The sequence below is a fragment of the Zootermopsis nevadensis genome, unplaced genomic scaffold (assembly GCF_977971745.1).
Source record: "Zootermopsis nevadensis isolate Lab colony 2312 unplaced genomic scaffold, Znev_1.0 Znev_ptg000020l, whole genome shotgun sequence".
Taxonomy (NCBI): domain Eukaryota; kingdom Metazoa; phylum Arthropoda; class Insecta; order Blattodea; family Termopsidae; genus Zootermopsis; species Zootermopsis nevadensis.
This window is the reverse complement of record NW_028259152.1, coordinates 7,775,639-8,256,693: the sequence shown is the minus strand read 5'-3', so window position 1 is coordinate 8,256,693 and position 481,055 is coordinate 7,775,639. Positions and strand designations below refer to the sequence as shown.

The 481,055-nt window shown below is 37.9% G+C and overlaps 17 protein-coding genes, 3 long non-coding RNA genes and 1 pseudogene across 53 annotated transcripts; 11 read left to right on the top strand and 10 right to left on the bottom strand.

Annotated features, from left to right (window-relative positions):
- The first annotated feature begins 2,973 nt into the window (after positions 1–2,973).
- On the top strand, positions 2,974–9,993 carry LOC110835396 (apolipoprotein D). Its single transcript, XM_022075550.2, has 6 exons — positions 2,974–3,088; positions 4,047–4,170; positions 6,503–6,630; positions 6,981–7,069; positions 7,529–7,627; positions 9,123–9,993. Exons 2-6 carry the CDS (start codon positions 4,048–4,050, stop codon positions 9,578–9,580), a joined length of 897 nt encoding a protein of 298 aa, XP_021931242.1. The 5' UTR covers positions 2,974–3,088; position 4,047; the 3' UTR covers positions 9,581–9,993.
- A 2,459-nt stretch (positions 9,994–12,452) lies between these two features.
- RpL39 (ribosomal protein L39) lies at positions 12,453–13,500 on the bottom strand. 2 transcript variants are annotated; one of them, XM_022075496.1, is made up of 3 exons: positions 13,351–13,500; positions 13,131–13,234; positions 12,453–12,598 (listed from the first exon to the last, which is right to left on the bottom strand). In XM_022075496.1, the coding sequence occupies exons 1-3, from the start codon at positions 13,483–13,485 to the stop codon at positions 12,550–12,552; spliced, it is 288 nt and encodes a 95-aa protein (XP_021931188.1). In that variant the 5' UTR covers positions 13,486–13,500; the 3' UTR covers positions 12,453–12,549. The 2 variants fall into 2 exon arrangements, with proteins under 2 accessions (XP_021931188.1, XP_087207795.1); XM_087351669.1 differs by lacking the exon at positions 13,351–13,500 and having other exon boundaries at positions 13,131–13,344.
- A 699-nt stretch (positions 13,501–14,199) lies between these two features.
- LOC110835361 (phosphoglycolate phosphatase) lies at positions 14,200–25,087 on the bottom strand. The gene is made up of 6 exons (XM_022075495.2): positions 24,854–25,087; positions 23,518–23,678; positions 20,853–20,993; positions 18,036–18,246; positions 17,148–17,289; positions 14,200–16,155 (listed from the first exon to the last, which is right to left on the bottom strand). The coding sequence occupies exons 1-6, from the start codon at positions 24,945–24,947 to the stop codon at positions 15,993–15,995; spliced, it is 912 nt and encodes a 303-aa protein (XP_021931187.1). The 5' UTR covers positions 24,948–25,087; the 3' UTR covers positions 14,200–15,992.
- LOC110835360 (mitochondrial ornithine transporter 1) lies at positions 21,815–34,201 on the top strand. Of its 7 annotated transcripts, none has more exons than XM_087351665.1 (7): positions 21,833–21,910; positions 27,074–27,160; positions 27,825–28,069; positions 28,891–29,052; positions 30,811–30,985; positions 31,676–31,825; positions 32,224–34,201. In XM_087351665.1, the coding sequence occupies exons 2-7, from the start codon at positions 27,094–27,096 to the stop codon at positions 32,340–32,342; spliced, it is 918 nt and encodes a 305-aa protein (XP_087207791.1). In that variant the 5' UTR covers positions 21,833–21,910; positions 27,074–27,093; the 3' UTR covers positions 32,343–34,201. The 7 variants fall into 7 exon arrangements, with proteins under 7 accessions (XP_087207792.1, XP_087207791.1, XP_021931181.1 ...); XM_022075489.2 differs by lacking the exon at positions 21,833–21,910 and adding an exon at positions 25,128–25,286; XM_022075492.2 differs by lacking the exon at positions 21,833–21,910 and adding an exon at positions 25,317–25,451.
- Positions 32,158–90,784, bottom strand: LOC110835359 (non-canonical pre-mRNAs endonuclease FASTKD5, mitochondrial). 4 transcript variants are annotated; one of them, XM_087351664.1, is made up of 7 exons: positions 90,430–90,784; positions 85,218–85,368; positions 84,976–85,110; positions 37,827–37,945; positions 36,612–36,771; positions 33,852–34,078; positions 32,158–33,742 (listed from the first exon to the last, which is right to left on the bottom strand). In XM_087351664.1, the coding sequence occupies exons 1-7, from the start codon at positions 90,445–90,447 to the stop codon at positions 33,635–33,637; spliced, it is 918 nt and encodes a 305-aa protein (XP_087207790.1). In that variant the 5' UTR covers positions 90,448–90,784; the 3' UTR covers positions 32,158–33,634. The 4 variants fall into 4 exon arrangements, with proteins under 4 accessions (XP_087207790.1, XP_021931179.1, XP_021931178.1 ...); XM_022075487.2 differs by lacking the exons at positions 84,976–85,110; positions 85,218–85,368; positions 90,430–90,784 and adding an exon at positions 39,241–40,820 and having other exon boundaries at positions 32,158–32,518; positions 33,601–33,742; XM_022075486.2 differs by lacking the exons at positions 84,976–85,110; positions 85,218–85,368; positions 90,430–90,784 and adding an exon at positions 39,241–40,820.
- On the top strand, positions 62,786–94,937 carry LOC110835394 (uncharacterized). Its single transcript, XM_022075548.2, has 5 exons — positions 62,786–62,884; positions 87,299–87,406; positions 92,694–92,786; positions 93,691–93,841; positions 94,529–94,937. Exons 2-5 carry the CDS (start codon positions 87,303–87,305, stop codon positions 94,610–94,612), a joined length of 432 nt encoding a protein of 143 aa, XP_021931240.1. The 5' UTR covers positions 62,786–62,884; positions 87,299–87,302; the 3' UTR covers positions 94,613–94,937.
- A 1,985-nt stretch (positions 94,938–96,922) lies between these two features.
- Positions 96,923–101,586, bottom strand: SkpA (S-phase kinase associated protein 1 SKP1-related A). Of its 3 annotated transcripts, none has more exons than XM_022075543.2 (5): positions 101,425–101,585; positions 100,066–100,205; positions 99,749–99,851; positions 98,148–98,356; positions 96,923–97,803 (listed from the first exon to the last, which is right to left on the bottom strand). In XM_022075543.2, exons 3-5 carry the CDS (start codon positions 99,849–99,851, stop codon positions 97,627–97,629), a joined length of 489 nt encoding a protein of 162 aa, XP_021931235.1. In that variant the 5' UTR covers positions 100,066–100,205; positions 101,425–101,585; the 3' UTR covers positions 96,923–97,626. The 3 variants fall into 3 exon arrangements, with proteins under 3 accessions (XP_021931235.1, XP_087207793.1, XP_021931236.1); XM_087351667.1 differs by lacking the exon at positions 101,425–101,585 and adding an exon at positions 100,566–100,584; XM_022075544.2 differs by lacking the exon at positions 100,066–100,205 and having other exon boundaries at positions 101,425–101,586.
- Positions 101,587–103,407: 1,821 nt separating this feature from the next.
- Positions 103,408–131,649, bottom strand: Hmt4-20 (Histone methyltransferase 4-20). Of its 4 annotated transcripts, XR_015535884.1 has the most exons (11): positions 131,502–131,649; positions 130,198–130,400; positions 129,043–129,225; positions 128,221–128,378; positions 123,925–124,090; positions 123,282–123,394; positions 122,519–122,705; positions 120,279–120,415; positions 115,876–117,598; positions 109,189–109,354; positions 103,408–107,163 (listed from the first exon to the last, which is right to left on the bottom strand). XR_015535884.1 is itself a non-coding variant. In XM_087351654.1 (10 exons), the coding sequence occupies exons 4-10, from the start codon at positions 128,370–128,372 to the stop codon at positions 109,250–109,252; spliced, it is 2,583 nt and encodes an 860-aa protein (XP_087207780.1). In that variant the 5' UTR covers positions 128,373–128,378; positions 129,043–129,225; positions 130,198–130,400; positions 131,502–131,649; the 3' UTR covers positions 103,408–109,249. The 4 variants fall into 4 exon arrangements, 3 of the variants coding, with proteins under 3 accessions (XP_087207780.1, XP_021931189.1, XP_021931190.1); XM_087351654.1 differs by having other exon boundaries at positions 103,408–109,354; XM_022075497.2 differs by lacking the exon at positions 131,502–131,649 and having other exon boundaries at positions 103,408–117,598; positions 130,198–130,218.
- A 781-nt stretch (positions 131,650–132,430) lies between these two features.
- LOC110835365 (uncharacterized) lies at positions 132,431–150,907 on the top strand. 2 transcript variants are annotated; one of them, XM_087351662.1, is made up of 6 exons: positions 132,431–132,692; positions 132,823–133,049; positions 133,712–133,904; positions 135,641–135,830; positions 136,952–137,163; positions 148,400–150,907. In XM_087351662.1, exons 1-4 carry the CDS (start codon positions 132,597–132,599, stop codon positions 135,776–135,778), a joined length of 654 nt encoding a protein of 217 aa, XP_087207788.1. In that variant the 5' UTR covers positions 132,431–132,596; the 3' UTR covers positions 135,779–135,830; positions 136,952–137,163; positions 148,400–150,907. The 2 variants fall into 2 exon arrangements, with proteins under 2 accessions (XP_087207788.1, XP_021931191.2); XM_022075499.2 differs by lacking the exon at positions 148,400–150,907 and having other exon boundaries at positions 136,952–138,313.
- LOC110832452 (uncharacterized) lies at positions 138,446–330,168 on the bottom strand. The gene is made up of 3 exons (XR_015535885.1): positions 329,583–330,168; positions 232,211–232,265; positions 138,446–139,005 (listed from the first exon to the last, which is right to left on the bottom strand). It is a non-coding gene; the product is annotated as an uncharacterized LOC110832452 (long non-coding RNA).
- On the bottom strand, positions 139,929–142,236 carry LOC110835627 (uncharacterized). The gene is made up of 3 exons (XR_015535886.1): positions 142,166–142,236; positions 141,363–141,488; positions 139,929–141,199 (listed from the first exon to the last, which is right to left on the bottom strand). It is a non-coding gene; the product is annotated as an uncharacterized LOC110835627 (long non-coding RNA).
- LOC110835626 (uncharacterized) lies at positions 142,656–148,105 on the top strand. Of its 7 annotated transcripts, none has more exons than XM_087351659.1 (5): positions 142,657–143,010; positions 143,280–143,473; positions 143,988–144,113; positions 144,263–144,421; positions 145,569–148,105. In XM_087351659.1, exons 2-5 carry the CDS (start codon positions 143,357–143,359, stop codon positions 146,949–146,951), a joined length of 1,785 nt encoding a protein of 594 aa, XP_087207785.1. In that variant the 5' UTR covers positions 142,657–143,010; positions 143,280–143,356; the 3' UTR covers positions 146,952–148,105. The 7 variants fall into 7 exon arrangements, with proteins under 7 accessions (XP_087207787.1, XP_087207785.1, XP_087207784.1 ...); XM_087351658.1 differs by having other exon boundaries at positions 142,657–143,085; XM_087351657.1 differs by having other exon boundaries at positions 142,657–143,100.
- Positions 148,613–152,451, bottom strand: LOC110840795 (putative methyltransferase-like protein 25; annotated as a pseudogene).
- On the top strand, positions 155,049–177,887 carry LOC110839581 (proton channel OtopLc-like). 3 transcript variants are annotated; one of them, XM_087351715.1, is made up of 13 exons: positions 155,049–155,306; positions 157,319–157,395; positions 158,843–158,948; positions 163,327–163,549; positions 164,251–164,362; positions 165,232–165,349; positions 166,733–166,900; positions 167,841–168,016; positions 169,583–169,799; positions 171,731–171,877; positions 173,806–174,025; positions 175,096–175,345; positions 175,785–177,887. In XM_087351715.1, exons 1-13 carry the CDS (start codon positions 155,243–155,245, stop codon positions 176,097–176,099), a joined length of 2,193 nt encoding a protein of 730 aa, XP_087207841.1. In that variant the 5' UTR covers positions 155,049–155,242; the 3' UTR covers positions 176,100–177,887. The 3 variants fall into 3 exon arrangements, with proteins under 3 accessions (XP_087207841.1, XP_087207842.1, XP_087207843.1); XM_087351716.1 differs by lacking the exon at positions 157,319–157,395; XM_087351717.1 differs by lacking the exons at positions 155,049–155,306; positions 157,319–157,395 and adding an exon at positions 158,360–158,583.
- Positions 260,260–278,066, top strand: LOC110832450 (proton channel OtopLc). Of its 2 annotated transcripts, none has more exons than XM_022069468.2 (11): positions 260,260–260,384; positions 264,982–265,140; positions 266,143–266,238; positions 267,483–267,597; positions 267,884–267,986; positions 269,153–269,245; positions 270,113–270,267; positions 271,461–271,593; positions 272,284–272,574; positions 273,017–273,259; positions 273,978–278,066. In XM_022069468.2, exons 2-11 carry the CDS (start codon positions 265,001–265,003, stop codon positions 274,445–274,447), a joined length of 1,839 nt encoding a protein of 612 aa, XP_021925160.1. In that variant the 5' UTR covers positions 260,260–260,384; positions 264,982–265,000; the 3' UTR covers positions 274,448–278,066. The 2 variants fall into 2 exon arrangements, with proteins under 2 accessions (XP_021925160.1, XP_021925159.1); XM_022069467.2 differs by having other exon boundaries at positions 272,275–272,574.
- On the top strand, positions 295,080–314,207 carry LOC110832451 (proton channel OtopLc). The gene is made up of 9 exons (XM_022069469.2): positions 295,080–295,224; positions 300,095–300,226; positions 300,844–300,958; positions 302,718–302,841; positions 303,489–303,563; positions 304,517–304,680; positions 305,941–306,091; positions 307,547–307,962; positions 310,382–314,207. Exons 1-9 carry the CDS (start codon positions 295,196–295,198, stop codon positions 310,946–310,948), a joined length of 1,773 nt encoding a protein of 590 aa, XP_021925161.1. The 5' UTR covers positions 295,080–295,195; the 3' UTR covers positions 310,949–314,207.
- Positions 330,169–331,765: 1,597 nt separating the features above from the next.
- Roc1a (Regulator of cullins 1a) lies at positions 331,766–338,028 on the bottom strand. 2 transcript variants are annotated; one of them, XM_022069472.2, is made up of 5 exons: positions 337,878–338,028; positions 336,917–337,152; positions 336,762–336,789; positions 336,141–336,262; positions 331,766–331,942 (listed from the first exon to the last, which is right to left on the bottom strand). In XM_022069472.2, exons 2-5 carry the CDS (start codon positions 337,007–337,009, stop codon positions 331,829–331,831), a joined length of 357 nt encoding a protein of 118 aa, XP_021925164.2. In that variant the 5' UTR covers positions 337,010–337,152; positions 337,878–338,028; the 3' UTR covers positions 331,766–331,828. The 2 variants fall into 2 exon arrangements, with proteins under 2 accessions (XP_021925164.2, XP_021925165.2); XM_022069473.2 differs by lacking the exon at positions 337,878–338,028 and adding an exon at positions 334,372–334,457.
- Positions 338,029–342,809: 4,781 nt separating this feature from the next.
- On the bottom strand, positions 342,810–393,926 carry LOC110832430 (uncharacterized). Of its 3 annotated transcripts, none has more exons than XM_087351649.1 (16): positions 393,905–393,926; positions 361,439–361,706; positions 359,870–359,978; positions 359,340–359,364; positions 357,832–357,990; positions 357,297–357,441; positions 356,486–356,679; positions 355,511–355,676; positions 354,824–355,048; positions 353,820–353,945; positions 353,144–353,233; positions 351,525–351,647; positions 348,112–348,291; positions 346,446–346,900; positions 344,520–344,772; positions 342,810–343,406 (listed from the first exon to the last, which is right to left on the bottom strand). In XM_087351649.1, the coding sequence occupies exons 2-16, from the start codon at positions 361,703–361,705 to the stop codon at positions 343,080–343,082; spliced, it is 2,844 nt and encodes a 947-aa protein (XP_087207775.1). In that variant the 5' UTR covers position 361,706; positions 393,905–393,926; the 3' UTR covers positions 342,810–343,079. The 3 variants fall into 3 exon arrangements, with proteins under 3 accessions (XP_087207775.1, XP_021925111.1, XP_021925110.1); XM_022069419.2 differs by lacking the exon at positions 393,905–393,926 and adding an exon at positions 386,636–386,761; XM_022069418.2 differs by lacking the exon at positions 393,905–393,926 and adding an exon at positions 369,092–370,668.
- Positions 388,175–405,140, top strand: Srr (Serine racemase). Of its 6 annotated transcripts, none has more exons than XM_022069430.2 (10): positions 388,175–388,331; positions 391,193–391,267; positions 393,386–393,508; positions 395,701–395,771; positions 396,909–397,196; positions 397,643–397,805; positions 398,496–398,651; positions 399,505–399,641; positions 401,251–401,476; positions 403,049–403,483. In XM_022069430.2, exons 1-10 carry the CDS (start codon positions 388,299–388,301, stop codon positions 403,193–403,195), a joined length of 1,419 nt encoding a protein of 472 aa, XP_021925122.1. In that variant the 5' UTR covers positions 388,175–388,298; the 3' UTR covers positions 403,196–403,483. The 6 variants fall into 6 exon arrangements, with proteins under 6 accessions (XP_021925122.1, XP_021925123.1, XP_021925125.1 ...); XM_022069431.2 differs by having other exon boundaries at positions 393,373–393,508; XM_022069429.2 differs by lacking the exon at positions 388,175–388,331 and adding an exon at positions 390,134–390,272.
- Positions 405,141–425,027: 19,887 nt separating this feature from the next.
- Positions 425,028–426,209, top strand: LOC110832434 (uncharacterized). Its single transcript, XR_002543916.1, has 2 exons — positions 425,028–425,267; positions 425,960–426,209. It is a non-coding gene; the product is annotated as an uncharacterized LOC110832434 (long non-coding RNA).
- A 42,604-nt stretch (positions 426,210–468,813) lies between these two features.
- Positions 468,814–475,631, top strand: LOC110832431 (uncharacterized). Its single transcript, XM_022069426.2, is given in 4 exon segments — positions 468,814–468,932; positions 469,025–469,079; positions 469,828–469,943; positions 470,907–475,631. Coding segments are annotated over 2 exon segments (3,990 nt in total). The 5' UTR covers positions 468,814–468,932; positions 469,025–469,079; positions 469,828–469,876; the 3' UTR covers positions 474,830–475,631.
- The last annotated feature ends 5,424 nt before the right edge of the window (positions 475,632–481,055 follow it).

Below are 481,055 nucleotides of genomic sequence, written 5' to 3'. Positions count from 1 at the left end.
AAGACCGATGAGTGGTGGTGCATGAAGGAGATGAGAAATATATGTACAGTTTTAGTCAGAAAACCTGAAGTGAAAGTTTGTAACACGACGTAGACAGGGTAATGGAGAAGTGGTTTGTAATGGAAGAGGATACAGACTGGATTAATATACCTGGGATTGGGTCCAGCAGGGGCTTTATACTTAAAAGATAGGGAATTTCTTATCTAAAAGTTCGTGACGATGGTGAGTTATTTAAATAAAAAAGTACTTTGGATAATTTCCATCGTCATAAAATAGAAACTACGTTTCTATTTTATTATTTTACTAGACGATGGAAAATATCAAAGAACTTTGTAATTAAGATAATTTATTTATTAACTGAGACGGACTCTGCTTCGTGGCTTTAAAATAATGATTTAGACGAGTTTTGTGCTTGAAAGGTTAAAAGATACGGCACACCTGGCCGCTGTTAGCAGTTGAGCGTCAGCTTACCTCATTCATATTTTCATCATGATTTTGCTTCTCTAGAAAAAGAAAAAAAACTTGAGGCATAAAACAAGGAAAGTGGTTGTTTGTCTGGACCACGATGTAAACTAAAACTGAAGAGATGAATGACTTGATAGCTTCCAGTCCATAGTAAACAACATAAACGGGGGGGGGGGGGGGGGGGGGGGGGGAGGAGAAATGCTGTCACAACGATTGAACGAGTATTTTTTCAAGTGATGAGAATTCCAAGGAATTTCTTGCCCTTCCGAAGAAGGCAATGCCCGAGAGTGACCTGGACGCTTCCACATAGCGGTTCTGTGTTTGTTTACTGGCTGTACCACGACTTGAATTAATTGATTTTTTTGACGTTACAAACGCAGAGCAGGAAGGAGATTAAAAAGTAGCTACGGAAAATATAATTAAATAACACTCCGTGGAGCAGAGTCCTGCTTGAGAAGCTAATAGTCGTTATTATGGAACCCAGTTGTTCAATATTGGTTCATAAGATTTCGGCCCTGGACCCCAACCGAGTCAGTTCAATCAAGACCACAACCCTACCTATTTTCTTAATATCAGTTTGAATATTATCTTCCTTTCTAAGCTTAGGACTCCCAAGAAAACTTCTCTGCTCACGTTATCCATCTAAAATTTTGTATTTCTCATGTTCCATGTGTGTTCTACAAACCCACTCATCACGCCCTTCTTGATCTGGTACCCGAATTATCGTAACGGATTCTTTCCACCCTATCACGTCCTCTCCCTTACATCCAAATATTCTACTCTGACACCCTCAATATGTTATTCGCTGTGAAATTAACCGTTGGCTTTCTGAATTATGGAATATGGAGTGATAATATCAGAACGAACAAATTAAGTTCTTCGCGTTATCCGGCGTTTAAATCTCCGAACTTCTACTGCAACTATCACTAGCATATGTTTTCAAGTTACCAAACGACAGAGTTTCCTTTACTTCGTTCAGCAGAAGTAAAGGCAGAGAATGTGAGAAACACTAGGACGCCACTGTAGGTCAGATCTCTTGTTAAACTGAAGGTTCGTTCTGCCAGCCACCACACTCATCTTCACTGGCATCCTTCCAGATACAAGTCCTAAACTGTAACTCCCACGGAGCAGAGTTCATCTTGAAAAGCTGACAGTTTCTCAGATAGTCAAGACATTCTCCACCTTTGCACTGTGAAGGTGCATTACTGTTTTCGTAACAACACGCCACTAGCCCATATCCTGAATTAGTTCTACCTACTCCACACCCATTTTAATAATATCCATCAACCTATGCCTCGGTCTCCGAAGCGGTTTCTTCCGATCAAATTTTCAAATTCAGATTTGTATGGCTTCTCATATCGTCTATGCACACTACACGTCCCGCCCACCTCACTCTTCTTCACTTGATCACACAAATAACAGGTCTATTTGATGAGGAGTTCAAATTATAAAGTTTATCTCAACCTTCCTGTTATTTCTTGCTTCTTAGGTCCAAATCTTCTTCTCAGCTTCTTGTTTCTCTTTCCGTTTAACAATGGCAGAAGAATTGTCATCAGAGTGGTAACATGGATTGCAATATGCAACAGCAGATTTGTATCAGCAATAAATGCACATCGATGTGAATGAAGTTAAAACAACAACAAAGAACTCGTTTTGGTTAATGTATGTGCGGTCCAGTCTTTATGGATCAGACTGTGATGTGGTCAGGGCCAGACAGACTACTTGTTGCAGTTCAGAATATAATCTTCCCAGCTTTGGTCGTCGTGTTCATTTCTTGCAGCAAAACTAACCAATACCACGGATATCACAGCGTATGGCTATGTTCTACGAATGAATAGCACTGACATTACATCTCATATAGACTAATTCTTTTCCCTTAATATTCATCACGGAGGAAACTATCAGCCCAATAACCAGGTATCCTAAGGACCACTTTTCATGTTTCAAGCCCCTCCTTACAAGTGGTGGGACAGTGATCATATACGTAGAGACGGTCACGAACGGCTCCTTACACATCCAAATTCATTATTTATAATCATTCCACACCAAGTTATATAGGCCTTGATTTTGAATGCGCAGTTAAGCAACTCATGAATCAATCAACAGGCCTACATCAAACTGAATAACAGACAGACAAGCGTGAAACAGTAGCTCCTACCAACAGATTCAGCGCCATCTTCTCTAATGAAAGATAATATGATTACAAGTTATGAATGTTTTGTTTTGAGGGATGAATCTAAAATTTATAAAAAAAAATCCTCATTCTGACAGACAAATTAACCAACGAGACGAAGGGAAACGCAGGTATGCTCCTCGTGTTGCCTCGATTTTACTTCAGATTTGAGTGCATCTTGAATATCCAACTAACGCTGCTGTTAAGAAACTCCGATGACGGTGATAATACTATTCTTCCTTTTTATCCCTTAATATTTTCTCTCTCTCTCTCTCGTAACTCTGGGTTGACCTTCTGGTGAGTTCATTGTCTGCTCGTCCCCCTCTTCACAGCTAATCGCCCCGAGCCAGAACTTGAAGCCCATATATAAGACAAGGGCAGTGCCATCTCCGGACATTACATTTAAAGTTCGTCAGTTCGGAACACGGAACAAAAACACCGAAAGGGCAGGTAAGTGACAAAAGAACTCCACTTTCAGAAGTGTAAAACGAGAGTGAAAAATTGTTCACATATTTTCATTCTTCATTGACATTCACTTACTGAAGATAAGGTTGTTTCTGATAGCACCAACTGCCATGCTAAGTGGGAGATGGAGGAAAAGCTCCACTCATTCTTAACTTTGGCATTACATGAAGGTGAGTTACCAGCTTCATGTTCAGACTGCTTTACTCCTCAGGAAAATCCCCCCCCCCCCCCCATATCTAACAGACGGAAGGTTGGGAGGACCACATTGGATGAGTCCCACAGACAAAAATTTGACCTTGCCAGGAATCAAACCCAGCCATCCATTCATAACATATCATGAAAATATCCTGACTCTTGATGTTCACTTAGTGCTTGAGATTCATTTGTTGCAGATAAAGATGTTATTTTAACAACAGTACATTCATAAATATTATTCTTCCCACATATTTTATTAAGTATACAGGAGCTTACAATATGGAAAAAAATTAAAATAAAATTTGTATTTTAATTATAGGGGCTTACAATATGGAAAAACATAAAAATAAAAGTTTTATATGTCAAATATAGTCATACTATAGACAGACAGCAAGATGCTGATGTGGAAACACAGGTTCAATTCTGGGTGACTTCAAGTGAGATTCATGGTGGATGAAGTGAAGTGGTGCAAATTTTTCTATGAGTTGCTTGGTTTTACCTGTCTAATCATCATTCCCCACTTCACACTCATCTATCACTGCAACACAAACCGTGTGGATAGCCTTGATCCTAAGTTAGGGCTTTAATCTATGACCCAGCAACTAGTTGGTCTCAAAATACCTTAATTAGGTCTGGATTTTATGTCATGTACCATATTTTGTAGCATGGACTTCTCTTTAGTAGAAATTTAATAAATACTTCATACAGCATTGATAATTAGGCTAAATGTGGTGGCATACAATTTCAGAATGGATTGGCTGCGGCTGTTAATTCTTCTGCTGGGATCTGCACTTACAGTTACTGCGCAGGTCCCAAGTTTTTGGGGTTGCCCAGAGAAGAACATTCCTATGCCAGACTTCGACTTGTCAAAAGTGAGTAAGTTTAATGATATAGAATTTGTACAGATCTACAGACAGAAAATTCATATAATTTTATGGTCTTCTGAAATAAGATAAGTAACTGACCCCATGTCTAAACATCATGTAGGAGGCACAGCTCCACGCCTTCATGCTGTAACCACTTTATCCCCGCGGAAAGGGTCGCAGGTATTGGATAGGCAAAGGAAAAAAGTCTTTACACCTGCCAGCAATTGAGCCCTGGCCATCCAGCCAATAAGTAATTGATTTACTGACTGATTTATCTCAGTAACAAACATGAGATAATCATACTAACTTGTAAAGTAACTTCACAATACAAGATTTTGCTTGAGAAACTGATAGTTACTCAACCGGTAAAGAAATTCCTTGTTAAAAACTTGACAGTTAACACTGTCACAATATAAACGTATCATTGTATATCTTAAGAAATCATACAACTATGTATAAAGCCAAGAATCCTGGTCTGTTTTAGTCTATTTATATTGTGAAGATAGATAAACTAAAAGTATTGTGATAAGTCCATCTTCTCTAATAACTTATAAGAAATGACAGATTTTCAAGAAATTTCATACATCATGCCAAAGAGCCACCCCACATTTATATATCTAAATTTGCTGCCATTTGTATGACCCACTGTTTAGGTCCCACCCTAAAACCCCAGAAGGAGCAATGAAATTGTAGTGCTGGTATCAGGATACCTTTGACAAAGAATAGGAAATGTGTATATACTGAAGACGTAAAGTTTGTCCCGCTACGTGCCATGTAGGCGCTTGGGGTGAGCGGAGGTATAGCTCCTCTCTTTCTTGACCTCGGCACTAGATGGGGGTTAGTGGTCGGCATCACGCCCTGGCCGGCTTTACCCCCGGGAAAGGACCCCGGTACCCATTGTAGAGGAGGCTGGGTGGGCCCCAGAGCCGGTCTGGACGCAGAGGAAAAATCCTCTGGCCCTGTCGGGGATTGAACCCCAGTCGTCCAGCCCGTAGCTAGTCACTATACTGACTAGGCTATCCCGGCTCATACTGAGTAGACGTACTGGCCAGTAAACTCACTTCTAAGTATGACAATCAATTTTGCTAAACTGAATTATTAGTATAAAATATGTTGAGGGTAGATAATAGTCATACACCTAGATAAGCAGTTTCCTGCAGACTGGCTATGTAGCTGGTTCAGTTATGCAAATGCTGCTTTTCCATTTGACCTCCTCTCTCTCCGTACGATATCCCACAGGGTTTCAGAGGCCAGACCACAACACTACATGGCATCTGTTTAAACTACCGAAGTGGGAACAATAGTAATGCCACTTAATGTAGGATCTACAAGTTTTGTGGGGTAGTAAAGTTTAACATATACGACACTTCTAGATAAGTCTTTTGTGGAATACCAAACAATATGGTAGCTATTGAGATCTATATTTAGCTTCTGGTTTGACAGACAGCTAAGACACCACTTCAGCTGCTAGCATCACTCATGACTATCTATAAAAAGAAACTAAACAAAAGAAGAACTAAACTTAATGAAACAAATTAAATACAATTATGTTTAAGGCATGTTCAGTTCCATTAGGTATTTTACCAACTGGCATTCTTGTTAAGAAACAAATGAACAACATATACTCAACAATGAGGAAATTCTCTATCTTGTGTTGGCCCAGAAAAACAAATTATGTTAGTATACAAAATGAACACTGGTGAATTAGTTTCAATCAATGTAGATCTTTTGCATGTTTAACTTCCCTGTGAAAATGTTAAATTGTTTCGTAAATTATAAGCTGACTGTGTAAGACTTGAGGTTCTCACAGCGGTGAATATGAAGATTTCTGTCTTCTGGGTTGTTGCGCTGTGTAGTCTGGTCGATGTTAACCAACGTTTCAGAGGTCATACTGCCTCCGTCATCAGGGCGATGACGGAGGCAGTATGACCTCTGAAACGTTGGTTAACATCGACCAGACTACACAGCGCAACAACCCAGAAGACAGAAATCATCTATAAGCTGACTCTTACCTTCTGAAATCTGGATAAACATGCTTTTGGATTTTTCTCTAGCACATATTAACAAAGGTTAATAGCCTAACTTATGACTGCAGATGAAAATGTAATAATACTGTATGGGACTTATGTGGTTGTAGAAGGATGGGGTGATGAAAGATGAGACGTTAATGGGAGATATACACCAAGGCAACTACTGTCAGTGCAATGGTTCTTCTAATTAAGCTCTAAAGAAATGTTGAGTGATGGCTCTATCACTACGATAGAAGTGTATTGGATCCATAGCACTCAGACTACAGATACACTGAAGTTCCATATAAAACATGTCATCATTGTTGCAGTTCTTGGGAGTGTGGTATGAGGTGCTGCGAGTGCCCACTCTGATGGAGGCTGGTGCTTCATGTGTCAAGAACAGCTACACTCAGACAAGTGATGGAAAGATACATGTTGAGAATGAGCTGAAGCCACTGTAAGTTACTAGAGTGCAATTGTAAATTTGGAGCACTTATAATTTTCTCTCAGCACTTAATTCTTTATCATACTAAAGAAATTCATTATTCTCTGATGAGAAGCTGTAGCCCATAACAATAAAAATATATTGAAGTTAAATTGTTAAATTAAAATGCAATAAAATACACATTTTAAATAATATATTAGTATTGAAAACTATTGAAAGAACATTCCAGTTCAAATGTGTATTTTAGTTTCCTATTTATATTATGAAATAACACAGGAAAAGGCCATATAAAAGAAAGTGAAATTATTTGGTTTTTACAATATTTGTACACAGTCCATCATTATAATCTGTTTCCATTGCAGAGGTCAACCTAAACGAGTGGTACCAGGAGAACTGAAAGTCAGTGGGAAAGCTGGCGAAGGAAAGATCACCATCAAATACAAAGTTCCAAGTAAATAACATTCACTTTGTTGGTACCATAATAAAATCAGTAGTGAACAACAAGTTGTACACCATGCACTTAGGGTATTTTCAAAATGGCCACCATTAAAACTTAAATATCTGAGAATTTGTAAATATATATGACACATGAACCCTAAGCATTCATTCCATAAGTTTGGTGCATTAAATTGTAACTATATTCTTTTAGTACATGAACAGTCCTTGGATGCTTCTTACAGACAGACATCATATGGCCCCCAAACAGAAAACATTTTTGGGTGCAAAATATGGTGACCTCAGAGGCCACTTAACCTTAACACCCAACACATTTTAAGAAGAGGGCAGTGAAAAAGGCAGTGATATAAAATTCAGCATTATGACGTGTGACTTATGTCCCTCGACATAACTCACAACATTATTGTTATAACAACCTGATACTCAGCAAAGTCCAAATATTTTCAATTTACAGTTCTACCTTCCTGGGAGACAACCTACCACATTCTGAACACAGACTATGAATCATATGCAGTTCTCTGGAATTGTGCAAGCTATGGAATAATGAATATTCGTGAGTATATATTCCTACATTTATCAGTGAAATTAAAACTATACAATCAACTCCACTGAGCAGTCCTTGTGAAACAAATACTCACTCAGCTACAAAAGAAATTTCTTAGTCTATGCAACCACAAGGTTAATTATCATGTCTGCAGCAACCCATCATTGGTTTCTATCCTGAAACACACGAATCCTGTCAAAATCCTCCTACTCTATATTGCTTACATTCCCATCTACACCTAGATCTCCCAAATGGTTTCTGACTGAAATTTTGTATGCACTTATCTTTCTCATGTACACTGCATGTCCCACCAATATCATCCTCCTTGATTTGATAAGCCTATTTGTAGAACAGCAAAAAATGTGAAGCTCATCAAGCAAATTTCTCCACCCTCCTGTTACTCAATCCCTCTTAGGTCCAAATATTCTTTTCAGCAGGCTGTTCCCAAACTATATTTGATGTAAAAGACAAAGTTTCACATCCATAAAAAACAAGCAAAATTGAAACAAGTTTTTAAACAATATTGTTTTTCTGGATTGTGTGAACTCACAGGTAGCTACCAGAGTTTCAGAGAAAAATAATGTTTCCATCTCTCAGCTGAGTTTTTATATAGCAGACAAAAGATTAGGATCTGCATTGTAGAAATCATTCCCTGAATTGAATGTTCTTAATTTCTTCATGAATGCAATTTTGATCTGTTACCATCATACCAGAATATTAATACTTTTTTCACATTACTAGCTGCAAACTGATGGTAAGACATGGGCATATACTTAGTTTCCCCTGCACTTACTTCTAAGCCAACCTCCTTCCAAGGATAAGTCAGCTTATGTATCATTCACTGTATGGTGTAGGATATTCTCTTTAAAGTCGAATATGTAGTATACCATAATTTCTGCGATTTATTCTGGCTTAAATTCCAAACTTCACTACCATAACCAAGTGTTGCTGTTGACGTGATAATCTGTAAATGGAATTTTATATAAAATATTTTTTTTCATATATTTTGTTGTATGTTTGTAACTACATATCAATATCTTTTTTCAGATGCAAAATCATGTTTCTTAAGTAAATAAAATCATACACTTCTATTAATTTTCAATTTATTTCTATTCTGAACACATTCCCATTACTTTAGTTTTCTGCATGGAAATTTACATTTACATGCACAAACAAATTTGCTTCTGCTAATGCAACTTTTGTAGGCACATTAAGTTAGATCAAAATAGATTAACAAAAGATGGTTGTCTTCTAGAATGTTGCACTGTGTAGTCTGGTACATATTGACTATTTACCAGACAAGGCACAACATACCAGAAACAGCTGTCTTCATACTTGTTGCTCCAAGAACCCCAGATCTCACCAATGACTAAAAACAAACATGATTTCTAGTAACTCGGTATTTGTTTATTGCCGATTCGTAATTATTTAACAAGGCTGTATCAATTACTGAATTACTTCCATTTCTAGTAGTAATTTACATTGATAAATAATTGCATTACAGAATCTGCGTGGTTGCTGGCTCGTGACAGAAAGCCCCCTGGCACAACTTTGCAGAGGGCATATGGGGTACTTGATGCTTATGGCCTCCCTCGGAACTACCTTGTGGAAACCAATCATGATGACTGTGATATAGTCTCAGAGGCTCCTGAAGTTGTCCCATCAAACCCAGTACCTGCTAACGCAACTAGACAATCCTCAGTCTTAGCTATCACAACTCCTGCCAAAGAAATACCCTCTGAGGTCAGTGATAATACATCTACAAAACCAACAAATGAGAAACTTGCAGAAGACAAAGCTCCACTGGAAAGTGCTGAGAGCCCATCAACAATGGAAGATGTGCCAAAGGCCCCATCTGAGACAAGTCAAGACAACAATGCGGCATCTGAAACGAATGTTACTCCTGAGAAAATTAAAATACCTTCTGATACAATGGCAGACATAAAGAATGGCAAAGTGTAGTGTTGTGTATGATGGTAAATACTATTACATTGTAGATTTTACTCCTACTTTGAACTTCATATGCACAATGTCAAGTTAATTATATTTAAATACATTTCACAGAACAGCTGAAATGCAAATTTTATTAAACATGACAGCAAAACAGCTTTTCATTTGTTACAAATCTAAACATGATGAAGTATTAATATAATTCAGAATCTACTGATAAAAGTATGCAATTGGAAAGTAAATGTTAATCATGTTTCTAATAATTGCCTGTATGTTAGCAATTAGAAGTGTTTTTAGTGTAAATGTTATGTTTCTGTTGCATCTGAATATGTATTTTGTTTCACCAGTGCATTCATATCTGTTTACAAGAATGTTTAATATTTTTCAGTATTTAGCACACAAAATACACAAGTTATATTTCTTAAGATATTAAATATATATCCCCCCTCAACTCCATTATACCAGAATGAAGACATAAAGAATTTTGTAACTCTGTATTCTAGTATTTGAAACTATGACTGACTGATGGTTCAAGCTTCCTCTATCTGATAAACTTATCAGTCCTTTAACCCCTAAAAGAGACAAATATTATGTGATACCACAAATGCTAAACATATGATCCAAGTATGCAAAACACTTTATGTACAAATTGCACTGACTCAGTTGTTGAGGTGCTTACATGAAGTGCATTTATATTTACTGCACAATTGTCTTAATGTCTTATCCATACTATGAGATACATTTTTAAACCATAAATTGTTTTAATATTATCAGGATACTTAGTACAAAGTTTTTCTTTAGCAGATCAAAAAGTTGCATGTTGCTGTGGGATATAAAAACTCACAAGTTATCACTAAAGTTCCCTAAGTAATCATATCCCGAGTTAGATCAATTTACTTCATGTTTTCACAAATTATTTTCTACAGTAACTTTTAATATTAACCACTCTTCAAACTATTTCTTTCTTACAGGCTTTTCTTTCTTTAATGATTAGTAATCAACACCCATTCTATAAAAATTATTCCTTGGTCTATAAACTGACAACAATGGCCTGGAACAAAAATTCACAAAAATCTGCATATTCCTGACAAAGTATATGCAAGTACATAAATTCCTACAGTAAATCTAACTCCATGGGACAGAATATCCCTCCAGCAATCAGTAGTCACTCATGGAATCCCTGTACTTATATAACTGAGCAGCGTCATCACACAAGCCTGCCAGTAGACCCTACCCATAAATCAATGCAGCAGAACATTTTCTAAAATTAGGGTATAAATATAAGTTCCTACAAATAACTGTAAAGTTTGTCCCACTATACGCCATGTAGGCGTTTGGGGTGAGTGGAGGTATAGCTCCTCTCTTTCTTGACCTCGGTACTAGAGGGGGGTGAGTGGTCAGCATCACGCCCCGGCCAGCTTTACCCCCGGGAAAGGACCCCGGTACCCATTGTAGAGGAGGCTGGGTGGGCCCCAGAGCCGGTCTGGACGCAGAGGCTAGAGGAAAAATCCTCTGCCCCCGTCGGGGATCAAACCCCGGTCGCCCAGCCCATAGCTAGTCATTATACTGAGCTATCACGGCTGTATCGAAAACAAAATATATGAAAGTTACAAGAGCAGCAAGAAATGTCACGAATAAATTGAGAATAGGGCATTATAATTTTGAACATGTGCAGAATTTTAATTACCTGGGTTCACAGATTAATACTATAAATTCAGTAACTAATGAAATTAAAGCACGTATTGTGATTGGTAATAGATGTTATTGTGCCTATCAGAATTTAATGAAGTCTAAAATACTGGGGAGGGAACTTAAACTGAGAATCTATAAAGTTCTGATAAGACCAGTAGTCACATATGGATGTGAAGCCTGGACATTAACTAGCTTTGATGAGCAACAACTTAGAATATTTGAACGCAAAATATTAAGAAAAATCTATGGTCCAATACAGAATAGTGATGGCTCCTGGAGAATTAGGATGAATCATGAACTAGATTGTATCATACAGGGAGCAGATATCGTGAGGCTAATCAAAAGCAAAAGGTTAGCCTGGCTTGGCCATGTTGCAAGAATGGAAGGAAACAGGGTAACTAGAAGAGTGATGGTATGGAGACCGATGGGAAGAAGGATGAGAGGGGGACCACGGAAACGATGGATAGACGACGTGGAGGAGGATGTGAGGACGATGGGAGTAAGGGGATGGAGAAGAATTGTGAATGATAGGACAGAATGGAAAAAATTCATCGAACAAGCTAAGACCCACACAGGGTTATAACGCTATAAGAAGAAGAACAACAAATAACTACCATATAACAGATTTATAGGCAGCTATAGTTAGGTTACTATAGCAAATCAAAAACTGGAACATGAACAGAATTATAAATGTGACAGTACAAATCACCCAAAAATTTATCGCACGCCACATATTCTAAATTTAAATGGCCAACTTAAGAGCAATGCACTCATATGAATTGGGAAGAACTATAAGAAATCAAAACCACTTCCCTGACAATATTTTTGCACATGACCAAATCGATGGGAATAGGTTCAAGATTTAACAAAGGATATATAAAATCCACCCTGCAGACACATCGGTACTGAACTCTTAACAGAAAAAATGAGCACAAATTACTTTTTGCAGACATTTAAAACAAGAGTATGCAGAAGGAAATGGATGAAGATGGCAAGAGGAAATATTGTGCACATACAATAAGTTGCAGTAATATTAACATACAAAAACAATGTGAGAACACAGAAAGTCAAATCTTATGTTTAGGGAAGACCAAACAAAGTGGGTGAAAGGATTTTGAAGGGCAAATACTGGAATGATCATACATGTACCAAGGAAATGGAAAACTCCAAAATTTTACGACAGCCAAACACATATATTTTAAGCACTTTTATTACATAATGTGGATATACACAGGCCACTGTTTCAATACATGAGTACAACCAAATTTCACCATCATTGTACTTGACTTTTACAACTTCAGCTTTGTTCTTCTCCAGTGTCGTCTCTTGGCATTATACCTGAAAGATCAAAGTGAACTTACACACACCGTATCAGAAACAAATCTACTGCCACATAATTAAACAAAAACTGTTGGAAGAAACCTGCCCCCTATTTTTCTTCAAACAGTTACATATATACAGGAAAGCTTGGAAGAATTATAAATTGCTAAACAATCTACCCATAACTTCTACCAGTATTAACAGAGTCCAAATATAAACAATGTGACTATTAAAAAATAGAGTAAACTCAGTTCAAGGGACTAGTTGGATACCAGAACTAGTGTGCCATACACCATTTCAAAAAACAGCATGTCCATGTTGGCGTGACAAAACTTCGATTTTTCCCCTCTTAATTTCATACATTTCTAAGAATAAAAGTCACTACGTGGAAGACATGTAACAGGTGCAAGTTTCTCTGTGAACATTTTTGCTACTTATAGGTTAAGGCCCTACGAAAACTATATCCGCGATCAACACAAGCCCACTCAGGGTAGCGAAGGAATACAAAAACTGTTTTAAAAATATCTGCAATAACGTTACTAAAACTTACCTAATCGTATTGCCCGTTCGCATTCTGACCCACTGGGGAATTGGCCTGTTTTGCTTCAATTTCTTAGCCAGTTTCCTCTTGATCCTAAACGTCTTGTGGGCAGACTGTAAAGTCATAACACGAATGAATAGATTCTTTACATTTAAAAACAACTTTATTTACAAAACACCGTAAGATTCCCTCTATACATCACGATCCCTACATAAACATATTCACTCACCATCGCTACTCTAGACACACGCTGCAGAGGACAATTTCTTAAACAGGATTGTATGCACAGATGATACCACAGACAATATTCTGTGTCTCTGTGACACACAGATAATTGTAAGAAATCTGTGATACGGTATACCATATAGAATCGATGTTATTAACCTTCGAATATCGAGATTTCGCACGGAAAATTGATTCGTCAAATCGACGAACGTAAAAACCAGTTGGTATTTTCCTTGTATGTAGCAGAAGATGGCAAGTAAATGATCAATTCGTAATCAGTTTTAAAGCAGAGGCACTTACGATAGTATAGATAGCACGGATCCCCAGTATAAAAACTGGAGAAAGGAAATTTGTCTTAAAAAGAAAAATGCTGGGTACAACGTGGTATGCAGTTCCTCTTGAAACAAAGGAACATGAATCTTTGATAAGAGGTTGTTGTCGTTTCTTAATGACAGTTGTACCTACACTATACTTTCGTGCTGGTCATCCCACAAGACTGGCAAACTGCCATCCTCAACAATGACATACAATTCTAAAAATGCTAATGTAAATAAACGAATAAACTGAATAAGATGCAATTTAAAACTAATAACTGAAACAACAATAAACAAAAGTATTTATAAGTGAAAAACATTACTGTGTGATATCCTCGATTTGACATTTGTGGGCATGTGAATATAGATGGTGATCTGGGTTGTTTTGCTGTTTGCCAATATTTCAGAGGAACATTCTGCCTTCATCTTTATCCAAAATACCATTTGGCACAAGAGCCCAGGAGTCTACCCTCTATATATTTATTTCATATTCTAGTTCATAATAACAATAAAACAATTTTAAAATAATATAATTAAAGTAAAAATACAGTATAAATTTTATTTCTTGAGGCCCCTAACAATACAAGACCCTAAGTTATAGTTTATTTAGACTGTATGTAAATTGAACAATGCAAATTAGCCTATTAAATGACAATGTCAACATTCTAAAATACACATAAAGTTTTACTTCCGATGGGTATTACAGAACTATTATCCTATAAAACCCTTGGTCCACTTTTAATACTGTTTAAATGATTGTGTTTTTTTAAATGCACTGAAGGAAATATGGTAGGTACACCAAGATTGAAAATAGATAGCTGGTAAATTCTGCACCTAAAATAATGCTTCCCAGAAAGACTAGAAGCAGTATTTAAAATCACAGCTCTCAACATTTAATTTTACTTCAAAACTGCTCATTTAATTAAAAACATTTTTATTACATGCACCTGATACTTGAAGCATGTAACTAAATATATATGAAATTAATACTGTTAAATTAACACATTCATTAACCAATAACAGCAGTCGCTCTTTGAGGTATGCACTCCCAGTATTAATGTTGGCTACAGTGTATTAACCAGTCATCAAAAAATTTAAACTTTTTCCCACATATGCCATAATATAATAAGTTTGGTGAGTAAAGTTTCTCCATGCCTAAGCACCACACCATGAAAGCAAAAGGAGGTCTAGACGAAAGCAAGTAGTCAGCTTCAGGTTTCAGCTGATTTAGTGATGGAGAAAGAGCCACTTGTACCCATTGGATAGTGGGTTGGGTAGAGTTAAGAACTGATGTGGATGTTGTGTAAGAGAGAAAAATACATCTGTCAAAAATTGTACCCTGGTTATAGGTACAGGAGCTATTTACTTTAGTAAGCTGTCAGGGCTCTTTGAGGAATCAAAATATGTACTGATTTTGTACAGACTTATACATTGATAGAAATATTCAATCTTCAAATAAGAAATACGTAATGACGATAATTTGGGTTTCGGCACCGTATGGACTGGCCGGTAGATGCTAACTTTTTGGAGAAGCATACTGTCCCCATCTTCAAGGTTGAAGTGATGATACTGGGAATGACAGAGATTATATAGGATGGCAGGAAGGGAATAATCCCTTCTATTCCCAGCATTACCACTTAAACCCTGAAGATGGAGACAGTACATTCCTCCAAAATGTTGGCATCTACCAACCAATCCACACAGTGTAAAAACTGAGATCATCATCATCATTGTCATCATTTCCACGAAAAACTAAAATCCTACAAGAAATACCTATGTTGTTTATGTTATTGGCTTATATAATAATGCTCTATCAGCTGCAAGGGTTTATATTTCTCATATTTTATTTGGTGGGTACATAAGGATTCGGAAAATAGTTACCCTCTGTTTCAAGGTTCAATCCAGATATTCAGTGGGAAAGACATATCAAAACCAGAAAAGCCTCAACCAGGGTGAAGGCAGTCATGATCGACTTGAAGGTATTATCCCAGAATATGATTTGACGAAATGAAGAAAACCATGACAAATACGACTGAGGACAGCCAGTAAACCACAAATATTCAAACTGGATACATTCCAAAATAATACAAGTAGGCTCATTATTATTGTAGAAACCTACACAGTAAAACATGATGTGTCAGTCTGTTTACCAATGGTTATTTGGCCCACAAGTTTAAAGTGGCATTTGCATGCAATGAACATGTTACAAATACTACCTGTACATAACTCTAAACACGAGAAAAGTATATTTGTCACCTCTTTCTGGTGGATTAGCTAAGTGAGAGTCGGCATGTCAGGATATGGTTGACTGAAAGGTGACAGTATCCCACTTTTATATAGATGGCAGGATAGGCAACAGGTCTCCTAGTGTTTTCAGATAATAATGTGGCAAGTTTGCGATGTTTTTCTTCGCATCTTCCAGTGTTGCTACTCCAGAAAACACTAGTAGTTTCTGGAATCCACAGTTTGTACCCAGTTGCATATCCATGGAGATCCTACAGAACAAAGAAAAGTAATGTAAAAAATAAAAATGGTAACATGGACTCCAAAATGAAACTTACAGTGGCTCATCAACACTAGAGATATTCACCGCACAAATCAGGGAAGGTAAACCTTTTCAGAGCCTGGTGTGAAGTTTATAAAAAAGATAACTGTCAATACAAATAGCTGCCAGTCATCCTTGTCACACTAGTACCACCTGGAGGGATTAAAGAGATATATAATTCTGCACATTTTTAGCCAGTTTTTCAATTTTTGGCCTGAAAATAAAATATGATTTTGTGTTTTCTTGTAGCTATCCTTCTTTGGGTAACAATACTTTCCATTATTACTGCAAAAACATAAAGTAACAATAAAAATATATCTTATACAAAAGAGTTTTGCCTTTGTAAACTATTGAATTATAAAGTTGCACCAGATACTAATTGACAAAACCTGTAACAACTGGATTTAGGCAAAGTATCTGTCAGTACCAGTTGTTTACCATCTCTGGCATATAGCCTATGTTCTACTACTGACAAAGCTAATTAGAAGTACAGATATTACACTGCATGCAGAAACAAATTATTCTTCCTTCTTCATCTTTCCTGCATTAGGCCCTTTGGCCTACTTCGAAACAATTCTGAACAATGAACTTTTCAGAAATTTGGTAGGATTCTTTGATTTGGGGTTCAATTCATTAAGCCTCTACTATGACCAAAATAACACAGAAACATATGGAAATACATCCATGCCCAAAGCATGATGCAAAATTGTGGTCCTGTGTTTCAGAAATCCAAGACTGTATGTCTCAGACCATGCAAATACTGTGTTCAGTGCTATTTTTCCTTCTACATTACAAAACATAAATAACATCAGAAAATATTTCACATGAAAGCTACAATATTCATAAGACTGACATTATATAATCATATGATTGAAGATGGTAAACTCCCATTAGACACAACATGTATGAAGAAACGTTTACGATTAGGCACTTTAAACTTACGTATCTCCTATCATAACTGTCCTTTCAGGATTAATAGGATATCTCTTTGAGATGAACTCTTTCATTAACAATCCAGGTTTGCCTGCTACCACAGCTTTACGGCCAGACAGTGCTTCAACAGTCTGGATAAAACAACCAGGACCTGTCAACAAAAAGCACAAATTAATTGTTTCTATAACTTTAACACTGGCTACTTCTACTTCCCTGGTTCTTAACCTGGAAGAGGCAAGCAATCAAAATTTTGGACCAGTAACACTCTTGCAATGAAAACTTATTGCCAACTGCCCAGAAAATGCCACTGACATAAGAGCTTTCAGGTATGTGTCAGAACCTAAATGAAACAGATCAGAATTCAATGAGTAAATGTACATGGTTCAGTTCAGTAAATACACTTAGGTAAGTGCAGACAGAGTAAAACATGTAAGAAACTAGTTACTATGTCTGAATCAGTCCAGCATTAATAGTTAATATCAGATTAAAGGTTAAAAATAATACAGTAGACTATTGATTATCTGAAGGCAGATTATCATTGGATTAAGCACGGAGCTTCTGGATCACATTAAAATTCCAAAGGTGTTCTTCATGTCATGCACTGCTTAATGTTATCTCCTTAAAACTACAAATGAAACAGCAATTGGTAACAGGAAAAAGCTTTCATTTGCTGTCATTATTCTTCATACACTCACATATTTATCATCCTAATTTTCTGAAGTGATATACTTACAGACTAATGTATTCCAGAGGCAAAGATCAACAAACAATTCTGATGTATTTGGTCTTACCTTTTATACTAATATCTTGAACAGGTCTGTACCTCCAACTAAAATGAGAAAATGTGGATTCCTGATACACAGAACCTAACTATAATACAAGTACCTTAATAGTTACCTATAATATTTAAATTATCCTTAACAGGTATTTGCACATCTAAGCCTCCAACAATAAAGAAGCAATCTGGATCCCTAAGGTGTAACACTGCCTTCATCAGCTTGATATAGTTGATGTTCATGTCAAAATCTATGACTACAGCTCCCACATCTTCATCCAAATCATGAATCTCCTTCCTGAAGTCTGGAATGGTTTGCACTGCATGGTCAGGCTGTACAAACACAGATTTTTCCAGTGTCATCCAACATCCTAATCGCAGAATCAATGCATAAACACAAATTTACTAAATACTACCGGCCACAACCAATGACATTTAATTTACATTAAGACCATGCCAAAATAGAGTGGCAATAACCTCAGCTCAAGCTTGTCTTGACAGCATTCCTTTATGCAAATAATAAAGTGATTATGACTGCATCAGATTCTCTCCAAAAGTTACTGCACCATTTATAAGCCCCTTATAAGGGCTGCATCCTTCAATTTCTCTTTCTTGCACATCCTTTCCTCTCCTTCTGGCCAGGATGACATGCCCCACTCTCCTATTAGCTCCCTTGCCCATCCTCACCTTATTCCCCACTGGTCTCATCAAGGTTCTGCCTTGACTGAATGGTTCCTATATCTCAAACCAATTCCTTGTGCACAGCTTACTCATCACCCTGATAATGGAGGCAGCAAGGACCTCTGAAATGCTGATGAACTTCTACCAGACTACACAGTGCTACAACCCAGAAGACAGCTCTGGACTGCACCATTTATCTAAAACTGTCTCAACATATAATCTGACCATCTCTACAGCTAGAACAAAAATATTGGCCCTAAAAGGGAGAGAACTAATAAAGGATAAAATAATAATGAAGAACAATATAACAAAGAATTTATAGACTTTAATTACTTTCGCTGTCAATTGGGTGGTAAAAGAAAATATGATTCACAAAATAAATTACACAGGTTCAATTACGTATACAGAACAATTAAATGCAGTGATTAATAAATCTCAGCAAGAGACAATTTTAAAATTCTTCAAAGTTGTGGCAGTACCAGCTCTCTTATACGACAAGGAATGCTGGAATGTGAATGTTTTGCTGAATAATGGCACAAAAAAACTGAATCTCCTGAACAGTTTCCTGAGATCAGTGACTCATTGTAGAAAAATGAATAAAAAGAGAAAAATAGATACTAGACATGAATTAAACACACTTAATCTAGGAAAGAAAGTAAAATAATACCAATGAAACTATTTGTAACATATTTAAAAACTAACTTATCTTCCTCAGAGGCTGTTTGACTACTAACCTAAAGGAAGGAGGGAGACTTTTCAACTAAAGAAAAGATGGAAGTCAAATCTAAAAGTTCTTGACGATGGTGATGAGTCATTTGAAAAATTTTCTTGGATATTATCCATCGTCTAGTAAAATATAAAATGTAAAACGACGTTTCGGAGATGGGGCTCTATCTTCGTCTTCAGGTCCTACTCAGTTGGGCCCACTAGATAGAGCTAATCCCTATCTCCGAACAAAGTAAAAAAGTGAAAGTCTCGGAATATAACAACATCACCACACCATCCATCCGTGGGATGTAAAAGAATAAAATAGAAATAGTAGAAATAAAATTCGTTAAACACGAAAAAGCCAAATAAAAAATAAAAACAAAGACTCACAAAATGTGGGAATAAATACATATGACAATTAATTTGAAACTCAATGCACAACTTGGACTTCTTCAGAGATGACCGGAATCCAAATACGAGATAAATCCAAACTAGGCTGGCTGATAGGATTAGCAAGTAATGCCATGTGTGCCGCCTCCTTGTATTTCCTGTAGACTGTATTAGGTTCTGTAAGTAATATAATAAGTATAATATCAGGACGATTTTTAAAACCAGTCACACTCTCCGTGGTTTAATGATGTCCATGAGACCCAGAACAGTCGGGAGACAGACTAGGCAGTGTGTGTACGGGATCCCTTGTCATTGCGGTAGATGGTATATCGGCGAAACTAGCAGACCTCTGGAGGTACGCATAAAGAAACATAAATATAACTTCAGACAGAGCCTGCTGGAGAAATCCAGATTGACCCAACATGCATATGAAGATCATCATGTCTGTTGGGATGGAGCCAGGGTGTTACTTACAGAATTAAAGATTAGCTCTATCTAGTGGGCCCAACTGAGTAGGACCTGAAGACGGAGATAGAGCCCCATCTCCGAAATGTCGTTTTACGTTTTATATTTTACTAGACAATGGATAATATCCAAGAAAATTTTTATTCAAAAAAATGGAAGGATCAATTCAACTAACCTGAAGATTGAAGTAGGCCACAGATTTTATGTTAACCATTTCACTGTTGTGGACAGAATTCTTCCTCAAAATACAATGTGTTAATGTGATTAAAACTACTTTCCTTACTTACTAGTATAGACCAACGCAAATCATAAAATATGTGATATATATATATATATATAGTAGTCTGAGATTTGAACCCTCTATCTTCTGAGTACAACTTTAAAGACTTACCTCTACAACATGATTAGTTTTATTGTTCACTAGACATGGATTAAACAATGTAGAACAACTTAGTTTATGTCAAAACAAAGTCATATACAGCAAATGCTGAAATATCAGGAAACAACAGAAAATGAAAAATCATTATAATATGAGAAAGAAGCTAAATATGTGAGAATAAGTTCATCAACATACTTACCAAAGAATGAGCTTAAGAATTTTCAGCATTTACATTTCAAATCAAAACCAGAGCATAATATATTTACAAAATTGACAAAAAAATTAATATAGAAAAGGGAAGAAACAGAATGCTTACTCCAACATCATTACTAAACATTATTTCATTAGATTTCAATATTTCTTTCATAGCTGAAGATGCAAGAACATACGCTTTCTTCTTAAAGTTTTGTTCTTTCAGATATGATGCTGCCACAAGTGTAGGAAAGATAATTTCATCCTGCAAGAAATAAATGGCATAATGAAATACAGCAGAACAAGAATAAATTTTGAATTCAAACAAAAAACCCATCATGATGACTTATGCAACACTAGGTTCTGGGAAGAACTTATGACATCGAACTCATCGCTGTGAAAACTTCAAATCCTACTTATGACATCCATTTCATACTACTGTAACTTTTATTTTTTTTAGTTTATGTAATACATTCTAAAATATGTAAGTTATATAGCACTGAATGATAGGATGACTATGAATTAAAAATTAAGAAGATGTAAACTATTTTATGGTACCATCCCAATAATGACCTGTAGAAACAGAAGAAAAAACTGTCAGAAAAACTGGAATTCGATGACACCAACAATTTAAAGAGTATTCAAGGGCATTCTCCAAACAACTTCCAGTGCCACCAGCACACTTATGACTGAAGCTCCACAATGAGCCAGATTACATTTTGTATTATAGTGACGACTGACTGAGGAGATGGATAAATGTCTGTCATCAGTCCCTATAGAGTTACATGAAATCCACAAGAATTTTTCATGACAGTAAAAGTGTGAAATATGGCTTTCTGGATTATAATTGCAAGTATCCCTGAAGCTGGAGGTTATACACTCCTCCAAACATTGGTAACCACTTAAAAGACTACAGTGTCACAACCCATAAGACCACAATCCATGAATTTATGTTTTTCACTGTGTTAAAGACAATATCTCAGTTTTCAAGGTAATATGATGCATGTTTCATTTATTAGCAGTTGTATTAATATGTACTAATGAGCTGGCCTAGTACACAAACAAGCACCTAACCCAACTGACAGTCTAACTCTGGAAACTAAGTGTAGCAGATACAGCCATCGGACTGTCTACAAATGCTGGCTGATCAAGCTCAGAAGCTTTGTATGTGTATGACGGAAGGTATGTGCTTTGACTCCACAATATGACTGAATAAATAAGTATTAAATAAGTAGGCAAGTAAGTATATTATATATTAATGGTTGGTATCAACACTCCAACAAATTATACTTATTTATAAAACCATTTCAGTATTTTACATCTATATATAGAAATCTGACTTGATGTAAACCAACATAATGATCTAATCTGTAACTCTCTGTATACCTACTAGATAAAACTTCCCAACTCTCTTATTGAAAATCTTTTTCCTCCATCCCTTCATACTCCCAAATATGCCACAGTTCTACTTTCCCAGGAATCTTACAAATTCCCATTTCTAATCTCCTTCCAATCCCACTCAGTCTCCATACACTGACCTTTCACCACATTTTCTCTCTCTTTCTACCCTTGTTTATATTTCTATATACTCCTCTCTCCCACCTTATTTTCAAATCATTGCCATTTCTATTTCATCACATCTTCTTGTTATCACTCTCCATACTTTTCTACCATTTATTTGTCTGAATATTCCTCATCCCCACAATTGCTTCAGTTCTTTCTCTATTCTCCTTAACCAATTATGCTTATATCTTAATTGCATCATGCTTGTGTTCCTCAATACAGTACTTTTATTTTCCGTCGTTACACAAGCTTATTGTTAAAATCATATAAAATTTCACATATTTCACAAATTTTATATGATTTTAACAATAAGCTTGTGTAACGACGGAAAATAAAAGTACTGCAATTATGCTTATTGCCTTATAGTTAATACCTCAATGCATTCCCAACTGGGTATGACTGATCTACCTCAAATAATGTCAACCAACATATAAATCTTTCCAATACCTTCTTCTTTCTGTTTGTTCCCCACAGTTCTCTCCATTTGCTACTGCCCCTGGGACCCTATTACTTTCTTACAAAATGACTCATTCTATGTAAACATGTATTAATATAACGTGAAATTAAGTTCTCATGACAGACACAATGCCCACATTAGTCATCTGGGAAGCAATGCCATGGCATTACTAACTATAAAACCAACATGAACATATTAATACTATTCAATTCTGCCTTACCCACAATACCACCTTTTTCTCTTCCTCCCACTTGGCTCTACTATTCAGATTAACTACTACATATATATTTTAATTTATTTCATTTTCCACTTCTTTATCCAAGTTACTATCTCACATTCTTACATACATACAGTCCCTTCAATCTTAAATGTAGTTCTTTTTTCTTAGCTGTATTTATCATCATTTCCCATTATAATAAGTTCCTTCACAGTTTAGAATACCAATACGGGATCAGCACCTACAGCTAAATCAGTCATAAAAAACAGCTTAGGAACCTGTCTCCTGGACTCATTCAATTCTGTTAGCACCTCATCAATGAATATATTACATAAAACTGATAATACACAACCTTGTCTCAAACCTATATTATAATCAAATTCTTTCACCATGTCCTTTTTCATTTATTTTCAACTCTATAAAGTGTATAATCATTAACCTACAGTTTCAGCTAGTCTCATATGGATTGAACTTTATGAAGAAAAGATCTATTCAGAGTTTCTTCTATTAACAGTATATATAACCAATGATGGTTTCAAATAATTATCCTACCTTTGTTACATTTATTCCAAATGTACTGGCTTTCTTAACAAAACCATCCAGTGTTAAAGTACAGTTGTTTGAAACAAGAAACACTTTCTTCCCCAGTTCCTTCAGTCTGTTAATAACATGTGCTGAACCTTCCAGTGGGGTATCAGTAAGCCAAAGTACACCTGAAATAATATATACATACACAATTTTCATCAACACCCTACAGACTATGAGAAATTCTCATTCATAGCATTGAAAGATCTGTTGAATGATTTACAGATTATTTAAGAACACTTTTGTCACTTGCAGATATTCCTTATTACTGAACAACATTACAGAATAATTATGTACAGAAAAATGGAAAAGACTGGACTGGAAGCCTATGTCCAAGTATTAACTTAGCATTTTCCTGGAAGAACACTTAGGAAAACCTTTGAAAACCTAGTCATGATAGCTAGTATCCCCAATGAAATTACGCTCATGTACCTTTTAAATACAAGTTAGCCTCCTAACCTTCTTATACCAAGGATCACTTGATTCCCATGCAACGAGCAACTCTGAAGTGTCAGGCTTTTTCCATGAGACTAAATGGCACATCATCTCAGATGACAGTCATCTTCAATGTATAAATTTTATTTTGTAATAACCAACTCTTTAATTCAATGTTATTAGCACACTGTGCCCTCTTCCAATTTTATATTCTTTCCCCTGTATATTTCAGGGATATATGGGGCACTTCCCATGGTCTCAACATAAATAATACACATTTTTAAAGCTCATACTTTGTTGTGATATTAATTTGAAGAATTGTAACTGTTGAAGAAACAACTTTTCAAAGATGTGAAAGTAAAGTAGACCCTGTGTGTCTGGATATACATGGGAAATGTAGAAGTGAAGTACCACATATTACAAATTCTGGATTTTCCTATAGCTGATTATTAATGCTTATAATGTGATTATAATCAATCAGTCCTAGACTTGTTTCTCAACACTTACCTTTTAACCTAGCAAACATGCGTATAGATGATGACAAGCCTGAATTCAAAAAGGGAGAAAGGTGGCTACAACTAGAAACCAAGCATTGTATTTAAAACAATGATTTCCTTTAAACTATATCTCAATAAAAAATATACATGAGAGGATTTTTCATTCATCGCACAGGTTATCGTTGTTCTTAATTAGATTGTATGTTTACACCTTAAGGCTGTGCAAGTAATTATTACAACATCCAATGGTATTTACATAGAATTTACATTTCTTATCTCATAACCTCATGAGACAGTTGAGTGAGACTTTAAAATGAAATAAAAATAAGGTTGTTACAGTATGATATGAAATTGATAAATAACAATCTTACCATCACAATCTGTTAAAACGGTATCGAAAGATGCGAGGAAAGCATCCATTTCTTCTTTGTGGAGAGTTGAAAGATCACGGAGATATTGTGTCATATTAATCTACAGAAAGAATTCGTTTCTCTAATACGTAACTTCTCTACCAACGTACTACGTTCCCAGCACGTATATGAATGGTTAAGATAAAGCTCATAGGAACTTTTGTTGACGTAGTCATGCTTAGTCAGTCTCAATTTTATTTTTATTCAAGGTTATGTGTCGAAACGTGCTTGCTATCTCCTCCACTTCACACCTCGGACTCTGACCACGTGTATGTTGTTGACACTTTGACCCACGTGTCTTTCACCAATCACATGTGGCCGATGACGAAATGATGCTAGTGTAAATGGCAAGAAGTATTACGATATGAAACGTTCTTACCACAAGCCAATTATTGTAAGTATTGAAATATTAATTTCGTTTGATAGGTCTTACTGCTTAGTCATATACGCTCAACACATATGAAAGAAATAGCAGGTGTTGATATTGACTTTGTTTTGTGCCTAACCTCTTCGAACCCTGCACGGGACTGGCAAAATAACCACACCGAATCAATACAATGTAATTATGACATTTACGTCGAAGTGGTTACGAAACATCGACAATCATGGACGAGTCTTTCTGAGTATAAAGATTAATAAGTACAACTAGAGCTCAAATTAGACCTTTCTGTTTATTATTGCAAGAGTTTGGTCATAGTTAATATATCATTATAATGGTATTTTATTAAGAACCCAGTCAAGTCGTCTTTCATTTATTCCCATTTTTCTGAAGCAATTTCACACGTTTTATTGAGTTTTCCACATACATTTTGAATAGTATATCTAGTTTTGGGATGCCAGACAACTATATTTATTCTATGAAATTTGTCAGAAACATGAATCAAATTATCATGAGTAGTACATTTTTAGTAAAACTAGAATTTAATTTCACAGTGAGGTACAGCAGCTGTTAATAAAAAACAAATATACTGATCAAGTATGGGTAGGTAGGACATAAAACATACATAAAATCCCACCCACATTTTGCCAACATCACTAATGTCAGAAACAAACATTTAACAATCAAGTCATGTAGGTATAATAAATATATCTTATGTTTGTTAGTCTTTTTTGGGCAATCATATGATTTATTCTCCCATTCTTGTTTTTTAATATATTTAACAAAGTTGTATAACCTTAATGAAACCCTGTGGTTAATATCAATTGGCCAGGTAAGTCTGAATGATGAATTTGGAAAAATATGAGAGGTAATTGCATGCTTTGTGTTACTTACTGAACTGACATTCTCTGGAGTGCTTTACAAAACCATGAAACATGTCAAGATAACTGTTGCCCTTGATAAGATTCACACTAGGTTGACTGATTATTACCACTGTGCTAAATTTTGACTATTAATATCAGTTGAAACTTACATAATGTTCCTAAAGAGACTTTGGTTGTTACATGCTGTTGTATCACTGTGAAAGAATAATCAAATGGGAAAGAGCAACCAACAGCACAATTCTAAAATATATTTATTCTAATCTTCCACTATATGTTTCAACTTGTTAGGTTATTCTTCATGTGGAGTATGTACATATACATGTTTAGTCATTACTACAATAATATAAAGAAGACTGTTAGACCTAATTGAATACAGTCAAATTAAGTAACAGCATACCAATTCAATAGTGATATATATATACACACACACACACAAACAAGGCTGTCTTTTGGGTTGTTGCGCCAAGTAGTCTAGTAGATTACCATTTCAGAGGTCCTTGCAGCCTCCATCATCAGGGTGATCACCCTAAATCCCAGAAGAGTCATCTTAAGACTCACCACCTTGAAAACCTCATATCCTATATGTATACAGCATACTACATCTGAAGAAGACCATAACAGGAAGAAACACGGTGGTAGCTTGGAAAAATACATATATTCTACAACTGCTGTTTTGAGGCCACTTCACTGTATTTTATTTTATTCTAAAAGACATTTTCAGTCAGGTGAACCTAAAATGTATTCTGCCATTAGCAACACAGCAGTATAAGCATACTTTTGGCAAGTGCATATGGTTTTATGCAAATAGCACAGAAGTGCGTTTACTTTTCCTTACTGAAGATTATTATTGTTTTTTGCTGATGTCTGTAGTTTCTATATCTTTGTCATTATTTTTCTTAAGGTTTGTGTCTGTTTCAGAATCTTAAGTAGCCTGAAATATGGGTTCTGAAAGGAGCTCTGGTAGCATAAAAGATGCAGCAATTGACTTTTCTGCAGGTTCATTAGGTTTGTTAGAAATATTAACACAGCACTTTAGTTATTTATAATAGAACCAACATATTGATCAGAGTAATTAAGCAGTGGCATTTTATGAAACATGGTTTATTAATATACTGGGCATTATTAAATCCATGATATAGGTTCTTCCATGAACATCAGCTCAAAAAATTTCTGCCTTTACAGAAACCACAGCAATTACTATTTACATATTTCCAGTAGCTTGTGAACATTTTTTCAATGTAATTTATCATGTTGCTAGAGCTGACACAATAACTATTTGGATATTCAGCATTTATCGTAGTGGAACAGACTGTGATGGTGTGAACTTGATTTAACTGCTTCAAGAGAAAGTGGAGATTTTGTGAACAGTGATGAAAATTCAGGTTCTATAAAAGCAGGGAATTTCTTAACCAGATGAGTAATTATCATGTTAACGGAACAACTTGTATATATGTATGTTTGTAACAATGGTAAAAATAATACAGAGAATAGTGTATAATGCAAATGAGCCTATTTATAGGTCTAATGGTTTCACAGTTTATCACAGTTGTTGGAGAAGATGAATGGTTCAGATTTGTCACATTACTGCTAATCAACAAGTAAAATTCAATCCTATAGTTTATAGGTATTTAAGATCCAAATAATACATTCATGTTACCTGTAATTTCAGGTGGTGTGGGACTGGTGTACGTTGGTCAGCCCCTAGACACCATTAAAGTGAAGATGCAAACATTTCCAAACTTGTACCAGGGTATGGCTGACTGCTTTCGACAAACGTTAATGAAAGAGGGAATCACCAAAGGATTATATGCTGGAACACTTCCAGCTGTTGTTGCTAATGTAGCTGAGAATTCTGTACTGTTTGCTGCATATGGAACATGTCAGAAAGCAATGATGATGCTGACAAAAAAGGAGGTCTGATACACAGAGATAATACATAGGTTTTAATTTAATTCACTTCATCTCCTATGAATTTCATTGGATACATGCACATTTATCCAAACACTCCACTGAAACAATTTTTTTGAAATCTCAATACAGAACAAGATTGGAAAGGTACATGCTTTGGAGTACACTAAAATTCCAAAGGTGTTCTTCATGACATCTTATGCTTTGACAGCAGTAGGGGGTTTCATTGATAATCACAGCTCAAAGGAACTGTGTACTTGTATCACTCTTACTTCAAAGGAATAACACAAACAACAATGATATCCAAGGCTATTGTTGTGATGTAATGAGGTCACTGTTGTGAGACAATAATGATCTCAGTTTATATTCTTGCAATAAAGCATTCCAACAATATCCTTGATTCCCATTGTTGAAATAAAATGTTCCAGCTATTACCTTGGATCATGCAGGTCATCTAGTTCCTAGGAAAAACATGAGAAAGATGGATGTGGATGGAACCCATAAAGTGTGAAGAACATCTACAAACAAGAGAAACCATTGAAATTAATGTACAAAGTTCAATAAATGCAAAACATGAAATTGATACATATTTTTGATTTCTCAAAGCATGTTCCATGACCTGCGAAGGTTTTCTGGTAATTAGACAATATCTCTTAGAGAAACAAATGTGAGTTGTCATTGATGATAGACCATGCTCACTTGATTGCTATCTTTGGCAGTGTGTATGCTGAAGAACATTACACTGGAACTGAATTCTTGAAAGAAATAAGGAGCCTACAATTTTCAGTACTTTTACATTCAAAGTTAAGATAATTGCTAATTTTCAGAAATCAGAAGACTTGAGCACCTTGGCCAATGCATCAGCAGGTTTCTTTGCTGCATTCTTTTCCTCCTTCACTCTGTGCCCCACAGAACTAATCAAGTGCCAGCTGCAAGCCATGAGAGAAGTGCAGATGCAGTCTATCACAAACGACAGCCATCGTCAGACGGTATGCATGGCATCTTCAGAAGCAGTGTTGTCCTTTTTCTTTAAAGTATATTTTATGCTGACCCAGTGTGCCTCATTATACTTGTACTAACAAACAGAACTAATGTTCATAATGAAATTATAATAAGAATAAGTCTGGGAAATGCTTACTACACTTCAGTTAAAAAATGTTTCATCCCAACTACTTTCCAAAGCAATAAAGTTATGAAGATTTCTGTCTTCTGGGTTGTTGCGCTGTGTAATCTGGTCGACCAGACTACACAGCGCAACAACCCAGAGGACAGAAATCTTCACACTCACTGCTGTGAAAACCTCAAATCTTACACAATAAAATTATGTGTGTGTGTGTGTGTGTGTATGTAAGAATATAACAATTTTATCAGTTTATTAGTTTGTATAGTTATGAAATGTGATCTCTTACTTCTTTGAGGGAAGAACATTTGGACCAGAGGCATAAAGTAAGTGCACTTAAATTAAGGATAAGGAACTTAGTGATTTGTACCAGGTACTTAGTATTGTGTCGATGATTAAATCTAGGTGGTGATAACAGATTGGGTATATAGCTGGGATGGGAGACAAATACATACAGAATTTTGATGGGGAAACCTCTTGAGAAATTGCAACTTGTAAGACTACAAGGTCTGCCACAAAAAAAAACGAGACTGTGCCTGTAACTCTTTTTATTTAACAAATTCAGAAAATCAACTATGATCGCCTTCAAAATAGTTCCCTTCTGAGTTGACACACTGCTGCATACGATGCTGCCAATGTTCAAAGCAATTCCACAGGTCATGTTCTGTAAGGCTGTTGAGGATCTCCGCTGTTTTTGATTTCACAACTTCTACCGACAAAAAATGGGTTCCTTTGAGCACCGACTTCATCTCTGGGAAGAGGTAGAAGTCGCAGGGAGCGAGGTCTGGCGAATAGGGTGGGTGGTCAAGCACAGTGATGTTTTTATTAGCTAAAAATTGCTTCACAGACAAGGCGTTGTGGGTTGGCGTATTGTCCTGGTGCAAAATCCACCCGTTTCTCCATAATTCCGGTCGTTTCTTTCTCGCACGTTCACGCAATTTTGTCAAGGTTTCAATGTAATACTGCTGATTTACCGTCTGGCCACTGGGTACCCACTCTGCCATCACAATACCCTTGATATCAAAGAAAACAATCAACATTGCCTTGAACAGCTGTGCGTGGATGTCCTGGGCAATCATCATCTTTCACACATTCTCTGCCTTCCAAAAATCGTTTGTGCCATTCAAAAACGCGTGCACGAGACATGCAATCTTCACCGTAAGCCTCAGTCAATAATTGAAAAGTTTCCGTCGCGGATTTCTTCAGTTTAACAAGAAACTTGATGTTAACTCCTTGTTCACTTTTGCAGTCAGACATTTTCCGGCTGAGGGTAAAAACACATCTGTACAAAAACACTCGTCCACTGCTACGGAGTGAAGCAAACAAGTTGAAACTTGCGTCACTGGTAGAGGACAGATCAGGGTCAAATATGGTCTGCTTATTTCGCCCTCACCATAATTGTTTGCCTACTTACAGCATCAGTCTCGTTATTTTTGTGGCAGATCTCGTAGATAACTTTAAGATGGATCTTCTGGAAACATGTTGTAAGGGATGTGACTCATGATCATTCCTCTTCCTGTACAGTTCTGTTTAGTGAAGAGCTTGAATAAATTCCACTGACTTTCATTTTTAATTTTCTTATCACTACACTATGTGAATGTTAGCCGACTCTTCACTTAATTTACAGATTGGCCCATGGAAACTTACACAGAAGATAATCCAACAGGAGGGAGTCCAAGGCCTGTTCCGAGGATTAGGAACGACAATAGCTCGTGAAATGCCAGGATACTTTTTGTTCTTTGGAGGTTATGAAGCCACTCGTGATCTACTTACACCAGTCGGGAAAACAAAGGATGAGATTGGTATGGAACTGTGTATTTAACAATGACCCCTAGGATTCAACATCACTATCAGTGGTACATTAATTTGCAGCTGAAAAGCATTGTTAAATAACCCAGAGTTAACACTGCTAATATCAAATCCCGAGCCAGTTTCATCTACCACCTATCCACACAATGCATTTCCCTAAAAACCATCTTAATATTATACCATCTCCTTCTCAGTCCTCCAAGTATAAGTTTTAAAGAGGTTTCCCCACCAAAGTTTTGATCCATTTGTCTTCCGTGCTCCTAGATTTCAATTTCCTAACAATATTAACAGAACGTTAGTCAAAGCATTAGCGTATCTGCTTCAAATATGCGAGGTCAGACTATCTTTACAGGTTCTCATCATTTTCCTCAGTGCCTCCAGTAAATGCTGGAACAGTACCTTAAAACATGCCATTACCAGTTTCTTTCATATAATGTCCAGTTACTCATCATTCATAGAAAGATCCTACAATTTGATGCTACATGAACCATTCAATTTAGAGGTGTGATTAAACAGCCCAGAAGCAGTTACTCAGTCATCCTAGGAACAGTGTATGAACCACAAAGATTCTCAGTATGCACTTTGTTTTCAAGGACTTGGAAATTATATTATTCTCCAAAAATAACAGACCATGTAATTAATCTTCTCTGAAAGGTTGTAACCGAAAATGGTGTTTCTTACAGGTCCACTGCGGACAATGATATCTGGTGCTGTTGGAGGAATTGTGTTCTGGATTGTAATCTTCCCTGCGGATGTTGTTAAGTCTCGGATACAGGTTTCGAGACTCACTGGTTCCCTGTTGTCCATTATGGTACAGATATTCAGACAGGAAGGTAAGAGTTTCATACAAATAATACAGAAACTGAAAGACAAACACATCATCAAATCTCTGATAACAGGAACCAAAACCCATCACCAGATCCTTCCTTCAGTCATTTGACACGCTTATAACCTATTTTTCTCCCTCTTAGATTAAAATAACTGTTATAAGAAATTTGTTTCTTAAGTGCTTACAAAGACTTAAAGTAAAATCTATGCCATGGAAACATACAGTGACAGAGTTGTGTGGCGAGGACAAGAATCCATAGCAATCCTTTCTGTAACCAGTCACTTTACTGACAGTTATCAGAGCTCATGTGGTATATATAAAATATTACAGAGAACATTTGTATGGTTAAAGTAAATCTGAGCTCTCCCAATTAGCTTTTATTTCAATATTCTATGCTTTCAGGCTATCAAGCCCTCTACAGTGGATTACAACCTACATTAGTGAGAACAATTCCAGCAACCGCAACACTATTTCTCCTATATGAAACAACAAAGAAGGTTCTGCACGAACTATGTGACTGAAAAATGTTGTTAACAGTGGGAATTGTCTGGATTACTGTACCAGAACCCAACTGCCATGTGGGAGTTTTCCCTGTCACATATCATATGACAAATTCATTTACCGCAAGTGTTCTGATATTATAACGTTCCATATTGACTTTCATAATTATCTTTATGCAATACATACGCCTTTGTTTCTGGAACAGAAAATTAAGAAAAATTAACACTTTTAATGTTATGAATGGAATATATCCACTGCGAGGAAAAGTACACCATGGATTTTACATGAAATCATGTAATATACAGAGTACTGTAACATCAGTAATTTGTTTAGTTTTATGTTCACACAAAGTTATGAAGTTTTCTTTTCTGCATTTGTAATTGACACTGATGTCCACTTATTGTAGCTACAAATACTACACTTCGACTAGATGAATTAATCATTTTTGCTGGATTTTATGCATTTATTATATTAGTAAGATCATGACGACAATGAAAGTTTGTCAAAATTGGACCAGCCATTTCAAAGTTATAAGTATACACCCATCGAAAACTATAGTATATTACTGGACATGTTTCCTTAGGTGTCCACATATTATATCTGAAACTACTAAATTCATTTTTAATAAATCTGGAACCTGGTGTGTGATATGCTTCAAATTAAATTGTCAGAAGTTTTAGTACCATTCATACTACTAGTAGATGTATTTGAAACACGAATCCATACAGATAAAAAAAACCCAATGATTCATCACTTAACAACAAGAGTAAAAACATTGCACAGCTGGTAAGTTCTTACTTACAATTTTTGTAATAATTTATCACCCCCAAAAACCACATAATTTTCTAAACCTATCACAATACCAAACTTCAAGATTGTATCCTGAATGACACTGACGACATTACCACCTCATATGTTTTCACTGCCATCATGCTGGTATGTTAATAACAAGAAGCTGAAAAGTACCAAGATGGTGTGGCCTTGAATGGCATGATATTTGTAGTTTTTTTAATCAGAAAACTGTTAGTAACTAATAATTTATGTTAATAAATCAGTGGATAGACCAAAAACACAAGTGGTTTACATGGTTCCAAAGAAGGAATTTTATTCCTTCAAAACCCTGAAACAAAATATGTTCTACTTTCAACCCTTATATAAATGCTCCAAGACAAGCACCATTATCAGAGGAATGTAACTTCCTCAGCTGATACAACATAATTCAGAATACAATCAATCTGTACTAAAAATCATACGTGTATATAATTAAAGCTCAATCACCTATCTAGCTTTGCTGCCAATGCCACAAAACAGATCACATAGCTGTACAGGACACTCTGTCTTGAAATTCCTCCCAAATCTTCTTTGCTAGGTACTTTTCTTGCTCCTCTGCAGGCAGCTGCTTCCAATCAAACCATGGAACCTAAAAATACAAAAATATGATATATATAAAACATATATTGAATGAATGAATATAATTTAATCTATATTGTAAAGAAACCATGAACTGAATTTCAAGAAATGTAACTTACAACTACAGGCTTGTAACCTAATAACTGTAGGTGTCGTAACTTGGAAGACATGGAACCAACAGGTTTGTTTAGTATTTTGATGTAAGAATTCCATCCACCAATGACAATGCAGTACCATTTTGTATCTTGAAAATCTGGAGGCCTTTTGCAGGTTCCAATTTCAAGTTTTCGGAAGGAAGGTGGAATATTAACGGCTGAACCATCAGCACGAATACCATACACAATATCTGTAAACAAATAGAAGATGAGAAACAATTGAAAATAAACTGATCTTAGATGGAAGATGGCTGTCTTCTGGGTTGTAGCATCTTGCAGTCTTGTAGAAAACTCAATACAGTAACTCACCACGGGCTGGATGACTTGGTTTTTATTCCCAGAAGGGGCAGGGATTTTTCTTTTTATTCCCATGTCAAGACTGACTCTGAGGAGTCACTGTACCGAGCTGTACTGGCTTTATGGCCTCATAAAGCATACCCAGCCTCTTATCCAGTGAATATTATTAACTCTTTCAGTGGATGGAAAGTGCTCAGAATGTGAACTTGACCACTCACTTCCATCTCATGCTGATGCTGTTGTGCTTCATTAAGCACAGGAATGACTATCATTATACCTTTACCTTGTCAATTACATAACAGATTCCATGGTTCCCAAGGTTCTTCACATGTTTATAGAAACCTGCCATTAGACCTGTCCTAAACCAGTTCACATTTTCCCCAACTTGCTAAAGAAACATTTTAATACTCTCCTCCAATCTCTGGTGATTGTTGCTATTTATTTATATCTAATTCCCTTTGTAGTCACTATTTATGAGAGTCAACACTATAAGTATTACAACAACAGACAGTCTGTTTTTAACAATGAATGAATGAATGCAAGAAAACATAGCTATTGGAAACTCTACAGACAATTCTGGTGGAAGAAGACAAAGCAGATAAGACACAGTACCATACTATTACTACTAGATGGAATGTACTTCATTCAATGACCTGGATCTTCCAAAGTATCAAATAGAACATGAGAAACAACACCTTCACAATCATGTAGCAAAACCCAACACACAGCTACACCAAGCAGTTTCTTCCTTTCACGTTTCCCAACCATACTTCTATACCGGTTACAAAAGAACAGCCTAACAATAATGTAAATTTAACATGTCTTAACAATCTTTGAGTGTAAGCAACAAAGATGTAATTTTAAACTGACCCAGTATTAATCATAAAACTCATATAAGGAAACAAAATTCTGGATTTAATGCACAACAGTGATTGCTGTGGGAGTATTGTAACCTGGAAATTAAACTTTAATTGCAATTCATAGCCATGAATCTACAAGGTCAACAACATCATTCACAGAAATACAACACGAGTCATCTTTGCTGGATATTGTCCACTGGAAGCCTCTTATCCACACACTCCGAGGACGAGCAAGAGTGCGCCGCCAGAACCAACCAGACCACTAACTCGGCCCCTTTCAGGGCCTTTATCCATACAACTAAACTCACCTTTCTCTCTCTACTTTCTCTCCCTCTCCCACTCTCGCCCACGTGCTACCATTGGTCCACTCCCATACCTGCTCCCATTGGCTCGGGGCAGGCTACACCTTTCACTTCCCTGCCTATAAAATCCAACTCCTCACACCCTATTGGCATATTCATCGCCCTGATGACGGAGGCAGTATGACCTCTGAAACGTTGGTTAACATCGACCAGACTACACAGCGCAATAACCCAGAAGACAGAAATCTTCATATCTGATATACATAGCATTTCAGGGGTTGGCTCTGCTCCCATCTTCACTAAAAAACCTGACAGATCTGGTTTGTTGTGTAAATGAAAAGCAACAGGCATCAATGCGAATCATAATAAATCAATTACAGTAAACTACAATGTTAATAATAATAGGCTACGCTTATCAATCTATCTGCATATTCTTACCTCAGAGTAAGAAATAAGAGATTCTCATCTATGACAAGTCATATATAAAATTAAAATTTTATGCATCTGAAGCGTCATGTTCTTTTAAGACACACAATAAGATGAGATACTCTGAAATGAATTGTAGGAAGCATTTCCCATTTCAATTTGTTCTGGTCTCCACATGTAAGCCTGTTTAAATCCTGTCCAATGACTCTTTTCTCTCAAGATTTTAATGATAATATTCATGGTACTGACAGGTTTGGCTTTGTATACATTTAATTTCTTAGATAATCATGCTCAGATTAATGAACCAAAACTCATAGACCTCCCACTGTCACTATTAACATTCATACATCTTGATTACAATCTTCCCTCTCAAATGATGCCTTTTATACTGTGTTCCAAAACACTGCCTGGTATCAAAACCTTTTCAGTAGTGAATCCTCCTTATTGAGTCTTAGCTATCTGCATTATGTCACTAGTTAAATCTTAGTTTTACACATGGACCATCCCTGGCAGTCACTAAACTGGAGTGGAGTTGACACATTATATATTTAAAGATCTGTACAGTGGGAATTTCTAAAAACTGGATCAACATTCCTCCTCCCCACACTAAAGCAGAGGTACATGTACAAAATATGGCTTTTCCCTTCCACGGTTCCAAGTTTACAAGATTAGCATTTAAGGTCTAGGAGCAATAAACAGCCTCAGCTGAGATTCAAACCACCATCTTCTCAAATGCAAGAAAGACACTCCTACAGTAGGCTAAGTCATCAGTGACTTGAATCTTCCTGTTATTTTACCTGAGGTTTACCATGTGCAAACATACATAAGCATGAACATACCTGCACGTTCTCTATGTGGAATGAGATGCCCTAAGTGCACCTTTTCATTACCACCAAGAACGGAAATAGCTGCAGAGATGACCTCAAACAGAATCTTGTCTGTTGCACTTAGTTTCCTTCCAACCAAATCTTTATACTCCCAGATACTATCAGTGTATATCTACAACAAATAATATAGTTAATATGTTCATTACACAACAAGAAAGAGGGATGCAAATATGCATACAATTCAAACAAGACCCTATATAGCTGATAGCTACATGGTACCAAGGACTGTCATGCAATTTATGTTAAACCAATCTGAGTCATCTGCTTTCATACCGTCATGAAAACAAAGTGTTCAAACTGGTTATTTAATTTCACTAATATTTTTCTGTATTTTTAAAAAATGGGATACCACAAACCCAAGGATCACATTTTGCAGACGCAAATTAGGGACTTGGCTTTTTAAAGTGTCCAGTTATTTCAAATGAAGTAGACAGTGCTGCCAAGTCACAGACACAATGCTGAAGTTTAGTCATACATGATAGTCAAGTTAAGCAAAAGATGATGCAACATCACTATGTCATAGCCCCAACTTTTTTTTCAGCTTAACAAAGTGACACTCGTGTACCATTTTGTCTGAATCGTAGTATAGGTTTACCAAAATCTGATCAAGTGTATATCTTGGGCTTTAGAATGGCACATAATATATTATACGAACATTTATTCACAGGTTATTAAACCCCAAAACAGGCAGTTGATGATTTATTTCCTGAAAGTGCAACTGTCATCACTTGAGTATTATGAATCACATTTTCAACTACAATAGTTAAAAAGCATTAACTGGTAGGACGATTATGAACAGGAAAGGATTTAGAAGGAAGCAGTTGTACCCTACTTACAGGCACTGTCATAACATTTGCCTGAAAGTGCAGAAGAAAAATATAAAACAGCGACTGGGTTGCTGACCACTTTAATTACAGGGTTAATGTTATGTCAGTATTCTAGTGAGACAAATGGCCAAATGAACTATGCACAAATTATGACTCAACAATAAAAGTCACACTTCAGTATACCTTTCTACTCTCTTTTTATCCTAAGAACCTCAGCCTCCTACAACCTATATGAGTATTCGTATATTTAATTAAAACAAAAGTACTGGTTATGGAAAAGTAAATTCCTTACTCTCAATTGCCCAGCCTTTCACATTTCTTGAATAATTAAATAATTTACCTTTGCTAGAATTTTTCTAAGTTTGGGGTCAAGTCGGGTTCCATTATATTCAGGGCATTCTAATTCCACACTCAAGTCCAAACTTAGGATCTCTCGACCAACTTTATGACTGTTTCTCCCTGAAAAAACAGTTTAAAATTACATAACATAAGAAAAAAATTTAATGTATTGTATCTAGCTGGGGGGAGGGGGTGAGACATTAACTAACTGGCTACAGACTAGACAACTAAGATTTAACTACTGGCAAGGGCAAGAATTCTCTTCACCACCACTGTATCTAGACCAGCTCTAGGCTCCACCCACTACAATCAGTACCACAGACTTTCTCTACAGACAATGACTGGAACATGACAGTAATTATTTACCTCTGTACAGTGCTGATGTTAAGACTGAGTGGAGATAAATGTCCACTTCCCTACACAACTTCAGGGCATGGTGTTTAAGCACATGGACAACATTTTCAGTACCTAGTTGACAGCCAACTACACCCAGACAAATGTGGTTATGAAAGGAAGATACAGTAATGAACAGACCAGTATTTGTATCAAATCCATGGTACATTCATGTATTTTAATGGAGCTTTGTTAATTGATTTTTCAAAACACAACACAGAATATAATCTCAATCCAATACTATCAGTACCCAATGCAAGCAGCAGGAATACCAACTTGCACTGACCTCCAATAGCAATGTTCCAACTCCAGCCTTAAATACTTTACTGAAATGTTCCAAGTATTATGGATCTGATTATTTTGTGTGTGTGAGAGAGAAAGAGATAGATAAAAAAGATGCTAACACAGCCAAGAACTGAAGAAGGGCAGTTGAAAAAAATTGTTCACAAATTATTTTTTTAAATTATATAAATTCCATTAACACAACCAACCCCAACCAAAATAACATTATGAGTAATAATATTGATGCTTTCTTATTTTAGTTGTACTACTATAATAAAATGTAAATAACTGGCACAGCTAAGCATTTATATTTGTATCAGAAACAAGTGTTGTTTCATGCTGACATGTTCTACATCCTTGGTTTAGGCCTATGAAGTACTTGTGGAAATTAAATAAAATCCTATTCTATTCTAATGTAAACTGAGTACAAGAATTTTGACAATACAGTTCACAAAAATAACATATCTTTATCTACGCAAGCGCACGTTGAACATGAAAACTTAAGCGTAAATAATTACTCACATGCTTTGTTATTAAACTTTCTCCAGACTTATAACAATCGATACATGGAAGGTAGGAAACTATAATGGGGTGGGAATGTAGAAGGTTTGGGATATAGGCTACAGATGTATGTGCAGTGGCCACCCTGTTTCTACAGATCAATATTAATAATTAAATAAAATAATATTAAATAATAATATTATGAAGAATAGTAGTAGCATTAATAATTGATGCCATACCATAAACATCACAGATGAAACTTTTATCCAGTACTCTGCTAATCTCCTCAGTGAGGAAAACTTTTTGCAGAGAGAGATAATGGAGGCAACATGGCAGACATTTGGGGTACTGCTGAATTTCTAGAGTCCTCTCACTTTTGCAAAGTTCTTCACCAATCAACTTATAGATAGAAGGCTCCATTTTATGTTCATAGTTATATAAGGACAAAGCAAATGCAAGTCTTTCAAGATCTTTCAACCTGGCCAATGTAATTTCATTAACAAATCGCTGCACAATCTTGTTCATTGTTCCCTCATGATAGGTATGTATGTTGGTGCCTACTAATGCAATGTGCGTGCAGCACATTTGGGAGACTCTGTCAATATGTGGCATGAGTTTGCCTATAAGAACAAACAACATGTCTGCATGTGTTGGCTGGAGAGAGTAACGTATTACTTTCATAAGAGCAGCCAGTGTAATTTCATGGATGGTATCAACTGAATTTATAATGCGTCTCAGAAGGTCAGAAAGAAGAGTCTGGCTCCTGATTGGTTTTTCACTTTTAAAGAAACCCATAGCAAGAATTCCCAGATCATCCAAAGTAAGCTGATCAAGACAGTTTTGAAGACTGTATTCAAAATCATAAACTGATATATGTGATGGAAATTTACGACGTATGTTTATGTAGAACATACACTGGACTAACTGAGAAGCAGTGAGTTTCTCTGGTCTGCGACTTAATCTCACAGTACAATGCCACATAAACTCTGATAGCCTTCCCAAATAAAGCAAGTACCAGTGATCAGCAACAAATAAGAGTTTATTACGATCCCACTTTTCCATTCTTAGTGAACACTGTTTGTCAACTGCTTTCCATAACTCAGTATAATTTCGAGAAGATGCTTTTTCAGCTGTACACCATTTTCTGAGACATGCTAATATTCCAATCAGTTCATCATCACTTAACTGTGAACATTTCTCCACCAATGTTTTAACAAGTCCATCAAATATTTCTCCAGTTATTGAATGTTGCTTCTTGGAAGCATACAGCGATATTTTCTTAAAATTAACAAAAGCACTTTCTGCAGATTCATTACTCCAGTCTTTTGCAATAATATTCTTAAAATCATCATCAGATATCATTTCCACTTCACCAAGATAGTCTTTAGACGCTAACGTGGCTGAATAAACAGGATTTGTTTCCAGTACTTTATGTGCATATTCATTTTCAGTTTCTCTAAACTCCTTAGCTGATGTTGATACATTAGTGATCACAGTCTTATACTGACCAGAAAATGTGTATGTTAACAAGTTTGCTACAGAGTTGTTCTCAAGATCACACTCAATACATTTAGAAGTGTGGAAGTCCAATAAATTTTTTTTCCATGGAATCATCACATGGTAAGATTTGTGCGTCTGCAAACCAAATTTCTGGCCTACACGATATAATGTATTTGACAATTGCGAGATAAAGTACTTTGACATGGTTAAATTCTATTATGAATAATTCAAAACATTGGTTCTTGTAAAGAGTATAAAATTCAATTATGGAATGAAAATTTCCTTCGCCATTCAAACCATTCGTACACCATACTTGTTTACGTACCAATCAGCAGGACTGCCAATCTTTAAAAGCAAATCTGAAAAAAACACCCAATGCTATTCCATGCGAAGTTTATCGTTTGTAAGATAATATACATTATTGATGAAAGACTCTCGGGCAACAAGCCGCGTCAGGTGGCTGAATGAACCATTTCCTCCGCCAACGTTTCGAGAGCCATCTCTGCTCTCATCCTCAGGGCAGACGAGTTTCGTTTTCGCAGCTTACATGACCCAGACCCGCAGAGCTTATCTATGTTCGCAGTTTTTGATTGCGTAGTGAGGTACCGTCCGCTGATTAATAAGTACCTCTTTGCTAAAGAGTCGCTCCAGATTTCTTGCTTTCCAATGCTATTAGTGGGCACTGTAACGTCTTGCGTATTGTGCTGCGCATAGTGAGCAACTTACAACATACAACTGCGACGTAACAGTAACCCAGTCGGTAAAGAAGGTTAACTACTCTTCGACCTTCAAAGTACCTCCTCCCCCGCCAAAAGAATTTTGAAATTCTGATATCGTAAGTAATTTTTGTCTCAGAGAAACTTCATACATCTTTTGGGTAAACATGAGTATATGCACAATAATTTTCACATAACTTTTATCCATCAGTTGAAGGTATCCCAGCAACATGGGAGTTCCTTAAAAATTACGTTATTATAATAAGTATTTAAAGTAGTATGATATTTATTAGGGCTGAAGTAATATTATATTACATACATGCATATACACACATACACTATGGAGATACGTATTTATTCTTATTTTATCACACACACGGACTGAATTGTTTTCTGTAAGATTATATTCGCTTGATGTTCAGATTAAAGTCTTTTCTCGGACACAGATTCCTGATACAAGACATCTAATTACGAAAATAAAATATATATCTTATGTAACAATTTTTAAACATAATTGAAATGTAAGACACATTTTCAGTGCATCGTGCATAAAACCGGATTGAAAAATAATTTTCTGTGTTCAGGAAATGAAATTTGACTGACTGTGCTGCTGAGTATCGTGTGGTGATGGAAATTTGTTTAGTAAATTAATTTCTGAGCCTCGCACGTACTGTGGTTAGTAAAGGGAGTGGAGATACAGCTCACTTGCAATTCTCTGTCAAAAATCCTTTTGTACTTAAAATCCCAAGAGAAATCAGAAAACTAACTAATCTGTCGTAGGCGGTCTTTAAACCCCACAATTTTAGTTACGTTCATACCGTAACTAATTCGAATTAAAATGTACTTTTTACCTCCACGAATTTTAATTTTTCTCACCATCCAACCAAACGTAGGACATTTTCCTACAGTATGGGAAATTTCAAAAAATTAAGAATGAGTGGAAGCGAGACATAAAGAAGACATGTAAATTCAAAAAGAAGGGAAAAAGAAAATGATAGAGGAAAGAAGAATAAAGATGTTTTTCAAATTGTTTAGCTTCAAAATGTAAGAATCCATTGGTAAGTTATTTAATGACTCTCCATCAGCTCTAGACATTATATAGCGTCAAATGTGCAATTATAAACACATGTTTGAGCGTGTTATCTCTTAATTAATTACTATAATTATCATCATATATACAGGGAACCTATAGGTTTGTTACAGGAATTGCTAGCGACTTCTGTAAATAATTAAATTATTTTCATTAGTATAAATTTCTGAAATCCGAAAATTGTATGGTATCAGTTATAATTTTCGCATCATCATATTTCTAATTTTTAATATTTCAAAAAATTACTTATAAAATTTACGAGATTATGCATGATTCATCCTTGATTCGAAAGTTATTAGGAGGGGGAAATAAACTATTGTTTATAAAATAAGGTAAATAATTTAATTGACATAAATGTAGATGAGCTTATTGTCTGACAGGAACTATGGTTTAAATACCAAAATCAAAAACTGTTTTGCACAAAGTTAGAAAACTTGACCGATGTAAATATTTATATTTAACGAATTTCTGAATGTACGATGTATTAGGCTGTGGGAGAGTATTTGTTTTGAGTAAATCACCCGAAACTTCGCTTCAAGGTTTCCTTATTCGGTTATTACAGTTTCAGGAAACGGGTGGAAGTATTAGTTCATGCCTGCTGTTGTATGTGAATGAGTCCTTCATAAGGACTCATTGTCTCTCTCACACACGCACGCACGCACGCGCACACACGCACACAAAGGCATACTTTCACTCTGTTGAGAGAAACGTTGCAAAACTTCTCAGCTACTTAACGATTAATTCAATAGTAATAGACTTCTTTTATCTTTGTGTTATATCTTTTTGTTAGCCATTTCCACTGTAATGCAATTTCGGGTTTTCTCTTCCTTTGAAAACCATCTCTCTGTACCGTATTTCTATTTCCCAGTGTCGAATTTGGACATAAAGTTATTACCTGTTGATTATTGTGTTTCAAGAAGTTATTATGTTTCAAGCACATCCGGACCGAAGCTGCAATGCAGGGGACAAAATGAACGATGGCTGTCTGCTGAGTTGTTGCATGTTGTAGTCTGGGCGAACTTCCTGATGATGGGGGCAGTAAGGACCTCTGAAACGTCGGTAAACTTCCAACAGACCACATGGCGCAACAACCCAACAAATAGCCATCTTCATACTCGCAGCGAGAACCTGATATCTCACAAACACTTATGAGAATTGAAAGATAAATCCGGTCTAATGGAATTAATTTGCAATATGTAAACTTCCAGAACACTTTTTTGTTGTTGCAATTTTGTATCATTATAGTTCTTATGTTTGATCTGTGGTCTGAAGTCCACACATACGTTTTCAAGGCGTGGTGCTTAAGAGACTGTTTAATGCGTCCTTCTATCTTCGTTGTTCTTTCAGCTATCCGTGCTCTCTTACTTCAGCCACCAATTTTCTTCGCCTGTCTATTTTATCTATGTTCCTTCCTGTCAAATATCAGTGACTGCCTGTCTTGATGGCTGCCCGTTCGCCCACAGCTCTATTGATCAAAAACCCGCCGAGCTGAAGTGTTTTACGTGGTCAGGTAAACTTGAGACCAACAGCAAATTTGGTAACATGACTTCATTCTCCGGCATCATGTGCAGTTGGAATCTCCAATTTATGTGTGACCTTTTGATGCTACTATATGGTGCGTACAGGTGTACATAAAATCATAAATCGTGTGCTGTGAGCGAAATTAGAGCCAGCTGATGTAAGGTTCTGAACTATTTCGTAAGAAATCTTCAATCTTTCTTCATTTCCTCTAATTTACATATAAAACAAACTGCAGGTATAACATTAACTCTTTAAAGCCTAATTATTGCATGAAATATGAACTTTTGCCATCGCTTGTTGCCGCGTAAAAGACCTTAGAGTGCACAGAATAAGAAGTAAAAATTCCAAGTATGGCGGTAAAACGCTCGAATTGATGCTGCAACATCTATAAGAGTATAAAGAAGTTAATTACGTAACAAGTTATGGTTTAATGAGTATTACAACTTTTTTGGGCCTGAACTTATGGCAGTAGTTAGAGATTACAACATAAAATAAACGAATTAAAAAATCCAGTTGCGCTGCAATTTAAAACGGATCAGCTTATTCATTAAGCGAAGCCAGATCTGTGACAAGCCGAAGGGGCTGATATTTACTTCGGGTCGAAGGGACAGCAAAGTCGTGAATCCCGCTTTACGACGTCTGCTGAGGCGTGGGAAGAATGAACGAAATTGGACTGGGCTCAGGACAACAACAAACTAACAGACATGCTCGGTATTTGACCTTGTGTGAATCTTTTCAGCACAAATCAAAAGTACACTCACGAAGATATCAAGAACGAGTTACATTCTTGCCCACTGCCACTCAGTCCAGGACCTTCACACATCGCCTGTTTAAAATATAAATATTACAATACGTAAAGAAACGCGTGTTTGTGAAAAACGTCGGAAAATGAAGAAACCCCTTGAAACCGAAGCTCCTATAAATAATAATTAAGAATCCAGTTACCATTTCAAACATAAATTTCTTAATGCTGTTTAAGAAAACAATCACTGTTTATAGTGAGAATCATTCAATAACCACAAATACAATGCAGCGTTATTCATTGTCAGAGCACGTGGTACATATACTTACCATTGGGCTTTAATGATTGAAAGAGGGTTATTAATTTAATATTTTTACCTGAGTTTAAAGGAGGCAATAAGGAGACTGACGAGCTTTATATGATCAAGATCTTTATCATTTGTAGCATACTTTTCACCGCATGTTAGTTACTAGGAGGCTGAGTTGTAGCTCGAATGGGAGTTAAGGATGACAATGATGATAATACATTCAGTCTCAGTTTGTTATGTTTCATTATCTTACCAATACTAAGTGATCCATATGCATCACCAGGCCTCTTTTATGTCATGGCCCAATCCTGAACAGTCCTCTACTGTAACTTTCTTAGTCGCAAACATTTTACTGATCATTTTGTTTTCAAACACAAGTAATTTATGTTCTTTCCTCTGAATAAAAGGCTACGTTTTGTACCCATATAAAGCAACTACTAATAGTAACAATCTGGAATGCAGACTGACACCGAATTTAGGACCGAAAAATAAATAAGATTTCCAGATTTAAGTCTTCTCTTAATTTAATGACGGACTAGATTTATATTAGTTGTTGTTCCCATAAGCTCAAATTTTGATTTTATTTTAAAATTCTTATATAATTACATCGTAATTATTTACTCGATTTTTTAAAGTATAACTCACACATTCTTTTCTCTAGACAACTTTACTTTCTAGCCATTTTTATTTTCCACATTGTACAAAGAGCTTAAAATACATTTTTACTTTTTAGGTTCCAATTTAAGATTATTAGGCCTTCGTATTTAAACAACAGATAGGTGATATGAAATTTTCTTATCACGTGGCGAAGATATTTTACAGAACCCTTGTGGTGAAACTATTTTTAGCTAGAAAGATCTGTTACCTTCTGCCACAAAGCAGCTTCAAGAACAAACGATGTGTGATATATTCGTCACGGAGAAAGAAATCTCCGAGTCAACGAAGCTAAGAAACCAAGCCACTTTATTCCGCCTTCGCAATATTGGGAACAGATTCATAAGCCGGAGGAAACAGAATGATCTCCACCATAACAAACCAAACATTTCCTGGGAATGTGAAGCGAAAATTGTCCATAATTTGGACAGGAAACCGCCTCGACTCACTGAATTACAAATGTACGCTTTCGTGTGTTTCCACACACGTGCCAGGGTAATAAAGAAATACCACACTGGCCGTCATACTGGAAGGTTTTGGCCATTTTACGAGCCTTTGGTTCGTAAATGTCGTGGGAAAAAGCTATTTAGGAGACCTACGATAATATATGTATATAATTAATTATTGTTCCCTCTCTTTACTCAGTTTTTCTTTAACTCTTCCTTTCTTTATTCTAAAAAGTATTTCATCATTTTGTTTATTTCTTCTGATCCTTGTATCTTTGTTTGTTGCTTCATGTTCTCTGTTTCTTTCATTCATTGTTTTTATTTTCGTCCATTACTTTCTACCTTTCCATTCTATCTTCTGTTCCTTCGCTTGTCTTTTCCTTCAATCGTTCCTTTCTCTTTTTTCATACTCACAGAACTAAATTAACACGGAAAATTACGTGGAAAATAAGTACGCGAACAATTTCGTTAGACGAAAGCGACTAAACTTGTATTTAAAACAGAAAGTGAACGAAGTTGTCTTTTCAAACTCTGCCACCTTCCTAGCAGAAATCAAATATATTTCCGTGTATTCCGTGATAAAGCATTTTCACCATACAGCAGTTAAAACGTGATCTTTACTCGAATGACACAGAGTAAAGACACAGTGACAAGGTCACTTCAACTCACATATTTTAATCTAAACAAATTTTAATTAATTTTAATACACATTTTGGTTACAATAAAAATTGACACAAATTTTATCTTCATCCATATCGAAGCACAAAACCCCCGTCTCCAATATTCAATTTTATTATGTCTAAAGCTTAGGCTTATAAGATTTTTGTCCAGTATTATCCGTTTATGATCTGGCGGCTAGGCGACCATAACACATTTTTATAATGCAAAATCAATCTATACCCACCGCTAATGTTTGTTTCGCGACTTTTAATGCATAAAGCGATAACTATGCAGCACCACGAAGACAAATAACACAAAACTAGACAACGAGAATTTATATTCACAATATTTTCTTAGCACATATGCCATTTTATTACTTAAATAGGATATAGTTTATTAGAGAAACCGAACGAAGGACGGACAATTTGTTCTCTGCAATCAACGAACATCGCTGAAATGAGGTATGAAAAATTGTAATGAACGTATTACTCCAATTGCAAGAGATCTTTTACAAGTGGGCACATAATTAGTTCTCAGTTACAGTGAAATACATGAATCTTACGTGTACAGAGACTCTAAAGCAAAGGCATGCAAGATACGGAGAGGCTGAACTGAACAGCCGGAGGGAGATTGGTAACTACAGACACAATACATCCAGTAATTATGTTGAAATATGAGAGTATTAAAACAGATTCTGTCTCCGATTTTCCTGAGGCAGTCTTGATATACTTACTGCCATTAGAGCCGTCAATAATACGGAAAATACTTCGTTGTTCTCTGTACTAAAATTCTTCAAAATATGCTCAGCGTCTCTCGCAAAGGTAACTGTGTGCGTTCGCTCGATTTTCAAACATGTAAGCCAAATATGTAAACGACGTCGGTTTAATTTCATCTTCACTTTCACTGACAGGCAGATGATTCATGATGATAAGTTCTGTACAGAATCCTGTAGAACAACGGGGGCATAAAAACAGCAAAAGTTTCCATGTTTGTATGATTTGAGGTTTTCACAGCGGTGAGTATGAAGATTTCTGTCTTCTGGGGTCTTGCGCTGTGCAGTCGGGTAGATGTTTACCAACGTTTCAGAGGTCATACTGCCTCCGTCATCAGGGCGATTCATCTACCAGACTACACAGCGCAACAACCCAGAAGACAGAAAACCAAGTTTCCATGTTTATTAGTAGGGTTTGTCTGTTTTTAAAAACCGTTTTTTTGGATAAATTTGTAAAATTCGAAAACCGGTTTTAGATACTAAAATTAATATATAAAAATTTCTGTTAAATGAACTAAAATATTTAAAGACTGAAATTAGTTCCAAATTATTAAATGCTTTAGAAGTACGAATTCAAGAAAGTAGACAAGTTGGATTGGTAACCCTTTTGCTATATTTGCAAAATCCACAAAACATTTCAACAAGGAAATCTAGTGTATTTCCACTAGCTTCGAAACTCGATATTATTAAGTTATCTGGAAAAATATTGTCTAGAATATATACAAATTCTTGTATGGAAACAGATTCCGATGATGAATATATCGGAAACAGAAAAACTATTAATCAGGTCAATGCTCTAAAAGAAGCCGTGGAAAAATCAATTCATAGGTTTCTTGAGAAACCTGAAGAAATGATATCAAATCCGAAGACACTGAAGGCGGAATTTCCAGTATTTGAGGCAACCAATAAAAGAACAAAGAATTTAGATTTATTATTTGATGCCCTGAAAACGATAAAATCAAGTTCAGTAGCCAGCGAGAAAGTATTTTCTATTTCAGGCAATTTTTGTATCTAGAATAAGAACAAGATTAAGTAATCGTACAGTGGACATTTTATGTTTTTTGAAGTCATATTTCCTGAAGAAAAATACTAAATAAAATAATAATTTGTAATTTATATTTTGTACGGATTTTAGTTATTTTAGTTTTTTATTCGGTTTTGTATGGAGTATATTTTATTAAATATAAATATTAAATAAACTGAAAATTGTTAAAATAAGTATAAATATTTTTTGCTGTTTTAATTTTTTTGTAAAAATTCGAAAACAGGTTTTTTGGAAAAACTGGAATTCGAAAACCGATTTTTTCAAAAGTCGGTTTTTGTATAAACCCTATTTGTTAGGAAGATGTATGTACTATAATATTGTATACGTTGAGTTTATAGAGAACAAATACCTTGTTTTTTCCATGATAAATGAAAACTGACACTCCTGAGAAAAACAATTGTTTTTTGCCCATATTAGTCTTCTGGGTAGTAACGCCGCGTAAACTACAGCTGAAGATGGAGGTAGTATGTTCCATCGAACCGCTGGTATCTACCTACCAGTCCATACGGTGTTTCACCACAGAAGACCAACATAGACACATCCATCGCCGTCAGAAAATCAATCTGTTACTGTATAATTTATCCAGATGATAGTACAGATTTATTTTCATTTACTGTTTTAAATAATAGCAGGGCGGTAAAGACTGATTTAAATAACAAATATATTAATATCAGGATAATTATGTGTATCCAACTAGCATATCTCATTCACTACATCGAAAAGGTCAATGCAGATTAACTGCAACATCATATTATGTGTAATCGTAGTAGATGTACATCTTTAAATTCTTATTCTTCGCGTGTATATACGTCTGAGAGTTCAATCGTCCATTTCAGTTACGAAGACTGTAAACCCATACAGTCATCAACCAGTCCGTTTAAGTTTCATAATTTTCTACAGCGCTGAAAGATAAGAATTTCAGGATTATTTTTGTTTCTGTGTAGACAGTTCGTTTCGATAAAGCAACGCAGTCAATTTCCGACCCAACTGCCCACACACTACCAAAGTTATGTAGTCTTCTAGTACAGGCTGACATTGGCTACTGGTGACAGTAAGACATTTCATGGATTTCTCGTAAGAAATTGTGACATCTATTTTCCTCTAAAGTCTTCTCTACCTACGCACAGGCTATAAGGAAATATAGATACATGCCTATAGAATTTTATAGCATATTTATACATATTTTGTCCCTTAGTATACGTTCAATATATTTAAAAGCCGTCAGGCGTGAATTCAAAATCTCATTCAGCAGGCTCATTATTAAATTTTAAAGTTAAAACTTTCACTACAAAATTTGTAGATAACTTTATAACCCCCATCAATACCAAATTTCACATTCTTTGCTTAAATGGTTCAATGCATATTTTCACATAACGTGAAACTAAACACAGACTTCGCTCAGCCGTCATATTATTATCTTACGGTCTTGTAAAATGTTACTTATTTTTTTAAGCATCTTAAGAAACGGAGGATCTTACATTGGTGGTTCTAATTTCGCACACAATCAAAATCAGCACGGTTATTATTATGGTAAGGATTTAAAGCTAGAATATAAAATGTAATTCAAATGCCTTGATGTCGATACAAAGTTTAATAAAAATAATTCAGGAAGTGGCTAGGTAGGACACACACGTATAAAATTATATTACACAGACTTCAGTTAATGAAAGAGGTTCTCTTTAACGTCGGGGTTAACTATTTGTATTATTTCTTGTGATGTTTAATTTTATAAGCAGAACACTCAGCTAAATATATTAATAATATAAAGTGTACAAAGCGGCACAATTCTAATCCAAAACCAGATTTGGGCCATAATTACCGACCTTCACGTCGCTGTATTCGAACACGTGTTTCGCAATGTGAGATCCTGCTTCTGGCATGAACAAGTACACAAACTGCACCACTGATTTAAAATTCTTATACAGACTTACTTCCGAGCGTTGTGATTCAGCGATTGGCATACAAGATAAACTTCTGATGTAAAACTATTACATTTTAAATTGAGAGCAATCCTTTATCGCACCTGATTTCGACAGGCCTAATTATGGTGTATATAATTTAATCTGGTGTGAAGGAAATATAAATTCATAACTTAAGAATATCTAATCATGATATAAACACTACAGGCGACGTGGCTTGGTGAAAATCCCTCCCTTGTCATGTTAGCTTAGTTTTAAGTTTTATTCTCACCTTTGTGATTCTAACTGGATCCTTTGACCAGCAGTTGGGCACTTATAAGTATAGCACTTAAGCTGTTTATAAACCCATATATTAGCCGGAGATGTAAAAAGAACACAATTTTATATATCTATGATTGCCATAACCGCGTAAATATATACAAATAAAAGTGTTGGAAGTACATTTGTTCATTTCACTGGAATGCAAAACAATTTGAGCGAAAACATTAATATTCAAGTGTTTGGAGCTGTAACATCCAAGAGCAGCAAAGCACATAACCAGTGAACTGTAAATATTTACTGTCGCTTATACGTGGGCTATAATCCGTTTATAGATGGCGGCAGTGCACGGTTCAAGCGGACATTTTACTGTCTCCTAAAACCACAATACACTTATATAACAATCTTTCTCGCTTCATAACAGGCGTGTTTTGTGTTGACATTGGATTATCTCAGTATTATAACCGAGACTGTCATTTGTTGAACCATACAGTGTTTCTGGCCGTATTTGTAAAAGTATAATGAATGCGAAATGATTATTTCTTTTCTCTGAAATGTTTCAGAACAGAATACATCTATCAATTTTGTACAGTTAACATAGTTATTAGGTAAATAATTTTTGCCCAGTATATTTAAATAAATGTTTAAGTTATTTGCATTGTTTACTGTTTCATAAGCAGTTTAATAAATGTACGCACAACATAATAATTCTGGTACTTTGGCCAGAATTTGACCATGACCTTTGCGAATAGCACTAGGGGTGTCAGTGTTAGTGCCCCAGCTTAGAATAAATGCGATGAGAGAGGAGAATCAGGAGGCAGGTGAAAGCTGAGTATGAGAAACTCGATAATTTGTAATGTTCAAGAAATATTATTTAGCACCACAAAGGAAAGCAGTTGAAATGGAAATATAGCAGGCATGGCAGACACGAGAGAAACGTACAAAAATTATAGTTTAAACATCTGAAGGAAAAAAACCCTCGATAAACTCAGGTACAGATGCGAATATAATATTAAAATGACCCTTAAATAAATAAGATGGAAGGGTGTTGATTGGATTCAACTAGATCGAGGTAAGGACAAATGGCGGGCTCTTATAAACACATTTATGATTTTTTGGTTGCATAAAAGGTGAGTAAATACTTGACTAGCTAAACGATTGTCAGGTTCTCAGTAAGTCCGCTCCACGGAGATAGAAATGTGATGCTTCATGAAGTTTACACGGTGTTGGTATTTTTAATGTTATAAAAGTATAAAAGTACAAAGATTGGCAGCCTCTTGTAGCAAAATAGTTATGCGTCATGCTTAGTAAAACCCATAGATTTTTAAAATATAATTAGGGGAAAAGGACATTTAAACATGATGGTACTTTAAGACGTTTCGTCATAACCAAAATCAAGAGGACGGTAGTGCCAACTCCCGAAACGTCGTGGTGTATGTTGTAGCACTGTTGCACGGAGCAGGCTCAGTGGTAGCTGTCCTGTAATTCAGTTATCTATACCCGTGGCGTCTATGCTCCTGGTGCCTCACTTCAATGTGTTGGAGGATTGTGTTCAACTGATATGTTTTGTGTTACGACAATGAGCGTTATGCATAATTACGAGCAGAATAGACAAAATTAGCTTCTTACACGACCAGCACAGTTCTCAAAACGTGACACGCAAACCCACTGCTCCTCTTGAAGAATGTAGTTTTGTAATTTCGAAAAACTTTTAGGCGTATTTACTGAATTAACTTCTTCGAAGACATACGTGCTAGAATAATAATAACTGTTTAACAGAACCCTACAGCTTGGAGACTTCATTCAAAAACACGAATTGAACGGTAAAAGTAAAGCTACCCTTGGTTCCAACCACCTGGTTATGAAAGAGGAGTATGTGACCGTGGAGGAAAGAATCCACGCATTCTACAAGTTGGCATTACCTCTTCGTTCTGGTTTATAAAATTATTCCTTATTATATAAACAGATTGTACTATGTTTAGTCGAATGGGTATAAGCCTGTGAACGATTAATTGGGAAGATTCAGGGGGCAATGGCTGTGGTCGTAAGGATAGCCGAATTTTGAAAAGGGAATTGAATCCGGGTTACAGAATAAATAATGGAACACAATATGTGCATAAAGTAAATACACAAAATATAAAAGAACAATAAGGTGAAAAGAAAACACCGGTAAAAGAAAAATACGAAACAAATAATCAATGGAAAAATTTACGGAATTAAGTACATAGATATAATACGAAAAAACAGCAAGACAGAATACGAAAATAAATAGATAGACATACATAAGATGATAAATGGATAGATTGATTGACTGATAGATAATGGAAAAAAATGAAATATATACAGATCATATGAAAACAGCAACAGAATGAGAATATAATAAATAAATAAATAAGAACGACCACGGAGGTGGGGGAATGCTTTGAAAAGTCTGCACTAGAAGACAAATTTACCGACGGGTGTGGCAAACAGTCAACTAACTCGCATGTATTTATTTAATTATTTTCATTATAATGGTTATGTCTCATGGAAAAGTGTGGGACGCTAATCTCTGCAAACATAAGATAGTGTCCTCACTGTGTTAAATCTGTGGGCGGAGGGGGAGGAGGGGTGACCCTGGAGCAGAGCGCACAGTGGTAACAGCCCTTCAAGTGACGTCTGCGGACTTCGAGTGTCCTGCGACAGAAACACACGTCCTAGAATTCAGCTCAAGAGGCGCTCTCTGACTTCTTCACGTGAAATCGATATTAGATTTTGTATATTTCGGTTCGAATCCTCTTTATGGCTTTACCATGCGTTCTGCATAAAACACCAAACATTACTTCATTCTTTCTGAAGAAGTGTATTTATTTAGATATAATAAGTGTCAAAATACAGTCCAAAATATACTTAAAACTGCATCGAGAAATTATATTAAATTAAAGGTATAAATATCAATGTATCGATTCGGCGCATATTAAATTTTTTTAATTGATTTCCGTTTAAATTCTCTCAGAGAAGTCCTCGACATCACAGAATTCTGATTTAAGTTATTTTTATGCATTATTATAAAAAGTAGTTGGGCTCCTTATGTGTAAAGTGTCTCCAGTATAAAATGTCGCCCCATAAAGCACATGATAAGTTTTTCAAATATTCTTGCAGCGAACGATATTCGAACCTATGTCTCGAGTGTTTATGTAACAACAGAATCAGCGGACCAGACACAAATAACAAACCCAACTAGGGTTACATACATACATGTTACTATCTTTCGCTTTTGAATGAATAATCATGCTTCCATGAATTAGTTCAGATAATATGCTAGGTAGAAATGAAGGAGAAAGGCGATGAATGATCTAATAGGATGTGGAAACTCAAATCTCTTTGTGGGATATTTTGCTGAAAGCAGCAACTTCCCACTATCTCCGATGGAGGCAATGTCAACCGAGTAGGACAATAATTTGCTATTAACATTTCCTAAAATCCAGAGATCGGAGTCGTAACGCTTTTGCTACGTGATGTCATTCATTCTCCTCGTGTCTGTCTCAGACGACGTTTCTCAGAATAGCCAAGAAGCATCTCATCAGCATGTTCTTCATCCTTTTGGTTTGCTTCATAATTTCCATTCTTATTATTCATCATATTGCCATAATATTCATACTATATCTATTCTTCATTATCATCATCAATGATTTCTATTTTCTTACTCTATAGCAGCATATTCTCCTCCCCCGTATTTCTTTGTTATTAACAATAAATTTAATTATAATTTTTGTTCTTTTATCTCTTAAATAACATACAGTCTTATCTTCAGCACAACATTTACGAGGTCTACCAATATTTCTTCTTCCTTGTTGACGGCAAATTTAAATTATTTTGGTGACCTTTCTACTTCTTCTTAGGACGTTTCTGTCCTCGTTCCAAGTCGGATGTCTAACAACCAAACCTTTCCGGCTGTGTCTATCTTCCCAAAGTTCCTCTTCCTAATTTTTTTCTCATGTTCTTCCTGCACTGTGTGAATGTTTTAACACGTTTCTCCCACCATAATGCCGGTCTCTCACTTGAGGGGATTTTATTTTAGTTTTATACTCAGAACCTTCTCTGGAATTAATTATTCAAAAGTGTCCATGCCATATTATTTTATTATATACTAATTTATTATAATTCTTATATTTAAATTATCTTAAAGTAGATGTTTTTCATATTTTCTTCTACAGCATTCAAATGTCTCATCTTTGCTAACGTTAATCTCTTCTACTAATTTGTTTAAATTATGTATTAAAATTTTCTATGTAAATTCACGCTCAGTTTATTCCAATGCAAGATTGATTTAAATATTTATTTTAATATTACTTATTTTTTCAGTAACAAAACTAATCCTTGCAACAGATCTAAGCGCTTTTAAATTCAGCAAACTGCAAACCTGCTCTTCTCTCTATGAAAATTTCCATCGTCTTCTACGGCATGCAAGGTTTCTCTCAGGTTGTCTAACGAAACTGTTTCGAGGTTAAAGTCGAATGAGATGGGCAAGATGACAAGGCAACGAAAATCTTGTCAGGATAACTGGCAACCTGGTTGAGATACCTACAGAAAACAAATGTAGGACGTCACCAGTACCGTAACATGCTTCAAAATCTCCATCTTAACCTATGAAATCATTTCAGGTCTCCTGTTATTACAGGATAATTTTTGGGTTTGAGGCTAATGAAGGGAATAAAGCAAATTTAAGAAAATAAGCTGGAACAATGGACAAAGTTCGAAAGAATAGTCACAAACAAAGTAGCTCTTGCTATTCTTCATAACTGTAAACTACACCAGACCAGCTGAAAGATCTTATTTAAGCGCCGTGCCATAGCGGCAACTTCTCCGGCAACTGTGTGACGCGTGTAGTCTATACAAGATTCTGCAGGCGATATTCTGCAAGTTACTGGTTGCAGACTGATCAAAATCATGAAGCAAAATTCATACGCTCAGCTATTCAAGATATTATTAGATTTTTATGGAACTAAAATGCATTACAGCAGTAACAGGAGTCCACCACTAAGAGTTAAATTCAATTTAGACTCAATTTATACTTGAAGTCCCACTTCAATATTATCATCTAATCTATCCCAAATTGCCGCAGAATTTTCGTCCAATATGTATAAATTTGTGATCAATATCGTGCGTATTACATGTCCAACTCATATCATTATCCTTCATTTCATTACTCTAATATACTTTGTGAAGAGAAGACGCTCCATCCGTTACTTCTTCGTCTCCTAAGTCAAAATATTCTCTTCGGCGCTTACTCTCATGTCTTTATTATATCTTAATTGTATATTCTACTTCGCCTATTATTTAAAATTACACCAATATCAGAATTTAAACAATTAAAATGACAATTATAAAATTTACGTTTCCGAGACTGGTTCTATCTTTGTCTTTAAGTAAAAAGTTGTCTACATGTGCGGCCCGTTAAACAATTTTCATTACTTTGGTCCGTAAATATTTTACCTTCTTACCTGAAGGTGGTTACAATCAGTTTTCGAAACCTCAAATTGTAGAATTTATATTTTAATTTTGTAATTCTTATTTGGCGTAATTTTAAATAAGAGACAATGAATAAAATTCAACCAGGATATCATCATAAAAATGCTAATACATCATTGTAAGACAACTTTACAATGATAATCTTATCTCACTTTAGGCGAGATACCATATAACTAATCTGTTTTTAAAACAAGAATAATCATATGGGTTTCATAAAAGCAATTCCTTGAAAAACTAAATCACTACAAAAATGTTTAAGCGAGACCTTACTCCATATGTATGTCGGCTATTCGGAAAATATTAGCAAAAAGTGATGCTTGATTGGCGATTTAATTGTTATGGTTGTCAAATCAAATGGAAACACCAGTTTCTGTCTCTGCTTTGTTTTGTCTGGAACTATAGTTGTGCAAAATCGGCTGGAATAGATGAAATTTCATTTTCGATGCTTATTGGGAGATCAAAGCTCACATTAACACAGCAAATAATCAACTGAACTGTATAGCTGATTTCTTTGTTATCGTCTGTTTGAGGATAGAGATACACAACAAATGTTATTTGCGCAGAGTACGGGACTAAAAAATTCTGGAAATGATCACTAAATTCTTGGAAGAACTTAGTCAAATGCTTTAATCTATATAGCTATAATATATGGTGATTTCTGTTGCGTAATTTCAACAAGTACGGAGTTCGACCATGTTATTGTTGTCAGCTTTAACGTCAAATATTCGTATCGACTTAATGGTCGTAATACTTAACATATAAGAAGTTTCATAAAGACTTTGTAGGTATGTTCAAGATCTGTCGCCTTACATTTCATACATTCAACTTCAGTGACTTATTAGTTGCCGTTATGAAATAAAACGTTAAAACAGATTTCGCGCGGCCACCATGTTACCTTTAGATTAAAATAGTTACCTTAAATGTAATGCGTATTCGTCGAAGATCTACTAACATAAAATGTCTGAGAGCGATACAATTATTGGCGATCCTGTCTTACGAGGTCGTACGCTGTGATTTTTGAATTTTTAAAGCGTACACAAGATAGAAATCAGTTTAGGAGCATATTGTGCATATGCATGAAATTAAAACGTGACACTCATCTCAAGAGTTATTAGTCGTGAGTCGTATTCGTGAGATTCCGGGTTTGAATCTCGGCCCAGACACTTGCTTCCCTGCATCGAAAGTTATCACTCACTAAATCGTTCCTTAGTCCATTATTTCACTTATGCTATGCCAGGTCATTGTTGCACCTTACGCCATTCTTGAATGAATATGATCCGAAACAATTGTTGTCCAACAATACGTTTCGTTAAAGCCCTGTTTTAGGACCGTTCACCGACATGTTGCAACAATTGGATTACGTTTAAAGAAATTTCTAGTGCATACCTACAAATGGTCTATGAACCACCATTTTGTTTATGCTAACAATTATAACCATGGTGACGGAAGAAAATTTGAGACTGTTACTGAAAAAAAATTGACGAAGAGGAAATTCTTACTAGCAGATATTACTGAAATAAAATTTTGCGTAGTTTATTATGTACACTGCCCTATTCTTCCAGAATCTCTTTTCACTATAAACAAAAACTGTTATAAAAATAGGTATCTTAAGTTCTTCCCAGAGATCTCGCTTTCCTTGTACTTGGTTAAATACACACCACACAGCAACAAATTAAATAAATATATTTATCAGTGAGATACTGGCGTGTATCTTTTTAGGTTCTGTTCCACAGTTATGTAATAAGGGTCGAAGTTTTTAGCGAACGTCAGCCAATTTTAATTTGAGAATAATAAGTTTATAGTTTAGATGCGTCATGTTTGTGTTCAAAATTCAAAAATATATTTATTATTCAAGTCTATGAACTGACATTCACCTGATCAGACGGGGACACACTGCACATCAAACTCTTGAATAATGAACAAATAACATAATACGCAACATAATATGCAAAATAATAATAAGATTAAAGGAACACCCACAACAGTAATCTACAATCTACAATCAATGAAAAGCGTGCATTAATAAATATAGAATAGTTTTAAAAATAAAAACCTGAAGATGATGCTATGACATTGAAACATGTTGTAATATTGTAACATCGAGATCACGATGAATGGCGCAGAATATTAATGGCGATTTTAGATTTTAAATTTTAACATCTACAATTTAAAAGTTTGTGTATAGACTTGAATAATAAATATATATTTGAGAATAATAATTTGAATTAGGGTACGTAATTTACAGATAACAAAAATAATTATCCTCAAATATCACTTTTAATCTAAAATTTGTAAGACTTGAGGTTCTCACAGCGGTGAGTATGAAGATTTCTGTCTTCTGAGTTGTTGCGCTGTGTAGTCTGGTCGATGTTTACCAACGTTTCAGAGGTCATACTGCCTCCGTCATCGGGGCGATGAGTATGAAGATTTCTGTCTTCTGGGTTGTTGCGCTGTGTAGTCTGGTCGATGTTTACCAACGTTTCTGAGGTCATACTGCCTCCATCATCAGGGCGATGACGGAGGCAGTATGCCCTCTGAAACGTTGGTTAACATCGACCAGACTACACAGCGCAACAACCCAGAAGACGGAAATCTTCAATCTAAAATTTATTTGATTTGGAAGCTGAAACATGTGAACCGACACAAAGACCCTATTATGGGTTAACATTTTGAACTTACCCACATTAAGGTATGAAATTATTAATACATCTGTACTCCTTAACAACTCTGTATTAATTATAAACAAATGTTATCTACAAACATTGACAATAGTATTGGATCATTAAGATAAGTTGTTGATGTAAAAGAACGACATTTAACAGGCGCTAACTCTAGTGGAAACAATGGGCAGATACTCGTCGTGAAATTGGAACTTACATCAGTAACTAACAATTAATGTAATGTTACAAAGTGATGAACTCTATTTGTGTCCAAAGTGATATAATGCTGTGTACAACGTTTCAGGAAAAGTGCGTTTCAACTTTGATAAACTGGAGACGAGAGCTGACGTATGTTTGCAACATTTAGTTCCCTAGTCACAAGGGAAGCTGCAATTGAGTGGAGTTTTTGTATTTTTAGCCTCTTTTCAAACGAAAAATACATACGGCAATAGTACTGTCAGTTCTCTGCATCGGTCCCCTATAGTAAATTTCCAATCAATTGCCGGATTTTTATGAAACTTGTAATGAGCTTTATGTCATTACAAAGTATTTCACCTTTAAAGTTTTTAACTTCATATGGGTTATCAATAAAACAAATTGGCAATCGTGTGGGAGCGACCACCATCGTACGGTTGTGGTGTTCTGAAATTTTGAGTGCCAACATAGCTTTAAAAAAATATAAAACTTTTGTTAGGTTAATCGTTTTGTAGAATGTAAAAAAACAGAGAAGCCGCTATGAACTTGTATTTAGTATTTTGTTAGATAACAAATGAGCTACTTGATCCAGCAGGTAATATTTTGTACTAAAATGGATCATATGTATAGGCATACCTGAATATTCTATCTTAAATTCATTCTTGTAAAGTAATTCACATTTTTAAAAACTTCATTAATTATTTTACAAAACTCTGAGAAAATTTTCGTAATTTGTATTTAGTTTTTACTATGAAATGCCATCAAAAGTAAAATTAAGCCATTAAACAAAATGCTGTCTTCGTAAGATCAGGTTTTATTTTAACGTTTTATAGCGTTCAACACATCTTTTCGATCCCAAACCAGACGTAACATTATCAAAATACGAAGAAAGAAATCTACTAGGCATGTTGAATTTATTTCACCGTACTGTACGCTTCACACATTTTTATTTGTCTCCTGAGACCGGCCAAAGACTGTGGTTTCTTGTTGATTTACTCAGTGCCCCAAAGTAAAATATCTCCACTTCCTAGCATTAACAATTCTAGCCCTGAAGATGGATGTAGTATGTTTTCCCGAAACTTTGACAACTACTGACGAGTATACATGACAAACAAATTTATCAGTGCTCAACTGTTTCATCAGAACATAGCAATAGTTAATAAAAAAACGAATGAAATTCTTGACTGGGATTAGATTGCCTAGAAATCATATGTTTAATTATGTCAGTTAATTTGTTATTGCAATATTGCAATACGACTTTGAATTATATTGAACGAGTTATCCTGTGCTGTATTCTCCATTAATGTGTGCAGTAACAGAGAGACAAATTGCTTCTTTATTTTTTCAGTACACATTTTTGAGTTCTCTCTGTAATTGTAACTTCATTGCAATTGAAGGGCATGCCATTTGTAATTTCATCTACCGGACGATCCTATTAAGTACACATTACATACAGCTTTAAAGGGTTCTAACAATGGTTCGTTACATTCTGTATTTATTTTTTGGATTTAAAACGAAACCACTACTCTTCGCAAGCTGGTTCTGATTACATCTTCAGGTAAAAATGCCTATTCTGCTGGGTCCGATAGAAAATGGCTAATCAAAATCCCTTGACTTGAACCAGGTCCCGAAATGGAGTAGTCTCGTTTTTAGTATAATAAAAGGTGGATCAAATCCAGAGAAACAGCAACACAGACTACACTACACATTTACAATTGTTAAATAGAGGTTATAATTTCATTGATGGATAAGAATTATAGGATTCACAAAGGTATGCTAAATTTTGTGTATCTGCTTCTATATATATTATATGCATCCACATTGCCCATGGAAAAGTCCGGTATTGATCGACTAAATTATTCACACAGTGCTAATTATGCTGGTTAGTTAAACACGAAAACGCTGTATAGATCTGTCACGCAATGGCTGAATCTAAACAAATGTATTCTTTACCTTCCTTCATAAGAATTTAATATGACAATTTTAAAGTTCTCTTTACTATGCGCGACATATCTTAGAAACTTTAACACGAGTTTACGTTGTGTTTGAAAATGGTGCAGAACAAAACGTGTCCAACGATCTCTTAAGAGGTACAGCTGACTATTCGTTACTTTTTAATAACATAAATTGCATGTTACCATGGAAAAACAGCCTGTGGCAAAAAGGAAGACACTAAACTTTGACCAACCCCCCTTCAACCCTCATTCGGGGGGGGGGGGGGTTGGTTTAGTTTCTTACTCAAGATTTTAAAACGCAACCAACCCGCCCGAAGGGGGGTTGGTTGCGTTTTAAAAACTTGACCAACCCCCCGAGGAGCTCAGAAAGGGGCGCTCTGCTCTAGTTTAAAAAAATATGTGACATATTTTAAAGAAATATTACAACAAGAACTGAAGACGCGTGATTCTAATTGGCCGAAATCTGAAGTAGAAATTAAAACACGTTTTAATTGAAAACTCTAACACATACAAAGTAAAATTTCACTGTTATTTGTTCAATTAAAGACTATATAATACGATTTAATGTAGTGACACACCTATTTCACTGCGTCGAAGTACATTTACATAGCAGGCCATGGATAAATGAACAGTCTATTTTTCCAATGTATTGTTGCCACAAAGTTGTATATACCAATTAAAATCATTTATTTTCTTTACGATTTATTGTAGCACAAATAGTGAAGTCTTCATGGCAACATCAGAAGACACATATTATAACTAATTATTGAACATCCACGAGTTACACTTTCAATTATAGATTTCACACAGCATCGAGGAAGTGAAGACAGCCATGAATGGATGTGGTCGTGGCCTATTTGATGGTACTGTCCTCGAATTCCCATGGTGGTTTGAGATTCGAAAAGGTCACCTCCGTAATACAATAACACAGAATTACATGTACATCAACCTAGAGGATTCGTGATTCTAAAACTTTGTGACAGTTGTTTAACACTTTAAGTTTAATATTTTCTTTGAGCATTGTCCACTGTCTGGTTACGTAGCTTCCAAAGTCTCGGAGGTTGACTCTGTCCCAGCCTTCAGGTAAAATTGTCCCTACTTCATGGGTCCATAAGGAAATATTCGTAGCAGAATAAAACAGAATGTTAAATTAAAGCATAGTCTACTTCTGAGTGTACAATTTACATTTCAACCAAACAGCGCGTACAACGCTAAGTGCGTGGTGCAGAATCATATTTAAAAACATGGTAGTTGCTGAGCTTATTAAGAAATGTTCTACATTTTACACATTATGTAGTGCTAATTACCGTGTTCACAACATCACTTTAATAATCACCTTCTCTGAAAGTAATAAAAAAAACTCCTCCCCTCAAGTAGTCCTGTTTCCCTAATATCCAAATTTGCCTAAACACGTGCTCCATTCGCGTCACGATTTCCAACAGAAATTTTCTCGTCACTTCTACACGTACTACATGCACAGCCTATCTCAACGTCGTTGACTTGGTAGTTTTTCTACACTAATATCTGCTGAAGAGTACGAATTATAAGCTCCTCATTACATAATTTTACATCCTCCTGTTGAGTTTTTATGTCCTTGCACTCTCTATGCACTTTGTTCTGAATAACGCCATTAACTGGTAAGGTATTATTAAGGCCTTGTAATCTAATTAAGTAACATTTTGTCAGAAGTATGCTACCCACGCTTTCGGTTGAATGAATATTTCTTGAATTGTTCGGAACGGGGCTCTGGTTGGTCCTTGCCATGACGTGTCTATGACATCACACGGTGCGCCGCTAGATAACACGTGGGTCGACTCTGCGCGCCGCGACGTCCTGTTTAAATAGACAGGAACCAGCGTCGTTCCCTCTACAGACGCACGGCAGTGATCGCCAGAGACAACTCCTGGTTCTCACGAAGACTTACAGATTCAGGTAAGTTGCAATACCAACCAGTCGGCAAAACTACTGGCAGAATTTAAACATGTCTGTTCGCTATGCTCAGAAAACTTTGTTTTCCATCAGTTTTCAAAATTTTTTGGGCCTTCACGCATTTCTTAATCTAAATTGTTCCCTCTTCTTGCCTGAAATATTTGTGTTCTCTGGTTAACTGTTAAGAAGATTTTTAACAACTCTATGATGGTAAGTGCAAATGAAACACGTGAAAAATGGTCACTATGAGAAATTAAGCAGCATAATATTTGGGGATTATTTACTTGAAGTTTGAAAGTTGCTTGCATTTAAACAAAACTATTATCTGTAGTGTAACTTGACATTATTTTAAAAGGGAAAGATACAGATGTACCATTTTGCTAAAGTCTTACGAGATGAATTAAATTACAACTATCGACTTTGTACGGTTAGTGATTAACTTTTCAGTGTATTTAATAATTACCATCGCAACTCCAGATCGACTGCAGTTTCGAACGAATGACAAAACGATCATGAGTATAGCCTACTGTGAGTGTGTGTAAAGACTTGGTTTAAGAATAAATACAAACTGGGAAGACTGCGATAATCTACTAAAGACCTCTGTAAGATATGCAGTAACTTAGCCAAGTTTCGAACCAGATACCACCCTAAGAGAGTTATCATAAATTTAAAGTTCTTTGTGGGAGTTATTTGAGAAAAACACCGATAAACCGCAACAACTTAGTTTCGTAATAATCGTTCCGTGCAGTGAATGGCCTTCTGCGAACATCTCTAAGGAAAGGAATTGCAAGAAAGTCTTCTAGGGCGATCAGCCGTGTGGATAAAAACGTGTCCATCATCATAAGTCCTGATGGTAGATGCACGTTCTCCGAGAAGTTTTATATCAATTTCATTCTCATTATGAAACCTGCGAAGAATTAATTGCACTTGTGAGGGTGCACGTTACAATTTCGCATTAAAAATCAAGTGATATTAAATCAACCCTCAGACCTGCACCACGTCGCAAAGGCATGGCACAAAAGGTTTCTAGACCAAGCCCCTAGTTGGAAATAAGTCAGTTTCAAGGCCGGGCTCTGTACCCACGGTAAAAGACCCCTGAAGATGCCGAATGTAAATATTTATTGCGAAAATCATACAAACCCATTAACTACAATTTGTAGACAAGAATGTGGAGTTTTTGCATGTTAAAGCAGGTGGAAAATGCAGTTACTTACAGAGTTTTAAATGGTTAACACTCAAACTTCACACTAGCTTCTATAATAAAAAATGTCTTAGACTTCTTCCCAATTGGAACATCATATGCTTTCATCACAATATTGTATCGTATTTTTTTTCAGTCCAAACCCCACTTAAAATCCTACTTAAAATATTCAAAATGAAGATGTCCCTACTTCTTAAAGGCACAGTACCACCTGAGTTTCATTCTCCTCTGCGGTCCAAGGCTTACTATGTCCTTATTAGGACCTACGGCAGGACTTTGAATGGGAGATTATACAATCATAGTTACAATGTCTGAGAGTGCTCAAATTGCCTAAGACCGTAAGATGTAGAAATTCGGAAACTACTTGCCAGTTTTCAAGATGTTTTATGTAATAATAAATATAACATTTAAGTGCAAAATATATTATACATTTTTTAGTCATTCAGTTATATTAATAATCTTTCGAAGGTACCAAAGCATTATAAAACTCTATCGGAAGAGCTGCCGTTCAGAATTAAAGTTGCGTCCATTGTCAAGTTATTGATGGTCTGCAATATGAGAGAGTACCTTCATTAAAGAAAGAGGTTGCAGTGCTTTGACAATAGCAGTCTATGTACGCGTCTCCTCTTTGCTGTAGTCTGATTCTGTGGCGCACAAATAAAGTATTTGAACAGAATTTTATACAAAATTTACTGAAAGTTTCATTGTTATAAAGACCGCTTAATAACAAGCAATAAATCCCCAGTCATGTACTCCCAGTTCTGTGTTTAACACAGAGTGATAGCACGTCACAGGGAACTAATTTCTGTCGGAATTTAACCGTTTAAAATAAAAAAATATCAGAATCTTTCATTTGATATTCTACAATACTAAGATAAACAATCTAAGATTACAAAACTACTATTATTATATATTATTTTATATGCGTATTAAACGTAGTCTTTTACTGTAAAGGAAGGTAAAAATTGAAGAGAACGGGGGAACAGGGCAATAAAGAGAATTTCTGGACTTGAAATAGAGGTGTAACAGGAGGGTGAATAAATCGACATAATGAGAAGCTTCGCATTGTTTTCTCTTCACAAAATAAATAAAAAATGGAACTAACGTGCATGAAAGGGGCAGATACGTAGCAAACTGCGGCATTCTGGGCGATAAATACTTTAAGTAAAAAATTTAACGAGAAAAGTGGAAAAGAAGAAGACACTTGGTTGACCTGGACCTAAATGGAAAGATATTATAACTGAACTGAGACTGAAGATGAACCAGAATAAGTTTCAATGTTTGGCTCTTGTGTAAACGGTGATGAACTTTCGGGTTCTGCGAGAGAGGAAAATATCTTGAATATTCAAACACGATCAAGCTCCATACGGTTAGTTTGTTCAGACAACATTAAGATGAGCTGGGCACGTAGCTCGAACGTTTCGAGAAGTTAATGCGGTGTGTCTTTCAATGGCGAATCCTGATTTAAAAGCCAGGTTGTTCGGAATTACAATATTATGAAACCCTGCCCCCTTCCCAACAAAAGCACCGCAATACCAAGGTATTTCAGTAAAAATAAAAACAACAAGACACCGCTGTTGTTTTAAACAGTAAACGAACTCGTTTATATTCGTCAAATTTTATTGGATTCCCGGTGCACTACTACCAGAGCATTCGCCACTATAAATATTTTATTTTATATTTAACACGATGAACCACTTTAAACAAACCTCGTGAAGTTCATTATACGACTTATAAGGATCAAAATCAAGTTTGACTTAACAATACTTATTGTAAGCCCACAGCATGAAATTTACATTCATGACAACATTCATAGCTGCAACATGCAGACGAATGGACAGACAAACGGAAGTATCCATAACTTGTGTTAATTTTATGCGCGAAAATAGAGCATAAACTGTAAATAAATTTACAGGTTTAGATATTTGTGATTTTACGCAAATAATTCTTTCGATGTTCATTGTTATTTTAGACAGGTCTACAGATACATTGTTGGAAATCTAAACAACTCAAAATTTTGTGATTAAGTAAATAATGGCATGAATCAAAGTCCATATTGGGAAGCTGATGGTCTCCCAGCAAGAAGACAAATAAATCCAAACGCTTTCCGAAATCAAATGTTCACTGCCACATTCACAATAGTCGAGCACTTGATCTTATCCTAGGCAGTTGAACCCACTGCAATCATATAAATTTTAAAATCTATTTTAATATTATACTTAATCCTAAGCCTTAATCTCCCATATAGTAACTTTGCTTCAGTTTTTCAGACTATTTTTTATTCCCATCCATTACTCCTGTTACTTCCCTTGTCAGAGGTCCAAATAGTTTGTTCTCAAACAAAATCGATTTACGATATTCCCTTAAAGCAACAGGCGTTCATATAAACCAGGGGCTAAAATTACACACCGTGAATTTTTAACAAATATGTTTAAAGGTGGGAGACGGATAGGCACGGGATTCTGAGATGAACAATAAGAAGCATTCCACGAATTTGGGTCTAACTTGTCTAATATTTATTTTGTGTAATATTTCGAAAAGCTTTCAAAAGCCGGAAATTAAAAAAATAATCGTGTGGTATTAACACTCAAGAGATGACCATTACTCAAATATTGACTCTGACTGCCTATTACTACGCTTTGTAGGTGTACTTACTGAAAACTGTTGTCAGAATTAAAATGTATGGGGCAAATATACCGGAAACAAATGTGTTACTTGTAAAAGTACAATTTAAGCAGATTTTGAAAGAAACCTTCCATTTTAACGAATGACATCCCAAAATGTATAATTTGTTTTGTTCGAATATTTAAACTTTCGGACCCTGTCTAAAACTGGCTTGGAATATAACGTGTCCGAGACACTTACGGCTAGAGAAAAAATGTGTATTCTGTACACCTAATTGGGCTTAATGGCTATCTGTGCTCATTTCAGAGACAAATTTATTACTGTAAAGATAATCTCACTAAAACCATGATACATATATAACTAATAAAGTCTATGGAGCAAAATCCTTATCGGGAAGCTAACAGTACGCTCAGCTAGCCAAGAAATGACCCGCCTTTTATGGAACCAGGAGTTCATTACAATGTTCACAAGAGTCCTTAACCGGTCCCTGTAGTGGATAAGATGAATCCACGCCGAAACCTCCAACCCTTTCCCACAATCCCTATTTTAGTATGGTTCTCCCATCTACGTCTAGATCTTCCGTGTGGTGTCTTCCCTACAGGCTTGCTTACTAAAATTTTGTGCATATTTATCATCTCCCAGATGAACGCTAAATGCCTAAGCATCACAAAATATATTTCCTTGTACTAATTTAAATATTCAATATATAGAATAATGTTTCAAATATAAGACGTAAATATTAATGAGTCCTATACGAGTCATGCACACATTATTTATTTATTTTTCGAAGACGAGGCATGTTGGAGAAACACTATGAAGTTTAATGTGGGCAGAAGTGGGATCTATAATTTACAGGTAAGCGAAGACGTTAAATTGGTCTGGCAAATATCAGCGGAGGACCACCCCCCAGTATTACATTTAACAGAAATCTGAAGAACACTTTTGAATCGGAAACGTGTGGACAGAGAGATGTGGCCACGAGCTCTCTATTAAGCGCATTCTGTGAATTTTGTGCAAATTAGTCGTAGGCGCTTGTGCCTGTCCCCGTTACAGCGCAAGCAGCGGAAGAAGCTACGCTGGCGGCGATAGTGACGGCAGAATTATCGTTCTTCTGCAATTCCAGTACTCTTATATCGATATCACGGTGTCACTGTCGATAAAACTAACTATATTCTCAGTTCCAATTTAGAAACAACATGAGCGAGACGTATGATTGTCCCCTCAACCACTCATTCAGTTGCAAATAACAATATTATAATTATAAAGTAATCGATTTTGGAACTTTACTCCATGTGACAAACAGCACAAAGTTAGGGCGTTCGACTTATCAGGTCTATTAGGACTATTAGGAATATTAGATCTATTAAATATACAGAGTGGGTGGGAAGTAGTAGGTATTAAATAATTATCTTTGCACCCACCCTGTAGTGTTCTGGCCTTTTATACGATATTTTTGTGTAATTATTATATTATGCATCTGGGAAATATTATATTAATTTAAATTTTAGTTGCAGTTATACAGAAGAGTGAAACTCTTCCAAAATATTAAAACTTTAATGCGATTTTCTACTGACTATATACGAAGTGCGATCGGAAAGTTTCAAGACTGCGCCTATAAAAACCCGTACACTTATCTCAGGTATTAAATTCATCCATCACCCTCTAAGTAGTTCCCCTGGTAGTGAACACAACGATCCCAGCGCCGCTGCCAAGCCTGTAAGCATCCCTGGAAATCTTTCTTTGTCAGCCTGTCAAGCACCATCTGCGATTCTGCCTGAATCTCTTCTATCGTCTCAAATATCCTTCCCTTTAGCTGAATTTTCATCTTTGGGAAGAGGAAGAAGTCACACGGAGCTAAATCCGGCGAATAAGGAGGGTGCGGGATGACGGCCATGGTGTTTGAGGCCAAAAACTGCCGAACTTTGAGGGCGGTGTGCGCTGGCGCGTTGTCATGATGCAGCAGCCAGTTGTGGTTGCGTCACTTTGACGGCCGCTTCCGTCCTTTAGAATCAGCTGACAGGTCCCATAGCCTATCCCAACAATGTCGCACAAGTCGTTGATGGTACGACGTCGATCTTCGTGAATGGCCTGCCGAATCTTCGTAACATTTTCGGGCGTTGTGCTCGAAGATGGTCGTCCAGAACGCTCGTCATCATCGACAGAGGTTCGGCCATTTTTAAAACGTGAATGCCACACAAAAGTTTGTGCACGACCCATTGCGGATTCCCCAAATGCTTGCTTTAGCATTTCATAGGTTTCCGTAGCCGTTTTGGCGAGTCTTTGGCAAGAGATTCAGGCAGAATCGCAGATGGTGCTTGACAGGCTGACAAAGAAAGATTTCCAGGGATGCTTCCAGGCTTGGCAGCGGCGCTGAGATCGTTGTGTTCACTCCCAGGGGAACTACTTCGAGGGTGATGGATGAATTTAATACCTGAGATAAGTGTACGGGTTTTTTTTATAATTTTTTTTTTTTATACGCGCAGTCTGGAAACTTTCCGATCGAACCTCGTACACTATAAAGGAAGCTTTGGAGTCGCACAATAACCGACGCATAATTTTATTTACTAGAGCAGAGCGCTCCTTTCGGAGCTCCTCGGGGGGTTGGTCAAGTTTTTAAAACGCACCCCTCCCCCGAGTAAGAAACTAAACTAACCCCCCGAATGGAGGGTTAAAACACTTGACCAACCCCCCCTTGGGTTGGTCAAGTGTTTAAAAAGCAACCAACCTTAAAATCTTGAGTAAGACACTAAACTAACCCCCCTTCGTCATTGTTGTGTTGGTACAACAGTGCCGAATACTTCTTTACGTCGCTGTTCAGAGGCCAACTGTTCTTCTTGTTGATCTCGTCGTTATGAAACGTCATTTGTTTACTCGGCATTGTTGTGTTGGTATACGCAACAATGTCGAGTAAACAAATATTTGTTTGATGACGTGTATTCTATTACAACCAACCAATTTGTAGCCAACCAATTTGATTGTTGTTTTCTATTATAACCAACCAATTTGATTGTTGTGTTCTATTATAATATATAATATTGTGTTGGTACAACAATGCCGAGTAAACAAATGTAACGTAACATTGTTTGATGACGTCATTTTTTGACTACAAATTGGTTGGCTACAAATAGGTTGGCGACGACGACAAATCACAAATTTTTATAATTGATGATGACCCCGTCGACTTCCCCGATAGAATTCCTTGAGAAACTATCAGCTTTTCAAGAACTATTATCTACTATTGAATTATCCATTAAATTACGTCCAGTAACCAATCGCTATTCAGTTCAACTAATGCAACAGGAACATAGAGTGTTACTGATCGCTTCTCACGCTGTCATCTGTTTGGAAACATTCTTGATTTGACGCGAAATCACATTTCACATTAGTGCTAATCGGCTTTTGACGCTGCAATTAGATTTGTACGTTTGGATATAAATTGGCACACCTTTACATAATGTATAGTCTCTGTTAATCGGTTCCTGTCCATTGTCTAGACTAGCGTTTCTCCACTGTCTTCTCAGGTTCTCACGGCTGTCTTATGGATTACTGTGCCGTGTAGTCTGGTAGATACTGACCTCTGAAATGTCGATCAATATCTACCAGTCTACACCGTGCGACATCCCAGAAGAAAGATATTTGCTGGATCAGTTTTGTCGATGACGGTTTATCATATCAAAAGTCGACAGAAGCTTCAAACGTGTGCTCACCATAATCCGCTATTTTACCCTATTATGAGTCAGATGAATTCGCTCTAATCTTCCCCTCACTTCTCTGAGATCTCTTACAATATTACCCTGCCATGTATGTTTATGCTTCCATATTATCCGAGCAAAATATCGAATGACTTTTTTATTTCCCTATAATGAAATCTACATTTCCCATCCTTCTCATTCACATTACAGTAATACTGCGTAACAATTACGTTATATGATTCTACATATTGTGTAATTATCTCCAAACTGACGTCACTTCCGCTTTATTAATTTATGTGAAATTTGTTCTCCCGAGAGACGAAGATAGACTCACGTACAAAAGAACGATTCCACATGTTTCGCAGTTCATCACTCACAGTTAATTTCTCACTCAACGTCACAAGACCTACGTAGTCTAGAAACGTCATTAAATAAATTAAAAAGAAAGGTGTCGATATCGGACGATTTAACATTAGACAGTTAGCACATATGAAGCAGTGGTTCGGGTTTCAGCTTTCGACAAACAAAAGGCAATTTAATTAAATTCAGTGGCGGAAATGATGGGTTGGAGGGGCAGGGGTGATCACACTTTCACTTCGAATCAACAGGTAGGCAAGCCGTTTGCTGGGTTTGGGAACCCAGGGGTGAGTAATCTGTTCAGTTAGCAAATAAATACATTGCCCCACATTCTCAAAAAAAGTTTTAAATTTTGATTTGTGTCCGTCACTGATTTAATATTTATGCAATTAATCTATCAATATCCCCATGGGCCGATAATTTTATTGATCGCAACACCGTGGACATGCGGAATCAACTTATAAAACTACTACGAGACCTGCTACAGAGACTCATATGCTCACAATAATAGTGGAGGACAGGTAACAGAAAACAGGGTGAATACATATCAGACACTAAAGTCACTTTTCACTGACACAGTGGATTTTAACATTCAGAAGCTTATGAATTTTACATTTTAATATTGTTCATGACTACTCGTAACTATGCAATAAATTTCCTTACTTTTTCCTTCTTTAGAATTTCTTATAAGTTCCCTAATGATAGCAGCACGTGTACATTGATATGTGGCGTCAAACTGAGAACTTGTTCAGTCATAGAGTCAGAAAAATATCCTATTGTATATATACGTAGATAGTATAGTATTCCAACATTTCGGCTCCTAACACTCATTTTATGATTTCAGTGTCATGATAATATGACCACGATACCCGACGTTAGACCATGTCTTATGTTAGTTGGATCTAATCTTAATTCTGACGATCTTTTTATCTAAAATCTATTCTAATAAAATTCTGCTATCTATGCTCAGGTGCAATAAATGACCTCTTCCCCTGAGACACGTAGACCACAAGGTTGTACTTACCACCGCTTTCATCCGTGCTACATGTCCTATCTACCTAGTCATTCTTGATTCAATCACTCTTAACATCATCATGAATCTCCTGATTAAGCCTATGTAACATTTTTTAACCTCCAGTTATTTTTTTATCTCGTGTCAAAATATTCACCACAGCAATTTCTTTTGAAAATCCTTAATCTGTAATATTTTCTCAGATTAAATCCAAGCTCAGCACTCACAATTTATCTTAATTAGTGCTGTAGATTGATCGTTAAGTCGGCACGAAATGTAATGAAGTACAAATGTTCCTAGCGTTTTGGTTTAGGAAATTCATCTGCTAGAGAACTTAAACTTTAAGCTCTGCTGTGAGAAGAATGATTGTACTAAAGGATTAATTCGAAGGGCCGGTAATTAAAAGAGGTTACATTAAAACTCATCCAGGTAACGAAATTTGTACAAACCAAGTGCATCGTCAAAGGTTCAGGAATAGATTAAATAATGTAGCTACAAGTATATTTTTGTATGATAATGGGTGTGTTCACGGACATATTTTACAGAATGGTCCTTATGCTACAGACCTCAGACTTTCAGCATTAAATTTAAGCTTCGATAGTTATGTTTAGGTGCATACATAAGTCATAGTGAAACAGCTTCTCATGTCACGCAAGGTTCTGGCGTCCATTCCAACGGTACGCAATGTTCCGGGTTATCTCAAAAGAACTCTGGCGGGGAAAGCCTATAGCTTTAACCCTGCCAGATTATTTCCTGTGAGAAATATTGAAGGGGAAGGTCTATATGAAGAGATCTCAGTATCGCCATGTTACAACTATTATTTGTCAATCTGGAACATTTTCACGGCCGTTAACACAAAATTTAATGCACTTCTAGAAACAAACAAAGAATTATTCTTACATTCAGACATAATTTTTACACGACTTAATTTTAAAGATCCAATCCACTAATTTGTAAATCTTTTTCTGAAAATGTGTACTTCATTACAAACATTTATTGTATCTACATAAGAGGAACACTATTCTATCACTCATATCACCAGGTAAATACAAGAAATGTAGAATTAAATTATCCCGAAAACGTTTAGCGCAGAACACTTCCAAAATCAAATTCCATTTACATCTGCTAGTCTCTGGAAATCGTTGACTACGTGAAGGGTTTGTGAGACGTGCGTTAACCTCGAGCAACCGACGCAAGTGTGAACTGATGGTCACTGTCCAAGTCCCAGGAAGACCGTTCTTCCAGCAGGTGCTCGACTAACTTCCGTTCCCAGACTCGTGTTGGGGATTGTCGTTGTAAGCGGATTACATTCTTTGTTAAAATTGATTTTAGAGTAATCCATATTAGTTATCTGAATAAACGGCGAGAATTATGCGTCTGAGAGAAGAGGGGAATGTTTAACCCCAAAACGAAATAATACTTTTTGTACAAAAGCCAATCTCTTATTAAATGAATCCAGTGTATCTCAGAATATTTCATGTGGCGCCTTATTCAAAAAGTAAAACGATGTATTTATAGAGAAATTTCCAACCAAATTGACAATGCACTGAATTACACACCGGTTTCATGAGACTAGGTCTACAACTGAGTGAAATAGCGCAAACAGAACCATGAAAATAGCGAGAAAGTGGTAAAACATGTGAGATTTGTGGTTTTCACTCCGGCAAACATGAAGATGACTGCCTTCTGGGATGTTGCGCTGTGTACGGCGATTGTGGCCTTGATAGCGGAGGCAGCAAGTACCTCTGAAACGTCGGGAAAGCTTTTGCCCGACTACATGGTGTAACAACCCAGAAGACAGCCACTATATTTTGTAGGACACATTTTAGCACTATCCATAAATCCTGCAGGCATTCGAAGAAACAGTAGACCCACCGAATATTCAGCACTATAGGCCTATTGAAAATAGGTTTGTTTTGTTTCCATCCGTTTTAAAATGTGAAAATTAGTCCTCTATAAAACAAAAACGTTCGTAATATTGCACGTGATGTTTGTGAGTTACTCCACGCAACAAAATAATCCAATGTGGATATGAAAAGAAATGTCTGATAATGAAGATGAGCTTCATACCTCAAAATGTTAGAAGTTTCTTCAGTAAACATAGACTCTGGCAACCATTACACAGGAAGTGTCTATAATATTTCCATACCCCAACACGTATGTATGTCTTTTGGCGTGCCATTAACTCCGCAATAACAATGGGCCAATTTAATTTCCATTATTCTGTTTGTAAAAACGGCGTTCATTTATGGACTGTGAATAGAATTTGTTTGGTTTTGACATTCCTGATTATATATTTTTAGTCTAGATGTTGTAATTAGTAGAAACGGGTATTATTTATGTGATTGTTACATATTAATGTGTGTGTTTTTCTCGTGTAAAATTACGGACTTCTGGCTTCGTCACTACAAATGAAACGACTGAATTCGATCTCATTGTGCGAGTCGGCATAACAGGTAACTGAAAAGCGAGCTTTTTACAAAACACAAGAAAATACGCATATTACTGTGTGTCGCTTAATGTTCAATAACCTGACAGTACAAATAAACAAATTAAAAAATTAATGATACATTCTCAAAATTTGTTCTTAATATTTGTTATTATAGACAAGACTTTCGATAATATGTGGTCAAGGGAACTCCAATTTAAAATACGTTTTGTTTGGAGTGGCATTTGGTTATGTCGTAATTTGAAAAATATCAACTTTGACATTTAGGTGACGTTGGTATGTCACAACCCACATGGTTGCAACACGTTATTTAAAATGAAAAATAGTTGCAGAGAGATTACATAAATTAATTCCACACTCCATTTATTTAATTTATTTATTTTTTTAATTTCTTTTCCACTGTCATCAACTTCGTTCTTTCTTAACCATGTGTGTTCTTAGAATTCAGCCCATAAAAAATTTCTCAATTACAAAAGGTAACTTGTTAATGCTGGTTAAGGAAGTAATCGCTGTTTACAGTGAGAATCATAAGAACCCCATACAGAAAAATTAAGCCTTATTGATTGTTTAAGCACGTAGGCCACACAGGTATCACTGGACTTTGATAAGTAATACATTATAATGCACACGTTCCTGAGATAAACAAACCCATAAATTCGCCATCAAGTTTGACTGTAGTGTTTTCATCACTCAGTCACTAACTTCCTTACTTCTGTAATTAGTATGGGTGTGGTAATTTAACGTGACTTCTGAGATAAGAAGGAAGGTTTCGGGCGTCTCAATTTGTGTAATTGTTTACAGATGTGTTAATTCTATCCCAGGTCACGTGAGAGTGTCTGATATATCTTGCAGCAATACGACATAACAAACTGGCAGTTTAAAAGAAATTAGATGGTTACAACATAATTTTATTAACTTCTCACATCAAGTATACGCGAGAAAGAAATTTAATAAACAATGGATTTGTAACAGTGATGTTCACAGTTTTTGTTACATATTTCATAAACTTGTGAACGTCTAGCGTGTTATATATTATTTCTGATAAATAGAGAGAAAAATACTGGAATTATAAACTTTGCCGTAACTGTCACTTTCGAACTTCTGAGATGGAGATTACAGCGTATTCACTGTAAAGTAATGAGTTTTTGTGTGGTTATAAATTTGTGAAACTCGTTACATTTTATTAAGATAATTTAGAGGAAAATGGGAGAATATGACTACCGAGAAAAATATCACGTTCTGATGTTAGTAACTGATAAACTCTTGCGATGTAACATACAGAATTTGTATGAAATATATCAACTGTAGAATCTTCTGGGTATACTAACATATACATGGTTAGAATTACTGACGTCTCGGAGGAACATGCCGCCTCCTTCTCCGGGGTAAAAATAACGGGAAAGCAGTGTCGAAGAATTTCTTTACAACAATATAACAGCCATTCACAAACACTGATTAGTCAGAACAATGTACACGTAGTTGTATATTGTAATTTCGAATGGTCACCCATCCAAGACAGAACACAACTAACGTTTGTACAATTGGAAAGTTTTGTTCTGACCAAGATCAATGTGTCTGATGAACAGACACGTTTCATATTTTATATTTTAGTGCATTTATCGGGGCCTACATAATATGATTACAGAGAAGCCTGGCATAAGGTCTACATTCCACATCCCCAAAAACAAATCGCCACGAGGGCCATTGCTTTTATTGAGCATTTTTTTACGTCTAGTGGAATTTTCTGCATTAAGCGGTGGTGGGTTTGATCCTATGAGGGTCGGTTGTTTTAGATTCGTTTAACTTTGATTTGAATAAGTTACATTGGATTAGGTTCCGTTTTGGGTTAGGTTAGGTTAGGTTAGGTTAGGTTAGGTAAGGGTAGGTTTCTCAGGTTAGGTTAGATAAGGTTGTTTTATTTTACGATGGGTTAGGTTGTGTCCTGGAGAATTTCTAGCGTGTTCGTCTGGTGGTCTTGGGGACGTCCTGGGGAAATTCTGAATAAGTCCTAGAGTAGTGCCGGAGAAGTCCTTGGAGAGGATATGCAGAAGTTCTTTAGTCATGGAGAAGTGCTTGATAAATCCTGGAGAAGTGCTGGAGAAGTCCTGCAAGATTATGTGGAAGTCCTTGAGCGGTGGTGGGTATGATCCTATGCGAGTCGGTTGCTTTGGATTCGTTTAAGTTTGATTGGGATAAGTTACATTGGAATAGGTTGGGTTAGGTTAGGTTAGGATTAGTTAGGTAAGGTATGGTTAGGTTGTTCAGGTTAGGTTAAATAAGCTTGTGTTATTTTACGATGGGTAGTTTGTGTCCTGGAGAATTTCTAGCGTGTTCGTCCGGTGGTCGTAGGGATGTCCTGGAGAATTCCTGGAAAGGTCCTGGTGATATCCTGTTAAGTCCTAGCTTAATGCCGGAGAAGTCCTGGAGAGGTTATGCAGAAGTGTTTTGTTCATAGAGAAGTGCTGGAGAAGTCCTGGAAGGATATGTAGAAGTCCTTAAAATCTTCAGCATAATCCATGTTCGTCTAGCGGTTTGAATGAAGCCAGTACGGATTTAGCCGTAAATGCCATTAGCTTTCTTGTGTTGTAGTCCAGTAAATTACCTGCACTACATCACTTTATTTGTAAAATTCCCTTTCTACAGACTGCATTCACGATAAATATTAATGCCCCTAGTAATTTATTCCCTGCCGCGACTACTCGAAATAGAGTTTCAGCCTTTATTCAGGTCTGTGTTCGTGTGAAATACCTCAAAGTTGTATGAATGGAACACGACACAAAAGAGAGTCCTCGGAAATACTGATCTTGTTGTCGTGTGAAAATATCAGGAGTTAAAAGAACTTATTTAACTCAGAGTTTCGGGAATGAGTTATGTAAACAAACAAGGTTACTTTCAGATTCACTTCAAGCGTTTGTAGGTGAAATTTAATATATGTCTAGAATATTTATCACATCTAAAATAAAACTAGAACAATTAACACAACCTGTTTATATCACTCATCATATTGTTCAGTGGCGGGCTCTTGTGGATATAGTAATGAATCTTCGGTTTAAATAAAAGCTGAGTGATCTTTCTCTTATCAAGAAGGACTTAGCTTTATGGAATTAACTATTCAGTGATTTTCGTATCTTTTCTGTCTGAACTGCACCTCCTTTTATTTCTAGTAGAACTTCCATAACGACATAGAAATTGAAATTTTATTTCGCAAGCTTCTTTTAGCCTGATTTACAGCATTCCATTTATTTAAAAAGTTTGTTGTAATTATAATGACGGCTATCTAAATACAGAAATATCCACATTGATGATCTTAATCCTTACTTAAACGCTTAGGATTCAAATCTTAATTAGTTTTCGTTCAGCCTATAGAAGTTGCTAATTCAGCATGACAGTATCTTATTACGCTCAATATAAACGTCGTATTTAATGAGCCCATTTTAATAAACAAAGTATCTCTGAATGCACCGTTTCCAATAAAAAGGAAACGGCCAAAAGAAATCACGCGTGCCAAGACGATGGACGGATAGAGGTCGTGGCTTATTTTCCGGCACTCGTCTGTTCCTTTTAGGGTCTTTAGTCTGTATGGTGAGGCCAGCAAGAAATATAAGTTAGTAATTGTAAAATATAATTATCAACTACTTAACACGATTGGTTTCGAATAAAATTTACGCATTGTATAAACACAGTCTCACAAAGCCTGCGCTGCTATGTTTGCAATTGTTTACATACGAAATGCTTTCATACAAAATTTAGGCATGTTTATGATCTATATATATGCAAAATACATATACCTAACTGTAAAAGTTCACTAACAGAAGCAAACGAAAAGGTAAATACAGAATTCGCGCAGCCACCATGTTGTTGCTTCACGCTAAACAACATAATTTCATCAGCAGAGTTTATCTTTTAATGACCTATTACCACATCAAATACCAAGATCTTGCATTAAGAAGTGTTTGATTAAATCCTACGCAAATATTCGCACGACTGTCATATATCTGGCGTCATGCAGTTTGTACCAAGTTTCGTAAAAATTAGTCAGTAGATTCGGAAATTAACAGGGGGAGGCAAACCCTCGAACGGGAACACTGTGAGAATGCAAGTCCTTTTTACCTTCCGTAGGGAAAGCAAGTTAAATGCGTCCCGTTGAGATGTAGTCGCACTAGACACATTTCGGAAGGGAAATGAATAGTACAAGAACTTGCAAAGGTTTGGGTGCGTGCTAATAGGGCAGTTACTGGTATCTTGAAGTAAATAAATGCATATTTCACTGCAAATTATAAACAATATTTCAGATGAGTTCTCCTTATTTTGATAAATAACTTGGCCTCTGTAATAAAACACGTAAACCACAATAAACAAACGATATTTAAACCAGGTTTATCTAGAATAAAAGCTAATTTCAGTTACTACAGGACTAAGCTAATTAGATATCGAATTTTTATGAAACATGTTTTACACACTTTGTTAAAAAATGTCGGGATCAGAACGAGATCTTTCAAATGAGAGTCGTTCGTTATAAGGTGATGTTTTTAGTTTGGATGATAGGACATTTTCAGATGTGGGATAAAATTTTTAAACAGAGTAAAACAAATGCAAAACATTGCCTTCTGTCCTCATTGCCGCAGTGTGTATTTAGTGAGAAAAAATTATTGGAGTAAACATTTGATCAGCAGAAGTGCAGATCGCTGTTTGTCGGCTGCTGGCTCCCCGGAAATGTAGCCACGCCAACATGTACTTCGACTTCTGCTGGGATGGCAGAAAAGCAGAGTGCCCACAAAATGACACAAATTACGCATTTCTCAATATTAAGTGGATGACTGAAGAACTGGCCGCCCGATTCATTGTCTTATTTGCTAGCTGCACAGATCCTAACTCCTAAACCAAATCATCTAATTGCTACTGACTAATTAACTCATCAATTCAGTTAGACCAGTAATTCTGCAAATGTTTGAGTCATTGGCTTACCGGCTGGCTGACTAATTCTTAACTTATAGAGCACCTGATTTACTAAATAACCAACTCATCAACTGACAGACTAAGGCATCAATTTGTGATTTGACACTGGAGATAATATTCTCCCAGCATCTAATTTGAAGAATTGAGGAAAATCACAAATAATCCTGTTAGTGGTCTCTGAACCGAGACTGGAACTCGAGACTTGCCGCATACAAATCAGAAGAAAAATCACTACGGCGTGACTTTCCTGACAAAAATGAAGCGAGATTTGAACCAGTTTCTTCAGTCGTTCATCTAACCTTCTGGATAGAGTAGCACCAAGATTGATTATTTTAGGCAGTTGAACCTGAAAACATACTGTAGCTACTCTTCAGCCTATATAAAGAACGCCTTATCTAGCAACTACATTGTTTAGAGCCTGTTCTGATTGGGCAACTTCTTTGGCAGGATAGCCTATATCTATACAAAAGTCCTGACATCTATTTTTCGTTCATTTTTCTTTCCTGAGAACACAATAAGAGCCTGTTCTTTTGAAACGTCTTTTGCCGCTTTGTTTCCGTTTTCATTTAGACCACCTGAGCCTTTTCAGATACACCGCCTTTGTGAACAGCCCGATTTCTCCTGATGAGTTTATAACGTCCTCAGTGGTTAGCTTTAAGTTTTGGGAAACGAATTATGGGATCCAGAGGTTTCTCGTACAGAACGTTTAAGAACACTAAAGTAACGAGCAATTTATTTCTGATACGTTTTAGTGCCACTACAGACTTTGTTGATTTGTTAGTTTATTGTCTTCAGTAAATAGTTTTATGCGTTCCTGGATACGAACTACGGAATTCGGTAGAATAACTTTCAGGTAAAGTGTGGAACACGGCAACCCTTGAAATATGCGTGGCATTAACCTTTTAAATCTGAAGTTCGTCTAAACAATATTTAAGAGTGTAATCCGTACCGCAAAGAAAACAACCCATAACCAATACAAAGATAAACCGGTTAATGATGTTTAAGGAAATGATCGCTGTTTACACAGAATCATACGAAAACTATAAATAAAAATAGAGCGTTACCGATTGTTAAAGCACATGGCATGTAGAGGATACTACTAGACTTTAACATTTTAATTTTGTGATTATATTGTTCCACTGCATCCCCCAGAAGTAGCACTTGCTTTTTTTACTTTGCTACAGGGATCTTATCTTCAAGGCTTACTGGTTTTAGGGTGTTAGAGCGAAGTAAATAAATCCCCTGAGAATAATTAACTGCTTTCTGTTGAAACCTCAGCACCAAAATGAAGGTCACACAAGTCATAACACTGTTTCTGTTTTACGTTGCAAAAAGCAAGCAATGCCTTTTCCACTCACTCACTAAAATGTTTCTTATAAAGTTCGTTCGTTCGGAAAACTAGATGATTACTTTCACAAAGATGTATTGTACAGCTCGGTTATATACCATATAACATTCTACAAACGACGCTTTAATAAGGTATGAAATACAATTTTGACTTAATCAGGAAATTAAAACACTTCACCCCTATTCAGAAAATTATGAAAGTATTAAAAATATTATTCATGGGCATAATTTTAATCAGAAACCTGGGAAAAATTACAATTAAACGAGTCTGAGAACAAAGTGCTGTATATTTGGACCTAAGAGAGATAATGTAACAGGAGTCTGGAGAAAATTACATAATAAGAAGCTTAATAAATGTAAAAGCAACTAAATCGGTAAGTATTGGACAGCCGAGGAATGTAGCACGTATGGGAAAATTGGGATGTTTATACAAAACTCGTAGCATACCGCATCCCTTGTGCTGCTAAATGGCAAAACAGTTGCCTTCTGACTGACGATACCTAGTGCACACTGAACCATGGGAAATATAACAATTTTGAATTCATCACTAACAAGCGATTCTGTTACATTCATCTGGCAAAGTTAGAAAACTGTGGTGTAACGCGGAAACATATTCAATCTATAAAACTTACACAGAAAAAAGAATGTGAAGACGTATTCAAGATTTATGGGTCGATTATTCGTTTACAAAATGGCGTTACTTCAGCCACAGAGGTTATAAGCCAATAGCGAAGAATGAGATGAATAAAATATGAATAGTTAGCGAGACGCAAGAAGTCAACCATAGGCTACTTCAAGGTAATGAATATTCTGGTATTCAAACTTAAGTACTAAGATAAATTATGAAAATCGTCGCTGAGATTTAAGGTTCTCACGGAGACAAGTATGAAGATGACTCGCTTCTGGGTTATTACGCCACTTAGTCTGATAGAAGTTTACAGACGTTTCAGTTTACTCATCGCCCTGATGATAAAGGCAGCAAGAACCTCTGAAATTTCGGTAAAATTCTACGAGACTACACGGTACGACAACCCAGTGGACAGTCATCTTCATGAAAACTGTCATCCACAGTAGCCGGAGTCTGGGCCGATACTCGCACATTTAACATCATGAACAAAATAGGATCGATAAGAGGTTTTATGATCGTCCGACGTTAAAGTACATATAAAGGAAAACAATTACAAATTTAATAATTACGTCCAGAGATTATGTCGCCCAACAAATTTAAACTAAATGATGAATCACACCAAAAAGTGCCAACCTATACATGCATTATATTAATGATTGGAACCAGGTACCTTCAGGGTAGTCAACTATTTACGTACGTGCTATTTGCTGTCCGTCTCAGAATATCTCGAAGTTCTGTGCTGAATGTCGAGATGAATTATGGATGTTAAAGGGGCGTGTCCAGTTGATGTGTGAAGTAACAGAAATTAATTACATTAAATGAAGAAACACTGTAAGTAACGAATGCAAAAATGTCAAGATCATATTGTGCAAGAAGTGAAAGACGAACAGACATCTGTATTATTATGTCCAACGAAGTTAAGCTATACAGTACTTAATGTTTTATCACCAGAAAGCAGAGCATGTTTATAATATTCGAAAATAAATCCTCCGAAACTGTAGAAAATGTTAAAACATGAGAGAACAAACACAACTAATCAAGAAACCACCACTCAAAGAGCCGATAAAATTTGGGTAATGCTTGCAAACGTTAAATTTAGGCCACGCGGTACAACAACCCAGAGGACAGCCATCTTCGTAATCACCGCAGTAAATTTGTATAATTCACACGTTCCTCGTTATTAGATGCCCTGAACTGCCCATTTACAATATTTTTCTTAGTCTAAGTATTTTCCTGAGAACAGCGTTTTAACACGAAGTTCCAGAACTATACAAAGCATTAAGTAAAATTACTGTTTCATACACACTGACAACGTTCGAGAAAGTAGACGCGATGATTCCCTTCTTAAAATAAAGGATCTCACTTCTTAATCTAAAGCTTTATAAAGAAAACATGTTACTAGTGCAATGTATTCTTAGACAATTTTATTCGTCTAGTGGTTAAAAGCACCAAGATGAATAAAAAGCGTTTATTCATTTTTTATTTCAAGATACTACTTAAAATCTGAAATGTTTTCAAGCAAACTGTTGCCAATGTATTGCAAATCTGAGTTCATGACATACTATATACTTAGGTTTATCAATATTTACTTCTATAAAACAGGATTTTGTACATTTCAAAATTATTTTTGCGCTATGCACAGTGTCTATATTCTCACCACACCAAACAGCCATCAACATAAAGAAGTATTCGATATTGAGAGTCAAGGCAGTTCTGAAATGTCCTTATTCCCCTTAACTCTCCTGATAACAATAAAAAGTAGTTATAAACCATACACAATGCTAAATTTTAATCGTTTCGTAATGTAACTTCGACACTTCATTTAACTAAAATTAAATTAAATTATTAAAACTTGTGCTATCGAGTAAATTCGCAAATTATAATATTTTGAATGAAGGCTTTTACAGAAATCTTCTGCTGGTGTATTAAATGTTAACGTTTTATTTATGTTGCTAAAAATCCACTAAAATTTAACTTTAAATGATGAGACGTGTCCTTCAATTGCTTTGTGAAACACCGAGTAAATCTTCGACGTAGCTTGAAAATGGTTAATACGAATTTGTGGAAGTGATTACGTCCCTGAAGCCTGGATCCAGCAAACAGCATTACAATCCGCATGACTGGTGTGTGGATCAATATTCTCGAATAGGGCTGTAGGCTAAACCGCGCGACTACAACGGACCCAAACCCCCAAGTAGACCGACCACCTGTTGATTACAGTTTCCGGAAGTCGCAGAGGAGCGTAGTGTAGTGTAGTAACATTTATCGACACCACTTATGATTGGTGTAACACATGTCAGTGTTCTGAAGGCTTAGAGTATTTACTCAACTACGCCTCTTCTTACATATAAAATCTTTCCACATGGCATTATCTGCTTCTCTATGAGTGCTATCATATCATAACGTAGTTGCTTGACAACCATTTTATTTCATTACGTTTCGCCACAGATGTAAATAACAGACAACTGATCAGTGGTAACAGACGAAAGAAGATTCTCATGATAAGTGTGCAATTTTGGGGGTGGGGTTTCACGGGGTCTTTCGTTAGTTTCTTGTATAGTGTAAAATTACAAATTTAATTATAATAAACATCAATTTAGAAAGTACCAAGATGGGCCGTAAGTTTAAAGTTTTAGAAAATATGGTAAATTACTGAAGAGTTTACATGAATTTAGTAATGACAATGGGGCGAGATTAGTAAACTTTACCACGTCCAAAAATCTGATCGTTAAAAGCACAACATTCCCACATCTTGATACCCATTAAGCACACTGGGACTTCTCTGATGACGCATGGGAGAAGCAAGGGGTGCATACAGAATTTTGGTAGGGAATCATCCTGGAAAACGACAACTGGGAAGACCAAGAAGGAGATGGGATGATAATATAAAGATGTATTTAGGGAGGTGGGCTATGAGGATGGTAAATGGATGGAGTTGGATCAGGATAGTGGCCGGTGGCGGGCTTTAGTGTTGTCGGTGTTGGACCTGCGGGTTCTGCTACTAGGGAGTTAGTTGTTTAGTTAGATAGTTAGTTAGTTATGGGAAATTACTGAGATTAATATCTATGCCCAAAATTAAGAAAAGGGAAGGGCAACCAACCACAGCTCGCTGATGGGATTCTGAATATTGTGAAGTAGCATCAAAGCCAATGAGTTATAAATTTGTGAAGAAAGTATTTAGCAACTAAACCTTTATGTTCTAAAAATTTACTTTGAGGCATTCTTTATAAATGTTCATTTTGCGTTTATAAACAAGGCGGCGTAAAAAGGGAGGTCAGAACAGGCCTGTCTCATAAATTGGAGTCAGATAGTGGAATTGTAAGCAAGTTCTATATCATAAAGTTAACTGTACAAATTTCACAACAAAGCTTTTGTTCTGATCTACTATCAACTTTTAGTAAGGAAAGTTTTGCCTGAGTTTCAGTTTAACCTGTAAGAGTTATGCATAAAGTTGGGTCTAATGAGAAAATTCCTTTTAAGGCTGTGGCAGGTAAGTAACTGACGTAAGAAAAGTGCGGGACACAATCTTTCAGGGGAAAAGTGCGACAAACTTGACAGCCTAGACGCTCACAGCTTGGAAAGTAAGGCCCTACGCTACTTTCGGATGACAGTTTAGCGAATGCTCCACTAGAGGAGGACTCTTGAAGCAGCAAGAGACGGAAACTACAGGGACAACTGTAACGATTAAACGAATCAGCTTTTGTATGATCCAAAGCAATTTGCTTTTCCATTGTTTAACTATTTCTTACAAAGTTTACAGCTTACATGGCATAGAATGGCAACATTATATGAGCGATAGATCGAAAAGTGAAATTTCATGTACTCACGGGGGCGAGTATTAAGATGGCCGACTTCTAGGTTGTTGCGCCGTGTAGTCTGGAAAGATTTTACCGATGTTTCAGAGGTGCCTGCTGCCTCCATCATCAGGGCGATCACCGAGAAGACAATGAAAATGTAAAGATCTAACAAAAAAGTAAAGTAATTAAAAGCGGTTGGTATATAATAAATATCTGTAATCTCGACACTAGATAAAATCAATAAATTAGCTTAAAAACTCCGGCAGTCTTACCGCCGGAGAGAGAGTCCTTTGTAGTCATTTCGCAGAAAATTGTGTGGGCCTGCAACACGGGCAGTGAAAATAAATATTTCCCTTTTCCGAGAACCAAAACCCGGTCATCAATCCCATAGCTAGCCACTTCATTGCCTGAAGAATCTCGGTTCTGGGAAAGACAAAAAGTCGTGGTGTAGTGTTTAACACACATCAGGAAGTCCTTTGTCTTATTTGAGGTTTCTGCTCATTTTATTAGTTTCTTAAGGCAAATCATAGGGCAGGAATGACACAGACCATGAATATTCTTCCACTCCCAAATTCGTCATTCATGATCGTTCTGTCGTTCTACGTCACATAATAATTGATTAACCCCCCCACCCCCAAACAATAAGCTCTCTTGAATGGTTTTTTCAGTGGAAATTCATGCAACTATTAAATTACTCAACTAAAATACATATCGACTGGCTAAACAACGTGGTTGGTTTATCACAGAGTTGAATATTGGAAGTAGTTTGCATTCAGAACGAAATAAAGGTACAGCCAATTTTTCCTGTTCACTTCCGCCGGCAAAACAGATGAATAATTTCAACGTTCAGTTCTGGTTCGCCAGATTATACACACGATTTCTTCCCTGTGCTAGAAAAAGCATAGTCCTGTATCAATACTTTAGAGAATTCATGTATTTGCACATCCAAGACGTTCATGTATGGACCCAATCAACTGCGTGCTCTATTCTTACACGGTCTGATGAACACTTGTTCCAAACCGTTTTAAATATAACTTAATTTAACTTCAAGAAATGTCGCACTAGGAATACTGCTTCGAATGCTCTTGGGTCAAGGAAGTTCTGTGTAGGTACAGGTGTGGCGAAGGGCCCTTCCCCCGTCAAACGAATCTCGTCAAATGTCCAAGTTCATGGAGGAAAGTATTTATTGAGAAGCTAATATTCGCTCAGCTGGTCAAGAAATTAGCAACCTAAAGGTTTAATATCGCGTCCACAAAATCCCTGGCTCTAAATCCAGTCCACATCGTCACATCCCGTTTCATTGACATCCATTTTAACAACGTACTGTTAAGAAAGCTAAGGGCTCACAAGAGGGTTTTGATATTGCGTTTTCCGAAAAAAATGTGATAAGCTTTTCTCCAACTCTCCTGTGTCCGCTGCATGTTCTGCCCATCTAATCTACCTTGATTATAATATTTTATTTAAAGCACAAATAACAACAAATTCTTTTTATGCGGTTTTCTCCCATCCTCCTGTTATATTCTCTCTTGGGTAAAAATTATCCATTTAGCAACTTTTTACTGAATTACCTGAAGGAGTAATTTCAGAATTATTCTGAAATGGATCGGGCCACAAAACTTGACCCATAACAGCTTTAGGAGGAAGAATGTTTTTTTCTTGTCCCATACAATGTAATCCCTTAAACGGATGCTCCTCACGGGATAAGAACTTAAGGTACATAGTATCAAAGCATGGTTGCGAGTTGATAGGGACAAGATATTGTTATTATTTAATCGGCAAAATATAGACAATCAGCTGTTACGGGAAATCTCTTGAGACGTCTTTTAACTAACACCACGGATCAGAGCCCTTCTTAAGTAAATAATAACTGAGACGTCATTTAGTGAAACAAATTAATATACTGGAAATTTCAATAGAATTAAAAGGAGACAAAGTTTAGGGAATAAGTAAACAACCTTCGGTATACATGTGCAGCAAGAATTAGTTCCCTTATTTGTATTTGGAATTACGTCCAGCTGCAAGGAGGGATTGGCTTTGTTTGCTTTTACGCTTTGAAGGAATTCTCTGGCGGTCCCGATTCTACGGAATGTTCGAAAACGTTCTCTCTCCATTCCACTATCCTTCGTGGACGATGTCTGGAGAATAAGTGGGCTATAAACACGGACAAAACATCGGATGTTAACAATGGAAAACCAGTTCGGAGTAAACCAACAATAGTAGCAAGGCAGTGTTTTAAGAAGTTAATAAATCCTAATGATACAAGTTACATTTTCCTGATATGTTTATTGAATGTTTTTCCAGATCTGTTAACTGATATAGCAACTTTAGATAACGTGGGCCCAATCTGTTACAGTGCCATGTCCAGAGGATGTGCCCGCCTTCTGCCGCTGCTGCTGTCAACCGGCATGCTGTTATACCTGATCGCGATGACAGAAGCTGTCCCTGGACCTCTCGATTGCAGGTCAGTTCCATTGTTTTTCTTGGTGTTACAGTCGGATTATAACTTCGTCTCCCCTGTTGTTGAGGATTTCTTAATTCTTAAGACAGGAGGTGAGACTTCGCGAAAGGAGAATCAGCCATCGAAAGGTCTGCACCATTAGTTAGACTGTAGAGGTTTATGCGTTAAGAAGTTTCATTATAGGATTCGGAAAAGTTGGACATTCGATCGCGTTCTGAGCCACTTTCATCCAATATATGCCTTCACGCCACGTTTTTTAGATATACATTTTATTGTTATTCCTTTGTCTCCGCTTAGGCCTCCAAAAGTGGCCTGTTCCCCCTGAGATCTGACCTTTAACAGATTTTTCCAATAAAAGTTCAGTTTCCACCAACAGGTGGTATGACTGTGCTTTAATCACACACCTCCTCTGCGACACCTACGGTGTGTGTGTGGGGGGGGGGGAGAGAAAACAAATGCCTACTGGTAAAACAAAAGACTACACGAAATCTGGTACCACTCACAAAGAGAACACTTGGGATTGCTGGTATTAGGATACATAATTAACAGTGTTGGAACTGAGCCTGCTGAGACATTCGTCAACATTCATTTAGAAACAAGAGTTCACTTCAATATCACCTGTACAAGCTTCCGAGTGCTATTTATACATTAAATATTTATAATCCAATGAATAACAGCCCAGCTTTAGAATCCTGAATAAAGTTGAAAACGTAAAACTAAATCCGTCTGAATCTGAGCAACACCATTTGAAGATTGCCAAGTACAGCTGTTCGTATTCCGAAACTCAGCCCTGGACGAATTTGAATGAAGGCTTCACGCTTCATCCTTTTTCACCCGGAGGAATGATCCCTCCGAATAAAATGGATAGGAAATTTAGTCCACCCCAGAGCCGGTGTGAAAACATGGTGGCGAAGAGAAAAACCATGCCCCGACCCCCGGGAATCAAACCTAGAACTTCTAACCCGCAGCTAATAACAGAATTTTAATAAGACTTTTCGTAGCATTTTAATTATAGATAACGTCATGCCAGGTAGTGCTGAAAGAGACGTAACTATTTTAAAACAGTCCCTTTACTTTATATACCTTCAAAATGCCTTCCATGCATAAATATAAATCATACCCACACCTTGTTTTATTGCTGTTCTCCTCGCGTTCCAAATTTGTATTAAGATAAGATCCAGGCTCGACTCTCGGTCAGTTATACCTATCGAGATTTTACTGAGAATTATCAAATGTTAAGGTAATACATTAAAAGAGATCATGTCACTTCTTTATAAACATCGTGCCATTTGGTCCAATAACTACTTCCATTTAAGCGGCGTCGTCAGATGATATCGACTAACAAGCAATTATTAAGTTATTTAATTATTTTATATGATTTATTTCTCTGTACTTTTCTTCATAATTTTGGCTTACATTTCTCTTTCGTTTCTGTTATAGTTCTGCCAATCCCACTTTATGAAAGCTTATACTTATGTGTTCATACTTAGCTCTTTTGCAGATATGTAGCCTCTTTCAGTCTTTTTGCGTTTCAATGTTTTTTGTGTTCTTTCAGTAAAACGCAATTAAAATTAACACATAACTGGGAGATATCGTCTCCTTAAATATGCAAGTTTAACCCCTTGAAGCCGAAGCACGTCCAAACAATATTTAAGAATTCAGTTCGTAACGTAAAGAAAACCTCACACTTCACCATTACAAAGATTAGCTTGTTAATGCTACTTAAAGAAATAATCCTTATTTACGGCAAGAATCATGCGAAACCCATGAATATAACATTTAGAATGAATTATTATTGAAGCAAGAGAAAGTGGTACACGAGTTACAATTGGGCTTTAAAGGGCTAATATCAGAAATTACTCATCGAATTTCAGTTCCATCTGGGGTAGGAAGTCTGACATACAAAATTATTTTGGCTTAAGACAGTAGAAGTAATGGGAGTATGGACAACATTACACAGTAAGAAAATTCATAATCTGTGTTCTTCGCTTAACATTATTAGCGCAGTGATATCAATGATGGGAAAATCGGAAGTAAATATAGACCACACGGGCGAGATCAGAAATGTACACGACATTATAAAGGGAAAATCCAAAGGGAAGAGACCACTTGGAAGAATCAGACATAGACAAGACCGTAACATTTAAACGGATCTTTAGGATGTGGACAGAATTCACTACTTCGGAACAGGGTCCATCAGCCATCCGATGTGTAAGCACTGTAGGTCTGATGACCCTTCAGGTTTCATGAAAGGCGGGCAATTTATTTACCAGTTGATCGACGTTCTGTTAATTTCTAAAGGACAATACTCCACGGAGTTAGTTACTTGGGGTATACACTTAAAATTTTAGTGTATATTTTAGCCCCAACTTCAAACAAAAATCGAATATAACTCCTATTTCTGAAACACGGAGCATTGTAAAATATATATCAACGTATGTTATATTTCAAACATTATTTAACGTTGTATATGTTTAATGGAGTGCTACCTTTAATGTGATAAACTATGTAGCAAGTGATATATTTGTGTCAGCAGCAAATAAACACGAAAATAAATTGGGCAAGAAAACTCGAACAGGATCCAAGCGTAATCACGTGCTATACAAATTTAAGGAAAGTTTAGTTTGTTTCTTCCGTTATCATCTGATGTCCACGGGCATTTCAAAATATCCGAATTCTGAAACTTGACATTTCTTCTACGAGTTTCCTAAATTATTTGCCTTTTAAAAACTTTTACCTTTGTTTTTGAACACTAAAGCTTAGCTTCCGAGTTTTAAAATAATAATATATATAACTGAGCGGTATAAGTCTCTACTTGGCACCTTAACGCATTGAATTCTACGAATGGAAGATTTAGAGCCCTCTGAACTTCGTCGCTTTTGATCTGAATTTATTTCACATCCCTAAATATCTCCGGCAAACAAATTGCGGGTTTTCAATCAACAGAACAGGTTACTAAATACAACAAGCATGGCCATTTTAAAATATACAATGTACAGACATTTTAAAACGGATATTTAACTCACCTGTTGAAAACCATGCATACGAAATCAATGTCCCTGTCCGTGTATGTATCACATTTAATGTAGAAACCACATAACCTCGGTAAACACTGACAAAGACCTAGGAATAATTCTTGCACGAATTTATCCCTAAAACGTTGTTCCAACATTGATAGGCTCTATACATACAGTGAACTGCAACAAGTTCCAATTTGTAACAAATACCTCTATAAATATAGGCTGGATAACGCAACTATTACGTACAGCGATATTTAACGCGGATTTTCGTAAAAACAACCAATTTTTTCGAGCACAAAATATGAAGCGCACAGTCCACTATTCCCACACGAGACCTCTTTCTAGTAAACACTCTATTGAACTACGCATAATCACAGTAACATTGCGATGCATTTAGTACACTGAGGTAGAAACAAAAGAAAAAGTAAACAGGTTTGGTGGAATTATTCACTGCCAATAAAAATTTCCCTGTCTTTCATTAAGGTATGAGTCATTCTGGTGCACACGCGGTAGATGTCAACAAAGTGGACTGATATTTAGTAAAATAGAATACGCAATCGCGGTGAAATTGTTCGTAACGATCAAACATTTAATATACAAATTCTAAGCAGTCTGAAAGCGTAGAGAAAGGAACTTTTTAAACTTTCCTTCCTTCAAACACAACACAGAGGAAGAGTCAACAGGATCCGCTTATTTCCTTTAAATTACAATGTCATAAAAGTTTCCAAACCGGTTCAACGTGCCCAAACACAGCCTGCAACATAAAACCTTCTATAATCAAATTCTGGAAATGTAGTCTAAATGTGTTTCGATTTGGCGGTTATTGAAACACGACGTTATAAACATAAAATGTACTTCTTTATTCTCAAAATCGTTACTGATAATAACGAACTTAATTTACTGTGTTCTTATAAAACGTTTTTCAAAATTAAGTTCTTATACATCTTTTAAGCTGAATTTGTGGGTATGCAGTAACATGTTGGTTACGTTTGTTCTTTTATAGCTCGAGATACCGATTTGCACCAGACTTGGCATGCTTATTTCTCGAGTCTATAAAGAGAACATAGGAGTGTCAAAACTCCGGAAAAACGTGTCCTGAGTTCGATTCCCGGTGAAGATGGTTTTTGTAGCTCGGAAACTAAGCACGTTACAAGGACGTCGCCAAGACCAAAGTTGTTTGTTTCCAAGAAAAGAATTATGAAAAAGAAAGTCACAGCCCCTAAAGCTACCCTGGATTCGATTTCCGGTGAAGAAGGTTTCTGTTGCTAAACAAATAAGTACGACAGGAGAACACTTGGCTGAAGAATCAGGCAATCGCAGAACAACTTGAACTCCCGGAATGGGATTCGAACCCGTTATTCCAGTGTTGCAGAAGCCTCACACCGAGCTACCATGGGGACCTGCAAGCATTTATATGAAACGATTTTATTGAAATTAAAATTTTAGGAAAAAGAGATTATTCTGAACTGCCTGAAACTGCTTTCAACTTGAAAGTTTCTGTTTTCGTTAAGCTGTAATTAATGTCACTTGTTTTCAAAGCAACGAGTCCTTGAACTGTTACTGAAAGTTCAATAATTTCTTGGAGTAAGTGTTCTTTGGACTACGTAAGATTTAATCAATTCTCAGGCATATAGTTCCTGAGATTTTAGATAATCCTTGACGACCTTCTACTACTCCTTTGACTTGCAGACCCCGTGGCTCCACATTAAGGAAACCTAAGTTGTTATAGCACACTCCGTAACAATATTTGAACTCTTCCAAAAAAACACATTGACAGTTCAACACTTTGTTTCAACAAGTATTTCGTATTCAACAATTTTTGAGCGATTTTCTTGATTTCGTAAATTTTTCGAGCATGTAGTCTGTTATGATGAAGGGAAGAGACAATTTGAGAGACCTATGGGTAGATGGGAGGATAATAATTGAAAGGATTTTAAAGAAATTCGGTTGAGAATGTGGATTGGATTTATCTGGCACGGGTTACAGTTCAGTGGTGTGCACTTGTGAACATTTGGGAAACACTGAGCAATTAGTAGCTTCTCAACAAACTCCATTCTACTGAATTAATTAAGAGCTAACAAAAATAAAATAAATTATTTATATTTACAGAATTGTAAATGTGTAGACTGCAGTCTTACAGGAGGGTCTCGTGTTTACATGAGAGAAACTCGGGAAACCTGACACATCGTGTTACGTCTCTGTACAGTTACTTTCATAATGATGCGTATTGTAAGATGAAAATTATGAAAATAGAACTTTCTTTTTTGCAGACGTTTTGTCTACGCGCCCAAGTGCAGAGGAGTGGCCGCAAAGAGGGGATTCCTGCAAGCAAATCGACCAGGCTACCTTCTTGACACAGACAGGTACTGAGACATTCAGTACCATTCACTGAAATTTATACTTTATACTCAGGGATGGATGCCATAATTAATAATGGCATGGGGTCATGTAACTTGTGAAATGTGGTGACAGCTGCGTTAATACAGACCTTGGAATTCAGCTTTCAAATGTTTTAATAAATATTTTACAGATAAACTGAAGGGCTTTTTATTTAACCATTAAGAGATTGGCAGTACTGAGTTATTACTGACAGTGAGAATATGTTATGAACTTCATACTGACATGGTTTCTTTCCTCTGTACTGATAAGAAAAACTTTTCAGAAATAAATTTAAAACATGCATTCAATCCAAACAACTACTTGTCATTTAGAAAAGCATGTGAGTAGTTAAACCCTCTTGTACCATTACAATCTCTGTTGTATTTTACCTCACATACATCAAAATCGTCAATTACTCTATACATTTAATCAGAAAATTGATTCTGATGATAACATGCAAATCACACTTTGCACAATCCTGATAAAAGGAAGATTAGATGCCATAAATTTTCACCCCCAAAATATTGCTTTTTCCTCTTTCATCCTTTACTGAAATATGGCCAATAACAGCCAACACCGAACAAGTTCACTGTTAATACTGTGACTGTTGTGCCAAATCTGAGAAGTATAAACCTTCATATATGAGTATATTAATCTAAGTTTTATTTGGTAAAAAATCTTAGAAATTATTTATTTCCCATTTCTTAATTCTGAGTACAGGTTTCTTTGTTTCTAAAATGCACATACTCACTGACTGAGTAGATAAAATGTTCTTCAGACCCTACTGTTTTATGGCAATATAGGTTATGTTTGTAAGATTTTGAGGTTATGTTTCTTGTTCTTACATTTGAAATTACAAAGCTCAATGTTTTTATGCTTTGTATGTAGGAAAGTGGATGGTTTGGAAGAAGTCTTGGGCCTGTATGCAACACCCCAACCTATTGCAGTACCACAGCAGAGTGATAGCAGAGGCCAAGTTCAAGGATTTGCTACAAGAGGGCATTCTGGTCAGGCATGGAGTGCTGCAGGTGACCAACAGGTGAGCATCACATTGTTAACCTCAAAATAAAAACATATTTTGTATGCACTTCACATTTCAGAATGTGCTATGTGCCTCATCCACCTCAGCATATTTCATTTAATCACCCTAACTACACAATAAGAAGAATACAAGTAGTGAAGGTCTTCTTTATGTAATATTCTCTATTCTCACTCTAACACCAAGTAACCTTATATAAAGATTAATGCTTTATACTTGTATTTCAAAGGCACCTAGTTTGAAACCTAGTTGACATCAGCTATTAACTCTCCTGAATGAGAAATTCAGTAATTTTCCTGCCCTTCCAGATGAATACCAGGTCATGACTGCCTCCAAAATTTCTTCTCATTCTCATTATTAATGATTCATGATCATCTTCCAGTCACATTCGACGCAATGCAACTTCAGCGGTTGACACAGAATCATTAAATAACTTTCTTCACCCCTCATGGGTCCAAATATTCTTCTCATAATTTTCTTTCAAATGCCCTAAATGTCTTTTTGCATATGAAGATATGTAGGATTAAATGGAAGAAATATTAAGGATTTTTTAAAACTGATAAAACCATGGCTTCATCAAAATGCTAAAGTTTAAATAAATTAGGAGAGTACTAAATAATATGAAAATCATTACTATCGATAACAGTGAAATAAATATTGAAATATGCTATTTTCCTCTGTCCACAGGGTTTGAAGACAGATACATTTTATGATTGGTACCTCAGCAACAGGAAACGATCCAGGGACACTGATGTCACATATGACTACTAGTGTATTTTCCTTTCCCACAAATCTACTATGTATGTTTAATCCTATCCATTCTGTTGAAATAAATAGAAAGAAGTGCTTTTGTTGGTTACTAATAGAGACATCTTTAATAACATCGAATATGCATTCTACTGTCACTGTGGCTAAATTGCCTGTATATGATATATATCCTTGCAGGCAATGCTCTATTGCTCATGCAGTTCTGTGTAATGTGAGTTACAGTATAACATAGCTATAGATAAGATATATTTTTTGTTATATTTCTTAGATTAGCTATCCCTGATGCCTGTACTTGTACTTCTCAAAATAAAAACTCTGTAAACTGTCAGCATCTTATTAGAGACCGATTATTATGGTGCATACAGGATTTTGAATAAGATCACTGTGCTTATGGTAACAACATTGAAGCATACAGCAAGACAATGCAGGCAATTATCTGTGACCTGGGTACTCACTGCAAGTTATGGGCCTTGCCAGTATACAAGTGTATGAAAGGGATACAAAAGGAAGGTGGAGAATGACAATGGGCCAAATAAATGAACACAGATATAATATATGAGGAAAATGGTTTGAATCTCAACCAGATAATGGTTACATCAACTCAAATATATTCTTTGTGGTTTCCCTCAACCTAATCTACACTGGCAAATGCTCTGGTCTGGTTTATAGCACACTTCCAGACCACTAAAAACGGAGGAATATAAAAGACATTTCACTTTTTAACAGAACACCTGCTTAATAAGAATGTAATAATACATAGCATTGTGGTACAGCTGTTGGGGAGATTTAACAACTCCATTTCTGTACAACCTGACTTTTAGACCCAGATTTTCCACAGACCTCATATATTGGATTCTAATACTCTGTACAGTATGGACATTAAAAAACTTACAGACTTCTGTTTGAAATGCTCCTAGCTCATAATGTAATATTATGGACACTCACTTTATCCATTGCTGATTCTTAATACATTTACCTCTTCATGTTTATTTCCTGGCTAGTGTAAAAATCCCGGTGAAATTCAACAGCAATTTTTTTTTCATACTTGTACCTTTCTCCCATATCCTTTCACTTGTCTGGTCTGTCATCTCTCTTTTCCTTTTTTTTTTTATCCCTTTCATACCTTTTCCTCCTTTCACCCTAAACATGCCATGCTGTTTTTTACATTACCTGTTATGTTTTCCATGATGCTTGTCTCCACTTAACTGTTATCATAATTTTAATACCTGTACTACAGGGCTGCAGGCCGGAATTAACTATGGGCTTAATAGTATTGTGATATGCTACTGCAACGAACAGCCAGTTAGACTCTGCATACACAACGCACACAAAGTTTAAACAAGGTGCAAACAAAAGTTTTGCTTCACAGATACTCTTAGAGCCAAATACTTGTATAAACATGGTTACATGAACATTACTATAATCCCATCACTTAACTAGTGAAGTACCTGTACGTAGGATCTGACGTTTTCATGGCGGTAAGTCTGAAGATGGCCATCTTCTGGGTTGCTGTGCCTCCATCATCGGGGTAATGACTCATCACCATGATAATGAAGGCAAGAAGGACCTCAGAAATGTTGTTAAACTTCTACTAGACTGTATGGCACAACAAACCAGAAGATGGCCATCTTCAAAGTATCTATATAATGAATTAAAATCCGTGGCGTAACAGCTCCAGAGAGCCAAAGCAGACTAGCTTGACTGCTGGCCTCACGTTCACATGCCTAAGCAGAGGTGAACGATCATCCAACCAGATATAGGTGATGTGTGGTCAGCATGACAAACCCCCAGCCATTGCTAGCTTTCCTGACCGGATTACGCTACTCATTGTAGCTCCCCCAATTTCCTCACGATGCTGGGTTGGCACCGGTCCCGCACACACGTCGAAAGCTCATGAGAAAATTTCTTCTCCCCACCCAGACTCGAACCAGCGCGCATTCTGTATCGCCGGTCCGAAGCATGATGCCTCAGACTGCGCGGCTACAGTGCGGGACGTCTATATAATGAAACTGTCTATAATTAAAATCTTATGAACATATATTTCTTTAAAAAAAATAATCTTCTGTAAGACCTCCACACTTACCTCTCAACTGAAACACTGCAAGAAACGAACACTGAATTATCCTTTGGTCATTAATCGCATGGGACAATCGTGTATGGTGAATAGGGAGGACCTGGGAGAAAGCAGTCACAACCGATCTCAAGACGTTACCTTGAATGACACCACTTCAGTATCAGGTTTCATGTAACTTGGTACAAGAGAAAATACTAATGAAGGTACAAGGAGCAGTTAAGTCAGTTTTAAATAAAACATTATTAACTGGTATTAAAATTTATTGAACACTGAAATTTTGTTAAAGTGTAGCAATTTATTCACAATTAAATAAGTTCCAAATTTTTTATCTTAACCAAACATATCACCCTTATATTGTCAGCAGTATCTATATCTACATGAATGAGGAATTGAGACTGGACATTATGTTTTAATATATACAAACACATCAATTTATCTTCCTAATTATAAAAAAAAAAGAATGTTGAAGATTTCTGTCTTCTAGGTTGTTGCGCTGCGTAGTCTGGTCAATGTTAACCAACGTTTCAGAGGTCACACTGCCTCCATCATCAGGGTGATGAACCTCTAAAATGTCGGTAAACATCAAACAGACTACACAGCACAACAACCCAGAAGACAGAAATCTTCATAATCACTGCTGCGAAAACCTCAAATCTTACAAAAAGAATGTTGCAGATATAATAAGTCACCATATAGATAGTGCAAAATATGTAATCTAACAGATGTATTTACATTTTAGTGCTTGTAATAATCTTAAAATCTAAATGTGGGTAAATAAGGGCAATGCTTTGCATTATTATCAGCAACTGTCTGGATTGAGCCAACACACAAGCTTTCATTAGGAAATAAAAAAATTCAAGAACTCTTTTCAAATACCCAAACTGGATTATAAATGGAATTTGAAACCATGAAGGTAGTAGTTTCCATTAAAAGGGGAAACAGTTCACTTCTCCTCACACCACTCATTCTCTTTGCGAACCTGCTCTTCTTCGCTAGCAGTGAAATCATTCTTGATGTTGAAAGTCTTTCGTATCTCCTCTGGAGTCTTTCCCTTGATCATGTTTGCTACAGTTTTGCATGTCACATCCAACAGACCCTTGATATCCAGATAATTGGCAGCCTGTGAACAGCCAATACATTTACAACAATGAAAAAATAACACTCGACACCTTTTTTTTAAGACAGAGGCTACTTAAATCTCAGCTGAGCTGCTAGCCACCCTGAGTAAGAATGTTTGTGGTTTTCCTCAGTCTCTCCAGGCAAATTTTTTGGTACTAGATTGTAACAGCCTATAATTCAATAAGGCAAAAAACTACAGAGTGACTTACAAGTCACACAACCCAAAGTACTGACCTGCATTTTGCACAAGATGTAAATATTTCTATAATGTAATCCAGATGGCACTACTAGTACATTCCATCTCCCCATCACAGGGTCAGAATCATGTTCATATAAAAAACATACCAATATGAGTTCAAACAGTGTTCCTTGGTCAACCTTCAGAAAATCTGCATCCCAGCTGCTGATATCATCTGTACGCTTCTCCTTGTTCTCATCATCGTCTGGTATAGGAGGATCATCCTTGTGGTACGTAGCCCATTGGATAACTTTCTTCAGAATAGCAGAGTTTACATTAGGCAACGGTACTACTTCCTCTTCATCTTCATCCATACCTACAATGTATGTCAATACAAAAATTAAAAATTGTGTACAATGGACTGGACAGTGCTCATGTTGTCACATGGGGGGGGGGGGGGGGGGGGGGTGTCAGTAAAATTATAATTACTAATCCCCACAACATGTTTCCTGCACAAATACGAACAAGCTAGAGACTTGTAGCAAGTAAAAAAATAGTTGTATAAAGCAAACACAGACTATGAACACGTGGGTTTTTGGAAGTGGGTGGCAGATTTAAATTATATTTCTGCAGCCCTGCCCTAGGGAATCCAACAGCACACAACTACATAAAGCTAACTGCAACTAATATAACCTTACACAAACAACAAATTTTTGAGGTAACTGCTGAATTTTATCCTGCTGTATTGTACAGTCCTTGCTCAAGAAATGTGAATGTGAAGAGGAAAACTGTCCAATAATATAAAAGGAAGTTTGGTCAGTCTGATATATCCCAGATCAAAAAATACTTTGTGCTAACCCATTCATTACATCATACTGAGACTGTGCAGCCAATGGCTCCACCTTCCACCACTAGTACAAGTCAGACTACAATCAGCAAGCCAAAGTTCAACTCCTTAGTAAGCATAAGTATGTTAGCTTCATTGAATAGAACTGTAATATGTGCATCTTGCCTCAGTACATGGCATTATGGGACAGCAGTGTTTCACACAGCTCAATAAAAAGCTCCACAGAAATATAAGAATGTCATGTGACCTTTAACGACCATGTGTTGCAGCTTGTACACAGACAAGCTTGCTGTATATCACAGCAAAATACCACTAAAATGTTAACCCAGAAGTTAAAACCAACCAGTAGCCTCATAGTATGTGGGACTCAATCCCCCCATTCCCATATGATAAAGGTCAAGGACATTTAATACATCACACCAAAGGAAGCTGGTTTATCTTTTTTATCATCATGATGTTAGTTTTAATTCCTCAGTATGCAAGATATAGACACCAGAACGATGCAACATGACAGGCCTGACATGGTCATGTATATATTAACTTAATGTTCCACACACACAACTTATTGCATTAATATCAGGGCTACTTTCAGATTTTTAGAAATGATTTTAGTATGAGCCTCACAATACCTACATTTGCAGGCAACAGTGCTGGTTGAGATACCTGAAGGACTATTGCAATACAAATGTTCTAAACTGTTTAAACTACTTTAAAATATAATGGAAACTAATTTCTACAAAAAAATAAAAACCAAGGGATGCAGCATAACCTTGCAGATATGGCACAAACAAGTGAAATTCATGAAATTATTGGGTTTTTTTTAATGAGTTGAGAATTTTACATTGCCTTCAAATACCAAACACGATTATTCAATTTTTTCCAAAATTCATGCAAAATGACAGTTAATGTTTAAACACTTACCGAGATCTTCCAGCATAGTTTTGATAGTCACAGAACATTTTGCAATTTCCACATCAACTTCAAAAACCTCTCCATCCGAGCTCTGTAACTTAATGTTAGGCATCTAGAACAAAGCAGATGTTTCAGTGGCATACCTTGTAGTTCATTCAAACATAAACTGAAGTTCGACAAAATTAACCACACAAGTTATTATAAATTAAGCTAATTTTGGAACGTTTTTCGCTTAGTAACATTCACCAATTCCATTGTTCCCGAAGCTTCGGAACTGGCATACTACACAACGCAATGTTAAAGCCCCTGTTCTTACCAAACCTTACCTTAAATCCGAACAACTATGCGTGCAGGATACTAATGAAGAATCAACCGCAACTGTTTATAGTTCCCTTTCCTTTTTGAAGTCTAGATATTAACTCTATGCCCTTGAGCAACTCCCAACAACCGCTATTGGTCAACCAGTCTAGAAACAAAATGACGTCTTTTTGCAGTGCAATACGTGCCTTTACCGCCAGTGGTAGTAGAAATCTAAGTATGTTGTTATCTTTGGTAGTATTCACAGATTTTCCAAAGATATCACCATGGTAATATTATTTAATCGAATTAGTAAACAATGTATCAACACAGGACAGTTAAAAATAACAAAAAAATTATATAAATAAATAAATAAATAAAAAGTTAACAGTGGAACCACGGTTCCAGAGAATCTGACGTAAATACGTCTCTGTAATGTAATATAATGTAATGCAATGTAATGTAATGAAATGAAATGTAATAATGCTTATATAAGATAAGTACTTGTGATATTCTAAAACGCTTTTACCAGCACAAAATTATCTAGTCTACGACGAATTTCTTCTACAACCGATTCACAGCTCAGCTCTTTCCACAATAACGAAAACGGATTATTGACGGCAGTAATGTAACACAACAATGCCGAGTAAACAGATGACGTTTCTTAAGTAACATAACAATGCACGCAAGCTGATCATTGTTGTCGGTCCATATTTACATTGTTGATATGGATCTTACACGTTTTCCTTTCACTTTTTTGCCGAATGACCCTTCCGTATAAACGTATTTACGTCAAAATAAATAAATAAAATTAAGCAGGACGATATTTAAAGAGTAAGACGGGACGGACCAACAAACTCGTTGATCAAAGATGAGGCGGGTACAACAAATTAGACATTGTTCTGCATTTCATTCGCCCTGATGACGGAGGCAGTATGCCCTCTGAAACGCTGGTTAACATCGACCAGACTACACAGCGCAACAACCCAGAAGACAGAAATCTTCATACTCACCGCTGTGAAAACCTCAAATCTTACAGGTAATACGTATTTCGTACACAATATGTCCAGATCCATCTCTTACGGTTTTCGATAGGCGGGTGCTTAACGCGCCAGATGCATTGAAAATTGTACACATTGGTTCATTAAAATTACAATAAATGTATAAACAATAATAGTTACAATAAAATACATTACAGATTCTTAAAGGTCCTTATTTACTGATCATTTTACATATAGGTTACATTACCCAACTAACGCTGTTTTTGCCGAATGACCCTTCCGTATAGATGTCAAAAGAAGACATGCCTAATTCTCTTACACGAGTTCACAAATGCAGATGAAAACATTAAATGTGATGAACAATAATAATAAATAGGAATTCCTTACCTCAAACCCTGTTCAATTGTAAAAGACCACGAGTGGATGGCAGTATCACAAATTTCTTAATAATTCTTATATAAGATAAGTAATTGTGATATTCTAAAACGTTTTTAACAGCACAATATTATCTACTCTACGACGCACTTTTTCTACAAGCGATTCACAGCTCAGCTCTGTCCGCAATAACGAAAGCGGATTGTTGACGGCAGTAATGAAACACAACAATGACGAAACAATTAGTTTCTTAGGTAACATAACAATGCACGGAGTTCATATAAAAGCTGATCATTGTTGTCGGTCCATATTTACACATTGTTGGCATGGATCTTACACATTTTCCTAACGCTGTTTTGCCGAATGACCCTTCCGTATAGACGTATTTACGTAAAAAAATAACAAAAAAAATGTATATACAGAAATAAAATTAAGCAGGACATTTAAGAAGTAAGACGGGACAGACCAACAAACTCGTTGATGAATGATGAGGCGGGTACAACAAATTAGACATTGTTCTGCATTTCCTCTTTTCTACCTTGCATAAAATGATGCAACTCCTTGTTTTTACTAAATTGATTGACCGTAACAAAAATATGAACATAAATGTTCACGTACATATAAGTACGTATCTAATCTAAATAATGATAATTCGCTTGGTATTGAAACACTTCCTTGGTACCAGATGATGGAAACTGCCAGTTTTAATAAAGTCGGATTTGAATAAAAATATCTACGTTGGACAATGTCTAAAAAATTGTAATTTTATGTAGGGTTGTTAGTAAACTAACTTTTATGCACACTATAGTTATTCAACTGATCAAAAATCCCCTGTTATTTCTTCCACAAGGAAAGTATAATCACTCAGCTAGCCAAGAAATGATGTGTGTTTAACATAACTTAAAGAATCATTCCTGTTTTCATGAGCCTGCCGCTGGTTCCTATTCTAAGCCAAGTGAATCCAGTACACACATCCATGTATCACAGTTTAAGCATAATCCAACTGGCCTTGAGCACTGTAATGAAACCTGAGTTAAAGTTCAGCTAGCAATCTGGTAGTACTAGGATTTGAAGTCCCAATTCCCAAAGGTTTAATTTTTAAATCCATTGTAATATCATCTGCTCATCTATGCATAAGTAGTCTCTTCTTATACATTTCTCATCTCTCCCATGTATGCTACATGTCCAGCCCATCTCAAATGACCTTGATTTGATCATCTCCATTCTTTCTATGCTACACACAATACATCTCCTTCAAAGGTACAGATCATCAGCAAATGAATGTTCCACTGCCTATGGGATAATCAGCCACTGGCTATTGAATACATATTTGCATTTCTCAAACTCTACTGAAAATCCTGTGGCAATAGATGACTTCTGTGGTCCCCAACCTTTTTGTGCCTACGGGCACATTTGAGAGTTTATGAGATCGTGGCAGGCACCAACCAATTAACAAAGCCAAATTTTCTTTTCTCTGGACAAATAAGATATGGACACCAAATAATACACAAAACAACACGACGTTTAATGATACAAGAAACCATGCAATAAAAAATACGTACTTTTATAAGTACAATTATTATTACTGAAGTGGGAAGTTAGTGTGATGTTTGGCTCTGCATTCCATAGGCCAGTTTTACAAATTTGGGAGTGTAGGATGATGTTGCTGCTCGCAATCGTCAAGATGGGCATCAGTAAGTCGAGATCTGTGCTTTGATCTTATAATGTTCGTGGTTGAATGGCCTTCATCATTCAGTATAACCTCTTTTCGTAACAACATGGGCACCCAAAAAAGCCTACGCGGGCGCCATGGTGCCCGCGGGCACCACGTTGGGGACCACTGATGTACAGAGCCATCGCTGACTCAGGGAGAACGCCTCACCTCGGCCCAGTGAGCACATAAACCTGTGTTTCGTTTAACATTTTTATAACTAATATATTTTAGGATATAACATAGGAATCACGGAGCAACACAGTGAAAGAACATATACAAAATAATAGTAAATATGTGTATTATATTCTGTATTAACAAAACTAGATCTTCATAATGCATTTCCAGGAATCAGGCTTTCCACACACATGCATGAAGCTTGATAATCATTGCCATTAACAATGCAATGAATAAAAATAACTAGTTGCCCAAAAATAAAATACAGTTCTTTATATATTATGTAAAAGGCCATATTTAGTATGCATCAAGAACTGTTATAAATTCAAGGTAAAAAAGTAAGAAGATTTCTGTCTTCTGGGTTGTTGCGCTGTGTAGTCTGGTCGATGTTTACCAACGTTTCAGAGGTCATACTGCCTCCGTCATCAGGGCGATTCATCGTCCCGATGACAGAGGCAGTACACAGCGCAACAACCCAGAAGACAGAAATCTTCATACTCACTGCTGCGAAAACCTCAAATCTTATGTAAAAAAGTAACATGACAGCCACAAATATAAAAACACATTCTGGAAAATCTTGAAACGACAACCTAAAACAGAAAAAAGTTAAACATAGAAATCTAGAGTTTAACTTATGACTGGTCAGCTTGTGGCATACTGAATCTATCAAATTTACCAGCGCTGCTTATTAGTAGTATTGAGGGCACAAACTCAAAGGAATCAACATATAATCCATTTCACCCTGATGGAGGTCCTTTAAAAAAGCACCATGTCACTACCCAGAAGATGGCATCTGAAATACATATACACTTCATTCAGATGACATAAATGCCTTCACAAAATAGAATTGTGGCAGGCCTGTAAAACATTCTGACGGCCAAAAGCCATTTTTAACATTCATATACAGCAGCAGCAGACAAGAAGTTTCAAAGCAATCTTGTACGTATTATTATAATAAATAAACAATTTCATTATTTTAGTAGTTTATTTTACAAAAAATTCAGGCAATAATGGGTGCTTTTACTAGTGTTATGTATCATAGAAGAAATATACAAGTTCTATACAATATACAGTCTCATTTTACTCAACAAAATGAATGAACATTCACAGAGTCCTTTAATAAAAATAAATGTCAAAATTTAATGAGAAACTTGACCCTACATCTCACCAGTCAGCAAAAACACACTTAGCGACAGTCATCCCCATCTTGTCATTTAAGTGCCTAACCATCAACACTGACCCACATTTGCTTTTAGTAGTTTCATAGCTGAGAAGCCAAACCAACAGAAATAAGTGAAACTGAAATGTGTTTACACTCTGATACAGGCATTCTGAGCGTAGGAACATTTTTTGATACAGTAAACCAGAAATTTTGCTCTTATGATAGTGATTTCAGCGATATATCTGACTGCAAATTAATAATTTATGTGTAACTACAGCAAATGGAGACTTCACATACTGAAATGAAATAAAGCTTGAGAAACTATTTTGTATTACACATTTGATAATTGTTCAGATGCCAACATCTGTGATTACCAGCCAAAATGTATAAATGTAAGCAAAGATTTGGACAACAGCCATAGAGGCCTCCAAAACACTGAAAAATGTCTAATTTATGATGAAAACAGAAGTACTACCTAATGTTCCAATCAAATGTTTTAATTCCTTTAAACTTACGGACAGAAAGTTTATGCCTTCTAAAAACCACAGTAATGAGTATAACTAACAAACATGTTTTACTTCACTAAGAATGAATTTAAAACATTGTTAACTTTGAGCACATAAAATATTCTCAGGAAAGAAATATTACAGGCATAAGGTATTATCCTTGCACATTGTGACGAATAATCATAAAGTAACTGTAAGGGTCCTACAAAATAATTTTTAACAAAGAGTTACTTTAAATATGTAGGAGAAAGTTAAACTTATTACCTAATATTTACACTATATGGAATAAAGTTAAGGTGGGGGGAAATCACAATTTAGTCCAAATGACAAAACAATTAACGGCAATGTCTTTCTATAAATTCACAGTCATTATCTTCTTAGTAATAAAAAGTTATGACAACTTATCACATCTAATTTCTGTCAAATGATTCAGTCTACATGATGAGGCTAGGAACTGTAAACAAATATATAATTATACATTTCTGTCCATAATTTCCACTAATATAAAATTCCAGTTGTGTTCAATTTGTGACAAACTCAAAATTTTCATACTTTCGACATTGTTTGTTCAAACTCCACTACGGCACCCCTCTCCATGTCACAACCCTTGCATTACACCCATGGGGTCGGCAATGTAAATGGTGACATTCAAGATCTAGGCATGGTAAATTAAACTGCTACCAGGAGGGGCACTGATTCAAAAATGAAAACTTATCCGAGGGGTTCTCAACCTTTTCTAGATCATAGGCCAAATTCACATTTGCTTATCGACTCATGAGCTGCTAGGTTATAAATTACAAAAATCTATTGTAACTTCATTGCAATTTATAAACAAATTCTAGTACTTTACATTGTAAAGATCAATTGATTAATGCTGTTTGAAGAAATAATCAGTGTTTTACATGAGAATCACATAAATACAAAATGCAGTGTTCCTAGTAATTTAAAGCAGCTGGTACATATAATTAATTTGACTTTAAAGGATTAATTCATGTTGCTGCAACATGCATGCTTCTCTCCAAGTGTTTGTCAATAAGTTTCTGATTTGACAGTCCTCATTAAGCTTAAAAGTTGCTCACAGTGATAGTTACTGCCAAACATCCTACTGACAACAACAAAAATGCATTTTCTGATACAAGGGAAATATTTTTGAATCATTTAGTGACATCTTAAATTTTCTGGTTGCACAGCATATGAAATGGTAAGAATGTGGAAGAAAATGGTCATGGTCTGTTTTAGGGTACACCTCACCTGCTGGTGGAAACTTAAGTCTGTCATACAGTTAAGGGCCTGCCTACTGGGAGCATAAGAAAAGGCTACCCACTGCCACATTTCTTCTGGAAACTTAAACCATCTAAGTAAAATATTAGTTTCACCTGATAGTAAAAATGTAAATGGAGATGAATATCCAGGCTCAGAATTCTAACTACAACAGATACGTGGGCCCACTATCCCAGATGAGAAATCCAAAACAAGAGCTTCACACTCTGATGACTGCTTGAGCAGCAGTGATCAACCATTACATCAGCGTCAGACATTTTGGCACTCAGTACTAGTCTTAGAGGTTCATTCAACTGGTGAGGCTTGTTATATAAACATGTGGTCATGGCCCAATTTCTGTGACAGCCACTTGTAATGCAACACTGCAGTATTACATGGTTTTTCAATCTTTTTTACTTTATTTTTGTACAAGGACCTGTAAAAAGGTTCTGACCTGTTTATTCAAGAACTGTAAAGACATGAATGGTATGGATAAGATATCAACACTGTTGTGTAGTGGCAATCTCATACATGCAGTCCTAATATAATACCTGCACTGTTATCTATTAAACACACAAGTACAAGGGCAGGTTTACATTCTATATCACAGAATGAAATGGCTAATGTTAAAGAATGTGTTGTGTCCAACAGAGAAATCAGCATTGTACACAGCAAATGTTGATGGAACACTAAGTCATATAGAATTTCAGTGGTTTACAAACAGCTACATTTAAGAATGATGTAAGTATCAGTAAACACAAGATTTGCTTCATGCCAATCCATTCTCAACAATTATTTATGTATGCATAAATTGTAGGCAACATTTGTTAACAAAGCAGCATCACATGATTGTATCTTGGTCTCCAATTATGTGCCACAGAAGGTGAAAATTTCCTTTCTAATACTGTAACTGGTGATGAATCTTGGATTTACACCTGTGATCCAGAAACAAAATACTTCATTAAATAAATAAATAAATAAAAAAACACAGATGTGATCAATGTCAAGGTCTTGGTGCTGCCAGTCTCTGATCATGAAGGCCTAAAGATTGATGTCTTCTGGGTTATTGCATCATGTAGTCTGGTAAGATTTCACCAATCTTCAGACTCACCACTGTGAAAACCTCAAATGCTACATGAAGGCTTAGTTCACCAAGAGTTCTTTCCTGAAGATTAATCTGCAATTCATTCTACTGAGGGCTTCTAGCATGTTCTGCATGATGGCAATTCTGAGAAACGTGGAGAAATGGAATCTGGTTCCATCATAGCAGTAGTTGCCATTCTGTACTGTTTGGTAGTTGAATAACTGGTGAAACACAACATTTTGTTGATACACCCTCCCTACTATGGTCCCTATGATTTCTTTCTCTTACCTAAAGCGAATGCTGAACATTAACTAAGGAAATGTGATAATGAGAACTTCACTGGAAAGAGACAAAAGTGAGAACTGAGTCATTCTGAAATAATAATAATAATGCTGGAATTACTATTCAGTGGCAAGGACTCTGCTCACAAGGGATAAATTCCACTTGAACTTGTGTTACATTTATCAGTCTCAGAACCTTCTGACAGGCCCTTATAATATTTCTTTCTGTAATGTCATAGTTCAGATTTTGGCTGCCTGAAATGGTATGCAACCAGGATTTGCACATTCCTTTAATCATGAGACAAGGGTAGAGATAGAAGTAGGGTATAGTCAGGTAGGAATAACACAAGGGAGCATAACTTAAGGGCGAATTACAAAGATAAATGCATGCATGTCAACTTTTGTAAGGAATGCATATTCTTATCTCAGAGTAGAGCAGAGCTGAACAACATTTATTTCCAAGCAACATATCAGCATATTATCATGAGACAAGAGGGAATTTGTAAGACCCTAGAGAGTTCAAACTAGTGGCCAACAGTAGAAAATCTGAACGTCTAAAGCGGCGAATAAAATGCTTGAGGTTATGAAGAATATTGGAATGCTGCATTCATTTGTGGCCTGGGTCTATGACAATTTTATGAAGGGATTAAGAACAAAGGAATGGAGATAAACTTTATTGCTTCCAAAGTAGTTTATAAACAGAACTGGAGTGAACTTGATGCATTCATGGACCTCTGAATTTCAGTGAGAATATAACCCTCATGCCATGTATTAATTTACAGTGTTATAGCATAAAATATAAATATTCCCTTAAAGCTAATACAGTCTAAAAAACAATGAAGTTACTTATCTTACCATAATATTATGACCTCAGATCATGTGGTATGTATGAGTTTTTATTCTGGATTGAGATGAAGCTTAATTTCTTTTTAAATAAAGACCAATGGCTTAGATCTCATTTTAACTGAAAACTTTACTGAATTATACAGCCATGTATTGGATAATTTGGCAATTTATTGAATGAACATGTAGAAACATCATGCAATGTTGTTGGAAATGGATGACAAGCTTGACTATACTCAGCTTTTATCATGCATTTACAAGCAAATGTACCAGTTAACAGAATTAATAATAACAAAACTTTACAAGAAAGAAATATACCAAATTATAGTGTAGGAACTTTACAGAAAATATATTTTACATTTACAATGCATGTAATTCTGTCACATCTTTAGAACAGATATTCATTTTATCATATTGTACAACTCAGAACATTGAGCCATATACTGGTTTATTTTTGTAACTGTTCAGAAGTAAATTAAATTTATAAACTCATAATTGATTAAAACAGTTCAAAATATTAAATTATCAGCTGTTTCATTAACCTTTATCATATGGGAATATGGTACTAGTGCTAGTGGCTGAATTGGGAGATTTAATTACTAACAGTATGCATTCACCTTTGGAATAATTTCTGCTAAAATATTCTAGTAAATCAAAAATACAATGGCAAATTATAGTTACTTTTATTAGTATAAAAGTGATGTCAGATATAAACCAAAATATGTATATAAACCCAAATGAAGGTAACTCACATTTCTGGAAATGTCATCCTTCACATGTTGTGACAAACCTCTGATTTAGAAGTTTACCTTTCTATGATAAATATGAAGACATGGGTCTACACACAGGCCAACTTTGCACTTTTGAGCACTGAGGTTTGGTAGATGTTTGTTTCTTCTTGGCTGAGCACACATGACACTGCAATCAGACAAAATTTTCAGTAGTGTATTCTTTTTATCACAGCATGCTATTATGATGTAGCTATTCAATAGTCAGATCCAACATATGAAAAAATAGTTTTTATCCACTTTCATGTTTTCCAACTGAATAGCTAGTAAGTCATTCTGCCACTGTCACTACCGTTAAAGCAATTCATAACTGTGGTCTCCAACAATGGCAGAGTTTTGGGCTTTCCCATGTTCATCACAGAGGCAGCTTTCTGCTGATAGTTTATTCATATTTCACCAACATGTAAACATCTTGCTTGTCTTTCTAAATCAGTAGTCAAGGTACCACTCCCCCTAACAAGTATACCATCCAATTTCAATTTCAGTATCTTACTTCTGAAGCCCTCTGGCATTCCTTTATGATTTAATCAGACAGCTACACAACAATCTAAAGTTCTTATATGCAGGTTACCAAATAAATATGCAGAGAAGAAACTGTCAAGTAAATTTGTGGTATATCCCTTCTCCTGTTGTAGTAAAACTGTTTACTATTTCATGTACAGCTGTAATTTGCCCACGCCTTCCATACATAGCTAAATGTTCAGATGGGTTATAAATTTAGGACAGTTATCATTCAGCTTATGTTATGGTTGTTTTGGCCTTGTATGGTTTGACATTGACACAAAAATGTAGGGATCTCACTCAGTATATGATGAAATTAGTTGTGTTTCATGATGCTACTCTTATAATGACCTCTGTTCAGTCATCATGAGGTTGTAAGCATTTCATCAGCTATCTTTATTGTAGAATTTATTAGTCTCTGCAATCACCATCACACAGTGGAGAAAAACTAACTGGAATAGAATCTTTGTTTACATGGGATGCCTTTTATATCCTTAATCCACTGACACCTCTCATGAAAGGATAAAGACCTAGAGAATTCCAAGGAAGTTGTGGTCTTGAAAAAAATTATTGACTTCCACCTGCATCTGCATAATCACCCACTCCTACAATGTTATCAAGTTTACTCCCACTACCAGATCAGATTGCTTCATAAGTCAGACTCCAAAATTAACTCCTGTTCCATAACACTTTTATTCTTCAAAATTTTAATACCATGACAAGGAAATTATTATATTTTGTTGGAAATGTACTGTAACTTATACCACTCTTGCCCATGTGAATAACATGACCATGCAGAGGTCTGCATTTGTTCCCCCAACCAACCTTTTTGGCTTACACAACTACAAACATATTTATTTATGATTTTACGTCAATAGACTACAATAACCAGTGTCTGTATTGAAGACTTCTGATGGTCTGATCCCATCCTCACTGCCCCCCTCTCCCAAGGACAAACACGTGAATGGAACTTTAATTTCTCTATTACTATTTCAACTCCAGTTTTCTTCTGGCTCTTTCCCACACTGACATGACCACTGCAAATTTGCTCCTTCCACAGTAACTATGAAGCTCCCACTAACGGCATTTATAAATAATTACAGCAGGAGAGAATAATGGAAGTCTATATATATCAGTCGATAAAGGTAAACAAATGACAAGTGTTGCTCAAATCTAAACAGTACATTAACAGTGGTCATAATCCTTTCAATGTCATGATCAGAAGAGCTGTCTACAAGCAACTTACAGATCAGACTTCAATGTAAACATTTTTTGTGTTTAATGGAAAATGACAGATGGTATATGAATAAAATATTCTTCCCAGAAGAGGCATACTCATGATGACACTGAAAGGGTTAAGACTGTTAATAAAACATGTTGAATATGGACGAAATATATAAACCCCCAAAAAACTTACAAATCACAGAAACATTTTAAATATACCACAACTCCATGAATGATCACATACTTTTTTTTTCTTGAACACAACTGGCAAATTGTTTCTTGGTACATCAAATATAAAAATCACAAACAAAAAGTCCTAAAGCTCGGATGTAGTAACACCAAGTTTTTAATTTTTATATTGTTTAAAGTCACAACGTAACAGGGTACTAAAGATTACAGCAATCATGTATTCACACAAACCAAATCTTGGGTACCCATTTAAAAGGCCACCAGGCACAAAAATCTGTATCACAGCATCATTAGTTAACTTAAATGATGACTGTACATTATGGACAAGAATCACCGGGTGAGACATAGCATTACAAATAGATTCTCAACAACTCAAATGTATATTCTTTGATACACATAATAATCCATACTGCACTTTACTCTTGAATTATCAAGGTAGAGAGTTACTCAACTTTTTCCAGACCTGGGGCCACATTCACTGTTTTTTGACTCACATGCTGCAAGATTATATATAAACAAGGACAATTATGGAAATGCCATGGTAGTTGGTTAGAAATGTTACTGAATTAGGTCTACTAATGCAAACATGTTCACAAATTACCCATTTTCTTTAACAAAGTCAGTAATTAGTGAGATATTTGCTTGAGTAAACTTTCAGCATCAGGTTTAATTTCTGTTGTTGTATGCTTCCCTTCACATGTACACCAGTAAGATACATACTAGTTCTTGATTTTAAGTTGAACAGTTACTCACAGCAACTGTTACTGCCAAATAATAAATTACTTCAGGAGATATGTTTCCTGATATCAGGCAGGTAATTTTCTACATACAGAATGACACATTATCACGAAACATGCAGTTCACACAAATAATACTGGCAGGTTGCATGAAGCCCATGGCTTGAGAATCTCTATACTTCCAATGACCTTTCTGTACATTTCTTTTACCAAATGCTACAAGATCACATTTTACAATGGTCCCATATTATGAAACCATTTTAGTGGCAACTAGACTTCTCATTTTAAAAAAGAATAATATCCTGTTAGCACTTAAGTTCTAAAGCAAATAGAAACAAAATTACTTCTGGCTGGATAAACAATGTTTTTCTGACACTTTCAAAAGAAAGAAAAAATGTTTGTTTCTTCAAATGTTTAGAATCCATTAGATTAGTCCTTTGGACATTATGATGCTGTATCAGCAACTGGACTTAAAGAGCATCAAAATAAATATATGAAGATGACTAAATGAAGAGTTGGGAAGGACATGGACACAAACGTGCAAGGGGTTTAAAAGATATGAAACCACGTAAATTCTGAAGGGATGACTGTCATACTGGAGTTTCCTGAAAAGAAGTCAATTGGTTCAACATTACTGCTAACACAATGAACTGTGACATCTAAGTCAGTTAAATGGATCAGTAAACTGGTAAACCATGATTCAATTCCTACTAGGTTCTTAGGATTCTTCTTTCATTACCTCATCCAAGACTTCTAGCACCAGACCAGAACTTAACCTGTGGGTCAAGCAACCAGAGCATAAAGCCGACCTCTCACTTCAACAGCCAGTTTACAATCAAAATTACAGAAACAAAGACAATCACAAAAAGAGAAAGCATAAGATCAAACAGTAATTCACTAAGAACTAAAATATGAAGGGTGCAAGTTGCTGATCCTACTGAGATGACATAAGATGTAAACAGACCACAATCTTAGTTCAACAACTTGAAAGAAAACAATAATGGTAGCCAATATGGAAACAGCTAATTCATGTCCATCAGCAACTAAAAGCACTGAAAGTTCTACAGTTGTAGGAGTGGAAAATGGGAAAAACAAATGACTAACACAAGCATGAATGAAAATGTAAATGAACTGGCTAACCCCATTTCTCAATGTAATGATATTCAAAAAGCCTTCCACTGTCTTACACATTTTTTGAGATTTGGCAGGGGAGAATGCTACTCAGCACCTGCAGCCATGAGAAAAGCATGTGGCACCGAGGCATTTCAGACCAGCTGCAGCTGTTGCATGCACTCACATCTCTAAAGGTATTAATGTTCAAATGAGGAAATCAGCACTGTCAAATGCAATTGGAACATATAAGTTTGAACAAGAATTTCTCTCTCAGTACTGGAGCCCCACATGCCAAACAAAAATGCAAATTTCTGTGTTATCAGGATAAATTTAACAGAGGGAGATAATGTAAGTACTTCAAACCACCTACTTAAATATGGAGCGAAGGCTACATTTTTCAATCCTGCCATTGTAGACACTGAATTCCCATCAGTGATGAGAAGTCATCATTCTGTATCACCAACCTAGGACAATTCAGGAAGTTGTATCATTCTCAAAGCAGCGTGAATCTTTCAACAGAAATGTATGAAAACAACTGCAGTTAGCTACCCATCTCAAGAAACAGAGATATGAGGGGAGGGGAAACTCTTGACCATGTGCTGTGAATTGGGGGAAGACAATCCTACCAAACCTCTTTCCATCACCACAATAATCCACCAAAACCCCAGAAAGAAGAGCAGGGGTGTAAATGACCAATCATTAGGGTTCCAGACCAACCCACAATCATGTCCCTATCAAACATATGAAAGGCCAATGAACAGTAACAACTGCGGCCAGCGAGGAAATCATTTAAGAAGTGATATTGTGACCGAAATATCATTTGCTGACCAAACAATTCTCATAACAGGCAAAAACCATTTTACCAATAACATCAATGTCAAAATTATCCATGGCCACAAAGACAGCTGAGCAGACCACAGACAGAAGGGAGCTCAGGATGAAATTTTGACAATGACAAAAAAAATTCTGTACATATAAGTGAGTCAATTTCAAGATGCAAATGTGAAAGTGGCTTATTATACTTTGGGGGGGGGGGAGTTTCTTTGCACACAAATAATTCCATCTTAAATCAAAAATGGCCTAGTTGTAACAACTCACTGATGTACTTCAAAAGTACTGTGATACAGCTCACTATGCCATCACATATGCTGCTGGACATCAGATAAGTTTAGCTTTGTCTTCAATTATGACCCTGTTATATTGACATGACTTTCCTGCACTTACAGCACAATTCATATGCACAGTTCTTATCCAGAACAGCATGCTTTCCACTCAAAGAAAATATTTAAAATACAACAGAGAACCATGTAACAAAAGATTAAACAACAACCAACATAAGATCCTGTGTAGATAGTTATTACATACTGTGTATACACTTTTAGAAACAAATTTTTAAACAAGTAACTGTACTACAAAGTTTTATTAGTAACAACTAAAATAGCAACAAAAAGAATTGTTTTCTATTTTTTGCGGGTATTTTAGTTCAGGAGACACTGCAAAAGGCACTTCTAATGGGATACAAACATTTCCTGGAAAATGGGGTGTCTCCCTAGATCTCTTTTCATATACAGCTATGTAAAAGATCATGTCTACATGCCACACCGAATGAGCTTGATGTTCTAAAAACATCAACTTTGTGAAGAATCTTACAAAAGACTGAAACAAATTCTTTTATTACTTGGATGTTGTCAAAATTAATGGAGCTCATGTGTAAATTTGAAAATATTTTTTACTATTCCAACTGATACAAATGTAACTTTTGTAGCATCCCAGGTTTGTTCAAAATTAATTTTTCAATAGTGCAAACTTCATTTGTAACACTATCCTGATAGTCTCCATGACGTAATGCTTCTGTGACATATAATTTTTTATGTGCAAAAAATGTCTGCATTAATGCTACGGGTTGAAATTATTTTACAGTACACAGAAAATTCCTCAAAATATTTTAAGACTTTTTAAGTATATGTTGTGCTTCTTGTATAGTGACATGAAGTGAAAATTAAAAACCATAGTGCTCAAACATCATAATGTCAAAACACAAATCTTACATCAAAGTCCTGAACACTCTCAAATAGTGTGATCCTTTAACTTCGGCATACCACAACCTGACTAATGACAAGATAAAATTTCTGACAATAAAGCATCATCATATATACAATACCATTTCACAGGAAAACAAAATGTACAAAACAAAGATTAAAACAAGTCCTTGTCGAATACCTTAACATTTACATATTATTTGCTATGCATCTCTCATGCACTTAACTGACTTATCAAATACCCCCAACCCCAAGAGTAATCCATTTTTCAAAATGAATACCAGATTTATAATCATAATTATTATTTAGAATATAATTTATAATTCATTTTCAAAAAGTAGGGTTTTAAATAAATATTTCAGAGCATAAAATAATTGATGAAAATAAAATTCACCTCCAACTGAACCCCCTTGGTTTACCACCAACTTGTAGGTACGCCTCATACCAGCAACCCATTTTCTATATAGCCTAGTGGAAAAACAAATTGGAACACTATGTGTAATACAATTTGCTGAGCAAATAAGCAATTTGGCAACAACCCATTCAGCTCTCTCAATTTTCTTTCTATTCCATTGTTGGGTGTTACACTCTGACCTGAGATCCATGATAACCAAAAATTAACCCAACAATTATATCACAACATACAACTTTAGTTAGGATTTTGGGTGCAGAGTAGGGGGGAGGGGAGATTTCCAACAGACTTTGTGGCTAAACAAATTTTCATTGCCTACTTATTCATTTGTTCACGCAGACTTAACCAATGTTTTGGAAGTGGCAGTGGATGGGATGTCAATTGTGTGAGTCTCATTCCCAAATATCAGTCTCAAACGCTTCATCGGCGGATGTACCATAGATGAATAGAAGCCTCCAGGTTCCTCCTGCAGAGTTTCTCTCCGGTGGCGCTTCTCCCTGTCCTTGGATTTGTGGCGCTTCTTGCGGTGTTTGTTTTGTAAATGGTTCTCGTTGCCTACGCCTTCCACCCGAAGAACTTCGTACTCTGGCTCATAGCTGTCCTCACTGAAACTATTCCCTGACTCAATAACTTCATCCAGGACAGGGCTGCGCTTCATACGGAGTGTCAGTTTTAACCGGCCTCCGCTCTCATTCCCCTTAGAGGGTGTGGTAGTTTGTGATGCATAGAAGATACTCCTGTCTCTTTCCCCAAAGCTATCTGTAGATTCAATACTGTCATTTTTGGGGATATTCTCTGCAGCATTCCAACTTCCATTTAGGCTAGTCTTAGTGGACGACGGAAATCCGATCCTTGAACGTCTAAGTAAGCGTGGCTCTTCCATGTCACAGTCATCTTTATCATCAAATTCATACACATCTTTGGTCCTTTCACCTATCACTGTGGGGGCAGTGTCCCCCACCTTCCCATCATCTAACCTAGACATCATCCCATTTACATTCCTACTCCCTACCCCCCGTGAATGCTTCAAGAATCCACTCACTGTCGAGGATGTACGTCTGGAAGTAGTCACACGTCTCAAGTGATGATCCCAACACTTTTCTAATTTCCCATTTACAATTTTTCTAACAAACTGTCCATTACTGTTCCTTTCTGGGAGTTGCTTATCCTGTTTTGCTGCCAGAAGCTCCAATTTAGAGTTTAAATTCTTACAACGATCCTTACATTGGTCATCAAGAATTTCAAATACCACAGCTGACTTTCCACTTTCTTTCACAGACATTTGTTCAACCTGGTCAATCTTCTCTTGAGACCTGCGAGAGATCTCATCATCTTTCAGTTCAAGCAGCTGTCCACTACAATTATTCCTGTTGGTGTTTAAGTTGTTAACTTTTTCTTTCATCATGGCCAGTGACTCAATAAGTGGCTCATTAAGTCGCTTATGATTGCGCAACATTATCCCTTCTGTAAGCACAGAACTAGCACTACTGTGATCACTCTCACTGCACAGGTCCTCCTTCTGCTCACTACCAACGCTGCTAGAATTGCTTCGTGTGTCATCCAGCAAAACAGTTGATCCACGATTCATCAAGCTTGATAAAGAAATATCATCATCATCTTCTTCCTCATTTAACTGTACTGGCTTTTCTCTCTTTCCTGGCAGCCTCCGTGGGAGTCTTCCAGACTTCGTACCGACGCCAGTTCGCCTGGGTTTGTTGTCTGTGCAATTGTTTCTAGACATTTCACTTCGTACACCACGACACAATCTTTCTCGTCCTGGCCTCTCCCCATTCTGAACACACATATTATCCTGACCACTGAATATCTTCTCTGCCGTAGCTTTTCTTGTCCCGTGATCATCGTCAATGTCTGAGAACTTACACCCTTGTGCAATAAGAAGTTCTGCATCATATTTTGTGAGTCCTTTCTGCCTCAGTTCTTTCATGCTGAGAGGAGCCATGATGCTCTTAATGTCACTACCTGCAGATGATGACCTGCTGCTGGGATTATTTTCTGACAGGGACTTGTAGTCAGACTTCAAACTTGATGGCTGTCTGTGTTTCGTGCGATTCAACCGGTTGTCTGTTTCTCTTAGTCTATAGCCACAATTCAGTTCATCATTCTTTGACTTTCCCTTGCCAAATGCACCAGTGCTCCTCCTGGAATGAATATAAATGCAAGTAAGAGAAAACATCGAACTGACAATTTCAGAGAACTTTATGCATCCAATGTATAAAATAAATACATAATGTGGCAATCATATCTGTTCATATGTTTCACCTTCTAGACAACTAACTGCTTTATGATTAAACCTGCTATCAGCTGTCCACATGAGAAGGTTTTAGGCAAATTTCATTTTGGTATGCAAACCCACACTTTACATGAGACTACAGAATCTTACTATAAAAATTTGTGATTCCTCGTTGTCTTCAAGAAATGACGTCATCAACAATGTCAACAGATATTTGTTTACTCGGCATTGTTGAACACAACAATGCAGAGTTAACAAATAACACTTCACAACAAAGAAATCAAAAACTATCAACCCAGTTGCATTATCACTGCTCCAGAAGCAGCACATCGCATTCTTGAATATTGACTGACATCTAGCCTAAAACATCAGAAAAGTGAAAGAAGAAGTTATCAAGTATTTGGAGTACCAACTCTTAACAACTCCTACAAGGTAAACTGATACTCATTCAAAATATTACGATTACGAAAGTATTATGAAAACTGACTTTTGATTGATTTTTAGACGAAGATTTGCAGGGGTGGGGCTGGACGTAAGAAGTTGACCGAACAAGAACTGTTGGTCTCTGAACAGCGACGTAAAGAACTACAACATCAGACCTATTTAAGAAATAAAGAAAAGCGAAAGAAGACTTACATTGATAAACGAGACCATATTAACGACACACGTAGAAAAACAGAGGAAGATTTGCAAGGGTGGGATTGGACGTAGAAATTTGACTGACCAAGAAGAGTTGGCCTCTGAATAGGGACGTAAAAACTTAAACATCAGACATATTTAACAAATAAAGAAAAACTTAGGAAGACTTACATTGATAAATGTAGAAAAACTTATTCAATAAGAACAGAAGGGAAAAAAAGCATACGAAGATTTGTAAGGGTGGGGTTGGACGTAGAAAGTTGACTGACCAAGAACAATTGGCCTCTGAATAGTGACATAAAAACTTAAACATCTGACCTATCTAACAAATAAAGAAAAGCGAAGGGAAATTTACATTGATAAACGTATTCAACAAGAACAGAAGAGCAGAAGAAAACAAACGAAGACTTGCAAGGATGGGGTTGTACGTAGATAGTTGACTAACCAAGAACAGTTGGCCTCTGAACAACGTAAAAAACTAAAACATCAGACCTAGAGAACAGAAGGGAAAAAAAGCATCCAAAGATTTGTAAGGGTGGGGTTGGACATAGAAAGTTGACTGATCAAAAATAATTGGCCTCTGAATAGCGACGTAAAAACTTAAACATCAGACCTACTTAACAAATAAAGAAAAGCGATGATGAACGTAGAAAAACTTATTCAACAAGAACAGAAGTGCAGAAGGAAACAAATGAAGACTTGCAAGGGTGGGGTTGGACGTAGATAGTTGACTGACCAAGAACAGTTGACCTCTGAACAACGATGTAAAGAACTAAAACATCAGAACTATTTAACAAATAAAGAAAAACTAAGGAAGACATACATTGATAAACGTAGAAAAACTTATTCACCAAGACTAGAAGAGAAAAAACGAAGATATGTATGCATTGGGTTAGACGTAGAAAGTTGGCTGACCAAGATCAGTTGGCCTCTGAACAGCGAGGTAAAGAACTAAAACATCAGAACTATTTAACAAATGAAGGAAAGCGAAGTAAGACTTACATTGATAAAAGTAGAAAAACGTATTCAACAAAAACAGAAGGGAAAAAAATCAGACGAAAATTTGCAAGGGTGGGGTTGGACGTAGAAAGCTGACTGACCAAGAACAGTTGGCCTCTGAACAGCGACATAAAGAAGTAAAAAATCAGATTAGAGAAAGTGCTCCGAAAGGAGCGCGTTGCTCTAGTTTATAAAATTTCTCAAAAAATGGCTCATGACAGCAATAATAAGAAAGAGATTGGTATGTCACTGAAAACTTAACAAACAACAACGAAAATTTATTTCTAACCTTGCAGTGTGATGCCTACAGTATGATTAGTGTCACAACAGTTCTGTAAGTGCACAAAGTAAATATCAAGGCCAACATGGTAAGCAAAATAGCTACTGCACTTCAAAAATATCCATGTTCTCAACATACAATTTTCCATTTACAATGAATATATTCAGTACAGAATACTCCGCATGCATAGGACTAGAGAAACTAGATATGAAATATTCATATAGTATAACGAATCAGGCTCATTTATTCATGTCATTACAATTTCAGTTTGTGAATGCTCTCATATATGCATCCTAAGTTGTTCAGATAGGCTGTTAGTACCACCAAAACAAAACGAAAAGATCTGACCAATGTGAATGATGTCAGAGTTTTTTAAGGTCAATGACCCTTGGGTGGGTGGAGTACCTGGTTGGGTGACATCATCACAGGATTCCCAAATGGTTTCAAGGCAGAAATGCTTGTCAAGTCTTTATATAAAGTACTCATTACTACTTACCAATTTTAGTAAAAATTCAAATATGTCAACAAATTTTTGTAGTATCAAGTGCTCTGAAAAGTCATTTGGTGACTCTCATAAGGACAGACAGGATGAAGTTAGTAAGTTCAACTTTTACTTGCAAATGCAACTAAAAAGATCACTGTAATATGAAGATAGTAAATATATGCTTACCTTTCACATGTTTCACATTCACAATAACCATTGCCATCACCAAAGAAATCCTCTCCATAGAAGCAGGTGATCTCTTCTCCCACCTCAATGTCTCTCAACACCTTCACGCACGCAGTGTCCCGCCCAGTTGCCACAAACTGAAACACAATGTTTCAACTATCCACAACTTCCTAATTAGACCTCACTACAAACAAAGGTCATGGTTCAATTCATGATGGACAGAGATTTTTCCTTTACCACAACACCCAGACTGACATCTGAAGCTAATTCAGTCTTATCCATTTAATACTATGCACTCTTTCTCTGGGGTTTGGCAGCTACAGCGTGAAGCTAAACACTCCTCTTCATCTATCTATCATCATCATATTCATCAAGTATTAAGCCAAGTGGCCTGTAAAGGTTTCATTCCATCTTTTTAACGGTCTTCCCAGACTTCTCTTGAGAATAAAAATGTGTGAAGCTCTATTTCCACATTCCACCACTGATCTTCATGAAGTGGTTCCTAATTAAGGACGAGGACAACTTTATAATGATACCAAAAATGGCTGCATCAACAGTGTGAGTAGCAATTACAGTGAAACCTCGATGCATCGTTTTCGGCGGGGGTGGGAAATAAAAACGATGAATGCGGGAAAACGATAGATGCGGGAAAGCATTAAAAATTTAAAAAAAAACAATGTTTCTCTTTCAAAGTTACTTCTTTTTACCAAAAAAGTCTTTAATGGACAACTGGTTTGTCGAAACTTTACGTTTTAGGCCAAACAGAGCCCTTTCCACGTTCAAAATGTTTTCTTCGTCACGTTCACTAATATTATGCACATAAAGAACGACTTCACTTTAGCCAATGCAGCGTGTGCTTCGGCAAAACTCGGCAAAGTTCGGGCTCGCATTTGTCGTTTCTCCCTCTTCCTCACCGCTCCCTCAACCTTCGCGGACTATAACAGGAAAAATGGAAGTACTATTACTGCCGAACTCAAAGAAACGTAGCTGTAGAAGACACGATATGAACCAGAAAAATGAAAAAGTTTCGCTCGCCTTTCCTTTGTACTTATAATAAAAGCATTTGTGAAGAAATTCAAACTGCACATGCCATCTGGCATCGCTGGAACGAAATATGAGAGCACCCAAATTAAAATCGTAAAATTTCTGACAATGGGCACCGCCATTTACTCCAACTATCACCCCTGCACCGCTGACCCCTCATTCCAAAAGAATCTGTGCTGGTTGGGCGACATAACAGGTTACCGCTACTGTTTATTCCAAAAACATTGTGCGTCTTTCGGTATTAATTTATCTCTAAACCCAGCATTTTAAATTCTCAGAAACGATCATTGCGGGAAAATTGTGGGCCGGGACTAAGATTTTTGAATGATCGATGCGATAAAACGATAGTTCGAGGAACGATAGAAGCGGGAAAATGTAACATTATTTTATATGGGATGTATCTGGGACCGGACAAAACGGACGATGCATCCGGGAAAACGATAGTTCCGGGAACGATGGATAGAGGTTTCACTGTACATACCCAAGGACCATACAAGAATTCTAAGAAATTAAAATATTGAATACTGATATCCAAAAGAACAGTCAGCAATGTACAATGCATTGTGGCAAAAGGAAAATCAATGTATTTTCCACAAAACTTTGACCTAAAATTGAGATGCACGGCTAACTTGTGATGAGGTTGGCAGCACTACTGATTTTTATCATAATGTTCTCTTTGTTCCATGTACCCATGTGCCAAAAGACCCACTGTATCAATATTTATAATACATCATCATTGCATGATGTATAAATTATTATACATGTAACTAAGTGTCCTGTTATTTCAACTATTATTTTGACTGCCATTCCTAAGTAATTACCAGGTTGTTAAATTGTAGCCTCTAGACATTACTTCATCTATCTCCAGCAATGAAGAAATATCTGGGAAACAAAAACGGATGTAAGAGAATGGTCAAAAACACAGGACACTGACTTCCGAGGGCAAAGAACAGAAAAACCCAACAAAGTATGATCAGTTACTCATTCTACAAGGGAACTGCATACACCATATAATGAAATTGTACTAATCAGATTAAAGACTGAGTAACTTCAAGATATATCTCTTGCAGACTTTATTTGTGACCACCCCATACTTGACGCTAATAGTGTAGAAAGTCATATGAATATGTACTTGAAGACAGAATAAAGGGATAGAGATCACAGATTTAAAAACTGTTTCATTAGAATAACACTACCTTGCAATTGGCCCTGCAGTCATGGTTGATGAAAGCAGCTGGACCTAGCCACAGCTGTGCACAGTTCTTGCGACAACTATACATCACAGAGAAGTCATTTTTCCCAGGATGCAACAGCATGGTCTCCTCCTCCTCACTAAGCTCTGCGATGCAACCCACCAGACATGATATTTTCTCGTTCTTATACCTATACATAAAAAAGATGCTGTAAAAACAATGTCATCAAGAAGCATGAGTGAGTACCTGCAGGCCCATGCCACATTTATAGGTCTACAAAAACCATCCAAACACCATTTATTCGCATACAGGCTGCATTTTCCATTTCAAATTTTCAATCTGAAAATACAGGTGCAACCAATACAAGAACATATAATTTTTCTTCAAAACACTTATTCACAGGTGGAAAAATAATACTGAAACAGATCTTTGAACACCTGGACTCTGAAACAGCAAGGAATTTGACTTGTTGAGAGACTATCAGCTTTTCATGGACTCTCTGCCATGCTGTTAATTTAGTCACAGATTTCGGTTTTCTTGTGTGGTCAACACTAAAAATGGAGGCACTTTGTTCCTCTGAGACAATGTACCTACCTACAGGTTCACACAGTGTTACAAACCAAAAGACCAACACCAACAATGCAGTGATAATCTTCTTCTCCACCTCCTCCAAGAGTCCCTTAGCCCTGCAATGTACATAACAGAGGTTCTAGCTGTAACAGGCAAGCAAGGATATTATGATAGGTCTACATGAAAATTTACTCACCATTTTCTGGTAGCAGAGATCTTTGCACCTTTCTGCCCCTCAAGGGAATATCGATAACAGGGTTCTATGATGAATCCTGAGTCTCGATCAAACACACGAAGATACCTGTAGATCTGCAATGTTAAAACAGTTTGCAGTCATTACGACAGGGTAAAAAAGTTACGCTTTCTTACATGATTTTGTGTACTATGCAGCAAACTGTACAAAACTGCTCAGAGTCCCAAACAGTTACAAGTATTTTTTAATTGCATCTGATATTTATGGAAAACTGATATGCTGACAATCAAGCTAATTTTAGAAATTACCTATATGATTACTGTTATGGCCCATGGTTAACCCACAGAGGACAAAGTACAGCATTACTATGCTATAATTTGCTTTAGCAATTATTAATATTTTTAGTTAATCATTATACTAGGCTTGATTTCAGACTTCATTTTCCCAACTATTGGTAATAACTTACTTGATATGCAATATCATGGTCCATGGTCATGATTATATAACTAGATCTGACCCAAGGCTAATAAAAATGTTACCCATGCAACATATCAAACACTTCTGTGATGAAGAAAGTTCAATATACTTTAATCAGTATTACTGGATTTTTGGGCTGTCAAAACCCTACAGAACTGACTCAACATACATGCTCTCCTAAACGTTGCTGTTGCTGTTTTGTTTTGGTATGCGGTCCCCGTGGTATCCATTCTCCACTTATCAGATGATTGTAAGCCTTGTCATAGTCTTGTGTTACTATAAACTCTTCTATTATAGATTTGAGCTCTTCCTTGTTTGCTTTCAGTGGTCGATACCTGCTCAAACAAAACAGTATTCAATGTACAAATAGTCACATCCTCAGGCTATTAAGTGGATTAAGCTTCTGCCTGCAATTCAAATTCTGAGGCTCAAGAAATGGGTGGTACAGGTTTAGCTGACAATACATTTTAATTAGTCTTCAATTAAATGTCAGGTTACATGACATAACTGGGGCGGTCAAGGCCTGTTAACAGGCTGTAGACCCCGTGATGATGATGACATAACTTTGATAGGGTTCAGAAATATTATATGAGAATAAAGATTTTAATTTCTAGGAGTAAATTCAACCATGATTGTGCAATCACAATATCATAACTCACTCCATCCAGACCAATGTCTGTATGTTGTGTGTTAATATTTTTGTTCTTTTAGTGTTCATGCTACACTACAACTTCCTTTCTGAAGTAATGAATTATCAAAGAATCACCTCAATTCCATTTATTTGATGACCACTACAGATCAAGTGAAGAAAGACATACATAGCAAAGTGTGGGAACATTGGACATTCAGATACAAGACTGCTCATAGGAAAACAGAGACAAATGGAGAAGGATTTGACAAATGATGCACACTAGAGGAAAATGGACTGCAAGCAGTTATATAACATTTATGAGAAAAGGCAAGATGACTGAATGAATTCCTAAGGAAGTGGATAAGGCCAAGGCCATGGCCATAATTTGAATGAAGGAACCGAGGAAAACAATGGAACCTCTCAAATAAGAAATAGGAGTGCTAACCTCTGCTCCAAGGTGTCTGATTCCTACAGCATAAATATGACAGTACTTATGAAGAAGAACTAGTCAAGAAAGTAAAATAATGAAAATAATTAACTCCATGGAGCAGAGTCTTTGAGAAAATGATAGCCAATCAAGTAAATTCCCCCATATTTCATGGATAACAAAGGTATATTATCATATATGACATCATTCCCTGATTATGGTGACAGTCTCTGAATGTTAAACCTCTGTTCCAAATTAACATGGCTGGTCACCCAGAGGATTTTATCATTGTTCATTATTATGTTTACAAGAGCCCACAATGTTTCTATCTTGAGGCAGATGAATTAAGGCCACACCCTCCACTCCATTTCACTAAAACAGATTTCAATATTGTCCTTCCAGCTACAGCCAGATATTCTCAGCGGTGTCAATGTTGCACGTATTTATAATTTCCTCCATGCATGCCACATGTCCTGTCCACCCTCCTCGATCTACACCTTTGGATTTCAACAAAAATTTTGCATGCATTTCTCATCTCATGCATGGTACATTCCTACCAATGTCATACTTCTTGATTTGATAATCCAGTACAAATAATGGTCCTACTTAGTTTCCTACATGTCTACTTCTAGATCATTTTCATTACTAGAATCTAATATAACTTCTGTGTTGTTCTTTTTGTAATATTTGTTTCTGCCCAAAGCAATTAAAATAACCATACAAAATAAGATCTTTAAATTCAGTGACCAAACATAGGCCTATCTAAACTTCTTTAAAAGATACTCAAATTATTTCCTCTCAGAACTTCACAGTCACAATTCATGCCTCATTTGTGTTTACTTAATTAAACACAAATTTATAATAGACTGGATTAAACCAATTACAATCAATTCAGATTTGTTGGAGAACTATATGCCTCCAAAAATATTATTTAAATCTGCCAGGCACTTAGAAATCCAGCTGCCTATTCCTTTACACTGAGGTTAAGAATGTACTTACTATATGTGTTCATTAACTCACCTGCAGGTCAAGTGAGTAGGTACATTTCTAGAGCCCTATGAAAATTAATTCCAAACCCAAGAAAACACATCCATTTCAATTTTGCTAGTGCATCTAAAGACATCTTTCAAAGTAGTGCAACTATGTCAATTACACAAGCAACTGGTAAAAATATACCTAGGCAGGGAACATTGCTCTTGTAGCATCACTTAGCAATGTTAGCAAAAACAGCATCATTCCATGAATGTGCAGGATTCACCACAAAATCTTATCAGACAGACATCCCCTACCCCCAAATGCTCACAGACAGGCCTGTTTGTATGCTGGCCTAGCTATGTTTAGCAGCACACAGTTTGCAGCATTACATGATTCAGAAGGGTTTCCTTTATCCTGTAACCCAGAATAACTGCAACTGTGTCACTTAGTTAATGTGGTCAGTATAGGACAGTAAGCAATTGTTGAGCATAATGAGGCATGTAAAAAGAGGAAGTTCATATTTGTTCTCATAAACTATATAGAATATCATCTTATAATTACACAGCTAAACTCAATTACATAAATACCCCATTTGATACTGCTGTCTACAAAGTTGGTATGTTATAACGTTTTTTCTTCTTGTATCAACTTATCCATTACATTTCTCTGATAGAAAATATTTATGTAGGGCAATCTTGACGCTTTCTTCAAGAAGGGTGACACTTCCTTGCACCATGCATCACAACCAGATCCATCTTAACATCTGTAACTCTTATCTGGTAAAGTAACAGCCCACAACAAAACAATTATTCATAATGCAAGATGCCCCATAGCGATACAATAAGACATATTACATAGTTAAACAAACCAGCTGTTTTCCGATCATACATGCAGCTTCTCAGTCCAGTACACATAATAACTTAAAAGCAATTGGAATTTAATAACATATAAAAACTTTTCACACAAATACTCCTCACCTTTCAAAACCCAAAATTTCAAATTACATAAGGATAACAACCACTCTTCTTTTTAACACAAAAATAACCCCCCAAAAAATTAAATTCTGTGAAGACTTACTATACATTTTCCAATTAGTTCCTCATATCTAAAGTACAAAATACAGTGTGGGCCCCTGACCATGTCATATTTGAAGGCAGTTTTAGATCTGACAGTGATCTTTCTTGTTAGGTTAGCTTAACTTTGAGGTTAAATATACAGGGCTGGTATCCCTTCACATATACAATACAGGATATTATTCCATAATTCACATATCTCATGACAAAAGCAGCAGTTCATTATTTTCATGGTAACAATTTCAATTATGCTGGAAAACTAGACTCACTGTAACCAATTAAAGTTGTGCAAACAAAAAGTTGTCAGTGGAACCATGGTTCCGGAGAATTTGACGTAAATACGTCTATACGGAAGTTTATATATTGGCTTTATTCTAAATATTTCCTTCATACATGCTTTATATTTGAGATACGTTTGATTAAGACATTGCTTATTTAACCTGAATTAGTTACGCTTAAGATGGGTCTGTGGAAGCTGAATGTAATGTAAGGTAAGGTAAGGTAATGTAATGTAAGGTAAGGTAAGGTAAGGTAATGTAAGGTAAGATAAGGTAACTATGTAGGTAACCATTATTGTTTATTTGTTGATAAACAGATGACATTTCCTAGGTAACATAACAATGAAGTTACACTTTTTCGTTACACATTTTTGCCGAATGACACTGACCCTAAAATATAGACGTATTTACGTCAAAAAATTCACCTTATGGCAATGATGAGTCACCAACATCAAAAAGCCATAAAACAGTAGCAAGTTCTTACACAGTGATTTTTCCACATATGTAATCAATGCTGTGATTTAGTAGGGCCACAGAGGGGAAATCATTTGCATATAATTACTATTCTGATTCAGTAGAGGCAAGATAAATTCCAATCCTACATTACCCTAGAGCAGGCATGTGAAACTCACACACCATCTTCAATGTTTTATGTATCCTGACTCATCTCTTTAATTACAAATGATGTGCAGTTCCAAGTATCCCAATTTTTTATAAATACCAAGTTTCAACTGCCCATCACACATCACTTGTGTATGACTATTTATATCTCAATTAAATACAGTGGGAATATGTTCCACTGAAATGCACATGTGTGTGCTTGTGAGAAGAAATAGAGGAATGAAAAATAAATCTTAACCTCAACCAAAGTAGGCAGTTATGATACTTTCCACTCACATGATGGCCTGCAGAAGTCACTTATTTTCAAGACCATGTAGTGTGGAACTTTATTCAGCCATCAGTCACTTACTTAAGAAACTTAGCCTAGGGAAAAAACCTTATACTGCAGATTTATCTGTCAAATCTCTTGCATCCACAGCAAATGGCTAGCTGGATGAACTTCTCATCAATGTATACCTACCTAACATTCATTTTATGAGTGACAAATCCTAAATGGGGATCTAGGACCAGTGACGTAGCCAAGTCATCATTTTCCGACAGTTCCTTAGGTGTCATCCCCGTCGGTTGCATCTTGTGAAATGAATGACGGGGCGCAGAATCCACCACCATCATGAATCACTGTATGGCGAAAAAAATTATACAACCTTGTCATCATAGTCAGATATTCAAATACCAAATACTATAAATGGCAGCTTTCAATATAATAATCAGTATCATCACTTCCTAACCTATATGAAATGATGGTGTCAAAACTAGATTTTTACGAGTAAAATCGAGGTGGCTGAACGGACCACGGTGGCCTGTCAATTTCTAACAAGGCTGATCGTTGTATACTACGTTTCGAACTTAGATTTCTTAAGTTACAAAAATGAACTTGTTAAATTTTTGCATGCTCCCTTTCCGTTCACAACTGTTTCTAAATACATCCTACATGTAACTTACCAGAAACTTTTATGCCAATTCAGTCAGAAACATATTTTCTTTCTCTTTTTTGCCTCCGTCGATTGTTCAGTTCCAACAATTTTACCTCGCCCCCCCTTTGGACACTCCCACACAACAAAAGAAACTTATGGACTGGATGATTCACACTACGATGATATGTTCCACTAAATGTAAATACAGAGTTTTAACTTCCTCTTAATTCGTGTTTCTTGCATCGAACAACGCAAAAATGTCAAATGAAGGGAAAAAAGTTCGCAGAGTTCAATGGCTACATGGTTCCAACTACAACTTCCCAACACGCCCCACACGAAATATCAACCGTCTGGGACATCTATCTTACCTAAAATGTAATGTAGATGGCTCTATGAAAATTACACTATAATCAGCTCTCCATATAATAGATGTAAAAGTTATATATCTCAAACATTATAAGAAAATCTTTACTGCAGCTCTCTTCCTCAAAGACGCTTGAAATCAATCATGGCAGCTGACCGCATCACACAATACTGGGATATCAGCTGATCTGAAAAATAGACATTATGAGCATTCACATACTGGAATGTATCCTCTTTCCTTAATTTGGAGGTTATAAAGTCACAATTTATAACATAAAGTATATGTGTTATTTATAATTTGGGACCACGACATTCATATTAGGACTACATGTTTCTTCGGCGGAGGAATTTGCTATAAACTGGCCCTTTAATAGGGATAAGTAAACGTATACGTGTTCACGGTCCCTGTCCAAAAATCGACAGAAGTTGTGGGCAGACCCCGCACATAAAAACATTTTAATGCTCCTATCAGCATGTAAAAGTCCCTTGATTTACCTGTAAGTTACAAGAGATGGGTTATAATTTGGGTGTTTTTTGTCTCCTGTGAGACGAAATGGCAATATCATATTCTTATAGGCTGGAGAAGTTCTTCAGGTCATAGACATATCCTTAGGCACTCTTATGACTGTTTCGTATACTCATCTTATACATGCCTATAATTACAATTCTTTTTAAAACCGAAGTCAAAATCGGATCGACTTGAAATATCTGTTACTGCCCACTGTATCTATAAATGGCAATAACAGTGCTGTTCATGCTACTTGCCCATCTCTACACCCTACATCATCCACAAAATTTTCAAACTTGCCACTTGGTGTCTTAATAGCCAATAAGTCTTTAATTTCTCCAAAGTTTCTCTATGAATGTGGTTTGTAATTAATAATACCTGATATGCCCCTTTGCAGCAACATGCTGAATCAAATTTGTTTTATATTTTAAACATTTGTCCATTATGGGTTGTTTTCAGTTCTCTTAATATGACATTCAAGTGTAGTCTGCTGTTATCATAAATTTAATATAAGCAACTGTAAATCTAGTTTGGTAAGATATTGTAAATTTTTATTATAGCATGTTTTTGGACTTTGGTGGTTTAAAAATTGTGGAGATAAGACCTTTAACTTTTAAAATGATAGACATTTTTACATTTGTTTATTTCTTACCTTAATATGACATGCAGCATGAAAGGTAATTGAAAGTACAAATGTATTATTTTACATTTTGTCACTGTTTTACTTTTTATGGGTTCTTGCACACACTATGTTTTTTGTTTAAATTGTCATTCTGTAATTGCATATTAATGTGTTCAGATTATGATCTGATTTATATAATTCATATCCTGGATTTTTTATTATTATGTGTTCATCTGCAAAGAGAAGTATGTTTAAACAATTGTTTCTCGACATTTATACTCCTCCATGTTCAATTTGAGTAGTATTTCATTCAAGTACATATTGAAGTTACTACTTCTAAAATTACTATTCACAAGTCTTGTAAGAAGGAGTAATTTAAGGTAGCATTAAAAAGATACTTAATTACACACTCCTTTTACTCTGTTAATGAATTTATGTTGTTTACAAATAAGTGATAAATTTTCCTGTGTGTAATGGGTAGATCTATTTGTAGATTATCATTTCTTTAGGTGAACCCTTTGTTTTGTATTATGTGAAATTTATATAATAGTATGAATTGTACTTTATAATATGTATTGTATTATTATTATGACTTTTTCCACATCCTATTGTCATCTGACTGTCTTATGGATCCATGGTATGTAATAAAATATGTATGTATGTATATGTACTACTCTGGATACGTAGCTACTCAGAAGGTCAAAGAGGTGGAAGGATTATAGCAAACTGGTTATAGATATGGATGACAGGCTACATAGAATGACAACTAAATGTTAGAAATATAAAGCAAACATAATTATATTCTTGTTCAGACATTACTAAACATGTAACTAGTTTTGCACATGTACTATTATTTAAAAATCATGAAAAAATTACAAAAAAGAGTGCACTGCAATGAAAACAGTATAAAGAGATACTAAAGTGGAAGTAAGGACCATTTTGTCAATTATGGTTTTTATACATACTAATTACCATTTTCTTTGTATAGACTAACTATTTAAAAATTTGTACTCCTCCCCCAGCATTGTCAGGGAGATTAAGTCGAGAAGAATGAGATAGGTGGAGCATGTGGTGCATATGGATGGAGCAAGAGGTGTGCACCAAGTATTGGTTGGGAAACCTGAGAGGAAGAGACCGCTGGTGAGACCTAGACGTAGATGGGAGGATAATGTAAGGCGGGATCTATGGGAGATGGGAGTTGAAGGAGACTGGATTTTGTTTGCCCAGGATAGGGTCCAGTGGAAGGCTTTGGTTAATTCAATGATGAAACTTCAAATTCCATAAGCCATCTAGTTAGTTATATATGCCAATTATGTAATACAAGTGTTACTTACATTTGAAGAATAAACTGTTTTATACAGTAGTAAATTTCTGCCACGTCACCTTTCTTTACTGGAATTAAGATATGCTTCTAAAATTTGAATTGCATTCTCTCCCACGCAACCTCAATTAATTCAAGTTCCTTGTGAAGGGTTGGGCAGTCTAGCCAGCGCTTCTGGGATATTAAGTAACAAAAAAAAAATTAATGGAAAAGTTACACGGTGAAAGCTGAGAAATTAACATAAAAACTTCAGTCTGAAAACCTGAAGTAAAGGGACTACTTGGGAGGCCTAGTCATAGGTAGGAGGAACATATTAAATTTGATCTGAAGCAAATAGGATGTGAAGATATGTACTCGATTCAGCTGACTCAGGACAGGATTTTAGCAAGTTCCAGTGACAATTTCATGAACTTTCAGGCCAGCTGAGTGACTACAAGCTTCTCAAGGACACTGCTTCTTCGAGTTGGTAAGGTAGCACAGATCAGTTTGTCTATGAGTCAGCATAATTGTGCACTCTAGCATCAACCAGGCGACCCGAGAAGAGTACTTTTGAATATCCTATGAGAGGTGATAACAAAAACAGCTGTGATAGCTCAGTAAATATAGTAGCTAGCTACGGGCTGGTTCCATCCCTGACGGGGCAGAGAATTTTTCCTCTAGCCTCAGCATCCAACCTGACTCTAAGGACCCACCCAGCCTCCTATCCAATGGGTACCTGGGTCCTTTCCCGTGGGTAAAGCGTGGCCGGGGCGAGGCAAGATGCTGACCACTCACCCACATCTAGTGCCGAGGTCAAGAATGAGTAGGAGCTATAATACACTACTTCTCTCCCCAAGCGACCTACTTGGCTGCTTTACTTTACGGTGATAACAAAATGATGGCTGTGGAAGTTCGTGAGGTAGACACTGAGATTGCGCATATTCCGGTACGGTACACACCTTCCGAGATCGTTCAACACAATCTCTCCATAGATGACAGCAGCGTACTGAACCGTACGAGTTTAGATAATCGATTTAAAAGTCGTTGCTACGCAGTGTTAGGTCACCATCATACCCAATCTGAACACGATTGTTTTGCGAGTAATAATTTTGCGAAACCCCAACACAACATGAATCATGGAAGACTGAAGAAAGTTACCACTGCCAAATATAACGACGGAGATCTCAAGCAAAGGTGGGGAGAAACATTAGAAAAATCCAGCAAGGTGAGAACAGGCTGAAATTGACATAAACACCCCCACTTATTATCCGCCAAACTCTTTTGGGAAATGTGCACATTTCTCTTCAGAGTCCAGTTGTATCTTTGGATTTCGATATCTGTTATGTCTTTGACAGGCCTCGGACATTCGCATTTCTTTTGCCCTCGCATCCCTCCCCTCGGACATGTGCGAGAGCGTCGCTCGCATCCTGAAGCTGGACAACCCGCCTTGCAACCGACCTCCAGATTTTGAGGACGGTGAAGAGTTTGTAGTAGGAGAGGAGAGCGAATCGGACATGCCGCTAGATGACCTGCAAAGTGTCACCCTGTCTTCAGACCTGTGTGTGAACTATCCGACAAGCAGGTAGGCATACATATTTCTGACATGTCCATTCGTCCTAGGCAACTAACTGTCCGTTTTGGATGTAAATAAATTATGGGAACTGAACTAAATTACAATGAATCGTCTTGATTCGTTACAGTTTATTTTAGTGACTGCTTACGAGCTGGATAAGAGCGGGCAGGGGGTGGCTTTTTTCCTTTGCCAATGCTGTGTCCAAATAGATTCTAGGGCCTTCCCAGCATCTTCTTCAACATGTACTAATTGTTTTCCCCGGGGAATAAAGCTCCTATATCATCATCTTGACTGCACACATCCATATAATGCTGAAGTTAGCAAAGCATAGAACTATAACTTCTCCGTTCTGTAAGTGTTCTCAGCATGAAACACAAGCACAGAAAAAAAACTCCAGATCACAAGGACTGTCATACCACAAAAATGCAAAACCTAATGAACGTGTTGGCCTACGTATATCTTTCTATTTTTATGACAGATTATGACGAAGCTTGATATACGGTATGAGATATCTAACAAAGTACTTAACTATGATAAAATGCGTTGAATAAATGTTAATCACCATAAAATATATATTAAGTTGTATACCTTGTTAAAGTGTAGTTTAATTATTCGAAAAACTTCCAAGAAATGCATTCGCTTATCCGATCTGGTAATTGATGATTTTTCAGACATACCGAGTCTCAAACTTTTGAAAGCAATCCATATCTCAAGTTCCTGAACAAACCCGAACACCTTGCTGCCACTTGGCGACCTAAAGATGAATTTATGATGCCACCTGGATCGTCCATTACCGCTGCTAATCCGCTTCTTACTGACCCGAAGAAAACCCTGAGCTACAAGGCGAAAGCAGTCACTAACGCTGTGAGTAGTGGTAATGAAAGCTTATGGTTTAGTTAGGAGGAAAGTAAGAAACAACATTTTCATTGAATTTAGTATTCCGATGTAAATACGACAGTAAGGCTAATATGTGCTTAAATGAAAACTATGTTAAAGTTAGGTTAGGTAAGCATTTGCCTGATGCATTTCCTATTCAGAATGGCCTGAAACAAAGGAGATGCTTTCAACACAATTGCTTTTCAATACTGCATTTTAGTACGCCATCAAGAGTTCTCAAGAAAACAAAGGGCTTGGGACTGAATGGGACCCATCAGCTTCTCGTATATGCTGATGAAAATTCATTGGACGAAAACATAAATATTGTAGAGAAAATAACATAAGGTCTAGATATAAAACGCTAATAAGGAAATTGGTTTGGACATAAACGCAGAAAAAAGTAGACCTATGACATAAGTCCATGTCTTGTCACCAGACCACGTGACAAATTTATTATATACGGTGGCTAATAAAACCTTTTTAGAATATGGCAAAGTTAAAATGTTTTGAAACAATGGTAACAAATCAAAATTTAATTCACGAGAATATTAAATGCAGATTGAATACAGGAAATGCTTGCTATCATGCTGAAGGCATAGGGCACCAAATTCCCTTATGCTGGCCCATGACTCGAAATATCACCCTCTGCGCAGAAAACGTCACTTACACGCCAACTTGTTGAAATACTGTATGGATTTATATTATACTAGAGCAGAGCGCTCCTTTCGGAGCTCCTACGGGGGTGGGGGGGGGGGGGGTCAAGTTTGTAAAACGCAACCAACCTTGTGTAAGAAACTAAACTAACCCCCCCCCCCAATTGAGGGTTAAAACAATTGACCAACCCCTCCTTCTGGTTGCGTTTTGAAATCTTAAGTAACACGCTAAACTAACTCCCTTTTGGGGGGGTTAGTTTTAACCCTTGAATGAGCAGTACGACTTGGATGAATATTATTAGTAGAATCAGATTACCTTTTTGGTGTTGGCAACGTCTTCTTTCACTTTTCTTCATTTCTTAAATAGTCTAATGCCGCTGTTCGGAGACGATATAGAACAGTGATAATGCGACTGGCTTGGTACTAAGCGTTATTTGTTTACTCGGCATTGTTGTTCCGCAACAATTCCGTGTATAAACAAATACAAGGTGATATTGTTGATAACGTCATTTTTAGACGACAACGACGACTAATCCTTTCGGAGCGCTTCCTGTAATCTGATGTTTTAGTTATTTACGTCGCTGTTCAGAGGTCAACAGTTCTGGTTCAGTCAACTTTTTACGTCCAGCCCCACCCCTGCAAATCTTCGTCTTAAAATCGATCATAATAGTTTTCGTAATCGTAATATATCGAATGAGGATCAGTTTACCTTGTTGAAGTTGTTGGAGTTGGTACTTCAAATACTTGATAACGTCTTCTTTCACTTTTCTGATGTTTTAAGCCAACTGTCAGTCATTATTCAAGAATGCGAACTGCTCCTTCTGGAGCAGTGATAATGCGACTGGCTTGATATTTTTTGATTTCTTTGTTGTGAAGCGTTATTTGTTTACTCGGCATTGTTGTGTTCCACAACAATGCCGAGTAAATAAATATTTGTTGACATTGTTGATGACGTCATTTCTTGAAGACAACGAGGAATCACAAATTTTTATAGTAGATAAGGGGAATTTGGCCAGACAGTAGTGTTTCTGTTCAGACGAAATGTGGTTAAAATTCCTTCTCGTGCTGCAGATCATAAAAAATTTCTGCCAATGGGTAGAAAATCTTGGTGGTGAGGAAAAGTCACGAATGACCGAGGATGCAGTGCAGCAAATGTTCGAGATCGGCTTTGACGCTCCCGCAGCCAGATCCCTCTGTATTGAGATTTGAAGAACTACCTGTGGTGCTTGATAACGCTGCTCAAGCATGCAACCTGCCGGAGGTAAGTACAACTATTAAGTAAGAGGGCCTTTAGGCAGGATCGCCCTGATGATGGAGGCAGCAAGGACCTCTGAAACGTTGACAAAGGTCCTCTGGAACATACGGCACTGCAGATTTCGGTATGCAATGGGAAAAAAGGCTGGGTCTGGGGGCAATGGCACCTGTCATACTGGGCGTCAATTCTCATCCATCCAATTTGTACGAGGTGCGATCGGAAAGTTTCAAGACTGTGTCAATAGAGGGCGAACCGGATGTAGTACGAGCTTCTGCCGCTAGGGGGTGCGGCCTACATTCATAGTGAATCAGCTTGCCAGCCGGCATCATCGAATTAGCATTTGTTTCTTAGTTACGGGCGTTTTGGTAGTGCATTACACCGACCCTCCTGCGATTTCGGAATGGCGTGTGCATCAAATTTTGCCAAAGACTCGCCAAAACGGCTACGGAAACCTATGAAATGCTAAAAGCAAGCATTTGGGGAGTCCGCAATGGATCGTGCACAAACTTTTGTGTGGCATTCACGTTTTAAAAATGGTCGAAACTCTGTCGATGATGACGAGCGTTCTGGACGACCATCTCCGAACACAACGCCCGAAAATGTTACGAAGATTCGGCAGGCCATTCACGAAGATCGACGTCGTACCATCAACGACTTGTGCGACATTGTTGGGATAGGCTATGGGACCTGTCAGCTGATTCTAAAGTAAGAACTCCACATGCGACGCATCGCAGCCAAGTTTGTGCCAAGGCTTCTGTCTGAGGACCAGAAGCAGAATCGACTTCTCATTTGTCAGGAGCTCAAAGATCTTGCCGGATCGCCGTATTTAGCTCCGTGTGACTTCTTCCTCTTCCCAAAGATTAAAATTCAGCTAAAGGGAAGGAGATTTGAGACGATAGAAGAGATTCAGGCAGAATCGCAGATGGTGCTTGACAGGCTGACAAAGAAAGATTTCCAGGGATGCTTCCAGGCTTGGCAGCGGCGCTGGGATCGTTGTGTTCACCCCCAGGGGAACTACTTCGAGGGTGATGGATGAATTTAATACCTGAGATAAGTGTACGGGTTTTTATAGGCGCAGTCTTGAAACTTTCCGATCGCACCTCGTAGCTGTATCTGTCTGTGCACAGAATGCGATAAGTGCTGGCCTTCGCCTCGAGATCCTGAGGGACGTGAGAAAGCCTGCGCGCCGAACAGGGTGTGGCACTGCTTTGCCCACCACGCCACCAGTCCGCCACCGACCACCCAGAAACCAGACCCATAAGCACTGGCTAGACTGCCCGACCCTTCACAAGGACCTTGAATCAACGGAGGTTACAAGGGAGAGCATCACGAAGCTCAGGTAATTTAGACGAGTGATATCTACGGATATGAGAAGCCAAGGCTACACTGAAAGGGCCGTAGTGCTAAAAAAGACAAAGATATTCGCAGTTACCCAGCAGAAGGACAGGAGGACTCAGGTGAACCACACCATCAGTTGGGTATAAACGCGGAGGCATGGGTTCAGTTCCAGAACCGTTTGTTTGAGTATACTGTTTGTACTGCAGTAGTCATCTTCAAACTCAATAAAAGAAACACTGTCCTATTAACAACAAAGTAAAAACCAGTGGCGGCTCGTGAGTCTGAGTAGTTGTAGTGCTGTACAAAGCGGAAAAATCAGAATAGTTTTTCAACACAAAACGACATAAATAAATGAAAAGTAAATTTACATCAGGAGAAAACCCATACGTGCTCGACGATGTTTTAACTATTTGTAAGTCCTGAAGATGGTGGCCATGATTTTTTACATCATTTTTTTCAGTCAAAGACAATTTAGAAAAAGTATTTTGCTGTAACTATGATGCACTTCCTTTGCTCATTATCATTATCAGAACAAAAAATAGTCAGCACACAGAATTATTGAACACTCATTAACAATAACCACAAAACGAGTCTAAAACACGTAGTACCAGACAAGCGTGTTTACTATAAGCTGGCTGCGGGGACCGCAGCTCTGATTCGCGCAGTAACAGTGAACTGCCCCTCACTCTACCTCACACTGCGCTCACAACTTTAGACCGGCCAGCCGCGCTGAAATACTTGCAGCCGGCAATATTAAAATAATGATATAGAGGAAATAAAGTGTTACAAATTATATAAACACAAAAAATAATATTTTTCAATTTTTGAAAAATTATAAGGGGTGCTGCAACTCTGCAGCTCTTACGGATGGGCCACCACTGTGAAAAACACATTCAAGTCATCACGTTCAGAGTATAGTAAAAGTTAACACCTTCATAATAACATCTGAAAGCATTGAATTCAGCATTGTCAAATAAACATATTGACTGACAACGTTAAATACTCTGTGCTATTAGCTATGTGTACCAAGTTCAAACACAAAACCTTGTACATCATTTAAACCAAAGTTGGCTGAGCAATTAATATTACTTATGTCTCAGTTCCACAGTCTTAATTGGAAATCCTTCTTAATAAATTTATCACAGATCTTAGGCTGTGAATGTTGATGAGTTTTACTAAAATTCTTAGATCTGTTCATTTCTACCACTTTTTCATAGTACATTTCTTCTTTTGCAACACGATACACCAATTCCAGAACATGTTCTTACACACATATCAGTTAAGAGTAAGATGACATTTGTTCAGAAACTCGAAGCAGAAATCATGTGATACGGATGCTGTGTATACAATTACGTCTCCACGGAGTACCCTGACAATGAAAAAACGTGTTACACACAGGATACGAAAAACAACAATTCATACATTAATGGTTCTTGAGATCACTCTATTTAGTGCACATACACACACAGAAACATGGACACTATCCAAGTTACATGCTCTAATGTGTCTTCAGATGACTCCACTGAATGAATGATCTGTCACACACATCACAGGATTTGATGTAAGAAAAGATGTTTCTTCAGACAACTCTTCCTATTGAATGATTTATTACACACATCACAGGAATATGGACGTTCACCACTATGTGCGCATTTATGTATCTTCAAATTATGATTCTGTCGGAACGATTTACTGCACACATCACAGGAATATGGACGTTCGCCACTATGTGTGCGTTCATATCTCTTTAGACCACTTGGCCAACAGAATATTTTACTGCATACATTACAGCAATTCGGATGCCCCCACCATGCTTAAGTTCAGGTTCATTCTGAGGAATCTGCTGAAGAAAAGAGAAAAGAATTATGATAAACTTAACATAATGAAGAAGAATGAGTTTGAAAGCAACATGATAGGTTTCTCTACCAAATCCCATTACCTGAGCCAAATTTAGTGGAAGGTGTGCAAGAATTTGAAGTCCACATGGAAGATTACAACAGTCAATTCACTGAGGTATGTGAAGTAATCTGGAGCACCTGACCTCAAACTTCAGCCTCCAATTTAACATCATACTCAAACAATAAATGCCAAGTCACTCAGTTGTCTTGGTTCTTACTCTGTACCAGGTTGGATCTGAATTAGATAGTAAAAACATTTTCTTACACAGTGGGATAGCTACATGTAAATTTGTTGGTTCAATCAGCTGATGGCTACTTATAGCAAGAAATTAAATATTTTGGAGCCCTTGAATTCAACCCATGGTCTTCAATCGCATGCTATAACTTTGAATGGTAGGTCACTGTATTAAAAGGTACGCACCCAAACTGGGCAAATATATTACTCTGGATGCAGTGGGATAGGAAGATGTCAATTTGCTAGTTCATTTAGTTCCTTGATACTTGTAAGAGAAAGTTGGGTTTGTTGTCAGGCCTAAACTTTGACACATATCAAATGGACTCCTGAATGACGGCATGGTACTTATGAGGTTCAAAATGTTTCTTTCTAATGCACAGAATAGAAGAAAAGTCACTTATGCCAACTGTCCCTAGATTCTCATCCTATATCATAACATACATACTCAAGTTCTTTGTATCCAGGCAGACTTGTTATTAGAAAACATATAGCAAAATGATTGGGCTTTCTGCAACAGGCAAGCAAAAGTTAACCAATCAGAGTCAAAGTATCAAGAAGTGGGGATATATGCAGTCATCATTTGCTAATGTGAATATAATTTCAAAAAATTAATCTAAATAAATAACCCAGATTTTTATAAATGTTTTGACTGACAACATGTATCTTTCCCTATTTGTCACTAAGAATTCCAGCTTATCTTCATGCCTTAATAAGTAACAGAAAACAAATAAAATTTACTGTTCAGACAAAGTGATGTACAGTCTACAGTAATAATGACTGTTCCAATGAACCACTTTCCAAACTTTATAGTTATAGTTATAGTTTTATAAAAACATATTTCTACCAATAGAATTATCCAGGTTTAGATTCCATATTTTGGAGAAATATAAATAGTACTTTCCAAATAGGTGTTAATATTATTTAACATTTCCACATTCAGTGAATTTTAACACACTGCAACTTTATCTTCCTAAGACAGTGCCACTCTGTAGATAAACATGTCTCTTTCTTCCACACCTCTCATCTGTTTTCCCACATTCTTCTTTCATTCTGTGTGACAACTCTTGTAACATGCTGCACCCATCTTTATTTCTCCTCTTTGGGTGCTTGTCCTTCAATTTCATGTTCAAGACATTTAGTAAAACTATCAAACAGTACACAATATTCCATGTAATTATTATCACCACTGTCAATGTCAGTAATTACAGTACCACAAATAAATCTAAAATCCCAGAAAGTATGTAAACTGTGAGTGAAGATTTTACTCCACTTCACTTTCGGGAAGTCTCTTCTTATACCACAGAGCCCCTCTCTCCTACTGACTGTCACACTGCAGTTACACAACTTTCAAACTGAAGGACAAGATGAATGACACAAAAACAACAAAGTTGTTCAGAGTGTGGATTTAAATTTTAATCTTTCAGTGATATCACTTATGATGAGAAGGCAAATGGGAATACATAATATATTCATCCTATATATGATCTACTCTAAGTGCAATCTGGTAATTCAGCATATCATATCCTTACTTCAGAAGGATGGGGTAGAGCCTGAGTGTACTGCGAAAACAAACACAGTGCTCTGATTGCATCTGTAGAATAATTAGCAGGATCTACAGATGTCAGAAGATTGGATGTGATACCATTCATAACCTAGATACAATTTCAAAATTTATTCGTCAAAAGGGACTTTTTTCATGTGGATGGACAGACACACACGAGGACAATTGACACTTTCATGGACTCACATCCTGTTCATCCTTTATATCTGGAAATGGTATTGGCACATGATGTTCCTCAATTTTTATATGAGACATCCTCAGCTTTTACACTGATGACCTCATTTCCATCCTGACAAGTCTCATTGTCTGAATGAGGTTCATCTTTCACCAAATCCATAGAGTTCTGTAAAACCACCATTTACATACATGATTATTATATTGCAGAAATGTTGTTTTTATAAAACAGTTACCCTAAAACAGGAGCACATGCATGCACATACGGATACATTTGTACATACACACAAACAGATAAAAACCATAAATAATTTGGTTAAAAGGAGGCTTACCTTCCATTCTTCCTTTATAATGGCAAAAGTTGATGGTGTGTAAACCTCATCATTTCTCAATCCAACGGAATCTTCTTCACTCAGAACATCCACATCATTTTCTACCTCAATTTTATCAATTTTCTGCTGTAAAATTATGAGTTAAACATAATTCCTTGAGATGATATGCATTAAGTGCAGGTATAAACTAAATGAGAATCTACAATAGCATATTCCGAATAGAATATGGGGTGCTCTCTAGCTAATACTGAATATTTTCAGGATAAAATTGTATCTCATAATTCTTTTTCACAAAAAAATTCCAGAAGATAAGAAACTCCTGTAATGTTATGTGCGGCAAAAAAATTCATTAACCTTGTGTTGATGAAACAAGAAATTTACTGGAGTCTTACTGTAGTAATGCCAAGGTACGTAGCCTCTTACTCAAGCATCTCACATTCAATCCCCATAGATACCTTCACACTTTCCTTCATTTATAAAGGCTACTTCCACACTGTTAACTGTGTAGAGGTCATCCTCATGGTAGCCACAACATATTGAACACAAGATGGGAATCTTTTTCAATCACATTATAACATAATGACTTCAGACCTTTTTATAACTATTAGTTATGTTTGTTTCTATACACACAAACACTCAGAGATGTAAATATCTCTCCAGCTCTGTGCAATATAATTTTTGGCACTCGTGTTGCAAGAGACTGCATAATTTCTTTAGGGTATGAAAATTGTTCATCACACATCATGATTGGTGTATTGTAGTGGAAAGTAGCTTGAAAGGATCCTACTGATATTGTTTCGTACTTCTGAATAAACGCAGACAATGATATGAGCCTCCGTTCCCAGTCAGCGATAATTTTTCTGCATAATAGTGCTTGACCGTGGGTTTTCGCGGCTGGAGATAAATGTTTCATGTTAACCAAAATTTCGACAAACAATTCAGTTGCCTTTTGGAGGTGGAACATGTGGTAAGTAGTTTACATGAGCAGTTTTCGTTTGGAACGTGGACACCATACAAAGCCACTCACGACGCTAAATGTCTGACCACATAATTTTGCGTTGTCCAGTTTTAAATGATAATTGGCTCAGTGTGACCAACCGCCAAAGTCCTTTATCAGGAGTCATGTTAGTCGCAGATAGCCGAGGTCCGGAATAGGGATTTATATCTCAGATCACTTTAGCGAATATTTGTGATCTTATGTCAACGTGAGCGGGAAGGGAGAAAAATATTAGTCGTCCCACGGTCAGCGAAGCTTGGTAATATATAGCGCGACATGTATGAACTGTGGTAACTCCATTGAGAATGAATCGTTAAAACACGCTTTCGTTTTTCTTTGTTCCTGTGGTAACCCGTTAAAGGAAGTGGGGGAAGCTGACAGTCATTTTTTGGTATAGCGTCGCGTAGCCAGGTAGCAATTGATCATTATCCGAAGTGTTCTTTATTGTGCGTAAACATTTAGTTGGTATTAAAATTGGAACAACTTTTTGTTTTGTTTTTAACGCTTTGACGTTAAACCCCACCTCGATTGTTATACAATGTATATTTGTATGAGAAATAGTATTGTGTTTTATAGTGTTATTTCATGTTAAACAAGTTCAGGCCTATGAAAGATCAATGGAGCTTAAATAAAGGCAGTTCTATTGTAAAAGTAAATGGCACAGAGAGTTATCATTATCATTATTAATAGAGATGATATGAAAATTCAATCATGAAACAATACAAGGTCTCGGTAACAAGAGTGAGGTTTTTGAAGTTTCTTGTGTTTATCTTAAGGCCTTTGAATGTATTAATTATAGCATACAAATTTCTGAATTAATCTGTTATATTCTTATAGTAACTTTCTTAATATGCATTCTTAACTTTGGTACCCCTTTCTGATACACTTAATACTACCTAAATTCAGCTGTTTCCTTCCAGGACAAGGACAGATATTCCAAGATACATATAGGTGTTATTTATGTGAAGCTGAATTCCTACCTAACCCACAAACCATTATGGGTGATGAACAAGTTTCATATCTTAAAAACATTCTGCAGTCTATTGCAACACGAGTGCCAAAAATTATATTGCACAGAGCTGAAGAAATATTTACATCTCTGAACGGGACCTTGGTGAGTGTTTGTGTGTATAGAAACAAACATAACTAATAGTTATAAAAAGGTCTGAAGTCATTATGTTATAATGTGATTGAAAAAGATTCCCATCTTGTGTTCATTATGTTGTGGCTACCATGAGGATGACCTCTACACAGTTAACAGTGTGGAAGTAGCCTTTATAAATGAAGGAAAGTGTGAAGGTATCTATGGGGATTGAATGTGAGATGCTTGAGTAAGAGGCTACGTACCTCGGCATTACTACAGTAAGACTCCAGTAAATTTCTTGTTTCATCAACACAAGGTTAATGAATTTTTTTGCCGCACATAACATTACAGGAGTTTCTTATCTTCTGGAATTTTTTTGTGAAAAAGAATTATGAGATACAATTTTATCCTGAAAATATTCAGTATTAGCTAGAGAGCACCCCATATTCTATTCGGAATATGCTATTGTAGATTCTCATTTAGTTTATACCTGCACTTAATGCATATCATCTCAAGGAATTATGTTTAACTCATAATTTTACAGCAGAAAATTGATAAAATCGAGGTAGAAAATGATGTGGATGTTCTGAGTGAAGAAGATTCCGTTGGATTGAGAAATGATGAGGTTTACACACCATCAACTTTTGCCATTATAAAGGAAGAATGGAAGGTAAGCCTCCTTTTAACCAAATTATTTATGGTTTTTATCTGTTTGTGTGTATGTACAAATGTATCCGTATGTGCATGCATGTGCTCCTGTTTTATGAAAACAACATTTCTGCAATATAATAATCATGTATGTAAATGGTGGTTTTACAGAACCCTATGGATTTGGTGGAAGATGAACCTCATTCAGACAGTGACACTTGTCAGGATGGAAATGAGGTCATCAGTGTAAAAGCTGAGGATATCTCAGATATAAAAATTGAGGAACATCATGTGCTAATACCATTTCCAGATATAAACGATGAACAGGGGGTGAGTCCATGAAAGTGTCAATTGTCCTCATGGGTGTCTGTCCATCCACTTGAAAAAAGTCACTTCTGATGAATAAATTTTGAAGAGTCCTGTCCAAAATGTCTGCTGTGGATTATATTCTCTTCATAGTTGAAGAGTGTCAGTTCCAGTCAGTATTAACACCCATGATATTAAATACTGAGAAATCTGGAAAATATTTCTATCAAATGATTTGTCTATCCCTTCAAGTATAAAATGTGAGTTGATGGTTGCCTGGAAAAGAGAAATTTTGATCCACATAGACTGGCAATGTTTTATGATGAAGACTGCAGTGTGCTCAGTATTACTTACTATTGTATCTGTTAAATGTGTGAAATGTTAAAAACAACATAGTATTCATACATAGAAAGTGACATTTACTTAAAATCTAAAAGATTGAAGAATGCAGTGCTAGTGAATTCCAAACCTAGCTGATTGTAATATTAATAGAAATATGTTATTTCAAAAAAATTAAATATGGAAGAGGTAGTCATCTGACAGTCTCTTAATACAGTAGTTGACTATACAGTCTGGAAGCAGAGGATATCAAATTGGAGATGCACATTTGACTTAAAGAGCTCCAGAATTTCTTCATTCATAATGCTGCCATATACTACTGTAGGGGCTATGATTCTTGCACTGTTTACAGTGCACCTTCCACTAATATAACCATATAATAGGATTAGGTAAATGAAATCTGAAAATATAATAGTGACTGACATAAATAATATCTTCAAACTCATTCAGTTCTAAAGGGTTTTGATGACTGTAGTTTACACTTAAAATTATTCATTGTCAGAACTTTTTCCATCGTCTGTTTTTAAAATTCACGACGTTTCAGAGGCTGGTTGTCTCCGTCTTCAGCTGAGAGGTACCTACTCTGGTGGGTCCCTTAGAAAGAGCTAGTCTCTGTCACTGGTCAATATAATTCATGCAGTTATTTCAACTTATCCACCAAAGTACGGGTTCTGTCAGTGGATTATAATACTTAAATGATAAAATAAAAATTATAAGACCGTCGTGAATTTTAAAAACAGACGATGGAAAATGCCATGACACCAGATAATTTTAACTTCAAACTCATTGTTCTTTTTCCTATTTTCTTATCCTAATACTTTTGTCTCAATAGATTCATGTGCGAGAACACCAACTTTCACATGGTGAGGGGCATCCATATTACTGTGATATGTGCAATAAATCATTCAATCGAAGATGCCAGCTGAAGATTCACCAATGCATACACAGTGGGGAGCGTCCATATGTTTGTGATGTGTGCAATAAATCATTCAATCAAAGAAGTGACCTGAAGAAACATCAACACATACACAGTGGGGAGCATCCATATGCATGTGATGTATGCAATAAATCATTCAATCAAAGCAGCACCCTGAAGATTCATCAGCGCATACACAGTGAGGAGCGTCCATATGCTTGTGATGTGTGCAATAAGTTATTCAATCAAAGAAGGGACCTGAAGATTCATAAATGCATACACAGTGAGGAGCGTCCATATGCTTGTGATGTGTGCAATAAATCATTCAATCAAAGAAGTGACCTGAAGAAACATCAACACATACACAGTGGGGAGCGTCCATATGCTTGTGATGTGTGCAATAAATCATTCAATCAAAGAAGTGATCTGAAGAAACATCAACGCATACACAGTGGGGAGCGTCCATATGCTTGTGATGTGTGCAATAAATCATTTAATCAAAGAAGTGACCTGAAGAAACATCAACGCATACACAGTGGGGAGCGTCCATATGCTTGTGATGTGTGCAATAAATTATTCAATCAAAGCAGCAACCTGAAGATTCATCAGTGCATTCACAGTGAGGAGCGTCCATATGCTTGTGATGTGTGCAATAAATCATTCAATCAAAGAAGGGGGCTGAAGATTCATCAACACATACACAGTGAGGAGCGTCCATATGCTTGTGATGTGTGCAATAAATCATTCAATCAAAGAAGTGACCTGAAGAAACATCAACGCATACACAGTGGGGAGCGTCCATATGCTTGTGATGTGTGCAATAAATCATTCAATCAAAGGAGCAACCTGAAGATTCATCAACGCATTCACAGTGAGGAGCGTCCATATGCTTGTGATGTGTGCAATAAATCATTCAATCAAAGCATCAACCTGAAGATTCATCAACACATACACAGTGGGGAGCGTCCATATGCTTGTGATGTGTGTAATAAATCATTCAATCGAAGAGGCAACCTGAAGAAACATCAACGCATACACAGTGGGGAGCGTCCATATGCTTGTGATGTGTGCAATAAATCATTCAATCGAAGAAGCAACTTGAATATTCATCAACGCATACACAGTGGGGAGCATCCATATGCTTGTGATGTGTGCAATAAATCATTCAATCAAAGCATCAACCTGAAGATTCATCAACACATACACAGTGGGGAGCGTCCATATGCTTGTGATGTGTGTAATAAATCATTCAATCGAAGAGGCAACCTGAATACTCATCAACGCATACACAGTGGGTAACATCCAAATGCATGTGATGTGTGCAATAAATCATTCCATCAAAGAAGCGTCCTGATTATTCATCAACACATACACAGTGTTGAGCATCCAAGTGCCTGTGATGTGTGCAATAAATTATTCAATCAAAGCAGCAACCTGAAGATTTATCAACGCATACACAGTGGGGAGCACCCATATGGCTGTGACGTGTGCAATAAATCATTCAAAGAGCCGACCTGAAGATTCATCAATGCATACACAGTGGGGAGTGTCCATATGCCTGTGATGTGTGCAATAAATCATTCAGTCGAAGAATCAACCTGAATAGTCATCAACGCATACACAGTGGATAGCATCCAAATGCCTGTGATGTGTGCAATAAATCATTCAATCAGAGAAGGGACCTGAAGATTCGTCAACGCATACATATTGGGGAGCGTCCATATAGCTGTGATATGTGCAATAAATCATTCAGTCTGAATAGCAGTGTAAAGAGACAAAGCTTATACACAGTGGGGAGCATCCAAATGTCTGTAATGTGTGCAATAAATCATTCAATCAAAGAAGCAACCTGAAGATTTATCAAAACATACACAATGGGTAGCATCCAAATGCCTGTTTTTTGTATAAAATGTCTCCTGAAGGTACATGAATATATAAAGAGTGGATCATTTGATATTAATGCGAGGTATGTAATTAATCATTCATGCAGAGGAGTTAATTGAAGAGACATCAAATCATTTTTGTGGATTGCATGTAGATTAAGACAAAGTTGTAAAAGCAAACATCTTTAAGGATGTGAATGCAGCATACTTTTGTGTTATGTGGAAAAATATTTGTGATCTTCAGTTATATAAATGGTTATTATGTATTATTCAGTCAAATTTTTTCTGAATCATTGCTGAATAATACTAGCATTCGCTTTGATTACAGCTCTAACCCATCTTTTCAATTGGTTGACAGCTGATCTTGTGAAACAAGAGGTCACACTTAAAGTTAGGTCTAGAAAAAGGAATTGAAAAATGTGTGGCATCACATATCAGAAAGTTAGTCAGTTAGCCATTGACCAGTCAAATAGACAGGTTTGAGCCTGAACCCAACACATTGTGTTCCTAATCACCATTATTTCTTATTAAATGTGGTCAAATGACAAAATAAATACTTTCAACATGCAATTCTGAATATAAAAGTTCTCTTCTATGCCATAATGCTGTTCATCTGGTCTCCTGATGCTGGTCAGTAACAGTGACTCCTGTTAGGTCTGCACACATGTGAATTCCTTGACCATCAACTTTAAACTCTCCACTGACTTCACAACTCCATGGTTACCATCTCACTCATTACTTCAACACTGTGCTGGGTGATTGTAGTAGGAGCTCATATTTATTGATCTAGTAATTGTTAGAGTGCCCCAACACTTCACAAGCTACCACTTGATTTTTTCCAAAATTTGTTCCATTCCACCTCAGCTGCTGCTTCATGACACTGATGGGGAAATGTGTTGACATGATTCAGACACTGCTAGAACGTTTCAGCACTACGGACGACATACAAGGCTGACTGCAATGCTGTAGCAGTGGAGAGGGACTTGCAACAATAATTGTGCTATAGGTGATTGATTAGGTTATGAACTGGTGATAAAACAATGATTTTTATTTAATATCTAGATTAAAAAACAACCTTCAATCCCTTCTCTTCCCACATGGATTCTTAAATGAAACAATACAGTAACACTGGGGAGAGATAACTGGATCAAACAATTTTACCAAATAGGGGTCTTGGATGCCCTGAAAAACATGTTAAATAAATTTGCTATAAAACTTATATTTTAAATGTTAGTAAGTAAAGTAAAGTTTGTCCTGCTATACGCCATGTAGGTGTTTGGGGTGAGTGGAGGTATAGCTCCTCTTTTTCTTGACCCCGGCACTAGATGGGGGTGAGTGGTCAGCATCACGCCCCGGCCGGCTTTACCCCAGGGAAAGGACCGCAGTACCCATTGTAGAGGAGGCTGGGTGGGCCCCAGAGCCGGTCTGGACGCAGAGGCTAGAGGAAAAATCCTCTGCCCCCGTCGGGGATCGAACCCCGGTCATCCAGACCGTAGATAGTCACTATACTGTGAGCTATCCCGGCTCATTTTTAAATGTTAGTGACATGTGTAAATAGATAAGATCTAATTCTTGTCCTTTGGTGTTTGTGATTGGAGTTCAGTGTAAAGCTGGCTTAGAGGGATAAGCGACATCAAATGTTATTCTATTCGGAAAACACTGTAGTTAACATCTTCAGGGTGGTATGTACTGGACAGGAATTTCTGGGAGATGTATATAAGTCGGCAAGTAAGCAGGCTGTTATCCCACAGTAGCCGCTCACTGTCCTGCTCAGCCAATCAGTCATTTTGAAACCTGTTGAAGATTGCTGTCTTCTGGGTTGTTGTGCCATGTAGTCTGGTAGCAGTTTACCGACGTTTCTGAGGTCCTTACTGCCTTCATCATCCATATAACTCTAGTGCTTTCCACTCGCATGGCTTATTCACCACCCTGATGATGGAGGCAGCAAGGAACTCTGAAATGTCAGTAAACGTCTACGAGACTACATGGTGCAACAAACCAGAGGACAGCAATCTTCAGATTCACTGCCATGAAAACCTCAAATCCTACTATTCCACATTGTTACGCAGCTTGAAACCTGCTGTTCTTAACACAGCCTTTTTTTCTCTTATCCATGTCAACACACACAGTGGCACACACATAAAGGATATGCAGATTTGTAACTTACCTGTTTATGCAAATAAAGAAGTCTATCTAACAGAATGACAGGTTTAATTACTGGAGCCAAGGCAACAGCTGTTGGTCAACAGAATGTTCCTTGTAAAGTGACTCGATCTCATCTGTACTCACCTGCAAACAGGCATAACAACTAACAGTGTGCAGTTAAATTTTGGCTAAAATAGTGCCAGCTCCTTTTTACTACAAGACATCTAGAGTGGTGTTCAAGCTTAACAAAAGCATGCATTGTGCATTTTAAATGTCATTTATGTCCTAAAATTTCTGTAAGTATAAGAATCTTTGATTCTCTAAAATAAATATTTGTAAGTACAGAGATCATTTACAATCATAACACTTCATATAAATCCATTAGACTCACTTCAATATTGAGGTGTAGTTTCTGCACAGCTTTTTGTACATAATCCACAAAGTTATGGTATTTAAGTCAACTGACTTGACCCCACGGAATATCATCACCAAATTTGTTAACACCAGAACCTGTAGGAAGGCTCGGAAGAAAAGTGATTCACTTGGCAGCTGTCAAAAAGAAAGGGTAAATATAAAAATACAATCACATCCACCACATGTCTCTGACTAAGAAAAAAACAAAGCAGCTAGCCATTTTCTCCATATCAACCTCTGGGTCTTAGCAATGTACAATATAGTCCATTGTGCATGCCACCAATGTTGCATACAACAAAGTCAACTAACTTTTAGCTCCAGAAATTGAACACAAATAAAATCTGTGGCGTAACAGCTCCAGAGAGCCAAAGCTGACTAACACATTGTAACATAATCAGTGGTTACACAGTGGGTTACTTGTTTAAAAACATAAGATGGATTTATTTCATACCGTTACAATTATTTACTGGATTAATATCTGTTGCTTCACAGATCATAAACCTTCCAGCTCCTGCTTATCCCCCATGCACCAATCCACAATCAACCAGAAGCTTCAATGTGTGTATTTACTATGTATCATAAAGAAAATTGTTGCATTTGCACGAACTGGCTCACTGGGAATCCATACAGCACTCCTCTGGGTAATGAGGATCCACATCAGTCCAAAATGGACTGCGAACATATTCTTCTTCCAGCAGATGATAACAGCAACAAACATTGCCCAAGCAGCTGAACTCCTCTTTACTGGAAAATATCCGACAGCAGTCAGGAGCAAGGTCTCCACATGTATGAAGTCCAGCAAGGGCCATCTGCTCGCACGTTTCTGGGTGAAAGTGTTCTTTAACTAAGCTGCAGAGGTTTGTCTGTTGTGTTACAAATTTTGTCACCTGTTTGTATAAAGTCTTGCTTTGTGACTGGGGCTTAGAAGTGGTACCACTTTCAACACTGTTACATCTACCGCCCTCCGAGATCTTCGTACTATTCTGAGACTTCCTGTGTTCCCCCTCCATGGTTGAGAATTACCTTGCAGATCTTATGACAAAGAGAGATATTTTATATTCAAGTATCTGCATCATCTGCAGCGTATTACGCTTGTGTCATGACTAGAACAAGCTACTGTCCAATACAAGAAGTCCATACACATAATTCATGTAACATAATCAATAAACCTTTTACATACCTCCAGCTTCATGGTCCTCTTGACTGCACCATGAGTGTTTACTTGTAAGGAGTCTACTCCAAGAATTCTGAACCCATAATGCAATGCCAGAATGGAAGTCGGATACCCCTTTCCGCCCCCGACATCAACCACGTGAGCAGCTTGAGACACACGAGCTAATGCAGCGACCAACTGACTCATAGCTTCAACTTCATGTATCTTCTTCAGAGTCATGAACTGTTCTATGTGCAGACTCTCCTGACATTCACAGCCCCATTCAACTAGTTTCTTCCGTAGATCTGACACTAAGGTAACTATTCCTTGCACTGAAATTCCATGAAGACCCATTTTTTCTTGCACGCTCAAGATAGTTTATGAAGTTTGGAATACTTTCTATTAATTCACTCTTTTGTTCACATACAGAAATCCCTTTGGCATGATGCATAAATACCTTGTTAAGGACTTCAAGTTCTACGGACAAAACTTCTTTTTTTATACCATCAGGTACGTAAATTTCCCACATCTCATTCATGATGAAATTCAACATGTGACAATTTGCAAGTGGTAACAATGGTTTTAGATACTTATTAATTTCTTCAAGCCTACTAATGATCTCTGCTTGCATTTTGTCAAAGATTGCTATTATCATCATTTAAAATGAAAATTTGCTTACTTCTGGAAATGTGCCATCTATTTTGAGTAAGGCACAAGCTTTCTTGAACCTAGCTCCCACATTGTCATGAGCAGCAATTATATCAACATCTTCCACATTAGAAGGGAAATGGTTTCTGACATCCGACACTTTCTGGAGGGCACTGACTACTTTATCTGGTATAACATGTTTCCTCTTCTTACTAATAATTAGCAATATGTCTATCACACCTTTATAATATCCTATTTCAGCACCTCGATGGTAAACCAAATGGAATCCTTCCACTTCTTCTTCAAAACATCCTTTCTGGAAACGATCCCTACAGAGATGTTCTTCACTCAGAGCACAGAGTTAAACACATCATTGATATCAGCAGTTTAATCGTTAATTTCCTTCATAGTATGATCAGGTGCCATTTCAAATTTTTGTCCATTTGACATTCGTCACTGTAGAGAAATTTCCCAAATTACTCCTCATGGTTACAAGTTAGAATTTGTTTCTTTCCAATAGTATGGTGAATCTACAATTCAGAACTGAAATGCAATAACACCCTTCAGTATATTCCAAATAAAGTATAATATACAAATTTTGAAGCAAGTTTCACCACCAAAACAGTAAAAAGGATATCTGACAATAACGAGTGGATTGCTAAGGCTGCAGCATGAGATGCTGGGATACGGCCACAGTCAATTTCGTTAGGTCACCACAAGTCGTGAAAAGTCAGGATCTACGTATTCACAACACAAGTCAGTTTTGTGTCAATATAAGCGTAATATCGGAGTTCATTAAAAGAAGATTGTTTAAAAGTTTGTGACAATGATTGACTCACTGCAGAAATACTGTGTTAGATTTTCCATTTTGTGAGTCGTACTTGATATATATGACGTTACACGGCATACAACGCGCTTTAAAGCAATTTTGCGTAAGGCATAAGTCAACACATTAATTCTTGAAACGCGTCTTTTTGAGACCCTTCATATTGTGAGGCCTGAGCTTTGGTTTAGTTAGTTTATTCGTAAGTCCGTTCCGGGCCACAGACAATGATTTAGGCTAAACTCTTCTTCAGCAGTTCAGCTGTCTGGGTACAACAGAAACGTACAACTCAACACCTTACTTGACTCTGGAGTATATGAAACCCTTGTAAAGAATAAGATTTAAACAATCGAAAGAAAAATACAAAAGCTTTCATCCAAGAAAAGATTCCATTGGGATAGCCTACACATATTTTCAAAACGAGACTTTTGCTAGTTTACGCAGCTCAGTGGTCCTGACGTTAATTTATTTCAGACGAAGCCCTATCATTTAAAATCAAATAAACAGCATAAAAGCAGGGTCCGGCAGAGAAGACTATTTACGTCTGTAAATAAATTCTCTTCAACTGAGTAAATAGTACAAAGCGGCATATTACCACTGCACAGAAAGTGTGGGGCCACGTCTCGAAGACGCAACTCATCACATAACCTCACAAGGGGCTGACAAATTAGGAGGTTAGACGATGTTGAAGTTGATCATAACGACGACCTTAGCTATTACTAATTGAAGAATAAGACTGAAGAAAATTCGTGTCTGGAGGTACCGATTCAGGAATGTACGAAGTGAATGGCTAAGATTTGAGGAAAAGGGACACAGAACTTGAACTCTTCAGATGCCAGTGTTCGACTCGAAGAGATGATTAATAACAATAAGAACAAATATGGGAGAAGAGATTTAGAAGGAGTGGGATCGGGCAGAGGCGGATTCTGCGTGAAGTCTGCACTGGGACTCAGCGCAGGTGGGTTATTGCCATAGGCAGGATTTTAGGGTCTGTAGCCGTAACCATGAGACCATAATGATACTTGTGGTGTGCCGATATTAACATCATCTACAATTCCACATCTCAGACAGAGACGCAGCGAAGGAGACGTGGGGCCTAGAAAATTCCTTCGTACTCTTTTCATACATTCCACTCTCGTATTTTCCATATTTTCCTCCGCTTCAACACCATCGTCCCTTCACCACTTTGCTGCAGAAGTTTTCTAATTCCCATTCAGGAAGACCATCACTTCGGTCACACCAGTTATGCTCACTTCTGGTTTTACTTTCACATTTTACACAAAGGATCCCGAACGAAGAGTCGGATATTTATTGCTGGTATTTTGATTTCATGCTGATAAGCTGATTAATGAGATACTCTTGCTATTTCATCCATTACGTCAGATTACGCACTGGCTTAACTAAACACTCGATGCTGTAACATATGCAGGGATATTGCAGTATGTACTTAGAGAGAGTGTCGCATACCGACACAGTTCTGCTTGTTCTGTACAGTGGCGACATCTTGAGGCAGTTGCGCCGCATAGGTGAACTCCAGTTTGGCGTTCATGTGTGTTATATGCGTTATTTACTAATTGTATTTCTCCACTGGCTATAGTATTAGAGACAGAACTGTGCTGTTCGAAAGTTAATCAGTATAGGTTATAAATAGGTACTACACTACATGAAGGCGTGAAATCCATCACTCAAAAGTTGATCAAGAACATGCATGCAAGGGAAATGGAGGATCGCTCCACGCATTCTTAATCTTCGCTCTGTGAGGTTAGCTTCATGTCCCGGTTATTTTACCCCAGAAGAATAGAACCTCGGCACCCATTGCATGCGAGGTTGGGTAGGCCCCATTAGCCGTCTGGACATTGTGACGAACAGAAAAATCCACCTGGGTTCAACCTATCCTGATAATACAACGCGTAACTTTTGTTCTTTGTGGATACAAAGCAGCAAGACTTTTAAATCAACAAGTTAGAAAATCTACGCACTCTGCAACAATTTTGGCGCGTTCGTCACAATTTAACTATTGCAAATAGTGTCAGTGATGTCGGAGTTACCTGGGGTCAAATGATCTTTGCGTGGGCGGATTGTCTGGTGCCTGTTCGAGTGGTCGAAGACGTCATAACGGGGTTTCCCGAAAGACGTTCTGCGTGATTTGGCATATGGGGATTCCCGCCCAATCACTTCCGAGTGCAAGAAGGCATGTAGATCTGCATAATTGTTATCTGATTTGAACCAAAATGTTAATCGGTTCTAAACTTGTTTCATGCAGCCAGACACACGGACACAAAAATATGTCGAAGCTAATAGACACATTTTTGCAACTTTCAGTTACCAACGCTCCTAAAGCGGGTGACCGTTTGGTGTTGCATCAAGTAAGGAGCAAAGACAAAGTAAAGTCACTGTCTTTACGCTTGGGGGAGTTTTGCATGCACCAGGAGGGTGAAAAGGAAAGCCAGGTAGGCAGCCACGCGTCGTAGAGAGTAGTTGCAGTAGTCAGCGTGGAGTTGTGGCGACTGGAACTCTGTTCGTAATGAACTGGGACCCTGTGTTTCAGCTGTCATCGTTGACGTCTGAGTCTTCAGTTAGGCTATCAGGTAAGATACAGTGGCGTTAAGTCTAAGGCTTTGCAAAATAAACTAGTTAGTATCCATTAAAATAACCTCTTAACCAACAAATCAATTACTCAACACACTAATATATTATATATCCGATCAATCAACTGATCAACAAACCTGTCTACTAACAAGTTAACTAGCTAACCTGTTTACCATGATACCAATAAATTAACAAACCATTAAACTAGACAAGTAACCAAGAAATTTACAGGCTACTTAATTCATATTCTTTCATGGAAAACTGTCCAAGACAAAAATGGCTTCCCAGTGTCACCATCTGTTTCGTTTTCGTCCGTTCTCCTCATCCATATACGCTCTAGCTCGGAAATGTATAAATGACAAAAGTGTCCCGTTAATATTTCAGTCGATTTTAAAGACTTTTTATTTTGCGAGTGATTTTCTTTTGCATAAGAGAAAATATTTCTATCAACATAACGAAGCCTGTCATATTTGATCACATCGGATGATTTAGTTAACCATTGGTCGTCGACTACAATTTCCCGGAGGAATGGTGATAGAAGTCACCAACATTTAAGAGTAATCGTAACCCGCCGAACACGCGCGGTGCAACATGGGAACCCAGTACACGCCTACACTTCCTGGCTCTCAAGAAACTGAATTCCAAGACGAGATTTCTCTAAATAGGAATGCGACAGTCGGGAGAGAGGGAAAGCTAATCTCCATAACCTTCAAGCGAAACGACAAACACGAGGATTGCCTACCTTACAGGTGCAGATACATTGCGGGCATTCCGGCTTCGGATTGCAGTAGAAACTATATTTACCATCTGTTTCCCTCTAAGTACGTCTGTATTTCACCCACACAGCATATTTAAATATCTCGTTTGGTTCTCACAATAAACAACAACTGTCAAATGAAAACTGAGAAACTGAGCTTTGAAAACAAGACGAGATATATTTTCTGGGAGACAGTCGTTAAGGTAAACCGGGGTAGGTCAGTTAGTAAAGTGGCTGGGCGAATAGAGTTTAATCTCCAACAGGGACAAGAATTATTTTTCTCCAGACCGGCTTCAAGTTCTACCCAGCCTCGTATCCAACGAGTACCAAGGGCTCGTTTCTAGGGTAAAGCAGCCGTAGCGCCAAGCTAATCACTCACAGCTATCTACTGCTAAGGTAATGGCGTACTATTTAAAGACAAGGAAACATTTACCTTTAATTTTCCGCCGATTATTTCAACGATCCTCTGTCAGTCATAATTTCATCAGAGCTCAATATTTGTCATGGCCAATACGATAAGTTGTGACTGGGATTTAATAATGCGAAGGTAAAAACACAAACTGTGAACAACTTCTTTACGTAATTAAAATAATGGAACTACGACAGACACCTATATTCTTCATTCTTTGCACTAAGTGTGTGCAGTGAATGCAAATAGGGAAACCAGAGTCTGTTTGTTTGTTTGATCTCCTTAACGACCGGATGGAATATGCTGTTCAGAGTGCCCACTATAACGCCAGATTGACATGAAGCGAAAATAAAATTTTACATATTAAAATAAGCAGTGTTTATCGTACAACATTGTGTTAAGATCCTACTAAGGTTTATAAATTTTATTTAAAACTTTTTTTTGAATCAGTGAATATTTAACGAAATAGGCTGTAAAGGAAAAATAATTTAAGCCTCTGTGTAATTTAGCAGCATTGTGATTAGTTCAATAACAACAGATTCGTATCTGCAATAATATATTCCAATTAAATACGAAATATAATAAAGAATATATTTCGAAACACATATTCCACAGTTATTTTATCAGTGATTGAGGTAACGGACTCAACTATTAACGGCGAAATTCTGAAATGTTAAACATTATGAAGGGGAAAAATGCAACTCACGACTCCTTCTTCTAATATGATTATGAAAGAAACGGAAATGTGTGGGAGATGGTAGTGAAGTCAGCTGTGAACTGTTGAGTGAACTTTGTTACGTAAGAGCTTGCTAATCATCAACCTGAGTGATCGCTTCACATTCCAGATTCTTGGTTCAAACAGCGAAGTCGCAAACTATTCCACGAATCAAGTACGAGTAGCGAAGGGAGTTCTGGAAACCAGGTAACAACAATGAGTTCTGGGAATAACTTATGACGCCTACATTTCTTCAAACGCTTCGAACTACATATAAACGTTAGCAGGAATTATGACCTATTAATTCCAGCCTACAAATAAGCAATTTGATGCTGAAGATGTTAATTTACTTGAAGAAAACAGCAACACAGAAACGCTACAACATGGCAGTAACGAGTCTGTTATACAAATAAACGTTTTGAGATAATTAACTATAAGTGTATCTTCATATCACCGAATACAGATATGAAGTTAATAGTAGATCTGATAAAGAAAATATATTTATGAACCTCGTATCTTCTCGTGTCTGATATAAAATCATAAATCTTAAAATATGTAAACCTGTAACTTTACCTGATATTTTGTTTGGGTGCGAAACTTGGTCTTTTGTTCTGAGCGAAGTAAGTATAATGCAAATAACTGAGAACAAAGTTCTGACGAAAATATTTTGATCTGAAAAAGATGAAAGAACAGAAATGACAAAATTACGTAGTAATTACCTTTCTTTTTGTACCCTTCACCAATGAAGAAATCAGTGAGAACAAAATGGGCAGATGGTGAAGATTATAAATGCATATAAAATTCAGATCGCAAAATTAAAAAGAAGCCATAATTTGTGAGCAGCAGGTGTGCACAGATAATAATGAGACTAAAATTGGATAAACTGAGTGTAATGGTGTATAATGTGTTAAGAGAGTTCAGCTGAATAATAAGTTCCTGTCGACAATATCCACTACGGATTCGCCCTACCGGATACAAAATCCTTACGAAATCGTGTATTCCAAACTTGAGCGCTGTTGTGACTCGCCTGTAACATGTCCTATGTATTGCAGAACCGACAAAGACAAAAAGTTAAAAGTTACTCATACAATGAACTACGAAGTCTATGTTGAAACCACAAATAATACTGCGCGCGCTCAGCTGTTCTCTAGTTACACAATATGGCAGCGGTACGCAACGGCTGAAAATACGGTTACGTAGAAAGTAATGAATCTGCCTACAAATCAATGCTACTGCAATATACCAGACCTACAGACGTCCTTGGGAAGACGTTCAACTCCACTGAGTTATAAGGAAGATTCTTCAGACCAGGAAGTGTTGCCAAGATGCAATGTTCTTGATTTATAACCTTCCACACAACCATTTTGCTGTGTTGTGGTTGGACTGGGAACAAAGGTAGGGAATATCATGAGGTTTGCTGGACTACATCAGGGTAGATGACCTCTTAATTTCATGGGCCGATCTTTTAGCTATTAGTTGACCGCGGAGACATAGGGGAAAAAGGGATTCTTGGTTAATTCTTTGCAACTTGCTTATTTCATTAGGGTTCTATCAGACCTCATTCTATGCTATCAGATATCATCAGATGATGAAGTGTTTTAAAACAACAGAATAAATGAAAAGTTTCACTGAGGTAAAAGTTTGATTTTTTCAGATGTCCAGTGATGGGCAAAAGATGGTGCTACAGCTTGTGCTGCCCCAAACGGGCGCTGAAAACATTAAACAAGAGCCACCCATAACACCGGACTATATTCGTTATGGTAAGTTGACTGTACTCCATTAATACTTTCACAACCAGCACTCAGATCACTTTTTCTGTGCGTACCTCACATTACGATGCAAATGGCTGTTGGTCACATTTAAACATTTCCCTTACGAAAAAATTATTACAGTTACTAGTTTGAAGATTTCGTCAAAAGACAGCTTTAACGCGGTTTACTTAGAATTGTTGACCGTTCACTTTATCTAATTACACTGCGTAGCAGAATTTAAAGACATATGAATTTCGACCAACAATTTATTTGATTTAACCGTTGACAAACACCAATTACGTAATGCATTGTTAATTATAATGCAATTTATCATAGATGTGGTATGAAAAAAATTTCTAAAATTAGTAAATCTAAAAATGGTTATTTGTTAAATGTGACAAATATTATATTTATGGTGATTAAATAAATATTATCTCAATGGTACATGCAGCAATCAGAGGGGAAACGAAAAATGATGACATAGTTTTGGTTGGATATGAGCCGGGATAGCTCAGTCAGTATAGTGACTAGCTACGGGCTGGACGACCGGGGTTCGATCCCCGACGGGGGCAGAGGATTCTTCCTCTAGCCTCTGCGTCCAGACCGTGTCTGGGGCCCACCCAGCCTCCTCTACAATGGGTACCGGGGTCCTTTCCCGGGGGTAAAGCCGGCCGGGGCGTGATGCTGACCACTCACCCCCATCTAGTGCCGAGGTCAAGGAAGAGAGGAGCTATACCTCCACTCACCCCAAACGCCTACATGGCGTAAAGTGGGATAAACTTTACTTACTTTTAGTTTTGGTTGGATATCCTCAATGGAGATGCGAATTGAATTGAAACGACTATTGTGAACACGGCTATGAACACTGAACACCGAGATTCTTTAAATAACAGGAATATTTTGACCAACTCAGTAACTATCGACTGGTCAAGAATACTGCAAAACCAGTGCGTTAGTTTAACAAATGCACTTACTGTCTGGCAATAAAATCGAAACATTTAACACGGCTAATACGAAAGCCACCATTAGATACTGTAAGACTACTGAGTCAATTCTATCCACCTCCCACCAGTATGAACTAATCGTATTTCTTCAATATTCTCCTTAATGTTGTCTTTCTATTTTATTATCGGTTTTTAATCGCTTCATTCAGAGAAGTTTACCCACCAAAACACTGTGTCAATGTCTTGTAATCTCCATTCCAGCTACATGTCCAATCCATCGCCATATTCTAGATTCATTATCCCAACACTCGTATAAATAACTGGCTCCTCGAAGCAGGATTTTAAATGAGAAATTGACAAAAGATTAGCGAGTCAAGAAATTATTCGTGATTTATGGAATACTAAGGGCATTGCCGTGTCCACAGAAGCCTGATACTTGACCCTATCCTGAGCTAGAAGAATCCAATCCTAAATTGTTTAAGATACATTTTAATATCATCCTCAGATAAATAGTAGTCATCTGATTTATCTAAATGTAAAGTATTCAGATAATCGTATTCCTGTAATATCGAACCCTGTTATTACGATTTTGCGTCGTTTGGCTGAACTAAAGCTCCTTTGTATTGGATAACAGTCATTAGTTCCGGTAGACACTCGACAGAAGTAAAAGCGCAGATGAACTACAGGAAAGTGAAGGGAGAAAGTTGTGACGACAAACGGTTTTTGCACTGTATGAGGACACTTCCACGCCTAGACGCTTTAAAACATTTGGCTTTCTGAAAAAAAAGGTATGACTAAAGCTAACCTACTTCAGGGCTGAGAATTGAACCAGTAACCTGGCGAGCATGAAGTACGAATGACGACCATTGCAAGTCATCGAGCATTACAAACCGTTAACTCTGTCTTCCAGCCTTGGTCTACTGTCCCGTTGCATTTTGCAAGGATCGCTGGTGCACGATTTTACAAAGGACCACAGCAGAAATAATTTTAACGTGAACATTGTGTACTGTTCAAAAACTTTATCAAAAAGAATATTATGATTGTGCTGAATATACTATCTCTACTATTTATCAGTCGTTAAAACCGGCATGTTAAGTCCAATGAATAGAAACTGAGACAAATGAGCTAAATAAAATTAATGGAAAAGTGACAAAACACTTAACGACAACTATACTAAACGGCTTCACGCTTGCCAGCTATTCTTCTTTCCTTCCGTGACTAGAGGCATTTTGCTTTCGTTTACACAAAAATGTTAATTGAAAAGTCTCCACGATATCGTAACAAGATACGTTATAATAAATGTCAAACACTTCAAGCAAAACGTAGGAACCAACTTAATTACTAACCTGGTTCGACAAAGCATATATTACTCTGAGAATCAAAGCCACAACTTTTAAAATTATTACCTATATCATATTATATTATTAGGTTACAATATTAGAAGCCTTGCAATAGGCTGATCCCTGATCTAAGGATTAATACGTTATGTTTAAAGGATGCTTTTCGTCAGAAACAACCCTGACTCCATACATGCCAAAACGACGTATCTATAAAAAGTAGAGGCGACTGAATTTTCTATAATAGTTATCACTACAGGCCGAGTCGTAACCCAAGAGCTTTAGTCACAGGCTAATCGCAGAAGCTCGGATTGAATACCAGGGCAGTTGATGTGGAGTTCTTGTTGGACATTTTGGCGCTATGACAGGAAAGAATTTTTCAGAGAAGGCCCACTTCGGGCTTCACCTTCCAGTCACAATTTTACCAATACTCCATACTCATCTGCTACTGCCTGTGATGTTCAGAAGTCCCCGTAAGACAGAACATTATCACAACCTTGATCTTCAGTTTCGGCTACACCTGTGACCTGGCACTTGATTTTACTCACAGTTGGCCTAAATATAATAAATAAACTTCTCTTAGAGTTTGAAAAAGTGATCAGTAAAATCTAAGAGAAACCTTAATAATCTTTCCAAGTTATGGTTTAAGGGCAGGTTCTTTTGATGATGTTGAATAATTATAGTATACGATAATAAGTTATCAAAGAATCTCTTTACCAGATGCTCACGAAATACCGCGTACCACGAAGTTAAGCTTGCACTATTTCTTGACATTAAAAGACAGATTCCCAGTCACTCCGATCAGAACAATATGGTCACTTACACGGTTTTAAAAAAATAGTTGATTTGGTCCGGAAGCAATTACTAAAACACACACGGACATGATATATACATCATTAACAACTCGTAGTCCGGGAAATTAACTCATTATTACCCAAGAGTATGGTCAAAAAATTAATCAGCTTTTACTCAGTATCTCTCGTAGTTACTGACGTAAGAACAGACTTGTCACCTAGATTGTGACGGATTTAATTTTCTAGTCACTGAACACAAAGATCAAACAGCTTAGTATTTGGTAGAAATTTATTTTCTTGTAGCAAAGAAATTTACAATCCCGTGACCGTTAGAGCATAACCACAAAACAACTGGCTTCTATGTTGCAATGCATAATAATACTCGATTTTCTGTCAAACTGTCATGACTTGTGAGAGTCTTAACTTTACAGTTACTTATTTGAAACAATTAGTATTAATGTAAGGTGGGGGTAAATACATCCTGTTTCCAAGCATCACGTCATAAAAATTAACAGGCAGGTGCAGAGTAAAAATTATAACCTTAATTTCAGATGTTAAGTAAAGTTTAGAACTTCAGTATCTCAGTCCACACATTCAATAAACAGGCTTTATGTGCCAAGTATAAGAATCCTCCAATGAAAGTTTTAAGTGTAAATTCAACATGGAATATTCATAAATAAACGGAAAGTAAAATCTTGCGTGTGATATAATTTAACGCAAAGTCAAATTACATATTTTATACCAATTTCAAGTTAAAACGTGAGTACCAACGCTAAGTTTAACCTTTCAATAACATGTTGATGTGCTGATGTGTGTTAAGTCAATATTTTGAATATGAATATTGAATTAATATTTTTAGTTTGATGATTACGCTAAGACACGAGTACAAATTTCGAGTTTAATGTTCCGAGTAAAAAGGAGTGTCTAAAAACAAGCATTAAGTAAAATTTGTCAAATACGAAATTAGAATTATTAATTACATATACACACATTAAACACAATTCTAAAATTATGTTTTTGAATGCAGATTCCAGTTAAAATATTCAATACATTACAGTTCCCAGTGCAAGCGATGAGTTAAAATGTTCAGTTCACAGTTCATCTATGTTAAGGATTCTGAACAGACGTGCTAATTTAATTTTTCGACAGACATGTTTAAAATAACCATTAAATCACACGCAGATAATCGACAAATATTGACAGAGGATTTATTTCACTCTGAGACATTTGAACAAACAAGGCCAAAGTTTCTGAACGGCTTATCTTCTTTGTAGCATAGGACATGTCAATATGTTGTTTTATCTTGCTGCAGATCTGTTCAAACCTCGGAAGGGTTACCAGAACACACATGCACATTTCTTTCCGAACGCCCAGCAGTCTGATTGCCTGGGTAGGGGCCTCAGACACTCCAGCTCTGACATGTGCATCCCAGATGCAAGCGAACTGACCGTGACGTCCCTGGAAGGTTCTGTCTGTAACCTGGACCGAGCAGACCCTCCGCCTACTCCTCCGGAGGAGAAGATCAAGATGTTTAGGTCAGTTTGGTGGCGAATTAGGGGAACGATCAAATACGCTACTGTCAATTTTATCGAAAACGTCCTATCAAGCGAACAAGAATGGAAAGTGTGATCATTCAAGTTTAAAGTTAACTTCTACAAAATTCTCACATTTTTTTTTTTTGAGTTTTTGTTCACTTATTACAAATAAACTTTCATATATATTCTGACCAACATAATATGTAGTAACTTAGAACTATAGTATGAGTAGGTGTTAAATTTGATTTATTATGCTAAGAGAAGCACACACATTGTGATAATTTCTAAACGAAGTACAATGGAGAATAAGTGACCATCTACTGATCACCAAGATACTATTAGGGCGATGAAATCAGACAAGGCGAGAGGGCTACTTGGGGGGGGGGGGGGGACAGGTAAACATACACAGGCCTGCAATATTTTAGTCGGGAAACCTGAAAGGAAGAAACCACACGGGAGAGATGTAAAGGATAACATTAAAACGAAGCTCAAAGTATGTATGTGTGAACTGGGTTAGACTAGCTTATTAAGTGTAAACGTACTGGTAATTAAAGATGGCTGTCTTCTGAGTTGTTGCGTCGTGTAGTCTGGAGAAAGTTTATCGACGTTTTAGAGGTCCTTGCTGCCAGTATCATTAAGTCGATGGGTTAAGACTTAAAAAAAAAACACCATGATCAAATAGTAATGTGTCATATTCACAGGGGCTACCTGACCGTGATTCTGAGCTGTGTGTATGCAGTGTTCATAGTGACCCTGGGGGTGGTTATCTATGTCAGCGATGTCGCCTTGCGGAACGGAACTCCTCTGGCTGAGGTAAGGTTGGCACACTTGACATCATGTAATTTTTTCATGGGGGGAGGAGGGGGGAGGGGGGAGGGGGGGAGGAAATCTACGCTCTGCGCTATTCTCTTGGCGGTCGTGTTAGGCTCCTTTGTGAGGATTAAAAGGATAGAATAGAATAGAATAGAATAGAATAATATGGATTACTTAGCTTATGATGTTAGAGATGGCAGGACACGTTGCTTTCACTGTTCTTCAAGGATAAAAAGGACTTTGCAGGGATGAAGTGACAGGAGGTTGGAGAGCAGTGTGTATGGAGAAGTTTCATAGTTTTCACTCTTCATTACATATTATTCGGATTATTAAATCAAGGAGGGCGAGAAATATGGGTCATATAGCATGCATGCAGATGACAAATGCTATGGGCAGCTAAAAGGGAATAAATCATCCGGAAGACCTAGGCGTACATAGAAGGATAATATTTGTGTGAATTGGATTCATGTGGCTAATTATATGGACCTTTAACGTGTTCTTGTGAACACGGCAATGAACTTATGGTTCTATAAAACGCGGGATATTTCTTGACCACCCGAACCTACTATCAGCTTGTCGAGTAAGATTCTTCTCAATGGACATAGTTCGTTATGTATTCAGACAACAAGGACGAGTATTCTAAGCTAGGATAATGCCTCAAAATTAACCATCCGGCGCTAAATAGGACCATAAATAACAAATACAATTTTTGTCTCTATTATTTTTCGGATTTTGGAGTCAGGCTTGTTGCATGGTATCAATTAATTATAATTTTTTCCAGTTTTACGCAGGTAATTACATATAACAATCGGACCAGGGTTATTTATTGTTGTTGATGTTGTTATTGTTGTGTTATGTTGTTGTTCCAGACCTTCAGCATCTACCTCGTTGTGTTTGGTCTTGCCTACTTTGCCTTTCTGTACGCGGATATCAGACGCTACTTGAGAAAGGTGAAAAGTAGAAACTCCATTCTACTTAACAAGGATGGTAAGAAATCACGTTTAACGAGAAAATAATAAGGAATCTATAGGGAGCCGACATTAAACGTAAGTCACAAGCGCATGTCGTCAGACAAGTAGACCTGACTGTCTAATTCAATTGATCAGAGTCCTTGTCGAGAAGCTGGCAGAACAGGATCCTAGCCAGTCAAAACATTCCCTGAATTTATGGGACTCGCACGTGGACCACCGTGTTAAAAACAGGCCACCTATTGCCTTATCCTGAGTCAGACAAATACACAACCTCACACCTATTTATTTAGAATCCACTTTAGTAATATCCTCCTATCTACGCTCAGGTATTCAAATTGGTTCTTAATTTCAAGTTTATACGTCGAAAACTTTTAATATTTTTTCTACCATGTAAGTATATTGAAAAATAAAAGTCTTTACCTTGTCAAATTTATTAGTAAAATGTAATTAAAGAAAGCCAAACTTTTAATGATTTCGAATCTTGGCTACCAAATTATTCTAAAATGTTTAATATTTATCTTCAGTCCGTTCGAGTACACTGAGGACAATACTGTAAGATAACCACAACTGCTTGTTTGAACATACTCGTTCTCAGTTTTAACCAACTCTTGATGGCAGAAACAAATTGCAACACGGGTAGCTCTAAGGTTCGCCATTGAGCACGATCCTGAGCCAGTTCTTTCCATCCCATTCTCCTAAAATTTACCTTAGTGCAATCTCCTATAAAATTATGGGCCTAGGAGCTGGAAAACCTGGGCAGAAACGACAACTTGGTAGACATACACGTATAACGAAGGAAAATATTTTAATGGGCGTTAAAGAAATATGAGCGTAGATTGGATTGAAATGTCTGTTAGGGTAAACGTGAACGTCGACATAATAATGAACTTTCTTCTTCCATAAATGAGAGGCATTCCTTGATCAGCTTTGTGACTGCCAGCTTATCAATAAGGGCAAGCTACATAATATTTAATGACATCTTCCCATCTCTTTTTGATTACAAACTGACCTCTTCCAAAGATGATTTCCCAACAAAATTCTATATTTCTGTATCAGTTCTTCTCTGGATGTTTTACCGATGGCGTTGTATTACCACTTTCTTTGTTTTGGACTTTATACATTATGTCTTCCTTTGCCATCAGGCACAGGGGAAGACACCTATTCTTTTGGATCCGGCGGACTGAGATATTCACAGAAAAAGACGGAGGAAGATCTATCTTTCGAAACGTCGTGATATTTAAGACTTAAACTGTTCAACAAACGACGGATAAAGTCCAAAACAAAAAGCAGTCGTACCAACACTGAGTCTACACTTTCACAGTTAACAATTCAAGACAATGCTATTTGAGAGCACATAAGCCTACGATTAACAAAATAATGTTCCTTGTATACACTGCAGATGGTTCGATCAAGGACAGTGGCGTCGCGTTCCAAAGCTTCTCCGGAGAGAACCCCCATCTCGTCATCCCTCTGCCTAGCAAACTGGCCGAGGGTCCACTGCCTCACCAATACTGCTTAAGCAAGGGGAGGCATTCCGGCAGCTTCTATCTCAAAGTGGGAGCCGCAGGTGGGCGGTAACTCCAGACTAAGTAAATACCATCTTCATCTAACGGTCCTGTATAATCTTCCTTTAATCAGAAACGACTTTTATATGGGTGTCAAACGTGATATTTCACTTTAAGGAGAGAACACAGATTGAGTGTGATTAAAAACAGGACGCTTTAGAAAATATTTGGAACCAAGACAAAAGAAGTGAAAGGAGACTGAAGGAAACAGCATAATGAAGAACCCAATAATCTCTGCTCTTCATCAGATATTATATTCTTATGATCAAACCGAGAATGATGAGGTGGGCGGGGCATGTAGCGTGCATGGGGATACGAGAAATGCGTGAACATTTGCCTGGGAAGCGTGGTTAGAGGAGACCACGATGAAGACGTAGATGGGAATACATTAAAATAAATATTAAGGAAATAGGAAGAAAGCTGACGATTGCATCCATCTCGCTCTGGATAGGGACCGACGGCAGGCTCTTGTGAACGTGGTAATGAACATATAAGTACCATAAAGAGCGGCGAATTTCTGTTCTGGTTGAGCGGACTATTAGATTCTCAAGGACTCTGTTCCACGGTTCTTTTAGTTATTTAGCTGGTGTTTAAGTAACTATACAAGGAGCCAGCTACAGCCAGCCCAACGACTAGTTGTGGATCTTGGTTTTCGTACCATAAAGGTCTACAACACCTCGTTCCGACCCCCTGAGACTGAGCCATAGAGTAGCGCACGACACGAGATGTTCAAAAATGGCTTATTATGGGTTTTTGCACCGTATAGTCTGATGCAAGTTCACCGGCGTTTCAGAGGCACTTGATACCTCCATCACCACGTCGATGATTCATCACTCTCCTAAACGTCAGTAAATTTCTACCAGACTAAACAGCACAAACCAGAAGACAGCCACAGTGATAACCTGAAATCACGAAATCTCACGAGATGTTTTAATGTTCCAGGTTTCTGCTTTGGCCATCTTATCCACAGTGGCCTCATGCTCGGTTACCAGATCGTGTATCTGCGAGCGGAAGGAGAAGAATTTTACAACTGCGCCAGCATCGCAACTCTCCTTCTAGACGTGCTTTATCCTGTGTATTCCTTCTTGCAATTGTTTTTCATATTTAAATATTCAAATGTAAGTGCCAACATTGACATTTCTTTTGTAGCTAAAGAGGCTACTCAAACATGAACACAAATATTTACGTAACTTTTTTCAATTTTATCTATTCAGTCGTGATAACATGTCTTTTGCAAAATACTGTTCGTATGTGCATAAAATATTCACTCTATTCTTAAGTTTTTATGTTTGAATATCCAACTACAAGTCGGATTCTGGATCTTAGGTAACGACGAAGTATTGGCCCAGATACTTAAACATAGCTATCAGCAAGTCGTATTTTATTTCTTTACAAAAACATATTTACTAAATTACAAAGCAGATAATTGTTGTTCAGATATCAAATTGTTGGAAACTTTTTAAAACTGAATATCATTTTCTGCTATTCAGGTATAAATATTAGTATTCAGAGTATAGAAAGACATAGGACTATCATTTGGAAGTGTGGAGAAGTTTGGGAACGATTATAGAAGTTAAGATTTATATTCTTGTTAACACGAAGAACAGAATAAATTTTAAACGCTATGCTTTATTCAGAACATTTAACTTCGTTTCAAAACTAATAATAAAATAAGCGGAGGAAGAAATTGGTAGGTTACACACGGTGATTTATACTGTTAGGTAAATAGCTTTTCAAATTTAGAAATAAACGGCAAATAAAATCAGTTTTTGTAATTGGAAGTCGAAGGATGAGAGAAGACGTTTACGATGACTTCAACGTATCATCGGTGAAGCACATCACCATATTATCATTGCGCTTTAAAACGTTTCATTCGGTATCATTACACAATTTTCAGATCCAAATGATCATGCATAAGTCAGGTTTTATGGAGTAATGGTTGCCTAAAATAAAAGTTTGTTTCCATGGTTTTTGTCTTTTTGGCTTCCTATTTATACTCTTTCTCATAATTCTCCTCTTTTTATATCTTTTCTGGTTTTGTTTCTCTCTTTACTGTTATTCTGAATTTTTCTTTAACATATCTTTTCCACTCCTCCATTACGTCCTACTTCTTCTTGCCTTCAATTTTGCATTTTCTTCAACTTTCCCTTATATTATTCTTCACCTCTTCAGCCTTCGTCATCTTCTTCCTATTCTTTCGTATTCATCTGCAATACCCATAAGAGCAATACAATTGTGGTTTCAGGGTCTGGAAGGAAGTTAAGACCTTTCCATCCCACATTGACCGTGAGGTATAGTTTACAACTTCTCCGAGTTTGCATAATGAGATACTTGTCAAGTCGCAAATATTACTAAGGTGGCCAGATAAAGAAGGAAGAGATGGAAATAGCACAAAAAGGGGTGGAGATAAATGCAAAATTTTAGTCGGAAAACGTGAAATGGAGTAGATCACTTGAGAAAACATGGAGTACACAATAGAATAATATTAAAATGGTTTTAAAATAAACAGGATGTTGGCTAGATTACTGTAGCTCAGGACAGAGTCTGTTGGCGGGCTATTTGAACACGACAAAAAAAATCTGAATCCCACAAAACTATTAACAACAAGACCTCTATTCCATAGAGTTACTTAGAAGAAGTTTGATTCGTAGCCTACAAATTTTATCATCACGCTGCATTTCCAGGTGATCATCAACCGCTGCAAGGAATTGGCAAGATTCGCCCTGATGCACTGCATTGCTTCCAGCCTGTGTTTCTGGATTTGGACAATACTGAGGGAGACGTTAGATTCTCTCAATTCCTATGCCAAATATGATGACAACGCGGACGATGATGACAGAAGTGAAGAAGGTGATCTATTCGAGAACCCCGTCGCTCTTCCGTTGACAATGAATCAGAAAAGTAAGATCAGATGTGTTGCTGTGTGTGCCAAATATATGCCTGAAGAGTAGGCTCGAATGACTCTTTGCTTGTCACATGTCAAACAAAGAGGGACCTCTCCCTTTCAGCGCAAGGTAATCAGGTGTGATTTGATGGTTAACGGCAAGCTTTACAGTTCGTATGTTAATATTGATGTTGGAATTAATCCTAATACAGGACCATGAACAACACGTGGGAGATGGAGTCGTAGGTGGAAGGATAATATACAGGGTGAGTCAGAAGTAAGTTTATAAACTTCGTGTGCGTGTTCCAGGATCAAAAATAAGAAAAAAATGTTCCTGTGAACATGGGGTCGCAAATGTTTCATTTTCGAAATAATAGCCAAAAATAAGTTTCAATGAATTGGCTTTATATCAAAGTGAATCCAGCTTCCATAAAAGATTTTCAATTAACGTTTGGGCAGGACATGCTTATTGGTCCACACATGCTTCCATCACGTCTAAGAGGACCTTCATATAGGCGATTCTTAAGAAGACGCTTGCCATGTCTCCTTGAAGATGTACCACTGAATACAAAAATACAAATGTGGTTTATGCACGACAGCACACTTCTCCCATCGCGTCAGAGATCATCTCAATGAACAGTACTCTCAGAGAAGGATTGGGCGTGGTGGCCCAGTAGCATGGCCACCGAGGTCACCGGACCTGACTCCATTGGACTTTTATCTGTGGGGGTTACTTGAAGTCCGTCGTTTATGCAACACCCATAAACAATGAAGTCGACTTATGAGAACGTGTGCAGAATGCATGCGAGATGATTCGAGGAAACCCTGGTGTGTACGAACGAATCCGCGAGTCTTGTGTACGTCGTGCTCGGGCATGTGTGGAAAATGGAGGACCGACCTTTATGTATCTGTTATAAAGAAACATCCCTGTCCTTATACTTGGCAATAAAGGCATAAATTGAAAATTATTTTTGGCTATTATTTTGAAAAACTAGCATTTGCGACCACAGGTTTATTGGAACATTTTTTCTTGTTTTTGATCCAGAAACACGTACACAAAGTTTGTAAACATACTTTTGACTCACTCTGTATACTAAAATGGATCTTGCAGACTAAAGAGTTATACAAATACACCAGAAATTAACTATCGTAAAACTCGATCCAGTGGTAGGATTTCACGATGTCGGTGATTAGCGTAACTAACTCTATGCAGCAGAGTCCTTGGTAAACTAACAGTCAACGCAGTTATTGAAAAAATATATCGGTCTCTTATGTAACTCGAAGATTCATTATCATGTTCAGAATAACAAACAACTGAAATCTATTCTGAGCCAAATGAGTCCACACACACTAACATGCCAATTTTTAGAATTATTTTAATACTATCTTCCAATCTATGACTGTCACATGTAAGCTTTCCCCATTCATTCTTCTGACTGAAATTTTTGTATTTGTCACCTATACCATTAGTGCTTATATGCCTTGACACACACACTCCTACCCTTCAACATCCTGATAATATATGAGAAGAGTAAAAATTATATATATATATATATATATAATCCGTGGCGTAACAGCCCTCTGAGAGCCAAAGCCGACTACCTGGCTGTTGGCCTCACGTTCACATGCCTAAGCAGAGGTGAACGATCATCCAACCAGATATAGGGTGACGTGTGGTCAGCACGACGAATCCCCAGCCATTGCTAGTTTTCATGACCGGATTATGCTACCCATTGTAGCTCCCCAATTTCCTCACGATGCTGGGTTGGCACCGGTCCCATACACTGGTCGAAAATCTCTTGAGAAATTTCTTTCCCCAAGACTCGAACCAGAGCGCATTCCGTAAAGAATTATAAAACTTGTACAAAATTTTTCCGTCCTAACAGCAGATAATATTTGGGTCAAATCGGTAAGATTATAACACCAAATGTATTCTTGTGTATTACAGCTGGTGCAAGAAACCTGATCCAATGCTTGAACCAGACTTCGTGGTGGGACAAAGGTCATTGCCGGCCGCCAGCTGTTCTTTCCATCATTGCCAGCCAATTCTCACCCTATCTGTACCCATTCACGATCGAATACAGCATTCTTGTGGGTGAGTCTCGAAATGTTGAAAGCAGTGTGCTTAGACGACTGACGTAAGTGAACAATTTTGGATATTACACAAAGAAAGACGGACACTCGAAGATGACGTTCGGTGTCAGAAACGCAAACTATTATATTGATATTCCATATTGCCTACAACAATCTTTCGATCACCGAAGAAACTGTTTCAAGCATATGATGCAAATAACAGCAAAATTTAAGGTTTAATGGACTCAGCCGAAAATTCGCAGTTGTCTGGTCTGAATTCGTCTAAGTAAATGTTGTATAATTTTTCTGTCACTTTATGAGGAAACCATGAAAACTTCAAATAAGTCAATTTCCTAGGCTTATATGCAAAACTGGGTATATATTGATGAAAACAAGACAACCTCAAACGGGAAGTGTCTCAATAATATCACGAAAATGTCAGAATGCCAGTACAGCGATCGAATTTAAAATAAGTTACTTCCAGAACACAGTCAGGGAAACTCCAACACAGTATAACCAGTTTCATAGCTGATACTCAAACAGTATACCGCTTGCATAGAATCACGATATTTCACTCAGAGTATACTGTTCAGCTCTTAAGGTTGAGACTGGGAATTTCCCATATAAACCAACAAAGAAATAATTTGAGTGTAGACGGTTTTAGTGTCGAAAATTTTACCGGATATATCCGGAACAGAATCACGTAAAACATCACTTCTCTAAACTGGTTTGAATATCAGCTTAAAACCGGCTGTCATGATTAGTATTCTTCATGGCCAGATGCCAGAACATCCAAGTGGTAAGCAAATAGCCAGCAACATAAACATTCTGTGTAATCGTTACTACAATCAAGCGATGTTCCTTGTGACGTAAAATAGGCTTATACAAATAAAGTTCTTCCTGTGTCTAAGGCTATGTCATGAGGACCAAAAGGGGAAATATAGGCAAAGTTCCACGCACCGTTTATCCATACGTACACTAAAAAGAAATTAGTCGCTAGTTTCACGCTCGTGACCAAATCTACTGGATACTTGAGAAAGAGACGCCAACAGAACAGAAAGCTGTATTGGTCCCTCGCCCAGTCTTGACACGGTGACGTAGATAAAAACTCTGCCCTTGTCTGAATTCAAACACATCTATTTCAGTCAATTACTTCACTGACGGAATAATATATCGGCTTAAAATATTTTCTGAAACACAACCAGCTCATTATCATTTACATTCCAAAATAAATTTTCATATCGTTTATTTTGAACCCTTAAGTCTCAGTAGTAACTATATAACCACCCACTTCAACAATCAATGATTTTGCATTTTGTATCCGTTTCGCATAATTCTCACTGTAAAGTGATTACTTTATTAAATAACATTAAATAATTGATCTTTGTAATGGGTACATGTATTTTACTTACATTACGGACTGAGATATCACATACCAATTACACGAGCATCGACCTCAAGGGGTTAAAATTAAGCTCTTATTTTATCTTGGGTGTGCTATACAGATGTATGGTAGCCAGAATGCACGAAATTATCAGACGGTGCTACAGTCCACAACTGTGATTCAACCTATGTGCTAGCAAGAAGAACAACGAATAACGTGTCAGGAATGAGTTTTGGAGGCGAGATTCAAATCTGACATCTCTGAAACTCACCTACGAATAACTGCGATCAGGCTTATCTGTGTCCGGCTGAGGTATGTAAAAGAGAACCACGAGAAACCTATCATGACTTAAGAGGAGTGATCTGTTAACCGTGTTGGTACGACTAGCTCGCGGGGATAATCAGCGTCGGGCATCTAGAATTCGTTTAGAATTTTTGGAGTCCCTTTATAAATTAAAGCTGCGTATTTCAAATAACAACTAGTTATTCGACACGCAATGCCGAAAGGGGTGTGTGTTACCATCGAAATGCACCGTTCTGATCCTCTGTTTTTGGTCGACATTCCAGTAGGCATCCTGTTCATCATTTGGCAGAATATTGGCAAGTGTGCGCAAGACCATAGCAGTACCTCGACCATGTGCCTGGCTACGGGAAGTAACGACTCCCACAGTAACCTGGTGATCCACGCCGACTGCCATTCTGCCAATAAGGGACTGTTTGCCGGCCTCATTGTCCTGGTCGGCTCTATCGTCAGCATCATCCTCTTCTGCATTGTCATGGCCGACAAGTACGTGATCGCCGTCTCTTAGTCACAGAAAGAAAAATTATTGAATGATTCTGAGAGATGAATTGAAAAGGCTGTGATCGGAAGCTGTCACGGTATATTTTGAAGCAATTTCTCATCATCTGCTTGGAGCAAATGAGTAAAACTAAGTCTGTCGGTCGAGATTCTAGCCCGGAAACATCCAAATTCAAAGCCACTCATCTGTAAATATTCACCGCCCAGTCTGTATTAAATATAGTCCCCTGTCTCCGCAACTTTTTCCTTTCTTTCTGTCTGATAGTTGCTGTAATTCCGTACAGCATACACTGCATAAAACTATGTACATGAATTACTGATGACTAACGCTTTAGTATTTAGCACTATGGCTCCGGAGTGATTGGTTGATGCAGTTGCCAGGCAACGGTTTTTAGCACCAGTTATATCAGTCACCTAGTAACATAACCAGACGGAGAAGAAAGAAGACAAATGGGCATAAGGTGTAGTTACGTAGCCTAAGAACAGTAAACTCCTACTAGTACTATAATTAACTTTCGGGTTACATAAAAGACGGAAATTTTCTTGTCCAGATGGGTGGCTATCATATTGTCAAGGACACTCAAAGGAATTCATTAAAAATGTACAATAGATGGCCACAAGTAAATAACTCCGTCTTGTCTGAGAAGGTGACCGTCTTTCAGCCTTTCAAGAAAATCTGTACTTTTATTAGATTCAGATGTCCATTACTGCATTCACAAGAGGTCGCCACTGGTCTCTACCCTGAGTCAGATTAAATCAGTCTATCTGCTCACACACAACTTATCTCAAATCCATTTTAATATTATTCCCCCACACACTGATGCAAAAGTCTTTTTCTCTCAGATTTGCCAACCAAAAGTTTTTACGTCTTTCTCAGTTCCCCATCGTATCATTCTTGATTTATCCACCCCCATCAATATTAAATGAAAAGTGTAAATTTTTAAACTACTTATTACGCAACCCATAATCATAATAAGTTCGTTCACGTCCCTTGTGTGAAATGTACCGTCTAACTTACACGTGAACCACCTCTTAAGAAAATGTTTCCGTTGCTGCAGCGAGTTCGTCAGCATGGGTCTGACAGTTAACGCCATCTCGGAGCTGATCCTGTTGCTACTGATGACAGTTGCTGTTATTCTTGCGTACCGGAAACTCACTCAGCTGGACATCAACAACCACCCCATCTCCTTGCTAGACGACTTGTTGCTCTTCATTTGCATACCTGCGTTCTTCCTTTACGGAATCTTCAGCATCATTCCTGCCATGATCAAGAACAACGGGCTCTCAATTGCTGTTACTCTGTTGCAGGTAATAGAACGCTTCAATAGGCTGCTGCTGCTTCTTATAGAACCATCAAATCTTTCATATCATTATCGAGGTATTGGTTCAGTTAACGACGTTTTCTTCAGTTGCGTACGTTATGCAGTGTGGAACTAGAAATGGTGTGCAAGGATGTGTTACTGTTTTATCCCACTATTTATCTGGCGGGACTGAAGAAAACCAAGATAAAACACAGTCAGGGGCCAAGGTTAGAATATTGGGCCTTCCGAATAAAAAATAAGAATGTTAACTAATCGACTATTACGTTACGGGACTAACATACTATACTATACTGCACTATACTAATACTATAATAGTACTGTGCTATACTAATAACACAAGCGACTTAACATACTGTGCAGAGTCTACTTGTAATCACTTATCTCTTGCATCAGCTTTCACTAACCAGTAAATCCCTCATCTTTAGGTGATTCAGGTCCTACTCCAGACACCCTTCATCATCGACGGTTTGCGGCGTTGCAGCAACACGCGACATCTGCGTCTTCAGAAGCCAGGAAGAGAGTTGGTGACGTTTCTAGTGGTCTGCAATGTAGCCATGTGGATCACAGAGACTTTCGAGATAAAATCTCACGACAGGAGAGACGATCGCTATGACGTGTATGGCAACGTGTTGTGGACAATGCTCAGCCACATGACGGTACCCCTGACCATGTTCTACAGGTTCCACTCATCTGTATGCCTAGTTGACATCTGGAAGTCGGCTTATGAACGTGGCGAGTAACGACTCAAAAAGCCCGTGTTGAAATTTTCGCGGAAAATTGAAACGTGTCTTCAAGATCTGAACAGGTTGTCTGATTCCGAAATATATTTCTGACTACGTTCTAATGCTTAAATTTCTTTCTAATTTTGAACAGTGACCTAAAGGAATACTAAGCCTGAACGACTTCAAATCGGACTAATTTAAGTGCAAGTAAGTAACTGAATATATCCTTAAATTTATCCACATGTCCAAAACGTTAGAATTATCGAATTAAAAAGGAAGAGATGAGTGTTGCGTGTAGCACGCATGAATGAGATAAGAAATGTTGATTTAGAAGCCCGAAGGGGAATAGGTCATTCGGAAGAACAAGACATGGATGGGAGGATAATAAAATTGATCTTATGAAAGTAAGATGTGGGCCAGATTCATTCGACTGAAGATAGGGACTGGTGGCTGGTTCTTGTAAACTCTGTAATGAACCTTCGAGTTCCATGTAAAGAGGGAGATTTCGTGAAGAGAAATTATCATCTTCTGAAGGTATTTTGCTCCTGGAGTAGATTAGTAAGTTGTGTGTAACGTAACTACTGTCTGCATTCAAGATCTGAATGTCTCTAGGTTTCATCATTTCTCGGAACTAGGACAATTGATATGATGAAATACTGACTATGTCTTGAATATAGATCTCTCAATGGACTTGATCAATTAATATTTTGTAAAAACATTAATAAAGATTTGGGTTCCACATACAAGGCAGGGAATTTCTTGTCTAACAGAACTACGTATTGTCATCTTCTGAATAACGTTTCCTCCATGGAGTTAGTGAAATAGCTGTTAAAATCAAACGTACGAGCACAATATATCAATATACGGTAACAATCACGAAGCCAGTGACGTGTAAAATATTTTGCTGCCATAATTGGTGGCTATTGAGAACTTCATGTTTTGATCTCACACTGTAACAGTCTTTTAGCTGTTCATTAAACTACAGCGTGAGATAAAAACACTTTTTGGGCCCGTCCACGTCCGTCTGCTGCGAATTTAGTAAGGCGTAAGCAACCCACACGACGAGCGTCATTGTTGGGCAAGATTAGGAACTTGGATCATTTACAGATTGTTGCAGTGACATCGAATCACAGTGCAACAATGACTTAAAAGATATTGAAAAACGCTGAGACAGAGGTCACTGCTGGTAGAAACTGTTGCGCAGAAGTGACATATGATCATATGAGTGCAACAATGATTTAAGGATATTGTTCTATCACAATGTTACTCAACAATTACCTCAATGTAGCCATCAATGACCTATTTGATGCAGCGTGAAGAATATTTTTGGAATGCCAGTGTATTCCAAAGAGTACATATTTATAATATTTTTTAATGTAAGCCTACGTAATGGCTACATAGCAAGAAAATCATCTTAAAGTGACAGCAAAAACGTGTGTTTACTTTCTTATGAAGATAATGTATAGTGTATATTAGATTTTGCAATTACTTTAGGCTATGTCCTTAAACGACAAATATGGCCACTGCTTTGATTATATAATACGTATTCTTGTAGATCTATTTATAGGTGCCGATATTTATATACATATATATTTACTTAAACAGAGAAGCATAAGATGTCTCTACTATGTGCGGTTAGTTGGTAAAACAGCTCTAAGGATGAAGATTTCCGTCTTCTGGGTTGTTGCGCTGTGTAGTCTGGTCGATGTTAACCAACGTTTCAGAGGTCATACTGCCTCCGTCATCAGGGCGATGAGTATGAAGATTTCTGTCTTCTGGGTTGCTGCGCTGTGTAGTCTGGTCGATGTTTACCAACTTTTCAGAGGTCATACTGCCTCCGTCATCAGGGCGATGATCGCCCTGATGACGGAGGCAGTATGACCTCTGAAACGTTGGTTAACATCGACCAGACTACACAGCGCAACAACCCTGAAGACGGAAATCTTCATACTCACCGCTGTGAGAACCTCAAGTCTTACAGCTCTAAGGATGCTATTTAATAACACTGACATCAGCAGATAGTGTAATACACAACACAACGTATCTGATACCTCACTATCATAATTTCTGCCTTCAAATTAATGAACTTTTAATGTAACGACTCGATTGTTTCATTATACTTATGCAAGCTTACATACTATCAATGCAGCAAGAGAAATGTCTAAAACTGGCAGTCAGAAAACACATATTTCCTTGCGAGTACAATGGATAATGCATGGGTCTATTTATTGGCATAATTTCTTCACTGTGCTTCTTTATTTAAACATTAAAGAAACAAAGATAATGCATCTATTGTGTGCGAATTATTAAAACAACAAATATTGGCACTTGCTAGATAATAGTATTTACATATGTGTATATGTTAATATTTACATAAATAGATACACATAACTGGTCTTGTTCTAAGTGAACTCGCTTCTCAATAACATCTCTGCTAATTAAATAGCTGTAAAAATCCTATTTAGGCCTAGGGACACAATGACATCAATATACGTACACTAACAAAAACATAAAACCAAATATGTCTAACATTTCATTATCACAATTTCTAACTAAAAGCTAATAATCATCTAAGTTACAATCTCAAATTTTAATACTGTTTATTTAAGCTCGCGTAATGGCAACGCAGCATGAGAAACGTCTAAAGTTAGCAGCCAGAAAACATATTTACTTTCTTACGAGTGTAATGAACGGTGTATATTTCAATGTGGTCTCATACCTCAACTATTATGAGACACGGATTCTGTATATGAGCTATGCAGGTCCTTAAAAAACAAACATTGTCACTTGTTCGATAACAGTATCTGCATGTGTATACATGCCAATTTTCTTATATATGTTTCAGGCAGTGTGAAGCAACTAAGGCATTTTATGCACTATCAGCCAATTTTTGGCAAAGTATGGATAAAGGAATTTTGCTTCTATTGTCTTTGGAGTGTAAACTGAATTTGTATAGCTGGCGTGCTCTTGTGAAAACGGTAATGGACATTTGGATTATATAAAACCTGGGGTATTTCTTGGCTAGCTGAGCGTGCTATTGGCGTTTGAAGAAGGAATCTGTTTAATGGAGTTGGTTGGTTAGTTAATTAATACGATGAACCTAACCTAACCTGACCTGAGCGGAGTATAGAATAAATAATGCGAGTAAGAGCAAGTTTGACTTCTTTGAATCTGTTAAGCCTGGGTTTAACACAATTTCGGCATAATAACTGGCACTGTATAGAACACCTAGGCAGACATCGGCGGTTTTTAATATTCTGTACGATATTCCATTATGATCTTGTAGTTTAATAATATTTATGTAAGCTTACGTAATGGTAAATTAGGAAAAAAAACGTCTGAAGTTAGCAGCCAGAAAACATATTTACATTTTTACGAGGTCAATGAATAACGTATACTGGCTTGACTGTTTTATTCTGATCTTCTATTTAAATATTTACGAAACACATATTAGATATCCCATCTAATTTGCCCAGACCTTAAAAGAGACAAATATTGACATTTGTCCAATAATGTATTCTCACATTTATAAATGTCGATATTTATGCAAATGTATACACATACAAGCAAGCTATATTGTTCTAAGTGGCCTAGAATTTATAATTTCCAGTAAGAAAAATATTCAAATATTTTAAAAAACAATTCAGGCTACTTTCACAGTTACGATTATTAAAAGTTTGCTGATTATTTTAGCATAATGTACAGGAAACAAAAATAATGAGCATTCAAATTTACTCTGCTGCTACTCTGAATATTTGTTTTAGAAAAAATAATTTCATGAAGTCCATTTTTAAAACACCGTTTCATTAATATGGATCATAGAAGAATAGTTTGTGAGGGTGTGAACTGAATATGGATCCCTTAGAATAGTATTAAATGCCTGATTTTGTGGATAATAATATTAGTTTTAGTTCAATGATACTTCAAAATTTGCTTTAATACAGCGAATTCTAGTATCAGTAATGTTGCAGATGAAATTGTCTTCCGAGGAAAAATTCACTGCGCCCATAACAATGCATCCAACTTCACGGGTAAAATTACATCTACGTACGTTGTAAAGCCTTTAACAGATATGCAGATATGTAACAAATTGTATTACAGCTTTGGGTAGTTTATTTAAGAACACCGACAGTAGCTGCCGTTCTACAATTTCGAATGTCAGAATGGTTAATGAATAATGAACTGGAAGTGATGTGGAAGAAAGCGGTCATGGCATAGTTCAATTTACCATGCCGGCATTTGCATGAAGGAACTGAAGAAAACTATAAAAACCACTGAAAACACAGTCGGTCTCGGGGCCGAAATTTTAATCCGGGACCTCCCGAATACGAAGCAGGAACGTGACTGAAAAATCTCCGTAATTTAAATGAATACCGAAAAAAACATTGAATTCACTGAATAGATAACGTCACTTCTATTATAAAAGTATGGTAATGAGGATCTTGTACACTCTCAATCTCCGAGGAAATAAGCTCCAAGATATGACAATGACACCGAAGGTAGGCAGTAAGATGCAAAGAAAAGTAATGAGATAAGAGACAGTGAGATGTATGACAAAGGGACGTGAGGGAACGAAAAGGAAGTATCCTAACTTGATCCACATGAATGTACCGAGGATGTTCTAGATATAGAATTCGGTTGGATGATGTAAAATCTACTAAAACGTGTCCTATGATACAGGCCTGAGGAAGTCAAAAGCTTAGATGGCTGGATGGAAACAAGAAAGAAATGGAAGAAGAAGGCACTGGACCGAAACATATGGTTCGGAGGCCAAGACTCAACCGGAAGTGGTGTGCCCGGAAGGGTCCAGGCGAGACCGCCTGTAGCCGCTGACAGTTCAGATCTAAAATTATGAAGGTGTAAGCAGATTTCTGTAATGTCGACAAAATATTACGTCCATCAAAAATATTTTCTAATATATCTCACGAGACGTCAGTATTTTACTGAAAATCTAGAGGCAATCGTAAATATTTTTACGAGATGAATTTTAGCACATTCATAGGCAATATTCACTAGATTACTGGGAAATCAATGTCATAAACCTTTACTTACGCGCTCAGCTAACAGCATAAACAACGACTAAATGGTTGGCTGATTAACTGATTACCTAAGCAACAAATTAGCCAACTGATTACGGCAAGTAAATTACGACGTTGGCTTACAGCCTAGAAACGTAACCGACCGACAGACACGTTACTGTACCCTACATCAGGTTCATTAAAGCTAAACAATTAGTGGTTTGATTGACTAATTAAATAACTGTGTAAGTAAATGGCTATTATCCCAAGGAATAGAAATCGTGTTACAATTTCGTAATAAGCAAGTCTTGCCATTTCACAAGATTTTGAAGCAAGACCATATTTATGAAATATACTATATTTCTTTAAATTCTTCATTTTATTTCACATACGGTTTCTTACTTCGTCTTCCTATTTATCCTATCCATTTATATCTTACCTTCCTTTCGCAAGGTCTGCGAAATCTAGGTACAAGTGTTAAGAACAGCATGTGAACATTAAGATCAAGATGTGAACAGGATTAACATGGCTTTGGGTGGAGTTAAACGGCGTCCTCTTGTGGACACGGTGAGTATATAAAACAAGAAATTTGTTGACCCGCTCGGAAACTTTAAACTACTCAAGGAAGAAACGGTATAAAGCCGTCAGTTATTAATAACTAACATCAAAAGCGACTCTCGTTATACGCGGGCTTACTTTGCAGCAAATCCCCGCATATGCAGAAAACGCATAAAACGGGAACGTATAATATTACAGCAGATTCTCTTATTCATACAGCGTGACACGCCTTAATTTGTATTACTTGGAGCTCGTAGTTCAGTGGGTCTACACGGCAGCTAATACCGCGACCGAGGATAGGATATTGATGCTCCTCATAATAAAATAAAACAGCGAATATGCGAAAATACGGATAACAAAAACGCGTATAACTAGAGCCACTTGTGTAAGAAGCAATCTAAAACTTCCGACCTCTGTAAATAATGTTCTTAAAATAAATCAGTAAAACACTGAAATTGCTTATTTGATATTGTCATGTTAATAAACATATCCACTGACAAAAATAGTAGCGAGATCGCGGAAGGCCTGTGATATATTTTTTATATTATGTGACACCATGGAGACTGCTACCAAATAATAAAACAGCAGTGTATATAAATAGCTTTATATACTATAAAATACCGGTCATGGTCGCCTAGCAACCAGACCATGGATGAAGAAAACGGAAAAGTCGAAAGGATTTTATGCAAGAGTCAATTTACGATTCCCTGATACCAGATTTCATTGCAGATTCTCATAATACGAATCGGATGAATTATGAAAAAATTCCTTGAGTTAGAAGCAGATAATAGGATGATTATGATAAATGTCTCAGCACCCTTCGGTATCCTGTTACAAGTCCAGGAGCGTTCGTCAGATCAACAGGCCTGAGCAGGAAGGTGCAGGAACAATTTTATATGCTTGCATTCGGATGGTACGCGATTCGTATCTGTCATGGCATTCTCAGTCCCTGTGAATCTCTGGACTACACACTGACAAAGGGCGTAACTGTATTCATCGATGTCCCTACATATCCACTCGTAATCAGCCTCGAATCTCACATAACGCCATGCAATCTTTGGAAAAGAAAACATCCGTTAGTAATTATATAACAGCCATGTTAAAATGTTCTTTCGGATTTTGTCCGTAGTCTGCATGTCTGACGTCTCGGAAAATTGATTCTACTTCCGACAACATGGAAGAAAGGGGAACAGCAAAATCTTTAGGGCGCCCTGGTTGAGCTAGGCTCAAATCTGGTCCAAGTTTGAGCATAGATCAACCAGAGGGCCAAACAGATAAATTTTTTACGTCATGACGGAAACATAATCCAATTTCTGAAACGTAATTTTATAAGATGTAGAAGATATACAGACCAAAAATTTAATACCTTGCACATCATCATCGTCAGAAACCTTCAAAGTTAGAATATAACAAATAATCAATGAATCGACTCACCATAACAGGTTAATATCTGCTACCCGACTGAAATCCCTCACTTAAAACACAATTTCTGGAAAACTATGCCACGAAACACATCGGTCTGGATTTTCCTGTTGTAAAGTTCAAAGTAATTTGTCATCAGCCTCAGGTGCGTGAGCTCCGGCACAATAATAATTAAATAACTTTACAGAAAATTAAAAAAGAAAATTAGAGTGGTTTCCAAAATGAAAAACGGTTTTGTAGGGTTATAAGCCTACCTGCTGGTTTTTAGTGTTTCCTCTTACGGCGGTCAGGCCACTCCATGACATTCTTCCCTTTATAATTACCATATCTAAAAGAGTAGTCCAACATGGCGGTCGAGCGAAATGTTTACACATGAGAAGAACCACAGTGCTATGTCAGAAAGGGGCGGAAAGGGGAAGCAAGAATGATGGAAGAGGACAGAATGCAATGGGAGGAATTGGAAAGAATTAAGTGAATGTCATACAGACAGAAAGACCAGAAAATAGAAGATAACGAAAGGAAACTGAAGGTAATAAAAGAGACAAAAAAACAAAAATGACGAAAGAAAAGAGAAACGAAGTCAAGGGTTTTTTTTTGGGGGGGGGGAATGAATAAATATAATTATCCTTATAGCTGATTTATCGAAGTAAATTAGATGTCAAGTTACTGCTAAATTTAATAATAAAGAGAATACTCACAGTAGAATTAAGAAAGTGAATAAATGTCCCCCCTCTGGGGGCCCGCTTGGATTTAGCTCCGTCTGCAGCGCAGGCAGACTACAGACCATCTCTTATCAGACACTGTAACTCAGTGAATTTCAGAGATCCTACAGTAACCAAAATACATCGCGATTAGTTCTGAAAAGTAGTCCACCAAACTGACAACCAACAAATCCTTTAGCGCGTCCTTCGGAAGAAATTCGTAATATTAACGCGTAACAAAAATTTCGTACCAGTTTTACCGTCAGTCCGCACATTCCATCGCTCAAAACTGCGCAACGATTTTCGATTAAATTTTATACTGCGTTTATAAAAACTGAAAGTTGTCGGAATAATTTATTTTGGTTCGCACTAGTGCGTACAGGAGCCGACATTGACGGTTCCTTTCTCTCTTTGCCAGTCTGTCAGTTGGCAAAACTTCCGTGAATTTAAAGCGACTGGCGTCCGAAGAGGAAAAGGCTGGACGGATCATCTCAGTGGCCATCATCAAAGAAAGGCTGAGACGTCATGAGCAACAGTACCGGCAATGGTACGATACACAGCAGGTGGGGTAATGTGACAGAAGCAAACTTCTCAACCATCACCGTGCACTCCAAGGGGTCTTTACAAATGCTTTTGATCTAACATGTAAGTATCAAGTTGCAATATCTATCATACGACGACGTAATAGGCTTGAATTAATCAGAACTGTGGCCAGCGAACCACGGGCAGTATAATGAATAAACAATTATAACTGAGCGTAGCTTTGTAACGCTGTTACTCAAGATTCCTTATCAGAAGACAACAGTTTCGAATCTTACAGAAAAAAATCTATGAACTTGTATGTAATTTAACATGATTATCGTTAGTCACTCAGTTAAAAGGCCACGTCAGCTGTTTCACATGAACTTAGCCCCCTTTCCAATGGGTATTTTCGGGCTTAAACCAGCAGGGGCTTCTTAACTGTAACATTTATGTGAAATACGATAATACCCACTAATTTATCCAGTATATCCCTGTCTCCTTGAAAATTAATGTGTGATGTAATCTGCTTCATAACAAAGTTATAGGAAACTCTGAATTAATGTTACTACAATTTGCATGAGCAGAAGAGCATTTGACCTATAAACTGACGTCGAGCATTCCACTGATGATAATGACGAAATTATAAGAACTTCATGACATAAGATATTTATCGACAAATTAAAGTTCATTCAGTTGATCAAGACATTTTTGGTCTGTAATGCAACCCGAGGGATTATTACCGTGTTCACAAGTATCAGCCAATGGACATTGCCTTGAGCCAATTTGCCATTACACACCTTCACACTCTGTATCTCTACAATGATTAGTAATGATTACTGTATATATTTTCACCTGAACCAAGCATTTAGCCAAAACTCTTTTGACCTCTTAATTTTACATCTATGGAGTTTAACGAGACCTTTTTTCAAAAAGTGCAGTGACTTAAAGGAACGTACCGTGTTAGATTTTGGAGATGTGCTGGATAAAAATGGAGTGACGGTGAAAGGTGAAAAGGGGGGTGGATGGTGAACTTAGTTTAATGGATGGGCTGAGGGGCCGCAAAATCTAGCAGGACGGTACTAGTAGTAGCAAATTAAGAGGCGGGACACTGGAACATTTATACTGCCGTTCAAAATCCGGAACTTATGTGATGCCAGTAGTGTTCGCTTTACCCGAAGGGTTTCAGAACACCGGAAGTTAATTTCATGAAAAAAATATATCAGTCCATTTTGATTCCATTTTCTGATATATTATGGTTCGGTCTTGAACTATAGATCCTTTTCAGCGGGAAATCCCCGTTACATTACACCGGAAATTTCGTTGACACAAAACCGGAAACAGACATCAGCCATGTTCTCATGCAACTGATTCTAGTAAAAGAATAGATTTCATTGGTTTCATAAGCGCTAGATGGAAGTTAGGTATTAAAAGAAACCATCAGAATGTGGTACAGTACAATTAATCCATTATCTCTGACGTCACCAATCTATGAATTATTATTATTATTATTATTATTAGGTCTATTGTTACTACTAATGCCTAAGGGAAAGTGGAAGAATAATATTAGTAATCAGTATATATTGTGTAATTCCTGCAGCCGATCACACTAGAACTGGCTTCTGATGGAAGTATGCGTTTTCCTTCTATGTCCGTTTCAGCGTTACGTAATCAATAACGTCTGATGTTGATAAAGTAACTTTAAATAACCAATAACGCTAAAAACTTATGTACTACTGTATTCAATATAGGACGCTTAGCTGTGAAGAGGGCATTATTTTATCTCAGCTGTGAAAAAAAAATACTGGCTGTATTCTGTTATTTGTTGAAGCATTTTCCATTGCAGACATTGTTTACCTGGGAATGAGGTCACGGGATATCGTGAGTGGTTTGTCAGATGGACTGTAGAAGAAGTAGCCGTGGTTTATTTTAAGAAACTCTCTCAGAGGTCAGGACGTGGCCGAGGCCTAATTAAAATAGGCGCACTATAGACGTGTATAGATTTGAACTAAGCACCTCTCAAATATAAAGCAGACATTATAGCCACTACATTGCAATATTCGACAAGCAAAGTACCACATTTCTACCCTCAGTTCCTTTCTTTGAAGCTCGAAGTTTGTTTAGATAATATTTCAAACAGCCAGTTCCTACAGCAAAGGAAACACAACGCATCTCCATTACAAACATTAATGCCGTGTAAGTAAATAACGGCTGTTTATTTTGAGAATCATATGAAACTCATGTAGATATTATATGTGATAAATGTAGAGTTAATGAATGTTAAAGCACTGGGTAGTCTAAACATAGTTAACACTGTTCTTCAAAGGGTTAGCAGTCCTCTCTGAACTTTATAGTCTGTAGGCCCATATAACGCAGTTTTAGGATTAATACGAATAACTGATTCTCAAATTACTTAACTGTGCTCTTACAAACGTCGATTTATATGTAAGCCTGAACCCGACACTGAACAAGACGAAAAACGACTATAAATAACAACAGGAAATAGAATTTTGAAATAGGCTTAAGCAATCGTGGTCAATTTGAAGGTAGGTCTGTTACCTCAGTATTTGCCTCAGGGGACTGAGAAAACTCACGAAAACCCCGGGTATAGTAGCTCGTAACCCGGTCAAAATTCGAACACAATATCTGCAAAAGAAATGTTTACAGCAAGTTTCTGAGGTCGTCCCTGGTACACATGTGAAATGCTGATCACACACAGCGGATATCCGACGCGCACTTCCTAAGCGCAAAAAGGAGACAAGTCAGAGCCACAGGGCGACATGGAACAACTCAGCCAAACTGTTTCTATACAACGGCAGAATCTGATGTAAATCACCAGTTACATGAACTAACAAACTGACACACCAACTCACCTCAATGTACAGGGTTTCTCTTACAACCACAGTCACACAACCATAAAATAAATTCTCTGCTTTATAAACCCAAACTTTCATCATTGTGTTTACAAGAACCAGCCAATCGATCTACTTAGTAAGCTCCAAAGCAGTTGTTCTCTTGTGGTATTCAGACCATAATTTGCGACATTTCTTGTTTCCCCAAGCGACAAATGTCTCAAATACCTCACCCTGCTCCATTTAATGACCCTAAAACTATTAGGTGAAGCGCATAATTTGATTTTTTTTTCATTTTTGTTGTTGTTATTTCTACTTATTTCTTTGGCCGAATATTTTCCTTGATATCCTGTTCTGAAATATCCTTAGTCTATTTAACTGATATACGTTTATAGACACTTCCCTTTGTTTTCTGTCGGTCAACTGGACATCTGGACTGCCGTTGACTGCGGAATCAGGGTGTCACCCAGATCGTGACAACGCCCTCGAACAATGAGATCTCAATTGGAATATCTAGTTTATAACAGACAAAAATGTAGTTAAATATGTACGTTTATTTTTTAAGGAAACATAAACGTAGAATATTCTGAATTGAGAAGTAAAACCACGTCCAGAAATTAGTTCGTAACTCTAGCAAATGATAGGATAGTAGGTCTATCTTGAATTAAGCAAAGGTAATTTATTCCTATAATCCTTCTGAGACGATATTAAACAAGGAAAGAAGATGACGTTCCAGGAATTAAAACGAGAAGCCGAGAATAGGGAAAACTGGAGAGCTCTTTTTGGGCAGAGCAATGGACCTGTCGTATGACAGAACACTAAATAATAATAATAATAATCCTTCTGACCCATTATTTAAAACTACTCCACCACTTCGAATATGATGCTACATAAATTTAATCTAATCCGTATTACGTTCAATATTGCTGTTGTTTTAACTTTACCCATCGTTTAATATTCTAAAACAAGACAGTGTATTTCGGGATTTGACTCTGCTTCCGTCTTCAGGTGAAGATCCTATTCTGATGAGTCCTGGACGGGTCCCTCTATCTGACCTACCAGAATAGGATTCTTAACTAAAGACGCCAGCAGAGCCAGATCACGAAAATTAATGGCTTCGTTTTTAGAACATTAAACGATAGATTAACTCCGTAACACTACAACATCGAAAAAAACTCACGAGTTAATACAGTAACCCAACCTAACTAACAGCTCGCATTCAAATGCAGGAGGTGTAGAACGGACACTTGGCGCACTCCTGCAAGTAGCACAGGAGAACAATGAACGTCCATCCAACCATTGCACCATGAAGGTCTCTTTATTGTGGGTAGCGGGGGCACGCCCCTTCCTGGTACCTGCGAGGTCGGGACCTACAGCAGCGCGGTTCTGGAACTTTTTGTTACAAAGTCTCTATTGTAAATTGCGCCCTCTACTCGATAAAAATCTGAAAACTGCAGTTCGAAACCGTAACACAGCCACGAATGTGCTAACGTTATTGTAGAGAAATACCAAATTTACGAAGTTGAGATAATGATTATGATGATTACGACGATTATAATAATAATACTAATAATAATAATAAACAGAGAATGTGGAAGGTTCAAGCAAAAATAATTCCAGTAGTTATAGGGGCAACAGGAACTGTCTCCAGGTCGCTCAGGAAATATTTGGCCAACATCCCGGGCGAACACGACGTCAGGGAACTTCAGAAAACTGCAATTTTGGGAACTTCATACATCATTCGAAAGACGCTGTCGTAAAATAAAATTATATAATACATGTAATACATATTAAAAACAAAATGTATCCCGGAAATAGCTGCTGCCCTATGTACCTTAGGGACAAGGTCTGTCTCGGGTACATAGAAGTACATACCCCATAAAGTGGTGAAGAGATGGGATAATAATAATAGGAATGTGGAAAGTGTAAGCAAAATTAATCCCAATAATTATAGGAGTAACTGGAACTGTCTCCAGGTCACTCAGAAAATATTTGGCCAACATTCCGGGCGAGCATGACATCAGGGAACTTCAGAAAACTGCCATTTTGGGATCTTCATACATCATTCGAAAGACGCTGTCGTAAAATATATAGCCATATCTAACAATAAAATTATATAATACATGTAGCACGTGTTAAAAACAATAGGTATTCCGGAAATAGCTGCTGCACTATGTACCTATACCTATGTCTTTCATGGAATCTGAAGATTCAACATTATGTTTACTAGACCCCGCCCTGAGCCAGCTAAATATAATATTAAACTGTTTCTGTAAGACCCACGTTAATATTATCCTCCCGTTCCCACGTAGGTTTGTGTGTGGTCTTTTAACTACAAGCTTTTTAACCACAATGTGGTACGAATTTTCCATCTGTTCCTTTGCGTTCTATGTGTCCCACCTATCTAATCTACCTTCACTTTGTTGCCCGAATAATACGCTATTTAGTGAACAATAAAATTAAGAAGCTCCCCAGAACAACACATTTTTGTTTTAACTGATTAAGTTTACCATCAGCGCCATGAAATAAGTAAGATTAGATCCAACTGACTGTTCCTAAACCCACTGGAAAAAGTTTCTCTCTCCATTTTTTCGGATGTTCACGACCCTTTCCACACAACGTTTTCTATTCCGGAATCGGCTATGGTACTATATGCATCAACCTACGCGTACAGACATTTTTTTTGTTAGTATTCTGTTTCACTGATAAAATTTGTAACATTTGTCATATTATTAACCCACTCAGGCTGAAGTCCGTCTAAATAATGTTTAAAGAACAGCCATCATTATGCTAAAGCGACTTACATGAAATATTACATGTATAGTCCTATATTTGTTGTGAATTGATTATGTAATGATCCAGTGTATTTACATACAAGCCCAATCTTAACTAATTCAAGTTAAACAAAAAAGTAATTAAAATTTTCGTGTCAGAGACTCTACCTTGGCTTACCGGTTGCTTTCCTATTAGGCCTACTGACGTACTAAAACATTACATACCCCGTTCACAATTTCTGCGAACTTACAGTTTCAATACACAAACTGCGTAAATGACTGAGTAACTGTTAACTAAATGCGTAATTAACTATTCACCCACCTGCTTCGCTACCCACCTACCTACGAAAGAACCCAAGTGCCCACTAGATAACCGGATTACATTAAAGCCAATTGACATATTCTTAAACAATTTCTGTGTGTTTTAACATCATCCTCCCATTTACTCTTGAGTCTCCCAATTTGTCCCTTGAGGTTCTTCGAATAAAATTTATGCGTGCTAGATGCCTAGACTATTGTATTCTTGAATTAATAGGCTACCATAACACATTCAGACGAAGACTTCACGTTAAAAAACATTTCCTTGTGTAATTATCTAAAGCCACCAGTCAATTGATCTCTCTCGAGTCCATCAGGCACAATGTTCTCAAACACCTTCCATCCTTGATCTTTCTTTGTTGTGACAGAACAAGAAACGCCAATAGAAAGTCATGTACAATTATAGTCTTAAACATGCACCACATTATTTTTCTTCATAATTATTCACGGCCTTTAGGTCTGTTTATAACCAGAATTATTTCTGAGACACTTACTATGACTCCTTCAAAGTAGAATCACCCATTCGCAAGCCCTTCGCCTGCACAGGACAACACAGACGTCCATTTTGTTTATCTAAAACTAGGCCATAGAGCTCAAAATTGTAGTCGCAGATAACAGACAGACGGTACTGAATGTTTGCGATTTAACAGAACGGCTTCCTGCTAAAATAAAAAGCTTCTGAATGAACTTGTGATTATTTCCGTTCCAAACCGGAAGTTCTCTTGAATCACGACCTGGTTGAATCAGTTGGTCCAGTGGGTATCTGGCTACACCCTCATACGGTCCTCAGTGACAGAGTTTGCTTGCGAGAGTTCTGTCTTGCTTCAATTTCGTGTGTGCCAGCGAAGCCAGTCATCACGTAGGAGTGGCGCCTGAGGTAAGTCACGAAAGAGAAGGAATATTTTTCTCCCCTCTCTCGTTACGCAGTTTAGGATTTTCAGTATCTTCCGAATAGGAACGAGTAAGTCAATTTATCAAGCGGAAGAATGATAGAACTGCTTGCATGGAAATCACATAATCGTTAACCGTATTCCATCGCAAGAAAAAAAAAAAGGAGCGTAAAACATCGGAGCCCCGCGAGCGACTCAAACCATCATTCTCTGTGTGCGGGAAATCTAGAGCCGTACTCCTCTTAAACTGTCCAACTACGGTAATCGGAACAAATAATACGTAAGATAGTAAAAATAACGCATTACGAATCAGTGCTCAACTTTCACGAGGAAACAGATCCGATATTAAAAAAATGGAAGTGAAAGCAATAATTTCTTCAGGGAAATGTTTCATATTAACAACTAGACTGTGTTAAATCCGCAGAGTTACTTTCGCAGGAAACATTACGGTGTGCATGTGCATTTATATTTAATTATTTAGAAAGTAGGCCTATATGAGGTGTTAAAAAGTATTATCTCCTTACGAGTGTCACAGAGATTCAAAATATGGGTTGAACACAAAATAGAAATACACTTTCAAAGTATGACGTTCTAAGTACGCCACATTTGTTTTTCGTTTCACTCCGAAAGTGCAAAATTATTTTGTACTCACTCTGTACATTTTTCGCATCCTTTCTACACGTCCAGCATTTCTTCCCATAATGTCACTATCCTGTGAACTGAATATTCAATTCAATTCATTACTAAATTTAAAGTAAGCGTTTTGTGTGGGCCTAATAAACTGCTTTGAAAGAAAAAGTAGTCATTAGTTTTCGTGCAACGATACTTTTAAAATCTAAAGTTAATGTAACGTCAATTGGTAAGGTTAATGATAAATTGGAAATTATATGGAAGGAAGCGGTCGCATACTTTTCAATGATAATACAAAATTGAAGAATGTCATAAAACCTCAAAGAGGATAATCTGTCTCCAGGTTCAGTTTTGGACCTCCCAAATATAGAGTTTCCATTTTTCCACGGAAATTTGTTTGTATCCTCAAATTCCTAGTTAAGCTACTGGTTCACTGTACCCCAAATTTGGAATTCTTCCAATGATGTTCGACCGCCGTCAGATCCTGTAGGCTGATCGGACGTTGAATTTATGGACGGCCTACGATTGCGTGCCACAGTGGCACATGGCACATAATTCTCTGCAGACACTCGCCCCCTCTGCTGTTACACTTTCAAACACGTTATAACACCTCAACAGTAGCTGCTAGTCTGAGCAGCAAATCACTGCGAAATAATTATTTTTATAGACCAAATATCCAGTCTATTTGCAACACTTTATATGGGCCATGGTGTGAGGTTTTACGGAATGGAATTCACAGCCACAATGGACGAAATTGGAACAAGAACTTTAGTGATAATTTTCTCATTTCAGTCGTCTTAAAAATGGATTTCAGTTGGACAGACGCCACATCCGGTCTGGATATAGTGAGAAAATTACAAGTCCCTACCGGGAATCAATCACCGGGCAAGCAAATCGTAGTTAGAAGATTTCTGTCTTCTGGGTTGTTGCGCTGTGTAGTCTGGTCGATGTTTACCAGCGTTTCAGAGGGCATACTGCCTCCGTCAATCATCGCCCTGATGACGGAGGCAGTATGACCTCTGAAACGTTGGTAAACATCGACCAGACTACACAGAGCAAAAACCCAGAAGACAGAAATCTTCATCGCCCTGATGACGGAGGCAGTATGACCTCCGAAACGTTTGTATACATCGACCATACTACACGGCGCAACAACCCAGAAGACAGAAATCTTCATACTCATCGCTGTGAAAACCTCAAATCATACAAATCGTAGTTAATCATTTTAATAATTCAGACTTTGAGGCATCATAAGCAGGCGTACATCATAGTTTGTTCATCGCTGGCAATTCCAAAAGAAATGCCTTGAGCTTATTTTGTCACCTCCAGCGTCCGATGCGAACTTCGTAAGCGAGAGACTTTTCTCTATTAACAAAATGGCTGGACTTGTTTTTCCTTCATTCTATCTTATTTTTACGTTCGATTTGCAATTGAATTTCCTACAGTCGAGTTAAAGTTAATAAATTGTATCTAAGAGATGTCATTATGGTTGCCTAGAAACACTTATATAGCTGAAAGAAGACAATTGCGAGACGCGTAGCGAATATGAGACTTCTCAAAGAGGAAAAGCGGAGTTATGTTGGTAACAGTGTTTTCTTGTTATTTTCTACTTATTTTTACTATAGGTGTGGCGCAACAACAGCAGTACTGAAAATTACAGCAAACAAAATAAGCAATATAAGAAACAAAACAAATGCAACAATATAACTAATAAAATTACATAGAAGTTATGTTCTTTCTGGGTAAAATATATTGTGAAAACGTCTGCTAGTAAACAGCAGAAGGAAGTTACTTTAAAATAAAAGCGTGAAATGAATTATTTACTAAATTTATCAATATATATTAATAGTAGTAATACTGATAATAATTATATAATTTCGACACAAATTTATATTACATATTGGGACTGAAAGGGACGATAATTAATCAAATTACAATATCAGCAGCAGGAATAACCCGACATACTTTGGCACAGTATCAGGAATTACAATCGGAAAAAAGAATAATATTTGCAGCATACATTCAAAATCCCAAAATGGTTTCATCGTGTGTTTATTTTAATAATAGTTTTATTGTATTCATTATAATATTCTATTGCATGCATGTACATGAAGAACCAGTGACAAAATGTAATTCAATCAAATTCAGTTCATTTATTAAAGTGTTTGCCAATAATTATATATATACTCACGCGAAACCTGTTTAATGCACGTAACACTTATTAAGAAAAACAAAATGTATTTCAGAAATACTTGCTGCACTATGTACCTCAGGGGCAAGGTTTGTCTTAGGTACATAGAAATAAATATCATGTATAATGGTGAATAGGGAAATAATAATAATATTGGTTCTAGGAAGTCATTAAAATACGGAATTGTTTTCGAAAGCCCTAAGCTGTCATTTTCCTCCAGAACGAGAGACCAACTATCAGGCGCTCGTTACTGAAGAGGTGTAGTATTTTGCGGGGCACCCGGTGGTGCAGGTAGGAAGGTAGTTCTCCCACTGCTCAGATGCAGTTCGGTTCAGCAGCCGAGCGGAAAATTGGAGTCTCATTGACTCACTGTTCTTACTAATTATCCCATTGCTGAACGACGCACTTGGGCGGCCTGCTCTGCTGTGTCGGGGATCAGAGTTCTTCTGGGGAAGCCTCATTCCAGGAGACAATTTGAGAGACCAAGAAGGAAATGGAAGTTGCACGTGAAATGTAGTTTCCCCCTTGTGTATGAACCTGCACTACTCCACCAAGGAATACAGTAAATGTGGATGCAAAGCTGCACTCTTCATTCTGAAGCTCGGCACTAAATTAAGGTTAATCCCTTTTATTTAGGAGAGACCTATACAAATTTTATAGGAGGCTGAATAGGCCCCAGAGATGGTATGGACACAGTGGCGAAAAAGTGCCTTATCAAAAATCGAACACCAGTCGGGCTCTCTTTGAAGTTAGCTCTCCGGGATGAGATGATAATATTAAAATTGTGTACAGGAAAACAGATTATGAGCATCGGAAATGGACGTAACTCGCTCTGAATTATTTTCAAAAAATGGCTTTGGTACTAGCAGTGTTGAAACTTCGTGTTCATATGAGAGAAGTTGCAGCTTAGTTAATTTCCTAGTTACTGTAGTTATTGTAACTTCCAGCAAATTTATATTAACGTTTAATTTCTCATTCGATTCTCTTATCTTTGACAGCGCAGAGGTTATGGACTTTTTCCGGTTTGCACTGTCTTTTTCTCAGTTTTGAACTATTTCCACATTTGTGCCACGCTGTAAGTCTTTTTCCTGTAATATATTCTTACTAAATCTTTCGTTTTTTATTCTATGTCTTTCTTTTCAGTACGTTTAGGTTAGCCTCTGTCCTTAATCTGGGTCTTATTTCCTGTTGTTTTGCAAAGCAAAATTTCTTAGGGTATCTTCAGTTTTCTTATTTACTTTGCTCCCAATATTTTTCTAAATACCATCCTCCGATGTTTATGTAAGTTTTCCTCTGTAGCAGGAGATTTTAGTCTCTTAAAATCTGTGACAATTTCCACAGATTCTTATCGTACAGCGGGCCACCGGCTTATAAACGACAATTTATTAAAATATCATAATTTTTTTAAACATTCTGCTTCCAAATTATTCTTGCAAGCATATACAACATTAGGATCTACTAATTAATTGTATATTAAAAATCGGTTGTTTTATATTGATTATTCACTTAAAATAAATAAATTAACTAGGCGATATTTACTGTTAAAATACTACAAATATCTGCAAAGAATTACCTGGTTTTTCAAATTTTGTGTTTGATGTCCTCTGTATTTATACTGTGTCTGTGATCTACAGACTTAGACATGAAACAGGGTCAGCGTGACTTAGGCCACTGATGAACCAAGTAAGGCGATATCCTCGCTACAACTTAAGATGGAAATTGGATTGGAACGTCGCGCAGACTGGCAGTTGCGCGTGCGCATCCGGTCATCCGGGTACAGATTTCTGGTCTCTTGCCCTCCTCTCGTCTAGGCCAGCGGATTCTGCTGAAAGGTTTTTTACGCTTTTTGCTAAAAAGTTGCTACTGATATAAAAATCGAGGCAGCTGGTGAATCGGGTGTAGAAGGAGATTATTCAGACGCAAGAAAGTGAAAGAAACAGGAGAACTGAGAAATGTACGTAATGAGGATCTTCATAATTTATTATGGTGATAAAATCAAGGGGAATAAAATGACAGAACATGCAACATTCTTCGTAGAGGTGAGAAATGCATTCATATTTATTCCGAAAACCGAAAAAGAAGCTACTTGGAAGACCAAGGAGTAAATGGGAGGAAGGGTAAAACTGATCTAAGAGAGATGCAGACTCCAATAGGCCCATGATAGGCTTTTATGATCTTGATAGTGAATTTTGGGGTGCAATGAAAGTAAGCAGTTTCTTTAACAGCATTTCCGGTATTAGAGTTTCAATAAACACAAAGGATTTGGTTAGTTCTTTAATATTTATGGCCTAATTTCTTTCTTTGCAGAAAGAAGAAAACAGGCTTTTGAGATTCGAAACCTGTCCTGTTCAGTTTATGCGTAATGACAATGAAAAGTTTAAACGGAAACTTTCCCTATTTTTGCTTCGTTCCATTGTCAGGACCTGTAAGCATGTCCAATTGCTATTAATATATCGTTGTGGAGAAGCATACTCTGTAGCTTGTCATAGTATTATTGAATCAGTGGTTTCAAACAGACATGTACAGTACCTCAGTAATCGGATTTCCTACTGGCATCGGTCTTCGCTCGTGATAGCTTCACAACCCAGTAAGGTCATTTGCGAGGTCTTACACAACACTGCCATATAAGATCGCTTCACACGGAAAAAAGCAATATCTAGGCCTGTCTCTAAAGGCCCATAAAATATTAAAAGAAGAGAAATCGTCTGTCGTATTCTACTCCTTACATACTAGTTAATTTCCGTCACACGTGACGGGATGAGTACGCGGTTAGTGTGACGCGGGAACATTCTATTAAAATTAAATTCTATCGGTGGCGACTCTGGTAGCAAGAAATATAAAAGAGGCTATGATGGAAATTACGATTGGTTCTGGCGTAGTCTCCGTTAGACAGGAGTTTGGCTTTGGTCGCCTTGAAAACGTTTTAACTTTTTATTTACTTTAAAAAAAGATTTTTCGTGCGATTTGCAAAGATAATGCTGAAATAAATTGTATTATAATTCAAAACGAAAATCTTTCGTTCTCGTCATTTTTGACGGGTAGCTAATATCTTACGCGATCAAAATTACTGTCTTCAGGATGCAGGCTCTTTATTAAAGAACTGATAGTCGTTACAGGTTTGAGACTGACTCAGAAAAGGGACCCAACTGATAATCTTTTGCCCTCCTTTCACCTGAAGACGGAAGAAGACCCGTCCTAAACATTATTTTACTAACACCTAGACGATGGGTAAAGATCAAGAAGACCAATTTACACACTGCATTGCGCCATATCTGTGAGTTGTGTACAAGTGTGCACAAAACTTTTAGACTTTTTCCATTGACTGGTGTACGTGTTAAGTTCTACGAACACCGCATTTTTTTCTGTATCATTTCAAAAGTATAAAGTTTTCTTGTGCTCATCTTGTACAGTGTATTCGATAGAGTACGTTACAGGAAAGTAACTAATTGGAAGACCAAAAAATATAGAGTAGAGTCCAGATTATCCGACCTTTAGTTAACCGACGTTCATTTCGTTTTATCCGAAGTGCCGCGTTGGAACGCTTCATTTTATCAAGAGTCAAATCAGCATGTAGTGGAATGAATCACATTCCCCCACCACGAACCACTTTTACTACTTTTATTTCTGAGATATTTCTATTTGATACCGCATTGCATTTCCTTCGCGATTTAATGATATCGTAAATTGAGGTTTTCACAGCGGTGAGTATGAAGATTTCCGTCTTCTGGGTTGTTGCGCTGTATAGTCTGGTCGATGTTTACCAACGTTTCAGAGGTCATACGGCCTCCGTCATCAGGGCGATGAGTATGAAGATTTCTGTCTTCTAGGTTGTTGCGCTGTGTAGTCTGGCCGATGTTTACCAACGTTTCAGAGGTCATACTGCCTCCATCATCAGGGCGATGAGTATGACATTTCCGTATTATCCGACCGCCTTTGGGTTCCGTTTAGGTCTGATAATCGGGACTCTACTTTTAACGTAAATAAGAAATAGTTGCGAGAATGTAAGGTAGACGGAACTGACACAGAATCGTATCCAATGGCGGACTTCATATTAACGGTGTTGGAAGCTGGATTTCTAATACCAGAGCTATTTTAGATGCTTTAATTTAAGGTGTAAAACATTTCGTAAAGCGTGTTTCTTGTTTAGTTATTTAATGCCTTAGAGAGCTAAATAAATTCCAAATGGTTGAAAACAAAATGGCGAGGAAAATGTATGGAGACAAAGTGACTACAGAATTCAGCCTACATAGTGGGGAACCTGTGATTTATACAGTTCACCTGGCATTAAGTAAGTCACTCAGTTTGTTACAGGCAAAGAATAGGTCAAGAGACTTACTTTATTTTACAAACAGTACTTGAATACGGCATTTGTTTCGAAATACAGTGGGTCCAATTTAAGCCCTGTGGTCGATATATCGTTCTGAAGAGGCACATTAAGTGTAACTTTATATAAGTCTGTAATGCCGACGGCATGTTACAACAGAGTCCTGCGCTTTGTAATCGTTACACACTACTTAGCCGTCACTGCAGCTCTCTTCTTTGCCGACCTGTTTCTGCTGCGTCACAAGGAGACGTAGATGCATTGTGGGTGGGAATCGTCATGTCCGTTTGATGGATTGTGATTTCCATAGGCAATTAGAGGGAGAGAGATTTGCTCCATCTTTCTTAATGTAACCTTATTACAGGGGTATAAAAAGTGGGCTTAAAATAAAGACACAAGAAGTAGCAGTGTTTTTGTGGAGGAAAGGATTATAAATACAGTTAGTCGTATGTGACGGTTATCAAGTAACATGACACTAACCAAACAAATAGCTAACTGACTGCATACCGCAGAATCCTATTTGAAAATGGCTGCAGAGGCGGTCGAGATATTTTCTGCTTTTATAATTTTCTGCGTTAATTCGACAAAAAATCACAAACTCTTTAACTAAAGCAAAAATGACTGTTTTTACTCACAACCGTGACAAATTAAAACCCTACTATTTCACTAACGCTTTCAAATAATAACTGAATCGCAAAATATTCACAAATTTCTCAGTTCAAAATAAATTATCTCACACTGTAATCATTCACCAACCAGAATAATTAAACTTGAAATTAGTTGCCAATTTATGCAATCACAAAGTCATAATTCATTCCTTTTTTTATGAAGCTTGACCTTCACTGGGGGCTTACAACAGCCAATCACAACAGAAGGGTAGAAACAGCCTTCAGTTGCAGCTTGCCAGCGGTACGAGATGGTTGTATTGTCAGCATTTCAGTTATGTCACGTTTTACAATTTGGCCATTGCAAGTCTGGTTTGAACCACCTCATTCGGCTGTAAGATATACTTGGCAATAACTGAGTGTTCAGTCCTGTACCACGTTACACAATCGAACCTGGCCGAGGATCACACGAATGCAGTCGGCCCACATCACACTCTCCACCCTGTGCACAGCGCTCTTCTGATTGGTCTTTTTAACTAAAGCTTCACGAGAAAAGAAATCTTCCATAGTCATATTCTAACTCACTAACTTATTAACTTGCCAAATAAATCACAAAATTTGTCACTACCTTGTTCGATTAGGCCATTAAATCAATTACCACGCCCTTCACACATCAAAATTCTACCCCACTCTACAATTCGTTACTTCTAGGTCTTGGCATAGAGGTCGCCATTGTGATGCACTTGGGACAGCCCTGGGCACAGAGCCGCGGGCGGTCCGTGTGTCATTAGTGGAGAGATGAACAGGATCCTGCCACCGTGCATTGATCACCAGTTTCACGGCGCACTACGGGCTGTATTTAGTGAGATTTTAGGATTCCGAACCATTTTAAGGAGCTACGTTTGTCTATTCTTCCTTCCGTCCGCTTATTGAATTACAGCCATAATTTATAACTAAGAATATAGTACCAGTTTTCATGAAACATGACCGAAGACCTTTCTACTGGAGACCAATCTCATTATTAACTCCCGGTCAACAACAATACCAACATGGCGACCGTGTCCGAAACTTGAACAACACTAGAAATCTGTATTGGGCTGCCAGAAATAGACTAATGGCTGAGAGGCTTAAGTCTGGCTTAGGATAAAAAAACATATATGGAAGTTGAGATCCATGTATTCCATATCTCGTAATTAAATATAGACAAGTGGTCAGCTTCATGCTCAGGCCCTCTTGCCCTCTGTACCTACTGGCTAGAAACCACAGTGGGCTCAGGCGGTCTGGACTGGGAGGTGCTACAAAACAATTCTGCCTCTGCTGGAAATTTAACTTCCCATAACCATTCACTGCTGTGATGTTTCCATTAGTAGGAACGCACTTCTTAGACCTAACAGTTGCGTGGTAATAGGTACTAAAAAAATATGAAACTTTTGTTGAGATAATTTTCTGCATCGTAGTACGTGAAAAGCAATATTACGGTCCCGCAAAATCTGTATTTAACAACGTGTTTCGCATAACATATATGGCGATGGTGAGAAACTGAAATATTTAACCAATTTGGAATCAATGCTAACGAAATCTATCCACAAGCAGATTACTAAATTGTATATAATTTAATCGTATGATTGAAAATAAGCGTCATATGTTCTCCAGAACTTCGAGCACGTAGGTACAGCTGAGCTGGTAACTGCTTCGGTATTATTTACTGTTCATATGCAGTCTCAGAACACACGTGGCTCGTCCAGTAGCGTACCGGTATTTTCTGGGTTAACGCTTCAGCGCATTGAGCATTCGCAGAACTTGTGGCGAGTACTGTACTCTGGATGCACTTAATCTTAGGCCGAACAAAATGTCACCCGGAATTACTGGCCCAAAAGGGAGATCTCGAAATATCTGGCTTCTGGATTTTCAACTTGTTGATTCATTTACGCGACTGTTCGACTGGCTTTCCGGAAAGGAAACGCGAACCAGCGACGTCCATTAGAAGGACGGGACACCGATTTTGATCAGGATATTGATATTAAACTTCAAAAAGACGTAGAGCGACAAATATGAACTTCACTTCGTAAATGACTCATCTCCCTTCTAACTTAATTTCACAGTAATTTTCGGCCCTTCACACCCTCAGGGCAGAAGATCGCATAGGCCTACGGCAATCCACAGCCCTGGAAATGATTTGTTCCTAGGCAGACACACCAAGAACTGTCAGATGCAGACAGTGTTGAATTCTTAATTTATTTAACGATGCTTGTTCAACTGTATTTAGTGAATGATGATAAAATGGAAAGACCGTGCAAGGAAGCACACATAGTATGATTTGAGGTTTTCACAGCGCTGAGTACGAAGATTTCTGTCTTCTGGGTTGTTGGGCTGTGTAGTCTGATCGATGGTTACCAACGTTTCAGAGGTCATACTGCCTCCGTCATCAGGGCGATTCATCGCCCTGATGACGGGAGAAGACTGTCCTTATTGAGATGTTTTCATGAATCTTTTCAAGCAAATTTTTGTTTCCTGTGCCACGAGCGCTTCGTCTTACGCAACCTCAAGATTCACCTCAGACACTACTCCACAAGACGACAGATCTAGACAGGATTTCTTCATACGAATTAAAAGGAGACACCGAAATAAATAACCTAGCTGGTTAACACAAAGGCAACATTTATGATAGGTATTTGTGAGGTACCCAGTTAAAATCCCAGAGGGGGACGGGCTATTTTTATTGAGGTATTCTTGAATTTCCCCAGTCTCTCCAGACATATTCCAGGAGGGTACTTTAAAATAGGTCATGGCTTCTTCTCACATGCCCCTCCATTCTACCATACATTATTGGACGCTATCAAACGACAATATCATAAAATAACAGACTAAACAAAGCACACAGCTGGAGCAACTGTATCAGTAGGACTACTAGATCCGCAGTTCACCGTTAAACAAAATCAATGAAGCGATCATCATTATCATCATTGCAGTGTTTCCTCCCCATCTCCGTCATCTGGCGCCGTCACTTCTGATTCACTCAGCAGCGCGCGAACGACGGTCGATCGATGGCCCTTGGGCCGGTCAGCCAGCACCGAAACACGGCGAAGTGGCTTCAGTGTGACAGGAGCGCCCGGTCCGCACGCAACCCGCAGCACACTGCTGCTCTTTGCCACCGAGGTGAGTACGTCTAATTGCACGATAACTCACTGGTAATCATATGTACCACCTGTTGTCATACTAAGCCATAAGCAGTTAAATGTTACGGACTACAGCGAAGTGATTAACATGTGTACCACTTGCTGTAGAAACACGGCATATCACTGCATGTAACAATTTATAGTACTCTGGCATCCATGTGTACCACCAGCATAACCAATACCGCATGTCGAATTATACGTTAATTATTTATATTGCAGTGGTAACTATTTATACATTTTTCTGGAGAAATACAACATGTATAATAATGGTGCATTGGTAGCCATATGTACCACCCACGTAATAATAAGGCATGTGCAATTTAGTGTTAATTTGCTATAATGAAATGGTATCCAAATGTACCACCTAAGACAGCGGGTGAATAAATTATGCATTTAAACATGAATGTTAAATATTTGTAACACAGTGGTAAGAAGCCTACATGTACCACGTGAGATTGCAAACTTATGAAATGAGGTATATTTAATTATGTTTTAATTCTTTATAATGTACTGATAAATACGAAGTGTGGGTTAATTAATATACGTTATTAGAATAATTAAATACTTCTATTATTTAAGGTACCAACACAATTTAAAATTTATTTTCATTCACTAAACCTGAATATGTCTTTCACACCATTAGAAGTATTCAGTCTGAGTTTGACATTAATTTCCGTAGTGGGAAAATGCAAGACGTTAAGCTTAATTGCCTATTGATTCCACAGCGCGAAGTTAATAAAATGTACCGCTAAATTATTCGGGTTTCCACCCCTCAAAAAAATCCGTTAGGAAGTTATTCGTTTAATGTTTAATTGCAGACTCACTGATTATTACGCAAAAATGAGCATATAAATACACTCTGTGGGCGAAATGTCATGTCACCTAACATTAAAGTACGTCGTACACATAGTTACAACTGCATTAAAAAGTTACATTATTAAAATATACACATCTGATGTCTTTATATTGTTAATTATATTCACAATTAAAATAGCTGTTTGTTTTGAGCCTCAAACCATGATGAATTATTAAATGTTGAAGTAAGTGGTATAAATAGTTACCATTGCATTATAGAGATTTATCACAGTAAAATTACTAGTAACTGATATGCTTTTAGGGTATACAAACTGAAAATTAAGATAATAACACAACAAGACAGTGAAAAACCTGCCAATAAGTGTGTTTGTGTTTTGAGAGTGTATAGGCCAAGCTATGATGCTTAGTGCCACTAGAATGCCGAGCGGAAATCAAGACACTACAAGTACTTTATAAGTACGGGTGTAAAAGAGACTTTTTTAAAAACCAATGGCGAATTAAAAAAAGAATTTTTATATAAAGAACCAATCTAAATGAATTCATCTTTATGTAAACAAACTCATTTACATTCTACAAAACATAAAACTTTTATTCAAATCTGTCTAGCCGTTCATTTTGCCATTGGTTTAAAATCATTGTTATCCTACCCGTGATATGAATAATACTGTTAGCTTAACTTTTTAAAACTAAATATAATCTAAATATTATTTAAGAATTCAATCAGTACCTCAAAGAAAATTAAATTAGTCACCATTACAAGATCAGCTTAATGCTGTGTAATGTAACAAATCCTGTTTACCGTAAAAATCACGTGACGTCCATCTTACAGATGGTGGTAAATATAGTTACCACTGAGCTTTGAAGGATTACAACGCTGTTTATTGTGCTGAGCGAATTATCAATTAAAATTCAATTTCCTGCCTGCATGAAAGCGAACAAATTAAACACTGTGAAAGGAGAGAAAACAATAAAATATATAACTGAAAAGCAAATGTAACACACCAGAATATTTCTATTTAAAATTTTATCTGTGATGTAGAAATCAGCATGCTAATCTATTATTTAAAAGGCACCATTGCCACTAATGCTAAAAATAAGAAAAAGCAATAACTAAGTTCTCGGCATAATGACTAAAAATTGCTATAATTGCCCTGATGATGGAGACAACGAGGGCCTCTGGAACGTCGGTAAACTTCTACCAGACTACACGGAGAAACAACCCAGAAGACAGTCATTTTCAGACTCCCATTATGTCAGACGTATCAAATACAACATAAACATTTTGCAGCATTGTCATGTTTGGTGTGTTCACCATAGTAAACAAATTTAATCAAAGTATTCGTAGATATGGTTTCAATGTATCTTCATACACATTTTCACGTACTCAGCTGTAATGTTTTATTAGCTATCGCCATTAAAAGGAAAACTAAATACAGATTACGAGTGGCTGACATGTTACATAAAATCATTACAAAATTACCAAAATAAAAGTTGATTATTTTCCGAATATCAATTATCACATAATATTTTAGGATCCTACGTAATGCGTCGCGAGTGACGTGATTGCGGAAGTTCGCGCGGCGGTCATATTGGTATTATTAACAACCGGAAATTAGAAATTGCAATGCTTGCGTTATCATACTGAATTTTATTAAAATAAGTCAATTGGTTCAAACACTGTTAGGGGTCACACGCGCGGACGAATAAACCTGCACCCTGTTTTCTTACAGAATGAAGTTGTTACATCTTACCGATTCTAAACAAAATTACCCAGTGATATGAAAATTATACCGCCAAATTATAGTATAGACTTTTTGATATTAAATTTAATAAAAATATGTTAGATAGTATCAGACGTAAAATATGCATACAGACAGACACTATGTCCCCATTAAGTATTCTGCGCAAGGAACACATAAAATGGATGGAACAAGAGCTTGCTTATTGAAGCCAAAATAATGCGTACATTAATTAACCCAAGTTGGTTAGTTGGTTTCTTTGTACCTAGTGGCTTATTTGGTTTACAATTTATGTTGTTAGATGATAATCCACTGAATGGTTGAAAGTATGGCTGGTTACTTGTGGTTATTCAAATATTGCTGGTTTACTTATCGACTGGTTGATTAATTAGATTATTCTGTTGCTTCATTGGTTTTGTGGTTGTTTAATTGAACGGCGCGCACACTGATTTGCTGGTCTTCTTGAATGGATGTGTGGCTCACTAGTTTGCTGGTTGACATGAAATGGTGGACGCAGACTGCTTGTTTTATTGTTCTTATATCAGATTGTTGTGCGGGAAAATGATTCTCATGAACAAATTTGTTTCCAACAGTGAGATCTAGCTGGAAACTCGTTCTTAGATTGAAATGCGACAAAGATAATTTTGAAGATGAAGACGTTGCGCTATGTAGTCTGGCAGAAGTTTACTGACGTTTCAGAGGTGCTTACTGCCTCCATCATCATTATCATCATAGCCCTGATTATAAAGGCGGTTAGGTTTGGCGAATAAGGCTACTAAAATCTATGACAGAATAAGTTATTAATAAAAACATGTAAAACTTTCATCAAAATACGTAAACTATAAATTATTTGTAATAATTTCTTATAAACATAACAAACATTTACATTACATCAACGTGTGAGCGATGAATGTAAAATGTCACTTGATATTGGTAACGATATTATAAGTGCCAGCCTATGAGAAACATTGTGTATTCTTCACAGTGGGTTCACCGTTAGAACATTAATAAATTGTGGACATTATTTTCGTCATAAGGAGGAAACATTATTATTGTGTTAAAAATGTTATTTTGTCTTCCCAATTCTCGAACACTAAATATCAAGCCACACTAGGCGGACATTTCATGAGTTAACGGCCTCTCAGTGACAGCTCGGCTTGGCTGGCTCCACAGCTCTCAGACCATAGACAAATGTGTGGGCGGCGGGTGCATTTAGCTGTTCCTTTTTGTGGATGCGAAACATGGACTCCATCTGAGAGAAAAGCTTAAACTTCCAGTATATAAAAATAAACTGCCAGGAAAAACGCGTGGAAGTTTGAGGGCTGACGGCGAAGAAGAATGGAGGACATTAAACGTCACGATTTGTGGTCGTCACCTAATGTAATTAAATCAGGAAGGTGTTTAGAGAATATTGAAATTTATTTTAGAAACAATGTGTAACAAATGGATTGAACTGGCAGTGCGAAAAACTTAAGAGTTATAACTCAAGTTAGTAGGACCATTCTGCTGGTTGGTAGGCCTCTGTAGGCTGTGTAAATATCACAGGCCATTTGATGTTATGTAACGGTTAACACCCACACATCACACCCGGAGGTCACAGGATCAAAGAATGGCCCCTGAGGCCGTCTGTCCTGACTGAACCACAGCAGTTTTTGATCAATTTTCCACACGATTTCACGTTAAAGGTTATAACCTTCCTACTACTCGACATAAAATCGACTAATTTTAAAAAAGCGTAAAATAAGCCAAGAATCAATTAAATACTCCGTTATGTACTTTCATGTTCCGCTGCTTACGAGCTGGTTGGCTGTGCGTTCAAAATGGTGTCACTAGGAACCCATCGCTTATAGCCTCAATGAATTCTATATTTTGAGCACGAAATGTGCGTCGCGATTGTGTGCTGTGTGGCGATGCAGTGTAATGCGTATATCCGGCACACCGGTGCGTTCAGCCAAGTTAACTACGACTTGAAGACTTTATCTGAACTTACATTTTCAAACTTCATAGTGTGCAGTCATCCTTATTATTGGAAGAAGTTTCCAGCAGGTAAAGATTTAGTTTATTTCGTTATGTCTTTACTTCCTCATTCTTTCCTTTTTATCAATTTCTGTCTATTTTAATAATTTTTGCCTTCTTTGTTTCACATATTCTTCTCTTCCCACTAATTTTCTTTCCATTCTGTGTCCGTTTTCTCCCTGTCCTTACTTCCCTCTACCTTTTCTTTCTTCCTTCTTTTAATTCTACTTTTCATTCCTCTTTCTTTTCTTTATGCTTTCATTGTACCTTCCATCATACTTGTACGTTTATTTAACTCTCTTACTACCTACTGCCATTCCTTCTCTTTTCCTTTATCACTTCTCTGTGTCTTCCCATACCACTCGGTAGAATCGACTTGGTTTTGCTCTGAAATCCATACGTCATTCGTCTCCAAGACCGATTTTAAAATTGCATTTGTACACACTGCACGGTCTTCCTCGCCTATGCAAAGCTGATAGGATAAAATATAGTCCTGAACTTGAATCAGGGTATAGAACATATATCACATTTTAACTGAAAAAAAATGTATAAATTCACATTTTAATTAAGCATTATAACGTGAATTATGTAAATGTGTGTTTGAAGTAATGTGTATCTAGCAGAGAATAAATATTTAAAATCCTAGATAACGGTTTTGACTCAAATTGATAGACCTACATACTTTACTACAATAACTCATTACCATCAACACTTATTCACTGATTTATTGTAAACATAAGAGTTTCGGTTTGCGAATTATCTTCTCCACTTTCCATACGTCACAGTGTTCTGCGTTCGAATATTAAAAGAACAACTAAAAGTTTCGTCATACAACGAGACGGAAGTTGAAGATGGTTGTCTTCTGGGTTGTTGCGTCTTCAGGGCTATCACCTATGTAACGTCGACAAACATCTACCAGACAACACTGCGCAACAACGCATAATATATCCATTTTTATACTTTCCGCCCTGAGAATCTGAAATCTTAAGAGACGAAAATTAATAAAATATTTAAAAATATATTTATGCCATTATCGAGGACACAATAAATCGACATTGACGTGTTATCAGACGAACAAATTTTAGTGTTGGATTTTCACGCGAAATTGCGCAGATATCCTTGTAATTGTTTGGATGAAATGCCCACTCACAGAGACAGACAGGTATTACCTCTCCATCAGGCACTCATAACATGGACTACGAAAAGAAACACAGTTTCACGCTAGAAGTTTCAATTGCGTTGGTAAAAGCAACAATTCTAATTACTGCACACCTTACTTGTTATATATTTTCCCTGTTTATAATGATCTGCTTCATTAGGGATACTCCAGTAGAAACAATTCCGTTTCGTTTCTTTGCGAACAATGTTGGGCTGAAACAAAAACCTGGACAGGTAACAAGACGCTTGTTTCAGAAACTTGGAGAACTTTCTGTTCTCCAGGGGTTAGGAAAAGTCACACAGCTTGGAAAGAAATTCTTCTCTGCAACGGCAGACAACAATTACTATGACAGAAATCATGAATCTGACTCGTATTTTGGAGGAACCTGGTTCGAATTCCGACCAGTTATCCCATAAAGTTATTAAGGAATTCTCTAGAGGCAGTAAGAAGTCGAAATAGGCCAAAAGGTACTTTCTCTCACGTTTATAAGTTTAACATTTATACATTCATCAAAGACACTAATATCTAAGTTCTGTGAAACTGGACATGAGTAAATTGCCACTGGAGATTACAATTTTCTAATATTTTGAAATAAAAATGCCAACATGCCCACTATTGTACGTTCAACGTTAATTAATACACACTCTTGTAACTTCGTCACAAGCGAAATAATAATGAATAGTGATAATTAACGAATATCCGTAATTTAAGCTGCTGAAATCGTAGGGCGACATGACGGAAATACATAAAAAATAGCGACTTACTAATGGTTTTGATACCCAGGTGATTCCATGGCGTCGGATCTTGTTAAAGAAGTTTGTAACTACCCAGTTTCTGGAGAAATGTGCTTTTATGAAACCTAAAGATTCACAGTCGTGTTCACAAGAGCTGGCCACCAGTCCTAGTTCGGAGGCAGTTTAAACTATTCCAGTTCATACCACCATATTTATTTGAAATTCTACTTTTACGAGCCTCTCGATGCCTTATTCTTCAAAACTGCTTCATCTGTTTAGAATTTCCAACTGTAATATTTATATTTATATTTACATTTATTTCTACATGCGTTTCCCACCCTCTTACATCCCTTAATTTGGTCACTTTAATATATTTTATGAATGTAACATATTACGAAGCTGCTAATAATGTTCCATTTCCATTCTCCTATCACGACCTAGTTCATAATTAGTTAACTGGACAAATAACTCCGAGTCTTTCGTGGAACCCAAAGTTTCTTACTGTGTTCACAAGAGTCCGCCACCAGTTCCTATCCTGATCCAGGGGTTTTGCCACCCACGGGGCTGGGTCACTTCCGTGAACTACACCCCTAGGTACACACATAACAAATGCCCCCACTTATAGTTCCAACCGGGATATTTTATTTAAACACTGGGGCTATATCACCCAGGAACTTCCCAGAATACTTATTTCGTTGGGGACTAGCTCTCAGCAACTGTTTCTGCAGGGGCTCTGCCCCACGGGCCACATCTGCCCTTCCTTAGCAACCAGGCATGGACACCCATGTGTTTTCACTATCACGGTTGCAAAAAAGGTCATTGGTGGAAAACACTTCCGCAACAATGGCCTTGGATCACTTTAGTGACCTACGTGATGTGGTGTGAAGAACACAACTTGGTTGTCAGTGTAGGATTACCTCCCTCGCACAGGTGTTTCGAGTGGCCTCTTCCCTTCAGGCTTTCCAATCAAAAATTTGTATGCATTTCTCATCCGTCGCTCTCGGGTCTTCTTCTAAATAAATCTACATGTTATATAAACTGTCAAACCCCCCAAAATTCTTCACTGTATCGGCAAGTAGTTCTGCTTTGTTAGTATTTTGTTCGGCGTGTCCCGACGTTAAACGGCTTTCGTGCAACTTGTTATGTACTTCCGGGTGCCCGGCGTCTGATTTATCACCAGATTCAGAGCAATCCGACAGCACCACTCCGACACTTGGCAGTTAGACCTACGTTCGTGAAGACCTCACTTGGTCGCGTAATTTGAATGAGACAAGTGGCGGGTGAGGGGAAAATTTGTAACCATAGGCCAGACAGTCTCGCCAGAAATATGTGCTTGAAAACTATTAAGTAAATGTCATTTATTCACACTAGTTCAACATAATTTATAGGCGCATCAAAAATATAGAAGTGACTTTAAAAATGCATGATCATAATTCATTTTAAGCAGATAAATAAGCTAATTAGGTCTATTGATTTTTGTGCTCATATGTTTAATTTATTTATATTTCGATGAAATACTTATTTCTCGAATACGAGTATTTCAGTGTAAAAATAATATACATTTAAAGAATTGTAATAAAATTATCAAAGAAATTAACAAAACCTGAAAACGTGTTGATTCCACAAGTGAATAGTTATGAATAGTTATGACTAGTTGTAGATTAAATTAAAACAGTGAACACATATATTAGGGACTCTAAAATAATAATTTACGCCATCACTCAATTTATTTCATCCTAAAATATTTTGTCATTAAAATAATTCCTTAAATCTTCGCACGAGAAAGCGAAACAATGGAAAGGTTTAATATTAATAATGTACGAATTTAAGGGCATATTTTGCCTACAAGCAGCGTCAGCTCTGTTCCTCCGGGCGGTAGATCCCAATTTGAGCCTCGACTATCCCTAATGCAGTTAGAATATTTCTGACGATGCTGAGACGAGATAATACGTGAAACTGATCTTCCGGACCTTGTCCATCGTTTAAAGCTACTTGTGGCTAATTTAGTTATTATGAGTACATTAAAGTTCATAGAAAGGGAAGGGGGGGGGGGTATTTTGGCTGCGGTTGGAACTTCGTCGAAGAGTTTCAGTACAAAAGTACGAATAATCTGCACGTCTCAGGTTACCAGGGAGCGCATGAAGGATTAATGGTTATACCTTCCCGACTGATGAGTGAAGTGGGTCAGTCTACACATCCTTTGTAGCTGTAGGCATACCCCATCTTGAAGCCATTCAATTCGAGAGGTCTATGTATCGATCCTTCCTCCTGGAGCTGTTGGTTCAAGTATTGTACATGGGTGAATACATTTGTTTGCTGTTTACCGTATTCTCGTTACTAAATACAGGGCTGTATAGTAGCATCCTGGTGCGTTCACTTTAAGAGCTCTGTTCGGTCACACAGCCATGTCAGTCGAATCACACTTCTTACACTTACTATGTTTGCGGAAATTGATCACTGTCATTATTCACTCTTTCGATTAGAATATAATCTTCATAAGGCTCGTTATAGTTTCATGTAGTACATGTCATTGCAAAACCATGCAAAGTTTTGTAATTAATGTTTATATTCTATCAGTGTCGGTTAGCGTCTTATTTTTGTGGAAGGGAGCTTTTAATACGACATGTAAAATAACATTTTCAAATTATAATACTTTTTAATATAATCAAACGTAAGTATGAAGAATTTCAGCATCAGTGTAACTGACGATACTATTAAAAATTTCAAATTCGTTTATAGGATACATTAATATACGTCATAATGAATTATGAAGTGTATCAAAACACTTCCTTTTGATTGACTGAAATATGTTAAATGCCTGTTTACCTTACCGGCTGAATGTTAGTCTCTTCCCGTTGTTTAAACACCATCCACTTAAAACAAGAAGGGTCTTCATAATTAAGACTGCCCCGTCTGGCAAGCTTTCTTTCCAGAGCCCCTTTCCACGCCTCACCACTCCCCGCGACAACAACCTAACCCCTCGACCAGGGCACTTCTTTATTAACGACGCATTATAACGACAAGGCTGAAACTGGAAGCTCCTCCTATTTTGCATTCTGGGAAATTAGAAATTTTGAATTAGAAAAATATTCCGTGAAAGACTTATCATGTCATCTATTTATTATATTAGCGTGGAGGCACCGTCAACATATCCAAAACATGATAATATTTAAGTTAGTATTTTAAAAGGTCTAACTGGCGAGCCGCTTCTGCATTTAATAAAATAAGGTAAGATAAGACAACATGCCTGATATTTTTAAAATATTTAATACAATCGTGGTCAAAGTCCTTGTGGTGCTTTATGTACAATCTATTGTGGTATATATAAGCCTATCTGTATTTTGTCGTGTTGTCTACCGGCTGGACTTTGACTATATGAGCAACTGTCAGTTTTACAGAGTATGTAGTCCATAGAAGGAGTTTCTATCATACCACCTTTGCTATTTTTATAATAATAAATCACTCAAAAAATATTTGGCGAACATCCCGCGGGAACACGACATCAGGGAACTATAGAAAAGCGCCATTCTAGGAACATCATTAGAAAGACGCTGATTATATACAATGCCTCACGCGGAATGTGTTTAATGCATGTAACACGTGTTAGAAAACAAAATGTATTTCGGAAATAACTGCTGCATTATGTACCTGAGGGGAAAGGTTTGTATTAGGTACATAGAAGTAAGTACCCTGTAAAATGGTGAATAGATACAACAATAATAAGCAAAAGTAATCCCAATAGTTATATGAGCGACAGGAACTGTCTCCAGGTCGCTCAGGAAATATTTGGCCAACATCCCGGGCAAACACGACGTCAGGGAACTGCAGAAGACCGCCATTTGGGGAATTTCATACATCATCCGAAAGACGCTTTCATAAAATAAAATTATATAATACATGTGGCACTTGCTAAAAATAATATGTATCCCGGAAATAGCTGCTGCCCTATGTACCTCAGGGGCAAGGTTTGTCTCGGGTACATAGAAGTAAATACCCTATAAAATGGTGAATAGATGGAATAATAATAATAATAATAATTTCGGATAGTAACACAACGCATATGGTACGCGAAGTACCAAGTCCCGAAATTTTCTGTTAGGGCGTCAGGAGCAATATAACGAAACGAGTAATCGAAAAAGCGTGGATTGGTTACCGCCACGACACCCCCACAGCCACATGAGAGGAGACTGAGCACAGATTGACACTAGAGTAGAAAAGTGCTTGAACGAATTCACCGAGTGCGCAGTAATTCAGACGAACAAGGGGTGGCAATCGGCATGCAGACGCTGCATTTTTCTGTGAAAAACTGAATGATAATCATTACTCTGGTGCGGCCTTTCCGTATTACTCTAACTGAAATTAAAGAGGGTAATAAATTTTACTGTAAAAATCATTGGGGAATATCACTCAGGCCAGCTTCATACAAAAATATTATCCAACATTCCTCTCCCGCTGTTAATTCTGTATGTAGTATTAGTTACTGGATATTATAAGCATGGATTATTATGTAACAGATCAAATATTCTGCAGCCGAAAGGTACCGGAAAATAAAATTTAAGTAAAGTGAAGCGATGCGTCAATTTTAGAAAGATCATACTTCAGTGAGAAAAGAAGTATTTTATAACATTCATGTTGAATTTGTACAACCATGAAACTAGTTAGGCGAATTAAAATATATTAAAATGAATTATAGATAAAGTCCTAAATCAAAGAGACGATTTATCACCATTGTTGCTGAGCTTCGCTTTAAAATACGCCATAAAGAAAGACCAGGGAAATTACGAGTCGCAATTTATCGGCTGATCAGTCCGTTAGCCTGTAAATCATCCGACCAGCTTGTTATCCTGTCCGTTGCTTGAACTGTTTGTTAGTCCGTAAGTCAGGCGATCGATATGTTCGTTTGTTAGCCAGCCGACCGGTCTATTTGCTTCTGAGTTATTCAGCCTTCTGCAGACACAAAAGCAGTGCGAGCAGATGGAGATGTTTCCGATAGCCGCCTCTCCCCGCCTCCTCTCGCTCGGCGCTCATGTTTTTGTGTTCTACTTGCCGTCGAAAAACATGGCGCTCGGAAAACAATTGCCGCCTAGACGTTTCATTTGAGGCCTCTGAAACTTCCAACTTGCAATGAGAATGATATGTAGCGTTCGCACCATTGAAATGAGCTATGTGGTAGATGGAATACAAGATTAATGTACACCACATTGTAAAATACTCCTGTATTTCTGTATTTCTATACGTAGTTAATGTGTTTGCTGAATCAACAATGCTGCTGATTTAAACTCTAAAAGACCCTGGTTCGAGTCTTGGTCTAGACATCTATTATACTCGTTCAAGCTTTTCGTGGATGTTATCTCAACTAAATATCTTGTAATAGTTCTATAATTCATGATGTTAAAGAATATTGTAGAGAAATCATACCTATCTCCGGATTATATAAAAGAAAAGTAATTTTATTACATAAGTTGTACTGCAAAAATGATGATACTGCAAACGATAGTTGAATTGTAGATTCAAATGGGTTCTGGAAGCATTATTGTGGCTGAGCAGAATTTAAGAGATTAAAATAGAGTAACTTAATTTACTGTTAAATGTTTTGCCTTCCTGTAATATGTAGTCCTGTCGTTGAGTAGTGTGAATCTGGCCTCTATTGGCTACATAAAAACATCGACGGTTTATATATAAAGGTACAAAGCGACAAATAAAACCTATTCAGAATTACTGATAGAGATCAGTTATTCATAGAAGTTGCAACGGAACAGCTGGTAAGGAAAGCAACAAAGCTTTATCAACAGCACTACAAAAGTTACCATTAAATTAATTTCAAAACTATAAATAAATGTTTGTTTTATTTTTTCCTTCGTCTCTCATGATTATTTATCAAAAGTGTATACATTTGATAAATCATAATTGCTATAAATCTTGATAATCTTGCCCATCTTCATTTAATTACCCTGCCCATTATATAATTAACGAAATTTCTGTGTTACATCACACATTAACATTTGAAATATTTAATTGGTAATGGTGATTTTATGTGCCAGCTTCTTAACAGTCAGTAACACTGCTGAGTTTCGTACGGTTCTCACTGTAAACAGGGATTATTTTCTTAAATAACTTTAACCAGCTGATCTTTGAAATGATAAGGTATTTTCTTTGCTTACGGATTAAATTTTTAAATATTATTTAGACGAGCCTTGACTCAAAGGGTTTTAGACGCTTTTTAAATTGTTGAGTGGTAGACTGATCTGCATGATTCATTAATTGAAAATGATGTGGAAGGACGCGATATTAGCGTATTTTAATTTACAATCACCATGTTTGCGTTCACAGATTGAAAAATACCACATAAAATCTCAGCCGTTGAAGCTGTTCTTCGAGAATCTTACCTTAGACTTTATTAATACGCTGGTTTTTGTTTAAAGGCATCCTTTCCTTTAGTATATTCCTTCGGTAAAATTTGATACGAATTATTCAAAATTCATAGATAGTTTGCTTTACTCTTGAGGGATGTCGTAACACGTTTTATTCAACGATTTTACCAAACACTATACAAATACAGAAAAGAAGAATCAATACATCTAAACGACATAGCTGGTACATAACACAGAATTTCGCCATAAGAATCAGCGTAAAAGCTTAAAATATTCGGTAATCTCTTTATGCTGTGACAGTGGAAATCCTTGGTGCTGCATTACCACATATGTACCTACTTAGGCGTCCAGTATTTAAGCACGCGTTGTGAAGCGCAAAGAGGAGCCTACCATCACGACCGCTCAAGACAAACACCAAAGGACTGCGGTCGGTTGAAATTCAAGTGATCTCGAAAATGCTTCCGATGGCAGTGACAGAGAGGCCCGGAACTAAACGTGAAGTTGATCCTGCGTGCACCACGACGTGAAGATTTAACGGTATCGTTGAGATAAATCTATAGCCTTCGTATTTTCTGGTATTAGGTGGAGAATTGTAAGCTAAGCTACTAGAAGTTTGTAATACATGCTAACCAAAGAAAATGACTGAATCCGACGAGCTCTTGTGAAAACGGTAATGAACATTCGGGTTGCATAAACAGCGGGAAATTCTTTGACTTGCTGAGCGACTATCAGCTAACATTAAACCAGCAATCCGACCGAGGAGGACTGATGATCAGGAGGCCACCTAGGCGACTACAAGATGTCATAACCCACAATATGACAATCCAAACACCTAAATAACAGTAACTGACAGGGAAAACAACAGACTACCTACAAATCTATACGAGGGAAGCATTGAGAATGGCTTTATAAAGTCGAAACGCATGTCAATTCTGAAAAGTCCATAGTAAAACTGTTGATGATTCATTTATCAAGTAAAAGAAATGTACAGCAAATGTCATTGTTAAAAACTTAATCAACAGCAGAGATGTTACACTGCACAGTCATAAAATTCTATGTTAGTAAACGTAATGATCAGAACAGATATTGAACTGCGTTATAAATTCATATGCTGGAAGCAACAGGTATTCTATACTGTACGAAGGCGTATACTGTTAGCAAGTATGTCCAAGACTGGAGAATCACACTGCACTGTCGTAAAATCTACTTTCGAAGAAGCTGGCAAACTGTAAAAATGCATCGACATAAATTATTTCTTTCCCTTTTTCTTTCCACAAAGCATCTCCTACATCGAATAAGGCTTTAAGTGAAACTTCTGATCTGTAATGAAAGTCATGTTTTCGTGCCCTTTGGATTTGAAACCTGACGTTTCTTCATTCATTTAACAACATTTTCTTAACTGCATACTTTATAGCTCGTTGAATGATTAATGGTGAATCGGGGTAACACGCCAAAGAACGAATTTGTAGTCTGTTTAAAGGCACTGGAGAGATGAAGAGGAAATTTAAATTTCATCTTCAAGTAATGTAGATGACAGAGTTGACATATGTGACATGTAATTATCCCCTTGAAAACTTTCGTGCAGATTATCAATACGAATTTAAATTTAAATCCGTTAAGTATTTTGGTTCAGACACCTATAATATGACTATTCCATTACGAATTCAGTCTATAAACTTCGCATATAAAACAAAACGTAGGACGACAAAAGGGTGTTGTTCTATATTGTGTCTCAGGAAGAGGGTAAATTTAACAAGAGAAACTCAACACGGCGTGAGGGAAATTTCTTCACGTTACGTTTAGTCTCTCGCGCGATCACAGAAGAGGAACTAATCTGCATATCTGTCCCAGAGCAGTCGGATACGCCAGAGTTTCTCACCCTTTCCCATGTGGCGGTTCAGTAAAATTCAATTCGAAATCCAGCGGTACCGGCAATGAAAACTTGAGTGTGTACAACTTATTATGTATTATGCTAACACAAGCTAATTAAGAACTGTCGATCTCAGCCCGAAATTCGTAAAAAAGAATTTCCAGTCCAATGTTGAACAGGTTTCAACAATTTCGACTTCTTAAAACTTAAAAGAGTTACTACAAATGGTTGTCGGCAGTATTCGGGTGCAGTGACGCAAGACCGCTTTTATCATACATTAGGGAAAAAAGGCATTAGAGTGAAATATAGGACTGAGTGAAGTTTAAATTCAAACACTCTTAGAAATTCATTATGTGTCACAAGTCAAAACATACGGAGCTCGAAGGTTAAGTAACGTGTGCGTACCAAATGACACAGATCCTCACGAAGTTAATTTTACGTGTCCTTTGTGTGATTACTTCGTCTTTCGTCATAATCTCCCTATTCTCGTAACTGGACTGAAACTGGACATTTTGTGGCAATTCCCTTTTGGGTGATGTGATGCTTTGGCCAGTCTCCTTGATGACATATAGGAAGTCTCAGCCGTCTCCACCTTCAAGACGAAGATCTTACCCACCGAATGTCAGATTCATTGGGAGATAACCCTGTGTTTGGGCGGATTGTTTGTTTTAACGTTTCGATCTCTGCTATCTTGCAAGTAACATCTTTCTGAATAGCTTCATTGAAATTTTTAAAACACGAAACACTTAAAAATTTCTGCTTCTTATTCCTCATCGCTAAGGTAAGCTGTTCAGTTCACAGTTTGCTGGCCTGCCACCAGCGAACAAAACAGCGCACTGTAGTGCCTATGTTTCAGAACAGTATAGATTCAATTACTTAATTACCTATACAAAACTGGGCTAAATAGGGTAATTTCATAACAAAATTTCCCTTTGAAGTAGCAACCTGCGTCACATCCGGTGGAAGGCACAGAATGGAACACAGAATGGTCCAAAAGTAATGATTCATAACCTTATAGTGCCGATTTGTAACCTCTCAATGTCAGATATTCTTATTTCAAGGCTTATTCACTAACGCCTGTTCCGGCCTCAAACATCCCTTCGCCACCTTTTCTCGGTTCTTCGAACTTCTCTGTCAAATAGTTGATATTTTCATGCAGTTTCAGTATATTATCGGCAATCACTTGTTGTAGGCTACGTACTGAAAGCATTTCAGCTACAGCATTATTCTTGAATCCTATTATTCACTGATAACAGCAACTCGGTATAATCATTTTTCATCACACTGGATCTCGCACTGGCCTCTCTTATTAAATAGTGAACTGTTGAATCATTGCAAGAGGATCAGGAACTACGTAAACCATTATATTGAAAAACCAACCTGAAGATGATCTCTTATGCTGAAATACGTTGGAACTGCAAATAGTAACATCACACATTTCATTGTCGTAACAATCCTAGATAACATCTGTATTTTTCGAAATATGACGTTGTGCAATATCGTGAGTATCCACGTTACTTTATTGTTGTTACATGCAAATATTTTACTGGGCCTTTTGTTAGCAAACTTATGAATGACAGTTACACAACGATACTGTAACCAAACAGAATGTATGAAATTGATCCTGGAATAACGGTATACAGCAAAACATGAAAAACATTATTTGGAAAGATGTTTCGCCAAAAACGTTATTTGCCCTCAGTGTAGGCGTTTGACATTATGGTTTAACAAATCATTGCAGATTTGAAATTTGCTTGCAGACATCTTACTTGAAATATAATGACCACACCGCAGTGACTGCATCTTCTTAAATTTAGTAGTATCATTTCCTGTACACAAGACGTAGAAGTTATGTTTTCTGCCATGACTCTGTAGTCTGCACTAGGCTGTGGCATTTTGCTGACAAGAGACGAAATGGTTTGTCGACATAGACAACAATCCAAAGCCTAGTCCATTTTCACAGGACACAAGATTTGAAGGTCAGGCCATAATAATTAAAGCGGGAAGAACGAATACTGAAAATCCAACCAACAAACCGAAAACCGGCCTTCAGTGGGTCAAATGTGTTTTCCTCTCTCTCGCTCTAGCTGAAACATTACGGCACGGTGTAATGGAACAAACTTCCGTATTCAGTGTGATCTGCAACGGGCATTGTTTCCTAGATGCATAACAACGATGACAAAGTGGGGTATAAGGAGGTGACGCTAGCAAACTGCCAAGACGGGGGCAAACTCATTAGCAACACGAATTTTAAATTTTTAACACACAGATGCGCATGCGCATTTAGACGTCCTGTGATATTTCTGCAATAATCCTGCCATTTCGAAACTGTGCCGGGAGTGATACAGTTGTCGAGAGTCGCCATTCATACAACTTCCGCTCTTATCTCGCGGCGCAAAACAATGACATCGCGCTGACGTCAGCGCCGGAAGCAACGTCATATACAAGTTGGGTGTGACAGTTGAACAATCGAGAGGAGATAAGAGATGATCTGCAGACGAGGAGCGTTTCCTATTAGCTATGCTGTGTCTGCTAGTGGGAGACTCGAGGATCGTGCCCAGGTCGTACCTAAAAACGGCACCCAGCAAAAGGGACCGGGTTCGAATATCGGCCGAGTTCCAGCTTTCCTAATTGGGCCTTTGTCTGTTTCCCTAGTCTCTATCTGAGAATATAGGAAGAACAGTCCTACTTCGTATTCTGGGGGGTGGGGGTGGGGGTCCCTGGATTCAAATCCTGGCACAGGTATCGGTTATCCTGAAATGTACTGTGGTTTCCTCAGTTCTTCGATGCAAGTACCGGAGTAGTATTTCACGTTAGGCGATGACTGCGTCTTCCACATGCTTTACAACTTATAATTCCTCAATAAAGCTCCCATTCATCGTTGTATGGCCCGACGTTTCGACACAGTAATCCAATAAACCACAGAAACAAAACATCGAACAGACCACAATAACCTTTCTCAAAATCTTTAACTGATCATCATAAATGAGTATACGTACATACCATTTGTCTCTACAGAGCAATCCAGGGATAGTGCCTTCAGCCTGGTTCTTAGGGCAACGAGGTTGAAGATGGCCGTCTTCTTGAATGTTTCACAAAGCAGTCAAGCATATACTGGTTTCAAAGGTGCTTGCTGCTTCCACTATTAAGGTGATGATCATGGAGACCCCAAGATCCTTAAAAGCATTCGGTCAATATCTACTAGACTACATGATACAACATTCCAGAAGACAGACATACTCATATATAAATGGGCAAAGTATTTGATTAAGTCTGATACTGGACGGGGCTTCCTTCATAGAAAGTTCTAGAACGATTAAAATTAAAAATATGAAGACAGTGGTTCCTAGAATTATTTTATTTATTTTTCTGTTAACTGTTTAATATGTATTAATATAAGTTTTAAAGCCAATTGCACAGGGCGAGACTACTGAATTATTAAGTACTGTAATAAGGTACAGATTTCGGCATGATCGCTGGCTGCTCCACGATAACTACTGTGGGCATGAACCCAATAAAACTTCCGAAATTCCCATTAACTAGTCGGTACCTTTACTGAGACTAAAACTTGATACTGCTTATTCTAACTTGTTCACCACGATAAAATACCTTAGTTCCCATAAGAATATGATAATTGATTTTAAACTTTTGAACATTCTCTCTTGGTGAAGACTTTTTCCATTTATACTTTGTAGCCCCGAGAGATGAAGTTTTTACATTGTATTACACGTTACTATGACAACCGAACTATCAAGAGGTTAATGAAAGGCTAGTGAAAAAACAGGAACAGGTATGCAGGTTTGGGCCAACTTTACAACACAACGCTCACGACTACATGCCGTCAACATGGGATTGTCCGGCAATGTTCCCTTGACGCCAGCACATCAAATTTCTTTACAGGAACCAAAGTATCACAGCGTGTAACTTTCCTGCTGGATGATGAATAATTTATAGAAAGTATCACAGACTGATTGGTTGAATAACTGGAAGAATTAATAAAAGGCTTAATGAATGGAAGGGCGAATTACTTTCTGAATGACCAAGAGACTGGATGAAGGATGAATGATGATCCACGTCTTGTCTTCACAACACATGCAATCTTCCTAAAATTAATATTACCCTAATGTCGCCACACTGAATATAAAAATATTTCAATTTGTCAGTTTTCCACATCCGATATACATATTATGCTTAGGATGCCGTTCGTAATTTGACCACTATGTGTCGTTTGTGTAGCCAAGGTTTTAACATTTAAATAATTTGAACTGTTTACGTTAGGGATTATCTTTTAGTAAGTAATGTTTTGAGAAGTAAATTAACTATAATGCTACACTGGATTTACGACGGTAAGCGCCTTTTCCGAATCAAAAAATACAGGCATTTAAGTAACACTGAAGATTGTCCTGAGAGGACATTAAAGCTTTCGGTTTTTAATCACATACACCGTTTGTAAAGGTGGTTGGTTTATGTAACATTGAATTAAAGCTGTTGCTGAGAAAACAGGGCTACTTAAATCAAGTTTATCGAGTCATGACGGTGTAGCAGTTATAAGTAGAAACAATGGTTTCTTGTATTAGATTTTGAATTGTTCAATGTGCTTACATTTCTTGCAGCCAATGTTGCTGGGGTAACAACCCACCAAACACGAACATGTTTGCAGTTCGTATGCTGCGTGTTTAAATACACCAAGAATAAAACAGAACAAAGTGGTTCATAACTTTCTGCGCAGACAGTACTGAACGTTACTTGGTGTTTGGACTGTCCCTCATTCCCCAGCGCCGTGCAGTTCAGTAATAGCTCCCTAGAGGGCTCGAGGCTCTCAAATCTAGTTACAGCCCTCCCACCCCCGAAACTGATGTGCTGGGATGGAACTCTACAGGGGCAATTAGAAGTCATCACACGAAAGTACGGGAACAAGCACACAGATTTGTGACACCAGAAATCTCAATAAAAGTGCTGCTTCTTCAACATCACAGATTTCGCCGTCTGGCATTTTCCGATTCGGAATTTATTCCGGATCACTGAACCATTTCGGTGTTTGACATTAGTCCTCACATTATTTGTTCTGCTTGTCTATCTCCATGCTTCGCGCGAGATTATCTTGCCGAGAAGCAATGACATTTCTGACCTGAATTTATTTCCCTTTTGAGATAATTAGTGGAAAAAAAAGGTTTTCCACCATCTCTCTATAATTTCAACTGAATTCATCATTTTCATCAACAGAAATTTTTATTCGCGTTAGTTATCATAGAATCATACTGACATAAGAAGACACCTTGATATAAGAAGAGGCATTAAAAGGGTTAGCCGATGCCGTGATAAATCATCTATCGAAGCCATTTTGACAGAAGCACGGTTAACATACGAACGTTGTGAACAACTCCATTTTAACTGCACAGCCGACTAATTTATACGAGAACACTGAAGGGCTCTAAAGATAGTGCGTCACGTTTACCACGCACAGGATTAAGAAACACTATCAACGTTCTATTGAAGCATTTACTAGCAACAACAAAGGGAAAGGTATCCGTCAGGCACTTCAACTGAGAATCGAACTCGGTATCTGCAAGAAACTTGTTATTTATTATTCCTGGATATATTTACATCAAATGAAGTCTGCTCGCGACGAGCTATATATAGTTTTTTCATTGCAAAGCTGTTCTTATTCTTAGATATGTAGACAGTGGAAATGAATTTCGATTCTTATCGACTAAGACAATCGAGACAGTGGCAGCTGCTTCCTTCTCTTCTCTTATTTTCGTTACTACAGAATGTTCTCATGTAACAGTTTCACCTTTCGATTCTTTCTTAATTAACGCGTTATCTTCTCTGCTTTATACCTTTTTGTCGTTCACGGAATAGTCAGTTCAAAACTGCTTTTTTAGATTCAAACATAAGCGTATAGACAGTTTGCTAAATCTAAAAATTGTCTTGCAAATTTTGATGCAAGACCGAATTATCACATCTCATTTTAATCTTTAAGGTTCTCATAGGTTAAATACGGAAAGTAATAGGTTAAAATATATGCTGTCCCTACAGTGCACACATTTTACACACATAGCGTGGAAAAATTTACCTCAGCGTTTAATATTTCCGCTTTGTACACGATGTTTGTAGGCCTAACACAGAACTAAATCCTATGTGACACGTCACCCAACCACGTTCAGAGCTCTACTCTTATTCTGCCTAAACATGTGCAAACATAAAGGCTAGTAAGGTCACAGATTTTGTTAACTGTGACACGAAATGCACTTCACCGATGACTGAGTTTCTTCCAGTTGCATTTCGTGGTTCAGTGCTTCATAACCAATCGCATGGGGCCGTGGTTATGCAGGATCGATATTTCACCACTAGGAAGTTTAGCAGTGTCACCAACTGTGACGACGAAATCCTGATAGGTACTATCCACTTACAAGCCAAGTGAAGTACAGTGGCTAATGGTTATCTGGTTTCTAGTCGAATCAACTGTACAAGTTATTTAAGGCTGTCAACAAAGGCAAACTAACAGAATCTAAAATACTGACAAAGACATTTTCTCCATACTAAACTCAATGAATCAGAATCCAGAATCTCTTTTATGAAACTGAGTCTGGCGTTAAACAGGAGATGCTTTAACCCATTGAAATGCTTATAAAACAAATTATAATATGTTCCCTTCCTACGACATATAAAGACTGAATTTGGTTTTTTTTTTTTTTTTCAGATTTGAGTGGCAAAGCCGCTGGGATTTCGCAGTCACGAGAACTAAGTCGTGGTAAGTAAATTAAGATTAGTGTATTAAATTAGTCGTTTTAGTGGAAGATTTTCCAGATACTTTATTTATGATGCTGTATATAAGAACTGTATGTTGACGTAAGCATACGAGGTGCGATCGGAAAGTTTCAAAACTGTGTCAATAGCGGGCGAACCGAATGTAGTACGAGCTTCTGCCGCTAGGGGGTGCGGCCTACATTCATAGTGAATCAGTGTGCCAGCCGGCATCATCGAATTAGCATTTGTTTATTAGTTACGGGCGTTTTGGTAGTGCATTACACCGACCCTCCTGCGATTTCGGAATGGCGGATTTTCATGAACAAATCAAATTTTGCCAAAGACTCGCCAAAACGGCTACGGAAATCTATGAAATGCTAAAGCAAACATTTGGGGAGTCCGCAATGGGTCGTGCACAAACTTTTGTGTCGCATTCACGTTTTAAAAATGGCCGAACCTCTGTCGATGATGACGAGCGTTCTGGACGACCATCTTCGAGCACAACGCCCGAAAATGTTACGAAGATTCGGCAGGCCATTCACGAAGATCGACGTAGTACCATCAACGACTTGTGCGACATTGTTGGGATAGGCTATGGGACCTGTCAGCTGATTCTAAAGGAAGAACTCCACATGCGACGCATCATGACAACGCGCCAGCGCACACCGCCCTCAAAGTTCGCTAGTTTTTGGCCTCAAACACCATGGCCGTCATCCCGCACCCTCCTTATTCGCCGGATTTAGCTCCGTGTGACTTCTTCCCAAAGATGAAAATTCAGCTAAAGGAAAGGAGATTTGAGACGATAGAAGAGATTCAGGCAGAATCGCAGATGGTGCTTGACAGGCTGACAAAGAAAGATTTCCAGGGATGCTTCCAGGCTTGGCAACGGCGCTGGGATCGTTGTGTTCACTCCCAGGGGAACTACTTGGAGGGTGATGGATGAATTTAATACCTGAGATAAGTGTACGGGTTTTTATACGCGCAGTCTGGAAACCTTTCGATCGCACCTCGTATCTAGAGCATTCGTGTATTTAAAGAAGAGTTTCAGCTGTGCGTCACCGCCATGATATAAAAGTGTATGAAAGGCGTGTGTGTTACTGTCCACGTATTTCAGGCCCTGGAATTTTAGACACTGTATGGTCAGTTTCGTGCTGTGCGGTCGTTGACTATGGTGCGCACTGGATAGGGCGCTGGTGGGCTCCAGACACGGTCAGTATGTGATGAAGAATATAAGCTTTTTTTGCAGAGAATCAAATACAGGGCGTGAAGCCCTTTGCCATTAATTTTACCGACCGAGTTATGAATAAAACATCTGGCGTGTTTTTATTTGCCGGGCTGTTCTAAGTATGAAGTTATAACATCGCTGGAACATGGGATGACATCGCACTGAACAGTTCGTCGTTAATTTTAAAGAGTAAACAACAAAGTGTTTATATTAACGTGTAGAATGTAATACTTTAGAAACTTAAAAATGTGTCACACGACAACTGTTAAAGACTATTTTAATGGCAGACTAGTTAAAATAACATTACGCTACAATACAGCACGGCAGGGGTATGTACGACATAGCTCTCTACCGTGTTCGGATCGAATTACTCTTGTACTCATGTCATTTAGGCCTATGCGTTGTTATGCGGGAGGTCTGATTAACATAACACATCATGGTGAGCATTTAACAGCAGGTGGTGCGACCTCTTGTGGAGCAACGAATGGTAATGTTACATGCAGTGACACATACATTTGAGCTAGAGTAAACTGAAACTTAAAATGAAAATTATATGTCAGAACGGATGTTAAATTTCTTATTTTCGCAATGGTATCCTTCGTCTGCTTAATCCATTGAAAACCTAACAATTTTAACGAAATATTTTAATTTTCACTGGCTCAAATTATGACTGTAATTCTGACAACCACCATACAGATCATATCTGGGCAGTGACTAAAATTAGCCAGAATCAACCACAACAAACATTTTTCTAACAAATATCTGTCGACTAGATAACGAGTCTGTCGTATTCCGGAGTCCAGCTTTCGATCCTCGGCCCGAAAACTATCTTTCCCAACTAACGTTAATCGTGGTTTTCCTCAGTCCATTCAAAAATGCCTTAAGAAAGACAACGGCCGAATCTTTCCGCGTTCTTTCCATTTCATCCTTTACAACTTTTCTACTATTCGACGCTATATAAACGTTGTTGAAAGAGCGTAGTTAAACAAATCACTACTCAATTGACAATCAAAAATGCTTGTATAAGTTTCTTTAAGTGAGCAGAGACAGACACGTTCGGTTTAAGCTATCGCTCAGTGACAGTGAAAACCTCCAGGCTTTAGTCAGGAACATAAAATGCAACGTCAGAAATCTTTTATTTCCTCCCACTCCCCCATTACCCTGTCTCTGTCTGTCCTTTGATCTACCCTTTCAGGATTCTGAATCGCAATCTTACGGTCTCTCCGAACAGATATTCATTTGAGGTCGGAGGATTAAACATAAAATTTCCGTACGACGAAAAGCTGGAAGCCAGCTGACAAGCTGTAACAGGTGGAATACGCGTCGGAGATTATTCTACTTATCATCTAATAAGTTTACAGGATGCACAAATGGCCGATTCTCACCTCATTAATACATTATAACAGGAAAATAACAGGCTTGAGAAAGCATGTTCAAAATTGGAGTACACATATTTTATAAATGCGTTATTTTGATTTGAAAGCTCAATACGTGTGGGTATAGATCTTGGTCATGTACTTTAAGTTAAGAATATTACGTGTTTAAAACAAATAATTGAAAACATTTATACTCAGCAAGAGTGAGTGCAATTTTACAATTACATATGAAGGGACTTCGTGACTGGCAGAGGTAATCTAATATACTAGGGCTAAGAGGTGCATAAAGTTTAGAATAAGGGATATAAGGGTCTCGTGTTAAGATAAAGGTTAATACAGAATGTATGATTTGAGGTTTTCACAGCGGTGAGTATGAAGATTTCTGTCTTCTGGGTTGTTGTGCCGCGTACTATGGTAGATGTTTACCAACGTTTCAGAGGTCATACTGCGTCCGTCATCAGGGCGATTCATGTTGGTAAACATCTACCATAGTACAGGGCGCAACAACCCATAAGACAGAAATCTTCGTACAGAATGTTGGTGAGGAAACCTAGTCGTTAACCACTTGAAAAATCCAGAATAAAATGGGAGGTGGAACTAGCTGTAAGTTGTATGTAATAGGAGGCTTTCATTTCAGCGGTGTTAAACCTTCAAATTCTACTCTATTGTTAGTTAATCCCAGACGACGTCCGATGTCGTTAAAGCAAGGAAAATGTAGACATTTCAGTTCTTTCTCTAAATCCAGCAAAACGCAAGGCATTACATTCAGTAAACTCTCGCTGTTTCATCTGAAGAGCCTCTATGTGGATAGAACTGAGTAGCTCCATCTTGCAGTCAGGTTAGAAATAAAAGACAAGCGAGCCTGGCCACACAAGATGGCTGCTGCAATGTTGACAAAAGGATCAAGGGCTTCCCGACCGTAGCTCCTGTATGAATTATGGAAATGTGAAGTAATCCAAACTGCAGACGTGCCGAGAAAAGACGGTCGTCCACTGTCTTGCCAGAGTGGCACGCAAAAATCACGTGACTGTCAAGAGGTCCTCAACTTCGCCAAAAGAATCTTACAATTCGATCATCAAGACATTGGCTTTGTTTCTGCATGACACTTTGTGTGATAAGAGAAGATTATTTAAAATTTAAGACTGACTTGTTCTTTTGTACTTAAGATTACCAGCAATGCTTTATTTGCCTTTGTAATTAGTATATACTCTGTTCTTCGTCTCTCATACTGTGGTCCATTCCTACGAGTATTGTCGTCGTGGTTTCTCTGTGTCAGGAGCAAACAGAAAATTATGGGGGAGAGGCGAGAGACACTTTATTTCTGGGAGGATCCATGCTTTAACCGCTTCTTGAGATAAGAAAACATTAGAGTGATGATAAACAGGTTTCGAAGTCTCGGTGCCTGGACTTGAACGATCTGAGTGCCGCGGGTGAGACTGAGCTAATTAAAGAAGACGGGAGATGTTAATGAGCAAGCAGGAGTTAATTAACAAGGGGGAAGGGGTGGTTTACCTTTAAGAGATACTTTCAAGAGAAAGAGAGCAGAGATATCTCCTTCAAGTTTATTAAAATATTTGTACTACTACCAGCACTTACAGAAGTCTTTCGTGGCGGTTGTCATCATTCAGAATTCGGTGACAATTGTAAACTGTAAATAAGAGTTGGGGCGAATCTAAGTTCTGGGAATCAAAATTTTTCAAAAGGATAGTTCAAGATGTTGCTACTTGCGCAGTTGAGTTAACCATTTGAAGCCGAATGAATGAGAAAGAGGAGTTTAGTAGTAAGAGACACTACATCTAACCTGGAAAAAGAGAGAAATTTACGGTAATGAAGGTTCCCAGACATTTCCATACTCGTAATAAATCAGTCCGTACCTCAACTCAAATTAAACTTCAAATTCAACACAACGCTTTGCCATTTCAAAGGACAATGTAATGCTATTTACGGAAATAATCCTTGTTTACAGGAAGAATCATACGAAACCCATAAATACGTACAAAATGAAGAGTTGCTGTTTGTTGAAGCAGGTGGTACATACCGTATAGGCACCACAGGCTTTAAATGGCTGAAAGGTATTTATTCAGATATAAACGATTCTTGACAGAACCAATACTGGGTTAAAATAAATATAAATTGTCGCCGTGCCTAAGCACAACATAATGGCGTACATGGGAAATGGAGTTGAACTCCACACATTCTTAACCTCGGCACACGATGGGGCGATCGGCTGTCTTCTCATTTTTGTCGAAATCTGGCTGCACAACCCATAATCAGTTACTTTACTATCTCAGTTGTCTGGGCTCAAAATCGAAAGTAGATGTACTACAGCGAATAATTTTATTGTCGAAAGCTAGACGAAAACATACAGAATGATTTAAGAGGGCACTGCCATGCTTCATGGGTTCAGTGATTTTAAGTAAAAGTGTCCCCTTAATATGGGCCCATGTTTTATTATTAAGTAACGTTTCATTTTAGTTTCGAATCGAGGTTACTGTGAAATTCTTTTATTACGACTACTTATTGTTATTTTTAAATTACCTCTACTCCGTAAATTTTATGAAACGAACCCATGTTACCGAGACAGTCTTTACTCGAAATAACTGATTAATGCAGCAACGAAATTTGGCTGAATTCTCCTAGATCACGTGCATACGTAACATAGCACAAACACATTAATTACCTTACGTTATACTCCCAGATTTTTATTAAATATGCACCATACAGACCAAATATTCACATAAAAATTGTAGATCTTACTGAAATGCACACCTATGTCGAGCCGTTGTTAATATATTTGATAACTCTGGAATTAAGTTTCATGTAAAATAGGTGTTTGTAAGATTTTAGGATCTCAAAGCGGCGAGTGCAAAGGTAACTGTTGTTTGGGTTGTTACGCCGTGCAGTCTGTTAGACGACAGATCGCCCTGATGATGAAGGCAGCAAAAACCTCTATACTGCGTGTAAACTAATGGACCACACTGCTCAATAACTCAGAGATAGTCATATTCTTAGGTGTCTACAGTCGGCCGACGCGCGCCAAAATGAAATTACCCTGGCATCTTTTAGAGAAAGTCTGTAATACCACAGACTCATGAGTGGTCTAGAAAGGCAAAATGAACTAACAGAAATTAACTCGGAAAATTAATACTAATCAGCAAATAAAACAAAAGAAGATGAAGATTAAAGAAGTTTGTATGAGACTGAGTCAGGTAAGTGTCTCATTATTTTGGACGGTAACGTTGGCAGCACCGAGCCCTCACATGTTCCGGGTTTCGCGACGACTGAACCGTATGAACCATAAGACGGGTTCGTTGTCGACGAAACCTGCATGATGTGGGGGTAAAACAACAGTCATCATGCAGAGGGACATCAGGGCCGTAGGCAGCCGTAAGGACTTGGACATTGGACAGGCTTCGAGTAACGTACTTCTTGTTGGCATCGTCTCAGCAATGTTGTTCAAAGCTCTTGCAAAAAATGGTCTCTAACTCGAAGATTCATTATCGTGTTGACAATAGGCCGTCACTTGAGTCTAATTCCGAGTCAGATGGCTCAGATTCACTACCTCGCTCCTTATTATTGAATATAAATCTTAATACTTCCCTCCATCTATGTCTTTGTCTTAAAATATAGACCTATTTCTGTCTTTCACATTTTTAAACTAGAGTGTATTGACGTTTTACTGATTTCCCCATACTGGTTATATGTTTCGCCCATCACATCATCCTTTAATTTAATTTAACAAATTATATATTAAATTTTGTCCGTCTAATCACAATAATTCTTATTAAATATTAAAAATTACAATAATTAACATTTAAAATATTTAAAATATTAAATGATGTTCTTTATCGAAATATTCGATTTACATTAGACCATCATTTTTCTAATGTAAATCGAATATTTCGATAAAGAACATCATTTAATATTTTAAATATTTTAAATGTTAATTATTGTAATATTTTAATATTTAATAAGAATTATTGTGATTAGACGGACAAAATTTAATATATACTTATTATATCACAATATGACGCAACTTTACCATCTTATTAACAAATTATATTTGGTGAAAATAACAAATTATTAAGATTATCATGTAATACTCTTCCACTTAATATTACTTTGTCTCTCTTAGCTCCAAACTTTCGCTTCAACACCTTGTACCGAGATATGATCAACCCGATATCACACGTGTATAAAACAACAGATAAAGTTATAGATTTTTATGCTTTATATACGCTTGTGGGATTTTATAGGCGACAGGAAGATGTATTACTGAAGACAAAGAGAAGACACTTTGTTCATTTTCCAGCACTATCTTCCTCACAGACTGAAGCAAAATCTTGGAGGCCAAACTGACATCGATGTGGAAACAGCAGAGAAAGCGCTGCTGACAGAGTACATTGAACGTCTGTAGACTTTGTAGTAAGAAACCCCGTTCCACAGTACAAGTGTATCACAGCCTCCACGGGAGCAACGTACGAAAATAACTTACGAATCATACACAGATAGTTTTCGTAACGAAAATTTCGCAATTCACAGAAAAATATAAGCTTTGTAGACTTACTTTCTAACCTTCCACCTCTCCGTAATTTTCTTCGAGAGGGGATGTTGTCTCAGTTTAAACCCAAACTTGCCGGCTTTCAACAACGTATTCGCAGATAACATCCATATCTGGAGGTCGTCTCCCAGCCTCAACTTAAGGACGCGCGATGATATGGTGACAAGGGATAAACTTTACTTGCAAATTACTGTATTAACTGCGGACATGGAGTCCATTAACAGAGACTCAAGCACACAGAAACACATAAATGGCGTATCCATGAGAAGTAGACATTACGTAGACACGTAAACATAAAATAAAATTGCCTAAGTAATGTAGCCTCAGACGCTTGTATGTGAATCAGCCAGTCCTGATGGATAATTCAGACCGTTTGAGCTCCGCGGTCACGTGTTCGAATTCCATTTCGGGTAAGGATATTTGTTAATTTTTCTTAAGCTGCTCCAGGCGTTTCAAGTGACAGAATCCTCATGGATGGATAAATTATATAAAAGAACAGCACGACTTATCTCAGGATTAATTGAGTAGGAAGAAGCCAAGTGACAATCCGCAAATAGAAGAGAAAAACGGGAGGAAGACACCGTGAACAAAGAGACTGCAAGGAAGAGGGTAGAGGATGAGTAAAACAAGGACGAAAAAAGAATACCAGAACAAAAAAGAAAATAAGAAGAAGGAAATTAAAATAACAAGGAAGAGACAAATAAGCAAAAGTAGAACAAGAACAATGCAAAAGAAACTAACAAGAATAAGAACAACAAGAACGGCGCGTAGGAGGGGGAAGGAAGAGAAATTGTTCTACTGGTGATGACGAAGTTTAAGTGATACAGGAAGACGGTAAATCACACCTGAACGCCTCAGTGACACGTTGAACATTAAAGTATCCAGTCTCAGCAAGTGAGGGAGAACAGAGCATGTCGGGCGGGTGACCTAGCGCACAGGGGTTTCGTACATCACGGCTTACGTTTCTGACATGGACCCCTTGTTCACAGGGCCGGTCTTAACCCAACTAAACACTACAACCGCGGGTTTAAATACTACGAGGGGCATGAATGTGTGTGTTCGCAAATTTCGTTACCCTAAATTAAATGAAAAGTCAGCGTCAAGCCGCCATAGCTAAACCATGGCATCACTGGCAAAACACAGTCAAAGACTGCAAGGGCAAGTGTTAAATACACTTATCACTGTGCTTTCAAGCGTTAAATTAATGTCTCTCGGATTTTCCGTTGAATTTCAACGGCCATTTTACTAGTCTTGCGGGTAAACGTTGAACCTTCAGCGAGTTTAATGGAGACTGAAGCATTTTCTCACTATGTTTCTGACTGAATCTCAGCACTAACTGCTCTGTGCCACACTGCAGTCCCATATTCCCCAATTGATAAGGCAGAGACCCATAATCCTCTGCGTCCGTTACCTTCATCCTATTCCTAACGGACGAGTAGCGTAATTGCAAGGATGAAGGGTCACTTAGTTACATCGACAAAAATGAAGCAAAACAACAGACAAAGAACGGCAATGCATGCGTGTTTTTAAGACTTACCTATCGGCTGTCTGCGGACTGCCTATTTCGATATGATGACATCCATCCCAGAAACCTAGAATTATAAACAAATATTACTGAACAGCAGACACAAAACAAACTGGCACTTAAAGTGTTCTTTCTCTACAGCGTAAAAACAAAATACACATACTGTAACAACATAAATTACAACCGTTCAAAAACTACGTGAAAATATTTTGGAAAGCGGCCATTTGGGAGGTGGGAAATATTATAATGTTATGATGGGTCATTAGGAAATTGGTTTAAGGGAGGAAGGTGGCTAGAACTGACTCAATGTCTTGTCTAGTGGCGGGCCTTGGAACTAGCGGTGTTGAACCTTACATGTCTACACAAAATAAACTTATGTGCACTCGCGTATGTATAACATGTACACTTATAGAGCCCGAATGTTGGACACATTCAATACCGAAACCTGCCACAGAGATCTCCCTCCTGCAAACAGTTGAAAATCTGCACCACAACAAAGCAAAATATCTTTATGAATTACTGTGAGGAAGAATTCATACCGAAGCAACGAGCATCAAACAATAGGCAACAAAAGACAGTCGATATGTGTTATGATATCGCCCGTACGTTAACACCTAAACAAAACAAAACAAAAAATTGCTGAGTGAGATTTCTGGGTTTCACGGCGGCAATAGTAAAGATGGCTGGCTTCTTGGTTATTGTTCCGTGTAGTTTGGTAGAAGTTTACCGACGTTTCAGATGTATTTGGTGCCTCCATCATCGTATAAATTTCTAGTTTATGAAAATGTCGGCAAATGAAATGATCATTGCATACCGCACATTCTATAATTTGCAAGAACTTCACATTTCGTTGCTCTTCAATAGTCTTATTGCTATCTGCTGTGACGTGTTTTAAACAATATGACTCGCGGGATGACGCAATAAATAAGCCACTACAAATAACCCTCTCCGCAGCGATAGAATGTATCGCTCGGCGATATCGCACAAAAGTTGCTTTTGACACGAATCGTCTGTCACCGAGCGATAATTTAAAAAGCGATTTCGCTATCATTCCAATGTGAAAGCTTCACATTGTAATGCATGCTATTTCTATAAGGAACATGTGACGCCTGTCTGCTGTTGCTTGTCAGTAGTTGCTTCGGTGTAAGCGCCGCGTAACTTGACAAGTTAACGCGTATGCTGAGAACAGTAGAAGACTACACGGTTTACGAATTTCTACTTCCAGCGGTACCACCCTTACGAATTCAGAATTTATGTTGTTTCAGACTGGAATGTAGTGTAGTCAAGTTTCTTCAAAAATATTGCAGTTAAATTAATCGTGGTTGACTCGTTTGGATGGAAGTATTAAATTTTGCTCCAGAAATAATATCTTCCTTTCTTTTCAGTTATCATTACTTTGGTCACTAAATGCAATAGTGCCCCTTTACTGTGATATTTTCTCAAAAAATCGTCTAATAATATTCTACAAATTATCTTTAACAATTTTTTTTTTTTTTTTACAACTGGGGTGATTTGAAGTGCGCGTTGATAAAGGACGACTAATAACAGTTTTATAAGACATTGAAGTCGGTAGATGCTTATAAACGAGAATGACAAATTGTTTGAATTATTAAAAACAAAAGTCACGAGAGAAATAAGCTGGAATGCAAATATGACTTCTGAAACATTTAGAGAACTTTAGTAACACAGAAGGGATTACGCTTCTGCGATAAATTTTACATAAAAATTATGTATTTCCAATTCTTCACTTAAACTCTAATCTCTAAGTCAGGTTAAAGATATGCTTTAACGGGCCTGTGGAAAAACACCGCTACATATTAAACACGAGCTTAACTTGTGACCTGTATTGTAAAAGGGCGGTTTGTTTTATCGCTGTATACGTCACAACACTGTTGTCACATAAACAAAAATATGATCTAAATATCGGGAAAATAATAGTAGTGTTAACTGTATACAGCATAAAAATTATAATCCTTCGGAACTCTAAAATTAGCTACACCAAGCCAGAAGTGAGTGCTTTTAATACATGTCATTTCAGACATAGGCAGGCGGAACTTCAGAGAGATGAATTTATTTCAGGAAGTAGGTTTCAATCCTGTAATTACAGAAGGGAAGATCACTAGTTCTACCCTCCAGAAAGGGTAACGTAAGCATGACGACCCCTTTAGAATATAGCAAGATTGGGGGCGGATGTAGTGTGTAGCGAGGCGCACGGTTTGGAAGTGTTAGGTTATAAGACTCTGGAGCCAGCATCAGGTCAGGTCACATCCGTCTGTGTTCTTTAGCATTACACTTTCTTATTATTAACTTATTTTTTTACTTATTATTTATTTACTCCTAAGCTATTAGACGTTCCTTATATGAAGTCCAACATATCCACAGATTGTTTGATCTCCAATACTTGTTTCTGTCTCTATGAATCGGAATACAATTTCGGGAAGTCTATAATTTTTTACTTGTATATGTTAGAACTAGTTTCCTCTAGTCTTGAAAGCTTTTCAGTTCTCTCACAATTTCATTATTTACTCGTATGTGTTAGAAAGCACAGGACCGACGCCGCTCATACCGAAACCTGACATTGGACACGATCTTCAGCCACTTCATTCCACCTCTGATCTTCACGACCTGTTCCTCTAAGATCCATCTCAATGTTATTTTCCATCGCATTAACGATCTTTCAAATGGCTGGTTAAATTTGTCTTCCTCACTCTATCTACATGCCCAGCCCACAGTAAACTCCTGAATCCATTGGTATAACAATACTATGTGTACACATCATGAAGTTTCTCGTTAAGGCAAGTTCACAGTTAAGCCCAGTTGGTATAATTCTTATCGACTTAAAATTTGTTGTTAATGAGTCGTCCGATTATCTGAGTCACCTTAACTGAGCAAATAATGTCCTAAATTGCTTACTTCGTCTTTCTTGGGTTAAATTAATTTTCTGACCACTTGCCTATAATCAGGATGGTGGTAGTTAACTCCTCTGTAACGTCGACAAATATCTGCCAGACTACAAGGTGGAACATTCCAGAAGACAACCATCTTCATATTCAACGCCGTGAGAGTCTCAAACCTGACCATGAAATTTGTATAACTCTGGATAGTCAAATTTGATATTTCTCTTAAGCAAGCATTTCCGCATCTTTAATCTGAATAATTTTTCTGTTCACCAAAATCCAAATTTTCACCATGGAATTTCTTTCCAGATCGGAAAATCCTTTTCTTACTTTTGCAATCCATGTAACAAATTTTCTCTTGCATCGCTGAATTCCTTTCTGTACCCAGACTATACAAGATCCCGCCGTGAAATTCCTTTTCTTGTTCTATAACAGCAAGCCAAATTATCCAGTTCTACATCGGATAATAACTAATTTAATTCAGTAATAACAATTTCCAGGTTTCGACTAACTGACCTCCGAAACAGTTGCCGGAGTTTTGAAGGCGAAGCTGCTCAGTTAATTTCAGCCACAAGTCAATTGCATAGTCGCAATTCGATTCAGGAAATTGCTAACGCGTCGTCCGCCACGTCATTAGCCGGGCAAATTGCTCTTCGTCCCGAGTTATTGTGTTACAGTATAGAGTGACCCGTGAGTTCTGTTCTAGCACTGAATCCCGAGTTACACAGATTAGCCCAAAGGCCGTGTTATAACTCTTCACCCCGAGTTATACAGACTGGACATTGGGTTGTGTTTTAACTTTGCACAAATTTGTTGCATACATTTATGACCTGTGATTTGGTTCACAGATCCTTGAGTGTACGAAAGGTGCACTATTTGTGTTTAAATATTCGTATGTAATGATAAAATATGCCTGAAATGGAATTATCTGAGGATTTTTCCGTTGATGACAAATTCTACTAGAAATTTACCTATTTTCATGTTCGTTTGCTCAAAATCTTTGTACTCATTCGCCTACATCTATCCCGTTATAATCACGGCATTAGAAAGAGTGTGTTATGCATTCAAGTTACTCAGGAAACATAATCCTTACATTTAAATCACCATTGACAGTAAGAATTGAAACGGAAATTTTTAAGCTCCTGACCAATGGCATAGTTTTGTTTGGAACCGGACACTTTGAAGACCTGGAAACGTCGCGATGACGACAGCAGACTAACTGCAATGAGGCGCGCAGTGCAGCCACCCGCTGGAAACTCTAATCTTCTTCCCTTTGGCTTTCAACTTCATTAAGCGGCGATAATAAGCGTTTGATGTGTTGGTTCACCTGCTGCACTCAAAGAGTCGGGTAATCGGGCGAGAGACCATACCTGAGAGCCGTGGCACACTTCGCAGAAAGCGGGCTCACATCGACGGATAGGTGGCGCGGATAAAGACACGAAGGCAGATAAGGAGAAAGAAAGTAAGTATAGATATATAAAATAATTTTTACGAGGTCTGAGGTTTTCACGGCTGTGAAAAAGAGGATATTGGTCTTCTGGGTTATGACGCTGTAGTGTTGTAGGCGGTTCGGACGAATGTATAGCCGTCATTTTTATCCCAAAGACTGAGGCGACAGCTCCTCCGAAATGTCGGCAACTACCTACAAGGGTAAATCACCATAACCCCAAAGACTACAATTCACATAGCTATTTTATGCCAGTGTTTCTGAAGCTGCATAATGGGAGGTTACAAGCAAGGTATCAGAATTATTCTGTGTTAGAAATGACAAAAATGGTGAAGGAGAGAAAATGTCCGATTACATTAAACAATTCTATGGTTTAGCCCCAATTAAACATATTTTAGGAAAAACTGTCCAACTAAATAACAATTAATTTCTTCATGGAATATCATTCTTCTTAAGTAACTAAGAGTCATATTTGGAATTAATAATATTCAAAACTTACCAAATATATATGAATACAATTTAATATAGAGCAAATCATGGTAAAGAAACATGTAGTTTCTTCCCCAAGCTTTGCGCTGCATTAAACGACATATATGAACATTTGATAAATACTTTACTTATTTAATGTGACTTTAATCAGCAACAGTTTGCTTATGTTCAATAGGAAATTAAGAGTCGCTCAGATGATCAAGAAAATACTCGCCTTCCAAGAAAACCGACGGTTAATAACAGCGTTTGCGTTAACCAGCCAATGGACACTATTCTGAAACAGCTAAATTAAGAACACAATCTTATATTCAATTTATTTTATGAATAAACTTAATCTATCATTCCCTTTACTCCTAGTTCTCCTAAGTGATCTCTTCCTTTCAGGCTTTTAACTAAAACTTTGTATGTATTTTTATATATCTTGTTAGCTCCCCACTGCGCAGATTTCTCCAGCCGCATGCACTCCCTCTTAGGTACAAGCACGTTCTAAACTATTGTCGGAGACATCACACACAGCCATCGACTAGGCCTATACGCTAATACAGTTGGCAGCGAAAGGCTTATAAAGAAGAAAGACGCAGTAAATTATTTTCATAACTCGTAGTATGTTGATTCACTAGTTAAAGCTTCCAAATCTACTGTTCAAATCATGAAACACTGATTAGCGTACGCGAGGAAAACTCTGACTGGACATTTCGGATTGACGTGGTAGTAAGGGGTCGTGACCTACTTTAAAAAAGATTCCGATATTTTATGAGGTGACTGAGGAAAGGGATAGAATGTAAAGGCCAGGAAAATAAGTGAGATTTAAGGTTCTCACGGTGGCGACTATGAAGATAGCTGTCTGCAGGGTTATTGCTCCGTGTAGTCTGGTAGAAATCTATCACCTTTTCAGAGGTCAATACTGCCTCCAGTATCAGGGCGAATTGCCTTGATGGTGGAGGCAGCAAGGACATCTGAAAAGTCAGCAAACTTCTACCAGACTACACGGCGCAACAACCCTGCAGACAGCCATCTTCAGCCGTAATAATGACCAAAATAAGAACAGAAAGTCTTCTGAGTATCAGACATTCGTAATAACCGCTGCACTGTCTGAGTCAAAGAACCTGTTGTGATGGGCTTGGAAGAGTGTGAACGCTATGGAATTATATGCGACAGATTCCTAACAGATCTTTCCTTCATGAATATCAAAGCAACCGCACTGAGTCGAAGGAATTCGCAACTACAAGTGAACACACGGAAGTAGAAGCTGCTTTAATTAAATTAAATGCGTAGTTGCGAAGATAAATTTTAGGGTTACAAAGGATTAGACTTTATTAATTTCAATAATAACTAGTACTGTTACTACAAATATAACATTAAGAATCAGCTGCTTTACCTTATGTGTGCTTCTTCTTGTATTGCCACTTCTGATTTACAGTAGCTACTGGGAGGCAAATACGTTTCTATACGTTTCTTAGTAAAGAGAGAAAGTAAGTCATAATTTGTAAGATTTGAGGTTTTCACAGCGATGAGTATGAAGATTTCTGTCTTCTGGGTTGTTGCGCTGTGTAGTCTGGTCGATGTTTACCAACGTTTCAGAGGTCCTACTGCCTCCGTCATCAGGGCGATGAGTATGAAGATTTCTGTATTCTGGGTTGTTGCACTGTGTAGTCTGGTCGATGTTTACCAACGTTTCTGAGGTCATACTGCCTCCGTCATCAGGGCGATATGACCTCTGAAACGTTGGTAAACATCGACCAGACTACACAACGCAACAACCCAGAAGACAGAAATCTTCAAGTCATAATTTACTTGTACAGACAAATGTTAAAATCTGCTTTAATAATTACAGGACGTAATAATTTCATTCTTGGATTATGAATGACCTTCCCTCCGTATATTTAATTTTATCTAGTTTTCTCTTTTAATACCAGTATGACCTAGAATATTGCAAACAGTTTTAGTCTGTACTGTCTTGTTCGAGTGAATAATGTGTTTAAAGAGAATGGCTAACGCTGCTTTAGTAAAACATTCATGTGGACTGGTACTTAGAACCGTTATCCACTACACGTTGCAACAATGTTACTATTATATCAATAGCCTAGTCTTAAAGCAGAACAGACTGTAGTGTGTGTTTGTGAATTCGACACATGCAATTTCCACTTGTCACGTTACAGTGATTCAAAAGCTACCAATATTAAAACATCAAAATATTTCACATTATTATTATTATTCAGCTATCATGGGCTGAGTCCTATGGTTCGTTAAGAATTTATATTCGAAAACTGTAATTCTGTAAGCATCTATAGTAAGACTCCTCGGACAAAGAATCGATTCATAGCGAAGCCTTCACCAGCACACGGCAACACGACAGAAAATCATGGACATGCATCAAGTTCCTATAGGAGTTCCTATTTAGATAAAAAATTACATTAATAAAATAGTCCCAATACAAATTTTTGAAAAACGTATGACCATACACAATTTCAACACACGAATTGTTTTTTAAATCTCATATCTCTTTACCTACCCTAAATACAAATATAATATTTGTCACTTCTTTCTGCATTCTGTGATCAAACTCTGCATGTATTTTTTTGGTTCCCATATCACGCTATTAGCCTTAATAAAAATTAAAATTTGTAAATGTCACTTATTCCGAAGTTACATGCAGTGTCGCTTCATTCAGTACGTGTGATGTTTGTTTGATTGATGTATGAAAAGCGACGCTCACGTCAATTTGTGGTCGCTTTGATTTCGCTTGCAGTGTTGTCACTACATGTCTCATAATGCAAGACAGTCGTCCATTTGACACAATTTCCCTTCGTAGACCAAGTCCACGGAGCAGGGTCCAACCAGGAAATACGATAGTACGCTTAGCTATTCAAGAAATTCCCCAATCTTTACGGAACCCGAAGGTGTTTATAAGTACCAGGGTTTCTATCCTGATCAAGATTAATTCAAACCACACATTTCAAAAATATTTCCCAAAGATACATTTTAATATAATACCCCTTAGGTCTTCGTGTGATCACTTTCCTTCAGGCTTTCCAGCAAAAATTTTGTTGGCATTTCTCATCTCCCCATGCATCTCTCCTTGTAAAAAATACAATTTTGGAAATTGTCATTGCTCAGTTTTGTCCAGCCTCCTGTAACTTCATCCCTCTTATAGTCCAACTATTTTCCTCAGAATCCTATTCTCTGACACCCTCATTATGTGTTCTTCACTTGACGCATTGGATAAAGTTTCACACATATATAAAAACTAATAATTATAGATCCATATATTTTTATCTTCATTTTATTAGACAGCAGACGGGAACAACAATTTTTAACACCACAGTATTCCGTAAATTAATCTGCTCTTGATGTAGTTTACATAAAATTTTAATTTGTTACAGTCGTTCTCGCATACCTGACTTTACCATATTTTAGAAGAATTTATAAGCTATCATGTTATAATCTCGTCTATGGTCTGGTGATGAGACATGAAAGTGTTTAATGTTAGACAAAGCAGATATAATTTCTTCGCCTTCCTTTATGATATTTACATTTTCATGCAATAATTTCACGTAATAACAGACCATAAATTGATGTGTCCCTCTCAATTCTAATCCCTTCTTCTTTTCTTGGACCTTTATAATTATATATTCTAAAGCAAAGTCGAAAACGAGTGGTGAAACATCACGGTTCTTTTCAGTCCATTCAGAATACCCATTGTAGAATTATGAAATTCATTTTATCCAAAAAAAAAAAAGGCTGTCTTCTAGATATGAGCTGTCTCCATCATCAAGGACCTGACGATGGGGGCAGCAAGGGCACTTCAAAAATTGGTAAACTTCTACTAGAGTACACAGTGCAACAACCTAGAAGACAGCCATATTTGCACTCACTGCAGTGAGAACCTCAAATCGTACTTCACATCATTCAGATAACTGGATCTCGACAAACGAAATGTACTAATGGTAAGAGCAGTTCCCAATAATTTCTGGTTCTTGAAAGAGCACAACAGCTGTGGATTTTCCGAGCATCCGTAAGATACGACTCACATAACACAGTACAAATAAACATCTATAAATAAAGTTACGAACTTAATAATTTCATGATACAGTCCTTGGTCCTTGAAGAGTTTTTAGGTTTCCAGTTAATCAAGATTTCCATGCTTTACGGAAACTCGAAGGTTTATTACTGTATTCACAAAAGACCCGCCAGTGGACTGTATCATGAGTCAGTGGATTCTAGACCCCCTTCCCCAAATTCACATCATATTTATTAATATTAACGTCCCCTTTAAATCTCTTATCCCACGTGGCTTCTTTCTATGAGATTGGGCAAAAATTTTCTGTGAGATTCTCATCTCCCCAAACATGATGCTTATTCTGCTAGTACCATCCTCCATAATTTCATCACTGAAATAATAAGAGGTAACAGAAATTATAAGGCTTTAAAGTCTTGTGGGAACGTGGGTTGAATCGCACTCAAGGTATAGATGTTCAAATTTTAGTATTGTGTTGTCCTCCATAGGTAGTCTTTCCGATAGGCCATTTATCAAGGAGGCATACTAAAGTCTAGAAGGATTTATAGTTTCAGATATTAAACCTGTGTTTCAAAATATCAAAGGTCCTATCAGTAAAAGTTGAAAAAATAAAATTATAAAGCTCCTCATTATGTATTTTTCTCCATTATCCTTAAACAGCTCCCTTCTTACATCAAATATGCCTTAACACTCTGTCCACAAAAATCTCAAACTGTGTTCGTTCCTTACAATGACAGGACGAGCTTACCAACAACAGGTAAAATTACGTTAGCTTTTTCGTTTTAATTCAACCTCATTATTAATTTATTTCTGACACCAAACTATTTATATATAAAGTACCGCACATCTACTATACTCCACAGAATTATAATACTGTATTGTGTTTCTTTAAAAATACACCATATGAGGTGCGATCGGAAAGATTCAAAACTGTGTCAATAGAGGGCGAACCGGATGTAGTACGAGCTTCTGCCTTTAGGGGGTGCGGCCTACATTCATAGTGAATCAGTGTGCCAGCCGGCATCATCGAATTAGCATTTGTTTCTTAGTTACGGGCGTTTTGGTAGTGCATTACACCGACCCTCCTGCGATTTCGGAATGGCGTGTGCATCAAATTTTGCCAAAGACTCGCCAAAACGGCTACGGAAACCTATGAAATGCTAAAGCAAGCATTTGGGGAGTCCGCAATGGGTCGTGCACAAACTTTTGTGTGGCATTCACGTTTTAAAAATGGCCGAACCTCTGTCGATGATGACGAGCGTTCTGGACGACCATCTTCGAGCACAACACCCGAAAATGTTACGAAGATTCGGCAGGCCATTCACGAAGATCGACGTCGTACCATCAACGACTTGTGCGACATTGTTGGGACAGGCTATGGGACCTGTCAGCTGATTCTAAAGGAAGAACTCCACATGCGACGCATCATGACAACGCGCCAGCGCACACCGCCCTCAAAGTTCGGCAGTTTTTGGCCTCAAACACCATGGCCGTCATCCCGCATCCTCCTTATTCGCCGTGTGACTTCTTCCTCTTTCCAAAGATAAAAATTCAGCTAAAGGGAAGGATATTTGAGACGATAGAAGAGATTCAGGCAGAATCGCAGATGGTGCTTGACAGGCTGACAAAGAAAGATTTCCAGGGATGCTTCCAGGCTTGACAGCGGCGCTGGGATCGTTGTGTTCACTCCCAGGGGAACTACTTCGAAGGTGACGGATGAATTTAATACCTGAGATAAGTGTACGGTTTTTTTTATATATATAGGCGCAGTCTTGAAACTTTCCGATCGCACCTCGTACACTCCACAAAACGTTTTACCAAATCTGTACATATCAATGTGAAATATATTCTTTCGAGTACCATAAACGATTTCTCAGAAATTTGATAATATCTGGTCGGTAGATACCAAAAACAAAATTCGACCAATCATTTTCAGCGTAAATCCCACAGCACCAAATTCCATCGTAATCGATCTACAAGATGTGTAAGGCCGAACACAAATTCTCCATCACGCGTTTTTTATGCGCTTTATGCAAAGAACGCATAATAATCTCAGAGTATGCATATGTTAATACTACAATGAGGAGAATCTGTGTGATATGTTCGGGGTAAGAGAAATGTGTTTAGACATTGCTCGCGCGTGGTATTGTTACTACAGCGCATACCTCTCACCTGTGTTAAATGCCACGACTAAACTCACGTGACATCAGTCATCACACACCATCGCTGAATATCAGGCCTCGTTCACACCAATCAAGTCGTCTGGATGCAAATCGCTTTACGACAAAAACCTTACAAAACGTGACTTACTAATGTGAAATGTTTCTCAAGTAATTTTGAAGTCTAAGGGACTGTTTCAAGTTTCAATTAAGGCAGAAACCATTTAAACTTTTTAGTTGACTTGAATTTGCTTGAATAACAACTTTAAAAATGTGAACTACTTCTAGACTCCCCAGTTTACTGGATCGTATAAAAACAGCTGTTTTCTCGTGGTACTATTATGAGGCAGACTGAAAGGCTACAATCTGTTTTTGTTAACAAAATTTCTTGTTGTGAACGTTCACAAAATAAGTGATGAGTTGAGTAATGACGACATTTGAACATACTTTGAGCGTACAAGAAGTAAGAAATGTTAGGGAGACGGCAAATATTGATACAGAAATATAGAGATGAAGAAATAAAACATTACTTGAGGAAATCAATATTGAAGGTATAAATACAGATTGTGTTATAAGATAAATTAAGATGAAACAATCAGCGTACAGAGAGCAACCGAACAAAATCACGAAGTAGAAGAAAAGTGGCACTGTAATTAATGATGTGTACAAACCACAGTTAGTGTGGCTTAATATTCTCAGGTGATCTGTATAGAATTTATTAAATATATTATCGTACAGAAACTAATATATGACATAAAACAGAGAGATCATTACGGTCTGCAATTCTGATTTTGACGCGGCAAGATTAAAATTTGATAGCCTATACCCCGAATACCTGTGCCTGCAGAGAACTTTCGCTTCAACAATCGGGTCCATGTGCTGCTTACGGCTTGTTAATCTTGTTTTGAGCGTTTGAGAGAAATTACTGAGATAAGTTTGAGAAGTACCGAACGATCGTTTGCCTAATTAACAAAGTACCTTAACTAGAGAAGTTGCCGAGCCCTGGTAAAGCTGATGGAGGGGGGTGGGTGTGTAAAGTATTGGGGAAACACAGCATTTCCGGAAACTGTCGATTGTTTAAATGTTACGTAACTGATAATATGAGAGAATAACATGGTCATGACCTGTTTCAAGGTAGACTACAGTCCTTGAATCATTGAGAAACATCACGGAATACTTCATTCAGGACGGTCCGTGCTGCAGTCGATATTCGAACCGGGTACTTCCTTAATGGAACCAAACATTGCCACTTATTGTGCTAACCTGTTGATCCACCTCAGCGGCACACAATCAGTGGTATTTTAACTTCCATTAGTTCGATACTTGAATTCGGGAGATACCCGTTCGAATCTTGGGCTGGTTGACAATTCTTCTGACTGTGGAGTTTGTAAAAAGAACTTACATAACTGAGAAACCATAATAAAATAAAATGCGGAATACAGAAACAGATAAAATCGCCATAAAAGACAGGACAAACGAATTATAACGAGACAATCAAGAGTAAGCGAAGTTTAAATACCAATGACATAAAACTGACCTTCTTCTTCCCATCAACGTTTATGTCAGCGACTTGATCTAAGACCAAATCGCTTGGTTTCTCCATCTTTTCCTTCGGCAACCAAGGTATCTTTTCCTTCAGATTCATACAATAAATCTTCACATGGATGTTAAAGAGGTAGCATTCTGATTACACATATACAACTGCCAAATTAACAAATCTTTAGTAAGACGAGAGGTAGAATCCGTCATCCTTAAAACTTCATGGGACAGCGCACGGACACTCATACCTCAAGCGGGATTTAGACCTACAATTCAAGTGTGTAAAGGCGACTCAAAACTGTCAACCAAAATTAATAAAGTTGAACAGCTTCAGTATTGATCGCAAAAACTTCCAATCAGTCACGAACAACCAAGGCAACCAACCTCCTCAGTTCCTGCACGATAGAGCAACTACATCCGCCAGGTTGGCAGCACTGACTGCGATGTTTCTGCTACAAATTGAGTTTCCCGGCCGCAGCAGCCAAATTTAATTGCTATTTCGGTTTAGAGCCCCGCTCTCGTAATATTATTTGATATAACTTTATTTACTGCCTGTTGACATCTGAATATCGCTCGTCGCTTCTTATTTCAAGAGGCGCTGTGCGGGTTGCAGGCGTTCATTTCTTACGTAAGATTTCAGCTTATTTTATGAGTTTAGCATTCATGATTTAGGAATTTGTTTTTCTGCAACTGAAATTGTTTTTTAGTTTTTAACTAGAAACTTCTCTTTCAGGTAAATATGTAAATTTGTCCCTGTGCCTAAGCACCACGACACGAAGGCATACTAAGACCGTGTAGGTAAAACTCCACATATTTGTAACTTGGGCACCAGATAAAGGCAAGCTGTCAGAATAATACTCCCGTTGATTCATCCATGGGGAAAGATGCCACAGTTCCAAATTGGATAGGGAGGCTGTGTATCCTTCAGTCAGCATGTATATGGTGGCTACGAGAAAAAAATGTTACCATTCTGGATTCAAACCCCAGTCGTTCAGTCTCTAGCCCGCTGCTAACCAGCCACATGTATGTCTACGTCACTTACAGCTGTTCAGTCAAGGTGCAAACGGACAGGTCACGTAGCGCACTGGACGAAAATCTGAATGCATACGACAACAAACAAACGTTTGCGTCAATAATCTCATGAGAATAAACAACTAACAAAACCTAAGACTATCTACAGTGTTTGACAAGATAATATTACGGATTTAAGATACGTAGGTCGCGAAGATATAAACTCGCTTAAAGTGGTTATAACAAGATATGGTATTAGGACTTTATTATTAAGTCGGTTAATAAGCTAATCATTCTGTTCGGAAGTTAAGTAGTTAGCCAGTTTTACAATTTGTTAATTAATAAGTTAGCCAGATGCTTACTCACCTTGTTGTTTAGTTTGTAGGTTCGTTACTTGTTATGTTAGAAAATTAGCTGGTTAATTTGTCAGTCACTTTGTTAGTCGTTGAGTTAATTGTTTAAGTGGCTAAATAATAAGTCCGTCTGTTAATAGGTTAGACAGTATTTAGTAAGTTAACCAGATATAATCTAGTAAATCAGACAATTGGTTAGATACAAGATTAAATACTCAGTTGGTTAGATGGGTCAAACTGTCAGTTGCCCATTAGGTCAGTCAGCCAATCAGTGGTTCAAGAATGGCTCTTTTCAAAAATTATTCACGTCGAGTTCAGAGAATTATGACAGGTATTTTAATCCATAAACGTACATAAGCTGGCAGCAATGATTTGAAACTACAATACAACGGAATCGAAATAATATTCGTTCGCATTGTGTATTGTGCAGAAGTGCTTAGGTTTTCAATTCGCCTTTGTTTATGACACGAAATGCGCCAGAGTGTTAGCAGCAGATAGCGCTTCATTTACGAAACAGCGCCATTATTATTTTTACTCCGAACTCTGTGGTGCATAAAAATCAATTACGCGAACAATAAGTTCTGTATGAGGATTAGCGGACAACGGGTCGGCACGACAGACATCTATTTTACCCTCATTAGTACTTAATTAGAAACATTTATAAAATAGGAATTACAGTAGTGGTAGGTGGGAATTGGACTTGAAGTTCGCAGTTGATGAAATTAAGAGAAACGTATAAGAAAAATGGATTATTCTGATAGGAAGAGAAAGATAAATTCTCTACAATCACAGACTGGGTAGATACACGAGAGGGACATAAAAGTGATACCAAATCACGATTCATTAAAATTAATCTAAAATTGTAAATTATCAGTTTATTTCTAGGGCAGCGTATTTAGTGTGAAATTAATTATGTTAGTTTATTTATAAGAACTTTCCATGAAGTAAATAGAGCGATCACTCAATCGAGGGGCCAGATTTGTTTGTTCATCCGAATGTTTAATCTTTCTAACCATTTTGGTGAGTGTCCGTCCAGTATAACTCTCGACTACACACAAAACTGACAACAATTTTTTTAAGATTTTATATAAACGGCATAATACGTTTGAATGGATAATTTTAAAACGGCGAATATTTAAATAAATACGTTACAAGTAAAATTGTATCTGCTATACACAAAACGCATTTCGAAATTCTGTGTAATCTGAAATGAGGCACGCTAATCGATACTTGTCACGATTTTAGAGACCAATCACTGGAAATATTGGTTTCAGTGTATGTGATATAGCTAATCGCGCACAAATTACGTATTACACGCCACTACACCAGCATTCTGTTGACTAGTTAAACGTGACATCACGCAGGAGACAGAGCGAGAAACTGAGAAAAATAAGTGAACAGGCTAATTTAAATAGAACATTGTAATTACGTCACTTATCCTCTTTGTATTCATTCATTTATTCACATATTTCTCACTTGTTCTTTCTAGTGGTTCTTTATTTATTTATTATCCATGTTTTCCTCCTTGTTCCTTATTTTATTATTTCTCTTTTCCTGGCTTTCTTTCTCTTACTTCCGTTTCGTATTTTCTTACACTTTTATCAATTTATATTTGTTCTTCTTTTTTCTTTATTTTTCTTTGTCCTTATAATTAAATAAAATAAATATATTGCTCCCATTTTTAATATTTCTCCTTATCTTCAAATCTGCTTATTGCTTTGATACTTTATTTTAAAATATATTTTCCAAGCGACTCTTATGCCGATATCATGGCTGTATGTGAGTGTGTGTATATGTAAGAATGGATGATTGAATGAGCATACCGATGGATAAACAATTAACAATACATTGAGCGGAATATTCTTGTACGATTCTGGCCTTAGTTGTGCCTAATTGTGAGAGTTGCTTTAAACTTCAGAATCAAAGACTTGTTAGAATACGTATTCAGAGATCACCTTGGTTTCAACTAGTTCTGGCACGCCAACATACTGACACTTGTAACAATATTTCGAAGAGGAGTGTCGATTCATTATCTCGGAGATGGAGATGCGAAGTAATAAAAAGGGGGAGAAAATGAAACATAAAAATGTAAGTAAATAAGATTGAAGTTAGTAAATTACAAGAAAATGCTGGTTGAGGCGGATAGAGGGATGCCTCTCTGTAATGAGGTTTGCAACTTGCTAAGGGGAAAACAGCGAATTCAGTGTTGCCAATAAAACAAGCGCATGGATACTACTAGACGTGGTATACACACAAATTTGTCAGTTTCTTTCATGGATAGAATGAAATTCTGTTGTATAATCCGAGAATTTTCATATCCGAAATTCGCGACCAAGAAGATAGCACTCATAAGACAGAAGATATCTGAAATGTTGGCCAGTAGACGGGCTATACTAACTGAGGCTTTTCGTGGGTTTCTTCAGCACCTCCAGACTAACACCGGGATAATCCTTAAATTATTCCACGCCAAGTTCCTTCCATATTAATATTGCCAGTTCATTACTCACTAAACATCTTACCATTCGACATTTGAACGACTAACGTAATTATTAAATAAGCCATAACAAAAGAATAAAATATATTTGCATTATTATTTAATATAATGCTGAAATAACAGTCCCGGGTTTAGTCAGTTCCGTACAAATAGAATTTAAACGCCCGAAGTCCACGGCCCTGTCATTATGCTCATAACACCCCTAGCGGTGGGAAATATGAGCACCACTTATTATTTTTATTCTATAAACAATTTAAAGTAAGTACAGAAGAAGGATATTTTATTTACCCCAAAAATGAGATAAGTAAAAATATTTCACAATTTTTAGTTTTATTGTGGTTTTTGTGTTTCACAGTAATTCTACACTCCAAATATCCCCTTTAAATCACACACAATCTACTAAATATAATTAATCATAATTACAGTGACCCAAATTTTGTACGTATTACAATCTTCTGGAATAATACCCTTATGTAAAACAGGGCTCATATTACCCTCACACGTGGTGATCATTTTACCCGGAACGTCAGTTCATTTCAAAACGTGATGATACTGTCAAATTGATAGACTTAACTTGAATAAATCACGAATTTGTAGCGATAAGTATACATGCATATAGTGTATGACATTAAGTTTGGTATCCAGTATTAAACTTATATTACTAACAGCACAACTTCCTTGTTCTATAAGTTAAATACACAAGTGAAGCAAACAAAGTTCGCATTAATAAACACGTTTTAATATACTTATTTGTTTAAGAAAACACAGCAGACAAAACAACATCTCTCATTCCATCGCAGTTGTAACATACAATCAAAGCCGCCGAAAGCATGAAATTTGTTCCACAGAATTCTACTTGGTCACATATACAAGGAAAATAAAGGTTCTTTTATTATTTAAAGTGCTCATATTTTCCTGAATTCCCCTAACTAACAGAGAATCTGCAGCATTACTCTAGGAAAATTCGACAAATTATTACCGAACTTTGTTAACCGTAAGCTTGTCATAAGTCTGACCATGAGAAACATACCATCGACTATCACAGAAAAAATTATTACTCTTATCATTTAAGAACCGAACATCTTCACTGCGACTGCAAATCAGGACAGTTTTACGGTTTGTGACCATAGTTCCTGTAGTATTGAAGCCAAAATAAATAATTTCATTCTTTGCGTCGTTCCTATATCGTGGTTAGTTGTCGAGCTACAGAAAGTGTCTTCACCGGGAAACCGAACCGAGGACACCTGGTCATTGCTCGTTTGTTGGTTGTTGAAACGTCGAACAACAATCCAGCATCTATCCAAAAGCAGATTTAACATCAATAGATGTAATGAATCGCCATGGAGCTTAAAATCAATGTTTCTGCTGTTAATTAGCTCTGTCAACACCAAATTACATCAGCAATAAAGCGATATGAAGTATAATGAAAGAAACAACTTCTCACGGAAAGCTTGCCAGAACTTTTATATTCCTGTAGCAGGTGGTGAACGATGCATCAAGAACCGTGTTTTGACTCCTGTCTGCAGCTGATATATTGGCACCAGGAACTTGGGGAGGCGCTGCGGAGAACTTCAAAGTTTGTACCGCGTAAACTTCATTTGTTGCCGCTAATGCACTGCTGTTCACCGGAGGAGTACATATAGCCAGTGAAAATATGGGGCCTCCCGCTCCGGAAGCAATTTCTTCAGTAGAAGTCGACTTCTAATGTTGATTTTCTTGCTGAAGAATCACTAGGGATCTGATACAGTGACCAGCTCTTTGTGTTATAACGTCATATATAACTGTAAACAGCTTTTGACGCTTCGCAGCAACGTATTGCTTCCATCTTCATGAATGTTTCGCAATTTCAATGGGCAGAGGGTGAATTAAAAATGCTAGGTACTCACTCACACATGACAATTTCTTGTTCATAAATCGCATTCCCAGTTATTTTATTTCTAGATCGCAACAGAATATATTTGACATCTGCTTTTGGGTCATGCTCCTTTTTCGGAAAGCCTTCTAATCTCTTTTAGCGTAACAACTCCTGTTTTCATCGAAGTAATTTATATTTCTTATGAAGAGTTTGATATTATCTTCCTTACAACACTTCAGCTTCATCTGTTGGCAAGATACTAATGACATCTTTTCAGACATAGTCGAAAATACATTTTGCTTTTCGATATTATTACACATTTATCTAATGATTCTCCTTAGTCTGCTGGTATCCTATTCCTGCTGACTACGCTAAAAGTATGTAGGTCTATTACTGAAAGAAGTTTCCGTAGTTTCGAAGGTACCTACGGCATAATTCGTATAATTTAGGTATCTGGATTTAGCGAACAAAAAGTCGGTCATAATACCCGAGTTCAAAACCCACTCTCAGAACATATGTTGGTGTCAGGCACTGTGGACTTTATTAACCTCATTAGGATGTCATATATTTAAACGTCTTCGTCAGTTATGGTACTCAATTATTACTTCCGATTACACCACATGTGCAAGTGTTTTTATCCGTGTATGTGAGTGCCAAAACTTTATAAAGAAACATCAAGAAATTCATTTCAGAATTCTTAAACTTATGAACGCCAAAGCTTATAAATATCATCATCCTTATGATGGAGCAGCAAGCACCTCTGAAACGTCGCTAAAGATTTACTAGACTACACGGCGCAATATTCCATAAGACAGTAATCTTCATGCTCGCTGCCTTGAGAATCTTAAATCTCACCTATAAACAATCAGTTTATTTGATATTTTGTATTGGGTCTGTCACCATTCTAGATACTGAAGACGTTTCAAACTTTGTGTTGGTGAAAATATTCGATCTAAGAGTCAGGAGGTAATTGGAGACCGGAGAAAGGTAAATAATGAGAAGCTTCACAGTTTGTATTTATTATCTAGTGGGCTATTAGCGCGCGTCTGGAAAATGAGAAAGCCAAACAAAATTTTGATCAGAAAACCCCAGGAAAAGAGTGCAGTCATAAGACCCAGGCTTAAGTGGGCGTAAAACAGTGTTAAAATTGACATCAGAAAAGAAGAAAGAAGATAATAAATAGAGAAATATTTATTTCCTTTGTGTTAAAAATCCGAAATTGTAACTACAGCTGTAGTACAAAGAGGACGGGCCTGAAATATGGTACACTCTGTACAATCTCATCTCCGCGTTCATTCGATTTTATTACAAATTGTTGAAAACGGAAGCTCATATCCGCTCTGCGCCTTTCACAATATTTTCCCTGTCGTTACTCTTTTTCCCCCCTTCCTTATTCAGAAATAGGCCGAGGCGACAGCAAGCAAATTGAGTGGCACAGACAGCAGCAAATTCTGACGGCAATATTATTTACCAACTGCCCATCTATTCGTGAAGTACATAAAATAGAAACCTCAAACCCTGCTGCAGTAACTGGCAATTTCCCTGGTTTTTCAAAAGATTCTGTGGAAAAACCCTAAAACAAACTCACTCAAATATAAAACACATCATAGACAGAACAGGTTTGAACAGCGGTAACGCGACTGGGATATTAGGTAGGAATTCACGTCTATCATAAACATTACCGCCGCTAACGAAAAACAATAGAATAAATGGTCACAAATATCAAAGCCTTGGGCGGTATTCGAACTCGTGATACTTGTGTGACAGCAGCCTTGGTAAATATGTGACGAAACCCATGCTGTTAGTTAAAAATATTAAGCTAAAATATGCTATTTAAGCGCGAAGTTTATAAATAAATTTATAATATTTGACATGTATTTGTATACATTGCAAGCCTCTTTCCACCGAACGAATTTAATGTTGATTTTATATTTTACGAGGTCTGTTTCTAATTAAATGGGCTATTCATTATGATCCGTTGTTGTTAGTTGACATTGCATGGTTCGAACATGATTGTAATTTTCGTTGTAAATTATTAAAACAAGCTCCTTGTCGGAATAGGGTTCGAGTAAAGACGAAAGGAAGAAAAGTCCAAAGGACGTATGTTTCAAAATCATTTTTTGTTAATTTTACATACCTCTTTATCATTGAAGTTCATATATTGCTGATATGAACCTATTAGTTTAGACAAATCTATTTTAACACTCCGGCCATCAAAAGTCAATTAAATTAATTTGCGAATAACGTAAAATAAATAAATAAAACATGGACAGACTATCAGAGCAGTTATTTATGGCACTCATATCACGTATTACACGTACAATGCTTCAAAACAAATTCGCATTGCACGTAAAGTAATTCTGGTCACATTTTGTTATATAATTACCATATACAGTACAAATGTATTTAAAATCAAATTGGTTGAAACTTTTGATGATTTCATTCCAAAATGCTGTGAAGCTGGCTATCTTCTGTGTTGATTAGCCGCGTAGCCTGGTATAAATTTACCGACGTTTCAAATGTGCTTGCTTTTCCATACTCTCCGCCGTGAGAACCTCAAAACTCAGCTCAAGCTTTTTTTTAATTTTGAATACTTTTGTTAAGAAAATACATTTTCCTCTCATTCTTATACGTTTTTACTCCTTTTACGATAGCTTCATAATATGTAAGTTCTACATTTTGCGGGCCTGGAGGGTACACATAATACAAACGCGAAGGTGTTTCATCGATATACTTCTATGAAAGCCGGAGCCTTCCTCTCCCAAATTAAGACAACTGTGTGTCGAGTTTTGACAAATTCTCACTCTCTAAAATATACAACAATAAAAGGTAACGGTTTTTAACTAGTTTTGATTCTACTGGCCTACATACTATAAGGCCACAATTCTGTTTAACCCATCCCACGTTATGAACCACGTGTGTCGCTTAGAAATATTATGTATTTCTTATTAGAATTATCACTCCTATCATCTCTGAACTGATAATTCTATCTTCCAATTTTTGTCAATGTAAGTTATATGTTACAACGCAGTAACAGTGAAAATATAAGGTTTGCTTAAAGAAGAACTACTTTAGAAAATGCAGAAGTAGCAGCAGTGTCTATTAGACAACGTCTTTGTTTATCTGAGACATCGAATACAAAAACAAAAGGATTACCTATTGTGGTTCCTTCAGTTTGAAAAGGAACAAACGAAAACATCTCTTCTCAAGATTTCTGCAAAAATTCGAAAAGGAAAATAAAAAAAAACATCGTCACAGAAACGAGGCTGCGATAGTTGTGTTTCTCGCCACGAGAGGCAGCATTATAAGGCTCAGTTAGCCCGATCGCTCGGCTTATTTTACGCTCCACTCGCCTCTTTGAACGCACCTGAACGCCTTTATCATAAATCGCTTGTGTTCTTTGTGATCATCACGGCTCAGGGATGCATACTTTATAAAAGGAGAGAAGGGGAATTTTGAAGGGTTAATGTGTCAATCTGCGCCAGTCTTCCATACAGTGAATAGTGTGAGGAAATGCGTTATGCATAGGATTCATTACACTCGCTTCATTTCCAGATTCGTTTAATTAATCCGCAAGATGCTACGAAGGGACTCACAGGTATACACAGACAGATGTGAATGTATTAACATAACAGTTTCTACTATAAATGTATTCAGTCGGTTGGATTTTACTTATTTCTCGACGTTAGTGATTTTTTTTACTGATATTCGCGTGTTATAAGATGGTGTACCATTTTTATTTTAAAATAATTCTCGCAGTTTGATTTTTGAAATCTGAGTTACTCTTTCACAGCTTGTAGCAGAGGAATAAAATTGGTAGTAGAAGACCCAAAAAACACGCTTACAGTAATCTTAAAATATCAGATCGCTTGGCAGCCGCTGACCCCACCTTCAATGAAACGAATCCATTAACAACGGATCATAAAGTACCACGTTCATTTCCTGACGAATGAAGTGGTCGAGGGAAAAGAGCGGGAGTAGAGCAGACATTATGGCCGTTCCTAAAGTGCAGGGAGACAACAAACGAACACAACTTAATTGCTTCCATAATTCGTAAAATACAGGCCTATATTATATACAATGTTTCAAATAAAATTTGCAGGCCTATACGCTACTGAGATATATAGATTTTATGCACAACATTTTGTATAGGCCTACGTTGAATCGTTTCTAAAACACGTTATAAAATATTTTTTAAACTTCATGCAAAGTACGAATGCGGACAGAAATAAATTTGAGCCAACTTTTAATTTAGTATCTATTACATGTATCAACGAAGTCAATTAAGAATTTAGGAAAATTGAATTCGCTGCAAGAGACAGACAAAAATTTCTTAATTATGTACTAACTTAAGCATTTTATACAAAATACTAACTAGTTAATTAACTCTATCGAGTCGAATTCTTACTTAAAAGAAATCAGTTGCTCAACTTATCAGAAAATTCCGCGCCTTTTATATTAACCGACTTTCTGACTACGTTCTGCCACTGGAATCACATCTTGAGCCAGATAATCTGAGTAGCAATTCTTTATGTTCTGTTTTAATATTATTACCCTACACTCAGATACACGCTTCGGTCTTCGAAGTGTTCACTTCAATTTTGGCGTTCTAAGAAAATGTTCGCATGAAATTTCTTTTCTTCCTATCCGTGCTATATGCAACACCCATCTAATCCTCAATGAATTGAACACCTTGAAGCATTTCGTGAAATGAACAAGTGTGAAGCTCCTCAGTTTCTTGTTTTCTCCACACTCCTGTTACTTTATGTTTTCTTGGTCTGAATGTTCTTCTCAGCTCCCTGATCTCAAACACACTCAATATATTATGTCTTCCCTCAAGATGACAAACAAACTTTCAGATCCACATAAAAGAGCAGATAAAATAATGCATTCTTTATGATTTGATCTTTATGTTTTTGGAGAGGAGACGGGGCGACAAAACATTCTTAGTAGCGACTATTCTCCGGATTCAATACGCTCCTAATTTTATCATATTATAATAATTACAACAAGTTACTGTTTTTCCCAAATACTTTAAACTTTCGACATTTATCGGCTTTATGCAGATAAAAATCAGATTCATCGCCCCGATGACGGAGGCAGTATGACCTTTGAAACGTTAGGAAACATCGACCAGACTACACAGCGCAACAACCCAGAAGACAGAAAGCTTCATACTCACCGCTGTGAAAACCTCAAATCATACAACATTATATCTGGTCTCCATTTTATAACTTCACTACCTGCTCATTTCCTCTCGAATTCCTTCAAATTATTCTTTAAATTTACAATTTAAAGATAGCTTCTTTTCATCATATTCATTACGCGTTACAATCACATCTCGCTCTTCAATTTCTTCTTGTATCTACATATTTTACTTCCTTCGTATTCAACCTCACACTCTTCTTCTGACTCCCGCTTTTTGTCACACAATTTAATGCACATTAATAAAATTCGAGAAAACTTAAAACATTTTCTTATATGCTCAATGCAGACAGTGTACGCCCTGATGATGATGGGGGGGGGGGGGGGCTGCAAGGACCTCTGAAATACCAGTAAACTTCTACCACACTACACGGCGTAACAACCAAGAAGACAACCATTTCACTGGTACAGTATAACAACCACTTTGTATGATGTTTATCAGACATCTAAACATTCTAAAACAAAACACACTAAAGGACATACATTCAAATAGACTTTAGTTTGTAACATTCCTTACTCGCTGACACATAAGAAACCACAGAAAATTACTATAATTCACACTGAAGATTAGGCCAAACGTCGTGGTATAATGATTATCAACTCAAAGTCCTGTTCTGGAGATCCTGGTCCCAACTTCGAGATGGGAGCCCAATTATCCAGACATTAATATATCGTGTTCTTAAAATTTCCAATTATTTATTAACTGATCATTCGTAATTATAATATCAGTAAGGTGACAAATATATAGAGCAACTGAGCAAAATCCTTTTTTGGAACCTAACAAAAAATAGCTGATTATGAAATTCCGCGTCATTTATGGGGCCAAAATATTATTTACCGTTTCCAAGCCCACCTCTGGGCTATCCTAAATCAGTTTAAAACAGTCTACACCCCGATGCACCGTTTATTTAAGATCCCTCTGCGCACAAACACCCAGTTATAGCAAGAGGTCTCTTCCCTTCGGTCGAATAAGCGGCTTTAGATAACATAAGAATTAATCAGCAAAAGTGGGATTGACATTGATATCCGTACCTGCCAGTTCCTGAAAGAGACTTGAACTCAGAAAAAATTGTTTTGGATATCCCTCGGCATGGTTACCATCGTCGTCTCTCCGTCAACTTTTTACGTTCAATTTGGTTCTATTCAACGGGCTATAACTTCTCGTTATTGCTAGTGAACACCGTATTGCCCACGAAGTAAAATTAAAAACACTGTTACGCATGCAAATTATTACGCAATAATACGAGAGTCTGCGTTGCCCAAACGCTTCGAGGTGAAGGTAAAACCAAGGTACACTCAAAGTTATGATGACTATCTTCTAGAATATTGCGCCATCTAGTGTGGTAGAAGTTTACCGACGTTTCAGAAGCACTTACTGCCTCCATCATATGGGAAATGAATCTGCTTGGTTTGGACATAAAACGTTTCAAGGAAATTTGTCAGTTAGTATAAGTTGGTGTGTAAAATACCGATGTCCGTATATGAATAAAAAGCTGTGATTATTTTGAACGCCAAACATTTAGACGACAGAGGAAAACACAGGATTTCATCACAAAGAATTTTATACTCATATAAATAATAAATAAACAGCTACCCGAAAATTCTCAGTAGTTAATCATCAAAACATGGCAAGATTCAAAAGATAAGAAGGGTAAATGGCTGTTATTGAGGAGAGACAATACTCAATATTTTCAACTTGAACTTAACCTTCCCTTCTGACATCACACGTAACAGCAATTAGAACTTGGCAACATCGTGCATCATTCTTTCCCTCACTAGCTAACTGAATAACTCCATGGACCAAAGGCCTTGAGCAACTGATAATTAATGATCTCATCAACAAATCCCCCTCTTTTCGGCAACCCGAAGTTCCATTACCTTGTTCACAGGAATCCGCCGTCGACGTATATCCCGAGTCAGATAAATCCAGACAACATCCTAGCTCCGTATTCTCTAAAACCCAGTGTAAAACTGAATTTACCTCTATCTTTCCGAAATAATCCCCTATCTTCAAGTTTTCGACGAAAAATTACGTCCCGTGAAACGGTTTTTAAACATGTCGGAGTTTTTGTTTTACGTTGAGAAGTTGTTAGTCCATCCTCCAGCGCCCAAGATGGAGGACCACGTAAGACTTGAGGTTCTCACAGCGGTGAATATGAAGATTTCTGTCTTCTGGGTTATTGCGCTGTGTAGTCTGGTCGATGTTAACCAACGTTTCAGAGGTCATACTGCCTCCGTCATCAGGGCCTGATGACGGAGGCAGTATGACCTCTGAAACGTTGGTTAACATCGACCAGACTACACAGCGCAATAACCCAGAAGACAGAAATCTTCATGGAGGACCACCTTTCGTCGGCTGTCCGCGAATGTTAATCCCAATATAATCATAATTATCACAGCTGTCTGAAGCCCTCTCTTCAATCCGCAACCAGATGGCGATATGTCTTCAGTATTTCCTAGCAAAAACTGTCGAGTGAGTTCTTGGTCTTATACTTCTAGAAACAAATTAATTGGTCCCTAAAACACACCCTGTAGCGTTTCCTTTCGTACACACGATATTTGCTTTACACAAACCTGTGTCCAATGTGAAAGACGCAAGATGAAACTGATTTTATCCTGTTCGAGAGAAGTTTAGTAAATATCCTCCGAAAATATTTTACTACAAAACAATTTTTCCAAGATCCATTAACCTACAGATAGTCACTTCACAAAAAAAGTCATTAGTAAGCCTATTGGTCTAACCTAAACCGTTAAAACAGTGATATGAACCTAGTGATTGCCAACACAACAACCTTGATACCAATTAGGTACCTTATTAACAAAAGGCAAAAATATGAGATCAAATAAAATGTAAGTATAATTTTATTATATAATGACAATAACAGTTAACAATAACGTCAATTTAATTGTATAAACATCCCTAAATTTTCCTTATTCTTCAACCATTAACATCAGTGTAGTCAATCCTGAGCAACAACATTTGTGAATTTGGTGTCGTTAACTAGTGTGCCAGACAATTAATTTAGCGTCAGTCTATCTTTAGGCCAGCACATGATTAAACTTAGCGTAACGTGTAGTAACACGTAGTTTTACACTTGCACAACTCAGTATGATAGAGTGGCAGACGTTTCGCTGTGGCAGTGTACTGATGAACAGAAAAGCCTTATTAAATGGCAATACACTTCATGTACATTACACTAAACTTCAAATCGTTTGTTTCTAAGTTTCTTTTTAATTTTAGAGGATAGATAAAGGTAACAAGCAACTACAATTAATGCGTAATTTAGATAAAAATTAAACAGGATCAATAACGCTACTCCGCGTTTAAGACCCTACAATATGAACACAATTTCTTAATCCCAATTTCAAATTAAAAATTCTCACATAAAAATATTAATAATTAAGTGTGCCAACAGAGAAATCTCTTCAGAAATACAGAAAACAATGTTGGTACAATTTTATAATCAATGCATCTGGGAAATTAAAAAAATATATTGATATTATTAAACTGCTTGTGTGTGGAGATTCACGACAGAAAATATGGCGATTCGGCGCACCGATGATAAACCGAGAAAACTGTCTGCAACTCTAGTCGGTAATACGATGCAGTTATATTCAAATGGTTTCAAGTAGGTCGGCATAGTATAAGGAATTCTGAACGACAAAATGCATAACCGTGTCAAATATTTGAAATATCTGGACTGCAGGATATCCAGTGTAGAAACTATTAAACATTCCAATTAAAATTTCACAGCATACAATAAACACGTTCTCTACAAACGAATAAAATAATTAATTATGATTTCATACAGTTTCATCAAAACAAGGGGGAGACTGCTGGCTTCTTGCAGACAGTGAGATTTCTATGTCAAGTCCTTTAAACTTTAAAGTTTAAAGGACAGAGAAAAATCTAAATATAAAACATATTTCGAAAGTTAATGAAATGAGACTAGTTTATCAGAATTCGTTAGAAATTAAGAAATCACGTTCATGGGATATCATAAGACACACTGATAAATATAGACCGAAGAGAAGTACAGATGTGAGAAGACATAGAAGAAATGTGAAAAGTAATTTGTCTGCTTTCGTAACGGGTCAAAAGCGAGCATACCTTGCAAAGAATAATAAGGAGGTTTAAAATAAAAATGGATAATCTGCAACAGACTCCATACCGCAATAAAAATAAATTGAATTATGGCATTTGAATTGTGCTTTATATAATAAAAAAATAATAATGCATAGAAAATAATTATGCGGCATCAGAAAGGGCACAGTGTTGTAAAAAAAAAATTAAAAAATCATCGAATCGGTGTTCCCTGAGCGTGTTAGGCATATGTAATTATCATCGAAAATACATCTGTGCTATTATTTTTTGGAACTTTAACCATTTGCAGCATCCACAAATTGAAGATATTAAAGCAAAGACTGTCTTTTCGTTGAAAACCTCAAAACATGAACGATTTACAACGGACTTAAAGTTTCATACATATGTGTATCAAAGCTGATGGCCTCTATCCATCACTGGGCAATGGCAGTTTTTACATTGCTTTACGTTGAGTTGTTCCAGGTCGAATCAACTCTCCGTTTGCAGTTTCTGTTACCACAATTAGAAGGTGATGGTGACGACACAAGGTCGATGTGTTAAGGTCGTAACTTTGAATCTTCATGTGCAGTTTAGCTTCTGCAGGCGGCAAAGACACTGGTATTTGCAAGAACAGGGTAAGTCTTTGGAATTGTCGCGGAGTGGTGTGACGTCACAAGGGAGACGAGAACGGAAGTGGTCACTCCAATATATCTTCCAAATGCGTTTAATACGATTCTGAACTGCTTCTTTTATTTGGCACTGAACTTGATTAATTGCAGACACAAATATATTTTTTAAAAACTAATCACACTGAAAAACACATAACGTAGGGCAGTGGTTCATAACCCGCGGGGAATTACACCTCGAGGGGTAATTTGGTATACTTCAGTGGGTAATGACCAGGTCAAATACACATTCTGCTAAGTGTGATAAATTATTTGTCTGTTGTAGTGGTTTATAACATCCTTGGCATATAGGCTATTGTATAAAGTACAAGGGGTAATTTTGGTTTATTTATTAAACTGAAGAGGTACCAGCGTCAAAGAGTTGAAGTCACAAATTATTTATCCACACGCAAGGAACTCCTTAAATAATTATAATACCGAAAAATAATCTCAAAGAATAATATTATAAAAGTGTAATCTGCACCGGAAAAAGTAGTTCCCACACGCATTTTCCCACCTTGACATTCTGAATGCTCTGACTCTTCCGAAAAGGTTTGATAAACACGTCAACAATGTTAATCGCAATTTTAAATGCAACATTTACCCAACTCCCTTTAAAAAGTTCAGGATATTTAAATTTCAGTAAAAAAACTACGTTTTTAACATACGTATTTATTTCCTCGTCATTTCACTGCAGAATCTGTGAAGGCAACACGTTTCGTTGTTGACAACAAAAGGAAATATTAGATGCCCACATAAGCCAAAATATTCAGATACTATTTAAGCAAAGTGAACATTTTTTCTACGAAAAGTACTATAATTTTTCATTTTTAAACAAACTTTACAATAATGTGGCACTCATTTTAGAGCAATGAGCTGTTTTAAAGTCTTCTACGAATTCCAATTTACGCACTCACCACTAATACTGTCACTAAACAAAGAAACTTAAGTTTTGAATGTTGCTGAAGCCTCAACTTAATTGTATCAGCACACAGCATTTCAGAACTCTATACTAAGTGGCATTCCACCTGACAAGTTCGTGCTTCGGCCATGTTGTAATTATCGATTGCAAAAAATTGGAAAGTACGAGTAGCATTGGACGTCCTCAGAAGAAGATGGCTGTCTTCTGCGATGCAAATGTTCATTCATTAAAAACTGTTCAATGCACACAATTTGTACAATATTTGTCGATATTTCTCTTAACCTGTTTATTTCAGAGAAAAATTATTAATGAAACCAAACGTCTATTACCATATTTCAACAACTTTCAATTGTAACTTTTCGAGCTATGATTTCTTGAGGTATCCTTTGAGTAACGAAAATCTGTCATCCTTAGCAGTCGTGGCGTGCTGGATTTGTGCGCAGATGGTTATGCGATCGAATCTGATAGACTCCGGTTCTTTCATTGTCTCATACAGCCATTACGCTGTTGTTTTTCAATTTGCAAAGAATAATAGAAACAAAAATGTGTTAATTTTTAAGATTTTTTAAAACACACAACATAAAGTCCTAAAATTATGTGTGGTTTTATAACTAAATATACCATAAATAATTTCAGGATCCATGTTACGTGGCGCTAGTGTTGCTCCATCTAACCTTTTGTGGTGATTTTATAACATCCATTGTTGAAACATGAAGAGATGCACTTCATTTGCCAAGAAATGACATTGTTTTCACTTTTAAAATTCGAGACCACTTGCGCGTAGAAACTGAACGTGGTTGGTAACGAGATATATCGTTCCTAGCATTGAAAGAGGCACTGTACTGTGCAAAAGAATTTATTAATTGTTTTAATACTAATTCAATATGCTTTCAACAGAAGATCTGAAGACTAAACTACACAAATTACCTATGGTCTTTCTTGAAAGGCTGGTTAAGTAATTCTCCGCCTTTACGGAACCACTAGGTTCACTTTCGTACTTATATTAAAGATTAATTAATTGTTTATAAGATAAAAATGTGACAGTTGTACAGTGTTTCAAGGATTTGTGAGCCACAGTTTCACTATCACATTCTCACATACGTTAATGTAATCGCTAATAATTCCAATAATTCAAAAAAAAAATATGCCCTGTAAATATTAAAATATACACACCTAAAAATACATTTTCATTGTATGAAACCCGTTCTCTTTATTTTCTGACAACAAACGGGGTTCACTATTAATGTGTGATGAAAATTTGTAATCCAAATTCAAGAGTTCTTAACCCTCATTCGTTCCTCAGCTAATTATCTGAATAAAGACTTCGAATATCTGCAAAAATAAGAAGGCTAATGCAAAGATGGAATCAGCCAGTGCAGTCTAAAATAAATATAAGGAACATTCATGTTTTCAATATTCCTAAGAGGAGAGTGGACACAAATAACTTTGGCAGTTTAAGGGATTACTCATTCACTTCGTACTGTTATTTCAATAAACTGCAAATGTTGCAGTCATAAATATTTGCTTCTCTCACCACTTAAAAAACTGACTTCATTCTTATGAACACACAAAATCAAAGATGTTTACAAATAAAATTTAATTATTTTCACTAACGAACGTTAATCTTCACAGTGTTCAAGCATAATATTTGCTAACAAATTCAATTTACACTTACTTTATATCATCTCATCATAACGTACATTCAAAGAAAGATATATAACTTCTGATTCTTAACAGACAAGATGTAAGAAAAGAAAAGCCCAACTGAACGAGCAATAACAACATTTAGGCTTCCAAAAACAGTAGCCACTTACAAATTTCCGTTCGCCCAAAGACACGCAATAGGCTACGTACTAATAATGTATTATGTCAGTCCAAACGGTGTTACAACCTAGTACAGCATCCTTAAAGAAGATGATTGTCTTCTGGACCGTGGCGCCGCATAGCCTGGTACTGAAGTTTACCGACGTTTCAGAGGTGCTGGTGCTTCCATGATCAGGTCACCCTAAAGATGGAAGCAGCAGAGCCTCTGAAACGTCGGTAAACTTCTACAAGACTACGCTGCGCAAAGACCCAGAAGACAGTAATTTTTATTCATGCCGCCTTGAGAACCTGAAATCTTGCCAACATCTTAAAGTTAATGTCATTTATCACTTTTATTTGTTTATATTAAATACAATGAACAAACGTGATGCACTCTTTCATTTATTCTCTGCGCTTAACGAGTGATATTTAATTGGAAATTTGTTACTTTGTTCGGAGGACCAAACGAGCGTCGGACGAAGCTTACTACTTATCTTCATTAAGTGCTGAGGTTTAAAATACATGGAACCTTACATCAAAACCCCTTTACGTTTAGCAGCGTGGTTATTAACCACGGCGATAATACACGTTTAGATGGAAGTTAAAAATGCAGCCTGATAGTAAATACTGTGCGTTATAGATCGTCGACAGTGGACAAGCTTATCTACGTAGCTTTGACGAATTATTTACAAACATGGTGATTTACACTCAGGAAAATTAAACGTCAGTAAGTTTAATTTATGGTCTTCTGAAGGGACATACTGCCTCCATTTAAAGATACTGTATCTTGTACCCTCTACCTTGAAGATTGAGAAGTACGTTTGTACGAAACGTAAATAATGGCCAATAAGTCTTCAAAAACCAGAAGAAAAGAATATAAATTTTCACCACCGTAAAAACGTCAAATATCACATTCAAGAATAAAATTTGCTCAAGAATATGAAATTCAAAACATTCCTCTTTTGAATTCGAAGAGACAATATGTCTTTCAGTGCGTCCGTGTATCGAGTAATACAATTAAGCACATAAAAATATCGTAAATGTTCTTTTTAACCCGCTAGTAACAATCTTCCCCTCCCCCAACTCTTTTTAATATTATAGTATTGTAGAATGTAGTAATTATATTGAATTTAATAATTAAGACGTGTTAAACGTTTTCAGCAGAATTTAATCCGTCGGACAAAAATTCAACTTCTATTAGCAATTTACAGTCCACACTTAATTTAATAATAATTATTAATATATTACTAAATATTATATATTAAATATTATTAAATATTATTAATTATTAATAATATTTACTTTTCCACATTATATATTCATAGGTTTCGTGAGATTCTCAGAGTAAACAGCGATTATTCTTTAAAGAACATTAACTGACTGGTCTTTGTAATAGAAACGCGTTCTTTTTTTTTGCGGTGCGGACTGAATTATTAAATATTATTTAGACGAGCTTTGGTTTCAAACGGTTAAAATCAAAAATAAAATTCTTAAAATACGGGTAAAATAGCATAAATTTATAGCACTCTGTTGATATGAATCTTTTACTTCAACCATCTCTCAATATAACTTTTCAATATGATTATATATAACGAGATATAAGGACAAAACTTATATTTATACGCCTTGTGATATGTGTTAACGGCCATTACCTCCCTGAAAAAATAACTTCGTGCATGCATTAAGGCAATATCAACAATGAGGTACGCTATGTTAAAATCCAAAAGGACGCACTGGAAAAATATGCTATGTTCTTATCGGAGCCATGACCTTCCACAACTCTTAACTGAGACGGGGACATTCATCTATACGATATAGTGTGCCCAATATCCATGTCCGCAGTGACTTCTGGAGCCTCAACATGTCTGACCACGACGATAATCAAGTTGCAGTCCCTCTAATAGAACCCCATGACATGGCAGTTTTCCCGATTCAGACATCGGAAAGGAGACTGTCTTCTGCCGTCGTTTCGGTCAACAACCAACAGCTTCTCGTTGTGGGGTAAGTATCAAGATCAGAATACAAATTTCATTCTGAATATGCACTTAAATAATTTATCACATGAAATATTTCATTTAGACTGTTGTTTCTCTCGAACAAACTGAAATATTTCCCTGAACTGATAATTAATTAAGTTTGTGGGGCACAATCTCTCTTGAGAAGATAATAATATTCCTTGTCTGATACTTAAACTGAAGACAACGTTTTCACAGCAGCCCGCCGATGGACCATATTCCGGACTCTTTAAATGAGTTCTTTGCGAATGCGCGTATTTCTATTTCATGTTGACGTATTAGACACAATTACGTTTGCATGTTTATTTACTCTTATACTGAAGCTCAAATTCCCTGCAGTTGACAAAGGTAATTAGGAGTAGAGGATTGTATTATTTCGTTCAATAAACAAAGTAACAAAGATTAATCTAATAAACGTTGCGCATTTTAAAAGCAAATTTTAGTGTATGTAAAGTACATTAGTGCCGTGAGTCGCTTCTGAGATAATAGTTAAAGTCCGATTTGAGCTTCATGTAAAAGGAAGGGTTATCCTGAACTGATAAATCAAAATTAAATATTCCAGACAATTTTTTTCAGTTCCAAATTTTATCGAAATCTGTTGTGCAATTTCGAAGATGAAACATGGGGACAGACGCACGAACACGACCTCTCTACTTAACATTCTCTTTATGAACGTGAACCGAATTGATAATAATTCATGGTATTGAAGTCGGGGCTAATCTGTATGTCTAACGATCGTTAGAAATAAAAGGCATATATACAAGATGCAAATGCTCTCCATAAACACTGCTTCCCAGAAGAAGTAATTTGTAGCCAGCTGTCTTATTTCCTGTGTCAATTATGTCTTTGGTTTGCGTTTTCTTCTACCCATAAGCTAGTGACGTTGACAATGCGCACACTTTGGCCCTGGGTGTCGCAATGTAGATCCAGTCATTACGAGTTTACGTGAGACGGCGTCTAACACGAAAATCCCTGTGACTGTTCCCAGACTGGTTGAGCAGGCAACGAGCCGAATCGACGTCCCAGAGAGAGACGATGAAGAACGCTCACCGATCATCAAAAAGGGGAGGTTCAGGATGGCGGAGTGAGTAGATCCAGCGCCACGAGTCATACATAGCACGAGCACAGATATAATACTCCGTTCTCTCGAGCGGAGTCTAGCGGATGGACGAGTCCGCTTGGTCGAACGATACACAGAGAGGTTAAACAGGGCAGAACGCTGCCCGGCTTTGTGTAGAGCAAATCATCTGGTAACGGTTATACAGTAGCTGACAGGTACCCCCACTACATCAGTACTTCCCCTCGCCTTCCCCTCTCTCTAACGCAGGCACATAGCACATGGTGCTAGCTCCAACATCTGATGTCCACCAGGTACTTGTCGAAACCACGTATCTTGTTGTTGACAAGACTTTGTTCTGTAGGATTTATATGTTTTTAGAAAAGACAAAGAATACGGAAAACAGAATAGAATAAATTATAACAGAAGAGGCTAGAATAAAATATACCAGATTATAATGAACATAACTGAGTGGACAGAATAAAGTAAAATAGAATGGAATAGACTATATAACAGAACTGAAAAATATTTCAGTAAACAGAACAGAATAGTTAGTAACAAAGCAAACTACAGTAAAGTAAACACATAATAGAATAAAATAGAACATAATAAAAGAGACTAAAATCGAATAAAAGAGAAAAGATCACAAAATAATAAGAACATAGTACGATATAATAAAGTAAAGTGAAATGAAATAGAGATAATGAAAAGGCTGGAACGGAAGGCAGTGAATAGAAAGAACAGAACATGTACTAAGTTTATCAAATCTAAAAGTTAGTGACGATGGTGAGTTATTTAAATAAAAAGTTCTTTGGAAATTTTCCATCGTCTAGTAAAATAATAGAATAGAAACGACGTTTCGGAGATGGGGCTCTACCTGAAGACGGAGATAGATCCCCATCTCCGAAACGTCGTTTCTATTTCATTATTTTACTAGATGATAGAAAATTTCCAATAAACTTTTTATTTAAATATACGAAGTCAGCTTCAGAATTGTTCTACACGAGTGTTTTCCTTAGCTTATGCATTCTGCTGAAGCCATATTTATCAGCAGTCGTTCCACCACAGGATCAGTGGTCAAATAAATGTTCTATTTCGAATCATGTGTTCAAAACCCAGTCAAAACATGGATGTCTGTCGTTCTACTCTTTTTTGCAAAAGGAAGAATGTAAAAAATATTTGCGATAGACTATCCCTCATCCAAGGAGTCCAACAGTACGATGTCCGACACTAATTATCACCTCCATTTTAACTCCGTTTCCTGTTTTCAGGAACACACTCGTTTGCGCATTGTCCGCCCTCTACGCGAAGCTTCTGGTCGTCCTTGGGGTGGCGTTCCCGGTGACTGAAGGTCTTGCACCCCAAGTGCCACTTTCCTTCTACCAGGTACAGTACCGTTTTTGGCGGCAACACGTCAGGTCCTCGCCCTTCTGTCAGTAACAATAGCATCTAAGGTAATTGTAGCAACGAAGAAATTGTTGCAACAATCCAATCCAAAATCACAGTGACAACATGTTGCAGTGAGGTGGACGAACGCATAAGGTATTTTACGCTTTCGCTATAGTGCAGAGAACGCATAATAACGCAGTAACAAAGGTTGATGCCAACAGCATATTATAGATTTTCTTGAAAATTGACTTCAAATGCTAAGTAGATTCTTTGAATGTTTCAGGGTTTCTACTTGTACCTGTACCTAGGAAGCATAACCTTCATGTGTTTCTTATACGCCATGACACTTAAGGAAAGAGCAGTCAATAACATAATCAGCAGACACAGTAAGTAAAAGCCTTACGCCATTAAAATTGATTCAAGGTTAAAATTAGTAACTCATGTTTCACTGTAATTAGAGATTTACTCAGTTCATAAGGACACCTGTCGTAATGGAATCCAAAGACTCAAAATGGCTGTCTTCTGGCATATTGCGCAGTGTAGCATAATAGAAATTGACACACGTTTCGGAGGTGCTTACTGTCTTCACCATCAGGGCTTCCACCCTAATTACGGAGGCAGTAAGCAATTCTGATGCGTTGGTCAATCTCTACCACACTACATGTCGCAACAATCCATGCTCGTGGCCGTAAAAATCTGAAACCTTATTGGGTCTGAAGGGCGTTACCGGACTAACTCCGTGGTAATGAATTATTCTGATAATCGTTCAGCTTACGAAAAACTTTTTTTCCTTTTACTGAACTGCCATGCTTGTTACATCGTTCAGAACAACTAACTACTGGATCCAATCCTGATCCAGATGAATCCAGTCCACACCCTCACATTTTATTCCTTTAAGATGCATTATGTTTCCATTTAAGCCTAGGAAACCCAAATGCCCTTTTCCTTAAGTTTTACGGTAACATTCGTCGTTGATATCACATAATCTCAACAGCAGACAATTATGAATCAGTTAACCTCGGTGAACACCTTACATCATTTTAATATATAAGATGATGTAAAGCAACTTCAATTGCTACGGGCGTATATTTTCGTTTATCCTATACGCAACTCAGTACGTGAATATACGTTAAAGGCTTAAGTAATCTACTGAGCATGGTATTTGTATCCGATATGGACATATCCTAACAAACATCCTCTATATTTTACGCTTACATGCATATAATGTCAAGACCACAAGTAACCAGTTTCATACATTTAAATACACGTCAAGCAGATCAGTAAACTGGGGAATATGTTATTCTTTATAAACACATTTACGTACATCCTATACACAGCTCCCATTCATGCAAACGCGTTAAGTACATTAATGATTTTGATATTCTTTTTAGGCGTGTAACCTAGATAGAATTGTTTTAATTTATACATAAGTGCGTGTCAGATAGTTCAGTTAACCAATGATCATAGTTAAACAACCAGTGATTTTCATAGTTAAATAACCAGCGATCTTGACAGTTAAATTAACCGGTGATCTCCATGTTATTTTCCTCAGGAAGGACAGGCGTTGTGTGTCAGTGCCCGGATTCGTGTTATAAGAAAGACATCGTGCGATATGGAAGCTTCTACTTGCGACTTGGAGCGATGGGTGAGTAAATATTCCCTGCTATAAGCTATTTCCTGAGATGTATTATTATTATTAAACATTGTCTCCCTTGAGGGCACATTCTCAATAAGGGAAATGATCTAGATAGGTTGTCTTGATAGACGATTTAGCGTGGTTACCTGTTTTTCGTATTTCTTTAATGTTTTACGTTTATATTATTGTTCCCTAGGTGGATTATGAGCCGGGATAGCTCAGTCAGTATAGTGACTAGCTACGGGCTGGACGACCGGGGTTCGATCCCCGACGGGGGCAGAGGATTTTTCCTCTAGCCTCTGCGTCCAGACCGGCTCTGGGGCCCACCCAGCCTCCTCTACAATGGGTACCGGGGTCCTTTCCCGGGGGTAAAGCCGGCCGGGGCGTTATGCTGACCACTCACCCCCATCTAGTGCCGGGGTCAAGGAAGAGAGGAGCTATACCTCCACTCACCCCAAACGCCTACATGGCGTATAGTGGGACAAACTTTACTTTACTTTACTTTACGTTCCCTAGGTGGATTACTTTCTTTTATTTATATTTCTTCATTTACTTTTCTTTGTGTATAATATTGTTTCTATTTTGGGTTTCGCCACCGGACACGATTCTCTGCTAGTTACACCCGCCTTCCAGCATCTCAACCACTTTCCCCAAGAACGACATTACCGCGGTGGTTAATACTCACTCTTTGCGGGTTCGATATTTAGTACACCAATCAGCTGCGTGATTTTCCTCGTTATTTCCAGGCGACATCTAGATTAGTTTAGATTAAAATACGTTTAAAACACTTCTTTCCACATACTTCCAAATTCATTATTCAATACTGTCTCAACAGTTTATTTGTTTAACTATGTTACATGTAACACTTTGTTACAGGGTTCGGTATCGGAAGTATGGTGTACTCTGGGCTGGAGTTCGGGCAATACTTCGCAAGGGACTCCCATTGTGACGACACAGTTCTGGTCTTCAGGTCGGCAACCAGAATGTTGCTGACACTCATGCAAATACAATTCATGTTCCTCAACAACAAAGTGCGTAACAGAAACTGTCCAGTCTAACTGCAAATTCAAAGAGTGTACTGACTAATCAACTCTATGGTAAAGAGTCCTTCTTCTGGAGCTAATAGAATGCTCAGCCAATCAAAAAATGTCCGGAATATTACGGAACCAAAAAATTCATTACCGTGTCCACAAGTGTCCGCCACCAGTCCCTAACCTCACACCTTGTTTCTATACATAACATTTTAATGTTATTCCCCATCTACGCCCAGATCTTCTGGATGGTCTCTTCCATTCAGATTTCCAAACCAAAATTTGTATGCATTTTGATCTACGTAATGTGTGTTACATGACAAACAAATCTCACCGTCCTCGATGTCCTTGGTGAAGAGTATAAATTTATGATCTCCTAATTATTCAGTTCTCAGGAGTCCCTTAACGCTAAACCCTTCTTAACAACAAAATGTGTCCTCTCACATACCATCAATTTGTGTTCTTTCCTTAACGTGAAGGCCACGCAAAGTAAGAAGCCGAATTATAGTTTTGAATATTTTAATCTTTACATTTTTAGGCAGCAGGCGGAAAGACAAAGGATTCTGAACTGAAGGGTAGGAAGAATTCCCCGAACATATTTGTACTACCAACCCCATAAAATTTTCAATACCAAATGATACTACAACAGTTTACAATATAACAACCACCTAAATTATTAATAAATACTTCTTTCGACAATCTTCTAAGCATACGAAGAGTGCTGAGTCAACACTCAGAAGAAGTTCAGATTTGGCACAGGAATGTTCTCCTTAAAATCACTGTTGCTTCACCCGTCAAAATTGACGGGATTTGACCCTTCTTGTATTTAATAATATTAAAATTAATTGTACCATTATCCTTGCAAGTAGCATTAAAACTTACAACATGTACAACATTTCTTTTGTACGCAAATTGAATATGAAAACTCACGGCGACTGGAACGAGATTCCTGCCAAAACGCACCAACACAAAATCGACTGTCTTCCTCCTGACTCTCGCCAAACTCATATTCTGCCATACTCCACTACAGGCAACACCAGAGTGTCGTTTGCATTTCTTGTTACCAGTGTTGCGCCGTCAGAACTTAATTTGCATTTTATACACATCGCATTAATGGCGCACTCCTATGGTCAGGCGTCACGAGCATAGGAGCAGACACATTCCTACTACTGTGTTCGCTTACGTTGTTGCAGGATCTGAAGATGGGGCGCTACGTTCCGGTGGCGCGGTTCGGCCTGATGCACATGATCGCCACTAACCTGTGCGAATGGCTGTACGTGCTGGTAGAGGAAACCAAACACGAGATAGAACATCTGAGTCATTACGGTGAGTAGACTGAATCCACAAGCATCATTAAACATGCACTTGCCGAGTTACTTTTAAAAATTACTGTTTTTGTTATATGCAATGAACACTGACTAATAATGTCTGATAACCAAGAGCTCAGGAAAGAATGAACCCATGAAAGATAAAGAAACAAGAAATGGGAAAAAACTACACAAGGAGCCCTACGTTTTGTACTCATGTAAATTGTGATCAAATTCAGATATGTGAGATGGGAAGATCTTATAGTATGCATGTGGGAGATGGGAAGGAATATATACATATATGCAGGCATAAATGTTACGATAATATAGAAGCCAGTCTTTAAAAAATAGATGTAAGCGTGTGGTCACATCTGTCTGAGGACAGAATAGAGTGACAGGCAACGGTAATAAACCATCAAGATACATCTTGGACTTCTGAATAATTATCATCTCGAAGATGTTTGTCTTGCGGGTTGTTGCGCTGCGTATGGTGGTAAAAGTTCACCGACTTTTTAGAGGTACATGCTGTCTCCATCATCAGGGCAGTGGAAGCAGCAAGCACAGCAAAAACTTCTGAAACTTTGGTAAACGTCTACCAGACAACACGGCTCAACAACCCAGATCACGGCCATATTCATATTCGCCGCTGTGATAACTTGAAATGTCAACCATCGTCTTCTGCAATTCGTGTGCCGTTCAGATGTTTCAGATCACGCGAACGACGAGGAAGCTAACGAAACGGACGCCGCTTTCAACACAACCGAACTGCACAGACTGAGGCGTGGCGTACCTTCACATCTCTGTTCCCGAACCAACATCGTGGGAATGTTGGTGCAGAAGTCCAGTCCCTACCTGTTTCCCTGCACTGTAGAGTACAGCCTGATCTGTGCAGTGACCCTGTACGAGATGTGGAAACACATCCGGATTCCGCCCCCTATCAGGGTAACCCACCACGTGTGCAGCCAAAGCATTGGACGAGATTTTAGCAGCAATAGTCTGAGTAAGAACATAATAAGCCTAAGTCATAACACATCACTTAATTTCCGTGATAAGACCCATACTTAATCAGCCAGGAGGTAATAATACTCGTGGAAATATTTAATTTCTTTTTAATTTTGTTTAAGGTGCATTTACAAAGCTGTCAGCAGTTCACACTATGCACGTTCACTGATATTAATGAATATTGCGTAATAATTTGACAGGTATGTGGAAGAGAGAAGTCATATACTAATTTACGGCACTATCCCGGCTTCTTCTTCAAGGGACTTAGGAGAACAACGAAAAATCCGAGTCAGGAAATCTGTCCTCCGGGTCTAACACGGACCTGTGATCTCCGGAACATGAAACAGCAGAGTTTATAACGTTTGTTGCACGCCCCCATATGTCATCAGTGCATTTATTCCTATCAGTAGTTCAACACGCGGATGTCTGTCCTCTTGCAGACGGGCTGCGGTCTGCACACCACTTCACACTGGACTGCGACAGCTCCCAGAAGGGCCTATGTGCTGGTATCCTCGTGCTTGTCCTCACCATCATCAGCCTGGTTCTCTTCTTAGTTCTGCACAATGAAGAAAATTACGTACAACTCGCTGTGTACGAGGTCAGCATATGTGAGATGTGCATTTACATTCTCTGCACCCTCGCAGTGCTCGCGTGCATGGTCCGGATCAGAGTACTTCCTGCAGGTATGTCGGTGAAGTACGTAAACTTAGTAGTAGACACACGCGACCTTATGATATCGAGTAAAAAGGCTAAATGTTAAAAATATACGAAGCCTTCAAGGCCATAAAACGGCGTATCTCATTAACGGTACCTGAAAATATGTAGATAATGCGTCGTACAACCCAAACGGAAACAGAGCCCATTATCTAAGACTTCATAAGGATGATTCCGTGAGTCGTACACCTCAGTTTCGTCCAGTAATGATTGTGCTACACTTTTGGCGGTTGGTAGTTGGTTCGCACCGCGATGCCCGGATTAAATTTCAGGGTATTTAATGTCGGATTTCTTGTTGATGAAGTGGTCATGAGGCAAACATTTCTCCACTTTCTTGTGTTTTCTGCCGCCAATCAACATTCCACTAACGTCCGACTGTCCTTTATAACCACTCACACCATCTTTGTCAGGATCTTTGTCGGGTACAGTCCACCTATTTGTGGTCACAGTGCGAACGCATTTAATCACATTTTTTCTTATCAACACTTTACCACAATACTGAAGCCAATGAACTGTTAGAGGACGGCTGTTTTTTGGGCTGTTGCGCCGTATAGCCTGGTATAAGTTTACCGACGTTTCAGAAATGTTTGCTGCCTTCATTATCAAAGCGATTCTCCCATAAGACAGCTATCTTCATAATCGTCGCCGTGAGAACCTTAAATCTCACAATGTGCTGTTACTTTGCAGAGACAGGGCATGGTCTGGGTCTGGACAATTCTCTGTTGGTCATGGCTCAAGCTGGAATGTATGTGTACTGCATATTTTCCATCATCGGTTTCAACTATGCTGAGAAAACAGACGTGCCAGGTGGCGCTGCAATTGAGATACTTGCTCTTATGCAGACGACGGTGCAGACAATCCTAGTCCTAGACGCCTCCAGCAGGCGCTGTAGAACGAAGGCCGACAGGAGGCGAAAACCCGGCCGCGAACTCATCTCTTTCCTGCTGGTAGCTAACGCTGCCGTGTGGATGATCAATGTTATGCAGAAGGGACATGCTGAATATAGCCCTCAGCACCTCAAGTTCTTCGGCGTTTGGCCATGGACAGTCATCACCCACATCTCTATGCCGCTGGCCATTTTCTATAGGTTCCATTCAACTATCTGCCTCTTCGAGATATGGAAAGCAAGCTACAAACTGAAGCGAGAACATTGCTAGGACCGCTACACAAGGAAAGATTTTAGAATCAATTGTGACAACAGAGTAAAAGGTGCAGTCTGAAAGTTCAATGTTGCGAAGGGTGCTTTGTGTGCCAAAAGCATAAAAACTGTTCGACCGCATGCGCGCGCGTATGCCGTTCCTTTTAACAGAACTTTCAGTAACCAAAATCACGCGATATGTCTTAAATTACTAGTATTTCTCGGATACGTAACCTCAAATTCAAATGCATCTTTTTAAAAAGTTGATTATCCGTTTCTTCCAAGCAAACCGTAAAATATTAATTCATTTAAAAAAACAAAACTCCGTAGTTTAATGCTAATTTTGCGAATCAAACATCATAACCACACATATTCTGTAACAAATTTAGATCAACGTAAAAAGCTACAAATTCAAAATTATGCCGAAATATAAACATTCGGTAACTTGCATCTCCTAATCCAGATTACTTAGAGCACAAATGCATGTCTTCAAAAAAGCAACATAAATCGGTCAATGGCGGTTTAACAAATAAATCTTTATAAAATGGTTACAAAAACATCACTCGTCTCTTAAAACCAACCAACCAATCTAATTCGGTAAGAGTTCAAAATACAGTTATGGATTGCAGAATACTAAGTGAGAGCTAACACTGAATAATTCTTCGCGAAGGTTTCTCATATTTGCGCAGAGATCGATAAATTAACTTTATTTAAGCTTAATTTAAGGGATTGTCAGTAGTTCAGACTATAAAACGTCGAATGACAGGATGGGCAATAAATACTGAATTGGTAATGATAAGGTGGAACATGATCGTTTGCTTTGCGGTATTAGCCCAGCATTTGCATGGGGCGTTCGGCGAACTCGATAAGAAAATAAAATAAGTACAAAATGCCATACACACAAAAAGCCAGAGTATAACTCCATAACGAATAATATACGTGCTTTATCCCATGTTGTCAAGAGTAAAAATACATAAAATTGCGTAAGACTTGAGGTTCTCACAGCGGTGAGTATGAAGATATCCGTCTTCAGGGTTATTGCGCTGTGTAGTCTGGTCGATGTTAACCAACGTTTCAGAGGTCATACTGCCTACCTGCTCCCATTGGCTCGGGGCAGGCTACACCTTTCACTTCCCGGCCTATAAATCCAGCTCATCACACCCTATTGGCATATTCATCGCCCTGATGACGGAGGCAGTATGACCTATGAAACGTTGGTTAACATCGACCAGACTACACAGCGCAATAACCCAGAAGACGGATATCTTCACATAAAATTGCCTTCAGATTGTTTTATCACCGGTAAAATAACTATTTTTTTAGGATTAGAAGTCAATAAAATGTTCGATGATGAATTCATCGGGCACATTTGATTGACTGGCGTTACTTCAGTTTCCATAAAAAATGTTCGTTTCCTCGTTGGTACATTTACTGACTGTCAACAGCGTAATTAAAAGAACAGAAATAAATAAAAAGATTAATTTGGAAGGGCTAGATCATGATCAGTATCGAAGTAATGATCAACATTTATTCGGGGAACTAAGAACACGAAATACATCAGTCACTACCTGATTTATAATGCACGAAACACGTAGCAGGAAAGACAACAAACGGCGATCGGTGATACTTAGAAACCCACCTGAGAAAGCACATTTTTGCACACAGTCAAAGTTTGATTATGTTGTTTGTTTGGGTTTTGGTTCCGTGTAGTCTCGTCGGTAGACGCCGGTGTTTTGGAGTAACTTATTGTCTCGAACTTCATCATCATCCTCACTGCCCAAAAAACCTTAAAATCATAAACGAAGTTCGTTTTTAAAAAAGGGCGCCGCGGTCAGAAATATGTAACATGAGGGATGAAACAAAGAAAAATGAAGATTTCTGTCTTCTGGGTTGTTGCGCTGTGTAGTCTGGTCGATGTTTACCAACGTTTCTGAGGTCATACCGCCTCCGTCATCAGGGCGACGTTGATAAACATCTACCAGACTACACAGCCCAACAACCCAGAAGACAGAAATCTTCATACTCACCGCTATGAAAGCATCAAATCTTACAAAGAAAAATGAGCTGGTAGAAAACGAGATTTGAAAGGAGTATTTCAATACAGTATACAAGTTTAAGTTTTCTTCTTGTTACTTCATTTCTGATACAAATCAATGTCTATGCTTCTTTCGCCTGAGAGCTTTTGTGAAGTGGGTAACAAATATTGTAATGTTCTAACGCGTCTTTTAGGATTTTCTCCTCTTATTCCCTGTGCGTTGCGATCTTGTGCCAGGAAGGAGAGAGAAAATTTTATTACACAGAGAAACACTATTAGTGACAAATTTAATTATGAGCAGAGAAATGCATTTTCTCACGTGATTTTTAAATGATCGCCTTATCGTAAACGTATCAAATTTTACACTAGGTACCAATTTTTTCTTTGAATAAAGATTTATACAGTTTGATTTCACCTACAATCAAAACAGAGTTATATTGGAATTATACGGGTCAGTGAATTTAGTAGTTTATTTATTTCAAAGCTAGTCTCCGACTGTCAGACAACTGTAGGTAAAACAAAGTCAAAAGAACAATTCAATATTTATTGAGATTAATTCCAATTTGTTCAATTTATATTGCAATACTCTATTATTTCTCGGACCTCAAATATGATTGCAAATGACTCTTTCCTTATGAAAGATTCGGTTTAATGGAAATTCCTTTGCAACTATCAGTCAGAAAATAACCAGCAAACTGTATACTTTAAGGTCACATAAAAATCGTACAACGTCGCAACACGTATAGCAGAGACAGGCGATTAAAGACAGGTCTTGAATAAAAGTGGAAAGCTGACAAAGCCCTACTGATGAGTTAGAGCTTTGCGTAAGGGGGGCGGGGAAGTTCTTCCGTGACCTTGAAGTATGCGATTCGGTGACGGCTACCATAGCATCGATGCCTACGACTTTGGATACCAGAAGGGTTAACCTGGAAACTACATATAGTGTCTATGAAAAACCTAATGTAGGTTAAACTTATAAACGTTATCCCACCGACATCAACAGAATCATAATGACTCTAACTTATAATGATTAATGTTATATGACTGTATGAATCTGAAGTAAAGTAATGTTGAAATACAACATCAGACATGTAAGGAGATAACTATTTTCTGAGAAGTTGCATTGTACAATCTGGTAGATATTTACAGACGTTTTAGATGAACTTATAACTTCCAAAATTATTATCGCCCTCATGACGGCAACAATAAGCTCATCTGAAACGTCAGTCAGTGTGTGACAGACTATACGGTGCAGAATTCCAGAAGACAACTATCTTCATAACTGTCATCGTGAGAACCTGAAATCTCACGAGGGGAAAGTAAACTGTGTTCATGGCGTATGAGAATTCATGAATATTCCAAATACAAGTGACAAATGTGTGTCATTGCGTCACGTAGTATTTATAATTATTTACACAATACAACGAATGCTATCTTTAAAAATATTATTAGTATTATTATTATTATTAACATTAATGTACTATAATAAGTAACATAAAACACGCCTAAGGAAGAAATCCATTGTCTCACGTATACAGAAAATGCATGGAATAATGTATTCAGTATAGAGTAATAATAATAATAATTTATTTCGTTATTTAAAGGTTTTGTATTTCATTTGTACTCTCTACTAATGAATTATATTTTATATTGTTCCATTTTCCATGTACACCCCCTGTTTATAGACTGTAACCCATTTATACCCGAGCATACGCTGTACGCGATACTAAATACCCCATATTTTGGAATCGTTTGTACTGAAATTATTCTCTGGTAGTAGAACCCAAAGACTCCACATTTCAATCACGAAAGCCAGCCAATGGCAAAATCCTGAGCCAATTCTACGTACTCCCCATTTCCGCATAAAAATTCGGCATACATGTTTTGTCTCAAAATTGTAGTCTCTTATATTTTACCATTCTAAGAGCTCGAGGTGAACGTATGAAGCACTACGTTCAAAATTGTTTAATATCTACTGTACTTACTTCATTCTTCTTATACATTCAAACGTTTCCCTAAACATTCTGTTTCTAAATGCAATTTCTTGCCACAAAATAAGAGTCCACATAAATAGTAATTACCGTAAAGATGTCTGTCCTCTGGGTTGTAGCACCTAGTAGTATGGTAAATTTTACGGACGTTTCAGAAGTGAATGCTCGCAATCAGAGTTTACTCGTCGCCCTAATGATGGACGCAGCAGGTACTTCTGAAACGTCAATAAACTGCTAAAAGATCACACGGCCCTACAAACGTAGAAGACAGCTGTCTTCACATTCGTCGCCTGAAATCCTTCATAATATTTACCATTTCTTTAACTGCAGAAAGGAAAGCTTTATACAAATTTGTTGGAACAAAAAATTAACCTATAAATAACAGCAGGATCAGTGCAAATTGGTGCTAAAACTACTTCTATTACCAGGCACAATTATCATTCTTTTAGCAGAACATTCCCAGTCAAGTGATAAATCAAGCCATAACAAACGCCATGGAGTATAACCATTCTGGAGTAGCAGAAAGGAGCTTAATTTGTCCAAATATTCCCTGCATTACAAAACACGGAAATTTATGTACGTTATTCTCAAGAGGTTGGGTCTGAAGGAGATGTAATATGATCTTGGTAAAAAAATACACTCTCTTATTTTTGGCTAATTTTGGTAGTAATAGTCTATTTTATAACATTACGGATCCATGCTCATGTAAACGCACGCACGAAAGCAGTTAAATATAATTTAAATGTTATGTTGAAGTTGATGACTAGCCGAATTTTATTTATATTTTCCTGGCCAAGAAATCTATACATTTTATAATTTTAGGTCTTTAAAGGATTGTTTCTCCTCCAGATGGAAAATTTATTCCCTCCTATCCTTTAGACTGGCGTCTTAACTTTATTTGTTCTTCTTTTTTACTGTGTTTAGCACAGAGGTAAGTACACGTGTTTACAGAAGCAAAAATAATAATCAGTACGTCCCGGCAGAGAAGAGAAATAACGTAAATAACATTGTAAGTAGGCCTAATAATAATTTTGATGGTGAAGTTTCAAGTTAGACGGAGTAAGATGAATCAAGAAGAAACTTGTTCTTACAGAAGTGTTTCTAGAAGTAACTGTTTTCCAGAGGAAAAATTAGCAAGTTGGAATCGTATAATACATTTACGCCCATATTCAAGTGCATGAAAACGGTCCTGCAAAGTGTAAATTCTGTAATGCAGATAAAAGTACACAGCGCTCCGAAAACTCCATAGAAAGAGGTGGTTTAATAGTACGTTGTTTTAAGTAAGAATGATTATTAAAGTAATATAAGGGTTGAGAAACAGATAAAACATTGTTTACTGTAAAGAACTTAGCGAATCTGCCTCCCATATTTAAAGCATTCAATAATATTTCAACAAAAAATTCAATTACTTAGGAATGAAGATGCATTTCATATCGTAGCAACACAGGAAGATGTTTTGAAAAAAATAGCGAAAATACCTTAACAACATCAGATGTAACGGAGGTTAAAATTATTAATATTTAACCAGAAGTCCTGAAAGTATTGTATAGAATTATAGTTACAAGAAAGACGTTTTGTGTGTGTAACAAGCAACCCACGAATTTAATCTTCTGTGATCTGTTTATTTATCAATTTCTACTGGTAGAGAGTCCAACATTGTTAAATTTTCCCTATATAACCTCAACGTAGCCACTTTAATACCTGTTAGAGTATAAAATGAAACTATGGAATCTATAGGTATATTTAAGATCTGGCCCTGCACAAACGTTCACATAACCATCGCCAATGGTACATCATTTATCACCAGCAAACCGAGAACTAAATACAGAACTCACACAGATGTTAGACTGTTCATTAATATTCTTTAAAATACGACCTAAAAATGTTGCATATTAACTTTTTATATATAATACTAAACACATTTCAGGACACTGCTTGAAGTGGCGTTACCAATCCCGTCGTTCAAAGGATCACCATGTTGGTAATATTGATAGTGTGGAATTAAAAGTGCATATACGAGCTGACCTCTAATTACATGATGGTTATACAAAATTCCATGAAGATCGGTTAGCTGATTCAAAAGTTAGTAAGAGGCAGACGCATAGACGTACACTCGGGTATAATGTTAGATAACAATCAAGACGGTAAGTAGGCTAATTATATTATAGCAACGTTAAAATAAACAGGTTAGATAGATTTGGAAAAGTATTACAGTGTTATATTTTAAAATGTGTATGGTTTTACTCTTCAGTTATGATGGTGCAAATCAATAATATGAAATAATAATATTACAACGGGTTTGTTTAAAATTAACACTGTTAATAAATGTAGTTGCATTTCTATAACACACACATAATTACATCTGATACATCGATAGCTCTCTCTCTTTTTTATTAGTGTTCTCTCTGACGAAAGCCCCCCGGAGGAAAACTCCGTGATGCCTAGTCCACGGCCTTGCCCAACACAAGTTATAAATCTGAGCACCACCGGGAATTGAACCAGGGACCCCAGGATTAGAAGGCTAGTGTTCTGACCGCTAGACCACCGTGGAAACACGTAGGTACAAGGCGATATAAAGACGTAAAATCAGAATATTCTGTCTTAGACACTTTGAAGCAAATCAGTTGATCAAGGAATTTTATGATGTTAGGAAGATTCAGCATTTCTAGCACAAGAAACAGTCACTCTTTGTTATCTGTATTCTTGTTCTGTGTTCAGAATTTAAAATATATATATATATATATATACAGAGGGTCACTTAAATCCAGACACACATTTACAACCCACCATACCTGCAGCAGAAATACGTACGCCTAAGTAATATGTGGCCTGATTTCACCATGCACCAACGAAAGCGACTCTGTCCTCTCCAGACTTTCTTCTTACTAAAATAATTAAATGGCTTAATTATTTTCACAGCTACGCGTTCCGGTTTATCCTTTCTCTATCATTAACTGCCTTCACATGTGGATCGACTCAGCGGCTGCCAGAAAACAAAATGGTTGTGGATATATATTGCCTTTGCCCTATTATACCGGTTATGGTCGCTTAGCAATTTCAGGCACTACGGTACGACTCCTTACAAAATTCCTATTCTGTAAACGTTTCCATACCTGACTAGCCTTTTTATTATACTTCTTAACATCTAGTCTGCTATTTCTAAAACGCCATGTTATTGAACACACAGACTTCTGAAGATGTCTGTCTTCTGGGTTGTTGCGCTGTGTAGTCTGGTAGATATTTACCAGACAACACAGCGCAACAACCCAGAAGACAGAAATATTCATACTCATCGCTGTGAAAACCTCAAATCATTCATACAGACTTCTGTTATCACGACTTCGATCTAAACGTTTGAGTGGAATGGAAAATATTTCACAAAGATTATTTAGATAATATTTGAACGTTGAGGTTTGACTACATTCAATTCCCTTACATTGCTGTGTTATTGTCATACAGTATTAATAATCTAGATTGAAGCAGACCAAGACATTGTTTAATGGCGGACATTTACAAATACGGAGACAACATTTTAAATTCCATAAAACAAAGAGTTTCTTTACAACTCCTACTGAAAACTTTCGCACTCACAGTGATCTGATTACGTGTAACATAAATAATTCATTACATCGGTATAAATTATCTACCATTAATATACCAATTCGAATCTTCAATCGTTATCAGAAAGTTATGTAAAGTGCGTTTGACTCAATTAGCATTCTAAATTTGTGCAGAAAGTGCGAATACCTGAACTCGCAATTAGCTTAAAGAATGTTCATAATTGATCCTAAATCACTTAGGAATTATGTAGACTGCCAGACTGTCACATTTGTATACCCCCGTTAATTATTGAGTCGGCAAACTGCCGTAATAAAATTCAATTGTATGCAAATCGCCACATCCTTATCATAAGTTCAGTTCAGGAACTACAACAAAGAGTCGAATTTTTGTAAGTACAGGCCTGTGTTAGCGAATGAGTCCGCTTTCCGTCAGAGTTCTTTTTAAAATACCACCAGTCATACGAATGTAAATATACCCATTGTCCAAGGTTTTATTATTTTCAGCTCTGGCGCCGCATATGACTGATCACTTAGGCAACAGCCGGTCACCAAGCAATGATCATAGGTCACTTTTGAAGTAAATAGACCCATTATAATTGTCTAGCAGCCACATTGAAGAAAAAAGTAAAAACGCCTCTTCTTATTTCGTTGCCTTAGTGGATAAACTAACGAATTCCATAGAACAAACACCAGAATGAAAATTGCAAACGTCCTCGGTTGGTCAAGAAATTAGCCTCCTTGTACGATGTGACGTGCAAGTCGATTACCGCGTTTACAAGAGCCCGCCTCTGAATTATGTTCAATGTCAGTTGGATCCAATCCGTACCGTCTTACCCCGTTCCAGCGAGATCCATTTTAATACTGTTTATATTGAACTTCTGGGTTGTAACGCCATGTGGACTTGTAGAGAGATACAAACGTTTCAGAGGAACATATCGTCTCCACCTTCACGGTTACTATGTGTTACTCAGGGTGAAAGATTTAACCTTGGTGGTGTTGATAAAAACTGTGGAGGGAACAAATGGACCTTGTCCAAAACACGAGACGAACTTTAAAAAAATCAACAATTACGTTTCAACTGATAAATTTCTAACCATATATTTAGTACCATCGAAATTCCGCGTGGGTCCGTACTGCCAAGATCTAAGCTTTCCTCTTGAGTAACAAACTCTGATAGTTACAAACATGCGACTACATTCTTCAGCGTTTGGAGTATACGAGGTGCGATCGGAAAGTTTCAAGACTGTGTCAATAGCGGGCGAACCGGATGTAGTACGAGCTTCTGCCGCTAGGGGGTGCGGCCTACATTCATAGTGAATCAGTGTGCCAGCCGGCATCATCGAATTAGCATTTGTTTCTTAGTTACGGGCGTTTTGGTAGTGCATTACACCGACTCTCCTGCGATTTCGGAATGGCGTGTGCATTAAATTTTGCCAAAGACTCGCCAAAACGGCTACGGAAACCTATGAAATGCTAAAGCAAGCATTTGGGTAGTCCGCAATGGGTCGTGCACAAACTTTTGTGTGACATTCACGTTTTAAAAATGGCCGAACCTCTGTCGATGATGACGAGCGTTCTGGACGACCATCTTCGAGCACAACGCCCGAAAATGTTACGAAGATTCGGCAGGCCATTCACGAAGATCGACGTCGTACCATCAACGACTTGTGCGACATTGTTGGGATAGGCTATGGGACCTGTCAGCTGATTCTAAAGGAAGAACTCCACATGCGACGCATCATGACAACGCGCCAGCGCACACCGCCCTCAAAGTTCGCTAGTTTTTGGCCTCAAACACCATGGCCGTCATCCCGCACCCTCCTTATTCGCCGTGTGACTTCTTCCTCTTCCCAAAGATGAAAATTCAGCTAAAGGGAAGGATATTTGAGACGATAGAAGAGATTCAGGCAGAATCGCAGATGGTGCTTGACAGGCTGACAAAGAAAGATTTCCAGGGATGCTTCCAGGCTTGGCAGCGGCGCTGGGATCGTTGTGTTCACTCCCAGGGGAACTACTTCGAGGGTGATGGATGAATTTAATACCTGAGATAAGTGTACGGGTTTTTATAGGCGCAGTCTTGAAACTTTCCGATCGCACCTCGTAAATGAAACGCTTACAATAGTTCCGTATTCTTAGGCCCGACTTCGTCGCCCTAGATGACAACATTTTTCAGAGGGCAGTAGGGCAAACTGAGTTGGAAATAAAAAGTTAATATATCGATACAAGTAGCTGGTTAGCAATATTATTACTGCATGTTACTACACGGAATGAAAGGTCTCAAGGCAGTTGATGTGCCATCTTTCAACTGGGCTCTTTTGTCTCCAAACACCTTATCAAGTTATGGCGCAAGAGACAGGATTTCCAGTCCATACTTTTCCACGTGCTCAGACATTTGTTTAGTTAATTATCGTTATGAGGACTAACACAGCGCCACGTACTGTAATAAACCTGAAATTTTCATGGTGTGCCAAACTTGAATCTTGCAATAAAGGAGTTACTGTTATTTAACTCATATAACGGCGAGTTAACGTGTTTCGCATGATTTGGCAATGCAGACTTATTTGAGCACATAATTATTTATATGACTAAGAAACTTGTTGTTCGGATGAAACATAAATGTTAATAACAGTGTTCACAACAGTTTTCATTTAACCCAGTATTGAGTCACTTCACTGCTGTTTACAGAACCATGTCCACATACATCTTTAATATTCATTTTATCATTGAACTACATTTTACACCTAGCTTTCCTAATTGGCCATCTTACGTGAAGTTTTACAAGTAAAATTTTGGAAAACATTTCGTGTTTCCGTTATCTTACGCAGCCATTTTACCCTACATTAAGAACAGTCGATGAGATATATAAATTACCACATACACATATTGTTAAGTAAGGTCTCGCACAGTCCACTTTATCGTTCTTAGATCCAACTACTACCTTAAGCGTTTTGTTTCCGTACCCCAGAATAGGGTAATTAGGAGAATATTTGGACCTAACAGAGATCAAGGAGGATTAAATGAGCGGGCATGTAGTACTCATGGGGGTAGATACGAAATATGTACAACATTTTGGTTGTGAAGCCTGAATGGAAGACACCAGTGTGATCGACCTGATGATGGAGGCAGCAAGCACCTTTAAAATGCACCGTAACAACCCAAACGACAGTCATCTTTGTACTCGCCGTCGTGGAAACCTTATTGTTTTTCATGTTTTAAGGACATGACATATTCTGTCAAGGTTATAGGAAGATTTAATTAACTTTTACAATATTGATTTCAATTATCCTGTCATTTATAATTTATTTCTATTTTCCTACAGTCAACATGGTTTATATTATTCCGCAATGCATGCTTGTTTACAAACCAAACTGAATTATCTCACATATTCTGTCTGTGACAGTGAAACTGAACAGCGCAGATATGACACTGCATGTACGGTTCTGTCAAACATCCATTATCCTGGAATAAATCCGATTTATTTTTACGCTTCGTAGACTATGCAACATCAAACGGTAGGAAGATTTGTTAATTGCTGTATTTTAAGGCATTAACTCAATGAGGTAAGGCGTCCGGAGCTTGAACGTGACCACTCTCTTCCATCTAGTGTCCATAATAATGCGCGGAGGGTAAATTCCATTTCACCACACGCTTTTATGGCGTGTTATTTGAAGTATAGGGGATCGCTACCTTTACTTCGGGCTATTACTAATAATACTTCGTAACTGAAAATATAACATTTAAACCTGGTCAACATATGGAGGATAATATTAATATGGATCTTAAAGATATATATGAAGCTGTGAATAAGGTTTATCTGCCTGAAGACGTGTTTCATACGCGGGCTCTTTTAAACACGGTAATCAACTTTTTGGTTTCATAAAAGTGTAGGTACTTCTTGATCAGCTGAACAACTTTCAGCTTCTCAAGAATAACTCTGCTCCGTAAAATTATTTTTTGGCTTGAATGGCCGAGCAAGAGGTTTGAGCTTCTTAAATCGGCTCTCGTTGAATCAAATCACTTCGTAAAACTTGCATTAAACCAATGACCTACACAAAATTGTAAAGAATTCAACACGTCGTGTGTGTACACTCATTACTCACTGCCCTGATCTTTCATCAACTTTTCGGCAGAGGTGGAGCAGTCTCACTGGAACACGGCCACGGTACCTCTGGCCTTCGGATGCTAAGTGTGCTAATGCGATACATGACGCAGCTGCGGACCGTTTGTTAGCATGTCTACTGGTTCAGCCCGACTTGCGAACATTCCTCAACAACATTTTATTACCTTCCTCGCGTTTCACCCCATCTTGTACTAGACTTCTAATCTAGTGTTGCTGCCAACAATTTACTAGGTCCACCAAACATCGCAGTCAAAGTGACAGACAGCTCTCGTGCTTTGCCTTGGACAGTCCTCGGATTCGAATCTAGGGCCGCAGGCCAGCCCTCTCAGTTGTTCGTATTTTCCATGAGCCCTCAAATCCATATAACGGAAAACAACATTAAACTTGTATGATTTGAGGTTTCCACAGCGGTGAGTATGAAGATTTCTGTCTTCTGGGTTGTTGCGATGAATCGCCCTGATGACGTAGGCAGTATGAGCTCTGAAACGTTGGTAAACATCGACCAGACTACACAGCGCAACAACCCAGAAGACAGAAATCTTCAACATTAAACTTGATTACGATTGCTTCCTTCTTAATCCTTTCAAATTAATTATTATCAGTAATGCCATAATTTGACTTTATAAGCTACCCATTGTAAGAAAATCACACAACACACCTAGAACCAGTTTTTTATCCCGTGGCGAGAGACGGAACTTTTGACGCTAACCATGACAAGAAAACTCCGCCTCTCTTGGTACCATTACTTTCAAATGTAAAGTGTCGCAAAAAGATGTATATACAACCATACAATGATTTTGTCGTGCAGTGTGGTGACGAGATATAAACATTTACCAAGTTTTGATTTATTTATTTATTTTTATTTTCGTTTTTGCATTTGCTTCTATACCAACTTCTTACATGCGTCTAGTGGACCTTCTTTGTTTTCATTGACGCTGTTCGTTTACACTTCCTCCCAGTCGTCTTTCTTCTTACCTGTCCAATACATTTCTACTTAACTCATTCGGAAACTTACAAATTTTGCAAGATCAGGCTTAATACCCTGCTCCTGAACTCTCTACGTGCAGTTGGCATCTTAATTTTTTTCAAGCGCCAAGGACAATAATTCTCCATCACAGGCTTTCTCCTAATCGACTGTCTGCTTTGGCATTTTATTTATATTCATTCTGTAGCCTATGCGATGCAGGCAATTAATTTGTTAGTCGTTAATTACACAGAAATATTTTAAATGTTTAATTATTTTTATGTAACTGTATTTCGTTCGTGATCTAGCCTCTGTCATACATGGTACATCTCTTTTTCTGCTTCGTCTTTTCTTAAATATTCAGTCTTCAATAATCTAATATTTTAATTTTGATTTTTATGTGATTTTATGACTGCTTATTTTTCTCGTAACACTTGTTTGCCAAACAGGCTTTTAATCACATAACTTAATTACGTTATTATTGTTCATTTTCTTTACATATATCTTTTCGAGTATAAGCATACATCTAAAATGTATATATTCAGTTTGTTAGTATCTACTTGTGTGTTAATGTAAAGTTATCGGTGTAAATTTCTGCGAGAACGGAACTACGTAGTGCGTGGTACAGAACCTCCCACTCGTACGATGTCCCATTACTTTGCTTTTTGAAAAACCTTCGTGCATTAAAATATTGTTACGTGTTGTTTTGTGCCGATGTAGGTAATTTTCTGTCACTATGACGGAAGAAAATAAATTGAACACTTTCCAGAGAAAGTGCCAAAATAACGAACGTAAGAGCAAATAATGGGAGAACGGAAAAAAATAATGATATTTCATATTTCTTACTCTTCACTAATATTGTTAGAACACGTGAATGTACAGATATGTGAGATAAACATGTAGTACAAAAGGAAAATTAAAAAGCGTAAGAATTACGGTAAGAATGTTTCAAGAAAACAGACCACTCCGAAGAAGTGGACGTGCATGAGTAGATCCTATTAAATAATTATCTTAAATAAACACGGTATGACTGTATGGACCGCATTCATCTGACTCAGGATACCACGTTTTATACGATGTATGTGGTCCATTGTTAGGATCTTGTGAACATGGTAACGAAACTCGGGTTTTGTAAAAGTTTGTAATATATATCTTGACTAGCTAAACAACTAACTTCTGTATGCATTTCCTGTCTCATCATCCTCATTAGGGGAGACTGGCCTACAATAATATGCTATAAATATAAGTAAGATCATATTAGCATTGATATCTGAATGATTTTTGTAACGCTTAGATTATGAAGAAATGTTTGTTACACATGCTACTAATATTAATAAGGGCATTGTTAAAAAATACTAATAAAATGTGAAGAGTTTATAACATTTAAGATGGATGTCTTCTTGGATTCAGCGCCATATAGTCTGGTGGAAGTATACCAACGTTTCAGAGGTGATACATCTTCAGAGCCCTGAAGATGGAAGCAGTACAGACCTCTGAAACGTTGGTGTACTTCTTCCAGACTATAGGCCGCTACAACCCAACAGACAGCCATCTTTGTTATCATTGCAGTGAGAATCTCAAATCCTATTTAGTTTAACGTTTTAGTCCAGTTCCCTGGTAAAATGACCCTTTCTCTACATAGACTACGAACGTTAACAGAGAATACAGAACATGTTTTTTGTCATGTTGAACGTCGTAACATATAAGGCACGGAGTAGCTAAACACAGACGCACAATAACATAAGACAGTAGAAGCAGCAATTTCCTATTAATAACAAAATAAAGACGCATTCGAATAATCGAGTTAAAATGGCAGTAAACGTTACCTTCTTCATAGTAACATTTTGAAAGCACCAAATCGAGCGTTAGCAATAGATATATTGCACTACAAAGGAAAATACTCTGTGCTATCAGGTTTGTGTACAGAGTTCGCACACAAACCTGGAACGTCACACATTTAATTTCTTTTCATTGTCATTATGCCATTTTAGGTCAGTCCCCCCTGTCCATATTCTACCTCAGCCTCCTTAATTTCAATGTCCTAACGATATAAGTACGTATGGAGAGTTTCGAAATGTGGTGTTGGAGAAGAATAGAGAAGATCAGGTGGACGGATCGAGTGACCAACGAAGAAGTATTGAGGAGAGTCAACGAGCAAAGAAGCATTCTGCAGGCGATTACACGAAGGAAAGCTAACTGGCTGGGACATATTATGAGAAGGAATGGATTAATGAGTGATATCATCGAAGGCCAGGTTGAAGGAAAGAGAGGACTAGGAAGAAGACTGATACAGCTAACCGACGACCTTAAACAAGGAAAGAAGATGACGTTCCAGGAATTAAAGCGAGAAGCCGAGAATAGGGACAACTGGAGAGCTCTTTTTGGGCAGAGCAATGGACCTGTCGTAAGACAGAACACTTAATAATAATAATAATAAACGATATAAGGTGACCCCTGTAAATAACGAAGTTTCTAGTCACGTAATACCATAATTTTCCACGTAGGTCTACTTCATTCTTTATTGATCCAAATATTTATCTGAGCATATTTTTAAAAAGCACTCGTAATTAGCATTCTTCCTTTGAAAAAAAGAACCAATACGTTTCATGTAACTAGTACCAACATTATATGTGTATACATCTTTAACTTTGATGTTTTTAAAATAAGACGGGATGATTTAACAGTTACTGAAGTGAACAGTAAGTAACATTTTTTCAGATTTATTCTTGTTACAATATCCTTATAAACTTCGGTTTTCTTGTTATTGTTCCAAGATGTTTTTTCTTACTTTTAATGTGTTCAAGTTATTTGTTAGGCTTTGTAAACATTGTATTACGTTTCTGTTAAAGATTTCGGTTCTCTGACTTCGCTATCACACTATGTGTAGTAAACCTAATTGCAATCATCACGTGTCATATTGCAGTAGTATCTGTTATCTTGTGAATGCAGACTATACAGACAATTTACTAATGCACATGCATGAAGCCAGGTTCTCCCTACAAAGACCTCTGAATCTGCAAAGCCGATTTCCTTCACGTATAAACTTGTTTGAGTCGAGAGGAGCATTATGAAGCAATTTTGATATTGCTACCTGAGGGTTCCAAGAAACAACCAAAATTCTTGCAGAGACTGCAGTCATGTTTCTAAGCAGATTAACACTCTGCATAACACTGTTCCTTGCAGGCAATCAGATTCATGAAGGAAGATGCTTAGATTATTTACTGATGCTCTTATACGTGATGTAAAATCAAGGACAAATTATTTCGGGATATAATTGCTACAATTTGTACCTTAATATTCTTTTCCCAGCCAGCCCTCAAAACATGTAATGAGTAAAATATGCCAGATAATAAAACAACATTTACTTTTAAGCAGGTGGGAAACATAACCTTTTATTATCAGAAAAGAACAAAGGTTACGTAAAAGTGAGAGAAAATCTTTGAGGAAAAAACTTTAACTTTAGAAGAACCCGACAAAATTATATAATAACGCGCTTAGTAATTTGTGATCTTCTTATCTCAAAGCTGATTAAATCAAGAATGACCAGAAAGGTGGAATACGTGGCACGTTTTAAAAACGATTCACAGAAGAAACAGGAAGTTATGGATAGAACTTGTTATAGTTTCTTTCCCTTAATTACTTCAGTATAGGATTACATCCTTCAGTGAGTCATTTCTGAGCACAGCGTTTGCCATAAGAAAATATGTATCTAAATTTATGGTCCATATGCATTTAAACAATTAAATAGTTACAACAATTAAATTTTAAATGTAAAGAAATATTCATGATACTTCACTTTACACTTAAACGTTACCTCAATAAAAAATGTACATTTTCCGAAGACCTATTACCCCACAGAACTTCATAGCCTCACGTTCACATGACTGACATGTTTTTATCATCAGTAGCAAATATTACAGTGCAAATGTTAGAGTCGTGTTGTGGTCAGATAATCGTAATGAGCTTCACAAAATCTGCCAATGTTTTCAGAAGTTATTACTTGAAAAAGGCATACTGACATGATAGTATCACAAGCCGAACCTAACCAGTCCTCTGGCAGAAGAACCCCATTAATAAGGTAGAATTTTGAGCCTGTTTTATCTATCTATCTTTTTAAGCCTACGCTCCTAAGATCCGTCTTAATCTTATCCTCCCACCTGCTTCCTATTAATTCAAGTGTACCAGGAGTGAGGTGATTGGAGTAAAGTGAAATGAGGTTTCTCCATCAAAATTCTATATGTATTTCTTACTTCCACCATTCTAGTCTGGTGTCTAGCTAATCGTTGTCTCTTTATGTAATATAAAAAATTGTTCGTTTTCCTCGTTCTTCTCAGACGTAAATATTTTCATGAGTACTTTTTACTTGTCTTACAAAATAAAGAAAGTAGACATGTAATGTAAATTAACAAGGTGAAAAAGATTGAAAATCACACACCTAGAAAATGAACGGCAGAAACTGAAGTACGCACTTTTAGATTTCTTCCTTCCTTCAGCTGATGTAAGTATCGGTAGCCTTACGAAATGTAGGTAAAAGCATACACTTTGACAGCGCTAAGCAGTTTGGCAATGTTATTTAATTGGCACGTTTATCAGTTTATAAAATACACAAACGACTCCTGGTACGTGTCTTCTCTTTGTTTTTCTGGATCTTTAACACAGATGGTCAAATCGATTGATTCATTCGACGACGACTTGACGACGTCGAAAGGAAAGTTCAAGAACACAGTGATTATAGTTGCTTCATAAACTGACAGAAGGAAGGAATATAAATTCTTGTATTAATAGTTCACGAGAACTTGTGAGCAGATTGCGACAGAGGCACTATTGGTTATAGGACCTTTCAGTTTTAAATGGTGATGAATTCTTAAAACTATAAATAAAACTACATTTCACTTTAACACAAAATTTGCTTTTGTCTCAAATAAATAAAATTCTGCTTTGTATTTTCTCATTCAGTCTTCTGTGAAAAAATTATGTCACTGGACTAAAATGTTCTGGCAATGCACTGTTGTATCCTCTAGAATAGCTCACATGCTTACATCCTCAATGATATAATAATAATTAAAAAAGAGAAACTTTTTTTGTATTCTGCAGTTAAATTTCCGCTTCGACACAGCTACCCAAACTACCAAACGATAAAAATAAAAATTATTATCGCAAAAATTCACATTTCTCTATCACAGGAGGAGGTAATATAAACGAGTCAGTGCATATGAAGAAATATTTTAGCCCTTTAAAGTACAATGGTGCCTGTATGTAAGTAATACGAGGTGCGATCGGAAAGTTTCTAGACTGCGCCTATAAAAACCCGTACACTTATCTCAGGTATTAAATTCATCCATCACCCTCGAAGTAGTTCCCTGGGAGTGAACACAACGATCCCAGCGCCGCTGCCAAGCCTGGAAGCATCCCTGGAAATCTTTCTTTGTCAGCCTGTCAAGCACCATCTGCGATTCTGCCTGAATCTCTTCTATCGTCTCAAATCTCCTTCCCTTTAGCTAAATTTTCATCTTTGGGAAGAGGAAGAAGTCACACGGAGCTAAATCCGGCGATCCGGCAAGATCTTTGAGCTCCTGACAAACGAGAAGTCGATTCTGCTTCTGGTCCTCAGACAGGAGCCTTGGCACAAACTTGGCTGCGATGCGTCGCATGTGGAGTTCTTCCTTTAGAATCAGCTGACAGGTCCCATAGCCTATCCCAACAATGTCGCACAAGTCGTTGATGGTTCGACGTCGATCTTCGTGAATGGCCTGCCGAACCTTCGTAACATTTTCGGGCGTTGTGCTCGAAGATGGTCGTTCAGAACGCTCGTCATCATCGACAGAGGTTCGGCCATTTTTAAAACGTGAATGCGACACAAAAGTTTGTGCACGACCCATTGCGGACTCCCCAAATGCTTGCTTTAGCATTTCATAGGTTTCCGTAGCCGTTTTGGCGAGTCTTTGGCAAAATTTGATTTGTTCATGAAAATCCGCCATTCCGAAATCGCAGGAGGGTCGGTGTAATGCACTACCAAAACGCCCGTAACTAAGAAACAAATGATAATTCGATGACGCCGGCTGGCACACTGATTCACTATGAATGTAGGCCGCACCCCCTAGCGGCAGAAGCTCGTACTACATCCGGTTCGCCCTCTATTGACACAGTCTTGAAACTTTCCGATCGCACCTCGTACATGCTTTTACATCAAGGAATTCAGCATTTGTCAACACAGAAAATTTATGAGTTACCTTTTATTCTCAGAATAAACATCGATTATTTCCAAAACAAACATAAACTAATTGAGCATTATAATGGAGATTTGTTCCTTTCCATTTGTCGTAAGACCTGAATTTTTAATATTGTTATTTGCAATTCGCATGATGTGCAGGAAATGAACGTAAAAAGTGCTGACTATGGCTGTCTGTCCTTCCGTCTGCCCGCATAATTTAGCTCCAAAACCGCTGAATGGATTTCGGTTAAATTTTTGTTGTCTTCACACCATTAGGGTCCACTACAAAATATTTTTGTAATTCCCTGCAGTCAGTGAAAACAGCATGGCAGACAAACGATGGAATCGAGTTTACCACAACTTACAACAGGGTCGTGTAAGGCAATAGATTTTCGCAACTTTGGTATATTAATTCTTTGCATAATGTTAAACAATAACATTGAAAACGCACGAAACAAAAACTAATTGATTTCATCAGGATTCGATCCAACAAACACATAAACACGAGTCCAGTGCGTGAGCACTAAGCTGACAGGTAATAAGATTTACATAAAACGATATAACACATACTTTTTATTGTTCGAAATTAAAGTTGTCAAAGTCAGATAAATAAAGCTATTTTTCATTAATCATCATTATTTAAAAAACGAACAGGTTAAGAGATATTTAAACATATGTCATTTCGTATTAAAAAGTCAGAGCCGTCTGAATCTACGCTGTCCTTTCAACAATCAGTTTCCGATAAACAATTTGATTATCAGACAAGAATGAAAACAATACTTGAAACGTATGTTCGTGTATTTAGGTAAAAGCTATGGAAAGTATAGGCCTACATCAAATAGAAATTCGCTGAGTTCTTCTGTTAGTAAGATAAACAGGCAATGACTAAATCTTACGTTGAAGGGACATTCTTAAGCTTTTACTTCGCCTGCAGTCTGAAGTTAAGCAAATGTGAACGACACCGAAGGTATTATTTGCGTAGGCTGTGTGTATAACACGGTTATTTTACTTTAGCTAGGATCATTCAGAATTCAGAACTCTGTATTTCTTTCCAGTCTTGTTTAGATGAACTTGGTGTTGGAGAGGGTTAAAGAATTGATTGAGCGGAATCAGGTGCTGCATGTCCAATTTTCTGGCACTGTTGTGTGTCAACCTGTAAGATGGTGCAAGAATTCGAAGTGTGTGCAGTCAGAGAAAGAGATTTTGGTGTAAATATGATATAAGTCTCACTTTAAATTCATGTTGGTTTTATGTATTTACTAGAGATTGTTCAAAAAGTCACACAACTCATATTAAAATATTTATGGATTGTTGCAATTCAACACAATTCGATTTTATTAATAAACACGCAATACTGCTGTAACTATACAAGAGCCCTCCCCGCACCATTTCGTCATTTGTCTTTTTGCAGTAGACGTGCATTGACGATCCCCGGATCTAACGCCAATGGATTTATATTTTGGGGGGTTTTGACGAAGAACACGTGTAAAAACAACCCGCCCACATTAGGTGAATTGAAACAAAATAACGAGCTGTGCATTACACTCTTCACCCGGTTGTATCATACAAGAGGATATGAGTGCTAAACGCGGTGGATATTTCCATCATCTAACATAACATTGCTTCTTGTTTACTGATATCAGTGTATTATATTTAAGAAAACAGAATATTTGTCAGCAATGGCTTGCGTGACCTTCCGATCATCTTGTTCTGCAAGATTTTCGCGAGTAACTTATGTATTGTGGTACTTGGTTTACATATAGTCCGCGCACTACTTTACATGTGCGCAAAAGACGTTCTGCACAGCCGATAATGAGGCGCTAAACAAATTAATGTGCGCTTCAACACAGTCCTAAGACCTGCAACAGTTTGTCAAGACAAGTAGTATGGAGCTGGTACCACACGATTCACTCAGGTACGTCAACTTTACTTATTTCGAGAGAACTAACTCCACAAAACAAAGTTATTCTTGAGAAGTTGTTAATTTAACAGGTGCTCAAGGAATCGCCTTAGACAAATCCTGTGTTCCAATACTGTGTTCATTACAGCTCTCCACGCTACCCTCTTCTGAACCAGATGAATTCAACCCAAATATTTACGATATTTTCTGATATCTATATTAATATTGCTCCCCGATATGATCCTAGGCGTTTCACGTGGTATTTTCCATTAACTTTGTCCGACTAAAGTTGTGTTTTCTATTTATTTATTTCGTATCAGCTACATTAATTAAAATACGGAATATGATAAACCTGGTATACAGAATGTGAGAAATGCTTACATTTTAATCAGAAAATCTCAAGAAAAGAGACAACAGAGAAGAAAAGTGTAGTCTGCAAAACTTTATTAAAGTTGATCTTATATCAGTAAGGTGTGAATGTGTGTGCTAGATTTAACCGGTTCACGATGGGGTTTAAGTGGCAGGTTAGCACCGTCAAATATTTCTTAAGAGTAAGAACGAAATCAAATGCGCGGTAGTTACTACTACACGCAGTAGCTTATTTTGACTATTTCTTTACATTTTAATATATTAAAATGAACTGTGCAATATTTTCTACTGGAAATTAAATATGAATATATTTCTTCTGAAAATTTTCCTCCATCGAAGAGTATAACGGATTGAACAGAACATGCCTTTGAGTTTCTATCAGTATGCTATTTTGTTTCATACGTGTAAGATACATAAATTATGACTTTTCAAATACCGAACACAGTAGATCTGGTAGAAGTGGGAACGTTACAATATTAGACACAACGGGAAATTTCGTGATTCATACAAGTCGTACAGAATTCGTAGGAGAAGGAAACTGAATCGATCAAAATGGGCGGCAAATGAAGTTCGGATAGGGGAGACGTGCAAAATTTTGAAGAGGCTGCCTTTTGGAAAGTGGCAATTTCAGTTCAATTCTTTATTATTAGTGTGCTGTATCAACAGTCAGAAGGCCAATTACGGATACAGCATAGAGATGACCACACGAACACAATAAGAACATAAAAGGTAGAACAAGCAGAATATAAAATACATTAGTACGGGGGACGTTAATACACAAGAAAATTGTAACTTATTACATAACATATTAGCATATTTGTAAAAATAATTTAAATCAATTAAGTAAATTATACTATTATAGAATGTGAAGAAGTGTGACAGTTTTCGTCTCGAATATGTCCAAGTTCCTGCAGACGATATTAGCAGCTGATGCGCATCTAGCAGAAGGACTGTTTTTGATCAAAGGGCTAAAACTGAATATAGAAAAATCTCTCACATTCCGAGCGGGGATCCGGAGACCGACAGCTACCAGAAACGAAGTATAACATTTCCACAGATCTGAAAAGAATAAATTCCAAGGCCTCATTAACAATATGAGACAACAATTAGCGCAGTTAGAAATTGCGTATTCTGAGTCGGAGTACACAGATTTAAATTTGGTTCATGATCGAATCACACTTTCCTGTCTCTATCTCAGTGTTATTCCTTCTCCTCCATATTGTTTGCTGTATTTGTATATTTGAATTTATTAGATTGCTTCTTCGTGTTTGTCTTCAATTAGATCTTAGCAAATTTGCATGTGTCAACAGAACTTTCAGTTACTTTCTCGCACTGAAAGTACTTTTGGGGACATTATGCACGCAGAATTACGTAGGACGTAGCATCGTAACTGGTGACAACAAGTATGGAGTTGGACTGTGGCGTGACATGCAAATATAACAAAGACAAACACATAAAACCTAGTAAATTTCACATAATGTGCAACACCATAAGAAGAACGCTCTTATGTACATTAAGACTGAAGAAAACACATACTTCAATAAGTACTAATATTACTAATGGTGATAAGACCATGTGTAAACGCGAGTATACTGGCGTCATTTTCTAAAATCGAAATCGATATCGAAAAGTATTTATGTATAAAGAAATTCGGCAAGTCTTTTCAGAATTCCAAGCAGAGTGTATGGGCCCATTTAAAACTTTCTTCTAACTGATGACTTCCAATCCCGGAAATGCCAAAATTTTATTTCTCCGCACATAAGGAAAATTACTTCAAGGAAGTTGAGGTGGGTGTGACATTTAGTACGCATCGGAAAAGTAAAAAAAAACGTAAGCATTTTTGGCCAAAAAATCCTAAGGGATTTGTCCACGAGGGAGGCAAAAGCGCGTGTGAAAGATTAATTCTATTTGTTAAAATAGATCTACAAAAGTGCTTGAATGTGGGGATTGGGTTTAACTGAGTGTATAGTCCAATGGACGGCTCTTTTGAACAAGTTTTGGTTTCCGTAAAAATAAATATCCTGCTTCGTAAAATTAGTCCATGTGTTTGTCGTAAAACAGTGATACTTAAACCACAAGAAAATAATTTATATTTTATTTAATGCAAGACATTGGTGCGAGTTCATTTCTTTTTGGACAAAATGTTCTTCTCAGCACTTCGTTCTCAAACGGCCTCAGACTGTAATAGAATGTAATCTACTGTAAATTGTATGATTCTAGTATAAACTCCACTAATAAGCCACCAAGTACCAAGCGTCGGAAAATGGCCTTGTGAAGTAATTATAAAGGTGTGAATAAACGACATTAGAGTCAGTATTATCAGAGTGGCAAAGTACAATCGGATCCAGACAGACAATATGCGAATACCTTACCAGGTTAAGGCCATGATATAAGAACAGAATACCACCTTACCAATCCCGATTCATAAAGATGGCTGTCTTTTGGGATGTTGTGCCGTGTAGTCTGGTAGATAGGTATACCGACCGACCGATGTTTCAAAGGAGTCTACTGCCTTCATCGTCATCATCGCCCTGATGACGTAGGAGGTAAGCTCCTCTGAAACAACGGTATGTCTTCGATACTGTTCGATACAACATCCCAGAAGACAACCTTATTCATATTCATCGCCGTGAGAAACTGGAATCTCAGCAATCCTGCTTCATATTTGGGATCGTTCAGGTCAGAATCTAGGGGCAGTGAATGATGATACTGACAAGATTTCTCGTAGACTTAAAATTCCCAAGCAAATAATGGAATAATATGACTACATCAGAATACACCACCATCGCGTATTTCAACAGACTTCAAATTCGTTTCCTACAACCATTCATTTGACACTATTTAAACAATCCAGTTGAAAATTAATCAAACATACGAACTTTGGAGATGCAGGGGTCGCTAACATAACTAATTTGTTATAAAAACCTGGAAGGGTGTGACAAGGACAGCGCACAGAGGTAATTTATGAACAGATGGAAAAATTAAAGTTGGGGTAATCGATATTTATGGGGAATAATGTGGATACTAAGGAAATGGGAGGGCCTTGGACTTTGACCGGGTCCTTTGGATTCATCTGGCGCAGGATAAGATTCAGTAGCGTGCTCTTGTAAACACGGCAATGAATTTTCGGGTTCCATAAAAGGTGGGGAATTACATGACTAGCTGACCGAGGTACTGTGTTCCTTGAAGTTAGTTATAACCCCATGAACACAAATAAAATGGTTATTGTGACAAAAATAGACTCGGACTCGGAATCAGGATTCCCTTTGGAGTTTCCCTCCGTGATTTTTGCTTTAAAAATTGTTTACCTCTAAAAATGAGGTTAACAAGCACAGAAAATAAATACTAAAATAATTATTTAACAAGGAGCTCGGATAGATCTCATAAATAATAATTTCCTATTGTACAAATCCCTAGCAATACAGGTTTTATGTTATTAATTTCATAATATCTGGAAAACGTAATGTAATGCAATTCATGTAACAGCGTTGTGGACCCTTGTGCAAATGGACGTACTCATGATTGAATAAATCTAGAGTAACATTTTAAATATTGTAAGAAGCTGTAAATGTAATATACAATGTTACTACTATTATTAGAATGAATTATAATTTATTCTTATACTTTCCGAAAGAAATTGTTATTTATATAGACTTACATATACATGAAAACCTTGTACCGTCGTTGTACTTCTAATTATTCAAATACAAGCAATATTCTTTGTTCATTTTGTAGATGTTGTTTTTAGTCTATCTCTGTGCCAAATGTAACATACCTAGGTCCAATTATTTATTAGCTGTCGTAGTAAATCCGAAAGTTAACGACGATTTTCGAAAGTAAACCATGTTCTTGGTTTACAGTCTACATAAAAAATTGCCTAGATAAAAGTTGCGTATTTTTCAATAACCTACTACGGAACAACATTTAAGAACTCTAGTGTTGGTCCTAACACACATCCACATACGTTCGCGTGTCGGCCATGTTGTTAATGCCGATTGTAGGAAACAAGAAAGTACAAGTCATGTTACCTCCAACGACATAACGTGGTCACCAAGTTTCGTGAAAATCGGTGAAATAGTTAAAAGTCGAAATTGGGGACTGCAGATACAGCGTATTGGCGTGATAAGCATACTTTCTTCCTTAAGAAAGAGCGTTTCACTCGACGTCCTGAAGATGGAGGTATTAAGTACCTCTGAAACGACAGTCAATTTCTTTCAGACTATACGGCGTAATATCCCAGAAGACAGTCATCCTTATGGTTAACATTCCTGCCCCGTATTCTAGATGTTCCAGGTTTTAATCTGTCTCAAGACCTGTTATTCCGAATAAGGCTTTGCGCGGTTCTCCTTAGTTCCTTGAAAATTCTAAAACACTACATTAAAATAGGACATGTCCGCCTCCTATCACACTTAGTTAAAACTCAGCCACAATCTCTCTACCGTTCGACCTTATAATGTCTGCAATTAAAAGATCTAAGAACTAATCCAGCATCCGTAATTAATGTGGGGATTCGCAGGCCGTACGTGTCTTCGAGGGAGACGCGTCTGGCGACCCTCCAGGAGGAGCCAGAGAAAAGCGGAAAGGACCAGCAGCAGCAGCCGCTACAGACAGAACACTGCAGGAAAAAAAGTTGGACCAACAGATCAGAGTACGTGCCTTACTGCATGGAGAAATTCTTTTTTATTCAGACTAACTCACAAACAAACCGACAAATTAATTAATTAACGTATTAAGCTCACTTCATACCTACACCTTCCATTTGTTTAACTTTCATTTTAACACTGACCTTCCATTTACGACTTTATAAAACAACCGCTCTCTTTGTAAATTAAACATTCCGCTACAGTCTCATTTCCGATTTTCCTTGTATAAAGTAAGGTGAAGTTGTCTTTGTCGTTAAGAAATAAGCCGTTAAAACCTGTATGAGCAACGGGACGGAGCTGCACTCGTTTCAGACCTCCAGGAATGTGATCAGATTCACGCTACGGCCGACATACCCTCGGGGAGAGTGCTCGCAGTACCCATTACATAGGAGGGTGAGTGAGCCCCACAGTCGATCTGCCCACAATTATGCAACCATAAAAGTCCTTAAGTGTAATTTCCTTTCGATGAAACATTTCATAATTTTGGCTAAGCATCGTGTCAAGGAAAATATTTCACACCACGAGACACGAGAGAATTTTGGTTTGCATGTACCAGTGAATGAAAGTCGTCTTAAAATCCGTGTGAACGCCACGCACCAATGCAACGTAATGCGTGTTGCAGCGACATCCTGACTGCGACTCTCTCAGCTTTCTACGGCAAACTTCTGGTGGTCCTGGGTTTGGCTCTGCCCGTCACCGCAGCTATTATCCCAGAAAGCACCGCGACAACATATGATGTGAGTAGAAACTTGCATGCTTGTCTCTACACAACTGTTTGTTCTTAAGTGGGAATGCCGTCATTTTTCACGATAATTACATCCATCGACATCCAGCTACGATCAAATATCACTGGGGCCTTGACTTATAAGTTCGACTTATCTCTCTTTCTCGAACTATGGGTTATTTAAGTCATCTAATATTACTGTGGCCATATTTTAACAAGACTCACCAATGTTTGTTCTTAATACTGATGTAAGGACCATTTAAGGAATCAGGAAGGTTATTAGGCTGCATATATATTTAATAATGTCAACATATGTTTCTCCTTATAGGATATGGTCCATAAATATATTAAAGTAATAGGTACTGTTATTGTGATCATATATTTTATAAAAGAAAATTTTGTTTCTTCTCATTCTTGTTCTGGAGCCGTGTTTAATTAACATATCTAAGAAACTTTCGTAATCATTTGTTATATGTCTAATGTCGACTTACACTTATAGTTCTGGTTCAAATCTATCTATACATAAATGAACCAAACTGCTCCAAATATGTACTTGGTGCGTACACCAGCATACGAGGTGCGATCGGAAAGTTTCCAAACTGTGTCAATAGAGGGCGAACCGGATGTAGTACGAGCTTCTGCCGCTAGGGGGTGCGGCCTACATTCATAGTGAATCAGTGTGCCAGCCGGCATCATCGAATTATCATTTCTTTCTTAGTTACGGGCGTTTTGGTAGTGCATTACACCGACCCTCCTGCGATTTCGGAATGGCGTGTGCATCAAATTTTGCCAAAGACTCGCCAAAACGGCTACGGAAACCTATGAAATGCTAAAGCAAGCATTTGGGGAGTCCGCAATGGGTCGTGCACAAACTTTTGTGTGACATTCACGTTTTAAAAATGGCCGAACCTCTGTCGATGATGACGAGCGTTCTGGACGACCATCTTCGAGCACAACGCCCGAAAATGTTACGAAGATTCGGCAGGCCATTCACGAAGATCGACGTCGTACCATAACGACTTGTGCGACATTGTTGGGATAGGCTATGGGACCTGCCAGCTGATTCTAAAGGAAGAACTCCACATGCGACGCATCCTGTTTGAGGACCAGAAGCAGAATCGACTTCTCGTTTGTCAGGAGCTCAAAGATCTTGCAAGAACCGAACCCAACTTCCTTTCTAAGCTCTGTGTGACTTCTTCCTCTTCCCAAAGATAAAAATTCAGCTAAAGGGAAGGAGATTTGAGACGATAGAAGAGATTCAGGCAGAATCGCAGATGGTGCTTGACAGGCTGACAAAGAAAGATTTCCAGGGATGCTTCCAGGCTTGGCAGCGGCGCTGGGATCGTTGTGTTCACTCCCAGGGGAACTACTTCGAGGGTGATGGATGAATTTAATACCTGAGATAAGTGTACGGGTTTTTATACGCGCAGTCTTGAAACCTTTCGATCGCACCTCGTACTTAAATCTCCGACACTACTAAACCGAGTTTGATTAAGAGTTATTCACCAACTTTAATTTTGCTTCGTATTGGTATAATGTTAAAAGTTTTTTTTTTTAAATTTCTGCCGAACATCCCTAGAAAATTTTACTTTTCATTTGCATTGATAAATTATTGATAAGTATATTTCACCCCCGCCCTTCCTCTCTTAAACAAATTAATATCTGGACCAACAGGGTATGCTTCCTCATAGCCTCAGTACAGACATATACCTTTAAATAAATGAGAGAATGAACTGGCCGCCTTTCAATTCTTCTTTGTCCACGGGTTTCAGGGTTTCTACCTATACCTGTACCTGGGCAGCCTCTTTTTCCTGTGCTACATGTACGCGGGTGTCATGAAGGAAGAGGTCGTTCTAAGTGTTAGCAGGAAGACGTCAGCCTTCGAGATGTCCAGCAGTGAGTCTTTTCAACCAGATTTTAGAAACTATTACATGATAAGATTAAACGCAAGGGAAATGACGACGCTTTCACTGTCCGATTGTTTCATCTCCAAAACATTTAATGAATTCTGACAACTATATTTACTTTCCCTAATCCCAGCCGAAGAAGTGACAACGTTATATTAAAACAGTGTTCTCCAACTTTTTCTCACAGAAACAAAACTGTCTTTATCATAAATCAAACTTCGGCTCTTGATCTCTCTGTTACATTACCGAGGGACAGTTCCGTTGTGACTTACAAGCAGGTCCATATTAACTACTCTCTACCCACCTGACAAAGTTGAACGTAGGAATACGTGGACTATTTTTAATATAATATGGGATTGAAACAACTGATACAAGTCTGCATCATGTTTTAAAATGTTTCGACGTTGTCAAATATGAGGGAATAGAAATATAACGGAAAACACTTGATCCGAAATCCCTAATTTTAGTCCACCGACGATCTATTAACAGTCATCTTCGAATTATGTACCCAACAGTGACATAAAGCCGATAAGGCACTGGAAATGTACGGGTGCACATTTTAAGGCCATAAAAAGTAAGTAGACCGTGTTTCAAGGTAAGAGCAATAATATTACATAAACTCCTTCTACATTACAGGACTGAAGGGAGCTGGATCAGGCCAAGAGCAACAAATCCGTTATGGCAGCTTCTATCTCAGGATGGGTGTCGCTGGTAAGGAGAAAACACTATTTCGCTCACGATATTTACGAAGAAGGCATAGACATAGAAATAATATCGAATTTAATTATGAAACCCGGTTGCCAATAGACCGATTGCTGTGACAAAGGACTTGAAATCTAAACGACTTATCTCATCTGACCATTAATTATTGTCCTGTGACATTAAGGCAATAACACTGAATCAGTACGTACAACTTTACTGAATAAAATATATAATAAAATTCAGGTCAATACACAAAACTTTATTTGGATGTTAAAATTTAAAATTTAAATGTTAAAATTTAAAATTTTAAATTGTATTGACCTGAATTTTATTATATATTTTAATCAAAAACACAAACATGACGCATGTAAACCTTAAACTTTACTGAAATAGTACTAAGTATCTTCGGGGAACCTTCCCGAATAGCGGCTAATTTGAGTACTGTACTGCTATCCAGTTAAGTGTACCTACAGACTAAATTTATTTTCACCCCCTTTACTATGTTGTGGAGGAGATTTAATTCAGTCTTCAAAAACTGAATTGTCTACTGTATTTAGTATTCAACGGTAATAGAATTTATTTTATAAGGTCACGCTGGAAATTTTAAAAAAAGAAACATCGAAATCAATCGCTGTCCACATGGCAATTTTTTAGAATTCCAAAGGATAAAAATGTACCGGTATTTAAAAGCCAAGTATAAATTTGACGTGTGAAAATTTTCACAAAATTACAACATTTCTAGACCTTAAAATATATTCTGTTAATATTTCTACTACCTAAAAGTTTGCACGTCTGTTGCTACAATTAATGGTAGGAAATTGAAAAACTTTAAGGGTGAGATGGCCTTCAGTGTCATGACAGTGGCACCAAAGTTCGTGATAACCCGTTGTTAAAATTTGTGTGATAGGGGAGGGGGGGGGGGCTTTCAAGTGCAGGGAAATATAGCACCGGTTCATCTGCAGGTTTCGGTGTGGGCGCCATGATCCACGCCGTGCTTCACTTCGGGATGTACTTCGAACTTCGCAGCACCTCCAAGTGCGACGACATTCTGGTGGCCATCACGCCACTAGCCCAGGCCGCCTTCATTATCATGCAGATGATCTTCATATTCTCCGACAACAACAAGGTACGAGTTCCGGCAACAAGGTGTTGGACACAGTTTGATGGGTGGCCATAACCGATGTTCAAAACTTGTAATTCACTTGCTGATTCGCTAGAAGCATGAGGATTGCTTCATTGAGACAGATGATGATTAGCAATCACTGTATTAATAAATTCACACATTTCCGCCTTAATATGTCAACTCGGATGGGGGCAGCAGGTTCCTCGAGAACGTCTGATAATTTATATTTTTCTACGTGTTGCTGCACCAGAAGACTACGCAATGGGCAATGGGCAAGGTAGAAATTTCTGTTACCTCCATAGCCCTTAAACAGAAATTATTTCAGTCTGTTTTAGGAGTGGCAGACAATAAAAGCCGTGCCCAGACGTTTTGTAATTCGCGGACCTATTAAACGACAATGGGCATTCCGATGTAAGATGATAGGAAGAGTTTATAAGAGGCCGCACGAACAAGTCCCATGGGTGGTGGGGATAACGGCGTAGTATTCCCCTCACACCGCTATGGGCGATTGCATTGGTTATCACTATCAGCAATCCTATTAATGGCCAGACGGCTGGGAAGAAAAAAGCAGAGAACACTAGAGTGGGAGGTGTAGGACCTCCAGGAAGACGTGGTAGGGTTCGGTCCAGGACATTTCTTTGCACAGCCTCAGCACAGAGCACCCAAGTGTGTTTAAATTACTACATAAAATGTAGGCCTTTATATCGTGTCAAAATAGAAGTGATGTCATATCACCGACAATGAGCAAGCAGAATTTATGCACGAGGGCATGTGAAAGATGTCACTCTTAACCGTCTACTAGGGATCTAGGGTTATGTAACGCGGAGGGGGACAGCGACTGGTCCCAGAGCACTCTTCCCCACCACTCGTCCGGTCTCAGAATTAAAATCTCAGACAGGAGACAGAAAAATTATTTAGTCACTGAAGTGACTCGAACATCTAAAATTCGTATACTATAAAATTATACATTTCACAGAAAATAACCTTAAAATATGTATTTTTCACACAATATTCTTAGGGCGATCAAAACGTAGGGTGGGCGTAACGGGGCATGTAACACACATCGGACGACAGAAAAATGTATGGTCTTGAGGGAGGAAGAATTCTACTTCGGAGGTTAAATTGCATCTTAGAGAACTAGATTCCAATTGACTCATTGCACGGCCTAGTAGCAGACTCCTTTAAAAATGGTGATGAAACTAGAGGAAACTTGTTGTCTTGCTAAGTGACTGCCAATTTGCGAAAGACGGCTCTATTTTGCAGCTGGTGGAGGAATACAGCTACAGAGTGGTGGCGCGGTTCGGCCTGATGCACATGATCGCCACTAACCTGTGTGAATGGCTGTACGTGGTGGTGGAGGAAACCAAGTACGACATCATGCAGGTGTTCAACACCACCAACAAGCACCGCCCTGGTGAGTATTCGCTGAATGCGTCTCTTCCTGGACTCGACTATCTGTCCCAAGTCTCCCTGTACAAATTCTGGGAAATCGTATACAAAAAAGACGCAACTGCTCCGAACCCCGCCCGCTACCTACCGACTTCACGGTTTAGCCAACTGGACTCGCAGTTCGTTCGGTTTTCCTCTTTGGCCTTCATATTCAAACTTCTATGCTGCATTCGGCACTCATTCCATCAACACAGTTTTCTTGAGTCTTCCTTTATCTAGCAAATCCTTCAAACAGACTTTTTAGCGTATCTTTTTCTGTCTAATCATGTGACGGCATTGACATTGACAGTTACAGTGGCAAGTCAATTAAATCAATGCGTTGTGCCTGACGACAATTGACAAACCCGGCTCTAACATAATTTATAAGAGACAACAATGAGAGTAAAACAAGGTCTACGGATGAAATAACACGTCACTGAGCAAATAAGCTTTTCGTTAAAAATGTCAATGTCTTTCCAAATGACATTAACAGCAGAAACAAATCTGAGAGACTGACCTTCAAGAGATCGTGTACAGCAAAATAAAAGCATTCTTTAATTATCGTAGTAGGTAAAAGTAGATTAACAGAATCCATAATGAAAGGGCAACTAAATTTGTTATTAAACCATTAATGAGGAATAGGGCAACGATATTCTGCCGTATGGAATAAACTGTGACAGAATACAAAGTTCTTTATACGTTCCTTCGTAAATTTTATTGTCACATAAACCATAATAATTGTTCTATAACATAAGGCTGGAGGCCATTCCTTTAGAAGAAGTAGAAGAAGCATATTGAAAAAGATGGCCTAGTGGTGAAATAGATATAAAACAATTTTACATAATCAGAGAAAAGTGAACGTTGCTATGATACAGAGAAGTAAAATGTGGAAACAATGTCAAAAATATTATTTAAATAAAAATATACAGAAAGAGTGTGTCCTTATGAACTCGCAGAAGGAACAACAGATTTAGTTACCAGACTGGTCGAGGTGGAGATGATCACGATGATAACAACAATAATAATTGTTTTACGAATCCGAAAATTTAATGCTTGCACCGGTCTCAAAAACCTCCCTCCATTGTCTCACTGATCTTGCCCTTCGCCTTTCAAATAATTTCTTGCTATATTCAGAAACACGTTATTACTCGTCGTCTTTCCATCTCCTCTGTTTTCTATTTACTTCCACTTTTGTTTCCTCTTTCTCTGTCGACTTTTATTGTTGTCCTATATTTCTTCCGTCAGCTTCTCAACCCTAGCAACCATCTCCTTCATCTCCTTCTACTACTTTTCTTTGTCTACGTATTATTTTCTCCTACTTTCCCTGGCTCTCCTTCTGTTACGTTTCATCATCCTGACCTTCATCTCACCATCCTCCGGATTGGATTTTTAGCAGACGCAGCAACTTGTGTGTTATGAAACTGTCTGATTCGATTTCCAGTATCGAACGTCTCGGATCACGGAATCTCCAGAACGTACATTCCAGACATCGAGCCAGAATGCTGGAAGTCGAACATCATGGCGCCTCTGGTGCGCAGTGCCAGCCGTTTCCTGTTCCCCTGCACGGTGGAGTACAGTCTACTCTGTGCAGTCATCCTGGGCGTCATGTGGATCAACGCTTGTTCTGAAAACAAGAATCAACACAGCGACCCTACGACGCCCGACAGCCCGACAGGGCGAGTGAGTGGCGTCAATATCATCTACACGCGGTCCGTCAGCCAGTTCTCTGTCGACTGTACCAGCGCGCATAAGGGTCTGTTCGCAGGCATCCTAATGCTGGTGCTATCCATCGTGAGTCTGATAATGTTCTACGAGCTGGTGCAGCGGCCACAGTATGTCGACGAAGCTGTCTTGCAGGTGAGTCCCCCAGACTCTCCACACACAACCTTAGAAGAGGTCATTACCATAACCACGTCTCTGTCAATTCATCACTGACAATCGACCAGCTACTCAGCACTACGTAATCTACGCAGACGACAAAAGATCGTCAAATCATCCACAGCTAAAATTTATTTTCGAGAAAAGACAAAAATTCTAGTGTCACCTCTAACACCAACGATGTTTCTTGGCCACAATTCTGTACAAATTCCTCGTTTTCCCACCCGAAGACGAGTTCTGCTCTCCGTGATTAAAATACTCAACCTGAGCTGTATGAGTCATCAAGTTTCAAGTACGGACTCGATGACAGGGGTTCGATTCTCAGCAGGGGCAGGGATTTTCCATTGTGAGTGCTGTGCCCAGGCTGGCTCTGAGGCCCACCTACACAACCTACCCAGAAGATATCAGGACTAGATAGTTCAGCCATTTATCTCCAATTAGTGATGGGGTTAAAATTGAGTGGAAATATATCTGCACGCATCCACGTCTTCGTGACGTTGTTCTCAAGACAGGACATCTCTATCTCTCTTAACCCTTACCATTATCCACTTGCATCGTTCAATCTGGTATAGGAAATTAACCAACTTCTCAGATGGAGACTGAATAATATATTATTTACAAATCAGCTTTTCAGAATCAATCAAACACGAAATAATTGTGCGTACAAGAGGGAAATAATGAAAGGAGTGGGAAAAGAATGGACAAAAACTTAGATCGTCACAAATTTGCCTCCTTCAGAGTACCAACATATAAAATTTCAAGAATCCGCGTTGAATACAACCACTACGTTTATCGCCTCACGGTCTCAAATGACAGCCATGCTGACATTATGTAACACGATGAGTTTAAATAAGTATCAAAATCATGATTTATGGGGAACTATGTGCATATGCTCCTACATCCAGACGGCTACAGACACAAGCAGTTTACTAATGTGTTTCCAAGGGAATTCTTCATTTTATTAATAAAATCAACGCCGAACCTCTCACATGTTTGCTCTTTTCCGTTTATGTCAGTGGCTGTCTCGATCTTTCGTGAAACGTTCATCTTCTTCCAATTAGGCATTACGGGATCGCGTATGTGCTAAAATCATTTGTATGCTGCTTGTTTGTTTTGCCGTTTTGTATCGCTTGCATACGCGTCCAAAAACCATACATACCAAATGACCATGGTTGACTTTGTTTATCCTTTTATTTATGCTTTTAAACCAAGAAGCCTGTTGTTTTAGAGGAGTGTGCTGGCTCTAAGCGAAGAATTACATAGATGTCTGAGATACATGTTTTGATGGTAATATTTACACTTAAGGTCGACTAGCGAAACTTGGTTTCTCACTTTGAGGGAGGAACATAGATTGAGGGTCATTGAGATCAGAGTGTTGAGGAATATGTTTGGACCAAAAAGGGAGAGAGACGGATCATGGAGAAAATTGCATGATGATGTGCTCCACGGCCTGTACTCCTCACCTGATACTGTTAGGGTGATTATATCGCGGAGGATGAGGTTGGCGGAACACGCGTTACACATGGGGGCGGGGAGGGGTGGGAGGGTAACGTTAAGATGGACCTTGGGGAGACAGGAATCGATGGAGCGAGCTGAATGCAGCTAGCTCAGGATAGAGCCTGGTGGCGGGCTTTTGTGAACACGGTGATGTACCGTCTGGTCCCATCAGGAAAGCGAGCTATTCTTTGACAAACCGAGTATACAATCGATTTTTGAAAGAATTTCCAGCGCCATAAAGTGAGTGACTACTTACAACTGAAACGAAGAAAATTAGGAGCTTCACATTTTGTGCCCTTAACCTAACATTGTAAGATTATTAGAAAATTGATATGGTTGGCATACAGCAGATATGGAGAAAAATTGCATACGGAATTTAGAATGGAAATTCTAATTTTAAAAAATCTGTGCACAATATAAATTTTTAACAATAAAAATTCATAGGAATAAGTTGTGATGACATGAAATGAAATGATCTGGTTCGAGACAAGGCGCAGCCTTAGAGATCTGGCTCCATAAGAAACCTCTTTTTCAACTGAATATGTACGTATGTTACACTAATACAGGGTGATTCAAAAAGGACTTTACAACTTTGAAAGTGTATAGAAATTTATTCAGAAGGCTTACAGAATCATCAAAGACAGTTTCGTATAGACAGCATTCGATGTCAAAATTAAATTGTCTTTCACAAACGATTTTATATCAAAATAAAACCCGTTATTCTTTAAAATAAATTACCATCAATCGATCTAATTTTACTGCGTCTTTCAGAATCGCTTCGCTTCTGTTGCTTGTTTATTCTGTTACTTTACAAAGCCGTATCAGTTCATGACGTCACGTAGCTTTAAATTAGCAATATCTCCACGAGCTGCTCAATGAGATCACATGCTTTCTTGTACAGGTGAATGTCTGGGAGACTGTGATGTATGCTACTGCTACCGTCGCCGTCATCCTGTACCTCTTTGCGATTCGAAACGTCGGGCGCATACCAGGACGCCGAAGCCTCGAGTTGGAACACATCCTGCTGTTCATGACGCAGGCCGGCCTCTTCCTGTACATCCTTTTCCAGATCATCGGGGCATATTTCTCTCTGGATGTGAAACCCCGCTGGGCAATCATGCGGATCATAACACCCGTGGCCGCCCTGGTGCAGAGCATGAGCCAAACGATCCTGGTGCTAGACGCGTGGAAGAGGCGGTGCAACACTAAAGAGCAGATAGACCAGAAACCAGGGAAACAGCTGATTACGTTTCTGCTGATCGCCAATCTCGCCATGTGGGTGGTCAACAGGCTGAAGAACAACCGGGCCGAGTTCCACCCTCTGCAGGCAGAGTTTTACGGCGTCTGGGCCTGGACCATAATCACTCACATATCAATGCCCCTAGTGGTGTGTTACCGCTTTCAGTCCACGGTTTGTCTATACGAGATATGGAAACATGTTTACAAGATGCGATCCCTAGATCCCTAGATATCTCAAAACACGTGCTAAAAGGTCAAGTACCAGCATGTACTATGACATGTTTCAACAGTACATTTCATGAACATATATTTATTAAATTGAGTCTGTGCAGGTTTATAAAAATGATACTACCATCATGATTTTCGGTTGTAACACCATCATTTGATGCCTGGGAGAAATCGGATTCAATTTGTTGGATTGTTTGCTCTAGTTTGGCTTATTATAAACAATTTTAGAATAATGTTGTAAAAGACCACAGTATACACTAGACATTCGTGTTTGGCATGAAAAATTACGAATAACATGCTAGTATTCATGATCTTTAAAGTCCTATAATGTTACAATTAGATAAATTAAAACTTCATACAGAATGAATAAACAAGTAATATTGATGGTTGACTGTCCAATATTATTGCACATATTAAGAGAAAATTAATTTTACATAAATTGTTGGTACATGTTTCAAAGTTTTATTTTAATACGCCGGTATATTAACACAGCAAAGCAAATCTGATTTCAACGCAGTCAAAATTCATCAAAAACTTACTTTGTGCTTCCCATTTTATTCAGACCTACTGCTAAAGCAAATAAGAATTTATTTTCATGCAGAATAGCCTATAAGATGTGATAAGACAGTTTATTTATGATCTTACGTAAAGCAAACATTAAATTTGTCCGATCTAAAGAACACTGAAATGGCTCGAAAAATTTTCCCAAAACTTCCCAGTTTTAAAATTAATGAAAATCCGCTCAGACATTCTCAGTTTTTTCATACGTACGGACAGACTAACGAACGGAGCGATTTTAAGAGGCTCTTTGTATGGTTGAAAACACATCTGAAAACGAAGACAAATTCATTATGGAGGCGTGTTTATCCAAGCCTGCAGCTGTTGTGGATCATTATTGGCATTACTATATAAAAACCAATTCAAATTCTTTATGAACGCGTGTTTATCCAAGCTTGCAGTTGTTTAAATTCATAATTGCCTTTACTGTAGAAAAATCAGTTACAATTCATTAGGGAAAAGTGTTATCGGAGGCGGTAGCGGTTGACTGAATGCCGTGAGTATAGTTACTATGGATTAATAAACGTAAAGTTTCATTCGCTACAAAAGTTTTCTGACATCGGTTCAGTGATAATTCATTGATATTATCACTATTACCTATCCGTAAAGATAAACATAAAAATAAGTAAGTTTAACTCTAAAACTCTCCGTAACGGGATGCTCCGGTTTCGAATTTCGTCGCTGAGACCGGCTATCCTAACTGAGGTTTTCCTCAGTATCCCCAAGAATATGCTGGAACGTTCAAGTTATTATCTCTTTCTTCACCATCCTTTTCGCGTTCAATAATCACAGCCATCATAGAATCCAATTATATATAACCTGTGCAGATAAACAAGTATTGTTAAATAACCTAACAGTCAATCATCATCTAACTAATGATTGCAAATACCAGATAATGGCGTTACGCCGAAACGTGTTATTATTTCTATAATATGGTGTAGGCTGGATATAATACATATGTTTATGCAATAAGTATGAACGTATGTGAATGTGTATTACTAGACATAGTATCTTCAAAGAAGATTTTTGTAAGAGCAAAATGATGGAACAATTAGCATAACTTGATTTCTGTTGAGTAAATAAGGTCTTTCTCATTCTGCAACCACGAGGTTTAAAAATACAGTCAAACTACCAGTAGAACTTTTGGAACAGTGAAACCTAAGTCTTGGCAATGTGTGATCAGATTCAAGAGGTCATCAATTTCATTCTATTTTCCGGAGGTACTGTCGGTCTCATACCTTGAACAAACTCATTATCAAACTTGTTTTTGAAATCCAGTCATTTGAGACACCATGGTTTCTAACATCCTAATCGAATTGTCTAAAATAAAATATGTTAAAATTAATTTTGTCTTCCTTCAGAACCTCTGCGTTCAAAAACATCTATTTTAAACCAACGACTTGGAGGAGATGCATCTTACAAGCCAAATGACAATGTTATTGACTTAGGTGAAGAATAATTTTACGTAATTTTAGAACTGATGGCCTAATCCTTTAAATAAAAGTGGTAACTATACATACCACCTGCTTTAACACTCAACAAAACTGAATCTTACTCAGAGTGTATTTATGGGTTTCGTTTGATTCTCAAAATAAACAGCGGTTATTTCCCTAAACAGAATTAACCTACTAAACTTTGTAGTGGGGATATGTTGTGTTTTATTTGAAGTAGAAAGTGGAATGTTAAATATCATTTAGACAAGTTTCGTGTTTCAAAGGGTTAATAAAAACCACACTGTTGACTGTCTCAACTATTAACGAAGCAATTGTAGAAAGTAAGTTACATTTCACAATTATCAGAAATCCTTTACGGGGTCACTTTTTAAATGATATTTAGTTTTTTATGTAGTTTCGCATGAAAACGATGTATTGTGAACGAAACTGAATTCCGTTTCTGTATCCGTTGATATTCCTATCTAAGACGCATTAGATGAAAATATCTAGGACTGCCTGAGACACACCGTTTTAATAAACATCAGATCCGATTCTAGTGCCTATGACACGCATTTCCAAATACCATCTCACAACAGCCGTTTATTTTTGTCACCTCTTCTCCTTCTTCGGCGGACCAAATAATTCTAGTTCTCAGGAGAAAGACTTTCTTTCCAACAAGAGCTGAGCGATAAATTCTCATATAGAGGCCTATGTCAATATATCCGCTTTTTTCACTTCGTGGAGTCGACTACATTTGTCTGTATCGGCTACACTGATAAATCAATCACATCTTTAGATGTTCCAGATATTTTCATGGACGAGGAGGGGTTTTATATGTTTCGAGATCGGGAACTACAAAACGTATTCTAAAAGGGGCTCTAGTGTGACCCTCCATGATGAAAGTTGTAATGATTATTGGTGATCTATTATTATAAAATTATGCAGCACATTTGCTTTGTAGAATACAACGGAAAGAAATGCTAATTTACTGGAAAATATAATTAAAACTGAATTGTAAAGTTACAATCAGTCCATTTTTCCTTCATTATCCATGTGATAGTATGTTTACAACACGTAAGTACATCAATTTTTTTCAACATAGAAAAATCGTGTGCATTTCTGAAATAATAAGCTTTATTAATCTTAACCTGCACACTTTCTTAATAATTTTTATTTTATAAAGCAGTTATAACTTCAACTGTACAACTGATTAGTTTGTTAATAACAAAACTGTATGGCCTTGGTAATATTAAAAATGGGTTCGTTTTACTACTCGAGCAAACTTTATGTGTACGTGTTGTACAGAGTGATCAGAATTTTAACGTTAATATTTGCTGGCACCTTACAAAGCGATACATTACAATAATAATCTATGAGCTAATTATCGAATGCGCTCATTTTTTCCGGGTTTTAAAAAATAAACTGTAATGAAATGTCTTAATAAAATAGCAATCTTATGAACAGCTCCACAAAAACCCGTTGAAAAAAACCAAGAGTACGAAATATGTGACATCACACTTATTTTATATTATTTCATTGGTCAATATATTAAGTATAATTACGGAACTGTATGGCAATTTAGCAAAAGTTCATCATTATGCATTATCTGAGCCACTTTGATCCAGTTTATATTTTCATAAACTGTTTATCTACTGGCACATTCAATATTATTCCTCACATACTCTTGGTTTCCCCCATGAACCGGCTCGAAAACTATTCATGCTTAATGTTAAAATTATAGCTTCATTCCCCGCCAACATGTTTATTTTTTTAATATCCCCAACAATATCATATTTTACAACACAACCTTCTAACAATGGCTATACTCACTTAATAGAAATCTCACTATTACATTAACCCATACATACGCACATGTTCTTAGAATAAACAGTGATTATTAAAAATGTTAACCGACTGATATTAGTGAAATAAAAGACGTAATGTCTTATCGTCCATATCCACCCCAAAAAATACGAAGGATTTTTTTAACTATTTGAAGCCGAAGTTCGTCTAAATAACATTTAAAAATTTTGTCCGTACTGCAAGGAAAACACAACAGTTCACTATTACAAATATCAACTCTCTAATGATGTTCAAGGAAATAATTGCTGTTTACACCAAGTATTTTACAAAACTCATAAATGCAAAACGCATCGTTACTGACTGTCAAAACAAGTGGCACATATATTTACCATTGGGATTTAAAGAGTTAAATTAACTACGCATGCTTCCAATTTATGAATGCCCTATCATGACTCATTCTACGCTAAAGGCTCTAACTTCGGAAAGCAAGCTTATTGCGTCGCAAAACAACTGAATAAACAATATATCTCCACATTTCGTTTCTGTTCACGGCCAGCTAAGCTAAGCCAAGCCTCTGCAACTGACAGAGCGACGTTACCTAACCTTCTGAGAACCAAAATAGGATGACCGACAGCTCTTATTGGGGTCTAGAGGTCTCCTGACGGACGTAAGATGCCAATTAGAGACTTTCAGCACCACTTGAGCCCCCGCTACTGACAGCTGTCAAGACCATTTTTATCGAGAAGCCAATGGTGACGGTTACACGTGGACCAGCAATTTAAACACCATTATGTTTCAACACATAGACAATTTGATCTTACATCATACGCGTAGTGCGGTAGAAATATATGTCAGTCACGCTGATAATATTTGATGTTAGTTTTTAAAGCTGCAAATAAAATATAAGACTATCATAAATGGTGAGTAGATAAGGAACAGGAAGGAAAAGGCATGTCTTAACTCTCATCGTTCGACTAGACAGATACGGAAAATATGATAAATCCGGAGAGACAGCGAGCACAGAAAGACCAGTCGACATAGAATTCTGTACGAAATATCCCCGAATAGGTTTTACGTCTTTTAACAGATTGAAACTCTCACTTTAAGAGAATAGAAAAATTGGTTAAAAATGATTAAGAACAAAGCTGAGCCTAAGGGACTGGAAGTAACAGGAGTTTGGAGGAAATATTTGTAACTTATACTCTTCGTCCAAAATTAATATGGCGAATAGATTATGTGTGGAGCATGGATCACGCACAGAAAGAATAAGAAATTCATGAGAAGGAAAATATAAACGTAATAGATCGCGTAGAAGAAGAAGGAGAAGAAGAAAAAGAGAGGGGGGGGAAGATAGTCAACATTACAATGGGCCATAGACAAAAAGGTTTGTGTATGTGCACTGTATCACACTGGCCCAGTATAAGATCAAATGGCGAGATTTTTGTAACCTTCAGGTTTCGAAAAGCACAGAATTTCCTGATTAGCTAAGCAACTTTTACGTTTTCAAGAGAAACCCAGTGCCGTGGAATTTGTTAGCCAGTGAGAGAGTCACTTTATAAGCTGGTCACTAAATCAGACAGTAAGTTGGTTTAACACGGAGGAGAGGAAACGTAAAGAGTTGTAAAACAAAATCACAAATTCTTGAAAAAAAAATATTTTACTCAAAATAAAACAAGAAGTTTCATATTTTAACTAAATTACTTGTGATGTAGCATTCCTTACGACGAGAAGATGAAGCACTCAAAATATGGAGATAGTGGGGTAGTAAACAGAAAAATTATACAAATAAGAACATTTCTTTCAAATTCTCTAAGAACAAATAGTTTCCAAACTTGTCTACAAGAAAATTACTGAAACTCATTCAGTGGAAAATAAATTCTGAATAAACCGCAAGGACACTCTACACAAAACTTACGACAAAGAAAGAGAACACATGTCCTTATAACTAACTAATTAACTTCGTGTTATAACAACTTCCAACCACGCATGGGGAGCATGCGCAGAACCGAAAACATATCCTCTGATGGAATCTGAGCGTTCATCTCTGTCAGCACAAAATCCGTCTTTGGGTTCATGCAGCTGGTTCACAATCCATTGTCAGTAAACTTACAAATTCCGCTAATAAACATATTTGGAACGTAAAACATTTCAACCTTCGTTGAAGGAGTTATACTTGATGTTTTAGAGCTGATTTGTGAACACTCTGTACTGAGAGTCGGACTAACGCGGAACACACGTCATTACACGAGAGTGCGTCGGCAAACAATCCAGTTAATAATGTCATGTAACTTGTTTATAATCTCATATCTGCCATTTCCTTCCCTCACCAGGCTCTCGAATCTGACGTCACAACCTTATTTCCGCATCCGCGCCGTACGAAACTTGAAAATCGATCACAGCTACAGAGACTGCTCGCAGGTGGGACACTTATCTAATGCCCTATGTTCGGGACTCCTCTTTATGGGTACCCAATAACACAAGATCCGTCCACACAACGCTGTGACTCCTTCGACTTACAAGACGTGACATCCTCTCAGAACTTCCTTCAATTTCGGAAAGAGACGGAAGTCAGATGGAACCAAATCTTGGCAGTATGGCAGGTGATTCAGACGATTAAACTAAGGCAGTAAACGTCTGTGGTTGTTCATCGATGCCTTGAGTTTTCGTTCTTGAGGAATGTCAGAACACATTCTTTCAATATCCTACACGTCCTCGACATTTTCAGCGTTCCAAAGTAGCTCAGAAGGCTCGGCTTTGAACTTATTTGGTGCCTGTGTTCTGTTGACTGTCTCTTGCTTTCAGGGTCTAAATACTGCATCCAGCTTCAGTTCCTGGTGACAATGTTGCAAAACAATTTGTCGCTGTAACTTCATATTGCAAAAATTGTCAGAAAACGTTCGTCCACTTCGTTTCAGTTCCTCAGTAAGCATCCGGAAAACCCAGCGCGGAGAACAAATTTCGATTTTCGGGATCAGCAATTATCGCTTGATTTCACACACAGGAATTCCAGGATCGTTTACTGTTTTTTGCTGAATAACCATTATTTTATCATTCCATCTCGTTCTGAGTTTTCCAACTGGAGGTTTTCCATCAAAATCATACATGCAAAACCTTCCTCTATCCTATCGCATTGACATGTCCGTAAATCCATTCGGATCTCTCAGATTTTACCCTTTTAAATACATTACGCAACCTGCATAAACCACGAATATCTTATTTCACACCTCGTACAAGTCGTTAAGAAAATGCGTTCAATTTCGACACCCTTCTAAAGGTTTCGTAACACAGAATATTTTACCGTAAAATTTAAGCCCTACGCCCAACTTTGAGGACCAAAGCTTTTCGGCTATAATGACTTCTTATTCAAAACGTATGCAGCCATCTTTCACAACTGTAGGACGTGCCCTTCGTCACTCATTCGAGGCACTAAGTAAAATCATATAAATGTGCCTTCTAAAGTGTTAAAACAAGCAATTAATAAAATATGAAGCATCACATATGAGAGGTATTATACAGCCGTAGAGGACTTCACTTTAAAACACGGAATCAGTATTAATTTTTTTTGGTTTGTTTTGACCAGCCAACGTCTGAGATTCAGACTTAATTCAATGAACACAACGTATGAGTTTCCATACGCAAACCCGACACTGTTTGTCTGTGCACTCAGATCTTGCGGCCAACTCTGGAGTTACCCACAACAAATCTAATTAAAAATTGTTGTTAAAAAACTCTTGCATAAAAGCTTTTAAAAACTCCTTTCATTTAACCTCTGAATACATACACAATTAGGTTAGTGTTCACAATAACATTAATTCTATCGGACAAAGGTTAACTGGGGAGAGGGATCAATTCCGTCCGCTTCCACTTGGAAGTCATCCATCCCCCGTACCCTCACGTGTTCCCAGTATTAGCGACATGGACTTCAAACAGGACGATCGCACTTCTGGTACATCAAGGCGAAACCGTACTTTGCTACAGCAATTAAAGAAACTAAAAATAAACTCAATCCCAGATCAGCCGAGTGCCTAGTCAGTGACAAATCGCCTTACGTAAGACCGAGAGAGTACAGTTCTGCTTGGTCAGGGCTACCGTACGCCTCATAGGGTAAGAAATTATTGTGGAGCTAATGGCGGAATGTTGTAAATCAGGAGAAACCGAAGAACTTGGTGATTACCCTGCTCCAGTGCCACTTCTTTCACCACGGATCTCACACGAACTCAGCTGTGAGAAGCGGCGTCTGGCCGACCGAGTTACCCGGTCTGTTTTAACATATTGCCCTTAACAGTGCGTTGGTTCTGTACAATAGAATCTTCCTTGGCAGCCAATCTTCTTGCATGCGTTGTGCTTATTCTAATGATTTTGTACTGTGTTCGTTTATTCCTTCTTCCTCAGTTTCACTTGAACTCCTCTTTGCAAGACGCTCTACTCTTTCTTCATTTGTTTTGCTGAGGTTTTCTCGGAACCAAAGTATGAATGAGATTAAGACAACACGGAATGGCAGACATTCCTATGTCACAAATATTGTGTTATTGACATATTTAGGATAAGTAGTGTAAATTTATAATACCTCAAATTCTGTCATGACCACTTCATTCTACATTCTTTCTAATTTATTATTCACCATCATTCTCCGCCCGACGCTACTTTAAGCGTCGTTATACAAATTATAAATAAAAGAACTTGCTTGCAACTGCAAACATATTCCAGCGGTAGCAACACTGATGTAGAAAGTTCAGGATTACGAGGTCTGGATGGTTCCCAATAGCGTCAAGTTCATATCAAATTTCGTGAAAATCAGTCAACTGATTAAGAAATCGAACGGGGGGAGGGAATATATACAAGAAACAGCACAGTGTTGTAAATCTGCTTTATTTTTCATTAAGAAATAGAACATAGGCTAAATCAAAATGAAGACGGTTACGAACCAAGCAATATATTATTAAGTTTCCTGTAGTTTCGTACAGAACTAAAGCCCTGCACCATACGCGGTTGTCGTGATGGAGGCTGCTGCCAATTCGACTCCCGTCACAGATTTCAGTCCTCGGGGGAATCTCAGCCAATACACTCGACATGTCACCAGTTCATCTCTTGATTGCTACGGACGCGAACTTCACAATCTCCTGAATCATATTCATACTTCGAGTACTCCTAGGCGTGCCAGAAGGAACAGGCCACATCCCATGATTCCTTGCAAGTGATCCATATTCATCACGAACAATAACGGAAAGACGTTCTTTAAAAAAATTCATTTACTGCAGACACAAATCTACTACACGACCTGAAGTTCTCATGGTGGCGAACATGAATATGGCTGTCCTCTGGGTTTTATAAATACTGAGTTTTGCCCTACATTGAATATTGTGCCAATATGCCACTAACTCCTTTAACTTCACACACTCGTACATTTAGTGTCGCTTTGCTGGATGAAATTCCAACTGAAATGTTTGAAACGAAATGCGAAAAAGCTATTTCTCAGTTAAAAGGTAGCATGGAAAGATGCGATAATGGATTTAAAATTCATGATTCTCAGAATGTCTGTGCCAATGGATAGTTTGGTTCACAACAGTCATGTTGGATTTTTCCCATTTTCGGAGCTATTTTTTAAATGAACGATATTTCGGTAATTAGGTATTATCTCAGCTCATGGAACTTGTCATTGTACCTATTGACAAAACTTATTATTTTAATTTTCGAGGTTAGCACACAAGCTCAGTATGCAAAGGAAATCAGGCTCAACTCTAACTCTTATCGCTAATGTCGAAAAACAAACAAAACAAGAATTTATGAGAAAAACTTAGAACGTCATCTTGCTTTATAGTGCTTCAGTCTGTAAATGTGACAAGCAATAATTATAATTTAATAATTACATTTATTTGTTATACATTTATACGCATAATTTCTGTTAATAATAATTCAGTCTACGTGAAATGTGCTACATTTGACCTCAAATTATTGCATCGTCACCATATTTGTAACTCTGAACATAACGAAATGTTCTATTCAAAATCGTTGCTATATGAATTATCCATTTCCATACACAATTCGACATATCCAGTATTTCGTTATTTATAATCGTCAAATCAAGAGACACCATGAAGACAAGCGTAATCTGCTTCGAAAATCTTAATCCATAGCATATTTCTTGTTGCTGCAGTTGCTAAAGTAAGTGGCACTTCCACATCAGAAGTTTGCACAACTGCCATGTTAGTACTGATATTAGGAAACTGACAAGCGTAAATGTAATATGACCTCTACTGGAACGATATCTACACCAAGCTCTTCAAAAATAAGTCGACTCATTCAAGACGTATGTTGAGGAAATACAAGGACATTTGATACAATAAGTCAACTTTTTATTACAGAACAAATAAGTAGCTTCCCTCAACTGGAACGAAATTTTTGAGCCAGTTGAATGCAGTCCACGCATTCTCGCCATGTTTACCTGTGATCCATTTTGCAATTATTCTCGCATCTGAACATATCTCGCAAGTAGCCTCTTCCCTTCATATATCACGATTAAAGCTGTGTGCATATCTTATCTCCCCCATGCGTCCTACTATCCTTGCCCATCCCGATCTCCCTGAGTTGATCGCCGTAATAATATTTGATAAATAGTGCAAGTTAAAAAGATTCTCAGAATTAAGTAACAAATCTACCAGAAAACGACAATCACGTCTAGGTAAAAGATTGAAATGAAAGCCTCGTGCGAGCGCATATTAAATACACCCTAGGCAGGCCTAATAGAGAAAGTCCAATATACATTTACATTACAAAAATTCATATCGACAACACAAATTAGTTTAACGAAACACATACTTATTGTTATTGACTTTAAAAACACTCGCCCACATGCGAAATAAAATCCTTGATGCGCTATCAGGCCCTAAGTGTTTCAGTACTGATATTTACGTGCAAGATAAATTAAACACGAGGCAGTTAAAAGCGACACGTCCACAGGTGACTCATAAAACAAAATAGTGCAATGTAAAACGTGCGGAGTCTCTTCGTCTTAACTCTGTTCCCCTGCCATATTTTAAACGTAACACAAAGCCCAGAGATTAAACTGCTGACGTACTACTTATTAATGTTACAATCTCTTCCGATTTCAACTAAATCATGCTTCAAGAACGGTCTTCACTAGGTGGTTTCCAGCGCTCCAATATGAAGCCTTCCGGCGAAACTAGACTTATAATTTAAAAAAATAAAACAAACATTGCAGCAGACATTTGGTACTAAATAACTAACTCCCTGTTAGCAAAACCCGCAGGTCCAACACCGACAAGAATAAAGCGCGGCAACGGCCACGATCCTGAGTAAACTCCATCCATTGTCCATCTTCTCAGCCCACCTCCTTCTTGGTCTGCCCAGTGGTCGTTTTCCAGAAGGATTCCCTACCAAAACACTGTATGCACCCCTTGTCTCCTCCTATGCTTGCTACGTGTCCAGCCCATTGGATCTTCCTAGATTTCACTATCCTCACTATACAAAGTTATTTTGTTATTGTTGTTTCCAGATACTTAAACTTTTATACATTTTCAAAAGATGTGTTACTTATAATTATGTTCCGCCGTTGATGCTGGTGTTTATCACGTATTATGAACGTGATCAATTTAATTATGGGCCATCTCATCAGGGAAAGTCCAAGCGTGCATATGGATATTAAGATGTGGGAATGTTGTGTTGATGCTATGCAGGATATTCAGTTGAAATGACGTATTTAAATAATCAAAGAATAAATCCATCAATCAGTTCGTAACTCCAAATATGTTTCTCACCACCACTCTGCTCTCTCAAACAACCACATCCCAATCCCACGTTCTTCGTTCAGCGCGAGAGACCAAGTTCTGCATGTATATGAAGCAACAAACAAATTACTCTTTCATACGTATTTAATCTTTAAGAGTTTAGTCAAAGGATTATGAACTTAATAACAGCAAGAATTCCCCGGATTCACCAGCAGAATGCACGAAACCATGTAAGGTACGTCGAGTGTTGTTACGAACCCAAAGATCACCACAGTTCTATTTCCCACCAGACACGGAGTCTAATTAGTATATTGTAATTCGAAAGGCTATAGCAGGCTAATACCTCATTCAGCCTGCAACATTGGGGCTTAGCATTTAAATGCACATCTTGGTGCTAACCCAGCATCGTACTCCATTTCCCTTACGTCTCTTCTTAAATCGAGATTACGTCTGTCTATAGCTCACGAGAGTTTGAAATGTCAGTTAAACATTATCCCTGTGCCTATGTACCACATATTGATTATGTTGATAATGTTAATTACTTAGTAAAAACATCCACACACACACACAAACACACACAAGACTAGTGTTTGTCTAATAGGCTGATAGGCTAGTTTCTTAAAAAAACAAAATTTTCTTCCTGAGACAACGCCGAGAAATTGCTGAATTTACTACGTCGAAAATTAAGCATAGGAATATCCAAAACATTTTATTCTTCGTAGAAAAAGTAGCAGGGCTACATATAGTTTCACACGTTATGAAGATCTTAATTTCAAACAGCTGAACACTACTTAATAGCATTACATTATAACATTATAAGTCAATCTCGGACCGCCCGTCCTTAAGCCCCAAACTCACAAAAGACGTGCCACAGAACATAAGATTGAAAATATTTAGTCTGGAGAGCATACAAAACATCCAAAGATGTTTTAAGCCCGGAATGAAGCTATAGGAGGCTGAAGAAAGTTGTTTAATAAAGAGCTTCATAATTCGTAATCATCACCAGATATATTTATTTGACCTATTAGAATGATTATATGGAGGGTGAGATGAGTGGGTTATGTGGCATGCACAGAAGAGATGAGATATGCTTACAAAATTTTAGTCAGAAAATCTTAAGGAACAGACCATTAGATAGAACTAAGTATCATTTGAGGATAATATTAACACTAATATTAGAAAAATAAGGTACGACATGACTGAAGTGATTGAGGTGAGGTTTCAATGCGTGCATCCGTGAGCACAGTGATGAAATCTCGGGTTTCATAAAACCAGAGAATGTATTGCATACCTTAATGACTACTAAATGCTCTAGAAGGGCATTTCACCATCGAGGAAGTAGAAATTTTATTGTAGCAGGGCCAGTAATGTACGAGACATTCATGGGCCATGACAGACCTGGCCGAGGAAACAGGACTGAACACTGAAATAAGGAACAATTTCGTCGCATTTAGGGCTAACCTAGTGATTAATTATGTTTTCCAGTCTGTTATGCCCCGTAGTGTAGTCCAGTGTACGCACAGTCTGAGTGGCGTTGCGCCGGCCCCGTAATCCCGGCGTCTACTTAATTTAGCTTCGCTTTTATGTACTGTAATGCCAAAATTGAATTACGTCACAAAACTAGAGCTGCCCCGTGAACTAATTATCGAGCCGGCAGTGGCAGGCGAGAATCGAAAAAGATCGATATACAGCACTCGTTCTTCTCTGCGTTTCCTTTCTCACTGCAACAATTTTACGCTAGTACTTTCAAACACAACCTTACACTGGAGACACAATAAATTATATGATAAATAATAACCTTCTTCAACAAACAGACAGTTCTGACATGTATTTAAATATAATATTTCCTGTTCTCGTACAAGTGTAAATTTTTTCATAGTAAGGGAAGAACGTATACTGAAGGTGTCTGAGACGGATACTAAAGAGATTATTTGAACCTAAACTGATCGATTAAAAGCATCATACACTTTACTCTCTCCAAATATTATCATAATGAACAAATGAAGAACGATGAGGTGGCAAGGCTTACAGCAAGCATGGCACCTGAGAAACGCCTAGCAATTTTGGCCAGAAGACCTAATGGGAAGACAACACTTGCAGCATCTGGGCATACGAGGTGAGAGGACAGTGTTACAATTGTGTCTGGATGCATCTATCTGAGAATACAGCTCAATTGCAGGCTCTTGTGAACACTCCCGTTCCATGAGAGACTGCTCTCCTGCAAAACAGGTCGCTTAGCTCTGCTCAACAGTAAACTTCTTCCTGTATCGAAGTACCACGTCATGAAGAAATACTCGTCACGCTGGACTTCGACTGTAGACACACGTAAGTGGTCAGCTATAAGTTCCGGCAACTTTATCCCTGTCACTAAATGGACAGCAAACTGGAAGAATTCCAGAGCCATTGTAGAAGAGGGGGAAAAGACAAACGCCCGTGTTATGGCCTGGAACTAAACCCCGGTCATCCATATCTTCGGCAGTTACTATATTCTTTCTTCTATTCCTGCTTAAGCATGACTCTTCTGATTAAAATGTATTGCCTCTGTCAGCGATAGAATGCACGAATATCTGTACCATTATTTCTCTATACCAACAACACGGAACAAATTAACATATCGATAATTCTCTGTACTTTAATTATTATAAGGTACAGATTCGAAACTCTATAGAGTCACTGTCGCTTCGGACTTAGCTTATTCGTGGTTTTCCAAACAAACGCCACAATGATACCTTGAAATATGTTACGATCGCCTCCTTTTTGATATTTGCTCTTCACAGTTAACGATGATTTTATGTCGTTTGACGCTATATAATTTATGAAATTCAAAAGCCGTCATTAAACAGTCTGATGATCGATCGCTCGCCAACGGGTTAGTGTAGGAAGTAAACAAACAAGTCCAATGAGGGATAAAAATCTCAAAGAAATTCTGTTCTCCGTACTTTCATCTTTACGTCATATCAATAGTGGTTGCCTACTGTTTTTTCTCAGTACTCTCCACACACATGAATTTCAGTTCTGTCTGCTGGATCTGTAGAGTATATTTTGAAATAATGTTTCCAGGAAGGTTTGACTATGTATTTCCTGTAAATCGTCTGAAACAAGAACCTGTACCACTGTTGCACAAACGAGTGTCTCGCCCATTTCGTCACTCTATGTTTTCGAAATCAGCTGCCTCCCAACACTGTCTCTGGTTCGAGGTCTATCATTAACCGTTATCTCAAACCCCAGAGAAATCACGACCAAAACTAGGAAGCAAACATAAAATGGTGATTATACAACACATGTGCTCATGGGAAATTGTCAAAAAATCTACAGAAAGTATTGCTATTTTTCATAACTCACTGACCTGTGTGTTCATTTATTGCAGATACAAAGTTACTGTTGCATTAGTAACCGCGCTACAGATACGCAACTGAACACAGAAAAAAATTAGCCTACTTTCCCTTGAATTAAGTTAAATAACCACCGTACCGAAAAATGTTTCAAAACGATAATAGGGTTTATAAAGCCGTAAGTACGTTGAACGATGAGCCGTGTTAGACGCGTCTCTAACTCTGTGAAGCGCCTAATACAACATCTCTCCGTCTGCCCGTTCTTACGCATGAAATAATTCGATAACAGATCAGTGATTTTGATTACATTTTATCCTGGATAATTTTACGAAGAAATGTCGACCCATTTTAATTTTCATTTGTTTGGACAATTCTACGGGCTAATTTACTCAAGAGTATAAAAGCCATTCTATATGTAAATAGAATCTTCATTTGCTTCTGCAAAACAATGCAATAAAAAACAAAAGAAAGTTTTAATTCATTTAGTCTACCTTCAAATAAGATTTATTTTATTCCGTTAAATTAATGCTCTAATATATGATACGACTTCGAAGCATATATTAAAAGTTATGTATATTTAATTTTATTATATTTTGTGCAATAACACTCAACGCCGAAGCGTTAGTAGGTCTATTCATTACTTATTCCTCATTGTTTATTCATGCACAATACAGCTTTGACTTCTTGCTGCAACTGCAGTTCTGTTGTAATCTTAAAAGCGTTGATGTCACCGTGTCATTTACAATTCCCTCTTCCAAATGCGCCTGTAAAATGTGCACTGTGCAGCCTGCTTTTAAAACTTTGAGCCTAATGTAAAATTGTGGTTGTAATTGAACCGTATGAATCACAATTAAAAGTCGGGAAACATTACAGCACCAAATTTCGTCGAAATAAAATTAGTTTTGGAGATTAATCATGCAGACAGACAATATATTCTCACTGCGCGTGTATTTTATGTACATTTCATGGACTTCATATAAATTCCACTATTTACTTCACGGTACAAGCGCTTCCTTGATCATTTTGTAGCCAAAAATTTCTTTGCAGCTGGCCAATGACCCTGTTCCATTTTATAAATGTACACCTGCCTGAAAACTGGCCTTGCGTTTATAGCTACATGTCAAATGCCCTTTCCACGCGACTTTTCAAGTAAAATACAAAATCTCCTCCCCCCCTTCCATGCCTTCTACGTGTTCTGCCAGTCTCAATTTCACTTTGTTTATGAGTAAACTTCATACATCGTGACGTTTTCTTCTTTCCAGTAACTTCGTATCTTTAGATCCAAATTTTAGCCTATCCTCCGTACTTTGCTGTGAAACATGCCTATTTTCTTCGCTCAGAGCGATAGACCATGTTTCGCAACCACAGCCTTCGTCTTGCACTTCTCATTTATTTTAGTGGCTGCTCGTCCCGATTTCAGGTCATTTTGATAGAAACTATTACAGAGCGCTTTTGCTACCATGACATGAAATGCTGAGAATATGTGGGCCTAATAAAGAGGATGTAGAATGATGCATGAGAAATTTCATAATTTGTATCTTTCACTATTTTACCGACGTTAAATCAATAACGATGAGATGGGTGGGACATTTAGCACGCACACACAAAATATAAGAAATGCATACATTTTCGTAGAAGAATCTAATGGTAAGAGACTTCGGTATAGATGACACGATGTTACTAAACCCTTTGAAGCCGACGTTCGTCTAAATAACAATTAAGAATTCAGACCATACCTCAAAGAAAACACCGCACTTCCCATCTTAAAGATCAATTGTTAATTCTGTCGGAGAAAATAATTCCTGTTTACAATGAGAATCAAACGAAACCCTATACACAAAATGAAATGTTGTCAACAGTTGAAGCAGGTGAGACATGTTGGTACCACTGGTTACAGGACTGAGCGGGTGTGGACTGGATTTATCCGGCTCAAGACTGGGATGCAATGGCGGGCTTTTGTGAACATGATACTGAACATCCGGGCTCTATAAAAGCTGGGAATTTCTTGACGAGATGAGTAACTATCAACTTTCAAGAAAGACTCTGCACCATGGAGTTATACGCCTGTAATACCGTCTGGAAACATGACCTACGTGTGAACGCTTGCAGCCAACATGTCAGCTTTAAGCCCACCTGCTGATCGGATTATCGTGAGTTTTTATATATAAAAAAAGGTCTTCTACCTGAACACAATGGCGGATGGATTCCAATTTTCATCATCCCACTATACAAGCCAGAAAATTACACTTCTTACCTTGCCCCGATCCTCCCCTGGTTTTTCCCATCTCAACCCCATCCCTCCCTCTCCCAAACCCCATTTCTTCAGTATCGCAGGTTCAAAGTCATCTAGCCCAGTTTATCTTGGCTCGAGCTTGTTCAAAAGTTATTCGGATTCGGAGACTGGCTACGGGCTGGACCACCAGGATAGGATTTCCGGTGTGGACGAGATCTCTTCTCTATTCACCAGCATTGTGTCCAGTCAGACCAGTTTTGTGGCTCCACTCATTCTCCTAGCAGATGGTTACAATAGGCTTATTCCCGGAGTAACAGAGCATACAAATGAAATCACCAACTTGTAGTGTTAACGTAAATGTGAGCAGTTTAACCATCATACTTAATGGAGTGGAACTTGGGCACAGAGGAAAATTTTAAGTTTACCGACATCCAATTTCACCGAAATCTTCGTGTTTAACAATTGTATTATTGTGAATTGTATATCTTAAGAAAATATATAGAAATTACTACGGGTTAAAATGACTTTTACTTTATTTATTCTGTTATATTTACGTATAGAGCTCGACTTGTATCCTTATGGTGGTCAAATAATCGAGGTTAAGATGGGCTGCTTATCTAGTTCTGATAGGGAAAACGAGATCTGTATTCCGAGTTCTGATGAGGAAACCTCTTTAAAAACAACCACATCGGTTCAGTGACTAATTGACTGATAGCCTGATGTCGGTATACTGGGGTGCCACGAGGTCATATGACTGTTCATCAACGTTTCAGAGGAGCACTGCTCTATCTTTTGCACCTGACCCAGCTTTACTACCTGCTGACTCGGAAAATAATGTTTTCCACTTGGTTCATACACAGTTCTATCTATCCTCCTCACCCCACGGTCCTGATTGGCCAATACCCCTGCTATTATCGTTTCCTAGCTCCACTTTTCTGAACCCTCTTCACTTCAGTCGTGAAGATGGATGCAAAATGTTTCTCCGAAACGATGGTATATAACCAAGAGACCGTACGGGAAAACAACCCCTAAGACCACCATCAACCACTTTCTTTTTATTTCTCTAATTTTAATTTTTACACATATGATAAACCACAGCAGTACATTTTAAACAAAATCCTTTAAAATTCCCATTCAGAAAGTTTCCGATTGGAGACCTAGAAGAAATTACCACTGATGTTCTATACACGACAGTACACACAAAGATTTTTAAAAGTATAATTCATGAAACCCAAATTTAAATACAAATATTACACACGTATAAGTTGGGAGGATAATGTCAGGCGGGATCTATGGGAGATAGGAGTCGAAGGAGACTGGATTTTGTTTTTTGTTGGGCTTTAGTTAATTCGGTGATGAACCTTCAGGTTCGGTAAGCCATCTAGTTAGTTACATTCTAATATAACTCTTTATGACATGGTACGTAAATTTATCACACTGTAATGAGGCATGGCACTTTGGAATATGATACATTTTTATAACTAAAATTATATATACAGGTATTGGCATGTGTAAGTTTTCTAGTACTTACCAAACAGAAGCAGTAATGCAGCATACAGGCATGACACAGCACATTTCTTCATAGTTCCACGAGACATCACTGAAAGTCTTTATCACTATTGCCACCCAAGTCTTCACCAGTATCACGTTCTGCTGTCACCAAAAGTAATAAACTAGGATACCAGTTTTACGATCTTACGTGCGTCTTTCAACGAGCAGGCTGCCAGTGTACTAACGCGTCAGACTTGCATCGAAATGTACCAGGTTCGAACCAAATTCAGTTCTAACACTCGGACATTATTCTGACCTATTCACATCCTCTCATATCGTCTCCTGTTCATCATTCAACGCTACCTAACCTCAGAAGTTTATAGTCTGCAACGAACTACAAGCACGTATTCTTCCATGTCAGTTTGCCCACCTTTCACATTTTCTTCTTTGGTCTATTGTGATTTATCACTCGTACTGACGTTGTCGAACCCAAAAATGACGAAATCGATGCAATTTATTTGTCACTTTTGAAAATAAACGAACCGAGCAGCACAAAATTAATATTATTCTTTCTGGTAGCATTACGGATTTTTCAGTACCAACGTTCACTGGCTCCAAGAGTGCGTTTTAACGTCCACAGGTAGGAACATGTCGATAATCTCTGGAAGTTTCGATAATTCTTAGGAATATTAACAGCAAATTCATTCCGTTCCTCACCTAATCCCTTATGATGTATCCTAATAATAGGACTCAATGTACCTGCACCAGAAGTCCAGAATCAAACCACTTTCCAAGATTCTGTTATATTAGTCCTTTAATCAGATTTTGAGAACCACTACACATTGTAAATGTCAACGTGTTAAACCATAATTTTCTTGAATCCAGTAAGGCCATTTGATATTCCACCCTCAATTAGAGACTATATACCTTGATGGGAAACAACAAACTTCTATAGTAGTGGGCACAACAATCAGATATAAAGAATGACTCCTACAAAATAAGTTGCTGCAAGACAGAACTTTAAAGCATATCATACATAAAGTTGCCACTGTGCTTTTAAGGGATTCAAATTCTGAATATGGTAAAGTGGAACAAGCAGTATCAATTAACTGCATATTTGCATAAACTCTGCGATGGGTATAAGAATGGAACCCACAATTTTGAATGGAGTGACAACAGAATGCTTGTTTTACTCTTAATTATCATATATAATTACTATTATAAAAAATTGGAGTCTGATCTAAAAAGAACATTTATCATTTTGCTGCAATTTCAAAAGTGATACAAAAATTTCTGTAGATGACCACAGATAATTATGATGAACTATCTACTTTACAGTTTAACACTAATACTTCCGAATCCAAAGACAAACATCCATGCCTCGACTGGGAATCAAACCCACGGTCCCAGCGGCCAGGCGCACAAGGTCCATGCCTCAGATCTCGTGGCCACTGCGGCCGGTTCTACAAAATGTTCCATTAATAAAATAACTTAAAGTCAGAATTCTTTGTAAAAACTCACCAGCCAGCCATCATTTAACAACAGTCCACAAGTACAACTACACGCTCCTGGCCTAAAGGGACTGCAGGAAACAATGTAAACTACTTCCACACAGTCTCATAAATTTAAAAACTGGAAGTACAAGACCAAAAGTGGTTTTACACTGAACCAAACCAACTGATTTATGTTCACATCTGTCAACTTCTTTAGTCTGAGACCGGCCAATGCTTTCCTGTTACCTTGCAAAAAGAAAATGCAGATGCTACTCCTGGAAAATAAAAATGCTATTACTGTATTTGTCATCACATCCTACTACAAGGAGTAGGTCTGGAACCTATCTCAGCTTGCAAATACTTTTCCCTTCTATGTTTAAAACAGTCTAGTAATAATTCTATAATTTCCCTTTCTTTGTCCATATTTCAATCACTCTTCCTCTGTGGTCAACATATTAATGCCACATCCTAGGAAATAAACATAATTGACTTTCTCCTACATTTGATGCCAAAGCTCATCTAAATATTTAAACATATAGTCTGTATCTGAAAGAAAACATAAAATTAAACCTGTAACAAAGAATCAGAAATTACAAAAAACAGAAATACGCACAATTTTTGTTCAGTTAACTTCACTTTTAATTAGTAACACAAGAATTCACACACAAAAAAAAATTAGCATAAAACATGTACATGACCTTGAGGCAGAGTTCATTTAAGTTCCTGTACATATGTTGATATATACCTTCATTCTTTATTTTAAACACGTATAAGACAATTGCAACAATACATTTTACACTGCATCACAATTCTTGCTACCCTTAACCAAACCAGGAGGGGTGAGCCAAGCTGGATTTGGGTCCCGATGAAGAGACGTACAAACAACTTTGTCATTCAGTGGCCATATCTGCAAAATAAGCAAATTACTATCAAATTCAACTTACAACAATGTCACTCTTTAATGTTTTAACTAATAAAAGTTAAGTAAAGTTGTACCTGGTACAAACTATGCAGGCACTTGGAGCAAAGGAGGTACTGGTACTTGAACATGACTTACACATCAGATGGGCGTGAGTGTTCAGTGTCGTGCCCCAAATGTGCTTTACCCCCAGAAAAAGACCCCAGTACCTATCAGAAAGGAAGCTTCATGGGCCCCCCAGAGCTAATGCAGATGCAGAGGCTAGAAGAAACATCCTTTTCCCCTGTCAGGGATCAAACCTGAAAACAGTCCTAAGCTACCCCAGCTCCATGTCTTAGTATAAGGTAAAGGTAAAGTTTCTTTGTTATTAATATATAGATGTCTGCAGGTAGACTTTAATTTCAGAACTGTGTGACAAATTCAAAAGCATCAAACTTTACCCCCAAAGGAAGAACCCTTGTACTCACTGAATGGTAGGTTTTGTAGTTCCCTTAACCATTCTGAACACAGTAGTGAACAGAACAAGTTCTGGAACCTTACAAAAACTTTTAATGCCTCTTTTCCTTCAAATAATAAGACCAGCAAGAACTACAATTAAAATCTATCCAGTTCAGAGATCTATTTCTGTGTGACAAGCATAAATTTTGTTAATTTTACCCAATATTATCTCACAGTTACAACATTAGCATCAATATAATTCTTAATATCTCAGAAAAGGCACCAAATAAGTTAGTTGTACATATGTTTCAGGTCTCCATGTAATTTTTGCATATACAGAAATCCAATATTTCATTTAGTTACCATCATCAAATAGAAAGTTACTCAATTTAAGATGGATGTTTGTCAAAGATCACACAACAGTTCAGGACCTTATATCAAGTGGTGCTAGCGTAGCTCCCAACTCGCACATTTGCATGGCTGCCATTGCGGTAATGCACTGACTCCAGCATTCATAAAAATCAGTTACTTCATTTAAAAATGATTAGATAATAAGTCAGGAAAAGGGTACTACACGCCATCTTCGTTATAAAATAAATACAGTACGAAAATACCAAAACTTTCCTACCAGCATATGAAACCTGGCTGTCTACGTGACGCCCATTCACTTTACTGAGCTCTCATCACTCACACCATCCACCATGTCCATTTACTGTATGTTCCCACTTTTCATTTCGGAGCACAAGGAGAATGTAAAAAACTAAATCTCAATCCTTCATCTCCATTATAATATCCATGTGCTTACTAAACAAAGTGCTTATATGTCAGAATCTTCAATTCCTGTGCATCAGACTCTTAAGCATGCTCTAGTTATATATAAAAGAAAGTTTCTTTATCAAGGTTTACCAGCTTTGCAACATAAATGGCTACACTTACAATTTGAGCAGATACTTCAAAAAGAGCGGCAAAATATGACACAGACACATGCAGAATTAAAAGTCTCACTAAGTGAGCGGAAGGCGTCGGCCATTACCTTCAGAATGACAATTTTTTCTACTCTCCAGATTTATTTGATGGCCGGGACACAAAACATAATCAACTACTGTGAAACAGCAACTAGAATCAAATAGGAATGCCATGGGACTCTGACAACAAGACACTAAAATTGAAGTAAAGTGACATACGTGCTAAGATGAGCGAGGTCTTTGAAAGCAAAGATTTGAAAAGACAACAAAATTCCAACATTTTGGACACCATCCATGCCTCCATCACCAGGGAAATATTAATGGAGGTAGAGATGGTTTCTTAAGCACTGGGATTTTGTCCACAAAGGCTTGTTGTTCATGAAGATTTTATTGATTATTCAAATGTAATTAAAAATATTGGACCCTGCTATTCTTGTTCTCTGTTACATGTGCCCTACACATATATCCAAACAGGCAACGTATGTTATGACAATGAAAAGGTTTGCACGAGTTGATATGTTGTTCTACTTTATTCATTTGTCAAGAATTGAGAAGCCAATTTTCTTCTTTATGGTGGAATAACACTGACAAAGGAGCAGGACAGAGTAGTCAGTTTAATCAACTATAAACTGGCACACCGCAAGCAAAATATACACCTCGTGGCACAGTGGATGCAAAATAGAAAGTTACTCAATTTAAGATGTCTGTCTGTTACAAATTCACACATGGGAAGCAGGGGAAAACTGCAAATAAAAAGCACATATGGAGATATAACCCAGTCCTTCCTTGTGCTACTGAATGTTAGTGTCTTATACATCCTTTGATTCATGAAATATGGTGTAGTGGAAGAATCATAAAATCAAAATTCCATGAAAAAAAATTTCCAGTTACATTATACATTCCCACACAGACTCTTTGCCATCTTCTCTTCCCTTCCCCTCTGTGATGTAGCTCATACTTGTAGTTATTTTGCATCCACTGCACGCAGCTTATAAAAGAAAAAAAGCAACTTACTTTTGGAATTCCCACTCCCTGTTATCCAGGGGGCACACTTGTCTTGTCTTGAGCCAGCGAGAGATACAATGGAAGTGGAATGCATGCTGAAACCAATGCAACCATGGAAATCAACACAAAAGACAAGACCTGTGTCAGAGCACATACCGCTTTTTGCAACATGAAGGATTTACATTTCAAGTGGCAAAACTTTGCAAGCAGAATCAATTACTAACTTGACAGAACACAGAAGTTAACAGCACCTCAGTGAGTCAATAAATTACATGCCCATTATGGAAATCAAAAGTACCTTACAATGTTCATAAAAGTTTGCCACTGGACCTTATTCTGAGCCAAATTAATCTAGTCCAAAACTTCACAGACCCTTTTAAGATTCAATTTCCCACATCCATGAACATGTATTCCAAATAGTCTCTTCATTTTAGGTTTTATAGTTAAAATTTTGTATGCATTTCTCATCTCTCTAATGCATGCTGCTGTCTCTACCCAACCAATTCCTTCTTGATGTGACCACCTTAATAATATTTGGAAAAGAGGTTATTCTCTTATCCAACCTAAAGACTGAATAATCACAAGCTACAACATGTTTATGACTGTTTATTTAATATGTCCACACCTACACAAACTATCTGGAATTCATCTCCTCTATCCGCAAACAGAGAGCATGCCATGGTAACTATCCCTGCTAGCCCCACTGAAAACCAATCACTGCATTGTTGTTCTGAAGTTCCTACATTTCTACTGACTGTTTTCCTTTATTTTGTAAATTCAGGTACAAGCACAACAACTGAAAGGTCCTATAATGTGAAAAGCTATCAAGATCTACCAAAGAATCTCATCCCATACTAACAGTTTACCCCCTTTCTGAAATACTTGGACTGCTTTAAATCAGCAACCCCTCACTGCACATTGGACAAGAATAAGTAATTTTTATATGTCTAGGTGAGATGAATTTTAATTTTTGTTAAGCTGTTCATAACAGCCTACAGTTTCCTTATATTTTGAAACAAACATAAAGTTCAATTGGTTAATGATCTTCACGGAAATAATGGGTTTATCCTAAGAATCACACAAAAAGCATTAATGCACTCCATCAGCAAAATGCAGAGTTACTGATTGTTAATGTAGGTCATATGTACAGATACCATTAGGTTTTAAAAGGTTAGTCTAAAAGGCAAAGACTTATGCATATGACATATTACAATGTGGTAACCATTTGCATTTTGACATGTTACAAATTCTTAGTCCAACAACAGTACACAAAACCTAAAATCAGAGACAGGCATGCGATCACAATACTGTAATATTCCATATTTGTTAGACTAAACTTATCCACAATCTGAAACCCACATACTGTCATCCTTAATGTATGCATACAGTTTGCCATATTTATAGTTAAATTCTTCTCAATATTATAAAATAAACTTCCAGATTATGCACATCTACATATGCTTCCAGTTACTATCCCAAATATGTATAAAATTACCATCACAAATATATTAGTGGTGTATTTAAACTTGTCAACAATCCCACTTACACACACATCCAAGCACACACATACACACACAATTGTGTTGATTTCACATGGAACCAGTTGATCTACAAAGCACTAATGTAACACACGAACAATTTAAAAAAAAAATTGGAAAAATATGTTACTACTGCACTATAAAATGAGGATACTTGCTCAAATAATATTCAAGTTGTGAACAATCACAATAAACATAAACCAAGAGGATTTTCAGCAACCAACTACTACTACTACTTACATTGCAGACCCCCCAGGCAACAGTACATTCCTCACTTGTGGCAGATGCTTGGTTTGCCTGGCACTCAATGCAAAGATCCATTATGTGATTACGGCAAATGGCACAATTGTCCACCACAATGTCTGTCAATACAATACACATATGCAATCATCCTCACAAGAAAGTATTACAAACTACAAAATGTGGTACATAAATCAGGAGGTAGCCATGGAAGAAATAGGATATTAGGCTATACAAGACAACACAAAATTTTAAACTGTGTAACTATCTACAGAATATGTTTTATTTTTATTTGATATTTATTTAGCAATGCTGCAAGTAGCTCTCACCATATATCATCGAATATACTGATAATTAATTAGAAAGGATGTGGAAACAACCTAATTCAAGCTAATATCCCAGTATTTGACGGAGGGACTGAGGAAAAATACGACAAACCTCGGTTAGGGATAACAGGTCTGACATTGATTTAAACAACAAAACCTTTCAGACACGAAGCCGGAGTGATAACCGCTCGGCCGTGACGTTCGGTAACAAACATCTAACCTGTACGCATTTATTTCTGTGAAAACCAAATTAAAAAATTACCACCTAATACGCACTGGTTTAGCAAAAACTTACCCCACGCCCACAAGGCAACAGCATTCCACTGTAAAGAAAGAAACAACCATGTGAATTTTCAAAATTAATCATAAATGTAAATACCTACTGTACAAGTGGCATCGGTAAAAAAAGAGCATTAAATACAAAAGTAACTGAAATAAATCAATAATTACCTTCTTCACTTCAAACCGTTTCTTTTCCCCCTTTCCACTACTTGATGTGGGTAATTCAATTTCTTCGTCATCTATATCCATTGCTGACGCCATTTTAATAATTGTACGCAGCGAACACAACCGACCAATGGGAAACACTGCTGATCCCCGTTGCCACAGGGAATACCAACAGCTGCTGAGTACGAGTACCAAAAATGTTGTCACAAGAGAAGTAACTTTCCTCCTCGCTGTTCAAACTGTAATTTTAAACCATCCTTAACAATCTTGAGCACTGGCAATAAACAATTTAATCAAAAATAAAATAAAATGGAGGTCTGTATCACAAATTTCTAATAGCACAAAAGTATCTCGTCCACCAAGCACTACTTTTACAAGCTATTCATAGCTGTTCTTTCCGATTGTTGACGTCAATATATATATTACTAATACAACAATACCGACGAAAACTATGTCGTTAACAATTATTGTTTACTCCATAAAGGAATTGTAACCGGGCATCCAACTTTAGTTTAGTTTTCTTAATTAATTTTGTTACAGAATGAAGTGCATTTCAGTTTATTCGGACAATTATACAGCACACAGCTTATTAATAAATATAAAACGAATTCTTTGCAGCTCGCTCAAAATCTCTAACAAAGTTCATGGATCAAGAAATCTAAAGTGATAGAATTATCTTTCGTAACAGAGGCCCCATTTATTAACCATTTGATGTCGAAGCTCGTCTAGATATCATTGGAAAAATTCAGTCCGTACCTCACAGAAAACACTACACTTCACCATTACAAAGAACAACCGGTTAATGCATTTAAAGGACATTATTACTCTTTACCCTGAGAATCAAACGAATCCGACAAATGCATAATGAAAAGCTACTGACTGTTAAAGCAGGCAAGTGGTATATATACTTGCCACCAGGCTTTCAAGGGTTTAGACAGTTTCATCGAGAATTTCGGCTACTAACCATGTCTTGTTGCTTTAGAAATTCGAATCCCACACTGTTTAACGGAATTCTTTTATTATAAATGATGCCGTAAACAAACAGAAGTCAATGGAATAAAAAATTGAATTTGTGTTAGAAAGAAGATGAGCCTAATTCTCTTCCAAGAGTTCACAAATGTAAATGAACCCTGTAAATGTTATAAGCAATAATAATAATAATAAATAGGATGCCCTTATCTCACTCTTTCTTCCACCGTCAAAATAAAATGGAGAGAGTAAAGGACAGTGTCAAGAATTTCTTAGTAATTCACAGAAGATAAGTACTTTGGTTATTGTGAAAGACTTTTAGAAGCACAAAAGTATCTCTTCTGCAACACACTTCTCCTACAAGCGATTCACAGCTCAGTTCTTTCAACACTGACGAAAGCGGATTGTTGACGCGACAATGCCGAAGGAAACTATGACGTAACAATTAGTAAAGGAATGGAGTGCAATACGGTTTATTCAGTCTATTATACGGCATGCTCGGTCAATATTGTTGCAGGTGTGGTTTAGAAATTCCAATACTTCTTATTACATTGTTGTACACGCAGGTCTTCATATAAAATGCAGGCACCTGACTGTCTGCCCCGCACTCAGCTCAGATCACCTGCCCGTCCTCGTCGACACCACGTGCCGATCGTCCTTTCAAAACATGCCTGATCGCCCGGACTTCGCGAGAATGGACTGGTCTGCATTCCAGGCTTGCCTCGAAAGCAGACTACCGGGGAACCCCGTGGTAAACGACGAGGAAGAAATTGACAAGTGCGTCGAGGAGCTGACCAGTGCTATCCTGGAAGCCACAGCAGCGTCCGCTCCCAAGCTTCGACCCCGCATTGACAGGCGACCGCTTCTACCCGCTAGTATTCGAGATGAAATACGCCTGAAGAACCGGCTGAGGAGGCGATGGCAGGTCACAAGAGACCCCGCTCTTAAGACCCAGGTCAATCGACTCCAGAGATCGGTGACCTATCGTCTCAACGAGTGGCGGAACGAACAGTGGAGCGACACGCTCGAATCCTTGGACTGCGAGGACCAGTCGCTTTGGAAAATGACCAAGCGTGTGATGCGAGTCCCCACTCCGTCGCCCCCCTTCTTAGTGATGGGAGGACTGGCTCTCTCGAACCTCGAGAAGGCAGAAGCCCTAGCCGACAGCCTTGAGGTCCAGTTCCAGCCGGTAGACTACCCGTCGGACCTGACTACAATTGACATGGTTAACGAGGTGATGCGAGCATACGAGTATGCCCCTGTAAATGAACCAAAATTAACCAGTCCATCTGAGGTCGCCCAGGCCATCAAGGGACTCAAGCTTGGCAAGGCTCCGGGCCCCAACGGTATACCGAACAGGGTCCTGAAACATCTTCCACGACGCGCGGTAACCTTTCTCACGAAAGTGTTCAACGCGGTCCTTCGCAGGCAACACTTCCCCTCGGCATGGAAACACGCTCGAGTGGTGTCCATACTGAAGCCGGGGAAGGACCCCACGCTACCTTCTTCCTATAGACCCATCAGTCTTCTCGACACGGTCGGCAAACTCTGCGAGAAAATCCTACTAACGAGGGTCCTACACGAGGTCAGTGAACGCGGGCTGCTGCGCGACGAGCAGTTTGGGTTTCGACCCAGACACAGCACATCGTTACAGCTGGCTCGCCTCGTCGAAAGGGTCAACAGAAACCTTGATGAGAAGCGGCTAACCGGCGCGGTTTTCCTGGACGTGGCCAAAGCCTTCGACACAGTCTGGGTCCAAGGCCTCCTATACAAACTGACCGTCCTCAACTTCCCGTCGTACTTGGTAAAAACCATCTCTTCCTACCTCGCTGACCGGACATTCCAGACATCCTTCCAGTCGGCCACGTCCACACGTCGTACCATGCGGGCTGGAGTTGTGCAGGGCGGAATTCTCTCCCCTGTGCTCTTCAGTCTGTATGTCAACGACATACCCACACCGTCCCGCCACGTCGAGTTAGCACAATACGCGGACGACACGGCTCTAGTAGTCACGTCCCGTAGCCCAACGCTTCTCGTCAGGTATCTGGAGACCTACCTCAGTAGACTTGAGCTCTGGCTCAGGGCCTGGAGGATTGCTATCAACGTCTCGAAGAGCACCGCGGTTCTCTTCATTTCCGCGAGAAGACACATCCAACAGCCCCGAGCAGTGCAGTTCCTCGGACAGCCGATCCAATGGGTCAAAACAGCGCAGTATCTGGGGGTCACCATTGACGCCGGGCTTACTTGGTCGGCGCACGTCAACCAAGTGGGAAAGAAGGCAGCGCAACGATTAGGTGTGCTAGGCCCGCTTATCAATAGGAGAAGTGGCCTGTCAATCAGGAACGGTGTACTACTCTATAAGCAGCTCATCCGTCCCATAATGGATTACGCATGCCCGATCTGGAGGTCAGCTGCCAACAGCCACGTCCAGAAGCTGCAAGTTCTGCAATCCAAGTGTCTTCGAATTGTTACTAACGCGCCCTGGTACGTTAGTAACAGGCAAATACATGAGGATCTGGGGGTCCCTTTCTTTGCCGACCACATCAGAGCACTAACTGAGAGGTTTGACTCGAGGTTAGCTGGTGTGGGGAACCCCTTAGTTCGGCAACTCGGAAGACACTCGTGCCGAATGAGGGCTGCCAGAGTTCACCCAAGGGCAACCGAGGGCGACTGATGTTCAGCAGGCCAGCCGAAGCCATCCCCAAAAGACGGCCAAGTCAGCACAACGAGTGGTTAGACTACTCGGCTACCCTGACTGAGGTTTTCCGTGCTTTCCTCAGTTGTAAGGCGAATGCCAGGGTATAACTTAATAGGGACACGGCCCGCCACCCTTCCCCCCGATCATGGAGGCCATCAGCTGAAGTGATCTTCCCCCCATGCCGCAGAGGCCTTCAGCCGAAACGGCCCCTCCCTCTCTGGGTTCATACCCCAGAGACCCAACCAACCAAATTCCTTCGACAACTTGCCTGACAGGATAACCTCCCATCAGCAGCAACAAATCCCAGTTTGAATGGTCGAGGCTCCCGCCACGACGAAACCCCGTTAGCGTTAGCAAAATTTCCGTTCTTATATTACGACCGTTTACCATTTCCAGCAATGCGTCTTGTGCGCAGGAATGGTTTCACCTAGGTAGGGACGATGCTTGCGCTTGCGCAGGCCTCTGCCCTCAGTTAGCTTCTTTGGTTGGTTGGGTTCTACATTTACACATTCTTTTTAGTTAAAAATAATACAAAGAAAATTACTCAAAGATATAATTTGGTTACATTCCATCCTAACTGTAAAAAGCATAAATTAATATTAAATATTTTCTCTATAAGAATGAAATAAATTTAAAAGTAATGGAAAGAGGCATGAAGAAAGTTTTACAATTCCATTTGCCCTTATTTAAAAATAACGTCCGGTTTTAATCTACTTGCCCGGGCGCTGTTGAGTCCATCCCTGGGTGAGAGAAAAATGTTTTTTGTTGTTCGGATAGTAAGCACTAGGGAAGAATGGGGCTAAGGCAAATTTCGTTTGTCCCTGGGAAAGGATCTGATTAACTAAGGTCACAAACCCGAAAACTGTCCTGAGTTCCAGAAGATGAATTTGTAAGAAACTGTCGTATTTCCTCTTAGTAAATACCGCAGAGTCTACTGGTCATATGTAAACTCGAAATTGAGGGTTCGCATGTTTCTTTACTCGTTCGCTTGTGACTCGTGAAGAAGAAACCTGGTGTAATTATTCCTTAATACAAATGAGAGAACACTGGAAGGTCAGAACTCTGGGAAGTGTCCTGAGTTCGATTTCCGGCAAGGGCGTTCCGTCAACTCCGAAACTAAACAAGATACAACAACGGCGCCAGGATCAGAGTTTTATTTTAGTTGGAAGAGGAGATTGCAGAAACAAATACCTCAACACTGATAAATTGTCCTGGATTCGAGTCTTGGCAAGTACGGTTTCTGTTGATAGGATCGTAACTTGCGATAAAAGAACGAAGCCAAAGCAAAATACGTTCGTTTCGGAGAGGAAATTACAGGGCCTAAGGTCAGAGACCCGAAAACTGTCCTTGGTTCGAGTCTTTCTTAAGATGTTGCTTATTGGGGTAAATTTTACTGGCATATTAAAGAATATACATTTAATGATTAGGCCTATAAGCTTTACTGAAATTAACATTGATAAGGAATGTAAGCAGTTGTCTGCCCTGATGATAAAGGCAGCAAACACCAAGGTACACCCTAGAAGACAGCCATCTTCATACTTGTTGCTATTAGAATCTGACAATGTGATGGATGCTTTTTGTATTAGGTGGTACATGATGCTTCCCATTACCCACAATCCTCTGCACATGTCCATAATACTCCTGATAATGCAATCTGCCATGGCGACATCACAATGCTATCTGTGTGCTTTGAGGAACTTGAGAATGGCTGAATAGGTTTTCATTAAATTTGGCATGGAGGTTATGCCATAGGAGACTACTCCAAACCCATACTACACTCAATAACACCAGCATAATGGATGCTGAAAGTTGTAAGATGGGAGGATGATCCTCGCCTACTTTTGATAATGTCATCTCCAGTGGTGCCATCTTTCAGTGATAATACACTGTTTTTACTGTAATGTGTCAGTTGCTTTCCACACAACATTTATAGGTAATGAATTATACTCCCAAAGCATTGCCAGGAAAAGTGCTGTGTGTCGAATAAAGTAAATTATTGAGCACCTTAAAGAATGAATTATCAAATCTCCATGGATACATATGCATTAGTCTCTTAATGTAACACTTATACAAATTAATATGATAAATATGTGAGTACACGAAGATTGGCGACAGCAAAGCAGAGATTGCTTCTTTAGAAATTACTATTTTTATGGCAGTTAGCATTAGTTTTGTATGTATAATATATGAAAATAAGAAGTAATAATGGAATTGAAATTAAAAGAACTCTTGGAGAATATGTTCTCACAAATTGGAGCACACTTTTACATTATTTTTTATTTTAAGTTTGAACACTTTTGTTAAAAATATATCACACCCAGTCACACATCTTGGTTTATATCACGTACACTGTTGACATGCTCTGTCAGTAGATTTGGAACTTGAACTGTCAAAGTACAGATAAATTTACATATAAACTCACTACCATCTCTTAGATAATATTCCAGGCTGACATCATTCAGAAACAAAGTCTGCAATACTTAACACTGTAAGAGATTCTTATTTACTTGACTGCGTGCCATTCGGCACTGTGATGGTCACCCTGTTGTTTGTTACCAGTGACTTTGCTTCCTTATCTGCGGCATTAATTGATGCCGGAATTTGAGTTTTATTATCTACTGACACAACTGAACTCTTACTCATAGATTTCGTATTATTTTCAATATGTATTTTGTTTGCACCATTTGTGACTTGGGGTCTGCTAGAGTAGCCATGTGATGGCCTGGAATTGGTTATATTCTTTCCAGAATGGTGGGAATTCACAGAAATTGTTATGGTTCCTTTTGCAGAGGCAGTTTCTGTAGAAATTCCATTTTGAAGAGAATCCTGTAAAAAAAATTAATTAACTCAGTAATTTCCATCAGTGGTTAACGTGCTCGCTGCTGGACCCAAGGTTAGTGGGTTGAAATCCAGCCGAGGTCGATTAATTTTTAAGGGTGATAAAAATCTGTAGCACAACATCCTTTGGAGGGGAAGTAAAGTCGGAGGTCCCATTTCGTAGATTTACAGCACGTAAAAAAACCTTACAAGCATAAAATGAGCTGTTTTGTAAGCAAAATTCAGCAGCCATTTCTCACCCAAGTCTCCTAATTCTCTGCTAGATGACTCTAGCAAAGAAAATCAGGATTGAGTAGAAATTGTGCAGAGGCAGTGGGCTGGTCACTCACTACTCACAAATGCACACTTGAAACACTAGGAAACCTCTGAAAAGGATGTGGCAAAGACCCACAACTGGATTGTAGAGCCAAGGAAGAATTAATTAGAATAATTAACTCAGTGGAGCAGAATCCTTCACACAGTCTCTCAACTGGTCAAGAAATTCTTCGTCTTTTATGGAACCTAAAGACTCATTGACGTGTTCACAAACACCCAGAAATATCTCCTATCTCAGTCAGACGAATCCAGTCCACATCTTCACGCACTATTTTCTTCAATATCTTAAGTCTCTGAAGCATCTACACTACATCTCCCAACTCATTCTTCTTGATATGACCACCCTTATATTTAATACATACAAATTACGAAGTTCCTCAATATGTGGCTTTATCTATCCTCACATTATTTCCTCTCTCTTAAGTCACATTCTCCACATAACTCTATTCTCAAGCACGCTGCTTAATTTTATTACATTTCATTAGGTTCTTTAGAAGAAACATTATTTGCCTCTGACGTGAATCAAACCGCAATCCATAGTAAGACTCTACACTGATGCAATTACCCTGGCTTGCTATTTTTATAGTGATCAATTAACTTATAAGGATAATTAATATCATATGAGATTCTGTGATTGAATTATGAATTGGGAGAAAGAAGAAATAAAAAAGTCACGGGCTATATCGAGGCACTCTTTTTTTGGCATCCACCTGAAAGGGTAGTGTCGACAGCCACGTACGATAATAAAGTAAAGACAGCGGGTGTTTATCTTAGGATAATAACTACCTGTGAATCAGTCCGCTTCTGTAGATTTGATCTTGACAATGTCTGAGCTAGCTCCGAATGCAGTTGGCTAGTGATACTGGAGCCATCAACTTGCGATGTTGATTTCCTAACTTCTGTGGCATACGTTGGAAGGAAGTCAAAACGTGTTGGAACCCTCCTTTCAACTCCTGATGGATATTCACTTATTGTTATGGAGACTGGCCTCTGCTTACCAGCCAGTCTGTCATCTTTCCATGTCGACTGGTTGGTATCACTGAACACATTAAAAGTCAGTCAATGAATAATTTACATTGTCAAAATTACATGGAAATCTACATCAAAGTATATGAGGATTATTTATTTATTTATATATATATATATATGAATGTAAACAAAAAAGTTTTCATCTTTTCTCCTATGTGGTTGCTGAAACTTCTTTCATTTCTTCTCCTTGTCATGTAAATCCTAAAACTTTTATCATTACGACTTTACAGTCGTGTGCTCACCGCTGACTGGATAGCACCCCCACTCATCTGCTTATATAATCACGTCCTTCTTACCATCTACTGTTTGATCTATATAAGAGCTTACAGAACCCCACAAACTTTATTCACCCTGAAAGTGACAATAATGGAAAATTTGCAAAAATTCAACATGGTTTATACCTGAAAGCCAAGGTTATATATATTAAAATTCCATATAACTAAATAAATATGCTTTATATGTATCATATTATGGACATTAAGAAAAGAACAAATAAGAAGAATGGTGATGGCCAAAAGCCCATACAGACATCTAAACAAAACACATCTTCATCAAAATACGTTGTAAAGCCACATAAAATCCTGACGAATCATCTGTACCATTCTTAAAAATTAATTTTATTACTGCATGATTATAGGCAGTGCCATAGATGAAATGGCTAGATGTCAGGTTCTCATGGAAAACCCAGGTTCAATCCCAGATGACCGAGTAAGATTCGTGATGGAAAAAAATGGCACTGGAGCAAGTTTCTCTCCGAGTTCTTTGGTTATCCTACTAACTGTTATTCCACTATTGCTCCACACTCATTTGTCACCACCCCACCAGCACAATATTACATATAACCATGGTATTCTATTAAGGGGCTTCATCTCGGGACTTGGTAGTGAGCTGGTCTTAGAGAGAATATATAGTACGCGACTGTAATCTTGAGACTTGCGAGGAATGTAGAAGTTCGAAGTGTTAAAGGCTGAAACTATCTTTCCTCTTTCCTCCTTCACCCCACTTCCTCACCCCGCAAGTCTCAAGATTACAGTCTTATACTGTAGATGGTGACACCATGAACATACACGACTGACAGAGCATTATACTAATGAAGTGATCAGTTATTATACTGACAGAACTACTATCTTTTCTTTTGTCATGGTGTTCTATTTAGCATTCATTTAGCCACAAAAATATACAATAAGTTGAAGAATAAAAACAGAAAGAAGATAAAGAAGACTAATTTTCTCATATAATCTCCATAGATTTCACTGAGTGAGGCAAACTCAACATATAATAGACATTAATGAACTGAATACCCCCACTTAATGGTACCTGCAACTTGTCATGGTGGTGGGGCTTCAGTACCTCAGTGACCCCAAGAGCTACTGGTAGGGCCTCCCTAGCCAGATTGGTCGAGGGGGAGAGGTCAGACTAAGACTGGTACCCTGGTCCTCCAGGTTGGGGGTTGGTCGCAAGGCTAACAACCTTGCACCGTAAAAAGGAAGATGTTTTGAAACCTCGATCAGAGCCTCGAACAGACGGACCTAACAAAGGACCGAATGGAAGAGGAGAATTGAGGAGGCCATGGACCAAATACGGACCGGAGAGCCATAGAAGAAGAAGAATAAGAATAATGAATTGAATACATGGGTCTGAAACAGTTAACAGATAATTATTTTGTTTAAATAAATTACTTACCTCGAATGTTGAGGCTTCTTCTTGTTCCTTACTGGAACAAAATATATTTCAGGTGGCTTTGGTTTTGGGGAATGAGGATTCGTAAGTGTGAAAGACTCTATGGACTGCATTTCCACAGTGTCGGCATTTTTTGAAGTGGTTTGACTAGCAGTAACAGTACTTTTAGTGGAATTTGTTATAGTGAGCCTGCTCTGGGGGTTAAGCATTGGTTTGTTATTAGTATTTACATATGTGAATGAAGGTGAGGGGAGTTTTGCTTGAGAAGCAGAGTTTTTGCTTGAAGTAATAAGTGACTCGGCAGAAGATATAGATAGAGATGAACTTGTGTCATAGTCGGGTGTAGGACAGGATGGTGGCCTCTCATTCAGCAATATCTTGCCTGATGATGCCAGGGATAAAGCTGGTGAAGATGGTTTCCACGAAGAACTCAGACTTTCCGATTCATGTGATGGCATCTGAAACAAAGTGAGAAAAACGTCATTTAGTGAAATACCCAGGATCAAAGTATTAGAAGGTAGAAGATTTCTGTCTTCTGGGTTATAGCGCTGTGTAGTCTGGCCGATGTTTACCAACGTTTCAGAGGTCATACTGCCTCCATCATCAGGGCCCTGTTGACGGAGGTAATATGACCTCTGAAACGTTGGTTAATATCGACCAGACTACACAGCGCAACAACCCAGAAGACAGAAATCTTCATACTCACCACTGTAAAAACCTCAAATCTTACATATTAGAAGGTAATTAATTACAGGTAACTGGTTCTGGTGGATGTGTTTTAAAGAGCACATGACATTATACTCAGTGAACACTGAGATACAGGCCCATATCCTGGGTTTCTAATCACCAACAATCACCTTACTCTTGCCCTTATTCCTTTGCCACTGGCTGGTTCCCTGTGCAGACGTAACAGTTTAAAATCTTGTGAAGCAAATGAACAAACCCAGGATTACTACTATGAACGAGAATGACAGAGAATGATTTCAAGTTACAAATATTAAGTAGAGGAGGATATTTGGACATATGAAACAGATTGTAACAAAGAGGATGGGTAAAATTACTTATTGATGAGGTCTTTAAGCTGTTACATTCACTTAATGTTGATAAGGACAAATAGTATGAGCAGGGCAATGCTAAAGTAATACACAATTTACATTAGAAAACCACAAGGGAGAGACAACTTGGGAGACCGAGGCACAGATGGGAGGATAATATTAACATTGATGCTTTAGATATGGTGTGAGGGTGTAGAGAGAATTCAATAGGATGAGAATAAGGTTCAGTGGTGGTTTCTTGTAATTAACAAGGTCACTGACTTCTGGGTCCATAAAAGTACAAAATTTCTAAAGACGACAAGAAACTATAAACTTCTGAAGTAAAATCCTGCAACATGGAGATGGTGATTTTGTATATTATTACACAATATGTTCTGCTTCCATTAATTTTGCATCAAGTCTTGGTTAAATAAAGTTATCTTTTTCAAACAGAACTCTATTATGTAGGGTGTAATTTACCACTCACTGAGGATTCAAAGGGGAGTTTCATAACTGCACTGTGAACCAAGTTGCAACAGATAAGAAGAACAAAGGATTCCTAGAAAGTGATGTCACATATCTGTACTTTAAAAACATGTACAGCCTTCAACAAGAGTTTGTGCCGATTAACTTACTGGAGGGGGAGGAGGTGGTACATCTCTACTATTTGAGATTATGGTCACTTCTCGCACATCACTTTTGCCCTGCTGGTCTTGTAAATTGTGGTCCTTTGTTGTTACTAACGTTCTTTGAAGAGACACCTTTTCTCCTTTGTCATCCTTCTGTGTTTGTTTTCTTTGGTGTAATTCACGCTCCTATAAAGAAACATTTTTTACAGTTATACACTTGGATTACATTTCATGTCCATACATAACATCTGGCAAGATTATTATCTCATATATCTTGATCTTTAGTATTTTGGATTGTAGATGTGAAGATGAACAGTTTGGAGCTGACTAACAATCATATTCCAAATTTATTCTTCCCTTAATTCCATCATGAACATCATTCACACAGGCTATCCAAGAAATCCATTTATTACAAGTCCTCTTCCTAGTGTCTCCTTGATCGTGGAAACTTGTCTTTATCCATTCTATCCATCTTTCAATCTAATTCTACATATATTCATTTCTTCAGCCATTTATCAACCTGAAGTTCCTTATGACAGCATTTATTTTATTGCCTAAACACACAAATAACTGAGGCCAGAACAGACACTAAATTGCCTACTGTCGTATATCACTACATAAAACTTATTCTAAGGATTTTTCTCTTTCCCACTGTGTCCATACCAACTGAAGTCTGCCCATCCTCCTTACACTGTGATTACTGGGAACATATTTTCCCAGGGAGTAAATAAGCCAGACCATGAAGCTGACATAATTTAAAGGTTAGGAATGTGCTTAGCCATATCTTCATGCACTTATATACCTTCATAAAGGCACAAGGGAAACTATACCTTTAATTTACCCAATTTAACACATTTTCTCAACTGCTGTCATTAGCCTTAAACCAAGGAACTGTATCTATAGGGACACTAAGAATAGGGAGAAGTGCGACACTGAGGTAAACAAGTTCAAGAGAAGAAACAAATAACAACTTACCTCGTAGCTTCGTATTATAACCTCAGGAGGTTTTATTCTCCTGGCAGTTGTGTTCATTGTGCCTGATTCTCTCACAAACCTCTACTCACTAGCTCAAGGGCACTGAAGTCTACTGTTTGCACTTCAAACAACTTGGGCACATAGATAACAATAAGTCATAACTTATGTTTATCACTAGAGTCACGCTAATGTGAACTTCATGCCAAGCAGACAGTCTGTAAACTGTTTCACTGCTACACACGTTCAAACAACTTGTGTCAACATACTGACTATGAAGTTTAAGTATCACTAGATAAGTATTCTTAATATTTCATATATGAGTGTACATGCTTCCGATTTAGTACAGTGGACATCACTCAAATGAAAAAATCTGTTTTCTGAGTGATTCTTCACAGTCAAGATAAAGACATTCTCTGAATATAGATAAGATTTAATCAGGAAAAAGACACTTATCTTGTAAGTTCAAGCTAAACAGACACGTGTAAAGTGTGTATGTACTTTGGAAAGTTGTCTGGTCAAGCACAGCACTGCAATGAACGTTAAAATGTCTACACACAACCAGGGACTGCAAGAAACAGTACCCAGAAATGCTTGTCGTGATGTAGCTAACAAACCACCTATCTAAGCAACCAACCAAGCTAATAGGCTAATTAGTTCACTGTATGTTTGCCTTTTATTTTTCAAACTTCTTCTTATCTAGGTTTAATTTTAAGAAACTCCATTGCAAACCCCAATTTGCAGTATACGTACAGATAAGCATTTCCTCCATCTGCCTACTATGATTGTGAGTTATAAATAAATTAAGATCTTTAGTGAATTATGAATGCTTGCCTCCAGGGTCCAGAATTAAATGAGGTATGTTAGAGATATTAGATTTATTTTGAAAGGTCTATTTGCTTAACAGAAAATATGTACTTGTACTTTGCACTGGGAGGTGTTAAAAGCACAGTAATTCTTAGTGACAATTAGCTAATGAAATTTAGCTGTTAATTTCTTTATCATGCTGCAAAACTATGCCACTTGCTATTTCTCACATGTTAGTTCACAGCAATGCAGATCTGCCATTCATATGATATCACCAGTATTGTCTTATCAGTGGATAAATATAGTGTGCCTAATTTTAATGAAATGGATTAAATATGACTGGATTCATATCAATGCCATAACTTTATAGTCTGTATGGATACTAATCTATTTACCATCAAGATCACAGAAAATCAAGTCTGGTTATCCCTACTTAAAAATTTATTTACTGCAAGTTAATGTTTTCACACTATGTATACATATCCAGTTCGGTACTTTTTATGTGTCTCTGCACAGTTTTCATGACGTGAATGCATTATGTGACAGGTTAAGTCTGTCCACATATTTTATCTCCAAAATTACTAAACGAGTTTAAGTAAAATTCGGTACTGGGCACCTATAATAAAAGTTATTAGGTGAATTGTTAACACAGCAAATATCAGGTTCTCAAGGAATCTAGTCAATGGAGTGGATGAGTTAGATCAGTCTAATATGACTCCCACATGAAGCTCATATCAAACTTTATTGCTGTTTGAAGAAAACAGCTCAGTATATAAAACTGGCATACAACATGAAATATAGGTCTTACTAAGTTCTACAACTTCTATTTGAAACACATTTTTTATACTGTGAATATTTAACAAAATATAATTTCCTTATTTGCAATAAATGAGCATCAAGGCCAGCAGAATACATTTGTAAATTATGTGTATTCAAATGGACTACAAATCACTTTCCACTATAATTTCTTCTACATATATTTTTCACATAAAGTATGCAAACAACTTTTAGTGATTTTACAGCATTTAACAACCTATGGAGGAGACAGTAAGAGGATAGATCAAGATGTTGAAAAGAAGACTCCGAGTGCTGGTACGAACAATAATTATCTAATCTCTGAAGGCAAGAAGTTATGTGGAGAAATTATGATGTTTCTAGCTCATGTAAAATATGTGCCAATTACGAACATACATTCCTATTTTAAATATATGATGTGCTCCTATTAATTTATTTCAGATGCTTCAGTCTACATGGTGAGAATTATTAATTAATGTTCATACAAATTAGAGCAACATTCCTGTATACAGATGCTACTACATTCAATTTGCCACATATAAGCTAAAATTGTTGCACCGTCACTATGCTTATAATTATTAATATGCAAAGAAATGTTTCACACAAAATTTTTGTGATTCATTTCCACTCTAAATTTCAGAAGGCCAGGTTGGAGTGTGTCACTACTAGCTCAGATGGTTATACAGTTGCCATGTCAGTATTTCAGCGGTAGGTAATCAAAAATTACAAAGTTACAGTGGCATGATATTTGCACAAATTTAATTAAATGATTCAACAGTTATTAGGAAAGACACACACACACACACATATATCTTTAGTTGTGAAACAAAGGAAGTGTGACTCACCTCCAAGGAATGAGATATCTTGAACTGTGTTGCTTCAGATTGACAGGAGGTGCTGCCCTGATTCTCTGCAGCAATGCTGTGAGCAAACATCTTCCGATGTACACGTCTGAACTCATCCATCAGCTAGAAATAAAGACAGATAAGAATCATAAAAAATCTTATCTGCTAAAATAGTCCATGTTTGTTTTCCTCCAATTATTCTCAGCGACTCAGATTAGGTCTCCGAAGCTCTCCAAACCCCAGACTTTTGCAACTGATCCATCCATCTCTTTAGAGACTACAAGTGTCTTTTATAAAATTTGAGGTTTTCACAGCGGTGAGTATGAAGATTTCTGTCTTCTGGGTTGCTGCGCTGTGTAGTCTGGTCGATGTTAACCAACGTTTCAGAACATCGCCCTGATGATGTAGGCAGTATGACCTCTGAAACGTTGGTTAACTAATCTATATATTGCAGCTGAATGATCCAAACACAAGAGAATGTAGAACTGTCTATGAAACTTGAAGTCCTGTTGACCTTAATATAATGAGCAGAGAGTCATCACCATAATTAAATATGTCTCTTCTTGATACCAAGGCAAACACATTTATCAAGAGATAGGTTTTGTTATTAGCTAAACCATTCTCACTGTTACTGTATTTGTATTTCCTCCACCACTTAATTACCCAATTCAATTTATCTTCTTCTTTTTCCAGTTTAACAATGTTTGTACATTTTCCGGTACCCTTTACGGGTCCCCAACTTTTTTTAGTTGGCATGATCTATGGACAGACGGTAGGACTCCTTGCACAAGGGATCAAACCGTCACAAGGCCTCTACTTATTTACAGGACAGTACAACACAGAAAAACATCCATGGCTTGAGTGGGATTCGAACCCAGGGTCCCTGCGACCAAGTAGCACAAGGCCCACGCCTCAGACCGCGCGGCCACTGCGGACCCCCCCTTTCAATTTATCGAGAGAAAATAAAGGATAAATTTTTGCTATGACACAATAATATCACTGTTGTTATGCGCTGTGTGGAATACATATGTAACAAATAATTTGTAGTAGATGACTGTGACATTAATATGGATAAATATTGTAATTATACAGCACATTTAAAACTAAATACTGTATCATAAAATATTATAAAACATCATTATTCCTAGACTTTACTCTTACATGACCACTTTCATGTTATAAGGTAGAAACTGTTGTGACTGACACTTGTTTTAATGTAAAAATTGTCCAAAAACTGGAAATATTACATAAATAAATACGTTATTGTTGTCACAATTAACTACAGATTCAATGCCAATAGACACTTTCATTCAAATCAGAATTCTACTGCCTGCAACTAATTAATCAACACAGCACATGTTACACTACTACTCTCTTATTAAAGCACAACTTGATTTTGGTTTAATTTTAATATCTCTGTTCTTTCATATCTAGATGGGAAATGTTGGAGTACCTCGAAACAAACTAAATAATGCGGGCAGTAATTTAAAAATTTATATAATCTTGATGCATAAGAATACATTACTGTTATGGCAGCAACTTTTATGAGATATATTAATGCGACAATAATCCTCAACACGTGAATTAATCAACAAAGTATAAAAATAAAAGCTAACAACCTGTTCATGCTGTTGTCGTTTCTCTCCATCAATTGCTTTGAGGAAATCTTTTTTTCTTTCTGTTTCCCTGTAGCCTTCATTCTCATGTCGCTAGAAAAACAAATGAACAGATATATACAATATAACCAAAATCAGGCACTTCACTTTTTTAATTTTAACATGTCTGGCTTGTGAATTAAAATTCCCTGAATTTAATGCCATAATTGAGATTTTTCTGCAAGGTTCTCCCAGATCCTCTAAGTAAATTCCCTGACAGCCATTTCATAAATGAAGCCATGACTTCAAGATTAAAAATCTCTCAATTTACCTCTCCATTTCACCATAGATGGCTGAAAGAAGATACCATGCTACTATTTTATGGCAGCCGTCAAATCTTGCCTGCCCTGGAAGGCTTAGTGGAGTTCACTTTCTTATATGCATGCAAGAGGTGTGTGGGAAAATGAGAAATATGTATGACAGTTTAGAGCAGTGAATGAGTATAAAAATGAGTACACTATGAAATGCTTTGCAAAAATAACGTATATTACAGAGCAGTGTCAGAAAAGACAAATGGAAAATCTGATTGTGTTTGTGACATCATTGGAAGTGAAAACCCACAACGTAACACATTCTATTATTATGATCAATGAGTTACATACTGAGAGGACTTTACAGAAAAGTTTGATTTTTTTTTCACCTTCGACCTCCTCTGCAGCTCCTGGCTGATGGCACTGGACAGACTACTGCTAGCAGTGCTGCTTCCGATGCTGATAAATGAGCTACTGGACGGACTCTTGGCCAGAGAGTTTTGATCCTTTGACCCCTGTACAAACAAAAATAAATAGAAAATCCTGTGATGTGATCACATTACTTAAGATTGCAATGTAATTAGGTTCCCTCTGAACTCTACATGTGTTTTTTTCATCTCTGATTCCACTATTTGCCCAATGGAGCAATTTGAAAGTGATAGTGGGTCAGAAAACCTTACAAGAATCATGCAGTCATAAAATGTTAAGAGCAATTAATTATTTAAAATTAATGAACATCCTTTTCATTTTATTTCTCTTCTTTTTCCGGTTTAACAATGTTTGTACATTTTCTGGTACCCTTTATGGGTCCCAAACTTTTCAGTTGGCTTGATCTATAGACATTCGGTAGGACTCCTTGGATGAGGGATCGGCCCGTCGCAAGGCCTCTACCAGTACACAGGACAACACAACACAGAAAAACATCTATGGCTTGAGTGGGATTCGAACCCACAGTCCCTGCGACCAAGCGGCACAAGGCCCACGCCTCAGACCGCGCGGAAACTGCATACCCCCCTTTTCATTTTATAAAGGATATAATAACAAGGACAAGGTAGAAATACCTAGTAAGAGTCATCATACAAAACAGAAAAGAGGAATAGTGGACGTAGACATTAAGAGGAGTACTTGTGGAAGGACAGAAAGAAGGGAGAAACCTTCATCATAGAATGACTCAGCCTGTAGGAAACGTCAATTTTGAGGATCTGTGTCTTGAGAGTCAAGAAATTGATATCCATGTTTATACTTCATTTTGCATACATATATACACAGTTCACATGCCACACCCATAATATCAATAACATCACTTCTTGACATTATCATACCCTAACAGATAAAGTAAACACTGAACTGTGATTACTGCCGCATGACAACCGTGATTTACTTTATCTCTCACCTCATCAGCTGTTAATCTTTCTGAGACAAGAGTGGTTTTAGGTATGGCCACAGAATCATCTACTTCCTGACTCCTGTGGACTTCCACCACGACTGTCTTTGTCTCTGATTGCTGTGACACCATGCGGATTTCAGCAAGTTTAGCTCCATCTGCAAACTTCTGTTCTGAATGTTGTCTATCCGCACCAGCAACACTATTGCGCCCACTGCTCACCAGACTTAGTTCCTGGAGAATGTAGAATATTCTTCATTGCCACAATTATATTAGTTTTGTTCATAGATTGTTACCATTCAGTTCAGAATTTTTGAACTTTAATGTCTCATACATAAAAGCCAGGAATGCTAAAACGTACAAAACTATAATTTTGCATGTAGATTTGGGTGTGAAATTCTGTCTCTTACTCTGAGGGAAACAGAACGAGCATGAATGTGAACAGAGAGCTGAAGATAATATTTGGTTCTAAGAAAAAGGAAGAAAGAAGAAGATGGTAGCATTTACATAGTGAAGAGCTTCACAAATATTTTATACCAGCCTACTATTTACAATTTTCATGATAGTACCAGACTATTTGACATCTACCGACTATTCATAGTTTCTGTGCTAGAATCTGGCTACAACATGAGCATTAAATCACAATTTAAACCCTGGTGATAAACTGAATATTTAAGGTACATTACAGCTACTCACACTCATATCTCTGTTAGTTTCATCAACGATGCGACTGTTTCCATTCTCCTCAAAGTGAACTCGCAGGACAGGTGAGTTTTTTTTCTGTTTTGGTTCGGTTTTCTCCCAGCCATACTCAATCTGGTCCCAATCTTTGATGTGATGATTACAATCTAACTGTCCCAGTCTGTAGAGATTTAACACCAGTACAAAATAAACTCAGAGATGACTATACACACGTCACGTAAACCAGTGGTATTTAACCTTTTTTGTTCGTGTACCCCTATATATAATTTCTTTTCAACTTTGTACCCCTAAAGTTGTTGGTGTATAATTCAAGTTGTACATAGTATATAATCTACATCTAAAATAAATTATATTACTGATTATTCAGTGTTTATCATAAAATATATATTTTTTTTAAATTTCACATACCCCCTAAGATGTCTTCACATACCCCAGGTTGAATACCACTGACGTAAACAATGAAAGGGTTACAGGAGTACCAACTACAGGTTGATCATATTGTCTCCTGTGAGTTTCTTGTATGATAAAAATTGTTTTCTCATCTCATTCATTGATACTGTTACACTTCCAATGCTACATATAAAAATTTCTCATAAATATTAACAATTCCTTCTCTTAACATAGTTCATGTTTCACAATATCAAAAAAAAAAAAAACTATGTTGTCTTGTCAGTAGAAGCTAACTATTACTGACTTTCCAACAATGGAAATTATACCATGGAACTATGCTAATAAAAGAAAGCATTTTTTTTTAAATTTACTTGGTACGATCTTACTTTGATCTAGATGAGGTTAGAAGATGAATCATGTAATGTCAGAACATTTCAAGACAATGTATTGGTTTCGCATGGAGGGACTGAGGAAAGCACAGAATACCTCAGTCAGGATACTCAATGCCCCGACAGGTTGGCCACCTTCCAAATAGCCACCAGATGAGTGAAACTGAGGCCTTCTCATACTATTTCTCACCTGTCTTCCAGTTCAACAGACTCCTCCTTGACAATGGACAGCCTCTTGGTATCACCCCAACTTGGACTCTGGTCTCCATTCACACTGCTAGATGAGCTGTTGTACCCAGAAGACTCCCCTGGAAATAAATCTGAACCAGATCCCTTCCTGATTATCAGGTCCAGTTGTCGTGATGTCTTCAGTACATTCACAGCCTGAAAAATGTACACAGAATAACATCAACTTGGATACTTTAAACAGAACTACAAAAGCGAAATGTTCTGTTTTCACTTTAATACATTATGTTGGTAAAATGTAATTCTGAAGGATGACATTGTTTAAACAGAATGCTAAAACAGAGATCGACAACATTACCATCTGTGATGATTACAGGTAATTATTTTTATTCCACAAATAAATGGGACCGGAGAATGTCACAAAAAATCTGTACTTTCAAAATGAATTAGCTACTGATTACCAGAATGAAAGAATATAATTTATAGATATATTAAAAGTTGCGAAAATAACACTGTTTACATTTAATTTGGGCAAAACATTGGTATTCTCAAGATTAATACCCATTAAATTTAATATGGAGGGAACCACTCAACTTTCTCATACCAAGTTGCTGATGAAGTGAATGAAAATATATATATTAACAAAAATGTACATTAGGGAAACCAAAGTTGCATTTTCATCAGAATAAATTTTATTTACTTATTTCAGTTTTTTATCCATAAATGATACTGAATTTCTGCTGACTTGTGCTCTACAAGAATGAACAGATGGTCACTTGCACCATATTGTTAAGATACAAGACTGTCTTACTCACTTCACTAAATGGAATGTCAATGAAAGGCACACCATTGCATTGCAAGATCTGGTCACCTGGTTGTAAACCTGCCTCTCGTGCAAGACCATTCTCTTTTGTGAACTGAACAAAGATTCCTGGTTTCCATTCTGGGCCTTTGCAGATCCTAAAATTGGACACAGAAACAAAATAAAACCATATTACCATTAGCTCCACGATTTGTACTATTCACCAAATATTACTAGGATGAGAAAATCAAGAATATGATACAGGAGGGGCATGAGAAATGCATGAAAGACTTCGGTTGGAAAGCCTAAAGGGAAGAGACCATTTGGAACATCTAGGCATAGATGGGAAGATAATATTAAAATGAATCTTAGGGTAACTGTGTTGGAGAGTATGGAATGGATTCATCTGGCTCAGAATAGGGACTGGTGACAGGCTCTTAGAAACATGGTAATAAACCTTCAGCTTTGATAACAGGCAAGGAATCCCAGATCTCATGTTTGTGTGAGGAATAATCTCATTCTCTCCTCCCCCAAGAGTATGTACTCACCCACACTCCAGTTTCATGCGAGGTGCCACATTCAAGAACAGTCTCACATCTCTAATGATGTCCTCACTGTTCCCATTATATATGGTTCTGGAGAGCTCTGGTGATGAGCGCACCCTGTCTTCTTCCACAACACGCCATGTCAGTGGGTCCGTGCGCTTACTGGAACAAAGCAGTGAGATATGACGTTTCCACAGCAGTGAGGATGATAATGGTGTCCTTCTGGGATTTTGCATCATGTAGACTTATTGGTTGATGCCAACATGATGATGCTACATCAGTCCTGAAGATGGATATAGTATGTTTATCAGAAATGATGGCATCTAATGACAAGTCTACATGACACAAAATCCCAGAAGGATCTTTTTGATAAGTTATTAGTTACTCGGCCAGTCCACAAATTCCTTGCTTTTTTTGAAACCAAAAGGTTCACAACAGCCTGCCATTTGACACACTATCCTCAGTCACATAAATGCAGTCCATACCCTTCCCAGAAGATCCATTTAAATATCACTCTGCTGTCTATGTCTTTCAAGTGGTCTTTTCCTTCCAGATTGTTTGGCCAAAATTTACTGTTCATTTCCCTGATAATGAAGGCAGCAAGCACCTCTGAAATATCAGTAAACTTCTACCATAGTACACTGCCCAACAACCAAGAAGACAGCCAACTTCATACTTGCTGCTATGAGAACCTGAAAACTCACACTTTAACTTTTCTGCCATGCATGCTAACATGCCTTGATCATCTCAGATTCCTTGATTTGATAATTCTAATAATAGTTCAAGAGTACAAATATGAATTCAAGGTTAATACCATTTACCCTCTACACAATATTATATGAAAATCTATCTTATAAGTACATGTTCCAACAAATTCAGGGGTCCGCAGTGGCCACGCAGTCTGAGGCGTGGGCCTTGTTCAGCATGGTCGCTGGGACCGTGGGTTCGAATCCCACTCAAGCCATGGATGTTTGTCCGCGTTTTTCTGTGTCGTGCTCTCCTGTGTACAGGTAGAGGCCTTGCAATGGGCCAACCCCTTGTCCAAGGAGTCCTACCGAATGTCTATAGATTGAGCCAACAAAAAGTTGGGACCCGCAGTGCTCTGGCACTTGAAGAACGGGTCGTTCCCAGTATCCCAGTATTCTGTATAATTATCAGGTCATAATATTTGTATTCTGGAGTTGCTAAGTGCATTAGCTTTCATGGTCATGTTCATTACAGATATTGTTTCATAATAAAATTTTGCTCCAATATAAGACAAGTTCTAAATCTTTTCATTACAAAACTTTCTGAATCTTCATTTTACTCTCTCTTAAGTACAAATATTCTCATCAGTCACCGGTTTCAAACACCCTCAGTGTAACATTCTTCCTTAGGAAGAAAGAAATGTCAACATCATACCTCCTTCTATAGCTGAACACTCTTTCTTTCCTAACGAAAACAAAACTTATGAAATACACAATGACATCTGAACTTCTCATATTTAGAACGAACTGTTTGTTCATACTTACTCTTTGACAGGAATCATGCCAACAGCTGGAAAACAGAAGAGAAAACAAATTATAGTGTATGTGGATATAAAGTATGAAGATTTCCGTCTTCTGGGTTGTTGCGCTGTGTAGTCTGGTCGATATTAACCAACGTTTAAGAGGTCATATTGCCTCCATCATCAGGGCCCTGATGACGGAGGCAGTACGCCCTCTGAAACGTTGGTTAACATCGACCAGACTACACAGCGCAACAACCCAGAAGACAGAAATCTTCATATTCACCGCTGTGAAAACCTCATATCTTACGATATGACAGACAGCTGGAAATATCAAGGAATTATAAACCACAACTTATCTAATATGTGAAGTAAATAACTTCACGTGCGTGCACAATTCATGTTATAAATTTGCTTGATATAGAGATACATTTATCTTCACCATTAATTCCAGTAATGAATATAATGTATGTTACAAAAACAGACTGTGATACCATGCCTGTCCTTTTCAGTTCAGACACCAGTTCACATCCTTCTTTAACAGTGAGTACTCACTTCTGACTCTGAGTTCCAGATGATTCTGACTCTTTATGTATAGTAATACTTCTCGGTGGACAGCATCCACTACTGAGTATCCATTTATCTTTACGATCTGATCACCTATCTGTAGACATAAGAATCTTAGTTACAGTACATCAGTGGTCCCCAACCTTTTTGTGCCTACGGGCACATTTGAGAGTTTATGAGATTGTGGCGGGCACCAACCAACTAACAAAGCCAAATTTTTTTTTCTCTGTACAAATAAGATAATGGACACCAAATAATACACAAAACAACACGACGTTTAATGATACAAGCAACCATGCAATAAAAAATACATACTTTTATAAGTACAATTATTATTACTCAAGTGGGAAGTTAGTGTGATGTTTGGCACTGCATTTCATCGGCCAGTTTTTCAAATTTGGGAGTGTAGGATGACGTTGCTGCTCGCAAACAATCGTCAAGATGGGCTTCAATAAGTCGAGATCTGTGCTTTGATCTTATAATGTTCATGGTTGAATGGCCTTCATTATTCAGCATAACCTCTTTCCATAACAATGCGGGCACCCAAAAACGCCTTGGCGTTGGGGACCACTACTGTAGAATACTGAAGTTCTGTACACAGTACACTGACGTTTAGTATACAGCACACCAATATTGACAGTTATACACTGGTGTCCGATGCAAAACAGTGACTGTCAATGTACCTCGCACAGAACTTCACTGTGTAACAATAACATTTAGTTCACATTACAATTAAATCAACTGTGTGATAATGTACGCATACTTAACAGTTATGGGAAGCTAAAAGATTGTACTACTATGTTGTAATTTGATGGTTTTATTTTGTAGTGTAAGATCTTACTATAGTAAGCTAACCAATACAATAATATGCACCTTTTAGCTTTACCACATACGTCTGTCCACATGCAACAATTCTGGAACTACTGAACAGATATTTATGTAAATATATGCTGGGGAGGTTTACTAAAATTTGTCAACACTTTCCAGGTTTGGTTAAATTTGGACAATAAATGGAACTTTACATGAAACTTACGTGTAACTACAAAGAAGTGGCCCTGAAACAATGTGGGAGGAATCCTCAAGAAACATGCCCATGCAATGGTAATTGACTCCAGAAAACTCTTAAGTCATCACTAGCATTTGCAAATGCAAATGTTTTGATGGAATAAGCAGCCTTCATTACTGCATACATTTCCCAACTTATTTTTTTTGTTTCCTACAAATTTAAAAATTGGTAACAAATTTTCTGCAAGAGCCCCTTAAATTCTGTACCCTGTTAAGACAAATACTTTTACAATTGTGCTCTAATTACTCTTAAAGGCATCTAGATCAACTAAATGAAGATAAATATATTGTATAAGTGTCAACAACGATTAGGTTAATCCTACATATCAGAAATATGAATCATTTTGTAAGTCCATTACTATATGCAGTTACCCCTGGTAGGAAAGGAATCAACCTACATCAGCAGTCATAAAGGTTTCATTCCTGAACACTACAAACCCAAAGAATTCAAATAAAAACTCAAAGTCTGTGGCAGTTTCTAATGCAACTAACCTTCAGGCCCTGACAGTGCGCCTCTGATCCCTGTTCCACTGCAGACACAAAGAATCCAGTGCCATGCTCTCGACCACCACGAACTGAGAAACCAAAGTTTGGAGGACCAGGATGATTCCCCGTAAGTCTTCGATGCAAGCGTATTGTTCGCATTCTTCCATGTCCACTGCCTCCTCCACCGCTGTCAGATGTGCAGACAGACGACGGAGCTGAATAGTTTGGGATCGAGGAGCTGTACTCCATTTGCTGATGAGGAGGAACCACCATTCTGTGGAGTAAAGTAAATCAGCAATGTTACCATGCACAGAATGACTTGGGGGCCCTCCAAGTCTCCTATCCAATAGGCACTGAAGGTCTATCTGTGGGGGCAAAGCACGGAACATACCGTCACCTCCTCTGTATGAGAGTGGAGTTTTACCTCCACTTCCCCTACACATCTTAATGCCAAGGTGTTTTAATTTATTTTAAATGCATTTGTGGCATGTTTCCTTTTGTAATCTTTGGATACACTGAAAGTTAAACCATCATTAAGAAATTATACAGTAATGTATGCATCACAACAGATAATGATGTGCTTTTAAGGGAATCAAAGGCTAGTTACCATGATCACAAGTCTTCAATGATATCCTATTCTAAGCCAATTAAATCCACCTCCCACTTTAGCACCATTTCTCTAAAATTCCTTTTAATATTACTTTTCCATTTATGCCTTGATCTCCAAAATGGTCTACTTTCTTTGGAGTTCCAAGCAACATTTCGTGTAAATATCTCAGTTCCTCATGCATGCTACATGCCTCACTCATATCATCCTATTTATTTGTTTACGCTAGTAATATTATGTGAAGAGTACACACATTATGACGCTGTAAATGTGTAATATTATCCATCTTCTTGTTGCTTCGTTTCTCTTACGCTCAGATATTATTCTCAGCATCCTATTTTCAATGACCTTCAATCTATCATCTTCCATCAGTACGAGAACCAAGTTTCATATTCACATGAATCAATGGGTAAAACTGTAATTTTGTACATTTGGAACTTTTAGTTATTATATACAGAAAGTACTGGAGAAAAGATTTTGAACTGGGTAGTAGCAAGTATTTCCCAAATTAGTCATGGTCTTACCATCATACAGAGTTCAGGCAACTCGGTAAAATTACATTACAACTTTAGTCTCTCAGAAACATGGCTACAGTGCGAAGTATTTTCACTGGATGTCGATAACTATGCTTCATTGTAATTTTATATGTGAAAGTTAATTGATGACATTTACACACACATTTCGTACGTAGTAAGGTTTTTGTGTGTGAGTTCGTTAGTCTTTTGTTGGTGGGAATTATGCAATCGTGGGAAAGTGTCTTGGGCCAGGGTTCGAATGCACCTTCACACTGCTTCAACGTAGAAACAGCTTGGCGCAGAAACTTTGGAAACTGGTCATTTCTTGAGAGTGAGGAAGAGATGGGTTCTAACGATTGTGCGTTACGTTCAAAATTGCTATTTATTCTGGACTTGATCAATCGTTCAATATTCTAAAAAATATCACTACGTTTCGGGAGCTAGCTATTCTCCCGTCTTTAAATGAAAATACCTATTTTGTTGAGTCCGACAGAAGGGGATAATCCAAATCTAAAAAAGTAGCAAAGCATTTGGATTAGCCCCTCATATTGGGTCCAACAACGAAGGTATTTTCACTTGAAGGCGGGAGCAGAGCTAACTCCCGAAATGTAGTGTCATGTTTTAGAATATTGAAGTCCAGAGAAATAACAACATTGAGATGCTAGGATGTGGCGACAGATTATGAAGATTGAAGGCAGATCAGAATCATGTGGTATTTGCAGAGATCTTCGGTCGTAAGTTACACAAATACCTGACACCGAAATGGTATGTCCCGTAATTGGATGCTGCAGTGCAGCATCTGAATCATGCAGTCCGCATGTGGTTCTCGAAACATTTTCATGCGGCCCGTCACATGATTTATGAAACAACCAATGCGAGACGTGCATAAATCAACCAACAAATGCAGCTGAGAAACACTTATACATAGCCTACATTATATAAACGTAAGGGCAAACAATAGAAAAAATATTTCAACAAAAACAAAATAATTGTACATGCAGGCCGATTTAAAATGGCACATTGTTTTGTTGTTTAAAAAATTTCAGACTAAACAAAACAATACGAAAATACCGTGGTATTGATAACTGGAGTTTTGTAAGAATAACACAACAGTTAGAAAGCTGACAAAAACGTCTGTACGATAAACTCGGCGATCAAAAAATACAAGTGTTCTTCATTTCAAAGTGAATATCGGGTTTTAAGTTAGAGAAATGCGGTTTCGTTCACTGTCCACGACATTATCTACAAAGACATGAACAGCCAATAAGACCAGCGGCAATGAAAAGGAGACCATCCCGTGGCCTACTGCTACGATCTTGGGTTTCCTCTTCTTACTTTCAGAACGTTTAACTTCCTGACTCTTAACACCTTCCATCGTAAGCTTTTCGTGAACAAACCTCCCGCAATTACTGTAGGCCTACTTCCAGGGCAGAAGTAATTTATTTTGGCTAGACTCTCAACGTAAAAATAAACTCAGACAAGAAAAGCCAACATTTCTAAACTGACATTCTTAGTGCGTAGTATGTAAAGGATTAATTCAAGTCCCTGTTTGTGCAATCCTAATTATGTTTACTAGCAGTCAGCTGTGTCAGGTGTGAACGCACAAAGAGAAATATTTCAAATAAGGAGCAATGAATAACCATTATATTATAACATCAAACATGAAGAAACAATATACGACAACGCAGGACCGTGTCGACAGAAAGCAATATTGTGACATTAGCATGCAACACGAATTAAAAAGTGAAAATGCTTTTAATATCTGAAGCATGGATACATGAACTCTTTTGTTCATCGCATGCTAACTTACATACTGAGTGCGTAAGCATCACGGAGACAAACGACTTTCGATAGCTGGTTCATGAACGACACCTGTAATTGATATAATTAGACGTATTTAAGAGGCCGGAACGGGCCAACAAGTGCGTAATTACTTGATAGCTAGATAACGATGTATTAATTTAACCTATTAAGCAGTGAAGATGTGATAAGAAACAAAGTTGTGCATTCTTTATTCATCTCCGAATATAGCTAGTCTAGCCAAGAGAAGTTTCTAGAAAAGAAAAGAAAAGAAAAAAAGAAGAAGAACATTTTCCCTCTTTAAATGAAACATAAAGAGTAATAAAATAAACCCTGTATCCAAGGTTTAATTCAATACGCATGTTTCAGTGTGACGTTCATCCAAGATCATTAACAATTATTTACAGCAGGGAAACGAAACTCCCATTAAATATTTAATGGCAATTTTATCAACATTTCATACCCGAATTTAGCAACACTACAGTACATAGGCACAAACACCCTATTAATAACACACGGAGGCAGTGTAAAACATTACCGACCTGAAAATACAGATTTTAAAACGCGATCACGACCTTTAAAGTCGATAAGTGAGTCGCCGTTCGAGCTGTGAGCGGCTGTCACCTGTCCAGAATACGTACGTGGAGGCGCGTCGTTCGGAACGTCATATGATGACCACACAACCTGTCTCTCATCTGTGTAATTCTTACACTTGTGGGCACAGTCGAATCGAGACGTGGCGTCCTCTTGTTTACAGGTTCCCCAAATATTCATGCAGACATGCGACAGGACACTTTGGATGGGAGGTCAGGTCAGCTTATGTCAAGGTTGTCACCACAAGGCAGTACAGAAAATTGTTAATATCCTTGTCCCCACCGGAATTTGAATCACTGCAACGTAATATCTGCATTCGAGAGACCCTTTAATAATTCACTAGTGTTATTTGCTCTCAGTTTAGTTCAGTTTAATTCAACTGACGTTAGGTTGAGTCAGGTTACGGTGCGTTTCGTTATGTTACGTTCAGTTGGCTATGGTTCGTTTGCTTTTTAAGTTATGTGTTACGTTACATTACTTTAAGTTGGGATGCATTAGATTCATTTGGACTGGTATAGGTTGTGTTAATTTGGTTTGGCTTGAATAACGTTACGCCAGATTTCGAAAGAGAATGTTGGCTATTTCGCGCTCCTCGGCGTCGTGATACCAGCTTCAATTAAGTTTTGTTGCAAAGTTAAAGAATCCACCTTCACGAAGACTAGAACCCAGGACACTTTCCCTTCCTGTAATGTCTTCGCGGAAACGAACAGCTTTGAATTTCTTCCTATTTTTTTCATTGTGCCTAGCGTCGCTGTTAAAAAACTCATATTCACCAGAACTCAAACTCAGGACTAATTTTTGGAGCTGTGGTCTTTTTTCCCTATTAACCGCCTAGCCGAGACAACTTTGGTCATGGCGCTGATCTACCACCACTCACAGTTTTCGATCTACAGAAACCACCTTAACCGATACTCGACGCCAGGACAGGTTTTCTGGCTTTTTTTTTTAGTCAACTCCCCGAAATAAAGAATTTTCGTCTTAAGATGGCTTCCTTCTGGGTTGTTGCGCCTTGTAGTCAGGTAGGAATTTACAGACATTTCAGAGGTCCTTGCTACCTCCTTCATCTTGGCTACGGTTTTCTGTTATGTTTAGTTTCGGAGATACACAAACCTTCTTCACAAGAACTCGAACACTGGACAGGTTTTCGGGGGTCTGGCCTTCGTTCCTATATTCTCCTCTTCGAAATAAAGAACTTTGTTCCTGGCGCCGTACTTGTATAACGCTTTCACGCTTAGTTTGCGAGGTACAGAAACTGCCCTCACCGGAACTCAGTCTCAGGACACCTTGTTCCGGCCTTCCTAGTTTCTCTTCCTGGTCTCAAGGAATAAGCATGCCAAATTTGGTGCAAATCGGTTTACCCGTTCTCGCGCTATAAGCAAACGTACACACACATATAACTTCAATTTTGTAAACAGGATAGGTAACAGACAACAATAAATTGTGTACGCAAGCCATGCGGCGGTGCAAAATGTTGATGTACAATATGCAGAAATGACCCACTAAAGTGGATAGTTATTAACTTAAGTAACTTTATCAAAGGGACTGAAATATTTGGACAAAACTAGGCGTTAAATTTTCCCTGGGCTTCTAAAACGCCCAAACAAATCCAAACAAACAGACCAGTGTTTCCAAGCGTCATATCTCAGATGTAACAATGTGACGAGCGGATAAAATCACTTCGCTAGTCACAACTTTAGGTCCAGAAATAAAGAGACGGATTTGTTAATATCCTCTACTTTCTCCCTATCGTGAAATTTGTGAAATATTTGCGTTTATATAATTCAAAGAAATGCAGAAAACTCTTCAGAGCGTAATTGCCTTTTGCGGTGGGGAAAGCAAATTGCGTTTCTCATTAGGCAATGCAAGTACCACGTAGAGGAAAACATTAGGTGGTCGGTTGCCTTGGGAACCACAAGGGACTAGTTCTCTCATTAAAGGAAAGCGACCCAGTTTTTATTGGCTCTTTTAACGTGGACATCGAAGTGACCACAATGGGAACACATCACATGTTAAAAACGACTCTGAGGTGTCTTCAGCAATACTGATTAATGTGAAAGTCACTGTCGGCTAAGAATTGTTATCCGTGAGCAGGTGATAATGAAAATACTGGAAAGGTCTACTAAAACTTGGAATAAAAAGTTTCGAAATGTGTTTTTTGTTATTTCTTCTTCCCCGTGTGTCTGTGTTACATATATACACAAACCACACACACACACACATATATCTATATATACACACTGTAATAGAATGTATGGTGTCATCACTGACTGAAACCTGTCCTACTATAGTCGCACGTCGTGAAGACGTATGGAGAAATGGAGGAAAATCTTTACTCATTCTTGACCTCGACAATAAAGAACGATAAATAAGGCGAATTAAAATATATGTAAACACAAAATGTCTTAATGCCTTCAATTACACGGTGTTTAAACCGAGTTTCATTAATATCAGTCAATTAATATTCATGTACCGATATATGCACGAGAATCAGGGGATTAAAGCTCGTTTATATGATTCCATGGAAAATCTCTTATCAACAAGTAATTGCAGTTGGACTACCGACAGAATTTTAAATGCAGAAAACTGTTTTATCAACATATTGAAGCCTTCTGTACACAAACCTGTTTGGCAGACGTGCTGAGGTTTTGAGCTATGTCAGGATACGTACCAAACACAGCCAAGTTTCCTGTTTCGTCATAATCACTGGTCATTATGTAGCATCCTCACCAAGCGGCGTTCTTATTGTACAACGACCCTGCTGACAGAATAACTTCCTCTAAATGAAGTTGCGTTACAGAGTCCCCAGCACAGACTGTTCAGTATTTCTTGATGGAACTTTAACTGCGGGCCCGAGTTGATGAAGGATCTAAGACGCCCACAATCTTGATTCAAAGGCTGGAATTCCACTTAGGGCATAATTCTAATCTGAATACATGCACAAATTTCACGAATTTAATCTACTCTTTAATTTCACTGTGAACGTAATTATAATATTACTGCGTTAAAAGCAGATTTTCCCTATACCGAAAAAATTATTACCTATGTTCAAAGTATGGTTTTGCCATTATTCTGGCGTTGAGGAATATATTTTGCTGACTGCTTTGTAATGCATACGTAAACGTTCATGTTTTCTTAGTACATATTGCTTTCGAAACTATGACCATAAAATACCCAAAGGATAAGTGTGACGTCAAGTGATGACTCATGAGCAAATGTGTGCAAAAATAACACACCTTAGCTAATTATGGCACGTATATTACGATAACACGATGCTAGCTTAAGGACTATCTATTGCAGTTGGGGGTAGAACATTCAGTAAGCCCCACGAGTTCCAATAATAAGAAACATGTTTGCAGCGTTATATCATATAAATATCGACCATGCAGATTAGTGTAGCGGTTACCTCTATTTATTTATGGTTTATTTAACAACGCTGTCAGTATCTCTGACAACATAACGTACAAAGATTGCTAATGAGCAGTGGTGGAAAAGATGTGGAAGCAAGCGGTAGTGACTTAATTTAAGGTATTGCCCAGAATTTTATTGGAGGGTCTGAAAAAAACCACATCAGTCAAGAGTTCCACTGCCTATTTGTCCCCACGTCTCAGTGGCATCCACCATACCTTTCTCTTGGACGGATCTCCTTCCACGACGCACTTTTGTTCCGTCTTCCTGTCATTATCTCCGCAATGCATTGTACATATTTCACTCTATATATACCTAACATGTGTATTTTACATTACGTAACTAACTCCACAGAAGAATATTCCTTGAAAACGTAACAGTTGCACAGAGCCGGGAGATTCTCTGCCTTTTTAAACATATAGATGCATCGCCATTTTCATAAACGTTCGACAAATGGCCCTATACTAGGCCAGCTTAATCCAGCCCCTTCTTCACTGCCTATTTTTCTAAAAAAATAATATTAACTTGCTATCTACGATAAGTTCTGCCTAATAGTCTCCCACCTCGATGTTCAGAAATATATTCGAGAAATGCAAAAACAAAAAAATCCGTTTCCCGCTTGTCTCAGAGACAACAATCACTGTACAGTTTTCCCCGTCTCCCTTTTAATTCTTCTTTATTATGCCCAAATATGAATTGCACTGTTGAATAATCTACGAAAATAAATTTTACACTTACTTGCTCAGAATCGCTTTTTCGTTGCGGGAGTTCACTTTACACATGAAAATGAAGCGGTGGATGCTGGCTGCATTGCAATGTCTAAAGTGCCACTACGGAGCCACGGTACATTCGTATCCAAGCTCCACAAGACACGCATGGCCGTCCATTTTTAATATACTAAGTAACTTTATTCCTTTGTCACTGGCTGTGTTGAACAAAACTTGATCCTTTTTCTTCGTACGAATTCGTACTGCGCTCTACTTAACACTTCAACATTTCAATTAAATTCCGTCCAATTTGAAACACTTTGAATGAAATATTGTTACCGTATAAAGATTTACAGACATGAATCTATATTTAATTTTGATATTTTAGAGCAGGATATTCCATTTTAGGACGTCTGCCGATACTACTCTATGAACGTTTCCACTGCAGCATGCATGCCTACCAGTAGGTCATCTTAAGCGGTTGGAATCAGCCTCAGGAAGTTAAAACGTCCTGACCACACGGTTTATCTCATAACGGTATTTACAATTGGCTGACGGATCGTTTCGAACACACGAACTCAGTTAAACAACAACTGATAACGTCTTTATTCGAGGCCCTGGAACAATCACTAAATGTGCAGGAAAGAAGATATACAGACACGTTTTCCATCTACAGTTGAAAGCGACACAGTCCGAATATTTGCTCATACAAGACTGAGATAACACAGCACATGTATTGTGAAATTACAGTTTGATAACAAAAAATACAACATATATCGTCACCGACGTTTGTCACCAAGCAATAACTTTCCATTGTACAAACATTTGAAGAACGCGATAATACATGAAATTTATAATCCTCTTTGTTGGTATACGAGAGATCGAGTTATGGACATATTTACAGGTACCAACTTCATTTAACAGCGTTTCTCGTTTTCTAGTGTCTAAACAAGAGTTAGTAAGTCACTATATTTTCATTGGCCTAATTTGTTTCAATGTAATAGTTCCAGGCTTTACCTTCACTCGGCCAATAAGTAAGTAAAACATTTAATCCACCAGCTGTCGTTTCTGTGGAGGAGAGTCCTACGAGGCATTTTTCTTTCGAACCACATAAAACACAAAGCCACAACAATATCTATACATGACCAACACGTTAGTCACTTATTTTATTGTCTATTGTCTCTTAACTCACTCAAGACACTCTGTTTCTTGAAAGCACACAAATATGGAGCCACCACGACGTATACAACCAACAATACCTTCCTTAGCAACGAATTTCATTCCCTAGCCGTCCATGTTTTCGGAAGTTTCATCGGTGTCTGTCTCTCCGCAGGTCACAGCAACGTCTACACAAGGCCAATACGTCGAAAACTTACAGCAGTTACGGGAGGTTTTAGTGTCAATCCGTTAGGACAATGTCTACACACGGCCAGTACGTTAGTTCCAAAGCCACACAGAGGGACACTGCACTTCCAGGGGTAACACGAACATCACGAATAAGCATCGCTTACTACGCGACCTACCTGCAGCACGTATCGAGCACTAACTGACAAGCTGTTTGCTGACCACCGTACATTTTGAACTGGAGTCACGCAGGAATGTTTCGGTACAGCGGCGGATGTAAGAGAGACAAGTCGGAGTTCTCTTTTTGTGCGTGTTGTTTCACTTCCCTCCTCCTGCATTCATGGTTGGATGACCACCTACCTCCATTACTATCACAAGCTACAGTGTCCGGGTAACGAGATTCCGTTAAAAAGTAGTGTGTATGAAAGTGGAAATACAGACGATATTTTCAGCGTTCATGGAAACGTGTAATATTATCAAGCTCAACACAAATCGGAAGCATTCTGTATCTTCCGGCAACTGCAAATAGATTGATTGTAATTTGTTTCTATTATTTAATTTTCGTCCTTTCTTTATCTCCCCAACAATTGTGATAATATTCACATTTCCTTCAACAACACAGTAATAAGCTCTAGAATTCAAAATGTATGCTATAAAACTGCAGAAGTTGATGCAACGTCATTAATCAGTATGTCAACAGTCGACTGGACAGCCGAAACAGGTAGTCACAACGTTTAACATTTATATTTTGGCATAAAAGATCCTACTATGTTCAATGTACCACATTTGCCCTAATTTAATGCGTAATTCAGATTGAAAGCCAAAACTGAATACTGTTTAAAGTCTACAGACAAGTTCTACAAAATGTGTTAAATAGTTTATAAATACAGTAAACGACAATTAACGTATTAACTCTTTGAAGACCATTGGCAACTATATGCAGGCCTACCACGTTATGTAACAATCTCTACCTCTGCATGTAGAAGAAAGCAGACAATATGGTATATTTCTACTGTTTTGTGTATGGTATTGGCAACAAAAATTCATCAAATTTTATGCATGCCATTTGAATTCATTACAAATAAACCACAAAATACAAATGCGGGCAGCAGTTGTGAAGTTTACTTGAGGAATGGTTATAGACCATCTGTGGCAGGTCTACACAGATATTCGACACTATTTAGGTGATAAAAGAGGAAAACTGGAAGAATAATTTAAACCGAACTATTTCGGAGACGGCGAATCAAATTTAACGTACGTGTGTTGTAATATCTACAGAATGAGACATAACACCGACATAACATATTATGTTATTAATAGAGTGAATTCAAATTACCGATTCAATGCGGTAAAATACTAACACATAAATCATAAAAGCTGAAAAATATAATCCTTCTAATTGATTAAATTCTCAACAAAATCACCGAAAAATATTTACACACCGTGCTAAAATACCGACGCAAGGCAGGCTTATTAAATAATTTACACAGTGGGTTCAAATATCAAAAAACGTGTTAAAATATCGATACAGAGCAATAAAAATATCAGTGACTAAGATGAAAGCATGGATATTCTGATGGACTGGAAGTGATATTATCGACGCTATGAGCTGTAACCGTCTTGCCCAGTGATGCCATCTTCCAAGGTTTCGCCATGAAATGCGATGTTCATCGTCAGGGCCATTTATCAGCAAGGCTGATTATCATATTTTGACAGACCTTGGACAGAGTAAACGGATGTGCTTAATTTAACGCCAAAATACGTTCACCTACCAGGATAACTAGGAAGACCGTATACGCTTCGGGTGCTACAAGTATATAGCTTAAAGATTAGGATTTGAGGTTCTGATGGCGGTGAATACGAATATGGCTGTCTTCTGAGTTGCCGCGTCGTGTAGTTTACCACTATTTCAGATGTTATTACTGCCTCCATCATCAGTATTCATTGCCCTCATAATGGAGGCAGCAAAGACCTTTAAACAGTGGGTATACTCATTCTATTGCCATTCACATTACGTCATATTTAATTTAAATATTCAATGAATGCTACAAGCATGTACGGAATTTTCGATTCTTCTTTCCTTCGGCTTTTATAGATTTGTTTTAAAGCGAGTTTCAGTACAAAAATACTTATGAAATTATGAATTCGTTTGGATATTTAGTAGGATTCGTTACACATCACAACGCAGAGAAACGCTGATGTGTTGTTGTTCCAGTTACCGGGAAACTGCCACATGACACGCGTCCTCGTATTTGGTGTAGGGAATCTGAGATTTTCACCACAACCCCGCCATAGTTCATAGGGTTTCTTTCCTTATTCCGTTTACTTGTTCCTCTTTTTCGCCCTTCTTCGTTGCTTCTTCCTTGCTTTCTCCCGCATTCTTTTCCTTTTTCGTCTTCACTTCCGCATATTATTTCCTTGTGCTTTTACCTTGGATCGCAACGCCGCACCAAGCATTGATTAACCCTTCGAAGCAAGAAATTCCCCCAAACATTCAACAATTCAGTTACCACCTCAACGAAAACACACCTCCATCACAAATATCAAAATGTTAATCTTGTTTATGTAAATAATCAGTTTTTTTTCAGAATCCTATTAAACCTATCAATATACTCTGTGGGCGAAATGCACAGATACTGAATATTAAAGCAAAGTGGTCCAGAACATACAAGTACCATTACGCTTAAAAGGGTTAACCTGAGCGGTATTTGACTCCACGAAGTACACAGCTTAGCATTTTTATTTGGCGTTCATACCCATTACCAGAAGACAGCAGACATCTTCATGCTCACGATTTGAAGATACCAGTTTAATGTTCATATAGCATTCAGCGACACTACACAACATACAGACATAAATTCTACTGTAGACATCGTAACCTCGAACTGACAGACAAAGAGTTGTCTGCATTTCATTAATTTGGCGCAAATAACACACAGAATATGTAATTGTATCGGGCAATGTTTTCCTTCAGGCAAACCAACTTCATACTAGCATCAAACTAGAGATAAAACGAGGCCACAGAGCAGCCCGTTGAAGCATAACGAGCCATATCTTCACTATTTGTAGCTGGTCTCTCGAACTTTCGATGGCCCCTATACCTGGATTATTCGTCCATATCCGATTTCGTGAGAAGAAAGTTGAATAATCGAAAATGGATTGACCTAGTAGCAATTCCATGCCGACTTTAGAAAAACATTTCATGGCGAAGAGCGCTTAAATAAGGCAAGGTTTCCTGTGTTAAGGAACAAAGATTATAGAAGGAAAGAGGACAAAAGGAAACAAGTAAGAAATAAAGTAATATAAGAAATACGGAAAAAGGAAGGAAAGGATAAGCAAAGGAAGAATGATATAGAGCAAAAAATAAAACAAAAACGAAAGACGAAAAGAAGAAAACATGAAAAAAGGAAGTTATGAAACATAACCAACTACCTAGATGGCTTACCGAACCCAAAGGTTCATCACCGAATTAACCAAAGCCCTCCATCGGTCCCTGTCCTGGGCCAATAAAATCCAGTCTCCTTCAACTCCTATCTCCCGTAGATCCCGCCTGAGATTATCTCCCATCTACGTCTAGGTCTCCCCAGCGGTCTCTTCCCTTCAGTCTTCCTCACCAATATCCGGTGCACACCTCTTGTAACATCCATGCGCGCTACATGCCCAGCCCATCTCATTCTTCTCGGCTTAATCACCCTGACAATACTGGGGGAGCAGTACAGATTTTTAAGCTCATCATTATGCAGATTTCTCCATACCTCATCCTCTTCTCTCCTAGGCCCAAATATCCTCCTCAACACCCTGTTCCCAAACACCTGCAATCTGTGTTCCTCCCTCTGAGTGAGAGACCATGTTTCGCACCCATACAAAACAACGGGCAAAATTATTGTTTTGTATATTTTAATATGTAGGTTCTTATAAATCAGACGGGAAGACAAAATATTTTGAACTGGAAAATACCAAGCATTTCCAGAATTTAGTCTCCTAATTTCCTCGTGAATGGAAAGTAATAAAACCAAAAAAGAAAGAAATTACAAGAGAAGGAAAAGGCAAACAACTGCCAATGAAAAAAGAAAACCAGAGAGAAAAATAAAGGCAGAAAGATCGATGACTTTAAATAAATATGGAAGAAAGTGGTCGAGGTCTATTTTAAAATATCACGGCATTTGTCTGGAGGAACTGGGGTAAAAATAAATGTCCCAAGCCAGGTTTCTAATGTGTGATCTCTAAACTACGAAGCAGGAGTGCCAATCACTATTTCTTCTGAATCCAGTGGATGGTCAACGAACTTTGTTGATTCACGTCCTCCATGAGTGCAACAATTCCATTATTCCACGCGGATTTCAAAGTCTCTTACAGGACACTCCTTGAGCTCATCTCCATATACGGTAAATCAGACACCGAGCGTTTCACCATGCTACAGGAATGGTCTCGCGGGATTTGTAGATTATGCGCGCTAAATGTAATTGGCATCGCTGTGCTAAGCGTTGAATGTGTGTGAAAGTGAGGAAATTACTAGTCTGTATCGCCAAGAAAAAGTGATTTGTTAATGCGACAATGGTAGCTGCAAGTACCATGTGGTTTGCAATAAATAGCGATTCTTTCCCTCGGCTGATAGATGGAAGTAAAGTTTGCTTGACAGCCGGGCATTGATCTTCGTCACAAATCAGGACCAGCTATGGGGCCTCACACCTTTGCCTGCTCTTTTGTTAGCGTATCCTTAATTTTTGTTTTCTTTATGTTCTTTACTTGTTTATTTAAGTATTCCGGAGGTATGTAGAGCGGATTGCTTCTTGAGAAACTAATAGCCGCTTATCAAAAAATTCTTCGCATTTCAGTCTCCCTGAACTACCCTGGCTACTGTGGTTATCACGGGTACTTCCTTCTGTGGCATCCTAGTCACGCAATTATGTGGGGAATCCTCCAATTATGTCATAATCCATACTGAGAGACACCAGACATCGGGCGAATGCACCAGAATTGCCGATCTTTCGTATATTTTCTAATTTGCTATAGTAAACATTTCACGCAATGCTAAATCAAATAATCCTCAAAGTGGTTTCAGAGATAATAAATTCGAACTGAGATGGACAACGTCCCAATTATGCACTGCCAAGGCTACCAACGCGCAGTGCTTATGCACAGCGATTTCTCTGCATTCTTTCACAAGGTATTCTGAACAGTCTGCAAGCTTATTCCATTACAGAGACGAATAGAACTTACTAAATCAGCTGTGAAACAAAGATTTATCCTATGGCTATTCTTCTCATCAAGTTATGTAGTCCTGACGACGGCTGCAGCGAGAGTCTGCCTGTCCGTCCATCGTCTCGGTTCAAGGAATGGGAACCAACGTAATGCAACCTGCAAACAAAGCATTCCACCTTCTTCAGCGATGCCCAACCGATCCACTTCCGGACCGACACTAGTTTCTGTTTGCTCTGCTGTCTGACCAGAAACAGAACGACCAGACAGGGACGGGTACGATTGGCTGTTCTAAAATAGACTCACTATTCTATAGCAGAAGCCCACGGACCAACACCATTAATACCAAAGCCAGTCCACCACTCGACACGATCCTAAGCCAGTGTCAGCCACCTCCCGTTCTTACAACTCAACATTCATCTTAATGTTATCCTCACATGTTCTAAGTCTTCTAAATAGCCGTTTTTTCGAGACGTTTCCATACGACAATTATGTATACATATGTTTTCCTCTCATCTGTCTAGCCCATGGTAAACAATATTTCACCTTCCTTGCAATATATGTGACCCGCATAAACAATTTTCTCGGTATGTTTTATATTATGCATATGCAAAAGTAATTCTGTAAGCTTATTGAAACTGTGAGCGAACGGAAACACACAAGAGGGTGTACGAGTACTCATTATTAAGTTTTGCGATCAGACGTTTCACAGCCATACAGAAATGCCAAAATCGAACAGACCAATGAATTTCTTCTTGCTGTACGTTCATGAGCGTCGTCAATAAACCCTCCACTGGAACCCTATCCTGAAACAGTCAGATCCAATACACGCCCCATCACAGCGTCCATTTTAATATCAGGTTAACTGGTTTGCCGTAGAATGTAAGGCTACACCGCAAGGTACTGTGCGTCGCGAGGAATAGGCCGAGAAGCACTTGTCTAATTCACAATTACGATGTTTATTTACTTGCAGTGGAAAGAAACACGGGTTAAATGCGAACAGCTGCATTTATTTGTGCTTAAGTACAGAACATCGTTCGTGACCACCCGGTAGGACCGGTTACGGTTTGCTAACAACAATAATGAGCCGTGAAATGGCAGGATTGTTCGCTCCGTTGCGAGGTATGCGTTTTCTTGTATCCTGACTTATTTAACGACGATTATCCAACTAGCGTTGAACAGCAGGATGCTCGCGAAATGCAAATTAATGGACTGAAAAGGGTAATCTTTGAGGACTATGAGTAAAAAAGATGACAATATTAAAATGGATCTTAGGGAAATTGCTTGTGAGGATGTAGATTTGATTCTTTCGGTCCACGGTATTGTCCAGTGACGGGCTTCTGTGATGATGAACCTTTGGGTTCCATAAATGCTGGAGAATTTCTTCACCACCTGAGGGACCATTAGTTTTTTCAAGGATTCTGTCCCATACAGTGAACGAGTGAACGAAAAAGAGACTGTGTCGGCCTTTGCCTGGATTTATTTTTTTGTTTATTTAACGACATTTCTTCGCCCCTACTGATTTTTATCGTAATTACATAACGGAGAGACAATATGAATCAGCAGTCCTTCCCTTATCTTAAGAGACAAAGTTTCACACGTGCACGTAACAATAACAACACAGACGTTCTATACACGTACGTTGTATAGAAGTTTCGATACCGATCGCCGGCCTATTGGAACTGAAAGTAGCTCAAGGATGCGGAGAACATCACTTGAGCGCAGTAGTAGGTCACACGACCTTTGCATGTCTTTTAGAATTAACTTCGTGTGCTTCGAAACTGGTTTGAGATTCCTAGTATATTTCGGAATGTAGAAACAAGTCTGATCTTGTCTTTTTTGGCTACCTGTGTGAAGAATGTTGCATGCCCTGCCCTGGTTTAAACCGGCGTGCATTTATTGGACGCGGAAATGACATTCATAATCCACACGACTATACTGTGAGCTGGGATAGCTCAGTCAGTAGGTAAAGGGCTGCGAAATTGGTCGCCGGAATTGATTCCAGATACGAGTTAGGGTCATTCTCTTCGCCTTCGACAAGTCCAGATAGGCTGAGGAGTCAGTTTCTCCTAGAAAAAGGGCAGTAGATGCAGAAGAAAACCTGAAGGGGCTAAATAACTTGGGAGATCAAAATTTATATGCCAGGATAATATTAAAATGAATCTAAATAACGAGAGCAGAGACTTGATTTAACCTCTTAAAATCGAAGTTCTTCTAAATAATATTTAAAAACCTCGTTCTTACTTTAAAGTAAACATACTGTATCCATTACAAAGCTCACTTTGTTAATGTTGTTTACGAAAATAATCATTGAGAATCATACGAAAGCCATAAATACACCCTGTGGGCAAAATGCATATGTACCTGTTGTTAAAGCAGGAGTTTCATTAAGTTATCACTGGATTTTAAAGGGTTAAATGACGCAGAACAGAGTCCAGTGGCAGGCTCTTAAGAAAAATGTTGAAGTACGTAAAAATCACGTGATTTCTTGACCAGCTTATTTACTATCAGCTTCTCAACTCTGCTGTATGACTTTGTTCTTCCTAGTGCAATGTAACAGAAACATATATCTGCTGTGTTGCAGCAATCCACGACCGGCGGACAGCTTCTTATAAATACAACTCACGTTAATTCTGGCATTAGTAGGTCATGAACAAATGTAGCAACTAAGGATTCTTCAGATTCTGATCTTAGTGGAGTAATTGTCTCCAGTCAATAAGTATCAGGAAAACTACACGGATATTAATTTCTTGTGTATAACAGTTTGGAAACTGCTTTGGATTACCTTCACTGGTACTTAGAAGCTAACAGTAGACCCACCTTTCAAATAATTCCTTACAATTTTAACTTGTTTTTACATAAATTGCATATTTGAGCGCATAATAGGGAAGTCGTGTCTGTCGGAATATTTCAGCCCCGAAACTACCTATTTATTTCAGTGAAGTGTAGAACTGCATGCATTACAGAATTTGTACGTAAAATCTAAGTTTAGCCCGTATCGGCACAAGCTTACCCCGATTTTACTTCAATCTCAGATCAACAAATATCCGTTTTCTAAAGAACGGCTCATCATTTAATGCGCAAAACTACAAGTTTCATTAAGAACTACACGTACGTACATTTACATAAAATTTTCGCTAAAAATAATTCAGTGATATTTCAGGTTCATATGGAGGCGAGTATGGGTTGTTGCACCGTGTAATCTTGCAGAAGTTTACAGACGTTTCATGCCTCAATCACCAGAGTGATCACCAGACTGCATAGCGAAACAAACGAGAAGACAGTCAGACATTTATCTTCAAAAATAATATGTCTAAACACAGTGTCAGGTCCTTAGGCCTAATACAATTCAACGGTAAACTGAGTACACATTAACACTGTGTCAAATGAAGTACGCAAAACGTCAAACAAGTCTGCAACATAATACTCCATGGAAGTAAAACTTTCTGCTCTTGTGCTTTATATGGATTGACAGGCTCCATTTGAGAATCCAGATGTCACTTTTATCACCAACTCCGTGTGTGCTGTTTTATTATTTCACACATCTGAATCGTGTACGAGTTCAGTCGTCAGAAAGTTCAATGTTTGTGACAGTCAATCATTAAACCAGTATGACGTCACAAATATTCACTCATTTGTTCCGTACAGGGGCACAATCTCATTATTATCGTGCATTAAGAAGGTTGCCTGACCAAGTACAGACCGTGTTATTACTTCATAAGTAATTCTAATTACCCCTAAATAATTTATGTTGAATATTTTTACCATATATGATGTGAAGCTTTCACGGTGGCTTTCATTAATAAAGTCTTCTCGGGCTATCAGCCGTGTTAGATGTTGATTAATCGCCGACGTTTCGAGGACCATCTCTGTCCTCATTTTCAAGGCTGTTGACTGTGTGGCCTTGGGTTCGAATTTGGCCCTAAAAGTTATTACGTATCTGAGGTCTCTTTGTGGCTTTTTTCAGTCCCTATAAGCAAGCATTGAGATAAATTATACCATGACGGCTTCTTTATAGAGACTTTTAGTTCATCATTGACAGCCAAATTATCACATGACGCTAGATAACTCATCCAGCAATGAAAGGCCATGTACTAAAATAAAGTAAAATGTATTGGCAGACGTATTTATAACACATTAACCACGTAGATTTTAAGTGTCGTCAAGTCAAAGTGAGTTTGTATCGGAAATTAATGTTAGTAAGGTGCATTAAGTCATATACGTATAAGAATTTTGAAACCATTTGGAACAACCATAGTATTCGATGCATTGCAAAGGCTAATGGATGAGTTGAGTATAATTATTTTATTTTATTGTTATATGAGTTCAAATCAAACTACTGATTTTCTCAACGAAAACAATAAAAACATAACAAGAAAAATATCACCAAGGAAATACAGTTGATTGGCGAGTCAGAAATATGTGTTAAATGGATTTGGACCGTATGTGGCTTACTCTTCGCCCTGACGACAGACACAGCAAATACTTCTGGAAAGTTACTAGACTTCTACCAGACTGCAAGGTGCAAATCCCAGAAGTTGGCCATATTCATACCGGCCGCTGTGAGAACTTGAAATCTCAAATTCTTCAACTAAATAATGCCCGGGGGGAAATAACACGGCACAACATGAATATATCTTATACACCAGACGATCAGAAGATAAACATGTTTAGTGCAATGTACAAAAAGTTGTTTCTTGTGGCAGAAGCTTTCTCCGATCAAGCGAGAAGAATCACACATTTACGCCTATAAGTTCTTCCTGTTAAATTAATGGTCAGTGAGCTGTAAAATTGCATGTCTGTGTGTGTGTAGGCCCAACATTACAAGTGTGTATGAGTATCTAAGGTTCCTTCAACGTTTTCTTGAGGATCCACACAGATATTTCATTTCCGGTAATTATTACGTGACGAAGCAAGCGACTGGTCATGCATAGAACCGTTTGTTACTCTTGATTTGGCAACAAAACATGTCATGTAACAGCAACAGTGGGCTATGTCCAGCAGACCCGTCAGTGGCTTGTATACAAACACACAAACAAATTATGCATGGCTTGAATGTGTCCTTTCAAATGTTTCATCTGTTATAATAATATGATGGTGGTTATTGTTCTAGTAGTTAACATACCGACCCAGTATTGAAGATTTCATGTGTTCGATCACAACCGTTGTTACTATCAAAAATAAAGAAGTGATGAAATATCTGTCAGTAATAATGACAACCAAATACACGAAGGCGGGAGTAAAGCCAACTCCCGAAACGTCGCGTATATTGGACTTCAATGGATAATGTTCAGAAAAATATTCATATAACGAATCATTTATTGCTACAAACAATTACAGAATGATAATCACGAAGGCAACAAATCAAAATTGCGTTCACGAACAGATTAAGAACGGATTAAATTTGATATTACGCAATGCAGATTATTTTATCTGCACGGTCGATTTTCTATCTCAAATTTAAATCGCCGTTGGTGCTGGCACTTCTGCCTTTATTAGTAGTGCATTCGGAACTCTAAAAATTATCCTGGCTCAGGTTTATCGTGGTTATACCCAGTCCTTCTAGGCAAAAGCTGAAAGTAATATCTTAAATTGCCTTTCCCTCAATGTCCTTCACATGATTCACAACATCCAAACATTGTAACCTATGCAGTTAAGGAAGCGTCATTACATAATCCAAGAATCAATGACATTCTCTCAACAGATGAACATGGAGATTAACGAAAAATGGTGCCAAATGATGATCACGAAGTGCGAATGAGTACGGATTTGGAAGGAAACGTTCTTTGTTTAAGAAACTGATGCCAAAGCTAGTTTATATAATGATTTAAGAATTTAGTGCGTACGGCACAGAAAAAAATTCACAATGACAAAAATCAACTGGTTAATGTTGTAATCGCTGTTCAGAGTGAGAATCATACTAAACCCACGAGTACAAAATTCACCATTACTGATTCTTAAAGCAGGTAGTACGTATACTTCTTATTGGGTTAATTCAAGGTAGGCTTATTGTTCCGACATCCAGTTTCGAAAGACATGAAACCTACGAAAAACTCAGAGCACTCGAAAACATGACCGAGCTTTAAGCCGGGTACCTCCTTTCTGCAAGTCCGTAGTGTTACCGCGACAAGTACTTTATTTACTCAATAACATCGCCTTTTCGTAGTTTCTAGCCTTTAGCTTGAGAGATATGTTACATTTAATGGCAAAGATTTCGAAACTGACAGACAGAATAATGGCGTTGCAGAAATGAGGCCGATGTGATAATCGTGAGCGACAGCAGCATGGAACATCAGACAATGACCGGAAAAACGTGCGCTGAAATCAAGGCATGCCTTAATATACAAATTAATCAGCTGTGAAAAAGACAAATGCGGGAAAAAAGTGAAACCGATGAATAAGGAGAAAATTCTCAATACCAGATGTCATCGACGGATAAGCAAGTGACAAGGAAGACGAAAGAGAAAATTGAAGCCAGAACAGTAAGAAATTAAGTATTCATGTGCCGGCTTCATGGAGCGGGAACTATACAGGATGAGTCAGAAGTATGTTTACAAAACTTTGTGTGCGTGTTCCAGGATCAAAAATAAGGGAAAAATGTTCCCATGAACACGGGGTCGCAAATGTTTCATTTTCGAAATAATAGCCAAAAATAAGTTTCAATGAATTGGCTTTATATCAAAGTGAATCCAGCTTCCATAAAAGATTTCCAATTAACGTTTGGGCAGGAATTGTTGGCGACATGCTTATTGGTCCACACATGCTTCCATCACGTCTAAGAGGATCTTCATATAGGCGATTCTTAAGAAGACACTTGCCATGTCTCCTTGAAGATGTACCACTGAATACAAAAATACAAATGTGGTTTATGCACGACAGCACACTTCTCCCATCGCGTCAGAGATCATCTCAATGAACAGTACTCTCAGAGAGGGATTGGACGCGGTGGCCCAGTAGCATGGCCACCGAGGTCACCGGACCTGACTCCATTAGACTTTTATCTGTGGGGGTTACTTGAAATCCGTCGTTTATGCAACACCCATAAACAATGAAGTCGACCTATGAGAACGTGTGCAGAATGCATGCGAGATGATTCGAGGAAACCCTGGTGTGTACGAACGAATCCGCCAGTCTTGTGTACGTCGTGCTCGGGCATGTGTGGAAAATGGAGGACCGACCTTTATGTATCTGTTATAAAGAAACATCCCTGTCCTTATACTTGGCAATAAAGGCATAAATTGAAAATTATTTTTGGCTATTATTTTGAAAAACTAGCATTTGCGACCACAGGTTTATAGGAACATTTTTTCTTGTTTTTGATCCAGGAACACGTACACAAAGTTTGTAAACATACTTTTGACTCACTCTGTATACATAGAGTCCAAGTGAATTCAAACGAACATAATTACTTTGTTAATATCCCTGATTTGACTAATGTCACAAGCTTTCGGAACTCTTCAGCTGATTCTTCAACAACATCAGCTGTTAGATTAGGATGGGCTAGATTAGGTTAGGTTAGGTTGAGATAGGTTAGGTTACATTCTGTAACTCTTTGTCACGTCACCCCTCTGCACCGCGTTACAGTAGGTGACACCTGGGAACGCTTTTGACTTGATTGATATCTATTAAGTGAGTAGATCTGCAACAACATATTTGCATCTTTCTTGAATTAACATCAAGTTTCATAACATAAACATGCAGAACAGAAATAACTCCTCATTGACACCGACATAATCGTCAGGTCGCCATCTCGTTACTTCACATCTTCTTCCGGTACTTTACTTAAAGTTACACACTCGTCAAAAACCGATCGCAATACAAAAACACGAGGAAGAGAAATTAATGACGCCAACGCTGCTCTCACCCCACACGCGTACATGTACTCGATCGATCTGCTCATCATTCAACCGATGACTAACACCTGTGCCATGTGGTGCTCCCCGCGGTACAGGGCGACTCGAAAAAACGTAACCATCGTCATTTTCGTCCACAGTATGTGCATACCAATGCACGTATTATCTATTTTTGTAGGATGCATCCTGTTGTGTGCTGATCGTCAGGTTGACAGTTCGTCTACACATCAATTTTTCATTACAGTCCCAAAGTTTATTAAGATATTAGATGCATTTTCATTCTGTGAAATTGCGAGGGAGCGGAAACACCTACAAGGATGTTTGACCACGCATTTGAAAGAAAACGTCTCCCCGATGCCTGTAAAACAAATTTGTTGCGATAGTCTCATGAAATATAATTTTAGGTGTTTTACCAAAAAATAACACGTTATACATACTATTTAAAATTCGAATGGATTGTTTTAATTCTTTAAATTATGTAAAGTGTGTGCTTTCAGCGGGTCTGAGAAAGAACCGACAGCGAAGACAGATTTTTGAAAACTTCTTCACTTATGCATTCAGCATAATTATTTATTTGGCATAAAATCGCTTCATCGACGTAATGTGCAGAAAGAATTACAATCAGGTTCTCTCATGGTTTTTGTTTTCTTTGCGAGGCAGAGCTTATATGAAATTCTGGGATAGAAATCTTTCTCACTTCAGTTGTTTCACACCCAGTCGGGCCTGTTCCAGGGTTCTCAAAACTTCCTCGAATCCTTGTGTCGCACCCCAGTTTATGGCTTGTGAGAATCCATTTACAAACATTAGTATCACTTTACAATGTGTAACAGGAAATACCCAGGATTAAACACTGCTCTTGCTACACTGGCCGTGTAGTAGGCACAAGCAACGCGGTACAGTGCGTATCAGCTTGATGACTGAGCTCTGTTATTTAATGAGCGTCCAATTTTTCGTATCATTAAATATATTTTCAGTATTAACACACTTGTACGAGAAATAACCCGGTCTGAATTTGTGATTGAGCGAAAACTATCCTGAATGTTTAAATTCCCTCTATCCTTAAAGGGAATGCTGAGAGAGTACTTAAAAGTAGATAACAATTTATTTTCCAGTCATTTCTCTTTTCTAATACATAATAATCCTTTAAACTAGTCAAGCATTTCTTTGGCCACTCACCGCGAGGGAAAAACACAAATTTCTGACCTTAGAAACAGCAACAAACAGGAGACTGAATAAAATTATATTCTCGGGAGTTTCACTGTTGGTGCTTTCATGAAACATTTTTGGGCGACTGAATCAACCAAGTTATGGTGAGATAGAATCGATATGTTGCACCACCGTTTTATCGAAAAATCGAAGGGGGCCACTCGGGATACTTATCTGCAGAAGAGAGGATAATATTAAAATGAATCTTAAAGAGATGGGCAGTCTCATGTGAACACGGTATTGAGCCTTCGAGTTGCAGCAAGAGTTCTTACCAACCGAGGTACTATCGCTTCCACAAGAAGGAACATTCAGCACGGAGTAGTTAATTTACGATACAAATGACCTTTTGGCAATCAGCCTACAGGGACAGGACACGTAATGTCACAACGTGATACGAAGGAACATGTGCACTTCGTGAAGTTGTTTTGTTGATAAGCTTTCCTTACCACTTAGCTTAGTCACGGGCTAAGAAAGGAACTTGTTTCTTCCATCTTTGTTTATTGTTTCAGGTTTCTATGCAGGCAAATAGGACTGTCCCCCTGAAAAGATGACACACGGGGCACATGCATATATTTTAAGCCTTATGATGGCTTTGGTCCGGTCCGACAATCCGGATTTGCCATCCTGCTGGTATGTTCTGGCAGTGACCGCAAGTTGTAAAACGAAATTGTCAGAACACTTCCCTTCCTGAACATCTGCAGTTCAGATTATTGCACCGAATGGATCGTGAGGCAACAAACATGAACAATGATTAAAAACACTTTCAACATTAACTAATTAATTAATACAGAAGCAACTAGTTAATTGATCAACTAGCTACTAAGCAAACAACCAGCTACTTCAATGAACCTATTTACAAACGCGATGAGTCTTCTTTTGGCACTTAACCTATACAGTAAACCTTTGATTTAACGTATAAAGATTTTACGTATTTCGGATTTAAGGAGTTTCCAGTTTTTTTTATGGACGCGAGACAAAGTTCGTGAAAACCAAAAATGTCCGCTAAAGACTTTTTACGCTTAATTATCTCATTACATAGTAATGCTTTAATGAACCTTGTGTCATTATAGGTGTCCAGTTGTGAAATTTAATGGACAATCGGCATTACCAGACACCCCTCCCCATTAGTCCGTCAAATCGACGGTTTGCTATAGTTATCTACAGCCAAGAAATGATTTGCCAGTAACGCTCTGGAAATGTTAGCAAAAGTTTTACTTAAAAGGTGACAAATTTCTAAGCCGTTACTATTTTGAGAATTGTTAACATTTACATTCTGGACAGCTGGACGTTACGAACATTTTTCTCAACATATCGAATAGCATAACACAAATCCGGGGTTATACCAGAAATTGCAGGACGTCTGTCAATGTGTGCCTAAGCTCCAAGCCATGAACACGTACTGAGGACGAGCGCTTAATCTCCACATCAGCAATAAATAAAAGCGAGTAATAGACAATTTTATGCTCCATCCGAAATATTTAACTACTCTTTAGAATCTACAAAGATTGTATGGCCTCAAACGAATGGATAACTACAATTTGATTTAAAAAGATGTTAAGAAAGTGGCCGTGATCTTCAAGGCACCACATTAAACTTGTTTCTGCAGGGACTAAGGGATATTAAGAAAAAAAAACTCCATCGTCGGGTCGAAATTCGAATTAGAGCCGGCTTTACCCCTAGGAAAATAAAATAGGTTGTGGTTTCCTCCGAAAACGAAAGCTGCGTGGGACCACAGAGCGTTACGGTAAAAATAAGTGACTATTCTCTTATCGGAAACAGAAATCCGGAAACACAAATCCAGGCAAGGATGTTTACTGACTGGGCCATATCAATACTTGAAAAAGTTAATTATTCACTCCAATTTTACAACATGAAAATTCAAAACAAACAGCTAATACGGTTTTTTTTAATGTTTCGGTACCACCGATCATTTAATTCTGCCAGCTTTTACGTCACAATGTGACACAACATACCTTTGTACGGATAATGCGTATTGTATTTCCATCCACTACATTCACCATTACAAAACAGTGTTTTCCACCTCCCACTATGACACTAACACGCACTGTGAACAATACATTCACGTTCACGAATCCCGATAACATGGCGAGACTGCTGCTCCATCTAGCGGCGTAAACGGTTACTTCCAACAGAAGTTGTACCGACTGCGTTTACAGAGGCACTGCTAACTCGCTCTCTGCCATCATCATCAAGACTGCACCACCTGTTCAATAACACCTTATTCTACGTCATAGACTCAGAAAGTGTGTTACGTTTGGTTTAGAGAACGAATACCTATTGTTTCCATAAACAATAACCGTTCGACCCTTGCAACGGAAATAAGTATGTTTTCGGCTAGATAGGGAGCGTATTTTTAAATACTGTTTAAAAGCCACTGCCCCATTAACAAACGTGCCTCTTCACACCCCCTGAATTTTATATTCTCCTCCTATCTCTTCAGATTCGAGTCCAACATTGTCGTCTTTTAACTTCTGCTCTTCCGACTGCTGAAATACATTTCTTCAGGGCATAAGGGCTTGGTCCAGTTATTAAAACTAGTTCCTCATCGAAACAGAACAAAGAGCAACACGTATACCAGACGTTTTCTGTGCCAGTGTTTAGTGGGACGGCTGTATGATAACCACGAAAACTTGTGTCGAGACAGCTGGTCGGGGGACCTTGCAGATGCACACTGACTACCAGCCAGCAGTCCGGCAAACAAAATACAGGTAGGACTCGGTTTACGCGGCTTCAATTTACGTCCGCTTCACATTTGTGCCTCTCATAGATCACGATTGGAGGGGGTGATGAGTCATGACTCTGCCCAACTTCCTAGACACAGATGGCCCCGACGTTGTAATAAAACTATAATACTAAATTATAAACTACGGCCCAAAATTTAAATAATTAAACAAAAAAGGGAATATAAAATGCGACGAGAAAAAGCAAATTACATTAATTGAGGAATTGATACAGTTCTACAGCCATACTATAACTTATTATCAGAAAAGAAGAAAACCAAACAGACATCCAATCTATCGTTTTTAAAGCAGCAAATTTTATTTCTTTTTCTTAAACATTGTTATCTTAAACATTATACAATTTTCAATACGTAAATTTCACAAAATAAAACATTCTTCAAGTATTTTGTGTTGATTACTGAAAATCTTGGAACGGAACCTAATGTATTTACATATGTTCCCATTATATTTTTGCTTCATTTTATGCCGGAAATCTCAGGAACCCAACACCGGCGTAAAATGAGTCCTACCCCTAAGGTTTCCCTGACATGACCGTGGTAGGATAAGAGACAAATTGAAAGATTAATGCGTACAAAGAATGACAATAAAAATGGATCTCAAAGGAACAAGGTGTGAAAATGTGGACTAGATTCAACTGGCTCAAGATATCCGAAAGTGCGGGTTTGTCAAACTTCAGCTTGGAATGGAAAAAAAAAATTGTTATGATTTTCCTCGCCCATGTGATGGAAGACACTTCTTGTTAAGCGTTCCTAAACAGACGAGTTTGACATGCCTGCCACAGACTGCCGTCTTCAGCGAGGGTATGCTGCACGTTTGAACTGTGTCCTGCGGCCAATATAAGATTATTATAGTCAGTGCATTCGCGGAAGTGATCATGAGCGGACAGGACAACCAAGAGCTGCTACACGTAAGTGATATATTATTCTGCATCACTTATCTTACATGTAAATACTCGTACACTTACACGGTACGCTACATCGTTTACTGTACTTATGTAAAGTTTTATTTTTCACGATGTTTATTAACTGAATGCATAAAGGAGAAGTCATATTTACTTTATCTTACAAATTCAACAACATTCGGTAGTTTTTTTAATGGAAAGCTACACTAACAGTTGTAGATCATATTTAATTTCGGCTCATGTCGGTCAACTATAGCCATTATTTTATAATGTTTCTAAAAATACCTCATGGTACAAAACATTCGTACATGATACATAAAGTGCCTCAATAAGATCTGTAACTTTTTATTTTTAACTTGTGAAATATGGTATATAACTTACTTAACGAAATATAAAGAGAATATAATTTTGTACATTTTTGGTACATTTATGCACGTCTCCCATACTAAGTGAATCACTTATCACCATTGAATTGCGTGTGTTCAGGCTGCTAATGGAGGAAACGTCCTCCAGATATGGGGGATAGCTACAGCAGTAGTTAAGCAGGACCGGACAGATGACAAGGGGTGGTAGCCCAGTTTGGGAGTAATAACGCGTTACCGCAGAAATAGGACGCTACGAAATGTTAGAAAGGGTCTCGGGCTTAGAATCTTTGGTACGACCAAGTGCAACTTAATATAATAGCAGACTCTTCCTCGGGGCCATCACATGGATGGGAAAAATCATATAATCGCTATTTTTACTAATTCCTAACTTGCTCGTTTCTCTCTACCTTCTCACAAGTACGAACATATGTGAATTTCACTGAAACACATTTCCAATTATCTCAACTTGAATATACACAAAACAGCGATACAATGGTAGCCATGACATATATTTGAATCTTAGTAGTTATTAAATGACTTTAAATGCATTGAAAATATGTTGATGAACGCTTTTGAAGACTGCGGTTAAATTATCAAATTTAAATATATAAGTGGCATGGTACATTTCTGCGCGATCGTGGTGTACGATGCCTGACACCGCTTGTTAATATTTGCTATCTAATTTTGTACTGATCAAATTTTAAGTTCAGATAACGTGTCAATCACCTAACCTTACATTCGAGTCATAGACTGACATGACCGAGAAAAGTTAACAAACGTTTCAGCTACCAAACATGTGTGGGTTAGTTTGTATAAAATTCAGGAATTCCAAATTTACTGCACACTTTCTTTAACACAGCCTTATTGAAGTTCGGTGAGTTCCATTCGAAGATGAACAGCAGTTCTCTCTACATCAAAAGAGAACAGAGATGCAAATAAAGATGTCTTCTTCGCAGGATCTGAAGTCTTTGAACTTGTCCTCAAAGTTACGCCTCATTGACGATTTTCGAAGCGTGAGTCCAGTTCCCCATCTAAGTAATATTATTCCACACCGTGGTCTATAATTCTGTCACCATCATTCGTTATTAAATTCGTATCTGCATCGTCATCAGGACATTTTGAATATCCTGGGCCGTACACCGTGTCGGGCTGCATAAAACTCCACTGACGCGCTCTTGTGAACACGATAATGAACCTTCGAGTTCCATAAAATACAGGCGGAATTTTTGACTAGCTGAGCGACTATTAGTTTCTCAAGAAGTGCTCTGACCCATGGAGTTCTGTATCAACTGTCAATTAGCTCTGTTTCTGCTCAGAGTAACATATTTACTGTTCGTTTATCAGTGCATTTTACAAGCATAAATTACTCTGCCCATGACCTGTAAGGTCAAATAAAAACGCAGTTTATCGAAGAACGCATTGGAATTTCGGTACACTGCAAGACGCCATCCTACAGATACTAGAAGCTTTGACTTTCGTTCATAAAAACAGGTAGTTTCTTGCCTAGTTAAGCGACTACTAGCGTCCAGTTTTGAAGTAAAAGATTATGCAACTGCAGAAAAAACATAATACAAGCACACAGGTATGAGTAATCGGTCGCCTTATATCACAGACCTATCGACCATCCTGATTTGTACTCGTCTGGCTAGGGTGAAACAGAAATCCGTATTTTAAATGAAGCACCCTACAGTGGAACTTCTGTTTTTAACCAGTGAGAGCACAGTACGATAGTTACGACGAAGATGAATGAGGTACGTACGTTGGGGGCCTGGAATCGGGCACATTCACTTGTGAGGAAAAGAGAACCACATTCTGAACTCAGACCCCCACGTCCTTGTACTGAGTTCATGTGCTGGCGATAATATGTGATGTATTGGGAACTAGCGGACTAACTATCAGCTGTTTAAGAAGGACTTTACTATGGGTTTTTACACAGATAAGGACTCACGCTAGCACAGTACATATGGATAGCTATGTTTGCTTGTTTCGGTTTTGAATATGAACATCGTGCTGGTAAAACTTTCACCAGACTAATACAACACACTCAAGTTCTAAAGGGGTCTGGCTGTGTGCTAATAGAATTCTGTTCAGAATACTAGACGGTGGACAAAGTCCAGAAACCCGGTGATCGTAACTGTGTAATACAATTTCCACTGTCATAGTGGCCCCATCCGCAGAACGGGTAATTCGAGTTCGAACCTCTTCTGCGTCCCTTTCTGTAATTAAAATAACTTCAGTTATCGATATAAATTACTTTTTATGTTCATAAATAACTTATCACGTCATTATATTTTTCCTTCCATATCATAACTATGTATTATTATACACTAGCTCTTTTATAATAATCATTTTCTTCATGATTCCTAAATGAATGTATTATGAATTTTCAGCACAATTTAATTACTGAATACATAATTCTTACTAGTGAGAACGATGTGTTGTAGTTCCAGCAATGGGAGAGAAAAACAAACGAACGCCAATAAGCCCGTGTTTTGTTTCCAGAGCCCTCTGAATGGCAGCTGCTCCAATAAAATTGAGGGGGCGGAACGGATTGAAAATAGCGCCATTGTACAAAATGTGAGTATAAGACAGTCCCCACTCACTGTGTGTGTCCGTGTTCGCATCTCGGCACAAAGATGGGATTTCTTATGCTCTTTTCCTTCCTCAAGACAAAATTCTGGGATAGTAATAGTTCGCGACCGCTTCTTTTCACATTCTTCTGAGTCCTCAGATATATTTTTAAAAGGACCAATGAAACAAAAAACAGACCAAGTATTCTTCTAGATGTCATGGCCGATTTGGGTCTTGGCTTTTTCGCTGTTGATATTTCTCAAAACCGTGTTGAGACAGGGGTACCACTCCTTGGACGAAGAACAATACCCTCGCAAGGTCTGCACTCAACACTTTCTTATAGGTGATACAACTTTATTTAATCCTTGACTTCGTTTATCACAGTTTTTCCAAACTCCAATTAAGACAATTTGTAAAACTACATGGACGAAGGTTCAGTCCATTGAAAGTCTTGCACCACCAGTTCAACAGTTTTTTATTGGTGCTATAGACAAAATTGATCCTTCGACTCTTCTAGCAAGAGTTTTCTAAACAATAAATAAGACATGCTGCAAGACTGTGTGAGGCATGAGACCATCGCCAAGGCCTCTGATGTCACGGGGCAGATCAAGTCAGGATAACTTAACCCCAGCGAATTCCAAACTGTTATACCAGCCTTAAAAAATTTATTATTTTCCTTGTATGACTAAAAGAACTTTGTTTATAATTTCCACTGAACAAAACTAGTTTTGCTCACTCATAAGAAGTCCGCACGTTCGGACAGATATTCGTGAAGAACCTTAAGTTGATATAATCCTCACGTGTTGAGTTTTCACAAGTCTTTACTTGACAAAACAAAGAAACAAAAAATGTATTTTGGTATCGGAAAAATATTTAAATAATGATCAGCAGATCCATGCAAATTATGAGCAAAGTTAATAACATGTTTTTTTCCAAACTTGACAACAACTAAGAACATCACATGTTGCGGCTCCGACGTAATTTCTGGCACGAATTCGTGCACACTTTTTATCAAGTGAAAACAGGTCAACAAAATAATTAAGATGAAAGGGGGATGTGTGGTATAAAACGGACGACATTTGTGATTCGTGCAGGTTACATACAAAGTTACTGATAGGTTAATGCAGTTAATGATGCTACGTAGAGATGCGCATGCAATTTGAATGGGGAAACACGAAATTCGAAAACAATTTTGATTTTTGAAAATCTGGAAAACGGCCAGCACGAAGGTTTAGAATATGGAAAGATAACATTAAGAAAGCTCTGGTGACATGATAACAGCTCAATGAAGCTGAATCAGGATCATGTCCAAAGGTGGGCTGTGATACTTGTGGAGTCACAGCTTTGAATGTGTGTACAATACTTTTTCATCGCATTGTGAAATCGAACAATGTTTAAGCCTAAAATAAATATTTCTTTTATTCGGGGCTGGGCTGTTGGCACAGCCAATCCCAGAAAGCAAATCAGTTACTGCAGTCAATTAGCCAGTCAGTTACTGTGGTCAATTAGTCAGCCAGACTGTCAGCAAATTACATACTGCAGTCCAGTAGTCGGCTAGCTAGTTCCCTCCTGTTGTCAGTCAGCTACTCTGTCTGTCTGTCTGTCTGTCTGTCTGTCAGTCAGTCAGCCAGCCAACTAGTCAATTAGCTAGGGAACTGGAATGACAAGGCTCCACCTCATCTCTGTACAGTGGTAGAAACAACAGATCCACTGTGTTTCATCAGCCTGAATGATGCAATTCGCGATCACTGATCTGATACCTTTGACATTATACAAAGCGTGTGGCAAAGTAATTGGCCCTGTCTGTCTGGTTTTCTTGCGGAAGTTGATTGTAACCTCGCAGGTGAAATTTTTTGCTCAAGGCCAATTAACTGGTTGAATAACTTAGTACGTAAGATTGGCATTGGGTAATAATAAACAGGCATATAAGCAAATGTAGACAGCTCTGGGTTGGAAACTGGAGTCAGTTCTTGTCACATTAACATAAAATTTAACAGTTACAGATTTTGCCAGCTTGTGGGGAGGCATAGTCAGTTAAAATTTGCTTTAATTAATTTAATCATAAAACATAAATGTTTAAAATTGTGAATTGATCGTTTCCGAACTACAAGATCTGTGTTTCAGGGTACAGCAGATGATATCTCAGACCCAATGTGCTCATCTAGCTCCCCCTTGCAGCTGCATTTTGAGGATATCACATCTGCAGCATTCAAAGTTAAGTCTGCCATCCTAATCACACCATGCATGGTGAGTACCCAAAAAGTCCTATTTGATACATGACTGTATTGAGACCACAGAATGCAGGAAATGGACAATGGTCCCGTCTGATATCAATATTCATATAGTTTGTTGGTCTGTACAGACGGATCTGAAATTTTTCTGATTCATGAAGCAGTAAAATGGCAGTGGGCTGTCTGAAAACCAGTATCCTATGCATCTCACATTGAGCAGTACCAACAATAGCCTAGAAATTTAATTATTATTAATGCACCTAAACATGTTAATTTATTAAATAATAATTAATACTTTAAAACGTACCAGAAAATCAAAGGGACATAAAAATTGCCCATTGCACCCTCATAGTACCCCTATTCTTGTATTATATGAAAAAAGTATATACATGAGCATAAACGAAGTTCTTACTTGTCAGATGTATCCACTTCCAAGGATATGAGACTCGTAACACATTTCCGCCTCCATATTCTTTAGGGATGCAGCAACTGATTCCAAAACTTTGTCCTCTTCATCATCACCTGTGGAGTAAAACATAATATAGATTTGTTTATGTTAATGTTTAGTTTTGTGGATAGGAGGAAGACAAAATATTCCAAACTTAATGGTAGGAAGAACTTCTTGAATTTAATCTCTTCTTAATTTCCTTGTTAATACATGTAATATTGTTTTCCTACACTCTTTCCTAAATATTTTAAATATGTCTCATTATCAAAGGGTCAAGTGCTATTTATAAATTAGTACATCAATAAAATCGGATTTTCAATAATTCAGTAACATTAAAAAATGACATTTTATTTGAAAACTCTGAATGGATGAAATATGTTGTGCATAGGTTTGTGTGTGTGAGTGCGTGCATGTGGAAGAGAGAGAAACCACACATGATAGACAAAACATGTTATAATCCAATACAGTGGATTCTGGTTAATTGGGACACATCGGGACTTGAACACTTTGGCCCAATTAAGCGGCTGCCCCAATTACGCGAACTTCCACGTAAAGAGTTAAAAAGATTTAAAACTAAAAGACAAACTCCCATTTATTGAGATGATTTATTGAGCAACATACTGTAAATGAATTCTGTAAAAAATGGTACACATCAGAGACAAATATTTACACTAAAAACAATTTCAATTTAATGTATGTAGTTCTTAACAGTTAATGATGTTCGAGGAATTTATCAAGTGTCCCCTGCCGTGTTCTCTCGATTGACTGCAAATGAACAAAATCTGCGCAGGTATCTAGTGCAGATTCAGAACTGCCTTCATTGCCTTCCTGCATGAAGTTGCGTCGTAATCCAGCAACAAATTTCTTGGCATCCTGATTAGTCACTCGCTGAAGCTCAGGTGTGTCGTCCTCATCACTTCCCTGGTCTTCTGATGTCTTTTGGTGTTTGTTGCAATTTGTTTAACAATTGCGTCCTCATAATCTGCATTTTCATTGTAATATTGAAGACTATTTTCGATGCATGCACACTCTTCGTAGTTTCTAACGTGTTGCACTTCCAAAATGGCGTCATTTTCACTATCGGTCGTATCTGGCATCTCCAAGCCTGAATGCTTAAAACCACAGTGAACAAAGCAGTTCTGAATGGTCTAGCTGCTTATTGCTACACTGTCTGAATACGCACGTGTTCGTTACTGAGTGAATCAGCGATGACTCACTGACTCCTCCACGCCACACGCCACAACACGCCATCTAGCACTCAATGTCCCGATTAAACGGCATGGTGTCCCAAACAGGCGAAGCAAATTCCGGTTATTTTATCGCTTTGTTTTTGTTCTTAAATATTTGTCCCAAATAAACAGCTGCCCCGATTAACCGGAATCTACTGTATATGAAATTACTACTTAATTTAATTATATGTTTACATTAATGATCATTGACTGACAGAATGGTAAATTCAAGGTCACTACATAGGAGTCCAGTATATAAAGCTATTATGTGTCCTAAGATAACCTTTGCTATCCACTTAGCTGTGCCCAACTCTTATCAGCTCTCATCAGAGTTTAAAAGTCAAACTGTCCTACAAACATTTCTAAAAATATCGATATTTCTGAGTCATACTTTACTACTGTTTATCAGCCACTGAGGGGACAGAGTACGGTGTCATTATGAAGCATTCTCGTGGTTCTGTAGAAAGGAGAAGGCTAAATACGGAGCAGTATTGACACTAATTTGTTCATTAACCATTAATTTATTTTCAGAAATCCCATCTATCTGAACTGACAGGAATGGATGTTTTCCTCAAGAAGGATTTCCTTCAGTACACAGGCAGGTCTGTTATAAGTATCAGTAGTGTCAGTATCCCTCAATGATTAACAAATTAAGTATTAACTACTAAACTACCTACATACACTACCGAATGAACTGTCCGCCTAATTCACGGACATTCGAAGTAAACAATTATTTGCCTACAAATGCTTAACTGACTAACAAAATAAATAACTACTTAACTACCTACTTAATAACCGTTTAACAGAAAAAATAAGTAACTAAATACTTTACTGCCCAAATAATTAACTAACTGCCTCTGTGTATGTGACTCTGATTAACTCATAGCAAAAGTAAGGAACTACTTAACAGAGTAACTAATTAACAGAGTAATTGCCTGACAAAGTAAATAACTAAGTACCTATCCACATACTCATAATTATAACAGCCATTCTTTTACAGTCAAACATGACAAACACTGTGTAATGTTCACTTTGCTAGGCAATCGTAATGAGTTTTAAAGTTCAGAAAGCACAAATGTCTATTGCTCCTTCATGCTTCAAGTGATAATTACACAGTGTCATAACAGAACACTGGTACATGGGACTATATACTTGGATACTGGAAACGACCCGTTCTTCAAGTTCCTGAGCACTACGGGTCCCAACTTTTCGTTGGCTTGGTCTATAGACATTCGGTAGGACTCCTTGGACGAGGGATCGGCCCGTCGCAAGGCCTCTACCTGTGCACAGGACAGCACAACACAGAAAAAAGCGGACACACATCCATGGCTTGAGTGGGATTCGAACCCACGGTCCCAGCGACCAAGCGGCACAAGGCCCACGCCTCAGACCGCGCGGCCACTGCGGACCCCATGGACTATATATTCACAACAATGTCAAAAATAATCAGCAATTTTACTGTTTCAGTATAATTCATAAGCACTTTCAGTAACTGTCTATTTTATCAATGGAGATATAAATAATATTCTATAATAATTAAACACTTTAGTTATTTCAGTACAATATATTTTAATAGATTAATAGATAAAGAACAGGTGTTCTTCTGAAACGCTGGTGCCCACCTACACGTCTACACAGCATCCCAACCCAGACGACCACTGTGGATGTCTTCACCACCACGAGATATATCGTAGTCTTACAGATACAGCTAGAGTACAATGTATTTTGTCTGTTTTTAGCTTCAAGGAAAGAGGAGCATGCTACGCTCTCATCATGCTGTCAGATCAACAGAGGAGGAAAGGAGTGATCTCTGCATCCCTTGGGAATCATGCACTGGCACTGTCATACCATGGTCACAAACTTAACATTCCTGTGACAGTAGTAATGCCTGTAGTAGCTCCCATCATGAAGATCAGGGCATGTCGACAACATGGAGCCAGCGTGGTTGTGCAGGGGAAGGACATGGGAGAGGCAAAGAAAATTGCCATGCAACTCTCAAAAGAGCGAGATCTCATATATATCAATGGGTAAGTAGTACCGATTAGTTTACAAGAAACTCAGCCACACTGCAGCATATGAAAATACTTTAAGAACTCAAACTTTTGTCTAATCTAATTTCTTGGTGGTAGAATTTCTTCCGCACAAAACGTAATGGACATACTTCCATCACTCGGTGTTCAGAAACTAAGTAATACCATTTCATCCATTTGTTATGCCTCCATTGTAATTGGTAGTGGCATTTCCTGCACATCAGCCATAGTTTTGCGTTCTTAAAGTAGGTAGTAGCACTTCCTCTACTCCAGATTAAATTGCTACTGGGTCCTTCTCTTTAAAAACATCCGGAACGTGAAAGGTAATACCGATTAAGGTACTAGGTGCTTGAAGAAACTCATTCTCCTTATAGATTCAAGGCAGGATATGTTCTTCAGATGGCTGTCATGGAGTGCAGTGGAAATGTAATGTGATATTGCAGATACGATCATCCACATATCATGGCTGGTCAGGGTACACTTGGTCTGGAGATCGCTGATCAGGTCAACGATGTGGATGCAGTAATTGTGCCTGTTGGTGGTGGTGGTCTCATTGCAGGAGTGGCTCTCGCAATAAAGACGCTACATCCCAAAACGACTGTCATTGTGAGTAACATGATTTCTACTAACACTTTAACAAGATTTCATAACATTTGTAATTTAACATGTACTAATTTTAAAAGTAAAGACAAAGTTGTCTAGGTGCTTCATGAAGCACCATGACATTAAGATGTAGTGGAATTAGATATAAATGTACATGAATTCTTTATCTTGATACCAGATGAAAGTGACTGCAAACTTTAACATTCTGGTCCTGAGGAATTGGGTAGGAGGCTGGGTGGATACAAAGATGGTCTGGATGTGGTAGCAAACAGGATAATCCCTGCTCTGCTGCAAACTGAACCCCAACCATCCAGTCAATAGTCTGTCACTTTACTAACTTAGCTCATAGATAAGAGACTGATTTAATTCTCATTTGGGATAAATGTATCTTTTGTATGTTACTCTGACTGGAAGTTTAATGGAAAATACAAAGTACTTTCTGTATTGTGTAACTAGGACTGTTTGTTTCACTCTTCATAATCTTTATTATTTAATCAAAATAACTTTAGTAATTGGTACATAATCACTGAATAACATATTACAAACAATTACAGTGACTTTTGCCTCTGTCCCTTCAAGCAAAGTCTGGGATTTGTTTTAGAAAGGCCATGACCACTTCGTCTGACATTAATTCACATCTAATAGACAAGATTACGTAACAGCTTGGTGTTTCATGTTATGTCTCCTTTGTAGGGCGTAGAATCTGAACGATGTGCAAGCTTCTCAAGAGCACTAAAGGCCGGTAAACCAGTTTACACGCCTATCGAATCGACATTAGCGGATGGGCTGGCTGTGCCTATGGTCGGTTATAATGCATTTGCTACGGCTGCTCCACTCATTGACAAAATGGTGAGATATAAATTGTAGAATGATGAAGCATGGATTTGCTGAAACAGTCCTTATTACAATATAAAATAAGTAAACACACAACTATTAACACTATATAAAAGACACTATTGCCATACGCGTTTCAACTTCAAGAGGTCATCATCAGTGGCATCAGGGAAATTAATTTTTTAATCAAATGGTTTAAACTGGATTTAGAAAATAAATAATGAATAGGATATTTAACAAAAGTATTTCAAACGATACTGCACTAGATGTTGTTAAATACCCTATTCATTATTTATTTTCTAAATCCAGTTTAAACCATTTGATTAAAAAATTAATTTCCCTGATGCCACTGATGATGACCTCTTGAAGTTGAAACGCGTATGGCAATAGTGTCTTTTATATAGTGTTAATAGTTGTTTGTTTACTTATTTTATATTCTAATACACTACACGGTATGCAAAGTTTTAAGTCCTTATTACCTGCTACAGTGTTAACTGAGAAATCACATACCATTTCTAAACTTATTGTCTCTGGTTCAGCATTGATAACACCAAAAAAGCCTTCCACTGGGCATAATCCTGAGCCAGTGCCAATCGACTCCCATCCTCACTACCAATTTCCTTACAACCCATCTGAATATTATCCTTCCACCCCCTTGATATTCCAAGTGACCACCTTCCAAGAGCTTTCCTCGGGAAAATAGTTTATGCATTTCTTATCTCCCCATTTCAACACCATCTCTACCCCTCACTATACGACATCTTACGTTGTTGGTTCCACAAATAGCAGGGAAATTCTTGACTAGGTGACCAACTATCAGTTCCTCAAGTAGGAACGTATTCCATTAATAAGCTTTTATGTGCTACAGGTTGTGGTGGAAGAAAAGTGGATTGCGATTGCAATCCTGCGTTTGGTTGAACTGGAAAAATGTGTGGTAGAGGGGGCAGGAGCTGCTGGACTGGCTGCAATCCTTGCAGGACACCTTGACGAGCTTAAAGGAAAGAGGTCAGTGGTACTAAAACTTTAACAGACGCATCGTGTAATAATACACACACAGAGGATGATCCATGGTGAGGTTATGGGCTGTAGACTGAATATACAGGATTTGAGGTTCTCGTGGTGGAAAGTATGATGATGGAGGCAGCAAGTACGTTTGAAGCACTGGCAAATATCTACCAGACTACACAGAAAACAACCCAGAAAACAGCAATCTAAATACACCGAGTTCATTTTCTGGAAGCAAACTGATTTGGGGCCCAGTGGGTACTGTTCGGGGTTCTCAAAGAGCTGATAACACACCTCTGTTTAGAACTAAGCTTGAGAAGCCATGGAGCTCATGTCCACCCTGTTGATACAGAGCATCATGCATTTAACTTTAATATATTTCTCAGACAAAGCACATTTTACAAAAATTGGTACAAGAGCAAAGACGTAAATTTCATTTGTGTTATTTTTAATACAGCAATTAATAAAACACATGGAAGTGTAATGTATGGCTGTTGAGTGTTACATGTGCTGATGAGCTTCATAGCTACAGATTTGTATTTGCAATGAACGAACATCAAAGTCAAAGGGGCGTCAAAATCGAAATACTGTGTTTGTGAAACATGTACAGAGTGTCCGAAAAAGAGTGAACATTTTAAATATTTTTACTGAGAAAATAAACAGAGCTAGGAGAGTACAGTTTTCACCACATGAAACAGCAACTGAGAAAGTTTTTTCTTACCTTTCTCCATTTCACTGCACTTCGACCTGAGCGTTCTGTTGCTCACACAATGTCCATCCCGTATTCAAATGCCCGGAAAGCGCTGCACACATTTAAGACGTGATTCCATCCACAGAATGGACGATGCGGTTCTTGTATTAGTTGTTGCTTAATTCGGAGTTTGTACGCACAACATTTTAATCGTTTGTGAAACACATCATAAACCGTGGATCGTGGGATGCTGAGTTCTTGACTCGCTCTTCGCACAGATTTTCCCGGGTATGGTTTCAACATCACGTGGTGACGTGGGTGGCCGTCCGGGACTTGCCTTCAACTGCTCCACCCATCTCAGAAAGCTTTTACGAGAAGGAGGTGCCCCATACATCGTTCTGAATTTCCTTTGCACAGCGGTAACAGATTTTGATTCTGCCATCCACCACACTCAAGCAACCTTCTTCTGATCGAACGCCATTCTTGACAGCTGCCGAGTGGTTTCCGTAATGCAGCTGTCGCTCAACTGACGCATGCGCATAGTCATGCGCGCTCCATATAACAAATATCGTATGTAAAACATGGACAGATTCGCTGTGATGTGATGAAAACCGCACTCTTCTAGCTCTGTTTATTTTCTCAATAAAAATATTTTAAATGTGTGCACTCTTTCTCGAACATTCTGTATATTGCAAACTGGAGTTCTGTTTTTCAAGTTTTTAAGTACCTGCATGTTTAAACAATATCAGGCATGTGTCATGTTTAATTTATCTAGCATCACCTTTCTCATTTATAGGAGTATGTTGAGTAATTCTGACACCTAAGTTTGCTGTGGTCATATTAAGTATTCTTTTAAATGTGTAAGAAGGTATTTCATGCGCTTGAAAACTGCTGAAGTACTGTCTGCTGTGTTTTTAGGGTTGTTTTACCATTGTGTGGTGGTAACATTGACACAACAATCCTTGGCCGGTGTCTGGACAGAGGTCTAGCATGTGATGGACGTCTTCTGAAGTTCTCAGTTACTGTAAGTGATCGACCTGGTGGCATTGCAGAGCTATGCCGACTTATGGCTTCAATTGGAGTTTCTATCAAAGACATTATGCACGAAAGGGCGTGGATACAGTCGGACATTTTCAGTGTTGAGGTAAGTGTAATCTATGTATAAAGTTTATTCAATTGTAAACTACTGCTTCCCTGCTGCTTCTATTGCGGTTTTTAATTTTTTTACCTAAATATGCTATTCTGGACTATTAAAGCATTATTCAAAGACCAATATTAATTTACACTTACATACACTGATTAATGAAGAAAAGGAACAACTCTCACATTTACTCATGAAATCATACTATATTCAGAAATTATGGGGTTATAGTGGTCTAGCGGTTAGAACGCTGGCCTTGTAATCCTGGGGTCTCGGGTTCGATTCCCGGCGGTGCCCGAATTTATAACTTGTGTTGGGCAAGGCCGTGGTATAGGCAACACGGAGGTTTCCTCCGGGGGCTTCCCCGGTTTCTCCGTGGCATCCCAACAATTACTCCATTCACACACAGAAGAAGGCAATGGCAAACCACTTCTGGATCATCTGCCAAGAACGTATATGAACAGGTCTCAGTCCGAGAAAAGGATGGAAGGATCCTGTTCATATGGACCTGTCGTCAGACAGAACACTAAATAAAAATAGTGCAGTGCAGCCTGGTAGTTCACCCCTTCACATCCTCTTTCTTATAAAATACATTTTAATATTATACCCTCATTTATATTTAGATCTCCGAAGTGCCTGCATAAATTAATTCTTGTATAGTATATTTATCATTTCTTCTCTGTGTGCTACATGTCCTGCCCATAGTAATATTCTCAATTTAATCATCCAACAGTATTAGATGTAGCACGTGAATTATGAAGCTGTTCAATGTATCTCCATCCTCCCGTTATTTCCTCTTTCTGAGATTCAAATATTTTTTCTCAGGACTTCACCTGTAAATACAGTAGACTCCTGATTGTCTAGCACTGAATTAACTGGGTTCTATCTGGTTTAAACAAAAATTAAAAATTAATTTTAAAATTCTGTCGAAAAAATTAGAATGTTTAAAAAAAGAATAAGTTGCCATCTGTATGAAAGAAAATGTAAAAGTAATTTTGTATTTGTTAATGTTTAGGCTTTTAGATTTGACATGGGAACATAAAAAAAATTAATCTGAATTGTAGCAAACATTTCCCTAGAAGAATCTCCTTTTAACGTCATCATGGATAAAATTTGGTATGTTACAATATGTTATTTCATTCCCAAATGTTCGAACTTTGCCGCATTCTCAAATAATTTATTAAGTATCCTTACAATACAATATATTCTGTTTTCTGGCAAAGGACACAAACATGTAATTACTTGTAAGATTTGAGGTTTTAACAGCGGTGAGTATGAAGATTTCTGTCTTCTGGGTTGTTGCCTTCGTCATCACGGATGATGGAGGCAATATGAGCTCTGAAACGTTGGTTAACATCGACCAGACTACACAACGCGACAACCCAGAAGACAGAAATCTTCATGTAATTATTTATTTGTCAGTTTACTCTGCAGACCAATCTCCTTTAATAGCCTCTCACACAGTTGCTTGACTTATTTTGCTTCATAACTTTCCTTCTATACATTCCTAAGTAATGACTTGCTTAGCGTTTAACAATTTAGCGTGTTACATTGATTCATTTGTTTATTTCGTAGGTCAAAGTTGTGTGCGAGACTCAAGATATTGAACATGCCAGTATCCTCAAGAGGATATTGTGTGAAAATTATAAAACAGTTATTTTTGGGGAGATTCCTAGCCCAGTTCTATTGGGTGCTGAAGACGTGTCCACAAATCTTATCTGAGTAGAACATGATAATGTGTGTACAAGTAACAATTATTTCTGAATTTCTTCTAACCCTTTGAAGCAGAAGCTCATCTCAGTAACGTTTAACATTTTGTTTTGTTTCCTGTCCTTCAACTATCCCTCCATCTGTATGTCCTTACCTAAACCACTGTGTATTTACGGTCATTAGGAGATAGATAAATATTATAAGATGTCTCCTTTACAAAACAATTCATGTGGAAGCAAATATTATTAAGTATGTGTAAAAATGTAAAAATATTTCTATAAATAAAGTTGGTAGAAGGGAGATACAGCCTTAACATATGATTTGAAGGGAATACATTTAATCTTCAGTGAAATCCTAACTGTTTCCTTCTTCTTTATTACGCCGTCTCCTTTACAGGAGTTTGGCGACATTTTATGAACAGGATCCTTCCATCCTTTTCTCAGACTGGGACCTGTTCATATATGTTTTTAGGCAGGTGATACAGAAGTGGTTTGCCATTGCCTTCTTCTGTGTGTATGGAGTATGGAGTAATTGTTGGGATGCCAAGGAGAAACCGGGGAAACCCCGGAGGAAAACTTCGTGTTGTCTAGACCACGGCCTTGCCCAACACAAGTTATAAATTCGGGAACCGCCGGGAATCGAACCCGGGACCCTAGGATAACTGTTTCCTGGTGGGTCATATATCAGAACATTATACAGAATACTGTAATTGTAAATTATAAAAACCTGAACTGGAACACACTGGCACACTTATGCATCAACTTCAGGGTGTTTGTTGTGGTGGGCAAGGCCATGGTATGAGTTGTACGTCAATAATAAGTACCTCCACATGCTACATCCCCTGTTCATCTCTCCAAACCAGGCTAATCATCCTATTAAATGTTTTAAATATCTATGTGTTCACTCATCCAAATCACTTTGTTAAACTGTTTAAAGAAAATATGTCACTCTAAAATCAACATTAAACAAATATTCCTACCTAACAGAATAATAAAAGTAAGAGGAATGAATGTTGATAAGTAGGAGCAACCTTTATGGTAGGCTCATAGATGGTAGAACAGTAAAGTTTTGACCTGAACATCGATTGTGTAGATTTAGTTTCACATAACTGATACTAGATGGCACTTAATGTTCAGTTTGTTTCCCTTTTCAGCATTTTTCAAATATCACGTTGTGGATTACGGCCAGTGTAAGGCCTCGGATATAACCACACGGGAATACTTCCAGTCTTCTCAAGAACTGCTACTGTTTACCAATAAAGATTAGAGAATGTGCATTTTATCATGAACAACAGAAAAACAATGTAACACAGTAACAGCAGCACCATCCTATTAACAGCAAAGCAGAAACACATTCAAATAACAAAGTTCAAAAATGTAGTATACAAGTTAATTTCTTCGTAATAGTTTTAAAATACGAAAACGAAAATGAATCATATCGACTAACTCTGTGCTATTACGTCTGCGTAAGTTCACACACAAACCTGTTATGTCATTTAAACTACACTTGTTTTCCAAAGCACAAAAAATGTTTATAGAAGAAATTAGTGTTATTGACTTTCGTCCGATGTATTCACTGAATTTCTGTCTCAGTGAACTGATCTCAAATATTAGGATGCCAATGATGATAAACTGCGACTGTAAAACTGTATCAGCTACTTCTGAAAACATGTTTTAAGCACACAAGCCGCGCTGTTTCAACAAGTCATCTTACACCAAAATGACAAACGTCACGGCGCAAAATTTAGAATAACTCTAGAACTACAGGTTGTCCCAAAAATATGTATACTCAGCAGCAACTCTGATGGCTGCCTGTCAGTCAGTTGCTAATCGCGGTGATCATTTTGAATACCTACACTAGATTCCCTAATTCACTACGTGCAAATACTAACGTATTTAATGGTTTAGTTCATTAAAATGTCTTTATTTCATTAAAAGTGTATATACATTTTCCGGGACATTCTATATGATTTACCAATAACATAGGTGTATTATGTTACCCAGCTGTGTAATTTTAAGCTAGTCTCTCATGCGTAACAAAGCTGTCGAGCAAGTGTTTACTATTTTTTCCAGTCAGAAGACTTAAACCAAGACATCTGGATCTAAGTAAGGAAAAGAAAATCATAAGTTCATTCCTTCTCTCATTTTTCGTATTACGGTATGATTCCAGCTTGTGAAGTCAAGTGGCAAGACTCTTTCGATGGGAGATCAGACCATTACAAGGCCTCTACCATCAGTTCAGGAGATTCGTATTGATTCCACAGCGAGATTCAAGCCTTGATCTCTTCTACTGCAAGCAAATAGACTTTCTAAATCCTTATGAAGACAAGTAGTAGGACTTCTTGGCACTGGAGTTCGTATTAGGGAGGATCGAGGTTCGAATCTCGACCCGGAGACCATCTGTCATAATTAACATTTCCTGCACTTTTTATCAGTCGCTCCAAAAACAAGTGAAACGGTAACTTGAAACAGGCTACGGTCGTTTGTTTTCATATGTCTACCAAGAGTCATATTTCGAAAATGGGAAAGAATCGAATCCTTGGACCATAACAAAATGAATGCATGCACTAACATCCATGCTCTGAGCGGGAATCAAACTCATGACTCCAGACGGAAAAACTGTCTTGTATAATTGCAATATTATCGTCGACAGCTGTCCAACATTACAGAACATGGTTAAACACTAACTAGTCTGTGCTCATGATAGCTTGCATCAACGTGCAATAAGACAGGCACATGTAAAACTGCCTCTAATTAGGCTACATGGTTACACAATAACCTTCGCAGTGGTAAGAGACGTAGTGGTACAGTATGCCAAAGAAACACCAATCCCTTGCAATGCTCTAAGTTGTACTATGACCTATATACTGCGGTGATTACATGTTCTAGCAGTTCTAGATTAATTTTATTCTTCTTCTTCTTCTTCTTCTCAAGCTCTACAGTCCACTGTGAACTTTGGCTTCCTGCACAATTCCAGATTAATTTTATTACACAGGCATATAAATACGTTTATGTCACTTAATCTGAGTTCAACCTGAATTATGTGCGAGTATTATACTGTAGCAGATGAGTTGAAGAGACATAAAAATGACTGAAAACGGAAACAAAAGGTATCCCTATAACCCACAAATTTAATCAGAACACAAAATCTAAACTCATTATTTACGTATTCAAGTTAATAAATATCTTTGTTTCGCCATCATTGCCTGCAGGAGTTGGTTAATTAGGATATTCTAGATCAGTCGCAATATACGCTACCATACAAATTCAACAAAATGAAACAGACATCATTATCTAATATACACTGGCTTCGTAGTTAATAGACTATCGCTTTTGTTTTCGGGGTAACTGCACAGACTGTTCGTTCTACTACCATGTCAGAGCGTCAAATGCGGCTAGCGAGTGGCCTTTTTTTGGTTTCACCATACATTCCACAAATCTACAGACTCGAAAAATCGAGGATCATATTAATTCTGCCAATGGACTCTGTCCTGACCCAGTTGAAACTTTGTAATCTAATTCTCTAAGTATAATATCAGTATTATCTTCCCGCCTATACTCAGATCTCCTAAATGGCATTTTCTTGAGGCCTGTCGATATTATTTCAGCATCAAAAAATCAAAATTCTTCTGTCTCTGCTTTAATATTCTACTCCTTATCACAATAAAATCTTCACTTTCATTCTACCCTTATCATAAAAACAAGCGGGTATATCCTGGGCACATCCTAACAAAATTATATTCTTTTCCCCTCTTCTACTCGTACTATCCTTTCTAACTCCTTTTCCTCTCCTTCAGTCCCTGTGTTCAGTTTATGCTTGTTTTACCTGACGTCGGAATATTTCTGTTCGTATTCCAGTGAGCGATCTATTGTCACACGACAGCATTGTTTCTGGCAGAAGGCATGCGATCTGCGTGTTACGTTGTACGTCTATCCCCAGTGCACGATTGTGTGAAGTCTTGTTTCGGAGCTCCGAAGTTAAGTCCCTCAGATAGATATTCAGATGTTTTGTGTCCTTCCCAGTTTTCGCTGCGTGTCCACAGGAAATAAAAGGGTAGGCTACTTGTACTTAGGCGAAGTTGAATTAGCAACTTCTCGGCTGGAGCTAATGGCTGTAACTTGATAGTTAGGCGTCTATGAATTGTTTATGAGCGTCGACATATTGCAGTTGGCTTGACAAACAGTGAGCTCAAAGCTATGGAGTGCTCTGTGACATTTTAGAAGCCTGGCGCAACTAAAACAATGTTCCGAAACAGCACAAACCTAGACCCTGATCTCATGGTTAGCGCACTGAAAGTGTCTGAAACACGACAAAATATTTAATTCGTGTCACAATTATAACACTACCGTTTACACGGTTGTTTACATACAACCCACAGAGAATACAGTATTGAATACATTTATGGAGTATGAATCCATTAACTTCTCTGTCTATCAAAGTACTCTCCAGGTTCAAGCTTTGTAAAGCCACGCATTATTGGAAAAGGAGTCCGGAATCTTTGGGAAAACTACAGCCTCCATTTTCAAGGTAGGAGTGACAAGAACTATGAATTGAGATGCAGAAAAGTGAAGAACACGCCCGCGAACACCGTTCCGATATCAACCTATTCACTCTCATAAGAAAATTTGGCTAATGAATAAATGACGTCATATTCATGACACTTGCTGTTCCTTGGGCAATTGACTGCCACTGTACCCTAAAACGACCCAGTTTACTGCAGTCAAATCTACACAACGTATTTCTAACATCATCGAGTCTGCATCATAGCTTTCCCAGGTGATCTCTTCTCAAGGGTCTTCCCAGCCAAAATTTTGTATGCTGTTCCTGTGTCCTCATTTGTACTAATTGTGAAACACGTGAATAGTTTTCTTTATCGTATACGACAAACAAGGTTTTCGGGCTCTTATTTTGAAAGCCAGGTCACGTGACCCATGTCCTGGCTTCAGAGTGCAGCTGTCCGCTCCGTGTTACACGTTTCCCGCCCCTCTACACAGGTAGTCTAGCCACCGCGCGAACAAAAGTGACACAAGACTCATTCCACGTTCCGCACCTGGATGTCTTTCAGTTGCTCAAAGGATTAGCGTCGATTTGTGAAACGCAGGTTGTTTTAAGTGATTAATGTAAAATATAAAGAAGACAGTAAGTTCTACGGACAAAAATTCGTAAACTTTTTCACAATTTTGTATAAAATATTTAACAGTGTAACTCTGAATCCAACAGAATATCTAAACTACGCAGGCGAAAACTGTGAAATTAAACACAAAAAAACAAAATTTTATTAACTAAACTAATTAAACCTTTCCCTGACACGAGTTAACTATTTGCGCCTGGCATATGCACACTAAAAACCACGACCAAAATTACTTCAATGAGTTATATTTTTTTAAAAAACATTCCTCTTCCTCTATATTGTGACGTAGTATAATGCAAAAAAACATGGCCGTGTTTCCAAATATTGTGCGTTACAAGACGTTTAATTTTTCCCAGTAAACCAAAACAAAGTTCATAAAAGTTTGATGACACATTTAAACGCAATTTTACTATATGAAACAGGCTGTAGTTTTTCAACGACCATGTGTTTTTTAAAAATTATTTTTTTTATCTTTTCGCTGTTAAGACCTGGCTTAGGGAGACGAAGGCATCGATGAGATGGTTATAGTAGAATAGCTCTTAGAAAAATAATGTGGACTGAATTCAGCTGGCTCAGGACAATGTTTAATGACGAGTTTTTGTGAACACGGGAATAAAGGTTGGTATCTAATACACTGCGTAGATCTAACCCACTTTTCTTCTGAAATGCAATTAATCGAACTGTATCAGAACTCCATTACACAGAGCTCTGGCTGGCAGAAACAGAAACTTGTTTCAAAGAATTAGGCCGACAGTCGCATTACCGTGTTTCTAAAGTCCAGGGTTCTCTTGGTATGAACGCGTGACGGTGGTGGCTATTAATAAATTGATGGCGGTTAGGAAGGACAGAGACACGGCGTTCTTTACAGTTCTTTAAGTGCTATAAACAATCCAGATATAAGAGTGAAGCACTAGTCCTTACGAGTTTTTAGTTCATTTAACGACACTTTATCAGTTGCGCATTATATGTAGCTACACACCTTAGTCACCAATGTGACTTTATACGGCTGGATGCCCAAAGTTCGATTCTCGGTACGTTCAGTGATTTTCTCTTCCTCTTAGCGCCCAGACCAGCTAGCTATCCAGGCTCATAAGAATCAAATCGTCTCTACCTGGTACGGAGTTTAATAATTCATGTAGCTTTGCCTCCAATCCAATACTTCTTATCAGCAAGGTTCTTGAGTGCAGTCAACATTACACTCGGGCTATATAACGTATTAGTAAAACTTTCTCGATTGCAGAGGTTGCAGCCGAATCGGAGGCTTATTGCAAATTTATTTATGGCTTATTTAATGACGCTTTTGCAGCAGCTCAGATTATATAGCGTCGAATGATAGGATGGTAGTGAATAATGCATTGAAAGAAAGTGTAAGGACTTGCTGGCTTTCGTGTAGGGTATTGATGGTATTTAATGTGTGATACACCATCAGAACACTGTGGCAAAATATTAATTTATATAATATTGACCAAACTGCAATAAAACACAAGGTTTTACTTGAACACATAGTTATCCTGTGTGTAAAATATACAATATAAAGAGTAGTAGAGCTGTTCAGCTCACTTGTACAAAAATTTAAAAATTAAGTAAAATACATAAAAAGACATAGTGCAATTCTCCTGTGGGTGTGTCCTGGACTTGGCAGTGAGTATCGTTACGATATTAGTCGCTTTCTTCCGTCCCTAAAAGTAACTGCTGGCCAGTAGAAATTAACGCTTCATTCCCATTAATTCTAGCTCAGCGTTCGCAACCATTTATAAGCTCTGTACGTGACACAGCATTGTAAAATAATTATAAATTCTTAGGTTGTACAGTTACACTGTTTCAAGCTCTAAGGTCACATGATTTTGAATGAGATAGAATAATGGTTACGAATGGTGAATGCATAAGGAGTGACTGGGAAGAAAAATAATAGATTTCAGACAGGACAGTAGGTACCCGAGAAGAGATTCGAATCTGGTATCTTCCAGTTGGAAGGATAGATTTTTAAATGGGGGGCTTCTTACTAAGTACTCTTCAGTAAGTGGATGGAACACACAGCACGGACTGGGAAAAGAGAAATGCATAAAACTTAAGTCGAACGATATTAAATTGGTCCTTAAGAAATGTGTTCCGAATGTGTGGGCTGAGCATATGATGAACTTTCGGGTTGCAAAAAAACTGGAGATTCCTCAGATCACGTAAGCGACTATCAGCCTGTTTAGTGAACAAATATCCCAGTGATGTAAAGAGAGACAGCGCATGTTGGGAGTAACGTCAAGACGTATTCTTACGTCAACAGTGGAGCATCGCACTTGTCTCGATTTTGCAACCAAGATTCCAAATCGCCGCTTGCAGCGACACGAGATGGGAGAAGCAAAGGAACAGGTTTTTAAACTTTCTTTCTCGTCTTCTTTTTTGTGGAAGAGGAAAAAAGCGAAAATCCCTTCAGAGCCGAGAGTAAGTTAAAGTGAGGCTTAGCACCCTACATATCATCTTTATCAAGCACAACCACTCCGGGGGTGATAGAAGGGATAAACCTCCCCTCGCGCCGGTTGGCGTTTAGGCAACAAGGGGCTATGTGTCTGGAATAACAAATCGGACAGCGCGGTGTCGACTTCTTTTGTGACTTTGATTTAAGAGGCAACTCGAAACACTTTGAAGAACAAAGAATATCCAAACAGTTTTTAAAAATTCAATTCCTACACCTAAGAATACACGAATACACAATCTATTACAAAGATCATTAGGTTGTTTAAGGGAAACACGCGCTCTTTATTCGGAGAAAAAGACCTAAATACATTGTGTGTGTGGTTGTGTTAGGGCAGAGTTGCTGAATAGTAAAGGACTCAGTACAATTATCACTAAAGCTGAGAAGCTATCAGTGGCTTACAAGCTCATAAGATTCAAGCCCTTCTGGAAGAATAACAAATTTCCTCGTTATACGACATATTAAACTTTCTTTATTAGTACGTACTCTTAAGAACAAATATTTCCAAGGGGACCACGTTCTACAATGACAAAAAATGTCAAAATTACTGTGTTGGGTATTTTTTTTTAATTTTTACCTGTACTCTTTCAGTAATTAGCTTTTATCCTGTAAAAGTTAATTAAACAGTAATAAGAACCTTAAATTCGTTTTTCTTTTAATTCCATAACGATCCTTATTTCCGTGTGTTAAAATTGCTTCGGTTATACAAGCTTCTAAATATTTTTAAACAATCTCTAAATATCTACATGTGTCTAGCTGCGTTACTATCGATATTTTTTATCGTTATTTGTCGCAAAATGGTCCTTGCCATCAAGCAAATGCAATATCGGATTTCCTCTCCATGAATTGAAGAGGCAGACAAATGCCACCGACTATTAAAACAGCATTTGAGCGAAGACTCCATTATGATTCTTGTGCATGTAATTCCATACGAGAAGAAAACCGAAATACGTTGCTAGGATATGGAAGTCACTTACGCTCACAAATGACGACGGCTGAGTTAAGTTCTGAGAATTGATGGAGCCCAAACTGGAAGCTTTGGGCGTTGTTGTGGTGCCAGACCCTCAAACATGGCAATATTGTGGCCACGGGATTAAACCCCTCGACAGTCACTGATAATTTTGTGTGTATCCATTCTTACCAGACGACTCCAGTCAAGTTAATGGTCAGTGAAAAGTTTGGATAGTACTAGAAATGTAGCAATTTCTTCAGCGAAACAAATTAGCGTGAAATATAAGCATTATGTTGCAGGCAAACAGAATATTTACTTTCGTTATCTTCTAAAGCTATCTATTTCAATTCATTTACTTGTTATTAAATTTCTATAGCTTATCATCTTCCTTTGTTATATTGTTTTCCTTTATTTTTGTTTCATCTTTAACAAATTTTCAAGTTTCGTAACAACTGAAATTACATGAATAAACATAAGCATGCTTTAGGTAGATGCTGCATGATTCAGCTAGTTATATTTTCATTCTAACTAAGGTTTAATGTATGGATTATGAGTCCTTATGCAGAACGAGACGAACTGGAATTCGTTTTTCCTCGCTGAACAAACTCAGCGAGACTTTGACGAGCATAATTACTGTAAATGGAAGTGGACTGGGCGTTAACAAGAAGCATCTGTTGGGATACCTAACAAATAAAACCGAATTACGCTCAGCTCCATGAAAAAGGTATAAAATTAATCCGAAGTTTTCTGCTATATTTACAGGGAAGCAAACAATGTGTTTACCTAATGGAGAATATTACACAAAGATACAATTCATAAATTAAACTGCTCACCTGGTATTGTGAGGGATGTCAGAGTAAGTAGGTTCGGATTGCAGAATTAAGAAATGTGTACAAAACTTTGCTCCGTTACCATATGCTACACGGAGAAAAATAATTGGAAGTAAGATTTGAGGTTCTCACGGCGGTGAGTACGAAGATGGCTGTCTTCTATCAAAATCGGCGTTTCTGATAGGCTTGTGGAAAGTTATTTAATAGTTAGGCCTCTTACGAGACATTATATATCAGAGATTCATCAGATAAAGGTAAAAAATAAAAGTACAATGGAACAGAGTATAAGCCTCAAGAAAGTCTGTGAGTCCCACTATACTCACTGTATATGATATATCCGTAAGACCAAAGAGGCTGTGATTGGCTGAGAGGAGGGAAGGAATTCATTAGAGTTTTTATGAGGAAACCTCTTCTAAAACGTTCATTGGAAGATTGGGAATGAGAATAATATTAATAACATTCATTGTAAAATAATATTAAAAATATATCTTCGAAAACATGTTGGTAAAATGTGAGGTTCATGGAAATGGTGATATTACACCTTCAGAATCTAATGCCGCAGAAAAAGTATTTTAGTTACTCTGTTTAGTAGGGGCACCGTCGCTAAAAGCATATATTTTTGTACACCCAGTTCGGAACAGTGGGATGTCCCACCTCTGGTCTGACAGTTCGCAAAATGTATCACTATATGTCAGCATGAGTCCTTGTTGCATGTGCGTGGATGCAAGCCAAGGCGCCATTATGTCAGCTTGTGTCTAGGAGAATATGCGACATAAAGCCCGGGAGATATATAGAGGTGTATTTATTCTTTGCCGTGCTTCTTCTTATCTTGTCCGAGCAGGCTGGCGTCCAGGCGTCCGTAATTGTAGTTCCAAAATATTAATTGTTGCCATTGCCGCGGTCTTATGACTATTACTGCGCTCTGGTGACGAGCGTAATTAATGAGTTATTTAATAAGCTTATGATACTTGATACGACACTTTAAACAGTTAAATAACACAACTAAAAAGTTATGAAGAACTGAAATTATGATTCTGTTCCTCAACCCGCATATAAAAAACTGTTCGAAATTTTAATTTTAAAGAACAACACATCATCATAATTTATGGATTACTGACCTAGTTCAAACGACCTGAACTAAAAAAAATTACCTTAACTTTATGATGTCGGGTATTCCTTGAAAAGTTTAAACTTGCGCAGCTAGTAGAGAATTTCACTCATTTTATGAAACTTAAGTTCCATTATCTTACTCACAAATGTCGGAAACCCAACCCTGTGATTAGCTACTTTAATCTAGATCGCAAAAAATATAAAATTAATTCCGTATCATTTTAATAATATAATCCACTCAATGTCTATGTCTATCTATCTAAGGGACCCAACAGAGTAGATACCTCTCACCTGAAGACGGAGACAGAACCAGCCTCCGAAACATCGTGGTTTTAAAGAACAGACGATGGAGAAAGTCCTGACAATGAACAATTTTAAAATGTCAAAACCCTTTAGAATTCAAAAATCCTCGTCTATATTCCAACGAAATTTAATCGATGTTGAATAAAAATATCCCGCTATACATTCTCTAAGGAATAAATAATCACCCTCAACTTAAACCATTACAAGTCAAAGAACCTGCTTCAATCTAAGCTTTCAAAGATCAAATAATAATCTTTAAAGTTTGGTTTTAGAAATAGAATGTCATTCTCATGACTTTCTTTTAAATATAAAAGAATAACACACCATTTTCATTAAAAATCATAGAATGATCTCTATATGATGCATCAGAGATCAAAGGATCATGCAACTTTAGGTGGAGTAATTAAGACGGTATTAATTTCGAGATGAGAAATTTGTGAGGCCCATAGTGGCATCACCGTCACTCCAAATACTTTTTGTCTTCAGACTTTGATCAGTGGAGAGCAGTAAAGCTGAATGTGGATATTAAATCTATCGCCATGTTTGCACGGAAAGTTTATAGACATATAAACAATATTGCGCATTGGATCCACTCCACGTCTCGATATTATTATTTGTAAACATGGCAGAGCCTCTCTAAGCTTAGACTGATGGTCAGGTCGTTATGAAATGTGTGCCAATCATCAAGAGAGGGATAAATGTTCACAAATATGACTAGACCTGTTACTGTAGATAACATAAGCACGTATCATGACCTTGTTCGTTTATTTTATGAACCGATGCTGTTATTATTGTCGAATAAAATATTCTAGGTTTACTTATTGTGTATTTATGAAGAATTTAGTCTATCATATTGTGTTGAGGGTGTAGAAAAAAGAGTGCTTAGGAGAATATTTACACCTAAGAAAATACAATAAGGAGACGACGGACACAATTTATAACGAAGGGCTCCATAATTTGCACTTTTCAACAAATATTATTAGGACGATCAAATCAAAGAGAGTGAGATTGGCGGGCCATTTAGTGGGTATGGGGCTGATTATAAATGCGTACAAAATTTTGGTTTAAAAGTCTAAAGAGAAGACATATATGTGGATGCGAGCTTAAAGTACTCACGATCACTTTAAGTTTCTTGATTATGCAAAGCAACACTTAAACTTATAGTTTTGTAACTGTTCCAATTTTTGGGTGTTTAGACAGCAGACAGGAAGACAAAATATTTTGAACTTCGTCGTAGCAAGCATTAGCCACATTTAGGCTACTCTTAATTGTGAACGCAATATTAATTTCTTATTGTCATTCCAAATACTTTGGAACATATGTCTACCGTCTAACGCTCACTGATAAACAAGTATGCACACACACGTAGCTGTTTAGTTTCTAAATAACAACTACGACAACAATCGTAAATTTCGGTATCGTCCAGCTGTTAAGTGGAAATGTTTACCATGAATTCTTCCAGGTGCGTTCTTTCATGTCTTTCGTAACTAGTTGGCTATAATGTTAATTTATTTCAGATACAAATCTATAGCTACAAACCTAGTTACACTATAGACATCCAACTATGGTGCATATGTCCTTGAATTATTACTCCTTGTATTTTGTGAAGTATTTCATCATTTTGAACAATATTTAAAATACGTGGTACACATGTGAAGTACATTCTGTCGTGTGCTACTTTCTGTACATTGTGCCGCTTTTGACAGACATGATAAAATTCAATTTGATCCTCATATAAAATAGAGGGCTACAATTGATCGCTAGGCTAAGAATTAAAACGAAATTCGCCCAACAAATTTTAGTGCGACCATCCATTAGTAAATTTATTATAGGTGTTGTTAATTTTCGGCCGAACAAGTAACTTACTAACTGCATTTATCACCTTCTTATAAAATAAATGCATTTATATCAAAACCTAATGTGGAAAATAGAAAACGGAAATACAAATACCGAAGCTGTACAACATTAAAATCAACAGCCGAAAAAATATGAAGGTATATATAGAAAGTTTCACATTCTTTTGTGTCAAAAGACCACACAACGAAGGCGTATAGAAGCGTGGAGGAAAATGAGACATTCCCAGTCTCCACACCAGAAGTTAAGCTGTCATCTTGACGCTCTGGCTGCTTTATTAGCGTTAAATGGTACTAGTACCTCTCGGACAGGAGGATGGGTGGACCCCAGTGACAGTACAAACACAGTGGCGGCAAAGAGAAAGATTTATACCACAACAACCCCTTTAGTGAGCTCCCGGTCACCCCTGGCACTATATAACCTCCGTGGCACGCCGGTCATTAAATTCCTTTCAGCCGCAGCGTAACTTCCAGCCAGCCATTGCATTAGTAATTAGACCATTCCAAGATTATAATTGAAATTATAGGTGAGTGTGGTTATCAGCATCATTCGAGATATATTTGAGGTCGGGCGTTTACGGAGATGTTGTGACCGCACGTCGTGCCAAACAGATCCACCTCAGTTGATTGAAACTGTGGTAAGGAAGTCACAAGTAACGGTAAGCATACTGTGACATTATTACCTGGGCGAAGAATGAGAAACAACAAAAATAACCAATGCTACGATGTACTTTGGTGACGACGAACGACATATTTCGATTATCGGAAGCGGTACATGCTTCTTAGTCAATTTTGTGTCGAGACGGGCTCTGGGGCCAACATTGTCGCCAATCTGAATAACACCAATGACTTACCCGGGTATGGATACGTGAAGGTGAGCGCTGACCAACCAGTACCAATGTGTGCTTTACGGCGTTATGTACAGGCACAAGGACAATTTGATTATAACGACGCGGTCAGTAGCTCGGACTATACTGGATTGAATGGTTGGATGATCAACAAATATCAAGTTGAAAAGAATGTGTACGAAAGCATTTGCCTGGAGGGACCGTGGAAAACGACAAAAAACCTCGGACAGATCAGTCGGCCTCCTGGCTGAAATTTGACCCCGGCATCTCTCAAATACGAAACAGTGTGCTAAGCATTCGGCCGCGATGTTCCCTGAAAGATAAGTAGCAATTTTGCAGTTGCTTTGTAGTCTGTAAGAAATAAACATGACCTCTCAGAAAAACATAGTGCAAGAAAAATATTTGAACCTGAGGAGGATGAAGTATGTGGCCATGTTAGCACGCAATTTCAAGACGTACTCAGGTCATCTAGTATTGTATATTCGAAGACTTCAATTAACTGAACATGTAGCTTGAGGTGTCGGAAAACGTCGCAGACGGACTAGAAAGAGCTTTCCCCTCGCTAGAACCATGGCTCCTCGCCCAGTTTTATTCTTTTCCTGTTAGAATGCTCTGAATACACTCTCTCCATGTTCCGTTCTCACAGTTTACGTTCCTTACTACCAAACATTTTCGAAAAGTTCTTTGTCTTTACGCGAACAAGTCACATAGGAAAATAATCTATGTGCCACTGTTGCATGAAATAAGGCTGAGACCCCAGCAATGTTTGTACAAATTGGAAGCCTCCCCGTTAATTTGTTTTGAGTATTGGCCAGTACAGTCAAATTAAAGTGCAATTACCGGCCAAATAAAAATAATTCAGAACGCCCTGCGGGCTGTCATTCAATTACGAGCAGGAATTTCAAAGTTGCAGGTCCACGGCGCCCTCCACTGCCAAATCCACTTTCCTCTTCAGTTTCATCACTCTCTTTATTCCTTATCCCTCTCTTCCTGTATAATAATCTTTTTGTCCATTTGTTGTTTCTTGCTTGATTTCTTTTGTTGCTTCCTCTTCTTCCTTTGTCATTTTATTACTTCATCTTCTCCGTCTGCTTCTCCTGTTCATTCAATCCTCTTTCGTTCCTTCTTTCAGACACTCACATACGTGACACATTTATACGGCCAAAAGACCTACATTTGAAGAGATATTTACATGCGCAAAGGAAAGAGTGGTAGTTACGTGAAAACAGATAACTGAAAATAGCAAGCAAGGGAATACAAACGTACTGAACAATGAGTAACAGGAAGGCAGAAAAGACACTATAAAGAGAATTTTGAGGCCGGTGCATGCTGTAAGTTGCCTAACTCGTAAAAGAAGAAAAGGGACAAGAAACAGCTTAACCGTACAGCACATTATTCCCAAGTACAAAGAAAATCTGGTTACCTAGCTGGACCATTTGAGCCATACGTGCTTTCCGAACGGGCCAAGTGTTGGCACACAGACTCTTCGGGTACAGGAAACCTCAAAGACGACCGCCTGAAATCAATGGGCACTAATAAGTATCTGACATTTCTCTTACAATTTGTTAACAGGCCGGTACATTGCACCTCCTAAGACTACTTCTTGGAAAACTTATAACACTAACGTTTACTCGTTAAACAGTCTTATAAGCAAACTAACGGAATTATGACAGGAGGCGTTATTTGTTTATCGGTTTATTTAACGATGCCTTGCTACCTGGGGGGGGGGGGTATATTCTAAATCGTTGAATGATAGGTTAATTGTGTAAGATGTTTGGAACCTAAAGAAGGATATCGAAATAGGCTATTGCTGCCTATTTTAAGCTAGCATTCCGTTGTATAGGGGATTCACTGAAACCCTCTCTCTGTGATCATATTAAAATTTGGCTTCTCAAAAACAAAAAAGTAGTTCAAAATCTTTGATGTTCGGCTAATGAATTTATCAAGTCCAGGATAATAAAGAACCTCGACAGTTTTCATGATACGTTTTATGTAAAGAAGCTTCCACCTATATATTTTTAAAATTCAATTGCTGAAGACCCACTAATTACTGATTGTAATTGCTGAGGTCCGATTTTCACGGCAGTGAAGATGTTTGTTATAATATATAGGTTATGACGCCGTGTAGCCCTGCAAGTGGTCCCAACATTCCGGATTCTGAGTCGTCTTTAGCCACCTATGGCGCCAGAACGCGGAATACCACAGTAGACGTGATTATTGAGAAACATCTGGCGAAATTTATTTTACTGACATTATCAAAGACCATACGTACTCAAACAATATGGGGCAGTGATTTAAGCTATATATGTCGCACGTAGCATAAAAGGGATTAAGTGTCCATCTTGGTCGATGTTAAGTAGCCAACAGTGGCATATACCTCCTCCAGTTTTGAAAAGTTAAAATTCTTACCTCGGCATCGCAATTTTTTTCAATGACCCATTAGTTCCAATTTCAAACTGCCGTGTCTGTAGTAGTGTCAGTCTGTTTAAACACAAATACAGTTCTTTTCCTAAATTATCTGCTTAATCATGTTAAAATTTTGACAGTGAATTACACAGACTGGTGCATGTACTTAATCCCTTCAGTAACTACCTCGGTCTCCGCAAATGTGATTTTCAGCATCAGTTATGCCTTTATATTTGGGATGTTTCAATATACATTGTAAATTAACATTACAGATATATGTAATCTTTTAATTACATAAAATATCATCCGATGATTAAAAGTTTTGTTGATATAGCAATCTAATTCAATTATCAGTTATAATAGTATATACATCATTTGAAAATGTTTCAGAATTTAAATACCTGGTAACAACAAAGAGACATACCGGGTTCACAACGAAAGTGGGATAGCAATAATTTCACCATGAAATGCGTGTTATTGTACAATTCCAAAACTGTTATCATTCTTAAAATGTGCTTTCTTTTCCAAAGGCATAAAACACACAATATTTCAAGACCTCACATTACTTTATTCTAATGTAGCCTCCAAGGTATAAGTTCGTACGTCAGTCATTACGTCGTCAGGTCTACTAATTACAGGAAATGAAAATAGCACAACATCGATACCAAATTTCGTAGGAATAGGTCAACTTATTCTCATATTGAAAGGGGGACACACGAACATAGATAGCTTGGTGATCTCACACGCCTGCTTTTTGCCTATAAGAAATGAAAGCAGACTATAGAACATATGCATCTTGGAATAGTAGTAGTATAGCGTCCATACTGTTCCTATGAGAAATTTGGCGGTACACGTAAGAATGGCGTCCGGGACTTTAAATCCTTTGTAAATCGGTAGATCAAACCTTTTACCATTTGCCTGACTGAGAATGGCGCCTTCATTTAGATTTCGCCGTAAACTTATGTAGGCCTATACAGTTTTTGTCTCTCCCATCTGAGATACAGGCCCGTGTACAGCACAACTTGATCTCACAGAGATAACCATCACTAAGTGTATCGAACTTTGAAGAAGGGACACTCTTTTATCCGATCCGATTGTACGACGCGGAATTCTGTACGTGACGAGAGTGCTGAATTCGTCTCGCAGAAACTATTAACCATCCAGTGTGCGGAAATTGAACGCGCTCAGTTTTGTACTGAGATTTGTGATATGCGCACAGCGAGCACCTTTCACACGGAGACGGTTCTGTCGTCCAACCCATCGGCCCTAGCTACTGTCAGCGAGCGAGAAGAATACAATTGTGTCTCGAGTTCTCCCAGTGTTTCGATCCAGAAGACCAACATCGACGACTTCACCACCACAAAACACTCAAATCTCAAAATATTTTCTGTTTGGAATACTACTAGAATCTTTATGGAAGACAGCGAATGACTTTGAGATTCTACAGCACAATGACTAATCAAATTTACTGCTGACTGAGGGATGATGAGATACGCTTAGCTACAGCAGACGCCATCGCCCAAAACTACAGCCCATCTTATGCTAGATCTACACGTTATGTATCTGCGAAATACATAAAGAAAACTAAACGACTGGCTAATAGCCTGTAATCTGTTATATTGAAATTGTCTGTCATGACATGTGAAATGTTTGGTGTGTTTTATGGCTCTCCCGTTTCCCCTGCCAGGATATGAACCGTATCAGTTTCACCATTACTTAGATTTCGGCTGATGAAATTTGAATACGTGTAAACCAGGCTCCCCTTTTTACGACGATACGCTTTCCAAGTGCACTAAATCGACTTAAGATGTGTGAGCAAATTGACAACATGCACAATGCAAATGACTGCAGAACCAGGGCCTGTCCCCATTGCTAGCCGACGAAGTGGGAACCGAGTTCGAAAATGCAGAACTGAGGGACATTTATAGTCAGGGATTACAACATAATACAACATAAAGTTAGGCTAGGTTTCTGTAGATTAAGCAAGGTTTTCATTAATTAAATTAGAATTGATTCAAATTCCTTAAGTAATATCTGATATGATATTTAGTTGAATTGTGTTAATATAGGTTATGATATTATGTTTAGTTTAATATGGCAAGGCCTGGATTGCTTAGGTTATGTCCAACACATGTACTGACATTGCATCAGTATCAGCAGGTAATTATATCGCATATAGTATACAGCAAGCAGATTGGTTTTGTACTTGTAAAAGAACATCTACAGTTATTACACCACACTCTAATTTCACACAAATTAACGTGTCTTTATTAGCTAATGAATACCATACGTGAACATAACACCATAACAAAAACATCAACTTCACGTCAGAGGCAGAGACATTGGAGTGCCAGAGAGCAAACAAGCTCAATTACCACAAATACCACGTCACTATAAACTCCACCAACATCGGAAGCGGACTAGTTTAATCGGAATCCTATTCCAAAGCGCCGTTTGTCTGTCCATCTTTGTATCTTGATTCAATTATTAATACAAACATTGATGTCGATCATGATCTTCTAGGTTGTGAAGCCGAAAAGACTTATAGGTGTTTACCAGCGTTTCGGAGGAAAGTATCGTCTCCATCCATACGTTTGAATTGAGATGATACGTTTTTAAGGAATGTCATAAAACACCTACAAGACTACACGCTCTCTTAACCCAGAAGACAGCGATAAATTATTCAACGCAGTGAGAACCTCTGATCTTTGATATAAGATTTAATATTGTAATAAATTATTCACAGATTTTGGTAAAACTCTAATAACATCATTCTAATATAGACGTTACCGTCTTAGTGATTTTTTACCATGTACAGAAAAAAAATAACTTGACGGTCTTGCAAACTTGCAACATAGTAAAAAAGAAAACACCGCTAAGCAAAACGTGTTTTACAGATTTCATGGTTCTAGATGTTTGAAAAATACGAAACTGTTATAAAGACATAATAGTGAGAAAACTAAATACAGCAAACAGTTATTGCGCTTAATAATTCGGATCAGATGGCGACATCTGCTGAATCATTGTAAAAATGTGAACATATACGGTGGCATACGTATTATAAACACAGACTTATGGGTCTACCGCAGTAGGACATACGATTTAAAGTTGCAAACTTTCATGTTTCTGAACAATAGAAAGACTACGGAAATTATGGGATCTTTCAACAACTCACTAACTGCATTGTGAAGGAACTTCCTTAATAAGTTCTGTTCCTAGTCCGATAAAAAAATTGCCCCACTTTATTGAGTCAAAAGACTCAATACTGTGTTTTAAATCACTCATAATTGAACTCTATCATGAACCAGTCTATTCAAATTCGATTTTTATACCTTATTTCTCCAAGAAACATTTTAATATTATTCTCTCATCTACACTCTACGTCTTTCTTTCGTTGATGTTCGCCCAATTCATCATAATGATGGAAAATAATAACAGCTAGTATTTGTATAAACAAACACAATTGGTGTGTCAGTTAATTACGAACAATGGTTGAAATCCTTTTAAACAGCTAAGTTGTCGAGAGGTGTCAGTGTACTTGAGCTACTGATTGGCAGGCTACACGCCACTGACGCTAATCTGCTCACAGCGCGCTGAATAATTACTTGAGTGTTTGCTGGTGTAAACGTGCGTAATGCCACCCGCACGTCGCTTAATTATTCATTGATTTGACAACATGGTTATACACTACCTTGTAAGTACCTATTGTATGTCAGTGATCATTTGTTCATTTGTACAGAGTACAACTTCTATAAATCAGGCATTCAGTTGGTTAGTGACTTACTCCCTCAGTTGGTTGTTACTTAGTTACTTACTTACTTAGTCAAGCAGCTGGTTGGTTAGTTAACCAGTCACTTTATCTGGTAATTATTTACAGTCTCTCTACTTTGGTTTGTTAGTCATTTAACCACACAGTTAGTTATTTGCTCATTTATTTAACTGATTAAACACCTGATTGCTTAATTTATTCAGGTTTTTTGTTTACTGACGAAGTAAACTGTTTGGTCCAAGTTACTCAGGCGGTTCGTTAGATCTTTAGTAAATCAGTCAGTCAGTTTGTAAATTAGTTACTCAGAAAACTACTATTTGTTTTATCAGGCGCTCAGGAGTAACTTTATTAAGGTACTAAAGGTCATTTTCTGATGACTGTAAAGATGTCAATTTTGGTCGTCTGGGTCGTAACGGCGTGGACGTGTACGTTCGGAGGTACATTCTGCTTCCTTCTTCAGGGTTAAAGGTAATTTTTACATTACAACTCTGCTAAATTTTACCCCAGTGTTAAATTTATGATGCGACCTGTAATGATGTACACGCCTTAAGCTTTAGTTAATAATTTAGCTGGTTCTATAAATAATTTACATCTATTTAGTTACTCAGTATGGCGCTTATTTTTTTCTTGTTACAAGGTTTCTTAAGTCAGTTAATGTGGCACAAAAGTGGAACGCACTTAACAGAAGTAATGAATCTTATCCACATGATGAAGCTGACGACACAGCGCTTCGGGGAGGGGGGATGGAGGGGGGATGAAGGGGGTGAGAGTGGCTGAGCGTAAACCATCTTCAGACCCCGAGGCAGCTATAAAGACACTGTGTGAATAATAACACAAGCCGGGTTAAAAAGATCTCACTTAACTTCATCAAACACGCAGTCTCTTTTAATAATGACTTATCACAATTCTAATTTCTATCTTGAGTTTCACCTTAGAGCTGAAGTAATTTATATTAAAATTAGAAGCCACTAATCACTATATCACACCATTTACGTAAGTACTGATCCTTCAACAAATAATGAAACGTTCTCCGCAAAGTGTTTGAATCAAGATAGAAAATACCGCAGCTTACAATCCTTGAACGCAGGACATAAATTTGCAGGGTTAATTTACTTTTTTGGTCCGAGAAAGAGGAGGAATATATACAAATTTTCAGCCGGAAAACTTCATGGAAAAGATAAATTGGGATGTTATTAGAATAGATCTCAAAGGAATAATGTGCTAATTGTCAGACTGAAGTGCAGTGACTCAGGAAGGGAGCCTGTGGCTGTCTTTCGTAAATCACGATAAGGAACCTTCTGATTCTATACAAGGTGAGGAAAAATTTCTTGACCAGCTCAGCTACTATTATCGTGTCCGTAATGGCTCACTCCCATCAAAATTCCCACTCTATAGAAATATCGTGTCAAATTTTATATGTTCCAATAACTGTAGGACAGTATCTTGAAAGAGGCTAAGACGGCTTGCTTCTGTAGCTTTCTCAGCTGACCACCCACAAACTTCCTCCATTCTATACCATCTTTTATCTATCTTCCCCTCTTCCTGTCTCTTTCCTTTTGTCTGTCTTTGTTCCTTTCAGCATTTGACGCTATTTGACCTATGCAGACGGTAAAGCTCAATTAAAGACATAACAAATCAAGAGTAAGCACTAATGCTTATGGGGTATTTAACTTTTCGAATTTTAAAAAATAAAATCCATTGCGTTAGTTAATAAACAATCCCTTAATCTACAAGATAAAGAATCGCATTAATGTAAATATTATTGAACAATACATTTCATCTTGCACAATAATTTGTATTTGACAGAGTTAACGAATCTGTCTCTGTGTGAGATTTTGGATTTTCAAGGTGGCGAGTATAAAAATGATCTTTTGGACTATTGGGCCCTGCAGTCTCGCAGACTACACGCCATCTTTATCGCCGGTAGACCTTGTCACTGAATACGAGGTTGACAGACCACAGAACCAACCAGAACAGATTACGCTGGTGACGAAAAGCACTACACCCCTGCTTTTTCATAGGCCTAAGCGAAGTTTCCTCCAGATCTGTCTGGACTAGCGTTATCAGTACTGACATAATTTATAAATGTCCTCTTGTTGTGTGTGCACTTGTTTATCCGTTGCTCGGAAACGGATTGCTTCATCTAAAACCGTTTACACACTATACCAGTGGCGGACTGGTTGGGAACTACAACAATTTTATAAATCATAAAAGTTACAACAAAAATTTGAATTTTTAACTAAACCAGAACTCTATTTCAAGAAAACCCGACACAGATCAGTCAGTAACGTGATTAATCTATGAGTTATGTGGAAAAACTATGGAAATACACAAAACATCTGAATGAAAATCAGCGAAATCAAACCGAGATTCGAACCACAACCTCCTCAACAGAAGTCAAATGCTGTACCTCAGGTAAAGACTTCTCGATAATTCCGTTTTCAATGATTTCTTTTCCTCATTTACCCAAGAGCAGCTGTGTCGGTTTCTACGCGAAGAAATGCTTAAGGAATATGTTGGGACTACTTCCAAGAAAGCCTCTACAAAGACAGAAACGAATACGAAATGATAAAGATTACGTTTGGATTGAGCTGGCTGAAAACACTAAAAATCACTCTATATCAGAAGTATTTTCTCTGTGCTACAGTCAGATTCGAGCCTCTTCTGCAGAGGTTTTTAATTTCTTACCTAGACAAGCGCCGGGATTCCTTGAAAAGCAATAAGACAATAACAACATTTTTTCTTTTTGTTACATCAAAATTCGAGTCTTAGCCTTCAGTTATGTAGAGATTTTCTAAATTATTATTAAGACAAGAGTTAGGACTCCTTGGGTGGGGGATCAGCCGAACCTAAACCACAGTCTTTATAAGACTACAAGGAAAGAGACGAAGAAAAATCACTCTCTTGTGTGTGACGGTTGTTACTAACGGTATTAGTACGATTCGTATTAGTGGTGATATATAGACCTGATCTCTGCAGCTGATACAAAGTCTTTTAACTAACTACAAATTACCGAGAGTTCTGGTTGTGTAATCGAGTGGTACCGGTTTGAATTTTGGCTTGAATATCGGCTATACTGGTTAGCATTCTTCGTTTTTTTTCCCCAGGATCTGCAGGGAAATTCCTCAAGGATATTCCACAATATACTCCTTCCAAGCCCTCACTTTCCTATCTAACTCGAGGCTATGTTAAGTTCTTTATTTTAACAACGGCTTCGAATAACCTCATCAGTCAACTTAAAATAGCCATACACTAACTTGGTAGACGTATGGGGGCAAGCTGTATGACAGGACAGACGGTCGAGGACCTTGCAGCGAGTACAGCGCGTCATTGAACAATGAGCAGACATGTTGTGAATTCAAACCGTGGGGCGTTTTTATGCCGAAGACACGCACTGAGGTATAAGTCGGCAGGGAATTCAATTGATCCGCAGGGCGGATGGGACCTGCTCAGCCTACAGAACCATGGACCAATTACATCTGACGGTGAAGTACAATACAGCGAGTAGTCAGGAGATGAAGAGCTTCGGTTCGACTCTTGTAACCCCAACTAGTATGGGTCCATTTCGATCGTATAAAACACTGGGAAAAAAAGTTGAAAAGAATATTCCAGTTTGCATTTCACATTCCTTATTGACTTTAATGTTCATTTATTTCAACTTGAACATTTTAATTGTCAACATATAAAGCAATTCACCCAAAATTAGTATGTTTGCTCTTAGTCTATCTCCGTCTACTTCTATTAATTAATTACTGCAGCTTTTGTAGAATTTACGCGGCCGACCTTTTTTAATTCTACACAATCTTTCCAAAACAAAATATTACACCCTTTTAAAAGATGCATTATCACATTTTGAGTATTCTACATTAATTTGAGCTAGTGTTGCTGCAACCTGAGAATTTATCGCGGCCTCCATGTTCGTATTATTTATGGTAGTAAATTAAAGCAGGTAGGGTGATGTCTAGTACCGTGACTTCTATGCCAAGTTTGATCAGAATCCACAAAATCCGACTAAAAAGTCAGTCACACAGATACGGACTTGATTGTGCAATAAGCCTATCTGTCAACATAAAACAAGGAATCTGAGACAATAGTTTGGTCGAAAATTTAAATGGCTCTAATGTCGCTTTTACGCCGAAAACTCGCAATGCCACTAAATTATTACTATCGGCGGTAAAGATTTAAAAATAACCAAGAACTGTCCTCTTATCCGTACTGTGGAACGAGCGACGATTGTCAAGTTATGACACAGGAAGTTCGCTGGATAAACTAATGTTCTCTGATGTAATCGTATGGTCGGCTGAACATCTGAAACAGTGGGCAGACAGTACTGCCATCTGGCAGGATGACACACATCGAGATATCCAGCGCAAAATCTACATGTACCGACGGTTAGAATTCTGTAGTCTGTTGGTTTCTGTTACTTAAACATAAATTCTTCTGTCAAAAGGCATATCCTTCCTTGGTAAAGCACAATTCTATTGTTGAAAAGCCACTTATAGTTACCGTTAAGTACTGTTTGATGACGGGACACGTTTCTTTAGCTGATCCTCTCAAACATCAAATAAAACCAGAACAGACTTTTCTAAGCCAGACACCTTGTGGGTAGCTTGAAGAGTGTTGAAAACCTAAGAACTAAAGTAAAAGGGATTTATTTCGAGAGGCCGTGAAAATTCTACTTGCGTTCTTGAACCATTAATACGTCTGTACTGTAAGCGAATGCTGGGATAAAACTCTAATAAATGTAGCTTACACTTTTCCTACGCAGAACCAAGTTGTTCAGAATGCACGTATGTATTATCTCCATATAGCAGGCAGCAAACGTTTTAAAAATAAATATTATGGAAAGGGATTTGGACAGACAAAAGAACAAGTATGGAATGTGGGATATTAAAAGCTGATTACTGATCACACGAAAAGGAAGTTACACAGAAAAGGCTAAACGCAAAGTTAAAAGAAAAGGGACAAAAATGAGTAAGTGAAAGTAGGAAGGTTTAGAAAAATTTACTGTAAAGGAAACTAGATAAAGCGAAAGACACAACAGTTTCGCTGTTGATTAATATATGCTGCTTTATGGTGTTTTAGCTGCACAAGTAATCTATGCGACGTGTTAGACATATGCGTAATACATTATGACAGATTTTGTGACATAGGAAATTTAAGTGCAAATAGACAGACCTCGCCTTTCATGCTCAACCCAGGGTTTGAATACCGAGATGTATAGACAGAGTGTTGTCTCCAAACATTAGGTGTTAGATTTAAATGTAATTTCGTGTGTTCTACAGGGTCAAAGTGCATAAACGTAACTAGTAATGGGGAGGTCACGACTATTTGTTCACATATTTGATGTCATAAACCAACGGGTTTTGATAAAAAATTAGTACTTGGAATTAACATTAAATAGTTTCTAGCGAATTAAACAAGGATAAACCACAAATATAATTATGTTTGTTTTCTCATATACAGCAGGCTACATTATATAAAATGTACAGAATAGCATAAAATTATAAAAACAGCATTAAAATTAATGACTCCGAAATTTCATTTAAAACATTCTGACATGGGGAATACTTAATTAAATATAAATTCCGATTCTATACCTGAGTGTGATTGGTTTTGCATCTGTATCTGGAATAAACAAACATGAAGGCAATGATGTAATGTAAGACTTCAATGAACACGCTTGGTAATAAAAATATTCCACTGAAATACGACTTTTCAATTTTGTAAAATTTATAATTTAAATTTTTGTTTATCGTGTTAACAATCACGAATGATGACTTTAACTGAATCAACTGCAATACTCTAACAAACCAGGAACGGTAGATTTGCTACGCTTAACCACAAACCACGAACCGTGAAGATGCACCCATATGGGACACGAAGATAAAAAGAACCATTCATTCTCGAACTGCTCTACTTGCAAGTTAACACCTTCCGTATTACGCACGAGATATCACGCTGAGATATGAATTCTTCACTTTAGGTATATTTTGCCTGTGACAAGTTGAGTAAAACCAATCTTAGATGCAATTTTTCGGTAGTTATTGCCAACTACTTGTGTCTTTCCAGTGATATAAAATATGCATTAGCATGAAATAACAGAAGGGTTTATGTTTGCCACAAATGAAAAACAGAAATTGTTAAATGGCCAACTTACATCTTCAGCATCCTTTTATCAACCCGTCGAATAAAATGTAGTACAGACATTCTGGGACAATTTCCTTGCTGTTCACGCCTCAGATAGCGATTAGAGCGACTCAGCAATGTGGAATCTTGGCACTTAGAGAATTTATCTGTTTTCGTACTGGTAAGCGCTTCCCTTGGTGTCTTTATCACCAGCAGTGTTATGTCCGAACTTTCATCACCGGCTGCATAAATATTTCAGAACGCTGCGCAGGATGGCAAAGGCTTCGGGGAAAATGGGGGAGGGGGTGTTCCCGCCGGCATGACGGAAGTGACGTCATCTTCCTTAACATTATAGGTCCTCAGGGAAAGCGCAGTGAAGCAAACAAATTAGGGTGCTCGCACACTGCACGTCTGCAGGTTTCCAACATCACTCTGTACATTTGAGAGATTATTTAGAGGTTGCTTATTTTAGTCGCTTTTGGGGAGTTAAAATCGCTACGATTTGTATAGTTAGAGACTAATGAAACTGGCATATTTTAATTAAAAATTGTTATTTGAGAAGTACGTCAGCTGGATACCTTCAGAATTTACAAAGGACACGTGTGTATTCCGGCATGGATTACATCGATCCAGACTGGTTAAATAATAAATGAGCTGGTAAACGTAAACACCACTTGTCTGCAAAACTAAAGTACTGAAGGAGGAGGAAACTTGATTTTGTGTTGTTTCTGACTTGTGCGTCGTTTTGAAATTTCTCCGCACGTCTCACCTATCGATTGCATCTTCACAACTGGCCTTATATTCCTATTTTGCTCTTCACTTCCACACAGTCCCCTCATTCCGCACTATTCTAACTTCGTCACTGCATTATACATTTATCAACCGAGTTCCTTGTCGGTCTGTGAATCGAATCCCGGACTTACTTTCGCAGTCGCTCGTCACGCGTCTTCACGTGACTTAGAGAACACCAAAGTTAGCGATACTTCGTTTACTATGTCGATGGAGTAAACTTAAATATATCCCGTGCACGTAACGATAAAATACTGGTTTCCTATTGGCTTCCAGCTGGGGGAGATTTCACAGACGAGGTCCACGGGATATATTTCCTGCAGTCAAACGACAGGCATCAAACGTCGCGGACGTCCAAGACTTAATTACTGCTCCGGAATTGCCTACACAGACAGAGGTTTTTCGCAGATTTAGTGGCTTCAAGGAAATTTAGGGATGTATGTTTTGAGGTTTTCACAGCGGTGAGAATGAAGATTTCTGTCTTCTGGGTTGTTGTGCCGTGTACTATGGTAGATGTTTACCAACGTTTCAGAGGTCATACTGCCTCCGTCATCAGGGCGATGAGTATGAAGATTTCTGTCTTCTGGGTTCTGGATTCATCGCCCTGATGACGGAGGCAGTATGACCTCTGAAACGTTTGTAAACATCGACCATACTACACAGCGCAACAACCCAGAAGACAGAAATCTTCAAATTTAGGGATGACAGAATGAAAAAGGCTGTGAACGCTTCCTTTAACATCATCCAGAATTCATTAAGTTTTTAATTCGACACTGTATAGCGTGGCATATGAAGCTGATAAAGTCGAAAACAAAGGGCGGTTTAAATAACTTTAAATACGACACAAGCGTTGATCTGTGTACAGCACAGGTTATAAAACTGTGATTCGCGAATCCCTTGGGAATATGTACAATGTTACCAGAGGTCTCTTAGTGAAATAGCTGCTGTTCAATAAGTCAGTCTTATCATCACCATCTCTTACTCTTACAACATGTTCCAATTCAGGATTACTTTTGAAATCATGAATCCGTTTAGACATTTGATAGGCCTCCCTGGACTGGTGATCAACCAGTCGCAAGGCCTGTACCTACAAAGGGCAGCGCAACACATAAAGAGGACAAACATCCATGCATAAAGCGGGATTCAAACCCATGATCCCAGAATCCAAGTGAACAAGCCAATATTATCTTCACGCAAATCGACATACAACCAGCAACATGTCTAGTCCTCCTCCCTTCGTTTTTGTTTTCGAGCGTAGTTGTTTGAACCCTTTAGCTGTCGTTTCTTTACTTCGTATAAAAGGTAAATGGGTGTAAAGTTTCGGATGCACGGGGATTGCAGGGTAAAGTGCGTAGATGTAATAAGATACAACTAATAATTTCTCAGAATAAAATATAATTACAAATTGCAGTTGCGCATTCTGGCGTTTCGATTGCAGACTTCTGCTAGGGGCGTGACTATCTCAGGCTGATCGTCGCATCACTAATGCATAAGGGCGCACGGAGGCAATGCTTAAACAACGCTTCGACAGCTGAAAAAGCTGGTACCCGTCGGAGAGAGGACTGGATGGTCCTAACACAGTTGTGGCGAAGAGAAACATTCCTGCCTCTACCAAGAATCAAACCTTGGCCGTCGTGTCACTTAACTGACAGCCGCCGTGGAATCTCTCCCCTGATCTCTGACAAAGTAAACATCGACACCACTGACATTTGTGCCTGTTTTGCGCTCATAAGGCGGAGGGGGGCGACACTTTGCTGAGCTAGTTAAGATAATGGAAGGGACACTAGGAATTATCCGTGTCGGGTAGACAAACTTAGTAGCAGCGCGAGGTTTGATAGAACCGCGGGGTTAGGAGCGCCACTGCTGCCTTTGCTTTCTGACTGCAGGAAACGAGCGTCTGTTCTCACCGCTTTCCGACTGCTCACCCTGCAGAACAAGTCAGAACGTCTTCACCTTTATTTCATTCTGTATTTTTTTGTTTCCCAATCTTATGCTTTCGTAATTTCCCTCTGTGTGTTCCCTCTCTTTTCTTCCCATCTTGCTTTTATTCATTCCTTCTTAGACCAGTTATTTCTTCCTTGTCCGTGTTTTCTTCTTCCTTCTCCTTATTTACCTCCATTTTTCGTTTTCCTTCCATTTGTCTTTCCCCTCTTTCTCTGCCTCGCGCTGCTGTACTTGGGATATTTGTCCCAGTTCCCTACGATTGGACAACCTGAGGCCGCCTTTCTAATTACAAGTACGGTTATCTCTTCCATCATGAAGCAGCACTGTGTCTGTGGCCGATCGCAGCTGCTGCAGCGGGGATAATGTCTTGTTTGTTTCTGGCCTAATGGTGGCACCTGACAAGTCTCATGGTTCCTTGTAAATTTCTAATTTTTAAACCTGGCATTTCCATAATTACGTTGCGAAAACATTTACGATGGCAGCGAGTTAAATCGATAAATACTGTTTGAAAATAACGCACTGAAGGAAAGATCTGGGCCACCTAAAAGTGGGGAAGACGGAGGAAATTGCGTATATTCGCCTAATGTTGTAGAATGAGTCACATAAAATAAAATGGAGAAAAAATAAATTTATATAAAATCTCATTCAAAAACCAGGAAATGAGACCACCCTGGAAACATTCATTAATTAGCAAAATTATTAAGCTCAACATTGGAAATTATTTTTGTAGATCCCAATTAAAATTTATATAAAACAATGTGTAGGAGCAACAATTCAACCTAAGATCAAAGATCAGATTTGTATAATGAGTCCTGTCACTATGTACGTGGGCCTGTCTTTGGTGTTATGCTTATGAAGAATTAAAGAATTTCCATTGTATTTATGTCGATCTGATGGACCACTAGATTACGAATTCATAAACCGACGGACAGAGAATATGTCCGGATTTATTATCATTGTACACACTTTTTAATGTTAATACCAGTCGGTTTCCACTTACAACGTAAACAATGAACATATGTGCAGATTAAAATATTTAACATCAGAGCATACAGAAAACTTACACCATTGGAAAAGCTTCAAAAACTTTCTAGCACGAAGGATAAGTGAAGTAATTTCAACGATGGCTACTAGAAGCGCATCTATCAACATGGTAGTAAAATGGCGACTAAACCTGAGAAAACGTTGTGGGTGTTCGATTTCCACAAAAATCTTATTCAGGAGTCCCATTAAATACTTGTCCAAAGATTCTTTAATCCTTTCGTGTAACTGTTTACATCGGCGATGTAGCACTCAGAAATTATCCATCAGCGTCTATGAAAATACTTTGCAGAACAATGTCGCAGAGAACACTTGCAAATTATAGCTAAAACTTTTTATATATTAAGTTGCATGTGTCACTCAGAATAGACCGTTAAATGGATTCTAACCTGATTTTCCCATGAATATGAGACAAACATTAACGCTATATCGTGACTTGGTGTTCTGACTGTACCGAATCTCTCAACTTTGGTTATTTGTGTGCCATTTAAGAAGATTTATTTTACGTGGCTGTATCAGTTGATGAGATTTTAGACGTGACTGTACTGGTTGGTTCTTTTTCTCGCCGCTCCTTACATCCATAACGGCGCTGCCTTCACTTAGCTTGAAGCAGCCATTACAGAAACTTAATTAAATATTTTCCGCACGGTGATATCTCCAACTGTCACCCAAGTATGCACCTTACACTGCGATCGTCTCAAGGCGTTCTTTGCGTGCAGCCTCCGTTACACGAGGCGCTCGTTTCGCTGCACTCTGCTTTGTCGTATTGTCAAATTCCATTCGGACGCACACGTTTCGCATAATCTAAAAGTAATGAGTGTTGGTTTCAGTCTAAAAATGCGTTGTAAATTTTTTCCACTGATTCACTAATCAAACAACTAACCAATCAAATAATTAACCAACCTGCTAAAAATAACCAGTCAACTAACTGACCAACGTACTAAGTAACTAAACAATGAGTTTTGGATAAAAGTAAAAAATCCAAACTTCCCATTATATAACTCCTGTGTTGTTAATGCATTTAGGCTCAGGTAATTTTAATCATTTTTTATTTGTAGTGTTCTGTCTGACGACAGGTCCATATGAACAGGATCCTTCCATCCTTTTCTCGGACTGGGACCTGTTCATATACGTTCTTGGCAGATGATCCAGAAGTGGTTTGCCATTGCCTTCTTCTGTATGTGAATGGAGTAATTGTTGGGATGCCACGGAGAAACCGGGGAAGCCCCCGGAGGAAAACTCCGTGTTGCCTAGACCACGGCCTTGCCCAACACAAGTTATAAATTCGGGCACCGCCGGGAATCGAACCCGAGACCCCAGGATTACAAGGCCAGCGTTCTAACCGCTAGACCACCGTGGCAGATAATTTTAATTAACAACCAAAAAAGATTGTAATTAGGTCTCTGGATAACGTGCTGGACATCTGCGCAGGTGATAAAAAATAATAGTGCAAATCAGATGCAATGTTTATTATTATTGCTTGTATATTTCAAATGTCACAAAATGCTATTGCTATCATCGTGACCTACTACAGCTGTTATTGTTATTTACACTGCTCGGAAAAGTATTACATAGGCTTGCAGATGCGACGTTAAATTTGTCGGATATAATCTTAAAGTTTCGCCTCATTGCCATGTTTGTAATTGTTGGCCCATCACTTTTAGATATGTTTATGGGCCATGTTAGCCATAAGCCAATTCAGTCAGCCTGAAGTACAAGCAGCCGAACCAAAAACAAATATCATACTACTAAATAATAAAACTTTTTCTTACAGCTTACAATAAACTATTGCAGAACGACATACAGATTGAAATAAACAAACAAACATGTTACGAAATCATAACCACAAGGAAGTAATATCCCTGATGATTAATTAATCACCACGCCATATTACAATTAGAATAAATTATGTTAAAACATGTTTCAAACCGTACTTATACGTATATCAGAGACAAATAAAAATAAATAAATTTGGGTTCATGGAGTTATGAGCTCAATAATTTGTAGAAATAACATATAATTCTCCAAGATCAGTTTTACTCCAGTTCTACGCCTTCGCCTGTCACATTGTTTAGCAACCAAAACATTGCGTGAGCTTGTTCCCCTTCTAATCATGGTAAGGTACCAGTCCATCTCATCCACTTCTCTGGCGGTAAACGTTGCAACTGTGATCGCATTACAGTAATCTGTCCGACTGACCGTTACCTAAAACTCACGACATCGTTTAACGTGTTCTTTCTCTGCACTTCTCGCAAGATATACATGAAGTGCCTAATACAATGTGTGAAGTGAGAGACAGAGACAGCCGGACGGACATGTAAATGTAATCGCTATTTAGGCAAGGTGAAGGCAGGTGCCGTCGGTTTTCTTCTGCTCCACTGTCTGACCATCTTCACTGCTGCAATGCAACAGTGGCCTAACAGCGACAGCATCAAAGATGATCAATCACAGTTACCATTTATTAAAACTAGAGCTAATTCTGAATTCTTCTAACAGTGCTAGAGGCTGTAGGTCTTGACTTATGCATGTGAAAGAAATAAGGAGAAGAAGGAAGAGATCAAGACGAAGTTGAGAGTGAATAGATGAGAGAAGGAAGGAAGACAAGAAATAATAAACGAAAAGTCTAAAATTTTTACGTCTTCGTAAATAAAACAGCGACAAATGCTAATGTGAGCGATGAATTGTCTGAACGGTACTATGTGACCAGGTAACTAACCAAGACGTAGGATTAAACTAATAAACCGACTAAGTAAATATCTGACTGACAACTAACGAACATTGTTCCTAGAATGTGTCAAAAAGCAAACCGGTATCCCACATTTCCCCACACCTTTCTCCTCTACAGATCACGCTGATACCTCCATGAGTTTACCGGTAAGACACGTCGTACTTAATTTAGAGTTCTCCATTAAGCAGAAAGTTGCTCACGGCGGTAAACACTGCCAAATACTGACGAAATTAGCAACGCCGGTGTTCTCATAGCAAGTAAATATTTTTAATTATACAAAATGTTACAAAAATCGATGTACGCAAACAAAACACATGTGTAGGTCCGGGATAAAAGACCTTGGATCTAACTGAATACGTGATTAATTACCAAAATCAGTAAAATTAACTGGTTACATGATCAAGTTGATGACTGATTAACAAAGTAATTCAAATAATTTTACTGTGCGAGTTATTTATCTGAACAACAAATTCTTTTTTCGTGATAAAAAGTTCATTAATAGCTCTTATCCTCAAACAGTGCTTTTGGTCAGTTTACAGATAACGGTTACTGTGGAAGACATGTTTCTGCAGTATTTATGTTAGTTCTGTTATAGGTTTAGTATTTTAAGCCCTTTTTCCCAGTCCACGTTTTATGAGCAGGTATTCGCAGTTAAGTAAGCTTCAAATCACTCAATGAAAGTGATTATTCGAGATTTTATTTCTTCAAATTTTCACACGATATCAGTGTACCTACAAACATCAAAAGGAGCTAAGAATGAGAATTGTCTGTCCCCTGTGCTGTGCAGTGCTGCAGCACTTGAGGGACCCTCCACCCCACTCCCCTCCCCCCGCTACGTGTTCGATATTGCTCCTCACGACTGCAGCAATTCTTAGAACAAATCGACGTTATAAACTTCGCTATAGGAAACACGTCCATAAGAATCGTTGGGCCACTTCATAAAATCTGATGTGGTACGGTTTATTTCTTTTCTGCTGCATATAAGATTTATTTCATAAGCAGTCAACCTTTACATATAGCCTCCACATGGGACACTTGCTTTCATCCCAACAGAATTTTGCTGATTTTGTATTTTCTGTTTCTCTCTACAATTCCTCCGTCTTATTCTGAACTAGTCAGATAGTAATTTAATATACAAAAAGCGACAGATGTCTACAAGAAAGCTACTGATTTCAGCGTTCTCTGTACACAAATATGATGGACTACGGTAACACTTTTATTAACGAACTTCTTCAACTTTCACTTTACGACCGAGGTCCTGTAATCCTTTGAAATTCAGAATTAATTAAAAAAACAATGAAAACTCTTAGATACTGCGATAAGGCAAGACCTCTACTTACAGAGAACAGCACAACACATTCAAAGTCTAACATGTGGTACATTTATTCACATCATGCACGTGCTTTATTTAACGACGCTGTCACTAGGTCAGACTTTAGCATCGATGGATAAGGAATAGAAAAAGTTGTCATAGTGGTCGTGGCCTAACTTAAGGTACTCCCGGCATTGTCTGAGGAACTGAGAAGTTACGACTAAACCTCAGTCATTACAGCCCGTATCTGGTCCCAAATTTGAGGCCGGGACCTTCCGAATGCGAAGTAGGAGTGCGTTAGGCACAGAGAAACAAATGTTGTCCAGGAACCAAATAACTTCTTTTGGTGTTTTTGAAAACATCGTCTCTGAGATTAAAGAATAAAGATAATGTGGTGAGAAGGTGGAACTCAAACAATGGGAGAACAAAAAAAGGAGCAGGCAGGTTGGTGGAGCCATCTGGCGCGCCGTCACAGAACTGCATGATTTACTGTCTCCTGATTGCAATTTGATGGTTCGCCCCGTCTGCTGCAGCAGAAGTAGAGAACTTACTCAAACATTTCTAATGGTTTACTACGGAATTCTCACATTACTAATGGACCGTATTGCCTTCCATACTTCCATCGTAATCACTTAACGTAAAAACGGAGCTACGTGAGTTTCTTCAGGTGTAAATTGCAGTTTATCTTCACTGTTTGACTCTCATGTCTAGAAGTCATGAAGCTCATTTAAACAATAATTAAAAACTCGTGTAAATGACTGCTGAAATTCAATTGGGAATGATTTAATTCTTTCAGCACCTTTAATATCTATATTTTTCCTTCTTACCCCCATGTTTCTTGCCTCTTCCTTTTACATCTCATTCTCATCTGCCCTGCTCACTCTTTCTTGCTACCACACCTCTCTTTCCAGTTCACACATCACGTAACATTACTGAATCCAAGTATCTTAAAATGTCGTATTTTTTCTTAAGTAACTCCACAAACTTATATTAAACAGGATTAAATCCGCACTTCGGAACATAATAATATTCATCATACATCACACAGAACGACGTTGTAGAAGTTCTAAAACGAAACTGCAAATTTGCGTTAACTATTTAATCAGTTATATACAAGTTTATATTTCGCTTAACAACAGACCATAAAATAATTACAAGTAATGTCTGGAAATAAAACTCCATCAAATAATTCCACATAACAGTTTCCTTGGAAGTTTGAAAGTTATTTCTTTGATGAAATAAGTTATCGTAAAATGATGTTGATGTTGATTATCGTTTTTACAGGATCTCGCCACTGAACCTTGAGAATCATCAACCTAGTCCACAGTCTCACACCCCTACTGCTCTAACAGCCATTAAAATCATTAAAAGAATCGTATGATTGTATTAACACTTAACAAGTGGTGACACGCATATTAAAAGCAAAACAGATTATAACCAACAGCAAAAGAACAGGATTGGTAGTTCCCGGATTTTCCTGTTGCACCGTAATGTGCTGTTGATTTCTTGTAAAAATGAGGATAATGTTTGTGATATTAAATTACAAAGAGAGGCCGTAACACTTGAAGCACAGTCCATACATACACGGACGGACATACATACATGCATAATGCCCGTCAGCGCTGCTATGAACGCAAAAGTGTTCTACGTAACTACACATACGACATATACGACAGAAATATTTATATTTCTATAGTCACATCAAAAGATCAGTCAATATTTTGTTGCTTTAAAAGAAAACGTACTTTGATACATCACCTATACAATTTACTGCAGGAATATGACGAAGTTTCTTTGAAGCCTGTCAATTGATTTCTACTTAAATATTCTCTTTGAACGAAAGGATTTTTTAATCTTGTTTACCCAGAGGGCTTAGACGATTCTTTAGACGAGACCCCGTGCTTATTGTGTTACAGTACATCCAGCGTCTAATATCGATATTTTACTTAACGACGGACTCTGAATCAAATGGCAAGCGACAGGAAACTCAGAACATGTGTACAACATTTCAAACGTTCACTTCCCCTCCTAGAAAGACAAAAATTCAAGCACTTTCAAGTTATTCACTATGAGACGCCGGATCATTACGATTGTCATCAAAGTCCACCTTTGGACATTACAGGGAGCAAGTTCAAATGAGGTCACATCCCCACGACCTAACTACCCAACTTCATGGTACAAAATTTTCCATGAGCAATCGATAGTTCCTAAGCTGGTCAACAAATTACTTGTCGTTACAGCACCCTATAGTTCATCTCTATCAACATAAAATCTGTCAGCCCCGTTCACATATCCACAACCAAACTCTTTCTACAAATTCTCATAGTCGCTTAGCTGACCAAGAAGCTTTTAGTACTGTGGAGCTCTAAGATTTATTTCCGTGTTCTCACTGGACCTGAGCTTGAGCCAGTTAAATCCATTCCACACCTTCAGTCGCTATTTCTGTAAGAGTCACTTTAATGTTACTCTTTATTCTAAAACTCCTCACTGTCCCAAGTGTTGCTGACAACTCATTTAAGTTTTACGGATAATATCAACACAATTATATAATTGTTTATTTAAATTACAGTGGAAAGATATTTGCAATGAGGAAATTCGCAATCGTTTGGTTTTCAGATAAATTAAAAGTTTGAAATATACTTAAACATATAATTTACACGAAGTTTAATGGATCTGTGCACCTGAAGATGGCGAATTGTCTAAACCTGTAGTGCAAACATCTTGCTACTATAACTGAAAGAAATAATCATATAGTTTTGCTGACGGTATATATAAAATTTAATGAGTAATGTACACAACAGTGTGCTTCCAACCTTTTAAGATTAATGTTACTAACAAAACTATGATCTATACTTCCGGGTATTTTCAGGTGATGTATCATCTGGCAAAGTCAAGTAGAGTGTTGGATGTGAACGATGGAAGTGCTGTGGTGTGCGGAGTCACATAGAATCTACGATCCAGTTTCCGATCTGCAATACCGCGTCGTATTTTCTCTCTCGCATAAATGGCCTAAGTTCTTTGAATAAAAAAAGTCTAAGCACTCTACAGTCGAATTCGTTGAGGGAACGAGGGAGAGCGGTCGGTCGATATTACATATCAAGGTACGCAACTGTCCGGTACTAGCTTAAGGCTCGGAGTTAAGAATTACATATACTCTGCGTCTCTTATTGGCGGATTAAGCAGTGTAATGCCTAGCACTGAACACAAATGCTCCAATGCCAATGAAGACCGCGACATATGGAATTTTGTCTAACCCCATTACGCGGTTGCCAATTCTAATCTGCTGACGGACAGATATACAACACGAACTCCTATTTTATAAACTCACATTGTAAGGATATTCATGATGGCATGTTTAAGTGAGTTTCCATCCCTGACTGAGTAACAGCCGCCCGATCGCTAAGTCTAAAAGTCCCCACGTGTTGCCGCTCCCCGACATAGTAGAAGTACGTGATGCGGTAGGCGAAACCAGGAGCTAGGCGCAATATGTCCTACTTCCAATTGAGTGGAAACCGGGCACGTACACGTCAGGGATATTATTTGCCGTTTCTAAATTCTTAATGCATCGCTTACAAGAAGTGCATGAAAAAAGCTAAGACGTGTGTGCGTATTCTCCCCAAGTTACTAATTGGTTAAGGGCACACGTAAACGTGTTCCTGTGTCTAAACATGTGGGTAACGAAAAGCAAAGCCCCGTGGAAAGTAAACTTATGCACTAGATAGAGATGAGGTTTCAAATGGTCGCTTTGTCTGTTTAATGCACAGTGGTAACTTATACACAGACCTCCCACTTACTCCAAAATTCAATAACTGCATTTTGCCACAAGTACATCATATTTATGAGTTTCGCATGTATCTCAGAATAAAGAGATACTATTTTCCTGAACGGTATTTACCATGTGATATTTGAAATAGAAATGCAGTGTGTTTTCTGTAAGAATTTAATTTCTAAATATTACTTAGGTGAACTTCATGCTTCAAAGAGTTAACTGTTGAGGCGACCAAGTGGGGCTCAAAGCCGGTTCTGACACGGTTGTAAAGATAAAAATCACTGTCTCTGATGAGAATCGAACCCGAATCATTAATCCAGCAAACCAGTCACATTACCGACTGAGATATTGAATTTATATGAAATAACAGAGATATGAACTAAAGGCGCATTCAAAAGTTTGACTTTAAATTGTGAAGAGAAAAGAACTCTGGGAAGATTTAAGTGTAGACAGATGGACTGTAGTATTGAAACAGATCATGGGGCTGAAATGTGTGGATTGGATTTATCTGGCACAGGATAGCGACCGGTGAGGAGCCACATAAACACGGTTCAATAAAAGGCGGATAATGTTTTGACTAGCTAGCTGAATTTAGCTTCTCAACAAGGTCTGTAATAAATGAAGTTAATTAGTCAGTTAAACATATACGATAGAATATGTAATTATTCATAGTTTTAATCTAATCACACTCAAAGTTCCATCTTGAAGATAATTCATTTTCCAAAATTATCCGAGACTGCATAAAATGAATGACACTGATATAACAGATTAAAGGTTTAGCAAAATCCTAAGACCAACAAAGGAATATTACTTTCCGCTCATAATAGTTGGAACATCCTGTTGTCACGGACCAAACCCCATTACAAGTAAATCAAGAGCCGTGTCATTTCTTCAGCCCAATCTTAATTAGTAGCCGCAGGAGCATAAGAAAATCCTTGTAATATAGAACCAATCGTTATTCCAAGACGCCGGAAATTGCAAAACGCGGCCCTGCAGCCAGCCACGGAGCCATTATTAGTGACATGACCCCAACACACGTCGTCCACGCTCTGAGACAGATCCACAATCTATGATTAACCCTTTACAGAGCCTGCCTTAATTCTTAATCCTAATATCGAAATGTCTCCTCCCCTCGGCGCTACACCCTGACTCGGAACTTGATTTCATCTGATACAGACATGACACAAATTCTTATCAATCATTTAAATAATATATGCGAGACATCTCGATTAAAAACACTGAACCATTTGAACTGGATTCATTTTGTGTTTGATGAGATCAGTGAAAGAAGAGCTTCATGCTACGTCTCAACAGTTAGAGCGTTTAGCGGTCCTACGACAACATCAATATTTGAAAATGTATTTATTGTTTTACTTGTTTATATTTTATTTAACGACGATTAATCAGTAGCTCAGACTACAAAGCGTAGAATTAGAGAATGATAGTGAATACTGAATTGGAAATGATGTGGAAGAAGCGGTCGTCGCCTTATTTATATTTCCTTTTTTCTATCTCCTTATCTTCTGATTAATTCTGTCTGTGAAAAAGCACTCGCTTACCAGAATCCTTTCCGTTCGAGTCATCTTCTTTCTGGTCTCCCAACATTTCTCCTTCTACGGGTTTCATACGGATTAGCTTTCTTTGTAAATTTGTCATAATCACTATCACATTTATTGCTGCACAAATCGATGGACAGTCAGATCCCGAGCACGAAGAATCGTGTATACCCTCTCTGTTTAACATTAATAACTCAGTGCCAATGTTTGCTGACGATCTGGGACACAGCTGTCAGTTTAATTAGCTTATGCCACAGCCCGTTCAAATAAAAGACAATATCTGCACAGGTGACGTGTGCTATTGATTTCTGAGCGCACTCTTTCACACAATGGTGACAGGAACATTATGTTCTGCTGTAGTGTATGGTTAATAGAATAATTAATTTTATAGTTTACCCTTCAACATGATTGTGGGGTTAATAATTGTGGTACGCGGACCACTTATGGCTTCTGACCAGTGGACAGGGGTCACCTTCACGTCGTGCTGAAAATAGACGCCTTTCAGCAGGTCTGATCTCCTCTGATGGCATCAGGTAATACCTGTAGAACTAGTCTGTGCTTCGAGGCTAAATTCCTTGCTTTATGAAAAGTAAAGTAAGTTTGTTTCCATGTTGACTAAATACCAGAACCAGACTCTAACTTAAGACAACAGAATCCAATCCACACCACCAGACGCTGTACACTTACGATACGCATTTGTGAGTACAGCAGAGATCCACAAGCGCTTCTTCCCTATTGCCCCTTCCACATCCTCCTTGATTTGACTACAACGTTACTTCATCTCTGTTAGGTACAGATGTTCTCAACACTCTGTTCTGAATCCTGCTCTGTGTTTACCACCAAACTACTGTAGCAGAACTGAAGTGGAAAATATTTTTAATTTGATGCCCTTATTATTGCATCGGCAGTTTACCAATTGGAAAACCAAAGACTTTAACACAACATTCGTATGCGCCATTTTAGTCTTAACATGTTAATATTAAAAGACTAAAGGTTTCTGTAACATTCTATATCGTGAATTTTAATTTTTAGAAATGCCACGATATTGCGTGTTACTGCAGTATAGTTAAGATTCAAGGCATTCACCCTAAAATGACCGGATAAGGTTCAAACATGTCGTATTTCTTTTTGTAGCTTAAGTGCGTCATGTTTGTGTTGAAATCGAATATATATTTATTATCTCAGTCTATACACAAACGTATTTAAAATGTTGTTGTTAAAATTTTTATATAACACTATAACATCTGTAGTATAAAATATTACAATAAGTTATATTATGTTATATTATGGCGCTTTTATCGTAGTATGATGTTACATTTATTATGGCGCTTATTATTAATTGCACGACATGTTTCGATGTTTTATGATATCATCTTCAGGTTTATATCGTCGTTCTTATCATTTTAAAACTATTATATATTTCGATGCAATGCATTTATTGATTTATAGGTATATTTGTAGATTTCTCTGTCTTCATAATGCTCTTCATGTCTGTAGTTAGACGTTCATTTTCTGTGTTATAGTGTTATATAAAAATTTTAAATACGTTTGTGTATAGACTGAGATAATAAATATATATGTCGTATTTCGTTATGAAATCTATAATATGAGCACTGTATTATTAAATGATTAAAGCAGTAAGCAGTGCTAAAATATGATTTTTGAGCTGCGCGTTTACTGATGAAAAATACACCATAGTTGGTATAGGATGTCACATTAAGAAAGCGTGTTTGATAGGAAAACTGCAATCTGAATTTGAGGAGGTTGTGCAAATCAAGTGGGCTATATGCCTTCTAGTAACGAGGAGAAAGTTTAAAGAACACAGACCCAATCAATATAGAAGACCATACCTGAAGGTGCGTAATCAAAAAGATTTTCCTCTATTCAGTGTTGAAGACAGGCCAAGCAAGGTGGCGGGGTTCATTTTCAGGCATTATGAATAAAATAAAAGTAAGAATTAGCATATCGGTATTGGAAGAGGGAGACGCCTAAATGAAGGCACACATATTCATGTCCCGCTCATGTATAAACATGAGGAATTAAAAGGACGCGACGCGATGCGATGCGGCCATGCTAAGTGAAACCTCACTTGTTGCAGACGTTAAGTTTCCTCATCCCATTCTCTTTCATGTTCAGTTTTGTTAATAGGAACGCCGTCTTTTGTTTTTACATTACCATGATAAGTGTGACAACACCACACTGATGAAATGCAACAAGTAGTCCCACTATGATCTATAAGAACAAGAGTTGAAAGTTAGGAGTGCCAGGACTCTAGGATCGAATCTACTTTCGGTTCAAAATATTTTAAACCATTCTGTTACAAATCAGATATGCAGTTCAGAAACGAAGGTCCTTCGCGTTTTAATGTATTTGGTTTTCAGAAGCCGAGGTAAATGAACATCTCCCACCATCTATCAGAAGCTAATTATTTGTGTATGATTTGAGGTTTTCACAGCGGTGAGTATGAAGATTTCTGTCTTCTGGGTTGTTGCGCTGTGTAGTCTGGTCGATGTTAACCAACGTTTCAGAGCTCATACTGCCTCCGTCGATTCATCGCCCTGATGACGGAGGCAGTATGACCTCTGAAACGTTGGTAAACATCTACCATACTACACAGCGCAACAACCCAGAAGACAGAAATCTAATTATTTGTGGCTTTTTAACAATAAAATTTAAACGATACGGAAGGAACACACAAACAGAACAGTCTCCCTTAAATAACAGCCAGCAGGCGAAGGGGTTAATGAAAACTGACAGCGTGTTTTCAAGGCGTGATCCTGTCTGCTGTTTGTCCCGTCACTGTGTCGTCCGTCCGGCACGCTCTGCGCGCGAATTAATCGGCTTGCGGCGAAACAATCCGCTGTTCCGAAACCATTGCCAGGTGCCTCATTACACGGACTCGGGAGAGCTTTAGGAGGATTTGCTTGCCTCATTCATTCCCATTTATATTTCCTGTGAGTTTCACTTGTCCACACTGTTAAATATTTATGCGTTTATGTACCTACTTGTCTGCAGAATACTGCAACTGATTTGCCAGCAGTCATTCAAACACAGCAGGTTGCAGTTTATATAGAATTTATACGGTGAGATAAGGAAGCCAGATGTTTTCATGGTTTTTCTCAGTTCCTCCAGAAAAATTCCTATGAAGTGTTATGCCCACTACCGCATTCTTTCTAGTTCCTCATTCGTAATAATCGATACGAAATACGTAGTTAAAAAAGTCGTTCTATAATCACACATTCATGAGGCAGAAAATTATTATGCACCAATCGTATATAAAATCTCAAAGTTTCTTTTCAAATCCTCGCTGTAAATTACCTTCTTGTCCGTCAGGGCCACACACGTTTTTAAAATGGCTTCTCCACAAGAAAAGGCATTTTGTGGTATCCAGCCTGTGAAGACAAATTCAGTGGCAAATGTGAAATGTGAGTTTCCTAAACGTTACAGGACCGATCACAACATAAGTCAATTTACACCTGGTGTATGCAGTTTGAAAACAAAGGCTGCACTTACAAGGTGAAGAGAGTCCATATCGCCCATTGATAGAACAGCGCAAGATCAACGGGAAGTCTTGCAGCGCATCTCACGATAGACAAGTTGTCACATACGTAAGCGTGAATCGAATTTGTCTCAAATAACAGTCTGGCGTGTTCTCGGGAAGCATTTGCATGTGTAAGCTTATATGATGCAGTTACGGCCGGCATTAAAACAGAACAACAAACGCTTTACAACTTTTCCTGTGACTTTTAGGATCAATATATACCGAAGACACGCGACAAGCAATACGATAAGACTCTTCTGATAAACCGGGTTTTTAAATCTGACAGTCTAAACCGAAAAGACGCAACAGCCAACACCGGAAGATATGGTTTTCAAATGAGTGTTTCAATGTTGACACTGCAAATATAAAAATGTAAACTACAGGAAGGAGAAGAGAAAAATTAAAGAATGAATAAATTTAAATAACGTCCCTTTTGTAAGATCTGAGTTTTTCACAGCGGTGAGTATGAAGATTTTTGTTTTCTGGGTTGTTGCGCTGTGTAGTCTGGTCGATGTTTACCAACGTTTCAGAGGTCATACTGCCTCCATCATCAGGACGATGAGTATGAAGATTTCTGTCTTCTGGGTTGTTGCGCTGTGTAGTCTGGTCGATGTTAACCAACGTTTCAGAGGTCATACTGGCTCCATCATCAGGACGATGAGTATGAAGATTTCTGTCTTCTGGGTTGTTGCGCTGTGTAGTCTGGTCGATGTTTACCAACGTTTCAGAGATCATACAGCCTCCATCATCAGGACGATGAGTATGAAGATTTCTGTCTTCTGGGTTGTTGCGCTGTGTAGTCTGGTCGATGTTAACCGACGTTTCAGAGGTCATACTGGCTCCATCATCAGGACGATGAGTATGAAGATTTCTGTCTTCTGGGTTGTTGCGCTGTGTAGTCTGATCGATGTTTACCAACGTTTCAGAGGTCATACTTCCTCCGTCATCAGGGCGATTCTTAGTATGAAGATTTCTGTCTTCTGGGTTGTTGCGCTGTGTAGTCTGGTCGATGTTAACCAACGTTTCAGAGGTCATACTGCCTCCGTCATCAGGGCGATGAGTATGAATATTTCTGTCTTCTGGGTTGTTGCGCTGTGTAGTCTGGTCGATGTTTACCAACGTTTCAGAGGTCATACTGCCTCCGTCGATTCATCGCCCTGATAACGGAGGCAGTAGGACCTCTGAAACGTTGGCTGACATCAACCAGACTACACAGCGCAACAACCCAGAAGACAGAAATCTTCAATGCCCCTTTTATTGGCAGCGTGTTTTGTGCTAGTCTTATGATTCAGTTTCAAATTTGTGAACGTTTCAGAACTTAATTTTGTTAATTCGAAACTCAAAAACAGCTGTATATAAGTCACGCTAGCCAATCGTATTGTTAGAATGGGCAACAGACAAACGGGATGCAGCCAGATGGTATGAGACTGAGACAGGAACTAGCTAAACTGTAGGAAGCAAGAAACGGGATGGAAGTAGAGGAGGCAGAAAAATAAAAGAGTAGAAGAGTAAACAGAGGCGAAAGAACACGAATCAAAGTATTATATAATGACAAGTGCACAATGCTGATCCGAAACAAACGCGAAGGGCCGCATGGTCACCTGCCATTAAGCGCACGTGAGTCGCGCTCGACGCTGGCGGCATCTGTTGGGCGCTGCCTCTACACTTCCTGGACAACAAAACCGTCACTTGTGTCCTGAGGAACTTCTTCAACTCCACACAGCAGGATCCTTCTAGAGAAGCTCATAGTTGCTCAGCTAGTCAAGAAATTCGAACATTTTATGACCGTCTGTCACAAGTCCTAACAGCACTAAGATGAATCCATAATTCACCCATTTGTCGTATATCCTCAAGCTCCATTTTAATTTTATCTATCCTTCTATTCCTAGGTCGTCCTTATAGTATCTTAACCGCAGGTTTTCAAACGAGGATTTTGTACGCAACGCGTTTATCATCTTCCCCTGCTTGTTACACTGATTGAACTAGTGACAGAGTGACGGACTACAATGAAAGAATCACAAAAGGCTAAAAGACAATCGTGAATGATGAATGGGTGAGGATGTGGATGGCGACAACCGTAGCCCATTTCTTATTCTGGAGTACGTGGAATGAAACACTATAACCTCGGATAAGATGGTTCATAAGTAACCCGATTACAAGTCCTTAGATTTGCTGCTACACCAATATGTTCGGTAAGTTTTTCGTGACTTTACTCAGTACAGCCTAGAAATTTTCGGGATAGTAGGCCTATAATAATATTTCAGGTTTCTGACGTCTGCGAGTATGAAGATAACTGTCTTCATGGACGTCGCTCCGCGTAGTCTTGTAGAGACTCACCGACGTTTCAGAGATGCTTACTGCCTCCATCGTCAGTGAGGTCATCGACCTGATAAGTTTCTGACTAACTTTAACTTTACGGCAAGCAAAGTGTAAATAAACGTTCCAGTCAACAGAATGAATGGAAGGAGGCCATGTAACAATTCTCACACAGGCGTTCTTTCGAAATCTCTGTCACCTTTTATTGGTACCACACGACTTAAGACACCTGATGGCATCTTATTTACACAACCAAATCAGTTATTCTGTTTTTATATGAGAAATAAAAGATATTTGTGAATTTCTTAGATGAAACATTTCTGTGACAATATTTCAGAGACCAAGGAACTTAAAAACTCCATGGTACAGTGCCCTGATAACCAATTGGTCAAGACATTCCTTGTCTTTATGAAACCCAGATTTACATTTCTGTGTTTACAAAAGCAGATCCTGTTCAGAGGCACTTAAATCTAGCCCACATCCTAAAACTCCAAGATCAGCCCATTAATCTAAGCATTTGTTTCCGCTGAGGTTTTCAAAATGCGAAGTGTCCATGCTCCCCCTTGTGTATTTTATATAGGTCTTCCTCCATACCATCGCACTAACAATATTCGGTAAAATGTACAAATGATGAAACTCCTCACATTCGCCTTCGCCATTCTCTTGATACTTTCTCTCTCTCTCTCGTTCAACTATTTTTCTCGGCGCTTAAACATTAAACACCCTCAATCCCTTACAGTAATACAGCCCACCAACCTGTACACTCATACAAAAAAGCAAACTTACAGCTTAGGCACATATAAAATCAGGGTGACGACAGTTAATTAAATTTTATGACGTTAGAATTGGTAATGAGTCTTCCAAACTATGGCAAAGGAACAGGTATTTGGAAATGACAGTAACGAATCGAAATTATATCCATGATAAAACTGAGAGGAGATTAAATTCCAGAAATTCTTGTTACAATTCGGCTCAGTACAATCCTCCTTGAACCAAGAGATTAAAAATGTAAGCAACAATATAAAGTTGTCATTCGGCTAGTGCTTTAGTAATATCTGCCGCGATTAATAAATGTTTAACCAATAAACGTATTTGATATTAAACTTGGTATAAATATTGTTTTACAAGATGTCGCTCTACGTTTTTACTTTCTAACTTCTGACCAACAAAGGTGCATGCGATCCTCTGAGGTGGGAGTTAAACTAGTGCCACATGATATACAGCACCGACACTTGTTGTCACGTAAAATTTTCAAAATACAAATTTTTGTCAAGGAAATCATTCTGATTACAAAGCCAACATGGTGGCAACACACAAATTGCATATACGTAGATTTCGATCAAATGTCGATAAGTAATGAATAATTGGAGCTAGACCTGTGGAATTTTGTCTGGAAACGAATCATTAACACGCATAAATATTTTGCATAAAAGTTTTTAAAACTTAATTAAAACATGAAGACTGTGCCATCCTTTCAGGTTTTGTAAGATCTTGGGTTTTCACAATGGCGAAAATTCCGATGTTGTTCTTCTGGGTTTTAACGCAATTTGGCCTTGCTGGTAGATACAAGAGTCTATGTTGATCTTCAGGTTTGTAACTGCATGTGAACTTGTTGAACACTAGCATCGACACTTAGATTTTGACACCTTAACGCAGAATAAACACGTATGCATAATTAGATTATTAATTTATAGTTATTTCTAGCGTTACTATATGGATTGGAGCATATGAAGGATAGTGATCATCTAAGTTCTTACATACTTCTGACAGTCTTAGAATTAGTAGTCCTAGCAATTGGTGATTTGTTTCTTAATCTGTCCTGAGACAATCTGCACCCGTAACAGACAACTGGAGGCACTCGCAGCAAGGCTCAGACTAGGTTTCCAGGAAGCATAGAACTGAACGGATAAGGTACAATGCAAAGATGAAAAATGCATGAACTTCCTCTCCTCCTCTTTCTCTATATTTCGTCCGATATAACACACCCCTTCCCCACTACCAATCATGATTTTTCAATTTTTCCAACTGTATTCTTCTCCCACGTGTTTCCTCTGCTGCTCAAATATAATTGTATATCTCCGACTCAAATATTTCGTATCTTGGCCTACATATGTCTTCCATGTACTATGAGATCCTTGGTTTAAACATTTACATGCTAGAAATCAGATAATCTGAAAATCAAACCGAAGACATCTCACCAAGAAGACACTCGGATCTTGAGTGTCTCGTTTTATTATAATATGGCGTTTGAATACAATGGAAAAAATAACTGGCTTTAGTGGGTACGTAAGCCGTAGTATTGCTTTGATGTCTACGTAAACATTCGCTCCTCAATAAACTCAGTCTACAGCCCTTCTGAATAATGAGAAACTAATTTTCACGATGAAATATGGCCTTTTACAGCAGGTATTAGCTCTTAAAAGATCTCTGCTGAATTAACTTCCTTGTTTCTTAAACCATATATTGGAACAAACTGCATTTTAAATCAAACATCTGCCTGCACTTTAGATGAACTTCACAAACAATATAAAGAATAACAGGACACTTTAATCATTTAACTGACGTTTAACTTAGAACCATGTCACAGAGCTGAAGAATTAAATTTACATGCTGTGGTACTGAGCATGTAGGTGTAGAAGGAAAACTCCGGACTTGTGTTTATCAAGTACTAAGATCAATTCTAGATCTGATTTCCGTCTGTTCTAGCTGAACGCAAGAATAGTACTTTGGAATTGGTCATGACGGCCCCTTCAAAATTCTTAAATACTCATAAAACACAATGAGCCGGGATAGCTCAGTCAGTATAGTGACTAGCTACGGGCTGGACGGCCGGGGTTCGATCCCCGACGGGGGGCAGAGGATTTTTCCTCTAGCCTCTGCGTCCAGACCGGCTCTGGGGCACACCCAGCCTCCTCTACAATGGGTACCGGGGTCCTTTCCCGGGGGTAGAGCCGGCCGGGGCGTGATGCTGACCACTCACCCCCATCTAGTGCCGGGGTCAAGGAAGAGAGGAGCTATACCTCCACTCACCCCAAACGCCTACATGGCGTATAGTGGGACAAACTTTACTTTACTTTTACTCATAAAACACAATTTTCTAAGCCCCATTCGACGTTATGAAACCTCTGAAGCTGAAATAGCGTCTTTATAAATCCTAAAAATTGATCACAGAAACACATGAGATCATATGATTTGAGGTTTTCACAGCGGTGAGTATGAAGATTTTTGTCGTCTGCGCTGTGTAGTCTGGTCGATGTTTACCAACGTTTCAGAGGTCATCAGATCAGGTCATCAGGGCGATGACGCCCAGATGACGGAGGCAGTATGACTGTGGCTGCGATATCAATTAGAAATTTCAGACAACAGTATCATTATTTTGTTTTCAACCTGGGTAGACACAGCAGAGAACCAGAAAGCAAAGTTTCTTTCAGCAATGATTGTTTTTAACTTTTCCGATATTTTCTCTTTTCGTTGGGTATCAAGGGGCGTTCCCGGCGCAGGTCATGAATTTTACAAACTCAATTAGCAGGATCCATAGATGATTAACGCACGCGTTGTTTGTGCTGCTGATTGTGTTTGTTTTTCTTTCCAGGAAACCAATAACGAATACAGCTCAAGAAAACGCGGAGAGCCGAGTGATAAAAGCTGAGTAATTCGAAATTGAAAGAAAACATCTTTCGGACGGACTTCACTGGCGGTTTGTTGCTACTGCTTTTGTAAGTTGCTACAATGCCGTTAATCTGAACAAGCGGCAGGACGGCGAACATAACGTCGCCTTGGGTGCCGGCGTTCTCAAAACAAAAAATATGAAAAATAAATTGACGGAAGAACTTGCTATGGGTTCATTCAATATTAAATTATGTTAAGGTATAAATGCTCCACGAAACGCAAATAAATTCAATGAAAATGCCACACATTTCGGTGATGAGGTCATTTACACATACACGACTAAGACCTCTTATGGCTGGAATGAGCCTGTGATATCAGACCGTGCGGCCATCAGGAGACGATGAACGCGGGACCTTCAAACCAATGTGAGATTTTTGGTTCTCGAGGTGACGAGTCCGGCTAGTTCACTGTCGCGAGCAAGCTCATTCAAGCTCTTTCAGAATAAAACAGTCGTTCGAACGATTTATATCGTAAGTATCATTACTCAGCAGAGCGGAAATCGGTTGTCTCGATTCTCGTTTGGGTCAATTCGACTGTTTTTCCGTGGACAAGGCCGCTAAATCGTTCAAGAGGCGAACTTTTCATTCGTTCTTCGCAGTTCTCATGAGTGAGGCAGTCACTTTGAACGACTCGTCTTTAAGTAAACAGTTGTCTTCTGAGATGTCGAAACGTGTAGTCAGATACTGACCAACGATTCAGATAATCTTGCTGCCACAATCATCAGAAATATGATTTACTAACGATAGAGGCAGTAAGTTCCACCGAAACGTCGTTCACTATCTAACAGACAACACAAGACCACCATCTTCATACACACCAGAAACTTAAACTGATCTGACCGTGCCATGCTCAGCACCTGGCTAGATGACCCGCACAGTTGATGACGAATGGAAGAATTGTTTACAGAGAGAAAAAAATAGCGCTTCATTCCGATATCTCTACCACCCGGGGCGTCCTCATCTTCCCGACAGGTACTAATATCACAGCGCTACGCTGCCTGTGAGCAAGAGTGGCACAATTTACTCAGAGACGTTTGTTTCTCATCTACTTCAACGAAACTTTCGCGTGGGGTCTTCTGAATTTGAATGGAGAAATTCAAAACTAAATTCGTCTTACAACCTACAATGCGGACTCTCTAACAAAATGTCGTATAAATTCTTCTAGTAGTTTCGGAGATAAAATTTACTGACGAAGAGAGACAATTTTCCAAGTATCCCAAACCTAAAATGTGCTCTTCTCGTTTAGTTAGGCACCAGGTTTTATACCCATATACAACAACATGTAAAATTATATAATAAAATATTATGTAGGTATTCAGATAAGAGACACGAATATTAAAGTTTAAAACGTAAGGAATAGCGTAAATTCCTTTAATTTAATATTCTCTTAACATCTTTGTGAAAGCACTTCCGATTATTTTTTACGCCCGTCTTTCCTAAATATTTTAAATCCACTATATTTTAAAAGGTTTTAAATAATTTATTTATCCTTGCGTTATCAATCTATCCCGCACTCTGCAATGAGGCATGAGCATCTAGTTCCTGGTTTTCACTTAATTAATTTCAATAAATTAACATCAATGGTCCATAAATAACATGTGTAAATAAAATGTCGTTAAAGATAAACTATCATTTTATGGACATACCAAAACTTACCAACGGCACAAATAAGGGGACAAACAGCCCTATTCGTGTTACGCTACCGGTTACAGGTATGAAATACGTAGCAAACAAGCAACAAGAATAAACAGATTTGCCACACCGATGAACGCAACTCTTCCAACCAGAAGTAGGCTGAATGTCGCGTGTGTGGACCACAGATGTTACTCCATTAAATTACATGGCGATTTAAGTGGAAACAAATCAGGTGGATAAACGTCAGTACCAGTGTATGGGATGAATTAGTATACTGTCCCACAAGACCATGCTGACAAACACTATTCGGCGTTGTATACGCTCAAGTAAACAGTAAGTTTCTCCAAACGAATAGACAGTGTATATACGAGTAATTCAACATACATCAATTTAATTAATTTAATTTGCTCATTCATGCACCAAATAATCAATACATAAATTAAGTATTCAGAAATTAATTTATTCAACATTCATTCGTCCACAGATTACCATTTTTTGTCACTTAGTAGTATTTATTAACAATCTCAACAATTGAAATTCTTTGCTCTGTAACACACATTTTATTAATATTTTAATAGTTTTCCATCCACGAATTTATATAGTGATCCAAAAATTCAATAAATGACGAATTACGTACTAAGCAGTATACAGCTATTTAAGAAATACCATCCACTTCTGCTGTAACGTAGTCCTAAATCTCGCAATATAAGCCTAAATAGAAACAAATTCTTCCGACTTCTCTTCATAATTCAGGTATTTATATGTTACCATGGATACAAAAATAAAGAACGATATTTCTGACGACGGTAGATATCTTGGTTCGTTGCGCCGTATAGTCTAGTAGAAGGTTGCCGACGTTTCAGAGGTACTTGCCGCATCTATCATTAGAGCTAGGAGTCATCACCATGATGATCGAGGCAGCAAGCACATCTGAAACTTTGATAACTTCTGCTAGACTACATGGCGAAAAAATCCAAAAATAGCCTTCTTCACACTCCCCGCCGTGATAACTTCAAATCTCAATGTCCTCGTTTTCAACTTTAACGATTTCCCCCGAAAATAGGCAAGTATTGCTTCTGAGCGAGAATCCAACATTCTTTCGTTCCAATACTACGAGGGTCGCTCATTAAGTAATGCCCCACATTTTTTTCCTCAGAACATATTTATTCAAGATGGCTCAAATTTAGTGACAATATAAATCAATGTTTCCTTTACACATACTATTTTTCCACATAGTCCCCATCAACTTGTACGGTTTTACGCCAGCGTGGAACAAGTGCATGCATGCCTTGCCGGTACCAGCTCTTGTCCTGTGCACGTAGCCATGTCCTCACTGCTTGAATCACGCTCTCGTCATCTTCAAATCTTGTTCCGCGGATAGCATCTTTAAGTGGCCCAAAGAGAAGGAAGTCGGAGGGTGCCAGATCTGGACTGTAGGGTGGATGGGGTAGCACCGTCCAACCCAATTTGGTGATTTCTTCCCGGGTTCTCAGACTTGTGTGAGGGCGTGCATTGTCGTGCAGGAGCAAAATTTCTGCTGGATGCTTGTGAGGCCGAACTCGTCGAAAACGCTTCTTGAGGGTTTTCAGGGTCCTGATGTACGCGTCTGAATTGATGGTCGCACCTCTTGGCATCACATCCACAAGAATGACTCCATCACTGTCCCAAAAGACAGTCATCATGACTTTTCCGGCGGAGGGAGTTGTCTTGAATTTCTTCTTTCTCGGTGATTGAGGATGATGCCACTCCATTGACTGCCTTTTTGTCTCTGGCTCAAAGTGGTGTATCCAGGCTTCGTCACCTGTAATGATCCGGGACAGAAAGACCTCTCCCTCAGCATCAAAACGCTCCAACAATTCAGAAGAAATCGTTTTCCTTTGAATCCTGTGGTCTGCTGTGAGACTTCGTGGAACCCATCTTGCGCACACCTTCGAATATGCGAGAGCCCGGATAATTGCAATCACACTTCCATTGCTGACTGAAAGCTGTTGGACCAATTGTCGAGTTGTGATGCGCCGATCCTCACGAATAATGGCATCCGCGCGGTTCAACATGTCTGGAGTGGTGGCTGTGGCAGGACGTCCAGAGCGCCGCAGATGACGGAGCTCGGTTTCTTCACTTCCTGAAGCTTTAACTCTCTTAGCCCAGCGACCAACGGTGCTCCTATCGACTGCACAGCTTCCATACACAGCACACAAACGTTTATGAATGTTCACCACCGTTTCTTTTTCAGCAACAAGGAATTCAATTACAGCTCGTTGCTTGTAACGAGAGTCGTTCACAGACGCCATTTTAACAGTTCACTACAGCTCCGCTATCGGTTGGAATCATTTGAAACTCCGTACACGAACGCGGGAAACATCAAATCTCAAGCATGTAAAAGTACACTTTTCTATCTTCATTATTGGCTGAGAAAAAAAATGTGGGGCATTACTTAATGAGCGACCCTCGTACATAGCAGATAAAATAGTTACCTCCCATTCATGAATTTATTCATCCCTTAATCCGCTAATGTTCTCGAATTATAATTATTTCTTTCAGGTATTCAACTCATCAGTTTATATCGTGCTTATCGCTAGCTGATAATCACAGGTATAACAAAGGTAAGTGATTTATATTCTTGTTTAATTTGCATTGTAATATCTGTGTAAAACTATACATTTTTGGCACTGGTAACAGCTACAGCTTAGTCTATATTTTGGTGCGCTTAAGCCACTGTTGCACTCCAGTACCGTGTAGTACTAATAACTCATGTTGTGTAGTGCCACTGCACGGCGTCCATATTTCAATTGCTGTCTGAACAAAAGAAACGAACATCCTGGCTTTATCGCATCTAATCTGATAACATAACTGCGATTAGCAAGCTACTATCCATCCTGAATTCACTGGCCAGAAAAGACATCGTATTAGAGCGATTCGATGCAATGCGGGAAATGGTATGAATAAATAAGCAGATCTACTAACAAACGGAAAGATGCATACGTTATAAATCTTCGTAGTGTGGTATCAGAAACACGATTAGGTTTACAGCATAAGAAGCTGCATATGCATGCGCAATCAACTAAAATTACTTAAGATTCGAGGTTTTCACAGCGGTGAGTATGAAGATTTCTGTCTTCTGGGTTGTTGCGCTGTGTAGTCTGGTCGATGTTAACCAACGTTTCGGAGGTCATACTGCCTCCGTCATCAGGGCGATTCTTAGTATGAAGATTTCTGTCTTCTGGGTTGTTGCGCTGTGTAGTCTGGTCGATATTAACCAACGTTTCAGAGGTCATACTGCCTCCGTCATCAGGGCGATTCTTAGTATGAAGATTTCTGTCTTCTGGGTTGTTGCGCTGTGTAGTCTGGTCGATGTTTACCAACGTTTCAGAGGTCATACTGCCTCCGTCATCAGGGCGATTCTTAGTATGAAGATTTCTGTCTTCTAGGTTGTTGCGCTGTGTAGTCTGGTCGATGTTAACCAACGTTTCAGAGGTCATACTTGCCCTGAAGACGGAGGCAGTATGACCTCAGAAACGTTGGTAAACATCTACCGGACTACACAGCGTAACAACCCAGAAGACAGAAATCTTCAACTAAAATTACGATGAATAACATGCGATGTCTGGAATGTTGATCGGATGATTGAGTGATACATTGCGTTCAGGAGGCGACGGACCCATCCTATCCAAAACGTTTACGAAAAAGTGTAAACCCGGTTCAAAAGTCGTTTACTTATGGTGTCGGTAAAATACTGCCTTTTAAGCACTTAAGTCGTCAATTAACCTCTATCTAATTATACCCATTTTAGTAACGTAAAAAGTGCTTGAACTTTACGTCTTCTTGAAGGATCTTGTATATATACACTTGGACGGATTCCTGTCTTGTAACCAAAGATAACTAAACGAGTTGCTAAAAAGAGAATTATATGATGATTATGTGCAGTTAACTGGAATGGATCTGGTAGGAAGCGGGCATAGGATATATACCAAGTTCTCTGTCCACTTAAATTATAATTACAAACGAAAATACGAAAACAGTAAAATATTCTGTGTGAGAATATGAGGTTATCGCGATGGTGAAGATGTCAACGTTGATATTCTTGGTTCTACTGCCGTGTCCATCTTCAGGGTTGAAATTGCCTGCAATACATTTCTCACAAACGATGGTTCTGCCACATGGTGCTACGTCTCGGTAGACCAACATCGACAAAGAACTTCTGCCTTTTATTCAGTTTACGATGTTATGAATGCACTAAGTTATACATCCACGCCCCATATACGCCTTTATGATATCGTGTTACTCGCGGACGTCTTAGTTTTTGTGTCAGAAAATTTTACAGAACTTTTTTTTTGTTGGTCGATCTATTTATCAACGATTTGGCAACTGCCTATATTACTATTCTATAGAAAGGGGTCAGGTAGCAGGATGATTCTGATTAATAAGTGGTTAATAAATGATTAATTATTTAGAATGAATGTAGCCTACTACTGACAATCACAATTCCGACGTTCATTTAGATTAACTGACGTCAGAAAGAGGCATATTCCAAAAGAGAAACAGAGAAGCGCCGACCACTACAACGACGGTAACGATGGTACTACTGTCAAACATTAGTCTACATCACGCAAATTACATTGTTACTTACGCCTGTAACAAACCAAATAATTAATTAATTCCATGGTCTAGCCTCCTTGTTGAAAATACGATACTTATTCATCTGGTCAAAATATTACCGAGTCTACGAAAGCTGTCCGCTGGGTTGTTTCTCTGTATCCTGAAGCACACGATTCCTGTCCACCACTCACACTCCATTTTTTACAGCAGGTCTTACTATTATCCTCATACCTACATCAAGATACCGAATGTAAGAACAATTCGTATTCGGGACGCCCGGTTTCAAATCTCGGCTCGGAGATATGATATTCCGACTGGGGTCTTCCGTGGTTTTCCTCAATCACGCACATGCCGGGATAGAGCCTTAAATTAGGCCACTAGCGCTTCCTTCCACAGCCTTTCAAATTCATCATTCGTTAATCGTCACTGTACAGTCTGTAATACTGACAGCGTCATTAGATAAACTGCAGACAAATAAAATAGGGCAAGGCCTTTCAAGGTCTTCCGTTGAGGTTCCTGAGCAAACGTTCTGCACGCATTTCCCACTCCTACATTTGTGCTATATGTCTCGTCAATCTCGCTTTTGTTCACATGATCACTACAAAATAGTTTACTTGGTTATTATTATTATTATTATTATTATTATTTAGTGTTCTGTCTGACGACAGGTCCATATGAACAGGATCCTTCCATCTTTATCTCTCGGACTGGGACCTGTTCATATACGTTCTTGGCAGATGATCCAGAAGTGGTTTGCCATTGCCTTCTTCTGTGTGAGAGTGGAGTAAATGTTGGGATGCCACGGAGAAACCGGGGAAGCCCCCGGAGGAAAACTCCGTGTTTCCTAGACCACGGCCTTGCCCAACACAAGTTATAAATTCGGGCACCGCCGGGAATCTAACCCGAGACCCCAGGATTACATGGCCAGCGTTCTAACCGCTAGACCACCGTGGCTAGTTTTACTTGGTTAAATGTATAAAATTATTCAACGTTTTATAATTTTGTTGGTACTATGTAAGAAAGGCCTAATATGATGCTTTCAAGCTGATTAATACAAGCAACGCGAGGAAATATTTTCAGCTCCCGCAGTACAAATACCAGTGCTCTTTTCAATGAAGCAAGTCTGAGCTATATTCAACATCAGCAAGTTAATCCTTTTCATGCCTCGCGGTCTGATATGATGGTATCACGAGGCAGCACGCTAAGACATTAGTCTGTTCTGCAAGGACCCCGGCTATTATGCACACAGAGCGTGATATATGGTCATACGGCTGTACACTCACGCATACTCGATTATTGTGCAGTGATTGTACGGAGTTCACAACCCGTGGTCCGTAGTCGACACCAAGCCGTGGTTAGGGCCCGAAGGTTCAGTACCGCTGACACAAAAGCCCGCAACTGGACATAAACCTCAGCCAGTTCCACCCACCACTCATTTTCACACAGGTTAATATTTCACGAAGTTTCACCTTCATATTAATAGTTATGTTTCTTCCCCACATATTTCTGGACATTTTGTTTCGAAATACCTGTAATTTAGGTTAATTTCTCAAATTAAGATACCACATCGCACACCCACGTCATATGTCAGATCTATCCGATAACGAATGAATGTTCCATTTGAAAGCGTTATTTGTAATAATGTCATAAAATTAATGCACAACGGAGGATATTTTATATCTCCGTCATTCCATATTCCTTTCTGAAATTATTATTTCGATTGAATTCGGTGCTGAGAAGGTTTGTTCTAACAGTTGGCAAATTTTATTTTTGATTTATATCGGCACAGTAGCCTATGGTTCAAAACACAAAAAATTGATAAATAACATAACATGTAGATCTAAATAGGATTTAATAGCATTTGAGGTTCTCAGGATGCTGAGAATGAATATGGCTGTCTTACTGTCTTATTGATTATAGAGTCGTGTAGTCTGGTAGAAATTCTGCCAGAACCTAGAAGACAACCATCTTCAACACACATCTTATTAAGGGCTAAAACTATCAATACGTTTAAAAAAAATTCAAGTTTAAAATATTTAAATTAATACAACAAAAGCGATACCTGACTCTCTGACATCTGTATTTAGGCTTGCAACAGTAAATTTTTATGTGCAATAAACAAGAGATATGGAATGAGGTATAAAACCAGCAAAATTAGGCATCTGGAAAAGCGTGTATTCTATTGGTTTACAGACAACACTCTGTAATATCCTTTTCGACTTAAATGCTGTTTGTTATGAAATTATAACCGTTAATGAATGAAACTTTTAAAGCCCAGTGGTAACTAAATGTACCACCTGATTTAATGATGCGTAACTCTGTATTTTGCCCGCGTAGTGTATTTATGGATTTCGTATGACACAGAAAACAGCGGTCACTTCCTTAAACAGCGTTAATAAACTAATCTGAGTAATGGAGACGTGTTGGGTTCTCTTTGCGGCACGGACTGAATTATTTATACGAGCTTCGCCTTCACAGAATTAAGAGAATTATGCAGGATTTTATTGGTTAACTTGTATATATAATTCACAGTTATCTTCAAAATTTATCATTTTCTAGAAAGTCTGAGAGTTCATATATAAGTCGGCGCTACATCATAACTAGAGCTTAGAACTTCATTTTACAACTTTGTACGAACACAAGGACGTTCAATTGTTTGAAACTCATCCCCCTAGTAAATGCATGTAATTCTATACCGGAGTATTTATTTCTCAGTTAAAAATTAATTACAGACACTGAACACGTAGAATGGTCACCAATCGAAAATTGTTTCTGGTTACGTGGCATAATCAAATTCACTTACCGAGCAGAGCATGGGTCAGTCCAGTGACATTATGAAACAAACCATAGGATCGCGTGGGGCGGCCGCTGGTGCATGAGCTTGTTGTGTTCAGTGGTTTGCGAATGAAGTGTTTTCATGGTGATTCGCCTGCATCAAAATTCACAACAGAAACTCTGACGATACCGCTGTGTCAAGTGTGACGTATGCAGCCTTATGTCTTTTGTTGTCTGTTTCCTGAATGACTCTGTATAAACGATAAGAGTTTTAAAACGTCGATCAGAAATTACATTAAGACTGTGAATAAGGAATAGATTAACCACAAGAGAAATAAAAGGGAAGGATAAAGAGTTCGAACTAATGATGACGAATTCCTAACGCGTAACAAGTGGTGATCGTGGCTTATTTTAAGCAATTATCCCGACAAAACGTGTATAATATAAGGAAAGCTATATAGTGGGTACCAGCAATTAGTGGACGCGACTGTACAGCAATCAAGTTCTGTCGATCACATTACCAGCAGCGGCTTATTGCAAGGTAGAGCTTAAGAGTTTCCTGTAATTTTCATTTCTCCGGAGTCCTTAATGCAAAGGCGCTGCCGCCAGTACTGACTGACACTCTGATACAGATTTACACTTTCATACGCTCCATGTCTTGCGTTTTAAATGCTCTTGACTCGACACCCGAACGAGTGAACGATAAAACTTACGTTTCCTTTACACACATTTGTATGACTCGCTACGGTTGAAATTAATTATCAGATTTTGAATTCCGGTGGGGGTAAGGACACTTCTCTTCGACAGTACTGTATCCAGGCCGAATTAGAATCCACCAGCCTCCTATCCTATCCGGATACTCTTCTTTTGGGTAGCCTAGTGTCCGAAGCACGAAGCTGACTAATACTGTTCTTCCTGGTTTTGACGCTGTGTAGACTCTTAGGTGAGAAATACACAGTCTCCATCTTCACGCCTCGCCATGGTCATGGAGGCAGTGCTTCTGAAACGTCTGTAAACTTCTACGAGACTACACAATAAATTCTTTGATGATGGAGACATTAAGAACCTCTGAAATGTCGGCGCAATATCCCCAGAAGGCCGTCATCTTCAAGGAACTTTATCCACACTCCTTTGTTTTCTTCGTCTCGTGCTGTTTAAACACAAGGACACCTTTCATGCTTTCTAGACGTCGTTAATATACGGCGATGAACGGCGGCCAGTTTACATGTGTTGCTGACCTGACGTACGCACTGAACGACACTCGATAGGTGCCACAGAAGGTTTAGGGACAATAGAAATAACTCTACCCCTGCCTAGAATCGAATTCCTCTCATTCAGCTGTAACTAAGCTGTCATGACCTGTAAACCCTTGAATCAGTTCCAAGGATCTTGGCTCACGTACGGAGCCATGTGGCGTCCTTACGGAAGACACAATTGTAAGTGCAACAATGGCATACATAACATTCTACCGGAAGCAGAAATCAGTTTCTGAGCTTTGCTTGACGCCCCACTGTGAAATTCATGTCTGTCATGATGGATGATGCAATTATTATGAATTATTAATCTTCCTAAGCCAGTTTAAATTATCAGCTCTACAGTAGCAGCTGGACTTTTCCGCGCCAACATTTATCTATTTGTAATTCCCCACCAATTGCATGTTGTTGAGTTAATACTGAGAAGATAACATTGTTCAGCTGGTCACGAAATTCCCTGTTATTTTTGGAAAGTTTGTCGCTGCGTTTATAAGGCCTGTTACTAACTCCTGTACTGGGCCAGTTCATCCAATCGACACCTTTGTACGCTATATAAGAGAAGTTCGAGGTTCTCAAGGCGTTGAAGATGTCAACGATGGTCTTCTTAGTTTCAACGCCGAGTATACTCGCAGGTAGAAGGCGGCGGTATGTTTCTCCGAAAATTAGTATCTGCTTTTAAGTCCACACTTCATTGCAACCTAGAAGACCCAACATCGGCAAATACGAACCTAAGATATACCTCCATACTTCAATGTCATCCAACTACCTACTCTCAGGTGGTAAGTTACTACCGGGTTTCCTAACAAAAAACGTGTGCATTCACAGTTCTGTGTTTGTAAGTATAGAATGTTAGCAAATCTCGTGCGCAGACGCCTTAAAGAAACAGCGTGTCTCTGCTGAGAAACATTCGCTGCTTCAAAGTTGGGAAGATGTGGATTGCTGTTATTCCGAAATGGCGTGCGCACGTCCATTATTGGGTATCGTGATACGCTTAAACACATTTTGAAAGTCGAAATTAATGCTTTCTGATAAATTTCTTCCCCTTAAGAGAAAAAGAACTTTTTGTAAGAAATATAGGACGGGCATTTTTCAATGTAGGCTATCTGAAACAGGGTGAAATATAAATTGTAACTCAGTCATGCTCGTAAGAAAATAATGAATAAAGTACTTTATATGTCGTTATATACGTACATATCAAGGGTTGATGACAAATTGCAGAAATAATCATTAACCCTTTCAGAGAAAAGCCGGAATTATTTCGGTCTCTGCACAGCGTTTCTTACATGATTAGCAGGATAAGTGGAAATTACAATTTCACGCTTCTATGAAGAAAAATAACTTTTTGAAACACAAACTGTAAACGCACATGACAATGTTTCATTCGTAAATACGGGCGTCTAATTTCACAACCTCGAGTGGGTAGTTTAAAACGTAAATAAATAAATATAATACATTTATACACACCGAGATTTCCGGTGTTCCGGCTGAGCTGCAGAAAAAGAGAGACGAGAGAAACCTGTCATGACCACACGCGGTGCATTCATGTTAACCGCGTAAACCCGGCCCACTCACGGCGAAAGTAAGCCTCAACCAAATAGCTTACAACACCAGGTTCGCTGGCTGCCTGCAGCTGACTAATATCGCACTTTATCTGATCGGTTCTGCTGTGTTCCAGTGTACGAACCATCGCTGAGCCACGAATTTAATAGGTCAGAAGTTTTTCTCTAAGTGTCAGCTGGATTATCATGGCTAACACGGTTAACATAAACGCTCAGTCCCTCGTAGCTACACAAATGTCTCTGAAGTGGCCACTTCCTTTCCGGCTTCCCGACTAAAATTCTGAGCGTTGCAACAATGACAGTGATTTCAAAGTGTTGAATTACGCATGACAGGATAAAGGAAGCGGCCGTCGTATGTGGTATGTAAAGTTCCCGCCCCGATGTCTACACAGAGGAAGTTAAAACAGCAACGAAGAAGCTGTTACAATAATAATAATGTTTGTTGGGACAGTAAGTGATTTAGAGCGCTTTATGCCGCTGAAGCACGCAGTATTTGCAGGATGCTTTTGCTGATGAGACTTCGGCATGCGAGACGTGAATTAGTCAGCATCTGCTTCTGTTCGCTGTTTGGCTTGTCCCTCCCTGAGTCGGCAGCTCTCTGTACCCTGAATATTATCATATCTATAATTAAGAGCAGAATTAAGTTAAAATATGGCAGCTGCTATACAACAGACCGACTGATTCCCTCATGACGGTTCAACGCCACTGGTACTTTAGACCACCGTCGTATAGGGTCTGAATTAGTTACCCATCCATTCTTTGGTCTTCCAAGAGACCATTTTCCAAAAAAAAAAATACCCTCCAAGTCCAAAATATATTTCTTTTATCACGCATCCGATCTGCTAAATGCCCAGCAAATCGTAGTCTCCTAGATTTCGCTACATAAGAATGCCTCCCACGTAACTGAACAACCATCTGACAAATAAAGTAACTAACTTAGCGTTTTTAAATCTTTTTTAAAACACTAGCACACTGCAGTTTAATAGCTAGTGGCGGGGATGGAAGTAGCATAGGTGTAGGAGACCTATGTAGACAAAATCATGTATGAACGTGCATATAATTCGTCATCTTTATAAAGTGCTAATTTCTTCTGCAGTCCCGACTGAATAATTATATATTATTAAGGCTGTGAAGGTTGATAACCAAGTATCAACGTTTTAACTATGAACCCTCTTCAAAGAATCACCGCTCGGTGGATTGGTTATTAACAAAGCACAAAATCTTGTACTGCTGGTAATACCGTACTCAAATTTTAAGCGTTCAAATATTTGATCACGACTGAAATATTAGTTTTTAACAGTTCTTATGACGAATAATTGACGGAAAGTTCAGTTTTCAGAAGAAGAGCATTAAAATACCGTCCGTATGAATTTAATAAGGACTCATAAGCAGTAGCTGAAAACTTTTAAGGGTAGTGTTTAAAGTTTCAAACGTCCAGAAATGAAACAAAGTTTAGTTTGCGAATTTCGGAAAAACTTATGGCCTAGCTGTCATTTAAGTGTCGATTATTTTACAGTTCAGCCGTCGATAAGAACTTTTTCGAAAAATATTAATAACTGCAGTTCATTGTCTCTTAGCCGGCACCAGAAGGCAGATATCGAGTGATGAGCAACCTAAGTGTGTTGAAGATGGACGGATGGCTAATGTGGTAGCTTGCATTGCCATGCAGTCCCTCCTCCCCTGAAGCCTAAACTATGATCTCTCTTCTAATTTCGCCAGAGATCACAAACGGTCAGCGTTAAACCTGAGCGCGCTAACAACGCCTATGATGACCTGGCTAATCAAACGTATCTGATCGGTTTTCCGTGTTCTAGTGCATGGAGTAGGTTATCACTGAACCACAAATGTATGATTTTGTTTTCAGATTGTAAGCCGGACTAACACGTTTTAACACAAAAGCTCCACAAATTCGTATGTTGCATTATATGTGACGTCATGCCGCTAGGAATGCCATTTGAGTCTGAAGTTTGGATGGAGAAAAGTTTACTATAATGGGATTCCATGTCATCATTGATCCTTCTTCTATTTCCTACTTTCCTGACTTCTGTCGCCAACCCTTTATTGACTTCCATGCTTCCCACGTGTTTGTTTAGATTCAAGTTTCCACGAGTAAAGTTATAATAGAAAACGTGAAAGAGGCCAGTGATTCAGAAAAGATACAATGAGTTATACCACAGAATTTCCACATTGTTATACGGACCATGTGCTTTATTACAGTTCTTGTCAAACTGTGTTTTATTATGACTGTACAGTCCCTATCAGACGCGTATTTAATTTGGCAATGTAATATAAATACAATTACGCACACGGACTTAGAATTTATCCATTCGAGCGTGTAAGAACTAAGTCACCACAGTTAATAATTTTTCTAAATACTTTTCGTTGAGCCCGACAGCTCCTTACTCCTCCGCCTAAATGAATTAACGCCTTAAAACTTTTCAGAATCAACCATATGTAGAAACCAAATTTAATTAATTAGAGCAGAATTCGAGGTTCTCAAGACGGGCAGTATGAAGATGGCGATCGCCCTGACGATGGAGGCAGTACGGACCTCTGAAACGCTGGTAAACTTCTACCAGACTACACGGCGCTACAACCCAGAAGACAGCCATCTTCTTTCTCAATAATTTAGTCTTGAAAGAACGGAGAGATTCAGCAATACAAAACTGTGCAACCAATGCAAACTTATAAAAATAATTGCGTAAGTTGGTCTCAGCGCCCGCGGGGTCTTTGGACGTTCGGAAACTGGGATCTCGTTCAATGCATGGACGTGTGCTGTCCTTTGTGGGCAGAGGCCATGCGATTAGTTGATCACCAGTCCTACGATTCTGCCAAATTTCTGAAGGGATTCATGATTTCAGAGGTAATTCTAACTGGAACAAGCCACGAGGCCTTGTCCCAAAGAGATGATGATGAAGATGAATTCTGTATCTTGCTCAGGACCTACCCCTGCGACCTAAGTATTATCATTTCACCTCTTGACTTCTCTCTACTCGTAAGTGTTATGCTTGTTGTTTATGGACATTTCGGGGAACATAAACAGCATTTACCATCTCTTGAACGTGCTGCATGTTATGCCCATCATAACCTTTTTAATTTGGTCACCCCAATATCATTTGTTTAAAAATACAAATTATGACGTGGTCGCTATGCGAAGAGTATCTTAAGCATTCAGATTGTGGGGTACATGGATTGTAGGATCATTTATGATCACTATATTATTTTCTTATAAGCCAGTTACTGGGAATTGAATATCAGTGGCGTGCTACCAGTAACGAGCTGTTTAAATGCCATAGGCATATTTAATACGGATAATGCACAATGCATTTAATTAATTGCGCGGAGTAACATTATATGACTATAAGCTTTCGAGTATTGGGTGAAAGCTTTGTAATAGGCTTTTTGTTTGATTAACGAGAAACGTAATGTGAAAAGAGATGTAAATGTTTTGAATCCATAAAAGCAAAGGTAGTGTTTAAACTCGGAAAAAATCGTTTGTTATTTGCGTGATATTTTGTAAATATGGATTTTACGGGAAATTGGATGAGTAAGCACAGGTGACGCAAAATAAATACCATAATTAGCCGATGTACGGACTGAAGAGATGCTGCCATATTCGCGTTATTTTATGGCGGATTGCAGTGATACATAATTGAAAATGCATGTTTGTCTTTTACAGTCATTATTATCGGGCCAAACAGTGGGAAAAATTGAGGACTCATTAATAACCACAATAATAATAGTAATAGTAATAATAATAATAATAATCGTCCTGTGACAGACTTTTAAAATCTATTTTAAATCACTTCCCACTAGAAAGAAGAGATATCTGACGATGAACTAAAGCTGCAACAGACTTGTAGTAAGTCAATCTTTGGAGGGCATGATGAAGATAATAAGAGATATATAGCACAGCACAGCTACAGCATCACATTAAGAAAAAAGTCCACTAAACGGAACAACATTTGTGAATAAATTCCGCTAAATAAATTAAAGACATTTGGATATGAAATGCACAGCCATCTGTAAACATTAGAACAGGCTGAGATTCGAGGAAGGTAAATGCTTCAAGAAACGATTTTGGAGACTCGCGAAAGGAAGGATATTTCTGAAAGTGCAGGGGATCGATCACATTATGAGCACGGCATCGGACACAACACCCTACGATACAATAAATGGTTTTGCGTTCGCCTGCAGTTTCGTTCCCAAAATTCACGTCGAAAGATTTTGATTTCATACAGAGTGTAAGTGAGCGAGAGGGTTAAAGCGTGCGAGTGTGTCATTGTTTCTCAACCGGAACCTCGCGGTCCGCTGTCGGGTGTCGCTTACTTTCTTCGGGTCCCTAAACGTCAGTTCGAATTATCTTACGCTTATAATAAATATTTTATGACAAGTGACAAACGCACTGTTTTGGGCGACTTATGTGTTCTTCATTTCCTTCTAGCGACTAAACAATTTGTTTCAAAAAATTGCAGGCATATACGTTTTACATTCTCCCTTTTGCGACGTTTTATGGTGTGATATGTTGAGAAGTGAGGAACAGAGTACCGAGCTTTGGGGGTCGGTCGCTGCACGCCTCAGAAATCTGAGGCTAAGCCATTCACAAAACCAGAGATCCTTCGAAGATGAATTTGTATCCCTCTTTAAATTATTTCATATGTCCTTGCGTAAAATTACGATTGTGAATGTGGGGTGAAGGTGATATTGCGTCTCATCTATTTTAACACCACATAAAAGTGTCAATTTTTAGGTACATTTGTCCCTGCTGAGCGCCTATTAATACCTGTCTGTCCGACTGTACGCCTGTGACAACTCGAGAACGGTTCAGCAGATATTTCACTTTGGGAAGTTTTATTAAATATATTTCTGTTCTGGTAAAGAATGTCCTATATATCGAAACTTTGTAAGTTTTTCACAGTGCAAGTCCTTGGGTGAAGAATACCCATCCAAAGAAATGTCCAATTTAGAAATTTCCTTGTCATTCACACAGGTTAAAGGTAAAATATTTGTGAATGAGCCAGAATTATTACGCTTTGCGTACATTTCTTAGGAAGCTCGAGGCCTTTGCTTGTTTACCGATTCTTGAATCGGAATGTTTAGAACCACTTATGTGTTTTGGGACGCGATATTGTTCTCCCAGCAACCTCTGCGTTGATGGCATGCCGTGGCAATACACACGTCAGAACGTCTCACGTCATTGATGCCCATATTCGATCACAAGGCTGTCTTGATTTTACAGTCGTGCACAAAGTTACACAGGAAAGGAAGGAAAATGTAACTGATAAGATTACAACAGGCGTCAACTTGTGATAGCCACGCTCAAGTAATGATTCAGTCAGTCGCTCTGAGATGTTCGCGGTGTGCGGAAAGTATCGCGAGTTGTGTAATATAAAACACTGTAATACGGACCGTCGCTTGATAGTTTGATACGTACGCAACGGGAAAGCTAGCAATTGAGTTAATGAAATGGTCAGTTATTTGGTTAGTTACCAAGATGTTCATACAGAGTATCACGGGGACTACCAGCCGATTAATGTAAATAATGTTCGTGTCTTTTGCAGAATGGAGGATAAACACACACACTTTCCTAACACACTTTCGAAGCAGCATTGAAAAGTAAGGTCATATGAAAACACCGGACAAGTTCATCACCTTACCGGTTGTCAACATAATTTTGGCGCCATAGTTAATTTCGTCAGCAATACAGCACTCAGAGCGCAAATAAAACAAAGACACTGAATTTTAGCGCAGGCCTGTATACACTGGTTTGCTGTGTGAACCAATCGCTCTAATCTCGTAAGATCAGTACAGTTATCAAGACTTTAAGACTCTGTATAGGTAATACACAATTGGTCGGTGGTACTTTTTAAAAATAATTATTTGCATTACATTGAATCATACTATATTTTGTAATTGAGCACAGATAAATAGGATTTGAGGTTTTCACGACCCAATAATCCAGACGACAGCAATCTTCAAGCATAGATAAATTAACTTTTTAATTTTTTATGTTGCTTTCTTAGACTTTTCTATAAAAATGTGTTCTAAGCATTACCGAAAACTTTCCCGTCAATCTTGATTGGGAATTTACAAGGTTTTATCATTATTTTCCTATAAGTAAAGATAGTCCATAACAGGTATATCTTATCTTAATGTGTGTTCAGTTAAATTTCGTATGTAGTGCCATGAAACTCTAGACGTATCGTTGAGATAATTAAATTTAATTCAACCTTAATTAGTCTTGCTTAGAGACAAGTGATGCCCCAAGTTTGTTCTTGAAAATATGAAGGGTCAGACACATTTGTCTAAATGTATCTATATTTATATGAATCTTTGTTATTTTCGAAAAACCTCGAAACGACAGAACACAGACAATGAAAACTTGCAGAAGAGAACGACGACTATCCTGAGGAATGTCTCTAACAAAAATTATACCATCCTGCAACGCGTGTTCTCCTGGTTGCCCACCTGCGACCAAACGTAAGTATTATCTAAATTTCTATAACGAGAATCAGAAGCCCCATTCAACGTAGTTACTACTGTATACAAAATTTTAAAATATCAGGAAAAACATTTTTTAATCTTGTTCAATGACCAAAATTTCCACGACTAACAGCATTATCATTATTTAAATAGGTTATATTTACATATTTTATATGTAGGAAAAACGTACGAAAAGTGGATACTAAGAAAATCTAGGTTTAAGTGGAAAATTATATGAAGACAAATCATAAAGATATGAACTGAACAGCATAAAATATCGGGTTTTGTAAAATGTTGGTGTATCTTCAGGTTCTGTCGAGCAGAGGGTTTGATGATTAGTTAAATATGCACTTATATACTGTGTACGACAGGATACTGTTATGATCATGTTTGTGTGTTGTGCATGACTGATCAAGTTCTCAGTAATGACACTAGATAGCATTCTGTTGTAATTTACAAGAGCTGCGAAGTACTTTAAAAGGAGTTAAAGATATGAAAGAGATATTGGAAGGGAAGGAGGGGGGACACGGGATAAAGTCGTGACCTATTCATGAAGATTCAAGGACAATGCTGACTGCTGACTGAAGATATTAGCTCTGAAACAAGACTTTCGTGGTATTTTTAACTATGACTCAACTGTCACAATGTATTTTAAACCGGTGTCTCTCAAGCTGGGATTCGTGGATCCCTGTGGGTCCGCAAGTGAACAATTCCACTCTTATTTCTTTGAAGCTATATTGCTGCAAGTTTTAAACTTTTTTCATCACATTTTTTACTCCCGCACTTGAATAAAAAGATGAATAAATTATACCTTCGAACTATTCTATATTCTCTTTAATCAAAATTTATGAGATAATTCTGACGAGAAGGTCCACGGCACCAAAGAGATTGAGGAACACTTTTGTAAACCGTAAAAACCAAAACAGGGTTCCGCCTTCCTCACATTCATATTTTGTGCAGACTCTTGCTGGCGGAGACACAGTGACAGCGAATCTGATGATGATCCTCCGCCAACAAAAAGACAGCGCACAATTCAGCCCCTGACAAAGAGGGCGGGTGGTGCACATGACGGGGGGCAGCAGTTCGAGCTTAAGATGGCGGCTGTCATTGGTCTACGTGGTATGCAGCGGGGCGACGACTTCCAACTGTCGACGAACGTCGCAGCCGCAGGCAACTTTGACGACCTCGTGTACGCAACAAGCAGTCGGCGGTACTTTCTGCAGCTGAAACACACCGATAACCCGGACACCACCAAACTAGTGCACTCAGACCTTGTACCACTTCTGCACCAGTGTTTCGAATCGTTCTACGAGATCGTTCATGGTATAACTTTCAACGACATTCCCATTCATAACTCAGAGTTCATAATTTACACAAATAAACAACTAGGGCCGAAGTTATTACAGCACAATAGAAAACGTGCAGTAATCGACATGATACTTAAAACATGCCATAAAGGAGAAACGTTCAGTTTTACTGAAGACAATAACACGGCAGTTGACGTCTACTCACGCGTACAAACGTCAGTGAAGAAAAGCAAAGAATTTAACAATTTATCTGTTTCCGAACAGAATGCTAAGATCGAGATGGTTAATAAGTTCTTGAAAAAGTTAGTGTTAATCACTGACCAAAAAGGTCAGAGAGACCTGGATAACGTGATTACTGAAGAAATAAGAAAACACGGCACAACAAAAACTAGCAGTAAAATGTACAAGACAGTTCTACATTATTTTAAAACGCATTTAGAAACTTGGTGGAGGAACAGAATCGAAAATATGACAGTGGAAATGCTCAGAAATTGGGTACAGGACGCCAAGACCAAATCCTGTTCTTCTGTCGTTAGAAGTTTGTTCAAGACATACAGGAAGAAGCTACTCAGGGTGGGAATTAGGTTTTCTGACAGTGAAATCTCACGGCTTCGCGCCGAACTATCCAAAGAACGCGCCGTTCATTTGAGGACAGACGCATGCATGCTTTGCAGTGTGCTTCTGACTGACTGTCTGCCCCAGCCAAAATGCATATTCGTGAATTTCGATTCACTGTTGAGTCACACAGACGAACTATTTCTTGCTTGGGTAGGAGGTGTTTGGGAATGGCTTGTTGTAGACTGTGATTCAAGAACTCGAGCACCTCACATTTCAAAAATGTGTCTCAAGATTGTTGGCATTATCAAAAATGTCGCATTCAACAAAAGTGTAATAATTCTGACCCACTGTTCGGTTCAGCCACTGAAAGAATTTGTTCTTATAGAGCACAAATTTAAATTTTAACAACTAGAAAAGGAATCACAAGTAATAATCCTTGACAAGAAGATAGACTTCCAAGGTTGTAAAGTGTCTTTGGGAAGTGTATTACAGAGACATGGTGATATGGAACGTGTTTTAGGAGCTGAAATAGTCACAGACTTGATAACAGAAGAAAATTCTTTCAATATAGGGGAGAGACTGCATGTAAATATGGAGTATTTTGCACCCAGAGTCCTAGAGAGAAAGGTATATTTACAGTCGAATGTCCTGTGCAACCCAGGTTCGCATCCCGACGTATTTGCTGTGAGTCAGATGAAAGAGAAAGATCTTATTGAGATTGTGCCTTCAGGGGAGATTGTTGGAACATTCTATTGGAATAAAGAATATGGGAAATCTGCATGGGAGGGAAATTACGACGGCTTTAAAAACAGCAGGTTTATTATACTGAGTAGCACAGACTTGGACACTTGTTTCATGAAGTTATGCGAGAGGTATTATGGGAGGACACTGCACTGGGTTGAGTTTAATAACGGCAAATTACTGTGGAAAGAATCACGTTGTAGCACTGAGAACCTGCTGAATTACATCGACACTAAAACAACGCGTGCAAAAAAAGAATATGTAGCAAAATATATAGAGCGTGGGAGCTGTGGGGTTAACCTGGAGTCGATCTGGGACTTGGAAGAGAGGACTGTGTTGGTTGTCGCAGAACCAGGTATGGGTAAATCAACACACATAACACACCTAGCATATCACACAAAATTAGCTGATCCTACATCATGGGTTGTGCGTATAAACTGGAATGAGCACTCCAAGAGACTGAATAAAATTCATGCAAAAACCTGCGGTTTTGAAACGGTTCTCGAATTCCTCTGCACTGTTGCATTCCCTGGCTCAAAGTACTATGATCTTAATAGAGTTATGCTTAAACAAGCGTTAGAGTTAAAGGGAAACGTAACAGTTTTGACAGACGGATATGACGAAATTAGTCCCACGCATGCAGACAAAGCTGCTAATATTCTGTCTGTACTTAGAAAGACTCAAGTGGGGAGAGTGTGGGTAACATCACGTCCAGTGGTAAGAGAAAGGCTCGAAAAAGAATTGTCTGTGTTGGCTTTTACTATGAAACCACTTTCACAAGAAGCTCAAGAAAAGATGCTTCTGAACCTTTTTAAATCCAAAGCAACTGGACACAGAGATGAAAAGCGTTTGGAGGCGTTGATAAAACAACTTCTTTCAAAAGTCAGTGAATCAATTTACGACAGCAACTTCACTGGCTTTCCACTATATATAACGATGATTGCCACTGCTTTTGAACTAAACTTAGAAACGTCTTTAAAATCCGGAGTTTTAAGTCTTCCAGAGAAAATGGATCTGTTGTACTTGTATGACAGATTTGTTAAAAGGAAACTACACATTTACCAGATAGAGAAGAAGAGGGACGATATAACAAACGCTAGTGTTCAAGACGACCACGAATTGTTGACAAAAATTTTTCTGAAGAACTTCGAGAGATCTGCTTTAACAGTGATACTACCTTCTGCTGTAATAACATCATTACACGATAAGACGATAGCAGTCAGACTCCAGCCCTTCATAAGGAGGGTCCAGGCTGGAAAGGATAAGACGGGCGTAGTGATTCAAGTGGTGGAGGGCCGGCCCTATTTCGTGCATCGAACATTCGCCGAATACTTTACAGCACACTGGTTTAGCAAGTATTTCGAGTTGAACATATGCGTTCTGGAAGCCATCCTGTTCGACCGTTCATACAGTGTCGTGAGGGATGTGTTCGACAGAATCCTAGTGAGCGGCAGTGAACTCCACTCCGCAGTGTTAAACTGGGATGCCGAAAGTGTTGAAGCTGCACTCCAGAAAGGATGTGACGTCAATGCTGTGGACAAAGGTGGCAGAACTGCTCTCCACCTTATTGCGTCACAAGGTCAGGTATATATGATTGAGCAGATAACAGAGAGTCTCTTGGGACACGGCGCTTGTTTAGACATGCCGGACAATGTACTGCAGTGGAATCCACTGCGCTACGCCGAGAAGTCAGGGTCCTGGTTTGTGGTGGAGCGGTTACTTGAACATAACGCTGACATAAGTGACTTGGTGCTAACTAGGCAGAGGGTACATGACTCCGAGTACATTGGCCCTATCATATACGAGGCTGCAGGTGAAGATTACTTGTTACTGCTCAAGTTCCTAGCCAGTATTGGTGTAAATATGGACCAGCAACTTACTGACGCGCGTTTGACTGCCCTAAATGTCGCAACAGCCAGCAGGCGATTGAGAATCATTCGGTGGCTTCTAGAACAAGGTACGGACTGCAATAGTAGAGACAACAACGGTTGGACACCCCTCTTCCACGCGGCCAATCAGGGCTGCGTTGATGTTGTCCGCATGCTGGTGGAGGAAGGGGGTGCCAGATTGGACAGATACGATACTGTGGGTAGGACAGCCCTTGATTGGGCCATCATCAGCGCCGCTGGGGGTAAGGATTCTAATTTCTTCAGAGCGCAAGGTGAGGTGAGGGACGTTAGAACGGATGTGGGGGCAGTTGTGGAATATTTACGGGAACGAGGGTGCAAAGTTTCCAACATTGCTGATGGGGTTGTGATCACCCATGGCACAAATTGAAGCTTTCAGTGGTGAACCCATTGATCCAAATAATTTAAAGAAGGAAAATTAGATATTTTTATTGGCATTTTTCTCTGAATAAGTACCACGTCATGAAGATGTACAGTGGAGGCAACGCCTCACGTATTTTCTGTATCTTATGAGCTGTTACTTAACTCAGCAAGAAAAGTGACTGGACGACCAGGGTTAAATTTTCAGAGAGATCTTTCGTTGGTTGGCACGTAGGTTGTTGTTCGAAGCTGAATTCCCCCCCCCCCCTCCGAATCTAGTGTCGTGGCCTAGAATGCATGAGACTTTACATCCAAGCCACCCATACAATTGGCCTACATTTGTGGTGTAACCAACGACACGCAGGTTGATTTCACATGTAAAACCACCAACATTTACATATGATTCATATACTGTTCCTTCAGTCATAAAATTGAAGGGTTAAGCAGTGAAGTACTTGAGTGGTACTTGGGAAGAGAGTAATTTTGCTGATTTATATTTTTATATTACTATTATTTTAAAGTTGCCGGGAAATGAAGCTGGTCACTCAAGAGAAGAGACTAAGAATGAGTTGAACTCCATTCTCCAAACGTTTTGATGTTGTTATTCTTAATTGAGTACCGAGGGCATCTTTACTCTACTCCGCTTCGCTTCGCTTTACACTGATTGCATGAATCTGAAAGCGATGCAGAACTTTAAAGACGCAACATTCTCGTGGACATTAGACAGACAGAAAGACATAGAGGACCTACCTCTAACGCTTTCATTTCATTCAGTGTATACGAAGAATGCATAAAATGTATTACTTTGAAGACATCCTGTAGAGGTAAGTTTTATTTGGAGACAGCCGGTAGAAGCGTCTAGCAGCTCGGGAATATGGAAAAGTTATGACCCCGAAAACTGGAACTATATTTGATTAACACTGCGCAATCAAGCGGGCCGGAAATAACGCTCGCCGGCTCATGATTAGCCTTCGAACCCCACAGGGAGCTGACCCGTACAACCTCACCGCCCCTACCGCCCCCAGCATCCCCTACACGTTCACTAATCTTCATATTCCAATCTACGCTCACAGCGTTCGCTACAAATTATATCGTTTTGTGTTTTTCCACGTTTGCTACGAATTTGTCTATTCCGACAGCAGGATGACACGTCCTGATTTCACAAGCGGTTCTTCCCACCACAGTGTGGTTCAGTTCACGTCTCTACCAAAGATATAAATGAAATCAGGGTTCCGAAGCATCACATACTACACACATTGGCCACTTCACAGTCCTTATACAAATTCTGTATGTGGGTATAGCGTGTCTCTTGTGTACATAAATTTCCCAAAAAGCTTCTATGGCAGATATTCGAGTGGCAGAAATAGCCAAGAACTCGAATTCCGACATATCTGGCAACACGTTGAGCAACTAGACAACTTCATAGCATTTTTCAACAATTAACGCTACTTCTATTTCACAAACATTATTATGCATGCATATGATTAGTATAAATTTAACGATATAGGATTTGAGACTTTCGCGGCGAGTTTAATCAATAAAATCTTCTCGGGCAATCAGCCGCGTCAGCTGGTTATCTTAGTAAACCGACTGATGTCACCAGAACACTGATAATGGGGACAGAGTTGGTTCCCGAAACGTCGGTTTACTACGGTAACCAGTTGACGCGGCTGATTGCCCGAGAAGATTTTATTAATAAACTTAACGCTTTCACTGTTACACCAGATTTTCGTGTCACTGCACAGTGTATCTCTCAAGTTACGAAGAAAGCAGACCTGGTTGCCGTTTAGACGCCTCTGCTACGGCACGTAACGAACGCATAATTACATAAGGTGATACTGAGATTGTATACTAAATGTTAAACTGTCAGGCCTAGTTTCAAGTCTTCGTCATTACAGTGTGCAGTTGTGAGGTTCTGCTGCATACTAGTTCTTGCTTCGGGGAAAAGTAGCGAATAGAAGATGTGTATACATAAAGACTTATTTTGATATGAATCTTTAAACAATTTAAAATAAATAAACTATAGTCTATTCAAAACATTCGTTACAATCCCAGAAACTTAAAAAATTACTAGTAGCAGCCGCGGGTTAATTGGCCTTTTATTTAAAAATAACAAACTGGGAACCTGTCTAGTGCCTGTACCTTTCCACATTTGCATCTAAAGAAACTAACATTCTTGCACGTGCGACATAATAACCGCGAAGAACTGCACACACTTCAGGATAACTACGGTTTAAGACAATTGTTAGTGAGACGTAGGAGACAGTGGTTTTGCTGAAGCTGTGCAGATCCCAAGTCCAAAAATTCCTTAACACCTTTACCATAAAAACGGTTATGATAATTAATAAATAATATGCACTCACAGTTACAGTCAGTATTATAATATATGTAATGCGACTAAAAATCCCTTTACAGCTTTACCGCAGCAAACGGTTATTGTTATGTATGCACAATTCTTGGGTGACGCGCGATGTGGTCTCGTTTCAAAGGTGTTTCTGCTTTCATCACCGCTCTGACGATGGAGGCAGTAAGCACGTCGGCCAGTTTCTACGACTATGTGGGCAAACATCACAGAAAATAGTCATCTTCGTATTCGCCAATTTTAGAACTTAAAATCTCACAACTCACGCATAACCGTGAACATTATCCACGTCTGAATTAACCGACGCTCTTTCAACCACAGAACTTGAATCAAATGAAAACACACTGAATGTCGAATATGTTAGAATCTGTAAGGAGGCGGTCAAAGTCTCCCTCAAGAAATTATCCGACATTCATCTGCATGTGCTTAGCAAGATGAGAAACCTTTCGATAGCAGGTAACATGGTGGAGACTCGACTTGGGTGCCTCTGTAGTCCTACAGTCCACAACCGTTAGTTTCAATATCCTTTCCAATTTATTATTATTTAATCATGCTACCTTTCGATGCCATAGAGTCCGAGTTACTGATAGCGTCGTTAAATAAAGTACAAATAATATAAACAAATTCAGCGTAACCGCTGCATGTCCAAGTGGAGGAACGATACCAGTTAGTGGTTATCATGTTGCAAAGATTTATCTCAAAGCATTTCATGGATCCGCCGCCATCTTGTTAATTTCCAAGCTCATGTGTTCTAGTTATAGAGAGAAGAAATGCTCGGCTCGTAATTGAATTTGGGCTACGGGGGATTGTTAGTTTATGCGAACTGAACGGGCGCTTGTTTGACGTGTGTCCAATTTAGCAAGGTCTGAACAAGGCGGTGACCGGCTACACTGCCTTTCTATTCCCTTCAGGCCCTCAAAACATAATTTGGCGGGTCAGGGCAACGAAGAAGAGTGAGTGAGGGTGAGAAAAAGTTATGGAAAAATAAGATAAAACAAAGGAAGGAAGAGATGGGACAGGTAAAGACAAAGATTATGATGCAGGAGGGAAAGGAGGAGAAAAATAAGTGCGAAGAGGAGAAGAAGAATAAAATATATTAAATAACGAAAACATAAAACGGGAAGGTGACATGTTTACGAAGGAACAAAAGTAAAAGAAGATGAAAAGTAATTTGGAACAAATAAACAATTACTGTTTTCAGTTTGTCTTAAGACGTGTTTTGTTGAGAAGACATTCACCCACAAAATATGACTTTGTCCTGAAAACTTTTATCTGAAATATTTTAAGACGAGCCGAAACGGCCGGAATCAGCTATGTATGGCCTACATAACTCTCGTTGGTGTAAATCTGTACATGAAAATGTAAACGTAACAATTAACTATGAAAAAGTTGTGTGAGGTCAAAGAATAAGAACAAATTAACACTTCTTCTTTCTTTGCGCGTTCTTTCTAAGAAGTTCATAAAATAAAAGAATAATGAGGAGATCGTGTCTGTATGTCCGTCCACACGTATATTTAATCTCGAAACAAATTTAAGAATTGCGGTTAAAACTGACAATAGGGGTGTGCATTAATCTCCCATGACAATTAAATTTTGGCCCACATGTGTGCATCAAGTTCAAAACAAACTTTATAGTTTTACTCCAAAGTGAAACATCGTACAAAAATTAATACGTCTCATAAAATATCGATTTTATTCAGATTTATAACTTTTACTTTAAACATTATTCAATATGGCGAATTCAAGGAAAAAAATTACAAGTCTGTGTTGTGTAAAACTTGTGTGATTAGCTTCACACAATTCATTTTTATCTGCAATAAATTCATATCAAGGCAAATTAAGTATAAAAAATTACAAATAATGCGGTACTTCTATCAGAAAGTTAGAAAACCTAACATCTTTAGAGAAAGTTTCCGAAATTTCTGATATTCACTCTCGTTTTTCTGTTCCATATCGGACTTGCATTCCAACTTATTAACTTCAGTTCGCTTCAAAACCCTTTATCTGTAGCCCTTAATACATTCTATTAGCAAACCCTTGCTCTTCAGTTTTCATACACTTGCCTGGCTAGGGGATGAATCCACCCCTCCCCTGCCTCCCATAAATACACACACGACGCTGTTGGGGGGAAAGGCAAACTCTTGTAGCGCCAAGCAAAAATATAAACTTTGACAAAGCTGTAAATGAGTGATACCAACTGTACGTTTACCTCACAAGTTGTACTTATTAACGACGACTTAAAATAATATCGCTTAGATATCCATAATAAATATTACATGAAAACTGTAGTTGTTATACGGCGTTCCTGAAATTTCAGTATTCATATGATTTATAACTACACATTAAATGCTGAGATTATGAAGTTTCGAATGAGACGCGATCGGATGATAATGAACGACAAATCCAGAGGCGTTTATGAGGAAATAGTTTTAAAATGTTTTATATCTCTTATCCTAATGTTTACCTAAGATGATTTATTAGGAAAAGTACAATTAAAAATCTACGTAGCTTACTTCTGAAGCCGAAGTTATGCATTATATTCCATGCAAGAAAACCGAAAGCCAAAGAATTAGTATAGGGTATGCTTGATAAACATAACGTTTGTAGAGTTGGCTCTATTCTACTTTTCAGTTGGTTGGTTGTCGTTATGTCGACAGATATTTACATTTGTTTATTATTCGTAACAACAACGTCTGGGATCCAAACCGAGACATTTGGAATAATAGATTAGTAAGGTAACCAGTAGACAACAGGACTGGCAATCCCCCCACTTTTATGGAACCATAAGCTTCATTGCTGTGTTCACAAGCGATCGCCACAGTAACTGCCCTGAGCCAGATGAATCCAGTCCACCATACTTCATCACGTTCATTACACAAGCCCTTTAATAGAACCTCTGCTGAAGCATTTCAGTTCAGTTCACAACTGTACAAACCAACCTGTCCAAAATACAAAAACTCTTCTTGTTATCCTCTCATTTAACCTAACACATTGCATGTGCCCAGGTGCTTCCTTAGTCATGTTTCCCAGACATGATCTTGAAAGCATCTATTTTTCTCCATTTCCCACACATCATAATATTCTGATATAATCACTGTAATGATATTATATGAAGAGATGTGAAGCCCCTGGTTACGTAAGCCAATTACAATGTTAGCACAAAGGGGTGCTATCAGGATTCAATCCACGGACCTGTCGAACACGAGGATGAGATTTGGAACTTTCACCCCTAGAGCGCGGTGATTGGGGTTGTGGCCACAACATTTAACCAGAGCTTATAACTGGTGGTTAATCTGTCTGCAGGATTACTTAACTGTCCCTTACGTCAATGCTGATTTCTCAAGTTTCTTAAAAAAAATAATTATATTGAACAAGGAGATTTTACATACTGTACGGTTCTAGAACATCAAAGTTCATCACCGACGAAATCAAAGTTCACCATTGGACACAGCCCTGAGTCCGTTTCAATTACCTCCCATTCTCACAACCCAAGATCCAACTTATGTTTTTCTTCTGTCTCTCTGTATTCTGAGTCAGATAAATTGCTGGTTGGTCAGTCAGCTAGATAGATTTACTTACCAGCTAGTAATCTACCTAGATAATTAGTCAGTCTGACAATTATTCGGTTATCTAGATAGTCAGCTAGTTTTAATGCCATTTGGCTAGACAACTACCTAGTCAGAAAGTTATTAAATCGTAGTGAGACAGTCATTCGGACCTGTTTTGGGGTGGAATGTGGGCAGGAGACGAGATAAGGAAATGGGATTGAATCAGTGTGTTCGAGTTCATGTAAAATTCTTTCTGCCTTTGGTTATCAAAGGCCAGCACTCCACCTCTTTGTAGTGCGAATTTATCCTAATGTCCACCAGATATC

What these genes read in the sequence shown, in the direction of transcription:
- LOC110835396 (XM_022075550.2), top strand. Translation starts at nt 4,048, where the DNA reads ATGGATTGGCTGCGGCTGTTAATTCTTCTGCTGGGATCTGCACTTACA. An exon ending in GAGAATGAGCTGAAGCCACT is followed by an intron (nt 6,631 to 6,980) that starts GTAAGTTACTAG and finishes TTTCCATTGCAG; the next exon opens with AGGTCAACCTAAACGAGTGG. An exon ending in CATCAAATACAAAGTTCCAA is followed by an intron (nt 7,070 to 7,528) that starts GTAAATAACATT and finishes TTCAATTTACAG; the next exon opens with TTCTACCTTCCTGGGAGACA.
- RpL39 (XM_022075496.1), bottom strand. Translation starts at nt 13,485, where the DNA reads ATGGTATACCGTATCACAGATTTCTTACAATTATCTGTGTGTCACAGA. An exon ending in GTGTGTCTAGAGTAGCGATG is followed by an intron (nt 13,235 to 13,350) that starts GTGAGTGAATAT and finishes ATGACTTTACAG; the next exon opens with TCTGCCCACAAGACGTTTAG. An exon ending in CGAACGGGCAATACGATTAG is followed by an intron (nt 12,599 to 13,130) that starts GTAAGTTTTAGT and finishes TTGATCTTTCAG; the next exon opens with GTATAATGCCAAGAGACGAC.
- LOC110835361 (XM_022075495.2), bottom strand. Translation starts at nt 24,947, where the DNA reads ATGACACAATATCTCCGTGATCTTTCAACTCTCCACAAAGAAGAAATG. An exon ending in CGTTTTAACAGATTGTGATG is followed by an intron (nt 23,679 to 24,853) that starts GTAAGATTGTTA and finishes ATATTATTTCAG; the next exon opens with GTGTACTTTGGCTTACTGAT. An exon ending in TGTTTAGTAATGATGTTGGA is followed by an intron (nt 18,247 to 20,852) that starts GTAAGCATTCTG and finishes GTGTTTGTACAG; the next exon opens with CCTGACCATGCAGTGCAAAC.
- LOC110835360 (XM_087351665.1), top strand. Translation starts at nt 27,094, where the DNA reads ATGGGTTCTGAAAGGAGCTCTGGTAGCATAAAAGATGCAGCAATTGAC. An exon ending in ACGACAGCCATCGTCAGACG is followed by an intron (nt 29,053 to 30,810) that starts GTATGCATGGCA and finishes CTTAATTTACAG; the next exon opens with ATTGGCCCATGGAAACTTAC. An exon ending in ACAGATATTCAGACAGGAAG is followed by an intron (nt 31,826 to 32,223) that starts GTAAGAGTTTCA and finishes CTATGCTTTCAG; the next exon opens with GCTATCAAGCCCTCTACAGT.
- LOC110835359 (XM_022075486.2), bottom strand. Translation starts at nt 40,705, where the DNA reads ATGTCAAAGTACTTTATCTCGCAATTGTCAAATACATTATATCGTGTA. An exon ending in TTTCATCTGTGATGTTTATG is followed by an intron (nt 37,946 to 39,240) that starts GTATGGCATCAA and finishes CTGTTTTTTCAG; the next exon opens with GGAGAAACAGTCATAAAGTT. An exon ending in TCCACATAGAGAACGTGCAG is followed by an intron (nt 34,079 to 36,611) that starts GTATGTTCATGC and finishes ATTTGTTTACAG; the next exon opens with ATATTGTGTATGGTATTCGT.
- LOC110835394 (XM_022075548.2), top strand. Translation starts at nt 87,303, where the DNA reads ATGTCCAGAGGATGTGCCCGCCTTCTGCCGCTGCTGCTGTCAACCGGC. An exon ending in TACCTTCTTGACACAGACAG is followed by an intron (nt 92,787 to 93,690) that starts GTACTGAGACAT and finishes CTTTGTATGTAG; the next exon opens with GAAAGTGGATGGTTTGGAAG. An exon ending in GTGCTGCAGGTGACCAACAG is followed by an intron (nt 93,842 to 94,528) that starts GTGAGCATCACA and finishes CTCTGTCCACAG; the next exon opens with GGTTTGAAGACAGATACATT.
- SkpA (XM_022075544.2), bottom strand. Translation starts at nt 99,851, where the DNA reads ATGCCTAACATTAAGTTACAGAGCTCGGATGGAGAGGTTTTTGAAGTT. An exon ending in AACTATGCTGGAAGATCTCG is followed by an intron (nt 98,357 to 99,748) that starts GTAAGTGTTTAA and finishes CATACATTGTAG; the next exon opens with GTATGGATGAAGATGAAGAG. An exon ending in CACTGTTTGAACTCATATTG is followed by an intron (nt 97,804 to 98,147) that starts GTATGTTTTTTA and finishes GGCTGTTCACAG; the next exon opens with GCTGCCAATTATCTGGATAT.
- Hmt4-20 (XM_087351654.1), bottom strand. Translation starts at nt 128,372, where the DNA reads ATGATGGTGGTGGATTCTGCGCCCCGTCATTCATTTCACAAGATGCAA. An exon ending in ACTGCAGGGCCAATTGCAAG is followed by an intron (nt 120,416 to 122,518) that starts GTAGTGTTATTC and finishes ATTGTGTTTCAG; the next exon opens with TTTGTGGCAACTGGGCGGGA. An exon ending in GAGGCTTCTATTCATCTATG is followed by an intron (nt 109,355 to 115,875) that starts GTACATCCGCCG and finishes GTCTGATTGCAG; the next exon opens with TGTCATGTGTGCTCAGCCAA.
- LOC110835365 (XM_087351662.1), top strand. Translation starts at nt 132,597, where the DNA reads ATGAATCATGGAAGACTGAAGAAAGTTACCACTGCCAAATATAACGAC. An exon ending in CATTAGAAAAATCCAGCAAG is followed by an intron (nt 132,693 to 132,822) that starts GTGAGAACAGGC and finishes TGTCTTTGACAG; the next exon opens with GCCTCGGACATTCGCATTTC. An exon ending in GTGAACTATCCGACAAGCAG is followed by an intron (nt 133,050 to 133,711) that starts GTAGGCATACAT and finishes ATGATTTTTCAG; the next exon opens with ACATACCGAGTCTCAAACTT.
- LOC110835626 (XM_087351659.1), top strand. Translation starts at nt 143,357, where the DNA reads ATGGGTGATGAACAAGTTTCATATCTTAAAAACATTCTGCAGTCTATT. An exon ending in CATCTCTGAACGGGACCTTG is followed by an intron (nt 143,474 to 143,987) that starts GTGAGTGTTTGT and finishes ATAATTTTACAG; the next exon opens with CAGAAAATTGATAAAATCGA. An exon ending in ATATAAACGATGAACAGGGG is followed by an intron (nt 144,422 to 145,568) that starts GTGAGTCCATGA and finishes TTGTCTCAATAG; the next exon opens with ATTCATGTGCGAGAACACCA.
- LOC110839581 (XM_087351715.1), top strand. Translation starts at nt 155,243, where the DNA reads ATGAACTGGGACCCTGTGTTTCAGCTGTCATCGTTGACGTCTGAGTCT. An exon ending in GAGAAGATCAAGATGTTTAG is followed by an intron (nt 163,550 to 164,250) that starts GTCAGTTTGGTG and finishes TCATATTCACAG; the next exon opens with GGGCTACCTGACCGTGATTC. An exon ending in TCTCAAAGTGGGAGCCGCAG is followed by an intron (nt 166,901 to 167,840) that starts GTGGGCGGTAAC and finishes TTAATGTTCCAG; the next exon opens with GTTTCTGCTTTGGCCATCTT.
- LOC110832450 (XM_022069467.2), top strand. Translation starts at nt 265,001, where the DNA reads ATGTCTGACCACGACGATAATCAAGTTGCAGTCCCTCTAATAGAACCC. An exon ending in CAACAGCTTCTCGTTGTGGG is followed by an intron (nt 265,141 to 266,142) that starts GTAAGTATCAAG and finishes GACTGTTCCCAG; the next exon opens with ACTGGTTGAGCAGGCAACGA. An exon ending in GGGAGGTTCAGGATGGCGGA is followed by an intron (nt 266,239 to 267,482) that starts GTGAGTAGATCC and finishes TCCTGTTTTCAG; the next exon opens with GAACACACTCGTTTGCGCAT.
- LOC110832451 (XM_022069469.2), top strand. Translation starts at nt 295,196, where the DNA reads ATGGAGCTGGTACCACACGATTCACTCAG. An exon ending in TCTCAGGATGGGTGTCGCTG is followed by an intron (nt 303,564 to 304,516) that starts GTAAGGAGAAAA and finishes GTTCATCTGCAG; the next exon opens with GTTTCGGTGTGGGCGCCATG. An exon ending in TATTCTCCGACAACAACAAG is followed by an intron (nt 304,681 to 305,940) that starts GTACGAGTTCCG and finishes TCTATTTTGCAG; the next exon opens with CTGGTGGAGGAATACAGCTA.
- Roc1a (XM_022069472.2), bottom strand. Translation starts at nt 337,009, where the DNA reads ATGGCGTCAGCAATGGATATAGATGACGAAGAAATTGAATTACCCACA. An exon ending in AACGGTTTGAAGTGAAGAAG is followed by an intron (nt 336,790 to 336,916) that starts GTAATTATTGAT and finishes CTTTCTTTACAG; the next exon opens with TGGAATGCTGTTGCCTTGTG. An exon ending in TTGCCTGGGGGGTCTGCAAT is followed by an intron (nt 331,943 to 336,140) that starts GTAAGTAGTAGT and finishes CTTATTTTGCAG; the next exon opens with ATATGGCCACTGAATGACAA.
- LOC110832430 (XM_022069418.2), bottom strand. Translation starts at nt 369,135, where the DNA reads ATGTGTAAAGTGAACTCCCGCAACGAAAAAGCGATTCTGAGCAA. An exon ending in TCTGGAACTCAGAGTCAGAA is followed by an intron (nt 359,365 to 359,869) that starts GTGAGTACTCAC and finishes TCTGTTTTCCAG; the next exon opens with CTGTTGGCATGATTCCTGTC. An exon ending in AAAGATTAACAGCTGATGAG is followed by an intron (nt 353,946 to 354,823) that starts GTGAGAGATAAA and finishes TTGTTTGTACAG; the next exon opens with GGGTCAAAGGATCAAAACTC.
- Srr (XM_022069429.2), top strand. Translation starts at nt 390,237, where the DNA reads ATGCAACTGCAGAAAAAACATAATACAAGCACACAG. An exon ending in TCCTAATCACACCATGCATG is followed by an intron (nt 393,509 to 395,700) that starts GTGAGTACCCAA and finishes ATTTATTTTCAG; the next exon opens with AAATCCCATCTATCTGAACT. An exon ending in CGGACATTTTCAGTGTTGAG is followed by an intron (nt 401,477 to 403,048) that starts GTAAGTGTAATC and finishes TTTATTTCGTAG; the next exon opens with GTCAAAGTTGTGTGCGAGAC.